At 37.6% G+C, this 425,095-nt stretch overlaps 1 protein-coding gene across 1 annotated transcript; it reads right to left on the bottom strand.

The window, feature by feature from the left end:
* Window positions 1–144,697: 144,697 nt before the first annotated feature.
* On the bottom strand, window positions 144,698–394,874 carry PLXDC2 (plexin domain containing 2). The gene is made up of 14 exons (XM_059842010.1): window positions 394,351–394,874; window positions 281,598–281,809; window positions 259,951–260,097; window positions 255,052–255,121; window positions 218,443–218,565; window positions 215,515–215,633; window positions 206,673–206,772; window positions 197,719–197,814; window positions 196,697–196,778; window positions 177,022–177,082; window positions 173,997–174,150; window positions 172,521–172,559; window positions 161,438–161,598; window positions 144,698–147,680 (listed from the first exon to the last, which is right to left on the bottom strand). Exons 1-14 carry the CDS (start codon window positions 394,457–394,459, stop codon window positions 147,564–147,566), a joined length of 1,590 nt encoding a protein of 529 aa, XP_059697993.1. The 5' UTR covers window positions 394,460–394,874; the 3' UTR covers window positions 144,698–147,563.
* Window positions 394,875–425,095: the final 30,221 nt, after the last annotated feature.

Raw genomic sequence — 425,095 nt, forward strand, 5'->3', positions numbered from 1 at the left:
GTTTTGCTGTAGGATCCAATCCCACAGGAAATGTGTTAACATTACAAAAAGAATCTTAAACTTTTTATAGTATTTACACATTATGATCCAGACCACAGCCAAGTAATTTGATGAAGACTTGATTTATTGTCTGTGAAGAAGAAGTGGCTGTCATTGAACCAATTTCCCTGCTTCATCTTTTACCTCTAGTTGGTTTTATTTCTCAGATTTTTGTTGTCGCTGTGTGTTAACCTACATTTGACAAGACAGCTAATTTCAGCCAGATTGATTATCTCTGTCTTGACATATTGTACAAGTTATTTCTGACCTCAGTCCTCAGAAAACATGGAAAAATGCAATTTCCTAAATTTTAGTGACAGATTTCTGATAAGCATTACTGTATTTACTGAATGTTTGTAAAGTACCAAATTATGTTCCACTAATGACTGTTTAATGCTGAAGTTCAGCACATCTCACAGCTGGGCATTAGCTAATGAACACAAGATGGTCTATATATAATAGCTGTTTATCCTCTCAAGAAAAAAAATCCCAAGTTTTATCCCAGAAAGCCTGGGTGAAGCTTTTAAGCCAGACAGTTTTACAGACATGTTGTCATTCCTCAAATTAAGAATATTTCTCCACTGCCTGTCCATGCTCTAGGAACTATGAATGGTGACTCAGTAAAGAACCACCTTCTGTGGCTGGGTTGTTCAAAGGCCCCTACACAGAGCAATACTCTGCCATGCATAAAACCAGGTCATTGAAATTTTGCACATGCTCTTAAAGTACATTTTAGAACAGGAGGAATATTGTTCCTTGTATCCTGACCAAGTTTGTGTTGGTATCATTCTTTTCTTTTTCAGAATTCAAATTATTTTCTATTTCCATAATAATTTACTACTTTCAATGGAGAGGACACCAATTTAGTTGGTATACAATTATGAAATGCTAGGTAGGGTCCAGGCTGTGGCACAGACCACCTCTTTCTGGTATGGAGTTGGGCTGTTGAGGTCCTTATTACACTGGAATTACTGCTGCTTCTCAAGAGAGCTTGTTGGCATATTTTCTTAAACTACAAGTAATTCTTTGAGATTTTTCTGAGTTTTGCTTAAGTCGTTACTTCTGATGGAGTTATGCTATTAGAAGTTTGTACATGCAGTGACTAAGAAATGTCTGGATGAAACAATATTGGATTCTCCAGTGAAAACTTGCACATTTATTTCCTGAAGATTTTAGTGACTATTTCTCCTGTTTTTTTTTTTTTTTTTTTTTTTTTTTTTTTTTTTTTTTTTTTTTTTTACGTCTGTGCTTTGAAAGGCTCTTCCTGAGCAGACAGGTGATCTGCTCAGTCAGCCCCAGCTTAAAGCTCTGAGAGAAGTGACAGGCAGAAGGAGGAAAACAGGACAACAGAACATGTATCTGTCTTGCACAGATGAGAAGTGCTAGTGATGTTTTTTCCTTCTTTTGCCAGATCTTCAAGCATGGCCTGTCAAATAATTTAAGGGAATTCATTCTGTAACTCTGTGAGGCAGAATTCAGTGAGGATGTGACAGGTGTTTTGAGGTTTCACCACAAAGCTCGTAGTTCACCTCTTGCTTTCCTGACTGAAAATATCATCACTGCCTGTCGGGGTTTAGGAACAGCAGTCTGCAGTTTAGTTCCCCCCATTCCCACCCCTTTTTCCTAAGACTCTCCCAAACCAGATATTTCTTGCTCCCTCCCCTCTCTCGCCTCAGGATGGGATTGAGAATCGGAGGCAAAAAAAAGGTTTAAAAAGATGGATTGAGATAAAAACTGTTTACTGGAAACAGCAATGAGATACAAACTCAGACAGTAACAGTAGCAATAATAGAAGTATACAAAAAGAGGGTGGTTTACATGCAGAAAAACCTCACTGGCTGACCTGACCTGGTGCATGCTGAGACATAGAGTAATGGTGAATGGACCCCCATGCCAGCTGCTTTTTCCTGGCCATAAACCAGTCCCACCTTCTCTGAAGTGAAGCAGCTTTTCTGCTGCCCCTGGTGGTATGGACAAACAGCCCAGACATGCCCCAAAGGCTCCAGGCTCACCTCCCACAGCTGCTGCCAAAACATTAATTCTGTCCTGGCTGAAAACCAGAATAGTGCCAAACAAGTGTCAGAGGTGGTGACTAGTTTCAGGCCCAGAACTAAAAAACATATTATGACCTGCAGATATTTCTTCCAGTTATTGATTCCAGATATTCAGTGCTTCATTTTGCTGAAATGAATGATACATTTACATTTCTACATTCTGACCAAGACCTTACCAATAGCACTATGCATCAGATGTCAAATACAGTGCCTACAACTGGCATTAAAAAAACCCCTATTTTATATATTGAGGTTCATGAATCCATAATTTCTGTCCTACATATAATAAAGAAGCTGTCCAAAATGAAACCAAAAGGAATGCCAAGAAGTAAAAGCAATGCCAGAATATGCTTGGATACCTTAAATCAGGAGCGTCTTAATATATCTTAGAAGTGATTTATGTCAAGTCCCTCCTTGAAGAAATACTGACAATGGGAAGAGAGTTTATAATTTATTAATAGTTTACTGTTGACTGAGTAGCTTCTCTTGGCAGTACATGTCATGGATGCAAAACAAATTCCTCAGTGACTAATATCTTCTAGCTCCCTTTTAAAATTATCAAGTGGTTATTTCATGATTGTCTCCTGGAAGAACATGATGGGATTAGGTTTTCACCTTTTACTTTCCTTAGGTTCTTGCTTCTACTAAGAGTTTGTATACAAGTCAGAGAAGCTTCTTACATTTGTATTAACTAGTAGAAGTTGGGACTTGACATTTTCCCTTTAAAATAAGTCTTAAGGTAAAGATTCTGCTTTAGTTGCTATTTAGAAGCTCTCAGTTTATGTATTACAATATATGTGTGTGTGTGTATGTACATCTACTGCTCACTGTTATAACAGATAAATTAAAAGCTAACTGGCACTTTGGTGCTTGGAATTTAATTTTGGATTTGTAGGACGAAGTGGAAAGCAGAGATAACTGCAGTTGTGTGGGTTGTTTACCTGAAATGGAACCACTGTTTTACCTGAAAAGAAATCAGCTCATTTGTTCTGCCCCATACCCACCTTATCCTGGCAGAAGTGTCTGTACAGCCATACAGTGAACCAAATTCAGCAAATCCACAGCATGACCACACGTTACCCCCAAACAAAATAAGTTAATTTTAACCTTTATCAATTCTCTGTCCCAGGTCTTTGCACAGCTGATGAATGCAAGCTGATACTCAGTAGCAGAGGTTAGCCAGGAAAGAGAAAAAGCTCTGTCAGAACTTACTAGTAGAAGATAAATTTCTGGGTAGGGAATCTTTCTTCAATAAGACTCTAGCATTGTTTTCATTGCTGTTTCTCAGAATGTAGCACAGGTTTTTTTAAAAATTATTGGTGTGTGGTGTTGTTTTTGTTTGTTTGGTGGGTTTTTTTTTTGTTTGTTTTTTGTTTTTTGGTACAAGGATTTTCCCTATCTCTAAGAGTATTTACAATTAAGAGCAATGAAGTTTCAGTCTTGGTAAAGAACTGTAATAGAAGCAGTAGTAAAAGCTAAATGTCCTACCTTACTAACAGCAGTTTAATTCCATCAAATATAGGCGCACAAGAAACTCTGGTATGGTGTTTCACTGCAGATGTCATGTTGCTGTCAAAGTACATTTGTCCAATGTAGCTGAGGTTTGAAACAAAACATAGGTGCTGATTCACATGCTGAGATAGCACTAGGAATTTTAAAGTCAAATTTTGTGTGAAAGTAGAAACATAACCATTAGAATTTGCATCCTTCTGGCAATGTTTTGAACTTGTTCTTACTCTATAAGCCAAGCAGCCTGCTGTTTTAAGAGTTTCCCAAGATTCTTAAGATAAAAAAGGGATGTATTGCCAGGAAATGTGCATAAGGTATTTTAAGCTAACTAGCCATGCAGCAGAAAATCATTCTGTACCATCAGTAAAAATCTGTATCTTGTTTTATGTAACCCTACAATATTAATGGGATAACATTAGATACATATATTTTAAAATAATTAACGTTTCATTTTATGTTAGTGCTTATTGCTTTCAATGTCTGTATTTAGTAACAAGCTGTTACACTTCTGCTTGGGCCAGCACTCATGAGAACACAAGAAAATTATAAATGTTGGGTTGCATGTGTTGTGATTTCCCATGCAGATATGAAAATGCAAATTATAGAGCCAGCTCTGGCTATAGGCACTGAAAAACATGTAGGGAATTTCCTCTCTCTCTGATGACAATTCTCTCCCTTCCTTGTTCCTAACCTATGGGCATAAACTGATTACAATAATAGAGTTGTTACCTTCAGTATTTTATTTTTCCCCCACAGGAATCTAAATATATTTTCTTCATCAAAGAAGAGATTATGAATGAGAATGACTACTTTATGGAACAAGACATTATAAAAGGAAAGGAAGCAGTGTTTGAATGCCAAAGCTTTCTGCAGGCAAACCCAATTAGCAATAAAGGAGCTTTGACTTTATGGGAAAACTATCATGGTAACTCTATTAGAATGAAAACCAGACTATTTTCAGACTTTTTCTCTTTAAAAATCTTATGGCCATTTGCATGTTTTTTTACTATTGAATTTCCAACCTATTCATCAAGAGACAGACACTTTACACATTAAATTATGCTTTTGTGTGTGTATATTCAATAGGTCTTTTCACTCCTGTAAATCCACTATTAGTCCTATTACAACGTTTGCTTATGTTTTTTCTGTGTCAGGAAGCTTCTTTCTATTCAAGACTGCATGAAGTGACAACATTTCCTAATTTCATACAGTCCTAGCATATCAGAGCAACCCACTGAGCAGTTGTTCAGCTGTGAATTAGCTGTATGAATTCCTGGGTCCTTGGCCCATTGTACGTGCTTGGGCACTCTGTGGGAGAAGTCCCAACTTTCCCATCACAGCAGGGCTGGGAGGGGCTTCCCTCCCCCTTCTGCTCAGCAAATGGGCACATACCTAAAATGTCTTTGGTGACAATGAAGGCTCGCTGTCTTAATTTCAAACCTGACATACCCAGTGTATGGTGTAATTCAGGCTTTGTCTATCTTGTGTCCTGAGATGCAGGAGGGTAAGATTTTTTAAAGCTTTGGGTGGTTCTCTGTCTCGTCTCTGTCATCCCAGCAAGCAAGTGCCTCATGAATCATTAATGTATGACATTTTTTTTCCAGTTAAGATATACTGTGGCCACAAAAGCTTGGAAATGCATAAATTTAAATATATTTAAAGGCTTTTAAAATTAAATTGACATATACAAAGTCCCTTGAGAGGTCTGAGTGAGGTTCTCTCTCTGAGAGAGACTACAATTTAATAAAAGCACCAGGACTCCATAGTCGATATTATGTCTGAAATATGAAATTCCAAACTTAAAGTACATCCCAGAATGACCATAAATCATCATTATTTCTAAGCAGATAATGAGAAATTTTTTGTAAACATGACTTAATTGTACACACACTGCTGATTCATTATTTTATTTTACAGCTTTGGTGAGAAACAGGCAGTAAGAAAAAAAAAGTAGAAACAGAATAAGCTTTGAGGACTTAATTCTGTCAGCCAGGATTTTTCAAATGGAGAAAAAAAGAATGAGCAGCTTTTGCAAACTCCAAACATGTCATTTTTGTTCAATAATCACTTTGATATTCACCTTATGTCAAGGAGGGGAATCTGGCCTTGTTCCACTATCAGTAGAAGCAGTTTTAGTCGTATCAGATGAAGTTCACACAACATAATGTTTTGCTGGCTTTGGAGCTCAGACAGCAGCTGGATATTTGAACAATTATAAGGGGCAGTGGAAAGTTTACAGACTGCCCTAAAAGTAAAGCCTTGAACCCTGTGCAGCGTGTAAGGCTGACATGAGGCAGAGTATATGAATCACAAAAAACCTCTAAACCATTCTGCAGCAGAATGTGGCTTTTGGGAGGTGTTGTGGGAAGCAGGGGGGAAATACTGTCCTGAATATAAATTGTGTGATGTCAAAGTAATTTCCAGTAGCTCAGGAAGGGCAGCATGCTTTAGTAAGATGTTGGAACTATTATAATAGAAATGCATTTTTAGAGAGAGCAGTAGGTAAGAGAGTCTGTAGGGTAAACAAGGATAGGCGAGAGCACAACGTTTTGAGATTTCGTGCTGCCACTCACTCTAGGGAGACAGAATTTACCTAAGCTCCAAGAACTTCAGAAAAAGGCATAATCTAATGTAGAGAGCATTAAGAAGGAATAAACTCCAAATTCTGTGCTGATTTATTTATTCTGCTAGCCAGCATTTTCAGCTTATAGTTAAACTATTAATATTCCAAGAACAGAAGAGACCTTTTCTTGTCAGCTGTTTCCATAGCTCCTGCCTCATTGTGTCCTTGTTTGATAGTAAATGAAGATGGCTTTTGAAAGTGTCATAACTGCCACACTAGCTTAACATGATAAAATTAGAATAATGAATTTATTTTCAGGCAGTTGGATAATTTATGGAGTACTGTGTGATGGTCAGGTATAATAATAATGCTTAGCATTTTAATATGTTCTTTGTAGCATTTTAATATGTTATTTGTGCTATGTAGCTATCAGTCAATACAATATCTTTTGAGGTAGATGGGTATGCTCTTCTGAGGTATATGGCAATGGTCTTCTTTTACAATGGGCAAAATAAAACTAAAGGCAAATGATTGCCCAAGGCCATGAAATGAGAAAGTTGCAGAATTGGGATTAAAGTTAGGAGAAATAGAATATTTTCTTCACTGATGATGTTTTTTCTGCGTATATGGCCAATAAACTAGGATGGATGCAAAGTTCCCTGTTAATAGAGAGATGAAGAGATGTAGATTTTTTTTTTTTAATAACTGATTATCTTCAGTGCAACTGTGTTTTTTTAAAATGTATTTTAAAAGGTGCTCTCTGAACAGTTAACTTTGCCAGCTCAATGTAAAATAAAACAGATGTATAATGAATTTTATCTAGATCAGGATCCAAAGGAAACATGCTAGTAAAAAATTCATCCAGGACTTTTAAGTACCTGAATTTATGTAGTGAATTTTTGTTTGCTGCCTTATATGATGTATGTTTGAGATGATATTTAATATTTATTTTTATTGACAAGATCAAAGCTGAAACTTACTGAACATACTTCTGAAATCATTGATAGGCATTGTGACTTCTTCATCCCTTGCCTTTTAGTAAAAAGGAGATGGAGCTGATAACAAAGCAGAGTACTTGAAGGACAATCAGTGACACAGGTAGTAACTTTTTGATTAACCAGCTAATTTTCAAGGTAAGGTGCTGTGTATTTCTACATTCTTATCTTGCTGGAATAAGATTATCTGACTAATAGAGAATTCTATAAATGAATGGAAAGACAAAAGTCATGTGAGTAAAAGCATCCATTTGTTATAAGGTGTCTTAAGATAATAATTTTATTAAATGAATAGGTTTTTTTCAGATTTCCCCTACATAATTTGTTGTATCTAAAATGGTTCTAGGATCTGAATTAACTCTTTACCAGCTATTTCATGACTCTCCCTTGGATATGAGACACCTTGACATTTTGAGTCAGATTCTTAAATGGAAAATTAAATATGCCAGCTGGAAAGCGCAGGTAGTGTTTTTCTAAGGGGCCTCCTGGTAGAAAAGCAACTTGTCTGTATCCCAGGCAATAGCTTCAAGCATCTGCTGAATCCAAAGCATCTGTTGAATTCACTTTACAAGCCTGCTAGGAATAGATGTCTCTCCTAACTGTGCTGGTTTTCCTGCTTTGTCTTGCCCATTCCTGCTGTACACTGTTATGATCTGTAGTGAAAACATACCCTTATTTTCTTCCCTCACTGAAAATATTTCAGGTAGATAACTTTGAAGATGTCACTTAAACTGCTTTACTGCACATGGCACGGCACCTATACTTATAAAAAATACAAACAGCAGTAGTTATAAAACTGTTTGGTACAGCCATCAGGATCTCTTGCACCATCCTCCCATCAGTCTTTGTGAGGGCAGGGACAGGGGAGGTAAACATCTAGGTCCTGCATGCAAAATTTGTGTGGGGCATTCCCTGAGATTTAGGGATGGAGTGCTGCCACTATTCTGTTGTTACTATTTCATATGGAACTCCATGGAGCTGGATGGGATCCACCCAAGGGTTCTAAGGGAGCTGGTGGAAGTGCTCACTGAGCCCCTTTCTGCCATCCACCAGCAGCCCTGGCTAAGCAGGAAGGTTCCAGTTGACAGGAGGCAAAAAAATGTGATGCCCAGCTACAAGGGCTGGAAGGATGTTTTAGGGAACTACAGGCTTGTCAGTCTGGCCTTGGTGCTAGGGAGGCTTCTGGAGCAAATCATCTTAAGTGCCATCACATGGCAGGACAGCTGGGGATCAGGCCCAGACAGCATGGGTCTGTAAAAAGCAGGTCCTGCTTGACTGACCTGACAAGATCTCCTGTGACAAGGTGACCTGCTTGGTGGATGGGGGGAGTGCTGTGGATGTGTCTAACTGGATTTTAGTAAAGCCTTTGGCACTGTTTTTCCCACAGCATCTTCTGGAGAAACTGTCTGCTCATGGCAGCTTGGATATTAGTAAAAATTTCTTCACCAAAAGGGTTATTCAGCATTGGAAGAAGCTGCTCAGGGAAGTGGTTGAATCACCATCCCTGGGGCTATTTTGAAGACATGTGGATGTGACAGGGACATGGTTTCACAGTGAGCTGGGCAGCACTGGATTAATGGTTGGACTTGAAGTTCTTAAAGATCTTTTCCAGCCTAAACGATTTTATGATTCTATGATTCCATTCAATGAACTGCTACAAAACAGAGTGGTTATAGTGGACATTGAGACTTTGTTCTCTGTCCTTTCCCAAAAAGAAAGAAGAAATAAGATTCATTCTACTTCAGTTTAGTAGTTAATTCAGGTGCTTATACACAGCTCACATACACTGGGGTTTCCCACCTGACCTCCAGCTGCCAGTGCAGTGGGGCACAAGTCTCTCTTAAATCCTCTGTCTTATCCATAGCTGCACATAGAGAAACTCTCTCCTAAGAGCTGGCCATGCAAGTGTCATCAGCTGAGTTGATCACTAGAAGGGTCTATTTACAGCCAATGCACAGAGCAGAGTTGTGGGATGAGAAGAATGTCAGCCTGGAGTCTAATGAGCATTAATTTGTTCTCCATCAACTGAAGTGGCCAGGAGGGATGGCTTCGGTGTGTTTGCACCAGAGATGTTTGATCTTAATCTCACTGAGTGTGACTGAGCACAGAGCAGCCTGGGGCAGTTTGGGGCAGCTGATCCATCACATTGTTTTTAGTTTCTTGGGATGCTGTTTTGCTTTAAGTTTAATTCAATTGTAGAAGCCCTTCTGTGTGCAAGCCAGGCTGCAAGGCGGAGGCTTGCCACAAGATCGCCAGGTTCAGCATATTCAGCAATTTTGCAAGAAATTTGAATTCCTTTTTTGGTTTTAGAATCAGAAGTAATTTATGCAGGGAATTCAAAATGCAGGTAGTTCTCCTGCATAAACTTGGCAAGAACTTATCATCAGTTCAGCTGCTGTTTTCAGGCAGAAATTATCCATCTGTACTGCTGATAAATATGGCTGCTGACTTGACCAATATTAACAGGCCTTGCTGAAGAGATATTATTACATTAGAAGTGATTAAAGATACATTCCAAGCAGCAATGAATCTTGGAACCATACTTGTTATTGAAATGTTGACAACATTGATATCAGGATTTTAATATCCTGCTTGATAATTAAACTTCTGCCTGGCACAGATTTCCTCTGTGTCTGCTCTATGGGATCCAGATATTACTTCTGAGTTACTGAAGAGAATTTTATTCATGTACTGGTCAGTGAAAGATTGACATTAGTGCTTTTGTCTTGGTAATGTTTCACAAAGATGAACCTAAAGGAACAAAAAGCAGCTGCCAACTGAGGAGAAAAATTCAGGTTCTCTAGTCTTTGCATCTTCCAGCTTGTCTTCAGTTTCAGGGTAGAATGCTTCAGGATACTCTGTGCTGCCAGATTTTCATTTAACAGTGGCAGGGGGTAGTTAGTCTAAGGAAAAGAAAGATGCTTCATAAAAGGAAACAACATCAAAGAATCATGAATTCCTTGAAGATGTCAGTGTAGTACAGCACACTTTACATGAATTATTGGTATTGTCAGTTGTTCTGGAGTGTGGAGAAGAATGGGGTCTGCTTCAGTTTCCTGGTTAATTCTTCATTTCCTTTAAAATAAATTAAATAAAAGACAGCTTATTAAAGAGGAGGCATTGTTTGTATGTTTGGAGGCTGCCATAAAAGGGTGACTTCTATTTTACTGGTTTTCTAATATTTGTTTTTTTTTCAGACTTTTAATTTAAAAGACCTTTAGTGTGGTTTTCTAAGGGAAGAAGGGGAAATTGTAATAACAGACTGCATTTGTGTGCATAGCTTTCCAAATCTTCTGGATAAATGTGTTGACAAAAACCCATCCAATGAAACAAAAGGGTAAGTGCTCTAAAGAAACATCATTTTTAATAAAGCCATGCTGAAAAGAAAGGCCTTGCAATATCCTAAATGAAAGAAAACTGCAGAGACAATTCAGATACCAGGTAATATGAAACAGAAAAAGCAGTGGTTATCCCGTTTTTGGAAAATACATCATCTGTTGCTCACACTTTGTTAGATATCAGAGATGGACTTCATATATGGTAATGCTAAATATCTGCAACATGGACAGCTACACTGGAAACATTCCCACTGGAGTTCCTTTTCAATCAGTAAATATACAAATAATGACTAGCTTTTTCTTTGGGATAAGAAGAAGGATTTTTAATAAGGGTCTCATTGAGAGTTTATAGGAAACTGATGCCCTCAACAGTCAAATTGCAAGGACACAGGTATGGCACAGGCATTGTCATATCTGCCAGGGGTATCTTATATATTCTAGAGCATATCCCATGGCACTAAAAGCCTGTGCTGGAGTGTCTGAGTTGTGCCCTATTAATCCTAAACTTGGTCAGTGCCTCGTGGGACTATATGCATCCTTTTGTGCTGTTTTCCCAACGCTATGATTGAGTCCAAGATGCTTCCCCTAAATTGCTTTACTTCATGTTGTTCTGGGGGTTCCCCAAAGTATCTTGCCTGAGTATTGAGTCAAAGAAATTGACTTAACAGCATTCAACATTTCTGTTAAGAAAGCATTCCTTTATTACTATGCTGGGACTGTGGAGGAGTGTACCTCCATGGTGTGTCCACCTCAAAAGTTTTCTCATGAGTTTATATATCCTTTGCATTATGAGACTCCATGAATTCCCCCTCCAAGTCCTGTCCACATACTGTCCATTGTCTGCAACCACAGCTCCTTTTGAGGGCTATTTCTATGTTGTGGGTCTTAATGTGTGCACAGTTTCCATCTGCTTAAGGGTTCATGCCAGAATTACATCTTTATCAGCAAAGCTTTTACGTTTTGACATTGTCCAGATAGCAGTAATTTCTGTCTTGATTTGCACATCTCTATCAGACATCTGACCTTCTGACCCATGATCCACATCCTTGTCTAAGATTAAATTATTCATGTGGTTCTGCTCCCTTTTAAAGTTAACATTAGCTTTTGTCTTACTCATAGTGCATTGCCAATTCCATGGTGGCCTTCTTTTGAACGCTGTGGGTAAAGATCCCTTCTTTATTTGTGCTAATTTCTTTGCAAGGTCTAATAGATTTATAAGTCATTATTACTTTATCCTAATTTTTCAAGACCTCATTGTTATGAGGCCCTGGCATTCCTCTTCAGGTAGGCACTGTCCCATCTCCCTCTTATCTAAGCAGTTCCTCCTGGTTTTCCTTGATTTAGTGTTCTGGAGGGGCATGGGGTTTTATAAGTGGATCCTGGTTATGTAGTTTTCCCTGAACTTCACAACCCCTTGTTGTGTTTGTCCTCAAGCAGTTTCCTGTTGCAGAGAAGTACTAAAACAGCTAAGCAAAAATATTAAACTTATATTTAAGAAGTTACAGGGTTTAAACAGAACTACAAAATTAAGCAAAACTACAAAATTATTTGTGTATCTCCTTTCAGTATTTCCCATGCCTTTTATGCCCAGTGCAACCCTTCTTTTGGCAGCAGCAAAGGCCAAACTCAGTAATATAAAATTTTAAAACATACTGACTCAAGTTCTGTTCAAAATTCTGTTGGAGCGCAATGGGTGAGATATTGAGTAACTGTCTCTAAATGACAGAACTTCATTGGAGAAGGAAGAAGAAAAAAAAAATCAACTATAACTGTGGGAATCTGAATGGCTGATGACAGGTAAGATGACCAGAATCTTTGCTCTTTTTCCTCACTGTGCTGGAGAGCTGTGCTGTTTGGTGTGCTCAGCACCAGCAGCATTCGCCCTTAGTTGTGCCCCCTAATGTTGTTCCTCACCAGCTTTTCCGTCCTTGGTCACTGTTCTGTTCTTTCTCAATGTTCTGTGACCAAATGTTCTATTACTTCTCAAACATGAGGTCACAGTCAGAAATGAGACAAGATACTTAATTCCCATTGATTTCCAATTGGTTTCAGTGCAAGCTGGACAGAAATTAACTTCTCAAGTACATTTTATGAATGTGGATCTTCTTATTCTGAAAAGACCAAGTTGAGGAGAACAGAAAATGGAAAGGAATAATAAGGATTTTTTTTTTTTTTGCAACATGAACTTACTTTCTTAGATGTTTTCCAGGTTATTTTGAAATGTATTTTGAGGCATTTCAGTCTTTCCATAAGAAAATGTAATTTTAAGAGGCTAGTGCAAATTCTGTTTTTCCAGTCAAAGATGGGAGAGGCAGTACAGGAAAAGCTGTGCCTCTCATAATTTAAATCTTAGTGTCAGGTTCCTAGGCGTTTAGGAGTGGCTGGGTTTAATCTTGAAATGAGAGGATCTAATGTTCTGTATGCAGATGTTATAGGTAATTAATAAAGATATATATTTTTAATTGATGGCCAGATTGGGGCTTTCTAGGACAGTTTTGCCATAATTGTTCAGAATGACATTGAATAATTATGGAATTTTGAGTTCAGAAAGACAAAGTCTTCTTTTTCTTTTGATAACAGCATATTTAACAGGTGTATTGTAGACTATTAATTCTTCCACAAAATATGCCTTATAGCTTTATCTAGTGGTTTTTCTGTCAAACTGAAAATGAATGGCTAAAATTTGAAAGGCGTGAAGGAGAATGTTCATAATTATGCAAATACAACTTTGCAATGAAAGGAGATTTTGCTCTCTAGCGGGATCTGACAGGAGTTTATGTAGCAGAAGTTTGTAAGACTATAGATAAATGATGATGATACTCAGCCTTCAGTATTTAAATCTGCACCTCATCCATCTTAACAGGACTCTTTGGATAGAGGACTCTTTTCAGACCTTGGTTTAGAGTTCAGAACATCTGATTGAGCCAAGGTGTAGCTCACTGAGCTACAGACAGGCCAGTTTTCTGTGGCTGACAGCAAACCAAAACCAGTATGGCTATTACCACATCCAGCTGCCTGTGATGCTTCAGGTCTATTATCTTTGTATTATTTATACATTCATAGAGCAGGAGTTCATTTCACCACGAGTCTAATAAGAGGTCTGAACTCTTGCTTCTTGGTCTGTAATAAAAACAATTAAATTTCATTGTCACAATATGTTCTTGCTTTGGAGTTAGTGTGTAACTATATGTGTATTCTGGGTATGCAATATTATCCATGTACACATTAAGAATTTTATGTAGCATGGTCTTGCTTGAAAAGACCATGTGTCATGATGTAGGAAGCCTGGAATGTTTTGTGATTTCTATGCCATCATAAAATTAAAAATTATTGTGATCAATGAGGATAGATTTTACTTTTTAAGTTGTTGATATATATGAATGTATATTATGGCAAGAAGTTCAATGGCCACTAAAAAGGAACAATCCAGTCTTTTGAGGAAGACTGACAGGAATGGTTTATCTGGAAGAGAGTTAGTGAACTCAGGCTTAAAGCTGTCAATGTATAAGATCCTCCCAGTGGACTTTGTTAAATATTTTCACAGGATTCAAAGTCAGGATTAATACTTCCACTTTTTTAGAAAAAGAAAGCAGAGAATAAAATTCCTTGGGCTGCTCTGGCAGCTTTGCTCTGTATCAGCAACACAAAGCAATAACAAAGCTTTTTTAACAGGCCTGTTAAACCTGCTTTACAGCTGCTTTGCATCACTGGAGTGGTACAAAGCAGCCAGCACCCACTGGTGGATCTGGCTCTACATGCTTAGCAGTCTACTGCTAGTGCTGGTAGCAGCAAGGGGGCTGTGAATGACCGCAGCATGAACTGCATGAGTGATGTTTGGGAGTGGTAGGGTTGGACTGCTGATGTGAAAGCCAGAAAGGTATCAAAAGGCAGAGAAAACCTTTTCTGGTGCTAGAGCTAAACTGAATTACAGTGAAACTTCAAGTAATTTTTTCTCCTAAAGTGTCTTATGTCCAGTGTTTCTCTGCTTCACAGAGCCCTTTTCTAGGAATCCCTTTGGAACAACATTCTTTTGAGATGGAGTGTTTTTCAATAAAAGGAGAAAGTCTCCTTCTCTAATGCCTCTGCCTTCTTTTCATGGCTTCACTGGTTTGAAGTGGCTGACACAGCATCACTGTGAGCATCAGTCCATATTAAAGTGCTGCTTTTTTCTTCTGTGGCATTTTCCTGACCTGAAATCACAGGCATGCCACAGCTGTGCGTGACTTGTGGGCAAACCTGTGGATTTGACTTGTGACAAGGACAGGTCACCTTTTATGCCTTCCCTGGAGATTTTTTAACTGAAAATATTTGCTTCCTAATGTAAACCTATGGGATCTGTGGTTTTGAATTTTTCTGCAGCGCACGTGTCCTCCTTACAGGTAGGGTTGGAGACAAAACCTTTAAGAGGTTTGATGCTGAACCTCTCTCGTGCATTTTTAAAACTGGTTTGTTAAATTTCACATTGTTAAATGTTTCAATGGCTTCACCTGGGTGGAGGGTGCTGGCAGTGGGAGTCTGTGCCCCAGGCTGGAGGCTGGTAATACCTTTGAAAACCGTTTGCAGGGATATCCTGTCCCAGAAAGTGCATTGGTTTGTTTACAAATGGATGAATTACAGTGAATTTAATATCCACAAATGCTGTCAACCTCAGGCTATTTGCATGCTCAGTAGTGTGGCAGGTAAAAAGTTACTTTGGAAAGAAAGTAAGTGTCTAAGCTTTAAGAAATCATCTTTTGGCTGAGCAGTGGTTGCTTCAACTCCACTGAGCTAAAATGGAGAGAGAAGGCACTGAAAATCTACCTGTGACCTTGTTTCTTGTCCTCTGAAGCTCCCATTCATCAAAGTGCATAGCATCTTGCTGGCCTCCTTGCTAAGCTGGGACAACCAGGAAATGACAGTGTTTAAAATTGCCTTTTCTCACCTCCAGCTTCTCAAGAAACAACCCTTCTTTTCAAGCAAAGAGCTATCCACAGCAAGTACTGAATGAGCACATTCGTCACAGGGAGCCATTTGTCAGCTCCAGTTGGGATTACTGTATAATGCTCTTCCTGCTGGTACACAATATGGTTTGGGCTACCCCATACTCCAGTTCCCATAGTGACTGCTGGACTCCTGGTGGCTCTTTAGTGTCCTGGTTCACTCCTCGGAGCTATCACTGCAACAAACCTTAGTCATTTTAAAGGGTCTTTACCAGTATGATTTTTAAACTGTCATGACCAAGAAATAAGGACAAGGTCTACAAGGTACCTGAATCAAATTCTTCTCTGCTGGAAAAAAAAAGAAAAAAAAGAAAAAGAAAGCTATTAAAACAAATTTTAGAACAGAATAGGTGAATTAAGCATCCTACTGTTTCCATTATGTGGTCACATAATGGTCTTCTCTCTAACATGATGAGATTGATGCTCTCAATCTCTAAAGCGCTGGCTGTTCTTTTTATTGCAAATCTGCTCAAACAAAAGAAAAGAAAATATGGCAAGTAAAAAAAAAAAAAAAAAACCCACAAAAAACCACATACAAGGATGCCCTTAACAGCATTTTGACAATGGAAACAGAAAAAATGTTGAATAGATCACAAAGTCACAGGTTAGATAGATACAGAGTGCAAGATAATTAGGCACAGTAATGATGGCTAGCACACAGTGCAGTAGGTGAAAAATTCTGGTACCTCTTTTGTAACTTCCCTGCAATGGTCACTCCTGACTGGTGGGATCTTTGTGTGGGGATACACATGGCTAAGAAAGAAAGAGAATAGAGTAACGTGAGTGGCCAAATCTCTCACATTAGAACAAGTTTGCTGACAAGGCACGGAAATGTGTGAAAAGCCCTGCAGCAAACATTCAGTGAGCTCCATTTTTCACCAGAGGACAGCTGGTACCCAGATGGCCTGGTATCAGAGGAGAACAAAGCTGATTTTAGCCATGCACATTTCCCCTGTGAGTCGGCATGTACACATTGTAGCTGTAAGCAAAGTTTTCTCCTGCCGCCCCAGCCCAAATGGGTGGGACAAGGCAGATTATGGGAAAAGGGTTGGACTGCTGCCTAACAGGCTTTTTGACCTTCTTGGTTAACTATATCAGGTTTTGGATTACAGTTTAATCTTGAAAAGTTGATCTGGACTATCAACATTTCAGCAGAGTTTTGTCTTCTGCAGTGCAGTGCTTTCTGGAACAGGTTGCAATGCAAATGATTTTGATTACTATATATTTTCTTCTAAAAATCCAAAATGCAAAGTGAATATTTCAGATGAAGGATCCTACCTGAAGGTAAAAGCTGGCACCAGTCTGATTCTTCAAAGATTCTTCTAAAACAAAAGGATTCTGTTTATTTTCCTTGTCCATAAAGGTTGCAGTCTTTGAGTATTAAGATTCTCTGTAGAGACCACTAATCCCCAGAGACTGTAATGAGAGTGAGCAGATTTCCACATCCCATTTACATGCAAAAGATGGATAAGGCAAAACAGTTTTCTTTGTCTTAGGTTTTCTTGTGGGGACACAATTACCTGACATCTAGTAAGGTTTGTAGGGCAGAGTGTCCTGTTCAGTTCTAACTTCACCTGAAAATGAACGGCCTGCCTGGTCCTTTGTGCTTTCTTATTATTGTCGTTGCATGTTTGGGGAATTTATCTTTTTTTAGTGATTAGATGCAATGGAGAGTGGAAGGATGGATGGTAAGTAGTCAGAAGGGTGCCTCTGAGCAGGGGTCATTGACTCAGAGTGGTAACATCTCACATCCATGGCTTGAAAGGCTTTTGAGTTTTACTGGGATAGTGATGGCCAATGATGCAATCCAGATTCCCACCATAAAATGCCATGCTCTGTGTTTCCAGTTTTGTTTCATATGTTGCTTTCTACTGGACTCTGTATTCCAAGAAATATGTACAGACAATCCTGACTCTAAGTATAAAATAGCTGAAGTGTCATTTTCCATGTACTCAAAAAGCCAAATTGGCCCTTGTTATGGGTAACAGATGATTTTTATCAAATACTATTGAACAATGTGTTGCTGACATATACCGGGAACCCTAAAAACATTGCAACCTTCATCTGAAATTCATACTTTTTTTCCAAAATGCTGCTGTGGAAAACTGATTGTCTGGGATATGTTTCACAGATTTATCATCCAAACCATGAAATAAAAAATTTTCACATTTTATTTGTTTACTTTTTAAATTTTTTCCAAATATATGTGATTTGTGCAATGAAAAGAGTCTCTCTGATCTTAATTCTTTGTTTACAGTGAGTCAGGCACCACCCTGGAGAGTCACTACTGTTTAGATAAAAAATTTGTGTATATTGCACATCATTTGTATAATTATTTCAGTGCATCTCTCCCAATTAATGAAAATATTAATAGTCTCGTAATTTTGTTCCCGTCTTTCTTTTTAAAGCATTTAAGAATTCTTTTTCCTGTTATTTCCTAGCAGCCAAATTGGGCTGGAGTCACAATTTGCTTTACAAGTGTCTCTAAGTGAGTGAAGGGGAGCAGTCTTTGAACTATTCATATCAAGTGTTTTGTGCTTTAATCAACCTTTTTGGTTCATTTCCCTGTAAGGTACCTCTCAGGACATAAACCACTTGATATTTAAACAGCTAAGGATATATTTGCATGCATTTTTATGACAATTCTGAAATGATGGTAAATATATTTCCCAGTGTAGGCAGAAGTAGTATTTCATACCAACAGAGCCCTAGTCATACCTGAAGTAATGCATTTGTGGAATATTATTTTGAGAAATGTCTCACTAGCACATGTATAGTTTTTACAGCTTATAGTACAACAAGATTCTCTCAGCTGATTAGAATAGGTAGGTGATTGAAATATACAGAAGTCAAAATGGAGCAACTGTTCTTACCCTGTAAAAAAATTAACCAAAAGGAAAACCATCCATCAGACTGCAGATTGAGAAGATGTGGCTATATAATACCAAAATCACAGCAAGTTTTTTTTTCCCTGCTTCTTGGAATACATTTGTAAATGAGTATCTTCATTTTGTGCTGTAGAATTTTAAAAGAATCTGCAGGTTTTACTTTATAGTTCATCTTGCCTTACTGAAGACTGAAGCCTTGCTCTTTTGTTCTCTGCTTCTAAAGCTATAAATTCATCTATAGATCAGAACTATCAGAAATATTCCTCTCACTGACTAATTTAGTCACTTTCAGCCAAAATTCTGCCAATAAAAAGAGGAGTGTTTTAAGCAACATTGGGGAAAAAAGTGTAAAACTTGAATTATAGTAAGTGTTTGAATGTTCCGAGTGGAATCACTCTTGCCTAAGTGTAGATGTCTAGATAGAAATGTTTCTTCCAAGTGGTCAGCGGAGAGTAACCAATATTTCTGGGGTATGTTTTAGCTGATCTGGTTTCGATTTCTTAGAGACTTCCCTTGCAATGAATTTCAATCCAGATGTTGTTCCATGTTGAAATGGAGTCTGACCTACAGGTTTGGAAGTGAATGGATGCCAGACAGCTGAATTGAATACATTTACATTTGGGGGCAGAAGTCTTGTTCTACCTCACACATTTTGCTTCCATTTTTAATTCCCATCCTGTCACATACTTCTGTGTTATATTGCACAAACTATGACTTTAATCAAGCCAAGTAGTGGGAACACTTGTCATGTTTTAGGTGAGGCTGAACACGTAGCTAAAATGCCAGGGTTGGTTGTCCAGAGTGGTTTACAGCCTTTTAAAAAGTACTGCCATTGAGAAGATATTTTCTCAAAGAGATTTTTCCAGAAATATAGCTGTGTTTGTAAAATTGTCATTTAAACATCTGGAAAGCAAAAAGTAAGGCTTTTATACCCATGGGCCATTAACCTTAGAATCAATAACACTGATTTCTCACAGGGGCTGCAAAACAAACTCAGCCTGTAGACTGCAATATAATAACTGACTTCTGAAGAGTGGTAGATGTGAGCATTTTTATTTAGAATGTTCCCTTAACTGTGGCATCGTTTGAGATATTCATATTAGCTTCATTAAGCTTGGCAGACACTGCTGACTGCAACAATTTAATGAGCCAACAAGAATTTAATTGTGGTCTACTGTCAAAGCATGTGTGATGAAGTCCACAAAAATTAATGACCATATACAATATCTGAATCAGTGCAATAGAGAATATCTGTGATAAGCAGAATATTAAAGACTAATGCCAAAACTTTGGTAAAGGAAAATACAGTGAAAACTGACTACATTTTAAATGGAGTCTGAAAGTAAAATTTTTTATGCATTCCTTCTCTCATAAACAGCACATTCTTTTAATCTCTCTGCCACGTTTCAAAATGAAATGTTCAGGAAAAAAATTATGTAGATGCCTCACTGAATGTTATCAGATTTTGATATCACTGAATCCTATGGAAACTATTCTTGCATTGTTGTAATGCATCTGGTATGTAAAAGCATTGAACTGTCTGTTGTCAAGAAGAAATATATTCTTCTTGGAGAAGTAATCCTCAAAGATTTGCTTTCTCAGGAAAATGAGAAAATTTCTGTCCAACTAATTAGAAGAGCTGTTTCATTGTTTATACTTTCCTACTTGTAGTAGATAGAGTTTCCTCAGTAGAAAAAAGGAGGAATGTGCTGGGTAAGTGTGAGAAATGAAATGCATCTAAAATAAAAAGCAGAAAAGCAAAAATCAAAATGTGAAACAATCCATCTAGAAAATGAAGAGACAAAAATAATTTGTAGTCAAATATGAGAAAATAGTAGTAAATGTGAGCAATCTGGGAAAAAAAATTAGGTGAAAAATTACATAACATAAAAATTTATTGACCAAGCTAAAAAAGTCTGAGATGACATGAGAAACGAGTTCATAAGTGGCTGAGCCACAGGTTTACAACACTAACCAATCAACAGATTTCTTGTTCATATTCTTGAATGTGAAACTAATGTCCAATTTCATGTTAAATTATTTCCAAGTTGTTTCATTAACTGTGATGTTGCTCTGATAATGCTTCCATCATTGGACTTGAATATACAGATTTCCCCAGAATGGTAATTTACTTGATTAAATTGCAGATAATAACAGAAAAAAGGCTATTAAGTAACAATTTATAAAATGGTAGCGTGAGTTGACAAGAATAAATCTGATTGTCTATGTTTTTCTTAAACCTGAGTGTCTGTATTTTCTGTCACTAATGAATTCTGGTTTTGAAACAGAAGTACTGCTTTTTTTATTGGGCAATAAATAATGAATGTTCTTGTAAGGAGAAGCCAAGTTACCTTCTTGATTTTAATTCAGTGGTAAGATTAAATTGTTAGAAGGATTTGGATTGATGTAAAAAAGAAAATGCAACATATGGGTGATAAAGAAATGAACTTATTGTAACACAGTTATGTTGTCCAAATGTAGCCAAGTCTTACTGACCTTTTTTCCAGTGCCTGTTTAAAAAATATCATAGAATAACAGTATGATATTTGTTTTAAGAATCCCCTCATGGACTTGAAGTTCAGTCATACCTCAAAGTGGGGCTAATTTAAAACCAGATGAGGATGCTCAGGGCCAATCCTGTGGTGGTTTGAAAATCTCCAGGGATGGCAGTTCCATGGCATGTCTGATCATCCTATTCCAGAGGCTTAGCCATTCCCATGTAAATGAATATTTTCCAATGTGCATTCAGCATTTCCCTTGTTGATTCTTCTGACCATTGCCTCTTGTCCTTTAGCTCTGCACCACAGTGGAATTCTATGTGTCTTCTCTGTAAAGCTCTTTCATGTTGTAAATGATTGCAACTAGATTTCTGTTTCACCCTTCTTTCTCCAGGCTTAACAAAACCTGATTTTATGAAGTGTTCAAAAATTTTTGATCTACAGGAAGTTATATGGAATTAAGTTTTATATGGAGTAGTCTCAGAAAAATCTCTGCAGTGAGCATCTGAGTTCACGGGAGTGTAGACATGCAGTGGACATCCTCTTTTGACCCCACCCCTGTGCATCTGCATTTGCCCTGTGACACAGGTTGTGCCAGGTTGCTTCATTCCAGGAATTCATTCTAGGTCGTTCACCAAATGCTCTTGTGAAGGAGGATTTCTGATGTGTGTGTGAGAGAGATGCAGTATCTTCAGTTGGAGAGGCTGCTAAAGGACTCGTGTTTAAGCACACATAACATTCACTTATAGGTTATTACCTGTGTGAAAATGCAGCTGTGTCATGGCACCATGGAGTAGTAATCTAGGTTGGAAAGGAGCTCTGGAGCCATCCAGTTCAGTTCCTGGCATAATACAGGCCACACCCTCCTGTTAAAACCTGGCTTGATGAAGGGAAGTTGGCTTTGCCCAGGAGCTTTGGGGCTAGAGCACTGAGGAGAGTCCACTTCTGTCCCCTCTTGCATCCATGGTGGCTTTGACCCACAAATCTCCCTGCAAACAGGTCTACACTGTAGGGGGACAGAGACATAGGGTCATCCTCTTGTGTGGGAGCTGTGCTGCTGGCAAAAAGGAGTCAAGCTAAGTATTTTGTAGAAGTGGATCAAACAGCTCCAGAAATAATGCCAGGTGTTGGAAAATCAATATTTACTCTTAAATGCCCTAAATGGGTAACTGTGTGGCTTTGACCTCCTGTTTTCCCAAAGAGTTCTCCTACTTAATTTGGGAGCAAGTGCAGACCAGGAACCTTTTCCACCTGTCAGTTTGCATGTGGCCATCTCATTTTGGAAGTTAGGAATATTTAGAGACGTAGATATGTTGTTCTGTGCCACATGACCTCAGGGCTGGGCAATAGCCATGAACACATCTAGTTTGCTGACATGCTGTCTTAGAGAAGGATGGAGTGCATGACAAGCATGATTCACTCTGTGGGCTCACTGGTTAGGTTGTCCTGGATTCTTGTCACTCTCTCTCCTGAGTGGTTTCTACATTTTACATTAACTGGTTGGCTGTTAAAATGTAGCAGTAGAAGCTATGAGCACTCACACAGGTGTGCTAGTCTGGGTTAAATGCCATAAATTCTGCGTTACAAAGTCAAACATTTGCCTTTGCTTCTTCTGTCTCCAGTTCTGTAAAGTTTTAGTTAAACCACAATAGGATTGATGTTCCCATTCAAAAATGCTTAGAATTGACAGTTTGAGTGTTTTCCTGGTAAGGAAAACTGCCTTGTCTCTTCAGGCAGAGAAGCTTATTGAACACTTTCTTCCCCAGTGTCAAGATGAGCACTGGAGAAAGTGGGAGTTTTTATGAATGGAGTGTTCTTCTCTGAGGCATTTTAAAGGAAAGCAGAGGACACTCCACTTGATGGAGGAGGTGTGTTGGAAATACCAGCTAGATCACTTCTCAGATAGACTTAAATAGGGAGATGTCATCTGGACCAAACCAGGTGTAGATAATGAAGTTACCTGGTGCTCAGCCCTTCAGGCTTGCTGGTTTGCACAAAGTTGTAAGTTCAGCAGATGGCTAGGTGTCAGTTGAATGTGAAGTTGTTGTCTGTTTGGGCACAGACACCTATGCAGGCATATCTCTGGTTCTCTGTTCTTAAGTATTTCCACAAACACTCCTGCCAAAGAAAGGCCACGTGTACCTGCTGTGTTCAGGATGGTGTGTGTGTCTGGCATGGTGTCTGGCTTGTGCAGGACACAGCTACAGTGTCTAATTGTGTGGCTGGAAGACTGCATGGCAGTTCTGTAAGACATGAAGCTAGCCAGGACTTGGAACTTAAGGTTCTTAAAAGGTAAGGAGGCTATATCTACATCTGTATCTAATAACCAACAAAATATATTTGATTTTAAAGCATTTGTTTATGTCCTTGCAAATGGAAATGGTTGCCTAACTCTTTTTAGGATTTTACCTTTCAAAATCTTGGCTGGAGTCCCAAATACATGTGAAAGAACAAACTGAGCCTTCCAAACATGGCAATCAGCCATTACCAGTTGCTGAGAGCCCATGTGACAAAAGCAGTGCCAAGTCCTGAGCTGTGGAACAGGTCAGATCAGTAGCAGCCATCAACTGCAGCTGCTTGTTGACTTGTTGAATCTAACATGATAATGAGAAATACATTGGCCTTGACATTAAATACGTGTGCAGGCATCCAGAGAGAGGATGTTTAAGAAGTTTTGGGATCAAAAAACAGAGATGAGGGATGGAAGACTGTGTTGTTTGTTCTCATGGCAAACTTCAGTATAAGGAGAGGACAAGGTAATGGTTGGGTAACAGATGATAACGAGTCTATTTGGTATTACAGAGCTGAACAGGCTAAGAAAATGAATATTTTCGTTTGAAAGAGAGATGTGGCTTCAAAAGGGTGTAGAAAAGTATCACTCTTTGACATGCAGCCCAAGATGTGCTGTTGAAACAGAAGTTTTTGTAATCCAGATCTAGCACTCTCCCTTTAGGACTATGTGAAGTGTGATGTTATCTGTTTGAGAACTTTGAATTTAAGCTACCATCCAATCAGCTAAGAAGGAATGATAGAATAATATTAATGCCAATTTAGGGTTTTTTTTACTAGCAGAACATTTTTTAAAAATTTTGTATTTCTTGAAGTAACACTGCTGTGAAGTTAAATTTTCTTTTTGAATTAATAAAATAATTTAAGAAAATTCTGTCAGTGAGGGGTGATAACAACAGAAATGATAGTTCTGGGCAGAAAGCTCCCATTTGTTATAGAATAATTAAAGTGTATCATATATGTACACGTTTCATATACAAATATGTGTATTAGCCCTGTCTGTCTACTTTAAAAGGAACTGGAAATTATAGTAATTTTCCAAGTTTCATTTTTTATATTATTGAAGTCAAGCATGACCAGCTGGTACTGCACTATTTTTGCTTTTCAGGATGGTGAAAATCTTTGAAACTGTTTGTTGTGAGATTTCCAAAGATCATGCCACAAAGAGCAAGAAATCTTATGAGATTTAGTAAAGAGGTTTTGAACCTTCATGTTATAGACTGGATTCACTCTCATCCACAGAAAATTGCATACATGAGTAGAATTAACACACACTTATCTCTGAATACACTCCTATGTGGCTGAAACCTACTTCTGATAAAATTTCTAATAGTAAGACTTTTGGCATTGACATTGTAAAACTTTTCATAATACTTTCTCACTAGATGCCTGTATGCACCTCCTTTTAGTCCCTTTATTGTGCACCTAATAGCTTTATTTTTCAGATCTTCTATTTCTTTTCTGTTCTTTTCAGATCTTCTTTTCTTTTGTGTCCAAAAGCCACGGCTGTAGCTTGGTAACAACATCTTGGAAAGGCATGGTTGCTAAACACTACTTAGTCTGTCTAGTCTATCCTTGTAGTACTGAATTTAATTACTTTGGGTTTATAGTAAGTAATTAAGCAAGAATTCAAATTATTTAAATTTTTGTGCATTTTATGGATGTTCTCTGAATTAAAAAAACTATTATAGAGTCTACATTTACTGTCGATACTAGATTTTAGATACTGTTTAGATGGATTATTAGTGCCAATAACATAATTTTTACTATGTATTTTCTGGAGGTGCTAATAATATGCTGTTAGTTTGCAAGCAGAATAAGAAACGTCGCAGTTTCTGCTATAGCCCTTTAAAATCTCTTGGTCTCAGGATGTTGCTAACAAGCTGCAATTCTATCTGGTGGAAATAAAAAAGCATGTTTGATATTTGGTGTGAGAGAGAATCCAAAGCTAACAGCTAATTTATTGGCTTCTGTTCACATAAGTTCATACTCTGGCATTTCTGAATCACTTGGGATTTACACAAATTTCCACATGCAAACTGAAATTCCATTGGATCCATAAAGTTGTTTTTAAAACGTGTTTTCAAGTCCTTGAAGCTTTTGATCTGCATTCATATGAAATTTGAGCCAGCTTTGACATGTGGCTTCCAAACCCTTGGGTGAACATGAGCTTACATTCTGGAACCTGAAAGCAGAGCTGCAGCACCATGAAAACTTGCTTGAGACTCTTTCACAACAGGTGAAGTTAAGCATGGCTTGAGGCCAAGATGCACTGCAGTTGATTTTATCAGCAAATTCTTCTGAGTTTAATTTTTTTTTTTTAAATTTTAATGTTTAGGGGAGAGCACTAAAACATTGGACTAAATGGTTTGTCTCAAAAATAAACCAACTCATCAATTGTCTGAAACAGGAGTTGAAGAGTCAGTGTTTGATCAATTCTGCCTTGGGACTGGATAAATCTTTTGTTCATATGCACTGATTGCTACCAGTAGACAAGACAAAAGTGACATCACAGGAAAATACAAAGGAGATTTAAAGAAAGTGTGAAGGAAAGCAGTTTCTTAACTGTACTGTAGCTATTCAGTCTACCTCCAAGCCCTGTTAATTCACCCGAAATCAAACACTAAACATATGGTATGCACAGATGGTTCATGCAGCTGCTCAGGCCTACGATCCAGGTGGGTGTTTCTCTGCAGTTTTATCATATTTTCTTTCAAAATTGAGTTCCAGTTTTTAATGAGGAAATTTATGAGAATGCAGCCATAAAAAAATGTCTCAGGTTAAGAATGTTGGGAATAAACAGTATCTTCATTGGTGCTAACTTGCATTATGTCCTGGTGATAGGGCCCTGGAGCTGAAATGGAAATCTCAGAGCACTTTTCTCAAAGGTTATTTCAGCATTTGCTTAATATATATCCTGTACACGGGGGCTGAGATTCCTCTACCAGCTCACCACCACAGAGGAAACAGTGCTAGATTTATTTCCCCAGAGAAGATAATGGTCAGGAAGGATTCCCAATAGAGCAGGTGGCCAGTGGGAGTTATTGGAATCAGATAAAAGTTACTTAGAGAGTTTATATGTGCTAAGTGTTCATACCAAGACTATGTGATGCTTCAGGGTAGTGTTTTTTCCCTTTGTAAAGCAACAGACTAAATCAAATATGTCCTAAGAAACACAGGATCACACTTGACTTGTTGTCTATTCTGTTCTATTCTCAGCCAGTAAATTACTCAATATAAATTGTGGATATTAGGAGAATTTGGTCCTGATACTTCCTGCATCAACACCCTAGCTTGTTTCTTGCCTTCTCTGCAGGGCTCTCTTTCACATTTAGAAATCTATCAGAAGGAGATCTGCAATTGTTCTCTCTCTAGATCCCTGTCCCTTTCTCATTACACTGGTATGGTCTATTTTATTACCCTTCCTTGGATTATGTGGAAGACTCACCAGTGCTGTGCTGTCTGAAGGATCAGCCTCACAGAGCTGGAACCAAGGTGCTCTGCTTTCAGGGGATTGGTTACAGCAGACCTGTCAGGAGGGACCCAGCATCCCAGATCACTGAGACACTCTGGTTTTAGAGAGGTGGCTGGCTAAAGGCTTCAGAAACACAATTAAGTTAAATACAATTTCTGATATTTATTTTACAGACTATGAGATCAAGTTTCATTCTTAGGATTAAAGAATTAAAGTCCAAAAATTGCAGTCCTCTGGATCTCAGCAATCAGCTGCCTAATTCTAGAGCTGTCTGAATAGCATACACAAAATCACTAGTAAAAGCATGTAATACAACTAGTTAAACAACCATTATCACTCTACTCTCTGGACTTGAGAATCTTGTTCAAAGGAAGGTTTCTTCCAGAAGTTTAAAAGACGATGAGCCAGGCAGAGCTGATCTAATAATGTGGTGAAATAAAAGGGATCATTCTGCTTCTCCTTCCCTCACCTGTTCTGTGTGCACCCTCCAAACTGTACCTTGCACTGCTTCTGGAGTTTGTCAAAGCATTGATTCATTTACCAGAATTTGGCAGATGACTAATTTATACTAATAAAATGAGTATTGTCCTGATTTCAGCTGAACACTGGGAAACAGTATAATTGTCAGCATTGGAAGAAGGGAGAGGAGAGGAGGAAGAGAAGGAGGGTTATAGGACCATCACTCACAGGAGCAGTTGCCATGTAAATCTGAAGTTGGTTCAGCTGCCTCACTAAAGCTCATTTTACAGAGATGATGCTGGCAGATAGATGGCATGAGGACCTGCGCCTTAGTAAAGTGTTTCTCTGGTTGCTAACTTGGATTATTTCACACTTTTTAAAGAGATTCAATTGAAGTGCTTTTCTTCCTCTGCTCATTGATTGTGTATAGGACTGTGAATTTTAGCATTAAGTTACTGATAGGCAATGTGCAGTTCAGCTTTGCAGTTCTCAACTCCATGCCACATCTATGCCTCCCTTTTCTGTGAGGGTTGACATTGAAATGATCTTTGGTCTTTTCTGAGGCAAAATTCATGTAGATTAAAATTCAATTCATGCTTTTCCTGTAGAAAAAGGACAGACAAAACAGAGAGGAGATTGGTTGGTATAAATAAATAAGAAAAAATAGCTAAAAGCAATGAAGTTTTCCACCAGCTGATGATCTTGTCTATTTTATTTCATTTTTGGCTCAGACCATTCTGACTGGGATTTTTGTTTACCTGTGTTTAAACAGGCTTATCTCCACTGCAATTTTAAACATTTTTGTATTGAGAACTACAGGAGGACCTCTAGATCTGCGCTTTAAAAAATTTAATATAAGTCCTTTTAGATTAAATTGCTTCAAGATATGGTTCCTTTCTGCTCTTCAGTAAAATTTCATTAAGTGGCTCAATCTAAAATATTGGATGGATTTATCTCAGAGTAAATGTTTTTATTATCCCCCTCAAAATAAAACACTTCTCTCAGAAAAAGATGGAAAGATTGCTTTCTACTGATATGACTACAGCGCAATAATAATTGAGGCAACTCCTAGATTCTTTGTCAGGAATGGCATTTTTCTGCCTGGAAGGTTTCATGTAAATACATTGTCATTGCTGTGACAGAAACCCTCCCCAGTCTAACCTAGTTCATCAGGAACCAGGGGAAGGCACATTATAGGAAATCTAAACCTGGATTTGTTGGTTATGAAAGAACTAAAAGATACAGGGGGGCACTTTAGGTGAAATGTTTGGCTGTAGAATAATAAAATCTAGATTCTATTGAGCATGTAAGACTGAAGATCATAAGTGGTCTTGTTAAATTAGAAAATAGATTTATTGTTTATTTTTAAAATAATATTGTAATGTGCCTTGGTGCAATATTGGTCACAAAATTTTATCTCAAGTAAATATTATATTGTCCTAATTTGTTTACTTCTATTTAAACCACTTTTAAAAAATTACTTTTTCAAGTTGAATTCACAGTTTTTCATGAATTTGTCTGTGAAAATGTGGGTCAGGCTAGGTATCTGCTGTTTGTAGGAGAAATTGTGTATGCATTAAGAATTTATGTATCCATGGTGAGATGAAAGGATTCTAAAGTTTTTTAGAACCTTATAACCCATGAATTATCTTTTATTTTTACTTTCTCCATTTCCAATTAACATTTTAGCATTATTAAAGAAGCAACTTTCAGTACAAGGGTCATACACACTTTTATGCCTAACATTGTGTCTGAGATACATTCAGATTTTTTCATCTTCTTTGTACAGATTTGAGAAAAAAACCCCATAAGTATTAGTTCAAAGGATCTCAAATATGTCCATGTGATAGTGCTTTAAGTGCATGCTGATGAAGCACCCTTGCATACTGAATTTCAGGTTAAAATATCTCAAACATACCAATGCTGAACATGAAATAAAAGCTTTCATCTCAAAAGTAAGTTCACTTCTTTTTTAACTTATGCAAGAACTTGGCTGACTTCTCATCATTATATTTGCCTTTCTATATATCTGCTTTTGGACTATTTTCAACCAACTAGAAGTATAAAACACAATTCCTTCTCTCCTGAGGTTTTCAGTCAAGTTTTCTCACTTCAGAGTGTAACAGGTCTCTGACTTGATTTTTAAGCGGAATAATAGTTTAGATGAGAAAAAATGTTCTTGTGTGCCTACAAACCAAATTTTAGCTTAGTTTAGGACACTAAACGCATTTATTCATCCAGAGTATGGACAGAATATAAAGTGGTGATTGTACAAAAGCTTCAGGAATCAGTGATTCTAGGCACACCAGTGGATTTAGACTAGTTTTTAATCTCTCAGCTCTGATTTAACAATAAAGCACAAAGAAACAATTCTATATTAATTTTTAATTTTCTGTATGCTGTTTAGTTACATTTTATATGTTAATGGTGGTTTCAAAGCACAATGGGAAGCTGCGGATCTTTTGAATTTACTCCCCAGAAATCAGTGATTGAGCTGGGGTGGCAGTGAATGGCTCAGCATTTTGTTTTATGGTCAGTGAATGAAGCCTGATGAAACTTTGCAAATAGGAGCACATGGCAAGAGGGTGCAGAGGCACAGTCAAGATTAGTGCCAAAGCTTGGATGCTGCCATAAACTTGCATAAAAGCAACGCTTCCAAGTGCTGCTGTTGGGTACAAAGGAATTTCTAATCACACCTGAAGTTCATCCAGAAACTTGCAGTAGAATAAATAAGTAACCTTCTAGTAAAATTGCTAATCACCTTTGGGACAACAAAATGTAAACAAAGAAATGATCTTAAAAAATTGTGATTGAAGCCCGTAGCATTTTAACGACTTGGCAGCTATCACTGTATTGCTTTACAAACAAACAGAAACCAATACCAATTTGTCTCTTGGGCAGGGAAGTAATTGTGTAATGACTCTGATTAAGTCGTTTGCTTTTAATACAAAACTCAAGACTGCATAATAAGGTATACTTGGAATCATAGAGTTTAAGTTGGAAAGGGCCTCTTAGATCATACAGTCCAACTGATAAACCAGGACTGCCAAGTCCATCACTGAATGCAGGGGTGTGACTCAACCACTTCCCTGGGAGCCTGTTTCAATGATTGACAGCCCTTTCCATGAAGAAATTTTTCCTAATATCCAGTCTAACTGAAGCTGTAGTGCAGCTGCAGTGGAGCAATTTTTTGAGTCACTTTTCTGTAGAGTTAGTGAGCAGGCAGGATATCCTCCATGCAGAAAGCCATTATGTTTTCTACCTCACTAGCTACTTCAGACCTTCTGATGTCTAAAAAAGTATTAGGAAATGAATAGAGACTTATTAAACAGGAAACACACTGGAGTGAAGAATGTTATTGCTGAATTCCCTATTTCTGCCATGAGAGAGACATGAAAATTGAATAGTTCTCTAAAATTTGAGGTTGCCTCCTATAAAATACTCATAAGCAAATAAAATTACTTTTAGGCTATCATGCATGTCTGTTGATTTCCCTAGCGGAGTTAATTTTAGATCCTGTGACTAGAGGAAGAGACAAAGAATTCCAGCTGAATGCAGAAGGAAGATGTCTGGCATCAAATGCCAAATTCCTCATCCTGGCTTTGAATCAGACATGCCTTGCTCCAAGGAAGGAATTGGAGCATCATAGGTTTCTAAGAGCATAGAAAATGATACTGGGGAAAGAGGGAAGTGAAAACTCAGAAAAGCTGGGTGAGTGCGTGTACTAAAAGTGAAGAAAATAATTCTGTGGAAACGTCCTTTGGCAAATTTGTATGGCATTGAATATAAATGTGCCAACAGTACTTTCCAGAAATGTAAGAGATCTTGGAATTACACAAAATACTCACTGAATGTTTCTGTCTTGTACCATCTTTCAAGCCTTTCATAAAATTTCTCAGTGACAGCATCAGGCCAAGACCTATCAAGCTAACAGGATTAAGGTGTGCTTATTTCTCATAATGTGTAAAGAAATAGCTGACATGATGTCTGGCCACTTTGATTCCTTAGCTCAGCAAGCCAGCACACACTTGCTTCCTTGAAGACAGTTCTTAGCAGGAATTCAGACCAGGTCTTAGGCCTGTGCTGCAGTTTCTTAGTGAGACACTTTGACCATTATACTCTACCAGTTACCCGATTTTTGAACACATAAATTATAGCAAAATTCTATAGAAATGTGTGGACTATGAAGATACATGTATGTGTAGTCATAACATGCAGTATACACAGAGCTGATATCTTTCCCCCCCATATTCTAGAGAATGTCTCTGTAAAAGAATAGCTATTTCAAACTTGTGCTCATGGGATTCAGAAGGCAGCAAAACTGCCTGATGGAGGATGTACTGATGTACTGCATTCAGTATTTGGGCTTTGCTGCATGGAAATACTAAGCATAACATGAGTAATTAGTTATTATTAAACTCCTGTTCGGTCTAATGATCACGTTTGGAACAGAAAAATACATGGCAGGAATCTGCTGCTCTTGGGAGGGGAAAACTGCAATAGAGCAGCAGACAGCCTTCATTTTTCAGAATGCTTTAGAGAGCAATGTTAAAACAATGTTCAGAGTAAGTGACTTTTGAAAAATTGCTTTTAAAGTTATGTCATAAACATTTTTAATGCGTGAAACAAGATGGAAGACTGTGACCTACTTCCTGAAGTGGCTTAGATGTAATTTACACTTAGGAAATGCAAATTACATGCAGAATTGTAGGATTTTTGATTTGCATCATTAAGTGTGTTAAATTTATTTGGGAGATGCTTTCTTCCTTGGGGAGGTAGGAGTGTAGCCACTGTCATATGAGCATAGTTGCATTTCTGGGTGAGAGATGTAGGGGTTGCTCATGTAAATTGGTGATATAAAGGAAAACAAAGTTTTAATGCAGGCTACTTTCACCCTGCTTTCAATGGATGGATTGAAACACAGTCAAAATTTGAACTGTGACACCTTAATTTGAAAAGTAATTTAGCTTTTATATGAGCTGAATCATCTCCATGTTCCCATGAAGTCCAGATGTGCTAGACCTCTAACAGAGCCACTACAGGTAAATGCCTAAATCAGCATGGATTATGTCCAGGCCCTCTTTACAGTAAGGTCCAGCCATACCATTTCTGTGTTGGTTTGCTAACACTCCTCTGTAACTACTTTCTGCTTATTATGGGCCACCTTCCCAGAATACTGAAAGACACAGATATTGGATAAATATTTGACAGAGAAGGTAAATGGCACAGAGTCCCCTTAGAGAATGTAAAAATTTGACTTCTGTTACACTCATCTTGCTACAACTGACGCCAGCTATCTGTTCCTTGAATCCCCAGTGATTCTTTTCTTTTATGTTAGACTTTCAAGGGTTGCTACAAAAGGCAAATTTTTAGAAAGAGACTTGTATTAAAAGGAAATCTACACTTTAGACATTTGCTCTCTCATCAGTGGTTATGCACTGTGTAACTCAGAGCCCATCTCTACCTGTCTCAGCAGCTTGCACATGCAGCAGCTGTAGGTATGGCATTATGTGGGACAAATCCTCTGTGCTTCAAGATGAGGAAGCAGTTTGTTTCCTTGTATTTAAGCTGGTGATCTCGTAAAGCCTTTCCATTTGATGAAATGACTGATAGATCAATATTATTTTTTTTTAATAAAGCTATTGTTTAATAAAGTCAGTTTAATCGGGAATCATATCCACATGAAGCAGGTAAACTAGAATAGTTAAGGTAAAGAAGGAGAATACATTATTCTGTTAAACTATGCTGTCATCATGTCAATCAATTTCCCGAAGTAGACGTGTTCTATGAGACTGAAAATGCATCCTTCAAATCCTATTTACAGCAGTTCAAATTAATTTATTTTTTAAAATTGCTTTTATTTACTTCATTGCTTGCCAGATGATAGAGATTTCTGGACATGGGCAGTAATATTCTACACTTGCACCTCTAATTTATGTATTCTGCTCTCAAAGGTAAATTTGTGAGATAATAAAATCTGCAGCAAAGTTACTCCATCCAGACCTAATTTTTTTAAGCTGAGTTCAACTTAGTGAAATGATGAACCTTTCTAGATGTGCCATGATAATGGAATAGAAAGCATATTCTTGAAGTAGAATGAATTTTGGTGACAGGTGTGTTGGCAGTGATTTACAGATTCCTTTAGAATGGCATAAAAAGTCTTTATTTTCCTGTTATAATTAGAAGAGTGTGTGTCCCATTTCTTCTGATTGCTGCTGCAATTTCTCCATTAAGAATGAAAATAAGCATCTGCCTTCTAGGGCCTTATGAATCACAATCCCAGATGACATGTTGTTGGGAAGGCAGTGTGTCCTCAGATTTATTGGACCTGCCAGTTCCTGCTTGGTGGCTCTTGTGTCAGATGGAGGAGACCAGAGGCACCAAGATGTTGGTGTTTGAAGCCGCCCTTTCTCTGCCTTGGAAAGCTGATGTCACATTACTTGGGAGATGTAATTCTCTTTTCTCAAATGGCTAGGCCTTAAAACCTTCTGTCAAATGCAGCAGGAATTGCCCAACATTTCAAAAGCTGTGGGTGGGAGATGAAACAGGTGGGGTCTGACAGATGGGCAGAGTGACTGACCAGTGACCACACACAGACCCCGTGGTCCCTTTTCACCTGAAAGCAGCATGAGCATCTTCTCTCACCAGCTGGGGATGAAGGAAGAGGCACTTGGCAGGGTTAGAGTGATCCTATGGTACCTCCTTCCTCCTCCAGCAGTTGACACCAAGTGCTTTTAGCCCTGAGGGAAGCTGAGTACTAAATGTTAAACTTTACAAGGACATAACAAGTTCTGACACAATTTTTTCCCCCTCCTTGTGGTTTTCCTTAAAATTAATTACTGGTGCTGTAAATGCCCCTTTTATTGATGTATTTCTTCTGCTTGTTTCTGGATCTGGGCTGACAAACCCTTTGCTTCTCAGCAAAAGTCTTCTCAAACTTCTCAGAGATGGATTTTCACACTGTTTCTTGTCTCTGGAGTATCTGCTCAACATCAATGAAAAAATAATTACAGTAAAGTTAATTGGGTTACTATAGATTTATATGGTATAGAAAATACAGTCACCTTTTATTTCTCAGGTTTCACTTTCTTATAATCTAGTGGGGAATGATGAACCTTAGTCACTGATCCAAAGCACATTCATTCTGTCTCTGGCCTTGCTTGTGTTACATAGTTTGTCTTAAAAGAAATATTAGTTTGCTGTCAAAACAGAGTCAAGTCAGTGAAAAGTGGGAATGAGATGTGAAAAAAGTCACAATCAGTAAAAAAATCCCTTTAAGTGGCACCGGAGTCACTAGTAAAAGCTTTGTTTGTTACTGTGCTTGCCAAGGCACCTCTGTAAGTGGCTGTCATCCTCTAGCTCCTGGTAGTTGGATAGCTTGTAGAAAGAAGTTGTTTGGGATTGTAATGAAAATATGTTTATTCAGGGTTTTTTGGTGTTTTTACCCTTTTGTATTAGTCAGCTTTATTGGGTCTCATTCTACGCCCAAGAATCTGAGGGTTTTTTCCCTGAACTCCTGAGACTGTGATGTATAAAGCATCCTTAGTTTGTGTAGAATCTGAAGGGAACTGGAGGGCTCTGCAGGCCAGCAGCTATACCATGTGTTTATATCCTGCATTTCCTTTTTCCCTCACCCAGGAGCAGTGATGAAATTATCCAGTGTGGCTGCATGTTTGGTCCTGCAGGCAATAGCATGAAGGCATAGAACCTTTTAGAGAAAAGGCTCTGCAAGCACAAGAGTAAATATGATAGCTTCTGGGCACGTTCCAAGACTGAAAAAAACCCCCTTCTGCCTCTCCTCAATCTCCTTCTGTTTGTAGACATGAACACTGTCAACAGCATTTGCTTCACCCGGGGGAGCATATGCATCACAATATGGCCTTTAATTACTCAGTGGTAAACTGTTCCTCAAGTAATATGGAATTGTATCCATATTGCTCTGTAACCTCAGATCACTGCTGCTCTGCATGGGCCCCTTGTGTGAGAAGTACGTGCAATTGCACAGTAATATGTTATAAAATATTTACATGCCTTAATGCTGTCTGTAGACACTGTTAATTTTTAGTTTTAGAAAAGCTCGCTCTTGTGAGGCTGCTCTTTGCAGTGCACCCACACACCCAGCACGGCTTTGGTCAGCGTGTTGGCCTTGGAGGAGAGATCCTCAATGACCTCCCAAGCTCAGCTGGTGTTGTGACCTGAGAAAAGTTCTGGGGAGCAGTCATGCATGGGAATATGATTTTCAATTGTGGTGAATGTACACATCATTGTGGGTTTATGCTGAAAACCTGCAAACGTTCTCCTGACTTCTTTTGGATTGCCTAATGATTGAAGATTCTCTTTGTCGATTCAGTGATAGATTCTATTAGTTGATTTCAGTGATATTGTTTGAAACACAGACCTCAATTCTTCCACCTAGACATGCTTGCACAGATGTACTTATGTAGAATTCTGCAGGGCTTAAATCTTACACTGCAAGAGGCTGTGGTTTTTTTCCTGTTTTTTCTTCTTTTTTCTTTTTAAATTCCTGCTCTGTAAGTCAAGAATGGACACATTTAAATTTTTCAGAATCAAATGCTTGACCTAACATTTCACGCAGAGTATCAAGACATTGCAGAGTGTAATTTTAAGGATGAAAATGGATATTGGTAAAAGGAAATGCTGATGTATCAAAACCTCTGCAGTCCCAAAGGATGCCACTGTAATGTAATTTGCTAAAGATTAAAGCAAGAGGGGAAGGGTCTGTACTGCCTGCCATACTGCACTAACAACAAACACAGCACATTTAAAAATGATTAATGGTGAGAGGATAAAAAACCTATTAATTCTAACAGATGTTAATAAACAGTATTTAATAGGAAGAAGGCTGTACAGGATGTCTGATATTTATTTATGTCTAGTCAGGGGTACAAAAAGAGAAGAGTATAGATTATTCCTGACATCTTGATTCTGTTGCATGTAGAAAAGCTATGCAATATCTTTAGTTTATTATAAGCTATGTGACCTGTGTGTGTGGTTATGAAATGAAGTGTTGACAAATGCTTTCCTCTAAGCAGAAACAGTGCTGCCAGTCTGGAAATACGGAATTGCTGTGCTTTAGCTAGCACTAACTCTTGGGCTCTGTTCCGTCATTTTGAGGTGTTTGCTGCAAAGTGTAAGTTTGAAGAAAGATGCTTTTTATCAAACCTGGGAGTAAGGCACTGGAAATAACGTGTATGGCTGAAGATAAAGAAAAGGGGTAAGAAAGGCAGAGAGGGAGTGGTTATGACACTCTTTTTCCTTCAGAACCTTTGTTCTGCTATGGAAAAGGAGTAGTGTCCCAAGTAAGAAACCAGTTAAATAGAAAAACTAAAAATATCAGGACTCTATTAAACATGAACACGAGGAGAAATACTGCAAATCAATTGCTGTGTGTAAAAGGAGGAGAAACTAGATCCATAATGGTGTAAGTCTACACAGCCCTGTGTGAATCATGAATAAATACTGAAGGAACAAACTGAGGGAGGAAGGTGCCTGGTTGGGCAGCATACACTCAGAATTGTGGGGCAGGGAGAATGCTGCATGCATTGAGGGTGTGGATGTGGAAAGAAGGGATAGAACCAAAGAAAAGCAATTAAGATGATGAAATCCCTTCTTTCCCCTGCCCTGTGTGTATAAGACAGTTGCTGCTAGATCTTTGGAGCAGATGTGAGTGCAGAGCTGTGGGCTGGAGTCAGGACTTTTAACAGCACAGAGCCAGGGACTGCTCAGTGGGAATCTGCTATTGAATAGGTAATTTTTAGATGCATCATTCTTGCCACCCTCCATGGCTGCTATAGAAGGAAGCTTTGGTCAATCAGTAAGAGGTAGCTCAAGTACCTCTTGTCAATTGACTTCTTTATGATTTGAATGTACTTGCAATAAATCTCCTGCTCACAATAGATATGCAATCCTTGTCCAACAACTGGCATTCTCTGTGTGAAAACATGACACAGTCATGGAATGAAGAGAATAGCACATTCCACTGCATTATTGACACCTGCACTTGCTGTGAGAAGTAAAATATATATATTAAGTAGCAAAGGAGGAAGAAACTGAGATGGAGACCAAGCGAGTACTGGCTGGGGGTCCTAAGGAGGAGAAGCCCTGTGTATTACCAGACAGGCTACTGAAGGTTCCTAGAGGAGCTATTGCCCTGCTATTGAATAGGTTTCTGGGGAAAAGTGCCTAAGGAGGAAGATGTTCTATGTAATGTCCCACTCTTTAGATTATAAAACCTTCAGCACTTCCTAATACAGACAGAGCCCCAAGATGTCATAACTTCTGTCTCAAAATTTAAGTCTAATTTCCACTACATTTTCACCACCACAATTCTACAATAAGTTGCTTTCAAATTTTGCTACTCTTTTCTCTCCAGAACTATGGACTTTTCCTCATTAATCTGTTCAGAGAACCTTATCTCCTCCTCATCCTTCCTGGTGCTCCTGTTGCCCCTGAACATCCTCCCACTGAAGCCTATTTTCCTTTTTTTTTTCCTCAAAGACTTCTCACTTCAGACACTCTATCACTGCCAGTGTAGTGCCTGGGATCTCCTGCTGCCACACCTGTACCTGGTATCGTGGGTTTTCTAGGGGACAGTACTTAAACTCTCCCTCTTCTTCCAACCCAGAGGCAGACAGCAATTATGAAAACAAAATATCCTACAGTAGAGACCTCAGGGATACATCTAGGGAGGAGCAAACATACTGTCATCTCAGATGCAGCTGTGAAGTGCCCAGATCCCTCCCAAGTGCACTGAAGCCTGATAGCAGAACAGTTCTTGGAGAGAGGAAGATGATAGCAGGAAGGTACCTGATGTGGGGATCACCTTCTTACCTATTTCTGTCACTGTTAGCAGGTAGGCTTGCTAGGTGGAATCATGGTCCTGTTAAAAATATTAGGATCCTAGGCTTGCATATTTAATTTGTCAGGAAAAGAAAAATATAAAAGATTGTTCCATTCAAAGGAGCAGCTCATAAGACTTCAGTTGGTTTGCTGTTGCAGATTACAATATTTGTTCAAATTCCAAAAGAAGCCTTTTTCTAAAATTTCTTCTTGTCTTCTCTGTGACAGGGCCAGAACTGGGAGCATATATAATGCAGCCTATTTATTAAATGACCAAATTTACCTCAGCTGCCCAAAGCAGATAGAAAGGTAGATCTTGTAGATTTAAAAAAAAATATTATTTTGTTTTATTTCCAGCGGATTAGGTCTTTGGTCCTTAGTATTTTCTCAAACACCTCAGCCTAATTTCCCAGCACTGAAAGGGCCTGGAGACAATGACTGTATTTTTTTCAAATCCAAGATCAAGCTGGTACACTGTTACACACACTTCTCAACCCCTTTTTGTTTCTCATGAAGATGTTGAACTCTCTAAGGAAGCTCCCTGGTACCTTGCTCCTGAGCAAAGCTCTAGTCTGAGCTTTGGGGCAAAGCATACTCAGTTCATTAGTCATGAGCTACATTTGCATAGCAGAGTATTCTAAAATTCTCTTGGAATAGCAAGGAGCAGGCAACCACTACTAGCCCGGGGAGAGAGAGAAATTTCCTGTCAAGGCTATGTCATTCCATGTTTGTCTTGTATTTTCCTCTGAAGCAGGTGGTGAAGCCTTGCTGGAGCAGGATATCAGATTAGATAGCCCAGGGCAATGTTTGCTCCTTTGTTCTCCTTCTTTCTGCCTCTGAGGCAGCTGGAGGTGGAGTACCTGTTTTCCAATCTGAGAGCCCAGGAAATGTCTGTAGCACATAGCGTACTGCTTTCCACTGGAGGGTTCCTTATTTCTGTTGCACACTAGTCTTGAATTCTTTAGTGAAAAGTGCTGTATGTGTTTATATTGCAAAGTGGCTACCTAAACAGAGACTGCAAAGCTGTGTGACGTTATGCTTCTCAATGCTTGTGCATTGCAAAGTGCAGGGAAGAGCGACCACACACACAAAAGCAGTCGAGACAGAACATGTGAGGAAGGGGGGATACTGTTTTAATAGGAAGAGGACAGATATCATGGTGTCCCAGGTGGAGAGGGGAAGGGTGGGCAGAAAGAGCAGACTGTGCTTCTGCAGCAAGTTTAACATTCAGGCTTTCATCTTCACCTCTCTCTAAGCGTGTGCGTATGGTCTTTCAGCCAAACACATGAACTTCCCAGCTGCCAGAACTTGTGTGGCCATCTGCAGAGTGCTGGGGTGCTGATGCCATGCCACTGGGGTCCTGTACAGAGCAAGGCCATCAGATCTGAGGCCACACGCAGACTTTGTCCAGAATTCCCTCCAGAGTACAAAACTGCAATACTGAGCCTTAATTCTATTTTCACTTATCATCTCCAGCTGTTTCAGCCTGCAGTACTAGTTCTTTTATTAGTAACAGCTGTACCAAATTTCAGAGGCAATGCTCTTGTTAATTTTGCCTGAAGCGGATTCTGAATGTCTTGAAATATCCCTAATCTAATTGTGCGTTTAATATTCAACAGCAAATGTGAAGACCAGAATCATAGCCTAATACAGAGAAAGAAAAATATATTATTAAGTGAGTAGGCTACTTTTAGCTTTTATCTTTCTGTTACTATATTTGTTTTGGGGTTTATGAACATAATAAATTTCAGAGACTAAGTGGAGTCTATTCACTCTATTAAGGCTCATTTTCTTTTAATACTCTAATCCCCCCAGGATACTATTTGCCCTAATTGTTTCTTGAATGATCCTCCAGTGTTTAAGCTTCAGCCTCTGACTCATAAGCTATTCTGCATACACTTGTGGCCCTGTGTAAAGAAAAATGGGACACACGACATCTGTTTCAAATTTGTTTTTCTTTACTTCGCAATTATGCCCCTTGTCCTCTTATCTGTCTCCCAGAAAAAAAGAGTAAGTGCGTTTGACATTACCAATACTGTTTAAGATTTTATATACCAAAATTAAATCTCCTCAGACTGCTCTTTTTATAGCCCATAAATTCAGATTTTATGGTCTCTCCTCATGCCTTTTTGTCCTCATATCAATAGGGCTGCTCTTCTACTGAACTTTACAAACATTACAAACATTAGGCAGGCCCAGGGAGCTGCTTGGGCCAGAAGGATAGATGGCATTGAAGGGAGAGCGCAGCCAGACTGCACTCTCAACTGGTTTTGACTTGAGACTTAAATTCCATGTATATTTTCACATTATATATTTTAAAAAAATTCTATTTTAAAATTCTTTTGCATTATTTGGATTAAAGGAAATTTTTATTTTTAACTTCAATATTTTTAGACCAATACCTATTATTCACATTATAATTTTATTTCTGTAGAAGTCTTACTGAAAAGTGACAAAAGACCTTTTTAAAAAGTCCAGTCTATGTTCCTGGTAAAACAGCTTATTTATTCCTCTGCATTTTCTAAGTGATTTGTCCAGCCTAATTTGAAGAGTCTCCAAGTTCTGTGATTTTGCTTGGAAACTATTTTAGTCTTATAGAACATAATTTCAGGAAGGATATTTGTCTGACATTCAGTTTGAATTTCCCGTTTTTGCATTCATGTCATGAATGATATGTGTATTTTCATGTATTGTACTAAAGGATGACTCACAACCCATAGCAAGAGCCCCTTCCCTTGTCTTTTAATCCTGTGCTTAGCCAAGCTGCACACTCTCAGTTCTTTTAATTTCCGTTTAATTCAGCCCCACTGTGCCCTGAGCATTCATTCCTGTTCCTGCTCTCCGAGCTCCCCCCAAGTGCCCCTGGTGGACTGAACACTCCCAACTGAGCTTGTCCTGCAGCTGTGCCAGCTGCCAGAGAAAAAGGCAATGGAGCCATCACAATTCACATTAGCTATAGGTTTGCTCCCATGCCTCATCTCTGCGTGCCTGCTCTTGTATTGCAATGTGATGCCTTCACTTAGGCACTCTAAAACTGCAGGAGTGTTTTCTGTAGTTACGTCTTCCTTGCAAACAGGTCTTACAAACAACACTGTCAGTCACATTTCTGATGTAGCATTGACTCTTCCCACATTTCTCACTGACATTATTTCATATATGCAGCATGCTTAAGGTTCTCTCAACAGCCATACAAAAGCATGTATTTATTTTAACATATCTACTCAAGGGAACTTTTAAGTGTATTTCTATGATTTCCAGATCTGTTCTATTTCCTCACCACAACCAGTTTCTGATGGACTTTCCAAGTTACTAAGTGCAAATTTTATATTATACAATGTAATGTTTTTCTATGTATTTGAAATATACATAATATTTATACTTTAAATTTCTATGTAATACTACGTCTTAACCTTTACATTTCCTTAACTTAAGTTTCTTTCCTATTCTGCATGACCAATAAAAAATCTTCACCTGGTTGTGAACTGTTGTTTTTATCACTGGTTTGCATTTTTTGGTGCAGAAATTTTAGATTACAATAGCTTTTAGTACTCAAGTGGCTGATTTTCATCTAGATAAGCCTTAGTCAGACACAGTATTTACTGTAGGAAAATATAGAATGCAAACTTACACTAAAATGTAATCAAGAACTTTTCTAAAATGATACAAAAGCTCTTATGTTCTATTTTTTTTTTTTTTTTTCTTTACAGAAGAAGGAATAGAGGGGAAAAACGTTAAATGATGAGTGGTGGTGGAAACAGTCTGTAATCAGTTCATGTTTTCTTATTCAGGAGAGATAGAAAAACGGGAAAAAGGCAGAGTATTTGGAAAACATACCCGTTTTAGTCTTCTTTTCATCATAAAGAAGTGAAGAAAAATAAGGAGGAAAAAATAAGAACAGTAAATTCTTTGACTTTTTAAAAAGTGTGATTCTGATTTTTCATATTAAAATATGAGGACTTAAAATGTTTGTTCTTACTGATGGTATTTTGAAGACAGTACGGAAAACACTGATGAATTTTCAGTAACTCCTGCAGAAACTAGGGTTCAGACACTACTTAAGGTCAGTGTAAAGTGTATCTGTGTGTCTGGGTTGGCCCTTTCTCAGCCTGTTTTCTGCTCCCCACCCTCTTTTCCTGTGACTGTTGATGCCTGTAATCCTTCATTGACATAGTTACCAACAAAAGGAGAGGTTCTGTACCTGCTTGCACAGGCAGGTCAAGCACTGTGTGCCAGCCTGCAAGCCCTGCAACAGCCGTGGGTGTTCCATCAATGAAATACACAGTAGAGAGGCAGTGGAGTGGAAAATATGGTGATAAGTTCTGGGACATTGCTTTTGCAGCCACACACCTTAGTCTTGAACTGTTCCATTTGCTGAGTCTGTGGGGAGGTTTCCAGCTCCAGGATGTATAATTTTCTCCCTGCTGCTTTTCGTTGACAAATGTCTCTGGTGGTGAGTGTATGAAACCTGATAGACTGATTGGCCTTAAAGGGAATGCTCTGCTGCCTGGAGACTGCTCCTGGACCTTCCAGCAGCTGCAGCAGCATGCTTCAGCTGAGCACTACACTTGGCTCTGCTTGCCTCGCACCACCAAAGTGCAGGATTCAACCAAAGCTCATGTCTCAGAATCCCTAAGCCTTTTTCTTTATTACACTAGAGAAAATCAATTGTAGTCACACGAAAAAATAGGTCATGAAGGCATGTCCTCTTTCCCTCTCCTTGAAATGAAAAATTTAGATGATTAATCTCTATGCAATCTATTTCCAGATTTGGCTTCCAAGCAGATGCTGTCAGAGAATGTGGTACTTATTTTCTTTACCCTGAGGGACATGAGGCAGAAGACAGAAAAATGGTATCTTCTATGTTTAGAACTCTAAGTAACACTAGCTAAATAAAAATAAGAAGACTATGATCTCATGTGGATTAAACCATAGTAAGTAAATATCACAGCAAATGCTATAAAAGCTTTGTGAATAATGGGAAGAGCTTGTCTGGGTGTATGTACAAAATGAATGGCAGCCCTTTGTGGAATGCATGATAGCCTTGTTATGGAGGGCTGTGGGGCAACACAGATAACAAAATTCAAGAGTGCATCTAAGTGATAGAGAAAGCTCATTTGCAGGCATTCTATTGAAAGTAAACTAGTGAAAGAAGACCGGACAGCTGAAGAAACCTTTTTCTCATTTAAAGGCAATGATCAAAGAAGGAAAACAGCTGGTAAGTTGGAGTGCAGTAACACTGGTGATCAAATGCTGTACAAAAGAGAGGTTAACCATCACATACTGGGGTGCTTGGTATATTAGGGGAGGATAGCTGGCAAGTGAAAGTACTTCATGGATATCCAACATTTTATCTCAGCTGCTCTAAAGCTTGAATGCCCCTCTCCTTTTGACTGTTCAGTTATGCAGGGAACTTGAAACTTAAGTCTACTCAGGAATTTTCAGACTACTCCTTGGAAATTCAATGAGACCATAAAAGTTTCTTTTCAGAAGCAGCTTTTCCAAGACACTAATGGGATTAAATGCTCAACTCCTATTGACTCTTAATGTAAGTTAGGCATCTGACTTCCCTTTGTACCTTTGAAAAACTCCTCGTTAATCTTCACAGTTTACAATTTGCCCTCTGAGACTGCTCTCTCTTAAAATAAATAGACTCTGATCCTCCTGAGAGTTTGAAGGGCTCTACATATTGAAAAATTCTCCCAGAAATGCAGTATATGTGGTGAGGGAGAAGTCTAGCTCCTTATTTTGCCCAGGATCCCTTATACAGTTTTGTGCATGAATAAGAGAGCCTAAACATTCACCACTTCAACTAATAAATGAAAGTAGAGGTGCAGAGCAAAGTATCACAGTCGTGTGGTGCAGGGCTGTAAGAGCAAAGCTAAATCACTGTGGCAGTATATGATGCATGATCACTAAGCCTGATGTTATTTAATGGCACAACCCAGACAGGAAATCTGCACAACATCCCACAGCCTGTACACCTGTTTCAATTCTGTTTGAGGAGAAAGTAAGCAGAGAAATGTCCTTGCCCAAACATCACATATTATAAAGAAACACTTCCATTGCCTCTTTTTGGACTTACAAAGCCACAAAGGCCTCTACAGTTTTGAAATAAGCTGCACTTCTTGAGCTAATGGTCTGAAAGTGTCATCTGCAGACTTTGCTGCTTTAATAATTTCTGTGGGTTTATGGTCTCCAAAGTTTATTACTCATGACTTCATTAGTGGCCTTATCACATCCTGAACTAGCATCATCCTTCACTAAACCATAAACAGATGTGTGTGCTCCACACCTGCTAGATATTGACATTCATCTTGTCACTCTGTTGACATTCTTTAAAAGAGCAAGTGCAAGATAGAGACAGTATATAGAAGCAGAACAAAGAACATGGAAAAGACCTGGAAAAGTAAATGTGTATACCCTGTGTCAATCAAATACCAGGTGAATCAACGGTAATCTGAGCTCCTAAATTTAATGATCTCTGAAGCAGTGAAGCAAGCTTAGACAGATCATCTCTACAAAGGGCGAGTGATAACATGAAGCAGTGAAGAAACCAACACTTCAGATTCAGTCAAAGAAATTCACTGTGATTGTCCTCAGGTCTGGCAAACCTTAACACAGAGAGACCAACACTGAGATAAGATTAAGGATGCTTTTTTACAAGTCATAATGAAACTGATAACTAAAAAAAGAGCAGGTGCACCTTGGAGGAAAAGAGCAATGCCTTTTCCTGAAGACAGAAGACACTACTGGGGTTCTCAGCAAGAAATGAATTCAAGTCCTCATATTTTATTTAAAATCAAGTGCTAATTTTTTTTTTTCAGTAGATTTTCTGAGAGAAGGTAATTAGAGAGAGAGTCCTCTTGCTGGTAGACCAGAACTGTCATCCTCTCATTGCCTGAATTTGGCACCTGAGAAGTGAGTCATTCAGTGGAAGCCAAATTTAAATTTATAACTTACTTGAATTTCCATGGAAATCTAAACTAAACTGATTTTGCAAAATTTGCTTAAAGATTTAGGAAGAGTCCTTAACTTTATTCTTCTAGATGTCACACAAAAAGAAACAACTTCACAAACACTGACAAATTTATATCATTTTTTCTATTTCTGATTAATTAGTCTAGAATGAAGGCAAGGCCTTCTTTGCATATTTCTGAAGTTATGAGTCTGTCTGAGCAATCAGTGCTGTTTTGTTTTCAATCTCAGTCCCTGGGGTTATGGTTTCTGACTTGTGTGTCTGCCAGCCTAACAACAAACTCAATTGTTTTCAGAAAAAGAAGACACTGAGCATATTCATCTATATTTAGCACAAGATTTGCAAGCCTTCTCATTACTAGTGAAATAATTATTCCTGTGTCACCACTCATACATTGACGGATTTTTTGTGAAACCAGATGAAAAAATGTGGCAGTGAACAGTGCTGAGATACTCGAGTTAAGTCTGAGCTTGTTATTTGGTGCACTAAAAGCTGTGTAGGTACTCCAGAACTCGGCTGTATGAGGGTTTCCCAGCAAGTCCAGCACCCTGCAAGGTGTGCACACACTATGCTGTTTCTCACAGCACAGTAACTGTGTGTCCTGGGTGGATAAGTGTCCCTCTATTCCTGCTCAACTCAAGTTGGTGAGAGGAGTTTACTTATCCTTGTGAGAGAACACTGCTATGGCAACATTTTTGAAACAGACTTGGTATTCTCAATGGCAGCTGGTTTCTACTGCAGAAGCAGCAATTGGTCTGCATGAGATCTGGAAAATATAGAGGGGTAATGGGTCCTTCCTGCAGTGGTTGCCATCAAAAAAGTCATCATCTAATAGCAACTCTGCCAGAGCAAGACAGACAGAGTGCCTGACTCTGTGGGCTGCAGCAATAGTGACTGTAATAGCTGCTCTACTGCATGGTTAATGTAATGTAATCTCTAACACTGAATATATCCCACGATCTGTAAAGCTGTAGCAAACTTTGCTGTAGTGTACAAACAGAGGAGAGTGGAGAATACTTTACTGCAGTGGTATAGAAAAGAACGACATAAGTCAGTGGAATATCTTGCAACTAATTATTCTTACCCATTCTAGTTAATTTTTGCCCTTCAAGAAAAGTGTTACTGATGTTTATTTTGGTTTTAAATGTTACTAGGAAGCGTTAATGGCTTCTCAAAGTGCTTGCTACAGTACTGCCTAGCTGCAGTTAGAATGAGGGTTGAAAATTGTTTTGGCCAAAGAAGGGAAGGATCTTTCTTTTGCTTTCTGAGATATGTGCTGAATGTATGGTTACTGGCTTACTGTAATTTATGTTTCATTAAACAGCTGGACCCAGATATGTACCTTCTGCCAATAGCTGTTTTCACAAGGCCCAGAGGTGGGGTTCAGATCACCACAGAGGCTTTATTGTACCTTTCTTCTTGCACGTTCACAGCCCCATTTTGCTCTGCAAGGAAGACTTTATTTTGGATTAGGGTCCCCCGTGATACTTCAAAACAGTGTATGATGATTGAATGATGGATGATTGAATCCTTATATTTATCTTCCCTTAGAAAATAACCTTCAACATTAGAATGATTTTGCATCCCTCTTGCACCAGTTTTGCAGACTCCAAGCCTCAAGTCTGGGGTTCTGACTTACGAAAAGAACACAAAATAATACTGATGAAGAGTGATAATGTACCAAAATTACCAAATGCCCAGTACTACACAATTTACATAGAATGTAGTTTCCCAAAATGAACTGCTTTCCGCATTAAAACTGTTCTCTTTAAATGGTGCAGAACTTTTATTTATGACTTGCAGATTTTGAGAAATGTGTGTATACTATTTGCCTCAGTGTAGGTGCTCTGTTAATTTTATTGCCTTTCAAGAGAGCCAGTGATGACCATTATCTGTCTTTAAGGACATGCAGACTAAACTGATTAACTAATTTTCATCAGAGGATGTATTATAATATTCTACAAAATACTGTGCACAACCATAAAGTACTAGAAGACATAGTGTACAGTACAATTACTGCATGACTGCAAGTAGTTGCCAGCTCTATTTTTTCTGGAAAATTGATCTACTGGCACATAAATTTCCATACCTTTAAATTGACTCTAGAAGAGCTGGCAAAAAAAAAAAAAAAAAAAAAAAAGAAAGGTGGCATGACATAACTCAGAATGCAGCCTCTAATGGCTCTTCATGAGCCATAGGTAGCTTATCAACAATTTCCATTATAATTTCAATTTCAAAATGGGTAGTCCAGAGGCAGTTGTTTCTGTGTAAAATACAAGGTATTTCCTCTACTAGAGGGAACTTTCAGAGAGCAGGAACTTGTGTCAGGGGAGGTTTAGGTTAGCTATCTGGAAAAAGTTCTTCCCCCAGAGGGAGGTTGAGTACTGGAACAGCTTCCCAGGAAGGAGTCACAGCACCAAGCCTGAAAATGTTCAAGAAGTGTTTGGACAATGCTCTCAGGCCCATGGTGTGACTCTTGGGGATGGTTCTGTGTTGGACTTGATGGTGATTGGGGTCCACACTTGATTGGTGTGGGGTCCCTTCCAAATCAGTTTATTCTGTGATTCTGTGAATACTATGAACTACTGCCACATTAGTACTCATTTTCTAATATTTCCAATGTATCACAGTCCATATATTATGAGTTTTTAATTGAAAAAGAGATCCTCTACCCTTTTTTTTTTTGTTTGTTTTTTTTGTTTGTTATGTAGACTGCTCCCTCTCACAGATCTGTCCAAGATGCAGTTCCTCCTCCATGGTTGCCTCAGCAAGCCTTAGGTCCTTGTGTGCTTTTGACCCTTGCAGCAGGCACAGTAGCAACCAAAAACTTGCCAGTCAGCATGAGGTGAAACAAAAGTAAATATTCCAGCCCACCAGGATCTGGACTCTGAAGCTGTCCTATACCTGAACTCTTTGGAAGTCACTCCAGCTTTATGTCAATGCCCGGAATTGGGAAGTGAGGCTATATCAATGTCTCAGTTTGATAGAGAATGAACTTCTGTAATTTGTCTCCCACGGAGAACAAACTGGGCCAATGTGCTGCCAACTGCACCATCTCCCAGACTCAGGAAGCTGTTTCAGAGGGACCCTTAGAGGCATCTGTAAACTCAGAATCATCACAGAGGGATTCACTCAGGGCTCCAGAAAACAAGGGGGTACTTATCCCTCAAAAGGTGGAATGTGTCTGTCTTAAGGCAAACAAGTGAGCAAACAGACTAACAAAATGAAAAGGTAAATAACCTTGATGCTTTTGCTCTCCAAATGCTGCCAGTGAAACATAGCCTCTGAAAAGCAAAATATTGCTATGCTAGAACCAAAGACTGACTGAGAAATCATATGATAAGCTACTAATCTATCTATATGATTTCTGTCTCCTTCCAAGTCTCTCTTTCTTTTAGATCAGAGAAAGCCTCTCTTTCTCCCAATTCTTCACTCTTTGCAGCTTTTTTCACCACCCATCTCTTTTGAACACTATTTTGAGTGTTTTTAGTGTCTCTGACTTTGCAAGATTGTCTCTAGAAATTTGGAGTGGGATAAGATGCTTATAGACAAGAGTTGTAACTATCATCATTCAGGTTTTATCCTGATTATTTATATGTGAGAAAATGTTGCATTTTCTTCTTTTTTGCACTTCCTAAAGCTGTCACAAATAAACAGTGTTAAAGCGTATAGGAAATATTGCAGCATAAATAATAGCTAAGCAGATTTCTTAATGTATTGAATAGGAAGTAATCCTATCTGCTACAGCATTATCCTATGAAATATGAATTAAAGACTTAAAAAAAGAAAAAGAACAGATCTATAATGTTTATATATGCTACTCCATTTTAGCATGTTTATTTAAGATGTTGGATTATCATTCCACAGACAATTTGAAATGGGAATTTAATTAGTTAGTTTATAGTAATTGTAGCCTGGTAGTAATAGAATTTTTTATTGAATATGGTACAGCAATGACAGCTGGGCACTGTATAGAAAACAGGATGTGCAGTATTCTATTATTAGGTTTTGTTGTTCATTATTTCCTACAGTATTTCCTGAGCTGATTTTTCATAGTCTCTGTATCATATAGCATTCTTTCTGACTTTATCTAAGGAGGTCTATCTCAGCAGCTTGTCTAGAATAGCTTGGCTCTATTAATATCAAAAGGAAGAGAGAATAAATAACAGAAAATTATATATAATAGGAAAGTTTACAGTTCTGATTCCAGGATGTAATGTTATGTATTGATAAATTAAACAGCAGCAAGCAGTACTCTGGATTCTGTTGTCTTTACTAATAAGCTGATAGTGTGGTCTCATATGTGGTTGTTGTGGTCCTGAAAGGTGGTTTGGATGAGGACAGTCATCTGTAGGATGGAAATTTGGAAACCCAGATCTCCAAAGCTATTCTACTTTGGCTGGTCTTGGTGCCAGAGAAAAAATTCTGGCTGTGTGTGGTTCGCTAACATAGGCACAGCCCAAGAGATGTCATAACTACCAAGTTTCTGCCCATTTTCTTGATATTATCTATTTGACAAAAAAGATGATCCCGTGTTAAGTGGTAAAACTCTTTACAGAATTTTATAAAACCTTAACCTTAGAAACAGCAAGATTATCTTCAGGAAGATAATCTAGTAGATTTAACTCTGAAGTTTTGTTAAATCCCCAATTTTTTAACAATGGCTGGTTTTGTAGTTGCATTTCCGATATGGAGAAAAACAAGTACAGAGATCATGTTTATTTTTAATATAAGCCTCAGCTGCAAAAAAAAAAAAAAAAAAAATCAGTCTTTTTCAGCAGTCTTGGATATGAATGGAAAATGAAATGAATGACAGGTCCTGTGGTATCATCCCATAGAAAAGCTCTAAATGTTGTTTTTATTCCAATTTTCATTTCAAATTGGCTTAATTATAGAGTAATCAATATGGTTCTCTAAATACCTATTATATTGCTGACCCAAAAATAAATTTGGGATGTAATATTTCATTGGCTTGCCTCCATTTGCAAAATATTACATTATACATTAAATTACAGCACTATCTATACTTAACCTTGTGCACACATGTGCACATATATACACATTTTGCTTAGATAAAATAGTTTGTCTCATGAAACATAATTTATAATTAACAAAATAATTTTTCTTTCCAGTTAATAAAAAGATACTCTGATTTTATCAAATTATGTCTCATATAAATATGAAACCAAATTAATTAATAAAGAGAAACACTTCATATGAATGCTAAATTATATTTCTCTCCATTCATTAACAGCTTATGGTTCATTAGGCCATTAAATTTTTAAACTTCAGTCCTTCCTTTATCAGTTTCAACAAAACCATTAAAATTAATCTTTATATGAGTGCCACAACTCTCCCCTTTGAAATCAGCAGTATAATTATGAATAGTCATTACCTGGTTAATATCTATTACACAAAATCTTTACATCTCACTAGTGGTCTAAGATGAAAATATAGAAATGTCTGCTTTTACAATTCAAGGATAATTGCTTCCAGCAAAACTAAGTAGTCACATCTAATTTTTAAAATCAGAACCAGGGAAATATTTGTTTAAGCAGTTATATGAGGTTTAGAGAGAAAAAAATGAAAGTGGCTTAAACTGCAGCCATGGTAAAAGGTTACAATACTACAACACATGTGCTACTGAAAATTTCTGTTGGCTTTAGCCCTGCTATCAGAATCTGTTGAGCTATGTGGTGACTTTCATTGCATGTGGGACAGATGAACGTGAGCAAGATTGGTGTTAGTGTCTACAAGAATTTATACATACTTTGTAATGGGTATGCTGAAAAAAGCTTAACATATTAGTATCAAGTTTATGCATACATATTACTAAAGCACTCTGATTTTATTCCAGCAGAATTTCCTAGATTCCTCTGGTGCTGTTTTCTTGTTGTGTACTGAATGATTTGCTGTGGTCATGACATGTAAACTGTGTCCCAGGCTGATGAATTTCTTCTTGAGATTTTATAAAGGAGCAGAAATAAAAGTGGTAACCACCTCACACAAGCACTTCAGAACATGACAGACATGAGGGATTACCTGAAAGTGTGCTCAGATCAGGGAGACAACTTCAGCAAAAATTTTGGCATGGGATCAATTGTGACTTGGAGAAGTGATAATACGAATGATTAACTGTCAATTATAAAAAACAGCTGGAACACTATTGTGACAAATAGGAAAGGTGTAAGTATAAAGTCCAGCCTTTAGGAGCATATTTGAAAGTTTTTTTTGTTTACAATAATCCACGTCTTGGCAGCCCTTGTTACATCATAGCTTCCAGCATGTGTGAGAATTGTGTGTGTGATGCACCTTAGTGAGCCCCAGGCAGTGTACATGCCCCTCAGCCAGAATCCTGCCACCTCTTCTTGAATAACTTCTCCCTACATGCTACCTCAAATACAGGTCTTTACAATGGCAGGAGAAGAGTGACTACTCAAAAAGAAGAGCGCTTTGTGGTGTCAAAAAATTGTGTTTCTGTTACCAAAGACAGTGTTGTGGTCTAATGTCCATGACATCCACAGAAATAGAGCACTTTTATGTATTAGGCCTCAGAATGCCAAAGGTTGTACTACCATAGGCAGATACCATTCTTGTGAATTCTAAATAGTAGGAAAGTTAGAAGCAGAAGGCACATAAATAAATAAATAAACCTACTTTATTGCTAACCTGTGGCACTACCAACTTTGCAGTCATGCTGCAAGCAGCTTTACTCTCTGGCTCTAAGGGCGAGTGAAGGAAAATTTGGTTGGCAGTAACTAGCAACAAGTATTGAGATGTATATGATGGGCGTGGTTGCCCTTCTGAGTCACCAAATCCAGGTAACATGATTGTGTTTAGCATCACCTGCATTACAAAATATAGAATGATTCATGTCTTGCTTCATTATCACTCTGGAGTGACAAGCCTGGTGATAAGAACTTTCTCAGTGCATTTCTGCTCAGCTGAACATGCCTGCCTGTTACTGCCAGTATTCCTCTCAGCTTGGTTTCCTCTGATCAAATCATGGTTGTGAAGACCATGTGCTTTCTTTAGAGTCTCAGTCTTCTGTGAAAAACCATTTCTCTTTTAAAAAACCCCTCAAACAATCAGGGTGGGGACGGACTTTTTATAAAAACTTTAACTAGGGAAGGTATTGGCCTACCTGCTAAATGTAAATGGACAAGCAGTAAAAATCTTTGAGAAGACAGGACTTGTGGCTGAGTACAAGAATGCCAATACGTCACAGTTCAGCCACAACCCATAAGTTTAAACTTCTGTGGTATTCCCACTGCTAAACAGCAATTACTGTACAGGTTTCTGTTTCTTCTGCTGTAGACTTTTGTTTTTGTTATCCAAGAGTGTCCGGTTGTCCATCTTCACAGCTGGAGAAGACTCCATGATGTGGGTGGAAATAGTTTCCCATGAGGGAATGAAAAAATAATCCAGAGAAGCGGGGTTATTGACACTGGGGAGCACCAGTTCAGTTGTAAGGGCTGGTGCCACAGAACTCAGATCCGGGTGTTTCAGCTGGAGCAGGCCTTCTGCAGTGCATTAGGCTGTGTGTGCACAAGGATGCACTGCCAGCTGCTCTGCATTTCCCCATCTATCCAGTTTATGTCACCTAAAGTGGTACAGCTTACATGGTGAGTCCTGTTTTATTGATTTTACAGTGTAAAATAATTTTGTTTTGGTGAGCAAGTCTAACATATTGGACTGATGTGTCGACTTAGGCAAAAACTATGTCCAGTATGCCTAAAACCCTAAAGATGGCTCTAGGAATAAATTTCACCTGTGTCACATCAACAGAAAACCAAAGGACTGAACATTCCACCTCCATCAAGCTACTGGGACATGTAGGACTGCAATTGTCCAAGGTCCCTGGGAGTGCTGATTCCTGGATGACGGTGTAGAGCTCCCAAGCCCATGCTGCCGTGGCAGAGGAGAGGTGGGCAGCTTGTTTCCTAGACAAAGGAGCCAGAGGGCCACCAGAGGAGTGAAAGGATAACTCTGAAGTGTACTGTCCTCATGTGCTGTCCTTACCCCTTCCATTACAACAAAATCAGCCAGTAAAACTTAGCCTAGAGAGTTGTGGGGGTTTTGTAGCAGCTAAAGTACAAGTAACTTGAAAAAGTGTGAGCTATTTTTTGTAAGTTAGAAAATGTTCAGACACTTGGTGACAAGGACAAGCGAAAACAAATGGCCTGGGAAAATGAAGAAGTAGTGAAAGGTTTCTTCTTATTAAAAAAGAACAAAAATAGCAACAGTGGAAAGGACATATAAAAGCATGGAAGATTTTCAATTTAATGAGAATGGTAAGAATACGAAACACAAGTTCAGGATGTGCTGTAGTATTTTATACATATGTTTTCAAAGACAGTAGCAAGTGAAAATCTTTCCTGGAATTCTAGTTGAAAAAGTGACATTTATGCCATGAAGAGATTTAAATTTTCTTCAGCTACTGGGTGAATTTCACTATGCAGATTTAGGAAAAACCTTATAGGTAAAAGTTTGATTTTGTTTAATAAGAGTACTGAGAGAAAAGTAAGACACACTAGACATCTCTAACAAATCCCAAGAACTCTTTTCCCTGTTGAGTTGGTTTCTGTGGAAAAAGTGAGAAAATGTTGTTAATCATTGTGAGAGCCTGAGAGCAGACAGCTGGTCAACTAAGGAACAAGCTGCACAATTTGATTTGAAATAAAAACCCACTTTTCACATTTTGAAAAACTTTTATTTACCTTTCATTATATAGGAAGAAAGACTATCTGTCAGTATAGAAGAGATAATAATTTACAAATTATGAAAGTTAAATGTTTATTTAAGAAGTTTGGGTTTTTATGCTCTTAATGAGTGTTAGTCTGAACATGATAACAAAATGGTCTGTTAAATACAGTAAGGCTAAGGAAAAAGCTACTACTTCAAACATGGAGACTGGACTATTTACTGCACTTTAAGGGAGCCTTTCTCCATCTGAGGCAGATATGACAGCTGTACAGATTGTAAACTTTACAGAGTCTACCTTAAATAGTGTCTTAAACCAGCCCATTATACTTTGTTCTCATTATCATATGAAGTGGTAAAGGAGATCCTTCACTGTAGTTATATGAATTTTATTACATTGAGATGCTTGAGTTAGAATACTTTGTACTTTGAAAATAAACAATAATATCCATTTTTTTCCCCCCAGTATATTGACCATAGTGAACCACCCGTATTTACAGAGATATCTTGACCATACTTGAACGCCATATCTGAATGAATTATTTAGGAGACACCAAATAGATTAGGACCTGTTTCTTCTCACCTGAGATTGCCTAATTGAGTTTGGGGTGGCCGAGCACAATCCACTTGAGCACTTCATCTGCTGAGGTGAGCTGAGACATAGCCTTTTGCTGTTTCTGAGTTACCTGAATGGATTATTTCAGACAAAGGTTCTCATTCTGTTCCTGAAGCGTTTCAAGTACTCCTAAAGAGAAATTAAGCAAAGCACACTCCAGCTATTGCTTATGAGCTAACAGTATCAGACAAGTTATCAGAATGCTTTTGCAGGCACTTTCAAAGTGTTCTAGGGGAAAGAAAGTAAGTCAAAAGTCTGCCATACAGAAAATTTCATCAAAGTTATTTCTCAAATGTCAGATATTAATTAGGTTTGATTTATTGTATTGTGTTTTAGCAAAACATCTAAGAAAACAACAGACTAGATGTATTTTCAAAGCCTGAGTACATGTGCCTTGACCAAGAGTCAGTTCAGGGAAGGATATTTTCCAGGAGAATGTTGCAGTCTGTATTTTCTGTAGCAGGATTACAACAGATAGTGAAGATGTGGGAAGACTGTGTACTTCAACACAGAAACTTCCAGAAAGGAAACAAATTTGCCAGTATTGAGGAAGCTTTTAGAAAGGGAAAAATGAGTACATATATTGCTGTAGAAATAGAGGGCAAATGTTCACATTTTGACCAAGAGCGCTGTAAAGACACTTCTGGACTGATGGTCATAACGCTATATTGTGCTTTACAAGTCCAATTATACAAATACTAGGGAAATGTAGTTTTGCATAGCTACTTCAGTGCTTTCTAATGTAATTATACAAAGTATGTGTAGCTCATATCGACACAGAGGGTAAATACAGTAGACATGAAACATACAACCTCAGTGGCTTTAGTTTTCTTGCATGTTGCCACTGTTGCAGAAGGAGCCACTCTGTGAGGAAACCCTGTTACAGCGAACACCAGAGGAGAAACTGCCTGCTGCCTCCAAGGACCTGACATTTGTTCTTCCTTACCTGGCTGCTCCACTTCATCTAGAATGAGTATAATCACGAATTATGGCATATGACCTTCCCTCTGCAGATGAACTGTAGCCCATTCCATTGGCAATCTTACAAGTGAGCCAGTCATCACTTTACTTTTGGGAACTTCCAGGACCTATAAAATGACTTTGCTTTGGGAAATAGCTGAGTTTTCATTTTTTGGTTCAGGACCAGACACAAAGGAAACCAGAGGCATCAGTATGCCATCTCCAATTTTAAAAGTGCTGAGCAGACAATATTTGACATTTAAAAAGAAAAGAAAGCATATCTTAAACTGGAAGAGTTAAAAGTCATCCTTTTGTTTTTTACCTTAAAGTAGTAGGAATGATATCTTCCAAAGACTAACCCAAGCTTGCAGCAGGCAAAAGAGTGAGGTAGATTGCTGGAGGTAGCATGTTGATGGTGTTTGGGGCACCTTTCATTTTCTGTAACATCTTTTATCCACCCCCAAGACTGATCTCTGTACTACTGAAGAGGAATTGGATTTTTTAACTCTGTTTTTGTGAAGCTTGCTTGAATATTAAGCTATGGCAAACATAAATTACATTTAATAATTCTGCTGAACAGCCATTGAAATCTGTTACACAACAAGCACAAAAGTCTAAGAAGCATTTTAAAACTCTATATTAATTTATTCTAAAACATGGTCATGTCCTACATTAGGTAAAATATATTGTATAGAGTGATTTGTAAGATTTGCTAAACCAGGGGAAAAGGGTTTTAAAATGATGAGAGTTAGGAATAAAGAAAACTATAGCTTTGTACTCCAGATTGCAATGTATGAAACCCTTTGTAAGAGAGATACAATTTGATTCACCCAGATGAAGGAAATGAGCAGTGTGGTCAAAGTAAAATTTGAAGAAGTAAATATGAGTATTTATGAGATATTGGGAAATAAGAAACAGCCTTGTGATGAAAATATTTTTACTTGCTACTTCAGTGGGGTAGGTTTTGTAGGTGGTTGTCACTTTGTGGGTATCTGCTTGCCTGCTGAGTGCATAGGACAGATCCTCCCAAGCACAAGAACAGGAGCATCTGATGCCTTTGCATCAGATGAACTCTGTGATAGCTGCACTGGCAGGCTTTAATGGCCACAACTCTCAGAAGCAGAGAAGATTTTTCAGACCAACCACTGGAACTTGGAAGTAGAAAGAAATACTTTATCTCCTATATGACAAAATCAAAATTGGATCAGAAAGTAAGCAAAAAAAAAAAAAAATAGATAAAGAATTATTTCTATGAGTACTTAATCCTTAACAAGGGTAAGCATAGCCTGAGAGGATGTTTGTTTTTGTAGTATCATAAAAATCAGTGGTGTGGAACTGGATTCCTGCCTGCAACTTTCCTCTCCTTCCCAGATCCCAGATTTGGTATTTTCAAGAGAGCATTTCCCTAACCACTACTTTGGAGAGCACTCTATCTTGAAAGGCCCTTGAAGGAGCATGCTTTAAGAAAATTTTCATGTGTCCAATCTCTTGTTTGGCCTTTCACACAAGAGGGACAACTTGGCACAGGAGAGATCTCATGGGGTGGTGATAAGCAAACAGGCAGGTTTTTTCCTATATATATATATAGGAATACATACTATTGTGTTATTAACACACATTATAAAGGTTTCCATTTGGGTCTATCAATGTATTAAATCAGGGTCTGAGTTATCAAAATTGCTGATTGCTAGTACTGGAAAGGAAATATTGTAGAACTACCTTGAATTAGGAAAATAAGTCTTGAGCAGTGGGATACTCCAAAAAATAATATTAACACTGAAGTCCTGGATCTGAGATTTCCCCTCAAAGTTTGCAAGTTCTTGTTAGAGTTGTATGTAAGTTGTTTGTTCTGGAAATCTGCTGTGGGATAATGGGTGCTGACAGTAGCCTGAAGCTGACAATTTATAGTGGGCAAGTGAAGAGCTCCACAGTCCTAACTGTGCTTATGATCTTCTCATCTCAGGCATTCCTCACCAGCCACGTCCCCACAGTGATGACCCGTGCTTCCCCTGGAGGTGATAATTCACTGTCAACACCTCTGGTGTTGTCTCACCTAAGAAACTTGAGTAACTCAAAAATTTCTCTGTATTTCCACATTTCATGGCTTTATAAAGGTTAATCTGATGCTTGCTCTAAGGATAGGAAAATTTCTTCACAAAATCTTTTTGCTTATCACACTATTTTATGTTCCATTTTTATAGCTGGGAGTTGAAGTCAATGCCATAAACTAAAAAACTGAAGTTGGACATTGTTTCATCTGGCTGCTTCCATAGGCAATATGAGCAAAGGGTGACAGCACTTTATTTGCAACAAAACCAGAACATTTAATGGGATTATAGAGAAATTCTAGATTAACAAATTGTGTCAGCAGGCTTAAAGCTTCACTGATAAAAAAGTTCATAGTGCCACTTTATGGATAGACTCATTGCAGGAATCCACTGGGTTAGTCATGGGACTAAGCTTGTTGTTAAGAAACTCCACTCCAGAACAGATTATATTTCAGTCTGTACTGTCATGTTAAATTAGAGTTCCAGTTTGCACTTTCATCCACGTGTCTGATTGTCCACACTGCTTGCTTATTGATTTATACTCCAACTAATATCTGGAGCAAACCAGCCAATTTACCAGGTGGAGAAACACAGACACAGAAAATTGAATCTTGCCTTTTCAGGCTGGGGCAATTCCAATCTCTCAGGGTGCAAGGTATAAATATGGGTTATTCTTTGTCATAATTAAATAAATACAAATTAAAAGAGCATAGCAAATCCCCCTGAAAATCCCCACAAAGTAGGTCTGGTATTGTGATTTCTCCTGGGACCATATCTGAACAGAACTCTTCTTTCCCTTTTCATTCTCTGTGCACCAATACTTCTGATTTTTACCAAGAGAGCAAAAAGTGACAGAACAGAAAAGAAATGAGGCTGAAATGCTGCCTTGCTTAACTTCTTTAGAGTACTCAGGATTATACAGGAGACAAAAAAGCAACCCTCAAGAATTTTAAAACCAGAGTTGATTTCTTTCCAGACATTTCTAAGATCATAACATCTGATTCTAAACAGAGACTGAGGTCAGCAGTGCTTTTTTTCTCTTCAACTAATTTCCTGAATTCCTGTAATTTTGCTTCTTATTCCAGTTAATGCCAGAAAATACAATTGCACAATCTGCAAATGTGAATTTAACTGTACTTTATCTAGCCCTACAATTGAGTTTCTCAGTCAAGCACATGAATATTTTGTCACATAGGTCGATGGGCTTTTGAGACAATTTTTTCCATCTTTCACAGAAAACTGTCCCTTTCTTTTGCATCTCCAAAATAATCAATGTCTTTTATTTAAGATTGCCATGGAATTATTGATTTTCTAATGCACAGTCTCTTATTAAACTCATTATACCTTCACCCTTACTAAACCGTGGGGACTGAGAAATGGTTGAATTCAGCCCCATTTCCAAACAATTGCTCAGCTGGAGATGTTGTTAGCAGTACAGTGTGACAAATTGCTCAGACTGCCCAGATTATGTATTGTCTCCAAAAGAGTTAGGGATTGAAAGGACTTCTACTTGATAGCTACAAAAAAAGTTTTCTACAAATGTATTTGTAAGAAATTTAATGTTCAATGAAATAAAAATATTTTCTAGGCATTTTATTGTTTTTTTTTTTTTTTCCTTTTGTGTGTATAACCTCTTTTTGAAGGGATTGAATCTATCCCTGATAATATGTAAAATGAAGCAGGCTCTGTGCATGTGTAAGGTGTGACTAGATATTACTGTTTTCTTTAATTTAAAGTCTGTTCTCCCTGACTTTTCAACAGGAATGATTTGCTCATAATGCCTATATGACTCCAGAGCCTAAAAATTCTACTGGAGTGTAGATCTGAATTGCAGAATATATGGTGTCAAACAGAAAAATATTGTCCCCTTCAGGCTCCATTCTGTGAATAAAAACTGGGTAAGAGCTCTTGAACACTGTTAGAAATCTCTGTTCTGATCAGAGTTTTTTTCCTCCTATGAATAAACTTCTCTCAGGGAAGAAAGGGAGTATGATTCTGTGTTCTGTAAAAACTCACCTCTTCTAAATGCTTTAAAAGTTAGTGAATTCAGAAAAATCTGGGTACATTCTTGTATTTATGCAAATGCCTCTTGTGAGAGTGGGAGAACATTGTCTGTTCCCAGCTTCTGATATCCTGAGAAAATATGGAAGTAAGAACATTGTCTGTTTCCAGCTTCTGATATCCTGAGAAAATATGGAAGTAAGAAAGTGACTTCCATTTGCTAAAATGATATATTTTAAAAAATAACTTTCTCTTTAATTGGAGAAAACTACAGAAATTTTTCCTATCTGAAAATTGAAAAATAAATATATGGAATTTAATCTGGAGTCTTTCTCCTAGCTTACTACTGGCAGCCAGATTTTTAAAGAGAATTAGGTGAGAATAGACTCAGTAAGTAAAAATGCTTGAAATATTTTTTCAATTATAGTATAATATATTTGGACTAAAAGAAAATTGGTGCATATCTCTGTGGAGAAAATTGCCATTTTCCATTCGGATTCTAAATGCATATGTTTACATGATGACTTTAGACCTCTTTTAGAAGTTGCTGAACACTGAAAAAAATACATTCTTTCAAAACGACCACATTTAAATGAGCAAATTCAGCCTTAGTTCCTGCTTCAAGTAGCTGTCCTCTTCTGAAAAAGTTTAGTGTCAGCCAGCAGCAATCACCAGGAATAAAACACCTGTATTCATATCAATTAGGTGATGTGGATTGAAATGTCTTAGGAGAAGGGAGCAGCTGGAAAAGGCCTGGACAAAGTCACTCCTGGATCTGAATGGGAACCTAAAATGAAGGAAGACAGGACATGAAACTTCTATGTGACCAGGTAAACCACAGTTATCTATAGTTTTAAAAATAAGAAAAATATTTACATGAAAATGACATTTAAATATTTAGAAATTATTTTTATTACCTAAAAATTTTTTGTTTTCTAGGGTTATAGTTTTCCAGAAAATTTTCTAAATATTTGGAAGCCTCCAAAAAGATAAACCGCTTAATTTTGTGATTATTTTTAAAACTAGAGTTGAAAGAGCATCTAATGCTGCTTTGAACTATATGTACTTAAAACCTGTAGGAGTTAAAAACCTTCCCATGCCCTTTGTAGTGCAATTTTAATTCTGCAATTTAAACTAAAGGAATTGAGGTGAGTTCAAAGCACCAGAGAAATGCGCAGGATAAGTAAACCTCAGTTGTTCAGCAAGGAAGCAAAAAACAGATCAGGAGAGAAGAGATAGGAGCAAGAATAAATGAAAAAAGATTTTCTTTGCATGTTTTGTTTCTTTTTCCCTGAAAATAAGTCTCTGTTTCAAAGGCTCTTACGGTCAGAAAAAAATGACTTTTGACCATCACAGTTATCAGCTGGTTTTGAATTTCACGTGGCCCGTGCACCTGAGGTCCTGGAGTGCAAGCTGCAGGGTGCTGGGCTCTCATGGGTGTTTATGTAAGGGCTACAGCTGGGAATCCTCAATGAGCCTTTTGGACTTTCCTTCTGTTTGCCTCCTGCCCCGTTAGAAAAAGCACATGCAAGATCAGTGCATGGCTCAAGGTGGGATGACCAAAAAGTTGTCTCCATTGTTTAGGTAATCCTCTGTCTACCAAACTCTGCAAAAAATATCTCTGATTGTGTTGCACCTGGCAACATTAGTTCCTTAATCTTTTATGTAATAACTGCAACCAGGCTTCTGTGGGAGCAGCCTGGACACTGAGGTGTGAGCTGGGGTGGAGAAGAGGACCATGGCAAGCCAGGCAGACATCCTGCAGACAGAGTGCCAGGAGGCAAAGGCAGGGGATCTGTTCTGCAGCCTGAGCCATGGGCCTCTTATCAAAGCTTTTTGTCACTCTTACAATTTGCTTGTGCCACAGCTGTGTCACCTCAGTGCTCTGGTAAAAGGGAAATGTGTAAGTGGTATTCTATAAAAGTAATGGTGACTCCTAAGCCAGCCCTGGGTTGGGTTTCTGAGCTCCCAAGAGGAGTCAGAGCTCAGACACGTTCTGCTGGTTAGGGCAGAGTTTGGAGTATCCCTTGTCTAGTACCAGATTTTTTCTGGGAATCTAAAGAATCATCAGTTCCTGGCTTTTGGTTTTGGCTTCTCACTTCAAAACACAAGCATATTAAAAAACCAACACCCCCGCAAAAAACCCCAAACAAACAAAAAAACCCCCAAAAAACAACAAAAGAAAACCCCCAAAAACAACAAAAGAAAACCCCCAAAAAGCAACAAAAAACCCACCCCCCCAAAAAAAGAAAACAAACCCACTGTCAAGATAACAGACTGCTGTGGGCTTTACAAACTCCTGGAAATGTCCAGAATATCTTGACTCAAACTGCCCATTCTGTTAGCATGACACAACGAAACTGTTAGGTGGTTACATAGAATATATAATATTACTGTGAGGTACTATGTGTGTAAATCACAATGACAGCATCCATTTGTTTAAAAAAAGAATTGATGAAAGGGAAAAACCAAAACTTTGCAAAGAGATGCTGATTTAATTATATTTTTGTGTGAAGGGAGGAGAATCCCTGCTATATCAGCACTATAGAAGTCTATCAAGACAGCCTGATTAATAGGAATAAATTTTACTTGAATGTACAATGCAGAAATAAGAAAAATTTTTGTAGTTCTAGAGTTTTATGAAATGCCAGCTAGAAGATTAAAAATGCATGGTATTAGTTTCCTTCAAAAAATTCTGTAGAAGGAAGATTCACAGTAAGTCATTTCAGTTCTGAGCAAGATGAGAGTAAAATGAAGATACAGTTAGTCATGTACAACATCTTAAACAGTGTGTAAGTCTGTATACAATTCAACAGGAATTACTGACAAATTACCTTGTTTGATCAAATATATCTTTTGTGACTAAGGTAAAATCTCATTTTTTACTTGTTACTTACTGCTCAAGGAGACCTTATTAAACAACAAAAAATATAGAAAGCATGACAGCAGGAGTCTTTTTTTTACCTTTTCAGGACAAAACCTTTCTACTGGATTTCTTGGTTTATCTGGGTTTAGTTTTGTGTTAAAAAATATGAAATTAAAAATTTATTAGTTAAATGTACAAGATGATGGGGCTCATCTGAATTTATTCCTATGAACAAATGGTGAATTTAGATGTGAAATGTTTAATCATATTTTGAAGTGGATTATTTCTCTTATGGGCACAAAAAGTTTTATGATACAACAATTATATTTGCTTGCTATTAAATAAAGAAAATATAGGGAGGTGCTAACTGCTTTGAATATTTCAATAAAAGCAATAAAGCTGTGCAATATCAGTTTATCTTCAGATAATGAATTATGACAAAATCCTGAGTTCTTAGCTTGCACATCTGCTTGCTGGTGCCGTGGATTGCACACCATCTGCATACTTAGTGATTTCCAGCTCCTAAACTTAGTTTTGGTATGAGATGAGGCACAAAGAGAAACATGTGCCCTGTCAGTAGAAACTGAGACAGATGGGAAAGCTGCACATAAAGTGCTGCAAAAAACATGCATAATTTGGTGTGAGTGTAACAATTTGAGGGAAAATGAATACATTTATTAACTCTTTGGAGAAACTCATCAGTAAGGTGATCAATGCACCTGGAGAATACTAATTGGCTCACACCTGCACCTGCTGCTGGTTATCTTGAAATGATTCTGTTTATAGGAATCCAAAATCTATTAAAGCTTTACCTGTCATGGGTCTGGCTTGACTCTTACAGCTCTCACTGCAGATCTTGCTGAACTGTCCCATGGCCACTGGGACTATTCCAGGTATACACCTGGTGTGACCAGAGGTTGCCTTTCCCTGTCTTTCATGGGATGCCTGTAATCCCACTGTGGCTGGCATGTGGCAGCAAGAGCCCATCCACAACCCCGTGCCAAACACACATGGTCTGAGCTCAAATATTTCACCCATATTGCAGCCATACTGCTATGATGGTACACAGTATTCTTAAGGAATATAGATAACTACATAAATTTGGTTTTGGAAATGTAAGTTGTATGTACCAAGGTGAACTGGCTGCATAATTTAGGCTGCATGCTTTACCCTGCATAGCCAACATTTTGATTCATTTAGCAGTCTGTACTTTTTTTCTGCATTTTTTTGGCACAGGACAGACTGTCAGGTTTAATCACCTCGAAAGTTTCAGGGAGGATGTTCAAGAATTTTAGGGTAACATGTTTGCAAAATAAGTGTCCTGAGTGGAAAGATTTTTGTTTTTCAGGAATGTGTATTATGGCTAAAAATGGGAAACATTTTACCAGAAAATAATTTCACTTAAAAAAAAAGAATCTGAGCTCTCTTTATAAAAATTGACTGACTTATTTGTATTTGTAGGAATTTCTGTTCTAGTCCAAATCTCACAATCCAAACCAGTCACAATTAGTTGTGAGAGTAATTTCACCACCTTCAGTCACTTTCACATACTATGTGACACCTGGGTAGGGGTTTAAATTTATTTATTTACTTTTTATGTTGACCCTGCTTACTTTGACACAGCTATGAAGGGCATGACAGGTATTTCAGAAGTATGGGACTATTTTGTTTTTTATATAATTAAAAATATTTTTAGGCGATTTCTGTGGGGGTGGTAGTGTGTATGATAGAGGGCTGAGCAGTGATAAAGAACCTGTTAATGCAGCCTGTAAGGGAGCCAGCCAGAGCTCCCTGATGAAGAAAAGCATGGCTGGAAAGCAAGTGAAAAACACAAAGAATTTGCAACCTCTCACTCTTGGGAATGTTGTGTGTGCATGTGAAACCACAGCTTGGTCTGATGTTTGAAAAGGTTGCTCGGGGTTAAGTTCTGCCATATGATTTTGGCATCTGGCTATGATTGGAGTCAATGGGGGTCCTCTGTATGCATCTGAGGGCACAGTGTGACTCTTCCTGCTTGTTTTCACTCAATATATTTTTGTGTTATGGCACCTCTGAGCAGGGACAATCTCAACTGCTCATTCACTTCAAAGGCCATCTGTAAGGAAAGTTATTCCTGTGTTTCCTTTCATTCTCTGAGCAGTCCTTAGCTTCCTTTCATGACTTCCTTTCTTATTGATTTATTAAGCTATTAAAGTTCAGATCCAGTCTATAAAAATTAAAACTTCAATCTGAAAGAAGAAAAAAATAACCAAGTAGACAATGTAAGTACAAGATAATAGCACAAGCAGCTGTGAGGAGACATGGCATGTTTCATTTTCAGATATCTTCTGAAGGATAAAGAGCAGTTCAATCAAATTAAAAATGTGGAGAGATTTTCCTTCAAGCCACATTGAGCAATCAAGTCTAAAAAACAAGCCATACTGTGTTCCTGAAGCAGATAATAGTATCAATGATGAGGTATTACTATTAGGAGTAAATGGCTCCTGTAAAATAATAAACTGATTTAATGGGCCAAATGATGATAAGGTACTTTTCATGGATATACCAGAGGCAGAATTTTTTTCATCAGGAACAGTGTTCTAACTTGATATTCTGACTGCAAAGCTCCAGAAGGCTTGAGACTGATCACAATGTTTTGATTCCTGTGATAGAAGCTGAAGTGGGACATCAGAATTTGTTGCACAATAGAGGAAGAATTAGACACCCTGGAAAAGTTATCCATAGGAAGCACATTTTTGCCTGCAGGTAGCCTACAGGGAATGATAAACAAAAGGAGTATCTGTCCATCCCTGTCACCCTTGAATGGAGAAAATCTTTCTCTGTTCAAGATTCTCTGCTGCCTCGTGGGCAAATGAGGCTGGCCTTGGCGAGCTGTGTACTCTTTCTTAATCTTGTTTTACGTGTTCCCATATACAATGGAGTGGATTCCTGATTTCTGGGGACTCAGAAACCCTTGTTGTGTCCAAAATCCTATGATTTCCCCATAGCTGGATTGCCACAGGATTTTCTTGTCTTTTTTCCCAAATGGAAAATGCTCAGAACGAGGTTACCTTAAGACTTCAATGACCTGGTGGGAGAGAGACACGGGAGGAAGTCGCTTTTTGTGGAGGGAATTGCTGAACAACCTGGTCTGACCTTGTAGCTGATCCTGTTTCGAGGAGGAGGTTAGACTTGAGACCCTCAGAGGTCCCCTCCAGCTTGAACTCTCTGATGATCTTATGTGAATAGGATTTCAAGTACATTTTTATGTAACTAAGCTTTCAGGCAGATCCAGGAAAAGTCATCATGTGAGTGTTTAGTCATTTTTTTTTTCTAGAGAGAGCTCAAATTATCATATAATTGAATGACTTTTTTTTTTTTGTTAAAAATTTAATAAATAGAAAAAAAAGATGCCATCTTTATAGTGAGCTTTTATATTATTGTATTTTGCTATTGTCTATATCCCACTACTGAACAGAATTGTATTCTATTTCCTCTGTCTCCTTGAAAATGTTCATGTCTGACAGACGTTCTATCAAGAACATGAAAGGAATTTGGGAGTTTTCTAATTATCTGGTTCCACTTTATGTTAGCTTTGGTATTTTTTTTTCCAGTACAAGTGAAAGAAGGAAACTGTCCCAGTAGAAATGTTCCCTAGTAATATTTTAAAGGAAATATCCTCTCAGGATATAATGCTCAGATTCTAGATGACACCAATGACACTTTCTATTTGTTGGGTCCCCAGTGTACATGCAACATGAAGCAGACTTTGGTTCAAAAAATTACATGGTCCTTCTGAGCTTTTTCTTTGATTGGAATTCCCCAGGAGCTGATGACTTTGATGTAACATTGATTTTAAGTGAAAATTTCAACTCAAAACAACTTGTATCCTTGTTTAAGGAAAAGAAATAAAGCACTAAATAAATGTAAACCCAGATTTTTCCTATGGAGCCCATTCTCCAAATTGGAGTTTTTGACTTTTTTGTTTTTATTACTTTTCACCTATAGGAACACTTATTTAAAACAGTTTCTAGAGCCTTGATGAGTATAGCAGAAGATTTATGAAGACTTGGTTTTCTTTGGGGGAAATGTAAATATTTTAGTTGCAGTGTTTGTTTATGCAGAGATATCTCTGAATTGAGCAATAATTCAAATAAAATGTTTTAGTGTCCTAGGAGTTTTTACTGAAGATTCTTCTGAAACGTTAAAAAAATGTCCTTATATATTTTATTATAAAACTAATGACTTTGTAGAAGAAAAAGGAGAGATGAAAAAATACTGTTGAAGGAATTTGGAGAGTTCAAAATAGGTATAAAGGATAAATCTGCCTTCCATGTATTAGTAAAAGAGAAAGAACAAAGTGATTTATTCCCAGTTTCCAAAACACAAGATCTAAACCATAAAACTATAAAGAACTTAAAGAAGTATCACCTCACCTTTTAATCTTCAACTTTATTTTCTCAGCATACATTTTTCAATGAAAAAATTGCCCATGAGATAGGTAAAAAGCAGTTCTTGACATGTACTAGCAATTTATTGTCTCGTGGGGGATGTAATATGCATTTGTTATTAAGTTCTCTTTATAAGATGCTGTGCTTTTTTTTTTTTTTTTCTGTTTGTGTCTATACAGTTGAACTGATTTCCCTGGTTTTCTGTTGCATACTAAAATAATTGGTCTGTTGTTTCTGACCTTTTGTTTAGAGAAACATCACAAAGATATGAATTATCCTACAAGAATATGAAAAGTGTCGGCTGAAAAAAAGCTTCATTATCAGTAACATTCAGAATATTATGTCATCTGAGAATGCCTGACCTTTGTCTTTTTGGGTTCACATTTCTGGTATGTTTCTGTAATCAGTTTCCTGAATGTTTAGGCAGGACTGTGCATTTTCTGTGAAACTGGCCATGCACAATGCGTTTTCTTTGCAAGTCACCTTCGAAAAACTTATCACTGCTTAGTGGTTTTGTGATGGGCTCAATTATGTCTCACTGGCAGTGTTAAGGGTGTGTATAACATAATGTTATCAGTAAAAGCTATCTCTTTGGGCAAAGGCACAAGGGAACCATCAAATGTTCTATTCTGACAAACAGATGTCAGCCAAAATGGCTCATATCCCAGCAGCTGTTGGGAGCATTACGTGGAGGACTGGGCACAGGAGAAAGAGACAGCCTTTGCTTGGTTAATCATTGCTTGGAGAAAGAGAGACTTTTCTTTGGAGATTGCAGTGTCTGAAGGTTATGTTAACTGTTTAATCTGTTTTGACAAAAAACTAATTAAATAATGGAAGAAGAGAGAAAACGTATGTTTGGTGAATTTTTATTAAGATCCACGGTCTAGTGGATCTCTAGTCTAGTAAGACCCCTCCATCTGCTTTTCTCTGCATAGTTGTAATTCTTGATCAGTGATTGTGATGAGCTTTCAGTTCAGAGGCCTACAGGGCTTTTAGGAGAGAGTGGAAAAATATAGCATGTCTCCTTGGTAGAGAGAAATGCATTTGAGGTTAATACTTCAGAAGCATCCTTGGAGTCAGCAGGTTCAAATCTGGTGGTTGGTCATTTTTTCTTCCTTTCTGTCTGAGGTCTTCTGGGTGACTGATGAACATAGATGATCTTTAAGGTGCTTTCACCAGGTAATTTTCGAATATCCGTATCTGGTTCCCTTGCCCATATTACCTGAATAAAAGCCCAACAAAACAACATCCTAATAACTTTTTTTCTGTAAACCCATTTCCAGCATTGCCACAAGAGCAATGTATATTTTAGTGCTGTAAATACTGCTCCATTCGTCACTTCATCTGACAGCATAGAAATATAATTTCCTTTTCATACTTGCATTTTTTCTTGTTCCATTAGCACTGATAATAGTTATCTCTGCATAGATTAATGGAATTCCCTACCCCTAATTAATACATTGTTCAAACAAGTGGTATGTATGCTTCTACCTTTTAAATTTATTTGACTTAAGAGAAGACATTTATTGTTCAAATATCTAGTCTTTCTATGATTTTTTCCCCCATTGATTCATCTCCACTATGTATTTTGAATGATACAATTTAAAAGCTTTTATTTGAAAGGCAAGTGTTAAGGAAGCTTCCCAGTCTGACCATTCACAAGACTCTGGCAGTATTGTGATCTCTGTAGCAAACTCCTACAATTAAAAAATACAAATAACATTATTTTTAGCTGACAGTGCAATGCAGTAATCTTGGATTCTTGACACAGTCAGTGGGGTTTCTTCACACTTCCCCACCATGATTCTACAGTTAGAAATGGAAATTAGAAGTTGCAATTGAAATTGCAGTTAGAAAGTGGAATTATTCCTTAAAGAAATTAAGAAAATGAAACACCTGATCTTTCTGATCACTATTTCTCCAGTCTTAGCATCTATTTGTTGATTTGAATGGGAAAGGATGCAGTCTTTTACAAGAGTTTCATCCCAGCATATTTAATGGGACCTCTTTCATGAACAGAAATGGGAGCAGCAGCAAGGCTGTACAACACTCCTTGCATACAAATTGCCTAAATTTTTTTGAAAAAAGTTCAGGACAGGAAATTTTTATGATCAAAAGTGGTAGTAAGGAACAAAAATTTTACTATTAATAGAAATTCTTTCCATGTTCCTTCCTTGGATTTGGCCATGGGGATGAAGCTTTCCTTGCATTCTGCTGTGTTTATGGCAGAAATGGGAGTTCAGCTTTAACTGACATTTTCCAATTCCCTTTTAAGAGACAGTTAACAAGTGGTTAGAAATTTTGCCAAAACGTTATGCAATTAAGTTGACATATTTATGTCAGATATCTGTGTGAGCCAAAACAGCTCTGTGTCAAGCAGCAGGGCTGAGAAAGTGCATTGTCTTCCACATTGCCTGTGAAGGGCTCTAGCTGGATACTCAAAAATGATGGGAATTTAAATATATTTGTTATTACTTCCATAACCTCATAAGGGAAGTAAGAAGAGAATTAAATTTCTACTGATTGTCCACTTTTTCCTCCACAACCCCAATCTAATGCAGAGTATGTTGATTTTTATTTTGATTTTATTGATATAAACACCAGATTTCTGTACTTCAGCCAGTAACCTGATAATATGGTCCTGCACTTCACAGAAACATGAATTCCTTCAGAACAAGGAAAAGATTTTTCTTGCCTAAACCTTTTTTTTTCTCAGCAATAATCTATAATTTCTTAAATGTAAAGAAATTAAAATAAAATAAATACAAAGAAATAAAATTTAAAATAATGAAAAACCTTTCTGGGTCTATAAAAATTACTGCAGAAGCTTTAGGAAAATACTAAACAGACCACTTATTGAAGGGATCCTGAATTTGAGAGGTGGATACTTTTTTGTCCAATAATTGTAACTGATCTTGTCACCAAGTTATCTCGGTGAGGCTGGCTGTGCAGTGAGGTTTCATCTCTGGGGGTGACAATAGAAAGAAGGGACAGGATGTCAGTAGCACCATTTCCACAGCTCAGGGACTTTGGCTCAGTAGGTTTTCAGTGAGCTGAGATTGTGAGGTTGTAGGAAGTTAAACATGTTTACAACAACTCTACTGATGCCTTGTGAAGGCTGACCTAGAACAGAGGCTAGACAGAGTTGAAGAATAAAGTAGGAATTTATTAAAAGGCCTCAATGGATACAGCTTGGGCAGTACAAGAGCCCAGCCAGGGCTACAGCCAAGATGGACCAAAAATGTTCACAAAAAGGGATGACTGGTCATAAGGTCTCCCACTTTTATAAGTTCTGGTCTATTGGAACATTGGAGATATTTGTCCAGTTATAGCTTTTGCTTATGAAGTCCCATCCTTCTTGTTTTTCTCTCTTCGGTCCATGTATTTATGGTCCTGGACCTGAAATTTGGGTGGTTGTCCTTGGTCCCAAGCTAGGAAAGGAATTGTTTTGTCTACCTACTCTGTGAAGAGAGCTTGCCATCTCTTAATGTGAAGGTCAGAACTGCACACTAAAGCAGTACAGAATCTGAAAAATATAAAAGCTAAAACCTAAGGTATCACTGGAAGAAAATCTGTCCAAACTAATTTTTTTCTCCAAAAGGTACTCTGTTTACATCAAAAAAGCAAATTCTTAAAGGAAAATTTTTTTTTATTTTTTTCATTGAATTAGCTCTAGAATATGAAATTACAGTATGAGGATTGGATTTGAGATGATGCAATCCTGAGGAGTACCAATTTATTTTTTAGGGGGTAGAATTAGCTTTAACATAGAAAATTTTTTAAGACACTTTGGATGCTCTTCTGGTGCACAGAACTTAGCACTGACCAGAAAGTTATCTACTGGTTTAGACCCTTTAAATTCACAAAAATGAATGAATTGGTGCCATTTTTGCTGAATGGGTTTCACAAAATTAATATTAACAAAATGTATTGCTTTCAGTATGATCGATGTCATGGCATGAAGAAAGGATGAGAAATGTATGGAGTAATTTGCTTTCACTTGTGGAAAACCCAACTGCATTGAAAATCTATCAGGAGAAAATTAAAGTAAGGCTGAAATAAGCAGCCACGTTATTCTTCAGTAGCAATGCTGAAAACCAAAAAGTGAAGGCTTTGAAAATTTGATATGCTAATGAGCAATAGAAAAGAATAGCCAGTTTAATTTAATTTTGATACTGTATACAAAATGATGTTCTATCTTAGTAGAATAGACCATGTGACAAAAATTCTCTTTCTATTTGTATCACAAGATTGCTTCCTTTCACTTTACAGAAGAGTTCTGTTTTGTTACACCTTAGTAACCATCCTGACTGAGATGCAAACATAGATCTATATCCTGTTTCATGTATATTTTAATTAATTTCATAGGTTTTACATTCAGGTCTTAATTACTTTTACATAGAAGGGGGGAAATGCAAAAGTATTTCTTCTGCATACAGGAAGGGGGAAAATCTGAGTACGCTGCCTCAGTAATTCTACTGCATAAATCTGCTACTATGGAAGATCTAAATAGATTGCATTTTTAATTTTCCATGAAGCAAAGATGAAAACTAAGTATGAAAATGATTTTTAAGTATTTGGAGTCTAATATTAAAAAAATTAGATGCTTCATTTCTCATGAAAAGGCATTGATGGCTGTTTTCAGTATGAAAATGAATAGCAATGAATTGTTCTTCTGTAAGTTTAATTATTTTTATTTAAAATTATATAAATTAACAGTCTTTATCAAGCACATGGCAGTCTGCCTGTTTCCATGGTAAAGAGAATAGATATTTAAATATGAGAGCACAGTGCTGAGTTTCTGAAAGAAATAGGGACCAGATCCAGTAAACCTGATGAACTGGATCTGCAGAGACCAGGGAGTGAGAGGACTGAGGTCGCTTAATCCACTCTTTAGGCAACAGCTCTGTAAATGATAACTGCATGCTGTTCCAAGGTTCCCCGTTACAGCACTTAGGAGAACACAGGTACCTCAGAGGAAGATGCAAACCCATCATCCTGTTTGGATGGGAACCTGCTGAAATCTGTGCAGAAGTGCTTCAAGCCATAGGAAATGGCAACACTGCTCTCAGGCATGTTTCTTCAATGCCTTCTTCTTCCCCAGCATGGATGCCTCTGGCCCCTTCGAATCCAAAAGCCCAATGTCCACTTGAAGACAGGTATCTATAATATTTCTTCCAAAAGAGTAATTCTCCTTACAGGAGGGGGGATTAGTTATTTCTACAGCTGCATATTTCTTCTAGCTATGCATCTGAGAGCAGCTGATCCATCAGTGCTTCAGGCTATGGATATCAACCTCACATCTCCTCTCCCAGGCTCCTTTGGCTGGTGAGGACTCTTCAACATTCCTTAGGAGATGGAAAGACAGAAGGAGAAAATAGCTTCAGACCTGTTGACTAACGTGTACCACTCTCATCTCAGACAATAATGTAGAGGTTTTTAGGCTTTTGTCTGACATGAATCCCTCATTGTAAACATCTGGGCGTCAGTGCTGTCAGGTGGGAGGATATTTGCAGGAGACAATTTTCATAAGCAAACCAAGGAACCATCCAGTTCCTCCATGAGTGCCATAATGACTAATTAGGTGCACAGAATAGCAAGTTACAAGCTGTAGGGAACCACCTCCAATGGAATAACAGACATGGTTAGTTTAAGTTCAGAAAATAAGATTTTGAGCCTAAAAGTTCCTATTTTCCATGCTTTTTTTTCATTACAGAGAGACTGTTAAGCCTTGGGATTGGATCATGGTGATTCTGATACAAATACTAGATAACCCTATAGCAATTTTATTAATGAAATGTAATTATATAAAATGTGATTATAAAAAAGGACTAGATTAGGCTGTAAAGTGGGCATGTATAGAATTTGTGTTGTCTTCTTCACAAATTATCAATTTATTCCCACACATATCTGTATGAACACACAAGCCAGCCCACCTAATTCACTGTCTTCTATATACAGTCTTCTTCAAGTTTCTGGATGTACTGGCAATATGAAATGTAAGGAAAAATAAGAAGAAACTGTGAAAGTGTCTTTCAAATCTGCTACAAACAACACTGCAGTTTTGGTCTCTGCTTCTTTGTATCACAATGTTCCTAATGCTCCAAATAATTTTCCTCAGAATTATCTTCACATGAATGAGCTGTCCCATTGACATAAATAAGATGGAAAATTAAGCACAGGAAGGAATAAGTGCTAAATCAGAGCTCTGTATAATTGCTTTCGGTCACTTGATAGTGTTGATGATTATTAATTCACACTCAAGAGACCTGGTACAACACAACAGTGAAGCTGTAAAACAAGTCTCTCTTTCATGGGCGTTTTATCCAACTGTGTCATTTTTAACTGAGTATTTTTATGTGGTCTGGAATGTTCTACTCTTTAATATTCTCTGTTTTTCTAGCCTTATAGTATTGTAAATGATAGTGATGGATCTCCTTTATTCTGCTTTTATTTTCCTGCATATGAACTGAAAATCTTGTGCTTCAAGTCCCTCAAGTTCCTGCATATGAACTGAAAATCTTGTGCTTCAAGTCCCTATAGCAGAAACTTTGGAAAAAAAATTCAGGAAAAACTCCTAGAAAAAAGTTAAATAATACAATTCTTGGTAACCAAATAATAGAAATTCTTGTCCCCTGCATATCATATTAAGGTGTCTGCATAAAATAGATCAGACTTTACAGCAAAACTTCCCTGGACTCAAGAGGACAGTATGAAGCTGTGTTTGTGGATATCACAGGATATTAGGAAAATATTCTTCACCCAGAGGGTGGCTGGGCAGGTGAATTTGTTCCCCATGAGATGGTCACAGCCCCAAGCCTTCCAAAGTGCAAGAAGTGTTTGTAAAATGCTCACAGGTACATGGTGTGATGCTTTGGGCTGTCCTATGCTGGACCACGAGTTGGAGCTTGATGATCCTTGTAGATCTCTTCCAGCTCAAGATATCCTGGGATTCTGTGAGAGAGCCCTTTTTTTCAAATTTTCCTATGTGAATTGATTGCTCAGTTTTTGAAGTTGCTGATCTAAATGTGTAGTGCCAATTGGCGAAGACCTCAGCTGAACCAATTTGCAATTAGGCAGAAAACAAACAGTCCTGCCTTTTGCAGGGGACATGAAAAACTTTCTCAAAGACACCATGTGTCAGAAGCAGTACAAGTGTGTCTTCAACTTGAGGCATCCAGCAGAGAGGTGAGAGATAATTTTGAAGACTTGTATCCATTCTATTTTTTGACTTGAGCAGTTAACTTGTTTGTGAATCAGGGAAATTTCATCAGTGATTTTGTGTGAATCAAAAGACATTTGGGCAGTCATCCACACGACAGAGACCATTTGATCCCAAAGGTTAACTGATTGGTGCAGCCCAAATCTATAGAACTAAATTATTCTACCCCTTATTTTTGGTATTGTAAGTTTGTGTCCAGGAGCTTTTTTGAGACAGTGGTAATTGGTAGGAGTTGAAAGTACAGAGGGAACTATGGTGAGGATGATAAGATAGTGGCTATAAAATTCCTTTGAATCAGTTCTTTTTTTTCCTTAGAACCCAAAGGTATTGAAGAGAAACCCAAAGCTTCAGTTGAACACTACCTCGTGGGCAAGTTTCTTTGTTCTTTTCTAAATTCTAATCTGATCCATGATATATTCCTACAACAGAATAGTAGGTAGACAGAATTTGCCAGTCAGGTTGATTAGAATAATTTTTAACCACTTCTTTTCTGCTCAGCAAGAAAGTTTCTGAAAAGCTTGTGCAGTGAGCTCCCTTGCAGTTCAGCAAATCCTGTGTCAGTGTACATCACTGGCATTTAATGGTTTGGAGGAGGGAGCCCTAAATGCTGAATTCCTAAAATAACTATTCTTTAATGTCTGGAGCTCTACATTTTCACCCTCACTCAAATGCTCTCTCTACCCTTGACCAGTTCCACTCTTATCCTCCAGCATTTACAGCTGCAAACACAGTCCTATTAACTCACTGCTTCTTTCAGAATTTAGTAATATACTGAAATCCACAGCTAATTCTGTCCATAGCAGTAGCCTAATCCTGGCCATATCTTTTCTCTGATTAGTATTCTGACTGTTGTGTAAATTTCCCAGTCCAATTTAGTTAATCAACCTGTTTGAGAGCTTGTTACGAAGCCCTGTAGACCTTGCTGTCTGAAGAAGTATAAAGAGATTTCTGTCCAGATTCAAGGAGATGCCAGAGGTGAAATTCATGTATTAAGTTAGGCTGAGGTCACAGTGATGGTGTAATGCTTAAATTTGGGGTTACCTTAATCTTGCAGTGTGGGGATAAGAAAATATCAGGCTCTTGCTGGTGTCTCTTTAATGCTTGTTTAATCTAGGTAGACTGATGATCAGTCAGGATAGCTGTGTAAAAGGTGAGAGGTAGAGGAGGGGTTTGGATGAGAAGGACTGTAGAACTTTAATAATTCCTAAATTCTTTGACTCTGATGATGTCAGGAAAAGGGCTGTTGCTGCCAGAAACTCAAGATCTCATTGAACTGATGAGATTGGGAAATCCTACATAACTAAAAGGCAATGCTTACAGAAATACATGAGCAGATATATTCTGTTTAACTTCAGATAATGATGTTTTTGTTATTAAGACCAGCTTTAGCATTGGCTAGAGTCAAGATTCAGAAAAACAGCATCTGAGGAACTTTTTTCTGCAGAGGTCACCAAACTGAGGCAAGTGTGGTAGAGACAGAGGCCAGTGCTGTCCAGAAAACTGCAGGTTGATCATGAAAATATGAGAATGGAGAATCTTTTCTTTCCAGTTCAAGGACTCTCCTCTTTCTAAAGTCTGGCTTTGTCCTGGTTGCATTTTTGCAGAGGAGTTCTGTCACTCCAAGAGGGAGTACTTCCACACAATGATTTTCTCTTTCAAAGTGAGCTGTACCTTAAGGTGCATTAATTTATCACAAAATTTACTTCTAATGTGGAAAGAGGGAAATAATGGCAGTGTAAGTTGTTCTGTGGTAAGACTGAATTCCATTTCAATGGGAACTGGGGGCACTGAATGTCTTGCAGGATCAGTAGTTTAATATCTGTAAATGGGTTAGAAGTGAGCCAGGTAAAGTGTATCCTGTTTTTCAGGGAAATTTCAGAAACACTGAGCACTCCTGGGATGAGAACTGTGTTTTTACAGAAGAAGGTCAGTCCCATTGCTGAACCATTTTGCACAAGGCTGGGCAAGACCTTCCTGAGAGCAAAAATCTTGCAACAAAGCAAATGTTTCTTACCTTTTTCCATTCCTCCTAGGAATGAAATATTGTTTGCTGGGAAACTGACCTGTCAGAGGCATTAGTGTATGAAAACTGCATAAAAAGGAAAGTATAGAAATGAAATGTGGCAAAGTTCTTTAGCCTGATCTGGCTGTTTGCACAAAAGAAAGATTCCCAGTGTAGTATGAGCTTGTGACTTTTGACTGAAAAATCCAAAGATCCACACATTGCTCATACAGATTTACTATTAAACTGCTTATTTATATGGTTTTATTCATAAGCAAATAGTTGATAATAGATTAATAAAGAGATGAACAATTTAATTGTTAATACATGGTTTGGTATGTTTTATTTTTTGAAAGAATCTGTTTCACATGAGATACTGAATGTATGAAATGGGAGTTACACTGCCACTCTTCCAAGCCACATAATTCTGAAGTGTGGAGAGGCTAATCTGATATGCACTCCAGTTATTTTTAATGTGAGCATTACAAATCTCTCGGAGGGAAGCCATTATACAAAATTTATGCAAAGCTATGTGAATACTCTGTTATCCCCCTGCAAGCTTTGCTTCCTCTTACTGGACATTATGTGGAGACAATAACCAGGCAGCACTCACTTGTGGAATTTACAGAGAGATTATGTAGTCCCTAAATTGAGTGGACCACAGGCAAGGCTTGGATGCTGCTAGGGAAATAAAGCAAAAAAAGTGCTTTCTCTTTTGTTCCCTCAGTAGTTGTTTAATATAAAATGCATTACTTTTGGTATTTAAATAAATTAACTGACAGCTGTAGGAGATCAGTTTTGTAACATTCAGCAAGGTATTTGATATTTGCAAACATAAAGGTCTTAGTAAAATATCCATTAAAAATATGAAAAAATGAATGTGGTTCTTTGCAATCTGGGTTAAACAAGGTTCATGGGGGAGATGTAAAACCTTTTACTGATATAATTAGAAAAAATAGACAATTTTAAATACATGAAAACCTTTCAGCCTTTCAAATATGAGACATCAACCTTCAAAACTCTGCACTAGTGAAGAATAATTGCTCAGAACTCAACTTGAGACTGAGACAAAAGCTGAGTAGTATCAATAGAGTAAGATGGTCCAAGGGAATATCACAACAAGGGAAGAGAGCAGGTGGAGCTGAGAGGGGAAAAAGAGGAAAATTTTTTTTATGATAAGTTTGATTAGTTAGAAGTTTAAAGGTGGAGGGGTGAAGGTAAATCACAGATTGAAGGAAAAGCAGAAATTTTTTGTGTTTTTGATTTTTAATGTTCAGGGCAGCTACAAATTTGAGCTTCCATGGGGCACAATTGCACTGTAATACAGCTACCCTTTTCCTGTGCAATGTGTGTATAGCAAAAGAGGCATTTTTAAAAATCAGAAAAAGCTGTCATCTTTGATATAGTCAAGGAAACAAACTAAGCATATGTGCCATGATATGTACTCCCAGAGGCTATGGCCTTTTGGCATAGGCATTTCTACAGCCTAGGGGAATCAATGACACAGAAGATCACCAGGTTAAAAAAATATTTGTCCACCAAATTTATTAAAAAGCTGTGCATGGGATGCATGCCAGTTAGAATTTAGCTTTCCCTAGAGTCACTGAAGAGAAGTTTTGCAAAGTGGGGATAATGTCTAAAGGAGTTAGGGACTCTTTTTTTTCCCTCTGGGTAACTCATCAATGACCATCAGATTTTGTACCTGAGAAAAATAATGGTCCTATAAATATTAAATTTAAAAGTGGTCTCTGTTTCCACCCAGAACTGAACTCTTGAACTGTTCTTTGTGTCAGGAGGTAAAGAAACATAGCTCAGAATGCTCTCTCAAAAAGGTACAAGGGATGGGGTTTATTTTTTATTTTGTGCACTGGCATTTGTGTAGACAGTAAAAGAGAATTTTGTTGCCCACCCCCTCCCCAGTTTATTTTCCCATCTACAAATTAAAGAAATGTTGGCTTGTGTGTATCTGTCATTGTCTATTATACTCCAACAACACTGTCTGGTATTTTTACATGTACACAAGAAAAGGGTGAAGGTGTTATTTCATATGGGCATGGAAGAGGGTTCAGCAGAAAGCTGTGTTTTTAAGGGAAGAAAGGATCAATCCTGAGGGACTGGCTCAGGAAGAAAGGATTTAAGCCTAAATCATGTCCACATTCTCCTCCTACAGAACTAATAATTTTGTCTGATGTATTGAAGCTAGAGCTTTCAGGAGAAAGAAGCAGTAGCTGAGAACTGTCTGATTTTTAAGCTCAGCTGAATAACTCTCTAGCAATGGCATGCTAAGCACAGATGGAGTGGTGTTATACTGGGCTGGGGGAGCTGCCCAGACTGTTTGTTGTTCCAAGTATTTGATTTTGTGAATAGCAATAAAGCCTTTTTCACTGACCTCTGAAGGATTAATTTCTTAATTTAGCACTCAGAGGCAAAGAAGTCTAGAGAAAAAATATTGGATATGCATATAATGAATTGCAGTGTTTATAGTTAGTACAAGGCACAAACCCCATAATCTGCTGATTGCAGTTGAATTTGAGAAGGGCTAATTCATGAGCTTTGACATTCCAATTATTTTGTTATTAATACATTCTGCATCCACCCTGTGCTGCTGTTTTAGCATCACTTCAATGGCTCTGCTAAACAACACTAAACACAGACAATGGGAAAAACCATATAACTGCATTTTCCTGAAGGAGAATGTGAAAAATTTAATGAGACTTTTATTTGATTGAAGGTGGCTGCTTTTCAAAGCAGAAATGCAGGTTGTTGTTACATTATGCTGACAAAGGAAGGTAGAAAATGAGAAAAATTCTGCTCCACTGCAATGCTAGACTTGTTCAAAAAAATAATTTTTGTGCATGGCATATTTATCAGTGGTCTGATACAAATGGCTTAATATTTCTTGAATGTGTTGCATTCATTTTATTTATACATTGTTCTTTTTCTTATTCTCTTGTTGGATCCAATGTCCTATAATTAAAGAATGTAAGAAGCGAAACAAATACAAAGGAATACAGATGATTACCTGAAAGTGCTTTTCAAGGAGTAAATTCTTCCTGATTACAATGGGATTAGTACAGAAATACAACAATGATATGACTTTAATGTGACATATAGACTTTGTAATATGGTAATTTCAGACCAGCTTTTTTACAGAGACTAAAACAGCCAAGGCCATTAAAACCAGATAGGAATTAAGACTGTCTGGATTTGCATACGGTGGGGCAGTCAAAGAGAATACCTAATTCTCTTATGAGAAACTAGAATCCCTTCTGGTGATGTTATTCAGCCAATCTGCCTGTGTCCTGCTGGACACGTGGTGCTCCCAGGCCCTGGAATGCTGCTCTGTGGCATTACAGGGTACCAGCAGCAGGACTGCAGAACTTGACCCTTCTCTAATAGATCTGCAACCCTCTTAGGCAAGATTTTTTTCAATCCTGAATATGACCTTACTGAATCTAGGTATTGTTTGCTCTGCTAGACAAACCTACGAAGAGAAGGGATGATTTTTAAAGCATCCCTAGCTCACCTTATATCACTATCTGGCACATGAAGAAATGAAGGGGGAAAACCACATTATACACCTAACAGCAACATTGGAGGCCGTGGAGATCCAGCTTTTCCCCTCCAAAATGACCAAATGATGTAAGATATAAAACTTGAACAGCAAATTATATAATTTTTAATACTGCTGATACTTCCCCTTGGTAACATTAAAGATGCACTATTTGTGGAAATTTCTATTCTGAACAGCTCAGAGTTCAAGGAATACACACAAACTAGCCAAGTGATAATAAGCTAGAGTCCCTACTTTTGTTCTCTTAATAATAATATTCTTAAGGAATTCCATGGCATATTTTTAAGTTGTTATAAGCAATGAAATCAGGTGCTTACTTTATTCTAAGAAAGTTTTCTTAGTGCATAGACAGTTTTTCTGGGGTAGTTCTAAAGAAAGTGATTTGATTTTTCTTCCATAGTTAATGTAACATTAGGATCATTTATTCATAGTGGCGAAAGAAAGTTCATATGGACAAATATTTTCATTAACAGCTAAAAAGTAGACTTGTTAAAGACCATTGTGATGTGTTTAGTGAACACTTCAACAGGCGCTTGGGGTTTCTTTTTGTTGTGGCAAATAAAAAAACCTCCTTGGAGATCTTTGTTAATAATTTTTTAAGGCAAAGGTAGATAACCCAGATAACTGCAAAGGCAGTTTAGTGGAAGGAAAGAACTTTTTGTTTCTGGACATAATAATGTAGTAGGAATTGAATCATTAATATCAACATTCATGCATTTACTACCAGCCTATTCTGCCTATGAGTGACTGCAATAACCTCTTTTCTGGCATTTATGTGCCTATTATATCAGAAGGACATTTTAGAATTCATTTGACTTCTTCAGGAGCTGGAGACAGGGAAAGTAATTTTCATAGCTTTTTCAAAAACAGCCTTTTTCTGCAGCTGCTCAGCCTAGGAATACTTAAAAAACCGTGAAGCCTTACAATTAGCCTGAATTAATACTAAATAGAAAACATAGTGGAAAAGTGTCATTTACAGATATTTTCTAGTCATCAAATCATACCATTTTCTTGAAATAGATGTAATTATTAGTTGTGAACTTCTGTGGCATTTTAAAATAAGTAGAATGATGATTATTTCCTTGTTATATTGAAATTAGCTATTATTAAATACAAGAAATTATTATTTTTCAGATCTCAATTTTAAAACTACAGGACAATGTATTATTAAGTTGTATGAATTTTAGTAAGTGCTATCCAAACTAAAAAAAAAATAATTTAATCACTCATGCACCACAGAAATTCCAATCAATAGCAGAAGATAAATTGATACAGATTATGATAAGTCAGTAGTTAAATGCTTCTGAAGTGCCTTGCAGTTTAGCCAGCCCATGACAGCACACTCTCTTTTAGCCAGCTGAAGTATCCCATGTTTGCCATCCACTGCACAGCCCTTGGCAGGACAGTTCTTGCTGTGCAGCCCAGACACACCCCACTGTGCCAGGACTGATGCACCCCCGGTGGGAGGGGACAGGTGTGGGCTGGCACCAGTGCTACCCCAGCACAGGGAACTGGGGGGGCTGGACATTGCCTGGTGTTTCTTGGGTCAGGGTGTGTTCTCTTCCCTGCTCCTCTGCTTCCATTCTCCTAGCACTTCAGAAAGATAAACCTTTTCTAACATGGCAGGATGTCTGCCAGGATTTGGTGAACAGCATCCTGGTTAAGTTTAGCATATTTTTGGCATAGGGTGCAGCCATTTAAAAATCTTGCTATAGACAATTACAAGAAATAGTTATGTCTCTGATGACAATTTTTGCCTGTGAGTGCTAATTGCCTTCTCCAATGAATAGAAGATCTTGACTTTAGAAAGACTGAGATATGTTGAGCTGGGTTTTATTCTGACTTTCCATCTCTCTTAAGAGATATACCTGGAGATAGAATAGATGGGTTTCAAAACTCCACTTATGATTGAATAAGAAACTTAGCTAAAGAATAGTACTGGAGGAAAAATACTTTAACTGAGGAAAAATTAAGAAAAACTTTTAATTAGTTTTATTAGTTATCAAGTCTGTTAAATGCAGTTTAGAAGATGAAATAAAATGCTGTATGTTAATGTTCAAATGAAAGCATAGAATCTGTTAGAAAAAAGACTTGCAAAGCATTAGTCACAGTGGAAAAGATAATGTTTTATACATTTAAAAAAATAATTTAAAAATAAGTTGCCCAGATTATTTTCAAACTAATTCTTAGCCAGATATAGATGTATTTTTTCATCATTTAAAATGAAGGAATATAGTTCTATGGAAATGAATTTTTTAAATAAATTGAATATACATTTGTACAAAATAAGTTTCCTCTGTTGATTATATTGTTAATTATGAGTCTCAAAGCAGTTGATATAAATGTTCCTTTACAAACTAACAATGAACTATACAATTGTAAATAATAGCTTTTACATGGTAAATAACAGGCCTACAATCAGCCAGAGAAAAAGACATTTTCTGGGAAAACTTTGCATTTGTTGGGTAGATTGACACATTCAGCCTCAAGCCCGTGAGCTTGCCTGATGTTCCCCAGATCCTGGTTCTTTAAACAGGTTTGCACTGTAGGAAGTTTTCCTGAAGTCTCATATGGTAAAAGCTGTACCTCATTCTAGAAATACTCAGGACAAAGTGCTAGTTTTCTGAAAGTCAATGGCAAAGCTTCCACTGGCTGTCAAATGGCCTGGATTTTAACAAATTTTCATTAATAACTCCTATTTTCTTCATAAAGTATCACCACCAAATATGTATGAAGAGTGGGAATTTTAGTAGGAAACAAAGAATGTGAAGTTGCTGTGTCTCCAGGAGAATGAAAGACAAAGTCACTCAAAACTTCAGTATGATTGGGCAGAAAACCAGAATATACTTCAAGCCATGGTAAAACTGCAATTTTCTATGTATTTTCTTCTTGGAGGATGGGGTGGAGTGGTTGGTGGAGGGACAGCTGTATTTTTGCTTCTTGTTTAATGGAATTACAATCCTCTGCACATATATTCTGTGTATATTCTGTTCTTTGCTAGAGAACCAATTATAAGCCTGCCAGACTCCTGTTGAGCTCTGTACAGCAGAAAAACAACCTCCTAATTTGTTAGCTTGTTGAAATAGAAGGTCTCTACTATGTAAAGAGTAGCAGAAAAAAGCCCTGAAGCACAAAGAAATTAACAATCAGCAATGTGACAGTTGCACCTCGTTCCCTGAACTGACAGGTTTCTGTCCAGTAAGTTGCAGTTCTCTTCATGCAGGAATTTTTTCATTTTGGAAATGTAATTCAGAGATGGCTACTGCCAATATGCTGGCAACAATGGGAGTACTCAGAGGCACTGAGTATTTCCATGTCTGGAGATGTATTTGGAGAAAACTCTTGGAGAAAAAGCCCTTCATTATGTTCCATGCTATCTTTTACCAAGACTCACTGACAGAGATAAATAAGGAAATCGAGATCGACAGCATTTGCTACCAGCAGACTTTGCCAACTTCTAGTGTCTGGAATAGAAAATCAATCTGAGGATTGGGAAGAGAAAATGAAGCAATTAATGGGTAAATTGATTCCAACTGATCTACTTGGAAAAGTGGCAATCTCTTCTCAGACCTGGGAAGAGCTGTGTTGTTCCAGCTCAAAGTTTACATTGCCTGATGTGCTTTTTTTACTATCTTTATAGGTAAAGAAAGTATGTAAATCTGATATGAAACAAGAAGAAAGTAATTCTATTTTAGTTTTCTTATTTTTATTTTTTTACTTTTTTATACATAGTAAGTGCAAGAAATTCCAACTCAGTGCTACAAAACTGTCTATGTACTTGCCCCAAAAAGAAGATTGCTGTGGCTTTATTCTGCACTGATATGGAAACCCACAGAAAAACCATGTAATCAGCTTGAGAAGGGACAACTCAAAATCAAAAATTTTTTAGAAATACATATTTTTGACAATTTGAGATCCAATTGGGTGTATTTAATCTTGGTGCCCCTCTAATAGCAAGTGTTTATTTTCTCTACTAAACTGTTGTTTCACTAAAATAAATAAGTCTGAGAATTTTATGCAGCTTCTCTTTGCTAGAATTAAAAATACTTTTACGATAATTCACAATGTGTCTCAACTAAAAATTCCTCTGGGAAAAGAAAAGGAATTTCTTGACAGCTTATGTTGTTTTGTGAATGTCCATCTTGAGATCTATATCAAGTCCAAACTGTCTGTGGTTCATAATTAAGTCTATCAGAGTCTGATGAAGCTTCAATAATGCTAATTGTCCTCAATGGCTTGTATGAGTTATGACACTGCTGAATCTACTTGTTCACAAAAAGATGTCACTTCATCTGTAGAAAAAGGTTAACAAGAACATTTTGTGGTTAATTCTTTCACCTTCCCTGTCATAGTCCTCCCTGCTATACATAAAAGTCTGCTTCATTTGGCAATGATAGTTTTAGAAGTGAAAGGGTAAAAATGATGGCTATAATAATCATATATTTAATATCAGGGTTAGCCATGAGTTTGCAGTGAGGGAAAGGGATATCTTCACTGAGCCTGCTTATAGCAGAACAGCCAGTCAAATATGTTACAAAGGGTGGGTTGATTTGGCGGATTATTTAAAATCTGTGATATGGAAGATCATCGTCATTATATCTGTAATGCAGTAAGAATGACTGCCCTTTATGTGTTATAACAATCCTGCTAGACCCATTGAGAAAAGCTTTTATGTAAATGCATACATATGTATTTTTCCCTTACTTTTCCCCCATACATTTTATTTTCTCACAGATCAGGAATTGTGGTGGTCATTCCAGCTGGTGCTATCCTTCTTAGTATAAGTCTGCTTCTACCATGAGGGCATAGGAATACGGTTCTTGCCAATTCTGTGATATTATGGGTTGAGTTTGTTGCAGGTGAGGAGTGGTGTAAATTACAGGAATGCCCAATTATGAGAAGGGAAGAGCCTGTCATGCCTGTGGTGTCCTGTTCATGTGATAAATAGATGTCCACTGTTGGCTGTGCAGGATCCTCAGCATGTGAAGTATGGACAGAGATGGTGCTCCAGACTGGGGTGTCTGTACTGGCACCTAAGAAAGCAATGCACATGTGTGCAACCTTTTGAGTAAATGCCCTAGATGAAAATAAAAGGATCTGGGACGCAGCCTGGAGATGAGAGAAATCACATTGTATACACTGAAGATATATCTGACGAGAAAATTGTTCTTTTGCCAAGGGCTGTGTTTTTATGTGTCTTTTCAAGTCTGGAAAGGGGAAACTGAGAACTTGTAAGTGATGCCTTTTTTTTTTTTTAACCTGTGGATCATTTTTAAGCAAGATCATTTAAAGAGCCTCTTTACTGTGTGCTCTCTGCAAAGAGTTCTGTTTGTCTGTCTGTGAGGGTGTGATAAATGTCAACAGAAAAGTAAAGTAAGTGAAGAAAAGTGGGAAAGCAAAAATATCTTAAATGCTCCTTAAGCCAGGTTTCCTAACAAAGCCAATACATTATGAAAATAGTCTTATATTTGAGTAAATTTCAGTAAGTTAAAACCTAAAAGAGTTCTGATGACATATAAATTCTCTTTATAAACTGGAATTGATCAATAAATGAAATTATTTTCTTTTATTGATGAGTCCAGAATGAAGTGTTGCTCACTGAAATAAGTTGAATATGGGCATGAAAGTTTATTTTACGCAGAGATGCATAACGTCATCCTAGCGTGCGAGGTGCTGAGAGACTGCTATTGGAAGCTGTTTAATGAATTTTCTCATTTGTATTCCCACACTGTCTTTCATCCAGCAAAAGGGACCTGTTCCAGTTTCAAGCAGGTGATGGAGGGTGCAGGATTGGGTTGTCTCAACTCAGTTAACTAGCTTTTCACCTGGTTTAGGGAATATCTAACGCTGATGTTGTCTGTCTGAAGTTCAAATGGAAACAAAGACATTTTCACAAGGGAAAATAATCCAGATTTAATTTTGAAAGGTCAACAATTGTGGCAGATCAAGAAAATGAACTGACAATACATATGCTGACGATTCCTCTTTTCAAAACCATCTCTCAGAATAGGCCCGGTAATTTGTGATGCTGAACTCAACCCCATCTGCCTTGAGGATTAAGGTGGGAAGGAGTGAAACAAACCCATAGCCATCCACACCCCCACCTATTTGTGCATGAACAATGGTTTAGGTGCCTGGCTCCCATTAGCCCTGTTTCATACGCTCTGCAGAGGGTGATGATGACCTTTGCTTCAGCATGTGCATGGTAAGTCTGAGACATTGCACAATGATGAACTCACTGTCTAGCCACTGTACAGTTCTTATGCATATATTTCAGTCTCAGAAATCCCAGACAGAAATATGAGCCCCCAGGGATGTAAATCACCATTTTCTCATTGAATCCTAGGGTTGATGAAGCTCAGGTTGGCTTCAAGCCTGTACAAGAACAATGGAGATATTTGAACTATGGTTTTAAACAAATCTATATCTTCAGATTATGGAGATTTCAGGTGTGGAAAAGGCACGAGCAAAAGAGCTGAACAGATAATAGATTTTTATATTTGTAAGTATTTTTTGTCTTCTTAGTTCTTGAAACCATTTGACATATCTTAACATGGAGCTTATCTTATATGTTGAACTGCTAGTATTTCTAGGTAGGCAATCCTTTTCCTATCTCATTTTAGTTTGGTAAATCAGGACACATCTTTTTATTTCATCTCCAAATCACAAGTCTTCTTGATTAAGTTTCCTCAAGCAGAAAAATATCCATCTCCACATTGGCGTGATTCCAAATGCAGTGCATTTCAGCCTGCAGAAAAGAAGAAGCCAACAACTCCTTTCCATCTGACAGCACTTTACCTTTACTCAACATGCTCAATGCAATCTTATACTGACTAAAGATGGATGAAAGGGGCTCATGTTGGTCTGCTTTGTTGTGAAACAGCTGTACTGCCAACAATTTGTTTTCCTAAACATCATCTTTCTTTTTTTTCCCTTGTGACTGTGTGCTTTTAATTTTAAGGAAATATTTTTTGTTTATTATTCAGAAACCTCAGAACTAAATATAAAACTATAGGTTTACTTCCAAGAATGTAATCAAAATATATGCTGTAATAAATTTTATCTCTCATGCTTCTCAAAGAAATAGCTCATACGATTTAATCGAGACCCAAGGAAAGAACCTTTTGTGGAATTTCACTAGAAGTTTTATTCCACAGAGAAGTAATGTGGGGAAAAAAACAAATGATGATCAATACCCAGGATGCTCTCCCTTCCATCACAGCATCACTCACCACTGCTGCCTGTGGGTGATATTTGCCTCATGATTATTAGGATCATATGAGTTCTGTTTCAAAACTTCTCTACATGAGCTAGAGCTCAGTGCTAGCATGGAAGTGAATGATAGTGGAAAAGTACTAACAGGCTTCAAAGATAAGGATCAGAAAACTGTTCAGAGCCATCTTCTGCTTTACCCAAATAGGCAATCCTGCTCTGCAGCTGAGGAAACCTGCATGGGAGTTCTCTCCCCAGAAAATGGTCATTAGGAAAAAGTAAGAAGTGAAGTTTTTCATCTCCACTCATTTGAATATGTTGCTCATGATGATTGTATTTAGCCACTATAGTTCTTTTCCTTTTATATTACCAGCTTTAGAAACATACTTGAAACATCTTAGCAGTTGAAATTCAAAGATTAATTTTTCTTGCAACATTTATTGTTTCTCGTGAATGTTGTCATGTACTCCTAAAGAGGTGATTTTTCCTGGAACTGGGAAAATAGGTACTCAGGTTGATGCACATCAGCTGCATGCTGAACTGCTCGTGTTCAGGACTTGAATACCTGTCCACAGAACAGAGACCAACAAGAAGGAACATGTAGAAAGAGAAGAGGAGCCCAAGCCAGTGGACAGGCTGTGCTGCCCCACACTCATAAAATCAGCTGGCTGTGACTTCCAGCCACTTGCCTTAATCAAGTTATGAGACTTTGCTTTTTCTACTTGTAATGGGCTGGCTGAGAAATTTGCTCAGTAATTTAAAGCAGGGGTAACTAAGGCTTAAAGCTGTGGGGATAGAGAATTGGCCTCTGTGCTGTCTATAAGGTGTCACAGCCATCCATAGCTTTAAAATGATATTTGTTTTCTGATTCCTGGTGCTCAGCTTTAGTCATTGTGCCTTCTACAGGTTGTGTGACACTCCAGAGTTCCTGGAGAGAGTAGGTTGGAACTAGTTGATCTTCAAGGTCCCCTTCCAACCCATACCATTCTATAATTCTATAATACATGTTCTGCCTTTAGTTAAGATTCACAGTGTCACTTCCCATTGCAAGATTTTATTTTCAGTTTCAGTCATGCTCCTGTAAGTCTACACTTATTGTAGACTCAGGTTTGCATTATAGGTTGAAAAATTAATCAAAACCAACCAAATCATTTTAGAAAACAAACAAACAAACAAAGATGGGCAGAAAATAATGTTTGTTCATAGTAAAGGTATTTAAATGAGAGGCATTTACTTGTGTCCTTCAAGGTAGAAACTGGAGGACTGGTTCATGATTTTCTTTCCTTGCCAGATGAGACTGCTTAAATGGGCAAGTTCTGAGCATTTAAATTTAAAAGCTTCAGTAGAAACATTTGCCACATGTGAGAAAAGAAGATCGAGGTCTCTCAACCAGGGAGCGAGTCATTACTTGACTGCAAGTCTTCTTTTACAACATGAATTCATCCAGCCACAAAATAAATAATAATAAAAAAAAATGAAATAATGTCCCATGTTAGTAAGGGGCCTTTTGTTGTTTTGTTTCCCCCCTCCCCCACCCAAAAAACCCCAAACAACGGGTCAGATTTGGTTTTGTTTCAGAATGGTTGTGTGGTTCTGGTTATTAGGGAAAAAAAAAAAATAGGCAAGCAAGCATACAAGCTTGAAAACCTTTGGATAATAGTAACCACACTATTTATCCTTAGGGTTCTCCCCATCCTGTGAACAGAACAATTCCTTGGAAGAAGAGGGTGGAAGCTTGTATTTAAATACAGAATTGCATCTGAGGACTGAATCACAGCATGCAAACACAAATGTGCTGTGACAAGCCATACGTTTCAATTCTTGATTTCTTCATTACAAGCAACTCACAGAGTTAGTAAAAACCAAGCATGCTCTTACATATTGTCTGTCACTCTACTTGATATCCACTTTTGGGGTGTATGTTGAATTTCTCTGGAAAATACAACATAAGTCACAGTGGAAATTTCCCAGCTCATTTTACATATATAATTTTCCATTAGTGCATTAATAGTGCATGTACAGATGACTCTGCTCCACTGATCTTCCTCTTTATTTTTTTTTTCTCAGCTTGAAATTAGTAAAGTTTAAAATATTCGTCCTGTCAGATTAGGTTTATTATGTACTCATAAGACACATTAAAGCAGTCAAGCATTTTTTAAATGTTCCCTATACATATATCAGCATAATAGTGAATTTAATAACATTAGGTTTGGGTAGGAAGGACTAAATAACAGAAAATAATCTGTATTTCATGACTCCAGGTATCAAGCAAATAATATATACAGCTCAATTTCTCTGGTGCAGAGATGATATTTTTTTAGAAATAAGAAAATAGAAAATTAAAAATGTCCTCTTCTCTGATTTTAATATGTTTTACTGATACAAAATTTGATCATGTTGTGTTGTTGTTTAGGAAAAGCTGCAGTTTACAGACAAGCAAGAAAAGCAAGCAAGCTATTCAACATAGGAATGCTTTGTCTCCTTAATGGATTTCTGCTGATTGTACAACTTCATCTAAATAACATTAATGAAGGAGCAATGTGATACATATGTCTGGTGAAACTAAGGCAATGTAACAAATTACTTTATAGGTGACATTTTGTGCCTTTTAAAGAATATTTTTTGTTTGTTGTTGCCTTAAGCTTGTTCAATGTGCTCTATTTACATTTGACTTACTTTTCTCATGTGTCTCCTATAATAGGGGTTCTTTCAAATAGAATGTAGTAAAGATGCCAAAGCTTACAATAAAAGCGGGTTTAGAAACAAAGTTTTAATCCAGGGCAGACAGGTCCTCACTATTTCCAGCACTGAATACCAAATAGTTCCTGCTTATTTCAGGGTATAGGAATCACAGGTAATTTTTCCTCTGTCACAGGGTAATTACAATTTTGTGCTTTATCTTCCTAACCTGGTGGACCATGAGGACAGTTTGACTGTAAGCACTGGAAATGGCATAACTGAAGGGTGGCATCATTGTGACAAGACTGGACAGATGGCCATCACTAAATTTAAGACATTTTCAAACTGCTTTACTTTTCAATTTATTTATTTTTTCTGTTTCCCCTTAAAACCAAGTCTTTTCAGCCAATTTCCATTATTTTTCAGTCCTTCTCCTATTCCTTGTGATGGTGTACCCTTAAGAATGAGGCAAAGTTCAGTCAGACATGCAGGGCTGGTGCCTGCCAGGTCTCCATCAGGCACAACACAGGGCTCCCCCTTTGCTCTGTGGGAGTTGGAGGGTGATGAAATGTGGGTGAATTCCTTGCAGCACTTCTCCCCAGAAAAACCATGCCAGAAACTTATATGGAATCCCTAATGTGAGAGAAAGGGTCTTCTCCTTCACAAAACTTTTCCCAGCTTTGTTCCAGGAAGCATTATATAGTACAGCACTAGACAGACCTCATTTCACTAGCCTGCAATGTATTTGCACTCAAACATCTTGCCTGCAACCTTACACCTCTACTCCACTGAGCACATTTCCGCCTGCAGGAAGACCTGTGGAATTTTGTTTGCAGTTTGTTGGTGGGGAAATTGCACGAGAATCAAACATTTCTCACTTCTTGGTTTGAATAACACTGTTATCCTGCTGTCTGCTGTGAAGGGTTTTTAAGTGAAGAGTTTACCATTAGAGCCTCTCCATGAAAATTATTTACTTTTGACACTGATAGCTAGTAGGGAACATTTTTTGTGGGATATGGATTTATAATTACACTGTTAGTTTAAGGATTAAAGCTTTTTTTGATGGCTTACAGAGAGTGTGTTTTTGGTTTTGAAACTGTAGGAGATGTACGAGAAATCTGACCTATCATGTTGTCTCTGGCTCAGGAGAGGCAATGAGGAATGAATAATAATAAGAAAAAAAAATAAGGCAAAGAATTATTTTCTCTAAAAGCACTTTAATCTGAATCCATGGACAGATGGCCAAAGCAAAAATTGTTGTGTTATTTTGAAAGCTTTGTGTGGCTGCCTGGAAGCTATTGTCCCTGCAGCAGGGCAGGCAGGGGGAGCTGAGCAAATTCTCCTGGCGAGCTTCTCTGAGAAGTCAGCCAGATTCAATTGCAGCCAAAGCACAATAACTTAAAAGCACAGCAAAAATACCTTCAACACATGCAAGCACTTCCCTGCCACCCTGAATTTACCATGCACATAGCAGATGGAATATTCACCCAAACGAGGCCAGGGGTGGGAAACCAGCTGCCATTCCAAAGGCACAGCTCCATGGGCTCCATGTGCAGGGTGTCCGTGGCACCTGGGCCAAGGGAAAGGTGCAGAGGGAAAGGCCAGAGCAAGGGGTGCTGCTGGGGTGGAGCTTTGGCACTCAGCTGAGGAGCACTGCTGCCCTGCTCAGCTCCTTCACCAGAGAGTGTTTGCCTTGTGTTTGGCTGGCCCTGGCTGTGACCAGAGAGATATTTGCCTGGAGTTCATATCAATGTGTGTAAAAGCCATACTAAGCTTTTATAAAAAATTTTGACTCTGGCCTTGGGTCTTAGTATCCAAATGAAGACTGTGAACAAGGAAGGTCTTAGTGACAGTGGAAGAAAGATTTAAATATACTATTCAATTAGATCCTTCTAAATTTATTCTGTCTATGAAGTGCAATACTTTACATTATGTATTTTTTATGTTTATTTGGTACATTATGACAAGACGAAAAGGTTGACAATAACCTTAGGAGGACTGCTTAATGCTGTCCAGCACAGGGTGGATATGCATCTTGAGGCAGCCAGTCTGAAAGTGACTGGCTTCTAAAAGTGAAAAAATCAGCTGTTCTCTGAATCAAGGTGCAAATCTTAATTTCTATTTTACTCCCTAACTGAAATTGCGAAGGGTAATGAGTGTAAATGCTGTTTTTGAATTCAACAGTTGGATTTTTTCCTTGTGTTTGGAAACCAGTGGCACTATGAAAAAAAATTAATTTCAGAGCACCACAACCCAGACTGTCTCTAGCCACACTACAAGTGAGTGTAACACAGCCACCAATGACACAGCCTGGCAGTGACGGGCTCTGCTGCAAGAGGCACCACTCCTGGCTCAGGTGAAGCACCTGCTGGCACAGCTGCTATGGCTGTGCTGATTGCTAACCCACAGCTAACCTGGTTGTTAACTTCATAATTAATAATAATTTTCCCAGCTCTGGTAAAATGGTTCTGACAAATCAGAGAATCACAGAATATGCTGAGTTGGAAGGGACCCACAAAGATCACTGAGTCTGACTTGGCCCTGCGCAGGACAACCCAAGAATCACACCATGTGCCTGAACTCTGGGGGCTTCATCAGGCTTGGTGCTGTGACCATTTCCCTGGGGAACCTTTTCTAATATCCAACATAAATCTCCCCTAGCACAGCCTCAGGCCATTCCCTCAGGTCCTGTCACTGGTCACCACAGAGAAGAGATCAGAGCCTGACCCTCCTCTTGCACTCATGAGGAAGCTGCAGACTGCCATGAGATCTCCCCTCAGTCTCCTCCAGGCTGAACAGACCAAGTGACCTCAGTCACTCTTCACATGGCTTCCCCTCAAGGCCTTTCACCATCCCTGTGGCCCTCCTTGGATGCTCTCTAATAGCTTAATGTCTTTCTTATATTGCAGTGACAATGCCAGACCAAAATCTCTGACCAATTCTATTTTTCTGCAAACCTTACTTTTCAAAGTGACATAAAAAAATGGACTCCCTCTGTTTTTGTACAAATGACTAAAGCATGTGTCATTAAACCATTGAGTAGATATTAAGAACATCCATTTTTAATATTGTTTTTATTTTACAATATCTTTCACAGTGAGCTGAGTGAAAAACACATATGAAATGTGTGTTTTTGTTTAAATATTCAGATAAATTAAAGAGCCATTTTTCTAGGATGCTGTCTCAGGGCAGAAAGAAATGTGGCAGCAGACTTATAAACCCTTAGTCATTTACAGTAAAGATGTTACAGCAGGAAACATAATGCTGTGACCAATTTTTTTGTAATATAATATTCTATATTCTCTTTTTATTTTGCTTTTTTTTCCTTAACAGCTTGTTATAAGCTTTAACTAATGCATTTGAAATAAGGCACAGTCACCTTTTGTTCTTGCTCTTCCAGAAAGAGTATTCCACAGGCACAAAGAAAACTTGCTAATCAAAACAAGATTGTGAACTGAAAAAATAATCTTGAGGTTGTCACAAGCATTGCCTAACTCAGTTCTGGTAAGTTTGCATCTGATTTACTGGCTTTTCCCAGAATGTACTTCACTAATGAAGGTGCTACTTAGTAAAAAAAAATGCCCCAAAAGATACCAGAGAAAAGAGGATGATAAACAAATTTGTGTTTATAATATGCCAGGAAGCAGAAAGGCAGAGTGGGTGCTGTTTTCTGGGTGCACACACAGCAATATAATCTACAGATATTATACCTACACAGTGTATTGCCAACAGCAGATTGGAGTGATTCCACATCCTGGGTTGCTTTTTACATGTGTCCAGATCTACCAAAGAACTGAGCAGATTTTCTGTGCTTCAGGGGAAAATCTTGTTTGTTACTGGTGATCTAGTTTTGAGGTCTCTGGCACTGCCTTGACAGCAAATTTACAAAGAATTAATTCTGTAGGGTCTTTTTGACAATAAAGCAGTTAACTACCAAATGCAAAGTGCCTTTTCCTGTTGCAAACAATATTATAGGAAAAATACTACAAGAGATGACTGTCTCTTTTTAGGAAAAAATTCAGATTGCCTTGATATAGAAAGTCTTTGAAGTTCTTATAGCTGATCTCAAAACCCCTGCTATTTAATTCTGCAGCCTGAAAACCACTGCACACAGGGTGGACAGTAATTTCTTGAAGGATGAGATAATGCTGATATTGGGATAAAATGGAGAAAATTGTGGCTGTGCAGATGAAATCTGGAAAACCACAGTTCATACAAACTGTCTCTGCAGAGAACTGGGGTTCTGCTGAGCCACTCACCTGGAGGCTGGGCAGCCTGCCTATTCTGCAGCTACTGTGGAAGTAGAGAGAGTTGAAAGTGCTCGGGGCTTCATGACCAGACTATTAATCAGTGAAAATGGGTGATGCAGAGAAACTCCATCTTTGCATATAATTAGCTGGCATTCAAGTTGCTGTCTCTGTGGGATTAGTTTTAGACTCCACCGAGGCAGCTGAACTGGGCATGGTAATTCAGCACAGTTGCATGTGCAAATAGTAGCTCTCACATGCTGGCTTGAGTCTTGAAAGCAGTACAACAGTGTTGGCTACAAATAATACAGCAGGGGATATGCAGGCAATGCTGTTTTCAATACTCATGTTAATCCATTACAAGTTTGCTTTGGTATCTCTCCCTGACACAGCTTTATGCTGCTTTGACTTGCCCTTCATGTGCAAGCAGTGAAGCTCATTGGTTTTTCTGTTCTCAGGCAATGTGTGGCTCTAGAGCCACAGTTGTGTCTGGGAGGGGAAAGAACAGATGGGCTGAAAGTGAGCATGCCACGTTCAAAATTACAATTAAATGTTTATATTACTTCTTAGGGGGGTGTAAATCCAAAGGGAAAAAATCCTCATTTTATTGTTCACAGGATCATATAAAATGAAGACTGAGGCATGGTGTCCCTGAAAGACACTGGAAGGAGAGTGCTGACAATGAACAGTAGAGAGGCACAGAGAACTCTGAAATACTGCACTCTTTTTCATGTTGGTACTGGACAGAGAATATCCAGTGTTGGGTTTACAGACACAGTGTTCACTCAGACATTGTCTATGAACTGCCCAAGGAGTTTTGACTGTGCTTGGAGACCTGAACCCTTGAAGGAACAATCTTCCCACAGCAGGTGAGGTGTGAGTGACTGAACAAAGGACTAATAAACACTTACATTCTGCCCCTATAGTTGCCATAGTGACTCTTGTTACTGTTCTCAGATTTTGGATAAATTACAAACAAGAAAGTCACAGTGATACAAAGAATGTGATACATTTCTGTATACCTAAATTTTCTTGTCTGTTTTATGTTATGTTGTTCCTGATTTGTGGCAATCCAAGTGGGATAAGTCACAAGTTAGTACATGTATACCTGAATGTCCACGTTTATTAGAGTAATTCCTTACAGTTGGTCAAAAATCCTGATTTCTATAAAAAGAGCATGCAGTTGCATGTATTACTGTACATTGTTGTAGTGGCATTATGAATAAAATATAGCAACACTAAAAAGAAAGCAGTGCCTTTGCCTCATTTATATTCAGTGCAATAAGAGATAATGGTGACAACAGTCATCCGTGAGGTAGGGTTAAACTTGAAAGAACTAGACTAATGCAAATTTGTTTGATCAGGTACATCTATTTCACTAAAATTTTCGAATTATTTTTTTCCTTTCTCAGCCAAGTGTTGCAAATCACTTATTTCTACTCAGAAGACACTTTGCAGTCAATAGCATCTTGTGGGAACATCTTGTCAGGGAGTTTGACACTTGAAGAAAGGGGAGGGTGGGAGTAGGTAGGCTGTGGGTTTTCAGGCTGCCTAGAAACCTGCTGGTAGCAGGGGAATGCTCCACAGATGGGAAGAAACCCCACGGTTGTGTCCTGAGGCTTACAGGGTCAGTGACTCTGTGTAGGCCTCTTAATACATCTGCATAAGCTTTTAGTTTTTCATATTAATGTTTTTGAAAGTGTTTCTGATCTGCATTTGCATGTGGATGCCAGATGATGATGCATTAAGTCTGCAAGCTGAACTGAGCACAGAAATATGCTCAAATGAAGCAGGGAAATATTGCTGTGTAAAAGGCACAGATAAAATTATATATGCAAAATTTACCTAGCAAGTTGCTGGAAAGGAGCCATCTCTTGGGTATTGCAGCAACGGGCTTAGCATTTAAGTAAACCAGGAAAATGTGTGATTGACAAAGAACACAAAACAAAGAAATAGGACAGATCTTTAAAAGGACCTAAAATTTATCTAGCACTGGGAATCAGTTATGTAATGGATTTTGTCTAAAACCAAGGAATTATTATATCTGATAAACCTGTTTGGGAAAGAAAAAGCAGCTTAAACAAGTAACTCAATTTTTTCTCAGATCATTTGAAACTTAAGGATCAGAAGTATTCTATGCAGGCCTTCTGATGATATAATATATATGATGTGCCACATTTGATTTGGCTGGAGCTGGCCATCCTTAAAGAGCTATTTCTTAAGTGTGTATTATCACTTCCAGTACACTGCATTGCTCTAAACTTTAGTGTGGGATGACTAGGGATTATGGTGTGCTAGAAATGGGATTTCCATTTCTACAGACACCAAATAAGACTTACCTGAAAAGTCTGTTAACTGATTCTGCAAAGTTTTTGTTAATAATTGCAATAGGAGACTGTTTTTGTCTTCTCCACAGAGAGAAATTAGAGTAGAATAGGCCTTTCTATTTTCAAAGAAAAAGATTGAAATTAACTTTAATGTTTCATTCTGGAACTCTGATTTGGCAAGATGTAGCTTGAGTGTCTTCAAAACTTGAATACCAGAGAGAGCAGGCACTTTTTGCCTTATGAGGGAAAAACTTCTGTAAGTATTAGTGAAATTGCAGGATGTCAGCAAAATGTACGGAGTTGGGCTGCATCACAGATCTTGGCTTCGTAAAAGCACTCTTTCTTTCAATGCCTCTGGGTCCCAAATTCAGAGCAGAAGACATCAGAACATGGAAAAAAGTGAAACAGGAGTAATTTTTATATGTCCTTCCACTCATGACTCTGTACATTTTCTCACACCATAAGGTTTGTGTTGTACATTATTCTTTCTTTGGGCCTGAATCTCTCCCTTTTTCTGTGTGAGGTATTTCACTTGGTAAATGTAAGCTCACTGGAACTAAAATGGATTTAAATTGCTGCAAAGTTCTAAGGGAATGACACTTTCTACTGAATAACTCTTTCAGCCTTACATAACAACCATCTGAAAGTCAAAGTTGTGTCCTTTCCCAAGGACATAGTTTCAAAGCTGTCACCTGTAATTGTTATGCAAGGAAAGGAACTAATCAAATAGATAGTGTTCACCATTTGATTTCATACTTGTTCTACAAGCTTAAGCACAGGAAATCTGTGAGAGATTTATTTCATTGCTCACTCATATCTTTATTGCACAGCATAAAGATGAATGTCTGCAAAGAGATCTTTGAATGCTTTCTTTCAATTTCCTGCAAGAAAGGATACCGGAAAGGTTTGAAGCTCTCCTGGGACTTAATTTCTATATATACCTGAGGGTGACTTCTGATCAAAGATGCCTTTTAAAAAGAAGGCTGGTGAAGATCCTTTAAATAAATGCAAACTTCCTTCCCTGGGGGCTGGTAAGGAGCAGGAGTAAGTCTAGAAGGGGGAGCTGGACAGTATTATTGGTAGAGGTGCATTGAAAAAAAAAAAAATTCAAAGTAACCTGTTTCCTAAATGGAAAGGCGTTTTGTTTTATCAATCCAATACAAAATTTAGTAAAGCTTTGGGAAATATCTCCATTTATAGATATTGCTGTGACCAACATGCCCAACTAACATGGTAATAGCTGAAGTTTTTTCTGTTTTTTTGCACAGTGGTATTTGCAAAGTTTCCATTGTGTTGTTTTTTAAGGGAACATCAGTGTCTGGGAACTGGAAGCTCCTCCTGATCTCAGCTTCCTGGGACTATGAATTCACCCATATGCTGAATGGTTGTCTGATTTCATAATTTGCATGTGTATTTAATAATGATGCAATAGAATTATTTTGAAATTCAGGGTCAGTACTATTCCCTTTCCATCATGAGAAACCAATGCACTGCCACTTGGCAGGACATGGCCTCTGTGTTAATGAGAGCACACACCTTGGTACATTAGTATCTTCCCCTTAATAGTACAGTCAAAGTTTCTCCTTGATGATTACTCTTCCTGTGTTATTTCCTTGCAGTTTGAAGAGTATAGACACATATATTAAACTATTTGTTGTCAGAAAATATTTGCAAATGGATTTAATTTAAATGCCTTTAAATAGTCTTGATTCATAGGAGCAGAATCATTCAGACCCTAAGAAATACTGTAAAATCTAAGATATCCTGGAATTCCATATTTTGTGCACATCTAGATTCCATTTGAAAAACAAAACACTGCATCAGCACTTCCTTCAAATGCTATTTTCATTGAACCTTTTTGTGAAGAAGGCCTTTGGTAGTGACATTTAATTATTTAAATGAGTATTGAAGCAACATATTGAAAGTTGCAGGTAAGTCTTGAGTCTTGAGTTTTGCTCCCATTTCCTTTGTATATAACCCAATTTTCTTCTGCTTAGGGTTGTTCAGAAAGCACTAATTGATCTCCTTGGTGTGACATGAAGCATTGCCAGATAGTACACTGGACCTAGAAGCCGATTTCTTGATCATCTGTATAAACATGATGTCCCTCCTGGGGCCTCTTCTGGAGTCAACCAGCCAGCTTCTTCCAGAGTGGAGCCCAGGATGGCTGCAGGGACCTTACCTCTGTGCAAGATGGATGACACAGCACAAATCTGGGCTCAGAGGCTCCCCGTGCAGCTGCCCAGTGCTACAGCAGGTACCTTCCCACCTTTGCCCATGTGTCTTCATGTCTCAGCACCCAAAAAGGGTCTTTAATATTTTACTATAGAATCATCATTTCTCCCTGGCAACATCAGCCTGTAAATGCCAGTGGCTGCATCTCATCAGGGTCCCTCTCATCAGGGGATCTTCCTGCTGGTTTGAGGAAACCAGAACGTTGGTCTCCATATACATGAAAATGTCCCAAAGATAGGAATGTTTTGCCTCTGTCTGGACCAGATTCCAGATTTCTTTCTGTCCCACCTTGTTTTGCCTCTGTCTGGACCAGATTCCAGATTTCTTTCTGTCCCACCTTGTTTTGCAGCATTCTTTATGACAAGAAGGGCTGTAAAGCCAAGTGGTCTTCTTGGAGTTCTGAGCTGGTGGTGCTAGTCCTAAAAGACTACAAATTTAACTGTACCTGAATCTCTTTTCAAAATTAAGTTTCTTAGAACATATTGAAATGTTCCAGTTGTTTTGGTCTGTGTACCTGATGAAAACCTTTGGGTTAAAGAAGGCTGCAGAGATGTGCAGAGGCTTCAGTTTAGAGGAGAATTTAATGCATTTAGGAAGTCAACAGGGGAAGACTTCTCCTTCCACTGGAGTTAGGGAACCTGAAATATATTCTTAAATCTACTCTAGCTTTTAAAATAAGGAATATGTCAAATTACAGTGGAGTGCTGTTAAATTGACATAATTTGCCTCTCAGGAGATTATCCCAAAGAATTATTTAAAATATTTAACTGCAGCAAGGTGCCTATGAACAGATATTTTTAATTTTGCTGCTTTTTAAATACTGTCCTTGATTTTCCAAATACAAAAAAGACATTTTAGTGTCTTCCAATTTTTTTTTTTAATACACTTTTTACTTTAAAATCAAGTGAGAAAATTTAAATTCTTTCTTTTTGAATTCTCTCTTTTTTCAGAACAAACATTTGATTTTTCCACTAGAAGAACTGTTGGGAATAATAGTGTTAAATTTCATAACACTTCATCTCTAGAAGGAAGGTAAAAAAGTATTTTACTCTTGGATTATTTTGAATTTTACTAGAAAGATTTCAGTGTGAGGAATAGAAGGGTGGAGACTCACAGAGCTAGAGAAGATCAGTTTGTGGAGCAGTTTCAGGGGTGATGTGATCCCCACACCACTCAGTGGCAGCCAATGCCACCTTTGCAATTCACCATATATGAATTTTAGTGAGGTTTGGTTACAAAGTAATCTCAAACATGAGGATAGCAGTACTCCTTGATTCAAAACCTCTGATTGAAATGATTTCAAGGATTCCATAAACTTCTCTAAATATACCCAAACACTGATGTCTCTCAATCTGTAGTAATTTCTTCTTTTCCAGTCCCATAGCAAATAATGTATCCCAGCAGGTTTCATATCAACATTTTTGTGATGTGAAAATGGAATCCACAGTGAATTTCTTTGCCTGTTGATGAATCACCTCCACTACTTCACTTTTTCCAGAATGCCTGAAATATTTTACATTTTTAACTTTCCCATGAATTTTCTGTGTTCACGGGCAGTGTTTAACAAGAGAGGCATTGCTCAATCTATGTAATAGACATATAGTCCCAGACATACTAAAATGATTAAGCTATAAACACCTTTTGTATGGGCTAGAAAGATATGTTCTTTTGAAGTGTCAGTGTGATTTGCAGTATATTTATGAACCTTTCCTGATGTAGCTTTTAAATTTTACTCCATATTTTCTGTTTATGCATTCATTGTTTTTCCTTCTCATGTCATTTACATCATAAGTAACACAGCAGATATCAGCTTCTTTCTCTTAGATGATTTATTGAAGCTGTTAAGATAATTTTTTATTTTATGTCTCTTATCCAGAGAGCTTTCTATTTGGTGTTATCTTTTCCCTTCATATATTCTCTGTATAAAATTTCACTTTAATGGAAATATTGAAGACTTTAAGATGTAGGACCTATCTCTCTAAGAATCTGTTAATCTCCTTTTGGTAGAAAACAGACTTTGAAGTATTTTTTATTCAACCTTCTGTACCGTAATTTTATCTAGAACATATTTCTCCTGTTTGATTATGGGGATGTCTTGTTGGTCACTGTCAAAAGCCATAATAAAGACAAGATATTTTCCTGCTTCCCACTCATCCACTGAGCCAATAATTTTATCAAAGAAAGAAATTGTGTTGAGCTCATTTTTTTTGAAAATGAAATTATTCTTATTACCCTCTTGTAATTTATTCCAGTATTCTTTTAGGTACTGAAGTTAGGTTGAAAAATATTTAATTTCTTAGATAGTCCTTTTTCCTCTTTGAAAAGGAGTCTCTGTCCTCTCACAGTCCTTTGGGATCTCATTGTCTTCTAAACACATTCAGAAATCAGTGCTAAAATTTCTGAGACTGCTCTGGCTACTGCTGTGAGTACTCACAGGGGGACATTTTGTCAGGCCCTGCTGAGTTCATTATCTCTAACACTTAAATAATCTTCCATGCTTCTAATTTATGTCCTTTCTCCTTATTACTGATTCCACAATAATCTTGGTATGATTTACCGAGTGCTTGCACCGAAAGGTACTTTGGTTTGGAACAGCTGCAGTTCTCTGAGTCACTCCCCCCAAAGCCCAATATTCACCAGAGCTCCACATCTGTGTCAATGACTGGAAGCTCTAGCTTGGATCCATGCCCTACTCTCCTTTGCTGTCCTGGGAAGGGAAGTGCCAAGTTCCTCCCTGACATCCACAGGGGTCTGAGGCTTCAGGAGCACTGGTCTCAAAGCAATACCTCCTTCAAATCCAATATGTCTTATTTCTCAGCAGGGTGAGGGATGTTTTTGTGTTCCTTTAGAGCTAAATTATGCAATTGCTGAGCTGGGACCCAGAGGAGAAGCCCCAGTGCCCACGCTCTCCACAGCTCTGCAGCCCCTGTCATTCCTGTGTGAGGGCCATGCCTTGCTAGGGACACTCTGGGAGTGAGGAAGAGGGAGGCAGAAAGGGATGGCCAGGACAAGAAGTGAGCTTGTGCTGCTCTAGTGATGTGCAGGAAAAAGAAATGTTAGCTCAAAATCTGCTCCAATTAGTCCTGCTTCATTTGAAGACAGAGTGGTTAAAATTTAGGTAAGTTCCTTGTGGTAGAAAACATTGGCAAATTTTGTGAAAAAAAACCAAAACAACTATTTTTCAAAGAAGAGTTACAGTGTAAAATAATGTATTAAATAAAATAATTTTGATATCCAGTAGCATGTAAGTACTCATTGTGTCATATTTGTCATGCCTTCTGGCATTTCAAATTTAGCATTTGCTGCAAGACACATTGGCTGCTGTCACAGGAGGTAGCAAAATTGATATAAAAGAGGGACAGCATATGGCAAAAATATCACTTTGGGAAAGGACATAATGCTGCAATTAATAATAAAAGAAGAAAATAATGTTTTTGCAAAGAGAAATCTAATACATTTAAAGTGCATCCCTGGAGCAGTTTGCCGTGGTTCCAAGCCTAGGTGAATTCTCCTAGGTGCAGTAATCTTGCAGTGGAATTTATTTTGTCAGGGCTATGCCGAGCAGGAACACACAGTAGATATAACTGTAAAATATGTAATAAGCTATAGCCCTCTCCTCCCTCTGAAATCTTTTGGCCTCATGGACTTTTGTACCAAAGACTTAATTCCTTGAAAAAAAAAGCAGTATATATACTTAGGTTGGAATGTCAGAGTTCTTCCTTGCTTCTGCATCACAGTAAAATGTTGTTTTTTTTTTTTTAATTTCCAGATTGGACTGGGTCTAAAGGCAAGTGTTGACTGCTCTGAATTCTGGCTTGGCTATAAGTAGAACTGAAATGGGGAGGTCTCTGAAAAATTACTTCTTTTTCACCAGGGAAGGGGATAAAGTCCCAAGGTCCATGAATTCAATTAAAGTGTCTAAAACTTCTCTCTCTCGAAGACCAGGTGGCTGCTGCAGGTCCACATAGAAAGTTATTCTAAAAGTTATAACAAGTGAAAATACTAAGTGAAGTCTTCTGAAGAGGTGTGTATTTCCTATTTCTCCAGAGGATAAGGAGAGGTTATTTCAGCTCAGGATGAGAAGGAAGTTGACCTGCTAGATCCTTGCAACTGTTATCAAGGACCTGTTAGAGAACAAGGAATGTGGGGTATGATAGGAGTGGGTGTTTCACATCTTAATCCTCTGAAAACTGTGTTTGACAGATTGCAAACATGTGAAAAGTGCACTTCTGAACCACTTTGCTTTGGGAGGCAAGAGAATTTTCTCTGGCAGTAAATAGTTTGTTAAGGTGAATGGCTCCAATAGCTAATCTGTGGTGATTTCCATGGAGAAGCTACAGTGAATCCTTCAGAAACCTTCACACACAGCATCCTACAGAATATGCTGAGTTGGAAGGGACCCACAAGGATCATTGAGTCCAACTCCTGGCCCTGCCCAGGAGTCACACCATGCGTCTGAGAGTATTGTCCAAAAACTTCTTGAATCCTGTCTGGCTTGGTACTGCGACCACTTCCCAGGGGAGCCATTCCAGTGCCCAGCCACCCTCTGGGTGAAAAACCTTTTCCTTATAACCAACCTTAACCTCCCTAGACTCAGCTTCAGACCATTCCCTCTGATTCTGTCACTTGTCACCACAGAGAAGAGATGAGTGTCTCCCCTCCTCTTCCCTGCTTGACTTCTAACAATTAGGAATTTCCTGTCCCTGTGCCCTGAGCAGGTGATGTTTAAAAAGCAGCTAGCACTGATGGCCCTCTGCATCTGCTAGAACTTTTTTCCAGAAGACCTTGCTTACTAGTTCCCTGAGCAGCCTGAAGTCTGCTCTCATATACAAAGTTCAGGTTTTGGCACTTGTCCTCCTCTCAAGGAGATTTTAAACTCAATTTCTTTGTGGTCACCGTGGCCAAGACAACTGCCAATCTCCACTGAGGAGATCCAAACTTTTGACAAGCAGGAGATCAAGGAGGGCATCTGTCTGAGCTGGCTCCCTTAGGACCTGTTCCATAAAGTTGTCATTCAGGTTTTTAGGGATCTTCTGGCCCGGGTTGTGCCAGCTGTGTGATGCTCCCAGTTAATTTCTGGCAAGTTGAAGTCTCCCATACGGACAAGGGCAGTTGACTTGGAAGAGTCCCTCAGTTCTTTAAGGATAATTTGTCATTGTCCTGTCCAGGAGGTCTGTAGTGGACTCCCACAATGGCATCTGCATTAGTTTGTGCCTTGATTCTTATCCAGAGGCTCTTGCCTGTGCCATTGGCAGCTGTGAGCTCCATACATTCCACCCCTTCTATTCCATACAGTGGCACCCCTGCACCTCTCCTGCCCTGCCTGTCCCTCCTGAAGAGCCTGGAACCATCCAAAAGGGCACTCCAGGCACAGGACCCATCCCACCAGGTTTCACTTCTGCCAGCAATGTCAAATCTCTGGGACTGGGCCAAAGCCTGGATTCCCCTTGTTTGTCCCTCTTGCTGGGTGCATTAGTGTGGGCACATTTCAGGCATGGTACATTGTAGCCAACACCTCCTGAGGCAGATTGAGGGATCCTGTCAGTGCTCCTCATGTACTGACACCCCATCCCATCACTTATCACTGTCCAACCTGGCTTTATCTCCTTCCCCCTTCCAGGCTGGTTTAAAGCTGTGCCAACGAGCCCTACCAGTTCCTGTGCTAGAACTCTTTTTCCCCTCTGATATTGGTGCATCCTGTCAGGTGTCAGTAGACCAGGTGTTGAATAGATCATCCTATGGTCAACAATTGCAAAGTTTTTCTGCCAACACCAACCTTGGAGCCATGCACTGATCTGATGGATCTGCCTATTGCCATCAATATTATTCCCTCTTACCAGAAATGAGGAAATTGCTACCTTTGCTCCAGACCCCTTCTTCCAGTTGTCCCAGGGCCCTGAATTCTCTCTTGATAGCCCTCTGACTTTTTTATTTAATTCCTGCCTCAGTTTAAACAGTTTAAACACCAGTAGAGGACAGTTATCAGAGGACCTTACTAAGCTGGAGAGTTTTTCAGTAATGTCCCTCATCTGAGCCCCTAGAGACAGCAGACTTTCTTGTGAGTTAGGTCTGGTCTGCATATCAGGCCCTACATTCCCCTTAGAAGGGAGCCTGCTATTACAACTATGCTTCTGTTCCTCTTAACAGGGGAGGAAGTGGTGCATGGAACACGTGGTGCTGTTCTAGGAGGCCCCACTATCCCAGAAGGATCTTTGCCCACCTCATCTGTTGTCTGACCTTCTAGCTCCAGCACCTCACACCTCAAATCACTGTGCTGTTCCAGCACCTCACACCTCTTCTAGAAGGTTCCAGTCCTACTTGTCAAATTCTGTGAAAGAGAAGGAACCTTTTGGTCCTGCTTCCAGCCTTCATCTTTAAAACTGCCTTGGCTCGCAGTTGTTTGACCTATTACCCTGCAAGGTTCTGTGTCCACCTGCTTCTTCACTACAATGGAGGTTTGAGACTCCTGAGAGTTTGAGACCATAGTGTCTCTGAAAATAATGGGTCTATTTTTTGCTCATTCACTTGAATACTACATGGGGAGGTGGTGACAGCTACAGGTGCACAGAACAATGTGCCTACAAAATCCTTCAGACTGAGGAGCACATGAAAAACTATGTAAAAAAATGTACAGCTTTAATCTGTAAAAACTATGCAAGTCCTCTGTATGTAGATCCTCAGCTTCACACCAGACGTCCCTCTTGAGATTTTTCATAAGGCAGGGAAGTGCAAGGGGATTTAAAAAAGACCACACTAAATCAAAAAGTACAAACCTCCCCACTTTTGAGAAGTTAAGAACACTGTAAACTTCTTTAAAAGGATGGTTCTGTCTAAGGGATGTGGAAGTTTGCTGATAGGGTTAGACTACCTGTGGGTTTTCTTAAAACCTGTGGAAATGCGGTGCCTAGACCTGGGGGCAACTTATCTTTTCCTGGAATAAATCTCCTCTTAGATTTCCAAGGACTCCTTTTTTCAACAATTTCTCTGAAACACTGATAAGCTTTTTAAGAAGAGATTGGGAGAATGAAGAATGAGAGCTGTATGAAAAGGGATTTTCTTTCTGCTTCCTAGAAAACAGCATAAACGGGGGTAGGAAAGAATTCATGTTTATTAGACTTTCTTAATATGAATCCAGTTACTCAGTTTATGATTAGCCATGTTTAGTTCACCTTAATAAATAGATTTGCAACATCTGTACTTTATACTAAGTACTCAGCCAAAATAAAATTTATGCTCCTTTATAATATTTATATGAAAGATTATTTTTTGAGATTTGAAAACTGACAGAATTTATGTCTTATAAGTTGAAAAAAATTAAAAACTTATAAGAATGAAAAATTTTTTAAATTTAAAATGTTGTTTGTTGTGTTTTCTACTTTGTAATTAAAAAAAAAAAATAATAGTGACTTCATCCTACAAACACATTTTATTTTAACTTAATCCTTTTTAGGAGCAAAGATGACACAAAACTTCTTGAAATAACATATAAGCCATCAGGACCTCAAGAGAACCTTGTTGTTTCTAGCTGCCCAGAACAACAACTTCAAAGCTAAATCTGCAGATGTAGCCCTGCTCTGCATAGCAAACAGTCAGACTGGCAGGAAAACCCTCTACCTAATGCAAAAGAGCACAGAGAAGGATCCAGCAGAATGGGAATGAAGGGATTCTCATACATTTCTGCTGAAACATCTGTATCAGTTTGTACCAACCATATCAGTGACACCTAAAAGCACAAACTGGCAACAGAGAATGGAATCAGTTTTGTAAAGATTTGATATTCACACTTCCTTGCTTTTCAAGAAAGAGGTGCAACACAGAACTGAACATAGAAGAAAGAATTATTGACCTCTTTTGTATATATTCTCCTTAAATTTCTGCTACTGGAGTGAGACAAATAGGGATGAACTCACACCTGAAAGAAGACATCAAATTAAGGCAGAGAGCCTCAGTAATAATGTATCTTTCCCATTAATATTAATTAATAAAATATTTGCCCCTCCAGAGAATCAAAAGTGCAGAATGAGAGACAACACAGATTTTTTTAAGCATTTCCCAGAGGACCATTTCCATGTCTTCAGATTATGGAGTCTGTTCCAGGGTGCTGTACCTAGAGGGATGACAATGCTGCACTGAAAATTGCTGGGATCACTTATGTCTTGTTCCACGACTTCCCACTGCTACAAACTGCCAGGGCATCCAGGGCAAGGAGAAGCCTGCTGAGGAATTACCCTAGTCATGGAGGAATGTGGCTGAACGGAGCAGATTGTGAGAACAGTCTATGATTTGATCCTCAAGCACTGCTCTTTCAGGAGGGGAATTGTAGAGGGTGGCAAATAATGCAAAAGTGTATTTCATAGAGGAACTCATTCACATAGCCACAGCTAACTTGCAGACTTGAAGGTGATTGGAAAAGCACCCATTATTAGGAAAGAGGAAAAAAATGCATTTATTTTCTTCCCTTTGGCAGAGAATTAGATTGATTTCGGTATCTGGGTTTGGATAAAATGTTCCTGTCCTTTGTTCAGCCCAGCAATAACTTCAAAGCATTCTGAATATTTGGCTAGGTACAACAGTATTTTGTGTCATAAATCATGGATCACATTAGCTGGGCCACTCATGAATTCAGTAAGTAATGACAAATGTAAAACCAAATTTGGCTTTCAGTTGCACAGATGTAAATCTATTGTAGCTTTGAAATCTACAGAAGATTGATTATGAAAAGAAACCTTATTTTCAATAGTCCCAGAAGACAGGAAAATCAAAGGACTGCTTTCAGATCACTAAAATCAGCATATCATTTCAGACAGAAGTTTAAGAAGTCCAGAGACTTTGTGGAAAAGAAACATGTTTTCTAAATTTGTGAGTTCTGATAAATATTGTCATAGTTAAATGGTGGCAAATGTTTTGATTAGCAAATCTTAAACCTGAAGAGGCCAGAAAAGGGAATAAACATTCTTTTGGACATGTTCTGAAATCAGTTTGTGCCAATATCTCCTAGGTCTGTGCTCAGGTCTGGCTGGAAGGCTTTGGTCAATTTTTTAGCTGTGTTGCATCCCATTAGAAGAAAAATATCCCGTCCTCATCTGAGAGGATGCTGTAGCTGAAGCTTCAGACTCCATTTGAAGATCCAGTCCTAGGTGAGCCTTTTTTCTTGATTTCCTATAGCAATAAATCTGATTGCTGCTCTTTAATGGGGACCTGGTTATAATATTGATAGTTGGCAGCTGGAGAAGGGGCGACTAAGGGTAACTAAAATGAGGTGGACAAGAAGGTGATATTGTTCTATGTAAACAGGAAAGAAAAGAGACAGTACCTCCCTCAACCTTTGCTCCCAATGTGCCAGAATTATGGCAGGTTTTTTTCCCTGTGAGCAGGGCAGGAGTACTGAACTATATCTGGTCTTTCTCCAGGCACAGGTGTAGAGCTGACAGAATCTGTCATTTTAAGAACTATTTTAGGCTTGACAGAAGTTTCCTCGTGAGCATCTGTACACGTGGGTCTTGAAGGATTTATACATACTGGCTCGGAGGAGCAGTCTGGAGTGTCTCCTCATTTGAATGCACCAAACACACAGCTGGTAAAATGCCAGTGGCACAGAATAGGAGTGGTAGTTGGGTGCCAAATGTGTCAGATGTTACCTTGGTGTAAAATAAGTCTGTGCAGAGATAAGTATCAAGTATTTATAGTGCTTTGGGGATGAAAGTGCAATGTGAGTGCTCAAACACCCTTCAAATGTGGATTGTCCTTATGAACTCTTGCCTAGTTCATAAGGACTGACACTGTAAAGCTTCAGGTGCCTAGAACTAGCTCATTACTAAGAGATCTGCAAGGTCTGCTCTAGTACTGAGCTGTTCTGACTTAAGAGGGGGCATTGGACTATTCTGATTCAATACATCTTCTAAGCTAAGGCACATCCTTCCTTTGGTGTGTGAATATGGGAGGCAGTGCCTCCACATTGCTGTGTGCATAGATAGGGATGAAGCTGTCACAATCCATGTGTAGAGCAAAGCTGCTCCACTTCAGTGGTACTTGGCTCCAGAGCAGAGGAGAAGTGGAGAGGCATTTGAATTATTCCTACTGCTAATCTGTATTAACAAAATTACTGGAAGCTATTTGCATTATCCTTTGCTTTGTTTTTGCTAATCCTTCTCTAGTCAGAAAAAAAAAGCAGAACAGTTTTGAAGGCTTAAATTTATTTGCATCTGCTCTGCAGATTTGCAAGTAGTGAGGAGTGTGTGCTTAGAATATTCTCTGTCCAGGCATTGCAAACATGAATCTACAGAACACCTTCTTGACCAAATGAATTCCTATTTACTAGGTTGACTGAACCTTTTTCCTCTTCTGCCACTAGATTATATGCAAAGAGAACAATTTCTCAGACACTTGATCAATCAGTCAGATTCTTATATTGGAATTGAACAACAATGCAGACTCTCACTTGTTGCCAAATTCCTTATGTAAACTGGTAGCAATAATATAAAAACATGCTTAACACTTATGTCCTCCTGGCACTGGTCTTCTACAGAGCCCAGATCACCAAGCATCTCCAATTTGTTCAGCTGCAAATACAAGATAAATGATCTGCTCGAAACAACATGAATAATCATATCATTTTCCCCCTGTACTTTCAGCACTATTAATTGTCTGACATACTTCCTTTTGTAGATGGTTTCAGAAGTCTATTCAACTTGATTCTAGTGTAGTGATACAAAGTAATGCTGGGTCAAAATTTTCAAATTCAATACAAAATCCACAAACTTTCAGACATAGCTGCATTTCAGACATACCTACACTGTGTATCCTGGCTGTAAATAACTAGAACATCCCAGATGTTTTTGATAATGTGGGAGGAACAAACTGAGCAGGCTCATCCAAAGGATAAACTGAAAGACTTTAAAGAGCTAAAAGAGTACATGAGATTTAGAAAACTTGTATCTCTACATTTCATCAAAATGTTTTGATCCCACAGAATCTTTATTCTGTTGGCAGTATTTTCAGAGATTCATAAAAAATCCATATTGTCATATCAATAAAATATCTGAAACAAATATCAAAATTTATAGATGTTTATTGAATCAGTACCAGTAAAACATTCCTTCTGAATCACATGGTGACAGTCATTTCTAGCAGAAAAGGAAAATGAGCTGAACTACACAGAAAAAGGGAAAGCTGAGCCAAAAAGGGGAATGGAGGAATGAAATAATAGAGTAACAGTTGATTGTGACATAGATTGCTTATGAGCTCAGCTTTGACTGGTCTTAAAAGTTTTTAAAAAAATGTCCTTTCCCCCAGCTTTCTCCTGTTCAAACTGATTCATCGTGTTATTTCTATTTTTCTGGCTTCAGATAAATTTAATCTAAAGACTCCTTCAAAACATGAGAAATCCCCTCTGGTGAGGTCTTGAATCATGTGGTCTTTTTTTTTGTCTGGAAAAGAATATTCTGCCCTGCTTGCAGGCCTGCCTTATTTCCTTGGACTTTATTTCTCTGACACAAGAACTTGTTTGTTAGAAATTATCTAGTTTCTGCAATGACTAGGATAGTCTGACCTCCTTTTAACTGCCAAGAAAGCCTTTTTCTCCATGAGCTAATGCAAGTCCATTCCCAAGAGAAAGGCAATATGCTATGACATTCCTGTGTTTTCTGTACTCTCTAAGAACATCAAATCCTCATGGGGGCCTGTTCTAGTGTAGCAAATTTTTAAACTTTCTAATTAATTGAACCTTCTGCCATTGTGTAGTAATTATCTTAACTTCTCATATGTGTATTTTGAATTGAGGGTACTATTTTGTTAAGATGATGTTTGGTTATTCTGTTCTTTTCCTGGTGCTTTCCAATTAAGTAATTTTCTCAGTCTTTGAGTTTTCACTTCCATGATCTACACTTCACTTTGATTAAGGACATCATTCCATTCACATAAGTTTTTTAAACCTCCTTTGGCAGAGGGTTACATCATACCCTCCATCCCCATTTTTCTTTCCAGAAGTCATCATGCTTAGTTCATTTGTCACCTACTCTTCTCATCTTTCTGCCTGACAGCTTAAAAGATTTCTTCTGGTCTTCTCCCCTTCACAGGTAATGGTGTAATTAGTATGTCTATTCCTTTAGTTCTCTTGTCTGTATCAATAAGTCCTCCTTCAACTGCTGCAATGTTTTGATATGAGATTAAGGTTTTCTTTTTTTTTTCTGTGATTGCATTAGTATTGATCCACTTTTCAATTTCCCCTTATTCATTTCACCCCAGGTAAAGCTGCTGTCACTACAATGTTCCTGCAGACATAGTGGGACAAGTACAAGGTGGATATGAAACAGAGCCAGACCTAAGATGTGCAATTTCAGTGTGATACACTGAAAAGTTATGCAAATGTAACCTGTGCAGTATCATGCCTTTTTAGATCTGCTTCTTCTTATGGGTATGTCTTTTAAAGTAACCCTGTACTACAGGTATTCCTCCTTATTCTTTAGCACTTCCCTCAGGAATTGTCATCCCCTCAACCTGGTGAAATGCTTATTGCATAAATGCATATAGAATGCTCTGTTTCACACTAAAGTGAGCAATTAAGAGACAAAGTTCTACAGTAGGTTCTGTTTTTCTCTCTCCTGTTGTTCAAATGGATGACACAGGAAAGAAACACAGCAAAATTCCTATGGCTTTCTGTTCACAACTTTGGTGTCACCTGGAAGATGAGGTTTTTCAGACTGAACATTGTAATCCTGTCAGAAGAAAGCTTTCAAATTTGAAGAATAAATGATGTAGTTCTGGGGTTTCCTCTCTTTTGGATGTCAGATTTTTTTTTTTAATTTGAAAAAAAATCAATATTTTCATTGTGATTTGTTTCTGAATTAGGTAATAAAATTCAGAACCTATTAGAGCAAGTGACTGACTATGTGATTTAGGTCAGGATTGTCAACACATGTCAGGGAAACAGTTACTAAATGTATTAAGTTCTGGTAAATTAGCTAGAGAGCGATCTGTGTGTGTTCTTTTAACATTGTGAGTTTCTATGCTTTTTGATAAGTATTACCCCTATTTGTATGATGACAAAGGACCTATTTTACTTTTAAGTGGTCACTAAAAACTAATTATAAGTAAAGTATATTTTCTGAGACTTGTGTCTTGGTAAAAAACCTGTTATTTCTTTGAAACTAAAGTAGCTGACTTGCATACAATGTAGGGATACTAATTTAAATTTTAAATCTGCTTAGTGGAGAGAAGAATGTGTTTTGAAGCTACAGTTTCATAATTTGGAACCAGCTAGAGCATCTGTTCTTTTGCAGATAAAGGGCAAGTGAAGTCTGAATCAAAACTACATCAACCATTATTTTATCTCTGTGTTATTGATGTCCTTGCATGTATCCTCATCATTTCTGTTTAAACTTTTGAATATTGAAACTGACTTGGTGGGAAATATTTTATTCTTGCTTTAGGATTTGATTTGTTCCTTGCCATTTGTTTTGCTTTCCTTCTTATTTCTGCAGACCTTAGCCAGCTCTTTTGAAAGTATATATTATGAAACACATAATTAGTTAGAAGTCATACTACAAAGCAGTACTTCTACAAAGTGCTGATACTTTGGAAGAAAACCCTGTTAATGCACTTATTTTCCATTCTTCTGCACTGCTTCCTTGCTCTCTGCATTAGCTCTGTAAATGGAGGTATACAAAAGTCATAGCAAGCAGTGTGTTTAAAAGCTTCTGCTTTATGCAACCCAAGGACAGCACAAGAAATCACAGTAATTTTTTATCTTGAAGGGTCAGTACAAGCTTCTCCTGTGAATACTTGTCCATTACAGCTATGGAATGCCTAGACATTTTTTCTTGTGTGCTTTCTAAAAACCCTTGCTAGGGACCTTTGCTGCATAAATGTAGTTTCATTAGTGATGTCTAGGCTAGATTTAATACTACACAGCTGCTAGCAATGAAGAAAACTTTGGCAGTACCCTTGTTATTCCTCTTAATAAGTTCTCCGGATTTTTAATCATCATCCTTGCTGATTCTTGTGTAGATAAAGTAATAGAAATTAGCTAAATCTTTTATGGTCCCTGTATGTACTCACTGGTTTCAAAGCCCTGGAATGAATAGTTCCCAAAATATCAAGCTGAATTATTAGAGCTAGTCTTGGCTTGGAAATCAGTTGTTAAATCTTCTACGAAATGCCATAAACTCTTTCTGTCTCAGTTCTTCCAGGGTAAAATAAAATGTCTAGTGCTTTCTGATAATGTATTTTTATATCTATCTATCTATTTATCTATTTATCTATCTATCTACCTATCTATCTATCTATCTATCTGTCTATCTATCTATCTACATGCATGCACACACATATACACAAGGTCAGTCACAGTCCCCAATGTTGTAGAGAGGATAGTAAAACTCTTAAGTGTTTAACACTCATGAAGAAACATGGCATTCATCTTACTCAGTGATTGTCTTCCAAAACATCAGGAATCTAGGATCTCCCAAGAATTAAGAGGGAGTGAAAGCCTAAATCTTGCCTGCCCTGGACACCTGTCAGCAGATGAAATGAACTTCTCTTAGGTGCACATGTCTCCCCAGGGATGACAGAGGTTACCAGATTAAACTATAATTCCTACTTTTAGAGAGTATACTTGATTCATGTTCACATTTTAAATGGAAATCTATTTCTGTAAGCAGAAAATGCTTATTTTTACTTTTGCATGAATCTGGCATCATCAGAGGTGATGCTATAGCAGGATATAGCCCTAAAAGTAATTTCTAAATGCATAGATTTTATAAATGTGGAAAGAAAAAAAATACCTTTACAAACTGAATTTAAAGGAAAGAAATGCATCCAGTGAAGTTCATTTTTTCTTCTGTTCTTGGTCTTTCTGTTTTGATGCTTTCAAAGTTGTGATAGCATGCCAGAAAAATCTTGCTAAATATTTTATTTTTAATAACATTTAAATTCATTGTGATGAAATCCCTAAATATCCTGCCAAATCTAGAAGAGGAGGCAAATCTGTTCACCACACCATTTTTCCATCTTTCCTCAATAAAATCTGTGTCTCTTACAAGGTTTCCAGTCTCAAAAAATCCCAAGAGGTCTGGAACAGCTGTGTTAGCAGCTGCTGGTGATATCTGCGTGGTGGAAAATGCTCACATAGAGGAGATTTAAGCATAAAAGAAACTCCTGTCTTGATTGGATGTTGACTTCTCTTCACTACCTGAGACTCTTAGCTTTGCTCTGCATTGTGTTCCATTTCCACCTTTACACAGAATCAGTAGGAAATCCTGACTGGGGCGCTCTGAGACTGAAGTAGCCATTAGTGATCAGCTGTGGGTGTAAAATGAGTCTGTCACATGATATCACCTCTCTGCCACAGAGAATGTGGAGGAGCTGTGGCTGGCTCCCCACTGGATTACCACTTGAATCTTCAAGTATTCTTTTATTCAACAAAAGTGTGGCTAAAATTTTGGAAGCCAAGTGTGGCGTGTAGGCACCCACCTTCCACAGAGATTAGGACAGATCTAAGCATTACTAAGCAAGTGCCAGATTTCGAATTCCTTACATGCCACTCTGGAGAATGAGGAGCTGTGAGAATAATGATTAGCATATTTTGACCAAGCTGTGCAAGAAAAAACTTCCTTTTGTTTCCAAAATCTTGCAGCACAGGCTCTGAACATACTTGGACATTTGAATAAAATGCATGAACAATACATAATGAGAAAGAAAAAGACTCTGACTAACTGAAGTGATTCCAAGCTATGTCTGCAATTATGGCACTACTTGCCAGTTTAAATAATGATAGTTTTGTCACTTCACTTGAAAAGGGATTTATAACCACTTGATTCAGTCCTGTGTATTCTAAAATCTTTGTAATCAAAGGGTCGAAAAATATTCTGTCCACATGTGATGAAATGTATTCTCTTTGGATATTTGCTCACTTAAAGGTCATTCCCTGCTGCCTGCACTGGATAAACAGTAGGATTTGAGGATCTATCTATTGTAAGAGAAGGCATTGTATGGGAGAACAGGATGGTAACATTCTGTGCTCTGCAACACTACATACATTTCTGATCACTGTGATTCTGTACATGTTATTGGGTGGAAGATCTGAGAAAAACCATGACCATGATGAGATCCAAAGAGCCAGAGAGACTGGCTGCCTAGGGAAGCTGAAGAGCCACAGGGACATACAGCAGCTTGGACAAGTGATTAATGGCTACAGGGACTGACAGAAGCCTTAGGGTATTTAATGGGTATTAACACAGAAGTGACAGAATATTTCAGGAAAATGAAAGTAGAGTGTAAATCTTTTGGAATGGGAAAATGTAAGAGATGGTGTATTAGGTCTATTGGCGTAATCACAGTCAGTGTATTGTTTTCCTAGGCTTTATTTGTATTTTTTACCTGGCTGCTAGAAATTTGCTTTAATAAAATAAGAAGAAATGCAATCAAAGTAACAAGAAAAAAGTTTCAATTTTGAGAAAAAAATCTTCCTGACTGGCAATTTTGGTGAACTCTCTGAAAAGAAGTAAATACCTTTCTCATGGGACTGTGGTAGGTAAATGGAAAGATGCAAGCAAATGCACAATAGCACTTTTATAGTGAGAAAGAACAGACCTAAATTTGATCAGGTTTATTTATTTTAAATTGCAACGTTAATCAAATTTTTTAACTTTTAAAAAACACATTACCTCTTGATGCATGTATAATGCAAAAGACACTAGAAAGGCCAAGCAAAAGAAATAAGCAAAAAGTTCTACTGCGTTGAGGCACCCCTTCTTCTCTTTGTTCTTCTGAGAACTGTGCCCCAGAGGAAGCAATGGAGTGAATATAATTGAAGATCATTCTGGAATGTACACACCTTCACCAGGACTGACCTGCACTTGCCTTGCTTCACCTACCAGCTCAGGATTACAAACTTTTACCACACAATTAATCATCTGCAGCATGACTGCAAACAACAAACTAAGATGCAGCCTCTCAGAAGCTCATTCCTAGAAAGTGTGGGGCAGTGGCTGATGCTACCAGGCTTGGCATGGGCACCCACAAGGTGATGCCAGGGTGCTTGCTCTGTGCATACTGGTACTCTCCTTCTGGCCCAGGCAACACATTTTCCTTCCCAGCCTGTCCTCCTGGCTGCAGAAGACATCTTTGCATCCTGCCAGTTGTTCAGAATAGTGGGTTTGAATTATTTTTCTGCTTTGTCTGTAGTGATGAAGTAAAGGGCTGCTTGACAGATAGTCTTGGACAGCACTGGCTGTGTGATTTGTACACATCATTGCCACATTTTTTATTCCTTCCTTCCTTTTTCCACTCCAGCACCTACATTTCTCTGCCCCAATCTTTTCCTTGATAAACAATCAATCCCTAACTACTTCCTCCCAATTTGTGCCAGTTTTGGGATATTGATACCCACAATTGTATTTCTGTTACCATTCCTTAGGTAATATTAATCTTAAGTGTTCTTTCTGCCCTGGTCATGCAGACGCTGTTGACCTTGCAAGACTTGACTACCCACAGAGGTCCCCAGGGCTCCTCTCGTTATCTGTGAAGTTTGTCATATGCCTGCTCCTTAACCACCTGTGAAATTCAGGCCTGTTCTACAGTGCTCTCTGTAGCTTTTGATACCATCTCAAGCTGTTATCTATCACATCCAAGGACTTCTCATGTTGGGTTCATCCAGTGGGTTTTCATGCCCTGTTCAACTTAGCCTCACTGGAATTCAGTCCAGAGGCCTTGTCACTTGCCTGCAGCCCAGTTATTCTCTGCTTTCTCTGCCTTTTTCTTATTTTACTTCACTTGGCATATTTTACTCTTTCTAAGTTTTGTTTCTTTTCCCACTTTTCAGCTTTCTTACGCTTAAAAAAAAAAAGGTCTATAAATAACCATAACCAAAACTTTAAAAGAGCTGGTGGTGTTAATTTACATCTGGCTGTAATTGCTGAAAGAAATAATGAGTCAGAGTCTGGAGTGCCCTGCATGAGCTCTGATGTCATGTGTGATCTCATTTAACAGTATTATAAAGGAAAATGTGTAACAGGCTAAATTTCCTTGGCTTAGTGAAGAAATCTATGACCTCCTGCACTAATGCACTGTTATTCTGACTCATCCAGTAGAAGAGTCCCAGCTCCAAAAGACAAAACACAGAACCAGATCCCCGATGTATGCAAGGATAGAAAGATTGAGGGTTTGATATATTTGAATGAATAAAATTGCTAGTGTGAATATACCTTAGATCAACATGTTTAATATGTTGCTAGCATCCTTACCAAAGCTGACTTTTGTAGGACTCATGAGAGGATCAGTCCCAGATAATTTAGTCCCAGATTCCTTCAAAAGCCTGTAGCTCCTTAGGTCTCTCTAAATCAAAGTTTCTAGTACTCTTAAAACCTGAGCTCAGTGCCTCTGAAAAACTGGGTCTGCTCTCAGTCATAAGCTGCTGTTTCACAGAGCATCACATACATTAAAAGTAGCTCTGCTTTTGCCAAAAGAATCTCCAAGACTTTTTGTGTTCATCAGAGAACAATAGACAGAGATTTAAGTGCTTACACGTAACATTCCTTTTCCCTCCCCTAGAGAGAAGGAATGTCATGGTTAGTGAGAGTTAATGCTTGCAAAATTGCACTATTTCATGTAATTGCTATTAGTTTTTTCAAATGCATTTTAAAGTTTTTTTTTTTTTTGTAAAATAACACAGACCCTTTGCTTTCTTCTCTTAAAACCCAGAACCTAATAGATGTGTGTATGTGTGTGTATTTATATGTACGTGCCCTCCTTTAATCAACAACAAACACCTGCCTTCAGGGCAACATAGGCATTTATGAAGCAGACAAGACATGGATTGTGCCCTTAATACTAGATATCATTTGCCAGTTGGGTGAGCTTTAACACACACTGTGACTTGAGGATAAATTTGGCACTCTTTTTGGTCTCAACTGCAAAAAGTGTTTCTACAGTATAGCTGACTTCCAATTTACACAGTACTAATGTGTTTTCCTCGTGATAAAATCCCAGTGCACTAGAAATGACTGGTGTTTCATTTCTGCTTTCCATTCCTCATGTTTTCTGCAATTCTTATCAGTGCTGATTGACACTATTCAATATTTTTCATATTTTCAATGTGATAAAGATCTCTGCCTCTCTTTCCTATGACCACATCTGGTCTTCTCACATATATTCCAATTCCATTAATAGTAATATTTGAAAAATTTGGTAAGGCTTTTTCATTTTTTATTTTCTCTATCCTTGTGCCTTGTGAAGATAATGCTCCTCTCTTGCTGCACATTACTGCCAACTTTCTAATATAGTAATTTATAGTTCTCTCCAGACAGTTAGATGCATCAAGTGAAATGTGATTTACAGTTAATGAGGCCAGGCCACACATTTTATTGTCTAAATTCACATTTTCCCTGTCATCTGTCTTCTGTCTTTGCATTGGCGTATCTTATGCAAATCACCTACTCAGAGCAATCATAGGAAAACTTCAGGCTCTTCTGTCCTTCTTCTTTGTCAGGTCACAATTTTCCAATGTATTCAAAGAGATTTCATAAAAGATACACCATGTGGGATTTTTTTCATCTCTTTCTGCTTGGGTATCTCTTCCTGTTGTCAAATGACCTATTGACAGAAGTAGTATATTCTTCAGATAGTTTTGGATTTGGTCCAGTAAGTCCTTGTCTCATAGTTTCCTGTCATTACTCATTGTACTCACTGACATCCTTCACTGATCTCATCTTTTCTTCTGTACACTTCATGCCAACATAAAGTCACTTCAGGTCAGAGTTCATACAGTGCTAACTTCCTCCTGCTGCTCCTGTCAGATTCCCTTAAATCTACTTTTCATCAAGACACTAATCCCAGGCATATGATCTAATTGGGTGGTATGTTACAGAGCCTTAAATACCCCTAAGCATTACTGAAATTTGCTTGAAAATATTCCTTGTTTTCTTTGTTTTCTTGTCAGATTTCCCCTCTCTTAAGCTTCTATATAAAGCTGCCTACATCTGCACTCTTGCACAGTCCATGCCATTTCCTGTGGCATTTGTGCAATTCCTTCAGTATCACAAAGCACTGTTAAATCTAAATACTAACTCAAAACCTCAGAAAAATTTCCCTCAGGAATTAATATCAAGGAAAACCTGCATATTTTCAATCCCTATAAAACATATGGAATTTTTTCTGTTAATTTTCCAATAATTTTCCAAAACATTTCAGTACTTACAACTGAAAAAAAAAGGCAAATGAGGAAAGTAAGAGAAAAATTAGCCTTTCCTAAACTCTTGCTGTTCTATTGTATCAATCCATTCTTCTCTTCATGCAGCCTATTTCAATTTCTAATAACAGATGCCTTTAAAATATTCAAACATATTGCAGATTTCTGTCAGGGGGATACTGTTGTGTTCTGCTGTGTGAATTACCTGACTAAGCTGCTTGGCAAAGCTTTCCCTTCCATGTTGTGATTGTCTGCTATCTGATGGCTCTTTACAATCTGAAACTTTGGCATCCTTTTTGTTCTTGAAGAATCCTACCAATACTTTTATCATGTTTGAATTTTTTTCTGAATAATGAAGTTCAGTTTTACCCAAATCATGGGAAAAGAGAATATAAACTTGCAACTTTAGCTAGAGCATTTTGCTATGTACCAGTATTTTTCATTAAACAAACCTTCCTTGATACCATTCAGGTGAGTGAATATTTTTGCTGATTTTTTGCATACATTTTCTAAGCACATTTTTATTTGCAAAACTCTTCACTGACCATTCCAGATTCTCTTCATTCCCATTTGCTTTCTAGTTAGGCAATTTTCTCTTCATCTTCATCTGTGGTTGTACTTTATTTTGATTAGCCACAGCATGTTATTCATACTTTGTGTTTAATATCCACTTCTCAAAGATGTCTTTTCTTTCAGTCAAGAAATGAAGCATTCTTTTTCTTCAGTAATTGTATTCTTCTTACCTTTGTTTCAGTCACCTGTCCAATTTCCTCTTTTCATTTGAAAACATTTTTATTTTAGAAGAAGCCCTATCAGTATAGACAAAGATAAAAGCAATCCAGAAAGTTGTCCCACATTTAGCAGCAATAAAAATAACAGTACTGACTATGTGTCATTCTCCAAAATAAATTCCATGCTTTAAATTTAATTTTGACATGGAAATTCTGTGCCAAGAAAACCACATATTGATTTTTAACTGGGGGTGATAGTGACTCCTCAAATTGGTTGAAATGTTCAGGTTTATATGGAACATGTCTTCTGTCATGTTTTTTGTGAATACAGCAAATCCACATCAAAGGTGATCTTTTCTACTGGGGCTGCTTAAAATTCAAGGATTTCTTTCTCTAAGTAAAGGTATTGAGAATCTTTCAGGCTCTGAGTGCTGGAAAAATTTGCTTCTCTGCTGGTCTCACAACTGCCAAAGAAAAGGGTGGGTTGGCATCCTACTGTGTTGGTACACAAAAAGCCTACATGACCTGCTGACACGCCTGACTGCCTTTGCTTGCTGCAGAAAGTCTGGCGAGGAGCCCTGGGTAATTCACCATCTGCTGGGCCTTTGCATTTTCTCCAGGAGGCTCCTACCCCCCACAGCCACGTCTGGATAGAGAAGTCAGCGTTGGACAACACCAGGCTTTGTCTTTCCATGGCAGTGTGCACAATGAGACCACTGGTGACGCAGAAAGGAATTGGGATTTTGGCAACTGAGCGAGAGTTCATGGTGCCTGGCACCAAAGCATGTGGTGAAGGTCACATGATACAACATAAAACCTCTTAGTAATGTAGCAACTGGCCCAGAATTGCTGACTGCTTGTTAGTTATTGAACAATCCCAAACCGTCTGACCAAAACCCTACCCTATGCGACCTCAGCTGCTTGTCCCAGATGACTAATGGCAACTCTTCTTGAAAGGGGTCCAGGAATGTCTTTGTAGTGCCTTTATTTTTCCATAGCTCTGGCCAAGTGACTATGTACCAAGAATCCTGAAACTCCCAGCCAAAACCTCTCCCTCCTGGTACATCTTCCATTAACATGTCCTCTGGTGGATTTCAAATATGGCTGACACTGAAATATGCCAGAAAAAGAAGCTTGAACAGAAGGATTCATTGATTAGAAATCCTCTTAACATCTTTAAAAAACAGGTTTCTTCATTGTTACCACTCGTTCAAGTAACACAGGGAGGAAGGGAAAAATGTGAACTCCTTACGCAAACATGATGTAATAGTCTTTAAGTCAGCTATGAATTAAAAAAAATAAAAAAAACCTCAAGCAGCATTCCTGGTGTCTGTTCCTGTGTTTCTCTAAGTTTCTAGAAGAATCTGAGTAACAGAGACAAGGCATTATATCCTGACAAGAATTTTTATAAGTGGCCCCCCTCTAAAAATTTATTTTTCAAATGTTTTTCTTTGGAAACTTGTACTTAATCTTGACAAACAAGAAAAAAGTCAGTAATTTTACAAAATGAGCTACTAGTGAAAGAGAAGACACAGCAAAAGTTCACCTAAACAAATATGTGTCTTATTGTTGTCATTCATTGTGAATGAATTGGGAGGTTTCTAAGAGGAAAACAATATTATTCCTTGGTCAGCAATGCCCTGAAACACTACTGTGTGAAGAACATTTCAAATAAGATCCTTGATAATTTAACCCGAATTTTAGTCATCAAATATTGTTTGAGCACAGGCTTTATTCATATCCTGAGTTTTAATGATAATCATTGTAGCACAATTCAGACTTCATTTTAAGAAAAAGTATCCTTTCTTCCTTCTGGAATATGGTCACATCTACTGCTTAAACTAAGGGAAAAAGAAATGCTTAAAGTTCCTCCTTCAGCATGACAGAAATCAATATATCTTGACCCTTTTCAGTCCCTGAAGCCCCAGGAAGGTGTCCATAGAAGTCACTAAAAAGCCTTGCAATAGAATTTCTTGCTATTTCCTACACAGTGTGTCTGTCAAGCTGGTAAAGCCATTTCATTTGCTTTTCCTCTCTCTCTCTATGTAAATGTTGCCATTTCTTCTTTAACTCTGTTGATTTACTCTTTGCTTGGGAATTTGACCTCTAAGTAACTTTGACTTTTAACAAGCACTTTTATTCCACTATATATCTTTTCTCTCTCCAGATGTCAAGGTAAAATCTTGGCCATTTCAGGTGGGAAATTGGAATAGGTGGAAAAAACCTATTTCCCTCTATTTTATACTTAGTGGTATGCCTTATAATTCCTCTCTTTGGTTTGGTTACCTACCATTTAAACATGTATTACTGTTCTATTTGCTAAAATTTGAACATTAATCTTTGTCTCCTCGGGCTTCACTTTTGTACTAAAACAAATAGCAAGGGTCAGCAGCAACCAAATAGTTCTGCTCCTCTCCACACCTCTCTCCTATCTCTTCTCTTAAACTTCTACCTGTCACATCAGAGAGCATTTCTTCAATTCAGTTCCTGGGGAAGAATCCAGAACTGTGAGTTAGGTGGGAAGATGTCTCACACAGTTTAGGAGCAAAGATAAGGACACCAGAATGGGACTGAAAATGACCAACTGAGTGATGCATCCAGTGCAAGTCAGTAAGAAATACTGAGAATGGTGAGTTTTCTGATTTCTTCCTAATTATTTTAAGGTCTGTGACTTCAGATAGGAACTTAGCAGCATAACTTGGTAATGCCTTCTGGAAACAGACCCAAATAATGGTTCTTTCCATTAACTCAATAATATGCCTAATTTTTTTTTACAGGAAGAGGATGATGTACCACTTATTTTCTGTAGTAAGGTATAGTTACTATGGGCATTGTGAAAAACAGAATAAAATTCAATGTTGTCAGGCTGCTGCAAATTCTTTGTGTGAAAACTATTTTAAATAGTTTTCTTTATTCTTTGTCTAGATTTATCCTTAAGACAGGTCACTATTATAACACCATATGTATTTTAAATTGCACTGGGGAGAAGGTTGGAATTAAACTGAGTGCCTACAACATTTGACTGAAATTTTCTTGCCTATTTGAGTTGGAAAGTGTAGTCTGCATTTATTTGTTAAATAAGTTATGTTTAGCATTAATAATCAATATATTTCTGCAATGTGTGAACTCAAGTCTTCATCAGAAAGGCTGTGAAGAGAAAAGGAGGAAAGATCAAATAGCTATACTTAAGTTTGTATAGTAGAGTTCAAAGAGCAAGATAATTTTCCTGTGTAAGTATTCAGACAATATATCTGGGGTCTTAGAAGTCTGTTGCATTTTTTTTAATGTTCTCATTTCAAAGCTTGGATTTTTATAGACAGCATCTTATGTAACCTTAGGCAGTTATTAAGAGGTACACATACTCTGAGACAGAAGGGGAAAATGCCCTAAAAATATCAACAGCAAGCTAAACACTTTTCCCTGATCTCTGTGTGCCCTCTCCCATTCAATTTCTGGCACATAAAGTAAAATATAATCTGGAAGGAAGAATGTGGTTTTGCAACAGGCATTTTTAAGAACGACTGAAACTGCCAGTTGCTCTCTTTGATTAACAATGGACACAGAAAAGAACCAGTGCTGGGATAACTTTCCATCTCTGGTAGCAGGATGAAGGGAGAAGCAAGTCCAAACCAAAAGATGTTGATGTTGAGAAAGACAAGAAATGAAATCTAAGTAATTTATCTTGACACAGTTAACTTCAGTAAGGTAAGTTTGAAGGAGGTTGAACTTATCAGAATTTTTGCTAATCAGCTGCTTTAAAATCTCTCTTAATCTCTTGTCTCTTTTCAGTACAACCATTCCATCTGTGGCCTCAGACTCCCTTCCAACTATAACTTTCAAGGTTAACCTCCTCCTTTGTCATCCTCCCCTTCAACACTTTTTCCACACAGACTTTCTGACTATGCTACTGAAATAATCCTCACAACAATGCCTCCAGGAACCACAAAAACACCATTCCAGGAACACACACACCAGGAAATATACTCTGTGGCTGCTTCTCTGGTATTTTGTCTGTATCTGGTCTTTTTACCCAGGATTTGCTCTTTGAGCTCACCACAGGTCCATGATCGTGCCTACTCTAAAAGTGATGGGAATTCAGTGCTGGCTGTCAGATCTCAGACCCAGGAATAGATCATTGTGCTGAGGCTCTCTGACAACATTTACAATTAATAATATTAGTTAGAGAACTATTTAGGAGTTCTTTTGGTTTTTGTAGTGTAGTTTGATCTAGGAATACATGCTGTGCTGATTTTAGACATTTAAACTTTAAGATCTGCATTGTTGCTTATCAAAATGAAGAAAAATCTTATGATAATTAAAAAAACCCCAAAACCAGACATTGGCCCTGCCATTTCTTTTTATGGGCATCCAATCTCTCATCTCAGTAGTTTCTTCTGTTATGTTGCCATGTGCTAACTAGTGGTTGGAAGGCCAATAATGTGACTAAAATCGTTGTAGTTATCATGCTAATTGAATTGAATCTGCAAAACAAACAAAAAATTTTCAAATATAACTCTATTAAGACTAGTTTATTGATTAGAGGCTGTGTTTTGTTCTAACTATCTACTTGCCTGCTTCCCAAAGCAGAAGACTGCCATTTAACTGCTCACAAAAGACATGACTGTCTGGATTGTAGATTGGAATGTGTTCTGTTCATTTCATACATATATCATTTACAGTTGTCATTTTCTCTTGGACAATATCTTCAGGTATTTGCAGTCACTTTATCTCTCCTTTACCCAAGTCAGAGCATGCCTCTGATAATAAAGTGAATGTTTCTTCTCCTGTGTTTCAAAGCACACAAAAGATGTTAAATTTTATCAGCATCCTCTAATCATCTAATCATTATATAGGCAGAGATCTGATAGAGATCAAAATTAAAGATTTCCAGTGCATGTGTGTTTGTACATTTTTTTGCTTTTCTTTCTAGTATTCAGTAGGTTGGAGAGAAATTCTAAACATCTGATATTTCTTTCAAGAAAATTGAGAAAAAAATGAATGAAAGACATGTAAGTAAGTAACACTGACCTTTCCCCCTCTGTGGTTTTTTTTTTAATCATTCCACAAATCTACTCATTTAAATTCTTTTGGTTCAGAAGTGTCAGCTGTTGACTGCTATGAAAACGAACACTTCATAGGTAGAGAATGAATCACTTAAATATTCAAATTGAGAGTGACTCTCCAAATTGGTACAGATGAGCAATCTGAACAGCACGGGTTCTGAAATCATCACACTTGCTCAGTTGTACCTCACTTTGCAAACAAGCATTTGAAAGAGTGAGGGCTGCTTATGGAGCAAGGGTCAATTTTGCAGCAATGAATTTATCACCATTTACTTTCATCATGGGTTTTAGAGAGTGCTTTATGTCTTCCAAAAATACTATTTTCAATCCCACAGAACAGATGAAAAAATATAGCCTCTGTCAATATTTGAAATAAAGCCTCAGTACTTAATGACTTCAGAAGAAGATACAGGTTATTTTATGTTGACATTTGGTTTTCACCAAAAAAGTAGGAAATGTTTTGAAAAACTTTGGTCATGAAGCAAGAAGCAAATTATTCCCATTCCTTCCCTTTAACGTTATTTTCTTCTTCGCCACATCCAATACTGTCTCAGAAGCACATCCTTAACAAACCTTGAAAGCAATGTGGCAGTTTCTGAATCCTCATTCATAACACCACAACTCAGTCTAAGAGACAGGATTATGTGTAACTTTTATGCAAAATAGCTGGTTGTGTCTTTTGTGTCAACAGAAACATGACAGCGATAATAAATACAATGCAATGCAGATAAAATTAACTAAATTATTTAAGAATGTTGGCTACACAATGCCTGATTGCATTTCCCAGAGAGCTGCACGTGGGAAGATGAATTTTAGCTCCTATCTGTTGTTCAGTAAGTGCTAGGACCTCAGATCCAAGCTCAGCAGTATATCCCTGATAATTATAAGCAGGCTGTAGGAATCCATGTGTGTGTCTTAGCCATCTAAATATGTGCCATGCCAAAGGTAATAATTTATTCATAACTGTACTAACCTCTTGAAAATATCATTCTTTTCTGGAGGAAATTGTCATTTATGCTTATTTTCCATGTAAAACCACAACTCCTTTAAACAGACTGAAGTAGATTTTTACCACAAGCATCTGGACTGCTGGAGAGAGCGTATTTACTCAATTCTTTTTCTTATTAAAGTATATATTCACATACATACGTACATATATATATATATATATATATATACCACATTCTTATAAAGATGATATCTGAACTTAAACATATAGAAATTTCTACAATCTAGTTCATCCATTATAAGAAAAAAAATGGTTATCAGAAGTTACTTTGATATTTAACCTGTGATTATCACAAATCTCAAGAGAGAAATTGAAAAGATTTGCCTGCTGTTTGATGAATCAAATTTTCTCTGAAAGTGAAACTTTATACACCAAAGCCTAGTTGATCATGAATAAAATAAATTGAAAATCTGAAATATGTTCTCAAACTTATAATGTTATGTAGCAGCTTTTATGTTTATTTCAGAGCCCAGAACCATGTAGCAGAAAGAACACAGCTTTTTAGAATTTAAAATTATGCAAATTTTCTGTTCAATTAATAATTTTCAAGTTATTTGTACATAAACCTCCATGTCTAAACGAAAGCTCCAGCATGTTTGCGTCATCTTCTCAAATGATGAGCTATATAATGGAATTATACATTTGTCCTTGATGATAGAAATAATCTTCAATTTGGACATGTAGCTATCAGTTGACATGTAGCTATCAGGACATAGAACTGTCCCCAGGATTCAAGGCTGGGTTAAACCCATTTATTTCAAACAAACAACCATGTTCCCCCTAACATTCTCTATTGGCTTGATGGAAGAGCATGTCACATCTCTCCTCAGCAAACAGAAGTGAAAAAGTTTGAGTAATCCTTCCTCTTCCACTGTGCAGGGAGCTCTACCTGCAAAGAGAGAGCAGAGTAATGCCTTAGGGTAGAGCATTGCCTTAGTGACTGATTTTAAGTCATGGCTGACTTAAAATCTAAAATTTAGCTTTGCAGTGAAATAAAGAAAACCAGATGGGAGTTGGTGGTTAAGAAAGTGCCTCACAGGTTATTCTAATTGAGAATCTCAAGGGATTTCACCTTTGCTCAAACTCAGTTGTGATCCTGGTATAAACCAGCGAAAATCACTTAGCTGAAAAGGATAATACTGCCTTTTCCAACTAAAAATGTGATCTGTAATGTATTTCCTGTCTTGTCTTTCTCAAAGTTTATTGAACTCATTGACACTCAGAGAACTAGAGAAAAATGACTAGAAACCTTTTCTGCCTTCACCTTTAATTTAGCAGAAAAAAGCTAGAAGTTTTCTTTTTCATGGTGTTATGGTGTGAGAAGTGTCCTGCTGGGAATCTGCCCTGCAGCTTGATAGTACAAACTTTGGATTTTTAAAACCAGCTGGAATATCTGGCCTTGCTAGTGACCTATCTGTTTGAAGTATGTGCATATTAGTTGAGGCTAAACTTTTGTTCACAGTGAATTAACACAGCTCAGAGAGAAATCTCATGCTGTGTTACTGACCCAGGACAGCATACTGATGAGAAGGCTACCTTTTTCTGAAAGCTAATATCTGTCTTTCAGCTTATTGCTATCATATTCCATATTGTTATTCTTGCAAATTAACTGATTTATTTTTTTATAGGTTCTTTTACAGATCTATGAGTTTGATTGCATCTTATTTATAACAGATTTTATCAAAAAACATTTTGGTTTGTGACATTGGTTTATAATAAATCTATATTTTTAAATTATTCTTGTGTTCATGAATGATTATAATCCATAAAGTTGATGTCATCCTTAAGTGTAATGGACCCTAACACTGGATCAGGAAATACCAACAGTGCAAGGGACAGAAGAGGCAAAATGTTCTTGTGTGTCTCTCCAGCAATGTGGTCAAATGAAAGACTAGAGTCAAAAGTGCCTCATGGACTGTGGACCTCCTAAGAACTTTGGTTCTGCAGCCTTGACTGGCATCTTTCTGTACTCTCTCCTTCTCTTGAAGAAAATGCTGCTTTGCTGATGGAAAGCAACAGGTCATAGCTTACCTTGGTGGGGTGTATCCTCTGCTGACGTGGGGTTGCTGTCTTGTGCACCCTGGAAATTTGGTCTCTTCAGGGCTTGGCTAGGACTGGAAAATCACTGCTTCTCTCCAGGAATGTCTGTGTAGTTTATTAGCCCAAAAAAGCAAGAGATCTGCTTTTGGTGTACCTTCATAACGCATCAGCTGCCCTCGACTTTGTCCTGAGCAGTTCTGCTCCATCAGAGAAAGACTCTAAACCAAACTGCCAGTGCACAGCCTCTGCCAAGGCTGACAGGCAGTGGGTGGCTGCTGCCTCTTGTGATGCCTTTGCCTTGTGACACCTGTACATAGGAAGGAGCCAGCAAGCACCACTCAATTGCTCTCATCTTCAGTTACAACACCCCAGCCATCTATACTTCTTAAGCAGACCACATAAACCAGGAACAAACACGTCTTCTGGAGAAGTAGTTATGGGAATAAATGATTTTGCACTGGGTATTAATAATTTAATTTGAGAAATACAGTGTAGCGATGATAAATGTAGTTGTCTAAAGACAAATTGTTCAACTGAATGAATGGTGTAAGTTATTTTTCATTATTTTAAGTTATTTTTATAGCATTAAGTTTGGTAAGTACTGAAATTACAAAAGTAATTACTCACAAGTCAGTAAAAGATTCCTTTTATTGACAGTGATCTAAAACAAAAACATCTGCTGCTACTGTTCTTGTTCTTTATATGTCCCCTTCTGTGCAGCACTTTTTTTTTGCTTGTTGCTGAAACACAGCCTGTGCTGAAGACCATAAAACAACAACTTAATTGCTGTGTTGATGCTTTCTTGGATCCCACTGACTTTCTTGGGCAGCCTATGAGCCCAATCAGAAAGCAGATATTTGGCACACCATAGTTGTGTGAAATGTTCAGGGACAGGAGAAGGACAGGAACAAAATGTGGAGCTGATGAAACTGAGAAGAATTATTTCACCAGCTTAAAAGAGAAATTAATATACTTGCTGACAACAAATGCTTTCTAAATAGTTTGAACTAATTCAAATGACAGCCAAATAAACAAACCTTAGTGTTGATAAATGCTGAGGAAGGAATGCTTTTTTTCCACTTTACAAAGTAGGTAAATGTACTGAGAGGGGGAGACTTCCATTCCTCTACCCTTGCCTTGGATTCTTAGCTGGTTCTGTTCTACAACTAATACACAGTATCTGAGATGAGAGAAGCAGAAAACAGGGGATATAAATTTCTATTAAAAAATAGCAAGAAATTAAAGACTGAGCCTTATACAATCCAGGGAGCTGCAATTGTATAAAACCCAAAAACACACTGCCAGTCTTACGGTTTCATGGTAGCTTGGGTTTGCTATCTACTTCTCTCCTTTCTTTTTTTTCTTTTTCTTTTTTTCCAAAGATTTTATTTAGCATTTTCTCTATTTGGAATGATGGAAATTTTCAAGTAGGATATCAATGTGTTAAATCTGTTTGCTAAATTATTACAAATACTTTTTTTAATTTTGCGCTATTTACCAGTAGTCTTTAGATGACATGTAGAGGTACTGATACAGGCAAAGTAGTTTGTTCTCTCCTGGAGTTTGTTTTTATAAAAACTGAAAGAATTAAAAAATGTTTGGGATTACATTATTTGATTAATGTAGGGTTAGTACATTTTCCGATCCTCTGCTTTAATGTATTGCTAAATAATTGAAACAAAATGTATACTTCCAGTAAAGTGCTAGTGTTGACCTTCCAGCTATCACTGCTTTTACTTGAGAGTATAAAAATTATCATGTGTGTAAGCATCCTGAATAGAAATAACCATAACAGAACTAAAATTCTGACGAATTTTATTTAGAGAAAAGAGTTTAAACCTTGTGTTGACATTTGCTTTTCTAAATTGATGTTTTTTCTTAGAATAAAACAAGAAAATACATTTAGGTTAATAAAATACTGGTTGTATAAGCACAATGAAGGAAAGGAAAATACATGCTCATTGGGTATGATAAACTTAAGGATTTATTTTATGTGAAAGGTTTTGAAAATCTACAGGAATAAATTCTTAAATTATTAGGAATGCATATGAAATTAGGCAGTTTTTGCAATTAACATAATTCTAATTCTACACAATCAACACAGGAAGATCACTGTTATTCCATGCAAAGAAACAGATGTGTTTCCATTTCCTTGGTGAATTGTTTCTCAATACTGCATCAATTTGGGCATATGTGCTCCTGAAGGAAATCCACCAAAGGATACAACATATCCATATATTGCTGGCTGCGTTTGTCAATTTTCTCTCTCCATGAAATATATCAGTTTTTGTTAAGAAAAGTAGCTCTCCCAAGAACAATAAAACTCTCCATGCTCCATAAATGTTATGGTGAAAATCATATAATTTTTGCAGCTCAGTCTTTGAATTCCAACTTGTTACTAGGCTTGGGAAATTTACTGGTTGAGATTAAGAAATATAAAAACACTGTCCACATGGGAGAGAGTTGGATTAGTGTTAGCACCTCTCCAAAGGGTGTCTTCTGTCTCTCAAGTAGCATAGGCACTTCTCTGATTTCTTTATCTCAGGAGGACACAGGAGTTTGTAGTTTGAGTGTTGGGATTGATTTGGATGCTGAAACTGGCTTCAAAGCACCTGACGAACTTTTGACAACTACAGCATTAAATATCAGCTTAAGATAGTAGAATCTTTTAATTCCTGGGCAGGCAGCTGGGTATTCACTCACAAATTAACTTTTTCTTCTGTTTTAAAATGATCTGATGTAGTACTTTAGGGTATACAGGTCCCAACCTTTCTTCATTATCAGGGAAAAGAAATTAATTGAAATCACCTTCATGTTTTTGCAATATTGTAAAATACTAAAGTTCAGTCTTTAGTCATTTGAAAAATCAAGCAAAAGGATGAAACATTTAGTATGACCTTTCATGTGATTACATTTGCAGCACAGAAGGAACAGTGATTTATCTCACTGAAGTATATGACCTTGAGGACCTCTTTCACCTGTGAGCTTGCTGCTGAGACCTGTGTGTTATACTGTCTGTAAAACTCCTGGGAGGTTCTCTTCCTTGCTGCCAAAACTTTAAGTTATCTAATTGTTCACTTCAAATTTGTCATGTACACAGAGAATGCAAGTGTGTTGTAGAGAACCTGCAGATCACAATTTTAGTTGTATTTAGTGCTATTATGAAGCACCCAGTTTAGGGAGATTTATCTTCATAAACTGCTCCCTCTTTATCTCTATGGTTGTGATTTCTCTATTTCCAATAGAAGATGAATCACTAAGATTAAAAAACCTCTTTCTAGTTAGGATGACTGGATTTATTTGATGCTAAGTCTCATATTTGTATATTCTTATTTATTTGTATGTTCTTATTTAAGAACACACTGAAATCATAAACATGTTCATAATTTTCAATCTATTTATGAATATTTATTTTAATACATTTTTTAATATATTTAACAGGGGTACATGTTTTGAAATCAGCAGAAGATAGAGTGTCTGAATCCCATCAACACAGGAAAATAATAGCTAATCATAATTTAGGTTTGAATACTATACCCAAGGCACAACCAAAAAAATAACATCTTTTTGAACATTGAAGAATTTGGGCAGAGTTGACAACATTGACTCTTAAAAGCAGCTCCTGGGCCCATTACAGGAAAGTTTCATTCAGTCAGCTGGAGCTTGACTTTAATGGGGGTTCAACACCTTCTCCACAACTTTCACAAATTGAATCTCTTTTACCCATATGGTAGGTCTGTGTTCTTACCCAAATTCTGCCTGAAAGGAATCATAATTGATATTACTAACTAAAGAACTGATGCATTGATATACAAGCATGTCCCTAGGTGAGCCAGCCAGCAAGTAAACAGTGGAGCTGGGAGGGCTTTATTCAGACTTCAAAGATGCCAAGGTTTACTGCAGCCCAGAGAACAAAGTGACTGTCTAGCATTTCTGATCTGAAAGGAAGGCAATGCATAAAAAAATAGTCCTGTTACTTTGAAAAATAAAATCTTGAATGGTCTTTAAACACAGGCATTAAAGAATGGAAAATGGGTCTTTTGCTTTGCAGGTCACCTTTAAGACTTCTAACCATTAAAGATAATTTTGCCTTAAGAAATTACAGATCTACTGCATTTTAATGGCTTGTTTTCAGACAAAAGAGTTTTTCAATTTGCTATCAGTTGGAATGCTTTGGCAAATCTGTTACTGAAGGGAGCTGGCAAGAAGAAACATTATTTAGCAAAGTTATGTGCTGGTGTAAGAACATAAAGGTTAAAAGTTTTTATGTACATCAGGAGGATGAGAGGGTTTAACTCTCTTAAGTTTCTTTTTGCTCTGTGATGACTGCCCAGAACTGTATTAGGAGTACTGCCAAAATGGATTCTTTCAGACGGCCTTCTCTCCTCATCTTCCTGAGTGGGAGGTTTAAGCCTTGCTTTCACGACTCTTATGGATCAAGGTCCTGAGCCCCCATCTATGCAGGAAGGTGCTATGGACCAGTTGGGATGTTTCACAGGGGCTGTTTAACCCCCTTTCCTAAAGCAAGCCCCTAGAGTTAAGTTGCTGCCACATCCACAGCATGTCAAGGACAGGGTTTCTTTGTCCTAAAACCCCTTGGGGGTCAGGGCGTGGTGATTTTCACAGGATCACAGATGAGGAAACAGGTGGGCAATCAGGGGATTGCATGGAAGACTCTCAGACCTGTAATGGCCACAAAATGTACTTTTTCTTGTCATCTGCCTGTGTTTATCAGCTATATGTGACTCTCCAGGGTAGAAACCACCATGTTCATCATGCTATCAGCTGTGACAAAAGAAAAAGATAACCTTAGAGACAATCCTTATTCTTCCTAAAACAAAGAGAATTCCCTTTATGCCTTCTGTGAAAAGAAGCTGATAAATATGTCTTTTTGTCCTCTTTCACTCTGCTTATTCACAAACATGTAGGCACTGAACTGATATTTATCTGCAGTGTTTAATATAACTGTTGAGGGCAAGGAGTAGAAAAGAACAAGGACAAAAAAAGCTTTTTCTTCAGTGGCTCATAACAGTGCCAATGGCAAGTTCTGCTTTAATAACAAAAGGAGCACTTCTGCTGCCTGTTGAAGCAGAAAGAATATATTGCTGAAGAAAATAAATCAATGTAAATTATTTTAAATGTCCTGCATTATACTACTCTAAGTCAGACAAAAAAGGTGAAAACAATGCTGTATGAAGTGGAGAAAGGATGTAGCTAAATAGAGAAAGACATGAATTATTTAAAAGCTAATGGATGACAGAAACTATTCAACACAGTTGCAGATGACTTATGATCTGAGACTTTGCCTTACAAGCTTATATAACATTAAGAGAAGTAGTTGGGTACTAATACAGTAAAGGTGATGTGAAATACTGAATTAGAAGGAAAAGAACAGGAAGTGAGAAACCAAAATCTGTGCCCTGCAGTGAACTCCATGCTTCTAGCAAGTTGCTACTTTTGCCACAACCTTTTAAGCAAAAGGCACTGATGAGTCCCAAACTCTGGGCCTCTGAGGCTGCACTATGCTCTGTGTGATGTGTCCTGTGTGACTCTGTGGTCCAAGGGCTCCTGGCTGATAGAGGGTTTTAGCTGCAGTGCAGTGCTGGGCTTTCCCCACCATGTGTGACCTGCAGTCCTCTCATCCCCTCTCTGGCCATTGGAGATGCCATAGACATTGGACAAGAGTAGAGGGGCCCTTGTAACTGGCTGTAGCTTTGTTCTGTCTCAGAGGATGAGGACGAGAGCTGCTCTGCTCCATAGCACACAGAAGTGTTCCTGCTCTTGAATGACTTAGATGTCTTGAGATACCTGGGGCTGTTTCTGCCAGGATGCTGCAGTCAGCAGGTTGAGTGAAGTGAAAAAATTGCTGTGGTAATAAAATGCCCATAAGGCTGCTGCAAAATCACTCACACAGCAGCTTATGGAGCTAGGGAGCCCCATCCTGTAAGGAGGTATGGGAGCTTCCCTGTTGCCCCCAAAACACATCTTCAAAGCTACAAAAGCCAAAATTTTCTTATGTTTATCAAGTTTCAAGTGACTGCAGGACAGCTGCTTAAACACCATCCAACCTCACTAAAGATGCCAGCTTTGTTATATCTTAGTGTGTAAATAATAAACTATAAATGGACGTTAAAACAGTCATGTAAGTCAACAGGAGTGATACAGCATAGCAATTTTAAAGAAATCAATTGGCTAAAAAAATATCATCAGGCAGATCAGAGAATTACTAGAAAGGAGTTCTTGTGTGTGTGCATATATATGTTTGATTTTAATGGGTCTACTTATCAAGTGAAATAGCCTGAGGAAAGCAGCTGCCCTTAAGTGTAACTAAAACTGAAAAGATGTGGTTTATTTATGTCTAAATCACTGACCTTAATCTGACATCTCAGGTAATATGTAATCTATAGCTCAGTGAGATTTGCTCCTGTGATTCAGTTGTAGGGATCTGCCCCTGTTATGGAACATTTTGTTAGGGAGAATATGATATGATATTGCCTACGTCTATCTGTCTTCTGTAGATTGTTGCTCAGGGGATACTAAAGATGAGGAATGGCTAGCCTGAACGTCCCACTGATTTGATTTGTGCTGTTTTCTTCTTCTGAGATGTGCACACTTCTTAACTTCATGTTAAATCACCAAGCATTTGGCTGCAAGAGACATTTTTTCCAAGCTGTACCTGTGCTATCAGCAATCTCATTAATTGGAGTGCAAGAGCAGTCTATAATCAGGGCAGGCTATAAGCAGGGCTCCATGAGAGAGGTGTGTGCACATTTCAGATTGTTATCTGCACATTCTGGTTTTGCTTTCTGTACAATAAGGGACAGGCTGCACCTCCAGACTTCTCAGCCTACATCAAGATATATGAATGTGTGAAACACCTGAGGGAGAAGAAAGGAACAACACCATAGTGAGAAGAAAATTCCCTGACATTCTGGAGGAGTTATAAATGTGTGTGTGAAGGACATTCAGAAGTAAAATAACCTTGACTACGATTTTCACACTCATGTAGGTATTTCCAGAAGAAGAATAGTGATGAGTATGGGGACAATGATGAGCTGAAATGACAAAGTGTCGATAAGCCCCTAAAATTTGGCTTTTTAAAGGTCAGAAAGTTTTTAGCATTAGAACATTGAAGGACTGGAAAATAGTGTAGCACACGCTATAAATCTTGTTGCAGATGCCTGAAGAAAGCTATAAAAGAAATCAGTATTACAACATACATATGATTGAATTTCAATGAATCATCATTTTATAGTGGCCATGACATGAAATCTCCATCTTCCTCTGAAACTGAAGGTTAAGAATGATACACTATTTTACATTTCCCTGATGTTTATATAGAACTCTGAAAACAGCATGAAGGAAAACAGAAAAATAAAGCAGACATACAAAAAACCTTGTAAGATAACTGTTCTGTTATACAGAATATTGTTTCGTTATTGAGATTTAGTGAACTGGAAAAAATCCCCAACTTAAATTAGTGCTTTCCTGCATTCCATTACTGTAACAATCAAGACTGTCTTTTTTTGGGTGCTGTAGCTTTATATATAATGTACATAAACAATATGTACAAAGATTTTTAGACTTTAGTACCTGAGAATTGCAATACAGAATCATCATAAAATTCTCAGCCTGAACTTTTCACTTATAATAAATGTGAACAGATAAAAAAGGAGAAGTTATAGTTCCACACATTTGTTAGACTTTGTAGACCCTAGTGGTCCATCTCATGAATCAGATCATCAGGATATACCAGTTAGTTCTGCTTGTCTGAAAATCTTATTAATAGTGTATAATGCTTTTCCTGTCTCTTTTATTGTTTTAAGTAGGGCTAGGTCATAATAAGGTCTTGTATAAAAATGACCCCTTCTTATTCAGTAGCTTTGGTTCCATGTTTAGCTCATCTATGTAATAATAGATATGGTTAAGTAGGATGGGTTTGTAATTATCACTTTGCTCAAGGCAGCACAATTTGTCAAGGCAATAAAAGTGAGCAAGCTGGAATGTAGCCCTGCTCACACCTCATCAGCAGATTGTTTCCTGCAGCCCAGCTCCTGGAGGAGTGCTAGCTGTGAGCAAATCCATTGAGGGCAATCAAAATGTACAGGTATTACTCAAGACTTAAAAGGAAAACAGAACTCCTGCCCAGACCTCTGACATCAGCATTCAGCCTTATGTGACCTGCATTACTGGAGCTGATGTATAGGGAGCACATCCACCACAGAGACCTTCAAGGTCCAGAAATGATTTTTCTGGGGTAATACTTTGTCAAAAATACAATTAATTTGATGTATTATAAAAGGTTTTTTTTTAATTTACCACGCAAAATATATGCTACTAACACTCTTACCAAAAAATTTGTATTATGACTCTATATTAATTCAGGGTAAATAATTTTTAAGAGAAGTTTTTTTTCTGGTTTTTTTTTTTTTTTTTTTTTTTTTTTTTTTTTTTTTTTTTTTTTTTTTTGTTGAGCTACTGGTTCAAAGCCTTGGCTGTGTGGATCATCTCATTTAAATTGGCAACATAATCAATTTAACATAATCATATTAATCCATGGTGGGCCAGTTACCAATATGAGTTTGGCCTGGTATGCTCTGCACTTTTTGGGAAACAAAGTATACATATATATTAATATATTTTAAATGAGTAGATTTAGAAGTTCATTTCAACTGTTTTTTTTCTGGAAGCTTTTACTGAGTTCAAGAGCTTACACTGAATTCCTCCCAGATAAATTTCTTCCCCTGTGTTCCATTGCACTAAAGTGAGAGAATCCATTTTATGGTAAACTAACTAATTTAGAAATTTATTTAGCTGTAAGTCCCAAAATGAATCCAGCCTTTTTTTTTTCCCCTATTTCTTATTAATCCACAGGCCAGATGCATTATCTCACTTCAGTTCCATTGAAATAAGAAAGAGGATTACTTTTTTAAATTCCCATTTGCCATCACTGCAGCAGTCCTGGAGCATTAGAAGTCCATCTCTCCATTTTTTTTTAGTACTCTGATTACTGCCCACAGTTTGGAAACAACTTCTGCAATACCCAGGGTTGCAATATGGATCTTCATTCAAGCATTAACTAGCCTATCTTGGGCTTATCTACCATTTTGACAAAATTAAACTGGCAATGTTGAGTTTGAGTTTTATTTAAAGAAATAGAAATAAGGTGACTTTTTGCTGCTCAAAACTAGGAAAATCTTATAACGAAAGACTATCTCTCTCTTTTTTGAATTTTTTAATGTTCAGATAAAAGACTAGCCCTTTGATTACAATGCTGGGAAACAGCATTGCTTGGGTTACTAACAACAGAATGCATTGCCAATGGGGCTGGAAAGTCTGGCTGTGCCTGTAGCCAGTACTTCAGGATTCCTCCCAGGGTTGTCCTGTACAGACACCTCATTACTTTCTGGCACATCTGCAAGTATGAATATGAAGAATGCCTGGTTTTGCTGTTCAAATTACACTTGGATTTTGAACCTCTCAGGGAATCAGACTCTGCTCTTTCCTGGTGTTTACACCCATATTTCTCTTGTGTTATTTACCTGCCCATACTCCTCTTTGACTTGCTCACCTAGCTAAGCTTGCTCACACTCCTGAATCCTGGGAGCTCTTGCTAGCACTCCAGATATAAGGTTGTGTTTTGCAGTTTATAGTATTTTCCCCATAAAAGCATAGAAGGAAAATTTGAGTACTGGAAATCTCTGGCTTTGCAGTAGAAAACTTAGAGCTGTACAGGACTTGGTTACAGCAGCTCCATGGTAACAGGCGAGGAGATAGAAGCTTCCTTTGCCCATGCTTCAAATCAGATGGACATGCTCTAGCTGGGTACATGATGCAGGGTATCTGTGACATTACTAGGGTGAGGTTGCACTGACTTGATTCTAGGAGCTCACTAAAGAATGTGGATTTTAAAATTAATTACCGTGGTTTCTTGTATGTGTGCATTTTTAATTATTTTCCTGAGGTTTTAAAGCACTTCAGGTACAAGAACGACTTACAATTTTTTCTTCATTTTTGTTACTCAGCTCTATTAAGAATCCTAAGGGTGTGGGAACTTTCATGTTGGAGATTTTATCAAACTGAACTGGAGAAAAAGAGAATAGAAACTGCAAATAGGTGGGAAATTCACCTCAGTCTCTTTCAAGCACATTTTCTTGTGTTTGCTTTGTGTATGTTTGCTCTGCTTCCTATGCTCTTTTTCCACTGCTATGCCAATAAGGTTGATATTGAAAACGCAGCAGGGATCCAAACCTTGCTAAGGTAAATCCTGACTGATATGAATGGAAGCTGGGCTCTGCAGAGACATTTATCATGGGTTCCTGAGGCCAGTGATGAGGTGAGGAGTGCTTCATTGCCAGCAGTCAAACCATCCCCACTACCACCATCACCACTGCTGGAAATGGTGGAGCATGAGAAGATCACATTTTGTACCTGCTGGGTTTCTGTCTCTGTTGTGACAAGAGCAGAGATGGCTAATGGCCTCTCCTGTGCTGTACCCTTGAGGTGACCTGGTGACATGTGCCCCTCCTGAAGCCCAGCCTTTTGCCTTTGCCCACTCTGATGACCAGCTGTCAGCTGCTCCCATGTTAAAGCTTCCTGTGAGCAATTCACCAACTGGCAGTCATTGTGAGGATGTGCTCATTTCCAGAGCAACATGCTCCCTCATCACTTTCTCCTTGGACAGTCATCAGATCAGAAAATTCTCTTTGTAATCTGGATCTCTGCTTTCCCTTTTAATGCAACAACATGTGCTTCAATGCAGGGAACTTCACTGGTTGCTGGCAAGGTTTTCCTGAAAGGGATTATGTCTCTGTTTAAGTCATATATGAGCATGACAAAAACTTTCATCCTGAATAAAGTTGTGTATGGCATTACATATCCTCTTAAAAGAAAAAGAAAAGAGCAACTGTTATAACAGCCCTTATATTTATGAGCAGTTTTTCATGGTATTTGCTCCACTTAGGCTGTAATGCTTCTCTGATACAGATGCTTAATCTGTTCTTTATTTTCAAGAAAGCCATGCAAATGTCATCCAATAATTCTCATTTCAAATCTACCCAGCCCTTTGGCTAATCACTGTGGTAAATATTTTTTTTTCAGAAATCTTTCCTTTCAGATGCTGCACAGAATTAGCTGAGCCTTCGGTTTTTTTTTTTTTTGTTTGTTTGTTTTTTGTTAGATTGGAGGTTTTGTTGGCTGTGGTGAACTTCAACAAGACTGGCTGCTGTGCAGAAGCAGAGGGGAGGGCATCCTGCAGGTTACCATAGCTGATATACCTGTTCAAAAGGAAGAAGCAGCAAAGAGCAGAGTGTCTGAGCTGATCTGGGTATGCACAAGTTTCAATAAGGTGACTGGGTATTAATCTCTCTTTCTCTCCAGGTGTGCATCCCTGTGCCTCCCTAGGAGGTGCTGTTCAGCTGAAGCACCCTGGTTTTGGTCACTTCAGTAACTGATAACTCTTTATGGCTTGCATATCCCAATTTAATATCAGCAGAAGAGATCTAAACCTTTGCCTTCACTCAGTCATTGTGGTCAGTGGGATGATTAATGAAGGAAGATGCTTGGTAGTATATTTAAATATCACTCATTTTTTTTGGAAAATTTTTTTAGTAATAACTGTAAAAAATGTTTGTATATGGGATTTTTACCTATAGGTTTTTTAGTATTTACATGCCATTTCTAAATGTTTGCTTAAAATATTTGAAACTTTAACAGTGGATTTTGTGCTAGCATCAAAGAATAAATGAATTAAATATAAAAATTTGATTTCAAAATACTTTAAATTATTTTAGTAAAAATATACAGCACAACAGAATGGCATGCTACATGCAGCCAACAAGAGAAACACTAATACTATCAATCCAGGTAGGCATTCATATATTGATTGAAACCTAGTGAAAAAGTTTTGCCTTTTATGCACATTTTGGACTGCTGACTATGATTATAGCTTCATGGAAAATGAAAGGCAACTTCTCCTTTATCCAGATGAAATGTACTGCCCTCTGTTTAATACTCAGGATCATTCCACAACAATTTTCGTGAAAATCTTTGAGTCTTAGTAGATAAGATGAGGAATATTTCTTTTCTGAGCATGGTTTTACTCATTCTTTTCCCATTATCACATGTAACAATTGGCATTCATCTGCAGTGCTTCAGCTGAGCTCTCTGCATGCTGTTCCACTATTAATATCCACTGCAGGGAGAAAGAAGGAACAAAACCACAGAGCTCAGAGTTTCTCTGAGCCAATGCATCATTATTCAATGAAGAGAGAGGTGACAGAACTTTTACTAAAACAACTTTGTCTATAAACCTTGGGTTGTTTATACATCATCTTAGAAGTGGAAAGCTGACAGATTTCCAGTCTGCAATAGGCAGTGGTTGGAAAGAAGACATGGACTAGGCAAATAAAAGCTCCATACATCATTTGGTTCCCAAAGTACAAGGTGACTGTTCTAAACCATTAGAATAGATGACAGCAAGACTAGCCTCCACACAGCACTTCATTGCTTCTGCAGTGAAGGGTTCATCTGATTTCATTACTGTCTTGCTCACGATTTCCTGTTCTGCAGCAGGGAGAAAGGTTTGGCTTTGCTTTGTGAATAAGTGTTTGCACATTCTTTATTGCTCATGATGCTCATCACAGATACCTCAGCATCCTGCAGGAATGCTTTACCTCTCCTCACTGCTGAGGCACCTAGCAAGTTAGGGAACAGCTTACTGTGATCCAGAGCTTTTTCACATCAGCTCCAGGCAAGAAAGAGTTTCCAGGGAAATCTATTCCTAAATCTATATATTGGTGATCTGGATTCCTGAGGATGATGCCCATGAAAAATGACATAACATAAATGGGCAAAGGTGTCTTATGCCCAGTCTGTTGCTTATAAAATAGCAGCATATGTCTAAAAATCCACATCTTGCTGATGGTGGGAATCTAGCATCCCTGATTTAACTGTATATTTGGGAAAAGACATGACCTGAAACTGCTTGCTACGTCTACAATTTCCAATGACACCTCTAGGTTGGAAAATTTACATCCTTAGGAAAATTTTTAGGTGTCTGATCTTATATAAAAAATTGCAATCACTCAATTGCAAACTCCCCAGCTTTCTTGTCACGTCTGGTTCCCTTTAGGCAGAAATCTGCAGGCCAAGATAACCTCTGAGCACTTGTCACCTTTCACTGACAAGGTCACCCCCACTTCAGGTGAGGAGGACAGCATTCTGGAAGGAGACCTGAGGATGCAAAGCGTGCTGCAGAGATACAGAGTGATACAACTTGTGTCATCTTTTATGGTAACAGAGTGCTCTTGCTCTGAGAAAGCACTCAAAACTCAAAATACATGGTTGACAGCAGCTGGAAGGAGTGGGTGAGTGTGAGCGTGTGCAAGCTGTGTGTGCATGGTGCAGGAGGCAAAGGTTGTGCTCACTCCACAGGGATGACCTTGTGGGACTCCTGAGGACATCCTGGCTCGTGCTCAGCACTGACAAGGCAGAGGCTGGCACAAGGTCATGCTGTTTTATGGAGAGTGCAAGTCTTAGCAAGGTGCCACTGCCTGTTTGCTTTCCAAGCAGCAATGGCTCCTGCAGTCCTTCAAGCATCCCCTGCCCTGCCCTCATCCTGCCCACAGCCCATGCTGGAGAGGGGCTGTGGAGGGGTCTGGTCCCAGCTGGAAATAATTCCATCCATTGATAGCACAGCTACACAGAGTTTGTGTTTGCAGAGTCAGTTTGTTTGATCACACTCAGTTTGTAACCTAGACTGCCAGACTCATCTCTCCAGGAAGAGGATTCCTTATGGAAACAGGTCATTATGAAAATGCCCACATATCCAGGAAAGGCATGCCAGTTTCTTTTGGAAAGCTTCAGCTTGCCACTAAAACAGTGGTGAAATCCTGACATACTCATAGTCAAGTCAGAGCTGGAAATTTTTAAGGTGAAAAATTTTAATAAAAGAAAACATTGATGATATTTAGTCAAATCTGACCCTCAGATTACAGTATGTTTTGCTACTTCTCAAAAAAAAAATTTAACAACTCTTATTGAAACTGAAAAAGAAAAGTTTAGTAATAAAACCAGCAGTCCAAAAAAAGCTAGACAGGAACGAGTAATATTTCTTACTAACAGCTTCTAGATGTCTGAGGAAATACTGTGCCACCCAAGCAGACAATAAACCAAATTTCTTTTGAGCTAACATTAGCAATTAACAAAATAGTCTTTTTGTTTTTCAAGTAAGAGCTACACCAAAGGAAATAATGCAAAATGCATGGGAAGAGTTTAATTAATACCCCTAAACACCATATTCTTGGAGACCACAGAAACAACAGGCATCTATATTTATTAATTGGGTAAAATTATCTGCTTAGTTAAATGGATGTAATTAAGAGTAATGTCTTGAGGTCTGTCTTTTAAAGTCCTTTCATTGCTTTAAATAATATCTGGGACAAGTTTTTTTCATTGAAGAGACCAGAATTTTGTTTGACCGAAATGTCTAAGCAAAAATTTCTGAGAGATTCAGCATTTAGCTTGCTAATTCATGTGGACAGAATCTAGTCAATAACAGGAAAATCTGCTTTCAAATAGTTCTATTAACCCAGAACCCACATACAGAGGAAAAATCAAGTGGAGATTTTTTTCAAATACGTGCTTATTTTGAGTGATACTAAAAGTGGTTATGATGACACATAAGTCAGAGCTTAAAGGAGTAAAAGAAAGAGGATGTAGAGTTACGTCAGAGGTAAAGAACCAAAGGATAAAATGTAAGGCAGGATATAGGTATTGAAAAATCTTGCAAGAGAAAGGGAATTGTGTTAAAAAGTGTGTAGAGTGTCCTGTGGAGTCATCATGAGATCCACTAAAATTAGATGTTCACAGGGGAGACACTATTCTGGTTGGGAAAGAGCTGCATCAGGAGATGAGACTCAGTTCCTGTCAGAAAGATACTTTATTCTACTTGGCATGCTCAAGTGTTTTCTTCCCCATAAAAAATTAAAAAGTCAAGAAAATCACTTAAGATTTGACAATAAACTGATAGTTAAAGGACAGCTTTAGATTTATGATATTGTTTCAATCAAGTCCAATCAGCTCACAGACTTGAATATTTTATCTGTGCTCCGGCCGTAGGGATGCTGGCTGCTCTGATAAAATTAAATTGATTTGTTTCTCTCAGTTCCACACAAGCTACATCCTGCTTTGTCATATTTGGCTTCTGATAAAACACTACTGGCACACTATTCCACCCCAAAATGCTGCCTGTGGCTCAGGCTTTTTTTCCCTAAGGAGTGACATAAGCCCTCCATGAGATGAAATATAGACTCACGTAGATCTAGACAGAAGCCAGTGGTTCTGATGAATTTTTTTTTAGTTTAAAATTATAGAGCTGGCATGAAGGAAGCCCTCATGTGTTGGCAGAGTATCAATGCTCTCAAGACTGTAAATAAGGTTTCTTGCTGTAGCTTTAGAACATCTGGGAATACTGAAATTCCTTCCCTCCCACACTTTTCCCTTCTCCTACTGCAAAAAAACCAAGACTCAAACCCAATGTACCATTGCACCCATATAGAAATTAATAGCAGATATCAGTTCTTGAAATCTCTGTCTAAAACATGAGAATTAAGGTTAAGGCTACCCTGTTGGTCAGTAGCATTTATTTCTGGAGCTTTTTAGGCTTCAAGCAGTTCTCTGCAAGAAGGCAGAGGCACATGTGTAAGGATTCCATAGGTCTTACTCTGAACAGCAGTGTGTGCTGCTGGTCTTTCTCTTCACTGGGGGCAATAAATTCCCCAAGATCAAAACTGTTGATCTGAGCCAAATTTGTGATCTATTCCAGTTCTGTTCCTCATGGCTAATACTGTGGACGTTGTGAGGCTGAGATATCTTCTATGTGAATGTCAAATGTTGTCTTTTTACAAAGCTTCACTGCTCAGCATCAGGAACTGATAACACAGCCATTGCTTTCTCCACTGTATGCACTCAAGGCAAAAATTCCCTTTGATGATCTGTGAACTGGACCATGATCCAACATGGGCTACTCTGAACGCTCCAGTCACCCACCTACTTTGTGAAAATCTGCCAGCTCCTGACAACTGCTTGCAAAACCTTGTTTGGAGATCCTATACAAATGAAATGGTGTGTGTTATGATTTACAGTTTCTTTTGCTTATCCAAGATGTTCTCTAATAGAATATAGAAATATTCTCTTGTTTTCGTTAGAACTCTTTTCACTTTACAGAAAAGAATATCTCTTCCATACTCACTGGCAAACCAGCTCAGCCTTTCCTTTTCCATTGCTTCCACATTTGAATGGCAAATTAATGGCATGACTACTCAGCTGTCTCAGGGGTTCGTGTAGTGAGTTTTTTATGGTTTGAGCTCTGTTGAACAAGAAACATGGTGATTTTTGCAAAGCTAAATATTCTGTTCAGCTTGTGCAAATTTAATTTGGTTTCCACAGTTTCTGAAAATACAGTGATGTATTATCTTTTCTCCCAGAATTCCAGTACACACACATTAGTTGTAAAATGAGCTTGATCTGAAGCTAAATTATAATGTTGCATTGAAGTAGGTTGTTACTTACGAGGCATCTATATCATTTGCAGCAGAAGCTGCAGAGAATAAGAAGGGCAAGTATAAGAAAAATAAGAACTTTTTTATATGGTGTTCTCTGGAGAATTGATTGCCTTCATGGGAATGCTCAGAGCAGAAATAAATCAGGGTGTGTATATCTCTCAAGTCTAATGCTGATGGGTACAGAAGAAAAGTCCATGAAAAAAAGGTCTTCTGAAAAGGCTTTGGATGGAATGCAACAAAGTACAAAAAAAATTTGAGCAAAGGGGAGAAAAATATGGAATAGCTGGTTCTTGTGAAAGTCCGTGTTCTCATATTCCAATACATCATGATGCACTGAAGAACATAGAAAGCAATTAAATAATCACATCATTAAAGGTATGCACATGTGAATGAAATTACAATTCCACTTCTTCAGCAGTTCCACAATTTCTTAATATATGAGTACAACTTTGGAAATGCTAGGGTCTTTTTTTTTTCAATAATTTCTGTGTGTGATTTATATATCTATATATATAGATAGATATATATGTATATAAATCACACTCACACATTTATATGTATATCTGGTTTAATGTTTCATCTTAATGAGATTTGAAAGTTACTTAATAATGTGCCTTGAGTCCTTAGAATTAAAATTTTCCTTTTTCTCTGTGGAGGAGGATGAGCTTAAGCAGAGCACTGAGAGTGTTAGGCATTATGGAACAGTTGACACTAATATAGAAAATAATAAGAAAAAAATGTGACAGATCTTGCAATAATTAAATAGTATTAGGTAAATAAATTTATAGGGAAGTTTAAGAGTTAAAATAACTGTTGGGATAAATGACTCTGTAAGCAAACATTTTTCTGAGTAAGATTCAAATGAAGGACCACTGGAAACGCTAGGGAAACCACTGTTTCAGACACTTGGATGAAAATTTATGAATTGTTGAAAAACATTTCAGCTGGTTTCCTGAGAGAGGGCTATATGAAATTTTTTTTGGTCTGGGTCAATTACACCTGCTGCTTTATTAAAATATAAGAATAGGATTCCTAGTTAATCTCAATATTTTATCAGACCTCTAGATTAATGTTTGTATAATTTTTAATGTGGCAATTTTAATTATTAAAAAATTAGAAAACCAGATGGAATTACAAAACAGCAACAGATTCCTTAATTAACTTTTGCCTACTGGGATAAATAGAACATACCACAGAATATATCAAAGCAGACACCAATGAGACACGATACATCCATTAGTATGCAGGAGGTTTTCTCTTCAGATAGCAGCTCTTATCAGACATAAGCATATGCCTTTCAATCTCATTAAATAAACCCAGCAACTCCTCATGTTATAATCCACAGCATATGACATCATGGCAAAAACCTGAAGAAGAATTCTATGATGCTCTCCACAGACCAGTGAAATCTCCCACCTAAGTACATGAGGGGGACAAAAATGAAAAAAACAATTGCTACTATTTTATGAAGTAGTATAACATGTAAGCTAGTCTGCAAATACTAACAAACATCCTTCAGCTGTGAAGGGGCCTTAAACTAAAAGTAATCAAAACATCAGATTTAAAAATTGTTGACATATTTGTCTAATCATATCACAAATACTCTGCCAGCTCCATTGCATGACATGTATTACATACCTGGGTAAAAATAGGAGTGAATCAGATGAAGAGCAGACCTATAAACCCACAATAATATAAATCTTCTTTACTTATATGAAATATCCTTTGAACTTATTGCAGTACTATGTAGATTTTTGCAAATTCTTAGTATAATTTGCAAGATGTTCTCTGAAATAAAAATTATTTCAAACAGGATTCTAGAAGCTGTAAAATTGCTTCTTTTGGAATGAACCCCAGCTGATGACTTCCAAGATTCCCAGAAAAACTGATGATAATTATTGCACACCAAATACATTCCTACATGATGTGCACTGATATCTTTTTATTTAATAAAAATGAGTGTCACCATATATATGTGCATACATTTGGTTATTGCTATCAGAATTAAAGCCTGCAATTTAAACCCAGCCTATTAGAAAAAGGGCTCAGCAGACCCACACAAATGGAAATGACTACTTGCCACAGGTCTTTAACCAGGCTTTGAAACAATGTGTTTGTTAGTACCTTCAGATTAATACCAGTTAGTTTTTGAACTGTTTCAATTTCATGCTAGATGATTCAAACCAAATGAAAATAAAAATGTGTTACCCAAAAGAAAAGAATACAGAAAATACAGTATTGTAGTATTTACTGAACAAAATAACAAAAATCATGTTTGCTTTTTTTTTTAAACAGCTTTAAGTAATCAAATTTAGGCCATACAAGCATCAAGAAATGTAAGTAACTATCAAGGTGGTATCTACAACTTTTTTAAACGGCTCAAATTCCAAAACCACAAATGTTGTCTACCTCACTTAAAAATCATTCAAGTGCCTTGCACAGTATGTAAAAAAATTGATAGCAAATGATTGCTATGAAACATACATGCAGTACCTGAATTTTATATTTCAATACCTCAGGCCCAGATCATCAAAGCATTTAGGTTTCCACTCCTCAGGGAAGCTCTGGGTCTCCATGTATATTAACCCCTTCCCTGAAAGGAGTAACTGTTTTTGATGGTGTGAATTTATAGTGTTGTCTTTCCCTGTGCAGGGAGGGAAAGGGTCAATTTTACAGAAAGAATGGTTCCAATAGGCAGAAAGTTTATGGACTGCAACTACACGAACCACCTTCCCTACACAACATAAAAATATTCTAATATTAAGGATTATTTTACAACTCAGTGGAAATATGCAGTAATGCAATTCATTTCCTTTGTCTGGATGACAAAAATGCAGTCTTAACAGTCACAAGAACCCGCCTTGTGTTAGCTATAAAAAAAAATATATTTATATATATATTTATGCAACTACTATGTGCATTAAACAAAACCACTGTATGAATCAGCAGGGTTCAATAACACTTGTATCTGAATCTCTGGAAGGGGTGCATTGAAGTCTATGGTGCTTCTCAGTAAGGACTCACAATGAAATGGCAAAGAATAGAAACCCATTTATTTTAAATCTTATTTTTCTTACCCCATTGCCTAAGAAATGGTCCATAAGGTCTCTGGCAGCTAAAAGGATCTGTTGCCTTTACTTCAACCTACTGCTGAGAAATGAAAAATACACCTTAATACAAACCTGATAATTCACTTTTTTCAGTGTTTTAGGGAACACTGAAATAGAAAATCAGCCAAACATCATTGTGAACTCCCATGAAATAATTCCACCATCATGAAAATTCTCTGCTGTCTTCAGTTCTTACCACTCTGTGTATCATGACTTTTTTAGCAGCCTAGTAATCAGCAATGTACAAGAAACACTGTATTATTCCTGAAAAGCATTTACATTGTGACTCACTCAGGTTGGCAGGTCGATTTAGAATTGAAAAGTGTATTTCACATCTGCTTATTTAAATGTTGGAAAATTTCTTTTCTTCTTCTTTACCTGTCTTAGGATACTTTTATCAATCACACTGTGATCAATGCCCTTTGCACTGAAATTGTACAGATTTTTTCCTCAGTCTTTGAGATAACAGAGAAGAAGACTTGAACCAAAGAGCAACACCCTCGCGCACCAAAGCTTTATTATATTTCTGATTACTGTGCATCCCCACACCTAAAGCAAATAACATGGCACTGGGGCCATGGTTCTGATACTGTAGGTGTCCACTGACAAGTGTTCTGCATGAACCATTGTGTCTCTGTCCACTAACAAATACTACTGTGCAGTAGTAATCTGGTATCTTAGATAGTTTTTCTTCTTGGACAAAGTTTATCCAGAATCTTCTTTCTATCAGGCTACAGCAGCTTAGGGCTCCTTTTCTTTAAAGAGAGGCAAAATAAATGTCTTACACCTGTAGGCCAGTACTGGTGTTCTGTCCCAGAAATTTTAGCACTGCTCTGATACGATGAACCCTTCTTTTTCTCCCACTGGTTCCACCTCAGCATAGGCAGGATGTCCAGATCCTCTTCTGAATTTCATTGCTGGCCATCTGCTTGGACGTCGCTGCAACAGCAATAAAAAAAGAACCTTTTATGAAGGGTACTACAATAACTTGTTAATAAAGAGATCTAACAATATCCTGCAATTTTGACTTCTCATACCAAACCACTCTCCCTGTAGTTGTTACAGGAATAGAAAGGCAGCAGCAAAAGTCAGAGGAATTGATACCTCTCTTTAAATTTATGGGGGATGACTGTTCTCAAACACATAAACAATTACCACTACTCTTAGCAATGAAGAGGATGAAATAGCTCTTGTCTAAAATGGTTAATTATTGGATTTGTCACATAAAGAACTGATGCTCCACTAACCTCTAGAGGATCTGTTTCATGCCCTTCCTTCCTAGTTCTGCATAGGAATTTTCCAATATACTCTATGCCATGGGAAAATATGTGGCAGAGTTGACAGAAACTTTAATTTAAAAATTATTTAGGATAAAATTCTGGCACGCTTATGCAGGACCCTCAAAATAACGACTTACTATTTCAAGTGCCATAATTTCTACTTGAGTAGTTTATTTTGATGGTTCAAATGGAAGCAACATTTTTATTTAAACTCTTAAGATCTTTGGGTACAAGAGCCTTAAGAAGTCCTAACCAGTTTCCACTAGGATCTTGGGTGCCTGCTTTAAAAACAGCTAATAAACAGAGAAAATAAACAGTTATTTTCTAGGTGAAACAATTCCTGTATTATTATGATATTTCTAGGGAGGAAAAGTGCTTTAAACAATCTCTATTTTCAAATTAATTAATGTCACATAAGGGTCAGATTTTGGGTGACTGTTCTGAGACTATGTCAAAAGGAACAGCTTTCAGGAAAATAGGGAAACTCCTTCATGGAGTCAGTGAGAAGACAAATCTTTCCTAAAAAGATTTTTTCCTATTGAAAATTTTATCTGCCAAATATACCGATTTGTTTCTCTTTACTGATAAGAGTTACAATCTACTTGGAAGGAGGGCTAGAAATACAACAACTTATATAGAAACATTGCAGGAAAATGAGAGGAGAATCAATGAAAACAAGTTACAGCCTATATTTTCATTGACAGCTCAAAAGCTAAATAACTTTACTTTATGATCTTTATTCTGAATATAAACACTGCATTTGATTTTCTGTCCCTATAATACTCCATTTTTATTTCCTTTCAATCACAAAGGAGGCTTCATGCTACTGAGGGGTGTTTTGGTGCCCATAGCACAGCCATAGCCATGATGTTTTGCTGGGACTCGTGTTGCTGTTGGGCAAGACTCACTAAAGAAATCTTGAGGTGTGACTAGATCTTGTTCCCACAAACCACACAGCTGACTGTAGGTTCAGCACAAAGTCTTCCTCAGTGACCATTTTCAGGTAGATACCTCATAAAAGCAACTGCTTCCTTTTCCTCCCGTTGCAGGATCAGGTTACTTTTGAGGCATTCAGGGCTAAATTCTGTTTGGCAGGTAATTTAAAATACCAGACTTTTCAGTGCAGCACCTTCCTACAAAATAGGAGGGCAGAACACTGTCTTCTTTAATGGATGTCTCTTCCTAACAAGAAAACTTAGTCTATTCAAACTTTGGAGAGTTTTTTTTAACCAAGCTTGACTCTGTGTGTTTTCAAAATTAAGAAGGACAGTTGGTTACTGCTAAAGAAAATGGGTCATATTCTGTTCTCAGGCTCACTAAAGTAAATCAAAATAATGCAATTAAATATAAAGGATTTTTTTTTCAGATTTACACTGGTACAAATGAGAAAGGAATTTGATGGAGAGGTCTCTAATTAAAAGGGAAAAGGAAAAACCACTGGAAAACTACCAGGAAAGTATAACTAGAAATGGTACCAAATGGTGACGCTAAAGGATGAGCTGGGTTTTAATATACTAAGTTGCTTCCGAATTTAATTTTAAGGTGTACCTATGATTAGTTACCACTTCATTGCTACATTGATGATAGATACTAAAGTTACCATTTTGTACTACTCTTTTTAATTGGCCTCCAGATTAGTTATGGAACAGATGTGTATCAGTTTTAATGATACAAACCATAAGACATAAATATGAGGTGGTTTTCCAGAAATAAAGCAAAGGACTTGCAGGTCATGTTCTAATATTGCAGTTACAGTTTTCTGCAGTTTCTTGTTGCGTCTGAGGTGAGACTTTCCCTTTATAGTGATTGTTTAAGTTCAGCTTCACTATGTGCATGTTGACAGTTTTAAAAGAGAGCACTGACGAACTATCAATTCATTGCCTTATGTAACCTCTTGAAAGCTGTAAAAATATTTCAGCTTTAACTGAGAAAACCAAAAGTAACTTGATAGATTTTGGGAGATACAAAGCTCCTTCATCTACTGAAGCAGCTCAGGAAATACTTAATGCATTCTTCTTCTTTTTTCTCTGTGAAGACTATTTAAAAAACAGGAAAAAAAAACCCTACTCCCAAACAAACCAACTAAACAAAACACACCAAAAAAACCCACCAAACCAAAACCAAACAGGGAGAAAGCAAGCTGGGTACTTAATTAACTAATTTCCAAATTTAGCAGGAAAAAATATGTTTCTTCCTCTGGAATCAGAACACTAAAGGAAATCCTCTGAGCTGTGGCTAGAGAGTTGTAACTCCTTCTTCCTTTCAGGGTATTACAAAGCAGGAAAACAGGACTAGTATTTTTTTTTCATTTTTTGAAGCTTCCTTGAGTCCACTATTTTGAACAATGAAGTTGAGAGAAAAGCACTTGTGACTCTACATGACTAGGATACAGAATAAATATGTTGAGACACTGGAAAATAATTTATGATATACGTTAAAAAAGTTAGTTCCTATTGAAGATCAGTAGATACAAGGAAGAAAAATCCAGCAGTTGGATAATCCATGGAAAGTGAGGTCTACCTTTCATTTTCCTACATTATGTCTGTCTACACCATTGTTGGTGGCTGTGCAGGATGTTTGACTTCCTGCAGCAATACAAAGACTAAAATAAGTATATTATTATCCATCTTGCAGAAGAGACAGAATTTATACCATTTTTGTTACTTCTGAGGGAAAGCCAGAGGGAATTCCACCTATTAAAACTAAAGAGTAGAGACTGAAGTAACTTCTCACTCTGGTTGCAAGGAAAGATCTCCAAGTATATTCTTCTTTTTGATCACTCCTTTTGACATCTTTCAATATCAGGGATTTTTGAGCCTTATTGGTCCTTGCTTATCAATGAAAATCATATGATCTCACTTAGATGTTAAAAAATATGGGTTTGATACATATCTGAGTGCAGTTAATTGAATATAATCTAAATAAAATTCAGTTGTTATGATCTGAACATGGTTTCTAGTGTTACAGTCAAATTTTTTTAAGGTTGCTAGCTGTAGACCATCTTATTTCCTGCTGAACAGTAACCAATATTACAAGATCAGTTACAGGAGGATGGACAGTTGTGTAAAGTTGCGTTGAAATACTGGTATCTGAAGATTGATGCCCTGCTTCTGAGAGTTTTTGGTGCTAACATTATCTCTAAAATTTATTCAATTTTTCAGCTTTTCTTCTGAGATGGTAATTTATCAAAAGCAATTGTAATAATGTATATTTTGTTAGCTGCAGCAATTTTAAGCTTTTACATTTCCTTTCATAAATCTGTATGAAGACATGTTTATACCAGTAATGAACTGAAGGAACTTGGCAACAGGTATTACATATTTGATATTTTTACATCCTAGCCTCTATCATCACCATCCCATCCTTAGTCTGTATTTCCCTGAGTACACAAAAATGGAATGAGAACAATTCTGTACACATCTGCAATGTCAGAAGAGCAGTGAAGGAAAACAGTAATGAAATATTTGCCCCTCTGTCATCTCCTCAACCCTGCCACACACTTTTTGTTCTGAAAGATTTCTAAAACACTACCAAAAGTTTTTTTTGTATATTTCAACCAGCATAAAATCCCAGAGTGCTTGTGCATGCATCAGCTCTTCATTCCTATTCAGCAGTAAACTTGAACTGTGGATTTTATCAAGACATGCACAATCTTTTTAAAACCGAATTTACTGAGTATAAATACTGAGTATACTGAGTATAAATACTTGACATAACATGAGAAGGTCAATCTTTCAAAGTCTTGACTCTCCAGAGCTCCCTAGTAAACTTGATTTACCACTAAACTACACAAAAGCTGAAGTTATTGAGTACCTTTTAGACTGAATGCTCCAGCACTACTTTGTCTCCTTTATGTATTGATTTTTTTCTACATTACAGTCTTTCAAACTTCCAGAAGACTAGTTCACTGTGTCTACTGAAGGGCTGCATCTTACATTTCCACTGATGTGAAATTATTTGTCTAGTCCAGGAGTATAGGCACATTTAAATCTATTCAAAAACTGTACTCTTTAACCACACCTTGTCAAGAAGGCCTGTTTAACTCTGATGATATGGAAATATGCAAACATGGACTTATCAAAATTCCAGATTTACTGTCAAAACTTCAAAAAAACTGTTATTAATTACTAAAATAAATTATGAAAAAGGGAACAAAACTACAGTATGGTCTTACTAAATGACTAAATGTTAATCTGATATTATTCAAGACTCATTAGTCCAAGTACCTGTCCAGTGTTAAGCAGCCTCGATGTCAGGGCTTTGATTTCTTGAGAGAAGTAAAGATCTCTCTGTTACCAATTACCTTGACAATAACATGCATTTTTGTGCTCAAAGTTACCTGAAATTTTTGCATTAGTCTTTAAAGTCCTCTAGAAACACCCAATTTATTTGACAAATCACAGTCAGAAGCAGATGAAGCTACAAATATCTGAAACTGTACTTCTGATATATATTCCCAGGAATAAGAAAAGAACAATTGCCTGGCACCATGTTAAATTCATATTTTGAAGAAACTGTTCTAAATAAGGGTTGCTTCAGACTTAAGATTTAGTAGAGTCATTTACAGGCTTAATTTATTTTTCTTTTTGATAGAAGTACTTGTTGAACGTATCTTTTTGTGATTTAAACCATCTTTCTATAATGTTTTTTGCAGTCTTATGTTCATCTGAGGAGCTGGCTGCTGAAGGACGAGAAACAGAATGTCTCCTTCCTCTACACCTTTGACTTTTATTGTCAGTGTTGCTTATTTATTTTAGTGCTTCTCCCCTGTGGTCGATTTAGGTTTCCCTTGCTGAACTGCTGGTTCCTTCTGAGCTTGATAAGCTTTGGAAAAATAACTTTACTATCAGTACCGGCAATGACAGTGAGATCAACGACAATACTCCAAATGCCAGGACTTCAAAAGAAGAGAAGAAAAAGGATACCTGTTCTCTTCTTTTTAATTATCCTCTTCATGAAACACAATTCAGCCTAAACATCTGGACAATAACTACTTGATGACCATGTTAATCCTATTTCAAACTAAAAGCATAATCCCCCATAAAAAACAATGGGCCATATCCCAGAAGAAAACAGCAAATCTGTAGGAGCTCCATCAGCTGACTTAGACAGCTGGTGATCCCATTCTTTTTACAAAAACCTTTCTTTTTTTTAAATCTGTCTCCTATTTACTTCTTGTTTGCTTGAAGACATACACTGCATTTGTGATATGAATACAGAAACGTAGAAATGGTGCATGGAAAACATGGCTGGATGTTAAATCTGGCTCTTCTTTGTGGTGTGCTGTTACAAGCAGAGAAGTAAAATGGTGACCCAGAAATGTCCATTTATTTCCTGAGTTCTGAAATACCAAGAACTTCAACATTTTAAACTGTTTTCTCATATTATTTCCTTCTGCTAAGGAGCCGGGGGATGAGCAGATGAAAATCTGAAAAAAATCTACTGCTAGATGTGTGTGCCAGTGAATGTTTTCAGATACAATCCCCTATACAGCCCATAATTTAAAAAAACCCCAATAATTAGGGGGTTTATAGTCCCCTAATTATTATACTCCCAATACTTAGGGGTAATAACAGTCTGTTTTCTCAGACCACCCCAGCTAGAGCCCAGTATTTAGAAATCATCTTCAGGTCATGCTAAGAGTCTAGATACTGTCAGCTTGAAGTGAGACAGAGTTAAATGCCAGGAATGCAGAACTTTTCATGCTGGTGGTCTTTATGCTAAAAATCAGTCACAACCTTATTTAATTTATTAGCAAATACATAATTTAAGTTAAATCAAGGACATAATTTAAGTTGAATCAAGAGGAGTTAAGGTGCCTTCTCCATGCTCTGATCACATACTATTATGTGTTTGCTGAAGATCTGCAGCTGTTTCTTCCTCCCTTCTTGTCTTTTTCCTGAAGGTCATTCCTTGGCTTGATAGCACCAATTCAACTCTCTGTGTGGCCATTTAAACAGATTCCTGAAATAATCCATTTTAAGCATCCAAGATGAAGTAAAACAAACAACAAAAAAACAGACACAGGTATGTGCATGTGCGTGATGTAAGAGTACATGTATGTTTCTAAGCAGCTGAACCAGCAAAATAAAGCTCAGCCAAGGAGGCTGGGAACTTGAAGGCAAAAGGTGTGACCTTCAAAATAGGATCTTAACTCAAAAGAATGTTAATTTTTAACCACAAACACCCACACTGCTCTTCAGTGTGTGACACATTAACTACTATTAATACATATACAGCCACTAATGCATAAGCTCTGAATTCATTCATATTCTTAGAGCTTCAGAGTCCACATATGTTAGTAAGTTTAAGGGCCCTTGAGTCCAAATCCCAGAGCTGCACAGCACCATACCCAAGAGTCCAACCTGTGTCTGTGAGTATTGCCAAATGCTCCTTGGGCTGTCAGGCTGGTGCTGTGACCACTGCCCTGGGGAGATGTTCCAGTGCCCAACCACCCTCGGGGGGAAGAACCTTTTCCAACCTAAACCTCACCTGCTACAACCTCAGGCCATTCCATCAGGTCCTGTCACTGGTCATGACAGAGAAGAGATCAGTGCCTGACCCTCCTCCTCCCCTCATGAGGAAGTTGTGGACTCCAATGAGGTCTCCTCTCAGTCTCCTCCAGGCTGAAAAGATCAAGTGACCTCAGCCACCATCTTTGTTGCCCTCTTTTGGGCTCTCTCTAATAAACATTTTTCTTACACTGTGGCACCCAGAACTGCCCCCAGCACTTGAGGTGAGGCCGCCCCAGAGCAGAGCAGAGCGGGACAATGCCCTCCCTTGCCCTGCTGGCCATCCTGTGCCTGATGTCCCCCAGGACAGGGTTGGCCCTCCTGGCTGCCAGGGCACTGCTGGCTCAGGTTCAACTTGCCATGGACCAGGACCCCCAGGTCCCTTTCCATGGCTTTGCTTTCCAGCCTCTCATTCCCCAGTCTGTCTGTACATCCAGGGTTGCCCCATCCCAGGTGCAGAATCCAGCACTTTCCCTTGTTGAGCTTCAATGGTTGGTGATTGCTTAGCCCTCTAATTTGCTGAGGTCTCTGTGGGGCCTTTCAGCCTTTGAGGGAGCCAACATCTAATTCCAGTTTTGTATCATCTGTGAACTTGCTTAGTCTCCCTTCCAGCCCTGGTCCAAGTCATTGATGAAGCTGTTGAAGAGCACAGGGCCGAGGATGGAGCCCTGTGGAGCCCCACTAGTGACAGGTCACCAGTCTGCTGTCACTTCATTCTCTGTTAACCTTTGTGCCTGAGCCAGGAGCCAGCTGCTCACCCATCACATGATGTATTTATCCAGCTCTGAGCTGGACATCTTGTGCAGAAGGACTCTGTGAGAGACAGCATTGAAAGCTTTACTGAAATCCAAAAATCTCGTTATGCAAACAGGCTCCCCTTGATCAACCCCATGGGTTACCTTGTCACAAAAGGAAATCAGGTTGGATGAGCAGGACTTTCCTCTCATGAAGTTGTCCTGGCTGTGACCAATGACTGTGTTGTCTTTATTACTCAGGTTTTTTAATACCTGCCAGAATAATCTTCTCCATAATTTCACCAGGCAGTGAAGTGAGACTGACAGGCCTGTAGTTTATGGAGTCCCCCTTCTTGTCTTTCTTGAAAGTTCAGACAACTTACACCAGCTTCCAGTCAGCTGGGACTTCTCCATATTCCCAAGACTGCTCAAAAATCATTGAGAGGGTTTCTGTGATGACTTCATCCAGCTCTTTAGGATTCCTGAATGAATCCCACTAGGCCCCGTAGATTTTTAGGGATCCAGCCAGAGTAGCAGATCCTGCACAATTTCAGGGTTGACTGGGAGTTGATCATTCTTGCAGTCATGGTCCTCCAGCTAAGGGTACCCGTGGTCCTGTCCCATTTATAATGGGACAATGTTGTTTTTACACTGCTTAATATTAATATATTTGAAAAAACTCTTTTTATTGTCCTCCACAGCTCTTCTCTGCTGAGCTTTGGCCACATGAATTTTCTCCCTACCATGGCCATCAGAGGCTCTGTGTTTTTCCCATGTCACGCGGCCTTGCTTCTACTGGGCATACACCTTCCTTTTCCTCCTTATTTTTAAGAGAAGATACCTCTTCAACCAAGATGGCCTTCTGCCTTGTATGCTTGACTTCTGACATTTGGGAATTGCCTGCTCTTGTGCCCTCATGAGGTGATGTTCACTAATTCCCTGAGCAGTCTGAGGTCTGCTCTCCTCAGTCCAGAGTTGAGGTTTTTGCATTTTTCCTTCTGTTAACAGAGATTTTAAACTTGATCTCTTCATGGTCACTACGGCCAAAATGGCTTCCATTTTCCACTTGCTCACAAGATCCACCCTGTTGACAAGGAGTAGATCAAGGAGGGCATCTTTCTAAGCCTGTTCCATAAAGTTGTCATTCAGGTTTTTAGGGATCTTCTGGCCCGGATTTACCAGCTGTGTGATGCTCCCAGTTAATTTCTGGCAAGTTGAAGTCTCCCATAGGGACAAGGGCAGTTGACTTGGAAGAGTCCCTCAGTTCTTTAAGGATAATTTGTCATTGTCCTGTCCAGGAGGTCTGTAGTGGACTCCCACAATGGCATCTACATTAGTTGTTTGTCCCTTGATTCTTATCCAGATGCTCTTGCCTGTGCCATTGGCAGCTGTGAGCTCCATACATTCCACCCCTTCTATTCCATACAGTGGCACCCCTGCACCTCTCCTGCCCTGCCTGTCCCTCCTGAAGAGCCTGGAACCATCCAACAGGGCACTCCAGGTGCAGGATCCCTCCCACCAGGTTTCACTTGTCAGCTGTGGCCAGATCATACTGCCTTTGATGTCCAACAGCAGAGCCCTGTGATGACAGCTGAGGTAAATTTCAAGCCTCAAAAGGACTTTAGATCACAATATAAGGAAGTAAACCACAAAGTATGCAAGTATAAACTTGTGTCATGCAACCCTTCTGCTCACTGATAACTGGGTGCAAACATGCAAAAGATAACTAAATAAAAGGTAGCCAGACTTATACCTAAATTTTCAATTTGCTAAATATTCCCTTGAAATTAATTGCTCTCAACACCCAAGTTCAAGCACACATGTAAATAATTAGAGAATAAAAATACAGGAAAAGGAAAGAACATGAGGGGAAAAAAAAGAGAAGAATTAACATATAAAACTAAAGCTTCAATTTAGCCCACAGCTCATTGAAATCTGAGGAAATCCATCTGGCCCAGCTGGGAATTTCTTTACTCCTCTTTATATTGAGCTCTGGACCTTTAGATCACATATGCTGTATCACAGATATGCAATCCATGACATTCAGGACATCATGATTGGCTTCTTGGCCATCAAACCTCACATCCTGAATACAAGTATACAACATAATATAGTAAATCAATCAATCAATCACTTTTTAATTGTGCTATAGCTAGTGTGTAGTGATATATGTTATAGCTAGATTTCTGACAAACTTTGTTTAGGAAGTCATGAAGAGCATTATTTGACAGGTATCCTACTTTACAAAAATCAGTCCAAATCAGCTCAAAGTATACTCAAGAGACACAGGATTTCTCAAGGTAAGAGTATGTAATGTGATTAAAGACAGGAAACCATTGGCAACTAAATAAAATTCAATGGAGAGGAAATACTGTAAGGTTAATGATAAGTAAATAAAAAACCAAGACATGCAACATCTCTTCTGTCACTCTGCAAGCTAATCTTTTGTCAATATTTACTCTTAGCTCTTAACAAGAGCCTGCATTCATTGGAACTTTGACTGAAGCTCCCTTGACTTTAAAAGCTGATAATTCGTTCAGTCTCTGGGCCACCAGAGAATTGTCCAACCTAAACAATGAAACACATGTTGAACAGTGTAGAGTCTGGAAGAAACAGGAAAACAGTGCATTTTGATTTGAGTCTTCTACACTCCTAAAAAAAGTGGACCATTTTTGAAAATGCATTGAACTGTTTGGACGATATTGTTTTAAAATTGCACACTACCATAGGCAAAATGAATAGCACTGGTATTTAAAAACTTTTCACATTCTTTGTTCAAAATAGCTATTTTTATTCCTGATGGAACATGTGTGTTCTGCTCAGCAGGCATGAACAAAAACCCCTAGAGAGACATATTCAGACTAAAAAGGTAAAAATAGTAATAGAATTATGTTACTATGTTCTAAGACAATAGCTTTTGTAATAACTGGTATTTTTCTTGCCTTTTGTGTATTGTTTATTTAAGCCAACTATCCTGCACTCAGGATATCATTTAATGGTGTTCAGAGAGATTGCCTTTATCAGTGCAAGGGTAAGCAGCACAGTCAAAGTCTGGCTCTATTTATTCTTATCTGGGAGAGCTCACTCCATGACAAACATGAGCTGGATTTGAGATGAGCTTTGTGAGAACCTGTGTGAGGAGGTAAGTGAATATTGGGGGATATCTGCAGAGAACACAAGGAAGAGACTTAAAGCCTCAGATACAGGATCAGTTTATTACACTGTTCTTTATTCAGTAACTACTCCTGACTATAAAAAAAATCTACTAAAAATTCCTCACATAGCCCTTAACCCAAAAAGCCCAACATGATTGAAAATGACATTGTACCTTCCAACTAGTGACAGTATCTTAGATGTAAAAAGAAGTTTCTCTATTAATTATATTAGAGTATTGAATGAGTTTAATGTCTATATGATACCTCCATAAAATAACTTCTTTAAAAGTAAACACAAATGTGCCACGTTCCTGTTCCTTCTTTTAGCCAGCCTTAGAGTTATATTAATTACTAATGATAGATAAACTGATGTGGATCTTGATTTGGCTTGAAGACTTGATGGCAGACTAAAGTGTACTTGTAATTTTTTAGACATCTGAAGGAGGGAGATGCCTGTCCATCTGTCACATCTTGTTTTAACTGTGCAACGTGGTCATTAATCAAGAGACTCATAGGAAACAGTATTATTTTCTGAAATATTTATGTGCTTGTTCTTATTTCATGACCAAGCCCATGGCAATCCTCTTGAGCTCTTTTCCTAGAATGGTAACATCAGATCCATATTTCATTCATTTCCCATAAATAATGCAGCTTGTCTTCTGTGCTGTGTGGGCTAACTGTTATCTGCAACAGTTTACTCAAATATTTTTCAATTGCACAAATGCAATAAAGAGTGATTTCTTGTAACTCTGGCCTATTTACACCAGTTTTGCCTGACTATTTTTTGAACTTCATTTTCAAAAGGCAAGTATGAGAAGATATTTTCTTCTTTGCATTGGAAACATGTAAATCCTATAGATCAGATGAATATAAGAATAATGCATTTTACTTATTATTCTTTTAATTGATCAAATGAATATTTTCTTTGAAAATTAAATTATTAAACTTATTAAAAGCATTTTGATTTCTGTTCTAGACTTATTGTTCTGTTCTAGACTTATGATACCAAAAATAGTTTTAAAGTTTTGAAATTTGTGTAAGCATTCTGAGGTACAGTCATCCCCGATTTCACCCCTTGTGATTTTCCCACTACATCAGTGTTTGCACCACTCCCAGGGAAAGGCCATCCCTTCATGACTAGTACTTTTTACAAGTCTTGCTAATGCCTATCCTTCACAAGTACTACAATTTTCCTAGTAACCAATAGAGAATGTAGGTTATACCCTGTTTTGCATTAATTTTATTTTTGACTTATTTTTCCTTTATTTTATACAGAAAGTTTATGTTTTTCTATTTGTTCTAAATTACTACATTGCTTGCTGAAAGACATGTTAGCTATGACTAATAATAGATTAATAGATTGAGTAATGACACCTAAGGATTAGATTCAGTGGAATGAGTTTAACAACACTGATTAGGACACCTCTGTTTGCAAGATTAGTATGATATCAATGAAAGAAATAAGTAAACATGCCCTTACTATGTTTAAAACAGACAAAAAAACCAAAATATGTGTATTGTAATTTGGAATTCTTCTCTTGTTAAAAAGTAGTGTTGCCATTTACTTAGCCTTTTCTATTACACCATGACAGATAAGAAACTTGCTTTTAATAGAGTGAAAGAATTGAAATTCAATCCATATAAATTTAATCTGTATGTGAAAAAAGAAAGGGTTAAAACCTTCTCTTTCATGCAAGGACTTCAGTGGAATTTTGTTTGTCTATATCAACAGTGAACTGGCTTCAAATGCTGCATAAACATGAGAAAAAAACTATGTTATTATATGGATTCTGTTCCCTGATGGTTAGCACAGTTACATTGCTAGAACAGGAATACTGATAAACAATTCATTCCGATTTCTGTCACTACAATTCCATCTAAGAAGAATATTTATTATACTATTATGTTCAAGATGAATCATTCTGTTCATGTTCATGTCTCACTTCAATTCTCATTGCTGTCACTAAGAATAAATGTCTACATCTTCCTGGTCCAGGCTTTTACCTAAGCAGTCCCTAAGGTATGTCCCTAGTGACACTTCCAGTGGTTTGTATCTTCACTGTTGTCCAGGACTAAGTGTCTGGGCTCTTCATATGAAGGGAATACCACAAGTGGGGGTTATGAACAGTCATCTCTTTCTTTCATGTTCAGCAAATCTGTACTTATCACAAGACAGGGGAATGTTACTGAGTTAAAGAAAAGAAACCACAAGGAGGTGTAGGTATTCATGGGTTTTTGTGGACACAAAAGCCTATGGAGAATTTTCCTTTCTCATATTTTTGTCAGCAGCAGAACTGAACTGACTAAATGTCAGCATCTGCAATGTAGGTATCTGCAGCTAAGGTAGCTATCTGTATTTGAGGGAGAAAAATGTCAATTTATCTAATCCTAAAGGGGATGTCTCAAATAGGTAAGATGAATCATGATCTAAAAGAGTCTGTTTCTCTCTACACTAATAGAAAAAAGAGAAGAAATGAGAGATGTCAAACATTAGGTGAAAATAATATTTTCCGCACTCTAGACAAAGTGTAAAAATATTCTTTTAAATGGTTTAAGGAACAGCTAATATAAATTTCCAGCTAAAATCAAATTAGAAGTCAGATCTGTAGAATTAAAAATGAATACTTTTTTCCTCCCCCCTCCCAGGAAAAGTATAGAGAGAACTTATATGTCCTGAAATAAAGTGACAGTGCACAGTAAAGGTAATGGAAAAATGCTGTTGTGAAGAAAATGAAGGACAGGAAAGAGAAGTAGTACAATATCTGACATATATTTCTTAGATATATGTCCTGTCTACAAGCAAAAGAAGTAATGGCAATGGTAGCTAAAGGAGCAGAGTGACAAACAGGCTAAGATCAAAACAATATGCCCTGCTAAGAGAGCTCCTTTTCTTCAAAGATTACACTCTGAACACAAAACACTTTTTGATTCAGTTAAGAAAGATCTGTTTTGGAGTCTCCAAATACCCTAGCCAAGAGACAGGACCAGAGACACAGAGTGTTGCTCTTGTCTTACCTCTATAAAGAAGAGACTAGCTGCTGATGTTGGATGATGATACATGTAGACAGTCACGAGGATGGCTGCAGCCACAACGAGGACCAGCACTAGGATGCCGACAATTAACCCGGCGTGAAGTGTTCCCCCTTTCTTCTCCGCTGCACTGTCGTCTGTTGAAGCTGCACAAAGAGCACACTCCTTAGCACTGTAACTTATGCCTTACCCACTCCACTGCACAGATGGCAATTTGCTTTTTCTGTGTTACATCTACTTCATTTTCTACAGACCAAGTTGGAAAAAGATATTAGATGTCTCTTTTCTACCACGGGGTACTCTCATAATCTTAATGAAGAGACTTTCAAATGTTTTACTGATTCTAATTCAATAAATGCTATTAATATCTTTTCTTTTTAACTTAAAATGGACAGTCTGAAGTTCCTAATTGCCTTTATAATGCATTTTGCTTTGATCTTCTTATAAAATTATTTCAATTGTCCCACAGAGAAAAAGTACTAATTGAATACATTTTGAACAATTTATTTTTCTTTAAATATTCCAGTTGAGACATGCTACAAACTCTTGTGAGGTCTAGGTATTAAACACATTCTAGAAGCCTTATTCATTAGCTTGTAGAAGAGTTTGGAACTGCTCTTTGCAACTGAATCAGACAGCCATAAGTGCAACAGATGGATGCAAATATCCCACAATATTTTGATCTTGGTCTCAATAGAACATTTATCATACCAAAGTATTACAGAAGACCATTCATTTACTAAACTTGATACCAAGAAGCCACTCATGCTATGCTCCTGTCAGGATAAAAGAGGGTTGTCTGTGTCACAAGCAACTTGTCAGCAGTGCTTCCAAAAAAAGTGACTGAAAGCCTTTCAACAACAGTGTAACCTCTGAGGGAAAAGTTTCTCAAGATATCAACCAACACCTGTAGAACTGTTTGTTCTTCATCATACTCCTGCATACAAGAATTGCTGTTCTGCCCACTTCTGCAGACACAAGAGCCATTCAGAAGTCCTAAGTTTAAGAAACACCAGTAGAGCTCTGGTAATTTGTCTTCACAAACTTCCATCATTCTGCTACACTTCATCCAGAGTGTTCCTGGGCACCTCAGGGAGGTGGTCACAGCACCAAGCCTGACAGAGTACAAGAAGCATTTGGAAAATGCTCTCAGGCACGTGGTGTGACTCTTGGGGGTGGCTCAGTGCAGGGCTAGGAGCTGGAGTCTGTGGTCTTTGTGGGTCCCTTCCAACTTTGCATATTCTGTGAGCTTGTGTGATATTCTCACTGCTTTCTGCTTTTCTGGAAATTCCTCTAATCACTTTCATGAGTTACTCCATACATCACCTGTGTGGACTTGCATATGAGAAATTTTCTTTCAGGTCCACTTCTAAATTTCCTCTAACCATGCTTGTTTGGCAAGTGGACTGTAATGAAAATCATTGATATCTGCAACCATCCTTTTTGCTGTGCCATCCCCTTGAAATATTTGTTTGGTTGTCTTAGTGTGCTATGTTCTCTGAGGTCAAGGACTCCTTTTTATTTGTTCTTTGAAGACAGATATGTGTTATGAATATCGCTTCAAACAAATCACTGTTAATGTTATTAAGAGGAACAACAACAACAATAGCAATAAATGTACATGGTCTTTTACCATTTATCTGATTTGAGTTGAACACTCCATGCTAAAGTTAAAATTGAGAATTGGAAAAATATAGAAGAAAAGTAGTGGTAGTGGTAAATGTCTTGCATGAGGGGCAATAAAAGAAAAGAGGAACAGCCAATCTGAGTGTTACAGCCCTTACACCCATGTTTGGCAGCATGTTTCTCACCAGATTAAGGAAGGCTGCATGGTTGGTCACCCAGCAGATTACATGGCACCATTGGAACAAAAGGGAGAAAAGGAAAATGAAGATGCCTTATCTTAGCCAAGACATCTAACTCTTACTCCATGTAATAGTTATGCATCTCTGGGGACAGAGAAGGGATTCCCTTTTGTCCAGATTTCCTCAATCTTGATTGAGGACAGTCAAAACCCCACAGTGGTGCTCTGTTCTGTCCCCATGAAGTCAGTGACACTTTGTGGAGTAAGGAACTGAGAAACAGAATCGGAAGATAAAGCAAAAGATCCCAATAGATTGGGTAGCTAAACTAGCAATTTTTTATTAAAATAATTTCTATTAATGATTTTAATAAAAAATTGCAAGCATGATACCCACTCTGGTACAGCCAAATTCTGCAGGTATCATTCTTTTTAAAAGTTATTGAGTATCTGCTCACACAGGAACTTCTGCTCACACAGGAACAAAGTTTTAATTGTACTGATTTTGGACTTGAATTTTGAGTTTATGTATGAACAGGATCCAAGAACCAAGTCTCTCCCTGCTTAAATCCTACAAATGGATTTACTTTGCTTTCTTAGAGCTTAGTTCATACAAATGTATAGGAGTTTTGAAATGGAAAATTAGGCATCTGCTATTTTTAAATTTTATTTTATTTTATTTTATTTTTTTTATCAAAATACAAACTGTGAACATTTCCAGGCAATTCTTTATACTGAAGTGGAGGAAAGGAGATATTGCCAAAGTGTGGAAGTTCTATTTTTCAAATTTTCAAAATTGTCTCCTAAAGGGTCATTAAACTATTTCCTATTAGTTAGAGCACTATATAAAAAAACGATGCAGGATTCATGGAGAAGACAGGAAAGAAAGGTGATCCAAAAAAAAAGATTCCTCTTATTTTCAGACAGCAGAATCTTTTGCTTGACATAACCATCAATATTCACTTCATCTGAGAACAGATGAATGGATAGAAACACCAGTCTTAGTTTTTGTTCATGCACTGTAACAATATTTAGTACTTGTACATATTTTTCAAATTTCCATACAAATGGAAATTAAGTAGCTGAAAGGCCATCAGAAAAGGCCTGCTTGATTGTACAGCCTCTTGGCTGGACTGGTAATTCCCACTGATGAACAGTTCATTGGGTCACCCTGCTGAGAAGGAACTGCTCCTGCAAAGGAGCAGAGGATTCATAGCTTGTTTGTCTCATAATTATCTTTTTGGCAGTTTCATACTCTTTACTTCAATGTCACATTTGTGCATCAAAAACTATTTTGTCACATGCACCCATTTTCAGGCCGATTTGCATTAAATGAGCAATTTGTATTGTTATTATGTTATAGTTGAAGGCATAACATCATATTCTGCATTTTAAAGAGTTCTGGACTTCAGCAACAGTCCTAACCACTCTATAAAGGTCATCAATTTAATCCCTTTTGATCTGATATTTTCTCAGCTTTCAGCATCCAGCTTTGCAAACTAGAACACAGTCTCTTTGAAACAGTGCAGGTGTCAACTGCCTGCCCAGATTTCTGCTAGTCAAGGGTGGAGCACTCTGTGGACATTAGTGCAGTGATCAGAATGCCAAATGCAAAAAAAAAAAAAAAAAAAAAAAAAAAAGAAACAAAATAAATGCTTTCCTTACATTACATCATGTTTAAGTAACTTGTAATTTCCATAATGGAAATTCAGTCCACTGACCCCAGGGCTCAAATACTCATGAGAAATTGATTTCACTCTCTTTGCACAGAGACAATAAACAATGTTGTCAACACTGAAAATACTCTTTGCTGTAAAATCAACTGTCTGTTCCTTTAAAATACCACCAAGGGAAACAGATAAAAAACCAAGGACTTGGAAACTTTTTCAGGTGTAGAAATCTTACTAAGATTATCACAGCATGTCTGTTGTTCCAGGCAAGGCTATACCCATGGAAGGCTATTTGTTTTATGACCAGACCCTTCCCAAAAGGAGTTTTCTCGATGGAACTTTCCCCAGACTTTCCTTTTCTTATGCTCAAGAAGCAATTGTTACATCTAATGTACTCTATATTTGTAATGTCTTCTCAAACCCTTAAATCCATTAAACTTTAAAGCTGAAGGAGCCTGGTCCAAGGTCAGTCTGCTTCTCATTAGGTGCTGAATGACTGGATAGAAAGAGCAAGTAGCCTTTTTTCCCTAATGTAAAGGCACAGAATCCAAACAAGAAATAGCTGTTCTGATGCTGGAATATTAAAAAAATAAAAGTGAAAATACAATAAAAAAATGTTCCTATTGTTTCCATAAGAAACACATAAACACTATAAAACCTTTGATTTAAAATAACTGTTATGTCTCCAGTAACTCTTGGGCTAGCTTATTTTAGAGTAGGAAAACAAAAAACCTCAAGGAATGAAAACTGAAAATCTTGTTTTGCCATGGTACACAGGACTGTGATGCTGACTTTAACAGAACAAAGGTGTCTACGAACTGAGACTGCTTTTTAGTGTTCACAAACTGCTACTTGCTCTTTGTAAACACTTTGAGCATACATTGTCAACATTATTTTTCTCATAACCGCATATTAACCCTTGAGGTCTGTAAAATAATGAAATCCGTTGTTTTTTATTATCTAATTTTAAAGTTTACAAAAAGTTTCTACCGTGATAGTTTTATATAGGAGGAAAAGAAATTGTGATACATATATTTACACCTCTTATGATATGAGATACAAAATAGATTAATTTCCAGAGATTACTGTCTCTGTCTGTGAGAACAGAGATATAAAATATTTTCCAGGAAAACTGAGGAAAAATAGATGAACTTCTGGTACTTCCTGGCTAGAAAATTTCCTTTATATAGAGTGATGTGGAATAAAAGGTGAATGACAGACAGAAATGTAGAATTTCATTGCAGACTTGGAAAATAAAATTTTGCTTTTCCCTCCAAAACTGGCATTCCTTTTTGCTCTTGCATTTTGATCAGATGGTAAAATACCATCTGGAAAAAAACCATTGGATTTGAACCTCCAATTCAAACTCACTTTTATGCACATGAATCATTAAGGGATAAAACATAACACCTTATTTGCCCCTCTTGACTGCCACACAAAGCCAGGGATGTAGATGATTTAAACAGCAGCAATCAGCCTGAAGAAGATAACTCAGTCGCAGACTAGGTTCTTTTCTCCCCTCTTTTTACCAGAAGAAAGCATTTTCTCCTTTTTGGTCAGCAAAAGAGCAGAAACCTTCTCTTTCTGCATGTTCAGGGGCAACTACAGATCAGGTTCACTCACCACCCCTCCAACCTATTACACAATTATAATTGCTAGCCTGGAAACTGTATCACTCCTGTTTGCATGACTGTGGGTTTGAGTTAATGGGCTCCTGCCAAGAGGGAGGACATAATGTTTAGGGCAGCTGAGCACACAGGCTTACAGGTACAGTGAGCTCAACAGAGCCACCAGAATTTCCCCCTCTTCTGGGCCTCCATTCACATCTGGAATGTGAATCTACCAGGAGACTCCTTGCTTTATGGGGCAGGTATATGGTTCTTCACTCGCAAGGTTTTTCCCTCTACATAACACAGATTCTTGAAAAAATGATTAATGACCTGTGGGAGGGAAAAGGCAATGTGCAGTTGGAAGGGTTCTCCAGAGAATTAAGGGAATCCCCATAAAAATTTTCTCTCTACCTCTTTTAGGAACAGCATGCTCTGGAGTTCTCAACTTATTCACAGTATTGGAGTGTGATTTTCTTGATTTGTGGGTTCAATCCCTTAGCATTTGTTAACATTTTGAGGTTAAGCCATTGCTTTACTTGGCTTCATGGTGATTTATTAAGTTATGGCTCAGCTAATGCTTTAAAAATTGATTTTCAATTGCATGTAAGAAATGAAAGGTGGTCTCTGACTGAGAATACTATGAACTATAACACACAAAATCAGAATTCAGTATCTGGCTTTGCTATCAATTTTCTGTAGGACCCAGGGCAACTCAGTAAGTCTCTCCAAGACTGATCAACTCCTTAGTGTAGTAAATTGATGAGAGTCCATTACAATCAAATCCCTCTGTTTATAGGATGACAGTACTCTAAATATGTTAGCTAAGAGCTTTCATTCTTCTTCTCTAAAATACCACCTAATGCTATAACAGTTGTTATCTGTATTAATTTTAGTTTGAGCTGGTTGAGACCGTGTAAGCCAATACAATATGTAGGAGCATCAAACAGTTGTCATCATGAAGCTCATTAAGTACCATGAAGGATCACACCATTTGCCTGTAAAAGCAGATGATTCAAATTCAGATGAAATAAAAAGTTAGCTATAAATAAGAATTTCAATTCTGCCACCCCATTGACTCCTCTTAACCTTACTGAAAGCAAGCACAAGACAATAAGGTAAAGCAGGCTGTTCCTCTCTAATGCTGTGTCTAATGCTTGTAGTGTTACTCACAGAGTGCCCACCACACCTTTGGGACACAGAACAACTTCAGGTATTTCAGCTTCAATGCAAAATGCACAATTATATGAGCTTTCCTTCACCTGACCTTCATTTTTGCCATTCTTTACAGAGAAGATTGGAGAAGGGTACTAACTGCAAAACTGGCTTAACTCCACGTAGAATAGGAAGTTAGAGACAGAAGATCACAGGATCTTTGTGTGCCCTATCTATCACGTTGCCATAGCACTGTGACAGCAACTGGAGCAGACAAAACACTAAAGAAAGCAGCCTTTTCTTAAAAGCTTATCCAGTTTTTTGTAGTCCTCCTAAGATATGCTCTTAGAGCTACATGGGGTTTTCCCATTAACCCTTTGATCTGGTACAAAGTCAGCACAAAGTAAATGTGTGACTAACAAAGTCAGCTGTGTGCCTTTACAACAAAGTCATGACAACTCTAAGAGTAGAATACCATACATCATTTTATATCTGTCTTAGAAAACCAAAGACAAACAAAATTAGTATGCTAGATTTCAATATATGCTGAGGTATCTACACACAGCTTCTCTGTTTGTTTAACATCATGCTTCTTCAATGTGATATATAACGCTTAATATGATGAAAAATGCCCTTTTTTGCTCAAGGAGAAAGTGATATTTTCTTTCTTGGGGTTATTTGACAACAAAACTGGGATGTAGTAGAGATGCAAAAATTCTGGAAAAGGCACAACTCTTTTGTTATAAGAAACATTTAAGTACAATTCAAAGTACCACGAAGCAAGTGAGAAACAACAGTTTATTTATGCTACCAAAAAGAAAAAAGATTATTGATGCAATATTCAATATTTTTAACGAGAATGGATGAGTCCAGCACTTTTCATTTGTACTTGCTTTAAAAAGCATGCATGCAGCCCACTGACCACTGCCTGTAATATGTAAGATATATTTCTTCCTGTGTCTGATGCAGGAGGAAGTTGGGAATATTTATCTAAGAGGCTGTTGCTTTTCCAAGCTTGTGTTCTTGGCTTTGGCTCAATTTCAATGACATATCTGCTATCAGAGATGAATGTAATACCATACTGAACCCCAGCAAGGCTGTATAGGCTTTCCTTAAATCCCAAGGTTTCCTGGGAAGTAAGAACTTGATTTACACTTGGCCCATCATTTCATGTTTCATACAGTAACATACTATGGTAGATCCCACACTTTTTGCTTAAAGCACTGCTTTCCTTTTCTGAGTGTTACAGCTGAATTTGCAGAAAGCAGAGACCAGCATTTAGGGAAATTAATTTGGTCTAAAGTTCAAGTTTGAACATACCAATGACAACAAGAGAGACTTCTAATTTTTATCAAGACCTGTCTCTAATGGGAGCTGAGAAGAGGCTGCTGAGAAATGAGAGAGGAGAAACAGCTTGGAAAAAGTTCAGAGAGGAATAGAGAGTAAAATGAGGAGATGTATCAGCATTTCTTAACCTATAATCTGAAGTGTGAAATCAAATATAGGAACAATCCCTGACTTATTTGAGTTATATTGTATTTGTTCCTTTTGGAATTTCTTTCCTACCTTAATAAAAGAAAAAGGGTAAAAAATCAGATAACTTCTGTTTACAGGCCCTTTCTCATTTATCTGATAATGAAGGCGATTAATTTTTCTTGAATCTACCTATCTTCATATTTTTTATCCTATGAGTACATTTCTATCCATCAAAACCTATTCCACTTCACTCTGACACTTTTTTCTTTTTTCTTCTATTGGCAAGACTATTGATAGAAACCATTTCAAAACTACTCTTAGGTAAGATTTTATTTATACAAATACAGCACATGGTACAGCACAGATAAAGTAAACTTTATGACCAGTTTTCTTCAGGGAAATCCTTGCTTCACTAATTGTGTGAACCCTGCAAAAGTGTGGCTGGATTACAGTACCATTGGTAAAGATTTTCTCATACAATTAAAAGGTCAAAAAAAGCAGAACAAAAAAAATTAAATTTATCATAATTTATAAATTTATAATATTTAATTTCAAAACTTCTAGACAGAGGTGAGATGTAGAATTTCTATGGAATACTTTTTTTCTACCTAACCAGATATTGACTGCTATCACCCAAGGACACATCAAACTATAGGCAATCATTGATCCAATATTGCTTTGGTTTTCCATTATAAAGGGTTCCCTTTCATTAGAGTTTTAAAAGATTTAGTGTGAGAAAGTAAAGACCCTGTATTCATGACCTGGAATAATCTACTCTTTATGAAAGGCTGACAAACCACAGAGAATCAAAGAATGTGCCTGCAGCTACAGAGGTTTTATCTGAGTCTAATCTAGGGGACACTAGAAAATTCAATGCATAACTGAAGATTCATCAAAAAGAACTTCTCAGATTAAAAGATACGTTTACTGTGTGAATGAGAAATCCTGGAGTGTTGCTTTGCTTTCGTGTTGTTTGAAGTAATTTTAATTTTTTTTAAATTTCAAGAATAAAAGGAAAGCTCAAGGAATATGAATAATTGCATCAGGTGTTGGCTTTTCCTCCTAAAAGGCAGCATCTTTCTCTGTGGAAATGAACTTTCTATTTATAACCAATGCCTCAAACCCTACACCTCACCTACCTAGTAGGCCACAGCCATCTATAATTTGCTCTAGGATTCAACACTTTTACATAGTTTTTCTTTTCAGATCTTGGGCACAAAACAAACAAGGGAAAAAACAATCCCGCTGAAATTCCCAAAGAAAGAATGAAAGAAACATGGATGTGTTTTCTAAACCCCACTTTTGGAATAATTTTTTATGTAGCAGCGTGCAGTTTTGAGCTGTGTATGAGATGCTCATGATGGAGAGCTGCCTGTTCCTGGGTCAGCCACCTGCCACAGAGCATTGGCTCACAGGGCAGAGTGTGGGCACTCTCCAGCCAGGAACACACCTCCAGTTCAGAACAGACAGCTGTGGAACAGGAGAATGAAGTGCTGACTATTGACCTCTAAGAGCACTGAAGCAATTTTCACCATGAAATAAGAAGCAATTTGATTTCAAGAGAGAGAGGGAAAGTTTCAGGGACATTTCCATAGAGAAAATGCTTAAAAGTATCACATTGAGTTTACAGATCACTTTAATCCAAGGGATCACTTATGCATCAAAGCAATGTCAAAAAACACCACTGCCAACAAAAAGGACAATTACAGCATGTGACCAGCCAGGCTGTGCTTGGTGACAACAAAATGACAGTGGGGGAACTGGCAAGGAAGAGGATAACTGCCCCTGTGGAGTGAACAGATCTCTAGTTTGAGGGAAGGAGAAAATAATGGCTGAATATGACTAAAAAAACAAATGGCAGGAAAACAGACCAAGAAGCTAAGTGGCATCTGCACTCTGTGTTTTTCCAAAACTTGAATAATTCTCTGTGAGTGTCCTGAGCAACTGCTATATCTCAGCTGTTCTGGACTGCTGTATGTGGGACCTCTGCCCATGATGTTGCCCAGTGATGTGCCCCATGTAAACTCAGGTCCAAACCTAAGCTATGCTGCAGATAAACCTATATTCAATCCCATCTCTGATCTTGTGTCCTGGACCAGCAGTAAAGATAGCTTGTCTCCAGTCCTGCCCATGGACTGTGCCTCCTTGGATGGGCTTTGGAGCTGTTTATCCTTTTGATGTTGCAGAATTCCTGTGTAGAGCTGGTTCATCATCTCCCCTTCTCTAGGACCCCTGATGGGAGATGCTCTCTCTGCTCCTTTCCTGAGCTGTCTGTTGGCAGCTGTGCCACTTTGCTGTGTCACTGCTCCCTTCCCTGCCAGCCTGGCTCCCTGCCTTGCCCCTGGGTCTGCCTCATTGCTGCAGACTCTGCTGATGGTCACTAGACCAGGGTTGACCCCTGTTGCTTCCTTGAGCTGCTGGACTTGCCCTGTGCCCTGCCTGTGCCTGCTGCCACAATTGACTCCCTGTTCCCTTGACCCATGAGAGAAACTTCACTCTCCTTGCTTGGAAAGGCAATCAGAGCCAATAATATTCCCCTTAATATCAGTGGAAATGTGATTTATTTAAATTTGCTCAGCAAATCTTCCTCTGCTTTGATAGACCATTCTGAAGCCTTCAGAAATTAACCCAAATCTTCCTTTTCACCTCAGCCAGCCTTCCTCTGGCAATGAACACAGGTGCAGGCGACGTCTGACAACCCAGTCCTATTTTAGTAGGGGAATTCTCTTCCACTTCAAAGGCAGAAGGAAAAATCTAAGGTCTTAGTCCTTGAACTCACAAAGAAGATTACAAAACTAGTCCCCTGCAGAGCCTCATTTAACAGGGGCCTTTATGGCAAAGGTGATCTTATTAACTTGCACAGGGAATGTGCATGGAGAATGGGCAGGATCTCTGCTAGCACAGAAATAGATATAAAATGGGTATGCTTATTAACAAAATGTCATGTAATGATTCACTACTATGAATGACTTTATAGCCCAATATTATTATTTAGAACTAGCACCATATACTCTCAAAACAGTTGAATAAAACTGCATTATTATAATCAATTACTGTATTAATACTGTATTGCTAGCCAATAACTGTATTTATACAATTAAAATTTATTTGATATGTTCAAAATTGAACAAGCTCTTTAATTACAGAATGCTAAAGAGAATTGTAAATATTTAGTTTCCTAAACAGTTCCTAAGCTTATTTGCCCTACTTATCTTCCACACAGATATGGGATGCTGGAGTCCCTTGAGAGTTTGGTAAAAACTATTTCTACAAACAGATTTTGATTAATAAAGTTTAGTGGAGTATAATTTGACAAAATACTGACACTACTCACAGGCAAAAAAAAAAAAATCTCTTACCTCCATTATCTTTTAGGTGCAGTGCTATCTTGGTGTCATCTATAAAGAAAACTTAAAGTTAGTTGAAGGAAAAAGCATTTTTCTAGGTGATGATTCACTTTGGCAATAAATTTCTAATGATAAAAACATTCCACAACAAGAAAATTATTTGGTACTCAACTCAATGAGAGCTAGATTGTGTTTTTTCTTACACTGAACATTACACCTTCTTACCACTAAAAAAACCCTACTTACTAGAGTGTTAAAGCATTCAGGAGGATTCAAAACACCAGCAAATAAGGGTGTGAGAGTCTGTCTCATAATTTTTATAAATAATTATTGTATATTACATGTTCAGACATAGCTTGAGCATTCTATCATATTAAGGACTATATGTCAATAAAGTAAGACAATGACTTAGTTTCTTTTAGAAAACTTCTAAATAATCACTTCTTCTTCTTTTAGAAGAACCTTGGAAAAGTCTACTAATACTAAACCCTATTTACTTCCACTCTTTCTTCACTTCACTCTTTCTTGAGAATTTTAATGAACAGAATGCCAGACAATATTCCTTTTAATGCAGTCCAAATACTGCACTGACAGTTTATAAACTTTTATTGCTTTAAACTAACCAGCCTTTCTTATCAGTAGATTCACACCTTGAAATGTCTTCAGCTCAGATTTTCTTGTCATAGGCTACTTGGAAAATCTGTACCTAGTACTTTTTGTTGCATTAACATACAATTTCAATAAACATACACACACACACACACACACACACACACACACACACATTTTATAGATGTTCCTTGATTAATCTGAATTAGCTTTCTTGCCCAGATGAATTTCCTCCAAAAGCAGGAAAGTAGCATATCCCAAGCTCAAAAAGGTAAGATTAGAGCAGCCATTGGTACAAGGATGAGAACTGACCCACCATTGCTTACCCAGTTAATTCAACTCAGAAGCCTAGAGAAACTACTTCACAACAGTGAGCACTACATGAAAAGAACAGTGTCAACTGGCTGAAAAAAAGGTAAGCAGGCATATTTCAAAGAGGTTTTTGTTTTGAATTATCTATAATTTTCACCTGGCTAAATAGAATCCATAAAAGAATGACAAAATCATTAAGTCTGTGATGGGAATTTCTTCTAGATTTAGCAGGGACCTTTACTACTACTATTTCAGCAGGTTTTGGATGACTGCCTGAATGTAAAGGAACAGGAAAAAGCCACTGTAACCTCAAGTTTTCATGAAAGTCTTCCTAACTTGTCCTTACTTCTCCATCAGCATCCTGTCATCCAGCCTTCATCCCCTTTTCACCTTACTGGTGCAAGAGTGAGCAATTTAAAAGCAATAGCCTTGAATGCAATTCCCAACTCCTTCTGCTGCCCCAGAGGGAAAAGATTGTCATCAACACATGCTTAAAGGAAAAAAAAATTCTTTCTGAGTTGTAAATTGCTTCTTTTCAAGTGTAAAAATGCAGTGTATACATATCACCTTCTGTGGGCAGGCTGGTTGGAAGGTGGGAAGTGGTGGATCCTCTGGTGGTTGTTAAAACTCTGAACCTTGTGGTGGTTGGTAGAAGGGTGGTGGTGGAGTACAGAGGTGTTTCAGTTGTGTCTATATTCTTCTCACAAATCTTATCCTTTGACTGTTGGGAAACAGCAGAAACAAGGAAGAGCAAATTAATTCTCAGTGGAAACTGTCAAGAATGAAGAATTTAATCACGGAGGAGTTGCTGTGATAAAAAGAGTGAAAATAGAAACTAGATAAAAAAATTTCAAGAGCTTTCTCTTTTATTTTTTTTCCTTTTCCCCTTTCAAGTCTTTATGCAGCATTCAGCAACATATATTTTTTCATTTATCTGCAAAATTTACAACTCTTAATTGTAATTGTTAATTACAAAGTCACCCCAGATTGTCAAACTTGTTATTTCCCTCCGTCAAGGTTTAACATTTAAGTTTATAATTCAGATTTTTACTCTTCTGTTATGAAAGTTCACTGCCATCAACCCAGGTGACATAAAACATGTTAAAAAAGATATGTGGGAATTAAATGGTAGCTCTTCATAGTGAACAATGTGTAATTAACTGGAGGATTTAATTAGGCTTTACATGGAATTATCACAAGAGAACACACATAGATGCATGAAATGTGTGCATGTATTCAGCCTATAGAATATTTATTTACTACAATAAATCAATCCATTCACTATATGGTTTTAATTCAAAGAAGATTAAAACGTAATGTATTATTTGTATATATAAAATATAAAGCAAAATTATTATAAAATATAGACACCAAAAATAATGAAATTATTATAATATATTAGAAAACTATCAATAAAATTCACTATCAAATAATAAATATTTATTTGCATGGGCAAATATTTTGATACAAATATAGAGTACGCTTGCTCTTTTTTCTCCCAAGTTTTGGACATTTTTAAAAGTCTGAGGATACAATGAATAATTTATTTTATGGTTCACACAGTTTTGCAGGAAAATACATCCAATTATCTTTCAGCAAATATGAGAACTGCATCTAACTCCTGCTGTCCCCATTCATTTTAATGAGAAGTGGAGTCATGCAAAACTTTATTTCATTTTATTGGGATCTAGCTGTCAAAACCCAGTGGGCATTGTCTTTCTTTTAATATTCACAGATATTTCATCTTTTTTTTTACTTGAAACTATTTATTTCATTACAGAAATGTATCAGTACCTGCAGGATAATTATTCTTTACATTTCTTTATATTTTTCTGAAAAAATACTGTTAATTTCACTGATGTAATTTGGTCAAAATTAAGCTCAAAATCTATATTAAAAATAAAGAAACCTTACTATGAGAATCCTCATTATTTATCATCTTGAGTGAAGCATCTAAAACAAACCCTTGTGTGTTAATTATTGATCCTTCCTGGAACTCTAGCAGTCAGATCAGGCATAATTCTGGAGGATGCCAAGCAAGCTGTTGCTTCTACTCCAGAGAGCCTAAAAGCTGGAGAGTCAACTGCAACTAAGTAGCCCAAAACTGTGCAAATTAAACTATTAATTTCTCAGATACACTTAGTATATTGATAATTTCCTCACAGATCATGCACTAAACCTTGAAGCACAGGCTGGACTGAAACAATAAAGGAGAAGCAGAAGGGAATGTTGATGTCCTGCAGAGAGAAGTTTTTTGATATCTTAATTTTCAAGCACAATTGAATCCTAGCTAATTATAATCTGGATTAAAGCAATACAAGGGTTGTCCCCTATAATAACACATGCTCCCAGTAACTTTTATCCTATGTTCTTTAAAAGGTTGCCCTCCACAGATAATAAACATTTGAAAAAATTTTGCTTTCAAATCAGCTGGTGACAAACTGCAAAGCTGAAGCTTCAAGGCCATGTAATAAGGCTGTATGGAGGCTGCAGTTATTTTGAAATTACAGTTACAAAAAAAAAATCCATTAATATTGATCTATAGCATTACTTCTCTTTGCTTCTACTGAAAATAAAACAGAGTGTGCTTTTCTCACTAGACACCTGGGGCTGTATTTTGCCCTGGGTTTCACCTGATATTTCAAAAGGTTTATGTTGCTGAAACTCATGAGGATATTTAGCCTGCTCAGCAAAAAAGGAAAAATAACTGCTTTTTCAATGGTAACCTTCTTTTTTTATAAAGATTAAAAGTGCCATAAATTAATTTGTTCCTATTATCACAATCCCAACAGGGAAAAAAATAAAAAAGGAAAATGAAAAAACCCCCCTAACCTCAAACTAAAAACTGGGCTTTTAAACTGGAAAGTCATCATCATCATCAAAAATCATCATCATCATCATTATATTTATAAATATTTATTGAAAATTAACTTCTCTGGTCTAGGAGTACCCCAGATAACTTTCAGAGGAGGGTTATGGTCCCTGTTTGACAGCACACCACTACCACAGTTAGATATCTTTTGCATCCTCTCACTGCATCTCCATGAGAAGGAATCAAAATTCCATGAAGGCTGGTTATGTGAGGGCTCTCAAATTTTTATTTCAATTACTATTTTTATTTTATGTCTTTGAATTCATCAGTGTAATTTCTTTAATAAATGATTAGGCCAGATTTCATAACCAAAATGCAATGTCTGTTTTTCACTTGAGGCTACTCTTGCAAAGAGTTTTTTGAAATAAGGACCATCACTGTTTCTTCCCCTTTTATGGCAAAAGTCAGAGATTGAAAAGAAAATCAGCACAGGGATACTGTTTTGGAGGAGGCTTTCTAGGTTTTTTTTGGGTTTTGTTTAATGCAAGTTTTTTTCCCAAAGATAAAATTTAAATTTCTGTCCATTTTATTCCCTCAAATGGGGACTGAAACTGCTCAGATTGTTCTTCTTTGTTATGCCTTATGGGATTTCCCCTGAAAGATAAAAATTGTATTTCTTTGGCCTTGAAACCATGCTTTATGATCTGAATAATTTAAGCAAAACCATCACAACTATATAAATTGTCCTTGATGGGCTGAGGATGTAAAATACTCACATACCTCTTCAGGGCAGCCACTGTCCACCCAATCTTGCCGGTGACGATCAAATCCACTGGAGCATCTTTAAAGGATGAAATAGATAGAAGTTGTCCAGATGGAAATAGGAGGAAAAAAAGAATAAAGGAAGGGAGAGGAACAGAAGAGAGTGACAGAAAGAGTAAGTAAATGATGTGATTCAAAATCCATATGTTTTACATGGTATCACTTTTATTCAAGATGCTTTTGCTTAAAATATGAGTAACTCCTTTAATCCACTTTAGTGAAAGGTGTTTCAATGAATGCAACTTTATTTCAGTTAGTTTAGTTTCTAAAATTTATTTATAATTCTTAGATAGGAATATCTACCTTCTACTGCATACTTATTCTTAAGATGTCACTGACCCATAGCATTTTTTTGTTTAATGTCAGCTATATCAATGTAAATTAGTTTAATTATTATTGTCCAGACTTAGCCAAGAAAATTTAATCCTACAAAGGATGCAGTGAACCAGTCACTGGGTTTATCAGGCAAAGTGCTCAGAGCCATCAAGATGCACATATAGCCATTTGATCAGTGTTCACAGCTCCTCTGAACACTCTCTGTGACAAATAAAGAACACTGTACAGCGGCTTCTCCCTCCTCTCTAGATGCAGAAAACTTATTTTGCATGCATATTTTTTATCAAATTAGGTGAGTTTAATAACCTGTTTGCAATATCCCTTGTCCTTTGCTGTATGTAACAAAGAAATTTTTAAGAAACCTGTAACACTTTAATGCAATGATTTCCCTGGAAATCCCCATCTCTCAAGAGTATTATCAGAGACTGTAGAGTAAGTTTGTGTTTCCTAGACAACAGGTAGCACCACAAACAGAAAGCATTTTTAAAATGGCAAGCAAATAACTAAATCACCATGTTAAGCTTTGAAGGAGATTCCTGCTAACTAGGATGTTTTTATTTTGGAGAGTTCATTTTTGGTTTCTGCATTCATTTCCTGCAGTATTTTGTTATGAGACAGGGTGATGTCATTTGGAACCCATGGTCATAACTTACCTGAATGTATAAAAACCGGCTTTTTGATGTCTTTTAATAAGTTTAGGCAAGCAAATAAGGCCACTGTTACGGTTAGCTGTATTTCAGGGTCCTTTTTTGGTTAACAAAGAATTGAAAGATAATAAGACATGTCAAGTACTACCTACTTCAAGCAAGGGAACAGTTCATTTGGAAGAAGGGAACACCATAATTATTTTTCTAGTAGGAGAGGATGTTACGAGAAGATGTAAACAATGTTAACAACACACTTGGGGTAAGAAAAATCTCCATATAATTATTCTGAGCAGAATCTACAATGTCTTTGAGAAAAGATTTTGAGAAAAATGTTCATTCTCTTGTTATACCTGCATTGCATACCACATTCCATCATTTGCAATATTACTAAAAGAAATACCCCAACACTAACAGGTGCCAATTTTCACACACTCTATAGCAACTGGCTTCTCCAAAAACCCATTGCCATTAAGAGAGAAATGTTCAAACCATAAATGTATTCAGAGAAGTACATTTATTGTATCTTCTTCCTAATGCATAAGGCCTCTAACATAGGAAGGACATTGATGTGCTGGAGCAGTCCAGAGAGCCATGAAGTTGATCACAGGGCTGGAGCACCTCTCTTTTGAAGACAGGCTGAAGGAATCAGGCTGTTCAGCCTGGAGAAGAGAAAGCTCCAGGAAAACTCTATACAGGCTGTCCACATTTAAAAGGAGCTTATAAGAAAGATGGAGAGAAACCCTTTTATCAAAGTAGTGACAGAAGATGGGTAAATGGTTTTAAATTGAAAGACAGTAGACTAATATTGGATATAAGGAAGAAGTTTTTCACAGTGATGCTGGTGAGTCACTAGAATAGACTGTCAGAGAAATCGTGAATGTCTCATCATGGGAAGTGTTCAAGGTCTGGTTGGATGGGGCTTTGAGCATCCTTGCATCTACTGCAAGATGTTCCTGCCCATGCCAGTGGTGCTGCTCAGAGTAATCTTTAAAGGTCCTTTCCAACCCAAATCATTCTATGAATAAGGACCACTCGAAAAGTGTTTTCTTGCTGGCTGTGAGTGAATCAGTGCTGTGTTGGGAACTCAGTGCTGCCTCTCCATCTCTGTGGTGTTCTGTCTCTGTGAATGTTTGCAAGAACCAGAAAAACTTTACTAAGCAGAAAGAAATGATGACATGGTATTCCGGGTATGAAGGTATGAATAGGACTTTTTTTTTTTTTCCAGTCCCTCCTACATTTCTTTAAAATTTGAAGAGCTTCATTAAGAGCTTCTGTGCCCATCTCTAAGCAGGACTGGACTGATTTTTCAGATGTACTGAAAACTCATTTCATTACATTTTACTCATACTGCTTTGGCTCAAATGGTTTTGAGGATATTCAGTACATCAGAAAACCAAGCTAAATATTTAGACATGAAATCAAGCCACTCCATAAATTCCTCAACTTGAGGCAGTTACTGCTGTTGCATATCTATGCTAATTCAACCCAGTGTACTTAGAGCTAGTAGGGATTAAACAAACCTAGATTTTATCTTATATCTAAATGGTGTCAAATTTAAGGCTCCAAAGATTAAATGAATAAAAATTTATCCCAGGTGCACTCACTTACAGTTCTTAAGTCTTTTCTTACAAACTAATGAGTTACAGGGGTGAGTAACATGTAACACTCAAGAACTTGGAATGTCTCTTTTAAACATGTGAGGCAGTCTTGAGAAGACTCTGCCTTAAAAAAAAATACATTAAGCCCTGTGCACTGCTTATTTAACATTTTCCACTGATGCATAGTGAGTCCAAACAGTATTATCAGAAAGCAGTATTATCAGGAATGAGATAGTCTCCTGGCAAACCTGTTGTGAACTTCCTTTGAGGCATATATCACTGCATGTCAGCCACAGAAGTTACTATTGTTGCTGCCTCGTTGAGTTAGAGTTCTGGAAACTGTCATTTCAGTGCAGCACCCGCTTTACTGACTGCATTTTTAAGACCTTAATTTAGTGGCATGGTGATAATTCCCTGTTGCCATTAAAACACTGGAGCAGATTTGATTTGCTGCGCTGTTTATGCCATCTGTCAACACGGCTATTTTATAACAACTTCATTTTCAAGTGATGCCCAAATTCAGCTCCTAGGAAAGCAATAACAAAGATGTTCTAGGAAATGAGAATAGGGACATTTATGAAATGCAATGAATTTCAGGATTTGTGTGGAACTCTTGAGTTCTGGTTCATGGAGGAAAGGGAAAATTAATGTCTCTACACATATAGCTACTAATGCAGCTCAACTAATGGCACAACTAATGCAGCTCAGTCTGAGTAAGAAGAAAGCTGTCAGAATCCATTCAGTGAACTGTATGTAGCCAGAAAGGAGCTGAAGATGCCATCCTATTTACCAAATGCCATTTAACTTTATTTGGCAGAGAATACTTGAATGACAATAAGTGTCCACCCAGTGCAAGACATGAAATTCTTTGCTCCTTTTCTTGAAGAGAGTTCAATGAGGATTAATGAGGATGATGGTGATGATGATGATAATAATAATAATAATAACTGAGATAACCTGAATACAGAAAATTCATCAAGGTTTAACCTGTAAAATCTAGAAACATAATGGAAAATTATTAGGAAGAAAATGGGCCAAGTCTGGATGGTAAAACCTTTTCTTTAGGTTGAGCTGGAGTATGACAATCAAAAGCGTTGAAATGCACAGCATATATAATTTAAACCAATAATTTCCTAGCAATTTTGGCTCTGTAAGAGCATGTAAAGAGCAGATTTTTGGAAATGAAAGGCAGTCCAGAAATCTGAAATGATTTTGTAAATACCATGTAATGATTTAGCTCATTTAAAAGGTTTATTAACTCAGCTAAATAAAAGGTTAATCTGGAAAATTAAATAGAAAATTGAAGAGGCAGAACTCTTCTTTGAATTCAACCATTAAGGCAGGACCATCACATTATAAAAGGATTAAGACAGTTGCTAGGATGTTTGAATTACTAAAAGAAGAATTAGAACATTTAAGTGGAATTTCTTTCCAAGGTGAGAGAGAAAGTAAAAAATAAATACAAATATAATATTAAAAAAAAAAACCTGGAACTTTGTGTCTGTCCAGCTGAAAAAATAACTCTAATCATAGAGTGATTTTTAGAGGAAAAAATGTTTATCTTTGTGCTTGGTCAGGTTTTGCCTTCCTTTACCACAGAGCAGGCTCCAATTTGGTTCATTCACCCTTCAAATATCACCCTTTTGCCACGTTGTGCTGTCTGGGGAAAGACTGAATTTTCCTTTCTTTGTTATTTTCCACTTTCAAATGCAGAACTTAATCACAGCTCAAAATGCTTATGAAGTTCATGTGAAGTGTCACTGTGAGTGACTACGGTAGGCATTTGTAAGGTATTTGAGTAGCATTGGTGCTTATCACTTAGCTCAGTACTCCTAATCATATATCTGAATTCTAGCATAAATATATTCTCTGTATTTATTCTTTACCTAAATATTGCTAAATTAAACTGTGCTTCAGAGTAGGAGGACAATTTGATTAGTCAGAAGAGGATTTGCTCCTATCTTGCTCTTGTAAAATAAAAATAACTGACTAGCTGAATACAAGGATTTGAAACGAAAATCAGCCTGTACTCTTCTAATGTTTATGAGAAAGTTGAATGTTACAAAGGCATAATTAATAGTTGATGCAACACTAAATTCCACCACTGTTTTAACATTGTGCGCTGCTCAAAATTTAAAACATTCAGGTAATGATAAGGATGATCAGAGTGGAACAAATTCAGCAATCTTCAGCCTGACAATGGTTCCACAACTTTATGGGATCGAAAGCTTGGAAAAATATAGCTACATGTTGTGTAAAATACTCCTGAAACATCAAATAAACATAGAAGGAAAAGATGTAAAAATCCAAGCTGTTATTTTACAGAAAACGACTGAGCATGCATAAGCCTCAATATTTGTAACTGTGACACAACATTTGAATAGGCAGTAGAAAATAAAGACTCCCATAGGGAATTCTTTCTGTTGAAAGAGGCTAAGAATAAAAGTAGGATAAAAGAAGTAAGTTTTATTTTCAATTCCACTAGAAAGAAAAAGATCAAATTGTGGTTAAAGTGAGACTTGGCAGAGTTCTGATTAAAGAAGAATAGGAGGATATTTTCCATAAACTTAACGTCAGTTACAACAATAAAGGAAACATGCTGAAAAGCAGATAAAGAATAAAAAATATGCTTTTCCTAAAGGCTCTTCTTTGAACACTTAGAAGGAAAAAGACAGTGTAAGAGGAGGACCCTAGAGTCAAATTTATGAGATTATGGTACCGGCATTTCCAACAGAATCAGCAGAAATTTACATCAAATGTGTTCTCTGGGAAGGAGCCACACTGAGATTAGTCCCTTGTACTAGATTGCGGTTGCCACTGCTTTAACTTTGTGCATTTGTACCTGCACAAAGTGGGTACAAAGAGCTAATAGCAGCAGAAGTTAGCAGAGATTTCTGATTCGTTGGCATTGCTGCATGTTTGGCACACAAGTAATTTCTCAGGATTTGATGCAAACAGCTCTGAAGTACTACTGGATGTACTTTACATTCTGCTTAGTGATCCTGAAAAGCACAATTTAGCTCTTCTTTCTAACATGATTGCCTGAACTATTTTCTATCTTTGCACATGCAGCTGACACTATCTCAGAATTACAGTTATTGTTGCATATCCATTGATTTAGTTTCATTTTTAAAATAAAAATATGAAAGTTGTCTTTGGAGAAAATGTTTCTTTTTCCACATTAGAGATAAGGAAACAGAACATAGGAGACATGGAATGACCAGCTGAGAAAACACAGAATTTGTAACAGAACCTAGAATTAAGACCAGATATTTTGAAAATCAGATGAGCATGCACTATTTCACAGCTTCTGTGTTTCCCATAGTACTCACAGACATATGAATGGTAGAACTGAGAATTAAATTGAAAAAATCAAGTCTGAGGTGATGTGTATCAAGGCACAGATCTCATTTACACATTGCCCATGCTCTTTTTTATTCAGGTACTTTACTGGGATTTTAGTCCTTTAAAAAACTCACACTGATAACATTAACAACTGGTAGAGTCCTTGTGACAGGATAAAAATGACCTGGTGCCTGGAGACTGCCATGAAAAAGGGCTGTTCACATGTCTGTTATCACACATGAACCCCAGGAATCACACAGTGTACACCATGGCTGGTTCAGTACTAGTGGGCAGCAGCATCTGAGTGGCTAGAAGGAGAACTGCAGCAATGGTTTGGTTAGTGCTGGGGTTACTCCCCCTGCTATGTCTCATTCACAAGGTTAATAAGAGTAAGAACTGAAAGGAAGCAGGAGCTATGACAGGCTAAGGAGGCACAGAGTACTAAACTCTGCATAATCCAATGCTTATATGCGTGTAAAAGTATGTGAATTAGGGCTAAGAAAAACACCCTCTGTAAAAACACAGTGAACTCTTCAGATAGAGGTCAAAACAAGGAAGGACATGAATCATCCTGTAACAGATTATGTTCAAAGCAACTTAAAGTTTGGAGAGCTATTTCCCAAAATAGCATCTAAATTGTGTCTCATTTTTCATTCTAAAAGTGAGTCCAGTTCTGAAGTCAACATTGAGCAGGACCAGTCACCAAAAGAGATCACAAAAGAATTACAGAACAGCAGGAGCTCCTCAGTTTCTTAATTAATGGTACATATTTATATTTGTTGTGATATTCAGTGCTTTCATTAATGCATTATGATAATGCAGATATTGGAAGAATTAATAGACCTGAAAAGAGGGGGAACTAAAAATGACATTTAAGGAAGTGTATTTGTAAAATTTCATTTATTTCCCTAAGCTGAGAATATCTTCTACAAGAACATGTCAGAGAATTCCTGAGTTTACATGACTGGAAAGATTGAGAAATATATAAGCTATAAAAAATCTGAAGACTATGTTGGGAAATGGAGCAGTTTCCTTGAGGTTGTCCTAATCTCACATAATCCAAAATTTATGAAGAGACATATGAATTTCAGATTTCTTTAAATAAAAACTTTTGACAAGTGTTTCATGTTTAAAATATGTAAAACTTATAATATGCTAAAAAAAAAGAGACTTTTCATTCATGGTAGTTTATTATAGAATGATATCCAGGAGGCTGTGAGGCAAATATGATGTCAATGATGCTCAGTTTATATTGAGAAGTACAACCATAAGAGGTTAGCACTTCTGGAAAGCAATTAAGGCAATTGTGATCATTCTGTCCACACTAGTACAATAAACATGCCCAGAAATGTTCTTTGGCACTGAAGACTGCTGGCACACAATGGCCTATGTCTGAAGAAGCCAGCTCTCTCAACCTTGAAAAGGAGGAGGCTGCACATAAATAGCCAGCTGGGAATAACCTTTGGAACAGTCCAATTCCTGCAGCATGCCTGGGAACAGTTCTGGACAGTGCTCCTGGGCATGGACTGAAATCACAGCAGGAAACATCACAACTGTTTTAGGGACACATACAATTGTTCTACAAGGCCCAGGAAGCTTCCCAGGCTGTGTTTAATTTGCAATACTATGTAAAAAGATACTTTGTATGAGAAGATGAACTATGCTTGTAAAAGTGTCTGGGGCTACCATTCTTCAAAATATTTCAATGAAATATGAGAAGAAGAAAATTTTATAAAGTGCAAAAAACTTTCCTTTAAAAAATCTTGGTTGATTCCATTAAAAAACACTTGACTTATTTTATTTATTTATTCCTTGTTTTATTTATTTCCCTTATAATGAGAACAAAGGAAATTAAGAGTGATCATAAAAAATTGGTAGAAGATAGATTTCTCCATGGTAATGCAGTGGGTTGGATGCTTATATGAAAGGAAAAAAATCTAATGCTTCCAAAAAAGGAGATTACCATTCATCCTAAAAATTATCCTAGAGTCAGGTGTGATAATATGGGCTGCCTGTTTCCACAGATGTGTCCTGAGTTTTGACATTCCTGAAATGCTTCTGTCTCAGTTTCTGTTGTTTCACTTTTTTTTTTTTTTTTTAAATACTTGAAATAAGGAAGGAAGGGGACCAGTTGAGAAAATTTTATCTAGGCCAACATTTTAGGCTACAATGGGTAGGTGGTATATGGCTTCTGAAATATAGACTGATGAACATTCAAATATTTGATAAAAGTTACCCAGTAAGTAATTTCTTGGAACATACCATTCTCTGGTAATCAAGGAAGGAGTTTGGAACTACAAATTAAGTTTATCTCAGACATGTAAGGAAAGAAATCTGGTATCTTGTTCCTCACCAAAATTTTCTACTGAGAGGGTCTATGAGACAGAATGAACCTACTACACAATCATTATTTTTACTAATCCATTTACAGATCTTTTCTATTAAAAAATTAGCCTAAACTCATAAAACTGGGGTTGGCCAAATTTGTGCATTTTCTAATACATCATTTTATGGAGACAAAAAAATGTCCAATTTGTTCATCTGTTGTAAGCAGTACAGTTGATTTATTTCAGGCCATTGGAAGCAAAGATATAGTGCAAAATAGCAGCAGCACTGCTCCATGTATAGCAATGCATAATGAGCAATGATGGATAATAGAACTATCCTGTTATAGCACTATCCTATCCTTTTTTGATTACAAATTCATTTAGAAACCTAACTAGAAAAACTAGTCAGTTTCATCAGGGGAAGCTTACTTATATATTTGGCTCAGAAACTGCTGTTGTGGGGCCAAATTATGTTTGTTTTTTATTCCCTTTAACTTTCATATTAGAACTTTGAGGTTCTAATATGTTCAAAGTCAAAACATATATCCTGCCATACATGGTTAGAGAAGCGACCCTGAGCTATTTTAGAATTCACTATTTCTACTAGTGGAAGATGGTCAGCTCATTTAGGACCCCTTCAGTAGCACAGGAATAGTAGCTACCACAAAATAGTATAAAGAACTATACCTAATAGTCAACAGAGAGAGAACTGGATAAAAATATCAGTAGTTTAGCAAATAAAGATAACACTTCCCAATTAATATTAGTTGGGTTAAGGAAAATGTAGCAAATTTCAGAGGTGTAAAATGATAAAATTTGGGACTTTACCCACAACAAGAAATGGAAGAAGCAGCCTGAGTGTCAAGAAAATAACTAAAGTAGAGTAGAAACAATGCTCTAGACATGATGTTAAATTATCTCATTGTTTTTTTGTGCATACATTATAGTGAGACAACCAATGAGAAGTTTGTGACCCTGACTGCATTCCTCTGTCTTTGAACATGGGTTCATACAGCAGTGGTTCCTATCTAAAGATCTCAAAACCTTCTTGAAGCTCTTTTTCTGAATGCAGGTAAAGGAGGTACAGTTTTTGCCTTACGTGGTAACCTCCCTCTCAGTCTTGTGTCGAAGTAACAAACCTATTTTTTTCTAATTTTTCTCATTTGTGGTCTGTATTCATCTATTCAGCATCTACCTGTATTTTACATTTCACATGTCATGTATTATAAAAATTATCATACTAAAAAATTTGCATTAAAATTTATTTAATGCAGTGTTGCCATGTATTTTAATTGTTATCAGAAAAGTCTGTTTTATTTGAAATTTGAATTTGAATGTCCCTTGCATTCTTTGTATTATATAATTAAAGTCCAATAATTATGGTAGATGACCACTGAGGCATTTATTTGGGAATCAGAAAGTCTATAATGTCTTGAGTAGGAACCCACAAGAGAGAGACAGCCTGTCACACACAGAATGATGCTACAAGCCTGAGTCAAGTTTCTTAAAATGTCTACATGTATAAATCACATTATAAGGCATCTGTGGAACCCTTTCAAGGGTGAGTGTCACCTTTCTGCAATCAAATAGGAATTTTTCTGAACTCAAATGTAGCTATGAACAGATGAAAAGGAAACCAAACTGAAAAGAATTTTGGGCTGCAATGGGACTGAATGTGGCATAGTTCTGTCAGAAAAAAAATGAAGTTTAATCCCAGAGTAAATGCCTCTCTAATACAGAGTGGCAATACCCACTGGAATGCTATCACCCTCAGGATGAACAAACAATGAGGAATTAAGTCTGTACTAAGCTCTCTTGTTTGAAAGACTTATGACTGGGACAGAAATTGCAGTTCTAGATATAAATGGTTCATTAAAGATGGAGGTGGGCTTTGTCTTATTGTTCTAATGCAATAAATGAAGAATAAAATATTACTAATATTTAAAAGAATTGCAACAGAAGTTTCTAAAGAAAAGAATTGTGTTGATACCAATTTTTCTAGTTATTATATTACACCTATTTGTCATTTTGGTGTCTTAGGTGCATCTGTGAATTTAAACATGGAAATGAAATACAGATGTTGCCATCTTCTTTCCAAATTAATCAGCAAAATTAAGTATTACCTAAGGTATATATAACAGATGTATGTCTTCTATCCTTCCTCTCAGTGAGATTTAAGTGCTTAACTGTACTCTCTATTTTTGATAACTACTTCCTGCAGTTATAAAAAACATCTTAGGAATGTCATGTATTTGGTAATAAACAGTACATGAGAGAGACTTTGCAGGAAAGTCTTAGAACAGCCCAGGCAGTGGTCCTTTCCATATTAACTGTGATGTCTTCTCCAAGCTCTTTTGCAAAATTAGATATCTCAGAAACCTGCACAGTGGATAATGAACAGAGTCTCTAAGCTCCAGAAGGCACAGCAACAACTCTGGCAAAAGTTGTTACTGTGAACATCCAATTAGTGAAAACCATCTCAAATTTTAAAAAGCAAAGGATATAATAAGAAACACATATATAGAATATTAATAATGTGAGTGAGGTGTCAAATTGATAGCTGTGTTTACATCTAGATTAAGAATCTTCAAAATGCTTCCCCATCTTCAGGTATAGGATATAATAGAAAATATTTTAACAGAAATACTAGGATTTCATACCAATGAGAATCGTAGCAATGTTCTGCTCCTTTTCTAGAAATAATTTAAAGTCCTCTGACCCAGTCTTGAACTTCTTAAAAATCTGCATCAGTTATGAGCATAACTGTAGTCCTCATGCTGTTCTGAATTATTCAGGAAAACAAAGCAAGGTATGCATATGTGTGACTAATGCTGCAGCTGCAAGAACACTGGGTATTTCCTGTGTGAAAGCAAGATTCAAATTTACTTGGTTAGATATCAAATCTATTAATGTTGGGATCAGGATAATTTTATGGAGATGCTGAGAACATCAGTGAGTAACTTGGGGAGAAAAGAAGCTTGGGGAATGAATGATCTGGTCTTGCACTGACTTGTATGAAGCCCCTGAAAGCTAGTGCATGTTCACTGGGTTTCTGGTCAGAGATGGAGATTTTTAGGTTTATTAGTATTAATCATAGGAATTATTCCAGACAATTTGTGCTGGGGAGAATTACAGAAATTGCACAATAATTTGACTGACTCCAGCTACCATCAAATTCCACCAATTTACAAAAAAAGTAGAAAGGCTAGTAATCTGCTATTTATCCATGTGAGATTCTCAGTGAATTGCAAATTCCTCTGGCTGCAGGCTAACGTTCAACAAAAACATGTTGTGAGCTCAAGATCATCTAGGTTCCTAAACAGTACTTTCCAATGTACTGTTATGTACATTTTACTGATATGTACCATCACCATTTACCATTATTTTTAAGTGTACCTACATTGTCACTGTGGTTAATGCTCTCTTCTAAACAGAACTGTCATCCCACTGGAGAATATCTATTACCATAATCTTGTGAGGCTTTTTTCATCAAACAATACCATCACTGAGCTCATTCTGGTTTGAGAAAATGCTTTGTTCATTAAACACTTTTGTGCCACTGTCTTTTCTTGCTTTAGTCCCATCAGGCTTACCATGCATACAAAATTCTTAATTATTGAATGCTAATTTCCTAACAGTTTCCTGCAGTGCATGAGGGCAAATTAGCTTGTCAAATTAAGAGCAAGCACCTTGGAAAATATTTGAAGAAGTTGGGTGTGGAGCAATTTTCTGCTCAATAAAGTATAGATCTACTTATTGTATTGTTCGTATCAGCAATGTATCAGGGCTGACTAATTTACACATCCATTCTTGATACATTTATTGCACTTCATTTGAAAGATCAATTGCTGTCTCAATACAGCTTTTAAAATAAAAGAAAAATATGTTGCATTTTAGAGAAAACTCTGACAAAGGACCATACTTTCTGATTCTCAGGTCTGCAACATGATTGCTCCATAACTGGAAAATAAACTGTATACAGGTTAGAAAAACATTACTTCCATTACTTTTCATTTATCTTTGGGTAGATGTGACCTAATTCAACAATCTGATTGCTAAGACCTGTGTGTTAGGAGTCAGCTATATTTTCACAGAAAGCCCCTCCAGCTGAAGTGGCATGCAAACATCCAGAATCTGGGCACATTTCTTTTGCTTTGTCTGAAGCAGGGGTATGATCAGCAAATACATGAAGACAGACACATTGGTAGAATGAAATATATTTAACAGAATACACTATGCATTAAACCTCTTGCCCTTCAAAAGCACCTAAAATAAGATTTTCCTTGTAATTTGTATATGAAACTATTACATTGATTGGATTTGATATGCTCCCTCTGGTGGTTTACTTAATACATAGAAATGCCTTTTTTTTTTTTTTTTTTGTGTGTGTGTTTGTATTTCAATGGCTACTGTGACCAATTTAAAAATAACAGCACACTATTGTCAGTTAAGTAGTGTTTGGATAAAAAAAAGTCTGAGTATAAACCAGCCAGTCTTCCTTCCATTTTTTAATTTTTAACTGAACTATGAAATATTTCTAAAGCAATCAAAAACCAAAACAGAACAAACAAAAAACAAAAACAAACCCACAATTTGTAAAACTTCAAGTAGTTAAAATGAGGAAGTATTTAAAAGTGAGCATTTTGAACCAACCTTGAGGCTTTATGATGGAGTGCTAACATCAGTGGAGAAGGGAAGATCAGTGGATGTTGCCTATCTGGAATTCTGTAAGGCCTCTGGCACAGTTCCTCACAACACCCCTCTCTAAACTGGAGAGATTCAGATTTGGTGGTTGGAAAGTGGATGAGGAACTGGTGAGATGTTTGCATCCATAAAGTAGTGGCCAAAGGATCAATATCCCAACAGAGACTGGCACAAGAGATTCCTCAGGGGTCTGTAGTGGGACCAGCACTGCTTAATGTCTTCATCAATGGCACAGACAAAGGGATCCAGGGCCCCCTCAGCAGGTTTGCAGATGACACCAAGCTGAGGGATGTGGTTTGCCTTTCCCTGCTCTTCAGTGGAATCTACAACCCTCATTGTGGTGTAAAAGCTGAGGAAAATGTAGATATCAAACAATAAGCTATGTGTTTCTCATTTGGATTTAATTATTTGCTTTTGTAAATCCAGAGGCTTCTCTAGTCAGATAGCACAGTAATTATGTTTATGGTTTTATAAATTCTGTAGGGAAGGTGCTTTGCTCAGCTGATAAATATTTTAGATTACATAAAACTGTTACTTATAAATACTACAATATTTGAGTCAACACTTTTTAGAATGAGAGCAGGTCTTGCCAACTGGGATATACAGACCAACAAACAGAAAACATTATCCTTTTCTTCTACCTGATACTAAAAATTTCCAGACATGAACTCACATTTGAAAATTAACTAAAAATTTTTCCAATCTCCTTCTAAAGGAAGAAGAACAAACAAGACATTTCAAACTTATCCAGAAGTTCAGAACACAAGTAACAGGAATTCTTTTTTCTCAGTTACAAAAAGGGCACTATGGAAAACTGCCACTTCATATTTCAACTCTAACATGTTTTCATAAAAAATGCAGGTGCCTAAAGAGTCTTCCTTCCCTTCTTTCCAGCTAATCAGCATGGAATGCAAAACAACTTATATCTTTATTACCTGCTTAGATGGGAATAGTGATTATCATAATCAATTATTAAAAGTATCAAGCCTTAAATCACATTATTCCTACTATTCCCAGACACATTTCTAATTTTTCACTTTGTTCAGAACACATTCCATAAACCCCAGCTATAACCTGTTCATTTACACAACTAGAGCTGTTGTTGGCACACAGGACTAAGCATTGAAGTGAAATACACCACAAATGGGATTATTTCAATTTTTTTAACCTCAGAATTGCTTTGAGAGTGTAAGAAGCTTTGGGAGCTGTGCATACACACAAGGGCAGTATGACTCCCTAAAGTTCATGGGTGCCCTGCCTCATCACTGCATTCAGTCCTGGAATTTGTACAGTCTCTTTCAGGGCACTTCTCAAACAGGGGGTTTGCACTTTGTGGGTCAATACCATAAACTGGTATGATTTCAAACCACATTGTTCAAAGCATACTCTGGAAACTGAGACTCTTAAGGATAAGAGTGGAAAATGTCACTTTTCAGACCAAGGGAAGTTCCCAGGGCTGCCTGGAGAGCAGTGCCAGGAGCTAATCCTGAGTCTGCAGGCAGCCAGTGGCTGAGGAGAGTGGAGCTGGTCTGAGCTGGAGACATGCAGGCTTACACACCTCCATAACTAATGGGCCATTCTTCAGGGGTGACTTGTTCTCAGAGGACCAATTTTCATTTATCTCTTGTGCCTCTGGGGGTTCTCTGATCACTGACAGACTGTTGTCTCAAGGCAGTGTCACCCTTACTGAGTAGAGAAGCTTCGTGGAGCTCCCATGGGGCATTTCACTGCTCAGCCCTGCTTAGACTCATCTGAAGATTTTTTTTCTTATACAGAGTGTTGGACCCTTAGACATTTTTTGGTCCTAGTTACTTAAGTCCAGAGCTTGGTAAAAAGTTGCTTTTAGTACTGCTCTCCTATTCTGTGTAACTTCCCTTGAAAACCCAAGTGAGTCTGCCAGCAAAGCATCCTTGTGGATTCAGCCTTTTGGGTGCCCTTGGCATAAGGCAGACAGTTTTGAGGATTAAAAATTTGAATATATGTTCCAACAGTGACAGCTGAGTAAAGCTGTTATCTAAACTGTTTACAGCTCTTGCCCTTAGTACTACACCCTCCAGTTCCCTTATCTTCAGTGTAGGGGTGATGGTACCACACCAAACCCAGCTGATGTTGCACGTATTGGGAGGTGCTTTTATCCTGTATTGATGAAGTGAAGCATGAGACATTCATAGCCTGAGTCTCCAGGATGCACAGATTGCAAGACTGAAATATCAGTTTCATTTCACTGCCCAAATCTGAGACTTTCCTGAAGTTTATCAAAATAAAAAAACATCAATATCTAGGGAATCTTTATTTATTGGACAATCAACTTCAAATATTTTCAAGGGAACTCACTATTTCAGTATATGCAAGCAAGTTTTACAAACTGAAGCTATAAAATAACAGCAAGGTGGCCTTAAAACTGTCAAAAACTTTTCTAGAAAATGACATCTCTAATGTGCAGGCTATACCAAATGCCAAGAGTATATAAACATTTTCAGATGCATAAGAAGATGATATAAACAAATCTAACATTAATGAATTCTCCCAATTTTTACATGTCAGGAAGTTAGAGATAACGATGGGAGAATGATCCACGTTTCAGCCACTGGAGACCTCCATGGGACAGATGCTAAAGTGTCTCAGGCATTTTATAGACATGGATGCTTGCGTTGGAGAAAGTTAGAATACCTTCTTAGCTTACATATTTATAGTTAATCTCCTTTTGAAGAGTTTTACTTGTGAAACAGTCATGAAATATACATAGTTCCAACAGAAATTAGCTCCTAGGGGGATCCTCCATCTGCTGAAGTCAAAGGAAAATGATGTGCCTTTGCTTCAGTCATGATAGAGTTGTGTGACACATTTCATATTGGATTTCAGACAGGATAGTTTGATGACCCCCTATGAAAGAGCTAATGGTGATTTAAGCTTGTAGAGAGTGCAGGAATAGAGGATTTGGCCCTCAGTCACATCCAAAATGAACCTGCCTCTCCAACCATTGCAGAGCTTGCACAGCAGCTGGGTTGAAGTTACAGGTAGGAAACAACTCACTGTTGTAGGATAAAGCTATTTACATTCCAACACAGATTGCCCACATGGGGGAGTAAAGTTTTTCTGCAATGGTCACACTGGTCAGTTTCCCTTGTGCAATTAAAGGCCTTACATTAAGATTTGGGTTTTTTTTTCCCCCCTCCCTCCTTTTTTTTGCTGTGTGAATGATTCAATATATGGATTAAATCTAATGCAAGGCAGGAAAATAGATGAAAGATGGTGCTTCTGGTAGTAATGTTTCTCTGGCTAAATGGGGTAATAAGTACCTGAGAAAAAAGGCTGTGTTTCCCAATGGATATGTGTAGGCTTGTTACCCACATTGAAGTCTGTCTGCTCTAGAATATCTCACTTTAGAGCACCACAGTACTACCGTGGCACCACGGGAAGAACATCTCTGTGTGTTCCACAGTGAGCCTCACTACCTATCAATGCCCTCAGAAGCAAACAGGCGTCCTCCCTCTGCACAAATCTGAGTGTTGACAGATTTGTCAGGAGATTATTGGTACACTGAAAACCCGCCACTGCCAGTTCAAAGCCTTCTTCAGGCTTTTGGAACAAAGGCTAATTGGCTTCCCCACTCTGGGATTTGCCTACAGACAGGATCCTCATTTCTCAGACCAGCGTGTCCAGTCAGATTTGGAACTGAGAAGCATTACTCAGGCATTGCTCCTAAGCATTCCTCCTACTTCAAAAACCCCTATGAGCACACATTTGAAAGTGGACTGTAAATATTAATTTCTTTGTCCTTCAGGCACTTCTGAAATGTCTAAGTTAATACTTCATGGAGTTCTTTGCCCTTGGTTTTTCAGCCTGATTTTATTCTACTGCAGCAGAGCAATGTCTATCATAACAGGAGATAAAAGTCTCCATTGATTTACAAGACTGGTGGGTGAAGAGGAGTGACATACAAAAAAAACTGAAGGACTACGAGGTAGAAATTAACAACTTTCCATCCTTTATGATTTTTAACGTGGCTATTAGATTTTCCTGTTGAGGAAGAGCTTCTTTATCCTATGCAAAAAGAATGTTTTAAAAGAGCAAATTTATTTTTGAGGGTGAAAAACCCACAATGTGGTATGGAAGCAAATGATTCTGAGCACTCTTCTTTGAACCAGACATAGCCACTGAGATTGGAATAAGATATTTTATTATTTAAGTCTTGAAAATGATTAGTCATGCTGAAAAAGTGCAAGGTAAAGGAAGAGAGGCACTAGACTAAAAGTCCAGAGAGAGTATGCAGAACTGGTAGAAAATTTTCAAAGCTGAGGCAGAATGATTCCTCATCCAAATAATCCTGCAGTGTAACCAAATAAATATTCAGTTTTCACATTCTGGAAAGCAAGTTGCCTCTTTTCACAAAACATTTAACCATTTATTATTTCAGATCACTTTCTCCACAGAGATGAAATAGTCAAAATTGCTCATTTCTGAAAGTGGACATGAGTGGCCAAGAAAGATGAGGCCTGAAGCAGACATGCACCAAAGCCATGTTTCCAGAGGAAACAGCAAGCTAACAGATTAGGTGTAAAATCCTGTATAAGGTGTTCTGGGGACTGGACCACAGCCTCTGTGGTCAGCTCCTAGATGAAGAGAGTAATGAAGAAACCAGTCTGATGTAACAGCTGGCCCTGCTGTGAGTGGGAGGTAAGTCTGGATTTTCCATTCTGAGCTATTTTATGACTCTATACACAATTCTCCGTTTTCTAAAACCTGAATGAATATTGCTCATTCTGAAGTACAAACATTTTTTAATACTACTGAAATTCCCAGGCAGAAGCATATTCTTAGTCTCCTTTTCAGTATCCATCCTTTTTCTAAGGAATCCTCTCCAGTTCCTGACTTTGCTGGTGGTCAAACAATGCCCAAAGACAACCTGCATGAAGTGACAGTCTCACTACTGTCAGTAATGGCCTAATTCATAGCAATAAAACTACTCAGTCTACCTGCTGCATCTTCTCAAAAGCACAACCATGCTGCAGAGTGGAGACAGCTGTTTTTGGGAAACAGTGCAGGACTGCCTCACAATAGGCTCATCTTTGATCTCCTCATGTAAAACAAAAAGCAAAGTTTTCTTCATTCAAACTTTAACTGAATAGAAATAGATGTGTTCAGACTGTGCATTTTTCAGCAGAAGATGACACCTTGCCAGTTGTGAGGGGACAGCTACAAATGGTCCTAAATGAGCAGAAGGAAACAGTGTGGCTACGTGACTGGTCCTGCTCCTGCAGAAGGATTAAACTTAGTTCTCCACAGCAAATTTGTGCCTCAGTGAGCAAAACATTTCTCAGCAATGTCAGAACTCAGGAAACTCAGGTGTTTGGAAACTAGAGGGAAACAAAAAGGATCTGAAGGTTTCTGGACCTGCTCTTTACAAGAAGTCTGGATTTTACAATATAAAGGGGTTTATCCAAACAAAAAGGATTTTACAATATAAGGGGGTTTATCCAAACAAAAAGGAGAAAACTGGCCTCAAAGCAACAGGCCCTGCTCAAACCAAAGCTAACAGAAACTTGGTGCTACAGCATCTATTGATGGAAGGAGCACAAAGCAATGCTGAAAGAAAGGATTTGGCTAAGGCAACCAAGAACTGTTCATGCTTGCTTGGAACAATTTTCTAGAAGTAGTATTACTCTTCAATATATTTTCTATGTTTTACATTACTTGATTTGTCCTAGCTCTAATTCCACTAGAAAGGTTTTTGCAAGACAAATGGGGAACAGAGTTACTTTTTAAATGACCTACTCCAGGAGTTGCAGCTTAAGAGAACATTATAAAAATGACCCCAATTTTCTAAATCTGTGCTGTGTTCTTCAGCTATTTATCAGTTCTTCAACATGGTGTCCAAATATTGCACTATTTTAGAATGTTAATTACCTTTTCTTACTTCAGTATACATCAGTTTCATACAAAGTATTTCTAAACCCAACCACTAGAGCTGAAGAGCACAGCAACAATGAATGTCCATTATGATACTGCATTTTGTTTCAGAGAACTGGCATGAAAGTCATCATTATGGTCAGTGAAGGTCAGTGAAAGAAAAACTTTTTGAGAAGCTGCAGTGGCAGAGTTTCCATTTTGCTGGCTGTGCTTCAGCTGCTCCACAGTCTTAATCATTCCTGCCATGGACTTGGCTGTCCTGGTCCATGTGTCACCAAGGGCCTGAGGAGACCCAACACACCCACCAAGTGCAATGACAGGTTAAAAGGGAAAGTACTCCAACTGTTTGGATGTGTTGGTCTCCCTGCTGCTAACAAGGAAGTTTTTACAGCTATATTAACAGCTTGCATCTCCAAATTACTTTTGATGAAGCCAATGATGTAGGGAGAAAATATGATTTTTATTGTGACATCTCCTTCTCTTTCTACTTCAAAAGGATTTTTAAGTATGACTGAAGAAATAAGAACAAGGGCTTAACTCCAGAGTCAACTGTTTGGACTATTCTTGCCTAATGGTTGAAGTGAAATGTGACAATGACGAGTTGCTAGTAATCACACTTGAGATTTATGTTCATTTGAATGCACTTATATAAACACAAATGTAACAACTTTTAATGCTGAATAACCTGCAGGCAATGGTTTTGGATAGCCTTTGTGCACAGTTTAAACCCACATACAAACACAAAAAAAGAAATTATCTTCTCTACCTTTGGAGTTTACTGCACCAGCTGCAGTTGAAACCAATCTGGGCAGTGACACAGGGACCACAGCTGGTAAACTGGAGACAAGCTGGGATGTAGACAAACATGAATTATTAGATTAGTCTCATATATGTTTCACATAAAAAAACACAAAGGAAGAATATACCTTCTGATAATACATATTTAAGAAGTCAACATGTGCAACCATGTCTAAAATAAGACCCTGAACCCAGCCTGTTACAATGCTTTGCACAATTGCATACACAAAAGTACATTTCATCTGTGGTATTCCATTTGTATTCCATTTGTAAATGTATTCCTACTTCCACATCTGTTCATTCAGACTGTTTCCTACATTTTTATCTTTTTGCTCAATATTAAGTATTTCCTTAAATCTCTTTCTTCTCTGACTGTTCTTTGGTGTTGCTAGCAATCAGATATAAGCAGATAATGCGACTGACAGAAAAATGTGCAAGAGCTAAATCTGAATTTTAAAAAAAGGAAAAAAAAGGAAAAATAGATGTTTCTACTCTTTTTACAGAAGTACAGCTGGCATTTTAACCCCCAGGATTTATAAGCAATGTGGTTTTACCTTTGAAAACAGAGCCAGATGAACTGCAAAATATTTGGAGCCATTTGTTTGGGGATAAGCCTTCACAATGTGATGCACAGCACACAGAAGAATTCATGTTTGCATTGCAATCATGAAAACTGTTTTTTTGTTTTTTTTTTTTTTTTCCTTGAGGAAATGTATTTAAAGGCAATATAATCATTCTTCTGAAAAAAAGATTTGGCACAAATTTCATTCAAAACCTACTGGGAGCTATGTACCTATGTACTAACTTGAGATACACGAGGATGAACTGGATAATGCATCATCCATTCGGGAATCTAGGGGAGGATAAATGAATCTGTTTGCAATTCCAAGTCCACAGATAAAACAAACTATTTGAAATTGTATATGTACTGCTGGGAGGGAGATAGACGCTTTCTAGATCTGGCTCCTGCTTATGTAATGTTTTACTTACTTGGAAGTGGTATCATTTCAACAGCTGAGAGATTGGTAATCTTTGACATCTGTAGCTCCACCCTGTGGTATTCATAAATTGTTCTTCTGCGGACATCTAACAGAAAAGAAAGAATAAATCATATTTTCTTATTTTGCAGTCTTTAGATTCTGAAAACTAGTGGATGCAACGAATGCACACTGTTCCTTAGGTGCACATATGGCAACTATTTTTCTCAAGAATATATTTTTAACTTTGAATAACACGTAAAGATAGAGAATTTTTCAGTGGAGAAACCCTCAGAGCTGACAGAAAAGGTGCTTCTCCTGGCAAAGAATTATGAAAATGCTGAGTGTGCTCTCAAGCATCTTAGTCTGATCTGGGCAGAAATTCTAGAGGGTATACTGTCAGACATTTTTAGGGTGTATTTCAAATGCTTGCTTTCCTAGGACATTTTTCTCATCTTACAGATTTGAGAGAAATACTTAATATGATCCCTTTGTCACTTCTTGCAAAAATGTGCAAAAAAACCTTATTTCATTGCCTAATTAATTTTTTTAGTTACAAGATGGCTCACATCTAAGTGTACTAGAGTATATTTTCATATTATAACATATTAGAGAAGACAATCTTTCTGAACAGCCATTGTGCATAATCCTCCCACAGGCTGAGTGCACCTGTTTCTCAAAGCAGAAATTCAATATAGTCAATGTACTATTCTGAAAGGCTTTGAACTCACAAGCAACTGTAAGACCCAAGCACAAGATAAATGTGAAAAAATCACATGCTAATTCCCAGAACAATATCCTGTAATGTGTTCTGAAAATTCCAAATTCTATAGATACAGTTGAAATATAGACTGGCGAGCTTGTATATTTAAAAATCAAAAGTACAGCCCATAACACCAATCTGATACAAAAATGACAGCTTTCTGGGGGGCTGGCTTCATATTTATGTTCTTTTTGAAGGTTTGCTAAACTAACTGAGATCAGAGCTAACTACAATCACTGACCCTCTGCAGTCATTCCAGAGAGAAATTAAGGGTTAAGTACAAAGGACAAACAGATCATCCAAGCCAATGACCAGTCTCAGTCTACAAGTAACAGAAGAAAAGGGACTTGTAGACAGTCACAAACTCAGTCTTTGGACGTCTTCTATACTACCAGCCCTGTATGGATTGGGGCACACCTTGCTGCTTGAGGAAGCAGCTTCTCTGCCCTCTCTTACCTCATTAGCTCTCAGAGACAAGTAGGCAGTATCTCACTTTCAGACAAAAATATTTCTATTTAGTTCCAAATCAGCACCATTGCCAACCACTTCTTGCAATTTATGTGAGGCTTTGCTATGACTTCACCCCTCCTGATAGCAGAATTCTCTTTCAGTATGAAATGAACCCATAATTGAACTGGTTTTATGTGCTACCTACAAAGTCATTCTGACTAGTTAAAAGACAGATATGGTGCCAAAGTTTACCCCCATAAATGCCTTAACCAGGTCCTTCAGACCCACTGGAGAGAAAGAGTTTTCAAGACCAAGCTAAATATGTGTTGGGATAGGGAAAATCTCTTGCCAGCTGCAAGGGTTTTATGCTGTTTATGCTCACAGGATGGTCAGCCCCCTAAAAGCCCAGTCAGAGTGATTGTAAAATGTCCTTGAAATGAACTCCTGCCAATGAATGTGAATAATAAATGAATTAAAATTCTAGGTGTTGACCCTTTATTTGAACTGCATCTCATCAGTACTGGTACAGACTTGTATAATATAATCCTGTTAATTCTGCATCTCTCCTTACAAGTTCCTCACAGGGCTTACAAGAAATAGGGAGCTTCTGGCTTTCCAAAGACTCAGTAAGAATCAGAGATTCAGGGCATAGAAACTTTCACCTCACCCAGTGCATGAAATTTCTGAAAAACATTACTTTTAAGAGAATTAAGGGTGTCTTATAAAAAAAAAATTCTAGTCATGCATATTTCAGCATGACTGTTTATTCCAATAAATCCCATTTCCTGACAGACTCAAATTTGTCCTTTTTCTTCAGAAAGATGACTGTGTCAACCACAGATGGTAAGTTTGCATATGAGGCATCTATCTAATGTAAGAAACTTAAGCACAGAGAGGTATTTGCATAGTCACCTTCTAACATCCTTGTATATTCTTGCAGACAGGTGGTTGGAAATGTGAGCATTCAAATTTATCTTCCTGAACAGGCTAGAAAAACATGCAGGCCTAGATTCTTTTGAAAGTATGGCTTACACATGCCATGCTTAGATCTTTGAAATGCACTTTTCTCTCCCTGTTTTGAATTGTGAGCTGGTTTCCCTAAACAGAATTGGTTAAAAAAAAAGTAAGCTCAACAGGATAAACAGGAAAATGGATACTCTTCCCTCACACTTTTCCCCTAACCTCTTCACACACTCCTGCTTCAGCCCAGAACAGACATTGCATTTCCCTCAGGTGGAATTTGTTCTTTGTCTTATGCTATTTAGCTCTTTACCAAAAAAGTACTAGTGCAGAATCACAAGGAGCTTATGAGCCCATGTATACCTCAGTACAGACCTTAACGTGACAAGAACTAGTGAAATAATTTGATGCAGTAACAGATCCATATTCAAGCATCATGTGCAGGTATTTTGCTATAAAGAAATGTTTCATCAGGTCTAGCAGGGAAAAGAAGAAAGGAAAAGGACTTTTCTATGCTTTTGAAGTTCCCAGTTCTGAATTTCAGAAAATATGTGCATATTCTTTTCCTAGTCATGAAAAACATTTTACATTTCTACAAGTCTGGATTTCTCAAACCCACTTTTTAACGAAATGCTATAAAGTTTGATATATTCTTTAATAACTGGCTATATTTTTTTACTTTTCATTTAGTTCACAATATGGTTCAGACTGTTTTTTGGTTTCTTTTCATGGCATGAACTTGTGCTATCTTTGAACACAGGCCAAAGGTACAGTCCCAGCAGAAAAACCTGAAGAAAACACCAGCTACTTGAGGTAAGAAACACATTCCTTATTGACTGGGAAAGATAACATGGGGGTCAGAAGGCCATTTGAAAGAATTCTTTCAAGGGATTAAGCAATGTTAAGCAATGAATTGGTAAATTATAGATGTGCAAGACTCTGCTGTGACAAAATAATTCTATGTAGTTTTATCACAGTAGTGTTAAACAAAATAATTCTATATACAAGTATCCTTTGAAACAGAACTGCAAGAGTTGACTAAAGGTACTCAATAGGGAGAGTGCTCTGGGGAGGGAGCAGTGCCAGGAGAGCACCAATGATTTCTTAACATGTCTGAAGGGTCAGTAGTTCATAAAAAACTATTCTAAATATGTGGCTGACAGATGCATAATCTCTCCATCTTTTCCATTACATAATCACTGCTTTTCCTCATACACCATTCCTCAGCTAAAACCTGCAATACAGTAAAATGTGAAAATACTGGAGAAGTCATTCTGAATTTTTAAATTATATGTTCACACAAATAAAGACCTTTTCCAGTGAAAGATTTCTAGGGAATTGGGATTGGCCATATACCCAGAAATAACTGCTAAACAAGGCCATATGTATTCATACAGCTGTACTTTCAGTTTTAAGTCTTGCTGACAGAGAAAACACAAATGGTAAGAGGGTTCATTTGATTATGCAGAAGTCAATTTGAAGCAAACAATTTATGAAACATATCCAACAAGCTGCAAGCAATTTGTAGAAAATTTAAGGCATAGAGAAGGTAGGGGCACAGCTGCTGTGTTATACAGCCACTGACTTTGCTGGACAGGGACGTTGTTTAACATCACTGGCTGAATAAAACCTGTCAGCCTGGTATATCTGATTGCTGTCACCACAAAAGGTAAAGGAATCAGAATGTCAAAGCATCTGCTCTTTAACAGTTTTATATTGCTAAACTTGTCAATATTAACCAATTAATTCTTGAGGCACTGACACTGGACTAAAAACCAATGCCTGTAATCCAAACACCTCCACAATTGCTCCTCTGAATATAACACACATGTAAATCTCGATAAAAATTCAGATTCCCTAATTGTATTAATTTTATCATTCTTACAAAAATTACTAAAAATATCCTTTTAAACCTGGGAGCTGCACTTCAAATCTGTGAACAAGCAAACCAGTGAAGTAGGCTCTGAAAACACCTTTATGAACAATGTACTAAGAACTGTTCTGCTGCAATACTCTGCACCTATCACACATGACTTACTTTGAAACTCTCCATGTCCTTCCAGATTTGCCCCAATACCTGTTGCCAGCTAAAGAGCTCCTGGTACAGGACCTAGCTGTGAAAAACTTGCTTCATTTCCTAATCCCATCACATACAAAACTGTCTCACTCTGAGATCTGTCTGTGGCCAGTTATGAGAATATTTTAAACTTTGACCAACTTGCACCAGTCCTGGCAGTATTGTCATGCTACCAAAGATCAGCAGCATGCTCCTGAATCAGACACCCAGTGCAAGGAACCCAGCTGCCTGGATAAACCTTTCTGGACCAGCAGACAAACACGCAGGGCTGGGGCAGCTGGCTCTGTGGGATTAGTCACACTAGTGTAAAGAAGAGTAAATACTATGATTTTAGAGTGATAACTCTGGGGCCCATTTTGCACAGAGGTAAATGATAACACTGCCAGTAAGGCAGCAGGAAATCAGACTTGATTTCCCAAATGGTGTTGCAGCTTTATACAATAGATATCAGAGCATAAATGGCCAGTGGTCTTTTATCCTTCAGGAAGGTAATCCTAAGGTTCTTTCAGGGGCTTCACTGCTGTAAGTGAAGCCCCTGAAAGTGGTGAGACATCTTGAGCAAACATTTACAACATGCAGAGTTGTCACTCAATTCTATGCTTGAGTTACACTACATATTGAGTGACACTAATTGCACTGAAACTGGAATATTACTAACACATAGCTCAGCTACAACTTCATTTCTGTACACAGTGTTGTTGAATAATTTCAGTGTGATTAAATGTTAAGTTGTCAAGGCATGGATTTCCTAAAAGAGCTGCATCTAATGCAGTAGATGCCAAAATCACAGAGAAGTATGTCTCATTGTGGAGACAGACCTACCACTCATTTTCTCTTAGTGCAAGACTGTAATTCACTTGTGTAGATCCCCTGAATCTGGCACTCTCTCATTTCCCAGTGTATTTCATGGTTTTGTGGAAAACAAACACAACATGGGAAGGCTCTCTGGTGGGGTTTTCATTGCTAAAATACAAAAGTGGGTTGTAGGACATGCTTTTTCATTTCTTCTTCTTGCACAACAAAAAGCTAATTGAAAGACCATAGGGAAGAGCACTGAAGCAAAGGAGATAAACACAGTAATCCTGAATGAGAGGAAAAACGGAAGGAAAGATGGTAATGAAGTTAAAGAGAGATCTTGGGGGTCTGCAAAAAGGAGAGCAAAGGACACCACAGGCAAGTGAAAGAAGAACCAAGAACAGAATAACAAGGATGGCAGAGAAATAAACAAGAAATGAAGGGGAACTGGTTGGAGAAGATGGGCAAGGAACAAAAGTCCTGAAGTAGTGAAGGTGTTTAAAAAAGTCCTGCTAGAGGAATATGTAAAGCTCCCAGCTTTGTCATCACCAATCACTTTTCTAGCTGGAAGACATCCATGAAACTCTCACTGTGTTGGCTACAAAAGGAAAAATAGTTGGTTTGCAAGTGTTCAGCCTGTCTGAAGAAGAAATCAGGATGGTCACCCTTACAAATCAGAACCAGAGTTCCAAAGCCTGGAACTTCATTTGAATTACCTGGAAAGAGCTGAAACTTTTCCTCTGAAATTAATCAAAGGACCTAGTTTGCCATTTTGTCATAAAAATCTCAGAATTATCAGGTTAACCTTGGTGTCAATCAGAAATTTACTTCCCTTAGCATATTAGCAATCATTCCAAAACACCTCTAGAGAATTTACAGGCATATCTATATCTAGATATAAAATAGTGGCTAATCTGCAATAATATAAGTGGAAAATAAAGACATGGTCTTTAAGCAAGAGGTAGTAGCAGATCAAGGAAATATTTATTTTTAAAAAAACCAAAAAAGCCCCAAAAAAACAAACAGGTATAAAGCCACCTGCCAAAAATCTCCCATCTCCATGCTCTAACTCTTAAAAGATAAGGTGAACAAGTGTATGTGCCTGTGTGCTTTTAGGGGCAGATAAAAGAGGTATTACTGAAGAAATATAGGTATTATATGAAGAAATATATTATATATATGAAGAAATAGAGGTATTATATGAAGAAATATATTAATAAAATAGGTATAATATTCTCAAGTTCCTCCTTCTAAAAATGTTCAGAAAATATTTCTTTTTAGCTCTTGGCTCTTCGAGACTTTTCAGCACTCATTTAAATGCACTTTTGAAATGAAATGGCTGATCAAAAAGCATGTTTTCTCTTCCCAGAATGAAATAGGTTTGCCTGGCTTTTGAACTCATCTTTCAGAAGTATTAAAAACGTTATTACCAATCTTTTGGACAGTACATCAGGAAAAAATCTGATAAATAGTTAGCTTAAATCTTCTGAAATTACTTTAATAAACTAGGTCCATTATATTGAAATTTTAGAATACTGAGCATACAGAAGGCACTAAAGATTTTCAGCATTTTTAAAAATTGAGGGGATATATTTGCTCAAACAGGCTTCTGCTGCTCTTAGTGACTCTTTCCTTTTTAAATGCACAATATATACCAAAAGAATTGACAGAGCTCAAAGAAGAAGCAGTAGAGTTTGGGGCGGTTTATTTGCATTATTTGAGGGGGATGATTTTGGCTTTTTTTTTCTTTTTTAATAATTAGCCATGAACATAAAGGGAGACTGGGTTCTTTTGATGGAAAAATCTTTGATAAAGTGTCAAGCTAGAGCCAGTAGTTATACTTCTTTGCCTTCTCTTGGGACAAACAACAATTTATATTCTTCCATTGTCTTAAGAAGCCAACAAATAAAGTAAAATAACAAATCTACCACATCACTTTTTCAGTAATTGACTAGAGCCATAGTTGATTTAATACCTGTGAAAAACAAGAATTCAAGAACATGCATATTTTAAGAGCATCTGGTACTGGCTTTCTATGGGCCAACATTATTTACCAGCTCTGTCAAGGTGCTATTATGTTGCCTGAACACATCAATATAAACCTATTTCATTGAGCACACAATTCAGCTTCAGGAAAATCTACAGTGAAATGATGGTTCCCTTGATTAATATTAGCTCTCGTGTAAGCTGCAATCGAGCAAAAATAATCATGAATTACCACCATCCACAGAACTGCTAGGTAGGGGCAAGAGCAATGCATTGTAAACAGCAATACATTAATAATGTTCTCAAAACTACCGTAGCAGTGGCACATTTTATACTCCTTACCCACTTTATAGTCTGACTTCTGTTAGCAGAAAGTGTCATGTGGGAAAAAAAAATAGATATGCTAAAACCAGAAGCCTAGTAAGTAACTCTGCATACATCAAAACAAGTAGTATTTACTGGTAGTAAAACAAGTGCTTGTCTGAAATATATCTACAAAAAGAAACATTCAGACTTGAATAAAGACACACATCTACCATATATTTTCCTTCCAAAATATGTAAATCTAATACAAGTCCATTAGTGTTGTTTAATTATGGAGGCCTGATGTCAAAAGATATCATCCTGTTGCATCTCTTGGATAGAATTTCTTTGTGACTATTCTCATAAACCATTTGCATATTCAATTAACCTAATTTCCCCCTGAATCCATATTTGGAGATCTTAGAAACTGAAGATTCAGAAACATTCAGATGATTTACTTGCAAATATCACTCGCATTACTGAAGTTTGTTGCCTAGTTTCATTTGTTCTTAAACACTCAAAACCAATCCATGCAAACATAGGCACAGCTACTTATCATACTTCAGAAAGAAATTTCTTGTCTCTTAAGAGAAATCTTGGCATGCTACATGCTTCACACTATTCTGAGCTCACAACTAACAAATAGCACTGAAATTTTCCATATACCCCAAGACAGGACATGTAAGACACAGGATTAATTCTCCCTTGTGCTAAAGACTCTTTTATATGTGACAAGGAGATAGGATGAGCTGAGATGCCAACAGCACTGGATTTTTCAGTGTCAGCCCCATCTGCTGTCTGTCTTAAAGCTGGGCTGGATCAGGTCAGTCCTTGTGAGACCACAGGCCTGCCAGAGTTCACTTTGGGAGAATATGCCTGGAGTCAGCCCTAGGAGCCTGGTTCAAGCACAGCTCCTTCCATCTGCACTCTGCTATTAGGGCTTCATTGAAAACTGCTCTCAGTAAATTTTCTCTAAATATGGAAGTAAACCCAGTAGACTCGAAAAGTGAGCATATTCTCTAATGGCTAAACAACCTCAAAGGGTTCTGTACACAGTACATTAGAGCATCCAGAAAGTCACACTTGATTTCCTATTTGTTTTCAGTGAAGCCATGCAAAGTATAACCGAAGCCGCACAAAACTAAATTCCACCTGCAATACTGCTGCCATGACTATGTGAGCTCAAGATGTTATTTCATAACTACATCTCCTCTTTTTTCCTCTCACTAAAATGTGTACATGAATTTGAAACACAGAATAAAGTGTCAAGAGCTTCCAGTCTAGATATTTTTGGATACAGATGGTTTTTTTCTGAACAGAATGCTTCTTCTTTACTATGGCTATGAAAGCATGTTCCAGATAAAGAATCTTATGGAAAACCAAATTGAGTCTGTTGAGAGTTTAATTTGACATTATTTGACTGGCCATTTAATTTTATTTACTTAATTTATCAGCTCAAAAGAAACAATGACAAATTCATATTGGGAATTATCAAGCAAATAAAATTACATTTGAATTAACAAGCTGAAATTAGCTAAGTGATTTGTTGTGCAGCTAATCACAAGCTTGATGGAATCAGCTTATCCTAATTTCTCAGCCTCCAAACCATTAGCACCACTACAATTCTACATACTGGGAATTTGCTGGATCCTGTGCACCACCACAAATGCATCTGAAAGTCCCACTTTCACTGGGTGGTTGGTTGAACTTATCTGTGTCACAGCGACAGGAATCTAAAAGACAAAAGAGGAAGATATGATTGAAATATTGAACTGGAAAAAAAGATTAAAAATAAAAAGCACTGCCAAAATGAACATTTAACCAGTGTAGCTTTAAAGTCCTAAATAAATATTTTATATAACATAGCACAATAGAAACAAGAATTATTTGAAGATAGAAATTACTGGTTTTACTTTGTATTTTATCTCAATTTTCATTGCATTGTTTTCATGTGAACCCTTAGGGGTAGAAAAATTGTCAGATACAAAGCAGAAAAGCGTAGTAATTTCCAGTAATTTATTTCCCTCAACTGAAGAAAAAGTGGGATGATGTGCCAGTACACTCAATGATGAGAAGGCAACACCTCCTGTCAACTTTTGAACACAAAAACTGTGAAAGTTCAACTTGGGATGAACATTTTAAAAGTTACGGCTCAGTTAAATTGCACTGAAAACTCTGTGAGTTTTTATCTGCAGAGAGTTCTGACAGAATGATAATAATATTTATTATGTTCTCAAATAGCAGGAAAAGAGTGTTGTGGTAAACATGGAAAATTCCATGCTCAATTGCTAATATCTAGAGTAAGGAATAAAGATATGGAGATAGTCATAGACCATTCCAGCTTTATGTTACAGAGCTATTGACACTGGGTAACATGGCTGCATGAAAACAAATGTCAGGTTTGATTCCATTCTTGGGATAAGATTCCAGGTTTGGCTGATACTTCTATATAGTTATAACAGGACTGAAATTTTTTGAGATGCTTGATTTAGTGACATGTAGCATTTCTTCAATATTAATATAGTTTACTAGATTGACTGGTCACAAAAAAGCAGCCATCACTAAAGGAGCAGCTCAGACTGACAGCGTGCCTTTACAGCATTCAAAAGTTCTACCCAAGACTGAGAAGGAAACATAAATTTCCTGCCTAGCAGTTCTCCAGATGGCACTGGCAGAGTAAAAATAATAAAATGCCTGGATCAATTAGCAAGGTTAGACATTGAAAATAATGCAAAGATATAATACAGACAAAAAAGAGTGCAAGGTAGAGTTTGGGGAGCAGGGTGTAGGAAGCAGCAGTTCTAGAAGGAATCTCAGTATTGTAGTGGATGAACAACTCCAGCTGTCAGAGGGGACATCTCAGCAAGAAAGCTTAATTGATATGATATTTGGTTACACAAACAGTGAAATATAGCCTAGATGTGGGGTGACCATTTTACTTGCACCTCAAAATTAGATCATTGCTGATATATCACACAGACTTTGAAAGGATATTTTTCTTAAAAAAATGCCGAAAATTAAGAGAAGGAAGATTAAATGTGTCATAAAAATATTTTATAAACTTCTCTAGTTCTCAAATGCCATTAACAGAAGTGTTATAAATGTCCTTTCTATTTGACTTCTGGATGAAATGCTGAAAAGCTCATTAGATTACCACAAACAAGTACTTCAAAAGGCAGAAATTACTCAGGGACTAAAGAGTCTTTTTCACTAGCACAGAAAGGTATAAGCAGTTTCCACAGGAGTTGGAAGCTTCAGGCAGGTACCTAAGGAGTAGAATAAGCCACAGCTTTCTATGAGCAATTATGAATTTCTGCCAGTTGCTGTTTTCAGATATCTTCTATTTGGATATCTTACTTTTCACAGTTGCCCTTCAGTTAACCAGAAATTTCTAGGCTGAAGGCAGATGGAACTGGATCATGTGTAAGAAACTGAGATACAAGGTATTAGTTTAGATAACCCAATATCTTGCTCTTTACTTGTGTGAAACTACAAAAATTGTATAGTTGGCCAGTATTTTTCACATAGCAGAAAAATGCTGAAGTAAAAAGCTGGGTATTCATCCAGTGACTGAGGATTCAGTTCTGTCTGCATGATAAATAATAGCATGATTTCTGGCATCTGAGTTAAGCATCAGTAGTTCTCCTTGTTCCCAAAATACCTTTTGGTTTTGCTTTTTCCCAATTACACTGGTAAGTAAGTTCTGGTGAATTAAACATTGTCATAAATTTCCATTCCTTTTACTTAGTGACAGTTTTTTTGGGGTTCTTGCACACATGATCTGGTGTGGTATATAAAAGGCTTGTGGCATGTTGTCAAAATGACAGGAAAAAGAAAACTGGCTTGGAAATACTGCTAGAAATACATCAGCTTAAATTTGGCTTCTATCAGCTGAGCTCAGATGCAGTTATTGGATAATATGACAGCAGAAGACCAAAAGCCATAATTTCAAATTCTTCAAAATAAAAGACTCACTAAGTTCAGAACTAAGTCTATAAATTTTCTGCAGCATGAAAGCTTAAACAAAATAAGGGAATTATTCACAGTCTCAGAATACTGGAAAGAAAAGCTTACATTAACTATCAAAGAAACTGTCTTAAAGGGTTTTGAGTAGGATACTCTATACAACCTATTGAAAGGTAAGTTAGAAATTGCACTGATGAGGAGGATGAGATGACTTTCTCTTCAAAGTTAGAGAGGAAAGAGCAGTTGAAGAAAGGACACAGAGTGTACTTGGAATTGGAATTAGTAGATTTGTGACAAAAGATGCTGGTAAAATTGTCATCTTAACACATAAATTTTTCCTGATAGATGAAAAGGATTATACTCATTTGTATCGTGTGAATGTAAATCAGGAGAAGTTGCACTCTGGCCTTCTTGAATAAGACTCTTTTCTTTCTTTTTAGTCTAGTGCCTTTTCACATGTTCATTGTGAATTTTTGAATTACTGTAAAATTTGCATCTTTCCCTCAAAAATTATGAAAAAAGGAACCTAATTCATTTTTTGTTTTGTTTGGTTTGGTTTTGTTTTGCTTCTGGGAAGGAGTGATGAGTTCTTGCAGTACTAATGCCACAAGTGAGGGGTTTGGGTATAATATAATATAATATAATATAATATAATATAATATAATATAATATATATTATATTATATTATATTATATTATATTATATTATATTGTATTATATTATATTATATTATATTATATTATATTATATTATATTATATTATATTATATTATATTATATTATATTATATTATATTATATTACATTATATTATATTATATTATATTACATTATATTATATATTATTTTATTTTTAAAAAATAAATTTATTTTCCTTACAACCAGGTTCAGACCTTGAAAGTTAATAAAATTATGAATGGCTCAGTGATATGTGGTACTAAAACAGGATGCAGTAGCCAAGCTGAACAGGAAATATACAGAAAAAATTCAAGAGAAATTAGAAAAACTTGAAGCAGAAATAACAATGGATTTTGCCAAAATCCCTGCAGGTGTCAATACTCCAGTGCTGGGCATTCTACTGAGAGCAAGAAACTTTCAAAATAATTTCTAAAATAAGAAAGCAGTAAGGTCCAGTCTAACAGAAGCAGCAGCCAGCAGTTTGGATACACGTTTTAGAAACAAGGCTTAGAAGCAAGAGCTTCTGTAAGCTCAAAAAAGAATAATTAAATTAATATAGACGGCTCTTCAAACTGAAGGGCAGCCTGTGTGAAACAATCATGCAGTAGGCAGTCCACAATCCAGGAACACTCTTATTCTCCTGAAAAACTACAGTGCCATTATACCTGTATTTACTAAAACATATATTAATTTTTAAGGAGTGGAAAAAGAAATTGGTAATGTGTTTACTGAGTGCCTTATTACAGGTGAAATATTTTGCATGAGAAGTCAGGATAAAATGACCTTTCACCATATGCTATCTGATTAGGAAACATTCCCTTTTGACAGAAAGCTTGTAGCAAATATTAAAACAAATTATAGAATATTACAGCAAAATATAAATAGCAAGCAGAGAGCTGCTGTTCTGGATTTCTCACCTGAATGGCAAGACAAGTCATAACAGGCTGACATGTTAAATGGTTGAGCAGAGAACTAGGAACCTGCAAGTGATTGCTAATGGTTGGCAAGGATTTTACAGCATTACCTTCTTAGAATGGCTTTTAGCTAGAATAACTCTAAACCATCTGTTAGCTCTACCAAAGAAAATGTGATCTTTTGTGTTGTACAAATCACCAGTTTATCAATAAACTTCCCACACTAGCACTAAGGCCAATAATGTCTATATTTTGGATTATATACTTCAACAGTAAGGAGAGGGGTATTTACAATTTATGCTGAATTCTATGTATTATTGGGATCTGTAATCTAGACAGTATTTTTCATGACACGCCTCAAATTTTATTCCTTTCAACTGTGAGGTCATATTAGAATCCTATTCTTCAAAAATGATAAAATCACAGCCTCTAAACTTATCCTGAAGGAGGTGGTAAGCAGTTTGCAATTATTACCCCTCTTCAAAACTGAGTCAAAGATAAGAGCCAAAGTATGTTGCAAAGTAATAATTAGGAACACAATGTTCCTAACAGGTGTTATATAGGGCTTATATAGGGTTTTCATTGCCAGTTTCCTAAGTAGAAATTAATTAGCCCACAGGTTAAACTGCATGAAAATCAGGAATTTTAATTTGTGTAAACTGAGCACCTCAAAAAGCAAAAATCATTTCCATGTCCATATTTTTGATAACAATAAAAAGGCAAAAATAGCATTATGGGATTCTTTTTTTTATTAATTTAGTTTTTTGTGGTTTTGCATTTTTGTGGAGCTTTTTGCTATTGTTTTTTTTTTTTAGGCTATTTTTTGGCTTTTACTTTTTTTAAAAATTTTTTTTAGTTTTCAGGAAACAATAGCAAGGTTTGAATTCTTCTTACTGAAAACAGAGTACTTTCTTTCATGCCTAGTAGGGGCATCAATTTTATTTAAGTGCTAGCACTTAATAATTTTAATTTAATTCTGTCTCCTTCTTAGAATAGAAATTCAGTCTACTACAAGCCTCTTTTAGAATTATTTTCCAAACTTACATATTGGGCAATTTTGAGCAAATATTTTAACTTTAATAATGGTTTCTGGATGACTACATAAATAGAGAGTCATTACTCTTTAAATGAACAAAGAGAGCCTTCTCTAATGATATTAAGAAAAAAAATCATAAACAATTAACAAGACCTATGGAACCATTGCCTAATTTGTTTTATATTAATCATGGATAAAAAAAGAAACCAAATATTACACTAGGAGCATTAGCTCTAAGCATTAATGGGAAAAGACTATATGGAATAGTTATTTTGTTTAATAAGAAGTGAAACTCTTGAGAATTGAAATTTGGTGAAATTTAGAACATAAGAAATGAGTATTCACTACTAATACATACAAAGTATGCCTTTGCCAAAATTCTGTGTATTCCTGTATTCTGCTGGCTCGCTTGCACTGTAATATATTTCACATGTGGTAGAGGTACACCAGTAAAATTTTCATGCCAGCTGATGTTTCCTGGCATATCAACCACTTGCTAGAATAGCGTTGGTGCAAGCAAAGTGACATTTAAAATGGAAGGTGCATGCACTGTCAAAGAAGTAAATTGTTAAATAAGTAAATAATTTACTTGCTTTAGGACCTTGTTATATTTCAAATTGTTTTCACATTTTGAAAACTTGACCATACTGCTCCTTCTCCTAACAATTAACTCTTCTGAAAGATATTCTGATGTCTCCATATTTGTCTTTTCTGATGGTTCTGCTCCTTTTCTTTTTTTTTTTTTTTTTTTAATTTTGGACAAAACTTTTAACTTTCAGGTTGCTTTCTATTGGGGAAAACAACAGAATGCAGAAGATTGGGCTCTTTGGTATTCAGCAAACCTCCACTGGGATCCTGTCTTGGTGGTCAACACCCGGTTTACGAGACAGCAAACCTAATTTGGGAGCAGGAAAAAAGTGAAAAAAGGGACTCTCAAATTGATTGAATAAATAAGAAATAAAAGGTAAAATTTACCTAAAGTGCATTAGATATAAAGCACTCTAGTTGTATCTGCTTTAAATGTATAATTACAGTTTTTTAAAGGCAGACTCTTTTAGATAAATGCCTGGTGTCAACAGGAGAGAGCCCCTATGAGATGCTTGATGAAGGTACTGGCAACCTTTTTGTTGTGTTTCTTACATGGTGTTCCAGTGTGGGGACTTTCAATGACAATGCCATGAAGACCTCTCAGATTTGCCATACATCACTGTCATTTTTGATGAACTGTGATGCTAAAATAAAATGGCACCAAAAAGACAGTAGAAATCTTCTGCAACTTTTAGTCATGCTAGTGAGTACTTCCACAAGTAATCTTACTGGAGTTAATGGGGCAACTGACAACATGACTCAGCAGCAAAAGAAATGGCTCCAGATGGAAGGACTTCCTCAGAAAGCAATGGATTCAGCACTGCAAAGTAAACTCCTAGCAAGGCTTATAAGCACTAGGACCAAGTTTAAAATGATAAGTGACATGTTTGTTCTTTTCAGACAACTTGTGTCTGATCAGTGATTGGCAATTTTATTTAATTTTCCTCATTTAGGTAAGACCGTGGCAATGGAGTAAAGGCTGCAAATAAAGAGTGTCATTGTCTAGAAATCACCGTCTCAAAACCCATTTCCCAAGTAATTCTGATGGAATATACTAGTTGTAACTTTCCAAAATATTTAGAAAAATATTTTCTCAAAAGATTTACAGATCAATAATCTCTTAATGAGATTTTAAAAAATCTTTTTCCTTAGTTATGTGCAATAGCTTTAAAGTAATGTTTGAAAATTCCATTCAGGACAGGAATAACTCATGAGAGGGGATGAGTTCAAAGATTCACCTGTAGCAAGAAACACATTATTCCATTTGCAAATTCCAGTTTTCTGTCTCAAGAGAAATGAACAGAACACTAATAACTCCTACCCACAAAAGCCATGTGGTTTTGGGAGAACCTTCCAGTAATGTAATGAGATCAAGCAGCCAGAAATTGTTTATCCATGGATTAGATGTCATACTTCCCTGCAATTCTAGGAATGACTTGTGGTAGAGGAGTGGCCCATTTACTCCTCTTTTCCTAAATGAACAATGATTTCAACTACCCGACACTGCATCACCATTTTCTTTTGTGCAAAATGTTGGCCAGATACTTTCAATTTAGAGCAGTAACTTTTATCACCCGTATTAGATCAAATGTGCACAGGGCTAGATAATAACAGGGAGTGCAGTGCATCTCATAACCAGGAATAGAACTCTCCTGAAAATGTCACCATTTTAATGTCAGAATGCATATATAGTTCTTGACAAATTTATCTTAAAACTAGTATCCAAAAACTCTCTACGTCTTGAAGGCAGGAAATTTTGTGTAGTCTTTAGAAGTTTTTGCTTTTCTTTAAAAAGTTTTCAACAACAGGAGACAACCAAAGCTTTTAGTGCACACTCTTTTGATCAAGTACAATTGAACTCCATTGTCCTAAGCAGAGTAAAGCTTACATGAAGTTGGATTCAAAATGCAAATAAACTGCATTTTCATAGGTGAAGACTGTAACCTGCACCTAAAATTCAGAAAAAATCCCAAGCAGACTTTACATCAGCATGTCTTTTGTAAGAAAAGGAAAGCCATGTACGTGGGTGTACCAGAAGTTTCTTGTTCCTACAGTACTGATCCAGTAAGAACATCTTGCAGCAATTCTTTTCCAAGCTGCAAAGACCTTAAGTGAAGGTATGACTGCTGCTAGCAGAAAAACCCAGATCCTGTCTAGCTTGCTAGTGAATGAGCAGAGCAATGTTATTATTTCTGCTTCATTAATGGTCCATAGCTACAACGTGGGTACGAAAAATGAGCCTGAAGGCTCACAAGTGTTTTATAGCAGAGAGAGAAGAGAAAAGAGATTGCTCCAAGTCTGGACAATTGGTTGTATCACTCATTAGTGTTTCTTACTATAAGGAGAATAACTGAGAGTTGCATTTTGAAGAGAAAGTCACAGTGTGTATGCCAAAGAGATTAAAATAACAAAACAGAACAAAAAACCCAAACCAAGCAAAACCAAAAAACAAACAAAAAAGAAGACATCATTTTGTCACTAGGGATTTTAGCTTGTCTACTTTCTGATTCTTATTTGCATGAATCGGAGAATCATAGAACACCAGACTGAAAGGGGACCTCAAGGATCACCTGCTTCAGCCCTTCTTGGCAAAAGCACTGAAATTCAAATAGGCTATAGTTTCCAGAGCTCTAGCAACTCCAGAAAATAAAAAATCACTCAAAGCAACAACTGGAATTCTGAAACACTTGGAGAATGCACAAGAGCCCATTTAAGACAACATGTTGGTGCTATGAAGGCAAACCAAATGGCCTCAATCTAAGCAATTTTATCATACAACAGATGGAAAACCTCAGAGCTAGCAATACAAACCAGTTATTTCTTGTTTCAAATATATGAACTTCGAAATATGTGAGTTACCAGAAAACTACAGCTGCAGGAAATAGGTGACCTTTTAACAATAACCATTGATTCTAGAGTATTTTGAAATGGTTCAAGATTGGGTAGACTAATTGAAAAAATTTGATCCTATTTTTCAAAACCAACGGGGAATTTACTAAAAGCCCAGGAATTTACTGAACATTTAACACTCACAGACATCCAAAAAAAACCCAGTTGAAATCCAGGATTAGTACATTTGTGTCATGTTGACATTTTTAAAGTCAATTATATGAACATCACGTTAATAATAATATATAATTTTCATCAAAATAGTGATCTTATAAGCAGCATAATGAAATGATCTTATATAACTGATCTTTCAAAAATCTTCCCTCCTCCACAAAAATGTAGGGAAATTCCTGACATACAAAGTAATTTGTCCACTTCAATGACAATTCTCAGACCAAACTTACTTCTTTGTAGCCGAAAATGATACGCCCATCATTGAGAAGGGTGGCCTGAAAAGTGAAACTCCCCAGGTTGTAATTATCCTGCAGATGTACATGGTCCCACTGGACAACTAGTGCTGTGCCTGTGAACCCCAGAGTGGGGGTAGAGAGGCAAAAGGAAGAAAAAAATGTGAGAAATATATTAACTGATTGTAGGAAAAGTACTTCACTGCAGTTCCTTGAAACAAGACCAGTGATTTGTCTCTTTCTAGCAACTTTCAGCTCCACACCTTGAAATGCCAAAGATACTACAACCACAAGTTGAAACTGAAATTCTCTGAAATGCAGACACCACAGTGCTACACAAGAAGCACAACTACTGCTAAAGCAAGACTGGTCAAAAAACTTGTTTGAAATTTTACAAGAAATCAACTAAAGGTAGGATCCAGTAGTTTGGGCATGCCTCCACTACCACTTGTCTGCAGTGGCATTCTTTACACTCTATACATAAATCCTGATGGCTTTGAAATGTGAAGTGCTAAGAGCATTCCCTGCTTAGTAAAAGTTATTATTTCAAGAATTCAGATTCCTCCATTAATTAAATAACTTTTTTTTTCCCTGCATGGTGCAAGCCCTTGCTGAGGTTCTGCAAATTGAGAAATGTTAGGTGTTGGCAATAAATAAATGCAGTTTAAATCAAACTCACTGAGAAGTCATAAATGGGGCAAATATTGAGTCTGGTATGCAGAAATTCAGTTGCAAGAGCCTTGTTAATATTCACAGGAGTTCACTGGCTGAAGATGCACTTACCACACTAAAAATATTTCTCAAGCAACTTGCATACCCTGTGAGCATATTTTAGAGATGTTGAGATACATCACCAAAACTGTGTTTACTGAAAATAACATTTTCATCTCTACATGCCTTTCTCAAAAACTTCTCTTTTTGGCAGTAATGGGAGTTATGTGCTTTGATTCAGACTTTCATTTCCTTTTTAGAATGTTAATGTCAATACATGTTCAGCTCAATTTATTTTGTATTTGTCTTTGAAAAATCTTTTGTTACAGATCTGTGCTGCAGCTGTCATGAACACATCTCGACAGGGATTGTCATGAAACTCTGAACATGCAAATTTTGGGTCCACACTGCACCAAGTCCAACACATTATTGTGCCTTGTGTTTTTCTGTATAGTAGATAGGCATTAATTGTGCACACAGTGCATTTTTTCCTTTGTGACCAAATTAATTAATTGCTTTTTTAATATTTATTTTATTGCATTAAATTTTATTTTAAATGAAAAGTTATGACTTTTATTTAAAATGTAAAGTTAGAACTTGTAAAGTTGTTAGAGCACAATTAGCCAGAATTAATTCTAGTCAGTCACTGAGTACTTCAGATCTATGTGCACCTCAGAACCCCAAGCTAAAATAGAAATCAGCTGCCACCCAAACTGTCCTTTCATTCCAGAGGCTTTTATGTAGATTTGTGTGTACCTAAGTTCCTTGGAGATAGCTTCACCAGTGAGACTTTGATGGATCCTCACACTCTGTGCTTTCCCACTACAGATGCTGCTTTATGGCAGAGCACTTACTCATGGGGACAAAGCACAGATGAGTAAGAAATAAGGTCCTGAAGATACAATCTTGTCAGTTCCTTTTTACCTGTGTTAAGATAGAAAATTCTTTGTCCTAAAGCCCATGGAGCTCAAAAGATGATGCATTACACAGGAAGTAGCATCCAAAATCTCAAAGAACTGTTCAACCTCATAATGAAAGCCACGTGATACAGCCTGGTACACCTGGTGTGAAGACTGGAAGTCAGGACTATAATGAGAACTAGCAACATCTTCTCCAGAATCCTCAGATTCTTTAAGTAAAGATAAAAAATCTCTGGCAAAAATGTTGAATAATTTAAAACATGAAAATTGTATCTTTTTCAAAATTATTCATGGAAGGAGTAGGATTTTCTCATATAAGCATTTTATTGGATTTTTAACAAACAGACATTGCAATGACTAGATTGTAAGGAAAGGTTATGACTAGATATAAAAGATTCAGAATACGTTTTGATAACTGATCTAATTAATAAAAATTTTATTGGAAATATGAAATGTTTTTGAACCTGCTGGTAATTTTTGTTTAAATTCACTATAAATAAGCATACATAAAATAGCACAGGTGTATCCAGGACAATTTAGAAGTCATGGATGTCATGATACTAATTCACAATACTAAACTCTCTAAGTTTTAACTGTCACTGTAGCTGATCACTAAAGGCCTGAGGTAAAGCACCAGGTGCCTTTTAACCATGTAGGGTATGTTTCTAAAATATCGATTGCAACTGACTTCAAGAGAAAAATAACCACAGATTCAAGGGCTTTGAAACTTCTCACCAGTTTCAAGAACAACACTGCAGCTTGCCTTTTCCTCTTTCAATCTTTTTTACAAGGAACTGTTGAGAACTCTTGGTGTAGATGAGTGTATTGGATTCCAATTCTGGGACTCCATGAACACTTAGTCATTGACAGGTTTATTAACCTTATCCCTGCCCTGCTTCTGTGTATTCTTGCTATTGCACTCCACAAACGCTACTTTCATTTTAGGTAGTGGACAGATGGTATCCACTATAAATACTTTGAAGTAACACTTTGAATTTACACTGTTATATAAGATAGATTTTCCCTTCTAAAACTGATAAAATGTATTGCTAGTTTGAGTTTATTTACTTCAACAACCAGACGATATCTGCTCAATTAAAAAAAGGCATTAATGACTCTTCACTGTGTTCCAAATTAATAATTGCTTATAGATGTCAAGTCACATGCTCTATACAGCCTCTAAATTAAAAACAAAAAGCAAAAAAAAAATTTAAAATCCTCAGTGCTTCCTTCTGAAATAGTTATTTAAGAAAATAAGAAGAGCCAAGGGATACAGACAAGGACTGCTACATACCATTATCAAAGTATCTGACTGTTGAATTTCTTGACACACTGGGGTCAAAATTTGCCATTAAGGGTGCAATATATTGAGTAGCTGTTAGCATTCGATGCACAACTTCTCCAGTATATATGAAACCTATAACAAAAAAAAAAAAAAATTGAGACCATTTCAGTAAATTCTGAAAAGATTTTAATAGAATGGCAGGTTGAATTAGGCATTGCCAGAGCATTAAGGGTCATCCGAGAGAAATTAATCCCACCACAAATTTTATAGTGAATTAAATAAGAGCTAAAATTGCAGAAAAAATATCTGTAATGGCTGCCAGAAAAACAAGATCCAAAATGAATAATAGAACAAATAGTTCGAGAAGGTTTTTTACAGAAATAAAACCAGTGAAAACTCAAGGAAGAACAACTCCAGTTAAGAGCAAAATGCAAGTATGTTGCATTATGAAAATAAGCCATTTACCACCAGGCATATTCCATAGTGCTTTCTTCAATGCTTTCCAAAAAATCTGCAGTTTGTTTTGCTCATGCAATTTGTGACCTCTTTTAAAGTTAGTCTAACCCTTTTTCATATTTCTAGAATATGAAAAATATAGAAACACAGAGTAAGGGACTATTTCAGAGTAGAGGTGACAACCTTTATAAAAAAGAGTCAGATGAAAAGTGGAACAGATAGGACTTTTTCAGGTTTACAGGCAAGCAACATTTCTACAACATTCTCTGCTCTGTCAGGTCTCACTAGTCTGTTCTATTCATCCTTGAATTGACAGTACTCCTCAGATCAATAGTGGGCTTCTTTCATCTGAAGTGCTCATCCAAAACCTCTTACTGGTTTGGAATTGGAGTCCTTCCTTTGAAAGAAGACCAGTCATCTATGGGAAATACAGTAATTCTGCAGTTTTCTTCAAAGCAAGCATCAATGTATTTTAACGGCAAGGACCTCCTTCTATTTTAAACAATAAATGGTCTACAAATAAACCTGTGTTGTTTAGGTTTGCCAACTCCACTTCAACTGGTTAATGGACCTAATTATTTTAAGTGCCCAGATGAAAGGTTGATTTAAAAACTCCCATTGCCCTAGAATGAGTCTTTTTGTTACCCTTTGCCTTTAAGTTGATTTGAGCTGGAGACAGATCTTCAAAACTGATGTTTGCATATTGCCTCTCCTCCTAGTGTTTAGCAGAGGGTGTCTTATGATGTATTTGCTATTTCTACTTCTTTGATTCCATGAAATACATTCCAACAGCAAACATCTCAACAACAAGAATAATATTAGAGCTGAAAATTTTCTAACATGAAAAATGTTATTAGAAAGATATATTGAAGAAACAGAATTCTTTACTGGAAAATTATAGCATTATTTTCAACACTAATTAGGCTGGTTTATGTTTCCTTTTCCATTTTCACTCATACTGAGAGTCTCTCCCTCTGCAGAACCCTTCACTGCCAAGGCCAAGAGTTCCTTTCTTCTTACCTTTAGTACCATGGCAATACAACATGTGATGAAGTAGCCTCTAAATCTAATTCTAAAACACAATTGTGAAATTCCAGAATCAAATATGAACCTAATCAAAACTGCTATTAATGAATACTATTAAAAACTGTTAGTGTGCAACCTCACTTTATTAACAATATCTCCATCCTGACCTGTGTGAGATGGGAGGGTTCATTAACAGATTGGTTCAATATGATATAGGAAATCTCTGAGTGCATGAAAAAAATAAGTTTCTGGAGTGCTTTAGTCATCCTTCTACTCCTGTACTATTCTGAAATACACAGTTAAATGCTTGCCAACTGCTCATGGAGCTAGTTCTAGAAGTCATAAGATGCTATAAACAAACAAGGTGGTTCTCTGGAGTAATTCTCCTGCATGGCTACTCATAGATAATATCTTGTTCTGTGAAGTCAGCTCTTGTGGTGATAGGGGGCCTCAGAAAAAGTCAAGCATGGGGAAAATACAACAAAAGATTCAGTTGCAAAGATCTGGTATCTGAAAAAGTGGTGACCTACGAAATGAGATTTTTTTTTAAGTTTAAAACATATCTGTGTATTCAAAAGATGCATTATTTTAATATCTGGGCACTCCTTAACTACTAAATTTATTCTTAGGATTAAACTAAAACATTTTTTTAAATTATTTTTTGGTTTTTTGTAGCAGGCAGAGGGGGACACTGTGGGGCAGATTCTTCCAATTGAATAACTAAATACTACTTTTCTCTTTTGGTAATAGGGAGAGAGAAACACCAGTTTAGAAAAAGAACCTGCCCACACATATTTACAAGTCATTTATAAATGTGAGCTTTCAGAATATACAAGTGTGGCTGATTTTATGCTATTACTTATTTTAGGATAGCCACCTACCTTGCCAAAGTATAGTCTCCAAAAGGCATTTTCACTATTTCCTGCTTATTAGTGTTTGCTTCTAAAATGTCATTCCCTCGATTAATAATCCTTTATGCTTATTTAGGCATTTTCAGAAAGTATCATTACACAGAATTCTATTCCATACTACGTGCTGCTTATTATCCCTGTGGACATCTGCACACATATTTTAACACAGTTGTAGGCAGGTCGATAACCTTGAAAACATTCTTCAAAAATATTTTGAAGACAATACAAAAAAACTGTTTTGAATCCGTATTGGTAGATTAGAATTAGCCTTAACAGTTCAGTACTTATTCATCCCTTGCACAATCATCCTTCGCTTACACAGTTTCCCTTTCATGCTTTCATCCCATTTACAGTATAAATGTCACCCTTATAGCTAATAATGAGGCAAATACAACAGGAAAAGAAAGGACTCAGTCGGGCTGGAACACTTAACTAAGTAATCAGCCCAAGTCATTAGTAACCACAAAGCGTACTTCGAAGTATTTGCCGGATGCAGCTCCACTATAGACAAAAATGGAAAGCAGGAGGTGGATGATAGCTGGGAAGGAGGCAGGCCTTGCATGAAGATCATTCTAATGAGAACTCCAGTCATGCATCAGAACAACTTGAAAAGGAACACAAAGTCATTTCAAATCATCCCAGCGATTCACAAGATGAAGCCACCATTGACCATGGACATTTCATCATTGCAGCTATGACTTAAAAAGAGCAGCAAAAGTAAAATTACCTTATTCTGGAATGGAATTCCACAGAAAATTGGCTTATGTTATCTGTGACCTAATTTTCTGACAAATGCTTAATGCTTGTGGTTGATTCATTTAGTCAAGGAAGAATTTTTCAGACCTGCAATTTCCTGAACCACTTAATCTCTCCTTTGTGGGAGGCAGTGGTAGAGCTCTTTTCCAAGACTCTCCACAAGCACTGTACCTAGAAGCATAATATGCTCCTAAATACTGAAATGAAGACAATGAGGAAAAGTGCTCAGCATTTTGTAAGTTTATTATGTCCATATAAATTTAGCTAAAACTAAGGCTGAACTAATACTAAAACCACTTGTAAATCAAGAAGAGTATACTTCTAGTTCTCACAGTGTACAAATTTACGCTCACACAAACAGGGAAAAAAAATTTATATTACCACTTAACCATGAAAGCACAGTCTCACTTGATGTAGGACCCTGAATTGATTTAAAAATGCATTTTGTGCTTGAATTTACCCATTCCAAACTATGCTTATCTGTTGCATGCTAACATATCAAGTTTACAAAGAAAATTTAATGTACAAGGTTACAACACACTGCACATCATATTTCTGTGATTTCCTTTTTCCTAGTCTTAGCTGTGCACTAACTCAGTATCACTTAGAAAGTTTTTTGACAATGTTTGCCAACAGAATGACAAAATACAGTTTTAAGGTAGCACAGGCAATGAGTCCTTTGAAGTGTGTCTAAAGAGATGGTAGGATAAGCAGACAAAAACAACAAAAAAAGAATTATCTAGGTTGATAACCATCTTCTAAGCTTCCTGACAACTAACTTGTAAGATAAACTCTTGTCTTTTTCTGTGATGGGTTGACTTTTGCTATCTGCACCCTGTCCACCCAGCTGCTCTCTCACACCCCTTCCTCAACAGGCTAAGGGGACTAAATAGAATGAAAAAATGTGTGTGTCCAGACACAAATGGGGAGAACACTTGCCAATTGCTGTCATGGGCAAGAAAGAACTGACTTGGGGAAAGTTAATTTAATTTGCTGCCAGATAAAAAAGGTTTGCATAGTGAGAAAGACAGATTAAAACACCTTCCCTCCACCCCTCCCTTTTTCCCAGGCTTAGTTAGTGTCACTCCTTTATTCCCAACTCCTCTACCTCCTCCTCCCCCCGAGCAGTGCAGGGGGATGGGGAATGTGACTTGTGGTCAGTTCATAGCACTTCATCTCTGTCAGTCCTTTTTCCTCTCATTTTTTTCCTATTCCACCATAGATCTTTCCCATGGTCTGCAGTCCTTTAGGATAAACCTGCTCCATTGTGAGAGCTCCACAGCTCATGGTTCCTCCAGGAGCTCTCCAGCGTGGGGTCCTTCACAGGCTGCAGTGGATATCTGTTTCAGGGTGGCTGTCCCTGTGAGGAAATACCTGCTCCAGCCTGGTCTCCTTTACAGATGCTTTGGTGCCTCATCAACTTTCTCCCTCTTCTTTTCTCTCCTTGGTGTTCACACTGCTTTTTCTCATGCTTTTTGCCTCACTACTGACACTGAAGTGCAACATATTTTACACTTTTCAAAAAAAGCTCCCCTAGAGGTGCCACCAGGGCTCTGCTGTCCCCTGCAATGGATTTGTCTCTGTCTGGTAAGAGCCAGTCCCCCACCTCCTTCCACAGAGGCAGTCACTCTGCTACCTAAACATTACCACAATCCCCAATGCAACTTAACTTAGTATCTTGATTTTTTTATATACATCATATTTTATTTGGTATATCAACTATTTTATCTGCAATATGCAAAACCAACATTATTTACCTGAATTGTTGGAATTTCTTGTTTCTTGTTAAGAGTTTTTAAAATTTATGTATTTTTAGTTTAGTTATTTTCTAGTAGAAGACAGGTGGAAAGTTGCAGCTGAAACAGTACTTAATGTACCAGTCTTACCCTCAGTAATTGTTAGCTCTTGCCCAGGTCAGGTTACTCACACTATATAAAATCTTTTGTCTTCTAAAAAGGAAAAAAAGGTTCTGGCAAAGAGAAAATGACAGAGAAAAAGAACCATTGTGTCTGCTGGTGCTAAATAACAGCAGTGAAATAAGTTTATGTGTAATTATAACTTCAAATTGCCATACAATTGCTATCATAAAGAGAACAAAAATTTATATTTGATTGAGCCAGAGTTGCAAGTTTTCTCTTTTGCTATAAGTCCAGGGGGATGTAGGATCTTTTTGCAATTGTTTTGACTAATGCTGTTGAGAATTTTGACTTGCATTTAATTTTCAGGATGTTTCTTATTTTACATCTCACTGTTTCTGACATACCACCTTTTTATCTTATATTCTTTTTCTTCTCTTCAGCAGGAACAGTAAAAACCTGATGAACTTATTCTTGTTTCTGGAAATAAACTACACAAGAGACATTTACATGGAAAGATGGCAAGATATGGGGAAATAAAATATCAGAAGTAGAGTTGCTCATGTAATTTATTTGGTGAAGCTGAAAAGTATTGCATAGGTGTATAAAGCACAGCCCACAAAACTTTGCACCGTATCTTTTTCAACTAAGCTGAAATGGCTTTGCCTGTGCTTTTGCTGATATTTCTCCACCAGCTATTTCTTTATGAAGTAAATTCAAGGATATGTTATGCTATTAAGCCTCTAAAATACATTGGAATGCTGAATTCTAGAAAGTGATAATGCAATTTACTTTCACGCCTTGTCCTACATAGCCATATTAATTTTTCTTTGATATTTCAGTGAAGTAAGCTTTAAGTAATGTCACTTATCCCCAGATGGCTAATTTATTGTTATGTCTGTAGAAAAATTTTATCATCACTGTAATTGCATGAGGATTACAGTGTAATTAAACAAAAGGATAACAGCAACTCCAGATCCCTCAGACAATCCATGAAAGTTAAATACCTTAATGAGCTTTCAAGATCAGTGTAAAATGTACCAATTTCTCATGCTATTTTATGATTTTTTTCTAGCCTTCTGGGAAAAATGAATTAGAGAGAAATTTTACATATTTTTTTGCTTTGCTTTTGCTTGACTAGATTGAATGTCTAACCCATTTCTTCTGGCCTGAAAAAGTGGGCTATCTGAAAGCTAAACCCCAGAAGGCATGAGCAGAGCTGTTTTTCTTAATTGCATAACTTTGCAAGGCTTTCTTGTGAGTCCAAGCATGAAGGTAAAAAGAAAAGCTACCCACAATTCTCATACTCTTCGCTGTACTTCTGCGTTATCTTGTGTAGATATTTAAAGGCCAGAAAATTAGTTTTTCACCATTATTTTTCCTGCTGCTTTGTTAGCACTTAAAGCAAGCATTATCTGGAATATTTGGGAACGTGCAATGTATGACATTGAGTAAATGTCAGTAAGTTTTCCAGCTTGCTGTAGTTTCTCTGCTATTCACTCTCTTTTTGAAAAGTATGTGATCCAATGGAATATAATCCATTCTGATTAATAGCCTATTCAGCTCAGTGAAGGAATTTAGAGGATAATGTATCATGAAACTCTTGCAGTAGATGTTTTTCTTCTGAAAAACAATGCCACAAGTCTCCTTGTCAGGAGACCGTAAGATACCACTAGGTAGAACATAGGAGCAAGAGAACTTTAAAGAAAGGACAATGATGGAATGCAAAGGTTTTGCAAATATAATTGTAACTGAAGTATCTCTATATATACTTTTAATGACTTTAAATTGCAATGCTCTCAACTTCAGGGGAAAGAAACCACAATGTTTTTTAGAGTTTAATGGCTTGTATCTATTCCTCTCTGACCACACTTCCTTAGAGAAAATTCTTGGAAAGAGGCATGAAATGCTTTATCTACTCGGTGAGACACCACCATGAGATAGCTCCCAAGAGCCTCTCAGCTTCAGCCAAACAAAGGCCAACACAGGCCTAGACAGACTGGAACCAGAGAAAAGAGGTTGACAGGAGGGATATCTCACTTGGGATGAATATCTTAGCAGCTGTGTCATTGTAGTAACTTTGGCGCTGCTGAATCCTTGGAAGAGGCTTGAATAGAGCTGTTAGAGGAAAATCTAATTTTGCAGTCTCTTTCTGGTATTTTGCAGTCTATTTCTGCTATTTACTGGTTGGGTAAAACATCTTAATGCCTGAACAGATCTTGTCATGAATAAAAAAAATTGGATGGTACTGGATGATTTTTGGATGGTGTTTTAATGTTTGTAGACATTTAATATAATTGGGGGGGGGCATGAGTGGGTTCATCTTTGAAGTTTTTTTACTTTTGCTGCTGTCTCTCTCTTATACTGACACAGAGCACAGAGTCTATTAAAAATAACTGTCATAAACTTTTGCCCTTGCTCTGTTTATTCGTTCCAGCTAACTTTCAAAGTTATTTCTTACCTGATAAATCACAGAAAACTTGAATCACATGATACATAGGAATTTTAAAGAAAGGCTTTCAGGTTATCCTGAAATCATTCTCCAATGTTTCAAATAATTCAGTAAGGAAAAGAATAATAGAGTTTAGAAAAATGCTGAATGCCATCAAACTGGGTTGTCATTTATTCTATAGAAGTTTGAAGCAACAAGGTTGCAGAAGACAAAAATAAAATTTTTCAAATTTTAAAAAACCTGCTTTAAATATACACATAAAAGAAAGACAGTTTGGTGAATGTCTGGGGTTTTACTGCAAGAAATCCATGTTATTTGAAACATAACTTTGGGGGTTTTATGTAGAGAACAACTCCACACCCATTGTATAATACTATTGCATTGCCTTTGTTAATATTTCATAAACTACTTAAAAAATCCCATGTATATGATATTCACATTCATGTAAAACAACAGCACACAGCATGTCAGGGAAGACTGCAGAGGCTAACATGCAACATTAGAGAAGTTTCAGACACCACTAAATTACATTTCACATGTATACATAAAAAAATAGTACTGAAATAGCATATAACGAACATGGTTTTTATTCTATTGGGAATTTTTCAGAGGGGAATTAAGCTCTGTGTTCCTCTACTGCCAACATCCTGCCACAACTACCTGCTGTCCGATGCCTTGCTCTCCCACCACATTTTTTGGTGTTGCACACAGAGTTCAGACAGCTGAGGCAGTGTGGGTTTGCCTCCAGCAGAACTCTTCAGCAGTGAATGTACAGCTCAGAACAGTGAGATAGAGGCTGGTAAATGTCCATGTACAACTTGGGCTTCAGGGGAGGCAAGCTGTGTTTTTGTGTTCTGAAAGAGCTTCTTGCTCATATGTGTTGCTCAATTTAAGGTTATGTCAATATAAGCATATTATCCTTTTCTCTTGTTGAACTCTGCATCCCTCCCAAAGGGACTCAATGAAGCCACTGTAAAGGAAAAGCAGCTAGCTCTGCCCCTTTCTGTCACTTCAGCCTGATGCACAGCACTGGATACACCACTCATCAAATTTCACCACCAATTAATTTCTCATCTTAGTGGAATTAATGGCAAACAATAATTTGAATGAGGAACCCCTACCCTGTGTCCAAATTAAATAAACCCCAAACCAAACCTTTCTGATTAAGATCTGTTTGCTGGTCTAGCTCTCTGTGCAGGGGATAAATGTGGTGTAGGCAGTGAAGGTGGCAGCCTGGTGAGGCGAGGAGCAGAAAACAAGAAATAACAACAATATTCAACCAGATTTGTAGCAGATACACTGTATCCTGAAGCTGAGACAATTTTGGTTTTGTACATTCTTTGCCTCCTTTGTCCACTTGTTACCTTACAATCATTTTGGGCTATGCTCTTCAGTTGTGGAGCTAATCTATGAAAACATCTGGCCTAGAGCAGAACTAGACAGAGAAAAGGCAAAAACATAAGTGGGGGAAAACTAGAATATATTAGCCTCAGTGTTTAGAATTTGAGAAGTAAATCACATTAGCTTTGGTATCATCAAACAGCTTGTGTTTCCTCTTTTGCTACATTAGCTTACATTAAAGCAAATTACCTTACATGAAAGCACTGTATTGATCTGTAATTTAAAGCACACACAAAAACTTCTGCAAACAGGTGGGAAAATGGAAAAATTTCCTTTACATAATGAGAAATATTGCCTGCATAAAGGGCTCCTATATGATATTTCAGTTTTATAAAATTTCTGTACTAAAGACCTTCATGGTTTTTACCTTCATGGTCATACACAACTTTGTAATACATGATGGAAATGGGAAGACCAAAATGTCCTCCTCAGTGCAGTTAATACAGGAAGATATTCACCCAGATCCAAAAGGATGAAGCTTTTTCTCTAAGCAAGTAACTTAACAAAAGTCCCATAATGATGTTGGGAAAATCTGTGCTGTCAAACTGGGTAATTACACTCTCATTTCAAATTAATTCTTTTAATTAAAGAAAAAGCTTTCCCTTATCTTCCTATTAGAACAGGACCTGTGCTGTATCACAGTTCCAAGTCCAAGGTTTTAATTATCTGACCAAAAAGAATAAAGGACCAAAACAAATTTCAATACTAGTTTGAACTAAACCATTACAAGTCTGTCATGGGAAGTATACTAGCTTCAACTTTGAGCAAAAAGACTGGAATAAAAGTAACATCTTTAAAGTTTTTGTTTTAAAATAGTGGGTTTTTGACAGAATAAGCACTCTAAAAGGATGGGTGAAATGATTTCAATCATGGACATTTTTTATGGACAAAAAAAATTAAAGAAAAGTCTTTGGTACCATTTCCAGAAGTTCTAAAAATGTGGATGCCCCTTTAAGAAAAAGCAGTGGTGAGCCTATTTTGGAGTTGTGCATGCAGGGGTTTACGAGCACAAGGGAATTGATCCTTCCATCTGAAGATCTCAGACTTGTGATAACCCATCTTTTCCATGCAGTCAGAGGGAGAAATTGGCCCATGGCTAGGCTGGGGGTGGCATGTAGCTGTACTGCTCATAGTTCAGCTTCTCACAGGTCTAAAACGCCATCAGGAGGAAGCTGATTTGTGTGAAATCTCTGCAAAGCCCTCTAGTAAATACAGTTCTGCCTAATCTCATGGCTAGTTCTAACAGGTTGAAGTGTATTCATCAGTGGAATACTGAACATGCTGTGATGGATTGTCTGGGCACTTTATTGTACAACAATATCAGCTCTGCCGGGGGGTGCCTAATAGCACTGGCCAGCATGTACTAACAGAAGCATCAAACTGGGTTTATGTTTCTGTGTCTCAGTAAAAAAACATATGAAAACATGGTTCATGTCTTTTAGACATTTGCAAAAGACCAGAAGTGTCATCTTTCATAAATTCAGTATGCTTTGGTACATGATCTGGAAGAAATTCTAAATGACTGAGATTGAAAATGTTTTGAGCAAGTATTTTGACCATCACATGATGAGCTAAAATATGACTATTGGAAGAAGAGGCAGAAGAACTAAAGAAAAAAGGTCCTTAGACTAAACAAGACCAAAAATTAATTTATAAATTAATTTCTAAAAAAACAGAGGACTTAAGTTAGAATGTTGTTCTATCTTATGGAAGATATATGATACAATGCACACTTCACTCTGATGATAAATGTTGGTCATTTAATCACATGGTTAGTTACAAGCAGCAATAGGATATCTGTGGTAAATGCCATATAATCGCAGGGTACATAAACAGTGATCCCTGCCTCCCAAGCCAAAGTGCAGCTTACAACATAATTATGTTTAGACTTAGTAAAAGTAATCATCAGATGTGGCTGGATTGTTTTTGCCAAGGAACAGCCATTAAGGGTCTGCCCAAAGAAAACATGTTCATTCCTTTCAACATTAGAAGCTGGTAAAGCATAACTGTAAACCCATGTCCCATCACCCACCCAAAAGATAAAAGTTATATCAGGAAAGCTAGAAGTCTAGTCTTAATTTAAGGCAGAAAGCCTTGGACAGACATTAGCTGTAATGAGGATAAGGCTGTTTCATCATGCTTTGGTGGGAAACATCTGTCTGTGGCATAAAATACAATAGGCAGCTCTTCACATCAGATGACAGCTACAGAAGAGTGGTGACAGTTCTTTCCATGAGCATTTTAACCACTTCCTTTTGAATGAATAACAAAATGGAGAGTATGGATTAAACCGCCAAGATGCAAGAAGAAAATCTTGCCTCCCATGAAATCCCAGGAAAAAAAAATATAGTCATGTTCACATTCTATTATTTTTTTAAGAATTAAAGTTCCTGAAAGATTAAATTCAGGAAGCATGCACAGGCAGGTGCAGAAACAAAACTGCTTTCAGCTACCACCTGCACTCATAGTTGTTTTCATTGTTGCAGGTCATGAATGGCAGCAGAGGGAAAATGGAGAACCTAAGAATTTTTTTTTACTTCATTCAGTTTGAACAAAATAATGCAGGTTCTACTTATTTCCCTTGAGAGAGTGTAGACATATGGCTTGTCATCCTTCTGTCTGCTGTCATGGCTCCATTAGGGAACTGATTATTACTTTTACTCTTGCACAAATTTTATGCCCCAGAAACTGCTACTTTCACAAGTTGCCATCAGTATGGCAACTCACATCCCATTTTTGAGGAACACAATTACTTGTTCAGAGTACATGATCTCATTAGGTGAGGTGCATATAGGTCTTAATAGAGGAAAAAAAAAATTTTCCCCACAGGATTTGATGACCTTTGTTAAGAAACTAAGAAAAAGGCAGGAAGAAAAGATTTCAAATGTCCTCCCTGAGTATACACTTTGAGGCACTAAGACAACACAGAATTTTCGAAGGTTAACATCAGTATTATTTATGCTTTGACAATCTTCTCACAAAACTGTGGATCTGCCCTCTCTGATTTGGAGACTCAGCTGCAATGGCCAGTCCTCAGTGATGATTACAGTGTTTTAAAATTCACCATAGACAGGAAAACACATAAAACCAATCATAATTTGTTACAAAACACAGAAATGTGTTTTGTAAATTTAGGCAAGGAAGAACCAGCTTTTTACCCTCTGTTACTAATTGTGCTATGAGTATATGAAAGGCAAGTCAAGGCTAGAAGTAACCAAGATTTTTTTACTGAGTCCAAGTAAAGGCCTCCTGAAGGTTTGATTCATCCGGAAATGTAAAGAAAGGATAGCTAGTACAAAGAGTAGTGCAACCCTTTTAGTCACACAAATATTTTATGAGACATTTCAGAAAACCAGGACCTTGGTAAGGGGCCAGAGCCACCTTCATCTGTGCACTGCTGACATACATCAATCACTACAACAGTGAGTAGTGAAGTTGTAGTGATTCCTGACACAGTTAGAGCACAGCTTCCTCAGCTCAGGGACTGCTGGTGAGGAAGGCAAGACCACAAATGACCAAGAGCAGCAGAGTGACTTTGTTGCATCAACAGACCTACTATCACGTGCATCCTGATTTCTTTGTACGGTATCCGACAGAGCAGGGTTTTGAAAAATAGAATATCTTACAACTTCCTACATCAAGCAAGGTGACAGAAGGAGGACTCTGAGTGTGAGATACACTGGCATACAGTGTGATAGAATAATATGTTTTATTGACAGAGGAAATAATGGTTGGGACATGTCTGATCAGCAGGACTGATACACTGAGAAAGCCATCAAACCAAAGCCACTATGATCACCCCCACATCTACTTCTCACTGACAATACTGGACTAGAGAGCTGAGGGGTATCCTCTCCTGAACTGTTCTGGTGCTTGTTGCCTTTTTTGCACTAAGCTCTCTGGAGCAGAGGAGGTCAGTTTCCAGTTGGTCATGTCAGCCCTTTTTTTCTGTCAGCTCTTTTCTAAAGCACTGCATAAGATGCAAGTTCAACATGGAATTTAAAAAACACATTTCTTTCCCTAATTTCTCAATTCACTACCCATCCTCCTTTATTTGGAGATAAACCTTAACTACAACTTCTGCACAAACTCAGTCATGCAGAACAGACAACATCTCAAAAGCATCACTGCTGAGGATTTCTGCCAATGTGACTGATGTAACTAACATTGATTTTATCTGTGTGTACTCAACTAAATAATGTATGGTGTCAACTAAGACCAGAAAATCTCGTAGCACAAGAAAACTTGCTACAGGTGTACCTACCACAGGATGAATGTAATACCATACAGATCCATGTAGCCACTGATGCTTTTCCTTCTGCAGCAGGACTGCCCAAACTCAAGCAGCAGTCACCAGAGAACTACGTCTAGTTGCTTTCTCTGAAGCCATTAAAATGACAGTTCATATCAGAAGTGAAAACTTTCCCCTTCCTACCTTTTTGGGGAAACTGCCTTGAAATCTCCATCACAGAATAGGACTGCCTTCCCTTTGTGTACAGTACAGCCAGCGGGCACCAAAATAAAAGCCCAGCATGAGTTTATAACCTTAAAAGTGGTTGTCACCAATCTGTCACTAATGATATTCATGCCAGTCTTCTTGCCTCCTAGACTCACACTTTCCGACTGAAATTCAATTTCCAGTTCTTTATCTTGTTTAATAAACCCATCAAGGGGACATAAACTCACATCCTCATACAATGTCACATCCAACCAAAGTGGTCCCCAACCACTTCACCTGCTTTCACATACCTCCTACCAAGGAAGAGAAGATTAAGCCAGCAATAATACCAAAAAAATGCTTCATGACTCCACTTTACTGACCTGCAGTGTAAGCACTTCTGCTATCCCAGGATAGCTAACAGGCAAGGTCAGCAGTGAGGGAAACTGTTTCTTTTCTTGATTGTGACGGCTTTTGTCAATTCAAATTCTTCATGAATTCCCAGCCTTCCACAACTTGTTATGATCAATATCACTTTGAAAATTTCTTGAGCTTTCAATTTCCACTTAAGACTCTCACTGAGCTAGCCTAATCCCTCTCAACCTTCTAAAATTTTTGGTCTAAACTACATGCAACAATTTTTTTTACTGCTGAAAGTGGAAAGTAAGAGAAAATCTGATAGATTTCACTTTTTAACCATCACTTCTAGGAAAATATCCTAAAGTCCTCTTCCTGAAGTGAAATCACATGCTTGCATGTCTAAGACAGCTGAAAAACCTTTTCAACAATGACTGAAAGATGCTTCTGAAAACAGGAGAGACGGAGGTTTTCTTCTCATTTGCAAGATTCAGTGATGACACATGAGAAGGAAATCACACGGCATGAAAATTCTGAGCTTGAATGTCTAACATTCAAGGTCATTCAAGATCAACGTGTTCAACATTCGTGTTCAGCTTCAAAATAGCCAGTAAAAAGAAATTAAAATATTATTATAACAAGATACTTAAAACCACTCAACCAGAAAAGCTTCTCTATTGCAGAAAACATTCGTTCTTAAGAAACCATAACGCGACACTGTCTTTCAGCTTTTGAAAACTCCTTAAGTCTTACCAGGTTGAACACAATGGCTTATAAATTTGATTTAAATGAATGCCAAGCCATTCCTCAAAAGAAAAAAAAGCAGAGATGTCTCTAATTCTTATCACTTAACATAAACTATAGAAAGAGTAGAAGGACCAAGTGCCATTAAAAATACTATTGAAATAAGAGTGATGAATTCACAAGACGGAATCACAAAGAGAGAACCCAACTATTCAATTTATGTTAAATATAAAACCTAAATTTTAATGTAGATTTGAAAACACTCAGGAAAATAGTTTTTCATAAAATACATGCAAGTTATTTACAGTTTGAGCTATACAAAATCCAGTCATTTTATGACAGTATGTAATGCTTCCGTTATTCTGCAAAAGCTGAAAATACGAACAAATGAAAAGCCCTAAAGGCCTGAATATTCTACCAGTTGCACAGATGGGTTTTCTCATTTAGCAAATTATAAAAGTATCTAAGGGCCTGTGTCTGCAAAGGCTCGAAGGTCCCTCAGTACCTGTTGTGTTCAGTCAACATTTAGAGTGCTTACAGTGGACAAAAACGCTAGTGGTTTGGACATGAAGTCCTGTTTTCCACTAACTAATTTTTTTCTAACAAAGGGAATGCCTATCTCTATCTCCTACCAATATTATCATAGCACTGAAGTAGAATCTCAGCTGCCAATGAGCCATACATGGAATCAGAGTTCAAGCTTCTACACACTTAAGTTACTACCTTAAAAGGTGGTGCAGATATCTGGGAACACCAAGTCAGGATCTTCAGCCCTAATGAGACATTCAAACACAGTCCTCTTGGCAGTCAAATATGTCTTGCAGCACAAGTGGCTGAATGCCATGGACAGTGTTGCCCATTTTGCTGAACAAACTCATAGAAAAACAGAATCCAGCCAGACCTAGGGACCTTTCTGCCTCAGGCTGCTTCCAGACCTTCCATCCAACCTCAAGAGAAAATTGTATTTACACCTCTGGCAAATGGAAAGCACATTCACTTAGGCACAAGAGAGGAAATCTTTGCATGCTTGGCACTGGCTGCTCTCAGCATGTTTCCAGGTTGCAGAGGGGGAAGGGGCCAGCTCTGAGGAGGGAATCCTATTGCAAAAGCTAACAGGCTTGCATCCAAGAAGGTTAAATTAGGCACTCTGAATTACCTTTTTGACTTCATTGACTACATAAGTAAATATATGCCTTAATTGAAAGTGAGCTCCATCTCTCTTGCCCTGTTTCCTGTTCTATCTTCCCTTCTGCATTTAGAAAGAGGAAAGATTTCATTGCACAAAGGCTATTGCTTCTTTAAAAATCACAATAACAATAATAATCTTTTGTCCAGTACATTTAATTAAGTATTCATAATGCACAGATCATACAGCTACATTTTTGGCAGAAAATATATATTGTAAAAACCTCTTTTCTGTCATGTATATATTATTGCTAGCTAGAAAACAACTCTATAATGCCACTGATGTTTCTTATTTTTTAGCATTTATTGAAATGAGCAAGCAGAGAATATATTTAAAAGAATCAGTAGAGAAAAATCTGATAAAAGATGGCAGGCTGTTTTAGGCAGTGGGATGGTGCTACCTCTCTAGAATAAAGAAGACAAATTTTTTTCCTTATTTTATCTCACTTTCTCAAGTCGTCTACTTTAATTTTTTTTTGTACAGATGGCATTAATCATTCCATATGTAGGTTTTACAGGTTTGTACCTTTACTTCTACTACAATTGCTTTGTTTTCTTCTTCTGATTCCCTTTGCTAATTGTTTTAAAACATGGGTGATTTTTGTGTAGATCACAATGCTGGAAGTCTACACAGAGAGTAAACAGTGGCATATCAAAATAAAACATTACTTATTTGTGCATTTTTTCTTCAGTACGATACATCTCACTTCTAAAGTAGAGATGTGCAGTCAAACACATTGCTGTAGTAACAATTTAATTTCAGCTACACTTAAACATTTATTTGGGAACATGTCATTGGCATGGTTTTTCACATTTAATTTTCTTATTAGATGTGCACGTTGTACCCTTTCACTTAACCTGCAAATTAGTAAACTGGGAAAACTTATACACTGTAGAGTAAGTACCAGTATCAGGTAGAAGGAGCTCTTGGGTGAAGTCCAAACTGAAGTGCTGTGTGACAATTTTATTATTTATACGTGCAGAAGACAAAATGTAACTACCACAAAACGTGAATCATCCAAACTCAGGAACAGCTTTAGACATGATGGATGTGATCTTTAGAACAGCATCTCTGTTGACAGACTACACACAAATCCTACTACGATATTGCTGAGCTTCCACTGAGTTAGTAATGTGAAACACAATTCACAAGTTGTCCTTGCACATGTTAGGGAGAAAGTTCTAATGAAATCTATTTTAATTGGTGAAAAATTTGGGTATAACTCGAGCACAGTTTTTCCAGGTCTCCTAACAGTAATTAAACATGAAACAGGAAAATCCACCTCCCCTCACCCCTCCCCCTAAATAAACCCCAAAAAAACTCCAACAAACCCAAACCTTCTTTGAAAAAATACCAAACAACCAAAACAAAACAAAAACAAAGCAACAAACACAAACAAACAAACACACTAACACACTAACTACCCCCCCCCCAAGAAAAAAAAAGAAGCTCAAATTTTGCTAGCTGTTACCACAGGTAAGTGACCTATTTTGGTCTAAATAGTGCTTTATTTTCATAAGACACAATTATGCCTAAATGTTATATGGAAAGCTGAATTGTTCATATTGTGTTCATAGGGAGTCCTTGGAAAAATCTCCACATTCCTCATGGACAGTTAGTAAAATTAAGCAAAATTGACTACACAGAAAGATCATGGCACAAAATATTTGGCTTATCTAATTCATGCAGTTCTTGGGCACAACTCTCTACTGGATCTATGCCCTTTAATCTAATGCATAGTCAGTCAAATGTTTTCTGAATGAGATGCCAGAGGAAAAGTATTCAGCTGATTTTTGATACCTTAATAAAAGTTGGCAGGATTCACCAAAGCCTGCCTCTGTAATGAGTGGAGTTTACCAAAGTTTCCTACCATTGGCAGGATTTACCAAAGTTACTCCTGCCTCTGTAATGAGTAAGAGGAAGTGTCTCTTCCTCTTACTGCTGATGAAGCAAGGAATTTAAGATACCAATGTTGCAGATTATGTCCTTTGGTACTGCTCGCTTCTCAGTTGCATATATTGAATATTTCATCTTGACTTTTTGCTGCTACTGATCTGCTTCTGCTCAGAAATAAATTTTCCCTTTACCATCAGTTCTCAGCACATCACAATTCAAAGCCGTTTTTCCCCATCCTTAATCTGAGCAGTTCTTTCCTGAAGCACTTGCACTGGTCTTTGCAATCAAGTCCTCCCTGCTTTCTCAAGGCTGCATGTTTCCATTACTTTGTCTTTCCCCACTAAACAGGCTTTCTGTTGGCCAAGTTGGAATACCCTTCTGCAACTGGCTCTCTGCAGGAATTTTAATGGTTCTTCTGAATTTCATTGCTTAGTTTTAAGTATTTATTTCTAACTGAGGGATTTTTTGTGAAAAGATTAGGGCAAGGGATTCTGTACTTAACAGTGAAGCTCTTGATTTTAACAATAATCTGTGTTATGCAGCCTGCATACTTCACAGAATTTTTGACAGTATCATAAAAATCTGACAAAAGGATTTCCCAGCACCACAGAGATATGGAATTACTGGTGAGAGTTCAGTGAAGGATGCTCCAGTGAGGACATTCCAAAGATGATTAGGGGGCTGTTTAGCCTAGAGAACACAGGGCTTGGGGTTTTCCAGAGACTTTGTGGACTATTCATCTGTGGAGATATTCAAAAGCTCTGTGGCCACTGCTGTAGGCAATTGGCTACATGTGGCCCTGTGTGGGAAAGGGGTTGGACTCAATAACCCCTAGAGGTCCCTTCCAACCTCAATGTCTCTGTATCTTGTGATACTTTCAGGTGTAAAAATAACCTTTTCTATGACTGACTGAAGGCAAATGCTTAAAAGACTATTACATGTATATTTTGTGACATACCCATTAATTTCCAGACTAATAAGAAAAAAGCTTTTTCTGCCTCAAAAGTCATAAATGAGCATTTTATGAATTCCCTTTCCAACCTCAGCAGTGTAATGAGACCAACCGATATACCAGGAAACAGAATATTTAATGAGGATCAGAGTCATTAAAACACTAGCAGACCTGCTAAACTGGTCCAGTCATGGTCCTTTATGTTTACTGCCTGGCTATGTAAGTTGTTATCACCTGCCCCACAGGGCAAAACAATTTAATTCTTAAATTGAACTGTCAGAAAAACTACAGTTATAGAATAGGGCAGTGTTACAGGATGAAGTTAGAGTCATCCTTGAAAAACATTAAGCAACTGGCTGAATTAGACAAAATATCTGCAGTTTGCTGATAACTATACTGTTTTTGTACTGCTTCAAACTTTACCTGGAGGTGAGGCAGTGCTTAGATCACACCACAATGCTTTTATTGATTTTCTGCTGTATTACCATGGAAACTTTTCCCACAAAAAATGCACACCGCATTACAAATTAACACAAGGTTCAATTTGTTGATGGGTTAAAGGAGGAGCCAAATCTAAATGCTCCTTCATTTTAATCATCTAGTTAACTGGTATCAGCATACTGAGTCCTAGTCGGTAATTTTTCTTATGGCCATTTTATTTTCTCAACCTTCTTGCAAGGTTGAGAAGTTTTCCATGCATATCAATCAACTCCTATAAATGAGATTCTTCTACTCAATGTCTCCTAAAGTTTCTTCCACTCACTCATTACAGAGGCAGCCTTTGATTTGTTTCTTCTTCAGATATATTGCTGCAAAACCACTGGGCTATAACTTGCTTAAGGGTTGCAATACAAAATGGTTTTATAGGCTGGCGCTTTTAAATCATTCATTTTCTTGATGAGGTGAAAGGAAAAATGCTTCATGCATGTTAGCTTTCATGAAGTCAGTCAGGGAAGCAGTCAGGCTTTAGATCTTTATAAGGTATGGACCAGTCAACATATGCTTAGAATAACTGTAACAAATGACAGAAGTTTGGTTTCTTTTTAGATAGGTCAAAACAAATCACCTGAAAACTCCTGTGTTTATGAAAACAGTTTCATTCAGCTGTCCTCAGCTCTGATATTTTATCCAAGCATCACATAAGATATGATTAAGATGAAAATAATGGATTAGGCTGATAACATGAAGATGACTTTAGCAGTTAAAGAAGTTCCTGCCTATAGAAATTAGGTGGAACAAAGGGAAACAGGAATGTAATAGGTCCTTGTCACCCATGACCATGATCTGACTTGCTTCACTGAATCTACAAGGGCTTCTACCCTCTGACTACAGCTGAACTGGAAGGTCAGATGAATTTTTATGCAGCAGGGATGCCTACAGGCAGTCCACGGTTTGCTGAATTCTCACTGCAAAACTCTTTATCACATACCACTGAAACTCACATACTAGTGACTTTTCCTTGGTCCCTGTTTGAAGTAAATTCTGTGTACTACCTCCCTAATATTACTGGAAATACTGAAAGCTTAAGTACCTAATTGCAAATTTTATTGCAACTCATCTTGGTCTCAATAGCTGCCCACCTAGATTATATACTTCAAACACACCAAAGGAATAACTATTTTAGGCAAGACTAATTTATTAGTTCCCTGCTTGGAGCATATGGTTGGATGCAGTGATCTCTGAAGGTCCTTTTCTATCTGATATTCTCAAAATCTCTGTGCTTATTTATATGGTTGTCCTACGGAGAGTTCACAATCAGCAGTCCAGCTCTTTTTTTTTCCTGAAGCACACCATAAACAGAATTACTGCACCATCCAGCAGCTTTCAGTGTCAGTTAATTATGAGACACAATAAGAGGATGAGGCTAAACTGCACCACACATTGATTCCCCCTCTTGCTAAAGTCAATAGTGACTCTCCTAAAGATTCTGAGGGCATGATGTTGAGTTTCAGCTAAAAGGTTGCTTCAACCTCTGTTTTAAAGTTTGAGAATATGTTGAAATATAGGCAGAAAGTGGCTCCTGAGTGGGAGCATTCTTGCATAGAAGCAATATACAGAAGAAGCCAAAGCAACAGCAACAAGACAACAAAGTGAATACACAGAGGAAGAGACAAATCAGGTTGAGGCTCTGAGACTATCAGTGGGACAAGGTGTTAGAGATTAATGGAATAAGATCAAGAATGTATTCCTTGATTAATCTTTATAAAATTAAAATTAAAATGTAATGTGAAAAAATAAAGTATAAAAAGCAAGTAGAAGCCAGAGATACCCATGCTTAGATTAAAAAGAGAAAACAACAGTTTTTGAAAAGCTGTTGAATTGATAGTAGGAACTATTGCACCTACTTCCAGACAGCAAAACCAACTAGACACTCATGATCATACAGAAGAAAATCTACAAGAAGTTTCCTCAAAGAACACAAACAGACTCAAAGGTGCAACTAAGATTCAGAATTATTATTGGAAATGGCATAGAAGACAAAATAATATTTTAATAGAAAACTCAGAAAATTTCCATCATAGTTTTATGACTTTCAGCAATCTGGTAACATGACTTTCTGTCTAGTCATACAACAACCATTATAAATCTCTTAAAAATGGATTTATACGTCTGATTACCATGACTTTGGAGCAATTTAAACAAGTAATATTCATCTTTCATTATCCTGATGTCACATAAACAGATACATACAAGGATATGCATGATTAGACACATTTCCCTATATTCCCAGAAATTGTTGCATTGTGTGTTTTTTTTTTTTTTCCTTTTTCTTTCCCTCTGGCAAAAATTAAACCAGATCAATAAAATTATTTTTGAATTTTATCGTGGCCACAGGTCACAATTCAATACCATGCTCAACACAGGAATTCCTGTAAGCTATGTCTGCACACAGGCTATCTGTTTGAATCAGCTATTGCTCCTTTCCACACAGGATGGTCATTCAGTATTAAGGCCAGGCAGACTTCTCAGGACACACTGAACCCATACAGGTCATTATCTTTAGGAAGAAAATGAAACTTCTCCATTTAATTTAATTTTTTTTTTTTTTTTAATCAACCCACAAGAAATCCTGGCTGAACTGGCTGAGGATTTCATACTGGCTTGCCCATGAGAATGAGGCTTAACCAAGTTAAAAAGTTAGGAAAATTTCTGTCATGCCAGGATTGATCTCATTACTCCAAAACATGAGACCCAAGACGGCATTGTAATGCTTATATTCATAGAAAGACGTGAGGCCAAAATATTTCTCTTTTGATTGACTTCTTAAGTCATAACTAAAAGTCATATTTTTAAGTGCACAGTTCCAGTCGGTTGGAAGCTAGGGACATTAGTTTAAAGATAGTCTTCCTGCCTCAAAAAAAAAAACAACAAAACAACAAATCCAAATCCAAAACAACAACAAAAAATCCCAAAGAAAAGAAAAGAAAAGAAAAGAAAAGAAAAGAAAAGAAAAGAAAAGAAAAGAAAAGAAGAACAATCCCCAAGCATACTGAAGGAATGAAATTAGATTATTTAAAGTCAAAATGTTAATAGGAGTGCTAGTTTGCCACAGAAAATAGTGATGAGATGGCAAGATCTCTGTATACCTGTTCAAAATGCACTCTCCTTTCTGCTGCTCCTTACATAGCAGCTTCTCCTAGTACACTGTTATCTTGTGAGCCCACCTGCTCCACGTTGCTGTCCAATAAATACATTTTCAGTGCCTGCTGGCTTAAAGAACAAGCTGACTGCCTGCTGAACAGTGTCTTTCCACGCTGTCCCAGTTTTACATTAATGCATTGAGATCACAAAGTTATTTGCCATAACACCAGAATGCACAGGTTAATTGCTGTGACACAACCACTGCTCTCCTCCATAGCGTCCGCTCTGGTGCAGTGCAATTAATGGGCATGTTAATCAGACATTAATGCATTAAAGTGCACCAATGAGCTGTCCACCAACACTGTGCTGGTGCTTCCTCTGCAGTGGGCAAAGCTGCTGACTTGTCCAGGGGAGTCAACTCCTGCTGAGGGCCATGATACAGCAGTGCTGGGGAGCACATGTCAGCATGCACCCAGCAAAAACGCACCTTTGGAGCCTACAGAGCCCCCTGACCATCCAACTATCTGTCACACAGATGGCATCATCATAGGGGGAGAACTCTTTCTGGAAATTTCTCAAAGCTGGACAATGCCTTGGTAATTTTTGGCCTTTGGTAGCAAAATACAGTAGCTCTGCATTTTGAAGCTGGAGTCCTCAGACCTTCCTCCTGTATCTAAACCACTGTACTAGTTTTTCTGAAAAAAAAAAAAAAAAAAAAAAAAAAGAAGAAAATAATAAAAACAAACCTAATTTTGGACTGTGAAAAAGATGAAGAATGGTTTTAATACAGCTGACAATCATCCATGGTTATTGGCTTTGCAAGACCAAGAATTGTCTCTATTAGAAGACTAATTCATATGACCATGTCAACAAGACCACACTTCCCAAGTCACTATGAAAGAGACAGAAGCTACAACTCACCCCCAGTTTCAGTGATCCTCATCAAAAAGGAGAAAGGCTGAAACAGCCTTTCTCATGGAACAGTTTTCTAGAAGAGGAAGACAGCAGAATCTGAGTGACTCAAGGGGAACTGCAAGTTCATAATGGTGCTTACATTTCATTTCACAAGGAAACATCCAGAAACAGAACTAGGAAAAACCTACATGACTGTGGCATCCTGATAACTTGACTACAAGGTAAAAAAACCCTGTAAATATACTAGAAAAAAACAGACATCTATATGGGAACCAATGCATAAAAAACATGCCTGATTAGTTTTCAAATATTTGATAAGTTTAAAGTGCTTTTGTGAGTGGAACTGACCTTTAATAATAGTGACTGCCAAAATTACTACATTTAAAAGAAAACAAAATGTCAACAGCGCTATACTTCAAAACAATTTTATTTCAGCCTCAGAAATATTTAAGAATATTCTTGACTGCCTAGCCAGTACTTAATTTTTGCTTGGATGATAAGTATTTTCCATACCTGTGAAAAGAAAACATCCTATGAGATTCTTGATAATTCATATTCTTCCTCTCTCCCTAGTCTTAACAAGCATATAGAAATAGGTTAAGTTTCTGAACATATACAGGAAAGACTCCAAACCAGAGACTTCCCCTTGCATGGATATTAAAATACATATTTTCTTTTATGGATAAAGGACACTAAACTAATATTTGTCTACTTTTAAAAATTTTTATTATTTCACATAAAATTTACCAGAGAAAATGTACATTTTACCATTCTTTTCTGGTCTGAATAAAATGGCATTAAACCTAGTGGAATAATTGAAAATTGCACTGTCAGACTCACTCTTTTAAAATGTGTATTATGGATCTATATTATTTGTGCTCCATTTGTGTTTTAAGCAAAACTGTTTTCTCAATAAATGCCAGTGATGATAGAATAAACCAAACACAGCTAGCAGTGAAAACAGCATTTAAATGACCCCAACTATGCTGCCCAAATGCCCAGAGCATATTTGCTTAGAATTGCTTGAGTTCCTCCTCATGTAGGGTAAAACCAGCTAAATGCCTCTTAAAAACCTGTTCTGTTCCCTCCCCCCACAATGGAAATAGATGAAAAGTTGTATTTATAAAAATTGGAAAAAATGTATTTTGCAATTGGCAATCTAGGGCTAAATTTCAAAGTGCCATGGATTCTGAGAAGTAGCAGAGGATACAAACTGCTCCACAAAATTTTTTCACTATTTTTTGAGTGAATACATACGAAGTAATGTCAAATATTATTCTTTGGACGTTTTCACAGCTGAATGCACAACTTTCTCGTCTCTGTGTTATCAGAAGTCCGTGCTCATACTAGGAGTTGGAATTAACAAATAAAATCGTTACAAATGCTACAGCTGAAGAAGCACACAAAAAAAAAAAAAAAAAAAAGAAAGCACTTGGAAAAATTCAGAAACTCTTCCTAAAGAGAAATGTTCATGTACCAAATCAATCTGCTGGCTGGATGTTTATGAGCAGTGCAGGCATGTGTCCTCCAAAGTAAAAAACTGCTTTATCTTTCACATCACTATTTAAAAGAAATCAATAAATTAGCATGATGACTAAGAACAAAACTTGCTTCAAAACAGGCCTGAAGATTTTTTTGCTGAAAATGTGGACAGAATTTTTATCATTGAGGTAAGCAATTCCATTGCTGTGACACCTTGCTCTGACACTTGAAAACAGGTACAGCTCAGAGCTGTTAAGGTGGCAAAAGCCAGCAGTAGGCACAGGTAGGTGTGTATTATTCAGATAGGAAAGGAAGCATAAAATTCACACAGCAATTGCTCTGGTCATGGAGGAAGCTCAAAAGGCTCTGGGTCTATTGGCTTACAGTGTCCTTCTTATGGGGAAAAATTCAGGTTGTCAACCAAGAAACAGAATTTTTCCCTTAAAATATTGGTTCTGATACAATTGCAAGAGAGGTAGAAATCAGGGGGCAAGGATCCTAAAGTAAAATTCACTCCTATCTCTATGACCACCCAATAACACTACATAGAAATCTACCTGAAAGAAGAAAAACATTTATTTTAGTGTCTAGTATCAAGAGAGATGGAGCTTAAAACTCTTACTCAATGCTCCATAGATCTTTTTAGTCCATTATATTTCATGTCTCCTCCACATTAGGCAGAAAATCAAAGCAGAACATCAACTGCAGTAAAAAAAGACTTTTATTGCCCTATTAAGTCATTGCCAAACAACCCCTTATTTTATTTGGCGTCACTTGCATCTAACAAGTGAGATATATGAAATCAGACATCAACTGTCATTCAGCTCAGGATTTAACAGTATTGCAGTTAGCACCCTTCAATTAATAAGTTATTAAATAATTAAGCCTTTACTTCTTTGACAAATGGAAATTTTTAGCAAGCCACTTAAGCCCTTGGAATCTAAAACCAGTCACCATTCATGCTCTCTTCAACAGCCTTTAGACTCTCTCTGCTCTCAGATGTGCAGGCATGTACCAGACTGCCATGTGTGGCAGCTTGAAGTCAAAAAGTCACCATTTCTACTTGAGCAAACAGCTACAAAAGGTTTTTCTAGGTAAGCAGCCCCAGGCATCATGGGTCACGATGCAGGTTATAGAGTCTGGCTTTCCTTTTTTCAGGTTGGTTAAAAGCAGAGTTACAGGCTACAAATGGTAATTCTTCATGCACAGATGTTGCAGTACAGTATTGGGTGAAGATAAACCACTTCTGACACGAATTGCAGGGCAGTCCCTGACTGAAGAGTCATATCAGTGTTGTCTCTGGCAAGACAAGGCAGTGTTGAACCCACAAACACTTGAAGGAGGGGCAGCATTTGCACCAAGGGCCCTTTATGGAGATGTCTATGCCCTGTTTATCCCCGACTTAAGACTTGAGACCTGCACTGGTGAGCGAGGCAGGGTAAAAATCCCATGCTAGTGATTCTGGCTATCTTATTTCCTGGAAACAAATTAGAGAGACACATCAACAACCTGCTTTTCCAGGTGGATGTAGCACCACTGACAAAATGACACACATAACACATGAAATTGCTACAATATTGTGGCCTACTGGTAGTAGTAGTCCTAAAATAAAAGTCCTGTCTAGAATAGTTACCGCAAGGGATTGGAGCGTGAAGAAGCTCCTAAAACTAAAACACGTGAAAACAAATGTAGTTTTGAGGTAAGCTTTCCATGAAAACAACAAAAAACCTCTTTTTAATTTTTATAGTTTTTCCTGACAGGTCTTGTCATTAAATTTATGTGAACAAAAATTATCACTTTTTTGTGAACAAAATTATCACTTTAAGCCATGGCAAGGAAAACCTCCATAAACCTCTGGCAAACTCTTTGCTATGATTTTAGAAGAAATTTAGGCATAAATGCTTCTTTCCGCTGCTCACACCTGGAACCATCTCCTCAGCAACAGGCATATGCATGAAAAAGCTTGAAGACTGGGGATGTCACAGCCCAGTGACAACATTGACAGAAGGAAGGGGAAAGGGTGTGAATGCAGCCAAGGCCAAGACTGTAAGGAGGAGTGAGAAGCAAGCGAAAAAACTTAAGTCTCAATTGAAAACTGACAAAGATCCATGGGAATCTATTTATTTCAATGGCTTTGGTTTCAGAAAACAGACAGATATGAATCTGAGCAATTTGCAAGGGTAATGAATTTAGCAAGGACTGGCTTGAGACAGGGTGGTTGCCAAGGAAGGAATGATGACATAATGAAGAGGCTGGCAATGGGCAACTGATTTTTCATAATGTGCCTCAGACAACACTTGCATGCATTCTATTTTCCAACTGTTGATCATGCAAAACACGTAGCAGCATTTGCTGTTCTAAAGACTCTCCAGGAGTCAGGGATGGATAGACAAGGACAGTCATCATGTGAACATTGAGTACAGTAAAGATATTAAGAAAATCTGAACTCCCTGTACTGTCGGGGTTGCAAAAGAAATTCCATGTGCAGATTTTACACGACAGATCCATGGTAGTAAAATTAGCATACTTTATCTGAAGTAATGAATAATAAAACCTTACATAGATTTATTCATGTGCTTTTCATACTATTCAACAGTTAGAGATACAGACAAGAAATGGAAATTATGGGTGGTTTGTGGCTTTGGATACAACAATGCAGAAGCTCAATAGCAAGAATATATTTACTTTTAAATATTTACTCTTACAATATTTACTTTTTAAACAATGCTGCTGGTGACATGTAAAACTAAGTAATTAAATAGCCTCCTAATGTGAGCCTGTGTCATCAGTAGGATGGTTCCAGTACGATGGTTCTCTGTTGCCGCCTTCTTTTAGCTCCCACAAAATATTTCTGGCTTCCTCATCAGTGAAAGCTTGCACTGGGTCTCTGTGGGATGATCTGGGGCCATTTTAGGATCCAATTTACTGTGTTAATTATATTTCTCCAGCAATAATTTCAGTGTTCACTTTTAAATCCTTCATTGATTTTAATTAATCCTGTGTAAGCTTCCAAACTTTTCTTTTAGATAACAACAAGCTGCTTATATCACAACAACCAGAAATTCCACACTTACTAATGCAGCTGGAAATCAAATGTACTGTCACTTGCTATAATTGCTTTGGACACACTGCCAGTGGCCCAAAAAATGGGTAAGTCTGAAGCAAAATAAGAGGGGCAAGAAATCTTGTTTTCCAAAATATGACAAATGGCAAATTAAAGCATTGTTTTGAGACTTTAGATTTCTATTCTTCTTGCAACTTGTTTTTGTTATTAATTAATTTTTTGGATGATGGCCCTATACCACATATTGATACATCATGTTAAAGATGCTAATGCAACACAGATTAAGTAACAAAGGTAATATAGAATACATGCCTAACTGCTGTACTAACAGTGCAATAAACACCTTGATATACATCGTCCTATGAGCTGCTGGAACAGTGTTTAAGGTAATAAAATGCACAGCATAAAAATGGAGTAAGACCTCTTCACTGATAGAACAAAAAATTATTGACTGGATAGGACTCTTACCTATATAGCTTTAAAAACATCACTTAGGTGAACTGATATTGCAGCTGATGAGTACTTCCAAATATAATACTTCTAATATTTTTTCCTGACAGAATTAAAGGTACTTTATCTACACAGGCAAAAATCTTGCCTGTATTACTCTCTTCTTGGACCTAATCCTACCTATGCAGAGGGGAAAAACCCGGCTAAATAGACTTTGACACTTCTCCCTTTGAGTGCTGCCCTGCTAGAACTCGTAAACATTCTCCACTACTTCAGAGAGGAGTGGTGGGGAGTGTTGCTGATTCCTGCCATTGCTGAGCATGTTTTAACAGAGCACAGAATCACTAGGTTGAAAGAGACCTTTAAATTCATTGAGACCATCCCATGCCCTAACACTTCAACAAAACCATGGCACCAAGTGCCACATCCAGTCTTTTTTTAAACACATCCAGAGATGATGACTCCACCACCTCCCCAGACAGGCTATTCCAGTACTTAATCATTCCTTCCATAAAAACTTTTTCCTAATATCCAACCTATATTTCCCTTGGCACAGCTTAAGACTCTTTTTGTTGTGTCCTCTGGTTCTGTCAGTTGCTGCCTGGAGAAAGAGACCGACCCCACCTGACCACAACCACCTTTCAGGAAGGTGTACAGAGCGATAAGGTCACCCCTGAGTCTCCTTTTCTCCAGGCTGAATACCCCCAGCTCCCTCAGCCATTCCTCACAGGGTTTGTGTTCCCAGCCCCTCACCATCCTCGTTGCCTCCTCTGGACATGCCCAAGCGTCCCAAGGTCCTTCCCAAACTGAGGGCCCAGAGCTGGACACAGCACTCAAGGTGTGGCCTCACCAGTGCCAGGTACAGGGGAAGGATGACCTCCCTACTCCTGCTGGGCACAATATTCCTGATCCAGGCCAGGATGCCCTTGGCCTCCTTGGCCACCAGGGCACACTGCTGACTCATGTTCAGCTGGCTGTGGACCAGCACTCCCAGGTCCCTTTCTGCCTGGGCACTCTCCAGCCACACCATCCCCAGCCTGTGCAGGGGTTATTGTGGATAAGTCCAAAATGCAGGACTTGGCACTTGGACTTATTAAACTTCATCTTACTGGACTCTGCCCATCCATCCAACTGTTCCAGGTCTCTCTGCAGAGCCCTCCTACCTTCCAACAGACTGACACGCTCCCATCTTAGTGTCACCTGCAAATTTACTAATGAAAGACTCAATCCCCTCATCCATGTCATCAATAAAAATATCAAACAGAGCTGGCCCCAGCACAGAGCCCTGAGGGACACCACTGGTGACTGGCCCCAGCTGGGTGCAGCACCATTCACCACCACTCTCTGGCCTGGCCATCCAGCCAGTTCTGAACCCAGAAGAGTGTTCCTGTCCAAGCCCTGGGCTGCCAGCTTCTCCAGGAGTGGGAGACAGTGCCAAAGGCCCCTGTTTACCCACTCCTGTTTGCTGTGCTCCCAAGAGCCCTCTTTTAATCACCTGCTGCCCGCCGGAGGAAAGCCCCAACCTGTGTGGCAAATGAGAATGAGGAACCAACTTGCTCAGGGCTCTTTTAATCACCTGCTGCTCACGGAAACAGAGAGCTGCTCTGATACGAGGTACAGCCAATTAGGGAAGCATCCTGAGGCAATCTAAGGAGATTTACAGCTCATTTCAATAACAATAAGATCATGATAAAATTTTTGGCTACACTTGTCTTATCAATAATTTCTTAAGGAAGCCAAGTGATCAGTCAGTGCAGGTGCCTACATTTCAGTGCAGATGCCTAGATTTCAGCAGAAATATGAGGAATGATATGAATTTCGTAAGTATTTTAGGAACAAGAACACAAATGTATGGCATTTACAGATATGGAGGATAAAATGCTAAGGAGAATGAAGCCCTCATTTTCCCTGCCTATTTCAAGTAATCATCAATGGTACTTGGTGCTATGGGGTGCTAGGCAGCAATAGCATCACACAATACAAAGTATTCCAATTTTTATAATTCAAAATTATAAAACTGCATTTACAGCTGCCCAATTCGAGATGTAAAATAGGTTTCTCTTAAAAGTTCAAGGAAAAGAGCCTTCATTAAGATGCACACGGGACCAAGTGACTGAAAAGATTTTACTACCCCTTGGCAATAATATTGATATAAGTAGGAATTCAACACATTAAAAAAAACCTAAACCCAAACACTAAGAAAACCAGGAAAAAGAACTTTTGTCAAAATCAGAAATAAATGTTTTCAGAAAGGACAACTTTTAATAATTCTCGACAGAATTCAAACTAAGACACACCTCTTATCAGAAATATTGTAACCTACAGCAATTCTTATGTTTAATAATTATTATTAACTATGAGATAAATTCTTAACGCAATTCCAAACCTATACAGTTTGTAAATACTCTATGCTTGGAAATACTTAATTTTTTGAAAAATTTTGTAATAAAATATTATCATGATCTTAATTTTGGCTTTAGGAAACAGATATATCCAAGTACTATTTTACAAATCTTAGCAGATTTATGAACTGGCCACATTTCATTTGGTGTAGGAATTCCAAACTTATACATAATTTTTATGCACTGCTGCCTTACACCATCAAAAGTTGTGTTTCCTAATTTTCATCAGGAATTTCTTCTTTCAATTAGAAGCTATAGGCAGAAATGTATTGAAGATTCTTTTTAACTTACAAGCATGCACCAAACCAAGGAAACATTGTATTTTGTTGTAGCTGGAGAAAATAAAGATTTGTCAAACATTTGTAGTCTTTACTATGATGTTACAGCATAATTTATTGAGACTTTGAATGCTACTGTAAAGGCTTAATAAAAAGTTATACTATAAAAAGTTATGGATCCATTTTAGACATAGTCTCTACCTAACAAGTTCCCAGTGTTCAGTGGAATGGGTTTTGGCTACCCTGAAGGCTCTTTGCCTTAACATTAAGTAATTTAATTTATTATTACTTTCTGCAAAATTATTTAATTTTATTTAATGCTTATTTGGCATTACGTGTGGATAAATGCTTTGGCTAGTTATCTGTTATTCTATGAAAAAGAGTCTTAAAAAACCACAAGTATGGTCATTTTAAGCCTTTACCACTTCAGTACCACTACTGTCCATAATTGTCACAAAGTTGGCAAATGCCTTAATATATGATGATCAGAGAAATGTCAAGGCATATGGAATGCTTTTTTTCCCCTGAAGCTTATCATTGTCTTTGCCCTATGTGCTTCTGATCCAATTTGTAAAGATAAAGCATAAGTGCAGGAATGGAAAGGGTTGTAAGGGTTCACCAAGTAAAGGTAGGCAAAGCAGAGTTTCCAGGGAGGGGTTAGTTCCTTACAAAGAAAGGAGGAGTATTCCCAGGACACCTAACACAGGAATGACAGACAAAGGAAGCTTTACATGGAGAAAAATTTTTGGTACAACTGCATGGCAATATAAGATGTCGGAAAAAGACAAGGTAAATGAAGGCAATCGTGTGAGCTAGTCAACAGCCAGACCTCCACAGTCCCTTCAGAGTGACCTGCCCACTGGTGATGACAAGTGAAATCCCCTGTAACAGACACAAGCTAATCTGAGGCACTGATTTTGGCTAGAAACACTGTGTTTCACTCTGCTTTGTATCACCTTTGCCATTCAACAGATGTTGCCCATAGGGCAATTTGTGTTGTCAAAGAGCTCTTCATTAAGTGACGAACACATCTCCTGCTGGCTCCTGTGCTGAAATGTTCAAAGAAGCAGGAACAGCCAGAAAAACCTTGCTGAAATTTCTGACAGACTCCAAAAAATTTTCCACGTAGGGTACTGATAATTCAAAGAGACAGGTATATTTCACTCTACCTACCCACTGATTTGGAAATTTAAGAAAATAAACGCATGAGATGCAGGGAAAATAATTCATTAGCATCGACTTTCTGCAGGCTGCAAATGCACAGCCATCCTCACCCTTAGCAAGCTCAGGTCCTGACCCCGTGGTCCCTTCTCTTTCCGTAGCACCACCAGCTAGGTGGACAAATTTCCCTCCTGCTGAGGTATTGCTCAGAGGTATTGCAACACAGAAAGATAGGGCTGAGACAGTGCAACAACAGGCTTTATTCCTTCCCCACAGCATGGGGAAGGAATACTCCCTCTATCATTGATCCCTTTTCCTTGAAAGTACTGCAAAATGTGATGCAAATTGTATCAGAATTTTCCACACTTTTTCATACCCCCCCTTGCTACATTGAAAACAGTATAATTGAACAGAATTCCATAACAATATATACACATTCAATGTCCAGAAGAAAACTTAAATGGTTATCTCTGTATAGAACTTCAGCTTTTAAGTAGCTAACCAACTAGCTTGCTCACCAGAGATATTTTGCCTTTGCTACTTTCCCACAAGTCATATGTACACTTAAAAAGAATTTGATACTGAAATAAGGGTGAATCCTCATGAGAATGAAAGATTACTTTGAATCAGTTGTCCCAACTAGTCAGAGTTTAGGAACCACTTCCAGGTACCTCAAAGCTGCTCCTCAATGTAAGATCCAATAACATCAGGTTTCAGCAGAAAAATTAGTTCAGTATTTTCTATGCTTGTGTTCTTATCTCGTGTCAATAGAGCACAGGACTGCTGTAGTTTTGATGAAAAGCTGTGTGAATCTTGGATGCACAAAGATCTCTTTCTTCCATAAATAAAAGTATTTTTAAGCATGAGATCTGGCCTTAGGAAGTAATAATCATACAAAGAGTTCTTGATTTCTGTTTAAGAAAATTATCAACTGTGATTTGATTACATTGGAACTTACTGCTAGGATAGCTTTTTATTTCCTTGTTTGGTACTCCTTCGATTGACAGTGGTAGAAATGCTCAGGAAGCATCCTCAGAATTATTTCAGACAATTCCTCCATCTGGAATATTCCTCTAGTGAAAGATGATTCACCAAATATTATCTCACCAGAATTTAATACAATATTTAAAAATTCAGCTGCTTGCTTCAACTTCAGCAATTTGCTATTACATAGGGAAAGTGGACGTTTCTTGAGCCTTCTTCATGCTAGCTGGCAAAATGTTTCAATATTCAGCATTATGAATCTAAAAATGTAACTACCTAGTCACTTCAATTTCTACAGTTATTGTTATGTTTCCTTAATGCTGGGCAGTGCTTGCACAGCAAGGCCTTCCCTTCTCCCTGCAATACTACAGAGAAATTTAATATCAATGAAAAATGCCATAAAAAGCCCCCACCTAACTTACAGTATCTGATATAAAATTGCACTAAAAATTAGAGACTGATAAACAAAACAAACAAACAAAAAAAACCCCACAGAGAATAGACAAGAGGGGCTTACTGCAATGAGCATGGGAAATGAATACAGCCAGCAATGAAGTTTGCAGCATGTTGAGTAGGATGTGGGACACAGAGCTTCAAGGACACCCTTGAGAAGGGCTATGGTACTGCATGGAGAGATGTATCACAAGAGAGGGCTTTCCCAGCTCCACTGAGCTCTGTGAGAGGTGTCAATGACTAGCAACAAGAAGACTTCATATACTCAGCTCCTGGCATGCACAACATGACTCACTATCTCACAGGTTTTTTCTTTTTACAAAATAACCACATTTTTGGCCTGTAGGCTGCAAACTTTAGAAAGCTTCACAAAAACCAAATTTCAGCTTGTTTGAGAACTATCTGTAGAAATGTGGGCAGAGACATGTCTGCATAGCAAAGAACCAATTACTAATTTTGTTAATAATTATTTCAATTCTAATACACAATTTATATAATAATATATAGCCTTTTCAAATACAAGCTTAGACAACAATGAATAAACCCCTCAAACTATTTATTTTCACTACCCTTTCTTCCTTTTCTTAGTTGAACACAATCAGGTCAGCAAAACTATTTAGAAGAGAAAATAAATATTATCTAAAAAGAAAAAAATGTTGAGTTTTAAACCACAGTGATTCCAAAATCATCCTAAGTAATTTGGAGCTCTACTATGCCACAGTGCACACTCCATGAAGAATGGCAGAAACCATTGGGGTTGATGTTTTTATTGTGACAGGGCTTTATTGTACCATTGTCCTCGACTTCCCTTGTAAGAAGGCTATTTAATTTATGATCTGTATGTAAAAAACAGTTTTTAGTGTTGTCATTAGCATAATTAATAATATCCAATTCTCCAGGAAGTGGACATGTGTCATGTGGGAGTTCTGTACACATTAACTTTGTCATTCTTTTAAAGTCAGAATAACCTCTGGAGGTATTCCAGGTCTCTAATAATAGATTGTAAAATCTTGGTTACTAAGAAATAGCAGACCACAGAGTATATGAAGAATGTGGAACCTGTATTCATCTTCTGTTATCATAAATCATTGGTGGTGAAGTGTGATGCTTAGCCTAGCAACAAAATTTGAAAATATAACTGAATTAAAACACTTTTAGAGAGTTAGTACAGAAATAAACCTTTCTTTTCCTGCCAGATGAGTTTAGGAGCCCTATAGTTGTAGTAAAGGTTGCATCCTGGACTGACAGAATGACTTACAGTTAGTGAGCTTTATCAAGATAACATTTTAAAATCTATTATTAACTAGATCTTTTTTATGCTTAATTTTGAGGTGAAAAAATCATGGAAATGTCAATGAAAGACAGAAATACCTCTGTGCTAATGTCAACGGTGTACATTGAAAGGACTGATTTTAAAGTCATATTTAGCTTGACAATAATCCATAGATCTATTTACAGCAATAATATTTTATTTAGTCCAAATAGAGCAAAAAGAAAAGCATAATTATCAGCCAGTGTTCTTCCATTAATAGCAAGAGAAAAGAATCCTGCAGAGCTGTAGTCAGTTCTATATTCAGACTTTTTTTTTTAAAGAAAACAAAAGACAAAACCACGTAAATTCCTCATTTACTCTGTATAAAAAGGAAAAAAAATGTGCCTCACAAATTGCTACTACACAGTTCACCTCATGAGATCAACTTTCCTTCCAAGTCTTTTGGGTCTGATGGAGAAACTGGTCAGAGCAGTATATTAGTGAAAGGAGACAAAGTAGTAAAAATTCAGATATTTTAAATTCCATTAAATGAGAAGGCTCAGCAGAATGACCACACAAAAAATTACTTGAAGAGAGTGAAATTTGTGACATGTTAAGGAAGCAAGCACAGCAGTAAGAATAAGGGTACATTTAGAGGATGAACCCTGTCCCCACCACTGCTGTTTTAGCTTTGCAGGATCTATTCCATCCTTCTACGCTACACAAATCACGTGCTCGATTTTGGCAACCTGTCAAAAGCAACTCCTCAAATAAAGAATAAAAAACTAGACATTGATGATCAAGCACCAAAATGAAACTAACAGCATAGCAGAATGGAAATCAGACAAATCTCAAAATCAGTGGCTCTTGGCTTCTTATCCAAATCAGCATCAAAATGTTATTGCTGATCAAGAAGAGAAAACTGATACTGAATTCACTTCAAAATTCTGCATCCTTTTTTATAATTCTACTGCAAATCGTTTTGATATCAACCTTCATTCACCTTTGTCCAAAACTTGTATTCTGCTTTGGTAGCAAAATGGAAATCCTGATGGGGAGCACGACAGGAATCTCTGTTACATTCACACTCTTGATGAGACACTCTCTGCAATTCTACCCCAATCTTTTAGTCATAACCTCCCTGTTTAGGATATCCAGTGGGACATGGATATCCCCTGATCATGTCCATCTGGACCCCATAGCAAGAGAAGGAGAAACTTTGATCAGGGACAGGGTAGAATTGTTCCTGATGATGGTGGCTCCTATTTCTGCTTGCTTGTCCTGCCACTTCTCTAGGCTGAGCACTACCAGCCAGGGCCCATGAACTTGCTGGTCCTCTGTCCAAGGACCAGAGGATCCTCTGGATCTGCTCTCCATGATGCTGCCTTTTGCCTCCCTGTTTTCATTTTTTTACTATTACTCCTCCTTCTTTTTCTATTTGTTGACTTCCACATCATCTCATTTTCCTCGTCTTATTAAAATCAAATTGTCTTTCAAGGAGTTGGAGTTGGGAAGGGAAAGAAGGAGCTGATGGCTGTTCCCAGCACAGGAGATTGGTGCAAGCAGCTGCCAGCAGCTGTGAGAGGGAGAGCCCCAGCCATGAAGCATCAGTGCTGCCCAGAGCTGCCAGACTGGGAGTTTGAGCTGGCCCTACCTTCCTTCTCACCCCACTCCTCTCATGGAAAGAGGAGAGGAAGGCCATGGTACATTTTCTGAGGCATCACACCATGACAATGCACTGCCAAGGGTTTGCCTTACAGGTGACACATGCCATACTTCTAGCAGCACTGCTCATCTTTGGGCAGGAAATCTCTCCCCTTGTGCAGGCAAACCCTGTCTCCCTCCTGGTTCTGGCTCCACCACTCTCCCCTCCAGTGCAACTGCTAAACACACATACACCTGAGTTCTTGGGGAAATATCTAAACAGAAAAGGATTAATGCTGTAAAGTCTTATGATGAGATGGGTTTATAACAGTTCAACTTAAATGCTGGAGGTTTTTCATCATATTGATATTTTGTGATTTTCTTTTTGTGGACAGGAAAACTTCCTAAATAAAAGCTGCAGTTTATTTCTTGACATATACAAGCAGGGGAAAAATATTTTAAATAGCTGCAAGAAACTCTTCTCATGTTACTCAAAGTAAAAGGTTAGAAAGCCACTTACCCCCAGTTGCCACAGTAATTTCACGTAGAAAATGTCCGTAAAATGGAAAATCAAAGGACAGATTCACTCTCTGAAAGGAATAACAGCAGAAAATAAAACTGATATTGAGCAGAACATTAAGAGAAAAAAAGACAAACAGTCATCCACTTCAAATATCTCTTTCATTGCCTTTCTTTTTCTCACTGGAGCCTTGTTATTCTTAATTTGGAATTGCCAGTAGCTAACAGGAAAAGAATTCTGAGGAGCACTTAAGCACTTAAAGAAGTGAATCATTATAACAGAAAACTTCATAAAAGAAAATACATGAACAGACATTATAACTCAATCACAAGAATAAAATTAATAAAAGATTTGTGGAGTTTTTTCTTAAAAAACCTGTTGCTTTAACCTCTTTCATAAAAGGACCCATCAATATCAAAAGCAATACCTATGTTTTACAGGACACCTGCTTATTTGGCCGCTGGCTTTCTGCTGCTCTGCCACACGAGCCTTCAGATTCAAGTGTTGTCCCTGACATCCTGTTGCTGCCTGGGAGCTTGTCTGATGAAGGCTGGTCACTGGAAGGGAATTTCTCCATCAAACCTATATGACACCATTCCCTAAAATTCTTTCTACTGTCAGCTAGTAGATGGAATGATGTATAAAGAAATATTCAACGGAAGCAATAACAAATTCTACTTGAGCTACTTATTGAAAAATAAAGTAAATAAACAAAATTTTAAAAAGAACCTTCTTTATTTCTTCATCTACCTACAGGTGACTATCCTCTATCAGCAAATATTCATAGCACAGAATTGTAATTTGATGAATGAACTCTTCTCCTCAACTAAGCTCACCATAAAGCAACCTTCAAATTCAAACTCACTTTGTGTCTCTGCCTATGGCTTTATCTTTTCCCATCTATTCCATTCCATTCCCAAAGCTCAATGATTATTGTGGCCACTCAAAATTATCACCTTGTGTGCTACCTACTTAAACTCTGAATAAATTAGTGGTCATGGCAGAAAGTAGTGCTGAAATCTCAGCATGGTCTTTTCGCTGTTTAAATATAATATCCTGTAAAAAACACATCTCTTCCACAATGGTCCAAATGCTAAATATGAAATAAGCATGGAGCCCATTATTCCTTCTTTTGGAGGATTTACTACAGTAAAAACTGGTGTGAAGATGAGTTGTTGGTGAACTGTCCCTCAGCTGTAACTTTTGATGACCACTTAAGAAAGGGCAACAGCCCACACATTTTTAAAAAGTGGAGGGCGAAGGAAGAAGAAAAGTACTCATGTCTTTGTTTTCCCTCCCATTACTTCTGTCCTGTATTTATTGTTTTCAGATTGCATCTGAGTACTTCTTCTCTCAGGAAGAATTATATTTACATCAACCAGAAATGTTTAAAGAATTATTTACCATGAAATTAGCAGTTGAAGACTTACAGTAACTTTAAGTGTTTGGAAAGGGATGGAAAGATTTGCTTTCCATTTAAATGGAAGACAGAATTATGACAGGATTTATTAGCACATTTTTTGTTTGTTTTTAATTAGAATGCAAAATCCATTTGCAATGTGTTAATTGGACTGAGTAGGTTCTAATGACCTTTTCTGTATATACATAAATATGGATGTACAACTGAACATTTCTAATCAAAAATGGCATATGCAAAAGACAGCACATGAATTACCTCACACAAATATTCTTTTACCATGCTCTACAGCTTTCACTGCTGAAGTGTATGCTACATTATGAATGCACTCCATTTAAATTATGTCCTTGCTCTACCAAACATAATTTGAGGAACTCTGTTGAAACTACTAGTATTCTGACCAAACTTTCTCTCTTTCCTTTATATACCATCCTCCATTTTATCTATTCACTTTGAATCATAGTAACCATTGAACTACTTCAAATGATAACTGTGCCCCCTAATCTGTCTTCTAAATGGCTATAATATAAACATCAGTATAAAGATGTCTGCAACAAAAACTTGATCCCATTTCCACTCAAGCCTGATAGAGATCTCTCACTGACTTAAGTTAAAATGTGATACCTTAAATTCTGACAATGTAAAAATGTTTAACATAGCCAATTTTTTAGCATAATACTGTAACAGCCAACATGATTTAAGTATTATTTTGAAACACAATATTCTAACAGTAACTAAAATTTTGCTTTTATTTCAATGCTAGAAAGTATACTTCATTTTTAAGAAAGAATATCAGAATTTTAAATTCACTGAAATAGAAATGTTCTCTTCGTGCATGAAGGATAGAATGGACTGGGAAAAAAGGGAGTTGAGTTCCCAAGTATGACATATCCTGTATTCTAGTTCAGTGTTGGAGTAATCAACTCTTAGATATCTAATTTAAACCCACTGAATATCAAAGCCACCTCTAAAATTTTATTATATGGTAAAGAAGATGGTGGCAATATATTGAAAAAAAATCTTTACTCCTAGTGTTATAAATCCTGTAGTGTTAGACATTTTAATTGTTCCATTAATATATGTTTGCTACTTCCACAAAAAAGTACTATGCTGTTTATAAAATCAAACCTACAAATGGGTCCTTTCCAGGATTCTCTCCAGTCCTCATGAGTTTTCTTGTAGAAGCAAAACAAACTGACAGCTTCTGGGAACTCTCAGGATTATTTACTTCCAAATGAGGGAAAACACACAAATTGAGTGTAAAATTGTCAGCATTCAAAGAATCTCTGCCATTGTAAATGATTTCCTTAATATTTAGCATATGATAATTTAACTCCTGGTTCTATTGTCAAATTGGAGAATATTTAGAAAATATAATGTAAATCATTGAGTGCAAGATGTGCAAAATGGCCTTTTAAAAAGAGTAATGGCAAAGTTTATGGGAGAGAGGGTAAGAGATTGCTGCTGAGGTATGTATGATCTCAAAATATATGACTCTGCAGTTGTACAGCTATAAAAATCACATCTCTCTGTTAAACACCTTTGTTGTGTAGTACATGTGGATGTTGTTTACTTGGACACACATACAAAATTCAATTATAGATGCATAAATAAGGAATAAAAACCTTACAGGATGACTCTCTGGTACTTTTTAACCCTTTTGGGTTTTATGTCCTTTTGGGGGGACATAAAACAGATCTAAAAAAGGGGTCTTTAAAACTATGTAGATATGGCTGCAGCCATTCAAGTTCATAGTCCAAGATATTTGGGTAAGCATGAAAAGAGATGGATATCAGTGTGCTAACCAGGGACCAGAGCTTTGTCTGCTGGAGCTGGAAGAAAGGCAGAGGGGGCACCTGACATTCAGAAGAAAGGTCTTAAACCACTTGCTTTGGGGAGAAACAGTTGAAGCCCTCAAGTTTCCATTTGCCATGCTGAATGGTCCTCTACACTGATCCCACACCAGACCAAAAATATAGCCTTGTTTACCCTCTAGTTTAATAACTTCATCAAAATGTTCCTCTTGGGATGGACATTTTAACTGCATAATCTCAGGGATCCAATTGGAAACAAAGATGCAACGAAGACATGGAAGGGTGTCATCTTTACTAATCATTAAACATGGGTTAAAATTTTTAATTTATTTATTAGCTTTTCTTTAGGCATATTTCCATTCTTTCCCTCAACATAGAGCACCATGATACCACATAAAATAGACAAGATAGACAACAGAGGTCCTCAATTTTAGATACCCTGGAGGTTCCTTTTTTCTCATTAGAATCAAATAGTCTTAAGAAAATAGCTGATACACTGTTTTATTAAGTCTACCCCAAAGATCTATAACTGTCTGAACCCTCTGCCTTTGCATTATCCCTGACTGCCTACACTCTTTTAACTATGAAGGATATATTTTTTGAATTGGACTCTCTGTCAGTTACATGTGCTGGATTTATCACCTCACTCTGCTTTCTATATTCTGAATTAAATACCACAGTATTTCTTTCTGCTGCCTCTTGCATTCCTCTGAGCAGTCACCTGGCTTGTGCCAGAGAGAAAACAGATTAACTAAGCAAAAGATGAATTAAACCTGTGCTTTCTCTCAGCTTTAAAACTGTTAAACACATCTGCATCTTTAGAAACTGTACAACTTTAAAGTAAGGCATTCACTAGATTTTGTTTTACACTGGCAAAACCCAAGGACTGTTTTTTTGAGCTAAGCTGCTGAATGGATGAAACAAGAATCTCTTCAATCATAGTTCTGAGCTGTAATTTTATGTATTCAATTTATGCTAATATTGGCTCTTCTATGTATACAGCTTCTAGCCACAGGTGAGAACCAAGAATACAATCTCTAAATCATGCCTAGAAATGGAATCAGTATTTGATTCCATTTCTAGGCATGTAGGCCCATTATTTTCATACCCACCTTACCAGCAGATGACTGCAATAAGCTAAATATGATTGTTATTTACACTCCAATTTATTTATTTATTTGCTGATATCCTAAAAACATAAATTCTGTTACTATATGACATTCTCATGAGCTTTATCAGTTGTCCCAAAAGGAAATATAAGAATGAAATCTCACATAAAATAGAAGTGCAAACATACCACATACATTCCATGAGAGACTTAAAACTTCATCAACTTCATCCTCAACACAGCTCTTTTACTATTCAACCCAACAGTAAAATTCCCTCTGATTTCAGCAACACAAGTGGTTTACCATTTGATAGTTTGTAATTCTTAGGGACAGAGGAAAATTTTAAACGTATGTTTAAAGGCATCTCTGAAGGACTGATACAGAAGGTCTAAAAGTTCAAGGAATCCTTTGATGAAAATAGTGTAAAGACTTCCACAGCTTAATTAGAATTCAAAGACATACCTCTATGAACAATAGTCATGGTACCTAGTAATACTGCTGGGTGGATCTCTGGGGGAAAATATCCATGTTAGTCAAAGAAAATGATGAAATAACTTACTGCTGCTTGACGATGGGTATTGGAAAGGATCCCATGAATCTTTACTTTGTCCTTCTCCATTTGGTCTATATTGACCCACAAATCCCGGCTGGTAGAATCATAGGGGCCATATGTCCTGGATGTATAGTAATTATGATCTGTATCCTCCTGAAATAGGGAAAAAACACAGAAAAAAAAAAAGACAGATTATAATGGAAGATGCACCTTAGTTTCATATAAAACTTATTCTGGATATAATGAGTCCTGTTGCTCCTTGAAGAACCTCAGCAATGAAGGAAAAAGAGCAAGAATTGTAAATATGTTGCAGAGATAGCTCTGCTCCTAACCACTAGCAGTTGACAAGGCAGTTACCTCATGCAATCATCTTATATTATGATTATAATGTTCCCTATCCCAAGTACCAATCATACATGTTGTGTAATAACCACATCAGTGAAATCTATGGCAAAATGTTTGATGTCTTTTGAGGCAAAATGGACAATTCCTGTAACATTGGCCACACTCTAATGAAGCCATGAGAACTATTCATGGATAACACTAAAAAAATTGTAGTTTTTAACATTTCTGAATAAAAGTCACTAGAGTATCCAATTTAAGAACATCCAAAACATTCCTAATAGCTGTAGGCTAACAATGCTATGTTATTCTAAATCTACAAAAGTCTGGTTTACTGTAGATTTGCCCCCCCAAGAAAGACAAATATATACATATTTGTGGAAAAAAATCTCTCTAATTCTTGTGGTTTTAAAAAATACAGTAGTTGCTGTCATGCACCCCTCACAGCAAAATTTTGTTAAGGTTAATACTGTGAAGGCTTCTACCTTCCTAAGACAGAAAAAAAAAGAAAAAAAGAAAAAAAGTGTGTGGTCTGAGGCAAGAAATGAAACTCATCTCAGATTCCCAGTCTTCCTTTACTCAAACCAAGCTTTTGCAACCACAAAATATTCAAATCAACAGCATTGCCAGCTTTCTGCTGAATGCTACAAGTAATTCCATAAAAGTAGTACATGCTAGTATTTCTTAGTTCCTTCCTCACTTCCTCCCCTTCTAAGAAAAAGTAAAAAACCCCCAAAGCCTCAATGATACAGTTTGAAAATGAAAAGAAAATAAAAAAGTCCCAAAGAAAATCAAAGAGGAGGACTTAGAATTTGGAATGACCCTGGTGATGATATTCCCCTCCTGCTGTACCTCCTGTACCCAGTCAGCCACAGGGGAGTACTCTCAAATCAGGCTGTGCTGCCATGCAGACCCAACATCCCCTCCCCACAACCCCAGATCGCACACAGCCCATTCCTACTGACATGTTCCTGAGCTGGAGACACACATGGCAAGGACCTTTATTCTAATGCCATCATTCATGGATTCCTAGATTAAATATATTGACCATAAATCCCATTTCAGCTGGATTTGACCCTACATTAACATCATTACTGATGCATCTTACTTTAGCTGTTGCAGATATAATCAGGTTATTTTCTCCTTGACAATTTCTGTGTCTTCTGCCGTATTTTGCATGCCAGGATGTACTTTATATGTCCAGTAAATCTCAGTAACAATTCTGAAGCAACTTCTAACAGATTCACCAGCTCTAGGCTAGTCACACAAGTAAACATAATTAAAACTATACTGTCAGGACGATGACAAAAGCCAGCCACCTTAGCAAATTCTTTCCTCCTTTAATGGTCAACAGAAACAGTTATTGCTGTCATGTATGTAATAGAGGTACTGTAAATTAAAAGGTTTTGAAAACAAATATATATATTCCCAGTCCAATTTCTCACTCTGAAAAAATTTCCTTAGTAAATATTGTCACATTTACGGCATACAAAATTGCAAAGAAAAAGAATCAGAGACAAATAACAAATAAATACAGTTTGTTTCAGATAAACATGCAATATTTAAACTATGGTTAAAATTGTGTAAAGTTTTTTTGCATTTCAATTTTTTTAATAGCTAATAAAGCTACCCCAGGTAATTTCTAGTACCTAAGCCCCCACTTCCACAACTAGACGGCTCTAGCACTGAGCCTAGTTGGTAGCTCAATAAGAATGTTTTAAATGGTATCTTGACCTATGCCTAAAGCAGATTCACCATACAGCTTGTAAATCAAACACTTAAATTATAGTCTTCAACTCAAGATTTTGGTACTGTGTGAGGAATTGTTTATGTCTAACAAATTTTGTGTATAAAAAGTCTCAGTATTTTAATCCACGTTAAATAATCTTAGATTATTTATCTGTTCTGGAAGGAAACAAATTGGCTTCTACTTGAATGATGGAAGGCAGAATTCCTGTTCATAGCTTTCATGCAGATGTATTTTATTAATATATTATTAATTATTTCTCTCTCACATCCTAATTTTTCTTAATCCCATCTGAAAATTTACAGTCTGAAACAAAAAGGCACACACAGCTAACTACTAAAGCTGATGTGAACAGCTTGGGAGCTCCAAACAAGGTTAGGATCCAAGCTTCTGTTCCAAGTCGCTGCTTTCAGAGTTCCTAATTTGCATTACCGTGGAAATGAAATTCTTGTAATCTTTAAGAAATATGATTTCATTGGTATCATTAGATACCTACAACTTTTCATTCTGTCAGACCTGTTTATATTCTTTGACTGATTGTACCTGCTTCATAAAACATTCCATTCCATACAGGTAGGTACTGTATAAGAAGATGGAAAAATTTTTAAGAAATTTTACTGAATTTGCATGTAAGCTACTCAATGAAGAAAATAATTTTAATAGTTACATGAGACAGATTTAGAGTTTTACTGATGATTAGAATTATATAGAGATACAGTTATGATGATGAACAAACTTTTCAGTATCTATTAGTGACATAGAAGCATCTTACTGAAAGGAAAGCAGAGAAAGCAGAGAACATACCCTTTAATGCTTCAAGAAAGTTTTTCTTTTTTCCTTTTCAGAAAAAATGCTTTTCTTTTTCTTTTTTTCTTTTTTTTTTTTGTCTTATCTGGGGGGGATATGAGCATTATCTCCCACTGGATCTCTAAATGTGCAATTCTGTCCAAATTCTGTTTGTATATGAAGTGCATAGCAGCTTTTGTCTACAGAACAGTACAGCATTAAAGCAATGGATTTTCCCAGATATTCTTTGCACCAGCTATGAGGATTACTGTTGGCAACCTTTGTGACTATAAAGGGAATAACTATTACAACATCTCTCATAACACTTTTCTTTTGGGGAAATGAGTTATTTTTAACCTCAGGCAATACTTGATGCTGAGTTGCCATCTTACTGTTGATTGTAGAAATTAATTTCTTAGCTTTCACAAGCTAAGTGATGACACTGTCACAAGAGATGACACTTTGAATATATTCCCATACTTCTCGAAATACAACTGAATTTTTCAGGAAAGCTGAATACATTCACTATTCATAAAAGCTAAGCAAAACTGAGGATTAAGCCTTCCTTAAATAGTTGGTGTTCAGTATTTGTGAAATTCAAAAACTTAACATCCATTCCATACATTAGATATACAGATAATCTGAAATACAGTCTAAATGTCACATACTCATTTCATCACTAACTGCTATTGCTTAACAGATTAAGGCTTCCAATGTGTGATGTGATCTTTCAAGATAACATAAAGTAACTATATGTGATATTTAAAAGTAACAACTACATTATGCCTCTGACATTTGTTCAAATTATTAACTGGGATTCTGGCCAAAGATAGGCATGAAAATAGTACCAAAACTAACATGAAACAATAAAGCTTCCTCTCAATGTGTCCTGGGTTGCAAGATGTGGGTGGGGGTGTGTATTCTATTCCCATCTGTTAGAGGTAGGGTGGTTATTTTGTGTTAATTGGGCAGTTTTCATTATCTCTTCCATGATGGATCCTCCCTCTGGGAAATATCGTCTGTTAATGGGCCACTGAGTCCCAGTGCATGACTGATAAAAATTACATCATCCATTGTGAAATGCTCCGCCCAGTGGGAGGAGCCAAGCATTCCTACCTGGATATAATCTTAGATTTGGAACACCACAGACAGCCTTTTACCACTGGATTCCCAGAGGAAGACCAGGCCCATCTACACCATCATTGAACCTTCAGAGGAAAACTGCACCCTTCTACAGGATCACTGCTTCCACAGAACCATATCTGTCATTCCAGGAGGACTGCAGCCACCATTTCAATGGGACTGCTACCAACACCCTGATCCACAGGGTGCCAGGTCGCATTCTGACTCTGTCAGTGTTGTTTTGTATTACTGCATTGTTTATTTTATTTCTACTCTCATATCTTTTCCTGAGAGCCCCTTAATTTCAAAATGATAATAATTTGGAGTGAGGGTGTTTACATTTTCCATTTCAAGGGAGGCTCCTGCCTTCCTTAGCAGACATCTGTCTTTTCAAACCAAGACACAATGAAGACACCATGATTCTATGATGATACAATCACATAAGTAAACATGGGACTTTTTAGATTGAATTATTTTCCTGTCACATTTTTCTTTAACAGATACTGAAAAGTAATACAAATTTCAAGGAGACAGAGGATATTATCAAACAAGATATAGGAGTAAGAGTTGTTGTTGAATTCAACTGCATGAATGTTTTGTTTTTAAATACTGGATTCAATTAGACCCAAACCACAGACATTATTGAACAAGAAGTCCTGCCATCTCTCAAGCTCTCTCTGCGTAAGGTTGTAATTGAAGAAAACTAATAACTTCAACCAGAGAAAAAGCAACGAGGAATGAGCTCTGCTGTTGCACAATAGTATGTTGTAGAAAACATCTTGCTTTCCTGAGAAAGGAGAAGAAGGCATCCACAAGGCAAATTATTATGGATCAGCCAACCAGATTGTCATTACATTTCAGCAGATTGTTTTGGCTGCCTTCCCCCAGTACTGGAATATTGTTTGGGACATTATCAATGAAAAATCTATTGACTGATCAATCAATCCATCAATCATCCCATCCAAGGATCCTCATCATCAGATCTGCCTTATCAAGTGTCATGAGTGCCAGATACAACAGAAGACAGGAAGACTGCATTTAATTTGATACATGTTGTCCCTTTAAACATACTATTTTATTGAAATTGAATTTCCAGCTTCAGCTGAGAAGATAGCATAATGAAAAAACTCTGAAGCCCTCAAGGATCTGGACTTTAAAGATACTTTACAGATACTCAAGGACTTTCTAGATACTTAATTTTATCACTGTGAATGGAAGGTCTGGTATATGATTTTTAACAAAGTACATTAACAAATTGCTCAAATATTGCCAAACTCACAGACTAAATTTATTTTTAAAATAACTGAAATTTCTGCTAATATTTTCCCCTAAAAAATTAGTTCCAAGGGAATTTATCACCAATTACTAATTTAATTGTCTTTACTTCTGAATACAAACATTTCTACATTAATAGCCTATGAAATTAATCAGAGAATTGTGTTTTTCATAAGGTGCATTTGTACGCTAAAATGAAAATGCTGAAAGAAGAAAACATGCAATTTTATGTTTTCAAACAGACTACTTTGCAGCAAAAAAAGCAAAGATATCAATACTTCTTTGGATATTTAGATAAAGGAAATAAACTAGCAATTACAATTAGTTCCTAAGGAATAAAGTGGTTCTGGCAATCCATTTTGCAGAACCAAAACACCCTTTAAATGTTTAAATGAGACAACAACAACAGGCCCCTGCACACATACAGCCAAAACAGCTTCCTCAGAACTATTTGTACTTTTACCCAATCACACGTAATGCTGGCTACTCTCTTATTGTATCTCTGCCTATCACATCAGTAAAATACAGCCAAAAGTGACTTCTGAATTGTTTCAGACTTTTGTTAGAAAATTGCCTTTAGATTTCTGAGCACTATTAATCCCCACCAGCTAAAATCAGCCCAAGAGGGAGAACAGAGGTGAGAGCTTGGATAGGACTTGAGCTAGCTCTGCATTGCAGGTGATGGAAAGCCTCTTCTCAACAGCACGTTTTTGGGCCCTGAGAAGGGGCAAGAGAGATGCATGGTCACACTCTGCATTACCTGGGCAGGAGAAGCATGTGTGTATGGTGTTGCAACTGATTTTCCTCATTTATTCACATTTTCTTTAGGCAGACACTGACTGAGACAGTGGCAGGTGGCAAGGACACATGGAGAATATTCCTAGTATAATAGCCATTAGCACAGGAGATGAGACAGTACAAGAGAGGATCACCTATCCTGAGATGGGGTCCTAGTGGGAAGATTAAGGCCAGGGGAAATGGGGATAGAGCCACTATGCATGCTGCTGCCACAGTGCTCATTCTAATAGAATACTGGAAATACAATCATAACATAGGAATGCTATGATTTACAGGTTTATAGGATCTGATAATCAAAGAATCCTGAGGAATACTTGAACTGGCCTCTCAAAACATGAAAGCTCTAATTTCAGTAGATAAGGTACATGTGGATTACAACATAGTCTTATAGGGGCTGCTGCATAGGAAGCTCGATTGCTCTGAGGTGCTCAGAATTACCAATTTCATAAGCACTTTGCATCAAGGATAAACTCTCTGCTGTTCAATTTCTTAACAAAAGTCTTTGTTCTGTACTAATCTACTGAGGAAACATGCAATTTAGAGAAGTGCTTTTTCAGTGACTTGCTGCTTTCATAGTGACAAAGCTGCAGTCTGCTGGGTTTTCTTTTTCTTTTTTTTTTTAATGTCTGATATGGGACAAACTAAGGGAATATATATATCTATATCTATCTATCTATATATAAATATAGCAATATGGGCATAGCATGCATAGTTGATATCAACGACCAGCTTGTGACTATCACTGTTGATGACAAAAACCCTAGCAAAATCCATTTTGAACAGCTAATATAATGACTAATAAATGAGAGGAAGCCAAACTAATGGAAGAGGAGATTCTGTATCTGAATGCTTTGGTATTAAAAATGATATCTCACACTATATTCTCCAAGAAGAGGCCACATGAGCTCTCTGCAGAGTCCTGAAAGCCTATTGTGTGTGTGTGCAGTAGTGCTCACACTCAGGTTTTCAATAGGACCAGTATGGAAGTCACTTTGCCCAGAATCTTACATCCAGAGGCTTTTATGGTAAACATTAAATGCTGTCATCAGCTGGGATGAAACAAAAGATTTATCTCATAGCTCTCCCCGCCATGCAGACACAAGGCTTTATGCAGCTCTGTAACAACTTAAGTTCACAGGTTTTAAACTGCGCTTTTCTGAGCTCCTGACAGCACCTATAATGGAGAGTCACACATGCTGACAGACATTCTGCAAGAGAAGGATGCCATAAAACTGTTATTAATCCAAAAAGCCATTTAGTCTTTGCAGCTTAGTGAAAAGTCAATGTGGAGTCACTGCCTTTTCCATGATATTCAGCTGCTTTTGAAAGGAAGCTTCCCTCTTGGGGACTGCTATAAAACTGTCAGCCTATTTAGGGGTCATTACAGCAGGCTTATAAAACCCTTTGGACTGTCTTGTCGTACAAGACGAGCTTCAAAAGAGCAAAAATCTCTGCAATGCCTTATTTAAGAAAGGAAAAATGCCAAATCACAAGTCACTCAAAACCCAATTACAGTAGGGAAATATTTATTATGCAGTTTTGTTCCTGATTTGTTGGAGCAGAAGTCTGAGAAATGACATTCTGAAAATGCATCTTTATTAACTGCTCCACACAGCATCCTCTCCACAAAAAGAAAATTAAAAAAAATTTCAATACAATGCCCAAAAAATGTCTAGCAGAAATTCTATTTTGGTGTAATTATGACACAGGTTTTAGAGTTTATATTCTCATTTTTATATGTATAAATGACTGAAGGGTTCATGCAACCGAAACTGTAAAAAAGACTTTTTGTAAACATGAGAACCTACCTGCCAGAGCATTAGTGATTATGACACCACATCTGTTACCAGCTCCATAGTTGGGGGCTTATGACTCCAGATAATACCATAATTTTAGTCAAGTTAGCTTTTAAAGATTTAGTATTTTAGTCTTTTAAAGATCCACTTCCTGTGTGGAGTATGACAAACTGTGCTTCTGAGCATATGTACTTTGACCTACTTACAGCCACATTTGGGCAATTTTTTTCCTCCCTCTAAATATGTAAGTTCAGTTTAGTATTATACACCCACTTCTTTTTTTTCATCCAGGTATAAGAGTAACTTTAAACTCTCTGTAGCCTTTGTATTCCTCCACTGTATATTCAAATTCCAGGAGATGTAAGCCATCCTCATTTCCTGCTCTTTGGCACTAGTCTATTGTAAAAGTTGTGAGGAAAACAGCAACCAAGACCCAGCCAAGAGCCCTGAGGCCTCACATGAGGAGGGGAAATGGCAAATATAAATTGGTATGGAAAGTGTTAGAGATCTGAAGCATGAAGTTGATATTAGCAGGTATAGTTTCTAGTTGATCAGGGCTTTCCATAGGACAGTGCCGGAAGCTGTCTCTATGCTCACTGGTATGAGATGCAGTTCCTGAGCTGTTGATATTGAGTTTCAGGGATCCAGCAGGGTTTTGAGCCAAAACTGTAGAGCAATCAGTAGTAGGAACATGTACGATCAATACAAAGTTGATACAGGCAGGAGCATGGGTTAATTAATGCAGTAGCATTTTACCTATAGGGATAAAGCCTATTCTGAATCTTTTAAAGGTGTCCCACATACACCTCACTCAGCACCAGTCTTTGCCAAAGTCATGCTGTTCAGTCCAGCTGTGTGCTGGTGAGCATATAGACAGACCATGCCCATGAGAGAACCTGAGCAACACAGGACAAACTGCATCACCATGGCAAACTGCATCAACCTGGGAAACACTGGTTTTAAACAGATTGCAAACAAACTGGTAATTTATTTAGCCACAGAACTTTCTAGTTTAGTTCTTATGCACAACACACATGAAGCTTTAGTTACTAAAACATGGGACTGGCTGAAATCTGCAATCAATATGCAAAATTTCAGAATCACCGTTCATGGCTTACAGAGAAAGACAGTGATTATGAAAGTGGTTAGAAATTTCTACTGCTCTTTTGTTTGGAGAAAGTATTCATTTTGCTTTTTCATATGTCTTTTTCATGTATACATCTGTAAGAGCATTTCAGTCTGGATGGGGTACACAAGAATATTAAAAAAATGCTATGTACAGTTTTACCAAACTGTTATCACCAGCCACATTTCTTAAGGACTTGTCAGAGAAATGCTTATTTATCAGATCTCGCAGTCACGCTCAATAAAATAAATAAATCCCTTGAGAACTCTTGTGCCACAACTCTAAGACATCATATTTAATTGAGATGCTTGGTGAGTTACATGTTGTCTAGACAGGCGTGTCCAAGTTGCTGCCTTTGCCTGACATCAGGCTCCAAACAAGATTTCTGCAGAATACGCACTGTTTTTTTTTAAGAGGAATACTCTGTGTACTTGACAATTACCCAGAAAAGATCAGGATGCTAAATAATATCTTCCCTCTGTTGTCTCTGAAAAGTACTCCCTTCAAGTTAACCTAGAGTGCTGTTGAACCAATATATTCAAATATTTCAAAATTATACTAACACATTGTTTTGGTTTTGATGTTATTCTTTCTTGTGTCTAAATCTACATTACTCTTCCAGAGTAGATTGATCCAAAGTGGAATGTTGCATAAACTTGTATTTCATTTTTTGTCTTTCATCTAAATACAGGACACTAAGAAGATAAATCACAAGGCACTACAGAATTACTTTTGACTTGAAAGGTGTCTTTTGACAATTTCAAGCAATGGAAAGGATGCAAAACATCTAAGCATTAAAAACCAGTGAAAGATGAAGACATGAGATTTTACTTGTGTTTCAAATCAATAGTTTTTACTGGTATGGGGTTGGTGGCATGACAAGTAAGATAGGGAGGGGGGAAAGAAAGGAGGAATCTCAATATTTTGACCTTGATAAAATTTATTGGTATATCTGTAAAAACAAACAAACAAACAACCAAAATGAAAAAAACTATATTTTTTTCCTTCAGACTCAGATAAAAAAATAGGTAGATGAGCAGCATGTTGTTCAGTGTGCAGGTTGGATACTTCAGTGCAGCTGTCCACCTAGGAGCTGGGTTTGTAAGCACTCATTACCAGAACCACAGATCTGTTAATGCTGTCAGTGAAGATTTGCCAGCTCCTTCAGCTCCACTCTAGAACAATCCAAATACACACTTTAACTGCACTGCCTGTACTGACCATGGATGAGATCTAATTACTAAGCACTGGAGGAACCCAGGGCCATCAGAAAACTGCAGATATGATTCAGGACCTGCAGCTGACCTTTATCCTACAGGAGCAGCAGTGGACCATTCAGTATAACCACTGCCTAAAATTATATCAGACATCTATAGCTAGGCACTTTTCACCTTAAATTTCCACCAACTTTGATCACAGAATAGTTTGTCTTGGAAGAGACCTTACAGATAATCTTGTTTCAACTCCCCAGCAATGGGTAGGGGCACTTTCCACTAGACCAGGTTGCTCAGAACTCATCCAACCTGGCCTTGAAATCTTCCTGGGAGGAGTCATCCAAATTGCTCTGGACAACCTGTTCAAGTGCCCTACCATCCTCATGGCAAAGACTTTTTTGCTTATATCTCATTTAAACCAATCTTCTTGAAGCCATTACCCCTTTTCCTACCACTACATGCCCTGGTAAAACTTGCACATTCCTTGTCTATGCCACAAGCATCTAGACTTAGGTTACCAAACTGAAGAGCTGAATTTCACTTCCAATATCAATATTAGCTACAACTAAAAGAGAAAATCACTACCTGTACAGATTCCAGTGTCTTTTAGCAATCACAGTCACCTAATATTTTGTATAAATTCATGTTCATTATTGGAGCAGTATACAGATGTGTACTACCCTTTATTGAATGTTTATGTTAGAAACAAAACCTCTGCAGTGTATTTAAGAAATTATCTTGATTTCCAAGGTGATGCAATAATATGCCTAATATAATATAGGAAAAATCAACACTGTATACACTGCTAGAGACTAAATGATCAAATCAAAATTCTATTTCCAGGTTTATTGAAAAAAAAAATTCTCAGGAATGAATTGCTGCATCTTTCAACTTCATAGCCAGTAATTTTGACTCAACAAAGAGTTGGGGGGTTTGTTTTCTAGACAAATAAGGACATTGGGGGCATTGGCTTATGACTATGGAATGAAGATGTTCCAAATATCCTCACCAAACTTGCGATAATCCACTGTGCCAGCCAATATAATACCCCCAAAGTTATACCCTCAAAATGATAACCCACCAAATTGCTGACCTATGTAAGCCAGATCTACGCAGTAGCACTTGGGAGCCAGATTATGTCTGTTCTAGCACTGCAAGACACTTTTCATACACCAAAAGAGAGGCATCCATACTTTGCCTGGAGCAGGAAGAACCTGAGAAACAGCTTGCTTTGTTATCTGTACTGCAGCAGAAAACCTCTGAGAGATCTTGGCACTTTATCCCTCAAGACATTTACTGCTCTGCCTAGATGAGATCAGACAGATAGGATTTCCATCTGCAATTTCTCCCTCTTCCTACTTTTGTTGCTAAGGTTACAGAAAGAATGCTCAGAAAATGATGCTCTACTTAAAAATTGTAGTAGGAAATTGTGAAGAATTATGCAGCTTACTACAAATGCATGAAGCAAACCTCCAGAAGCCATGTCACATCTCTCTAACTTTTGTTAACTGTTGTGCCATGTTTGCTATTCTTTTTTTTTGTTTTTTCCCCCTCATTATTCCACTGCAATTATTCCACTGCAATTTGCTGCACACTCTCCAAGATCTCCTGTTTTTGTTTTCCAGAAATAAGTATACTGTTTCTTTACTGATGGTCTGTTAACAGTTAGACATGCTGCACATGAATGCATGCCAGTGTTATAGAAGAAAGAATAAAACCAAATAAATCCCTGGAATTTCCATTAGTTATTTCTGTTCTGTGTATGAAATATTACAGCTCCTAGAAGTGTTCCATCAGCATTTTCTTCAGCAGTTGAAAACAGTTAACTGGCACTTTTGGAAGAACAAATGCAAATTTTACAAATGGAACTTTCTTACCTCTGATTCCCGCCTTGATAGGAATTTTGAGCATTGGCCCCATTTATTATTCACTTTGCAAAATCTGTATAACTCATACAATCACAATGAGGATAGATCATTGACTTTGGCATAAATAACAAATTTACAGAGAGTCACAGGAAGTGACTGACCAAATCTGAAGCAATGGACTCATCTGTTTACGTGCCATGTTGTTACTGTTTTGGGATAACAGATAATTTACTTTCTCATATTAAAGAAACATGAAAGATTTGGAGAGACACTGAGTAATCCATCAATGTCAGCAGAACTCCTACAGCTTTGAAAATCTATCCCTAAAGACAGGTACTATCCAAACTGGAACTGTGTGGCTCAGTGTGACAACTTTTTACTTGCTCAAATTCCTCTGCACAAACAACTTGGTAATGTATTCACCCTCACTCCCTGCTCCAACCAACTATGCACAATTTGCTGAGTGCTGTTAAATTAGCTAAGGCTGTCTGCTTTGCATGGGTAGAAATGAACATAATCTCCTGCTTTTAGCGTGACCAAATTGATACAATTCTCCTGTTTTGAGGACACTCCTTGTGAACATGGTGAAAAGGATCAGAAAGAAATGTCGCAGAGAGACCTTCCCATCCTTCACAGCCACACTAATATTCAGCTTCACAAGTTGAATCTATTTTCAGCAAACCCCTGCAAGCAAGTGCTGAGGCATGTATGACTGAAATAATTAATTCAGAAAGTACAAGGTCTGTTGATTCTGCTCATAGCTCTTTTCAGTCATGAGTTCCACCATTCTGGAATATCCTATGAGAAGCTGGAGATGAAGGATATAGAAAAGTAAAATATTGATGTGGCATTCACATTTTCTCACTATCATTATCTTATTATCATTAAGAAAATTCAAAGGCAGATGCCGTTAAATTCTGAATTTCCTGTCTCCTTCCTTGCTGTAAAGATTCATTCTCCTCAATGTGTTAAATTAAATGCCTTTTGTGCCAATGTAGCTAAGCATGGGGAAATGAACTCAGGATTACAATGGAGTTATCTTATTTAGGAATGGGGAAGCTAGTTTTTAATTTCTTTCCTTCCCTGTCCTCTCCTCGCAAGCTTAAAGGAAATAGAGAACGAATCTTTCCTCCAGCCTTTTCCCTTTTCAGCTATACCTGAGTTATTAGCAGAACCATCACTTTTTGAGTTTAGATTGAGAATATTGGAAATGTTGACAGGCTTATTGCCACAACACTTTTTAAAGAGTTGGCAATGCATTCAGTGCAGCTGAACATTGCAGCGAGACCCAGTAAAAGTATTAAGATGACCCTGATATAAGTAAGCAATCAGTATATTCAAAAGAAAAAGATATATGAGACATTTGCCTAGTTTACCATTTTGAAACAGAAAGCCTGGAAAAAAACAAGACAGTGATATTTCAGTCTGCTGGCTGCCTAGAAAGTGTGACATCACTGGTAAAAAACTCAGCAGAAAATAGTCAGTAAATTAATGATTATTCCAGATTCTGTTTCTAATTGCAGGTGACATATTTTTTGGTGAAATTTAGCAATAGCATAGAATTAGGATATTTCATGTATGATTTGTGTTGCTTTTCAGACTAATTACCTTTCTGCCTCTTCTTTATAATGATTAAAAATTATCAGTTAAATAAAAAATTTAGCAGTACCTTCCAGAAATTTTCGTTTGTCTTAGGATGTCCCATGAAGAGAAAGTTCAAAAAATTTCCCTCAGATCACATGAAAAGGAAACATAATTTTCCCTTGACTCAGTTTGAAAAGTATATATTCAATTTTTGTGAAAATAAATTACATTCTCCATCTCCAAAGTAACAAGCTAACTTTCTAAAAGATATTCCTGAAAATTGTGAATAAAACCGTTTCAAAATAATAACAACCTTTGAAAAAAAAAATACAGCAAGAAAATTCTATACAACTTAGCCTTCAATTACTATACCAGCTACATAATTGAAAACAACATTTTATCTCTCCTACAACAAAAAAATGACATCTATACATTCTGCTAAAAGGAAAACAAAGATATATCCACAATGGTTTCAGTGCAGCGGCACTGTTTCAGCTTATCCCAAGATCCTTCCTCCAATACATCCTTAATCTCCACTGTAACTTTCAAGCTCCCAAATATGAAAATAATAACATGATATTTTACCTAATCTAGTGAATGGATACCAAAAAAAGCACAGGAACAGCTGGACTCTCTTAAGTCAAACATCTTCATATGGTCCTCAGAACTGACTGGGAATGACAATTGGACTCAATGACACTTGTGGGTCCCCTCCAACTCAGAATATTCTGTGGTTCTGTCTGTGTGATGCTCAGTATACATAGGGGACCCAGAGCAAACAATGGCAATTCCCCATTTTCCCTAGGGTCCAGTAATCTGCTCTTCAGAAACTCCCTTTGTGTTTAATAAACCATGACAAATTTGTATTCCAAGAATTTGCTTTGTGCTGTAAATTTTGACATCCACAACATTCAGTGCCAAGGAGCTTCAGAGCTTTTGCAGTTTCATGATGTGCAGTAGAACGGAATCATATTGGACATTTGTTTAACCCTCTAGAACATTATGGAAGCACCAGAGATGTGAACAGCACATGTTCCAACAGAGACTTCTGGACTCGAGTTACATTGGCTAAAGGCTGCAGGACATCTGTGCTAGAGACATGGCCCAAGGCAGCACAAGATGGGGCCTGAAATGGCTGAAAATCTGATCCAATGCAACCTTCAACTGTAAAATCATGTATTTTAGTCACAGTTGTTTTAGCCCTGGAAGTTCCGAATCTACACACTAGGTAACTGAAGTCTGATCAAAAATTGTGAAAAATATTTGCAGGCCCACTGGAAGAGCCCAGATTTTTCCTCCTCCTCTTGAATGAGTCATACATCAGAAATCACACATACACCAAAAATCTCATGATGTAGTAATTCTTAACTGTGAACAAGAAATAATTACACATCCCTAAAAGTGAAAATAAGAGTGAATATAACTTTTGTTTTATGATAACGATTTTGCAGGTAGGCCTAAAAAGCTTCTGCCATGTAATTAAATCAATTAAAGTGTATTTCTTGACTTAGAACTTTAAATTAACCTTAACCAAAATCTAATGTTTCCCTTATTTCAGTCAAGAGCTAAATATTATTTGAGCTCGATAATATAGTCTAGAATCTGTTCCTAAAATGAAGCCACATCAGAAAGTAGGAACAAAAATAAAACCGATTGTTGCTTCAGGTTTTTAGTTAGTTTTCCCTCCCAACATTTGTAAACACAAATTTCATAACAGAAATATTGTTCTTTTGCTCTCTAAAGAAACAGCCAATTCTTGTTCTGCAAAGCTTCATTCCTTCTCCCTTATACGTTAAACGCTTCAACTGAAACCTAAAATCTGGTTAAACCTTTGTACTGAATATGCATTACTTTGATATTTCATAATCTGCATGAACATGTGACTATGCACTAAGAAAAGAATTCTGCCCAAGTGATGGAGGGATCAATGGCATTCCTGATATTATTAAACTAAATGGCTGTACAAGAAATGTTGCCCATGGAATTAACTTGCACTGTTGAGGATCACTGACAAAGGAAGGAAGATACAAATACTATTTAAGATAAATATTTGAACTATAAATTTAAAAGGTAAGTAAGCAGGCAACATTACACAGGCAATTAAAGGCTCTAAAAATTGCAAATCAGAAAACAGCTTTTAGAAGTAAAGGGGGACACCCTCAGCTTAGGGTGAGGAAAAAGAACAGAAGTACTCATTCGACTGTGATAATAAAGGATCTTTTTTCTGAAATAAAGAATATGGTTATCAGTAACTTGGAGGGACCATGGCTTCAGAATACAGTGTTATTAACACTGCTCTTTTTAAGTCCTTCAAATGCAACTGACATTAAATAATTTGGATGGGAAGAAAAGAAAAAAAAAAAAAAGCAGGAACAAAATAGAGGCAGGCTTGGCCAAACTGACAGCTCACTATGAGACTATAATACTCTTTAGTTTTAAGGTTCTCTTTCACATGGACAAGTTTTTCTACTTTTAATACAGTGCATTAGGGGAGTAATCGCAGAATTGTCTTATCATTTGTCCAGCTGAGGGAAATTTAATCTCAACCATTTATTTTCTTCCTTGCTCAGACTTTCAGTGGGGACACAGCAATGGGCATGCTGACACTGCTGTCAGTAGCTGAGAGTAATTGCTCTCAAATCCCAAGGGCTGTAAAACTCAATCCCTTCTGTTGTTTTTGCCAGTCAGAATCAGACATCTTCACTTTCATGAGTGACTGGGACTGATCAGGGAGAAGTGCTCTTTTGGGCAGAAACTCTGGATCAGAATGCAAAATCCAGCTAAAGACTGTTTTTTTTATGAGTAGGAAACCCACAAGTGTTGTTTCAATAGGGGCAAGATGCTTTTCAAGTATAAAGGAAAGGTGCTGCTAAAATTTGCATTTCAAACAATGTCTAGAGAAGGTAAAGAAAGGACAAAAATACCCCAAAGAGTGACTTTAGTTGGCAACAACTGTATTTTAGCTAAAAGCAATCCACAGCAGGAGATATCAGTGTCATCCACAGGAATAAATTAATTACTTCAATAGAGAAAAAAATTTGCACTGAAATAGCCTTAATTGTCTATGTTTGCAATTAGTATGTTAGGTGGGGTGGAGAAAATAAGATACAGTTGAGTTTGGTTTGATTTAGCATGCTGGTCTTTGCTCAGAACTGAATCTTCTGTCATACAGCAGCAATCATTCTTTCTGTTCTAAGACTTTATATGAAAAATTATGTTTTTCCTCACATTTTTGCTGGTGCAAAGCAATAAAACTTTACTGCACTCAGCTCAAGCTTGACTATGATTTAATCTATTATTTTATTGCTGGATTTATTTTTGGTATTTGAAGTTTGTGAAAGACTATTGTTTTGATGTAGTATCTCTATACAGCGGCGACGAATTCGAAAGTAATTCACATGATCTAAAGTTATTCTGCAAAGTTTTTCACCTTCTGCTCATGCCAATGCAAGCTATATATCAGACACTTCTCCAGTTCAATTTCTCTGTATTTTTCTAGCCAGTGTTTTACCCTGCACTGCTGTGACTGCAGTCACAAGGAAGATCTGTGATAAAGAGACCAAAACTATACATACAGAGGGAGATTCTGTTCTGAATGGAGCTACACATAGCAAAAAATCATAGGAAATCCCTTGAAAAAATATGCACATGTTAAACTATGGAAAAATTATCATGCAACATTTGGGCACTACACAATTGTGTATTAATGCATTAGTTGTATATTATTGAATTATTTAGCCTTTTCCAGTTCTTAATAGCCAGACCTGCATTAGCAAGTACTATGAAAAAACAGGAATGCATTTGTGGATCCTTTAGTGGTGAATACTAGGGAGCCAGCATCCATGGGAGATTCATTTCAGAGATCAACTTCTTTTGCAATAATGCAAAAAATGAACATGCAGAAAGAACCTCTGATATCCACCTTCATTATCTGTTTGGCACAGGCCTTTGGGGATTGACAGAACAACTTGTCACATCATCACTATGAAGCTGAGTTTATTCTAACAATATTAATACTAATTTACTTAATAAAAGTGAGTGTTTATGGAGCATAATTTTGTTTTACAATAACATGTGAAGAAATCTAGTATATTTATCTTATTTTTCTCCTTGCTTGAAAGAAGACATGCCAAACTACATATATTCAGGAAGATGTATTTTCACAATCACTGCTTTTACAAGGGCTTACAGTGTTTGCAGCAACAAATTCCACCTGACACATTGCATTTCCTAAGCTCTATTTATCATAAGTAAAAGGCACTTCTAAATGTCCTGAGCCCAGTAAACAAAATCAGTAGATTACACAACAAGCAAAAACCCAAAAAAACCCTGACTCTCAAAACAGGAGAGAAGAATCTCAAGATAGATGGGAGGAAAAAGAGGAAAGGTAGTCTTGAAATCATGATATCGTGAAATCCCAGAAATTTGAGAAGCAAAATTTCTAGAAAGAAGAATTCTGACAGTCCCAAAGTTATTCCAGGCAGAAGGCTTTAATGTTTGGCTTTGTGACCCTTGGGAAGAAATATGGCTTAGCCATGGATGCTCCTATCTTCAATGGAGACCTGAAACTTGAAGCCAAGAAGACAAATTGTTGCAGTGCATCACCAGAACCCTGTATTTTGGGGCTGCCCCTTAGAGTTGGTTTAGATGGCTGACAGCATATTGCTTTAGCTGTCCAAGGCTATCTGCTTTGGGAATTTCTCTCAGACTGTAACATTTGCACCCATCCGTATAAGATTTCACTCTTTTTATGTCACTATTTTATGCCTCTTCAGAGCTTTATCTCTCTCTCTCTTAAGCTATTTGATATAATGGGAATGAAAACATAAAAAGTCTCTTATAAAATATGACCCTCCTCTGCCTTTGAGCTCTAGAGCACCATTTGCAAATAAAGCAAATGGGACTAACCTTCATCCTTGGGAGGCTTTTTGGATTTGCAACATTGTAGTCTCTAATTGGCACACCATAATAATCCTTCTAAAGTAGGAGGAATACTTTCAAGTTAGTAGTACTGCTTTAACAGTGTAATATATTAATTTTACCCAATAATTTTTAGTTAGCTATCAGGGCTCCTATCTGGCATGCAGCAAAAACTTGTTTATGCCTTTGCTTTTCTTTTGGCAACATCCATCCTTATAGGTTTGTGGCACCACAATATTCCAATTCTCCAGCAACACAATGAGACTTGGAGGTCTTACCATCTTCTTTCCCAGGCCCTGCTCCTTTCTGAAGGCTCAGCACATCAAATGGTTATAACCACTGCTTCTTCTACTCTCTGTAATTTAGTTCAAGACCAGTTCAAGAGAACAGCTTACCTTAAAAAAGGCACATGAATATGTATATCATTTTGTATGAGTCCTTTCCTGAATCACAGTGCCAAACAAATGCAGGAGACAAAACAGAGATGTGAAGAGAGACACTAGGCCTCCCTGGTGGCTACATTGCTCCATTTTTTGGGCCAGAGAGGCTGCATCCTAAAGAGAATCTCACCGTTATCATCTTTCCCATGCACAGGAGGATGTCCACCCTGACTACTGGAAAGGTGTGATGAACCAACCAACAATGCACTTGCATGAAGAACTTTAGAAGATCTGCACTTCATACTCCACTCAAGCTGATATTAAAATAACCACCCGGTCAGGGCTGATGGCTGATCCAGTGAAGGTATAAAACAATTCCAGCAATTCCAGTGGGAAAAAATTAATCAAAAGTGTCATTACCTTAAAATAAACAGCAATCCAGTGGAACTAAGCTTTGCTCCACACAGGTTTGATTTTATCACTTTTTACCTTACGACTGTATGGATTGATAACTCAAGTAATATTTCATTTTAAACAGTGTCTAGTAATTTCTGCCTACTGCCCTCCCTTTTTTCCTTGGCTGTTTTGGTTTTTTTTGGGTTTTTTAATGGGTTTTGTTTGTTCATTTTATTTATTTTCCTTTTGGTTTTGTTGTTGTTGTGGGGTTTTTGTTTTGGTTTGGTTTTTTTTGCCAAAAAAAAAAAAAAGCGATGGATAGAGGTGAGAGAGAAAGAGTTTGGGTTTATAAAGCTGGAGAGAAAAGAAACTCACCATTATAAAGAAGGACAGCAAATACTATCAACTGTAAACATGCTCATCACTGTCAGTCTTCATATTAAAGAAGTCTGCATTTGCAATGTAAGCCTACAAAACACTTTAGAGAAAACAGTATCTGTAAAGGAGGGATGTTGTCATCCCGTAGCATCACTAACTGTAAGTGGCAGCTAATACTTATTCTCTGGATTTTCTTTAGCAAGCACTGCAATGTGCACAGAACAAGGATTTAAAATAATCAATAAGCTCTCCAGCCCTGCTGATAAGCTGCCAAGCTGTAGAAGACTGCAACATATGGATTCTTCCTCCGTGGATTTCTGTTGTATATTCTACCTCCTCCATAAGGCCAGGCATCAAGGGGTTTTTTGTGAGACGCCTCTCTGTTGTGGTGGGGATTTTCAGTGGAATCTGATAATGTGTAAAACCACAACTCCGTTATCTTATTGTGCTGAAAAGACCTTAGAAAAAAGGTTTGCAACAGAACACAAAACCTGAATTCAATAAATTTTCAGGTTAAGACACTCTAAAGACATTAATCTGTCAGGAAAGATGTTCCTGGAAAATGTATATCCATTTGCAGGCATTCATTTTTGTTCCCCAAGCCTTGCTATGCGTAAGTGTTAGAGGGGGACAGCTGACCATTTTGCTTCAAAAGAGCTTGGAACCCAACTGAATGGAAACACTGCATAGGGATCTACAGGGTAAGCCATGGAAAGATCAGCTACTAAAACTTCCCTGTACCTGAGACAGCTTGCTCTTTTCCGGCTAAAATAACTAGTGGCAAGACTGATCTGTGTTGTAGCCCAAAATAATTGCTACAAGTGTGGGCAGATGGGGATTACACGAGGCAGAAATGAGGTTAAAAAAATCAACATGAAATTCAAAACTACAATTTACCAACCAGTGACTTTCATGTTAGCACAAGAGTAAATGTAATTAGTGCTGTGCAAACTGGGAACCTTAAAAACAACGAGCACAAAACACACCTCTCTGAAAGCACTTTGTTTTGTTCATGAAGTACAGATTCCATTGTCTCTACAGATGGGTTTTATATTGCATTGTGTTTTTTTATTGTGTAAGTAACAACCCAAAATCTGAAATCTGCATTTTTTTTCTCTGAGATTAAGCTTCTTGGAACCGAAAAAACCCCCATCACTGTTGTTTTGGAAGCAGATTATAATGACTGAAGACGTTAAGTGTAGTTTATTCCAAGCTGTGTTTTATTGAAAAACAGGATGCAGATTTTATTAACAGGAAACCCCCAAATTCAAAACTTAGAAAAACACTACCACAACAACAAGAAAAGAACCAAAGAAAACAGGACAGAGAGCTATCTGGCAGCTAAATAAGAAATTAGAGGTTGAATGACACTATAAAATAGAGGGAGAATGTCCCAAGGCTTCACAAAGATGGACTCCATCCATCTTATTCCTTTGGAAGACCAAAAATCAAATAGTATGCAATTTTTTCAATCACCAACCTGAATTTTCTTCCAATTTTCCATTTCTCTAGGGTCTTTTCCCCTTTGCGCCTGGATATCACTCACCAGAAAGATCAGGAAAAGTCTTCCAAATTGAGGTGTTTACATCAGCTTCAAAAAAGAATTCAATTTTATTCTGTTTTAATACTACTTCCTTTTCCAGTTTTCCAGCAAGAACTGCTAAAACATGGGACTTCCCTTAACTGCTTTCCATCAAAATAGCAAACACCCTCAAGAGACTACCTCCAAAAGTCATAAAGGACAGGTTCCAGCCTCAGGACAAGAGAAAACTCCAGCTTCCTTGTGCTGATAGGTTCACAAAGACAAAGACCAGAGGTACTGCTCCCCATAAGTGTTTGAATACCCTGAAGGAAATGTCCTAATTTTTTACCTTCCCCCAGGCAAAGACAATAAAATGAAATAGATGAAATGAATATCTACCTCAATCTGTGTAGTGTTGTCATGTCCCTCCTCAAGCAGCAGGTCTGTGAAACCCCCTGGCTCCAAGGAATCCTGCCCCATGCTGGCCCTGTTGGTGTCCACTGATTTGAGGGTGTCTGAGTGCCTTCTCCACCTGCGGCTGCTTACAAATGAATCCACCTCCACATTTTCCTCCACTCGAGGGAAGCTCTGAACAACTTCATAAAACACACCTGTTTGACAAGAAAAGAAAGGGAAAACAAAGCAATGTAGTAAGTCAACAGAACACTGGTTTGCCAATCATAATTGAAAATAAATTATAAATAAAATAAAAATAAATCATAATTGAAATTGAAAATAAGTTTTATAAAGGTAATGAACACTCCATAAAATAGCCATTTGTATCCCTTTATGGCAATGTAAGTGTTTAAAAGAGCTATTATGCTTATACAAAATTCAGGAATTTTGGACTTTTGGACTAAGTTTTGAGGACTCATCTAAACATCCTTACTGTTTTATTTTTCTGCTTGTTTTCTGTCTGGGAAAAGCTTTTCCTGTAACATTTTTAACTTTAATGCATGTTTACCCATAGCTGACACTTTTCAAAATAGAATAAATCTAAAAAAAATATTTTCATCACCTAAGAAAACAAATGTAGAAGAGACAGAGAAACTCTTGTACAGACTTAGGTTTTCCTACTGATTTTATGTCGAAAGAGCTTGGAAGCCATGGTGAAAGGCAAATAAACATTATGAAAGATGGGAAATTCTCATAAACAGCTGTTCCAGTTCATAAATAAATCTGTCCTGCTGTATACGTGATAAACATGAATGATGAGTGAAGCCTGCAGACAGCCACTACATCTTCTGCAAGGGGTGAGCAGTTGGGTGGTGTGTTTAACATATTACATTTGGACATTTTCATGCTCATTTGCCACTTTTTCATATGAGTAAAACTATCAGCAAAACAAACCTATAAAACTCTCAGCAGACGAAGCCATTAATTCTTCAGAAGTATTCATTTTGCCCAATCCAAAACCCTATCTAAGTATTTTTCTGTCAATTTATTTTTGTTACCACCATCAAGAGAGAGTGAAGTTTGCATATTTTGCACTAAAAATCAGATATGCCTTTCATGTTGTCTTTATGTCTTAAAGGAGAAGTAGAGGGGTGCTCTGTGCTTTTGATGGGCCAGGAAGAAGGTGATTTGGTCCAAAAACGAGAAAAAGCAGACCTCTCAAAAAGAGTGGTAAAGGAAAATGCTGAAAGGATAGACCAGTAAACAATTATGTGCAGAAATACTTCCATTGCTTTTTTAAACAGAATTTTCTGAACAAAAGATGGTACAACTTCCAAGGTCCTTAATAAGCAACACATGTTGTCAAAGTACAGAAGAGATGGACAGATAGAAAATGAGCTATCAAAGGTTTAAAAAAGTAAGATTTTCCTGCATCACAGCAGGTACAGGTATAGGAGCCATAGGTATAGAAAAATCTGTCTGACATTGTTCTTGGCAGACCAGAAAGTCTTACAATACAGAAACAATATCTAATACACTTTAGGCTCTATGTGGTTCCATTTTTCTATCAAACTCTCCCAAATCTACTAAACTCATTTCCTAAGTTATTTGATCAGTTTCAAGCAAGCTGAAATTATGTGTGATGAAGGTGCTTGGTCAGCTAGATAAATCAGGATTTAATTGACATGCAAAACAAGCAATCTTAGGCCATATCTTTCCTCAGACCCCAAGAAATCAGTCTGCTTTTCTTTTAATAGGTGGCTTTTTGAAGCCTGTTTCCTTGCATTTCTTAAAAGCCTTAGAACATTGACTTCAACAAATTGCTACTGTGCTCCCCATTTTATCAGACAGTCAGCAGCCCGATGCAGAGGGACAGCTCAGCAGGTGAACTAACTTATTCCTCCACATTCCTTATCAAAATTTATTCAAAGCAGCCGTCTCTGCTTCAGCTTGCAGCCTTCACCGTGCTGTTATGGGGATCAGGAAGCTGTGGGACATGGCAAACTGCTGAGAGCCACGGGCAGGCAGGGCTCCAGGGAGGCAGGGTTTGTCCCCTGCTGCCACCGAGGCTGGGGCACGGGGACACCACGGCACCCTCTGCAAGCCCTGGGGAGCACCACACACCTAGAGACAGGGCACCCAGGCCACAGCACCTCCACTATGTCTGCGTGACCCCTTTCCTTTCCCCTGAAGCACCTTTCCTGCCTGGCCTTGGGGGCTCAAAACCCATACTCAGAGAGACCCAAAAAAAGCATTTCACCCCCATTTTGCAGTCCCAGTCCAGCCTACTCTTTCCATACATGTTTGAAATGTTGAGACAATCATCTAAAATAGCAAAAAGAACATGTGAAATTAGGGGAAGATTTTAAATCCCATTCACCTCAAGTTGAGACCCATTTGTAAAGAAAATCAATTACACCTTGCTCTCCCACATCCTGAAGAGAAATGAATGAAGTTTCTAACCTTTAAGGGGTTCATAACATAACCTGGTTTTTAAAATTATAATAATATAATGATGGTGAGAAGGAAAGAAGTGTGTTGGGGTATTTCCACTAGCTTGTAAATTCTACACAATTTGCTCCATATTTTCTTTTATGGTATAATTGCATCATGGCAACTGCAAAATTTGGCTTGCCCATTCCCTATTACAGAGATTTTCTATGTCATTAGTGCACAATTGTTACCTTTTAAATTTTTAATTACATGATTTTTCTCTTTGAAACATAGAAAATGTTCTAAAAAAGACTGTTTCTGCCATTACACTGATAAACATTTTTTTACAGGTACAAGCTATACTGACATAAGGAAGCCTAAGAATCATCTGACTGTATTCAGAATGCATGATGTCCTTCTAAATTGAATAGCAGCAAGAATTAAAGGCAGGAAGTGATAACTATTCAATTTAAAACTAATCTTTGGAGGTTTTTTCACTGTAAAATCTGTAAAACACTGTTATCAATAGACTAGTTAACTGTCCTGGACTGGCAGTGTGAGGATACTGAGCTACAATGTGAGAGAAAATCTGGATGTGATTTTAAGGAATAAATAAAGAAACATACTGTGTGATTCCTCCTTCATTAAACTTTTTCCTTCAACTACAGGGGATAGAGAGATAGAGAGGGGTGATGAGCTTGGCTGGACCAGCTCTGCTCCAAAATGTTCTTTTTGTTTATCCCAGCAGATCTCTAATGCTGAGAAAATTACAAACATTTTTGAAATATGCTGGACAGGATGTTTTACTTTTATGTAAAAAGAACTTACATAAATTTTCAGATAATGGATAGATAAACTATCGTTAAGTTCTAAAAGGGAGCATCCCATAAGAAAAGGCTTTTAGAGACCTAAAATTCCAACACTTTGCAAGTTAGAACTGTTTGATGTTTCTGGTTGAAATCTCTGTGTAGCTAAAAAAAAAAAAAAAATCACATAAAAGGCATTTTAGAGGAAATGTACTGAAGTATTATAGTCTTATCTTTTAGATCCTGGAGCTCTTGCTTTAATTAACACTGAAGGAGAACATGTCATTCAAATCAATTGAAAAGAAGCCAAATGCTGTAATGTCTGATTCATAATAAAATCACAATATTGGCAAGCACAGATGGGTAGCAACTTGTTCAACTTGTATGAACAGAGATGCAAAACTTGGCTCTAACAGATCAGAAATGCTGGGCTATACAAGAAAGATTTGCTGAAAGGGAAGAAGACACCTATAAGTGGTAGGGACATGGGTTCTCTGCTTTGCTAACCTGCCCTCAAAGCAAAACTGAGAAATTCCAACCAAATGGGCCCAAAATGCAACAGCTGAACCTGACAAGTAAAACAGTTCTAATTTTGCAAGGAAGTCTGGTCTACATAAAACTTTATTTATAAGGAAGAAACAACAAAAAAGAAACTTTTTTTTAATGGGTGGCAATGTAACCAAAGGAGAAAGAAATCTCTGGGAAAAAAAAAGGCAAATATTCTTCCATTCATTCAACTAGCTTTGGGTTTCCCCCTGCCACCCTTTTCCAAAAGTTCAAACAAAATTTTGTGGAGTGTTTCAGCATATCAGAATTTCTGAATTGCATTTCTGAAATGCGTGTGTTATTTCATGATTGCACGCATTTAAGACAACTCTGCAATTTGCCTAATTTCATAAATGCATCATAATCAGCAAGATTTTTTTTTTTTGAAAGACTAGAAATACTCATACAGTGAAACCTGTATTCAGAAGATTGCTGGTGAGATACATGATCAACTTTCTAAATATGCCACAGCCCAAATGCCAGCAAAATCAAGTATCAAATATACAAATTTTTTCATCAAGGCACAGAAAATGCCATGATACTACTTCAGCTTAAGCAACTTTTTACAGCCTGTCTTATGAGTCTTTATTTATATTATGACCCTTTCAGTATGGGTGAGAGACCAAAAAAATGTTGATGAAAGATGTGAATACTGGTCCCATGAAGTTACAGACTCTTTCCAAACATAAACATGCCTTTAAAGGATTCTTCAGGTACAGGGCTTATATATTTAATGATGATTATCACAGCAGAAATCAGTCATATGTGTCAAAGAAAAGAAAATGTCTACTTTAAATTAACTCTTCCTATGAACACCTCAACAAAATAGAGACTTTTTTCTTCATCTGTACCTGATTCATGGGCCTACGACCAATTTCATTTTTCTGACCTTAATTTAGGAAAGATAGATAAGCTTGACTTTCAATATGTCCTTGATAATGATACAATACATTTCCTAATAAATTAAAAAAAACTATGATTTGTAAAATCTATCCCACACTACTAATTAGCACACAAATAGCTGTGTCAGTTTGGGACATGATTTGGGTAAACCAACAAAAGATCAGATCCTCATAGTTTCTTAAAACTTGTCTGAAACTGCCAACAGAATTGTAATAATATGTGGGAAAATAATGCATAGCATGATCCTATTTTTCCCAACTAGGGATGAGAATTTATGAGGCCTGCAAAGGGAATCAGAGGTCAATGATGATAAAACTCTGAATGATGAAGATGATGATCACTGTACTGCTCTGGAATTGTTTGCTCAGAACAAAAAAATAATGTCTAAAATAATAACACTAGCTCGAGGTACATTTTCCTTGCAATTATATAAAAGTAGTTACTAAGACTCATGTCCAATACAGAATCAGTATCAATAATAATAGGTATTATGGCAGGGAAGTAACATAACTGGTAATTTCCTTCCATATCCATTTTATCAACAATATGAACTCAGACCTTCCCCTTCACAACTGCTTTCTATTCCATAATTATTTTTCACCACTACAAGTGGTCCCAAAGAGAATATTAGCACACTTCTAGACCTTTATCTTTGTCAGAAATAGAACTGCTGCAGGCTGAGTTTTTGTAGTGCATTGGGTGTTTTGTTTTTGTTTTTGTTTTTTTAAATTTTTCATTGTTTGTTTTAATTGCCTGATTTACTTTCAATTTGTACTTATTTATGTAATCATACAGGTAAATTAAAAATGATATAAGTAAAGATCTCAGTCCGCTGGTAACAATACTGTTACTTTGATTAGCCTACATCAACACGGAGGGAATATTGTTCAATTCCAGCTTCACTTGTATTCTCCAGCTACATAAACACAATAATTTGCACATTGAATTTACAAGCAATCTGATTATGGCTTTATAATTTCTTATTGATTTGTTTTTCTATTCTTTTTGACAGTTCCACTTGGGGACCAAGATTTAAATTTATTGCTAACTGGATACATACAGAACCAAAAAATACAACTTATGTCTCACAGAAAGCTTGCAGTCTTGAAGATCCTGGATAGTAAGAGGAGGGAAAGAATTTTGGTCGGTATAGAGTGACATCAGTCATCACCAAAAACCTAGCTAGATTTTGAAGCTATTTTAGTAAAAAGAAGATTTAAAAAGGAAAAAAAAAGTGGGTAATTTTTTTTGTGCACGTATTCTAGAAGGATTGAAGTTGCTTTCCCATCTGATGTTAGAACAAGAGTCAAGAAAAGGCTGATTGTAACAAGTGGAAGATATAAAACATTTCACACCTACTAGGTGCTTACAAATCTTATGCACATCTGCATCCCACCCTTGCAGACCTTTTTTGTATTAGTTTTGGAACGATAAAAACACAATTATGATAAAGCTAACAATGTGGAGTGTAATCCTTTATTTCAGCTTTCCACTTTTGGAGACAGGAAGACAAAACCACCTTGAAAAGAAAGATAATGAAGTTGGAATTGATTCTGGTGTAGTCTTTCCTTACAAAATAAAAGAAAAAAAAAAAGAAAAGAAGCTCTAATAGACTTAGATGCCTAGCCATGGCAAATTCAATTTGAGCACTGTTCACTTAATCTTTGCTCCCTATACTAATATGTTCAATATCCACCTCTCCAGTAGCACTTGCAATAATTATCAGTAATGCAAACCCCCAGCTGTACATAGATGAATATTTAGCACATACTAAGCTTTCAAAAGGAAGTGTATCTGTAATGTTCTAATGTACCTGGAGCAAAACTCAAAGTTTAAATGATTTTATTTTCTTGTGCATTATCAACTACAGCATAGAAAAGGAAGTAGTTAATACATTTTAAATAATTTGATGTTTTCTGATTAACTTGTAGCAAAAATTTCAAAATGTTAATTCATGTGTAGTTTATGTATTTGCTGTTCAAACCTCCCTATAACACAAACTCTTGCTAAAGTACAGAATTATTTATTTAAAAAGCAGTAAAAAGTAAAGAATTCAACAAAAAAATGCCCTGCCAAGAGAAATTGAGATTTCTCTATAATATTCTATTTATATGCAAATTCTTGCTTTTCCAAACTCGATTCAAAGGTTTGCCAGAGAATACTAATATCAACAGTACCTTATTTAAACACATTGTAAAGAAGTTTTTTTTTGTTTTTTTTCTGGTCAGTACCTGGACTACAGTATGATTGCTGTTATTGGACAGTAGCATTAGAGCTGTCTCCTATGCATATACTTCACTGTTCCAACTTGAAGGCATCTTTCTTTTTCCTGAAGGCTCTAGCACTGGAACAACCCAGGGATAGGAGAGAAAAGCACACAAAAAGTGAACTAGGTGCATAGTTTGAGCTGCAGCATGTGACTTGAAATCATTTTGCATGACTTCAGAAAGAAGACAGTAAATAACTGGGATGTTAGAACCCGTGCTAGCTTTGCTAATTATGCCCTTCAGAGCAGATAGTGCCAAATGTGACTTTGGTAGAAGGGTTATTTTCAGTTTTAGCCTGAGGAAAAGCCAAAGGCTAAGGTAGAAGGAAGCCCACTGCTCAAAAAAAGGATTAGCACAGAGAGCACGCACAGTGTCTCGGCACAGCAGCGTGCAGAGGAAAAGAGCAGCGATGGCAGGGACACTGCTCTGGCCAAGACACCACAGGCCTGTCACTCCCTGGTGCTGGAGCAGCACCAGAGGGTAATTGGCTCCCTGGGCAGCCCTGTCAGGCTGGCTTTGAATCAGGACACGGATCAATGGCAGCATTCACCCCGAAGGCAGCCACTCAGGGTTGGGTGGCTCAAGCAGAGATACAGATGGACAACAGGGCTCACACACCAACACGTGGAGCTGCCCATACATACAGGTACAGGCAATGTCACCTCAGGGGCACAGGCTGAGCAACCTGGCACACTGGAAATAAAATAAGAAAGTTGGCACAATGCCATAATGCCTCATCAGGTGCAACAAACACTGATGGCACATAGATGAAGGATTTCCTCTCCTCCCTAGTCAGTGGTGCCCAACAGACTGAAACCACCCTTGGTCAGTTTGTCTCAAACAAGGGCAAATTCCTGAGCCTCTTACTATCTCCAAATAGACTTATTAATGAGTTTGTGGCAGTGTGCCAAAATACAGCCTACATACAGAGGGACACTTCTGAGAGCTCAACAAGTCCTGGACACTTCAAAGAAAGGCAGATCATGTAATGTAACCCCAGCATGACTTAAATATGGCACATTTCTTTCTCTGCATCCTCAGTCCCTTCTGCCCCCATCACAGGAGGGGAAAGGAAGTGGTTTGCAGGAGTAGATGTTTCACAGAGCTCAGGATTTGGAAAACTGGAAAATGAGCAAGCTAGAAATTTGTAGCAGAGAATGTAATAATAATCTGATGTAATAAAAGCTGAAGAAAGAAACTGCATTCTTTTTCTTCCAGTAGAGTGGCAAAACAGAATATTTTGAAGATGGGAAAATTAAAATTTACAGCAGTTTATGGAGACATAACTTGAACTTTTTTTCAGCTCAAGATCATAAATTTATTTCCATCAGAGCCATAAATTTAAACCCCTTCACTTTCATTATGGATCAAACAAGGAAACTAAATATCTTCTTTCATTTTCTGCACACAAAGTCTTCCTAGACAAACAATGATTCAGGATTAAGAAAGATTAATCCAGCTACAAGTAAACAGATTGATCATTTGTAGAATTAATGAATTAATTTAATAAGCAGTAAAGGCTTAGTGCTAGAACTCACTACACTGTGGTGTCAAGATGTTTTTCATGAAATTTCCTGCAAAAAGTAAAAGAAGTAAATTGTCATGTTCAAACACAGGTCAGGAGAAGTAAAGGTGGTCTCACTGGGCTTATATGATACAGCTACATGTTTAGGTTAGCAATGATTGAAAAATACATTAAATGCTAGTATTCTAGAATTCTTAAGATATCTTTATCTGATTTTCACACCTTTAAAGATACACTGAATTATACTTACAATGTTTTATCTGTGATGTCAGTGATGCCTTTTTCTTTTTGTGGAGATGGGATGGTCAAGAAATGAAAATGGTATTTTATTTTAAAAAAAGAGATATTGAAGCTTATTTCAAGGTCTCTTCACTCTCAACTTGAAATTGCTGTTCAACTTAAATTTCCCTCTATATTTACCCAGTTCCCTTATTTCTGCATATTTACTTCCAAAATAATTGAAAAAACTTTAAAAAAAAAGGACCTATTCCCTTCTATTTTCACTCACATTCATGAAGTGTTCTAAGGACTTCTGACAGCATGGTAGGGATTCTAAATAATAATTCAATCTGGCTCAGTGCAGTACCATAGATATGGTCCTCTGTAGGAGCAGACAGTAAAGAAGTCACAACTTTTCAATTTTTGAAGAAGCATACGAGAAAACTAAGTAATTATAGTAATATATTTAGTGTATAGATGGGTTCTCTAAAAGAAACTATATATATTCTGCAAAAGAGCAGTTCACTTACATTTTTTAGTATTTTTCATAATAGCTCAATGAATGCCTCTCTTTTGCAATCTGTAAGATGCAGATAACTAAACAAACTTTCTCTCTTAAACATGGTCTGTGTTACTGATGAGAAGCACCAGATAATATCTATGTACCATTTTATTACTAAAAGGCCATTGCCTATTTCTTCCACTCTCTCTGTTGGCAAAGTATTTTCTGACTTGTCTTATGAAGATTAAATTTGTCACTGAAATCCAATGGGTCTAAATGCCTTCAGCTTTTTTATTTTCTTTATTTTCTGAAGAAATTATCATTTTGGCTTCAGCTAAAATCAGTTAAAATCCTAGATCAGGATATCTGCTGGAGAAAAGCATCATGTTTCTAGCACACTAATGGGAGAAAATTAGAGCAGAGATTTTTTTTTTTTAAGCTCTGGCACAAAATCTGTCTTGCTAGACTTGATGTGAGACCAAAAAAAAAAAAAAATCATAGATTAAGAAAGAAATTGTTATAGAAATGTGTTTAGAGTCAACGAACAGCTGTATTAAAACCATCAGAAATCAGAGTTATAAAAATACAAATTAAGCCCATTTGAGATATGAATGATAGAAAGACATTCTTTGTTTGGGAGAAAAGAAATAAACCCTTTGAAAACTGGCAGAGATACTGGAAAAAGAGAAGATAAAATACTGCATCGATCTTGAAACTTGTCAAAGCAATGAAATTATCCAGAAAATGTTGAATTGGGCTGCCCAATACATGGAGTATTGAATATGGCCTTTGTCTTCTCCCAAAAGGCAGACGAGCTGGTACTGTGGATTGTGCAGCTCTGGGCAGTGAAGTGCAGGAAAGGAAAGTTTTCACAGTTTTTGACTGAACAGGACTGGAACTACTCAACTCCTATAAAAGCATTTTAGACTTTACAGATAAAACCTGTTTTTTTAAAATGTATGTTACATTTGACATTGCTACTGTTTACATGCACTCCCACCATACCAAAGTAAAATTAGGGAACTGCATTGCTGGCATCCACTTTTAATATACACAAGTTACAAGGAACTTAGGCATTTGGATAGACATATTCTGGGAGAAGATTGAATACATGTGTTTTTTTCTTCTGTATTAAACACCTTTCACTTCAACCACAACATTTCCAGGAAAAAAAACTATTATCAGTTTTGCAGCACTCCTGCTGGGGTGGGCTTGTTAGCATGCTGTGGACATACATTTCATCTCTGCATTTTTTTTTTAAGGAGAAAGAAATGGATACTGCCATTACTGTTGCAAAGCACATGGTGTTTTGGAAGCTGTGCAGTGATGAGCCAGCTTAAATGACATCAGTCTACACTTTATGAAGGGACAGATTTGCAACTCTCTGCTGCGCCAGTGCTTTTCTAAGTGGAAGATAGGACATTATGTAATGTGTGGAGATCATTACACATTAATCATCATATGAAGAGTATGTTATTTTACTTTTCAGAGGGTAAAAATATAGACATGACACACGGAACAAGAGAGCTCAGTATATTCCTTAAAAATACAAAGGTACTTAAATGTTTAGGAAGAGTTTATTTTCAAAATGAAGCTGAGCTTATAGGAACTCAGACCTGATAGACTCAGTGATAGGATGCATGCAAACACTGCCTAGTGCCCACAGAGAGCTGAAGGAAAGAATCTATGAGGAAAAGACCTTCTTCACAAAATGGTTGGTTTTCTGCTTGGGTAATCACTCAAGTGCAGAGCATTTATACTTTATGCAGCCACTCACTCAAACAATTGCCCAGGTTCACTATTTTCACTGGCTAGAAGGCAAATTCAAAGGAGAAAAGGGAAAAATATCTTTAAGTAAGAGAGAAAATAGAGTGTTTTAGAAGTTTTTTAGATAAAAAGACATTTCAGAGTTTAATTACTAAACAAAGAGAATAAAATCCATGTACAGAATGAGCTGGTAAAAAAAATCAAAATTTGGCCTATTTTGTTAGACAGAGATGGAGATACATGTAAAATATACTTGAAAAATCACCTGTGTTTCTTCTTATTCTATTCACCACAGATTTTATTCCTAAGAAGCACATAATAATGTTGTCTCAATGTGCTATTTCTTTTCTCTTTCAAAAGGAAGAACAGTGCCAACAGTCAGCTATGATTCCCCATGCCCTGCCCTTGAAATTCAATGACAGAAAAGCACTAGCCAGATGCACAAAAAGGCATCTTTTAGAGCAGTCTTATATTTCTTTGTCACATCATCTTGCTGCCAAGGTTTTAACCCACATCCTGGCTGACAGCCCATCCAGAGCCAGAGCAGCCACAGTAAGGTTTGCAAACCAGCTCTTCACATCTTGCAGCAGGGAACCGATTCAAAACCAGCTTAACTACATTCAGTGTTGTAAAAGATTTGCCTGGTTCCTGAAAATTAATATAACCCTAGAAATCATAATTACATAATTAATATAACCCTAGAAATCATACTGAAGTTTCTCAAGAACAATTTGGTTTTGTTTCCAGTTAGCTCAATGCTAATTTAGGGCACAAACTCTCACTCTGTAGCACACGTATTCATGCTGTCAAAGCACTTGCAACTCATGCAAGTCCCAAGCTGGTGAACTTTAATGGGACTTTAACAGCCCCTAAAACTGCCCATCTTCTACAGGCCTGTCAGTTCCACTCCAATGAGGAGTTAATTTTAAATTAATCTGTCTCCTTGCTGAATGCTGACTGCCTTCCTCGACACATATATCTCATTTATTCAAGCAGAGAAACAGTTCAGCCACTAAAGATGCATCATTCCATGTCTGAATTATAGAGGGATAAATTACCAGTTCCTGGATATCTAGGTGTCTTGGCCAACCAGCTGCTGAGCTTGCACAGGCAGAGTGTTTAGGCTGTCCTTTTGCAGTATGTCCCCCAAACCCACTACCATTAACAGGCCTGGCTTACAGGATTTTCTCTTCAGATAACTGTAAGGAGGATGCTATCTAGTGCTAAAGGATGCAATCATGCTCAGTCAGTAAGGACTGGCATCCCCACCTACCAAAAAGGTGGTTGGGCCACCTTTCTTACCTGCCTGGGCTGCTCACTTGATCCCACTTTCCTGTATTGGAAAGCATACGCCCACTGTGACAGAATTGTCTCTTGAAATTCACCATAAACTTTTCTTAAATCAGGGCTAGTTACAGTCCTCATAGATTTTATTCACTGTCTGTCTTGCCCTCTCTCCTTCATTTGAATTAGTCTTCACTATTGTCCAGAAAAACTCCAAAAGCAGGACACCTTGCTAGGAGCTAGAAGACCTCCCTGAGGGTAAAGGTAACCTTGATCTCTCTGCCTCACTTCCCTGGAGAGTGCATAACCACCAGGATATCATGATAGCACAAGACACCAGCACCTGGGCTCAGATGACAAGTTGAGAGCTTCTCTCATTGACAAAGACCAGCTGTACTTTCAGAAGTGCATTGCACAAGCTGGAGCCCAAGGCAAGCAGGTCTCTTTTTGCAAACCATAAGAGCAGTTAAGTTAATTCCTAGAAGCAGGATTTCAGACACACAATGGGCATTGCTGATTTTTGTTTTTAATTTTCAGGCCACTCCCAGATCCATAGCTGAGTGTTTGGGATTGCAAACTAAGTGATAACAGCAAGCAGCTCACTTAAGAATTACAAAACTACAGGTTTGCCATGAAAACACAGTTTGTAAGTGCTGAAGTCCTTCATCAAATTCACAGCCTTAAACAAATTTGGGAGGAAGTGTTTGTTAAACACTAACCAGTGTTGACAGCAAATGCCCACTTGCTTCAAAAACTAAAACCAGTTTTTCAGCCCCTGTATCACATGCTTGCCAATCATGTGGAAATTTCTCATAGTTTGGTGCATTTGGGCACATTTTTTGGCTCTAAATGAGCCCACAAACCCACTGACACTTCCATGAACCAGGGCCTTTCAAAGATTTGTGATTTGACTGAATTTTATTGCATAACTCACAGTGAACATTTTTCCTCTTTTCCATTAATGGTAAACCATAACCTCACAACTTCTTGTGCCTCAAATGAATCTCCATTTCTGCCTGGTTATACCAAAAGCAGCAGATTTTCCACACTGCATAATGTAGGCATCCCTTCACATGATTTAGTTAGGTTGTTTCTAAGCATCTGTCCAGTATAATCTGTTTGTAAAAAGTATGAAGCATTTATCACTTTTTACCTGCTCCTGGAGGAGAAAAGTAATAAAAGACAGCACATTCAGCCTCCTCCTCTCATATAAATGCAGTAAGAAGGGAAAAGCAACAACTTACTTTATTACTCCCATCAGTTTTGCTGAAGTAAGGAGACTGAAAGCTGTGGGAGAAAACTTTCTGTGTCATTATACAGACTCTCCACAGGAAGCACAGGCTCATCAATACATTGTTTTTTGCCTTCAGCTTTAAATATGAGTGATTTCACATATACCAGTTCATACAATTTCTTTTAGCTCTGTAATGCACTCAACCAGGGGCAAAATGAATCTTGCTTTTTAAAAAAAAATTTTATGGTTTGTTTGGGTTTTTTTTCCCCTTACATGTGCATGTGACCCCACTCCTCACTGTGTGCCTTCCTCCCTCCTCCCTGCAGGGTACAAAACCCCAGACTGACATTTCCTCTGGTGCCCTTGGACTCCAAATCAAGTCTCTCCCCATACAACCAAAGTTGTGGTTCCCATAGCTTGAATGACAGGCTTTAATAGAGTGTTTACCATCCAGTGCCCTGACAGGTCAATCCCACCAGGAACCAGTCTAGACTGGGAATTCCTTCTTTTATAGCTTTACTCGGGTTTTATTCTGCCACCAGTCCAGTCATTCAGAACCCTCCAGCCTTATTCTGATCATCTCCTTTTCCAGGGCTGCCTGGTCTCTCCAGAGGAGCCTGTGCTCTCCCAGGAAGAGTACAGACCCCATGTTTCACCACTTTGGATTTAGCCCTGTCTCAGGAAGGAGGAGCAGAGCAGGGAGGAAAAGGTGATGTTGCATGCAGAGACTGTCTCATAGCCTTGGCCATAGAATTTGGCCTCACTTGCCTGCTACCTCCTCCCAAACTTATTGTCTGAAATCAGATGTTATCCTCTCCAGTGACCTGTCAGAGGAAGATAAAACAGCAGAGGGGAGAGTAAATTGCATGGAGTTCTGGAGTCAGAAAATCACTTCTCTGAAAAGCAATGTGACAAGCCTGAACTCTATTTTGCTATCATATTTTTTCTCAGTGTCACAGAAGGAATGTTTTTCTTGTTTAAATTTTTTTTAAAAAGACCTTTCTTATCTGAAATTAATATCAGAAATTTGTTACATTAGAAGTGCATAGAAACAACTGCGCTTACTTCACACTGTTCAAGGCTGTGGACAAAGAACTTGCATGTTTTAATTTACAGAACAGTCTATATGCATTCTATGATCTCTTACTGTTCCATGAATATATGGGACATAAATAATTAAGAAAACCTCTTAGTAAAGGCAGTGACAAAATAGCAAAGTAGTTTGCATGCACATAGGGAAGGAATGGAATGACTGTGCATGTTGAGTCCAGTGGGATGTCTAGATCCCAAGAAAAAAGCAAAACCTAATTTACTGATGATATCTAATATACAGCAGCACCATAAAACTCCTAGTCATGGGCTCCTCTTGCTTCTCTTAGAAAACTCAGACATCAGAAAATTCAGAGAAAGAATTCTAATATTATTCTACTGCAAGATACATCATATAGCCAATAAATTGGCATCTTTGAATCTCACCAAGTGATCTAGAAGCCATACATTTGACATTATAGTTAATAGGAGCACTTGCTGGTGCTCTGCAGAGAGCTGATTAGTCACAGCACAGTTTCCCCTAGTTGTCAGCTATTAAACAACACTTAGAAAGTTAAACTCATATTAAATATTTATCTGATATTTCTTGTTCCATGTAAGTAATTGCTGCAAATGCCACAGGAATACTATGCTGTTGCCAGAAAGAGGATGCAATGGCAAATAGGTTGGGAAGTAAGCCCATGAGGCAACATTTGAGTTGAAATATGAAATTGTGAACCCTTTGGCCAGGATTGCTCAACATGACTGAGAATTTCACATTTTGCAGATGCCTGACTGCAGCATCTTAAAGAGGCATAGTTTTTGCAGGGTGATCTTTTGACCCTTTCTGAACATTCCATCCAGAACATATCCCCACAGACATTCTCCAACTCTTTACCTTCTGGTTCTTCTCATTAATAATCTCAGTTACTTCTTCACATTACACTGTCCTCACATAGTTCAAGATTTAGAATTATAATCACTTTGGGATGTGTAAATGCAAGTGTGCAACCTCCTGAAGATCTTATGATTTAGGGCAGCTGTGGATGCTTAGAGCACCTTTGATGTCAAGCTGCTCTGGTATAGGGTGGTGTCTGACTGGAGGTGGTAACCCTTCTGAAACATCCAACTGTGGAAAACTGAACTGAAATAAACTGCCACAGATCATGAATTTCTGAAAACTAGCAGTGCTGCATTCTCATAAATCTTTGTGCCTCATACAGCATCAGGTGGAGGAGGTCATCTCCCCAGCTATTTACTGCAACTGTGAAGGTTGCTCTGGCTCTAGTGTTACAGGGCTAGTTTTCTTCCATGGGAAAAATCTTTTCTGCCCAACTTGAAATCTTTTTAAACCTGAAATGTTCTGGGAATCAATACCATTATCTAGTGAAGCTATTCAAATAGTCTGGCTGCCTTACAATAATAACTTCTGTTTAGAAGTTTTGAAAATATACTAAACTTCAATTTGTCATACAAGTAACCCTTTTTTTCCTCAAACTAGCACCCACTAACACATTGCCTGCTCTGAAATTCCCTGTCATTGCTAGGAAAGTCAGCACTGGGTCAGTGTTAGACATCTGCAATTTCAGATCAGTAACTACTATTTGTGGGGAGAAACAAGGCTTGCCAGAAAGGACAAAGTTCAAGACCACAACATCCCCCATTAGCATAGTTCAGTTCTAGTCAAAATAGCTTTTTAATGTCTTTATTTGAAATTAATCCCTCCCCCCAATCAAATCCAGATGTTCTGTGTTTATTTATTTATTTACATTTTTTAGAAGCAGAAAGTAGTGTAGGAATGGTGAGAAACAGTTTGAAGCTCTGAGAAGAAGTTTTGATCCCAGAAGCACTGTTAAAACTGTTGTAAAACATTTTGTTTTCTCAACCTAAATGCTATGAAGTGCATAGCTAACTACCCAAGATAACAAAAAAAAAAAAACCCAACAAAAAGAAAAACCAAAAATGAAGTTTTTCTAAACACTTTCTATATATTTCATTTATTCTGATTCCTGATTCTAACCAACTGCAGCTGCTTTCTTCTTTACTTATTGAAAATGCAATCAGCAATGAATTTAATTTGTGTCAGACCAAAGCTCTTGCACTAACTGATTACTTACAGATGTCAAATCTCCAAGTGAAATTTTTGCCACCTGTTTTCAATTTCAGGATTGGCAGTTTTGTATTTCCACAGTTTACTGACCTGGTATGGGTCTATACCATCTGCTGTTGTATTCTCCCTGCTCAGTTTCCACAACACATCAATAACATCAAAATTGTTTTATCAGGAAGTTTTCTCCTTTATACAAGGAGGCATCCAAAATGTGATGTGGAAGTATCAAAACTGTCTTCTACATTAAAAAGAAGCTGTAGAGGAAACAATGACAACTTTTCATTAATAAGTGGTTTAAGTCAAGGTGTGGATATAGTTTATTTGCATGTCAAATTAACTATATTAACTATATTAATTAACTATATGAATTGTCCAGGCCATGCTTTACTGAATTTTTATTTGGATATCAATTATTAAGCATAAACATTTTGTATGGCTTGAAGTTCTTTAAGAGAGCCCATTTTATTTATGGAAACATTGCTGTCAACATTAAATCCATGTACTAGAAAATACAATATTTAATTAAAAGGGGCAATAATAAACATTTGGGAAATAAACTGGCATTTTTGGTGATAAGCAATGATCAGAAATACAAAATTGCCCTTTTTTTTTTCACTAGTCTGCAAAGATTACATTGCTAAGTAGTTTTGCGAAACGTTTTTTTTCTATTTATATGAGATTTATTCTACAAGATATATTGCCAACATTGTTTTAGCCATGAGCCATCTATAAGCTAGTTTCAAAATGTATTCTCATTGTAATGATTACTAGATGGTACTTTTAAGAGAAACCAGTTATGGAAAAGGAGCAGTTATCCTATCTGTAAGTCATAGCATGAACCTCTAGGGGATGCTGTGTATATTAAATTTATGCTGCATTTTTACTTTTGAATTCTTTCCAGGATAGAAGTCCCAGCTGATACTAGCCCAGATGGCTTGTGGTTGGGTGACATTATTTTTTGCTTGTATGACCACAGTGGATAAGTTCATTTGCTGTTGACAAGATCCACGATGGAAGATGCACTGCAAATGCAGGATAAAAACTGCAGGATAAAATCCTTTTCACTGCTGCATAAAGAGTTAAGCGTGTGCTAAATTGGGCTGTGCTCAGAGGTGTGAGCTCCTCCCCTCTCCTCAGGTAGCCTATGACCAAAGGAAGCTGCAGGGCTTTGGAAGAGGAGGAGGAGGAGGAGGAGGAGGGGGTCTGAGATGGGTATTGCTTCCACAGCACAGGAGTGGGCTATCAGAGGTGGAAAGGCAGAACCTCAGACATGAACAGCAGAGTGAGCATGAGTCACACACTAGGCTGGGAGAGAAGGATGACTTTTTGCTAAGACACTAAAATTCTTAAAATTATTATTTCCCTACTTCAGCACCAGCCACAGAGGTTTTCTCAGTCTTCTCTCACTGCAGGAAATGACAGGTTCCCCAGTCCTTTCCCTTGCTTATGAGGCAATTGAAACCATTGTCTCAAAAAGAAGCTTCTGAGCATTCCCCTTGGGTAGAGTATTGGTGGAGACAAGAGACAGCACAAGATCAAAAAGCACTTTCCAGACAGCCACAGCTCTTCCAAGCCTGTCAGACTGCAGTTACAGCTCGTGTGCTAATGGTGATAGACACAGAACCCTTTACTCCTCATAACTATTTGATTCACCTTCTGCCATACTGTTTGCTATTGCTCAGTCTCTAGTGAGTGAAGAGTGAAGGACACTTTAGCAGCACTTTGGATGGATCACTATAGTTTTTATATACTTTGCTTAGAGAACTCCGCCAGGCAAAAATTGGGCAGGATTGTGGCCCACTCGCTGCAATGTCCTCTGACCTCAGCTAACACTGACATAAAACCAGAAGAATGCTGTTGACTGGAGCACAGCTATTGCCATTGTACAGGAGTGCATCTGAGGTCAGAATCTAACCCAATCTGCTTGCCAAAGACTGCAAAATATTATGAAAGAATGGCTAACAGAAGCTGCCCACACCCACTGAGCTGTGGATGTTCAGCTGAGAAGCAGATGTTTTAAGGGTCAGTACTTCTGTAATAAGTAAACACATTTATTGTAATGTAGAACACTGAGCTAATAATATAAATACCAAGTAGGACACTTGAAATACTGTGCAAACAACAACATACATCTGAAAAATAACTACAACAAATGCTTGTTTTTCACTAGAAAGATCACAGGATCAGCAGCTGTTTACTGCTTCAGCACAGCAATTACGATGTAAGCTTAGCCAATGTTTCCAATAAAGCCTGCTCCCATCCATCCAATTTCTAATAATCTGTGACATTTTTTCCTGGGTCTGATATTCAGAGAGTTTGCTGTCCAAAACACTAGCTGAGTTACTCTCAGAGCAAGGCCAAAGGACCACGTGCTCTCCTTTTTAGATGCAGTTAGCTAAAACTAATTCACTTGGTTCTTTGCAAAGACCCCCTGCTTCCTACTCAGCAGTATAATTGTAGAATGCAAATAAGGGAGTTTCTGAAGACTAAACATGTTAATTAGAAACAAAAAAAACCTCCCCCACATACAAAAAAAAAAAAAAAGGGAAAAAAGGAAAAATAAATCCCTGCCTGAACAAAAGAAATCTTTGCATTTACTTTTGTTTCTGGAATTTGGCTAAATAAAGTACATTGATATGACAGCCAAGCTTTCAGCTAAGAAGACACCCACACAGATTCAAGAACAGATCCAATATTTGCACTTCTGCTGACTTTGGTGGGCTCTGGGCCAGTGCTCAATAAAGCAAATAAAGTATCACTTTCACTAGGGCTCCTGCTTATCTGCATCCCCTGCAAGTTCTCTGTAAGCTCTGACCCTTTAGAGGAAAGCCACAGAGCCTCTCCTGCACCATCAGCAGAAGCCTGAGCAGTGACTCTGGAGTGCCAAAATGGGCTGAGGAGAGGCTGCAGGTCACAGGGATGCCTGTACCCACCTCTGCCCCTTTCCCAGGGGTGCCTTGCTCCAGCTGCCCCCACCCATCCATTTGAGGACTCTCCATCTGGGGTGCTGGGTATGCTGGAGGGTTAGAAATGGGTACAGAGCCCAGCACCATACGCAAGAAGAAAGACTTTTGTACCCACTGCAATATCTTCTCAGACCTCTTCTAAACTGCAAAAATACATAAACGTGCTTAAATGTGGGAGCAATATTCCCCTCAGACCAGCCTAACTATTCCCTCTTGTCTTACCCTACATGCCAATTATTTTAGTTTGATTTTTCATTTTATTCAACATGTAAAAATAAAAGCATCATCCACTCTCTTTTCTTTTTTTCTCCAGGAGAGAAAAAGGCTAAAAATTGCAGTGGGAATACAGACATACATGCACATCTTTGCTAGCATATCTGCAGTTTTGCAGAAAAGTCTCCCTCCCCCTTCCTTTTCCTAGGCTTAAAAAAAAAAAAAAAAGAGAAAGAAGTCCATTATAGTTCAAAATTTTAAAATCAAAGCTATGTCTGCTCTTCCTCAGAACTCCCTTTCCCAGGTTAGGACTTCCATGCTAAGTAGTGAAGCTACTACAGAAGCAAGAAAGATAAGCATCCCATTCAAAGCCAGCAGAGAACTCCTCCTGATCAATTCCAATGTGCTCAAACCCCTCCTTTGACCTGCAGTTTTGCATGTACCAGCCTGGGTTCACCCAGGGCGAACAAAACTAGTTTGCTGACTCTATTAAACAGGCAAAAATTTGGACCAGCTCAGGAAGAACCTGCAGTGCATCATCTAGAATTGTAGTGGTTTATTTTCTTCTTCGAACATAGATTCTGCCTATTTATCTATTTGTTTTTTAATATATTTATTTTAAAAATAAGAACATACTCTTCTGTTTGGATGAAAATAATTTCATTCTTTTGCTTCTCTAGTCTTTGAAGGTGCACATGTGTTTCTGATAAATTGGGGGATCTTCCTCCATCCCTGAAGTAAGAATACAAATGTTGGTAACAGTTAAACAGAGTCAAGATTAGAAAACTCAGGAACTGGACTGAGCAACCAAATTTAAAAAGTGGTTTGGACAATGTCATACAGCAGGAGAAAAGATTAAATTTTTGTCAGAGCATCAGCTAGCACCCTCTGGTAAATGGCATGCAGGGGAGAAAGAGCTCAGGTAAATGTCTCATCACCAGCTCTATATCTGAATTTTAAATCAGCTCTAAGTTATAAAACTGCTTGCAGAGTTCTGCATTACTGACTTCTCCAAAGGTTTACTTCTGATGTTGTCTATGTCTTTAATGCAGTTTTATCTATAGTTCTCCCTGTTTTCTACTGCTTGGATAAGTTTTGTCAGAGTTCAGAAAGCCTACTTTTAATCACTTGTCAGAAATGTTGGGGTTTTTTTGGGTTCAGGCTGTTAGGGTTTACACAGTTATGCACTTCCACCTTGCAGCTCTGGGTTAGAAAAACACAGATAAGTGAAAAGGGATGAAACAGATAATACATGGATGACTTGCTTATTTTCATTGGCTGAGTAGTATCACATGAAAAAAATAAAAATGGTTGTACAAAAAAATTGAGATTTAAAACACAGCTGGACAGTTATAGACATCGTTTAAAAGCATTAATTATGTGTGAGCTCTAATGCTTGCTCTCAGAATGTGAAAAGGTGACCACACAGAAAAGAGTCTAGTCCAGGCTACCATGAAAGATTGAATTAATGAATACAGTCACCAACTTCAGTTGGACTTCCCTAATTCAGAGTGAGATTTATTTATTTATTTGCACTACAGAGGCTTGCAGGACAAGGCCAATGACTCTGACAGAGGCTTTCACAACACAGCTGTGTACATGCTCTGCTTCAAAACAAAAGAAAGGTACAAACAGCTGGAAGGCTAATTCCTTTCATATAACAACCTTTCATACAAATTTTTTATAATGTAGTGACCTCATAATATTCCTTTAAACATAGATTTCAACAAATAAATCACTTGCAAAAATATACATAAACCAAGTTCAATACTTCAGCTTCTTCAGGAGACCTGGATATAAGGTTGGAGTGATGTACATTCTAAATGGAAAGCTTGTGACTGAAAAGAAAAACAAATAAAGAACCTAAATGTAAGGTTTTATTCAACATAAGGAAGCTAAAAACATGTTGGAGTAATATATTAGGGCAACATAAACACAGATTTTGGTAAATCTCTAAATTATATTTAACTGTTTTTCATGTATATTTTCTTCCTTTCAAATATGCGTGCCTTTAAAAAACATATTGAGAATAAGGAACTCTCATCATCATTCATGTCTGTTAGCTGAAATTTTATCAAGTAACACTTTATCTATTTTAAAATATTTTCTCCCTATTTTGGTAAAGCAATTAATCTAGATTAGTGTAAATTGCCTGTTAAATTAGCTCAAGAATGCATGGGAAAATCCTTCAGGTTAATATCTAGGTGCTCATCTGTGCTCTGGAAAATGTTGCAAACAATATTCTTTAGGGTGCAAAACCTCTTCAGCAAGCTAAGCAAGCTTTACCAGTAATTATATTATTAATCTTCACTGTGACTTCAGTGATTTTGTGATTTCTACAAGTGTCAAAAAGTATAATTATACATTATACATTAGCCTCTTTAATGTTGTAAGTATGGATGCAAAACAAAGATCTTGTTCAGCAGAAGGCAAACTCAGTCCATGCGAGGTTTCAACATATTATTTACTCTCTGGATTTCCAGAGGTAGAAGAGAGGATTTAACATGACAACTGCTATCACAGTATTGAAGCTCAAGTGTATCCAACATTCAGTCAGTCCATTAGGAGTAACAGATCAAAAAAATGGACAAATTAAAAGGGAGTTTTTTTTTATTTTAAAAGCAGAGTCAGTAAAACTCCATGAAATCCAGCAAGCACTTTGCTGCCATTACCCATTCTCAATGAATTTGTTGATCTAACAGACAATTGTGTATAATCCTACAATTACTCTCAACCCATTTTCTACCTGTTCTCAGTCATTTACTCTGCAGAGACAGACAAGTTACTATCTATTTCTCTTGTCTAGAATTTGTGTGGAAAAAAGTCTCCTTTGTGGTATGGGCGATTGGTTCTTGGCCTGGTGTACATTTTAGAAGGCATTTATGGACCTGAAGAATACAGGTGTGAGTATGAAGAATGAAGGATAGTAAAAGTATCTCCAAGCAAGATATTTCCATTTTGTTACACAAAACATGAATTTGAGCCAGCAGTAGCCTAGGTATGAGTGCACTGGAATAAAGGTGAGGATTCTTGGACATGCACTGAGACTAATGGCATCTACAATGACCATTAATTAATTCTCACATTAGTGAGAAAAAAAAAAACAAAACTATTTTATGTAATATAAGGGAAGTATTTTATCTACATCCTGTCATTTTCTAGCTTTCATAATAAGTTTGTACTTCAGCATGAGAAAATGCAGATAGGCAAAGCATCAAATGCATGACTTTTACCTTCCCATGACACATCCACAAGTCTGAATAATAAAAACACATAGCAAATCTCTGAAAATTCATCAGCTCTACATGTGCTCACATGTGCTGCATTTCACACAGCTACAACAAGAACACAAAAGGTGTCAAAAAACTGGGCCAAACTTGCCCAAGGGTAGCAAGTAGCAATCAACTGATTGGATAAATCCCCTCCAAAACAATCAGCACTTCTGCAAAAGTAAATACAACCTGAATACAAAGTTCTCAAAAATACACGGTAGCTTCCTTAGCACATCAGTGGTCACATGGAATATTTTACAAGATTTATAACCTGGATTTTGGTGGGGTTTTTTTTCCAAAATGTAAGTGCTGAATTTTTCTTCCCAATTTTACCTCAACACAGCATTTTGTGGAGTGTTACCAAACGAAGTCCTTCTGTGAAGTTCAGTTCTACAGGAAAGCTAGCAGTGCTGCCAAAGGTTACTCACTGAGCTCTGCAAAGCACTGCAAACCTTAATTTCTAAATGCAGCTCACCAAAGGCTGAATATACACTGTGATATCAAAGATAGTGAGTTGGTGTTAATAAACTACTTATCACTGATGGTTTAATAGCACCAGTTTTTTCTAATGGCTCTTACTCCTCTAATTGCTGAAATAATGGTGTCTTTATGCCCTGGATTCTGAATCAAGTAAATCCCTGGTGTGATTTGCATGTGGGGCAACATGTTACAGACATTTCCCTATATCTTCAAAATATCTCTAGAAGGACAAATTAGGTAATTTTTTCACTCTGAAAGAAACTGAGCTATGTTCTCAAAACAAGAATCCAGCCTTGCAAGTAGATTGCTGCCTCTTTCATTCATGCCCAAAGGATATGTTAAGAACATGGGAGGGCCTCAGCTGAGCTGCACTGGCAGCATAAATTGCCTTTTCATGAAGAAATATCAAAGAAGAAACTAGGGACCAATGGAGTGAGTGATTCACAGAAAATTTTTTGTCAGGAAAAGTTCTCAAAAAATGTCCGTGGTGTTATACCAGCTGGAATAGAGGGGGAGCTTTCACACCGCCTTACACATCACCTCGATCAATGCATTGCATACCCTGTGGACACCAGTGATATAAAACATTTCTAGTTGCAAATATCTGGAGATCTTCACGCTATTAATGCCATGTAAGAAGTTTTATCCAGATGAAAATAATTCTAAAATTTGAAGTGGAAATGATACAAATGTCTCTTGGTATTTATAAGATCAGGAAAGTATCCTGTTGTCCTGTTTGCTGAATGATTAATTTTACTACATTTTTTAGGAGAAGCAGTATTTTTCTAGATTCACCTAGAAAATACTATCAAAATAACACAATATTACAGCCTTATTGTTAATATTTTATTTTTCAGATGATTGTCTTGCTTGCATTTCTGTACCTTAAAAAGCAATTTTTCCTATTGTCTACCCACAAAAGAGTCCAACTTGACCATAGCAATTTTTTCTTCTTGAGAGGAGATTGTATTATTGCTCAACCCTAGGGCATCTTCTAACAAATAAACTTTGAGGCAATCTATTTTAGCTTTTTATTTTAAAAGGAAATGCATGAAATATATTAAGTCATTCAAGAAATTAAAAGAAAATAATTACACCAATTCAGAAGTTATGGAGCCCTATGGAAAAAATATAGTCTATTACCAGCTGCATGAGCCACTAATACTGGGTCATTAAATAGAAACTTGTCCTAGAGCAATTTCTGGATCAGGCAGAAATAATAACCTAGTGTGGACACAGAAATTTTGCACATTCACTAAAACCATCTCTAGAAAGAATGATTTCAGCCGTGTAATCCAGAAATTCTGCAAGCTGTGAGATCAAATTTGTAATGTTCCACTTCACTGGAGATTAGAAGATCTTTTGCTGCCTTTGTCCCTGCATTTCTCCTGCTGCCAGTCCTGCACCCAGCTCTGATCCAGGCAGGCAGAGGTACAAGTGCAAGCAGAGCTTCATTTCAGCACTCACTCCTGCATGCAGGCCAAGGAGGGGCTGGTGCTGTGCAGGACTGCTGGGACACACACAAGGGGCAGCTGGCTTTCCCTTGCCTCTGCTATCAGCTGCTGGTCATCACCAGAAGCATTACAGACATCAGGCACTACGACCACTTTGACATTCAGAATACTCTTGGCCTTAAAGATCCTGTGTCCAGCTGCTGGAAGAGATGAGGGGTGTGGGCTGTGCAGACATCTGTAATGCTGGTATGCTGCAGCATTTTATTTTAACATCCTGTTTATCCTGGCCTTAATTTTAGCTCATTTCTGTGTAATGATGCAAGAGATTATCTGATGAAGCAGGAACTTGGAACATGAAACCAAATTTCCAGGCAAATCAGGTTTTCCATTTTCTCCTTTCAGCTCAAGAGCCCCTTCTGCTCAATCCTGGTAATTGTGTACAGCAGATGAAGAACATGGCATTGACAGATGACTTACTACTGCAGTCTATACTCTAGGATCTTCCAACAAGTTCCTATTTTCTCTTGCCAATACAACCACAAATTATAGAGGACCTTGACTTCTTCAGGCTATATATCAAAGTACCTAATATCGCATCTTTAAGGTATATTTTTTCTTTAGTATAAATCATACAGTACATTTTTACTGACTAAAAATCTGAGCAGAAAGAGGAGCAGAGCTGGAGAAAGTGATGGAATTGATGAGTGATGGGTAAAAGGTTTCCTTTTGAGCAAGTCAGAGAGGAGACATTTCTCTCTTGTTTCCTCTCCTCTCTTATTATACAGAAAAATAACATATAAGCACAAGGCAAATATTTTTTCTCTTTATATAGAAATAAATGTGGTTTAAGGAGTTGAAGGACTTTGCAAATGAAAACCACCAGAGGCTACAACACAAATCATAATTAGAACAGAAAGGAAAGGCATTAACAGACACCCTGAGCTGGAGTGGGTGAGACGAATCTCGCTGCCATTGTTAAGTCTGCAGGGAGCTGTTGGCATTTGCCAGCCAGGAGTGGGGCACAGCACTCCTGATACTTCTCCTGTTCGAGACCCAGGATGGCTGCCTTTGCTACTAACCATCCTTGCAGGATCATTGTGGTTCAGGGACAGACAGCTGGGACAATCCCCCCAGCCCTGTTCAGATGTGGTCTGTGTAAATGCAAAGCCAGCACCAGGTCATTTACAGGGGTGTCACACTACAGGCTGTGTATTCTCTGAGCTGTCTATTACTTTGGCTACTAATACAGAATTTTTCTGTTCAGTGTCTCAGTTTGAAAGAGAATAAAAAAAAATTCAATGTGAAGGGTCTAATAAAGTCTCAAAAAAGAACATATAAAACTGCTTTTCTCAAATGCAAACTCATCCAGCACCCCAGGGCTGTGCTCCATATCCATGGTCACAACCACATGCTCAGTACAGGTTTTTCACACTACAGATATGGGTACACAGCTCATTTTCAAATCTTCTGGACCATGCCCAAGTAAAAAAAGTTGCACTTTCTCGTTATTTAAGTGTTTTATTTCTTTTTATCATCTCAGCAGGCTGCGACCCCAGAAATGACAGTAACTGCTGGTGTCATACAGGCTTTTTGGCTTCCACACACCAAGCTTATGATTCTGTCATCAAACTGTAAGTTGTACACATACAATTTCAACTTTTCAGAGAGCAAGTCACAGTATTTGTAGGAAGCAGAAGATAATAGGCAGTGTTACCCAAAATAGCAGTCAATATAGATATTCACTTCAATGGTGGGAAGACAGGCTGCAAGACAGAAATCTAGAGCATTGCACAGTGAAGGAAATGGCTTTGCCTGCACTGATGTGTTAAACTCACATCTGCTAGGGTATAGAAAGAATGGAGTATTTCTCTCACTTTATATTAGGAAGTAATTAAATCAAAGGGGTGCAGGCAAATGCAGCTCTGGGAATCATGTGACATATTCCCTTAGACACCTCACTGGTTCACAGGAGAGAATACAATGCCCATTTGAACAAAACACCTCTTATACAGCTTTTTATATAGGAATTTCATACCTAGACTGGTCTAACCCAGGCACTAATTTGCTAGATTACCTCTGCTGTGAACAGCTGCTACTCCCTAAAAATGTTCTAAGTGCATCTGACTGAAACCAAAGGGACACAGTATGATTTTGTCTTTCATCTCAATAGAAGTAGATCATTCTTCAGGAGAAATTCTCCTTCTAAATCAGGCTCTGATGAAAGACCAATGCCAAAAGCTGGCTCTAGCACTGGTCATACAAGTTTCTCTCCAAATACCATTATTTCTGCCAAGTATAATGAAACAGATGGCAAATGCTGCAGCATGTACTTCCCAGCACATACTGGAAAGAATTTGGAAGCACATGTGTAACTGCACCATGCAGTGACATCTGTCTTAGCACTTATCTGCTGTCAATTATGTAACATAATAAAATAGAGATAAAATAACATCTGCTGGAGCAAAAAATCTAGCTTTTAGGAAGTATTAAGGACTTTGTTTTACTTTCTATGAGGTCAGCAATAATTTTGTTATTGATGTTAGTAGACACACAATTGAGGACAAAAGCTTATTTTAAGCTCCAAAATAGCTGCTGACCCAAAGTGGAAGAGAAATTATTTGAAGAAGTATTTACTGTAATGATGGGGCATTTTCTTGGGATGATTAACTAGTTAGTGTATAACAGGCATAAAAGGAGTAAGATAACATCATTACCAAATTATTACATACACAGATGATTTAGTTAAGTGTGAAGTATTTTAGCAAAATGATGCTGCTTTTCAAGATCAGAGTGTAGAAGGCTCTGTTGCTTCTTCAGATTAACCAAAAAGAGTTGGAATGCTATAGTGACTATATCTATCCCCTTGAATTTTACAGGGATTCTTTAAATTTAGAAATAGATTCAAATCTGTGTGCAATCTGCAGGGACAAATTTGAATCTACAGCTGGTGCTCCATTGACAATTTACTCTGAAGTGCCATACACTGATTTTGTTAATGAGAATTTTCAATTAATTTAATGAGAGCTGAATTTGTCTTCCATGTGTTGTTCTAACCTAATGAAGAAAATACATTAGCTACCTGACAATCCCAAGGTATTGTCTATTAAACGTCTCTGGAAGATGAGGATGGACAGACATTTTTGGAACTAATTTGTGAATACTTTGTATCACTTTGGGAAAATCATGTAATTGCTCTTGTTTCAAAGATGTTAAGCTGAGTTGAATAGCATAAGTTTTGGGGTTTTTGTTTTGATTGGTTCGCTTTGTTACATTTTTTTCCCTTATTTTTAATAAAAAAAAAATTCTTTCATTTATTTCATGTCTTGATTCAGGCTTATAATGATATTTAAACACTATTCGTAGAACAATAGATTTAGAAGTGGAAAATAATTCAAGTTACATCCGTTTGATTTTTGGCTGCTGAACAGAGTGACCTAAAGAGGGGTGACAACTAGTATTGGTAGAACTCTGAGTTTTGCCAAGCCCAGTCAAAACAATTGCATTTATAAAGATCATACATCAGATATAAAACCAATTAATATACAGTTAATGAAACACCAGGTCTACAATTTATGCTCTCACTGGCCAGATTTATACGGAAATATCCATATTTTAGAAAGAGAGTTTGCATGTTTTGACACATTGCCCCTCAGCTGCTTTCATTCAATGAGTATTATATCTCCCTTGTGCTATCCAAATTTCTGCTGTAAGTACCGGCACTTCCTCTCTCTCTCTGAGCCTCACCTTGCAGGCTCCCAGAAGATATGCAGATGCCACTGCAGTTAGGCAAGCAGATGTTTTTGAGCTCATGGTGAAGTTGCTGCCAGCTGTAGTAGTTACTTGGAACATTACAGAAGAGTTAGCATCCCCCATGAAGCCCTGTAGATTATTAAATCTTTGTCATAATGGCTTTATTGCAGTAGACTAGTACCTTGATTTTTCCTATGACTACATCAGTTTGTTTCAACCTGCCTTTTAGAAAATTAATTCTGAGGATGTTCTCCCAAACTACTCATGACTGTGGAATACATGCCCAAAATTTACAGAAAGCAGGATTGATGGTTCCAGTTGTGATAGTCTGAAACAGGGAGCTCACAATCAGTTTTCTCTTCTGACATTTGTTTTTAGGTGCTGTAACTATCCATTACTATGCTGTTCATATCCATTAGTATTATCCACGCTTATCCAAATGGTTAAGTTGGAGTAGAATTTAAGCTAACACTTGACTCTTAATGTACCATGTTTTTCTGTACCACCTTCTAGAATCCCCATGTCCTAGCACTAATGCTGTGTAGGACATTGTTCTCCATCTTGATAAACAATCCTTTGCACTTAGCAACACATGCCTTTATTATTCCAGCTTTATAGAACAGAAACCTTCAGAAACATGGAACTGCACACTCATGAGAGATTATAGTCACTGTCAATGTAAACATTGCATTTTCTCTACTATATGGGTTGCTGCAAACACCTTCCCTTAGACCACAGTTCCATCAGCAGGCAATATCAAGCTAAACTATATGTAAACATATAATTTAAAAACATCCAACCATTCAGAAGTTTACAAACATTAATGATGCTGATTCTTTTTAAAATGTAATGTCCAACTGACTTTATTCTTTGTCTTTATCTCAGTAAAAAGAAATTGCCTAATTAGGTTGAATGAGGCATATCACTGACTTGATTTTCAGTGCTCAATTCCAACTGATCAAAATGACAGGCTTACAAAAATGCTTCTGAAAGTCCCAGTATGCCTGCTCACATCCTCTAACACCTCCTCTGAAAACACGATCCTTAATGATTTCTGGAAAATCTGAAATGTTTGTTCAGACACTGGTTTAAGGAATGCAGTCAGAACATTCTACATTCCTTTCTCCTTTAACTTGACAGAATATGGATCTCTATAAAAGAATACTGGGTGAAAATCTGTTTAATCCCAGCACCTCACTCACACAGGCTATGATAAAGTCCATTTTTTTTAGCATGCCCTTGCCAAATACTTTCATATGCCTCTCTGTATGTGTATGTATGACACATTTTCTCAAAAAGATGATGAAAAAGAAAGAGTGAATGAAAAATTTTTATGGTGCATTATAGTTATACTAATCAACAGGTTTCTGAAAGGCATTTGGATACCATAAAAAGAGGCATGGAACAGGAACAGAAGTGTAACATGCTGTACACAGCATGAATGTAAGGCTTCAGCCCTCAAGTAAAGTAAACCTGTGGTAATTCTAATAGATCAGCAAACTCTTATGGAAAACATCTCAAGCCCCATATATCTAGTTGAATGCATAATAAAAATTTAGATCATCCAAAGGTATAATTCTGTCTCTTTATCTTGTTTACTCATGTAGAAAACCTAATATCTCCATAACTCACAAGTTCCTTCATAAATTGATAATATTGGTAGTCAAACAGCAGTTTGGTCTTACTAACCTAGAGAAAGCTATCCAAGAATGTTTTATATATTTCTTCTAAACTCTGACTTTAATGTATTCATAAGGTATCTACATATATTTGTTCTTGAGCCAGTATAATTCTATACCTTAAATAGACCTCCTCTGTTATTTACCCATCTAATCATGCATGAAAATCAGCTAACTCAGCCTCCATTTAAAGAGACTAAACAAGCCAAGGCCTCTTAGTGTTTTTACATCATTTTATTTTTCTTCTCCTTCAGTGCCTATTCCAGTTTTAGTTAATCCCTCCAGAAGACAGAAGACCAAATTTCCATGCATTTCCATGCATGTAGGAAAAAAATAAAGCCTTACCTGTTCTCTGCACAACATAATGAGTTTTCATTCACCAGAAGTGTCTCAGATAATGCACTTTATGGTCACAGCACCATTGGAGCATTTTTATTGCTGTGACCCTGCTGAAATCTTCAAGAATGGTGACAGAGTAAGTGAAGCCAAAACCTAATATATCCTACTGGGTTTCTGTTCTGAGTTTTCTGGATTATTCAGAAACAAACTGGAGTTTGCATCCTAGTGAGATGGCATTTGCCAGGTTTTCAAGTCAAGTGAAATAAAAAAAAAAAGTGAGGTGAAATGCATAATAGATTTTTCCAAGGAACCCATATATCAGGCTTGAAAATCTCTGCTACTTACTGATTTTTGCTCAGAAGGATAAGAAATACCACATCTTTGTTTAAATGCCATAATACACCGTAAGACAGTGAAGAACTGCCTTAAAAAGGCTCTGGATGGAAGCTACCACTACTTCTCAGACTGTCCTTTTCACTTGCTTAAAACTTTCCCTATTTCTCAGATATTCAAATAATCAATCATATATAACCTCAATTTCAGATCACAAGAAATTAAAAGCTTGAACATTACCTCACAGACCTAGTCCTTTGAGCAATCCATCTGGCTAATTAGAATTAAATTTGCTTTTAATTTACCTGCACTGAAATGAGACAGGACATATCAGAATGTAGTACAACCCTTAGTACTATCAGCCAGCATTGTTAAATCCCAAAAGAACTGAAGACTTTAAGATGGGAGGATTATTCAAAGGGATTATACACTAAATTCCTGCATGTTAAATAATTCATCAGAATTAATTCTACATATATTATCAGCTTTTCTCTCCTTCTCACCAGTCCCAAAGATCAGTTTATAAGAACATGAAGTGATTCAGTCTCTATGATATTTCTAAGCCTTTTTATTTTTTAAACCACCACCTTCAGAATGGCTGTAAAAAGGGGACAATGCATGTCAAAACAAACAAAAAAACCCCAGTGGTAAGAGCTAATAGTCTACTTGAGCAAGTGAAAGGGCCTCATGTTGGACAAATCTTGATTTCTTGGAAGTCTGAAGTCCATCTTTTTAAAAAAATGTCACAAATCATTTTTATTGCTGTCTTCTCCTCCAACAAAACAAGCTATCAGCATAATTCACTCTCCAAGGATAGTTTAATACACTTAAAAGAGCACAGCACTACATTTCTCAGATGACTGGAAGTAAGCCAAAGCAAAGCAAACACAAATTGTGCTTCCAGCATTCAAAAGCACAATTAGACAAGCAGGACTGACCAAGCTGACAGGTTTGTCTTGCCTAATATTTCCTGAACAAAGTGCAGGGCTCTGATTCTGTGATGGCTGCTGAACACCATGCTTAAGCTATTAAACTAAAAAACGTTTGGGACACAGAAGATTTTCAATATTCATGAACAGGCTGGCTACATGTTGAACAGAAATCAAGAGTACTCAGGCGATGAGTTCTAGTAAACGTTGCCATTTTTGTCACCTCAGGCTCAAGACATGACCTCTGTCCATAAATGCTGTCCATGTCTTTCAAGAGATGATCTGCAGGGTTCTTCCACAGTTTACTCACTGTAAATCAAAACATACCTTGTTCAATATGTGACTGTTTTAATTTAGGTCCCTTCACTCTCTCCCTGACAGGCTTGGACTCTTCCACCTCAACCTGAGGCAAGATCCATTATAATCAAGTTCTTCTTGGGTTGGGTAAGGAAAAATTCCTGTACAGTACTCCTGAAAAGAAAATCCCTTAGCTACTCTATTTGAAAAAAAAATCCCCTTCTCTCCAGAACACAAATATTTTTAATGATACTGAAAGTGTTTCAACAAAATAATGTATTAGTTAATGAGGATTAAAATAGCAATTGGCTTATACAGCTTGATCCAGAACTTCAGAAATATTTAGAATATTCAGTACTTAGCATCACTAACTCCCACTGAAACAAAGAAAGCATTTAATAATTTGGGCTGTAAATTCTTATTTAAATATTGTCCTTTCATTGCAGTTGAAGCTGATGTAAAGTCAGAGCCAAAGAATTATGGCCCTGCTGCAACAGCTCTTAGCAATTAATCAGAAAAACATTTCCAGAAGTTTTGAATGATGCTCTTTTCTCCTGGGCTGCTTTTTAAACTCTTTTAAGCTCCTCTGTCTTTTAGTCCTAAACCTCATGATTTTGTTAGCCCACCTGGACTGAGGTTGACATTTCCCCATTATTAGCATTCCCTCTACTCTCACAGGGCCTCACATTTCTCTTGGAGACATTTCATCTTTGAAACTGTTCTGTGTCTTTCCTGTTTTCTTCCTAACAGCTTTGTCCGCAGCTCCAACTTTTTCTGCTGAATAAAGTTGAGCAGATAAAGTAATACTAATTAGCACTGATACTACAACAGAAAAGAAAGTATACTTTTTATTAAATTCACAATAAAGTAGAGCTTAAAGCAAAAGTGAACACTGTCATCTGTTAGAGTACAGCTGAGAAAGATGGCAGTGTACCAAATACAAAACCAGAAGAATGTATAAAAAGTCCTCATTTTGTTATAAATTAAGATAGAAACAATTAATTTGTATTCTTGGCAGGATTGATGTCACTGTCCTTCTGCCACTTCATTTACTGAGAGTCTACATGTCTATTATTCCATTGCTGAATTGCCACACAGAAGTATAACCAATTTTTGAATGTTTCTTTTGGATAATTTTAATTTAATAAAAATCATCATTAAAAATAACCATTCTGTGTTATTACATCAAACTGTAGATCCAGGAAATATGTACATCCATCTGATTGAATCATGGAAACACAGATGTGCACAAAGGACAAAGGTAGTCAGCCTTTCCTCTCCCTGAGAAGGTTGGTTTCACTGTGATTTGAATTCATTCATCCTCAAATGTAAACACCTCAGCTAGTCTCATGCTCCAGTGAAGCCTCTGACCATGGCAGATGGATAGACAGATCCCAATCCTCACCATTTACTTACGACTCCTGTCATGTTTTCCTTTCATTCACCTTCCTCCCTCTTTTGTAGCCTAATCTTTATTTTCTGTTTCTTCTCCTTTGCTCCTTGTCACCTATTTCCTCTTCTCACAATTTTTTTTTTTTTTTTTTTAGTGTTTGTATTCCTCTGCTTCATATTACCCGCTAAGGAGCAAAAATGCTTCCTGGATTCTTGAAAACTTTTTTGGAACTTAAACCTGAGTGTTCCTCATGGAAAAAAAGCCAAAAAGCTCAAAGTACTGGCCTTGTTTCTTCTCTAACTTTTCCACAAAACCAAGAAATGCTTTTTGTGTCCAGCTGGAATAAAAAGTGACTACTAAAGGAGAGCACAGGTGTCAGGGCTATATTAAATTACAATTGTCACAGGTGTGACAATTATAATGCAACAAAGTGAGGCAATGGATCAATGTGAAAAAGGACCACATAGGAACTAAGTAACTTTATCTCCAGTCTCTTACCCACTCTGAAGGAGTTTCTATCTTAATAGAGACAAGAGATTTCTTAAAAGAAAAGACCTCTCCAAATTTCAACACTTGTTCTCAGATACTGGGCATGCAGCACACTCCCATGCACACCCACTGCAGAGTACCTCAGGCTGTGGAGAGGTGATGAACACTCCCACTCTCAACAACACCACATGAGAATGTATTCAGCACACTCCTTAGGTGAAGCTTTTATAACGAGTTTTATAGGCTGTAAAGTGTGTAAAGTCAAATAATGAACATGGAGAAAAATATTGAAAAGAATAAATATGATTAATTATTACAACAGGTAATACACCTTGATCTAATTTCCTTCCCTGATGTACCCCAAGAGTGAAAAAAATGTCTGTGGGGAAAAAGAAGCCATTTACTGTCAGCAGAGACCACTCCATGACCAGAGATTAAAACTGTGCTCATCATTATGCCTTTAAAAAGCAATAATTTTTTTCTCTTATCAGACTTAAAAATGTGTAAAGTGCAGGAACGTGAAATATATTCATAAATTCTAGCATGCTTTCTTAAAAAGCATGATGCTAAAAATGCAGAGCAGTGATACTAAAATCTTTGCTGTATATGGTCAATAAAATATTTATACACCACATACTTGAAACAGAAATATTGTGTCCCAATCTTGTTTCACAAGGAGTATAAACCATGGCACAGACCTGATTAAGTGCTCTACAGATAGCAAGTACAGATAAGCAACACTCTGATTTTGCAGTATGTGTTGTTGATCCACATCCTGTAATAACCCTAAAAACATTTGGCTTGAGGAGCAAGCAACAAGCCAACAGATTATTGAACTGAGAAAGACAGGTTCATCAAAATTCATCAAAACTTCTCACTGACAGATGCTCACCACTGCTAAATGAGGTACCTAGGAGCCCACTGTGTGAAAGGTCCTGCTCCACACACCTAAATGGTGACTGCCACCAAGAATTCAGGCTTCTCCTCAAGGGTAAGCATGGCCCCAGCATCTGCTGAATTTAGCAAATGACTTATTGACTTTGTCCGTGGAGGGTAGCCTTGGTGTAAACCTTTGGAGAATGATAATTATAGAGATAATAGTGAACTCTACTTGTGACAGAGAATCATAAAAAAAAAAAAAAAAAAAAGTGGTGTGTCAACCACAGCTTCAGCAGTATGTATACATAAATATACATATATAAATATAATGAAATTCAATTGCCACTCCCAGATCAATTAAGAACGGGGGGGGTAACAAGGCTTATTTTAAGAGGAAATGCTGGTTTTTCTGCTATCATTAACTAAAATAAAATACTTATGCATTTTCTGAAGGGCTCAAAAAAAGTGGGGTTTTTTTAGAAATGTCAGATGTAAGAAACATTTCCTATGAGAATATTTTTAGGTATCAGTCATATATAAGTGGAGAAGAAGCTGTAGGGAGAAGGGGAGAGGAAAAGGGAGAAGTAGAAAGGCAGAGAGAGAATTTCAGCTAGATCAGTTCTGAAAGTTCACTTCAAAAATAAGTATGAAAAATGCTTTCATATTATTTTTTAAATAGGAGGAGTTTGACAGGGAATCCTTGAAATTTCCTCAAAATTTCCAGGATAAACTAATTAGTTAGATGAAGGAAATGAGGAAACATAAGTACACATCCCATTGGCAAAAAGCTTTCTTGTAGCTATATTAGAGAATGTTAAAATAGGATCTCTGTGATCCTACCAGGTTTAACAAGACTCACAGATCATCTGTGATTAAATGCAGGTCACATAAAATAACATCTGTAACGCTGCCAACTTCAGTGAGGCTCAAGCATGACAGTGATTAAATGCTGGTCACATAAAGTAACCCCATGACTCTAAAAACCACAGAATAGATTTGCAATTCAAAGGCACGTACACAAATACATAACATACACTCAGATTATAACTGCTGGAGATTAACTAGCAGGAAATTCTTGTACTCTAACAAGGCTTAGATGGTTGCAAAATAGGCATAAAGATGTACAGAACTGTCTCATGAAATCACAACCATTACTAACACATAGGAGCAGGGATGTTGCTCCTCATGTGCAGGATACATTGTGGTTTACTCCACAGCATTAGAAATTAAAGTTACTCCCACACTTCAACAGCACATGCCATCTAAGCATCACACTGTTTTTACTGACAGGTAGTTATATGAAAATAAATAAGAGGACCATTTTCCTCCCCTCTTTCTTTCAATCATTTGAAGTGCTGTCACCAAGAAAAGATAAGAAGGGCAGGACACTGCTGTATGACCGGAACTCCACAAGGCATGGCAAGGCAGGGGAATAACTGCTTCCTGCAGCAAACACAAACCAGAGCTGGATGTCAAAAATACAGCTCCTTGCCTCAGCTGCTGCTGCTGCCTTTGGAACCAAGAGCTGAGTAAGACCTATTCATTCACATGCGTGGGCTGAAAACGAAACATTATGTACTTCTCTTAAAGCTGTTTTCAGAAAGGCTGCTCAGATGGATCAGAAAAAAAATGGTAATTTCATAAATCAGATCAAATCAAATCTCCACTACATTAAAAAAAGAATTCCCTTCAACGTCCTGACAGGTGAAGCTACTTTTTCTAAGTTTTAGAATGCCAGGTGCCACACCAAGATATCAGCAAGTTTGTAATGTCCTGTTTGTCTTAAGTATAAAACATTCCTTTTGTATCAGTTTAAGAGATAAAGGTGCTTTTGCTTTTTCAAGATAAAGTCCTGCTGATGTACTGAATGCACACATCCTGCAGTTTTTCTGAGCCTAATCATGGAAGCCTATCGAGCCTTAGCTGATGCTTTTCATTTACTTTTTTCGTGTGCTATAAACCACTGATGGCTTTTCTTCTGAATTCTTATTTCTCCGTTCCTGACCTACTTTTTGAACATGAGGTTTTGGGAATACTATTACACATTTGCCTGCCGGATGTCTGGACCTCTGCTAAAGTCATCTCTTCTCCCTGCTACTCCTGCATAGCTGCTATTTTCAGAGGAATATTAAATTAGTGTGTTAGACTATTCACTGCCAGCATGAAAAGGCTAACTTTAAATATTTCAGGACAATGCCACAAGTGAATGCATTTGTTGAAGGCATCTTTAGAAAGTTGACATTATCAGTAGATTAATTTTAACTGCCAAGTTTAGCAGGTTTGCTAGGAGTACTAGCATGCACATTGACAATATGAGTAATTCTGTCAGCTGTCATCGATTTAGTCCTTTGACCTTTTCTGCTGGAAAATTTTGCAAAATGCACTACATTACTGAATTTATTTGAACCAGAAATACAATACAAATAACCTGTCAATTAATCTGGCTTCCAGTCCTAGCATAAACTTAAATTTCCACAGCCAATTTGTACTGGCACTTTCTGTACTGAAAGAACAAAAGTTAAAAAAAAATTTAAAAAACCTCTCTCTCTTAACAGGCTTCAAAGTAAAAAAAGTGGTTTTATAAAGCCACAGATACTCTGCTTCTTTACTCTTTCCTTAAGTTCTGCCTGTTTCACAGACCATCTGTTGAAGGAACATGGCAAAATATTCCTGTGACTCACTTCAGTCACTAAGAGAATAGTCTTCAACAAACCCACTACTGACATAAAACTTGTAGATGAAGTGGCTAATATATGTGTTATCTTTTTAAAGAAAATATGAAACTATAAATTAATAGCAAAACCAAGACTAGCTAACAATTAAAATGGAAACCTTTTGCTCCAAGGTTTACCTTCTGCAAAGACATAAACAGGTGCTTTTTTTAGATCATAAAATAGACTCATTAAAATTAATGGGACAATTCACTGTATGTAAGAGTGTGCAGACTTAAATCAAAATGATCGGAATTACCAAATTTAATCAGGAGTTAAATGAGTCAGCAGGAGAGTATGACTTAAATCTTCAAGTTTAATCTTGTTTTCAATTTTTAGGGTTTTTTCTTTAATGAAAAGTTGAATCTTTATGGGTAGTATACTTTTTTCTCTCTTCCTGCAATTAGGGAACATTATGCCAAATATACCCACAAACAGTGACTAACAAAGCCTTGACACTTGGTAAAAGTTATTGAAATCCCTAATTTTTACTTTGGATTTAGTGTGAAAATAGTGAATGGAGTATTTCTTATTAATGAGATAATGGTTATTCTTAATTTGTATTCTTAATTTGTTTGGTTATTCTTCTTTATACATATAGGCAGAAAATTTTATCTCAGTTTAAGCTAAACAGAAAAAGGAAGTATTAAACTAATTTAGTCAGGTTTAGTTAGGGAGCAATTTCACTTGCCTTCACCAATCTAACAGTTAAGCACCTCATCCCAGCAGGTAACCTAGGCTTGGTTTGCAGTCAGCAGAGGTAAGAGGCAACTTCAGCTTGTAAAGTTTCATCATTCCTTATTCTAATGATGAAATGATTTGCCGTCTGTAATGGCTATCTTCTCCCCCTGACTAAAAAGGGAAGACAAATTTTTGCTTATAATTTAACAACTAATTTTAGATAGAATGATTCTTACTCATGTTATTTAATCTAAACACCTAAGTGCATTAGAGACATAAAAAAACCCAGATTTTTTTAAAGTGTATTAGAGACATAAAAAACCCCCCCCTGAGTTTACAGTATTAAATAAAGAAAATTATTGCAAATGCAAAGAATATATTTCATCTATTTTGCAATTTAAATACATTATTTTGGCTAGCCCAGTCTTTAAAAAATTCAAGCTAATAAGCAATACTTCTTTTGTATTTTAGCCAAAGACTGAAAATGAAAAATATGACCAACTTTCATGCTTTTATAATTTCAGACCATTTCTTAACTTTTAGAGAACAAATCATGGAATAGAACTTAATGAATAAACTGAAAAAAAAAAAAAACATCCTGGGAAGATTAGGATATTACTGTCAGAAGCTGATTTTACACTTCAGCAGACCTGTGTTTCAGGTGGTCAGGTTTCAACTGGCCAAAAATTTCCACTGGTTCACCCAGACACCTTTCTAAGAAAACATCTACTTTAAACACAGTATGCGTAAATATGGTGCTTTTTTTTTCTTTCTTTTTTTTTTTTTTTTTTCCTTCTGGGACTTGGGTCTCAGCAAAACAAATGTTCAGAAAGTGCTTGTGCACAGGACCATATCAGATCATTATAATTTTATGGTTTGTCATTATGGCAATATAAGTCAGAGTTAAACATTTTGCAACCTTCACGACAATAAATATTTATTTAAATTTGTACATTTCTTGTGGACAGTAGTAGGAAAGACAAATAAAAATAACAAAAAATTGAACAGATTTCTTGTAGTCTCCTCAAAGAAAGAAAAAATGTAAAGCATATCTGTCACTTATATTTCGAAACATTAAAATAAACACTTTTAGTAGTGTTTGTTAGTAATTGTTATTACATTTCTCATGTCTGATGAAAATATAGGAGTAAAAAAAACAAATAAAGAAACAAACAAAAGAAAAAACTAAAGCAAAAAGAGATGGAGAATTCGGCCTGCTGGTTCTTCTATTAAGTAGAAAATTACATCTTCCCTGCCCCTGAGGCGTTCTGCTAACAATGTGCTCTTTGGATGCTTATTCTTTTCACAGCAATTTACAGCAAAAAGTAAAGCCAGACTTTTTAAAAGCACACACCACCACTACTCAGCTGAGACCACTCTGCCTCTGAATTGTGCAGACATTTAAAAACTCACAGTCTCATAGGAAACCCTTTTTGTAAGCCCAGTTAATAGAATGAAGCTTTATTGGTGAAATACACAATATTCTTAGAGGTCTTCTACTCATAGATAAAGATTTTAAAAAGAAGAATGTATCTTTCTTTCTGAAAAAGATGAAAAGATGCATCCTGTATGATCAGGATAGGACTGTGATAACATGTTTAGGATACTGCAGCTGATGCACAGTACCTGAAATTGCAAATAATTCAGCTAAGGAACTACTGCAGAAGACGTATTGGCTCCATCTAGGCAGCACATGAAAAGGGATTCCTGTCATAAAATTTATGTGTCACAACACCAGTTAGAAAATAACCTTCTTCCTAGCTCTGAGGTAGTCCATTTTTTATCTATTATCCTATTGTAGACACTATGGTAACATTAGATAATTAAAATAAATTAACAAGGTTAACATTCTTGGATTATCCTTGGTGCCTTTCTCTGTAGTTCTACTACAGTGTTTCTGGGAGAAGGAGACCAGGGCAGCACACAGTACTCAGTATAAAAGGGTCCTGTGGAATGCTGCAATCACAGAGTCATGCTGTTGTGTTTAGTTTTCTATTACTTTCCTAAGAAGCCCTAAATTTCTAATTCTACAGGACCACTTCTTAGATTTAACTGAATCCTTCACAGGATTATCCACTGTAACCTTCCAGCAGTAATGGTCAGCATGCCAAGGGCCATTTGTGAAGTTAGTTTTTGGTTTTTCCCCATAAGCACCACTTTACAATTAATTGTACTGAATTTATAACTACTTAAGATTAGCTAAGATAATGAACATTGCCAGGCCTTTTCCTTTTTTTAAGATTTACAGTTGCTCTGATCCAGCACTATGAACACCTAAAGGTCTGATCTTCATGGCATATACAGAACCTCAGCATTAAACATCTAGGGTATCTATTTCCCAATCTTGGAGCCACACTTCCCAGTTTGAAACACAAACACAAGAATAAAACCCTTCTGTTTGACACTAACAAACCAACAAACAAACAGAAAAATTCATAGTGTAAGGCAAGTTTCTGAACTGTTAATATACTCTTTAAACGTTCCTGGGCACTGCCAAAGTTAACATACAAATGGATTATCTGCCACACACATCTCAGCATAGAGTTTTATGACACAAAGGTAATGTTTATATAGGTGTGCCACCCTTGCTCCTTTTCCTCGCAAGCTCTGTTTTTTCAGATTGTATCCTACAAAAAGATCTATTTTCAGGAATATTACTTTGAGATGTATCAGGTAATAGCATGGTCCAGGTTGCTTTAAAAAAAAAGCAGTCATATTTTTAAGGTCCAAATTTCACTAAACTTGAATTTAAAATCTAGAATCACCATTTTGTTCCTGGCGGACAACCTCTGGTTTCACTTACACATCTGTTCAAAAGTATTTTGTTCAAGATTCTGGGTAATATCCTTCATTTTTAGGTCTATCCTCAAAAAGACTAGAATCTATATTTTGGGCACTTATTCGAATATTTTCACACCATTATATAAATGGCAATAAGGATGAAAACCTATTTGATGTTCAAAAAGGCTTTTGAGCCAGGTGTATTAAAATCACCACAAAGTTGGTTGGAGTTTTTTTTGTAAAAACAACTAACAACAATAATAGTACAGTTAGGAAAATGTTAATGTCTGAAGGACTTTTCCTTTGTATGGGTTCATGGTTCATGTGGACTGACGTCGGCAAAATGTCTACCCAAAAAATAAATTCTGAGCATGAAAGTTTTTGTCCACAGTTGTGGAATGTGATAGATTTAATCTAAGCTGGACAGGTTGCCAAAGACAAGCTCCAGAGGTGTGCTTGGGATCAATGCATTCTTGGATCACAGAGCATTTGCTGCACTTGCACTTCTGCTGGCATGGGAACTAGCAAGATTAAATTGAAATTGTGCACGCCTATGCAAAGACTGTCCCCATCTTCTTTTCTATGGACATATTCAAAGCCTAGTTCAGGGGGTTTCAGGGGCACATAATGTTAGGTGACCCATTTTAGCCACATGTAAACATAGCAGGAGGTATTCAAATAGAAAAGATAAGTAGAAAATACTTAACATAAAGTATGTTAGAAGAAAATTGTGCAACTTACTATTTGCAAAGCAAAGCAAAATACTCAGAGGAAACATTTATAGATGTTTGAGGCTATTAATCATTGTATAGTTCACTTCCTCAGGGAACAGAGCACATATTAACAAAATTCTTCTATTATTAAATCAGAAGACAGATTCTGAACAGAACATGCACATCATGAGGGGCTGTGTTGACAAAGTGCTGAGAACAATGTCCAGCGGGTCAGGCGCTTTGCGTCTGCTGCCATGGTGCAAAGCATCATCTATCAAAATATCTAACTAAGTTGCACTTTTATGAAGAACAGATTTTTGCTTACAATGCAAGGTAAGTGGTAGCAAAAACTATGGCATATTGCAAAAAACAAACACTACAAAAAAATACTTTAAAACACAGCTACTTTGTGTTCTCCAACACTTCACATAAAGCCACAAATTATATATAAAAATAAACAAAAAGGAAGAGAACCAATAAAAATCCTATTTTTTTTTAGTAAGAAAATACAAAGCTTGCATCTATACTTCATGATCTGAAGCATTAAGCTTTCATCAAGAAAGTAAACAATTCTCCTATTATAATTCCACCTCAGGATGGCACTGCAGATATACAAGGCTGGCAATAAAATAAGACATTATTTTTTCCCCAAGATTGGGAAGTGTCAGGAAACTTGTTCTGAGCAGATTGTTCAGTTCCTTAACTGGGCATTGTCCCTTTTGCAGGCTCCTCATCAAGCTTAGCAGATTGATTCAGGAGTTCTCATCCCCTCCAACAAGCATCTGCTCACAAGGAAGTATTGTTTTAATTTATGCAATGAACAGGACTAACATAAGAACAGCAGTGTCTATCACTAGACATCCCTCTGCCTCCAGCATTGAACTTGGGAAAAGAGAAAGCAACAGATTTGTGTTCACAATCAACCATTCTAAAAAAGCCAAAGTATAAGACCTTGGCCCTCATAAGAGCATTTTACCTAAGTAAAAATGCTTTAAATTAGGTAAAATTTTGGAAATCTTGAATTTTATTCTGTGTTATGAAGGAAACACAGATTCACTTCTCTATAAAATTGACGGTCCCTTACAAGAACTGAATAAACATTTATACAGTAGTTCTTTAAAGTGCAGGAATATCATACATTTTTGTACTTATACTAATTTCCTCTTCCAGAGTCTTCTACTTTCTTCTACTTTCCAATTTTTTTTCCTGCAGATTAATTTTGCCAAGTGTCTTTGCCATCTGCATAAATATTTTAAATGCTGCCTTGATCTTTCCCATTATTCACCCATTATGAGATGGAGCAGATCTGATGCTGAAGTAGAGCTATACCTTACCAATTTATTTTTAGTGGCTTGCATGATTCCTTCCAAGCCAGGATCAAGAGAAGATTAAGTATAGCAGAGCACTTTCTAAATCATGTATCTTGTCTTGGAAGTAAGGAGAGTCCAGAGCTAAAGAAATGTAAATCAATATATCAGTAAATCTGTTCAGTGTCATTTCAGTGTTCAAAAATGCTTCTCTTGGTAGCAATTTGCCAGTAGGAATATCTGCTCTTTAACACTTCAGTCTTGTTCCACTGAAATTAACACAACTCTTTGGTAATTCTGAAGTGCCAAACTGACCTACTCCATAAGATGTGCAAATATGGCAGCATTTTGATTCCCTGATTCAGAAAATATTGTTTATACTCCTAGGGATAATATTTTTTTCTAAAATTAAAAGGCAAAATCAGTGTGAGGTTTTCTTCCAGACTGACTTTAGAAACGCTCCTTGGAAATTATGAAGACCAAATTTTGTGACATCACAACAAATTAGTGTACCAATTCACCCTGTCCTTTCCTCCTAAAGGGAGGAATCACAACATCAGGTGGGAAATCAGGAAAGCATGAACACTTAAGAGTTGGACTTGATCATCCTTGTAGGTCCCTTCTACTCAGAATATTCTGTAAAACAGATGAGCCATTTCCTCATTCCTAAGAGCCTCACATGGGTAACTTTTCCTTGTGTGGAAAAAGACTTTTTTCAGTGTAAAACAGCTAAAAATGTAAACAAAACAAAACAAAACAAAATAAAATAGAAACTGGTTTGATGAGTGTCATGTTAAGTCACACCTTCGTACCACAGGCCAGTGAAATAGTGCTGCAGGCAATCTGCATTTAGCTTCAAGGTTACCCATTCTTGGCTCTTGATCAAGACTGATGCAAAGATGAGAATGAGAGCACCAAGCAAGGACATGAAAGACCTATGCTGATCTTCCATCAGACATTATCTAGTATTAAACCTCTTGTTTCTGATATTTCCAACTCAAAAAAACCACAAAGGTATAACACCAGGGCTACTGACAACTTAAGAAAAATGAAACCCACACATGGAAATAGTAATTGTAATTCCATTTTAAAGTAAAAGAAAATAAAATACACCAGAAAAAACTGATTTTTGAAATACTATTTTCTCTGATGGATTAATTGTCTAGCTTGCATGCTCTTCAGCATAAATGCCACATCTCACATGCTTGCACACTTACTGCAGAAGCAAGATTGTCAGCTCATTTGAAACCCCTGTATGTATTAATTTATATATTAAAATAACAGAAATGTAAAAGATTTCTTGTGATTGTAAGACTTAGAAGAATAAGAATGTAATTTTAAATATTTTATGACTGTTCTCTTTCAAATATTTATCTGCTCTTCTATAACATATCCCATTTTCTATTCTCATTTTTTTCTTTTTCCATTTCTAATTTCACTCTGATATCATTTCTTATCTGTTCTAGCAGTTGCTTTTAGAAATGGAACCTAGAAAAAACTCTTGCTGAAAGATAACAGCTCTGTTTGCCGATTAAATAGTCCATGAGGAGATTTAGCACCTGCAGGGGAGCTGATTCTGCGTGGTGTGAAGCAACATCAGTCACGCTCTGAGCATCAACAATCACAGCCAGCAACACCGGGCTTAAAAGTGCCAGTGTTTCACTGGACCCAACCCTTTCAAAGAAGGCAGAAATAAAAGCAAAAAGAAAAATCAAGCCATGGCTTAAATACGAGTTTACAAGGGCATGTAGTGACAGGATGAGGGTAATGGCTTTGATCTGAAAGAGGGTAGGTTTAGATTGGATACTAGGAAGAAAATCTTCACTGTGAGGATGGTGAGGCTCTGGAACAGATTGTCCAGGCAAGTTGTGAATATACCTGGAAGTGTTCAGGGCCAGGCTGGATGGGGCTCTGAGCAACCTGGTCTAGTGGAAGGCATCCCTGCTCATGGCAGGGGGGAAGAATTAGATATGTTTTAAGGTCCCTTCCAGCCCAAGACATTCTAGGATTCTAAGAGCAATGGAAAACATTGCAATTTAGATCTGATGTAACGTGATGTAACTGTGATGGGAACATTTTATACATCCTAAAGCCAGAATTACCAATGTAATTTTAAATGAAGCATTTAATAATAAATAGTGTATGTACTAGAAGATCTCAGTCTTGTACAGTTGATCCACTCTGCCAGCCTCTTGCACCAAACAAAAAATCTGAAGACAAGAAAGCACCCAAAACTTAAGATAAATGTCATAACAGTGACAGACAACCATGAAGGAAAATTCTGTATGCTGTAATACTCCTCAAAGCAAATTAAATTAGTAAGAGGGTATGTCTAAAAAAAAAAAAAAATTTTACAGAAAGAAAACTATAATTACTGGATTTTCTTTGATTCAGCCTCCCAAAACATTCCCTGGTTTCAGAGAATGACATACAGCCTGAGGCAGTTATCTAGCATTTCCCTATAGGATATCCTACTTAGAATTACCTATTACAAAAAAATACCCAAATCAAACCCAAACAGAAACACAAAAAACCCCCAAAACCACAAAAACAAAATGACAAAACAAAACAAAAAAACCACACCAAAATAAAAATCTTTTTAAAATATGTTCTTGAAAATCAGGCATTCTGAATTGTATGCATTACATTTGGTTAAAAAGACATACAGGTGTTCAGACTTTACAGCAGTGTGAATGACAAAACCAGTAGTAAGTCTAAGTCATTGACATAAGCACTGAACAGTTCCTAGTACTTTTATTTTCACAGTATCCATCTCCTGTCCTGACCACAGAGAAGAATGAAAACAGATGGATTTACCTCACTTCTGTAACTCAGAGTTATACTTAGTCCAAATTAGATGCTTCGGTTCCTACAATGTTGAAAGACAACGCACCAGCAGATCCAGAAATTCATTTGTTCCAGCATTTCACACACCTTCTTTAGACTGGGCTAAATCTCTCTGACTTAAATCTCTCTCTACTGGTTACAAGGACATCCTAGGTAATTAACCAATTAGGCTAAACTCAGCTCCATAGGCAGCTACAGTTCATGATTCCCAAAAAGTAAGTCAGAGTCCTATCTAGCAATAAATTTACGCACCCAAGTTATATAGATTTACTGATTTTGACTACAATAATCTGGAAAATATCAGACAGTGAAAAAGGAACAGAGCAAATGACACAGTTAAGCCAAGCCCTCATCTAGTATTTCACTCAATGGATCATCCTCCCCCTTGGAATTGCACACATTTTTAAATAAGGTATTTGAGGGTGCCTCCTTTTTTTCACAGGACTACAAGGCATTTATTCAGTAGAAATACAGCTGCTTACCTGACTATCAAAGTGGAAAGTAGTGAAATAACAAATTTTCTCTGCTCAGGAAGGTTAACTCCACCTTTTTCTCCTTTCTTTTTTATTATTAATGAAAGCACTTTTGACACCTGAAATCAGGTTCTCCTTTGTTTATGTTGTAAAAATGTGTCATATGTCTATAGCCAGAATAAAAACATCCTTTGAAGATGTGCAGAGATATTCAGAAAAGGAGATTATGTTATTACTATCAACTGTCCTCACCTGCATGTCACATAAATCAAGGTTCTGTAATCTCACTTAGCGCAAGATCCAGTATTACTTTCACAGAATATGCTGACTTGGAAGTGAACCACAAAGCTCAAAGAGTCCAGCTCTTAGCCCTGCACAGGTGACAGGCTCAAGAATCAATCACATCATGTGTCTGACAGCATTGTTCAAACGCTCCTGGAATTCTGTAACCCTTGGTGCTGTGATCACTTCCCTGGGCAGCTGTTCCAGTGCTCAACCACCCTCTGGGGGAAGAACCTTTTCTTAATATCCAACCTAAACCTCTCCTGACACAACCTCAGGCCACTCCCTTGGCTTCTGTCACTGGTCACCACAGAGAACATAACAGTGCCTGACCCTCCTCTTGCACTCATGAGGAAGCTGTGCCATAAGATCTCCCCTCAGTCTCCTCCAGGCTGAACAGACCAAGTGACCTCAGTCACTCTTCACACGGCTTCCCCTCAAGGCCTTTCACCATCCTTGTGGCCCTCCTTAAATGGTGTCTAATAGTTTAATATTTTGCTTACACTGTGGCACTCAAAGCTGCCCCCAGCACTTGAGGTGAGGCCGCCCCAGAGCAGAGCAGAGTGGGACAATGCCCTCCCTTGCCCTGCTGGCCATGCTGTGCCTGATGTCCCCCAGGACAGGGTTGGCCCTCCTGGCTGCCAGGGCACTGCTGGCTCATGTTCAACTTGCTATGGACCAGCACCCCCAGGTCCCTTTCCATGGCTTTGCTTTCCAGCCTCTCATTCCCCAGTCTGTCTGTACATCCAGGGTTGCCCCATCCCAGGTGCAGAATCCAGCACTTTCCCTTGTTGAGCTTCAATGGTTGGTGATTGCTCAGCCCTCTGATTTGTTGAGGTCTCTGCGGGGCCTTTCAGCCTTTGAGGGAGCCAACATCTCATTCCAGTTTTGTATCATCTGTGAACTTGCTTAGTCTCCCTTCCAGCCCTGGTCCAAGTCATTGATGAAGCTGTTGAAGAGCACAGGGCCGAGGATGGAGCCCTGTGGAGCCCCACTAGTGACAGGTCACCAGTCTGATGTCACTTCATTCTCTGTTAACCTTTGTGCCTGAGCCAGGAGCCAGCTGCTCACCCATCACATGATGTATTTATCCAGCTCTGAGCTGGACATCTTGTGCAGAAGGACTCTGTGAGAGACAGCATTGAAAGCTTTACTGAAATCCAAAAATCTCGTTATGCAAACAGGCTCCCCTTGATCAACCCCATGGGTTACCTTGTCCCAAAAGGAAATCAGGCTGGATGAGCAGGACTTTCATGAAGTTGTCTGGCTGTGACCAATGACTGTGTTGGCTCTAAGGTGTTTTTCAATACCTGCCAGAATAATCTTTGCCATACCTTTACCAGGCACTGAAGTGAGACTGACAGGCCTGCAGTGTATGGAATCCCCCTTCTTGCCTTTTTTGAAAATTCAGACAATATTTGCCATCTTCCAGTCAGTTGGGACCTCTTTGGTCCATTGTAGCCAACACCTCCTGAGACAGATTGAGGGATCCTGTTAGTGCTCCTTTCCTCAAGTACTGACACCCCATCCCATCACTCATCACTGGCCAGCCTGGCTTTGTCCCTTTCCCTCTACCAGCCAATTTAAAGCTCTGTCAGTTGCCAGTTCCTGTGATAGAGCTCTTTTTCCCCTCTGATATTGGTGCATCCTGTCAGGTGTCAGTAGGCCAGATGTTGAGTAGGTCATCCCATGGTCAAAATCCCAAATTTTCTTTGATTACAACAACCTCAGAGCATGCATTGACCTGGCTGGCTGTTCCTAGCAATATTCCTTGCTACTGGAAGGATTGAGGAAATCACCATCTGTGCTCCTGATCCATCATACCAGTCTCTTTTGAATTTGACTTTGGTTAAACCTATACAAAAACTACCTTGCTAGAGATCCACCATAGCAGCAAGACACAGTCAGCTGTGCATCCTGTGATGGAGCACAAGCGATTTTAAAAAGCAAGCCTTCTTCCTACCCATCTCTCCCATCTACCTCTTTTTATTCAGCAAAACAATTCAGACAAATCCCATTTCCATTAACTCTACAGGCTTAAAACTGGTTGTAAAATCACTGATTTAGAAAAATCCAGCACCCTTGGATTCAACAATAGAGAAAAAAGATGCAGGACAGATCACTATGAACACCTGAAAATGTCCCAGGTTAGACTTTCAGGAGGCAGGCATGTGTACATGTCTAAACCACTCATGCAGTTAGAGCTATATCATCAAGTTATTACATTTTTAAATAAATATATGTTCTGAATGCTGCAGTAAAAGTGGTGATTTCAGATACATTAATTGAGGGAGCTTCATGCTGAATACATCTGCTTAAAATGCTGTTACAAATGTCATCTGTGCCAATGAATGCAGTCTCTCCCTCAGCAGAGTTTTTTACTGTGGTTTGGAGTAAAGCACAGGCAATCAGACATAACCAAGGGGAGAAGTGAAAGTTCTCTTTTGCAGTTTTTGCAGTGCACTCCATGAGGGACTGAGAGCCTCACCGTTCTTACTGAGCATATGCTGCAAGGAGTCAGAATTCCTTTCATTGAATTTACAGGAAAATAAGGAAAAGTGGCAGGAGTAGAAGGAAGGAAAAAAGATAGAGACAACTCTAAAGAAGTAATTTAATTGTGCACAGTGTGTCTGACTGTTGCTGAGTAAAACAAAGACAATTTGATTCATTAAATGGAGATTGCCATTTTTGTAAACATAGACTGCAGGCTATTGATTTAACTGAGTAAATTCCATCTATACTGGGACATTGTAGGGATGCATTAAGCCTTTTATTTCACTCCAAGCAATTTGGTGCATTTCTCTGTGTTTTACCTTTAGCTGTCATTAACAAGTGTTTATTTAAGTTAATTTAATAGCATCTGTAGTGGGAGTATTGAATGTGTGCAAATTCTTGTAACCTCCATTAACAGGTTTCCAGCACAGGGATAGAAGACAGTTCTAATAAGCAGCAAAAGATGGTCAGGTGCCCTTAGCAAGGAGCAGGCTTGACCATGCTGGTTGTCTTGCTTTGTGGTGGTGACATTATAATCGGGAACAACTTGTCAAACCTAGGCCAGACCCCAAACCTAACAAGTAATTCAATGGATATGAGAACTGCAACATATTGGTTATCAGAGCTTAAAATTAAAATGTCATGGAGTCCCAGCTTGGAACTAGAAAAAATTTAATGCCTGAAACTGCATTTTAGATAATAATTTCCTCACAGAAGAGAAAGTGTCTGTAAGCCTAAGAATGTCACCACATCTTTCTATCTAAATTACATTTGAAATTTGAAAGAGCTGCTTTCTTTTTAATCTTATAAAAAGAGTAAAAGAGAAAAACTGGGATTAAAGAGAAATTTCTTTTAGTCCAGTTGTCATCACTTTGTAGACCAATGCACTCGATGATCCTTGTGAGTCCCTTCCAGCGAAGGATATTTTAGGATTCTATGAAGTCATGCTTCAATGACTGCCTCACTTCCTCTACTTAGAAAAACGTGTATTTCCATGGAGCTGCTTGCCTGCTTTTCATCGTATTCCCAGGGATCTCTCAGCACTATGCTATGCCCTAGGAAAGTACACCTTACTTCCATTTCCACAGGAGTTCTCATTCGTCATCTCTTATTAGGTCTCTAGGTAAAAATTTCCATCTGCTTACTTCAATTGTTTAAAGGAAGCAATCTATCACAGTCTATTCATTCTGCATGAACTACTGGTATCAAGTGGAACAGACTTACTGTGGTCCCTGCCCTACAGATTAAAAAGTAATCTCTCAAACAAATGTAAAAATTACTGAAAAAATTCTAATGTAGAAATGAGTTAACATAAATTTTCTTCTGCTTGTTAATGTAAACTGAATTTTTTTTCTTTCTTACTTCACAGGGTCTTGAATGCATTCATAATGAATAAACATGGGGGGAAAATGATATTATGATTAAAATCAGCACTTCTTGTAGCACAGGAAAAAAATAACATATAGTTTACCAAGACCATGAGAAAAATGACAGAAATTTTGATACTATAGAATTGGAATTTTGCAGCTTTCCTAAAGATGTTTTTTTATGTCTCATGAAGAATGGGACATAAAACTACAAATCTTATATACATCAAACAAATATTCTCAGTATTAGGAAAATAGAAGTGATACACAAATAATAATCTCCTAAGGACATCAGAACTATAAAGGAATGAACAATGGATGAATAATGTTTAGGTATTTGCCATGCTTAGGGATAGATAAAAAAGTCACATGTATTGATGTCTTCTTTCCTTCCCAAATGCTGACCAGACTTTGTTTCTCGCCAGCTGGCCTATGATGGAGCAACTGAAGCAATCAGCTGGCAAGGAACTCTAAGCCAAGAGTGATAGTGATCTTTGCTTCTACAGTGACAAACTTTAAAATGCCATCTCAGCTTCCCTGTGCTATTTCTTTCAGCCAAGAAATCTAATGATCTCCTTCTATAACAAGGCTGCTATAGCTGCAGACAGAAGAAGAGTTTATCACAACCGAATGAAACTCAGCTGGGAAGAAGAAAATTTTCAGACCAGAACAATCTTCAGTGAGAGCTGAAAAGCCCCACAGTCCTGTTTTTTTCTAAGTGCTGTAAACACTCGTTGATTTTGTTAACGCTGTATTTTATAGCATATATGTGGTGCACACATAATTTAGAAAACCATTTTAAAAGTACAACACTGTTGGATAAACAATCTCCCACCTAGAGAAGGGAGAAAAAGAATGAACTCCATATGACAAACATTTGTCAAGCTACTTACCACATTTCTGCAAGGCAGTGAGAAACTCCCTGGTAATGGGAGTAGGAAGCATATAAGCAAAGGAGATGTAGAGTGGATAGGATAAATTATTTACAAGAAAATGTGGCAAACATTTATATTTTTATAAAGGATTAATAGTGCTCATTACATAGGTACCTATAAATAGTTTGCATGGAAAGTAATAAATATATATTGCAGGCTTATAAACAGAGTTCACCTTCATTTCTGAAAGGAAATAAGGTAATGAAAGCTTATAAAAATTCAAAAAGAAAGATTTGCAAAACCCCAAGATGTCAGCTTTTGGTGTCACGTAAATCAAAGTAGCCCCAGCAGACACAGGTAGGTCACCACCATTTAAACAAGATGAAAACTGTGCTGTTGTAGTCAGTTGACTTGAACTTATTAGGAGAGCACTTGCCAGCTCATCAAAGTGTGGTTTTATTGCTGGAAAGTTCCTTCTCATCTACCACCTTCCTCTGGATTATTAACATTCTTATTCAGGTGCAAAGGCACTGCTGCTAAACCTACTGTAAGTCACCTGCTATAAATCTGTTTGGAAGTTTGATTTTGTGGTCAGGGGACTGACAGTGTCTTATGCAGTAACCATACACATCACACCTACATATGAATTTCTTTGCTTCAGCCTCCCCATGCATTTACCCTTCTACGTCTCTCCGGAGTGCGGATCTCTGAAACCAGAACTGGCTTGGTATTTCTGTCTGGCACAGTGTCAGGGTTTAACAAACAAGAATTAGTAACAATATTCCAGAGGGTGTTGTGCAGCGCCGGAGGAAAGCTGTTGTGAGGTCACATGTCAGCTGTGTCTGCTTGCTGCCAGCAGGCTTTAAGGGGTTTCAAGGAGAACCCCTGCAGAATACAGAGCAGGAGAACCCCTGTGGAGTCATTCATACAAACCCTGCATCCCACTACCAGAAATAACATCCTGGGGAATAGGGTTGGGGAAAGAAAAACAGGCAAGAAAAAAAAATAAAATAAGCAATAAACTAGACACACACGTACAGCTAAACTGCTTGAAAGTGAAAACTCAGCAGGGAGGTAAATGTTGCTACATAACTCTGAGACCACATACGACACAGAACCACCAATTTTCATGCAGTTTAATTGTGAGTTCTTTCCTCCTTCGGGAGTTAAATCAGTGAGAACCATATAACTTAAAGTGGCTTGTTGTGGGCTCTATCTCCGGCAATCGGTGCCTAGTTTCATTTTTTCATGAATGCTCCCTCTGTTGTTGCAAGCATTGTTTCTCTGCTCCTGTATAACTGGATTGCAAAAAAAGGTGTGTGGGAATTTTTAGATAAAAAAGTCTGCTGAATTTGAATGAGACAGTTCTACTCTCTCATTTCAAACCACGCCAGAGGGTAGATGCAGAGGGTGTAAAAGACGTACAACTAAGGGCTCAACAAGGAATCCATAAAAAAGATTGAAATGCAAACTGAGTGGTCCAAATAAAAAAAAGCTGTCTGGCCTTTTATTTTTTAATTAAAAATACACTGCATGATAGCCTTGTAATAAGTTAAGAGCTGTAAATTAATGATCTTGATGATATTTGCAGAACAAACTGGAACGTTACATTTTTCTGTGACTGAAAGGGATGTGGTGAAAATCAATCACAACCAAGATACATACTTCTTTCCTCTTATTATAGTTTTATTAATTCAGTTACTGATTTCTTTGAGACTCTCCTCCCTATTGCTTCCACCATGACTCCAGAACAAAAAATTTTCATGTTGACACTACCTTTGAACCCATAAACATCTATGCATTCATGGCTGGTGTAGAATTAGCAGCTCAGAGAATGGCATTCCCTCCCTCAGAGAATAGCATTCACTGCACAGAAGAGGATGGACAGCATAAAATGCTTTATAAAGATCCTCCCAGGCCATATATGAAGATGATAATTTCATGATCAATTTAGCTGCATGTTGCTGTGCCAGCCAGTGAATATGCAGATTTACACATTCAAGTAACACTTTGGTTTATGATGGCAACCATCCAGGACCATTGCAGTTGGCAGTTGTCATGTACTTAAGTGAAATGTAAGATCAAACTGGTTTGGGTTGCTGTCACATTTTATTAATTCTCAGAACTTCTTGGCATTTTCAGTATTTGGTAACATTTAGGTGCAGTTATCCCACCACTCCTTTTATTGACAAAGGAAACAACTACATAACTCAAAATTACCTGCCATTACTTCAAAGAGTGATAGACCAGGGTGATTTTTGATGTCGCTTCTCATGATTCCAGGAGGGGGAATGTTTCCTGCCGTTAGTGCTAGAAAGCTACAAGGAAAAACTCTACTGAAGAAAGAAATCCCAACCTAGCTCCTTATTAAGGCAGAAATTCACCTTAAGAGCTGCATTTACAATGTGCTTTCAAGGCAAATGCACACATTTCCAAGCTTCTCTCTGTTCACAGTCAGCCATTTCTCCCTTCATGTTTCATGCAAGTTTCTACAGCAACACTTAAAATTGAGTGCCCTGCACACAGACAACAGCAAAATACCCCTTATGGGTGAATGAGGAGTAAAACAGCATTTGATGCCTTGAACAAAATGCAATTAAAATAATAACAGCACTGTCTTTCATTCATTCATTCATTCATTCACTGATATTCTCTAACAATTAGTGTATGTATTCCTTTACAGTATTTGATGATGTAAAAGAGAATTAAAAGCTCCACAAATCACCTTCTCAGACAAAAGTCCATCTTTGGTGAAGATGGGCAAAAGAACAAAAAAGGAAAGGGTCACACAAATACCTGCTCAGGTGCTGTGTGAGCTGGGTCCTCCTGCCCCATTCAGCAGTCCAGGAGAGCCAGACTGGTGGCAGGATGGCAGGGCAGCCTCAGCCAGCCCTCACCTGCAGTGGCACCCCCTGCCCAGCCCTGGGACAGGACACACACATGCAGGTGTGTGCATGAAACAGGACCATGCTCCCGTGGTTTCCATATGGAGCTAATGCCCTCAGAGCTCCCCACAGGCAGTGCTGGGGGCACTTGTTCTGGAAGGCAGCAATGAGAGGTGAGGGTCCATAATCCCCCTCAGGGCTCACTCACCATGCAGGTGCTCTCTCTCCATTTTATTTGGCTGACTATAACCTGCTCAGATTCACACTTAAGCAGATCCAGAACTGGCCACACAAGTAAAAAGGCTGCTCTGGACTGCTTTTCAGTGGGTAGTTTGTATCTGTCACCAAGTTTCAGCATGGTTTGCCTTCATGCTGTCCTTAAAAAAGAGAACTTTAACTTGAGCCCTTGACTTGACCTGGCCCTAAATTCTCCATAAAATTTCGAACTATAAAAGGTGGGATTAGGGATTAGGGGATTAGGGGTATAGGTCCAGGAATGGATGTTCTGGATGCTAGGAGAAACTAGCAGAGGACCAGGGTCCTCAGTGTGCAGACACACATCTCCATCTCTGGATCAAGCCTACAACCTCCAGTCAGCTGAATGCCTATAGCATTCAGAAAGACAGGCCAACCACTCTAGATATTTGGCATGAAGGAGAATCTGCCAAATACCTGTGCAAGATACTCTCTTTTTCTCTTCTGTTCAAATGATTTTAAAATCAAGTCTCATTTCAAGTCTAAATATATAAGATTGAAGCCTTCAGTCATTAGGACCCTTTATGTCTTTCTGTTAAATTAGGTGGCTCTCTTCTAGAATAAATATTTTCACCAGGATTTCTCTGAAACACAAAATGTCACACTTTTGCTTTTTCATTAATAAGGTAAGCAGATCAAGTTTCTCACTGCAAGAAGCATCACCTTGTCAATATTGCCAGCCTTATTAAAAAAAAAAAAAAAAAAGAAAAGAAAAGAAAGAAAGACATATAGGCAGAAATACTTTCTGAATTCCCAGGAAGTGCCATTATAGTTTCCCTTATGTACTGGTATGTATTAGAATATTATCCCTCTTTTAAAATAATATAATGTAGTCTGTAACTCTGGCCATGTAATAATTTTTTTTAATGCTTCTAAAAATATTCCCTTTTTGTTTTCAATATAAGTATGAAATGGAATTTCTGAATATTGCTGGGAAAAAATCCAGAAGAATGAAGATTAATCTGGAGCTCACTTTCATCATATATCACCAGTCCTGACAGGACATTGATCTTTTTGAAAAAGCATTTCCTACTTTAGGAAAAAAAATCCAAAACCCAAACCATTAAATAACCCAAAAACTAAGGAAAACAAAAAATCCATTAAAAAATAAATAAAATCAGAAAATGTCTGGCTATGGATGTTACAATGCACAAATCTGATGCTTAGGAAGAGTGCAGCTTTAAAGGTAATAACTTGCAGAGTTATATTAATTTCTGCAGTACTGAAACCAATTTACAAATAACAGGGATGCCATCTGTTCTCTAAAGAGCCATGTAAAAAAATGCCTGCTAGAAATTAAGAGGCTGCACACAAGACACAATTTCTGCAGTTTTCACTTCTTTTACCTGTTTTGTCTTGTTTTGTTTTGGTTGCTTGGTACAGAAACCACGTAATCACAAATACCAGTATCTACTGTTTTTTTAATATTTTAGCCTACTTAGCTTAGATATGTACTTTTTTAATCAGTGTATTTGGTATTCATGACTAATGTGAAATTGTAGATGAGATCCGAGAGAATTATGTGGATTTAGGTTTAGAGCTTTTCCTATCCTGGCAGACTGATATTAACTGAACATTTATTCTGCTCTGACTAATGAAATTTCTCTCTCTGGCCTCTCAATTATTGTTATTTTTCCCTTTCTCTTTTGAATAGTTATGGTACATTAGTGTAAGCACTGCTTCTTTCGGGTTATGCTGTTACTGAGACTTTGTTAACATGTGGATGGGAATGCTGTCACAACTATTTCACTGTTACAGATTTTCACAGTCCTAGAGGGCTTAAAGTTAAAAGAAACTACAAATTTGTTATTGCATTTTGCAATTTGATTGCATTAATGTATTCAGCAACATGCTCAGACCTTTGGAACAAATCTGTGGGCTCTGAATTGTATTTGAGAATGATTCTTATGTACACAATACCATTTTGGCACATGACATAATTGCTATCCAGATGAGTCAATAAAGACATAGTGCAATCCAAAACAAAGTCATACAGGAGAATTAAATGACACAGGCTGCTATTTTACTTGCTGCCATGCACGCTCTCTTTGGCCAAAACAAGATTTCCCTAAGAAAGTGGTTCCAGTACACTACTACCATAATGCCTTAGAAAGTTTAGCTGAGCTTTGGCAGCAGAGTCATGATGACTATTTTGGTTTCCATTGCAGAAAGTCTATTCAAGACCAAATACTTTCTTTTAATGTGTGCCCGCCCTTGAGAGAGCACACAATCCTCCTGTAGATAGAATAGTGTAAGGATAAGGACGAGTAGGAATTCATCCCTAATTTTAAGCTATGGGAACACCTGGGCTCCTGCAAAAATCTATACTTGTTGCAAAAACACTTCCACAGACACTGTGCTAAATCAATCCTCCCTGCCAAACCCCTTGAAAGCCTATATCAGTGTGACTAGCAAGATATGATTGCATTTGTCAGTCACACCAAAAACAGGATTTTCCCTTTCCATACAGAAGAAGTTAAAGACCCATTCCTTAGGGCAGAAGATAAACCAGAGCAGCATCTTCAAAACAACTACACAGAACAATCCTGACATGAGACACAGAGAAAGCCAAGGGGCCCTTTGGCCACACTGGCTTTAAGAAATAGAAATTTGCAATATCATTACTTCCTCTTAGCTGCTGAGAGGTGTCTTTCATGATTGAAAAAAACTGAGCACGTGTAGATTCAAAACTACACAAAGAACATATAAAGAGACTTCACATTCACTTACTGAATGATTTTAACAGCAGAGAATTTCATACTGGGATTTAAAACCAGAGTATTTTACAGCTGCCAGTAAAATTGCTTCAATATATCTAAGCACAAGCTTGGATTTCCTGGAAATGAGCCTTCATTTTGAAGGAATCTTGCTCTTGCTGATGTCTGGTAACAGCCAGCATTGCACTGTGGTGGGCAGAACTAGAGTTTGATCAATGAGAAAAATTAAATTGTAAGCAGCAATTAAGCGGATCTGAAATGCATGCAATTGATCTATTTTCAGTGTGGAGAAAGCCAGCCACACCAATTGCACTAATGGGACTTAAGTTTTTAAATCTTATTTGTACTACATGCTGGAAATCGTACTCTCTTTCAGTGATCTACAAGGTACATGACACCTACACCTAAAAATGGAAATTGCGAATGATTATCCTGTTTCATTTTTGCTTGTCTGAGTGTCTGAAAGTTTAAATAGAAATGAAAAGTCCTGACTCATCATGTTGTATAAGAGTTATTTTGGTTTATAAGAAATGGAGAGGACTGGATAGGCACACCCTAGGCTGGAGCTGGGAGCACATCACAGGCAAAGGAGAGCACAAACCTGGGTTCCTCTGGCAAAGCCAGTGACAGGGGGGATGCAAGGAGATGCCAGGGATCAGAGGCACTCATTTTCCTCTCCAGTTCCAAAAGTTTGCATACTTTTCAAAGGAAAAATTAGTTCATTTTGGCACTTGAAAATTGGGCTGGGAGAAAAATAGGGACAGCACTAAAAAATGAGTCTTGTGGTGATGAAGCTGCAAAAATAAAGATTTGTCTAGGTAAGGAAGAAAATATCTTTTTACAAATTGGTCTAACAGCAACTTATTTCTCCCAACAATTTAAGGTTGGCACCAGGCAAAGACTCTCATTTACACGTGTGGCACCAACTTAAGCCTCTATTTTCTGTATCTCTCTCCTTTTCATAAGCTATGTCCTGCTCCTAAAGAAATAAAATAAACAGGCAAGAAGTAGGCTCAGTGTCACAAGACTGCAGGTCACACACCGGCACAGCAGATAAAGCATCTCTACTGTAAGAGTAGATGTGGTCTCCAGGTGAGAAACTTTCTGCAAGCCTGGTCCAAAGCAGCATGAATGATCATGACAGTGACTGTTCTGATCCTGCCTAACCTCTCCATGCCAAGGCCATTTCTCTGTTGCTTTTCCTCTTTTCCTCACAGGGCTGTATAATCTGTGTAGTGAGGCAAGACGCTGCCACCATGAAATCTCCATGGCAAACATCCCTGTGAAACCAAGGCAGTGCCCTGCAGTCAGGTGGGTACTTTCCCTCACCACCCCCTGGAAGAAGATGAGGGGGTAAGCACTGTGCAAACCCATGTTCTGTTTCACATGGCCTGACAGCAAAGGGATAAGAGTCTGTGGAGCACAGAAAAGCTGCACACAAGTGCAAATACTAATGTGCACAAAACCTAACCATGACCATTACTACTAGAAATACTGTGGGGGCACACTGCTCCTATGGCTAGGCACAGGTTCATGTGCCAGCCTTGCCCCACTTACTGCTCTGCTCTTCAAGCTCCAACCTTCTACTCTGGGACTGGAGCAGAGTCCCAGTCCTCCAGCTACTGGTTTGGAGAAAGAAGCAGCCAATGTAGACAGCATGATCTAATGTTGTATACAAGTCTTGGGCAATTCCTAGGGAAGAGCAAGGAACATGATCTTCTCTGGAACTGGCTCCACTGCAACAAATCATCCATTGCCTCTGAAGAAAACTCAGGAAGGGAATTTTGCTTTTACAGATATCAGATGGGTCCTGTAGAAGTCAAATATAGTTTTACTACTGATTTGAAACATTTTACCTCCATGACAGATTTCAATGAGGTAGTTTTTTTTTTATGCTCCCTTCCTCCCTTGGTTAGGGTACACCTGATGGACTAATGAGGAAGAAAGAATCTGCTTCTGTTTCTCTTTGAAGTACATAATCCAAAACAGATGCTGATACTTTTAATGAGTGAAAACAAAATATTTATCTCTCTGACTACAGCCAAGCTTTAATGTGAACTCTGTCTATGATGACTTCAAACAAAGCACTTAAAAAATCACTAGAACCCAGAAAAAGAGAAATCTGATTGTAACTCTCATTTTTAATATGCCATGGAGCCATCATAATTTATCACATATACCAAAAACTGGTGAGTTCATTGGCAGGCTACAAAAATACCTCCTTACCACTCATGTAGCTACTTGGTTGTAGTAGTAAATAATCTGTATTGAAATCATGGGTTCACTACAAACACAAGCAAGCACATTTCAAGGCAGCTGTGCAGCTTTTGTGTTCTCTTTCATGAAAGAGGGGAAAAAGTAAAGAGAGGAAAGAGGAAAAATGAAAAGGAAAAAGAAAAAAAAAGAAAAATGAAATAAAGTGAAAAATGGTAGGAACTGACTCACCAATTTACAGTTTAATGAATGGTGAAATAATTTGTTGAACATCAACAAGGTTTTAACAGTGCCCTGAAGGACTATCTGGAAGTTCAATAGTGAGTTAAGACTATAACACGCTTCAGTAACCAAGATAAATCAACAAATCAGGGATCTGTATTTGAAAAATGGAAATCTGCTGTTTTCTGCAAAATGCTGAAATAATCTGTATTGTGAATCAATATTACTCCTGTCTTCAATACCACAGAAAAAAAGTAACTCATTATTCACTTGTTATCCCTGTCCTTGCAAAGCTGTTAACCCCCACAAAGATGCTAGTGAGTTGAGAAAACCAGGAAGGAACAAGAGCAAATGGCACAAAAGATCATTTCATTTGCTTGACTAGGCACATTAATGAATTGCACTTAGACTGGAAAAATGCAGGGAGCACCACAGCATCATACATTGCTTTAGCTTGAGTGATTCCGAGTCTATGTCATTAAAATGTACAGTAAACTGTCATTAAGCAATTAGACATGAAAGAGCATAGGCTGAGCTAAAATAATGTTAGACCCCCAAATGCCTTGTTTGTTTTATGCCTACAGCAGTTTCAGCTTTAATTCTATTTCAAAATGACATATGCCCTGTCAGAGCTGTCTAACTGTGGTTATAAAAAGCTACCTCTTTTTCTTTCCTACCAAAAGGCAATTCAAAGTATTTTGTTCTTGCACCCTTGTATAAATCCTTTCAATTCCTGTTAACACGTTTGCTGCTCATAGAAGCTGCCTTCCAAAAAGTGTGATGATGGCTAAGAGGCAGGAAATAAAGGGCAAAGATAGGAAAGCTTTCTTTAGTATGAAAATAAATAATAATTTAGCCCCTAGAATAGTTTTAGTATAGCCTAAAAAGGGTGCCAACATGAAAAATTATTTTAATTAGGACTGCAGGTAATTGTAAAACCTTATTGGAAGAGACAGATTCTCTACACCTCAGATCAGCATGCAAAATGGATAAATATGGAACTTTGATGAAGGACATAAACATGACAAAGACATGATAAGGTAAATTAAACTATAAGGGGCAGTTATGGTTATATCTAATTTTTACATCTTTTCCAATAATTTCTTGCTATAAAAAAAAAATCCAGGTCTCACAAAGACTCAGTGATGAAGTCTAACCTATAGGCAGGAGCAAAGTGAACAGGGGAATACATTTTAGTAAAAGAAAGGACTGATCAATATGGGAATCTTACAACAAAGGACTTTACAGAAGAGAGTTTAAAAACAAATGCCCAAAAGGTTCTACAGAGTTTAGAACAATCTGTCACAGGGGGATCTTGAAACACTAGCTTTCACATTTTTATTTGTGTATTAACTTTTTTAAAGGATCCTATGTTGTATCCTAAAGGATATTTCTTTTGGCAGAAACAGGAAGTATGTATTGTAAAAATTCTTATTTCAGAACAACTACTACTCAGCAAGGTACACTTCCACTTTTATTATCCAACAGGACAAAACATATGCATAACATATACAAAACAAACACAGATCTGTAGGTTTTATTTCTTCATTCTCCTTTTTTTCAAGCAGACAGTGGGTATTTCAGGCATTAATACAACATATTTAAAAAGGCACTAAAGACTTAAAAAGTAATGAATGAGATGTGATTTAGGGAAAAAAAATCCAAACCAACCAACCTCAACAAATTTTAAAATTAGAAAAAACAGGTCTGTAAGGTGCATCATAAAGGCTTCACATCTGAAGCAGCTGCTACAAAACACCAAAAGAGTAAAAATCTAGAAAAACTGAACACTGGCCTGATTCAATGCCACAAATTTTACTGTCTGAGGCTGTCTCCCAGTTTTCAGCATTTACTTCTGATCAGAGGCAGTTTAAGACCTTCCTCCACACTCAGACAACACAGGGAGCTCGTGACAGCAAAAGCAAACAGGGTTGGTGAGGTATCAAAATCCTCTCTCCTCTCTGCAAAGCAGGAAAAATGTCTGTGCAGGCTCCAACACAGAACTTAGTTCCCAACAAAGCAACTGTCAGGAAAAGCACATGAACCTGAACCTTTTTACCCTTTTTTGTAGCCCACACACACACACACACACAAACTTCTTCAAACAGGTTATTCATTATTCTATGGGGAGTCTTCCAGAGCTGCTCTAACCTCTGTGCAGAGTAAACTCCACAGTGAGGAAATTAGTATTAGTATTAGACATTTGTGAGATCATGACATACTTTAGAGACAGTTAACTCCCATTTTTTTCTACCCCAGTGACTGTCTAGTCATGTTCCTGCCAAAAATTTGTTTTTCTCTTTTCATGTTTTCTGTTCTTCCTTCTTAAATTAAAATCACATTTGACACAAAGATTTAACACAGCTGAGTTTTCAGGCTGGTATTGAGAATAGTAATTTACCCATTTGAGCTCTCAAATTCAATTTTGTTTATTTCCTCCAAAATTTTTGTCATATTTCTTCCAAGTAATTTTGGGGGAGAAAAAAAAGAAAAAAAAGGAAGTATTGAATATTTTATATTTGGATTTTAGCATAAATAAGTCTGTCAGCAAAACCACAAAGTTCAGCTTGAAGATATCTTTCCAAAATAAAGACAAGAAAATAAATGTGAAGGTTACGAAAGCACTTGGCTCACCAGACTTGCAGACTCATGTCCTCTGTTTTTCAGAACAGGAGGAATGTGGATAGTGGCCAGGACATTTGTCAGACAAACTCCATCAACAACCATAACTCAGCGAGCCACGTGTGTGCAATCTAATAATCCTGGCAGATGAATTTTATGTAACATGGAAGTTGGTAGACTTGCTGTACTGAAGAATTTACCTGTGCCTAATTATGATTTGTTTATTGTGTGAGAAGACACAATTATGGAATTGGTACAGCAGGATAAACCAAACTTTTTTTTTTTCATTTATTTTAAAAAGACAAATATCAATCACCAAAAGCAGCAGAAAGAATAAGAGACTAAAAAGAATTATATTTTATAAGCAAAAATATGGGACCCAGTGTGATTTTTCATAGAGATATAAAAGGTCATCAGTACATGACAAAGCATATCAAAAACCCCCTAGAATTGTTATTCAGAGATTATTTACCTCTGAGGGTCTTGCAGTCTAAGACCATGGCTCAGACCATGACTGATCTTGTGATTCCTCTTTTCCCCAAGGTCTAGCTGGATTTCTTTTGTTGTGACTTGTGTCCATTTCTACTTGTCCTATCACCTTTCATTTTTAGCTGCAGACACATGTGAGGTCCTCCCTCGTCCTTTTTTCTTAGAATTCAACAATCCCACTCCCATCATCCTCCTTTCACCTTTTCCTTCTTTTTTTCTTCCAATATAAGCTTTTTACCAATAAACCTTCATACAGAATGGCTCTTGAAAGGTAGGAAAAGCCAATGCAAACGTACCTAATTCCTGAGTATGCTTTATTTCTGAATACACAGTGAAACTACTTATGAGAGATAACTCATCTGAATGAGTGTACAGAGCTCATACATTATTTAATGCAGCACCTCTCTTATGCAGTTTCCAGAGCTAGGTGACAGGCAGAGGCTCAGGAAGCAGATATTTTCATGGCCCGAAGCCTGACCTGACAAGACCACTGAACAAAATTTTCAGGTCACTGTCACCAGGGCCACTCTTCTCTCTTTCTTCCTTCTGCTCACATATCCCTTTTGTTGACTAACTCGGCCTGTAATACAGAACCTATCACTGCAAGGTTTTAGAATCAGGTAAAAATCGAGACATCAGAATTTCTCAAAAGCACAGACTGGCACACTGGACAAGCAGAATGTCATTACTGCTCTCTGCACATTAAAAAAAATTCCAACAAAAAGCAAAAAAAAAAAAAAAAAACCAAACAAACAAAGAAAACCCCAAAAACTAAAAAAAAAAAAAAAAAATAAATCCACCCAAGAAGAAACCCCCAATTCCTGTTTTGACTGGAGAGATCATCTTACACCTAAAATTAGGAGCCCGTATATAAGCCTGTCTACTATGGATCTCTAGTAGGAGTGTGCACAGTAAGTCCCTGTTTGCCAGAATCCTGTACAGCCTGTGCTTTAGGCAGAGAATGAAGGACAAGAATGTGTGAGAGCCACAGAACTGCACTAATACAACCTTGGCTAAAGAAGGAGAAACCTCTCCCTTCCACCCAGGTGGTACATATTTGATTGCACATATGACTAAGCACATCTCCAGAGGTGTTCTGACTCCCAGGTATGCTCAAAGCCACCCATTCTTCCCTACCTTAAAGCTCACTGTGTAATTCATAGAAACAAGGGAAAGGTAAAATGTCATAAAGTCATACCTTATTTTAAGAGGTGTTCAAGTAACCTGAGCTATACACCAGTTGCAGATTTGGTGCCATCCTGTCATGATACTGGCTCCCACAGTAGGTTCAGGGACCTATCAAGGCTTCCTCTCAATAAAGGCAAAACTCAGTTTTGCCATATCAGTAATAAAAACCCTGTTGCTGGAGTCAAAGTGCTCAGCTTGGATGATTGGGATAAAGGGCAGCAACCACAGGGATCTGGGCTTTGTCCTCCCACTGCCTGTTGTGTGCTGCTGCAGTTCTCCAGGTCCTCCTTGCCTGTGGCATGGGCCAAGTAGAGAGCACAGCCATGCCTTTTGAATGCTGCTGCCCTGGTGTAGTCTGTGACCAAAGCAAACCCCACTGTAACAAACTGCTTAGGTTTTCTTTCTTTAGTATGAAAGATACAATGATGTTCACCATTTTATTCCTCTGAGCCACACTTTTCTCAGTACTAAGTGATACTTGGTATACATTTTATCACACATTATACATTTTGGTTAAAATGATAAGATTCATTTGTGCTGCTCTATGACATTCCCTAAACTGTACTCTAACTCTGAGAAGCCTATGAAGAGCATAAAACAGAGAAGGGTCCTGCCCCAAACTTTAAATGCTTTGGCATAAACTCATTGCACATCTTAGGCAGAAGGCAAAAAAAAAGCATGTGCTCCTCAGTAAACAAGTGATTCCTGCTATGAACCAAGCTGCACTGACATACACAAAGAGCACAGGAATTCTACCATCAAGTCTATTACAGAAGTGCTCAGCCTTACCTACATTCATTTCTTTAGCAATTATTTAGCAATTACTTTTTAATGGCATTTATTAAATGCCCCTTTTTTATTTAAAAGACAGAACTGGACAGACATTAAGGTGAGATTTTAATCTTTAAGTCACGAATAATGCTTGCTATGTGCAGCTTGTCACAAGAGGATAGAAGCACACATGTAGCTGCATCCAGCAGCAGCTAACTCGGCAGTCCCAGAAGAAAACCACAGCTGAACTCCTCCTGCTACACTAAATGGTGGCAGCAAAAGGAGTTTACCCCTCACTGTAAGACAACAGCAGCTCAAAATGAAAATATAAACTTTGCATTTTTGAAACCCCGAGAGATTTCCAGTGTGTTAAGAGAAATATGGCATCTTTACGCCAGATTTTGACTTCTCTACAAATGAAATGTTTGTCTTTATACCCAAACCACTGCAATAAAATATTTGAGATTTTTGTCATTTCACCTTGTAATAAAGGATGACTCTCTAAGAATATGAGAAGTCTGCTAAGATAACTACACAAATAGAGGTAGACTGGATACAAAAACACACTCTTAGGTGTTCTTAGGTGTTCTTCTCTTATTCCAGAGAAAATATTTTAAAATTTAGTAGTATGTTATGAATTTTGCACCAGGCTTTTTTATATTTCTCATAAAAAAGCATTGAGAACCCAGCTCTGTGTAGATACTTTATGCTAGTTCTGGATCAGCTAATTAACTGAATTTAGGTTGCAATTTGTGGTTTGTGGGTCTGAAGCTCTATGAACTGCATCCAAGTGGCTCTCAATAGGTAATTAAAAAAGAAAACTAGTAAAATAAGATTAGTTGCACAATCAGTCAGCAGTCATTAGAAAAAACATAGTAGCCCATAAATTTATGGTGTTAAAAAAGGCCCAGTTTACTAGGCCTTCATTGTCTAGTGCATCAGGTAGATGAGTAGAATTATTTAAAAACAAACAAACAAACAAACAAACAAAACAAAGGAGAGAAATGCAATTCACCTCTTTACGGCACTGCTTCTGAAGACATGCTGATATCCCCCTCACTGCCTCACTGCAATATGACCAACTTTTGTTATTTGCTACAATGCAGAGGGAGATCTCATGCAAGAATTTGAGGACATTCACACAGCAGCAATTTTGCTCACCTTTCCTCTCACCTCCTTCCGAGAATTTGACTCCTCTTCAAATAAAAACCATAAAAATTAGCGCTACTACAAATAAAGAGGGGGCAAAATCAAAGCAAGACTATTAAATTCTAGCAATTTCTATTTGGGGTAAACCAGAGCCATGTCAGACTGATAACAGTGTAAGTACATAGAGAGGCCTGGAGTTAGAATGGAGGAAACAAGCACTCCTGTTTTCCTGAGTAGACAGAAACATAATCTTCTTTTATTAATAGGTCAGATTTCTCTGTACTTATCACAACTGGAGCAATAAAATTTCATACTGTGAACAATCACACATTGGATATTCCTAATTATAATCTGAAAGTTCAGAGCTACTTAATTCTTTAATTAAATATTCTCCTAATGCCTTTAAGTTATCACTGACTGGTAATATTCTCATAGTTCAAATACATCAGTTTGAGAGGTCTGAACTATCTGTCTTAAATGAGTTGTCATGTAATTATAAAAGCAACAAGACCATTGATCATCCCATATATTTACCAATGAACTGTGAGTAACACAATTCCACAGAAGACAATATTGAAAGAAGAAGCTGAGCAGACAGCAGGCCAGACATGAGTGCAAACCAGAAACTTTCAATTTGCACCTGGACTTGTTATTTTCCACAGATTACACTCATTCAAAGCTTCCATCCAATCAAGGCAATCAGAGAATTGATAGAAAACAAAAAGGATGCAGTGACAGGACTCCTACATGATACTGGAGAAATCCAAAGGCCAGTTTTGCTTTTTACATTGATTAATATCTCAAAGCAATCCTTTCAATATAGGGAGGGCTTCAAGAAATGTTTGTTTTGATTGCAAATCACTTTAGAAACCTCTGAAATATAAAATGGGTAAATGAAATTGCAGAAGCCAGGACTTTGTTTCTCCCACTTGTGGCAGAGGAGTTTCACAGTGACACTGAAGGCAAATGTCAGTGTTCCTGCATGCAGAACATTCTGTGCATTATTAACACTTTGCAAATGCCCAACTGATTAAGAGGTCACTACCACAAATGCTTATTCACAGAAATAATTGCTATTCAGATAAGAAAGCCTAATGAGAACAATGGGTCTACTAAGATGCTCACAACAAGTAATGACAGAACAAGATTCTGCTTCAGATGAGAAGCTAAAAACAATTGAAAAAAGTCTGGCCTAATCTCTGCTTTCAAGAATAGTGAGAAGCAGGAAAGTTAAGCCTGAGTTTTAAGTCAGGTGTTTCCTTGATCATATTTAGTGTTGTGCTGTGCAAGAAATATCCATGACTTAGTTAAGCTGTAGGTGGACAACACTCCCTGAAAAATTTAGCAATTTCTACCAAACACTGTGGTAAATTACACAATAATAAAACAAAATTTCATGTCCTTTTCACATTTAAATTATCTGATTGCAAAATGTGACAATATCTTTAAAAATAAACTTTTTTTTTTCCTTTGATACTACACAATAACAAGAAATGAGTCACAAAAACAAGATATGCCATAGGATTATAATAACTATGTCCTTTTGCATTTTGCAATATTGGAAATAAGAATTAATACTGCAATGCTTCCATCCTATTACTCACTGCTATTTCAAAAAGTGCTTTAACAGAGTGCTCAGCAAAGATAGTTGACTTGTGGCTTCCAAACCAGAGTTCTCTAGTGCTGATTACAAGGCAGGTACCTTTCTGGTGTATGGTTGGCAATATAAACAATCAGCCACAAAACCAAGAGAGAATATCAAGGGGGAGCTGCTGAGACTGGGTTTGCAGGGTTACACAAAGCACAGCAGCTCTCCCAAACCAGCCAAGTCCCTAGCACACCATGATGCAGCATCAGCCTCAAAACTGCTGGTTGCCTTTGGGCTACACACGGGCTTTATCCTCCTCTTGCCTCCCTGAATCAAACACTGCGCATCTTGGGGCCACATAAAGGTTTCCTTGGGTATCATATGGCCAGAAGCAATCTGAAATATATCTGTCATTGAGATTGAGAAATGACATTTCTGTAAAGCTCCTTTAACATTAAACTTTAATTCATGGACACATATGTCTTGGTCTACAACTCAATACGGGTGATGAGTGTTAAGTTTGAAACAAGATGTCTTCAACAAGGTGATCAGTTGCATAATTTAGCCAGTAAAGTTCTGGCATAGTCTTTGCCAGATCCACAGGAATAATTACTATTGATGTCAATGAGAACAAAGTACAGACAGAAACGTAAATGGGGAAAAACCAATAATTTCACAAAATCACAGAATATTTATCATATTCTTCTGAATATGTTAATGTAGATTCCACACAGCAGCCATGGATTTTAATTTTCATAGTCTATGCCATGTTAATATCCATATTTTTCTGCCTCTAGGTGTAGCATTTGGCAGTAAGCCAATAAACTGTGAAGTACAAAGAAAAAAGCAAAACAAAAGCATGCTCAGAGTCTCTACAATCAGCAGTGAGACTTTGCCAGATGGAGCAAATGATATGGCCAATGAAGGTGCAGAAGGTGAAAAAATTAATCTAAGGGAATTAACAGGATGCCTGACACCAGAGCGCTCCCCAAAATCTCTTGTGTCAGCTTCAGCTGTCCATGCAGAGTCAAGTTCACATGGTGGATATGCACTAATTATGTGTCTCCCTCTGCAGTTACTGAATTTATTGATTGTTTTTACTGTGCTCATTTAATTTCTTTTCCACTATTTAGTAGTGTCAAGAAGTGGCCAAACACTTTGAATTGCAAATCACAGCTGCAAAAACTCAAACATACACTGTTTCCTGTGCATTTTTCACATTCCTTCCAAAAGCATCAAAAAATGCACTTTCTTGAGACCTCTCACCACCTTAATCTCATCTGCAACTTTGCTTGCACAGTTCATCTGCAATTATTTCTGGGGTTTCCAAGCTTAAAGCCTTCTACTATTCCCCACACAATAATGTGGCTGCATTTTTTCATCTTCTTTCAAGATCCACTGAGGATGGAAGAGAAGAAGTACATACTCCAGGACGACAACAGATTTTTTCAAGATAGACTTCTGTGGCTCTAAATATGCTCTGTCTTCAATATTTAGTCATCAACTTTAGGAAACCTGGATTCTTCCAGTCTATTCTTCCTATAGCAAGGGCCAGTTTTGGGGTGTCTTGTACTACAGTCCCAGATTTTTCCTCACAAATTATAGAACAAAGAAAGTATCTTTGTGTAAAGAATGTTCAGGTAATAATTTTGAAGGGATAGAGTTAGCTGCGTTCCCACAAGGCATATACGTATTTGTGAGCAAGTTTATCCAGAGAAAAAGAAAGGCTAGCAACCATTTTGTTATTTAGAAGGTTCACACTCGCTCCCTGCAGTTTCCTATCCTTGTTTTTAACTCTATGTTATTCCTCTTAAAACTTCTGCATGTCTCTCAGAGACCCTGTGACCCCCTGTACAGCACAGCAGAGGTCAGAGAGACCTAGAAGCTCCCTGGCTGGGCACATGTGTTATTGCTCGTGGTGATGCCAGAACTCACCTAAGAAGGGCAATCTCTGAACTGGTGGTTCCAGCCACTGCTCTCAGTGGAATGCACTGGAGGCAGAAGTTAGCCAGACTTATAAACTGGTTTAAGGATGCCCTGCTATTATTTCAGAAGAACTTTTGCTTACTGCTGCACTGTGCAACCAAGAACGCCTGAGGGAACCACTTTGGCTTTCCTTGAAACAGGGCAGTCTGTTCAGACAGCACATCCTTCCGGACTCTTCCACACTCACAACCTGTTCAACCTGTTGGTCTGAGAAAAAAAATTTACAGGTATTTATCCTTCTTCTTCATCTCTCTCCAAACTTGTCAGGACTTCACCTAAACCAAATAAACTAGGAATCAGATTCTAGTCAAAATTACTCTTCAAAAGAAAAGTGCAATATAGCATCTCTCCTTTCTCAAACCCTCTGCAAGAGAAGATTGTGAATTTTTCTTCTAAACATCCCAACAGTCCCATAAATGTGACAGCATATACAGTTTGAAGCCTTCTTGGCTGAATTCTTTTTTTTCAGTGGTTGGGTTTTTAGGGGTTGTTTTTGTTAGTATAGGTGAGGTGAGTTCAGTGAAAATGAAATTTTAAAAAATGAAGGTATTTGGAATCTATCTGATGCAACAGTTAACATTTCTATTCTTTTCCACAGCATCTAGATATTTGTACTTTTAATCTTGTTTTGAGATTTCTGCCTCACTGCTGGGAAGAAACCTGTGGGAAAGATATGTCCTTCAAATTTCACTCTTTCTTACCTGCCACATGCTGGAAGCCGTTGATCAAGAAATCAATGACAGCAACAAATTCTGCCTTTTGTAACACTTTCCATACCACATATAGAAGTGGAAAATGCATATATAAAAACCCTAAAGAAATTATCTTTTGTTTCATCTTCCCCTTTGTAGATTTGTCAGCTTACTGAATAACTAAATTTGGCAGAAAGGCTTACTTATTCAGCTTGTGTTTACAATTCCTGCTTTTTTAACTAGCTGAAAGTCCAAATGCAGCAATAACAATTATTTGTTGCCTTGGAAACACATGAACTATGCATTTATGCTTTTCTCAGTGTATATTCTTTTTTCTATAATGCTGTACCACAGGTCTACCAAAGCTTGTAATTTACCAGTTGGAATGAACACAACCTTCTACAACTCAGTTGTTTAGCAACTGCTGATGGCCAAATTTTTCTTTACCCAAGGTGCAGATGAGTTTTGACAATTTTGATTCTGACCAGCATCACTAACATGTTTATGAAAAAATGTGGTTTTTGTTTTCCCAGCAAATATTAAAAAAGATAAATCTTTTTCCCTTATTATAAAATTAAATATTTGCTAGAAATTCTTATTTATCCTCTTCATATCCATAAATTCTTTGGCTTGGCAAATTGAGCTAACAGATAGCATGTTGAAGGACATTCCTAAACAATTTCTTTATACTTGTTTTCATATACTTTAAAAGTCTTTGCCTTCCCTACAGTGTACTTGTGACTCTATTGTCAAAGAGAAGAAGAATGTCCTTTACATTACTTCCACAGAAATCATACCACAGTAGCTACAGAAATATCAATCAAAATCATTGGTGTCAGAACAGACTAACCTCATGAGTCTCTCATATTATCAAAATAGCCTTAGCATCCAGTCTAAATACACTCCTACCCATCAGTTTAGCACAGGAATGTATTTGCCTTATTAGCCAAATAATGATGAACTGCTTACTTTCTCAGTTAAAGTCATATCTCAGTTAAACAATTAATTGTATCAAACAAAGCTCACTTCCATTACACTAACCAACAATGCCCCTTATAGCAAGGGCTTCTAAGCCATCCACATTCAGTTTTGCTTTTTTGCTTTCTCTACCAAAATATCTAAAACCAGAAGAGTAGAGAACACTATTTTCTACATGGCTTACATCCCATTTTCTAAAAGGCACAGACATGAACTACAGGCAGGCTTGCCCTGCTCCAAGAGCTCAGGGAGAGCAGGGCAGCCTTGGGGTACTCGTGCTGGCACCCATGTGAAGAGAATCCCACAAAAGGAGGGAGACAGTTCCCTGCATAGAACTTTGTGGAAACTGGGCCAAGATTTAAACACTGCCTGGACCTCCCAGAAGGCATTATGTTACTTAAAAATATGAAGAACCAATAAGCTAATTAGATTTGTAGCATAATGTTCAGGCTTCCCAGGTACAAGCGAGGAGCTTTATAGCTTAGGCTGAAAAGCTACAGAATGCCATTTTACTGCTGCTCTGTGGCTGGCTCCTCAGAATACAGTATTACACTAATAGGAGCAATTACACCTTCTTCTGAAGTTTCAAAAAATCCTTTCTTTATAATCTGAATGGGTTTATTAATGGTATTTATTACTGTAAGTGACACATGATAAAATAAAGATCCTGAAGAGTACAAAGTCTTTGACTGAGATGTACAAATAGACTTAGCAGTCAGGTCTCAAGTTCATATGCTATGGAAATGACCCAATATATTTATGATTTTATTAAGACAGAAAAACCTTGATATATACACGACGTAAAATCCTCACTTTTCTTCCCTGTCCATTATGCATCTAGATTTTCAAAGGTATTTTATGAGAAATTATTCTAAACAGCAGGTGATTCTGTACCTTATACTGATAAAGAAGAAGGAAAGCAATTTCCCATCAGTTCCCAACCATCAATCCTTTTGAAAAATAAGCTTGAGTGTAAGCTTAAGGCACACTGCCTGAACTAGAAAATACTCAAAGGGCATTCCAAGCTATGCCAGAGCAACTGCCATTTCTTATGTGAAATGTGATTTCTAAAAACTTTCTAGTTGAAAAAGGCTTTTAGTAAGGCAATAATTACCTAGTGCATGCACAAAAAGGGAATTAGTTTCCTTATTTTCAGAAAAAAATTTCTCATGCCTCTAGATGAGATAAATTAATTTTTTTTCCTCTGCACCAGGATTTTTTGACAATCAGGTCTGACTATCAACAGTTATGTTGATTTGTGAAGAACACAAAAAGATGGCAAAAATATAAAACACTGACCTTTCAGAAAGCAATATACTGTGTTATATACTCTCCAATGCATATTGATCATCTCCTTACCTACTTCAATAGGAAAACATAATTAAATTTGAGTAGGGTACTTGCTATTTTTTCACAGCTTGGGATTCTCTGCAATGTCCCCAGCTGACATCATCATTAGTATGAAAAGATACTCAACAACAAAAGTCAAGGACAGAAGGTGACTCTCCAGTTTGATTTTGCCTTTTTCCTGGACAAACCTGCTCATAGCTTCAGAGAATTCAAGATGCTATTGCCAAACAGATTGGCATTTTGAATGACTACTGTTTTAGGCAGACAAATCTCTCCATGAGCTGTACCTACAGAGGTATCATATTCCAGATTAAAGGGTTATGATTTTTTGCACAGATGTGCAACTGATTATTATGGGCACCTCAAATAAGTCAGAGCTCTCTGCTTTTGTCCTGATCATATCATGGGTCAGATAAGGACAACACCAAACACCTACCACTAAGAAAAACGAAAATAAAAAACTCCATCTCTGTGGTGGAGTACTCAAACTAAGGAAAACTGATAGATGGTTCATAAAATAGAAAGGATTCTAACTAGGATTTGCTAAATTAAGGCAAAATGTCCAAGTCTTTAAGAGCAAAAATAATACCCACAACTTCTCCTTTGGAGTTGTGCATAACCACTAAGAGTTGGTGAATTTATATTCCTCATATTTCACCAAGGCAGTATTCACTAAAGAAGGTACTCTAGTCAGTGAGCCTCAAAAAATCCTTACCTGCATGTACTTATCTGGCCTCCCTACTCCCATCATTTCTACTACCCTCATTGCTAATTATTTTCTTCTAATGAAAATCAAGAGACACTTCAAGAAGAATAATTTCCATTACTTGTCAGCTGCTTTTGCCTTTCTCTTTCATTAGCTCTTGCTAATGCCTGCTGCTCCAAACAATCCTCCCAGCACAAATATCTCAAAACTACTAGATGAAATTTCTGAAAAATGAAGTCTTTGCCACCCTTACAACATTTTTCTGACCCATTTAAAACTTTTTTATATTTTATTCTATTTTTTAATCCATCTCTATATATTCTTACCTTTTTTTATGTAGTGCCAAAATCTAAATCAATTTCTAAGGAAAATGGCAGCATGATTTAATGTTACTTCAGTTAAATAACTTCTTGTAACTGAGTCAAAGAGAGTACTTTGCTGACAACTAGTCACTACTAGAATATTGCTTGGTTTAGATGTCTGGCATGAAACTTTTATTTTTTCTTTGAGTGAAACTTAATATTAGGAAGCATTTCTTTACTGAGAGGGTGGCTGAACTCTGGAACAGAATTCTTAGAGAGGTGGCCAATGCCCCATGCCTGTCAACATTTAAGAGGCATTTGAATATTGCCCTTAATAATATAGTTGTCCAGCCCTGAATGGGTCAGGCAGTTGGACTAGGTAATCATTGACAATCCCTTCCAACTGGCACCATTCTAGTCCAATTAATATGATAACTAACCAACTAACTAAATAAATAAATAGGAGACTGAAAAAGTCCTAAACTGCCTTCCTACGGGAAGTGAATGGTGTTCAGCAATGCACATCAGGGCTGTTACATTCATTGTGAGAGATGGAAGGTGAGAATCAAGACCTTGACTCATGTCTCTTATTGGCCTAAGGGATGTCAAGCACAGCAAGATTCTGTTGAGCTTGCATTTGGAGAAAGCCTGCTTCATTGAGAGTAATTAATGCCACAGTGTTTTTTTCTCTAGATAATGACTCCTTATCCCACTTCTGAACACTGCTCTCATTTTACTGACAAGGTTCCTTCCAAGCTCTGCATCATGCTACCCATGTGGAAGTATAGCTGTGGGAGCACTGATATCTGGGACAACTCTGAGAAAGGTCTGGAGTGACTAAAGTGTAATCCCAAATGGAACCTGGATGATTTTGCCAGCAAGTGCTCTCACTGTGTCAAAAGATGGCAATGCTCAGCATTTTGTTGGTAATTACTTTGCTTTAAAATAACCAAGAAGCCAGCACCTAAGTCAGTGGGCTAAGACCACTGTGAAGGCTTTGATGTAGAGATACATAAAACATTTCATTATCAAACATTATCAGATGTATCCCTACTTTAGCTAGTGTCCATTTTTAAAAGATAGTTTTCTAGTTTTCAAGCTCATTGCCTGTAAAACATATATATCCTATAGCTATCTCTCACATTGTCCTTACATAGTCAAATTCAGACACGTAACATGATTGTAAAAGCTAAAAAAGCAAACCAAAAGTGTGGCATGAATTTAGATGCTTAACTATGTATTCAAGAACCAGATCTTTTACCCTACCTTGAATAAATGGACAAGTAAAAATAATCTTGACAGAATGATACATGCTTTATCAATTTTTCATCAAAAGTACATCCAAAGATTTAATATCTGGTTTTTACAATGTAATTCATGACAAAGACATACATAACCCACAAATACATTACTACTTAGCAGCTGTGTATCTCCTCCCATCATCCTGAGTGCTGAAAACTGAAAAAAAAACCATATTGTCTTGCTGTCCTTTAAAAGGAATAGATGGACACGCTCTCTTTCTTTTTTTCTACTGTTTCATCTGTCAAGCATTAATCACTGCCTTTAGTTGCAAATGAAATTTTTATTGGGAAATTCTCATCTTGGTCTATACTAAATTCTTTCCCTTTGCTCCATGTATCAGGCAAAGGTGGCATTGCCCACAGAATACAGCAATAATATATTATAAAATGCAAAACCTAATGAAAGGAGTGCAGTGCTTCTTGTTCCATCATAGTCCTGGATCTAACCAGTGTATAGAGAAGAAATGCCTGATGTCTGCCCCTGACAGGTCCCACTATTACATCAGTGAAAACAGAATGTTCTCCTGGCCCTAGAATACATGCACAAAATGCAAACATACTGCTTCATAATCTATATCAATTGAGAAGGGGAAAAAACCCTCTTTCTTTACCCCCAAAAAACCTATAGCTCCTCTGGTATCCCCTCACATACTTTTTGAAATTGAGAGTAAGGAGACATGAAGCAATAATGGAAATTAAATGCTGTTCCTTAAAAAAATACAAAGCAACTTTAATTTAACTCTTTTAATTGAAGTTGAAACAAAATATCAGTGTTCAGTATACTTCTGACTATGCTTAGTAATACACTTTGATAAGACGGAACCTGCACTAACATTGAAAAATTACTGTATTAACTTTATTTCCCCCCACTTTTTGCTTATATGCAAAGGGATGTTATGGTGCTTCTATGCATCAGCAAGATTTGTACAGCTTCCTGATTTTTTTGGATGAAGAATGATCACAGAGAGTGAGCAAAATCATGCTAAATTAATGAGGAGTCAGTAACACTCATGCTGACTAGAATATCTGGCCCAGTCTTTCATTCTCTACTACATGAAGTGCAATTTCTGGCCAAATCCTCTGTCTGCACAAAACAGGCAGAAAGGAAAAAATGTTAGGTGTGTGCCAGCCTCTTCAGCCTTGCAGTGACAGGATGTCACCTGGCAGCTGTTTCTCTAACTCCTCCAATTAAGTATTCTTTTGAACTGGGATTCATGCAAATGTTTATGTCAATACAACTTTAGAACAAGCATGGGGGATGAAGCAAGAGCCTTCAAAATAAATAATTTAAGTTTGCTCCTGGGACAATAGATGGAAAGACAAGGGAAAAAAAGCCCCAAAACCAAAAAATTCCTTTTTTATCTCCAAATTTTTCCTCAGGAGCTATTATAAATCTAAACTTAACATTGATATGGATGGAGCTACTCCTCCGCTAAAACAATTTTAGCTAGATCTTTTCCTGCCAGTCTTTATGGAGAGCCAGGGAGAATCTTCCACACTCCAGAATGTTCTCTATACCTGAAACAGGTAGCAGATTACAAGCTTTCATAGGTTCAAATAAACAAAACCAAATAGCAACACAAGTCAAATGATAAGCCTTAGCAGTTGGTACAGGAATAAGTTATTCAACATGGTTCAAAATTCATTAGTATCCAAAGTCCACATGTGAAAAAAAAGCATTGATTAAATGAAATCCAAATAAAATGGTAGAAAGATTTTCAGTGAAAATATGATTATTTGACTGTATTATTTTATTTTACTTCTACAATCTCACTGCTATGAGCTGTATTTTTTTTCCCTATGAAGATTGCTTTCAAAAAATGAAATTGAAATAGTATCAAGTTTGGCACATAATGAGGTTGGCATTAATACTAGCTAAATCCTTCAGATGTCTAATGTTGTTATGTATAATTTTCTTCATAGTATATTCATATTGGAAAAATAAATTGGTTCCCTCTTTTTTTGATCTTTTGTTTTCTCTTGTGATGGTTTTTCTGCTTGCATATTCCAGCATTATAATAATGACCTAGATGAGAGAGTGGGTTGTGCAATTCTCCTATCTCTTTTTTAAAACCTGTTATTTGAGTTTCAATACTCTGATTGACTATTGGATCTTGCCTAGAAGCAGAATTCCACAGCAGAAGACATAACAAAACTTAAGCACAAATAGCAGCTTTGAACCAAACAAAAGAAACACAAAAGGGAATATGTGAAAGTTTAACCTTATGGGATCCTCACTCTTGTTTTCACTCAGACAAATACAAAAACTCCACGGAATTCTGTGCCAGATGAAGTGAAAGACAGATTACCATTTTATTATAAAAAAAGTCTTTGCTAAGTACTAAATCAATACTGAGAAAAAGCAAAATTACAGGTAAGAAAATTATTTTTTCTTTTTTCTGTGTTATATCCACTCTTGTGGGCAGAAGTAATAATTCATGGGAAGTAGCAAAGAATGACCATCATTTATCAACTGCACAGAAATGGTGATGAAAGAGTAAAGTAAAATAACTCTTCCTTCCTCTCCAAACCTCAAAAAGGCCTGTTTTGAAGATTTTTCAGTAAATAAAAATTTGTGAAAGACTTGTGTTTTTCTATATGCAAAAAAGTATGGGTTTTTTTTTCAAATTTATACCATATAATTTCTGGGTATATATTATATATTCTAGGAAGAGCAAGAAACGAAAAGAGGGGAATTTTAGACTTCACCTTTCCTACAGACAGACTTCCCTTTTCATGCACAAAGCAGATAAAGTGTGTATGTATGCAAAGCTTGGTTTCTACTAGTAGGAGGCATCTTCCTTTCAAAGGTGTTTGAGAGAGGACTGAATGATTTGATATCTAAGTACTATATTTAAATACAGTTCTGGTAGAAAACTGAGTTTTCTCCACCCAGAAGCATCATACCTCCTCATAATCAAATACCTGGCAAAACTGAAATCTGAAAGGATGCTCCCAGATTGCCACCTTTCCTGCCTGAAAACAATGGAACAATTTGGCCTGGCAAATTACAGCACAGTTTTATATAGATTTTTAATGAAACTACCATATATCATAGGGGATGCAAATAGGCTTCTTTTAGGTCTGATTGGTTTAAATAGACATTATTGTCATGACTACTCCCAAAACCACGAGATGCCTTTCAAACATTTTGAAAAAAATTCATACCACCATTAGAAAATAACTAAAAAAGGTAAAATAACCACATGCTTTTGGTTAAAATCACCCATGTGCTGGAAAGGCCTAAGAAGCAACAGGCAGGTTTTTAATACATCAAACCATTAATACTGGTGCATAAGTAAAACAAAACAAAACAAAACAAAACAAAACAAAACACCTCAATTAGTGCAATGTACTGAGGTCAGTACATGCTCCCTGTCTGCTCTGAAAAAAATTATCTTAATGAATAGCATAATGGGAAAGAAAAGATATTGAGGAGTGAAGATAAAGTACAGTTAGATATGGAGGGGGTAGGTTTATCAGATCAGGCTTTCAGAAGCCATGTCTCATTCAAGCTCCTTGAAAAAAGAGTTCCAAGTTCTCTCCAAAAGGCAAGTAATATCTTAATATCTTCATTATTGTCCCACTAGCTACTAGACAAGATGCTCCCTGGATGCTTTACACTACATTGCCACATGTAACCATAGTGCATACTCTATGCATTACTCCTGATGGCTTGAATAGTATAGAGAAAAAAAAATCTTATCCTTTTTCCTGAGAAGATTTCAAATTCAATTTCATTTTCAAAAGATGAGCATATTTACATAATTAACCACCAATCTCCGAGGGAGGAAGAATGGGTTTGTTTTGCTTCTTTTTTTATTTGGTTTCCTTTGTCGTGAGAAGGCCTCAATAAATCATAGAGAATAGAAAGATTTCAAGGGATGATTAAAGATGAAAAAATAAAATAATTCATTTAGAAAGGACTTAGAAAAGATTTAACTGAAGGTTATTTAGTACCACCAGAGTGCAAACCAAAAAAAACCTTGCACTATAACAATTTGTAGAAGAAATAGCAATTAAGAAAATAAGTTAAATGCATCTGTAAAGAAAGGTGTTTGCTCCATCTCTCTCAGCTTTGGGATAGACCTAACAAATGCTGAATCAGTCAGACCCTCAAAAATAAACAAATTTTGAATCTACAAATTCATGGGAGACTAAGATTTTCTTAAATTCTCATGTAACCAAATACAACTGATCTAGAATATATATTATGTAATAATCTGCAGGTACTCTTTCCAGTCTCTGCTGGCTTTCTGAGGGAGGATGTTTGCCAGATAAAAGTTGGGAGCCAGGGCAGCTGTCTGAATTCAGAGCCAGAGTGGTACTGAATAATACAGCACAGAATGTGAGTCCAACCAAAACTCTTTTGGGTTATACAAGGTACCACACTTGCTAAATAAAATATGAATTCAATTATTTTATTTGTTATTTAAAGAATTAGTACTTCAGGATTGGCTGAGCAACAAAAGCAACAAAATTCTTGTTCAACAAAACAACAGTTATCCCCAAGGAGTAATTGCAATATGTGCTCTAATTCTCAAATTTGAAACTCAGGGTGGTTACACAACTTGGAATTCAGAACATCTGAAGGACACTCACAAACATATCCATTATTTACTGTTCTGAGGAAAAGGCATGAACACGTCTGGCACCTTTGAACATCTGAGTTCCAGAGTCAGGCTGTATCACAAATAAGCACAAGGCATTCACCACTAGCCTGGCCAGCTCTCAGGAGCCCATTCATATAACACTGCTCCAGTTCTGATTGATTTGCTTTTATTTTTAAGAAAAATTTCCATGACTCTTAGGTTTTATAAAGTCCCTGGGCTTCCATCTACAGCACTGAAGGCAAGAATACAAATGAAGAAAGGTCCCACTATTATACAAGGAGACAAAGACTGGAGACAAAGCCTTGATCTCCTGTAAGTAATTAGCAAGGTTTCTTGACTCAGAGGAACCCTAACTTTCCCCTAAGGCCCTTCTGACAGCACATATAGACTCAGACTGTCAGAGCTGACATTTTAAAGTGGAAAGACAAGCACATAAAAACTGTTGCCCAGCTGTTGGGATATCAACTCAAATGCAACTGGTCCAACTAATCTTTGCCCTGGGTCTGTTGAGATGATGTCATGGATTCCTCTGCCTGGGTCACAAGGCCCATTTAAGCAACAATAGTCAAGATTTGGCCAACAGTATTTATTCAGCACTAAAGCCAACCAAAATGCATCAAACTAAAATGATTTGAGAAACCTAAAAGTGAGTATCTTTTCATATATTTCACAGAAGGTTTAGAAAATTGAGGAAGCAGAGATATATGACATCCCTCTGCATGAAAGAAGATTCAATTAAACCTCAGATATTCTTGCCAGATATTTGTTTAATACATTCTCGAGTATCTCCACCAGTGGAGACTTTCCATGTCATTAAGTAATTTACTGTAGAGCTTAAACTGCTCATTAAGCCACAAGGGTTTCCCTAACCCTCTAGTCTGATTTACCTTATTGCCATCTAAGCCCTGCACTGCTTACCCAATCCACAATGGACAGGAAGAGAAAACTACTGCCGTTCCCTTTGCAACTGCATTTTAAGCACCTGAGAAAGGATTTTGTGGTCCCCTTCAGTCTGATACCATTTTAGTAACCAAGCTCCTTTCACATTTCTCTCCACTTTCCAGACATACAAGATCCCATTTGCTACATATTTGCTTTCTCTTTTGGTCTAGTAAGATAGATTACGTCCTTTCTGAAAGATACACTGTGCAAGCCTGGATGCATGATCCCTGTTGAGAAGGTATGAGCTCAAAAGAGAATAGACAGCCTTATCTTCTTTTTTTCTTCTTCTTCTTAACATCCACTTTAGCCTTTACAATTTCAAATATGAATCCTCTTCCTCACTCATCTTTCTCATTCCTGTAATGCTTCAGTCACTATTCTGAGAAAGACACTCTCACAAAGTTTCACATAGAATTGGCTTCTATTTCTTTCAGAATGCTGCTCTCATTTGTCATGATCACCCCAAATACAGCACTCCATTGTACTTTTAAGCTTCTCACCTTTGCTTCATCTGCAAATTCAGTATTTCTCTGCTGATATACTGGAATTGCTCTTTTCCATAAGTTTCTTTTCAGTGTTATAAAATCCATAGCTCTGGAACAAAATATACCTATTTCCCTTCCATTTTATCCTGAACACTTCCCCTCCCACCAGACATACTTTCATCCAAGCAATGTTCCTGGTTTTTATAACTGTGTTATTCAGTAAGTACTAAACCTCTCATTGCTGAAGGAATGTTATGACAGTTTACCTCTACTACCTTTGTTATTGTGTAACTGAAGGTAATATTTGCCTCTAAAAGCCTAAAATGTTTCTAATGTTGAATAAGCACAGCATTGTAGCTGTTCCTTTTTGCAGTTAATCCGCTTGATATCAATGCAGCTGTTTATAGGAGTTACACAACAGATTTCAAAAAAACCCTGTTATTTGTTTGGTCATGAAGTGAACACATGCATAATACAAAACTAGTCATGACATATTCTTGGGGCAAAGCTATGCATGTTTCTTGCTCAAAGTCCCTCGTCTGTTGGGCTGCACTGCCTCGTATTACCATGTTTGTGGGACCCAGCCTTCATGGAAACAAAACTGATTGCTTCAAATGATCTGTCTTGCAGCAAAGGCCTGAAGGATGGGTCAGTAATTTCATTAACATATCCTGCTCTGGTGTGAATACTCCTAATTGAAGTCTAGAGAGGGCCTAAAGACATTTCAGATGGGAGGTTCTGTGAAATAAGGCATGTAATTAGGGAATGTCTCAGAATGATTGACAGGGTGTTTTTCATCAACACCATCTCTGCTGTTTGAGGCCATTCACTGAACTTTGCAGAAAGGACTTTCTGAACAAGAGGAATGTGGAACACAGCTGTTATTACTGTCAAGTATGACACATAGGTGAGTAAAAAAACCACCAAAACTATCCCTCCATTAGTTAGAAAATCACAGCTCTGGCTAATAAAAGCTCCACATTTCATCTGTGGCCTTTATTACAGAATTCTTTAAAACTATTAGCAGCATCTTCTGTTTTTCTCAGAATGAAAGCAGATAAATTAGCAACAGAGGGAAGAGCTCCTAAGCTAGACAGTTCACTTGGAGTCGTTATATAAACGACCTTTCTGAAATGTGTCCAAGACTGAAATTACTCTGATTAGTTGATGTCTGTAGAACTGGCAACAAGCCTTTTCACTGTTGCTCTCATGGTAATTATTATTCTTGTTTCACTGCATATTTTGATAGCATTTCTCAAGTGTCTAGTTATAAATCTCTTAAAAGGCTGAGGACAGCCTGAATGAGTAGAGGTAAAATAAGAACAGATCCCAGCTGATATGGTCCTTGCTTTCCCTGTACATCTATTTTTGAAGTTGAAAACAAGTGTCTTCCTACATCCAACCCAGAATTGATCAGAATGTGCTTAAAAAAAGGAACAGGGTTGTTTTCAAGCCTATCCATTACATTTATGTACCACAAAAGGATATATAAATCAGACCAAAAAAGCTATGAGCACACAGTTTGCTTCTTTTTGTTGGACTACTTTTTTAAAAATTAACTGTAAAAATAGCATGTCTAATAGCCATCATCATCACACATATTTCCATGTAGATAACAGCTCTCTTCAGATTCAAGGAAGCTCAAATAGTTCTCACTTATCCAATATTTCAGAGCCAATTAATTTTACCAGAAAAATATTCATCTCATATCCTCAAACATCAAACCTTTTGTGTTCCCCTAACTCATCTCCCCAAACTGCTATCAACTCTGCAACTGGAGTTTGTTTCTTTGTTCTTACAGCTCTTTCAAACACCACTACAAGCCCCATCATTTCTCATTAACTACTAACTTCTCCAAATCTCTCTGATAGAAGAGTTAAATCCCCCAAGTCAAAACTTTGAAAATTAACATTTAATAATCCATGTTTCACTGTGCTCTGCATTATCTGCTATTGAATCAGGAACAGAAACTTGTCAACATGTTAAATGACTTTAGAAAGTTTCTGTTTTCTCTGTAAAAATCATTCCTTTGCATCCTTTGCTGCCTAAAAGTGACACAATGTACAAAATATTCCTCTAACAACATGGTATGACATGCCATGGAAAACCAGCTGTGAAGTATTTTTTTGAGAGATGCTTCAAGAAATGTTTCATGCTGTATGATGAAAGCAGATATAAGCAACCTTTTAATAACTTGCACCACATCTTGCTTTTTTTCTTGATTGCACACATCCAAATAGGTAGAGGACTTAATTTTGGTGGTTTTGAAAGATAAAGCTGAAATAATCTTAAATTAAATAGATCTTTATACTGAAGTAAAAAAATCTATATATAAATATACATCATTATAGAACTTGAGTTTCCATTTCATGCATCCAAGTGGAAATACATGGTTAGCAATTGAAAAAGATGGCAACCATACATTTTGGTAAAGAGAGCCCCAAAAAAACTTTCTTATTCCACTGACACCATTTTCCTCAATCAATATTACAGAACAAAATGGCCAGACAATAAGTATATATATGAATGTCATGAATGTCACCATAACATTAAGGAGGTGAGGAAAACATTCTTCATTACCAAGAAGCTTGATTACTAACTGAAAAATTGTCTACATGAAATACAACACAATAGAAAAGGAAAAAATGGTGAGTGGGCTGAGGCACTCAGGGAGCAATTCTAAGAGCTACCAGTACTGACAGACTTTCCCTAGACAGAAGATGATAAATGTACAGAGGAACTGTTTGTAAACTGAAAAATCATCCAGCAGATTAGGCAGAAACAATTTTTCTTTAGGATCATAGCAGGGTTTTGTTTTGCTTCCTCATCTGACAGTACTTTCAATTATTGAGACAGAATGACAAAGGAGCATATGTGCTCAATGATCAGAGGACCTGCACCATCAAACTGGGCATCTGCTACTCATTTCCAAAGGATGCTGCAAGTGAGATACAAGTGAAAACCAGAATACTGAATAGTCCTGAGCCAGGCCAGCTGGAGCAGGACCAAGCAATTGGGCTAAGAGAACTTAACACAAGTGGTCTATAGAAAGTGATTTGTACCTGGGACTGCACCCTGTAATTGCTTCATTGTATTTGATCAGCAATGTTACAGAGATGATTTAGGCACACATATGGCCAACAGCAGACCAAAGAGTGACTGCAAAGGTGATTCCATCTATCCTTGGTCTTGCTCCCAAATCATGACCCATCATTAATCTGTGAACATATGACTAGATCTGGAGGAATTGTATCCTTGAACAGGATGCATCACAGAAATAATCACCAAATTTATGAAGCTGAAGGGTCTCCTCTGACTTGATTTAATTCTAGCCTGATTTGCACCTGCCCCATTCTGAATTGCTCATTCATTTTGGAAAATGTTATGGCTACCTACTGCATTCACCAGCTGTAACTGCAGCTGTTATTTCTGTTGTCCTTTTTTTCATTAAAAAAATAAAAAGTTTCTTTTTTATTCCATCTTTCCATGTTAACTGACAACCTGGGAAACCCATTTTGCAAAAAAAATTCTGAAGCGTTGGATCAATTTGGTTCATGAGTTGTTTAGTGACAATCACTAGGGCTGCAAGGTTACCACTCTTTTTGATTGACTGCACAGCATTTACAGAAAAGATGATCTCACTGCAATTCTCTTTTTCATTAAGTCTTACAAATATTTTTTCTTATTCTTTCATTGTTTTAGATAAATTCCTGAATAACCTTCTTCATATTTCAGTAAGAAGGACATAATTTCTCAGGTTTTATGGAGACAGTAGCTCTTCATAAATGTGTGCTAACATGTTAACAGCTTCCACAAGAAATCTTTGTAATCTCACCACATTGTGGGAAAGGGAAGAGGGAAAGACCTAAGAACTCCTTTTCATGGAAAACATGGTTACCAGTGAGTTTCTTCAAAATGTGAATGGAATCACAGAATCACAGCAACTGAAGTCACATGGGACTTTCAGGAACATTTGGTCCAAACCTGGCTCAAAACAGGTCTGTTTAGAACAGGCTGCTCAAGCTCATGTCCAAGTGAATGCTGAGTCCCTCCAAGGACAGAGGTATCACAACTTCTCCATAATTCTATTCCAACTTTTGACCATTCTCATGGTAAACATAAAAATCTCAATCACTAATCAGAATATTCTTCATTAATATGTTTTCTTGCCCAAAAGTTTAAAATCTTTGACTCATTTAAAGTCACACTAATTACAAAAAAATCAACTTCTTATTCATTGATTTGTGCCCCTCAAACCCTCAAAAGCAAAGTTTGATTTGAATTTCTTTTCTCTCGTCATTGACTATCTGAATGGCAAATGAAATTCTATAAAGGAAATGCATACAGGAATTCTGTACAGATGTAGAGGGGAAAAAAGGATCCAGAGTAGAGCATGAACATGGCACTACATCATCCCACAGACAGAATAAGTCTGATAATTGTCCAATTAAACTTTATTGCAAAAAAGGTCATTACCCCTGTCCTCTACCACTTCAATACATAGCACACAATAAAATCGCGTTATCAGGATGACTGGGAGTAACACAGAAGAAAGAAACCAGGTACTCATCTTGCCTTCACCTCCAAGTAGTTGGTTTGGTTTTTTTTTTCCTTATAACTACGGCAGCTAAAGTTCTAAGAGGCCTGATAAACATTTCCAGTCTTTGGTAATACTTCTTTAGTAGTTTCAAAGCAATTACTGTGTATGAAGTATCACCCATAGACATAAAGAAAGATTGCTGAAGTTTCCTGAGTCTTTTCCTTAAAAATGCTCTCATACAACAGGGACCAAATGAAGATGTGATGGTAAGAACAGGAAGCTGAACAGAGATGAATATGTAAATTTTTATTTGGTTTATCTGGATCCATTTCAGCATCCATCTTCACCTTGAAAGATGGAAGAGTTGGGTGGTTGATTTGAGGGGTACAAATCATCCCTTAAAAAAAACTTTTAGATCCTAAACATCTCTCTTGAAGGCAGCATACCTTCAGTTTCCAGTGCTGGTTTCCTTGCCTTATTTTAGCTGCTAATTTAAAGCTAATTGTAGAGCAGGTCACATTTAAGCCACTGGAAAAAAAGCCCAGTTACTTTCATAGTGCATGGCCAAGATCTGAAAGTGAATAATAAAACCATTAATTGAACCCATTTAAAAGGAAAAAAAAACCAGCAAGAAGCAAACACAACCCAGCTATGGTTATCTGGAATTACGTGTAATTTTTCTAACTGGTTGCCAGGTAAACACAGTGTCCTTTGCTTTCTTAAGCTTTTTGCCACAAAGTATCTCTTGTCTCACACTGCCACATCTGGCTTGGCCTTTATAATCACAGAATTTGGGTTGCAATTTGCAGATATCTACTGGCATTTTCTCTTATCTGTCCCTTCTTTTCCCCAACAACATGGAAGACATCTACAAAACCAGACATGACAACTGAAGCAATGCTTCCTCCAGGTGCCATGCAAAAAGCCCATTATCATCAGAAGGCAAACATCCTGCTTTTTTTCCATAAATGAGGGAATTCAAGACATTAAATAATTAACACATTCCTGTGAGTATGAGTGCACACAAAAATACTTGCCACAGAATACAGCATCTTCATTTTATATTCATGATAATGTAGGGAGTTAAAACATTCCCTCCCTTATTTATTTATGTACAACAATAAAAATCTTTTTCCAGGCACCACCAAGCATACCAGAAAATAGAGTTCTGTCTCCACTTCTATTCTGTGGCTCAATATTGAGAAGAGAAAAATCCCAGTAGTGTGGCACAAGATAATTAAAACACAACAAAATATAACTCAGCTTTACAACTAAAGTAATCTGTTCAAGACTGACAAGATGCCAAAGCTCTGACACCTACAGTGCCCAAACAGGCAACATGTCCAGACTGGGCAGAGCACAATGTCTGCTGTTCACAAAGCTATGTGAAATGCTTACTGAGACCTTGGATAAAAAAGTTTACCTAGTGCATTCCTTCTGTTCATCCACCATCAGGTTCACTAAAATGAACAGGCTGTGAAATCAATGGCCTCCCAATTGTTCATTTGTAGGAGAGGCACAAAACTGTTTTATATAAAAGACTGAACTGCCAACATTTCAATGAATCTGAAAGAACTTACCCGAAACCATTGACCCAAAAAGATAATCAGCACACAGTGGTGAGCACTCAATGCTCCCCCACTAGAGAAATTGTTTAGTAATGGTGACATAACCCCTGGATTCTGGGTCATCAGATATAAAATATCATTACTGTTCAGTAACTATTCAGTGACTCAGAGGACACAAGAAGAGTTGGCAATCACAGTCCCTTTTTTCTTGTGCTTGTGATGAGCAATTTCTGGCTAGACAAGTGGTTCTCTACTGTGGCAGGCCAGGGGATGCCAAGTCTATTCTGCTCCAGCCAAGGACTCACACAGGTATTTCAATGGGATTATCCGAGAGCTTGACAATTGACTACAAGTTTGAAGGTTATGTTGGACTGGGACCAAAGTGCTCAGCACTAAATCTCTCTAGATGAACTTCTCTGTATAAACATGTATTGAGGAAAAAAAGAAAAAAAGAAAAAAAGAGAAAGACCTAGATCCTGAATGGTGTTTAGATACCAAAATTATTAAATACCAAAATCCCACGGATGCTGTAACATCCTTAAATATCTTCAAAGATATGAGGCAAAACCACCCTCTATGCTCCCAACTACTCTGTTTGCTGTGAGCCCTAGCGAAGAGGCCAGTGACAGAACAAAGGTACAGAAGGCAAATCCCACATGGCAGCATGGCAGACTAGAGAGAAACACCATAGTTTACTGTACCATAGCTCAGACTCTCTTGTAATCATCTGAATTTATGCTTCTCTGATTTGGCTGTCAACCATAAGCATTAAAGACTCCTTGTAACGTAAAATAAAATGCTTCCTATACTACAACTGCCCTGAAAAAGTAGTCGTAGTATAATCACAGTTGCAAAACAACCAATACATTACATTGAGTCATATTCATCACTTTGCCTAATCTGTATCAGGGAAATATCTACCTTATTTATAGAGACTTGTTTTAGTTTAACTAAAACTCTGTTATAGCTGCATGCCAAGGAAAGAAGCCATACTGGCTCCTTAAATGGATAGTCACGTAGCACTTCCATCTGTGGAACATGTTTTCTCTGTAATTTCCCTTTCAGCATGGAGTCTTTGACATGCAGAAGAATGGACAGCACTTGTCAAACTATGATTACTTCAGAAATTGAAATACATAAAATAATAACCAAGGCAATCTAATGCACACACAACTATCATTTGCTTGGAACACAGACAAGCAGATAGTAAATGATTCCATTTATAATTAATTCAGAGAAAGAAGGAGGAGTTGAAAAAAAACCTATATAAATATATTCATCAGGACTTGGCAGAAAATAATGACTGAACAAGGATCTCAAAAGGAAAATTAATGAATGACAACAGGAGCAGCACATGTGTAACGTGAAGATAGACTACAAGAAAATTAAACATGTTGCTTATGGGAAAATAACCACCTTCTCCTTTTTTTGCTCAGAAAAAAACCACACAGTTCCTAATGGAATTCAAGACTATTATTCAATCAGAAGATTCTCAAGAAGGCAGAAACTGTGAAAGTATGCTTCTTAAAGCAGAGCCCCAGGAGATAATTGAAGCCCTAGAATCATAGCAGTGATTTTCTTGAACACTGATCCCCAGGTTACCTTAAAAAAATCCATCAGATTTTTTTTGTTCTGAAAAGAACATCCATAAAGGTTACAGTCAGTGAGATGTAAATAAAGAAAGAGGAAGAAATTAAAATGCCTAAAAAAATCTTTGGGAAAAATTATGGGTGAGTATTTGCATATGTACACATGCAAATTGAACTTTGCTATATAAACCATATACCTGAAAAAAAAAAAATCCTACTTCCCTCTTGAAAGTACTGTCAAGAAATTTCAATTTCCTTAGCAGTGTTTTAAGAGCCTTTCAATAGCCACAGTTTTCAGAACTCAAGCACAGTTTTCAAGATAACACTCAAGCAGATTTGCTAAAAGGAACACTGAAAAAGATGGACTTGACATGTAGGAAGGCCTAGATGTCACAGCAATCATAGATGCCACAGCAAGTCATAGATGTCACAGCAATCCTGTGTGAAGAGCCCCAGTCTCTAGTCTAAAACGATGGAGATTTAAATGAAAGCCATTCTGACAAAGCAGGTCCCAGCCTGACAATTCACACATTGCAATGATCTCTCTAAAAGCAAGAAATATTGTTTATGGAAGTTATAGAGGGGAAAAAACCCGATCTTATTGATTTAAAAATTTACTTCATAAATCCTGTGATACCACAGAACTGGAGAGAGAAGAAAACATAACAATTGTTTTCTTCCTAGGTCAGTACTGAAATTAAATCTGTAGCCTTCTCAGCCATGCAGCCATTTCTCAAGGACATCCAGTGATAAATCAAATTATTAGAAGAGCCTCATACTCCTTATATAAGGACCAGATCCCGCTCTGTGCTCCTCTCCCAGATGGCACCAAATAATGTGCGCTAACCTTATTATTTACCTTCGAAGTTCCCCCACAGAACTTAGTCACCACTGCTCTGAAGTTAAGGTCAGAGGACAGCAGGGACAGAGCTGTGTTTCCAGCACTTCTCTAATAGTGCCACATATAACCACTGCCCTTACCAAAGCTGAATGACAAGCCAGTGGAAATTCCATCATCCTAAGTCCTGCAGCCAGAGGGGCTGATGCATTTTTTTTGCTAAGGGAAAGAAACTTTGGGCATTGTTCAGTTCCAAGCTATACAGAATGCACACCATGCATCAACCAGGGATGCAAAACCAGCTCCCTCTGCAGCAAGGTGAAGCACCAGCAAGGAAGGGTTGGAGAAAGGATTATCAGCCTAGGGTATAGCACATAAACTGGGACAGTCTAATTTATGAGTTAACAAGTCTGTGGAGAGATCTTACAAGAGGGAAGCAATACAAACCATTCAAAGTACCTAAGACCCAGAGAGCAAAAGAGGCCAAACAATGGCAAGAAATTAAATAGGTTTAATATACTACTGGGCACTCACAGATAAGTGCCATTAGTTCCCACATACTTCATTTTTTAAAAGACCAATTACAGAACTCCTGCCACTGAATAAAGATTGTGGCTTTTACTGTGGCTTCTCAGGGAGAAAATAAATTAGTCTGGACAACTTAGAAATTATACAAGCAAATAAAGAATGCCATTATTGTTATTTCTTAACAAATCCCATGATTTCTTGAGCCTTGTGGCATTTAACTTTGGAGTCAGTTTCTTGGTAAAGCTTGGTTCATGAAGGTAAAGCTTGGTTCATGAAGGCAGGGATACAAGGCTGTTATCAGCTGCATTGAAAAGCCAGAAAACTGTACCAGAGTGAATTTATTGCTTACTCAGTCTTTACACTGGAGTAAGAGATGTATTCCAACATCACCAAAGAAAATCAAAAAGTTTACATTCCTATTTTCTCCTATTACTGATAAAAATCACTTTGAAGAGTACATTAAAGTAATGCCAGGCAAAACACTGCAGCACTTGCTCCTCACAAAGAGGAAGTTTCCAGCCATAGCAAAATTTGGCTGCTAAATGCATGTCCTTATTACCATAATGTTTTTTTGTGACATCTGCTGCCCTATAATCAGTACTTGGATGCTAATAGTTACATGGGATTTAATACTGTACATCTAATCAGTGCTTCAGTGAACCAAAGAAAAAGACCAAGTCTGAAGCAAAGAAAAGAATTCAATAGCAAACTTACAGAGAATGGAAATTTTGGTTCTCTCTCGGGCGTTCCCATTACCTGACATTTTTTGATATGTAGTAAAGAAATTTTATTTACACTAATGCGACACTACCAAAAATCAATTCCTAAAGCACAATTGCATTTGAAACAACTGCTGCAACCTTGCCTTTTCTGGGAGTCCTGAGGACAGAGGAGCTCTTACAGTCTCTCTTCGCATGATGCAGAAATGTGCGCAATTGGAATTGATGAGTGAGTGTAAAAAGCTCCCTTAGCCATCCTTCTCTTTCTTGCTAAACTCTTTGGACATATGTCTTTATTTGTGTGTGGAGAAACACAGGCAACATAAATAACATTTCCCTGAATCCTGGAGCTCAAACAACACAACTATGATTTCACTCCCCCTGTGATTCAAAGAAGGCTGGAAGTTTCCTTGCTATAGAAATCATGCAAATGTACTAAAAATTGTTACCACCCTCGAAGACAAGAGCCATAAAAGAAGGAACACTGTTCTAAAATCTGTTGGAGACCAAGCACACAAATTGATTTTTTGTTAGGTTCTTTTACAAAGACAATATTAGAAAGAACTAGGATTGAAAGTGAAAGTCCTGAAAACTGGTTTGGCCACTATGCTAAAACTGTAGGACGGAATTATATGTTCTAGTCTTCATTACTTGAAGTCTTTAAATCAGATTTTTTGTAAGATACATGTGTACTCAGGTTTTAACAATAGAACACTGAAGTTACCAACTGCCAGTGAACCCTAGGAGTGGACACTCTACTTAGCTGCCCACCACAGACATTTGAGCTAGTTTGATGATGCCATACATATATTCCCAAATCTGTCTTCCAGCTTTTAAAATATCCTGTACAGCTGTGTTATCCCTGGATATTCTAAAGAAATACACTGAGACACTGGACTATGAAAGAGGTGTTAAGTGCTCTTTGTCCCCTGTAAACAGATTTCATAAGACTGAAATAAGCTCCAAGAACAAAAAAGCAAGAAAGCACACTCCCAGCATCCCCAGTTACAGTTTCTTTGTCAGACTGACCAGCTAACTGTCTTGGTCTCTCTAAAGCAGCAACTTGGGCCACCATTTTCACCACTTCTTCAAGATTCTTTTTGCTACTGAACCTAATTTGGAGTCTTTCTGCTTTGTTTTGCTTAAATGACATTTCAGAAAAAGGAGGAATGGCACAGGGTAAGGAGCTGGAATCGTCTCACTATGTTTCCCAAGTTCAAATGGCAGAGCACTGCTCATTTGTCCTTTCAAAGGAGGTTCTTCTTCTCCTGTCAGTGGGTGCTGGGACACACAGATGTGATGTTCCTGTCCCGTCCCCCCTTGATTAGCTTTAAGCTGCTTTTGCTAGTTAAAAGACTAATAAATAATGATAAAATTTTACTATTTGTTATCACACCAGCTTTGCCATGACACTTTGCATTAGTCTCATAACTGAAATTACATCACTTTCAGGAGCCAACACAATCTAATCATGGTACTTGAGCACAAATTAATTACAGGATTCAGGAACAGGTTTTCTGATGTGCATGGCATGCCTGTATCCCTTCAGGGGAATGCCTGAAGGACTCAAACACAGCGCTATGATGCTTCATTTTCAATCCTCCACTACACAGGGGCCACACTGGTTTTAAAACCCAATGACCAGTCATCCTCTTGATATTCATGCTGCAAGGTTTGGACAGACTGCAAAGTAGTATAGCAGGGTTATATAAGCACCTATCATAATAACATTACGGGAAAACCTTGAGTGAAATCTGTAGATAAACAATCGCGCCACAAAAGCTGAGCAGAAGCCAGCAGGTTAGACACACAGCTGTGATGCTAAGAAACCACTCTCTCTGGGAGATCTGGAGCAGAAACAGCAAAGTTATGATATAACCCATGACCACAGACAGCACTGTCGGTGAAACTGCAAGCCAAGTCCCCTGGACAAAGGCCCACTGGGATGCTCTCCAGGCAGCAGAATCTGTGGCACTTGTTTTGGAGTCTTGCACACACGATTTTCAGTGCCTTTTCAGATAACATCAAAAAGGAAATTGCAAGGCCAGAACATGCAAAAAAAGTGGATTGCCTGTGAACATGTCTCCTCCTCTTACACCTCCAGTCACAGACTTTGGGTGACACCCTTTCCTCATCCTGCTCCTGAAGGTGTTTATCTGTGGAAGACTGACTGAGCAGTGTTGAGACTCATTTATTACCTCCCAAGATGGATGAAACACTTTCCTCTGCAGTACTGTACTACAGGACTCAAAAGGAGCAGGTGAAGTTATGCAGCAGTAACGCCAGATTTAGGACACCAGTACAGTGCAGATGTGTATCCCCTATATAATATTCCATAAAATTTAGGTGTGCACTCATTAGAAATCTCTTTGACTTTGGAAAGAAACCACTTTCTGAACCCTCCTTCTCTACTGATAACTGACCTTTGTATTTGCATAAATTCATTCATGGTCAATCTATATCTATTTGATCTTTACCTCCAGTATCTCCTCTTCTCTGTTTTTTCTCCCAAAATATATTTACAGAAAGGTATTGCGACTTCTTCTAGACTTGATTTTGTGAGACTAAAGAAATTTATCCTACCTCACAGAGAATTGTTTGCTCTATTCATCCCAAATACGCTTCCTCTGCACCTTTTGCAATTTTAATGAGTTTTTATAGCAAATGAATGATCAGAACTATATGAAATATTTTATGCTCAGTTATATCAGTGTATACTTTCCCACTGCTGAAAGAGATGGTTCTCATGTCTTTTAGAAGCACAGCCACTTTTTCTACATCCATTAAATATTTTTATGGTCCAGTCTTTTTTTCCAGTAAGGAGGCAGATGATAAGGGCTTATTTTCAGTTTCAATCAACAAATGAGAGAATTTTGACTATATTTCATGCCTTTTTCATACTTTGCCATCTCCTTATTACTTTTTTACAGGAATTACTAGTCCTCCTCTGACACAGATTAAAAGGAATCGTTAGCACAAGAGCAGAATTTACTAGCATACTCCCATTTTATTGAAAATTTTATTATGGAAATACTAAAGAAGACCAGTTCCCAAAGCAAAATTAGGAGAATCTCTCTTTGCTTGGAGAGAAGCTGCTTCTCCTTTCTTTTTCACAGTCTTACCATGTCCATTACAGTTCTTCTGTTAGTAACCATTTTCCCTATTTGAACTAACAATTTCTATGGGATACACAACAAATGTCTTCGGGAAGAAAAGAAAAAGAAGATCTGCAACAATCCCTTTTCACTAAACAGTTAAGAAATAATCTTCCCTTTCTTGTCACCGAGATATTAAACAAAAAGAAAAAAGGAAAATCACTGTCAGTAAATAACTGAAAATTTTAAATAATTGTTTCAAAATGTCTAAAGCTTGGGTATAATTGCCTGCATCTCTGTTTTTCTCATTTTGACAAAATAAATACATGGCAAAATGTCACCTACTATCAAATTAAAAAAAAAAACAGATTTTTTTTTTTGCTATGAAGAAACACTGAAAATTAAAGGATAAAAAGGTAAAAGCTTCTTTTTATTCCCTAGAAGGAATATATTTTCATGATTCAGTCATCTTAAAAAACAAAAGAAAAAAAACAACAAAACATGTTTCTTACAAAACCATCTGCAAAACAAGCAACACACCTATTAAAATACAGATTGAGCCTAGACTGATATTCAGTTGAGAATGCTTTTATTTCTATTATCATTATGAGGTAAAAATGGTAGGAATTTATTTGCTCTAACTGTTGGATAAATTATAACAGATCTTTGAGTATGTATGGTTTCAAAGGCTCCTCTTTCAACAACACTTTGTATAATTTGCTTTAACATCTGTTTGCCTGCTGAGTTCTTTCTTTATTCACATTTCACTAGACCTATAATTAAACCCTCTTAAAAAATGTATCACTTCAGGTGTCCTAATGAAGAATCCTGAGGAAGCTGGTAATAGATTGCTGAGGGAGAGCAACAAAGCTCCTTCTCTACCTACAACTATTTCTTGCAAGATTCATTCTCTTCAGCAGATGGAGGGCTGCAGTAAAAGACAGAAATTCAGGGCTGAAGAGGTCATAAAACTCTCAAGAGCAGGAAATTACATAGGCATATCTGCCAATGAGGTCTATATATGAAAAGTCATTAGGCTTTCCCAATCTCTTCAGTTCCTGCTTCCCCAAATAAAAGAACAGTATTTTAAGAGTAGTAAACCTCAAATCATCTTGTTTCAATTTAGGCTTATTCCTCTATTTTCTTTTATATGATAAGCATATAACTCATGCCAAACACAAAAAGTATCCACCTGCTACAGAAAAACTAATTAGATGTATAAGCAAGTAGGGGATTTTCCCCCCTGAAACTTGATCCTGCAGCCCATGGAGAGTTTTGAAGCAGTAAATACCTACTACAGTATTGATACCACATGATTTGGCTTTTGTTTCAACATGAGTTTTAGCCCCCAGGTTTAACAACCTAGGCAGACCCCACTTCATTATGCCACAGACTCAGGGAGAAGAAGTCACCCACCCTCCAAGAGCTGTGTCCCTCACTGGGTGAGCAGAGTCATCATCCTCCCAGCCTGGAGGGCTCTGTGAGCTTCACCTGCCTTCCTCCTCTTGGGACTGCAGGCTTCTCCATCAGGCTAACATCCACAGATAGAGCTGTGCACAATGTGAAGTTGCTTGTATAAAGACTAGCAAAAAACAGTCAGAAGAACCCTGACGTCCACAGGTAGTCACTTTATTTGAATGCACTATGAGGTACTATTAGACACTGTATGAGTTACTAATAGAAGTCAAAAGTGGAAAAGTAAACACTGAGAAAAGATAATTACTAGATGCTCTTTGCAGTTTATTGAATTATGATTTTGATTAGTACTGAGTATTAAAAAGATGACAAAATACTGAAAACAGTAATTAAACTAGGATAAAGAAGATTGTATTTCCTTAACAGATGATATTCAGTCAATAAAAGAAAGCAAAATTATGCTCTGAGAATAGTAAAAGGAATGGTACCTCTGGAAAGTAAGCCCACCAAATATTCAAAGTAACATCCTTATTATAAAGACTGTGAAAATCAATGTAGGAATATGCAAATAAAGAAAACAAAGAAAATTTATTGTGTAACTGATGTGCAGCCATATCTTTAAACATGACAATATTTACACATATTCATATAGAGCTCAGTTGGTCAGAGCATCGTGCTAAAAATGTGGCTGTAGATTCAACCCCTGTATGGGCCCGTCACTTAAGAGCTTGATGATCCTTGTGGGCCCCTTGCAACTCAGAATATTCTGTGATTCTGTGATACAAGTACCTACAAACACTCTCCTATCTTTCCATTCCTATAAGAGGTTACATACTGAATGTCAAAATGGGTTCATAAGTATTTTCAATATGTAAATTCACAATGTCCCACAGCTCCTTCTAAATATTTCTAATTTATTTTGCATCCTTCCTACACAGCTGGGACAGTTTACATTTCTTTAGAAATTATTTAGCAGCTGAAGGGGACCATAAGACCTGACAACCTCTTGTATATAGAGTGCTGTGTTTCCCAGACCAGCAGAGCTGAGCTCTTCAGGAACCAATGGGAAATGTTCTTCAAGAAACACGTATTCAAAAGTCCTGTTGAGCACAGCAGACTGCTGATCAGAAGTTATTGGTCCCAAGACTGACTATTATCTTTACTATTTTGATTTCAAAGACTAAATGGCTGGAATTCAATTTGCTCTCAAATGTATTGCTTACTAAGCTGCAAAAACTCTCACATTACCTGGCATTATTTTGAAACTGAATAGAAAATAAATGCCTGCAAAAAAAACCTAAATGCAAAATATAACCCTGCATACCACACATCTAGTAGTGCTTAAGGAGCTTTTGGGCACTTAGTTCCCACTGACGTCAGTGGTAAATGCCCAAGATTAAGCACTTAGGGAACTGCACAGTAACAGTTGCAGAACTGCACGGCATAACTGTAAGTTATATTCATCTTATTCATTAAAGTTTCATATTTTCAGTTTTGTGGAGAGCATTCCAAATGTATTGTGGTTGTTGTAAAACCAGACATTCCAAGCTAAATGGAGCACATCTCTCATGGAAGTTCTTAAGTAAAGGATTAGAAATCTTTTAACATATTTTTTTCCTAGAAATCTGCTCTAAATATTAGTGCAATTGTATATCTTTCAGAAATGAGACAATAATTAAACTCAATGGCTTGATTAAACTTCCAAACCAGATAATGGTTCTTTAGGAAAAAAACCCCAAAAGATCCAACTGATGCATCTAATTTATAGCAGACCTTAAAAAATAAATCATGCAGGTCACTAATTTTATATCACAAGAGGTCTTTATATTAGATTAAATGCTCAGATGCATTTATTGCAGAAGAAAATTAACAGGTCACATTTGGCTGCCTTTTCCTGGCCATTATTTATTTGGGAACAGCTCTTTGGTGACTTGGCATATCTTTTTCAAGGTAAAATGAGGTGATGAAGGATTCTGTGATTCTATTTCTAAACTACATCCTCTAAAATCTTTCCATTAAGGAAAGAATCTCAAAAATCGTAGTGCTGGATTCCACATCCTAAAGAATATGGGACTCTTCTAATACCAGAGCTTAAATTTTGGAATACCTCTGCTGTTGGTAGGTCCCAAAACCAAGCTCAGTTACAATATTAAGTCATTTTTGCTTCCTGTGACTATGTACTGTAATTTAGGGAAAGACCAGGTATGTTTTATATGGAGGCCATAAGAAATATTAGGGAGTCACATGATTTTTCTTTTCTCTTTGCACACTGAGGCAAAGGACTTCATGCTCTTCTGAACAGCATCTGAAGGCAGCATTTGGAAAAAGGTCTTGGTATATGTAACTATCCCTGGGCTATGGAATTTCTCCAGATTTCTTTTCTTCTACGATTTGCAGGACCCTCATTATATTCTTCAAAATGCTGAATGTAAACCTAGACCCTGCCAGGCCTCCACTTCCCTGCCAAACCTTTAGTCCAGGACAGTGGGGGTCTCTGCCCGTTCCTTTGGCCTCATAAAACTTCCATTTCTCCTTCTTGCTCACAGCATTGAAGGAAAAATTAAAAAGTCAAAAGAGGAGAAAAAGGAGAAGAGAATTACAGAAAAGTGTTTAAAAATCTAAAATGGCAAGTAAATACAATCCAAAACTAAATTAATAACTTCAGCCAGAGTGGAAGGCTTTTTTATTTGGCGAAATTCTTTTTGTGGAATTTTTTTGTGTTGTTCTTGATTTTGTAGTTGATTTGTTTGGGTTTCTTTTCTTTAAAGCATATGTTAGAATTCTCATAGAAGCAAAACAGATTCCCTAATTTAAGAGACTGCAGCTCTACTCAGCAGTAAGCTTGAATGCCATCTTGCAGCAACAGGGAGAGTAAAAAACCAGTCTTGGACTGCCAAATATTTAAATGGAAGTTCGAGAGCTCTTGATGGATGGAGGAGTTCTGACAGAAATTGCAAAGATGCTATTGGCTTGTGTTTTAGTGAGTAGCTTTTGTACATTCAATTTTAAGTTACATCACTACAAAGCATACGGTGTCTGCTTTGAAGGTTAAACATGAAAACACAAATTAAAATGGTGAGATTTTTTCCTTGTTTCTACACTAAATTTGCTGTGTGTGATCTTGTCAAGTCATTCAATACTCAGATTCTCCTTTGGTAAAATGAACAGAAATAATAACAGATATTAGATGTGGCAGTTTTATCGCTAAATTCATCAGTCTTTAAAAACAACTTTAATAAATGGTGATGATGGAACCTAAGGAAAACATTATAAACAGTTATTGCCAAATTCAAATCCATCCATTCTAAATCCACAAATGGTAAATAAAATATATTACAGAAAAAATACCAAGAGAGATGGGAGGGAGAAAAAGCACATGACATGATTTTAAATCATTAAATGTACATGGAAGTTTTCACTGAGTATGTAGAATGGGTGGCCATCAGATGCCAGCTGGCTGGAAGAATATAAACAGCAGGAATAGGTATAGGTCAATGAACTTCCCTTGGCAGGTGGGTATCAAAACCCCAAAGTGAGTAAGAGCCTCGTTCCTCATAAAAAGAGCAACCTAAGGGAGATGGGCACCTCTGGTCAGAACCATTTTTTAGGATTCCTGGGAATGTTGAAGACTGGAGCAATTTGCCTCAGCAAACAAAGGTAAGTGATCTACCATGTCAGTTAACAAGTTAAGGAAATACAGCCCACAACTGCAGAGGGATATGCAAGGAGTGCAGAACAAGTTTTAAATTCAGCATCCCATGTTTAATGAAGCATTATTTTGGGTTATACCTTAGTGCTTTCTGCTGGGATTTACTGCCTCAAGGAGGGTCAGAGGCTACTCTGTCAAGCTACAAGCTAAACCACTATTGCCACAGTACAGCTGGAAAGATACAGGAAATTATCATAGGGCCAAGCAAAGAGCCTGTAGTTTTCTTTATCACTATTATTCAATTTTTTTCCTCATTTCCCCTCAGAAAACATGTTTACAGAACATGGAAACAATTGGGCTTTGGAAGAAATGGCACAGACCAGGAGGGTCCCACTTTGCCTTCTTGGCCTTTGCTCCCCTACCCTGTGATGCCTGGCTGAAACAGGTGTTCTGTGGTGAAAAAGGAAGCTCCTGAATGCCTAGAAGCATAGCCCAGCAGACCCAGACAAAAAGTCTTTTCATTCCTCATGTATTGCAGCCATTGATAATAGCAGTCACCTGGCAGGGAGATAAAAGCTGGAAAGCTTTCCTTCCCAGTTTACCTGTCCTATATAATTTAGAAGTTAGTAACATTCCTAAAACTGTGCAACAGACACTTCCTTCTTCCTTTCTCTGATTTTCAGGACAATAGAGGCAGAGAAGCTCCTTTTTTTTTTTCTTATTTTATTTTTTAATAATTACTTTTTAATACAGAAAAAGAAACCAAATTAGAATAGCAAATGCAGCATTTTCCTCTAAATGGACACAGCTTCTCTATGGAGTTCTACAGAGCTTCTGAATGTATCTTTTCCTGTCTTCACTCTCTGGCTCCCTACAGATTTAAATTACAGAAGCAGAATATTTGTCCTCAAAGTAACCTATTTCTGCAATTCACATGGATGTTTTGATCTCTCTCCCTAGACTTCCAGGCTGAATAGCCCCACAGAATTAATACGGCTGCTAAAATGTACAGAGAGAACTGAATCAGGTCTTTCATTCCAGCCCAGCAAATAGTTATATAGCTCTCACAGTCAACTCATGGACTCCTCTGCTTGCTTCTCTTTTTCCCATTTCAAGAGTCTCAAGCACTCCAAAACCAAATGCACTTCCTTTACCCTTAGATATAAGCAAACCATAAATTATCATACATTATAAATAAATAATACAAATAAAAACATCAACAAAGAAACAGGCATCCAGAACCTTTCAGCCTCCAAATCCCAAATGCCTTCAAAGAGTATAATGAACAACTTTGAGGTGTGGAGTGGGTTTTCAGCAACGAGGTAAAAATCCCTCCATTCATTCATTCTCTTCCTGGGAGCACACAAGCCATGCTCACTGCCTGTGGGAAAGTGGCATCAAGCTGTCCTGTGATCAAAATCCCACACTGAAACACATCACATGCACTGAGCACTGCTGAGCACTCTACAGAATTAGAAGCAAGGCTTTGTGGGCTGAAGACTCATTCCAAATTGGCTCAAGCTGCTCTTTTAGGAGTAAACTGTGGCTGTGTTGAAGCATGTAAGGGTAGAATATAACCTCTTTCTTTTTCCCTAAATTAAATTCTTCATATAAAAGGCCCTATAAACATTTTAGCAACACCTACCAGCATGTTCTAGCACAAGCCATTTGGTGAAGGCTTTATGTATGCACTTTAAGCACATGCTGCAGTCACATTTTCAAGTGCTGAGCCAAACTGAGGCTTGCAAGGGTAGCAAGTATTTTTCTTTTAATATTGAATTTAAATCTTTTAAATTTTTTTTCTCTTTGCCTTCTCCTGCTTCATGGCAAACCTCAAAATATTCTACTTAAAAATTTCCTTAGACCTCCAGACAATAGATTATTGGAAAGAGAGGGACACCTGGCTGGCCCTACATCTGTCTCAGACTCTCAGGTAGAGAGATGAAGTTAAAACTATAGTGGATGATCAATAAAACATAATTATGACACCATAAAATATAACCAAACACTGGACAATCTCTCTAGCCACAGGGTTTTTAAGTTTCACTAGGAATGCTGGCTTGGAATGCACTCCCACTAGGCTGTGCCATAAAACAGCAGAATAGGACAAAATAATGAAATTCAAATACAGGCATGGGCGGGTCAAAGCTAAAGCTGAAAGGACTAATTTTATTTTACAACCTGATCTAACTAGAGCTAACTTCTGAAGATAAAGCTGAATATAACTTCCTATCCTGAAGTCTTCACCTTCCGTTTATCATCTATACATGGTTAGGAATAAAAAATGTGATTCACTAACTTCTCTGGGTCATCCCTTGAAGCTAACAGCAATGTTTTTGTGTAAAAAAGCAGAACAATAAACCATAAATTTGCATTCAAGAAGCAGCATGGAATAAGTGTTTACACTTAAATTTGATGTGAGCCATGTGTGCTTATTGCTTCTCAAGCTCAGGCCACATTTTAGTCCCTTGGAGAGAGATCATAAAATCTAAGTGAATATTTAGTTTGTGCATCTCCTAAACGTGTCTTTCACATCACATTAGGAAAAAAAAAATCCAAGTGCCCAGCTCTTAAAGAACAATGCAACATGCATTAGAAGAGATTATTCACTGCTGTTATCCACTACAACTATACCTGGAGGTCAGTCTTTTCTGCCTGCTGAAAGATCCTTTTCCCCTCAAACGATTTCAGGATCTGCAACAAGGCTGCAAAACATTATTGCCTCTGTTGCAAATGTGCTGGGACTTCTGGGTCAGCTACATTCCAAAGTCCAAGATCAGATGAAAATCTTAAACATCTACATCTTTTTCAGTCCACTCATCTGTAGGATACCATTTGTATAGAATGATACTGTTAAGCAACCATTTAAGCACAGTTCTAAATAGGGGAAGTTTTCCATAACTGAAGCCTAGATATGCAACTCCAAATGCTCCAAAGTTTGCAGTCTGCTTGAGGTTTGGTTTGTTATTTTCCTGGTGGGTTGCTCCTTCTCCCCCTTCCTTCCCCAATTCCTGCTGTCGTCCCCCCCCCCCCCCACCCCCCAGGTTTTGGTTTTATTGCTCTTGTTGCTTTCTTCTCTTGTTTTGTTGGGTTCCACCCCCACCCCCGCAACTAATGGCTCTATTAGATCTATTACCTAAATGACAATGTAAATTTCTTTTCAAATTAGGTGGGAGGAGGGAAACGCATATACTTTGCAAAATAGGAATAACAGCTTTTTAAAATACAGATTTTTTAACTTATCACTATTTCTGCAGAACAAACAAAACTCACCATCAGTGATAAAACAGCATGTGCTGAAAAGCACCAGTCTGCTGATCTATCAGTTCTGTTTTCAGCAAGATATTTACTCTACAGGAAACTTCAGCATGATTTATAGCATCAGAGGCACAGTATTATACATGGATGGTGCATACATACATGTGTTATAGATCATTTGCCAATAATCTTCTTCCTTAAAAGGTCATGAAGATACAGTCCCAGTAAAGGCTGCTATCATATTTATCAAGCAAAATAATAATTTACATCTTGCAATGATTGTTTTTTCAGGATGATAAACTTTTTGAGCAATCAAAGCATTCTGGTCAGCAGGGTTTTAACCCAAGTGCTTTGGAATTCTTTCTTCTGCCTAGCAATTTCTGAGTTTGGATTGTTATTTTTAAAATTTAATTACAGGAAAAATAATTTTACAGTTTGTGGAACACCATCATTCTCTTCTCTCCAAGAACCCAATGACAAAACCAAAAAGATTTGGGCACAGACTTTTCAAGTTGTCAAAGTGCCAACAGGAAGAAATCTGACCCAGTATTTCTCTATTTGTCTACCCTTCAGACATGCTAGTGTTTAGGAAAAGAGCTTATCACACTAGACTATTATATATATATATATATATATATATATATATATATATATATATATATATATAAAAATATTTGGGATATGCTATATAAACAGCTGAGAGAAAAACCCCTCTCCTGATGCAAACCTGAGTGAAGAAGGAGAATCAGAAATGGCAAAATCTGCAGCAGTCCAAGACTAAGCCTTGTGGTCTCTGCACTAATCAGAACCTTCAGTCAACTCTAATGTGGAGTTTTTTTTTCCAGACAGACAGACAGGTTACTTGATCAGAGGTCTGACTAGGATTTAAAATCTGAGATTAGGGAATTGAAGGATAAGAATGCAGAGAGAAACTACACTGCTGAATTTGAAGAAACAAGGGGAAACTCAAGAGATCTGCTATTGTAGAAAAATTCAACTCATACTCTGATACACAAAAAAGGAATCTTTAATTCTGGCAAAGCTGTCACTTTTTAAAACCACCTTCTTATTCATAAAACTAGGATATTACCTGACTTCTATAAGGTCTTCCAAGAATAAGTAAACTATGAATATAAAACACATATCTATAATACTGGGAACAATCAAGCAAGCTGTAAGACAAGTATGCTCTGAAAACAGCAGTGGGGAAGTAGAGCATACAAATTGTTTGCTGGCAAGTGATGGGAATCTAAAGTCAGAGGTTTAACATCAGAGCACCTAAACAAAATTAAGAACACAAGCTGGATCCAAGCTTGCAGTACAACACAATATGAAATGGCAGAACTGCCAATCCTCAGACATCTCAGCTGAGGTGGAGCATAATCCCTCCTCCTTTTGAACACTTTTTCAGGGTGCTTTCCAGGTGTATGGGGTGAGCTCAAGAGGCTGACAAAAGACAGTGGTAGTGTCTTTCCTCCATTCAAATTGACAAGTTATCTCTAAGAAGAGTAATTTTGCAGGTCATTAATGTTATTCTAGAAAATGGCTCTGAATTTAATCAAAACCAGTGTTACCAACTCTGCAATCATTGTCCATGTAATTGTGCATGAAAAAAACCAGGGGATGAAAGAGCCAAGTGTATTAAGTCAAAAAATAAATGGAAAAAAAACAGGCTAAGCAAAACCAGATAAAGACCAACAAGCCTTCAGACTAAGCATGCTAGAATTTTGGGGTTTTTTTGCTACTGTAGTAACTCAAACTCAATGACCTCGTTACATGCTGTGGCCCATTATACTTGGGTCTGCTGGAGTTTTACCATGTGGCCAAAGGCTGTTAAAGTGAAGCATGTTACTGATGGCCTGTGGTGCATGGGGGCATGTGGAACAGACTTTCACAGCACAACTGCTTCTCATCTCAAAGAGATACTTGCTGACCTAAGTAATCCCTTCTTAGCTATGCTGTCCTAGGTAAGAAATTGTTAGGACAACTGACTACTGTTATTGTATTGTTTGTGCATTGGAAAGATAGAAATGTCTCCAACAGCTTACAGGAAAGGTTTGGGAAGGATAAATTCATTAACATTAGCAAAACTGAATGCAATTATGTTATTGCTTAGCGTGATGTTTGATAGGGAAAGAAAACTTTGGGTTTCTGTGGCTGAATGTAAACATGAAAAACTTTGTACTTCTGCAGTCTACAACTGTACATTTCAGTTATTAAATCTTGCAGAGTTTGCATAATAAACTAAAAAGCATTGCATTACAAATTCTTAATTCATAAAAACTTTTTTAAAAAGAACATGAATACCAGACGTAATAAAAAGTAAATGGAAACCAGAACTGATGACAATCTATAATGGTGATTCATGTTAACCATTTTATTTGAGACTACAGTTTAGATCAGTGTATATATAAGTTTAAATAGGAATCAGTAATAAATTGTGTTGATATCGAGGTCAGGTTTCTGCAATGCGCCAAATGCTAAACTTCTAGTCCATAAATACCTTCACTGCAAGTAAAACATAAATCTATTATCTTTACAGCAGCTGCAATCTGAAAAATATGCTCTTTTAATTTTGTTGTCTCATGTATCTTATTAACCAAGAAGCAACCTCAATCAGAAATAATGTTAAATTTAAAAAACAAAACACCCAAACCCTAGCTGGATGATCAAGACAACTGTCCTTTTCAGCCATTCTCACCTTTCCTGTCATCAAAAAAAAGTAAGTTTTTTACAAGATAAAATGGCCTGCTCTTACAGGGCTTACATAGACATATTCTCAACAGCAATAAGTCTCAATTAGAGATGACTAGAGAGTTAATTTCCCACCCTCATCAAAATTTTGATCTTCAGATTGAATAGTCAATGCTTCCTGTAGGAAAGTAAATTAAATATATGTAAATAGACAAACACATAGACTTTGAATCAAAGTGCTTTTTAATTGTGTTTATATATAATAAAAAAATTCTAAGTTTAAAGGTTCAAATGCAAAATTTGAAATGAGTTATTTTATCATCAAACAACAATCTCACAGCTACTTGTTTTGTCACTTGCCATTAAATACTTGACAAAAGCATGTCAACTTTGACATAATTTTCCAATTTCAACTAGTTTTTTATTTGAGTATTTTTTGACTAAACCTACATAACTCCTGGTAGTATTGAACTATTAGTAGTATTCAGCTATTCTACTTTTCCAGAGATTTCATATTATTTTAAGAGGATTTATGATGCTCACAGGTTTCAAAATACTACATTCATCCTCGTTATAATTTTATTTTCACCTCCACTACCTCTTCTGAAATGGAGTCTTTTCTGTTACTCTCTGTCTTTTTTAAATCCCCCTTGAATAAAAGGAGCAGATCTGATCCATCTGACCTAGAGCATGGCCACATCAGCTGCTGAAACAGTGCAAGTGAGGAGGAAGCAATCTCTGAAACAAGCTGGAAGGGCAAGGAGGAGATGCAGGATGGGACAACAGGATGGACCCAGGAACTCTGAAACCTGTTTTGCCACAAAGAATTTCCTTACAGAGGGCCTTGGGTTTCTGTCCTGAGGGGCTGAGGTTGAATTGCAGATGCACACTGCTTTGCTTGCAAATTCAAACGGAGAGTCCTTTTAACCCACACAGGAAAGCAGAAACATGCAGCTGGAGAATATCATGGAGCAACTACCACAAGAAAGACTCATGCCAGCTCCCAGTTCACTATGGAGGCCAAGACTATGTTTTCCAATGGATTTTTGGTTCAGCTGCTGACTCATAAAAGAAGAATCTGCAAAGTGATGAACAAACCTTAACCCTTCAGAAACCACTGAATTTACAATGGATGATACTCGCCTTTTACAACTATCCTAGCAGCAACTCCTGTGAGAAGAAAAGATGCAATTATTCAGCAGAGATGCAGTTTGCAAAATACAACTAAAAGGGAAAAAAAGGATAATGCACGAAGAGAAGAAAAAATGAAACACAACTTTAAGTGCTTATTACTGGGTAACCACTGCATCCTATTCTGCTACTAAATGCAGCTGAAACTTCCAAGAGAATGTGCCCTATGACAGCAGTTAGGGAAAGCGGCAGTAAATACTATAAATGTCATTGCATCCCTGAAACATAAGCAGCCCTTTGACACAGTTCAATTACATCTGTAAAGCAAAGGAATGGAGATCCTAGCATCAACTCTGAGACAGCATATATTTGAAACACTGCCAGAGAAAGGTTAAATGGAAAGGTTTATATATTCCCTTTGTGGAACTCTTCCTATTCATGTCAAGGATTGTTAACTGAACAAAATGGCATGAGATAAGTGATTCTGCCTAAAGACCAAAAAAGTCACCATGAGAATATCTTAAAAAAAAAAATTATCTGCTTATAATGGAACCTAGACAGTGTTCATTTTAAAAGGTAAAAGTTCTATGCAAGTGAGAACAAAATCTGATTTTAAAAGCTTTATTTCATGACATAAGAACACTAGCTACTGCAGAATTTTAAACGTCCTTAACTCATCTACAGCCACAGAAAGTGTATGTTAAAATCACATTAAAGCCACATATACCATTGGAAATGAGAGACAGAGGCCTCAAGCTAAGCGAGCACTGGAATTCATGCTTGTATTTTATCTAGCTGCAGAGATCAAGGCAAGCCCCTGTATACTTACAGCTATCCACACAGAATGATTCCAGATAGCTGGGTGACACCTAGAAAGGTCACATTCTTCAGCCATTTGCTCCCAGGCAGGAACAGCTGCCTTTTTTGATGGAATGACATTTTGGACATATGTTTATCTAACCTGTTTCAGTGATGAAGAATACTCATAGAAAATCTGTTCCTCTAGCCTTATCATATAGGGATCTGCTTTACTGCAATTTCAGTCATTAGTTGCTGCTGAAGACAAGTTCCTCCTCTGTGGAAGCCTTTTACACACCTTAAGATTGTTACCATGTCATCTCTTAGTTTTATTCTCTATGGCAGTGTTCTTTCCTTTTTTCTTCACATGACAGTCCTCAATTAGTTCATATATTTCTTAAAGTGCACTGCTTTAAACTGAAGAAAATATAACTCTAGGGATCTCACCATGGTTGAGCAGAGCACAGGTGTCATTCTTGTGGTGTCCTGTACCTACCTTCATATCAATCCTTACATTTCTCTTGATGGATCATCCCATCAAGATGCTACTTATGAAACCGCGTGTTCAGCTCAAGCACCCCACCTGACCCTGGATCTGGCCTCAGAACTTGCTCCATTTGCCTGCTTCAGAAGGTTGGGTCAAATCCAGCCCAGAAACACACTCTAACACACTGCCCTTTGGTTGAGGGACATGAACAGGTTACACGAGCTCTTTCAACCCCAAACACTCAGCACAACTGATTGCTCAATGCTGACTGCAAGGAGTGCTAACTGAAGTTAAGTTTATTGGTTGGATGAAAAAAAAGAGAAGAGGAGAAAGTAGAGGAAGTGTTCCATGATGAGACACAGCACCCAGCACTCACAGATGTTACTTTAGGGCAATGTTTTATGCTCATTTGTGAGAAACCACAACCAAAAACAATCCTCAGGCATATTTAGTATGGCCTCTCTGCATACTTCTCCATAGAAAGCAAACTCATAGGTTCTTCCTGTTCCTGCTGTGATTATGCAATTCTCCAGTTTAGTAAATACAGCACCTGCCAATTGCACCGCATTAACACTCCCAGCTCAGCCCTCATCAAACCTAAAAGGTGGATATAATTCCACACTGCTGGCAAGCTTGCAGCATTTCCTCGTACTGGATCAAAAATGCTCCCATCAAATTCCCTTAGTTCCCTCTGTAGAGAGTCCTCAGGAGAGATTACCTTAACCAAGGCCACCTTAAATTCCCTTGGTATTCGTTTTTCTTAGGAAGCATGAACCACACTGGGAACGCAAAATACCTGTGACCCCAGCTGTGTTCTCAGACTAACAGCCCTAATAAGTTTTGAAACTGGGGATGTTACAGAGATTTCTTTTTTCCAGGGCTTTTAGAGTTACAAGCAGCAAAACTGTGCAGTAATTCACACAGTCTAATGAAACCACAGTGACTTTTCTAAAAGGCAGGGTCAAATAATACTTTTATTTTTATTTATTTTAATATTAAATTTTTATCTGCTTTGTGGAAAAAAAACCAGTAGGATTCAACAGAGCATGTGATAACTGTATTTGGTATACTTCAAAGCAAAACAACTTCCAGGCACTAGTGCATAGCAGTCCTGTAGGAAAGACAAGTTTCAGGTCCAAAGATCCATCTCCTGAGGTCTGTGCAGGTGTGGGGACCTGCAGCACTGCTCCACCAAAATTTGCCAAAAAGTCCTTAATGAAAAATACTAAGGTCTGTGACTATTCTCCTCAGGAAGTCTCTCATCATGTGACATTATGCATTTCTTCATCTACCTCCTTCATGGTCTCAGGAGTCTCTTCCTTGAAAGGAAACAGCCCTCCTAAACTGCATTTTTTTAGAGGAATCTGGTATTCAGTAAGGCAGTAGATGTCACCAGGTTTTGCTCTAAACGGCCTGTATGTGTTGCTAATAATTTTTTCACCAGACAAAAAACTATTACAAGTAATAAAGACCTTCTCTTCATTTGACTACATTTGTTTACAGTGTAGAGAGATAGTTCCCCTGTTATTTATCATCAGCTCCAAGTTACATGTCAGACAAAACCTAACATCTGAGTCAAGTATTTGCTGGAGTTTAGGTGCCTGTATGAGGATATAAACTCTGAACAGGAATATTCAGAGCCAAACAAAAACACTTTTTCCCAAGGGATTTTTAAACTTTCAATGAACTATGAGTATTGATCTTACTGTGGAAATGAGTTTCTGTAAAACTGAATTTAAGACCTAAGTCAACCTCACTATAGTCTTAACTTATCCAGTATTTACAAGCAGTATTTCAAACGACTTTTTCAGAGGAAATGACAAAGAAAAAAAAGCACAAAAAAAAAAAAAGGAAGAGGCAGTATGAAAGTTGAAAAAAAGAGATGACTACTTTAGAGAGAAATCTTAGTAAAATATATATGATGTGCAAATAGGATTTGCTCTCAAATTTCACCAGGATTCTCTAAACCAACAGTCCTTGCTTACAAATCAATTACAAAAAAAAAAAAAAAAAAAAAAAAAAAAAAAAAAAAAAAAAACCAAAAAAAAAAACCAAAAAAAATACACCCCAAAACTTAAATGCAAACAGAGAAAATATACCTGATATACATGTTGTTTAATCTTGTATTTTTTTTGCTACTTCTAAAATAAAAGCCAAAGGTCCTAAAGTACAATGATGAAAGTTTGGTCTCAATTATAGATTTTTTTTAAAAACAGTAAAATTCAGGCAATGTCAAAATGTTACTATTTCAGCAGTAGATAAATGATAGATAAACACTCCTTAATAGCAATTTATCCTATAAAAATAATTTAACCCCTCCTCTGAATGCTGATGTCTGGAGACAGCAGAAGTCCAATGAATATAAATTATATCAGGATTCTGGAACATATTTTGACATATTGTAATAAAAATTACAATAACAGCCTCCCAATTCTGACTGATGACATTTGCAAAAGAATGTAACACTTTCAAGGCTTTGTGACAGCACTTCAACAGTGAGCCCTCACACAATTGGACACCTTCATTGTTTTGTGAGCTTTCAAGAGACTGTCTGTTTCACTTCACTTAATTAATGTCATAGTCGGTTTGGCTACTGTAAAACACACATACACACAAAACTCGTGTTCAAGAACCTCCATCCTGGATTTTTAGCATTTTTGTCATCAAAAGGGAAGTTCTGCACGGACCCAGGGGCAGATTGGATGGATGGATGGATGGATGGATGGATGGATGGATGGATGGATGGATGGATGGATGGATGGATGGATGGATGGATGGATGAATGGATGGATGGATGGATGGATGGATGGATGGATGGATGGATGGATGGATGGATGGATGGATGGATGGATGGACGGATGGACGGATGGACGGACTGACGGACAAGGCTGGAAGGGAGCCGGGCCGTGCGCGGCCGCCGCTGCGCCCTCTGGCGGGGACAGCCCCGCTCCGGCCAGCGCAGCCTTTCAGCCTGGCACAAAGTCCGGGTTTAGAAACCCCCGGGGGCAGCCAGGTAAGTTCCGGCACGCCTAGAAAATTATTTCACTTGAATTGGTCCGACTTGATTTTCTGCGGTAAGATAATTCTAATGATCTGGCAAAAAACGCCTTTGCATTTTTTTTCCCACGTCTGCTGAAATCCGAGTGTATCCCTTTGGGAGCATCCTCAGAAATCCTCCCCGGCTCCAGCCCTGCCAGGGCTTACTATATGTTTCCATTTCTTGATACTGTTATTCCACTCATTTTCAATAAGGGAGTTTGTTACTGAATGTTTGGCAAAAAGGTAAAAACAGAATCCCCTCAAGAATTTGCAGCTACCTCAAATATTTATTCTTTAATTCTTTAAAGGTTTTATCTGAGCTGAGCTTTTTTTTTCTTCCTTTCCCCAACTAGATACAGTATTACAAACAAACAAACAAAAAAGGAAATAAAACTCAGATTTTGAAAAAAAACCTTTTCATTATTACTGTAGCAATAAAGATTTTTTTAAAATCAAGAACTATGGAAAAGATGCAAAAGTTATAAACATCTTGATGTCAAAACTGACTTCAGATTGCCCATCTTGCTACTTGAAGAAAAAAACTACTTGCTACACTTTCTTCAGAATGTATTATATATCAAAATAATATTTGCCTGATTACAAACTCCTTCCTACTCTATAACACATGCAGGAAGACACAAGACATTATTAAATGATTTATGAATAAGCAATCCACCAGTAAATCTTCTATTTAGCACCTCCTGGTACAGAAATTGATGACTACTACAACTTAATATCCAAAATCGGGGTTGTATAGTGTTTATTTGCCCACTGATATGTTATACTTCATTTAGTCAGCACTAATATCTTATTGGCTGGATACATTGGCTGAAGGATAATAAACTTCATGAGTTCAGTCCACTACCACACAAGATTGCAATTCTCTTTTTCTAATATCACCACTACACTTCCCCCCCCCCCCCCCCACCTTATAACCAATATTAACAAATACCAACATTTGTTGCCTACAGCCCTGAGTGTAGCAACATGGGGTTTGCAGCAGTACAAGAAAACTCTCCTCCCGGCTTTTCCCTTTGGCCCCAAGTGACATGTGGGCCCCAGCAACCTGCTGAGCTACCCCGTCGTTCAGCAATTCCAAAACTCAGTGGCGGGCCCCTGCCCGGGAAAGTCCCGCTAGCGCATGATCTCGCTGGACATTAAAAAAAACCTACCCAGTCTCTCTTGTTCGGATCAGTTACACAGTGACCACAAAACTTTTCACACTTGTATCAAACGTTTAAGGAAAGGAGGAAGGGGCAGTTCCGTTGCACCAGGGAAGCCAGTAGGCGTGTCCCATCTATTAATAATCTAGCTGGTATTTCGACTACACAGGCACAGCTTTTCAAAATACCTGTAAACCAGAATCTGCTGCAGGAAGGTCCCCTGACACACAAAGCCCACGACTTTTCTCACTATCTGCAAACGTGCCAAGATATCCCTTAGCAGCTTTCCCCTCCACAGCACAGGAATGAAGGATAACAGAAGGCTTTAGTGATCCAAAGGCAACCCCATGCTGCGGGAAACAGTGGCCCAAGAGAAAGCACTACAGGTGCTGTGTGTCACGCATTAACAGGTGTCTCCGAGAAGGACTGACAGGAGGTCCCTGACACTTCACAAGCAAAGTTAGTCAACAGAGCCTCTCGCTCCTAACGATCAGGTCCCACAGCGCCTGGGGCTTCTTCCTTTATCTTTCTCCTTCTCTCAACGCCCAGTTTCCAGGGAAGGCTGCAAGCTACTGACTTCCGCGGGGGAGGAGAGTGCCCGCTAGCTCTCCCAGGCAGGATCTGCAGGGAAACTTTGCCATCCCTCCACGGCTCGCTGCCGGGAGAGCTGGGGGCCCCCGGCGCGGGAGGGGGGGCGGGGGAGGCTGTCGGGGCGCCTCTCTCGGGGACTCGGGGGGCTCCGTCCCTCCCTTCCCGTACTCGGCTGGGAAGGAGGCTCCGGGGACCCCGCGGAGGGTCTGGGGAGGGGAACAGCACCGGCTTCCAGTGATCACGGGGCAGATTCATTAAAAGAGGAAAGTCCCGAATTCTCGTTAAAATAAGAAATGAAGTCATAGAGAGCTCTTTCCGGAGAAGCCAGGGTAGGGAAGGATGAGAAGCCGGGATCCCGGGCCTCTCTCGGGAGGAGGGGGAGCCAGCCCCGAACGGCGTCTGCTCTCTCCGGGTACGCGGCCCGTGGAGCGGCCGGCAGAACCCACATCGCGGGGGGCTGCGGAGCCGGCCCGGCCCCCGACCCCGGCCCGACCCCGCCCCGGCCGCGCTGCCCCGGGCTCCGTGGAGAACCCGGGCCGGCCCCGCCCGGCAGGTACCGGCCTCGCTTACCGTGGCTCTGCCTCGGCGTCTCCCCGCCGGCGAGCTGGCAGCGTTCGCTCAGACACTGGAAAAGTAATAGAAATCCGGCGGCTAGTTTGCTTTTCCGCAGCCTCGCCATAGCACAGAGCCTGCCGAGACAACTCTCCGGGTGCGGGGTGCGCGCCGCTCCTCGTCGGTGCTGGGAAAGTCTGGGGGGCGGCGGAGAGCAGCCCTAGCAGGCGCCGAGCCGCCCTGTCCTCGGAGCAGCGCTCATACAGTGGGGCGGCAGGGACGAGCCGCTGGGGCTGAAGGCGCTGCACCGGTTCTGGGGGGCGCTGGAAGGAGGTGGGGGGTGGCTCCGTCCCCTAACTCGCGCGGCCGCGCCGCTCTCAGTCCAGCGGCATCACCGCTAGGGAAAACAAGCCCAGCCTCGCTGCGAAGTGCCAAACTCTTCCCTCCTCGCAGTCTGCTGATAGATTTTAGGAGAGCCACTGAGATCCTCCCTTCCTGGCTTGCCCCCACCCAGCTCCCTTCCCCCCCAGGGTGAGACAGGATGCCTGAGGGACGGAGCCTCTCCTCGGTGTACCGCTACCGACTAAACCCCTCCGAGGGAAACCAGCGGGGAAACGTTCCAGCCGGAGCCAGCGGACCGGCCCCGAGTACGGGGGGAGTAGGACCCGGAGGGCGGGCGGATGAGCCGCGGGAGAGGATGCGCGGGCGGCGGGGAGGCAGGCAGGCGGGGACGGGGACGAACAAGTTCTCTCTCTCTCTCTTTCGGGGCGGTTTCTGCGGCCGGCGGCGCTGGTGCGGGGCCGAGGGCAGCGGCGTGGGGCGGGCGCTCCCCCGGCCCGCAGCGCGCCCGCGCTGCCGCCGCCCCCGCCGCCCCCGCCGCGCAAGTGCGGGCAGGGGGCTCGCCTGAGGCCGGTCCCGGCCGCCACCTCGCTCTGCCCCCCGCCCCCTCCGCAGAGCGCGGTGGGGCGCAGGCGCCGGGGCTTCCCCGTCTCTCCCGCCGCTGCCGGCGGGGTCGCGCTCCGCACGGCGGTCCCGGGAGGCTCTGCCGGGCCGGGCACCTGGCCCCGGCACGGCTCCCGAGCGGGGTGGATCGCTGCCCGGAGCGCCGGCAGCCTGCTCTGCACGGCGAGGGCGGGGGGAGGACGGCGGGCGGCGCCGAGACCCCCGGGCCCGGCCGGAGCCCCGCCGCTCCGCGGGACGGGGCGAGCCCGGCCCAACGCCGCCCGCTTGTTGAAAAGTTGCTGTGTAAACGTGCGTCAGTTTCGCGGATGACAACTGCAACAATGCCCAAACCCCCTGAATCCTGTTCCCAGCTCCCCCTCTCCCCCAGAATTTCTCTGTGTTTTCGGGTAATGCAGCCTCCCTTCACACCGCCCCCCACTCCGCCCTCCCCCCACCCCTCCACCCCCTGCCTTTTATTTTCTATTTCTTTTCGCAAACCAAAGAGTTGTTTATGTATACTCATCACTTCAAAAGTGCAATGATTGGGAGGGTTCTCCCTTTCCAAAAAAATTATCTTCATGCTTGATTAAACCCACCGTGAATAATCCCATCCCCTCCATTAATCTGTGAACGACGGCACGGAGACAGAAGCGAGCAGAGGGCACATCAATCAAACCCAGACAAGCGAAAGGGGCACCGGGGACCGGGCGGCGGCTTTTTACCAGTTCAGCAAACTGTGGAGCTGGTAATCAGCTGAGCAACATGTAGAGAACCATGAATGCACCAGCCTCTCAGCACTTGCTACCAAATAATTAAATTAATTAGGGCGACAATTAAATTAATCAAATAAATAGGTCTAAGGAATGTCAAACATAGCAGATAACTAATACTTAATCACAAAAGAGCAACCAGTAACAAGACTGTGTTTTTCTTTAATTTACTGCTGCTCCTGAGATTAAGAATTCATCAGGTCCATTGTGTCTTACCCTTTAATCATTGATGTGTTTATGTGTAAATCAAAGCATAACACCCATGGGTTTAAGAAGTATATTTGCAGTATAAGCAGAAATTTTCTTAATGTTTTCAATGTATATTAAAATATGATACTGGAGGGTATTATCAATAAGGTTTATATATGAGTTTATAATGGGCCTTTCTAGTTTTAAGCTTCTTGCACATATCCTTAAACAAAACAAAAGCCGTCCAAGTATTGCTAAAAATAACTGCAGAAAATATATTCCATATTCTCTCTATAAGAGTAAAATAATACTGGAGATCTTATGCATCAGGGATGAAATCCTGGCCTTGCTGAAATCTGTGGGGATTCAGGGGATGTTACAACCTTGTATACCAGGTGATCTGGATTATGCCACAGACTTTTGTGCAGATTTGGACAAGTTAGTATTAAAGCTATTGCTGCTTCTTAAAGAAAATGTAAGATAGAGGTTTCTTCATGCTATTGGAATACATTTTTCCTTGACAGTTGGTCAGGTTGTTCAGTTTATCCAAAGTATTGCTGAAGTTGCTGAGAAGATTGTTGAGCTTTTGGCCTTTACTGGAAGGGGTAGGGAGATAGTCTTCAAGAAGGGCTGACCATTCCTTCTGCTGTTTTTAAGCAAAACTATTAGCTGAGAATAAGAACAATAAGGTCTGTAAAACCTTCACAATCTGTTATCATCTTCCTTTATCCTTTTTTTTTAAATAATAATAAAGATGAGATTGTTGTAAAGTTATAGTAAATCTTAAAATACAAAAGATTTGAATGATTTGAGAAAAAATATACATGTTGCTGAAATCAGTAATAATTTACCAAGCCCCTTATGTATAGCATAGAGAAGCCTAAATGAGGACAAGTAATTTATTTTCTTTTGTTCTTTCCTCCTCAGTCCTATAGTTTCAGATATAAGTTCTTCATAGATACAGTACAAAAACTGCATGCTGAAGAAAGGGAAGGATTAGCAAGAGACAGCTCAAGTGTGCAGTTGCAGATAAAAATGTCAACAATATATTAGGTTCCACAATCCTAATTTTCTGTGTTCTGTGTAGTTGTGGGACAGTTTTGCAGTGTGCCTGCTGCAAGGTTAGCAGAGAGTCACTACATTCAATATGTCTTTTTCTCCACAGAAAAAAACAAACTGCCTCCTCCAAAGAAGGCTGTATCCATTGTGCTTCTTTTGCTACAAAACAGAATTGGAACATAGCTTATCTTGGTATAATTGTGTGTACAGGCAAGACTTTTTAGTGCACTGAGAAAAAGCCGAGATGAAAGTTAATAATCAATCTTATAGTGATTAATGACAACATGTCATTGCTAGAAAGGCGTTCATAACACAAAAGGTTATGCATTTGTTATTACTTATAAAACATAAGTAAAACTGAAAGAACAACTTCTTGAAGGTATCTAAAGTGATGAGCTGTGTTTACTTGGAACACAGCGCCTGTGATAAGTTTTCATTACTCTTATGTGCTTTTACCATCACCATCCTTGCACATTATCTCACCTGTATAGGTATATATTTTTCAGTGGCATAAACAGAAGTGGTTACACAGAAATCAATGAGAACACTTCCACTTTCACCAGTCAAGAATATGGCATTATAATTTCTCTTCCTGTGTAATCCATCCCTGTTTATAACATCAGTCACTCAGGAAAAAAGGGTAGGAACATTCTTTCTGTTCATTGTGTTCTACTGTCATACTGCTTACAAGTGCCTGCTGCCTGCTCTCACTCTCTCACTTTCATATTCATTTAGGAGTTTGCTTTTTTTTTTTTTTTTTTTTTTTTTGTTTCAACATAGTCTTTTCTACCTAAACTATATCTGGCCTTATTGAATTACTGATTCTGAAAAACAGAGTTTTTAACATTTCTTTATCTATTTTAACATGTTCCCAGCTATTCTGCTTTGATAGATATAAGAGAGGCACTTCTCAACTGCACTCCAGTGCTAGCCTGGATCAATAACTGCTTTTGCATTTGAGGAGTCAGGGGAGGATATCTCTGCTTAATTCAGGAAAAAGAAACTGGTACAAATAGTTGCAGCATTCCTGAGAGAGAGGAGAATATATCTGTATTCTCTTCCAAGAAGAAAAAACAAAGTTTTCCTGTTTGGTGAACTTGCACTTGCTGTTATTCTGCAAAGGATTGTGTCTGCATATTAATAGACAGACTACAACCATCAGTATTTTCTGCTGTAACTGAGTGGTGTCTGTCAAATAACCTGCTTTCCCAACTGCAGAGAGAAAAAGGTCTAGGTAATTAATTTTGGAGCCATAAATAATATTTGATCTGCCAGGAGTAGTCTCCACAGGGACAAAATGGATTATGAGACCCTTATGGAGCAGGTAGTCCACAGCTTGATCCTATGAGTATCACACGTTGAAGCTGCACATGGCCTTTAATCCCAGGGGGTGAGTTTGCCACTGAGATTCACCTCCCTCCCTTTGGAGCTCTGTGATGGTTAGGGCTCAAGAAGGTGATTTGTGTAGCTGTTGGGAATTTGGCTGAGGCATTAGGCTTAGTATTGTCAAAAGGAGGTGTTAGAGCTGTGAACTTCGAGTGCTGCCCAGCTGGCAGCCGTCTTTGATTTTGCCAGTTCAAAGGAGGAGCACAGCATTTTAGTTGAATCACTAAAGGGCACTGCAAAACTCAGATGTTAAGCATGAGGCAGACAGGCAGCTTCCTTGTTAAATAGGGAAATACAGCAACTTTCCAGAGAAGCTGCACTTTTAAACAAGCCTTTGCTTCTTCCCCTTTTCCTCTGGCTGGAAGAGCCTTGAGTCTCACCACTCAGCTTTATTTTCTGGGAAAAGCCCTGAGGTTCCCCTTCTGGTTAAGGCACATCCAGTAGGCTCCTGCTAGATCCCCTGTAACTCTCTGCGAGGTGCTATATGCAAATACATGAGTTTGCATAATTGTGCCTAATTAGAATCTGTCCGTGGTGTGGCTCTAAGATCTGTGTGGTTAATGCCAGTTCAGCTTTGTTCAGCAGAGCTTTCTGCTTATCTCTAGGACAGCAGGGCTGCAAACCTCCCACATGCACTGCCTTTTGCCAGTGCCATGATGCATGGTTAGGGAGAGTTTCTTTTGGGGTAAAGAGAGTTCAGATTCATGGAGTGGTAGACACTTTGTGATGTGAAAAGCAGAACTCTGTCTCATTATCTCACACTCTGATAAAGTGGTTCACTGGAAGTTTGAGGAGGGGGAAAATTAAAGAGCAACATTTCAGCAAGCAAGGCAGCATGAAAAAATAATAGAGTTTGAGGTTAAACAAAAAATTTAATCCGAAACAGTTTTGATATTTATTTGAACTCTGAAACAATTTTAAAAGAATGGAATTGGTTTTGAAATGGAACATACTTCCAGAATGAGAAACCAAAAAGTTCCAGCTAAAGATCAATTATTTGAACTCAAAATGCTTCAAACTTATTCTTTCAATGAGTCTGCCTTTGCAACAACACTGACCCGGGCAAATGCACCAAGCAATGCCTTTGCCTGCTTTGTGATTGGGAGCTACGAGGATGTGACTCAACTTTGAAAGCCACAAGGCAGCAAACCCCAAAACAGGCCCTAGGAGTTCCCAGTCACACACCCCATCCCTGCAGCTCCAGAAAAGGCTGGGGTTGTGACCCCTACTCGACTTATGTCTGGTACAGTTCCAGTTCCAAGCTATGGACCCAGGACTGGAGGAACCAGAAGTTTTCCTGAACACGTCTGGCAGGGCCAAGTTTAACAGAGAAGTTAATATTTCAGTATAGCACTGCTCAGCAGGCCACAGTAAACCCACAGGAGAACTGAAAGGGGCTGAAGAGTGATACAGAAGAGAAAGCAAGCATGGAAACGAAAGTGAGAAGAAAAAAACCAATTTTGTCAGTGACTTTTCTCTATTGCTGTGATAAAAACCTTTTTTATATATGGATGCAGGCTTTTGTGTGATGGACCTTACCTGCACAGGACCCAAGCCTTTTTTCATGGATGGCTACAGGGAAAGTGGGAATGGTGGCAGAGCAAATCATTAGTTCTCATTTAGCCAAGGTAGTGGGGACTAACACAGGATAATATTCAGCATGGACACATTTCTTGGTGGGCATGCTGGTACTAGTAGTCACTGAAGTAGTCAATAAAACTAAGAGCAAAAATTTTCAGCTGCAATTAAAACCAAATCAACCTTAAACATAGTTTTTCAGTGGCCGCATTTTCCAAGAAAGCAATCTTTACTAGAATCTGCAGAAGCATGCCAAGCTATTCTTCACAAAGCCCTTTCTTACTCCTGATCTGGAGCTGGTAGGAGGGCCTGAGCAATTACTGTGGCCCATACACTTGTGAGTAGAGTTAACACTTTTAATCATTTGAGACCAAAGAAAGAAATCTGCTGCTGAGCACAGCAGGGGAAGGCAGACTGGGTTTAGGACTGGTGTTAGAAAAAGTAATTGGCTTGGGATTAGGTTTTAGGTCAGGAAGCCTAGGAAAACTTTAAAGCTAGAATTATCTTAACAAGTGCTTAGCTGAGACAACTGACCCAGGAGTAGCTGTGACACTGACCTGTAGAGGGTCAATGCCTGTGTTAATGATGGTTGTGGGGGTAGGGGAAAAGGACAGCTGCAACAAGTAGCCAAAGTTTGGGAGTTAAGTGCTGAAAACATCTACCACATTTTTGTGCAGTGGCCCCAGTAGCAGAACAGTCTGCTGCCCATCCAGCAGCTTGTTGCCCGTTTGTCTTTCCAGGCTTGCTTGCACATGACACCACATCACAAATTTCTCTAGCAGTTTGTGCTCAGGAAGACCTCTGTTGCTAGGATTGCCCCAGCTTGGTCCATTATGGCATCAAGACTGTGCAAAATGTCTAAAATTCACCTCAGATATGATGCTTTTTCTTCAATTCAACACTTGAAAGAAATTATACTGCTGAACCACTGTCTCCCTTAAATGTGAGGACTAAGGAGTGCAGAACTTTGGCTTCTTCCCTGCTATATGGGCTGATGTCTCTAGGCACAGCTGTTGTATCTGATGATCAAACCCTGAAACCTGCTTCAGAAGAGTGCCAGCATCCCCAGCACAGAGATTCCAGAGATTCACCACCCTGAGGTGGGCAAGCAGGGAACTGGCCAATTAAACTGACCACAAAGGCCACAGCCTGTGCAGGCAGGGAATGGAGTGTGTCAGAAACATTCTTTTTAACAATGGTTCCATTGAACTGAGCTCAATCACATTCAGTACAGAGCTGATCTGGCTATGAAGAAATAAGAAATATAATTACTTAGAAGCTGTATTGTCATAGGTTCACCTTAGCATATTTCCTGTGTGTGGTAATGGATCTTAAAATGCACTGTCAACATTCAGTTTGTAGGAAAGCACAACTGATGTGCAAAATGCCACTGTTACTTTTGCTGATAGCAGGCTTAAGGAAGGGATATATCTTCAAAGAAAAGTATAACCTAGCAAGTTTACTTCAGCCACTGTGGCAATTCTTCCTTTGCCAGGAAAATTTTTAAGAAGGGAAGAACTCTCCAGGAGGAGTTGGATGCTAAAGCAGATGAATGTTTCCTTTTATCTTGTTTTGAAGTGTTCCTTTCTTGGTTATCACAGGTTGAAAAGGTTTCTGTAGTGATTCCTGTCTCCAAGAAACACAAGAATTATTTAGTCAAAGGTAGGCATACCCATCTGCCAGGCAACAGGCTTCCCCAGTCAGTAAGTTCTGCTCTCTGGGAGCTGCCACCTCTCTCTCCAGTAAGACTTCTCTGTAATTTGCCCCTGTATGTTACTCCAAACTACCCTTGAACACATTAACTGCTATATAAACATTAAGATATGATTTTTTCTGGGTTCCACATGCACCATGGAGCTTGGCTGTGTGCCTAATGAGAAATGGTAAGCAACTGTCCAGTGAAGGGTAGCACTTATTTGATGATTTTTTCATGTCAGAAATCCACCCCAGATAAGTGTTTATTGTGAGACTTTGATCTCAAAGATTTAGCTCTCCCTGCAGAGCAAAAGCAGATGCTTGGTAAGCTGTAGCTGTAGTCCTGACAACCCTTTCAAATGTCTAGACAGTGGAAAGAGATGATTACCTCCTCTTTTAAACTCAACTGCAACAATTCAGCACGCTTACCATGTTTACTTCAGGATGAAGCTATTTACACTGCTTTGTTTCATGACACTGCAGGTATCTAATACTTTTGAAAGATGCAGGATGATAAGGTGGTCAGGATAAAAACCTGCTTTTCTTATCAGTAATAAATCTGACAGATGTGCTAGGTCACATATGGTCCTTATATAGACTTTAGCATTGACCTAGAGATTAAGGAGTTTGATAACATGCATTTGCAGCTAATACTTATCATTTAAGAGTCTTGAAAATGTTAACACTTAGAGAAAGCCTATTTAATTAATGCTCATTGAAGAACACATTAAATCCCAGAGACAAGGCTGGGAAATGTCCAGCACTGCTGATTTACTTCATGGCATGTATTGAACAGGGGATGAGAAAACTGAGTTATCATAATCATAATGGATGAAAATCTGCCTTAGTCTTACAAGACAATAGACTTAGGAGAAGAGATCTAAGAAGAGAAGGGAAGGAGATTTCACCTTACCCAGCATCCTCAAAGCCAGCCATGGAAACTGGAGATGTTAATGTGCCAAGTCTGCCTCTCATCAACCATGTCACTGAAGCAGGTATGGAAAAAATTTCTGGTAATGTGATTCAGGACTGTATTAGGTACTTTCCAGTTTTGTAGTTAAGAACCAAAAACTTTTCCTTTTGGTTGAGTAAAACTTCTGATTTTCTTGTTAATCTGTTGTGGAGTTTAAAATTATCTCAGGTACTCCTGATAAATCAGAAGTACTTTTCCCTCTGGGAAGCCTAACAAGATGGTATTGCCAACACAGAATCACAGAAAAAACTCTCTGGATGCTGGAGAACTCAGAAAAGTTTATGAATCTCAGAAAATTTATCTAGTTCAATATAATTTTTTTAAGAAAGGTTGAAGTAAATATAAATTGTAAATATATTAAACCTTTGGCAAGCTGTTGATACCTTCATCCCATGGTATTCTTTATTCTTGTAGTCAATTGTCCAGGCTCATGTGGAAAGCTGAGGTTATTATTGTCGAACTGTGATCTTAAGCTTGATTCAGGAAAGTTTTGTGGACTACTTTTTTAAATTTTCTGTCCTCTAACGTTCATTTTGAACAGTCTTATTTCATGTGATCTGAATAATCAGTTTCCCAGTCGTGTTTCTAAGATGCCACTAAGTGAAATGTCATCAAATTAACAGGAGTTCTTATTTTTGAGGGTGATTTTCTGGATGTATTTTAAGGCTTGGTTAAAATTTCAGTTTATTGCATCTATTTAATTCACATAATAATGAAGAAATAAGTCTGCAAAGATATTCCCATATGGTCACCAGTTCAGACTAGATTTCAAAAATAAATAGGTAGTAAAACCATAAAAGTTAGATGTATCTGTCTACTCAGTAAATATAAGATTTTTTCTGAGATTTCAGTTATATGCTTCACCATGAAGTCTGATCTGAGTTTCCCAACTGCAGCTGTCAAAGTTGCTCTGCTAACACCAATAATATATTTAATTTTATTTCTAGTGCAAAATGAATCCTACATACACAAGACATACTGTGTATATAAAGATTGTAAACCGAAGGTTTTTTAAAATGAAAAGAGCATCTAAAGCTGACAGTGTTTGAATCCTAGGAAACAAAAGGAAATAAAGAGGATAAATTTTAAATTTGGAAGCACTTAGTGAATTTTCAAGATCAGATGACACATGATAATGTTAACTGAAATCTGTTTAACTCATGAAGTCATAACTCAGTTTCTTCTCAAACCATGCTGCTGGGCTGGCAGCAAGTAGCTCTTTAGAAATATCAAATAAGCAGATGATGCAAAAGAAACAATTCCCTTATGTTCCTTTCAGTAATAAAATAAGAAGTCTATAAAGCTAATACCTTTGCACACAGGGTTTTATGCTAATCTTATTAGGTATTTTTGCAGCTATAAATTTCCACATGTAGTGGAATGCATCTAAAAGATGCAGGTCAATCAGTGTCACAAGTCAAAATATGTTTTGAAAAATAAACCTTTTTTTTTTAATAATCCATCATCCATTTCTTTCTGCTTTTTTTTTTTTTTTTTGCATTTCCCTTGTTTCTTTTTCTTTGTGCTTATGAAGAATGGTGCTTTGAAGCAAGAAAGTTATAAACTGTAGGCTGTGTAAATAAGTTTATGTCAAATATACTTCAGAGATTTACACTCTCTTTATCATTCAAGTGAATTGTTTTTTGAGGTTTGACAGTAGTTGTTTTGTCCAAATGTTTTTTTAAGGTGGTGTGTTTTAATCCCAGTTGGCAATTAAGTACCACACAGCCACTTATTGACTGCCCCCAACACATTCCTGAAGGGGAGAAGAATCAGAAAGAAAAGATAAACCTCATGGGTTGATATAAGCACACTTTAATAATCAAAACAGTAATGATAATGAAGAAGATAATACTGGTAATAATAGCAGCAGTGGCAATAATAATAACCACAACAACAACAATAATAACAATAATATTAATAGTAATGATAAAGAGAGGAAGGGAGATTAATAGAATAAGAGAATCCAAGGGAAATAAGTGAAGCACAATACAATTGCTGACCTATACCCAGCTCATCCCTGAACAGTGACCAGCTCCTCCCAGACAGCTCCCCCAGTTTATATGCTGGGCATGACATTTATGGTGAGGAATATCCCTTTGTGAGTCCAGGGCAGCTGTCATGGCTGGGGTCCCTCACAGCTTTTTGTGCCCCTCCCAGCTAGCATACGTGAGACACTGAAAAACCCTTGATTTAGGGTAAGCACTACTTAACACCAGCTAAAACATGAGTGTGTTATCTACATTATTCTCATACAAAATTCAAAAACGCACTGCCTTGTACCAGCTACTAAGAAGAAAATTAACCCTGTCCCAGCCAAAACCAGGATAAAAAGAAGACTATCTGCTTTTTTTTTTTTTTTTTTCAATTTTATTTGAGATTTTGGATACATCTGCATTTTTTCATTTGTTTTTTTGCTTTGGAAAGAAACCAACAGAACAGCATATTTTTCTAAATTCAGAATTTTGTCCAACACTCTCTGTGACCCATTCCTATGTATGTAGCTTAATACTGTTATTCTCAGTCATTGAAACACCAATGGTAAGTCTTACCTTCCCCTTTTATCTGCATTCCTTGTAAATTCAGTTAAATTGATCTGAATGGCAGTTATATATGCAGGGCCACAGGGAGAGGTCCTTGGCTAGTCAGTCACATTTTACTCTGGGTTCAACACTGCTAAGTAAGTTTGCCACAAAATTAGAAAACTAAGCCAGGGTGTATAAAATAAGGTCAAGTTGCAGTCTAGGGAAAAAAAAAAACCCAAACATAGGCAACTTAGGCCTCCTGATTTTTTAATTGTTTATACTAGTTCACTACAGCAATTGTAGAATATTTTCACTTGAATGTTTGAAGAAAAACTTTCTCCCAGAAATCAATTTTAGATGTCCACCCTGATACCAGGCAAAGCAGTTTTATCTAGTTAAAATATCTGAGCAGAGTCTTTATATTTTGTGAATTGAAATACTGGGATGTCCAGGAGAGTTATGTCTGTTCAAAGCGTTTGAGGATCTGGAATATAGTGGCAACACAGGGCTGGATTTCAAGCCCTTCTCCAGAAGGCCCCTCTGAGAGTTACAGACTTGCCTGGAGTCTTTCAGCAGGTGAAATGGTTATGCAGGGAACAATTAGATAATAGTTGTTTTCTAAATAATATACAGCTTTAAAAAACCTGTCATTCATATTTTCATGAAGATGAGCAGTCTAAAATGTTACATGACCCTTTTGTTGAAAACAATGAAATGAAAAATAATTAAATCAGCTGGTGTTACTTGGAGGGATTTACAAAACTGATTTGTGAAGGAAAAGGGAGGGTAGAGGCAGAGGTGTATGTATGTCATGTACATACACCTCTGTCTGCTGGAAAATGTGAGACCAGACTTCTCTGGTAATAAGAGAGTTATGAGCTAAGTTTTTCTCATTGAACTTCGTCCAGGTTGTAATTAGCACCCTCTTGGGTTGTGTCTATCTGGACACACCCATTTAAATCCCACTTTTATTTTGGCAGTCACATAACAAAAGGCAAGAAAATTAAAAGCAGCCCGTATAAATGAATGTGTGGATGTGCTGTTTCTAAGTCCCTTTCCTACTTTTTGACAGTTGTGGTTTGTGGACAGATACTGATTTTCAAAGAGGAAGATGTTCTACCATGCTGCCTTTCCCTGCTTTTCTCACCTGCTGAACTGCATTTTCAAGACATGAGAAGTTCTTGAATTTATTATATTATGAAAAAATAAGAAAAAAACTTTGAAATTTTATATTCCTTTCTAGAATGGCAGCTATTTTTCAAGCTTTACAGTTGGATTTGAATAAATTTTAGTCTATATACCTTCCCTTACTTTCCACTACTCCATGTAAATTTCCTTTGTCTTTTTACATGCAAATCTAGAAAACATGTTTTCCTGCTACAAACATTCACAGTTTTTCTAGTGCCTGCAAAATGTGATGCAATTGTAGTTGAAAGAGAGCATGGCTCAAAAATGGAAAGGCAAGGGTAAATACATTGCCTAGGATTAAAAGAAAAATATATAGTTTTAGGTGGTCTCATTAGGCTGATCTATCAAGGTTCTCAAGCAGCTGACACTTCATAGAGGGAGAGGAAACAGAGCCAGCAGGTATTGCATGAGCTTGTCATTCAGAAGAACTGGGCTCAGTTTCTGCCTTATCATCGGTTTTTCCCAAGTCACTAGGAAAGCAGATTACTCCGTCCTAATTCAAGAAAATACCCTGTCCTTACCTTCCAAGCTGTTGTGAGGGCTGGGCAGTGGCAGCTGTGAGGTCTGATACAAGGTAAGGACATCCCTGCAATAGGTGGTGCTATTCCCACCCTTCAGCATCAGGGTGTCCTGTGGTCTTTCATCTACAAGTCATATGTTGAGAAAGTCTTGACTTTATTTTTTTTTTTCTTCTATGATATCCTCACAAAAACCCAAGATTATTAAAATATTTCCCCACCCCCCTTTCCTCTAGTGGTATTCAGCTTCCTTGCTTTGGGGTTTTTATTTGTTACCTACTACTATCCCTCCCTACAGCAGTTTTCCTCTACTAAATCAGGTCATTATTCATGTTTCCACACATTGCCCTCTCTCCCTAAAGCAAGTAGAAGCTCATTCATTGCATTCAAGTATGGAAAATACATTTTCAAAATGCTAGTCCTAACTGCTATGTGTCAGAATCAGCTTAACTATTTGTATCAAATCTTTTGTTCAGAAGACAAAAGAACCAGGAAAGAGGATAATGGATTACCCACTGTCGTGTCTCATCTGAAGTTATCTAAAGGCTGCTTTGATAAGTAGAGTGAGAGTTGTTGGTGTGACTAATGTTGCACCATTATATTGCTATAACCTGTAAAACACAGAGATACCAGGATCGTAAGACATACTGCTACAGAGCACCCAAAGTGGTTAACAACAGTGAAGGAAACACTGGCATCTAATCCATTACATATATTCCATTGATACAAAAAATTTACTTTTCTAGCTGGAGTGGGGTATGAGAAGGCTTTATACAAAACAGCTTCTTGTCCATGAAGAGTTAGATGTTTTTAGCATGATATAAGAGATTAATTTCATTAATATAGACATACTCAAACAGAAACCTTATTACTTGGTTGTCTTGCAGACACGATAATAATATGTACCTCTGTCAAAGAATGTAGATACCAGCATTTAACAACAGAGATATTCAGGGTAATGTGCTGACCTCAGCTCTGCTGATTCCTGGCTGTAAAGGGGTGACTCCACTGGTCAGCCATTTCCTGCACAGATACAACACAAATGGACTCACAGTACTTTAAGTAGCTCATAAAAACCTCCCCATTAAAACAAACAAACAATCAAACAAAAAAAATCAATCTAGTAATTTTTCAAAGACTTTGCCAAAAGCTTAAAAAGGATTTTGGTACCATCTTTGTCTTCCTTCTCCTTGTTAAAGAAACTGTGAAATACAATAGGAGGTGTTTAACTCATTTGGCCCAAAGGACAGGATAACATTAGTCAATATGTCCTATTAGCTCTATGCACTTTGTTTCTTTTTTTCCCTGTTAAACATTGTGGAGTCTGAAACATCCACATCAGTCCCAACCCTCTCAGTATCTTTAGTACAAAGTGAAGAACCCAGATATTCATAACAGTTTTTTCACGGATTTTGTGTTTTGGCATTTAGCAAATTGCTTTTGCCCTAAAATTAATCATTGTTCTTAGAGACTTGGAAGAAAAGAACAAGAAAAGTAAGTCTATACATAAATAGTCCAAGAAATAGATTGTAGAAGAATACTCCCGGAAATATTCATGGACGAGAGGGTCAACAGAAGTTAAGCAGTGTCCCCAAAGTAATAACAGATTATAGTTATCCGCTCCAATATACTGAGTGCAAAGGAACAAATTGATTTTTTTAAAGCTTTGAAAATTAAACCAACCATAATAAAAGTGTTTTATTATACAACAGCCAAAAAAAAAAAAAGTAAACCCTGCCATAAAAGCTAGTCAAGTAAAACCAAAAATCACCACAGAAACAGAAGGCAAGAATCTCTTCTTCTTATTACAGATGATTCCTAGGGCTGTGAATCCTTAATTGCTTTATTGCTACCCCTGATGGCAGGATTTGGCCTAGCTCTGGGGACCAGTGCTGTGTGACACTACAGAACAAGCTTTCTCTTGGAAAAGGGGGAGTTGAAGAAAGAGTTCTGAGATTAAATAGAAGAAGAAATTAATTGAAAAATTTATTCTTAAATAAATAACATTTAAAGCCCCATTTCCATCTAATCAAACATGTTCTTAAAATCTCGGGATAGAGTACCAAAAGCCAACATCTCTGCCTAAGGCATGTCCTATGGTGTCTGCACAGCAACTTCTTGCTTCTCCTACACAGAGCATGTATCACCCACCTCTAAGTAACTTAAAACCAGGCATAGATTAGTCCTGCTTTATCAATCCCTTCATCTCAGAGCCACTATTCCTCCTTTTGCAGGGAAATCCAAACACCAGTTCAGCCTCTCTTGCAGGCTGTAAGCTGTGTTAGCCTGCCAACGCCTCTTGCCCTGGGCAGTCTCCACACCTAGCTGCTTCAGCAGCTCTAGAGACAGCTGAGATATCAACATCCATCACCTTTGCACAAGCTGGTTTTTGGTCTTTTATAGCATCTGCCCCTCATTAGCTGCTTGGTAGAGGAAAAAGCAGGAGGAATGGACAGGGTGTTATTAACATGTTCACTGCTGCACTGTGAAGTGTACATGCTTCATCACAGTCTTTGGTGGTTCCAGCTGGTTTGACTGGGGGAAGAAGTTGCTAATTGTCAGATAGAAGCTGTCTCAAAAGTTTTATCAGCTCCTTTATATTCTGCATAAAGATCAGCCTGTGCCCAAAAGTGTTAAGTTGTCAGGAACAGAGAGTTTAAAGTGTCATGATGTGGTTCACCTGCATTGGTACTGGTATCAGCAGTCATTTCTTGACATCAAATCTTCCTACATTTACAGCTCACAAAGAAGTGTGTTTGAGGTTTGGAGACAATGGCATGGTAAAGATATCTGTTAAGAAAACCCGAAGGATATTTTAATTTTTTTTTACCATTGCTCAGAAATATCAGTGCTAAAAGATCTCATTCTACTTTTTGATTGATTGCTGTGGTTATGAAAAGCCAAACAATTTCCTCAGATCTTGGCTGTGCATTGATCATGTATTAAAAAAGCTGTCAGGGAAGTAATTGCATTTTAAGATGTATAAAGCATGTGTAAATTTGTGATTATCTGTATTAGTTCTTATGTGTTTGTATTCCAAGTTTAGAAATAGAACAAGAAGAAAATACATTTCAATTAACAAACTCTCTTTATTCTGGGTACATGTAGGACCCAAAATATAACATTTGAGGGGACCTATGCAGTAGAAAACCTGTGCCGAGCATTGTTCCTCATAAAATAACATGTAACTATATTCCAATTCCCTCCTTCCTTTTATTAAATAATGTGCAGCACAAAAATAATAAAAAAAGGTCTGAATACTCAGGCCTGAAATAAAGTAATAAATAAAGGTAAATAAAGTCAACTTTTAGATACTTAATAACATCATTTATTAGAAATACTGCTGGAAAAGTATCTTAAATTGAATTTTTAATATATATATCTAGATGCCAAATACAGTTTTGTCTGCTGTGAGGACAGACAGATCTTGAATCTCTGCAGATACAAATAAACACTCCAGAATTTGGTGGATATGCACTCTGCATATCCAGTCTCTGATAATGGGAAAGGCACAGACAAGTATACATTGAGTTGTCTGGGTTCTTATTTCCAGATGGCAGCATGCTTTCACAGGCTACTTGTTATTTATTCAAGCAACACTTGCATCTCTAAGTTTCAAATCTTTGGGAAGAAAAGTAAATTCTTTGTCATTTATTGCTACTAAGTTAAATCTTTATTCAGCTGCACCTACTGATGATGATGTTAACTGAGGACACCAGTTTGGTTAACCATGAGACCCCAGGGGAAGGGGTCTTTTACTGGTCTTCAGCAGGCACTGGACTCAAAGGAGCCAAAGCAAAGCACTGTGTTCACTACTCACCCTGTGGCATGTTTGGTCCCCAGCACATGGTCAGCTCCATCAGGAGCTGCAAACACTTGAAAATGGGAGGCAAAGCTTGTCAATCACAAACCTGGAGGCAGTGGGCTGGAGCAAATCCCTGTGGACTCACAGGCAGTGTCTCAGTGGAGCAGGATTTGCAATGAGTGAGGCACTGCTCTGGGGAGGTGTGGGGCAAATCACCAACCAAGTGTGCCTATAAAGTAAACAAAGTAAGCCAGTTCCACAGGAAGATGCATTCCTCCAGGCAGCACACTCAGGAGAAGCAAGCAAACCTTGTGGTGAGATGTCCTGAGGGGAAAGGAGCATCTGCCTTCTCAGAGCCTTCAAGCTCTAGCCAAATTTTTCAATTTGAATTCATAGCATGGAAGTCACTTCCTAGAGCTGATTTTGGATAATAAAATAACTTCCTTCAAATCTCTGATGGGGACTGGGTCATGATGTCTGATCCTTTCTTCTGAAAGTCGTTTCTTCAGGAGATGAAGAAGGCATTCTCTTTCAAGGGATTAGTCATGAAATTTACATGATAGATAAGACCTAGAAATTGACATTCCTATGCAGCAATCTCCTGCCTCTAATTGTCTGGCAGGGAACCTCACATTTACTCTAGAAATGTGTCTTTTCAAGGGATTTTATGGAGAGTGTATATAGCTTGCCCTTACCTATGCACTTTTCTGGAAAATGTGTAGATATGGGGTTAACAGCTGTTTTGTTTTGCATCTCACTTCTTCCCACCAGAAGAGTAATGCAGTCTAGGAATCCCCATCTCTCCACTCTGAGACAAATGTATGAACCAGCAGGTATTTTTCCTGCCCATATTTGTGAACACACATATTGGCAATGTTTCTTCCTTCTAGGAGGGGAAGTTCAGCATGAGCTGGTCACCAGATGGGGGCAGGGAGACTGAAGTTTTCACAGGTCTCAGGCTGGATATTTGGCTTTACATGCTTGGATAAAGTGGTCTGAATAATTATGTTGCACTGCATAAACCTAAATCCTTGAAGCTGGAGAAGGGAGGAAGATCCTGACTTATAACTATGCCTCAGCCCACATTTAAACTGAACCTCAGCTACTGACTGCTCACCCAATAGTTTCAATATGGATCAACCATCTAATAAGGATATCCTAATGTTAGGAGCCATATCTTTAAATCATGATGAAAAATTTAAAAATTAAGGTAGACTATCTAATTTTTTTCACCAAACTCCCTGACAGAGTGCAGGGATCACAGTATATTACCCAGGGAGAATATCTATATGGATATCTGTCAGTTCCAGGAAATATTAATTCTTATTTTCACCTATAAAATTAAAAAAAGGCCTAGCACAAGCGTGGTATTTTTTTCAAAACTGAAGAAGATTTAGCTTCTTTTGTAGCTGGGAATTTCTCTTTTTTGCTAGTTGAACAGTGTCACATTTTCTTTTAATGTGGGGAAAAGGAGAAAATCATGGATGATGCTGGGGCTGTAGCTTCTCTCATTTCCCTTGCTCTGTTCCCTCTCTCTGCTGGTCTTGCTGTGAGCACTAGCCCCTTGTAAGCACCCTGCTTCTTCCTCTGGTGGGAACAGAGACTCAGGGGTTTGCAGGGTGCAGCTTTGGAGCTATGTTAAGGGAAGAGATTTGTGTACACAGGGGCTAGAGGTGGTTATGGGGAAGGAAAAGAGGGAAAGGAGGGAAGGAAGGGGGTTTTTGAGACCAGTGACTAGGAAAGAGGTGTCCTTTGGAGAAGCTGGAGAGTGACATTTGTGTTGTTAGGCTCCACAAGGCATGCACGGACACAACAACTCAGGTAGTCCATTCTGACTCCCACCTGCCAGAGGCACACGAGGTGCACACCAAGTGATGGGAGCTGCTGGTTCAAATGAAGAGGTTTAGGGGTGTGAGCTGGATGAAGGTGAGGGTAACTGTTGTGACAAAGGGAAAAACCAATTCAGTCATTAAACAGTTGAGAACAGCTGCTTTACCCGCTCAGGCCTTTAGTGCTTGAGGCAGTTAAGAAGTAAATCACAGCAATGAAATTTAAGGATGTATTCCGGTAAAGCTCAAGCAAATACCTTCAGCAGATGCTTAAAAGTTATATGTGGGCTTAAAAACATCACTGAATTTCCCCCTTGAACAGAACCAGTCTGAAGTGTGTCATTTACTGTAGTTCCATTTCTAGCTTCATATGTAGAACTTGTGCTTCTCACCATTTCATGGCAATTAAGAGAAGCTGACAGGCACTCCAGCTTTTAAGGGATTTAGTAAGACCGGCTAATATCTATTACTGCTCTGGAAAACTAGTTTCATATAAGAACAGAATTTTGTGTATGATCTATGATCATTCACATTCTTTAATCAACAATTAGTACATGATGCATTTTCTGATAATTTATGGTGTCACTAATCACACAAAAAATAACCAAACAACTGAGGCCATGGCTTGTCTCACATGGTTTGTATAATCTTGATTTTGATGGCACTGCACTGGAATGACAGATATGACTAAAATGAAGCAAAAGTTATATATTTTGCTGGAATGTGATCAGAGGAAGGTCTGCTAAGGCATTTCAATGGCATCCTTGTGTTAGCTTTAGAACCAGTATACCTGCTTTTTTTTGATCAATCACAATCATGTTGTACAAAAGTACACTAGAAACTGGGCTACCAAATGTGTAATTATATGTCTCACATAACTTCAAGGTCTATTTTTACTGTTTTTTAAGGATTGCTATTAATGTTTAACAGCAACAATGCACAACTTTACTTTCCATTGAAAAATATTGTAAAAAATTTATGTCATGAAAAAAAGATTAATTTTATTTAAAGATTTCTTTAATTATTTTAAAGAACTACTAGTCAAACTGATTTTTTTAAATTAGGCTACTCTTAAAATTCAAAATACAATATCAATATCATAAAACAATATAATATTTATATAGCATATATAATGCATAAAATATAGAATCAAGGATAGAATATAGTAATATATTATGCATGTATAAAAATAAAATTTATTTACAATTTAGATTGTGAGGATATTGTTACAGCAATTAATTTCACAGGGATTTGTTAAATATATAAAGATAAAATATATCCTAAAAAAAACCCAGTTCCTAAATTTTTCTTCTAGACAAGATATCTTTAGCAGTAGCAATGGCTTTCTAATTCTTTTTAAACTTATTTATGATTGTTAAGGTCAAGAGTTCCCAATGTGCAACACATTGTCCTTCAACATGGCTCAGATCAAATATTTTGGGCATTTCCTTTGGGCAGTTTGCCATTGTTCATTGGATTGGAAGTTACAGCAATTTGACTGGTATGTCTTTTAATCTTTTTTTTTTCCCCCTTAGCTATTGAAAACAAGTATTGTTGTATCTGTTCTGCAGCTGAAGCAATTTTGCAATTGAAAACTTGCATGTTTGTTTTCTGCTTACACAATAATCTATTTTGATCCAGGGTTCTGTTGACTGCTGCATAAAGTAGCAAGTGCTATCCCCCAAAAAAGTACAGCTTTTAGAGAATAGTAATACTTCTCTGTTATCTTGAAAAGGCTGTCTGTGTGATTTATATTGCTGGCACTGTATTAAATGTGTCATGTGGGTGTCAGAGAAGTACAAAATAGCTTCTGTTTAACAGGCTCCTCCTGTAAGTCTGTTCTTGGGTCCTCCTTAACATATTTACTTTTTTAGCATAATATAAATGGAAACGTAGCATGAAGTACTTTTGCAGTGCACTTTAAATCTGTAGTTAATAATTTCCTAAAATAACGAAGTCATAGCAATATGTACTCACTATTCACATATTATTAAGAACAGGATGTGTCATGAAACTTGAAGCTATGTAAAGAAAAATGGTTAAATGAAAAAGAATTTCTCCTTAGTGGACTATTCCTATTCTTTCCTCCAATGTTTCTTGAGGAATTTTAATTCACTACTTAAAGCACTCATTAAGCAAATTTTTACATTGTATGGTATTGTCAGTCTCTGGAACACTGTTGGTCCTTTGGGCATAGTTTCAAACAGATTAGGCCATTTTAATAGCTTGAAACCAAAACCAGAACCATCTGTTCCCATTCCTGTGTCTGCAAACTATGTTTCTCCCAAAAGTAAGAAGCAACCAATCAATCTTTTATTTTACTGCCTGCATTTGTCCACCAAGTCACCTGGGCCTTTCTAATGGCAACCCCATTTGAGGTGTACACCCAAAAAAGAGTGAATTGGGGCATTTATGATGAGTAAACCACAAAATACAGAGATGCAAGTAATTTTCCTCCATGTGAACTATGCCCTTTTTATTCAGGAAAGGAGAATCTGCTAACAAGAATACCATTTAAGACCGGGTACAGCTTTTCTTTCAAAATTAATTCTTACAGGGAATTTGAGTGTACCCAGTTAAAAAAATCCAAACAAACAGACAAAAAAAACTCCACATATTTTGTCATTCTGAAGAAGATACCACTTTCATAAGCCATATTGATATACTATTAACACGTCTGTGGAAATTATTCAGAATTGTAAACATTTCATTCTGTTAGGTCCTTGCCATTGGAAAAACAGAAGTTCTATATTCAGTTATTCTGTTACCTGCACATCAAATATGCATCCAGCTTCCAAAACTGTTTTTTTCCCCCATTCTCCAGATTCCCATACAGATTCACAGACCACAGAGGATGTTTGGAGTTTGAAAGGGACCCACAAGGTTCATTGAGTCCAACTCCTAAGTGAACAGCCCAGACCGCTGGTGTTACCAAGGGTCTTTCAGTGGGACTCAAAGTCTTCAAACTTCATTGAGGTGACCGTGTTAGTTTTGTGTGGTCTGGTTTTTGGTAGCAGGAGGCCACAGAGGTGGCTTCTGTGAGAAGTTGCTGGAAGCTTCCACCGTGCCTAGCAGAGCCAATCCCAGATGGCTCTGAAGGCTGCTGGCCAAGGCTGGGTCAATTAGAGATATTGATAATGCCTCTGTGATAACATATTTAAGAAGAAAATGAAAACAAAGGAGGCACAGTATTTTCCTAGCCAGAGAAGACGAGGAGGTGAGAACATGTGAAGGAAACAACATGGAGACACCAAGATCAGTGGTAAAGGAGGGGGAGGAGGTGCTTCAGGTGCTGGAGCCAAGATTCCTCTGCCGGCCCTGGTGTGACCATGGTGAAGTATCTGTGCCCCTGCAGCCCCTGGGGATCCACAGGGTTACAGAGATCCACCCACAGTCCATTGGGGAGGTGCCCATGCTGGAGCACGTGGATGCCTGGAGGAGGCTGTGATCCAGTGGGAGATCCGGTGGAGAGAGGGGCCCCTGCCCCCAGGCTGGAGCACCCTGTCCTTGGAGGACTGCACCCTGTGGAAGGAGTGACCCATGCCACAGCAGTTTTGGGAGGACTGCTGCTTGTGAGATTGGAACCACGCTGGAGAAGTTCACAGCAGACTGTCTTCCATGGAAGGGAGCCCACGGCCTTGCAGGGGAAGCATTCTTCTTCCTGAGTAGCAGAGGAAAACCCCGGCTGATGAAATGACCAAAACCCCCCTGCCGTGTCTCCCTGTGCTGTTGGTAGGAAGGAGGGAGGGGCTGGGAGAAGAAAAGGTGTTTTAAGGGCTTCTTCTCATTATCCTCCTCTGATTCTGTCAGTAGTAAATTCACTTTGTACCTTTAAGATGAGCTTCTTTTGCCCTTGCAGTGTTTTCTCCCAGTTCTTATCTCAGCTCATGAAATCTTCATTAACTTTTTCTCCCGCCTCTGCCCAGCTGTGGCAGGGAAGGGTGAATGACTGGCTTTCGTGGGTGGCTGGTATTTGGCCCGTTTCAACCACAACAGTGACTTTGAAGAGTAAGAATTTCTGACTAGAGGAATTGAAAGTTACTTCCAATCCTGTTATCTAAGCATGGCTGTTTTACTGGCAACTGGGGCAGTCTGTGTGCTGCTGTAAAATTCTAGGCTAACCAGTTGACAATCAAAGTGATAGATGAGCTCCAGAACCATGCCACTTAAATCAGAAAAGTAAGTATATAGCTCTTGTTAAAAATTCATACTAAAACAGCAAAAATTCAACCAGACCAAACTTGCTTTCTTATTGTTATATGGTTACTTTGCTGTGTATCAAATGGAGGAGCATTAATTGTCTGCAATGAACTGTCCCTCTCCACCATGTGCCTTGTGTTCCATCCCGGGTGAGTATTTACTCAAGCAACAGGCAGAGCACAGCACTCACCACAGCAGACAGCATAGGGTGATGGAGGAAAACAGCAATGCTTCAAATGTCTCTGACAGTATGATTTAGTACAGATCTTTCACCACAATTTGGAACTATCTGAAAATTATTTGATCTAATGATGCAAGAATGTTCCATGAGAAATGGCCCTGAAACAAAGATACAGCTAATTACTTAAAACTGAAATTCATATTCCCAAGTTAAGAGTTTCAATCCATATTTTGGCTATTAAATAAGAATTTCTGAGTGTGCCTGGAATTTCTTGAGGTCCCAAGACTGCAGTTCTCATTGACCTCAAAAAGATTTATAGGCAATTGAAACTCTTGAAAATCTGGTGACATTATTCATGGTAATCAATGTAGTAGTACCTGAGGACAGAGAAAGCCTTGAGGAATTTGCAATGCAATATATAAGATAATGACAGTATAGAAGGTAAGTGTAATTTAACCAGCATGATTGAAAAGTTTCCTATTTGATCAAAACTGCATTTCTCTTTCCTGCAGAAAAGAGAATAAGTCAAGGGTTGAATGACCAGTGAGAGAATATAAGACAGAGGATAAAAAAGCATATATAAAGATTTAAAAAATGAAAAAGATGGCAAGACTGAAAGCTGAAATAAAGAGCCCATTGGCACAAGAATAGAAAGGTTCAGCCAAAAGCAAAGACCATTCTCTGGAGCTGCAGAGGTTCAGAGATTTACATGCTTTGCTTGCCTTTCCTCTTGGCAGCTACTGTGTGTGTTTGTACATGAATATATGATTAATTTGTGTCAGGTTAAAGTATATAATGCAAGCTTAGCTTAGTTTTAAATAACAAATATGTGCAACTTGATTAATCAGTTCTATGTTAAAAGAAATCAAAGCTATCTATGCAACGTTTTCAGGGAGAGATTTTATATTTTCTCTTGTAAGACTCTAAATAACCCTTATTGTAGTGTTCTCAGCACAGGAAAGACATGGACTCGCTGGAGAGAGTCCAGAGGAATGCCATAAAAATGATCAGAGTGATGTTATGCCTCTACTATGAGAAAAGCTGAAAGAGTTGGGGTTGTTCAACCTAGAGAAGAACAGGCTCTGTGGAGCAGGCTCTTTGAGCTGTTCAATATGTAAAGGGGCTTGTAAGAAAGATGGGGACAAACTTTTTAGTGACCTCTGTAGCAACAGGACAAGGGATAATGGCTTTAAATGAAAAGAGGATAGAGTGAGATTGGACATAACGAAGAAATTTTTTGTTGGAAAGAAAGAAAAGAAGAAAGATTTTTGGTTGTCCAGGGGGATGGGCAATACCCCAACCCTGGAAACATTCAAGGCAAGGTTGGACAGGGCTCTGAGCAGCATGATTTAGTTGTCCCTGCTCCTTACAGTGGGGTTGGAATAGATGATCTTTAAAGGACCCTATCAAACCAAACCATTCTGTGATTCTATGATTTTATCTCTTTTCATTTGAGATAAAAAGCTGCACAACAACCTGAGATCTGTGTATGGTATGCATTGGGTATGTACTTACATTTCACTTTCATTTCCAGAGAGCTTTTCAGGAGTGTATGAGGTAGTGAGTTTAATTGAGGTCTATAGGAGGATGACAAGCTAAATATAAGGAGTGAGCCCACATGTCTACTTATAGGCAATATTTTGTGAAATTACTTCCCCCTGGTGAATATTCTCTAGAATTCCCACTGGTATTGCAAAACAAAAGCTTTGGTAAGTGGTTTTTTTTCAGGTAAATGCCTGAAGAATTTTTTTAGGATTATTTGAAATGAACTTAGAGGAGTATGTTTGCTTACTCTTTGATTTGTATCTGTAAGTAGGAAATGGGTCATTAATAGAATAAAAATATGAAAATATTTCTATTCCTGGATTCTTAATATGTTGAATATTTACTGATGTTAATTCTCTCCCATGATTCTCATCATTCTGCCCCATACATAATTGAAAACAGTTTTGTTGAAGTTGAACTGGATAGGATTTTCTTGTATCTACTTCTTAGTAGAAAAGTTAAACATGGTCATACAAACAGGAAAATAAACTGAGACTGAATCCAAATGTTCTTTTCAATGGTTCCTTTCAAATCTTTTGACTATGAGAAACTGATCTTCAAAAGAAAGTTCAAACAGCCAGAAAGTTAGGCAGATTTTAGAGTAATTGAAAGTAGAATTTAATGGGTTGCTAAACTGCAGGAACAGCACATCTTAGGATTACCTTGATTGGTTAACATCTGCAAAGGAAGTTAACAGAAAATTTCTGTGTTAACAGAAATTTGAGCCTGAGCATCCATCCTTTGGCCACTGCATTTTCTCAAAGATGTCCAGAGAAACTTCCTGCAGGCTAAGACACAGATAAACAGGAACTGCAAAATCATTTAATCCTTATCTTCTGGATATTCTAAATTGGTATAGGAGTATATATCTAGAAGTGTATTCCTAGGAGTACATTCTTTTATCCTTTTGATTTGCTTTGTGTCAGTAGGAATTTTGCATATAAGCTCAAGGCAGCGCATAACCCGGAGAGTCCTACTTGCCTCTTCAATTTGTTACTTGAATAATCACATTGTTACAATGAATACAGACCCTTTTTACAAAAAGATGTAAATCATTATTAATTCCATGACAACACTTCACATGAATCACACTGAATACCTTAACTACTTAAGTAGCTGTAATACACAGTTGTATTGGAGACCAATTGTAATATAGTGATATATTGTAAAGTGTAATATAGTAGTACGATATCCATTTCTGGCCAACATGTCCAAGTAGGTTACTAATGCTAAAGCTCTAGGCATAGCATGTTTCTGACATAGCTGTATGTTGGTGCTCAGTTGTATTCTGAGCCTTGGATATCAAAACCATAATAACATCAACTAAAACTTTACAAATTCACATACTGTATGCATTGTAATATACTTGTCACAGAGTGATACTGTTTTATAATCTGAATAAAGTGGTTGAGAAAAAGAAAAATTCATCACTTGAAGAAGTAGGACTCAAAATTAAAGACTAAGATAAAGAACAAAATGAAAACAGCTTTATTTTAAGAAAAAAAGTTATTTATTATTACCTCTGAATTATTTAGGCTTAGCATCCCAAACTTTCAAAATATGCAGAAAAAATGAAAGCACTAGATTATCAGGGATTTTTGTTCTCCACAGCTCTATGCTAATCATTGGGCTGAGTGTGAACTGACTTTTTCCTCTTGCTATGAGCAACCAAAGTCTTTGTTCTGAGAATGATCACATAATTACACAGAAGATTAAAGAATTCCCATGAATAATTTGTGCTCATTTCTCCCTGTTAAACCCATTTAACCCAGTGGAGTGTGCCTTGCTGACTTGCTTCAGAGACTCACATTTTCATTAGAAAAGTAGAATATTCACCCTCCCCTGCAGCTGATAACTTTTTCTGGCTCATCTTGTTGCCTAAACATTTCCATGAACAATTTGGCATTGTTCATAAATAAATTATAAAAGTAAAAATTAACTCCTTTTATGATGACATGGTAAAAGAAAAGGTAAATCTTCAAAAATTCATTGAGTTATCAGAATGGAAAATTCCTTCTAGTAGTAGGAATCAATGTTGGGAGTTGTATTTTAGCTTGTGGTCCATGGAGGGCCAGATGACTGAAAGAAATTCATGGTCACATCACAGGTTACTCTAGTTTACCTCCTACCCCCAATTTTCACCACCAGAGCACTAAGTCAAGTTTTATGTTCCTGTATCTAGGTTGAACACTATATTGCTTTTTGGCTGCATTAAGATGAGGGGAAATAAAAGGGGTTTTAAATAAAACAGTAAATACACTGTAAATTCCTGGTGTGTTTAAGGTTATGTTCTGATCTATTCCCCTGTCCCCCTTTGAGATGCACCTTGTGTATTTTAATAAAAATAAAATGCAAGCCCACCAAGACTAATGCTCTACAGTTTTTCATATCTTAGTAGTCACGTATACGTAGTCCTGTAGAAAAGTGCACCTCTTCTTTTTAAGCCTTTTTTTTGAGCATGAAATATATCCCTAAGAGTCATTATAGCTGCAGATGGTAAATTAGAATCCAGATATGAATATTAACTTGCCTGACGTTTGTGAAGGTCTGTGGATGGCTGCTGCAGGGGCACATACACTATGGCCACCCTTCTGGTCAGCTGCATCCCTGCTTTCAAATAAAAAGGGACTACAATAAAAAGGGATCTACAGCTGATGAAGTGGTAATGCTCTAGGAACAGTTTAGAATGATTTTACTGTGTTCCTAGTATTGTGTTTCCTTCCTTTGCTGCACTTTGTACTTCATCCTCAAACAAGTGGAGAGCAATTTCCTGTTCACCAGTTTTAGTAACTGACTGGTACCTTGGAGAATAAATTACTGTCTTTAAGTTCCCAGCAGAGGAGGAATACTGTTCCATGTCAGGTGCCAGAGTTCTCACATGCTGTAATCTACGTGAAGCAATACAGCCCACAGAAGATTTTTCTGCTTAGATGCTTAGGAATTTCCATTTTTGTTCTCATACGAATTCTTCCCACCCCTTCTCCCTCACTTCCCACACACAAACTGAAAATGAAAAACAGAAGATGTCGGGTTTTGACAGATGCTTTACTGAAAGTTGTATGTATTTATTAAGCTCTTTCTGTCTAATTTATACAAACAGAGAGGTCTGGAAAATGATTGTGTATTAGATAGCATTTCTGGGCACACTTGTAAGGAAGATTATCCAGTGAAGATCTTCCTATTCCATGCACTCATGAATGAAATTTAGAGTTAATTAAAACAGTGGGATTCATATTATTAACTCTGGACATCTCCATTGCAGGCATAATGTCTAGACTTTCTTTACAGGCAACAGAAAGAAATTATGAGCTGCTAGAATTCAATGTACTGCATTCTAGGGTAGGCATCTACTTGAGAACAAGATTAATTTAACCCCTGCCAACTTGGTGGCTACAAAAAGTGGACATTTTTGTAGCTTCAGTGTTTATACATGGCAGCATGTCTGATCAAAATGCAGTGGCTCAGATCAAAGCTCTGAGTAATCCAAGAGCCTATCTCCAGCTGTGTGAGATGCAGAAAGAGGTAATGAAAAGTCAAAAGCTGCGCCTGAGGCCTCAGCCACAGCTGAGCAAATAATGCAGGAACGGTAAGGGGGAGCTGAGGACACCTTTGGTTTCAGAAGGATCTCAAGCAGACTTATGCATGGCACAGGCTGGAGACAACTTAATGAGGGTAATGATGTCAAGAGGAGCTGGGGGCCACCGACACCATGGAAAGGTAGGACTACAAGTAGGTTTAGGTCAAAAAGGACTTCTGGATGCCACCTAATTCATCTTCCAGATAAAAATCATAACACCTTCAAAATTAGATCATGTGGTTGATCAGTTTTATCATTGCATAGTCATCAGGCTGGTGCAGGTGGAACAGGGAAAGGATGAGAGAAAGTCACCATGAGCAAACACCTGGACTACACCCATGGGCATATCCACTGTAATGACCAGCAGATGCAGGAAAACATGGAGGCATGGGACAACATGCAAAACACAGGTACAGCTGCACCAGTGCAACCACTGGGAGCTGCACCAGTGCAGCCACTCAAGCTGAACAAGGCTTGAGCCCCTCAGTGTTGGCAAGGAGAAAGATTCACAGCCACATGTTGTACTTCAGGTTTTGCAGAGCATAAGGTCCTGTTCCCCTTCAACAAAACTGCAGAGCAGCAGCCAGTGGCAGATGTCGAGGCAAGTAATGAAACAAGCTGCAAATACAGTCATCCTTTCTGAGACAAGACCTGGCCCTCTGTGCATGAAACATGATTGTTGACATGTACCATAAATAAGTCTTGGTTTGAAATGAAGATTAGCCAAACCTAAGAGACATGGATGCTTGTATTCTTTATGACTGTGAGACCTCAGAAGCAAAATAACTGTGAGAAGACCATACAGACCACGCTGAAAGTGGTATCGGGTTTGTTAAAAGTTTGCATTGTAATTTATTTCTGCTGCTACTTTGGATCATTGTTGCGTAAACATGTTTAAATTACATCAAGTATAGTATTCATTTTCTGTGTAGAGTATCCATCTTCTAATTTATTCCCAGAAAACATGTCACTTGGAAACAAATAATTTTTATTACATAAAGTTTATGACAATATCAGCATAAGTTTACAGAGAGTATTTAGTCAGGGGATATTATAAATAGGAAGAAGAAATGTACAAAAATTTAACAATATCTTATCCTATACATTTATATCCTTTATATTGCCTTTTGATTTGTTCTTTAGATTTTGAAATTGAAACTGTGGAAAGGATGACTGAGAATATGAATTCTATGAATTCGGGTCACAGTAATGAAAAATTTCAGAAAATTGAATAAAGAGTTTTTTGTCTTAAACATTTCAGTCTGAAGCTGAAAAAATAACCATTCATTGAATATAATTAAATCTTTTATTTTTCATGAAATAAGAAGAGAAAAAAATTATTGAAGTTCAGGAAGATTTAAAGTCTGAATTTCAGCACTTTCTTTGTAAGCATTCTGTCAGTTATAAAAATTGAAAATTATTTTGATGAAAGGCCTACCTTGTTTCAGACATTATGCAGAAGAGTCACAGTTCTCTCAGAAGATAATTACTGATGAGTAATATGATGTTCCCTGAGTTATTTAACAACAATTCTTTATAATCATCTACTTTTATTTGGGACAATAAAAGATGCATACCATAAACAGTAAAATAAATGGTTTTCATTTCATAAAGGAGAATGTGATAAAATTTGTCCATTGTTAATTTCATTCTTTTCATTACTGTAATTTTTTACAGATACACATAGTATGACACAATGAATGGAGATTTAAGAACTATAGCATAACCAGCATTTTAGTGTTTAGTGGGAATTCTACAAGTAGAGCTAGTCTATTGCAGAATAAATAGAGAATTTGAGTACATGGGCTTGGCCATGTAAAGATGTTCAATGCCTGTTTGTAACACAGAGATCAATCATCTCACACAGATTTATCAAAATATCAGAGTTGAGGAGCTGGAGACACTTGGCACTTTCCAGGATCAAATGTGTTCTCTGTGTCTCAACCTAACAGGTAGAAGTTTAATAAAAAAATTCTGTGTTTCAGTCACGCTAAACTTGTTTCAGAAAGAAAACAGCATGTGTTAGGGCATTTTCTTATTTAAAACCTTAATGAATAACATTTGGTAACTTTCAACAAGATGGCATTAAGGCAAGTGTGTGTATGAATGCAGCAGAGAGGCACTTACGAGCATATTGCTGGAAAGGTATGGGGAGAATGATGGGCAAACATCACACCTTGCTATTCCTACTACCCATGAAACAATATGCCAGTCAGACAAAAAAAATAAAAGTAAAAAAATAGTTCTGTGTCTCCAGGTAGAAAGATAGAAAGATACAGAGATATATAGAAATATATATAGATATATAGAAAGATATAGGTTATCTTTATTCTACAAAGAAAAAGTGAAAGAAAAACAAAACACCAAACCCAAACCAAGAAGCGCTGTGTGTGATGGAATGAAGGCAGGCATCAGTATGCTTTTCTGTCTGGAGTCCCAAAAGTCAAGCAATTCTGCTTTCTCTGAATAAAGGTATTAACAGAGATACCATCTACAGTGCAGATGTCTGTTTTTATTCAATTTGTAGGAGTTTAGTAACTTTCAGACTTGCCAATGGGTTTAAAATTAAGCAGGCTGTAGAAATACAGTAAGGGAGAAAACACAAGCACAGCAGGAACACTTAAGCCTTCAAGCTAAAAATGATGATCATGTATTGCAAGTGGGTATTATGGAAGATGACATTTTGTCAGGTTATTTAAAGTGTAAACACTCTTACGAGCTATGCCTGGTACCACAGACGATGACAATCGAAATCACAAGGCACTCCAGAATTCTTCCCTGATATCTTTCTCATGGAGGCATG

The sequence above is a fragment of the Haemorhous mexicanus genome, chromosome 1, assembly GCF_027477595.1.
Source record: "Haemorhous mexicanus isolate bHaeMex1 chromosome 1, bHaeMex1.pri, whole genome shotgun sequence".
NCBI classification, from domain to species: Eukaryota; Metazoa; Chordata; class Aves; order Passeriformes; family Fringillidae; genus Haemorhous; species Haemorhous mexicanus.

Bases quoted from the DNA above. Each gene is read 5' to 3' on its own strand.
- PLXDC2 (XM_059842010.1), bottom strand. From the start codon at position 394,459: ATGGCGAGGCTGCGGAAAAGCAAACTAGCCGCCGGATTTCTATTACTT. The intron at 255,122-259,950 runs GTAAGTTATTTC...TATTCCTTTCAG, and splicing joins ATACCCATCGTCAAGCAGCA to AGAGTGAATCTGTCCTTTGA. The intron at 177,083-196,696 runs GTAGAGAAGATA...CATCCTTTAAAG, and splicing joins TGGTGCAGTAAACTCCAAAG to ATGCTCCAGTGGATTTGATC.